The 534,738-nt window shown below is 52.0% G+C and overlaps 30 protein-coding genes across 86 annotated transcripts; 15 read left to right on the top strand and 15 right to left on the bottom strand.

Moving 5' to 3' along the window:
• Positions 1 to 681: 681 nt before the first annotated feature.
• Positions 682 to 19,818, bottom strand: LOC141734387 (excitatory amino acid transporter 5-like). Of its 2 annotated transcripts, none has more exons than XM_074566083.1 (11): positions 19,642 to 19,818; positions 17,233 to 17,312; positions 14,883 to 15,095; positions 14,063 to 14,105; positions 12,604 to 12,826; positions 8,946 to 9,045; positions 7,683 to 7,916; positions 4,517 to 4,711; positions 3,674 to 3,808; positions 1,497 to 1,596; positions 682 to 1,385 (listed from the first exon to the last, which is right to left on the bottom strand). In XM_074566083.1, exons 1-11 carry the CDS (start codon positions 19,816 to 19,818, stop codon positions 1,248 to 1,250), a joined length of 1,638 nt encoding a protein of 545 aa, XP_074422184.1. In that variant the 3' UTR covers positions 682 to 1,247. The 2 variants fall into 2 exon arrangements, with proteins under 2 accessions (XP_074422184.1, XP_074422183.1); XM_074566082.1 differs by having other exon boundaries at positions 1,248 to 1,381; positions 1,484 to 1,596.
• An 870-nt stretch (positions 19,819 to 20,688) lies between these two features.
• Positions 20,689 to 29,426, bottom strand: PRAM1 (PML-RARA regulated adaptor molecule 1). Its single transcript, XM_074565668.1, has 10 exons — positions 28,964 to 29,426; positions 26,567 to 27,257; positions 24,288 to 24,360; positions 23,955 to 24,067; positions 23,576 to 23,630; positions 23,168 to 23,261; positions 22,722 to 22,884; positions 22,049 to 22,082; positions 21,409 to 21,443; positions 20,689 to 20,948 (listed from the first exon to the last, which is right to left on the bottom strand). Exons 1-10 carry the CDS (start codon positions 28,964 to 28,966, stop codon positions 20,944 to 20,946), a joined length of 1,266 nt encoding a protein of 421 aa, XP_074421769.1. The 5' UTR covers positions 28,967 to 29,426; the 3' UTR covers positions 20,689 to 20,943.
• A 964-nt stretch (positions 29,427 to 30,390) lies between these two features.
• POLE4 (DNA polymerase epsilon 4, accessory subunit) lies at positions 30,391 to 32,939 on the top strand. The gene is made up of 4 exons (XM_074566140.1): positions 30,391 to 30,639; positions 31,714 to 31,798; positions 32,094 to 32,135; positions 32,482 to 32,939. Exons 1-4 carry the CDS (start codon positions 30,430 to 30,432, stop codon positions 32,493 to 32,495), a joined length of 351 nt encoding a protein of 116 aa, XP_074422241.1. The 5' UTR covers positions 30,391 to 30,429; the 3' UTR covers positions 32,496 to 32,939.
• Positions 32,883 to 35,082, bottom strand: LOC141734400 (tRNA-dihydrouridine(47) synthase [NAD(P)(+)]-like). Its single transcript, XM_074566139.1, has 3 exons — positions 35,013 to 35,082; positions 34,536 to 34,724; positions 32,883 to 34,451 (listed from the first exon to the last, which is right to left on the bottom strand). Exons 1-3 carry the CDS (start codon positions 35,045 to 35,047, stop codon positions 34,319 to 34,321), a joined length of 357 nt encoding a protein of 118 aa, XP_074422240.1. The 5' UTR covers positions 35,048 to 35,082; the 3' UTR covers positions 32,883 to 34,318.
• Positions 35,083 to 36,475: 1,393 nt separating this feature from the next.
• On the top strand, positions 36,476 to 55,318 carry LOC141734394 (uncharacterized). 4 transcript variants are annotated; one of them, XM_074566127.1, is made up of 8 exons: positions 36,476 to 36,590; positions 37,622 to 37,991; positions 45,880 to 45,975; positions 48,885 to 49,021; positions 50,088 to 50,382; positions 53,468 to 53,589; positions 54,244 to 54,302; positions 55,064 to 55,318. In XM_074566127.1, exons 2-8 carry the CDS (start codon positions 37,922 to 37,924, stop codon positions 55,212 to 55,214), a joined length of 930 nt encoding a protein of 309 aa, XP_074422228.1. In that variant the 5' UTR covers positions 36,476 to 36,590; positions 37,622 to 37,921; the 3' UTR covers positions 55,215 to 55,318. The 4 variants fall into 4 exon arrangements, with proteins under 4 accessions (XP_074422228.1, XP_074422226.1, XP_074422229.1 ...); XM_074566125.1 differs by having other exon boundaries at positions 55,102 to 55,318; XM_074566128.1 differs by having other exon boundaries at positions 50,118 to 50,382; positions 55,102 to 55,318.
• Positions 55,319 to 57,127: 1,809 nt separating this feature from the next.
• Positions 57,128 to 59,891, top strand: LOC141734270 (bone morphogenetic protein 2-like). Its single transcript, XM_074565803.1, has 5 exons — positions 57,128 to 57,483; positions 57,600 to 57,736; positions 58,131 to 58,253; positions 58,710 to 58,908; positions 59,320 to 59,891. The coding sequence occupies exons 1-5, from the start codon at positions 57,168 to 57,170 to the stop codon at positions 59,724 to 59,726; spliced, it is 1,182 nt and encodes a 393-aa protein (XP_074421904.1). The 5' UTR covers positions 57,128 to 57,167; the 3' UTR covers positions 59,727 to 59,891.
• Positions 59,892 to 61,371: 1,480 nt separating this feature from the next.
• LOC141734273 (potassium voltage-gated channel subfamily V member 2-like) lies at positions 61,372 to 65,592 on the bottom strand. Its single transcript, XM_074565809.1, has 2 exons — positions 63,566 to 65,592; positions 61,372 to 62,202 (listed from the first exon to the last, which is right to left on the bottom strand). The coding sequence occupies exons 1-2, from the start codon at positions 64,814 to 64,816 to the stop codon at positions 61,930 to 61,932; spliced, it is 1,524 nt and encodes a 507-aa protein (XP_074421910.1). The 5' UTR covers positions 64,817 to 65,592; the 3' UTR covers positions 61,372 to 61,929.
• Positions 65,593 to 68,095: 2,503 nt separating this feature from the next.
• On the bottom strand, positions 68,096 to 72,428 carry CD320 (CD320 molecule). Of its 3 annotated transcripts, XR_012584510.1 has the most exons (6): positions 72,243 to 72,428; positions 71,893 to 72,087; positions 70,953 to 71,030; positions 70,451 to 70,599; positions 70,101 to 70,249; positions 68,096 to 70,002 (listed from the first exon to the last, which is right to left on the bottom strand). XR_012584510.1 is itself a non-coding variant. In XM_074566042.1 (5 exons), the coding sequence occupies exons 1-4, from the start codon at positions 72,346 to 72,348 to the stop codon at positions 70,454 to 70,456; spliced, it is 525 nt and encodes a 174-aa protein (XP_074422143.1). In that variant the 5' UTR covers positions 72,349 to 72,427; the 3' UTR covers positions 68,096 to 68,593; positions 70,451 to 70,453. The 3 variants fall into 3 exon arrangements, 2 of the variants coding, with proteins under 2 accessions (XP_074422143.1, XP_074422142.1); XM_074566042.1 differs by lacking the exon at positions 70,101 to 70,249 and having other exon boundaries at positions 68,096 to 68,593; positions 72,243 to 72,427; XM_074566041.1 differs by lacking the exon at positions 70,101 to 70,249 and having other exon boundaries at positions 72,243 to 72,427.
• A 1,259-nt stretch (positions 72,429 to 73,687) lies between these two features.
• Positions 73,688 to 75,488, bottom strand: NDUFA7 (NADH:ubiquinone oxidoreductase subunit A7). The gene is made up of 4 exons (XM_074565919.1): positions 75,385 to 75,488; positions 75,146 to 75,195; positions 74,917 to 75,066; positions 73,688 to 73,955 (listed from the first exon to the last, which is right to left on the bottom strand). The coding sequence occupies exons 1-4, from the start codon at positions 75,433 to 75,435 to the stop codon at positions 73,859 to 73,861; spliced, it is 348 nt and encodes a 115-aa protein (XP_074422020.1). The 5' UTR covers positions 75,436 to 75,488; the 3' UTR covers positions 73,688 to 73,858.
• Positions 75,489 to 75,568: 80 nt separating this feature from the next.
• RPS28 (ribosomal protein S28) lies at positions 75,569 to 76,727 on the top strand. The gene is made up of 3 exons (XM_074565920.1): positions 75,569 to 75,657; positions 75,741 to 75,788; positions 76,474 to 76,727. The coding sequence occupies exons 1-3, from the start codon at positions 75,619 to 75,621 to the stop codon at positions 76,594 to 76,596; spliced, it is 210 nt and encodes a 69-aa protein (XP_074422021.1). The 5' UTR covers positions 75,569 to 75,618; the 3' UTR covers positions 76,597 to 76,727.
• A 1,627-nt stretch (positions 76,728 to 78,354) lies between these two features.
• Positions 78,355 to 91,470, bottom strand: KANK3 (KN motif and ankyrin repeat domains 3). Of its 8 annotated transcripts, none has more exons than XM_074565582.1 (11): positions 91,214 to 91,470; positions 85,269 to 85,344; positions 83,269 to 84,984; positions 82,927 to 83,026; positions 82,566 to 82,769; positions 81,934 to 82,021; positions 81,392 to 81,611; positions 80,902 to 81,044; positions 80,377 to 80,577; positions 80,188 to 80,286; positions 78,355 to 79,884 (listed from the first exon to the last, which is right to left on the bottom strand). In XM_074565582.1, the coding sequence occupies exons 2-11, from the start codon at positions 85,303 to 85,305 to the stop codon at positions 79,828 to 79,830; spliced, it is 2,865 nt and encodes a 954-aa protein (XP_074421683.1). In that variant the 5' UTR covers positions 85,306 to 85,344; positions 91,214 to 91,470; the 3' UTR covers positions 78,355 to 79,827. The 8 variants fall into 8 exon arrangements, 7 of the variants coding, with proteins under 7 accessions (XP_074421683.1, XP_074421679.1, XP_074421680.1 ...); XM_074565578.1 differs by lacking the exon at positions 91,214 to 91,470 and adding an exon at positions 90,974 to 91,193; XM_074565579.1 differs by lacking the exon at positions 91,214 to 91,470 and adding an exon at positions 90,974 to 91,181 and having other exon boundaries at positions 78,355 to 79,881.
• Positions 91,471 to 128,253: 36,783 nt separating this feature from the next.
• ANGPTL4 (angiopoietin like 4) lies at positions 128,254 to 137,503 on the top strand. The gene is made up of 7 exons (XM_074565969.1): positions 128,254 to 128,785; positions 129,296 to 129,406; positions 129,878 to 130,010; positions 134,458 to 134,571; positions 134,658 to 134,753; positions 135,049 to 135,324; positions 135,890 to 137,503. The coding sequence occupies exons 1-7, from the start codon at positions 128,270 to 128,272 to the stop codon at positions 136,069 to 136,071; spliced, it is 1,428 nt and encodes a 475-aa protein (XP_074422070.1). The 5' UTR covers positions 128,254 to 128,269; the 3' UTR covers positions 136,072 to 137,503.
• A 6,566-nt stretch (positions 137,504 to 144,069) lies between these two features.
• Positions 144,070 to 163,527, top strand: RAB11B (RAB11B, member RAS oncogene family). Its single transcript, XM_074566044.1, has 5 exons — positions 144,070 to 144,238; positions 150,633 to 150,828; positions 152,821 to 153,014; positions 157,373 to 157,453; positions 161,702 to 163,527. The coding sequence occupies exons 1-5, from the start codon at positions 144,199 to 144,201 to the stop codon at positions 161,845 to 161,847; spliced, it is 657 nt and encodes a 218-aa protein (XP_074422145.1). The 5' UTR covers positions 144,070 to 144,198; the 3' UTR covers positions 161,848 to 163,527.
• Positions 163,528 to 167,022: 3,495 nt separating this feature from the next.
• MARCHF2 (membrane associated ring-CH-type finger 2) lies at positions 167,023 to 207,705 on the top strand. Its single transcript, XM_074566130.1, has 5 exons — positions 167,023 to 167,119; positions 183,469 to 183,694; positions 188,069 to 188,264; positions 204,459 to 204,668; positions 207,190 to 207,705. Exons 2-5 carry the CDS (start codon positions 183,519 to 183,521, stop codon positions 207,346 to 207,348), a joined length of 741 nt encoding a protein of 246 aa, XP_074422231.1. The 5' UTR covers positions 167,023 to 167,119; positions 183,469 to 183,518; the 3' UTR covers positions 207,349 to 207,705.
• Positions 207,706 to 209,033: 1,328 nt separating this feature from the next.
• On the bottom strand, positions 209,034 to 214,250 carry LOC141734393 (uncharacterized). 2 transcript variants are annotated; one of them, XM_074566123.1, is made up of 2 exons: positions 210,584 to 214,250; positions 209,034 to 210,130 (listed from the first exon to the last, which is right to left on the bottom strand). In XM_074566123.1, the coding sequence occupies exon 1, from the start codon at positions 213,346 to 213,348 to the stop codon at positions 212,386 to 212,388; it is 963 nt and encodes a 320-aa protein (XP_074422224.1). In that variant the 5' UTR covers positions 213,349 to 214,250; the 3' UTR covers positions 209,034 to 210,130; positions 210,584 to 212,385. The 2 variants fall into 2 exon arrangements, with proteins under 2 accessions (XP_074422224.1, XP_074422225.1); XM_074566124.1 differs by having other exon boundaries at positions 210,579 to 214,250.
• LOC141734392 (butyrophilin subfamily 1 member A1-like) lies at positions 214,250 to 231,823 on the top strand. Of its 4 annotated transcripts, none has more exons than XM_074566120.1 (11): positions 214,250 to 215,867; positions 221,132 to 221,236; positions 222,280 to 222,627; positions 223,366 to 223,647; positions 224,688 to 224,792; positions 226,030 to 226,050; positions 226,674 to 226,694; positions 227,342 to 227,362; positions 227,896 to 227,916; positions 228,909 to 228,941; positions 229,426 to 229,943. In XM_074566120.1, the coding sequence occupies exons 2-11, from the start codon at positions 221,152 to 221,154 to the stop codon at positions 229,941 to 229,943; spliced, it is 1,455 nt and encodes a 484-aa protein (XP_074422221.1). In that variant the 5' UTR covers positions 214,250 to 215,867; positions 221,132 to 221,151. The 4 variants fall into 4 exon arrangements, with proteins under 4 accessions (XP_074422221.1, XP_074422219.1, XP_074422223.1 ...); XM_074566118.1 differs by lacking the exon at positions 214,250 to 215,867 and adding an exon at positions 220,223 to 220,516 and having other exon boundaries at positions 229,426 to 231,823; XM_074566121.1 differs by lacking the exon at positions 214,250 to 215,867 and adding an exon at positions 220,584 to 220,792.
• On the bottom strand, positions 216,194 to 220,498 carry LOC141734398 (E3 ubiquitin-protein ligase TRIM7-like). 6 transcript variants are annotated; one of them, XM_074566132.1, is made up of 4 exons: positions 220,091 to 220,498; positions 217,912 to 218,070; positions 217,689 to 217,798; positions 216,194 to 217,059 (listed from the first exon to the last, which is right to left on the bottom strand). In XM_074566132.1, exons 3-4 carry the CDS (start codon positions 217,744 to 217,746, stop codon positions 216,539 to 216,541), a joined length of 579 nt encoding a protein of 192 aa, XP_074422233.1. In that variant the 5' UTR covers positions 217,747 to 217,798; positions 217,912 to 218,070; positions 220,091 to 220,498; the 3' UTR covers positions 216,194 to 216,538. The 6 variants fall into 6 exon arrangements, with proteins under 6 accessions (XP_074422233.1, XP_074422238.1, XP_074422237.1 ...); XM_074566137.1 differs by having other exon boundaries at positions 217,912 to 218,028; positions 220,091 to 220,351; XM_074566136.1 differs by having other exon boundaries at positions 217,912 to 218,028; positions 220,215 to 220,350.
• LOC141734389 (uncharacterized) lies at positions 230,817 to 236,534 on the top strand. Of its 4 annotated transcripts, none has more exons than XM_074566086.1 (3): positions 230,829 to 230,954; positions 232,144 to 232,257; positions 233,278 to 236,534. In XM_074566086.1, the coding sequence occupies exons 2-3, from the start codon at positions 232,156 to 232,158 to the stop codon at positions 235,441 to 235,443; spliced, it is 2,268 nt and encodes a 755-aa protein (XP_074422187.1). In that variant the 5' UTR covers positions 230,829 to 230,954; positions 232,144 to 232,155; the 3' UTR covers positions 235,444 to 236,534. The 4 variants fall into 4 exon arrangements, with proteins under 4 accessions (XP_074422190.1, XP_074422187.1, XP_074422186.1 ...); XM_074566085.1 differs by lacking the exon at positions 230,829 to 230,954 and adding an exon at positions 230,998 to 231,094; XM_074566089.1 differs by lacking the exon at positions 232,144 to 232,257 and having other exon boundaries at positions 230,817 to 230,954.
• LOC141734396 (kelch-like protein 10) lies at positions 235,598 to 238,837 on the top strand. The gene is made up of 2 exons (XM_074566129.1): positions 235,598 to 237,799; positions 238,291 to 238,837. Exons 1-2 carry the CDS (start codon positions 237,483 to 237,485, stop codon positions 238,820 to 238,822), a joined length of 849 nt encoding a protein of 282 aa, XP_074422230.1. The 5' UTR covers positions 235,598 to 237,482; the 3' UTR covers positions 238,823 to 238,837.
• Positions 238,838 to 239,505: 668 nt separating this feature from the next.
• On the bottom strand, positions 239,506 to 244,126 carry KLHL33 (kelch like family member 33). The gene is made up of 5 exons (XM_074565970.1): positions 244,104 to 244,126; positions 242,721 to 243,248; positions 241,534 to 242,467; positions 240,937 to 241,107; positions 239,506 to 240,381 (listed from the first exon to the last, which is right to left on the bottom strand). Exons 2-5 carry the CDS (start codon positions 243,241 to 243,243, stop codon positions 239,805 to 239,807), a joined length of 2,205 nt encoding a protein of 734 aa, XP_074422071.1. The 5' UTR covers positions 243,244 to 243,248; positions 244,104 to 244,126; the 3' UTR covers positions 239,506 to 239,804.
• A 1,600-nt stretch (positions 244,127 to 245,726) lies between these two features.
• NDUFA11 (NADH:ubiquinone oxidoreductase subunit A11) lies at positions 245,727 to 250,374 on the bottom strand. Its single transcript, XM_074566138.1, has 4 exons — positions 250,102 to 250,374; positions 249,839 to 249,931; positions 246,702 to 246,824; positions 245,727 to 245,919 (listed from the first exon to the last, which is right to left on the bottom strand). Exons 1-4 carry the CDS (start codon positions 250,181 to 250,183, stop codon positions 245,807 to 245,809), a joined length of 411 nt encoding a protein of 136 aa, XP_074422239.1. The 5' UTR covers positions 250,184 to 250,374; the 3' UTR covers positions 245,727 to 245,806.
• A 2,669-nt stretch (positions 250,375 to 253,043) lies between these two features.
• RANBP3 (RAN binding protein 3) lies at positions 253,044 to 307,387 on the bottom strand. Of its 4 annotated transcripts, none has more exons than XM_074566091.1 (18): positions 307,269 to 307,387; positions 296,904 to 296,959; positions 287,147 to 287,350; positions 279,969 to 280,005; positions 279,795 to 279,881; positions 277,033 to 277,104; positions 275,780 to 275,845; positions 274,141 to 274,233; positions 272,465 to 272,568; positions 267,296 to 267,415; positions 266,536 to 266,639; positions 264,249 to 264,327; positions 262,765 to 262,867; positions 261,747 to 261,856; positions 260,577 to 260,697; positions 259,780 to 259,922; positions 257,711 to 257,891; positions 253,044 to 256,756 (listed from the first exon to the last, which is right to left on the bottom strand). In XM_074566091.1, exons 1-18 carry the CDS (start codon positions 307,288 to 307,290, stop codon positions 256,713 to 256,715), a joined length of 1,746 nt encoding a protein of 581 aa, XP_074422192.1. In that variant the 5' UTR covers positions 307,291 to 307,387; the 3' UTR covers positions 253,044 to 256,712. The 4 variants fall into 4 exon arrangements, with proteins under 4 accessions (XP_074422192.1, XP_074422191.1, XP_074422194.1 ...); XM_074566090.1 differs by having other exon boundaries at positions 261,747 to 261,871; XM_074566093.1 differs by lacking the exon at positions 287,147 to 287,350.
• Positions 307,388 to 319,843: 12,456 nt separating this feature from the next.
• Positions 319,844 to 360,171, top strand: LOC141734391 (excitatory amino acid transporter 4-like). Of its 22 annotated transcripts, none has more exons than XM_074566111.1 (13): positions 319,871 to 319,984; positions 333,223 to 333,387; positions 344,881 to 345,138; positions 345,997 to 346,134; positions 346,904 to 347,108; positions 347,582 to 347,624; positions 348,235 to 348,575; positions 350,840 to 351,073; positions 352,136 to 352,330; positions 352,784 to 352,918; positions 355,367 to 355,470; positions 357,766 to 357,793; positions 358,464 to 360,171. In XM_074566111.1, exons 3-12 carry the CDS (start codon positions 344,925 to 344,927, stop codon positions 357,768 to 357,770), a joined length of 1,614 nt encoding a protein of 537 aa, XP_074422212.1. In that variant the 5' UTR covers positions 319,871 to 319,984; positions 333,223 to 333,387; positions 344,881 to 344,924; the 3' UTR covers positions 357,771 to 357,793; positions 358,464 to 360,171. The 22 variants fall into 22 exon arrangements, with proteins under 22 accessions (XP_074422217.1, XP_074422209.1, XP_074422202.1 ...); XM_074566114.1 differs by having other exon boundaries at positions 319,887 to 320,152; XM_074566113.1 differs by having other exon boundaries at positions 319,896 to 320,130.
• A 4,826-nt stretch (positions 360,172 to 364,997) lies between these two features.
• Positions 364,998 to 391,338, top strand: LONP1 (lon peptidase 1, mitochondrial). The gene is made up of 18 exons (XM_074566084.1): positions 364,998 to 365,389; positions 367,525 to 367,613; positions 368,033 to 368,152; positions 370,731 to 370,959; positions 371,522 to 371,583; positions 372,175 to 372,304; positions 372,704 to 372,787; positions 374,460 to 374,680; positions 376,798 to 376,936; positions 379,034 to 379,212; positions 380,386 to 380,473; positions 381,936 to 382,058; positions 382,853 to 382,969; positions 383,259 to 383,399; positions 383,485 to 383,650; positions 387,761 to 387,969; positions 389,273 to 389,437; positions 390,954 to 391,338. Exons 1-18 carry the CDS (start codon positions 365,009 to 365,011, stop codon positions 391,116 to 391,118), a joined length of 2,808 nt encoding a protein of 935 aa, XP_074422185.1. The 5' UTR covers positions 364,998 to 365,008; the 3' UTR covers positions 391,119 to 391,338.
• A 1,109-nt stretch (positions 391,339 to 392,447) lies between these two features.
• RPL36 (ribosomal protein L36) lies at positions 392,448 to 395,047 on the bottom strand. Its single transcript, XM_074566141.1, has 4 exons — positions 394,969 to 395,047; positions 394,805 to 394,899; positions 393,179 to 393,313; positions 392,448 to 392,579 (listed from the first exon to the last, which is right to left on the bottom strand). Exons 2-4 carry the CDS (start codon positions 394,895 to 394,897, stop codon positions 392,490 to 392,492), a joined length of 318 nt encoding a protein of 105 aa, XP_074422242.1. The 5' UTR covers positions 394,898 to 394,899; positions 394,969 to 395,047; the 3' UTR covers positions 392,448 to 392,489.
• Positions 395,048 to 421,325: 26,278 nt separating this feature from the next.
• Positions 421,326 to 455,396, top strand: LMNB2 (lamin B2). 5 transcript variants are annotated; one of them, XR_012584450.1, is made up of 13 exons: positions 421,326 to 421,632; positions 434,766 to 434,902; positions 439,468 to 439,624; positions 440,235 to 440,360; positions 442,738 to 442,908; positions 444,210 to 444,335; positions 444,517 to 444,737; positions 445,347 to 445,638; positions 446,156 to 446,263; positions 447,123 to 447,242; positions 448,667 to 448,768; positions 449,650 to 449,973; positions 453,005 to 455,396. XR_012584450.1 is itself a non-coding variant. In XM_074565406.1 (12 exons), exons 1-12 carry the CDS (start codon positions 421,432 to 421,434, stop codon positions 449,692 to 449,694), a joined length of 1,806 nt encoding a protein of 601 aa, XP_074421507.1. In that variant the 5' UTR covers positions 421,326 to 421,431; the 3' UTR covers positions 449,695 to 455,396. The 5 variants fall into 5 exon arrangements, 4 of the variants coding, with proteins under 4 accessions (XP_074421507.1, XP_074421508.1, XP_074421509.1 ...); XM_074565406.1 differs by having other exon boundaries at positions 449,650 to 455,396; XM_074565407.1 differs by lacking the exon at positions 449,650 to 449,973 and having other exon boundaries at positions 450,011 to 455,396.
• Positions 455,397 to 457,825: 2,429 nt separating this feature from the next.
• TIMM13 (translocase of inner mitochondrial membrane 13) lies at positions 457,826 to 458,849 on the top strand. Its single transcript, XM_074565409.1, has 3 exons — positions 457,826 to 458,280; positions 458,475 to 458,543; positions 458,620 to 458,849. The coding sequence occupies exons 1-3, from the start codon at positions 458,143 to 458,145 to the stop codon at positions 458,716 to 458,718; spliced, it is 306 nt and encodes a 101-aa protein (XP_074421510.1). The 5' UTR covers positions 457,826 to 458,142; the 3' UTR covers positions 458,719 to 458,849.
• A 1,810-nt stretch (positions 458,850 to 460,659) lies between these two features.
• On the bottom strand, positions 460,660 to 485,764 carry TMPRSS9 (transmembrane serine protease 9). The gene is made up of 20 exons (XM_074565404.1): positions 485,748 to 485,764; positions 476,878 to 477,029; positions 475,904 to 476,031; positions 475,370 to 475,437; positions 474,773 to 474,951; positions 473,587 to 473,628; positions 473,132 to 473,245; positions 471,611 to 471,782; positions 471,109 to 471,383; positions 470,805 to 470,941; positions 469,287 to 469,605; positions 468,220 to 468,391; positions 466,576 to 466,847; positions 465,771 to 465,907; positions 464,176 to 464,536; positions 463,967 to 464,083; positions 463,020 to 463,191; positions 462,427 to 462,692; positions 461,772 to 461,908; positions 460,660 to 461,277 (listed from the first exon to the last, which is right to left on the bottom strand). The coding sequence occupies exons 2-20, from the start codon at positions 476,999 to 477,001 to the stop codon at positions 461,116 to 461,118; spliced, it is 3,354 nt and encodes a 1,117-aa protein (XP_074421505.1). The 5' UTR covers positions 477,002 to 477,029; positions 485,748 to 485,764; the 3' UTR covers positions 460,660 to 461,115.
• A 5,992-nt stretch (positions 485,765 to 491,756) lies between these two features.
• Positions 491,757 to 528,618, bottom strand: SPPL2B (signal peptide peptidase like 2B). Of its 4 annotated transcripts, XR_012584515.1 has the most exons (17): positions 528,488 to 528,618; positions 519,340 to 519,459; positions 517,318 to 517,500; positions 516,686 to 516,775; positions 513,327 to 513,466; positions 512,319 to 512,461; positions 511,447 to 511,543; positions 511,175 to 511,291; positions 508,638 to 508,719; positions 507,705 to 507,779; positions 507,515 to 507,577; positions 505,942 to 506,041; positions 504,896 to 504,973; positions 502,021 to 502,181; positions 500,788 to 501,013; positions 492,239 to 492,379; positions 491,757 to 491,830 (listed from the first exon to the last, which is right to left on the bottom strand). XR_012584515.1 is itself a non-coding variant. In XM_074566143.1 (16 exons), exons 1-16 carry the CDS (start codon positions 528,542 to 528,544, stop codon positions 492,324 to 492,326), a joined length of 1,788 nt encoding a protein of 595 aa, XP_074422244.1. In that variant the 5' UTR covers positions 528,545 to 528,618; the 3' UTR covers positions 492,183 to 492,323. The 4 variants fall into 4 exon arrangements, 3 of the variants coding, with proteins under 3 accessions (XP_074422244.1, XP_074422246.1, XP_074422245.1); XM_074566143.1 differs by lacking the exon at positions 491,757 to 491,830 and having other exon boundaries at positions 492,183 to 492,379; XM_074566145.1 differs by lacking the exons at positions 491,757 to 491,830; positions 492,239 to 492,379 and adding an exon at positions 496,691 to 496,913.
• Positions 528,619 to 528,641: 23 nt separating this feature from the next.
• On the top strand, positions 528,642 to 533,144 carry LSM7 (LSM7 homolog, U6 small nuclear RNA and mRNA degradation associated). The gene is made up of 4 exons (XM_074566147.1): positions 528,642 to 528,760; positions 529,101 to 529,191; positions 530,768 to 530,839; positions 532,060 to 533,144. Exons 1-4 carry the CDS (start codon positions 528,707 to 528,709, stop codon positions 532,200 to 532,202), a joined length of 360 nt encoding a protein of 119 aa, XP_074422248.1. The 5' UTR covers positions 528,642 to 528,706; the 3' UTR covers positions 532,203 to 533,144.
• Positions 533,145 to 534,738: the final 1,594 nt, after the last annotated feature.

A 534,738-nucleotide genomic window follows, 5' to 3' on the forward strand; every position in this document is an offset into this window, starting at 1 on the left:
GGGACAAGTGATAGGACAAGAGGAAACGGGTTCAAGTTACATCAGGGGAGGTTTAGATTGGATATTAGGAAACATTTTTTTGCTGAAAGGGTTATTAGACACTGGAACAGGCTGCCCAGGGAGGTGGTGGATTCACCATCCCTGGAGGTGTTTAAAAAAAGGGTAGATGGGGCACTGAGGGACATGGTTTAGAAGTGGCTCTTGTCAGGGTAGGTTAAAGGTTGGACTCGATGATCTTAAAGGTCCCTTCCAACCTCAGCGATTCTATGATTCTATGATTAGACACAGGGAAATGTTTTCTTCACGCGCGATTGGCGGGTCGTTAAGGGATGTTCGGGGGGGAGCTTAAGCTGCTTCCAGGAGAGTGAACACTGGGGCAGTAAAGACAAAGCAGGAGGGAGAAAGGGGATGAGGTGGCATTTGGAGAGGCGAATTCAGCGAGAGGAGTCATTGGTATGAAAGGCTTTTGTGGAGGAGGCTGCCCTGGGAAACCTGGATTTTAAGGCTGTAATTGGAATTTGAACTTAGGGACAGATCCTTAGCTGGGAAAATCAACACGGTCGCCGTTGGGCCCGGTCAATTAGTTTCACTGTAATAAAACAGACCGTAAAAAGGTGTACGGCTGGTCCTTCCGTCCCGGCGGTGCGGGTGGGTCTGGCTGTCCGTGCCGGCCCTTCCGCCGGCCGTCCTGCTCCTCTCCTCGGGTAACGGCCGGGGAATCCCGTTATGGCCAACTTGGATTTTGAGCTCTGGACAAAAATTCACTTAATCTTAGTTTTTAGATGAGAATCTATTAATAAAAAAGCCACGAGATTAAAAAAAATAATAATAATACCTACAATAAAGAAAATAAAACTTTATGGAGCGCGGCCTGACCAGCAGACAAGGGCTGCTGCCCCGCGGGGTCCCATTTGTGTCCCGTCTCTGCTGCTTTCTCATCCAGTCCAGTCCCAGTTTTCTGATACCGTCCCACCTCCCTAACCTTCGAAAAGGACTGGGCTTGAAAAAACCGTGAGGTACGAAGCCTTCCGTCCCCGCTGGCTCGGCCGGGCGCTCGCTCGCAGCCGGCGCTGCCTCCCGTCCCCCGCAGCCGGGCTCTTCGAAGGAACCGTCTTCGAAGGGTAGAGAGGATTTCTCCACTTTCTGTGCCAAGTAAGGCCTTCGTCTCGCAGAGCATCCACGTACGACATTCACAACGTCAGTGTTGAGCACCAAGATCCCGTTCCCGGGCGCAGGAATGCTGCGATCTACACCTGGCAGATGTTGTAATGAACTCCCGTCTGATCGAACAAAGTTTCTTCGATCATTTCAATCACGTTGTCTTTGGGATGCAGATGTGAGGTCTCCGCAGCGGGGAACTTGTCTGTGGTGGTTCCTGGATCTTGCTGCGAAAAGAAAAAAAAAAAAAAAAACACAAACGCAATTTTAATTTCTTAAGGGAGCGCACGCGTTGTATCTGCTGCGCCGCCCTGCGCTCCCAGACGGGCTGTACGTACCAGGGGGGGCTTTGGGGCAAAGTCTTTCTCGCAGACGTGTGCTATGATGCCAGCAGCCAGAGCGTCACCCAGGACATTGGTCATAGTTCGGAATCGATCCCTAGGTGAGAGAGAGCCGTGAGGATGCCGTCGGTGGCCACAGCCGACGCGCCCGCGGTCTTTTACGGCTTTGGAACGCGGCAGCCTCCATCCCTAATGTCGCTGCCGCCGGTTTTGCTATTGGCGCGTCGGGAGAAGTGCAGTATCGGCAAATACAGAGGAAAAATGGTACACGCGGTGTCTCTGAGCCCAGCACCGTGAAGGCGATGGGGCTTCTTTTCTCTCCTCGGGCGTCTTTTTAGCCCACAGACCCGCCTGCGCCACTTCCCTAACGGAGGCATCGTCACCGTTTTCGCTGGGGGTGGGGTGGGCTGCCTCAGCGAGTCGTAAAACTCCTCGCGATGCCTCTCGGGGAGGAAACCTTCCCTACCCCGCCACGGCCCCTCTCCCGTTTCTCCAGGCACCTCTGGCACCGGTAGCCGGCGCTGGGGCAGGTGGCGGCGCTGGGTACCCTGCGGTGCCCAAGGGCTGAACTCACAGCGTGTTCTGATTTTACAAGTTTCACCTGAAAAGTTAAACGCCCTTTTACGTGAAAGAAAGAGAAAAGCGGCCGGGATGCTCGAGGCTCTTTCCTCCTGTCCGGGGTGGCTGTGAAGGACGCGTCGGCAAACCCCCGCGTCAGTGATGTAGAAGTTGGTGTCTACTCTGGACGTTTTTCCTCCTAGCTAATTTGCTTCATTTTTAGCTTAGTACTTTAGGACGGCACATTTCACAAACCGCGGGATGTTTGACCGCTCTTCTGTGCGACAAACGCCCTCGCATCCGTTTTTTTTTGTCTCGAGATCAACCTGGCCTTCATCCATCAAGATGAAGATGATCTCGTCGGAAGACAGGCTTCCTTGGGGTCGGCTGGGTTGGATGCGGTCCTTCGAAAAGGTCATCCTTACTTGTGGAAACTCCAGAGACGTTCTAGTCCTGGTGACACACGGGTTTGGGAGAGAAGTCGCTCTCAGACGCAAGGGGGGGTTTGCCCCTTCTGTTCAAGAGCCGACTGTCTCGTCCCCTGCTGTCGTTTGGTGTGCAAACAACTTTGGCTTTACCTTGTTACTGTTCTGCTGGGACGTTTATTTCTCCCTCCCTTCTCCTTTTTAATTGTGAAAATGCCCGTGTTTCACAAATAGAAACAGCAAACTGGATGAACACATATTGTAAATGATCACCAGCGGTTTATGGTTTACTATTGATTTCTCCGATTATTGTTTTTTTCCCCCTGGAGATCATGTGTTTTTTTCCTAAACAATTGCACGTTTCCACCCCTTTTGTAGCTCTGTTGTTGTTGTTGGCATCTCCCTGGCTGATTTTAGTTTCTCCTTCTATGAAGCCAGAAAACTCTCGCCCTGCCTTACCGACCTCCTTCCTCTCCCAGGGATAATATTCCACCAAAACAAATACTGAACCCTCTGAAATACTGAACAAATACTGAACTTCGCTTTGACTCTTGCGCCGTCCGTCCCGTCCGCCTTTGTCCGCAGCGCGGACAGCCTGGAGAAGACAAGGACTGGAGGTGTTTCTAGGGACCGCGTTAACGAGCGGCCTCGCACAGCGACGCCTCGTGACGACAAGACGACGCACCCGCTTTCCTCCTTTTCTACCCCTCGCTACGGAGGAAAGCAGCATCCTTTTGATCTCTTAAAAGTAGAACCGTATGTATGTTTCAGAAAGTTAGATGTTGTTGCTTATTTGAGACCTCCGACGGAGGTGCGTTGTGCAGTCAGATGGGAATTTAGAGAACAGGCGAGGACAAGATGGTGTTTCAAACTGGCGACCCTCACTGGGAGAGGGGCTGAGTGCCATCACCACTCGTCCACGTACGGTCCTTCACGGGGCACGAGACGGCGACGGGCGCCTCGGAACAGAAACGCCTCGAGTCAGGCACTCCGTGAGGAGACTCCTCGCCAGTAGTTACCATGGGCCGTTTCACGAGGATTCATTGGAAAATGAAGAATCTCACGCTTGGCTCCCGGCCCGCCTCGGTGGTGCCTCCTCAGGCTGCGTTCCCCCCCGTGGGGCTGTTCAGATACACCGCCGCGAGCTGCCCCTCGGCACCCGCCCGCGCCTTGCGCCCGCAAGGTACTTACAGAGCCCAGTCGACGGCGATGATGAGCGTGATGTCGTCGGTGGGCAGCCCCACAGAAGTCAGCACGATGACCATCGTCACCAGCCCGGACTGGGGGATCCCGGCCGCCCCTATGCTTGCTGCTGTCGCTGTTATGCTGCAAAGAGAAGGTGGCGGCTGCGCAATTTTTGGCTTTTGTTCGTTTTGGGGGGTGGGGGTGGGGTGTGGTTTTTTTTCGGATGTTTTTTTGTTTTGGTTTGGGTTTTTTTACAAAAAGAAAAGCAAGCGCGTTTGCATGGCAAAGTTATTCCTGTATGGAAGGCTTGGGTCGGATCTGGCTTCCTCCACCTTCCTGCTCCCTGCCTCTGTCCCGAAGCCCTGCCTGGCGCGTCCTGGCTGAGGGCGCTCCCGGTTTGCGCTCACACCGCTCCCCGCTGCCGTCCGGTGTAGCCGCCCCTGCATAAAATGGCTAAATGTCTGCAACTGCCCTTACTTATTTCTATCTAGATGGGGGCTTTGTTTGCCGGCTTATCAGACGGGGCTGTTCCATTCCCGACGGGGAGTAAATTACACGTGCACAAACCCTGAGACAATTCGCCTGTGCTGCGGGTGCCGGCCGGTCCCAGCCGCGCCGTCAGCTCCCCGTCTGGCTTCTACCTACAGGCAGAGCCTGATTCTGCAGCAAATTCCGCGGGGGCAGAGCCCGAGCTTCCCCGGGGGCCGGTACCCCCCGCACCTTCCCCCGCTCCTCCGCTTCCCGGCAAAGCTCGCTCTCGGCAGTAGCAAGGCCTCTGCCGAACGGGAAGAGGGTGGGAGGTCGTCGTAATAGAGCGAAATAATTCAGCCGCTGCAAAGAATCGTTTACCTGATCGTTATAATTTGTCCCAAATCCAAGTCGTATTCATTGACCTGGGCGATAAAGATGGCAGCGACCGCTTCGTACAGCGCCGTGCCGTCCATGTTGATGGTGGCACCGACGGGGAGGACGAAGCGCGCCACGCGTCTGTCTATCCCGTTGTTTTCCAGGAGACACTTCAGGGTGATGGGCAGGGTTGCCGAGCTGTAGAACAAGAAATGGTCGGTAATTCTCTCTGTTGTTTGCGGCGAGCTTTACATAAAGAGCAGTCAATATTAACGGTACAGAAACGCCAGCCCACCTGAGGGTGACGGCGGCAGCGCTCAGGCAAGTCGCTGCAGCACTGAGAGTTCCTTCAGCTTGCGCTCCCCGGGGAATACGCGTAACGGGCCGAGCAGATGGTTAGCTACCCGCTGCGAGATAAACTGCTCCCGGTGAACAGCTCTGTGCGACGCCTACGGCTGGGTCGTACCTCCCTGGCCCCACGTTAGTCCTGCGCCACTTCCGACCTTGGTACGGGGCAGCGTCTGCCTGCGCCGGGTCCAAACCCCGCTGTTCCTCCGGGTTCCAGCCAGGTCCAGACGGACCCTGCTTCCCTCTGGGTTCCAGCCAGACCCCGCTGTTCCTCCAGGTTCCAGCCAGGTCCAAACCCTGCTGTTGCTCCGGGTTCCAGCCGGACCCCGCTGTTCCTCCGGGTTCCAGCTGGGTCCAAACCCTGCTGTTGCTCCGGGTTCCAGCCGGACCCTGCTGTTCCTCCGGGTTCCAGCCAGGTCCAGACGGACCCTGCTTCCCTCTGGGTTCCAGCCAGACCCTGCTGTTCCTGCAGGTTCCAGCCAGGTCCAGATGGACCCTGCTTCCCTCTGGGTTCCAGCCAGGTCTAGACGGACCCTGCTTTCCTCTGGGTTCCAGCCAGACCCTGCTGTTCCTCTGGGTTCCAGCCGGACCCCGCTGTTCCTCCAGGCTCCAGCCAGGTCCAGACCCCGCTGTTCCTCTTGCCGCGCACACGAGGAGCAGCTCCTCGGCTCGGGCACCCCCTGACCTTTCTCTCTTGTTTCTGTTTAGCTGTCACGCCGGAGTCGGGATGAGGAGGTGGAGGAAGAAGAGCGGGCGGAAGAAAGGCAACAAGCACGCAAAAGAAGCGGATGGGATTGCCATAGGCTCTGGGAGGCGGGGAGGGCGTCTTCTGGAAGGTGTGGGCTGCAGGGCACGGCGCGACGGACCCCAGCACGGAGCGTGGGGCTGGGACGGGGAGCAGAGGGATCCCACCTCCCTGGAACCGCTCTCCCGCGGGCTCTGCTGGGGCGGGCTGCGGGGAGGGAGCCTGGAGACCCCGGCCCCCGAGATCAGGTAGAGCAGGAGAAGAAACCCGCCTTGGGGGGCGCTGGGGGAAGGAGACACAATCCCAGATGGTTTTATTGGGATTATGGGAAGAAGCAGCATTAGGGAGGCCAGAAAATCCCTTTGCTTACTCAAGTGTTTCCTAAGAAAATGTTTTCATTTGCGTGTCTTCCAGAAAGGACGGTGGTTTCTAATGTAAAGTTTCTTCATTGTTATAAAGAATGTTTTCCAATGAAAATAAAATGGATAAAAATAACGCAAAGGTATAAAATCTTATCAAAGTAGACATCACTTTTCTTTGGAGAAGCTTGGGATGCACAGGAGTTAAGTTTTTCCGTAAAGTGGTCAGAAGAGCTTTTGATGTTTTCAAATAAAACCCGGGATCGTAACCCCACGCTGTTTTATAAAGCACCCACAAGGGCCCTACTTTGAATTCTGTCAAGAACACGGACTGCAGCACCCAAGGGAAGCACGCGCACCTACGAACGTTGCTGCTTTGCTCCGGGCAAAGCCCAGGAGAGGGCGAGCAGCAGGACAGCGCGAGCTGGCGGGGGCTGGAGACCCACCGAGGCGCTTCCCGCTGAGACCGGGCTGTGCCCCGCATCCCGGTGCCACGCATCCCAGTACCACGCATCCCAGTGCCATGCATCCCAGTGCAATGCATCCCGGTGCTATGCATCCCAGTGCCCTGCATCCCGGTGCTATGCATCCCAGTGCCACGCATCCCAGCGCAATGCATCCCGGTGCTACGCATCCCAGTGCCCTGCATCCCGGTGCTATGCATCCCAGTGCCACGCATCCCAGCACAATGCATCCCGGTGCTATGCATCCCAGTGCCCTGCATCCCGGTGCTATGCATCCCAGTGCCACGCATCCCAGCGCCATGCATCCCGGTGCCACGCATCCCAGTGCCACGCATCCCGGTGCCACGCATCCTGCTGCTACACGTCCCGGTGCCCCGCATCCTGGTGCCCCGCATCCCGGTGCCACGCATCCCAGTGCCGTGCCCCGCATTGCGGTGCCATGAATCCCGGTGCCACACATCCCAGTGCCACGCATCCCGGTGCTACGCATCCCAGTGCCCGCATTCCAGTGCCCCTCATCCTGGTGCCCCACATCCCGGTGCCTTGCATCCCCGTGCCCCACATCCCAGTGCCCCGCATGCCAGTGCCACGCATCCCGGTGCCCCGCTTCCCAGTGCCCCACATCCCAGCGCAATGCATCCCGGTGCTATGCATCCCAATGCCCCGCATCCCGGTGCCATGCATCCTGGTGCTACGCTTCCCAGTGCCCCCATACCAGTGCCATGCATCCTGGTGCCCTGCATCTCAGTGCTACGCATCCCAGTGCCCCACATCCCGGTGCCATGCATCCTGGTGCCCCACTTCCCAGTGCCCCACATCCCAGCGCTACGCATCCCGGTGCCACACATCCCAGTGCGATGCATCCTGGTGCCCCACATCTCGGTGCTATGCATCCCAGTGCCCCGCATCCCGGTGCCCCGCATCCTGGTGCCCCACATCCCAGTGCCCCGCATCCCGGTGCTACGCATCCCAGTGCCCCCATCCCAGTGCCAGGCATCCTGGTGCCCCACATCCCAGTGCCCCGCATCCCGCTGCCCCGCACCCCAGTGCTACGCATCCTGGTGCCCCACATCCCGCTTCCTACAAAAGCTGGAGGCGATCTCATTTCACATAGTGCTGGAGCATCATTTCTCTTTGTCTGAATTACACCCGTTTCCCCCCAGCTCGCCTGGCTGTACACACCGCCGCATCTCCCCCAACCAAACCAGATCCGCAGTCAGCTGGATCGGCGCGTTTCAGCCGCGTTTCCGTACCTGGAAGATGTAGCCAAGGCAATGAGCAAGGCTTGCAGTATCCCCTGAATGAAAGCAAAGGGGTTTTTCTTGGTGATGAGCGCAAAAAGCAGAGGTAAGAGGATGAGCCCGTGGATGATCAGCCCTGACACCACTGTAATGACGTATAGTCCCAGCTTCTGTCCTGTAACTGATGGATCTTCCATCTCCAGGATCTTTCCAGCGATGAGAAATACAATGCCAAAGGGGAAGTACCTGCAAAGAATAAGCATAAAAAGTTCTTTACGAGTTTGCAGCAATCATTGAAGCACTACGTGAGAGTCAGTGCAGTATTTGGTACCACGTGGTACAGTCACAGGATCATCACAGAATCCCAGACTGGCCGGGGTCGGAAGGGACCTCTGGAGATCATCTCCTCCAACCCCCAGCCACAGCAGGGTCACCCACAGCAGGTGGCACAGGAACGCGTCCAGGCGGGGTTGGGATGTCTCCAGAGACGGAGACTCCCCCACCTCTCTGGGCAGCCTGTGCCAGGGCTCTGCCACCCTCACAGCAAAGAAGTTCCTCCTCGTGTTGAGATGGAACTTCCCATGGTCAAGTTTGTGCCCGTTGCCCCTTGTCCTGTCCCCGGGCACCACTGAGAAGAGCCTGGCCCCATCCTCCTGACACCCCCCCTTTCAGTATTTATAAGCGTTGATAAGATCCCCCCTCAGCCGTCTTTTTTCCAGACTGAAGAGACCCAAATCCCTCAGCCTTTCCTCATCAGAGAGGTGTTCCAGCCCCCTCAGCATCTTGGCAGCCCTTTGCTGTCCCCTCTCCAGCAGTTCCCTGTCCTTCTGGAACTGGGGAGCCCAGAACTGGACCCAGCACTCCAGGTGCGGCCTCCCCAGGGCAGAGCAGAGGGGGAGGATGACCTCCCTCCACCTGCTGCCCACGCTCTTCTTGATGCCCCCCAGGATGCCATTGGCCTTCTTGGCCACAAGGGCCCATTGCTGGCTCATGGTCACCCTGTTGTCCCCCAGGACTCTCAGGTCTCTTCCCACAGAGCTGCTCTCCAGTGGGTCACCCCCAGCCTGTCCTGGTGCGGGGGGTTATTCCTCCCCAGGTGCAACACCCTGCACTTGCCCTTGTTGAGCTCCATGAGGTTCCTCTCCGCCCAGCTCTCCAACCATACGAAAATAAATCCAGTGCTGACAATAGATACTGGTAGACGTGTCAGCAGCTCAGCGTTACCATTAGATAGCAGGGAAGAAAAACAATCGAATCGATCAAAACCAGATTTACCAAACTGCCATCGAGACAATTTTCATAACTGCTTCGTTCAGACACTGGCACACGTTGACCAGCGGAGTTCCTCGCTCGCCCATTTTTCCCAGGAGAAGTCCTGCAACCAAGCACATGGGTTTCTGTTACTCGGTGGTACCGTGGGAGCGGTGTCGCGCTGGGTGGCTTGAGGCTCTGGTGGTCACACAATAGGTTTCGCTGGGCAAACTCACAGCGGGTCAGACTTAATACGGATTTCCGCATGCTCTTACGGGTCACAGTAATGCTCCGCTGCAGGCAAATACAAGCACCTGGCCTTTTCTCAAACCCACCCAACCCAAAGCCAGGATTTGGCCTGTTCCTTGCACAGGTAACTGCTGAACCCTTCACTGCTGCTCGGTGCTGGGAGTCCCTTCTCAAGGTGGGTGAGCTGTCCTTTTGCTATTTGGTAATACGAGAATAATGTAGCTCCGGAAACGAAACCTGATATTTTTTTTAAAGGACAAAGCTCGGCGGGGTTATACATAGCTGAGGATGTGACGATATATTGAGCTTGTTTGGAGGTTCTAGCAGGGGAGGGCAGCTACCGTATGGCCTTGACCGATGAACGGTACGTCTCTCTCGGGGAAGGTCGTCCTCTTCGACCGAGCGCGCAGCTTCGGGAGGGACGCACATGGATGGGTGAGGGAGGAAGGGGACACCCGCCCAGCCGGCCAGATCAGCTGAATCAACCCTGGCGATCAATGGGGTGACAGATGTCGCAGCCAGATCGCCCTCACATCCACCTAAACCTGAGGAGGATTCCACCTAAACACGAGGAGGAACTTCTTTGCTGTGAGGGTGGCAGAGCCCTGGCACAGGCTGCCCAGAGAGGTGGGGGAGTCTCCGTCTCTGGAGACATTCCAACCCCGCCTGGACGCGTTCCTGTGCCACCTGCTGTGGGTGACCCTGCTGTGGCGGGGGGTTGGAGGAGATGATCTCCAGAGGGCCTTTCCAACCCTATGATTCTATGATTCTCTGATATGTTGCCTCCCTGCCCTTGGTCTGGAGTGAGAAGAGCCTCACGCCACGTCTGCCACTCGGAGGAACTTCAGGAGTGCTCGGATTTGCCGGGTCCCCGCCGGCGGTGGCAGCTCTCGGTCCCCTCCTGCGACGGGCTGTGCTGGCTGTTGACCAGCTATTTCACGCAGAGGGCTTTGTCCCTGGCTCCCGGGCTGTGCCGCGGCGGTGGCAGCGCTTGTGGCTGTACAACGGTACGTCAGGAAGGATCCGACCGAGTTGCTTAGCTACGGGCATTAAGCCTCCTGCCTTAATTCTGGTTTTTCTTTTGAGGTTGTGGCATTAACCTAATTCCAGTCTAATTTTCTGCTGAAGGAATTCTGGAGCAGAACCACGTGAATGGTTAGAGGGGCTCTGGTGTGTTCTGGGTCCGCCAGCGCAACGTTGGCCAGTGCTAAATCCCATTGCTCTCCCCGGCGAGGAGGGTTCCCAGGTACCCATTGAGCAGAAGGGAATTGAAGCTTTGAGCCCATCCAGTTTCCAGCCCAGTTGCGCGCGCTTTCCGTGTGGTCCAGTTAGCCAAAATTCCCACTTCTGAAGCACCGTACAAGTGTCTGCTTTAGCTTGGAAAAGAAGAATATAGGCAGGATCTTGTCTTGTCCCTCTCATCCCCCTTCAGTCTTCAGGGCCGAGGACTCCTGGAGACCTTTGGCAGGGAGTTGGATCTCTTGGCTTGCTCAAAAGAGAGATGAAGCAGGGTCTTCTTTGCCAGGACATTCAGAAATAAGACAAGGCACGACATACTTAAATCTCAGCGCGGTGGATATTCAGCCAATATTTGGTGGCCGTAACAGCTGGTTTGGAAAAGATCGCCCAAGCGAATGGACAGCTCGCTTTAAATCTGCGCCCTTTTCTGGATTTCGAAAGCAACAGAGATGACTGGAGATGCTCGGTGTCAGTGACGAGCTCTCTGGAGCTGTGGTAGCTGTGTGGGGTTACTGTCCACAGCAGAGCCACCCTGGGCAGCCAGCAGGCGCTGCACGGATGCCTTGGTCTCAGTCCCACAGACTTTGGTGTTTGGTGTTGGACCCCAATACCCTTTGCTGAGATCTCAGCTGGCTTCCACCGGGGCTCCCCGCGTCGCTGCAGGGAGGAGCCCATCCCCGTTTCCCACGGCACAGAGCCCTGTTGCCTGCCCTTCCCTGGCCCTCTCCTGTTTTCTCCCAGCTAAACCCCGTTAATCCAACCTCTCCTCGCAGGTAAAGCTTCCCGTGGATGTATGAACGCCCTTTTCCAAGCTGCCGGTCCCCGGTGCGGGTGATGCTCTGCCGGTCTGCGGCTTTGCGGAGCTCTAATCCCTCCTGTGCGTAACCCGGAGCGCAGCTGGGCGGCGGGGGCTGGCCCAGGTGATCTCCCGCTGTGTCCTAACTCAGCGCTGATCCCCACTCCCCCGCTGGCAGGGCGGCGGGGTGGTAATCTCGGAAGAGAAAAGCTGCTTCTTGCTCGTTTGGCTGGGCCGGAGGAGGGCACGTGTCTCGGCAGCGGGAGCTCGGCACGTTCCCGGAGCGTCTGTGGTCTGCAGGAGGTGTTGGTCACCGGACAGGAGTCTGCCATAGACACCTCTTCTGTCCGTAAGGATATTGAAGCGTGTCCGTAAGGATATTGAAGCTCTGCCCAGTCCCACCGTGGCCGTAAGGATATTGAAGCTCTGCCCAGTCCCACCGTGGCCACCTCCGCCAGGCACTGACTGTGTCGTAGCCTTTAGAGCCGCCTGCTCTGCCCTGGCTCCCTGGGCAGGCTGGCGTGTGCCAGGTCTGTGCTGGCTGCGCTGCCTCCACCCCTCAAATCCTCTAATTGGCTTCTTAGTTCCTTATACACGAAGTTCGAGCTCTTTGCCCTCACCTCTTAATCTACATGTAATCTTTCCTCCGTTGCCTCCTACTCTTTTCCCTCCTGATTCATCTCTCCCCCCGTTTCTCCCTCAGCCTTGCACCCGGTGTCCTTCTGTCTTACTCTTTGAGTCAGCTCCAAATTCCTCCTTCCCGTGACTTTCTCCCCTTTAAACCTCCCTACCCATTTCACGCGTTCTCTCCATCCAACCTCCGCTTCTTCGTCCTTCCTGGAATTGCTGCCCAGTGCCTCGTCCACGCGGGATCACAGGCTGTTCAACGCAAGGAGCTTTCTTGCCTACTTCAGAAAGTCCTCTTACAAACGTCCATGGGTTTGTGACAGGCGCCCAAGCCTGCCCCAGCTTTCGGGGAGTCCGGACACTGCCAGCGTGAGGGGTTGGGACCGTTTGTAACGAGCCATGTCCTAGGTCGCCTCTGCAAAGGTTACAACTCGCTTCGGCGCGTTCATTAAAAGCTTACGTGATGATTTGAAAGCCCTCAGGAGCCGTGCTTGGGCTGTGAAGGCTCACATGGAAAATGTGGGGAGAAAACAGCCTTCTCGGCACCGAACACCTTTTTTGAGCTCCATCACGGACAGTGCTGATGAAGGTGGTGGCGCAAGCTCCGTGCTGTGCCTGGTTCCCCAGGTACCTGAGCAGTTAGAGCTAAAATAACCTCGTCTGAGCATCCTGCCTCGATTGACAGCGCGGTGGCCACAGCAGTTGCCACCCTGGGCTGCAGCTGCTGGGCCGGGGAGCAGCGCGGAGCCCCCTCCTCTGGGGAGCAGGTACCTATCGTGGCTGAGAAGATGACGATTCCCAGGACGTTCATCTCGTTGCTGGTCCCAGGCAGGGTCCTGTAGGTCATCTCAGGGGACGGCGTCAGCTCGAGGAACACGGGCCGATGAATTTCAGGGTTTTTATCGTCAGGCGCAAAGTAAATAAAACTGAGAGATTTCCCTGGGATCTTTGTAAAGCCAGGAGACTTCACCACCGGGACAAGAACGGTTCGATACTGGAACAAAAGCAAAGCAGTGACATTAGTGTCCTGTTGGCCACAGGCTCCATCCTGCTCTGAACACGGAGGCAAAGCCACCACTGGCCCGGGTGGTCCTGGAGGTTCAAAGTTTGTTTTTCGGGCAGTAAAAGGTGAAAAGAAGAGAAGCAAGAAGCAGGCAAAGGGGGACTGGGCTGTTCCCCGCAGACCTCAGCACAGCCGGCCTCGAGCAAGGCTGCGCTCTCTGGGCAGACCCGTGGCGTTTGGGAGTCGGGTCCCTGCAGGTCCCGGTGCAGCACTGGGTAAGCGCTGCGCTCCCCCCGGGGACACCCCTCGCCCCCCATCCCTCTCCTCCTGGGGCTTTTGCAGATGCTTTCCCAATGCCGGGAGGTTGCTCGTTTTCCCTTCTCCCCTCCACCCTGCCTGGACCCTCCTCGGTCCTCTCCCCTTCTTCCACCCCGACCTTTCCTTCAAGCTTTGCTCCCCTCTGCCTGCTGCCTGCCCACCCCCTGCCCACCCCCTGCCTGCTGCCTGCCCACCCCCTGCCCACCCCCTGCCTCCTGCCTGCCCATCCCCTGCCCACCCCCTGCCTGCTGCCTGCCCATCCCCTGCCTGCTGCCTGCCCACCCCCTGCCTGCTGCCTGCCCATCCCCTGCCCATCCCCTGCCTGCTGCCTGCCCACCCACTGCCTCCTGTCTGCCCATCCCCTGCCCACCCCCTGCCTGCTGCCTGCCCATCCCCTGCCTGCTGCCTGCCCATCCCCTGCCCACCCACTGCCTCCTGTCTGCCCATCCCCTGCCCACCCCCTGCCTGCTGCCTGCCCATCCCCTGCCTGCTGCCTGCCCACCCCCTGCCCACCCCCTGCCTCCTGCCTGCCCACCCTCTGCCTGCTGCCTGCCCACCCCCCTGCCCATCCTCTGCCTGCCGCCTGCCCATCCCTTGCGCATCCCCTGCCTGCTGCCTGCCCACCCCCTGCCTGCTGCCTGCCCCTGCCCCACGGGCTCAGAAGCCACAGGGCCAGCGCTGGGTGCGAGGGAAGGGACGCGGCGCTGCTGTGGCAGGGGAGGGCAGGGGTGTCCCTGTGAGCCCCCGTGCCCCCGCCAGCACCCTCCGGCCACGGGTGCCCCCCGGGCGAGCAGAGCAGGCGGGGTGGGGAGGGGGGCAGAGGGCAGGGAAGGGGCTGGTGTCCGGGCGGCAGGAGGGGAAGATGGGGAGAGCAGCGGGGCCCCGTCCCGCGGGGGCGGGTGAACTCACCTGCTGGAACGAAGCTTCGATGAGATTGGAAGGAAACATGTTTCTGTAAGAGAGCAATGGCGCAGGGGTTAAAGCGCGTGGTGGGAACGCGGAGGACAGCCTGGGAAGCACCTCTGGGCCACCCCTCGAGGCCCAACGTTACAGCCAACACCGGCTCCGCGTCCTCTGTGCAGCCCGAGGGTGAGGACAGGCCGGAGGGTGAACGACGAGCAGGACTGTGAGCCATGTGTGAACCGGACTTGGAGAAAGCCCGAGGTTGGGATGGACGTCTGCCATCCCCAGCGCCCTGCTCGGAGCAGGACCGCCTGCGAAGCTGGAGCAGGATGCTCAGAGCCTTTGCCAGTCAATCAAAGGCCTCCGGGAATGGAGATTCTCCCCCAGCCCTTCCCCAGTTTACCCCCGTCCACTGCTTTAACGCAGCCCTGGGCCAACTCCTGCTCGCGTTCACCTTGCAAAGCCCAAGGAGCTGCAGGGCTTGGCGTGTCCCGGCTGGGCTGCAGACGGAGAACCGCTGGGCTTCGTGGGGAATTTAAATCTGTTTTCTGCTGCTGCATCCCTCTTTGTTGGTGGCTCTGGGAGAAGAGCGACGGGGGGGGGTGACAGAGTGGCCAGAGGGACGTGTGTGGGGAGAAATGGACCCCGTGTCGCTGGGCTCGGAGGTACTGGCGCCTGGTCACCGTTGCCAACGGTTCTCCCATTTCCCAGTTCTCCCGTTTCCCCTGAGCTCTCAGTGTCTCCTGGGAACTCAATGCCTTGTGGGAAGATCCCGTCTGTGAAATGCCATCCGCAGCCTGGCTCCCTCTGAACTCCTGTGACGTACCTGATTAAATCCAGTAACGCATCAGCGGAGCTGAGCACCACTTTCCCCACAGAGTAGTTGTCCTTCTGGGCAGCCGCGCCGGGGTGGATGCTGACCACGAGGATGATCCCGACGGTCACCGCCATGAAGGTTGTCCAAAGATAGTAGGTGATGGTGATCACCCCCATCTTCCCACAGGCCTTGGAGTCCATGGTGGCCAGCCCGGACATGAGGCTGCAGCGGGAAAGATTGCGGTCAGCGTCTGCTCCCAGAACTGCACACGATGCATCCGATGGGCAAAACCTCCGAGGCGGGAGAAGTTTCTGTAGATATTTTTTTTTAACCAACGCTTAAGGACATCACCAAGCCCTTGCGCATTTGCGTGCCTGTGCCCGCAGGGTCTCACAACCAGGATGGGCTTGTGGCAGCCCAGGCTGAGCTGTGGAGGGCAGGAGACACCTCTCTGCGCCCCCTTTCAAGGTCTGGCCATGTTTTCTCCACTGGAGAAGTAAAAATTCTTAGTGTATTTTCATGGTGAATAACTAACGCTACTCTTTCTTTCTTTCTTTCTTTCTTTCTTTCTTTCTTTCTTTCTTTCTTTCTTTCTTCCTTCCTTCCTTCCTTCCTTCCTTCCTTCCTTCCTTCCTTCCTTCCTTCCTTCCTTCCTTCCTTCCTTCCTTCCTTCCTTTTTTTTTTCTGTGATACTGTTCTCTTCACCCTCTAACCCCCCGTGCTGCTGCTGCACGTCACTGCGAACAGGGCAGAAAGGTGTTAGCGAGGTTTATAAAATCCCGGTGAGGACGGACCCCACTGCCCCCACTGCCCCAAGGGGGGAGGTCAGACTTCATGTACATGTGAGCTTGCCTAAGAAGTAGCCCGTAAGCTACTTTTATACAAAACTGGACTAAAAATAGAGAGGATATTACAGGCTGCAGCAGCAGGGAGAGCTGGCCGGCAGCGGTGCCTGCACTGGGGGCAAAGGGGAGCGTTCGGGGGCTGCAGCGTGCCCCGCGTGCACGCAGACCCTCACCGAGCTCCTGGCCGCTGGGTCTGGCTGCTCCAGCTCCCCGGGCCCTGCGAGCCCCGGCCAAGGCTCTCGGTGGCGTTTGGCAGTGGCCCGACGACCCCTGGGTGGGACGTGATGGAGATGGAGGTTGCGAGGGTGAATGCTACACTTGGGGACACGCAGGGGACAGGTGGTTGATGTGGTGGCCAGCCCACGGATCCCCTCCAGCAGCCATGTGTCCAGGGGGAGAGAGACCCTGGGAAGCTCAAGAGAGGCCACAAAAGCAACGCAGAGGTGGGTGACACTTGCCAACGTGAGGGTTGGGGAGCTCCAGAACTGAGCCCCAACCTGGACAAATCCACCCACAGCGCGCAGCCGGTCCCCTCGGGGACAGTGCTTAGAGGGTAGATGCCGCTTCGCCATCAGCCAGTAATTAAAAAAGCCTGCTTCAAATAAACCTGCAAGAAAAATCCTGGGAGCCCTGTGCAGACCCCGCGTCCGCAGGCGGGAGAGCCGTCAGCTGGGATGAGCCGGCATCCCTGAGCTGCGAGGGGGGCTGAGAGCAGCCCGGGAGTGACGGAGAAACTCGGGCAGTGCATCAGGGCAGGGGGCGAAAGGCTGGAGGGGAAAAGAAAGCAGCTCTGCAAGGGCTGATACCGAAAAGGCCAAGCGTGGCCAGGGTAGAGAGCACACTGCCCCCCAAAATAAACCAAAGGCAAATGGGACAGCAAGCAAACTCTGGAAAACCACAGAGAAGTGACACGTCCTCAAGGGAGTAAAGAGCTAATTGCTTGGGTATTTCTAATGAGCAAGTGCCAGCAATTGTTTAAAATGTGTAAATCCATGTAAGCTTTTCAAGACCTTCCTTAGACCTGAGTGTGACTCTGTCAGCTCTGTTTCTTCTTTCCAGACTGGGACGGGCTGGTAAAAGCGGGATTTGCAGGCACAGACACAACATTGAGAGACGCTTATGGTTGCTCCCTGAACTTCCTCAAAACCATCTGAATAAGGAAATCCGTGTTGAGTTTGAAAAGCTGCCCATCATCAACTAGCCAGAAATGGAGCCGGTATCGCCGGCTGGCTGGGCGCAAAAAGGAATGGAAACACCCCAGCCAGGGCAGGTGTCTGACTTGGGTGCGGGTGTCAACCAAATCCAGGTGAGGATTTGTCCCAGACCGTTGCTGGGAAGTCATGGGGTTTGATGGGCACCGAGGCAGGAGATGCTGCTGGGTCGTTCCCTGCTTGGGGCCGGGGTTATTCTCACCCCAGGCAATTTTAGGGCGATCTCCTCAACGGGGGATCACGGGCCGATCTCCTCAACGTGATGGAGAGTTGGTACTTTAGAAGCAGAAGATGATGTCTTACCTGGAGGTGATCAAGGGCAGGATCAGCATCTTCAACATCCTCATGAGGAGCTCTCCAGGAAAGGAAAAATACTGCTTCTCCTGCGCATGGAGCAGAGCCTCTGTGTCAGGTGAGAGCTCAGAAGGGGACACTGATCGTGGGTTAATGGCTCAAACCTGATAAATTTGCCTTTTTCCCAACCAGACCCAGCTCTGAGCTTGGTTCCGAGCTGGCAGCCATTCCTCGTGGCGCTCAGAGACACCGTTTCTCTGGTTATCCCTTACTGGGAGCTGGGTCAGGGATGGGAAACCTGTGAACCTGCGAGGGGTGTGCGGGGCCCCTCCCAAAAACATCCCTGGGTCCATTGCCCTCTAGGGAATGGTCCCCATGCCCCCACTGCTCGTTTCTCCCAAACACCGTTGCACTCGTTATTGGGGAGCAGAGGCTCAACTGCACGTGCAAAAGCGCCCCGAAGACATTGGGGGCAGCCCGGTGCTGGCAGCAAGAAGTGGAAATACCTCGTAGCTGCAAGTGACAAAGCCCAGCGCAGGGAGAGCCCAGGTGTCCAACCTCACCACGCACCGAGGGGGGTTTCCACCCCCCAGCATCCATCCACCCCCTACAATCCTCACACGGGCATGGGGAAGGGCTGCCTGACCCAAAAAGCCCAGATCCCTTGGCCATCACCAAGGGAAGAGTGAGGGGTCTGTGAGACCAGCAGCCACCTGGCCGTCATCCCTCCACCCACCATCCATCCATCCCTCCATCCACCATCCATCCCTCCATCCACCATCCATCCATCCATCCATCCATCCATCCATCCATCCACCCACACACCATCGACCACTCCATCCACCATCCATCCACCCACCATCCATCCCACCATCCACCATCCATCCATCCCTCCACCCACCATCCATCCCTCCATCCATCTCTCCATCCTCCATCCTTCTGGCTGCTGAGTTCCTTCCATGCCTCTGTCCGTCCCTCACCCCATCAATCCGTCCATCCACCTTCCCTCCCTCTCCCCCGGCTCTTTCACCGTGTCACTGTAGAGGTGTCAGGAACTTTTGGTCACTCCAAAGTACCCAACACCACCAGGCTTTGAGGATGCCGAGGGTCCCCACTGCTGTCCCTGCTCTAACCCACCCGTGTGGCCTAAACTCAGCTGATTTCACCAGGGAGCTCATGTAGAGCGGAGCCGGGATGGGTCCGGCCGGGTGCAAGGAGTAACAACAGATTCGAACAGCATCTCTTTTGTCAGTGGGTTTCTCAGCCGCGTGATGCTTTCCCATGGCGGGGAGGAAAGCAGGGACCGGCTGCTTCTCCAGCGCCTCATCCGCGGCCTGGGTTCTGGGACAGAAGTCTGTGACGGGGAGAAGTGGCCGCCGGGACCACGTGCAGGGCTGTGGCACCAGGGCAGGACAGGGCTGGGGCAGAGGATGGATGAACTCGGTGCGTGGCAGGACAAGGGGCAGGAGCCCCCGGGCTCTGCCGGCCTCAAGCCCAGTGGGGGAGGCTGCCGGGCACTTACGGGCGCACGCACCGGGGCGCAGGGAGATTACACCCGACTTCAATTAAGTAACAAGATCATCCCTGCTGCGGATGGTGATGCTGAAGGGCATAATTGAAATGACAAGACTTTGCTAAATCCTCGCGGTGACACGGGGATGCTCCGGCCCCAGCCAAGCTCTCCCCGAAGCAGCATCCCCCCTCCCAGGCTCAGCCACCGGCCTGAAGATCAGGGCTGAGCCCCGGCCAAGATGCCCGATGTCATTAAAGCCACGTGTATTTCAGCGCGGTGACATTTAACAGCACAATACTCCTAGAAAGCGCTGTGCAAACGCGCCTTTGCGGTGCATTTTCTCCAGTGCGTTTGTCTCCAAGGCTTCTTAGAGGAAGGTGACCCCTGGAAGCCCCCCAGGCTCTCCACCAACCCCCTATTTATTTTCCATTCTCTTCTCCAGAGAGTGAAAACCTGCTTCGGTTGAGCATCTGCACAGTGCGGGGGAGTAACAGGAGGAGCTCGTCCCTCAGACCCCAGCGCTGCTGCTTGTGTTGGGGGGAGCCCGTTCCTGAGCATCCAGCAGCCGAGCATCCATTGCCCCCTGGAGCATCCCCGTCCCACCTGGAGGCTCCTGCAGCCCCGCGGGGTCCGTCCCAGAGCCCCTCACTCCCACTGGAGGGAGGCAGGATTTGTCCCGCAGCTTTGGCATTTGTTGGCGGCTTTTTGGTCAAAGATAAAAAAAAAAGAAAACTCACAGGGAGAAACCTGCCCTGCGAGGTGCTTTTCTTGGGCAGGAGCCTTTGCCTTTGGGGCTGTGCCCATCTGGGGCTCTCAACGGTGATGTCTTGCCAACACCAGGGCTGGTAGCCACGACTGGCCCGCTCCATGCCCCTCGCTCCCGTCCCAGTCCCGGCCAGGCTTACCAGCTCCGTCAGCTCCAGCGCCCGCAGCAGGAACCCCAGGAGGCACCCGGTGGCAACCGACAGCATCGACAGGGTCAGGAGGCCATTTTTACACCAGAAAGCCCGCACCCACTTCCAGACGCGCAGGGAAGTCGTGGACAGGGAATTCAGCAGAGCTTTCCTGACCCGCTCCCACATGGTCGCCCTCAGCCGTCCAGGCGATGCCCCTCGAAGCAGCTCCCGGCCCCGTTCATCGCCCCGGGCACCACCGCGCCGATGGATCCCTGCCCTTTGCTGGGAGGCGAGTGTGCTGGCAGCTAATCCCAGGGACCAAAAGCTTCAGGGCTACTTGGGAGCTTTTCCCGTAATGGAAAGTGACGTCTTCAACTGGTTAATCTGGGCTTGGCATCCCGCCGGTGCCGGTGCCGGTGCCGAACCCTCCCAGGTTAACCCTCCACCCCCGGCTCAGGGCTGTGAGCAGGGATCCAGCCCCAGAACTCCCTTCCCGCCACAGCTCCTGATCCCAAAGGAGCTGGGACCGGGGGCTGCCACAGGATTTGGGCTCCCGGGGGCTGCGAGCGCACCCCCTTCCCACCCCACAGCTGTAAGCGCTTTGCGAGGGCAAAGCTTGCAGAGAAAGGCTGTCTCCCAGTTAATCGCAGAATTTCCCATGCTGCTCCGCCCAGACCATCAGCCCAAGGCACCGCCGGATGCTGCTGAACGTACCCACAGGAATATCTACCCCAACAGATCCACCCCCCGGCAGCTCCGCAGGGAACCTGCCCCAAGGCCAGGGGATGCTGCTGGGACGCCTGGTCAATAATCATTGCTGCCCCCAACATTTTAGAGTATTCCTATGTCCAGTTGGACTCTGGCTCAGGCCAGGAGTCTCACGGGGGCAGGAGAGGGGCGCAGAAGGCAGCTAAAGGAGGGGGGGGGTGGGTTTGATGCTGTTTCCAGGCTGAGGATGCTCTGGAATTGGGGAAATATTGAAACCGCTCCGAATTAAAACCTCTCTGGCCCAGACTTTAAACCCCTCCCCCCGCAACGAGACCATGAAACCCTCAAACCGTTGCCAGATTTTACACAGGAAAGACAAAGGCACAGCGAAGGCTTGACTTGAGGATCTCTTTGAACCCCCTGCCCCTGTGGGACAGGATTCTGGCAGCCCCGGCCGCTGCTTCAGCAGGGACACGGTGGTATCTCAGAGGAAGCGGAGCTCCTTCCAAAGGAGGAGCGTGGCATATAGTGCTTTTCATGTTCCGGCCCTTGGGGAGGTCTCTGTTGGTGCTGTCTTGTGCCTTGGGCTTTAGCATGGATTGCTCAACCTGCCGGGCAAAATTAGATGAAATGTTTGCTCATCAGCGCAGCTAAAATACAGTTGTCTCTATCCAGCTCCATCTGCAGAGCCATTTGCAAGCCGGGGGATGGAGTTTGCATGCTGGGAGCGAGCTTGGGAATGGGCATCCCAAATTGTCTGGGAAATCAGGGGCATCTCAAAGGACGTCAAAGGGTCCCTGGGGCTGGCAGCAAGCGGAGGGAGCAAGCTGAGAAGGGAAAGGGTGGGGGGAAATCCAAATAACTGGGAACGGAGGAACATGAGGACCCGTGGGGAACTGAGAGAAATGAAGGGATGTCCCAGAGAGGGGGAGAGGAGTCACAGAGAGGCAGGGGAGAGAGGGAAGGTGGGGAAACAGCAAAGGGGCAGGAGGGGAGGCCCTGGTGCTGGCGTGGGGGTCGCTGCTGCCTTGGCAAAGGGGCTACGGCAGCCGTGCCCTCTGCACCTACCGTAAATCTCCACGTCATCATAGATGTCAGTGTCCCTACGAGGAAAAAGACGGGGTGCTGTGAGCAGTCTGGTCCCCCATGTCCCCACTGCCTCTCGATGCTGAGGCAAGGGCCGGCTCCTGCTGCCGCGTCCATCCCGTCTCTCCTAACGTGTCTACAGGCTCTGGTGTCCTCCACACAGCCCCCTTCGCCTCCTCCCAGCCTCATGCTCCCCCAACAGAGACGGGGTCCTCCAGCGTGGGGCGAGCATGGCTCTGGCCGCTCTCATGTTGCGCACGGATGGTGGCCCTGTCCTAGGGTGCCAGGAGCCACAGACCCGGCCGCACGGAGGGGCAGCACTAGCCTGTCACACTGTGCCACCAGCAGCATCTGAACAGTGTCTGGGCATGCGAGGGACCACAGGCTGGGGAGGGCTCACAGCGCCCCAGGAAGCTGCTCCCCGTGCCAGAACCTCTCCTGACGCCAGAACTGGCGGATTCCATCCCCAGGGTAACTAGCCGGTGTCACGCTTATGGTCACTGCCTGGGTTTTGAGTTGGCACTCAATGGCCAGGGCTGGTTTGGCACCGGGCACTCGCTGGGTAATTGCTACAGCTCGTGGAGTGTGGTAGGGGGGAAGGGGCTGGGAAAGAAATACTCACAGGTGTAGCATCACGGCCCGGGGCACGTAGCCATCTGCAACAGAGCGAGGAAAAGCACGTCAGGTTGTGCCAGGAGCCGGGGCACCAGCAGGGACTCGCCCCAGCACCTGCCCCTGCCCAGGACACGCAGGGTTTGGCAACGTCTTGCGGCCCCAGGGAGAGCGGGGGGCAAGGAGGAGCCTGGCTCTGGGAAGCCAAGCTGAACCCTCAGGAGGAATCTGTTCAGGGCAATGCCGGGAATGAGCCTGCCAGGCTGGGCGGCAGCTGGATGGAAAGAGCCTGATCCCTGTCTCTCTGGCTGAGGAATCTCCAGCCCATTTCACCTGAGCACCCTGCGGTGCAAACATGGCTTGTGGAGTCCGTGCTTAAGGCAAAGCCTGATGTGCCGGGCTGGTGGCCGAGAGGCTCCAGGAACTGCGGAGGCTTTTAGCAGAGGGAGACGACGAGCCCAGCTAACAGCAGAAACGCTGGTGCCAAGCGGGAGGAAGAGCAGGACGTTTGTGCAAAGAGCAGTGGGAACATCTGAGACCCAGGGTATAGGCCAGGTCTGCGTTACAGCAAGGGGATGTCTCCTGCCGTCTACTGGGGTGCATGCACATGAAGAAACTTGTTCCCGAAGCTTTGTGTGCTGTGATCCCGGCTGCGGGCAAAGCCTCAGCCCCCCCAGACTTACACCTCCTCTGGCTGTTTCGGCAGAGGATTTGCTCCTGATTTGTAAACTGAATGACATCAAGAATTTCTCCTCGTCTCAGCGGCAGGTTCTTCCCTCCGCCCCTCTTCTCCGTCGCTGCGGGGTCCACCATCATCTGAGTCAGGACGTTGATGCTTCCTTCGAACTGAAACACAAACAGCAGCGCTGCAGCCCGGCAGTCGGCCCAGGGGAGCGGGAGCTGGGCAGCTCTGACCACTCTCCCTTCTTGGAGAACACAGATCCCTCTCCAGCCAAACGGTCCGTGGGACTGGTCTGATCTGGGGATGTTTCGGTGGGGAACAGGACAGGGGTGACCTGGGTATCGGCTGGTCCCTGCAGAGCACAGCTCCTCTCTGCCGTTGCGTCGCGCCCTTCCCAGGAGGTAAGGGAGAGCTCAGAGCGAGAAGCAATTGCTCGTTGCTGCTCACCTTGAATTTCTTCTGAAAATCCCTGTCTGCCTTCTCTTCCTTCTTGCATTCTTTGAGTGTCATTGGCTTCATCTTCCGGGAGACTTGGGCTTCTCTGCAGAGTTGTTGTGAGTCACAGGAAAGCTCAGGCGGCCCCAGGTGAAAGCTCTGCTCCCTCCCTCCCTCTTCTCCCGCCCCGGCTGCCGCCCCCTCACATTTCCCCGCACCAGCTCTCCCCCAGCGCTCCAAGGTGCCTCCCTCCAGGACTGCTGGGGCCCTCAGGCCAGGTTTAAACCTGCCACTTGTGCTCTTCACCACCGACATTTCTATTGCAAGACCAGCAGGGAGCATTAAACCACCAGCTTTGTCAAAGCAGCAAGGAACCCTGGCCACTTTGGGACCCTTAGAAAGAGTAAAAAACCCTGTTACCTCTGCGCAGCTGCCGGCAAAACAACCCTGTGAGAGGCTCGACCAGCACCTTCACCTGTAAAACCAAGCCCCAGGAGAGGTGCTGCTGTGAGGCTGCTATAAGGCGTAGACACCCGCTGAAACAGGACACAAGACTGTAACAGCAGCAGGTCCTCCTGGCACCAAACCCTGAGTTTGCCCCCTTAGCGCGGGGGGCGGGGGGGGGATCAGGGTTTCCCGTGACCATTTCCAAGGCAGCAGAAAAATCCATCACCCTCCTGTGCATGGGAGCAGTGGGCTCAGCGCGGGCTCTGCTGCTGCCCGTGGCTAATCAGGGTCTGGAGGTTCTCTGAGCTGCAGTGCTCACCCCCACCGGCATCCCAGCCCCTCCTGTACCCACCTCCTCCAGGGCGAGGATACACTGGTGGCCGGGACATGGCGGGCAGCATAAAGCCTTGGCCTCTCCTGAGGATCCCAACAGGCTCTACATCATCATATATCTCATCTTCAGCCCTGTGACGAGGCAGAGAGGGGTTAGGGAGCTCTGTTGCAGCCCATGAAGGACAACACACTGCGCCGCGGGAGCCGCCTGCACAAGGTGCTGTCCCACACCAGGCTCCAGGGGCAGGCACAAAAACCCAAGGGCCTTCTTGCTGTTCCCTCTCGTGCCCTTTCCGCTGGGTCGGGACAGCCTGGAAGCCACCTGGAATAAAAGTGCCGCCTCAGTCCTTACCCCGTTACACTCGTAGCATCCTGTGGTGGGAACCGCGATGGGGCTGACGCAACATATCCTGGTTTCAGGTAACCTATGGTAAAAAGAGGAATGGGAGGGAGCAAGAGAGGGATTATTGCACATTTTCTCCTTGACTCTGTCACCCACACAGGGGGTCAGAGGCACCCTGGGCTGGATTTAGTGCAGAGGGCTGCGGGGAGCTAGAACTGACTGCGCATCTGGATCCAGAGAGGTGTTTTCACTCCATGGCCCATCTGCGGGTTTTCTTTCCTTTTCTTTCCTCCCTTTTCCACACCGGGGCACGGCTCATTGGGGAACTCTCTGGGGAGCTTTATTTTCCCATTCTTACGTCCCTAATGCTATTTGCTCCCTGGACCGGTGACGAAAGGGGAGGGGGAAGAGGCCAAAATGGTTATTTTGCATGAAACCCCTAAACTGCAGATCTGTACCAGAGTCAGGGCAAGTCCTACGTATCTCCATGTGCTCAGGAGCATCATCACCCAGAACACGCTGCTGCGCCCGGTATGATCATACCTACATCCCTGCTAAGATTTTTATCACCAGCCTCATAGCTCTCGGCAGCCTGGTCAGCCAGACCAACCAACAACTGTCATGAAGATCCGCGGTACGACATAGCCATTCTGCTGGGTTATTGTACCGAGTAACGCGCAATCATATACCAGGCCCTAAAAATTGTAAGATTGCCTTAAAAACCAACAAAAATAACCAAGTCAGGGTGGGGGTGTAATTCTAGATGTTCAAACCTGCTTCAGTACCCGTGACACAAATAAAGACTTGAAAACTGGTAGTTTGTAGGACAACGCGGAGAGCAGATCACTCCCTCCTCTGCCAGGGCTACTCAGCCCAGGGCTGGGGCTAGTCTTGGTGGGTGGGCACCTCCCAGCACAACGGCATGGCCGGGCCTGAGAAAGGCCTCTGAGCACTAATACAGTAATAATAATGTCTTATAACAACAACATAAACCAGCTAAGTTTTGCAGTTCTTATATGGAAAGGAAGAGAAGCTCTACTCTCATGGTTGCCCTCCACCCTGCGGCTATGGCATGAGTTGGTTAATAAGGAACAGTCCTTTAAATGGGGTGGTGAACAAGAACTTAGAGGAGTTGAGAAAGAAACAGGATTTGAAACAAGTTTCATCACCCAGAGTGTGGATTAGCAGAGTGGCAGCTCTTAGAAACCAACAAACTTGCCTAGATCTGGAAGGCCACTGTGGAGCGTGGCAGGGCTCATGCCGAACGGAGAACCACCACGTCCAAGAGGCACCAAGCCCTGCATCCCATGGACTGACAGTAAGGAGGGCATGCCAAGCCAGCACCATGGCTCCAGGGGCCATAGCTCCGGCTGGGCTGGGGAGCCTTGGCACCTCCCTCAGGCTTAGAGGAGCACGGTGTTGCAGACAACGTGCTGCCAGCTTCAAAGAGCCTCAGCCCCTTGGCCAAAGGGTGTGTAAGTGCTTCTTGCCCATGGGATGGAGACCAGCTCTGTTCCTCACCAATCAGGCTTGTCTGCTCTTACAGCCACACAGGGTGGACTGGTTGGAAAGGACCTCTGGAGTGTCATCTAACCTCCTGCTCAGAGCAGGGCTGGCCTCAAGGCTAGAGCAGGTTGTTTAGGGCCTCATCCAGGTGACGACCAAATATCTCCAAGGATGGAGATACCCATCTCCCTGGCGCCTGCCACAGGGCCGCACCACTCTTACAGGAAAGAGCCTTCTCCTAATATCTAACTGGAATTTCCCCTACTGCAGCTCATGCCCATCGCCTCCGGTCCTGCTCCTGGGCACCTCTGGGAAGAGCCTTGCTCCATCTTGTCCTCCCGTTAGGTAGCTGTGGGCACTGAGAGGATCTCCTCTCCGCTCGCTCTCCTCCCGGCCAAACAAGCCTGGGTCTCGGCCTCTTTCCCCACGTGCTCCAGCCCCGAGACATCTTAGTGCCCTGCACTGGGCTGACTCCAGTTTCTCAGCATCCCTCATGTTACTTACTGCAACCCTACACAGCAAGTGCCCCAGAGCCTGATACCTGTCCCCAGCCAGGGACAGGGCACTTAGTGACCTTTGTTTCTTCACCCCGTGTCCTTCTCTCTCATTTCTTTCCGCATGCTATGCCTATAAGAGCCCCTTTGGCATTACCAGCCCCCACCTCTCCATCAGCCCCCCCTAGTATTTCCATCTCCCAGAAGGTCCAGACTGTGACTGGGGAGATTTTCCTTCCTGAATGAACAGCATCCTTCTCTGGGGGACTTGCAGGTGCCTGGCCGTACCGGGCTGAGCGCTCCTTGGTGGCTCTGTGGCAGGACGAGCGGGTGTCGCAGGACGTGCAGCTGCGCCAAACTTTTCCAGATCCACGACGGGAGGGCGCCTGGGCTTGGCCGGCCTCGCTCCCAGCACCTTGACGTGTGGCAACGGCTTCCTCCGAGGCACAGCTGGGTGCCCTGTCCCGGGGGGGCTTCCCGCAGCGGCCAGGGAGGCTGCAACAGCTGGGCCTTTGGCAGGAACTGCTGGAGAACCCTTGTCTTTGGCAAGTGGCCGTGTCTGCTGGGCTGGGTTTCTCCGGGGAGGAACGGAGGTGGCTCCCACCTCCTTGTTCAATGCATCTCCTCCTTCTGGCTTTGCAGGGGCTGAGGGGAAGCTGGTGTCTTGAGCAGTCCCCTTCTTCAGTTGCGTCATCCATCCCGGGGTCTCACGGATGGGATGAGGAGGTGAGCGCTGTCCCACACTCTGACCTTTACTGTGAGATGGAGAAGCCCTGCTGAAGTCCACCCTTCTGGTCTGGGGGGTCTCGGGAGGTGGCTCACCCTTGGAGCCCAGCGCGGGGGTCTGTCCCAGCTCCGTTGCAGGGAGTGCTGCAGAGTGACTCTCCGGCCAGCCGCCTGCTTTGGGAGGGTCTTTCCTGTTCCCTTGGAGCTTTGCCCGTAGGTGCCTCACCACAGCCTCTTTCCCCTCCAGATGTGTCTGCAACCATTAAGAAAAGCTCCAGTTAAAACATCAGGGAGAAAAACAAGTCAAAGGGTGCCCTGGGGAGTGCAGTGTTCCTTCAACATGGCCTGACACTAAGCCTCCTCCATGAAACGCGGTCTTTGCTCAAAGCAGTCCTGGAGCGTGCCTCAAAAACCAACACTGGGCTGCACCAGATCGGGAACAGGTCCCACCACCACGGGGGCATCCAGAGGAGTTTCATGGAGTCTTTTGATCTAATCCACCCTCATCCACTACCAGCGACCACCAAAACAGAGGGATGGGGTGGGGGATTATACCCTACTAGTAGCAAAGCTCCTGAGGGCAGAATTCGAGATCTAGAGACTGCCCAGGGCTCAGACGGGAGCAGTCAGCCTTGCGCTGGTCCCGCTTCCCATCAAGTCCACGGTGAACCCAGGGCAGTCGGGCAGCAGTTGGTGGGGGAGACCACACAGAGCCATCAGGATTCCTCCCTGGAAGAAAACCCAGGATGGTGCTGCTGAAACTCATCCTGCCAAAGCCTGCGTGCAAATAAGGTGAGGAGGCAGCAGATCTGCCCTACTTTTCTGACCAGTGCGTTTCCTGTGCTGCTCACATCGCGCACACGTGAACTGGGACACGCTGGCCCCAGTTCTCCCCGGTTTCCTGAGTGACCAAAAAGCACCTTTTTCTGAAGCCTCCAGAGAAAGGCTGCCAGGAGGAGTCTGGACCACTTTTGGAAGAAGAGTGCCAGGTTTGAGATACGGCACAAAACTCAGGTGGGATGGGGTTTCATTTTTCCTAAGCTTCTGAGATGGACCTGATGAGACGCGAGGGATCATCTTGTCCTCCCCCATCTTTCTCCCACCCCCTTGTCTCCAGATCACAGTGTCCCTTTGCACCAGAGCTGCCTGCCTCACTTGCCCTCGGCAAACCATAGGCTTTGATTCTGAAGTTCCCCTCCATCTGGGATTTCAGTTTGGGTTTGTGCTTGCGTAATCTTTTGCTTTCACAACAGAAGGGCTAGCATGCAAAGAAGCTAGCGCAATATTTTTAGACATAAGTGCTCAAATGTATCTGTACCTAAATAAGTGCAAGTTCCCCTCGCATCCCCGGGCAGTCACCCTAATTTCCCTGGTAAACGCTGCAAACGCAGCACTCTGAGAATAGCCTGTGGTAAAGCAGTGTGAATTTGCCGCTTCCTGCACACCAGGCAGTGGGGTTTTTCACTCAAACTAGTGACAAAAAAAAAATCAACTTTTTCCAGATTCCCAAACGTGCCGCTGGGATTTTCGACACTTGAATGATTCACAGGTTTGTAACCATCGGTTTTGGAGCTGTTCCATGAGCTGGAACTTGCACAGAGCCCCCAGAGGTACCTGTGGGATACAGCACCATGATCAATTCCAGCTTTTTCAACACATTTTGCACTGGTGGGTGCTCTCCTGGACTCAGTGGCAGAGTGTGGCCTCCTCCTCTTTCGCAGATTTTATATCCAGCCCAACGTCACCCAACAAATCTCGCAGTGAGCCCAGGAACTGGTCAGAGACCTCTGACCAGCTCTGATGTACAGGAGGACTTTATCTTCCAGCAGCAGCGAGGATCTCGGCAGGATCCAGCCCCTCACAAGGACACTGCCAAAGCCTTTCCAAGCAGGAGACACAACTCCGCTCCCCACGCCCCTTCCCCAGGTCCAGTGCAGCCCAGGTCCGGTTCTTACTCACCATTTTCCATCAGCCGATGCTTTCCTGCGTGCTCACCTCCTTTCTAAAGGCCACCGAAGGCACGCAAGCAGAAGGGCTTGTGCAAGGCAAGCCTCTCTGAAGTCCCCCTCCCCTGAAATCAGAAGTTCTTTCCTAACGTTTGGTGAGAAGTTGTGTGCAACGCCAGGAAGTCGCTGTAGCCTGACTGTGAAACAGCCTGAGGAGGAGGAGGAGGAAGAGGAGGAGGAGGAGGAGCAGCTCTTGGTGCACCGCTAGTTTGGACTCTGCTGCTGTTGGGAAGCTTGAAACCACCAAGCCCTGCTGCCCTTAGGAGTCTCATTCAGAAAAGAGCCTGGAGTTCAGGAGTGACTCCGGGATGCAAGGGATGGGCCACTGCAAGGACCGGGAGGGCGGGTTATGTTCTCATCTGGTGGTGGCTGATGTGAACCCACTGCAGGTCAGGTCTTCCAAGCCCCACGGGACCTGCAGAGGCTGGAGGCGATTCGCAGGAGTCGCATGGCAAAACCAGCATGGCCCCACGCGGCCAAGCTCTGCAGGAGCGCAGGAGGGCTGAGGAGAGGGCTATGGCTTCCAGCGTAACCAAAAACAGGGGAAATGTGCTCCGTTGAGGAGCCAAGCTCTGCCGGGAAGCAGGGGAAGTGCTCTGCGTGGCGTGGTGTCGCGTTGGGCCATCTCTGTGTTGAAACGTCCCGGTTTCACCCTTTATTGCCTCAGAGGCTGGAAAAGCGCGAGCGGGTGAGTCAAGCCCCATGGCAGGGACGTCCTGCCAACTGCGGGCAGGCGCTGATGTCCCTGCCCTGCGGTGGCCTGTCCCCCCAGCCCTCTGGGATGATGTCTCACCAGCAGTGCCCGTGGTGGCTCCTGCCCACAGGTGGTTTTAGGGATAAGACAGTGCATGGAGGAGGTGGGGAAGGCTGAGACAGGCATGTGTTGGCCAAGGGTAGTCCCTGGGGGAGTCCTGTGGGGGGTGGCGGGTGCCCAAGGTGGGCACTGGAGGGTTTGATCCCACCAGCAGAGACAGGATGGAGACAGGGGTGTCGGGAGGTCCCACACCAACCTGCGGGGTGCCAGCACGGGGTCACAGGGCCGGAGGTGACTGGAGCGGTGGGTCCCCATCACCGCCTGCCCCACTGCTCCAGCGCCGCTGCCCGGGGAGGGCAGCGCCCTGTTTGGGGGTGACGGAGGCTGAAGGGCCGCCCTCGGGTGACAAGGGGTGCCGGGGAGGCTCCAATGGCCATCTTGGAGGAGGACAGGGACGATGGGGGAGCCTCAAGGCCCGTGTTGCAAGGACGGGGGCGGGGGCGGGGTGAGTCCCCCGGCTCCGGGGCAGCCCGGCTCCCGGCACCGCCGCTCCGGAGGCTGCAGGCTCCGCCGCGCCGAGACTCCGCCGCCGGGCCGGGCCCTCCCCCGCCTCCCCCCGTCCCCTCCCAGCGGCGGCCCCGCGCAGGCGCGGCCCAGGGCGCGGGATGGCGGCGGCGGCGGGGGCCGTGCCGGTGCCGGTGCCGGTGGTGGGCGCGGAGGCGGCGGGGCCGGGGGAGGAAGCGGCGGGCGCGGGGCCGCCGGGGCCGGCCCGCCTGGCCCGGCTGCCGCTGGCGCGGGTGAAGGCGCTGGTGAAGGCGGACCCGGACGTCAGCCTGGCCAGCCAGGAGGCCGTCTTCGTCCTGGCGCGAGCCACGGTGAGGGGCGGCGGCAGCGGGCGGCTGGCGCGGGAGGCCCGGCGGGCGGGCAGGCGGCCCGGGGCGGCGGTGAGGCCGCGCAACCCCGCGGCCGCGCCGGGCCCCGCCGGAGGGGAGCGCTGGGCCGCGCCGGGCGCGCCTGGAGGCCCTGCCAAGCAGCAGCCCCCGGCGCCGCGCTCGGTGTCGGTGGAGCCGCTCAATCAGCTTTTTCTAAGAGGCTTTTTTGGGTTTTGGTTTTGTTTTGTTTTGTTTTGGAGGGTTTGAGGGGTTTCCTCTGCCAACCGGCGCCTCGGCCCGTCAGCAGGCAGAGCCGCCGAGGGGAGCTGGGCGCCCGGTCCGAGCTCTCCCGGTGGGAAGCCGGACGGGAGCCCCGGGCCCTGCGCCCCTCGATCCCCCTGGAAGCGGCCCGGCGGCGGGGCCGGTGCCGGGTTTGCTCGGCCCCGAGCAGGGGGTCCCGGCAAAGCCTGCCCGCGGGACGCGGCTGTGGAACCCAGCTCCCAGGGCAGCGCCAGGGCTTTGCTCTCTGCCTGCTCGGGTGGATTTCCAGCCCGCCCTGATGGCACGTTGAGGGTCTGTGATTTGCAACGCGTACCAGAGGGGTTTTTCCTCCTTTGGAGAGTGTCTCGCATCGCACAGACGAGGTGTGTTTGTGGGATGGCCTTGGCGTCCTGCGAGAGAACCGGTGCATGGACTCCTGTCCCTGCCTTTCGGCATCTTCCCGCTGTAACTCCTAGCCCTGCTGCTGGGCATCTGCTTCCCGCAGCTGAAGGACCCGCTTGGTGGCACACGAGGACAGTCCTGCTCAATCCACTCCCCCCCTGCGCGCAGGACACCTTTCCTCCTTCAGAAGGTGCCCTGGGAGCAGCTGGTCTCCAAGATGCATTCAGAGGAACCATCTGTGTCCAATACACTCTTGGCGTTCTCTCCTCCCGTGTTACTTCTCATCTGCATCACTGTCCAACAATTCCATTTGTCATTTTCAGCCTGAAGTCTTGTAGAACCTTTCCTTTCCTCAGGATATTCTCCTTCCCTTTCTCATCACCTGTGTGAAACTGTCTTATTTTTGCTTTGCAGGAGTTGTTTGTTGAAACCATAGCCAAAGATGCTTATGTGTACGCTCAGCAAGGGAAAAGGAAAACTCTGCAGAGAAAAGACCTGGGTACGAGAGCATATTCTGTGCTATCCTTAGCAAAGGGTTGCTGGGACGGAAGGATTTTTCCACCTGTCCTGGTGTGATGAAGCAATCGTAGGTGCTTCTCTTTCTCTGAGGATGGGAGAGAAAAACTTTTCTTCTACCAAATAATACGCTAATAATTTCACACACCAGCTCCAGAACAAGTAAACCTCTTTGAAATGGGTTGCTGTACCATGATGTAATTTCAAATGCTGCTGTTTGAGGCAGATGCAAATACGGAGTTGGTTTATCTATGTTAATTTTTCAATTTGCTTTGCAGATAATGCCATTGAAGCTATTGATGAATTCGCTTTTTTGGAAGGTGAGTTTCTACGTGGTTTCACTTGGTTTCAGTTTTTCGTGTAATCTGCTGCTTGGGAGAGAAGGAATTTAATCATTTGCAGAGCCCTCTGTTTCCTCTGATTAATTATACTTCTTCAATAATTAATAGTGTAACTTGTTATGCCTCTCTCTGAGAGGTGAAACACAAATCAAGTGGACCCTGGGACACATACAGTACTTATTAGATTTGGTTTTACTTATGTGTGATTTGCTTAAACTTTAAAAAGTTACTGCATATTCCTTTGGCAGTTTGTAAACAAGTTTCATTTGTTCACATAACTGCATTTCCGATTCCTGAGACTATAATTATTTTATTTCATTTTCAGGTACTTTGGACTGAGCTGGACGGAGACGGCGCTCTCTGGAGAAAAAGGCTGCCAGAGATGGACATGGGGTGGAAACCAGGACACAGAGTTCAAAAACAGTTCCTAGAATTGAGGCGCTGAGATGGCAACCATAATATTTTGTATAAAGTTTAAGTTGTTGTAAGTTCTTTATTTAAAATGCATATTTTTTCATAAATATTTTGTATGTCACTTACCTGCGCCCTGCCGCCGGGGTGCAGACTGCTCTCCAGTTTTGGCCAGGTCACACGGTGGTTGCTCGGAGAAGCGGTTCCTGCCTCTCCAGGTACTCGGCAGCACCGCAGAGCTGGGAACGGAGAGTGGCTTGGCTCAGATCCCCAGGCATAGGGATATTTTTTTTTTATGGAAATGTATTTTTCTTTGTATATGTTTGTTTCTTGGCTGAACACAATTAAACTTGTATGGTTTTTTTGGTTGAACAGCTGTCCCAGTTTCTCCCCTGTGCTGCTGGGACAAAGGGGATGGTGTTCCTGTAGCACTGTAGTAAACGGCAGGGTTTGGAAAGGATGCCTTCTAATAATAGCATTTTGCTTTTGCTAATTGTTTCTTCGAGGCCTCTGTCCCAGCGAAGTCCAGCTGTCCTCCAGGAACGATGTATGAGCTCCAGGGAGACTTGGCTTGTTCCTAGGGGTGTACGGCTTCCATAAATTTCTGTGATTGCTGCACCTGTAATTGTAGCAAAAAAAAAAACCCCACAACCCAACCCCCCAAACCCTTATTTTGGATGCCAGAGTGGTGTCAGATGCATTACACTGCCATCACTGTTCTCTTGTGTGCTCTCATTCCTGAATCTGGCCAAAAAAATTCTCTGGGAATTGGATCTAGTCCCTGCCACGTGCACTTGGCCAAGCTGGTGCAGAGATCAGAACTTCTGTAGTTTGGAGCCACATGCAGCACGTGTTCAGGACGTACTGCTGCCCTCGACCGGCGTGTCTGTGAGAGTCCCTTGGGGCACACAACATTCTCTGTGCCGCTGCTGTTTCCAGGACTCAGCAGACTGGTACTTTCTTACGTGTATTTAACAAGCTAGAAAAGAAAAGATGCCTCTTCTTGGCTCTGCGGCTCAGTCACACTGAAAAGGCAAAACCAGAGCACAGGCCTCTGCGTACTCGTGGCGAACACACTGACGTGTCTGAGTCCTACTGCGTTGCCATCGCTGTCAAAGGGCCAGCTCTGTCTCGGTTTGGTGTTGCAGAGGGACAAAGTGGGGTTGTCCCTAGATAAGGTCACTGAATGCAATGAGTGAGGATGAAGGATGCATGTTCATCTCAAATGAGGGGACTTGAAAGTGACTCCAAGTCACCACAAACTTAATCAGTTTGGAAGTGGCAGTAAGAACAAAGACCCCCAAGGGAGCTTCCCCAGGCTGGGAGCAAAACCAGTGGCTCTCAAGAAACACTTCGAAGTTTGCTGGATGCCTGATCCCTGTAGACACGTGGTAGGAGACGTGCCATCAGAGTCCTGGCTGATTAGGTGTTTGTGAGATCATAATCTGGAGACATTTGCCGGCGATACGCGAGCCCGTTTGTCTCTGAGCTGTTCACCTTCTCGCCTGCTGAGGGAGGGCCCGGTATAAGTATCAGAGATAGTAGGCACCTTTTTGTGTTTCCCAAGGTGCAGTATGCAGGACTCACTAGCTGCAGTCTTCTTCACAGGGTTCTTGCATGCTCCCATCTTTGCCAGTGAGTTCCTTTTTCCTTCTCGTTGTCTTTGGCGCTGCTTTGGCCTCTTGCATAGGAGAGAAAAGGGCTTGTGTGTGGTGTGGGGCCTAGCAATTTAAATGAAATTCTGTGCTTTATTACCTTATTCTAATCCAATCGTCCACGTTTTGGCTCACCATCAGTGTCTCCAGGTAGCCTCTCCCCATGCAGTAACGCGGCCGCTCGTTAATTTTCTGAGGTAGGTGTTCTAATAAGCCAACTGGAATACACCTGCAATGGAACGCAACGGCGCTGTGTGCTATTGTTCAAGTGACACAGGCTTGCTGGGGTAAAGCTCCTCTCGGCTCCTCTCACCTGCACAGGAACGAGAGCCATTCCAGCAGGAACTTCCTGGTCTTCTCCACTCCCTGAGTATCCGACCCCCAGTGCTCAAGGCCACAGTTGGTGAAGTCTTTGAGGATATCAAATCTCTCGCTGGAGGAGATATCCCAGTGTCTCTGCTCCTTCATTTCAGTGAAAAGCCACAGTGTGATGAGTGCCCCTCTGGAGACAAAAGGAAACGTGCTTTGTTATTCCCGTGACTGATGCTTCTGAAGACGCCAACTCATTTAAGAGACCTTCCAGCACTTATTTGCCAGCCAATGCTGCTCTAATTTCCAATTTCAATAGGAAGCTGCCGTTAGTTCCCACAGACGCAAACTGATTTTACCAAGTTTTAAAGCGTAGTTTTGCCAAGAGGAAACTTCTCGTGTGTTTAGGTCTTTTTTTAAATTCCTTTTTTACTCTTGCACCAATAGAGCTCAGAAGCAAAGGGGAAACACAGGCACTTGCCTTGCAATCAGAATTCCCGACACACCCATCTGCATGGCCCGATCAGCATCTTCGTAAGACAAAACATCACCGTTTCCTGTCCGGAAGGAAGGGAGAAGGCAGAGGTCAAAGCGCTACACGAGGACAAGTCACAATGAGTTAATGCAGGCATGGGATAAAACTCAAAATGGACACAGGGTCCAAAAGCCAAATTGTCCAAAGAGGCCCCGGGGCTCTGCATCTGACTTTGGCTCCGCTATTAGCAGAAAGCAGTAAAAGGCAGTACGCCGCTGGTCAAAGGTGTTTGAAAGAGCTGCTCAGCTGTGGGGAAGGGTAAGGTCACCCACACATCGTGCTCTGGGCTGACAGGCAAGCGGAGTTCCCCGGGCACCACCCACCAAGCTCACGCCACAGCCAGGATCCCTGGACCGTGACCATGGACGCTCCCCACTCCCGGACCTTGGGGATTCTTTTAGGAGCCACATTACTCTTTTCTTGCACCCCCGTCCATACCTTCGCAGCCCGTGGGACGTCCAGCACCTGCAGACATGGGAGAGGGAGGCCAGGCTGAGGCAGGAGTCGGCCCCATCAGCTCATCCCCCGCTGCCGGCAGGTGCTCCGACCCACCGAGTTCATCCCTCGGACGATCTGTTCAAACTTGCTGGACCGAGTCATCCGAGCACAGCCTCCTCCCTGGGAGACAAAAAGTGTTGGGCTCAGGACTTTCTGCCTCCTTGCACAGTGAAGAGCCTCCTTGGAGCTGCTCAACAGCAGCCCTCTCGCTGCTCAGGGAATGCAGGTAGGACTCAGAGCACCTCAAGACTTGCAGAAAAAGGACTCTTCAACAAAAAAACCCACAGCCCTTTTCCCTTCCAACTTGTGGCTGCTGCCCAGGAGACACAGCTCACCATTCCCTGCTCCTCGAACAGCTTATTTGCCATCTCGCTGAGATCTAGTGCCCATGAATGAACCCGGCGCGTACCAGGGCGGCTGTGGGGGTTCTGGGCATGTACTGGGGGGGTTATGGAAGGCCAGGGTCCGGGCATGTACCAGGGGGCCCGCAGGGCAGCCATGGGGGGAGCGGTGTGACAGGGCCATGGGGGACAGGGGGCTGCTGGGGGGACAGCGGGGCCGGGCATGTACTCGGGGGGCAGTGCAGAGGCTTGGCATGTACCGGGAGGGGGTTATGGGGGGGCCCTGGCCCCTACCAGGGGGGTTATGGAAGGGCCATACCTGTACCCGGGGGGTTATGGGGAGGTCTGTGAATGTACTGTGGGGGTTGGGGGTGGCCTGGCACGTACCGACGGGGGTTATGAGGGGGCCCGGGCACGTACCGGGGGGCCGCCGGGGCCGGGGCCGGGGCCGTCGTGGGCCCGCACTCAGCGGGGGCCGCCGCCGCCATGCTGCCGCACGCGGGGATGACGCCGGGGGCCGGGCGGGCCACGTGACGGGGGCGCGTGTGCGGGGCGGGTATAAAAGGCCCGGCGGCGGCGAGGCCGCCTCAGAGCGGCGGCGGGGCCGGGGTTTGTGTGTGCCCGGGCCGGGGGCGGCGGCGGCGGCGGCCGGGCGGGCTGTGTGAGGGGTCGCAGCGCCGCTGAGGTCAGTGTCCGTCCGGCTGTGGGAGGCTCTGAGCGCTCTGCGGGGGAGCCGGGCCTGTGGGCTGGGGGCGGCCCTCAGGAAGGGCCTGGCCGTGGGGGCAGGACCCCCGGGGGAGGGGCTGTCCGTGTGGGGAGGGGCGGCCGGTGTGTGGGCCTTGCAGGAGCGAGAGGTGTCGTCCCGTTTTGGGGCACCTCCTGGGTGCTGACCTGTGAGGCGTTCGGGATGAGCAGCAGCTGCTGTGCCGGGGGAGCAGGGCTCATCCTGGCTCGAGGGACAGAACAACCCCCCTAGAGGCCCCCATCTGGTGACCTCTGAGGGGTTCTGTGCTTTGGGGCTTTGGCTCTTCTGCCTCCTGCTGGCTGTCAGCTGGAGAAGGTGGAGCTCTCTGCAGAGATGCAGGGCGCTTGGTGTGGGCTTTTTTAATGTGGGGTTTTTTGAAGCAGTAAATGCAAGGCCTGGTTGCTCAGGGCTCAGCCATCTCCCATTGCACAGAGGTGTAAATCTGCTTGAAGCTGTCCCGTGGGCAGAATTCTGTTGTGGCTGCTCCGGCAACAGGGTTTTCCACATTACCCTTTGGAAGCGTTTTCAAGCTCAGCCCAGCTGAGGTGTGAGAGGGCTTTGTGTTTTGGCTGCTGGTGGCCCATGGGAGGAACTGTTTTTTGCTCCTCCTTTGGTGCAGGCCGTTGTGCCTTCTTCCTGCTGTGGGCAGGCTGCGGGATGGACGGAGGAGCCGTGGGACAAAGCTCCCTTGTCTCTGGGGGCTGGGGTCGTTCTCTGGCGTGGGCTGTAGCCAGCACATAACTCACTGCAGATCTTTGGTGCTGCCACACGTTCCTGGTGGGTGTATTAAGGAGGCTGTGCTGCTAATGCAGCGAGCAAGGGCTGGTGCTCATGAGAGTGGCCGGAGTGCAAAGTCTGTCCTTGTGTTTGGTGTGTGGGTGGGAGTTCAGACTGAAAGACAGAGTGATGTGACAAGTGTGGGGTGTTTGGTGTGAGATGGCACTCGCTGACCTCTGCTTCATCCCCTCTAGCTGCCACATCTTCCCCATGTGTTTGGGACCCTGGTTGCAGCCTCTCCAGCTCCATAGTCATAGAATCAGGTCATACGGAGGTTGGAAGCGTGTCCAGGGGGGCGAGGAGCTGTGAATCCTGTGTTGTGGCTGCCTGAGCTGGATGGCTTTCATGGGCGAGTATAGTGCTTGGATTGCCAGAGCTGTCGCTTCAACATCCTTCAGCAGCACTAAAGCAGCTTTGAAGAAAACCACTACCCAAGAACTCGCTGGGAAAGGCCAAGTCAGGAAGAAAAGAAAGGCTGATTGCAGGAGAGTGTTATGTGTATACAGGGAGAACTAAATCAGAAAAAGTTGAGCTGCTTGAACGTCCAAGTTAAACAAGGGACAGGTATGAATGAAAATCCCCCTTCAGCGGGGCTGTGGCACCTGGTGGGGGCTGATTCCTGCTGCCCACCGCGCTCCCTCCCCTCCCACACAGGCACGGAGCGGGGCTGGAGAAACAACTTTTAATGGAAAAACACGAGAGAAACAGTCCTAACAAAGCCACTCTAAGCCCCCCTCCCCTAATCACATCCCTCCCCCCCCCCACCCCCAAATACACTACCCCCCCCCCAAATACATGCCGCTCCCCTAAACGCATCCCTCCCACCCCCACCTACACTGCCCGCTACAACTTGTAATGGAAAAACATGAGAGAAAAGGCCCTATCGAAGCTACTCTACCCCCCTTCCCCTAAACACATCCCCCCCATCCCTCAAAATGCACTACCCCCCTTGAAATGCATCCCCCTCCCATAAACACATCCACCACTCCCCCAGATACAGTCCCCTCCCTTAAATTGGCCCCCTATCCCCTAAATACAACCCTCCCCCCAAATGCACACCCCCCCCCGCTCCCCATCATCTCCATCTCCTCACGGGGGGGCTCTCTTCTCCCCGGCCACCCCTGGTCTGCCTGCCAGAGCCCTGCACGTGCTGGGTGGTGGTGGCGGGGGGCTTGTCCCCCGCTTTGTCCCCCGCCTTTCTGCCATGGCGGGCTGGGCCGGCAGCAGCTCCACCCCCGCGTCCCCCCACGGCTCCTGGGACTCCGTCCCGTAGAGGAATTCTTCCAGTACGCGGATGGCCTCCAGGGTTTCCTCCACGCTCTTGTCCTCAAAAGGCACCTTCTGGGGCACTGCAAGGTGGCCGTCCGCGTCCCCGAGGGCTTGGCTGTGGGGGACAGCCAAGGGGCTGCTGGGGATGTCACTCTCCCAGGAGATGTTGCTGTCAGAGGAGTTGTCGCTGCTCCAGGAGGTGTTGCTCTTTTGGGAGATGATGTTGCGCTCTGACATGTCGCTCTTTGGGGAGAAGTTGCGGTCTAGGGAGATGTCGCGCTGTGAGGAGATGTTGCGCTCTGGGGAGAAGTTGTGCTCAGAGGAGATGTCGTTCTCTGGTGAAATGTCACTCTTTGGGAAGAAGTTGCACTCGGGGGAGATGTCACGCTCTGGGGAGTTGTGCTCTGAGGAGACGGTCTCAAAGGAGGTGTTGCTCTCTGGGGAGATGCTGAACGCAGACAAGATGTCGCTCTTTGGGGGGATGTCGCTCTTTGGGGAGATGTCACGTTCTGAGGGGATGTCGCTCTTTGTGTTGCTGATGTTGCTCAAGGGGATGTCAGTGCCCAGGGGTGTTTGCCGGGGGGAGACCCTGCTGGAGCTGTTGGTCTCTGACGAGCATTCCTCGGTGTTCTCAAAGCCAGGGATGGATTTTGGCAGCTCGATGGGTACTGGGGCCACCGCTCTCCCCTCTCTGCCGATGCCACTGGGTTCCCCTGGCATGGTGACGCTGATGTCAGGGTCGTGGCCAACCTCCACCATGTCCGGGCAGGAAACAAAGAGCCTGAGGGCCTCTTGGAGGAGCATCTCCTCAGACACTTCAAAGTTGGCATATGGCTTGCTGGGAGCTTCTTTGTGGCAGGCAGCAATGGGTCTGGGGGGGACATGGGTGCCCTGGGGGACGCAGCTGGCAGGGGGTGTCCCCGCAGAGGTGGCCGTGCTGGAGATGTTGGTGCCTGCAGGCTGTTGCTTGAGGTGCTGGCGGCTGGGGATGGAGGTGAGCAGCAGCAGGGGGTCTGTGGGCACCGCTGTGCCCTGGTGGCCGTAGGCTGGGTGGTTCATCACTTGGGGCGGTGGGTGTTGTCCCTGGGGGGTGCCAGGGGCTGCCCAGGCCGGGATGGTCTCGCAGCCCCCGGGGCCCCCCAGGGCAGTGCCCGGTGGAGCAGTGGCGCCATGGCCGAGGGTGGTGGTGGCTGTCACAGGCACGTTGTTAACTGTCCACTCGATGTGGAAGAATCGCGGGTCGAAGCAGCATCCACATGGGGCCCTCTGCATCCCTGTGTGGGTGGGAGGGAGCCGTGCTGGGCCGGGGACACCCTCTGGGGTACCTGCCGAGCCGGCCCCCATGGCCAATGTCCCGGCTCTGGGCCAGGCCCCTGGGGGAGCTTGTGGCTGGCGGTCACCTCCTGTGCCCTTGGCCACAAGAAGTGGCCCCAGGTATTGGGGAAATTCCCTGGAATTGGGTTTCACTGGGCAGGCGGGGGCAGTGTGATGCTCAGCCAGGCTTGCTGAGCCCCCATGCCAAAACTGCCGGGGTGGGGACAGGGGAGGTGGGAGGCTGAATGTGACCATGGAGAGGGGTGGCGGGACACTGAAGGTGACCAGGGTTCTTGGGCCAGGGGTGCCATACCTGGTGGTGGGGCCGCCCCCACTGGGGGTGCCCAGGCTGCAGGGAATGGCTGCTGCTGCTCGGGCGGTGCGAACAGGGTGGCTGCGCCTGGAAGAGAGACAGGAGCCATGGCCGGTGGTCACTGCCTGCGTTCTTGGCCCCAAGAGGTGGCCCCAGGTATTGGGGAAATTCTCTGGAAATAACGGTTTCCCGAGCAGGCGAGGGCAGGGATGATCAGCAGGGCTTGCTGAGCCCCTGTGCCAAAACTGCCAGGGGGAAAACAGGGGAGGTGGGATGGTGAAGGTGACCATGGAGAGGGGAAGTGGGAGGCTGAATGTGACCAGGGTTCTGACACGAAGGTGTTGGAGTGGCAGAGGGAACAGGGGTGCCATACCTGGTTGTGGGGCCTGTGCGGCTGCCCCCACTGGGGGTGCCCAGGCTGTAGGGAAGATGAGCTGCTGCCCAGGTGGTGGGACCAGGGTGGCTGCGCCTGGAAGAGAGACAGGAGCCATGGCCGGTGGTCACCTCCTGCACTCTTGGCCCAAAGAAGTGGCCCCAAGTATTGGGGAAATTCCCTGGAAATTGGGATTCACTGGGCAGGCGAGGGCAGGGACACTCAGCTGGGCTTGCTGAGCCCCTGTGCCAAAACTGCCAGGGTGGGGAACAGGGGAGGTGTGATGGTGAAGGTGGCCAGGGAGAAGGGAGGTGGAACGCTGAAGATGAGCAGGGTTCTCAGAGAGGAAGGTGTTGGGGTGGCAGAGGGGACAGGGGTGCCATACCTGGTTGTGGGGCCTGTGGGGCCGCCCCCACTGGGGGTGCCCAGGCTGTGGGGAGTGGCTGCTGCTGCCCGGGTGGTGGGACGAGGGTGGCTGCGCCTGGAAGAGAGACAGGAGCCATGGCCAGCGGTCACCTCCTGCGCTGTTGGCCGCAAGAGGTAGCCCCAAGTATTGGGGAAATTCTCAGGAACTGGGATTCACTGGGCAGGCGAGGGCAGGGACACTCAGCCGGGCTTGCTGAGCCCCCATCCCAGAACTGCCAAGGGGAAAACAGGGGAGGTGGGATGGTGAAGGTGATGATGGAGAGGGGAGGGGGAGGCTGAATGTGACCAGGGTTCTGACACGAAGGTGTCAGGGTGGCAGAGGGGACAGGGGTGCCATACCTGGTTGTGGGGCCTGTGGGGCCGCCCCCACTGGGGGTGCCCAGGCTGTGGGGAAGATGAGCTGCTGCCCGGGTGGTGGGACGAGGGTGGCTGCGCCTGGAAGAGAGACAGGAGCCATGGCCGGCAGTCACTGCCTGTGCTCTTGGCCCCGAGAGGTGTCCCCAGGTATTGGGGAAATTCTCTGGAAATTCGGTTTCCCGGGCAGGCGAGGGCAGGGACGCTCAGCCGGGCTTGCTGAGCCCCTGTGCCAAAACTGCCAGGAGGGAGACAGGGGAGGTGGGATGGTGAAGGTGACCGTGGAGAGGGGTGGTGGGAGGCTGAAGGTGGCCAAGGTTCTCAGACACGAAGGTGTTGGAGTGGCAGAGGGGACAGGGGTGTCATACCTGGTTGTGGGGCCTGTGTGGCTTCCCCTGCTGGGGGTGCCCAGGCTGTGGGGAGTGGCTGCTGCTGCCCGGGTGGTGGGACGAGGGTGGCTGCGCCTGGAAGAGAGACAGGAGCCATGGCCGGTGGTCACCTCCTGCGCTGTCGGCCGCAAGAGGTAGCCCCAAGTATTGGGGAAATTCTCAGGAACTGGGATTCACTGGGCAGGCGAGGGCAGGGACACTCAGCCGGGCTTGCTGAGCCCCTGTGCCAAAACTGCCAGGAGGGAGACAGGGGAGGTGGGATGGTGAAGGTGACCATGGAGAGGGGAGGTGGAACGCTGAAGGTGACCAGGGTTTTTGGACATGAAGGTGTCAGGGTGCCAGAGGGGACAGGGGTGCCATACCTGGTTGTGGGGCCTGTGGCGCTGCCCCCACTGGGAGTGCCCAGGCTGTGGGCAATGGCTGCTGCTGCCCGGGTGGTGGGACGAGGGTGGCTGCGCCTGGAAGAGAGACAGGAGCCATGGCCGGTGGTCACCTCCTGCGCTCTTGGCCCTGAGAGCGTCTGCGGGCTGCGGGTTGGGGTCGTTCCCTGCCTTGGGGGTAGAAGGTTTGTGGGAGCGCAAATGCCTGAAGGTTCTGGGGCGCCGGGGGGGCATGGGGGCCGCGCTGGGGGAGCTGTCGAGGTGGCAGCGCCATGGTCAGTCCCCTCAGTCTCTCCGCTGCTAAGGACTCTTTGGCGTCTCCAGGATGGAATGTTGGGGCTCCCTGTGCTCCGCCCCCTCCCAACGGCCCCCCCAACAGCCCCCCCAGCTCCTGCTGGGGAGGGAAGGGGCTCGGGGGGGCTGGGTGTCCCCAGCCCCTACCAGGGGCTCTGTGTGCAAGTGCTTTTTGCTTTCAACAGTATTTTTCAGGGGGCGAAAGGACCAAGTTGGTTCAGCCGAGCTTTGTGGGGACAGAGCTGCACCCGCAGCCTCCTTGTGCCACACGGCAAATGCCTCTGTGACTGTCGCCTGTGCTGCGCTGCCTGGAGTGACGCAGAGACAGGAACAAGGACCTGGAGGGTGCGAGGGAAGGTCACGCAGCATCCCTCGGTGGCACACTCCCCTGCCCAGCCCTCCCTCAAATCCTGCTCTCGGGTCTTTTAGTCTCCTCATTGGGAAACAAGCAGCTCTGGGTCCCCCTCGGAGGGGGCTGTAGTTCCCCTGGGTGTGTGACACCGGGAGGAGACGGTACCCACCACTGCGTGCTCCCAGAAAAGGCCGGGATTCTGCACAACATCCCATGACGAGATGCTGGGTCTCTTTGTGCTCTGCAGGACCCCAGGGACTGGGTTAGTTCATCCCCTCCTGGCACTGGGGAGGATTTGGCACTACCGAGGACACCCCAGTAGGAACAGAGGCCTCTCGCTCCCGCTACGGGAACAGCGTGTGGCGTGGGGGAGCCAGGACAACTGCCGTGAGCTGGAGGCCAGAGATCCCTCCTGGCCTGTATCCTGTTCATTAAACAGATTGCTCTCTGTTAGCGAGGCACCTCTGGCTGCAAGATCGCGTGAGACCATCTGCTGTGTAACTTGTGGCAGGGACCAATGCTGGGGGCGTGAAGGCAACTTCTGAAAACGTAAAACTTTTATTTCATTTCAGAGCGCAGCTGAACAACCCCGTTCCTTGACACGCATCGTCCTAATGCCTCCTCAGCCCTATCTGTAGGAATTTGCCGTGTGTTTAGGCAGGCAGGTGAAGTTGGTAGCTACGGCACCCAGCAGCAGCTCACTAGAAGAAAGAAAAGAACAAAAACAAAACAAAAAAAGCCAAGGAGAGGTTTGTGTCCAGTACAATAGAGCCACCTGTACACTCTTGCGTCGCCCTGTGGCTCTACAGCGAAGGTGATGGCAGTCAGATGTGTCAAACCAAGCCTCTACCCTCCTGAAAATTCAGGGCTGCTGCACAAAACCACCTCCGGTGCTGAGCTTTGACCTGCCCCTGTCATGATATAATGACAGCCTGCGGAGGCATAATTTAGCCCTGACCTGAAGACGTTTGCTTTAAGGTTAAAAAGTCCTCCCAGCTAAACTTTATCCAACAGCAGCAACGAAAAAATCAACTTGTCCGGTGTTCATTTGGCTTTCTCTCATTAAGGAAGCCATGCAGGATCCCAGCCCGTAGGGTCCATCCTTGCTTTATCCACTGCAAGGTTTAATTGGTTTCATGGCACTGGATCCCAACAAGGATTTAAAATGATCCGGTTGCTAACAGACCTGGTTGCTTTAACCCTGAACCCCAGCACTGGAGGGACGCAGCCTCCCGATAAGGACAATGCCCCTATTGCTGGGCAGTCACCCAGAACCGATGCCAAAAGGGGTTCTGAAGTTTGGTGACCTGAAGACCAGCCTCACCCCTGGCAATGCCATGCCGAAAGTCAGCAGGAGCCACTGAAAAGCTCCTCCCCACCTCTCGCCGTGCCTGTGCAGAGCCAAAACCCTGCCAGTGCCAGAAAGCATTAAGGGCAGATCCTAAAATGATGGAAGCCAGTTCCATTGGGATCAGATCTGTCCTTGCTTAAGGCTTCAGCTATTTCACCCTCTGGAACACACATTGTATTTTCAGTGCAGAGCCATTTTCTTTACAGTCAAGGAGGCTTAACTTATTTCCTGGAGGCTGCTTCAACACAGCATCACGACAACTTTCCCTAAGACATGTCAGAGAGAGAGTAGCCCAGCAGGGCACAGAACGGCACAGCAGGAGCCTGGATCTACAGCCCAAAAGCAGAAATGGAGTGTGCTCAGAGAACCCTGCTCCTGGTTAGCGTCTCCTTCAAATGAGAGTTAAGGAATAAACCTAAATTGCTTTGAAATGTTGAGCTCTTAACGGCTATAAATGTCTGTTACCTGGCACTGTAAAGACCACAGGTTACAAAGCTTCGTGCAGCCTAATGCGGGCGGGTTCCGCTTGGAAAATGACATTTAAGAATTCGGATCCCACTCGATGTACTGGTAATGTGGTTTCAGGCAGCTGTTGCCAGCACTGACCAAAGGGATGAGGATTGGCAAAACCAGAGAAGGCCGTAGCCATGCTCTATTTCTGCTAGTCTCTGTTTCCGTGAGACGGGAAATAGCAGCTGGCTGCTCCAGCTCTCCTTTTAGCTGCCTTTGAGCTTGCGAAGTCATTTCAAGGCAGTGCCTGAGGACTCGTAGGTGTGGAGAAAAACAGTTTCCTGGAAAACGCTCAGCTCTCCTAACCTGGGGATGGGCACCGCTTCCTGCTTGGCATCTGCACGGGCCCGGCAGGGTGGGACTGTGCGGGCAGAGCCCGGAGGGACGTGATGCTGAAAGCCTGAGACATCCCACCGCTGCGCTCTCCTCTGTTGCTCCCTACGACTGTCCTGGGATGAAGAGCGTGTCATGAGAGAGGTCAGCTCGTCTCGCTTTGCAGCGGGCACGGGACGACCTGCTGAAGCAGATACAGGGACTGAGCCAGCTCTTTGTGGCAACTTCAAGCTCAGTTAAAACCTCGAAGTGAAGCCCTGGTTAACCCTCGCTGCTTCCTTACGACCTCTCTAACCGATGGGAAAGCGTCATCACCTTCTCTCTGGAGGCTGCACGCAGGCACAGGGACTTTGTGGGGCTCATTTGGGATTTGTCTCAGAGGAAGCTCCTGTGCAGAAATCTTTGGGTAGTTTAGTGCCCATGAGTTACTTTGTGCTGCACGAGATTCCTTACCCAAAGAATCTTATTCTTCCCCAAGCCGGCATTGCAGTAACGTGGGAGTAGAAGAGAGCAGGGGACTGATGTTGTAAGACAAACCACTGCTAAACACAGCCTTTTCTTGGGGTAATTAGTCAGGGAGGGTATTAAGCCCAACTAGGCAGGTCTGACAGGGCAAATGGGTCATGTCCATTTATAACTGTCCTAAATCCCTTCCTTGTGCTGAAGCTGTTTGGTTCAGAATGGCGGGTGGCTGGAGTCTCATGCTCAAGGCTCAGTGCCGCCTCTTGGCTCAAGCAGGAAAGGTGGTGAATTATTACTGGGGTCATACTGGGCTTGGTGGTTTGTGACTGCAGGTGCTGGAGCCATCAGCAGAGAGGACGAGCGAGGGAACCTGTTGGCAGAGAGGGGCTGCTGCAGGAGGCAGAGCCATTTCCTCCACGTCAGGTATGGTGAGTTCCCCCTTTGCCTGCAAGAAACCTGGTTCCTCTAAGCTTCCCCACTCCCGTCCCGCCCATCGTCCCTCAGACATTTCTTTGTGTTGAAATTATCCTAGTGACTTTTCCCTCGGGGGATTAAGGACGGGAATACGCTGGGGACTCATTGCCCAGATAACCCAACGCTTGAAGCGTGTTCTGTAGAAGAGAAAATGATGAGTGGCCTGGCCCCTGTGTCTGCTCATCAGCACGCAAGAGGCTCCATCTTCTGTACCCGTGTTCTGCAGTGTGTGTGAATTCTGTGTTTGCATAAATTCAGGACTACTGCACACTTTTTTGCTTCCCAGGATGAACGTTGGAAGGGCTGTCAGCGAGGCAGCAGCGTGTCCTGACTTGCTGTGCAGAGAAAGCAAGGCATAGCTCACTCGTTCAGCAGAAAGAAGTCTGTGTCTCTATAATTAGTCATTAGTCTCAGTTCCCCTCGCAGCGGCAGTAAAGCTACAGAAAATGAGCTTCAGCTGATTTTAGCACAGGTATGTGAAAATAGCTTTAAACTGTATGGCCGAAAGCCTGAGGTTTCTCTGTTTTTTCTCAGTGCATCAGAGCAGTACTTGTGCAAATTTAGCCTTTAGTGTTTGCAGAATATCAAGTTCTTACGTGAACAGTAGGAAATATAAAATAATCATGGCCAAATTAAGAACTGTCACAAGCCGTGACAGCTTGTCATCTCCAGAGGAAAAAATTTCATAAGAGTAAATAATGATGAAAATAGTAAAAATAGTAACAGAGAGTGATAAAAATAATAAACACGGCTTTTATTGCCATGGGGATGGGAGCGCAGGGGTTAACAGTGTCTTCAGCTGGCAAAGTGACCTTTGTGAAGTGACCAGCTGTCTGTGCCCTTGCTGTGGGTGAGGAGCATCCCCAGGGATCACCCGGGGAATGGCTAATACACTGCAAATTGCTCCTGGCTCACTGCTCCCCGCTTTCCTGGGCATAGAAATCCTCGGGCAGCTATTTCCTGCTGTCACACAGCGTGATGATGGGAGCTGTGTCTTGCACTGATGCTGAAGATCAGTTTTTAAATCAATGCAAAATTAACGTTTTTGCAGCGCACACTGGGTCTGCAACTCCAGCAGGGTAAAGCAAATGAATTATAGCGGTGTTGAACTACTCAGTGGGCACTTTTAAGGCCAGTTTTCTTCCTATGATGAAACGAGAACTTACATCAATCAGCCCTTTGAGTATGGACAGCACTATTGGGGCAAAATAGGTCATTTTAGAAGGATTTCCAGGAGAAGCGTCCATTAGCCAATAACCAATAACTCAAAATACAGCAGGGTAAACTGATCTAAGCCTGGATGCCATGGTCCCGTGTCTTCCCTGCTCCCACCTTCCCGTCCTCTGCCTGTGGTGCTAATGTGGCACTGCAGCAAGTTTGGGGACCTGGGAAATTGGGATTTGGCGGGGAGGGGGGACAGATTTGTTTTCAGCTCCAGCAGCTCCATGACCATTTGTTTAATATCTTTATCAATGATCTGGATCAGGAGATTGAGTGCACCCTCAGCAAGTTTGCAGATGACACCAAACTAGGTGGGAGCGTTGATCTGCTGGAGGGTAGGAAGGCTCTACAGAGGGACCTGGACAGGCTGGATCCATGGGCCAAGGCCAACTGTGTGAGGTTTAATAAGGCCAAGTGCCGGGTCCTGCATTTCGGTCACAACAACCCCAAGCGATGCTACAGGCTTGGGGCAGAGTGGCTGGAAAGCTGCCCAGCAGAACAGGACCTGGGGGTGCCGGTGGACGGCCAGCTTAACATGAGCCAGCAGTGTGCCCAGGTGGCCAAGAAGGCCAACAGCATCCTGGCTTGTGTCAGGAATAGCGTGGCCAGCAGGAGCAGGGAAGTGCTGGTGCCTCTGTGCTCGGCGCTGGTGAGGCCTCACCTCGAGTGCTGCGTTCAGTTCTGGGCCCCTCTGTACAAGAGGGACATTGAGGTGCTGGAGCGTGTCCAGAGGAGAGCTGCCAGGCTGGGGAGGGGTCTGGAGACCAGGGCATGTGAGGAGAGGCTGAGGGAGCTGGGCATGTTTAGGCTGGAGAAGAGGAGGCTGAGGGGAGACCTCCTTGCCCTCTACAACTCCCTGAAAGGAGGGTGCAGAGAGGTGGGTGTTGGGCTCTTCTCCCAGGGGAATAATGACAGGACCAGAGGAAATGGTCTGAAGCTGCGGCAGGGGAGGTTTAGATTAGATATCAGGAAGAATGACTTTACTGACAGAGTGGTCAGGCACTGAACAGCCTGCCCAGGGAGGGGGTTGAGTCACCATCCCTCGAGGTGTTTAAGAAACGTCCAGATGTGGCACTTCAGGGCATGCTCTAGTGGCACAGATTGGAGGGGGTTTGGTTGGACTCGATGATCTCAAAGGTCCTTTGCAACCATGAAGATTCTATGATTCTATGACCAGGTTCAGTGGGCTCTAGGCAAGGAGAGCTGGGTTTCTCCTTCTGCCCCCAGTGTGCTGGGTGCTCAGGCTTGTTCAAGGTCTGCAGTTCGGTGACATCTGGGCATTCGCATTTCTCCTTTTCTAATCACTGTGTTCATCTATTCTCACCCCGTCCTTCATGAGCTCACTAAAGAATATAAAGCCTATGGTTTCCTAGTGAGTTTTTAATTGCATACTTTTTATTCTGTAGCACACTTAGGCGTCTGTTATGAAATGTTTACGTCTGGTCTGCAAACACAGAAGACACGTGTGCGGTGCTAATGCAGGGCTTTCTCCCTGGGATTTCTGCAGGTGCTCAGGCTGAAGGAATCTCTCTCCCAGGCAGAATTCCCAGAGGTGGACCGTGTCTTTTTGTTCAGTGTTTTGTGTCGTGCTTGGGCCTCCCCAGCATTGTGCAAATAGTGAGGAGTACAATCTTTTTGTCAGTCTTGTGTTTCACAGGTGTCTCTGGCAGTCCTGTCTGCAGAAAGTGCTGGTCCAGCTGCCTGGCCCAGCAGATCAGCGCCGGCTTCCTTGGGCTTTCCAGACACTCCTCCGTGCTTGATTTCCTTAGAAGCAAGAAGGTGAGAAAAGTGTGTTTGTGTTGTCCCTGCGGCGGTTGGGTCTGGGCAAAGGTCATACGCCAGTGCCTGAGGCTGTGATTTTATACATGTTTTAAAATACCAGCTCTTGGCTTCTGCATTGCAGAAAACCCGTCACTGAGCCTCTTGTCCTCCCTTAGCCAGCAAGCAGGGGAATACGCAGGCCAGACAAACGGGAACTCTCCAGCAATGCTGGATACTCGTGGCAGAGGAAGGGCAAGAGTTCAGCTGAAGGGCTATCACAGCACCTCTCTCAGCTCCGGGCAGCATCTGAGCACGTGTCTGTCCTCCCCAGCCTGGCAGCGAGACCGGCTCTTTCAGCCACACCTGCCGTACCTGGGAGCTGGTGTCCTATACGGAGAGGGGTTGGAGGCCTTTTTTCGCCTGGTTCAGCAAAACCGGCAGGACCCGTGATTTCATAAGGAGTATCTGGCCTTTGAGGTGCTTATGCCGTTCCCTTCTGACATGCCCTGTGTCACTCCTAGCAGGGACTAGAAGGGGCCTGCGCCTTTGGGGACACAGCTATGCATGGGCTGCAAGTGCTCTCCTTATGCCAGGAGAGCTGACGTTGCCTGAAGTCCCATCTCCACCGGGATAACTAACCCTGGAGAGGGAACGGAAACAGGCTCTGCAGGATGCTGTGTGCGCGTGTCCTGTGAGCGTTCACCTGGGGGGCTGTGACTGCGAAAAATCTTGTTGCCAATTGTCCCACCGTTGTCACCCCCGTGGCACTGCTGGTGCAACATCTGGCAGGCAGGCAGGCAGGCCCACATTCCTTTCCCAGAGCTGTCGTCACCCTGACCCTCCAGACCAGGAGCCTGGGGCGAGAGGAGAGCTGCTTTAGCCAGTACGGTTCAGCTGATTGTAGCAGGGTTTTGAGGAACAAACTGTTTTGATACAAATGTGTCACTGGGAAGAGCAGCACCACAAGGACGTCGTGTTGTCACGCAGGGTGAAAGGAACGAAAGCTGTGTCAGATCTAGGTCAGAAAAGGTTTTTATCAGGGAGCTGATGCTGGAAGTTGTTCTCTGTGACCTGTTTTTACCAGTGTACGTGCCACTTGCCCTGTTCTGCGCAGCTGCAGGTCAGGCACCCCAACTCGCCGCTGCAGCTGGCAGCCCCGCGTTCCTGCCCTGCGGGTTCCTGCTGCGAGCTGTCCCGCCTGCACGTGGAGCGGCTCCTGCTCCTCGAAGGCCTCCGGGAGGTGGAGGTGGTCGACGGCTGTCACTGCAGCACATGGCCCGAGGAGTGTCTCCGTCTCCCAGCTCTGAACACCTTTCCAGACTCTCCCTGGGAGGTCACAGTGGACATGGGGAAATGCTCTGACCTGACCTACAGTGCAGGTATGGGAATGACGCAGAGCTCTCCTCCCTCCGGGAAGCTGGGGATGAGCCCTTCTGTATGACCAGCACCGACATCAGACTGTGATCTAACAACGCTCCGATCTGCTGTGCAAACAACCCTCTTTGCCTTATCTGGGATCAGGATTGTATTTTATATTGTTGGGGTTTGGGTTTTCTTTTCCCTTTTGTTGCTGGGCCCTTACACCACAGGTCTGCGGGTGAAATGGTAATTCTCTGCCCATGCGTGGCGTGAGGATGGAAAGACAACCACCTCCTCTTATGGGGAAGTGTCCTGTAACCAGAGATCATAGAAGCAGAGTAAACCAGGCTGGGAGGGACCTTGAGGGTCTGCTCCAATGCCCCCACTCAAAGCAAGGAAAACAACCTCCTGTAAAAGCTCTCCACTAAAAAAATAGAGTTTCCTTTCTGACAGACTGAAATGCCCTTTCATCTCAGCACCAGAGAACTACACTAAGGTTTCACAAATCACTTGGAAATGGAAGCTCCAAACTAAGTCATTCCAGACAGGTCAAAACCTTTCACTGGGATAAAGCTGAACGGGTTTGTCCTCAACTGGTGTGCTGTCTTGTGAGTTCACGCATAACGTGACCCAAGAGTCACGTCAGTGAAGATGAACCCATCCCTTTTTATCAGGATGGAAAGTCGTGTCAAAATGATTTTCCACAACTGCTCGATAGAATCAGCTCTCCTGGAATTCGTTGATGTCATTTTATTGGCATTTCTGCATCTAAAACCATCTGGTGAGACCCTTCCCGGTGGCTCCCGTGACACGGCTGTGCAGCAGCCGCTAGGGAGGGACAGAGACCAGGCCGAGTCCCAGCGTCAGCTTGGGGAGCAGCGCAGGGGCTGAGGGTGGGTGCTGGGGAAGCCAGAAGGGTGGTGGAGAGAACAAACCCCAAGGGGCCCCGCTTGCGGATGCGCGTCCCGTCCTGGAGAGCCGGAGGAGGCTCCGCTCCTCCATCCCCGGCCCTGCGGCTTCTGTGACCTGGCCGCAAGGCACAGCCGGCGGGAAAGAAAATTAGGCAGCGTGAAGTGCTTTTTTCCAGAGGTGGGAGAATCGGCATTTACTTCCCAGACGTGTGACTGGAAGGTGCTGGACGATGCTGTTGTCCCCGGGGGTGGCTAATGGACGGTGGCTCATTCGGTGATAATGGCCCAGGGCTGGGAAATGTGGACTCGCCCCCAGCTTTGCCTCTGCCCTAGGGCAGGTCTCGGCACTTTCCTTCTGGATTTTCCCCGAAAAGTCAGGCTGACACTTTCAGTGTCATGTTAAAGACTGGCAATGTCGGGGCGGGGGTGTGTGTGGGGGGGAATGTTAAAATCTCACCCAGAAATACTGGCTTCCAAAAATCGTTTGTCATTTTGTGTTCCCCCTCTTACGGCATCCCTGAGAGATTTGCTTTCAGAAAACGCTTTTCCCTCCCCTGAAAACACAGCCCCATCCTGGAAAAAGAAATCTCCTCCAGCAGCTGATGAAGGAGCTGGGAGGGGGCAGGAAACTCTCACAGCTATTTTAAATCCAGGAACCAAATGCAAACCCTGAAAGACCCACACCCAAGGGCTGGGACAGGGCAAGACTCAGTCCTATTTAGAGCCAAAACCCAAGACTGACTTAGCCATCGACTCAGCCAGCCTTCTTCCCCTCCTCTGGCTCACGCAACAGAGATTTTAATCCTGATTTACTTGGTGAGGGAGAGGAAAACTGGGAGGTTGAGCAGATAAACGGTTTCTTTCTGCGCAGAATGTACGTTCAAACTGAGCCAGGCGGGACAGTCCCTGCCTGTTTCCTTCCCGCTGGACGTGAGTTATTGCTGGAGGAGCCTCTGCCTCCTCTCCAAGTGCTGAGCCTGGGCCAGCCGGGACCTGCCGCGCCGCCAGTCTGTCCTGGCCCGGAGGCGACAACGGCAGCGAAGATGTGGGTTTTTGGCAAGTCCACCCAAAGCCCCGCTTCGCCCTGCTCGCTGCACAGCTCCCTTAGCAATCAGGCGGGGTATGTCAAAGCTGAACATAATTTGGTCTTGCCTTGGGAGCTTTTCATTGAGTTAAAGCTTGAATAGGGAGAGAAAAGGGAAAGCAGGACGGACTTGGTCCTGCACCCCCGAGGACGGGGCCATCGCCTTTCTGCTCTCTTGTACCAGCCTTCCTCCGTCCCACGACGCAGGCGGGGCAGATGGAATAACTCAAGAGGAAACAGCCTCAAGTTGCCCCAGGGGAGGTTTAGGATGGATATTAGGAAAAATTTCTTCCCCAAAAGGGTTATCAAGCACTGGACCAGGCTGCCCAGGGCAGTGGTGGAGTCGCCATCCCTGGAGGGATTGAAAAGCCGGGCAGACGTGGGGCTGAGGGACATGGGTCAGTGGTGGGTTTGGCAGTATTGGGTTGATGGTTGGACTCGATGGTCTGAAAGGGCCCTTCCAACCCAGACAATTCCGTGATTTTAGTCTTCCCTGACCAGCTCGTGTGCCTGCACAGAGAGAGCTGAAAGCCCAGCCCAAAGCAAACTCTTTGGAGGTGCCCTGGGGAATGTACCTCCAGGAGAGCCAGGGACACGGGCTCCAGCATACGAGGAGCCCGTGCAGGGCACAGACCCCTCGCAAATCCAGAGAGAAACACTGAATGACTCAATGGTAAATAATGTTCCCCAGCTCCCTGGTGTGAGAGCATGTCTCTGGAAAAATCTCTGCCATGACTGTTTTATGTTAAAAGACCTTTTTTCTCAAAGATAACGTGTAATAGCTCAGGCTGTCTCCCCAGAGATGGGGCTTTCACGGGCTCCGGTGCAGGATTCCCAATTTGTGCCCAGAATAACCCCTCTTTGCCCTGTGATCTGAAACAGAGATGGAGGAACAAAAACGATTGCTGAGGCCCCGAGCTGGTGAAGGAACGAGCCTCAGACTCTCAGCCGGGGACCCTCACGCAGAAAACGGCACTTTCTGTGCCGGGCGCTGGGCGCCGGGGCCGACGCCGCGTCTGTGCCCCACGGCAGACCCCGGTGAAGATGCTGCGTCCGTAGTGGCCTCAGGTGCAGCCTTGGATTAAATTTCCTTCTTAAATTTCCTTGCAGATGGACTTTTCTGCATGTCCACGAAGTTCAACACGGCTCTAGTCAAAACCCCACAAGGCGGGGAGGTGGTTTGGATGCTGGAGAACTGCGAAATGAAGGAAAAAGGCTACCGTGTCTCCCAGGTAGGAATATTATTACGAAATTGTGCACAGCTCTGCCGGACACAGGGAGGAACGGCTCCAGGTTGGTTTTCCTGCGCCTTGGCCTCCTCCCCCGTGGTCTCGGCCGTGCCGCTGGGCCCGCGGGGGGCAGGTGAAACAGCCGGGTGGGTGCTCTGACGTGGGCAGCTTCGCCCTGGCAGAGCTAAGCGCGTCCTGGCCACAAACCGCAGTGGTAAAAATCTCATATTTCTATTATCTTACGCAAAAAAAATGCATTTTGCTGCCACTCATTTGTGTATCCATCAGTGCCATCAAGTAACAAATGGCCTCTTCTTTGGGGTGAGGATTTCGTTAAAAAATAATAAAGGGAGCAGTGAGATAATATTTCTTTTAAAAATGATTTAATCATTAAGTGCGTCTTAAGCTCCGTTCAACAGAGACTCTACTCTTTACTTCAACATACCTTTGTGCACAGGGACCTCTGACTCAAAACCCACCGCTGTGCCCCCAAAATACTTCTTACAAGCTTGGCCTCGCTGCCGCTGTCTCGGGGCTGGACGTTCAGCCTGAGGACGGAGGGTGCAGTGACACGGTGACGGCAGCCGATCCCCTGGGGTGTCCCCAGCAAAGGTGCCGCCGGGGATTTTCACGCCTTTGTTTTGCAAATCTTTGCAGGAAATTGATGCGGGAAGGTGCTTGGGCAGCTGCTCCTCGGGGGATCCCTGCTTGCTTAGGTAAGCACAGCTGCCAGGATCCGGCCGTTCGCCTTCCCGGGCACATCTGCACACATTCCCAGGCAGATCTGAGCCTTTCCCGTTCCTGCTGTTGCTGGGGCAGGACCTGGGAGGGTGACAAAGGAGCAGATTTTGGGTATCCCCCTCCGCTCACCCTCTGGGGATGTGTCTAACCACGAAGCTGAAGCAGAGCAGCGTTGGCAGGGGTGCCACAGCAGCACACTGCTCCATCGCTTCCTGGGATAAGGAAAAACCCGCCGCTCGTGCTGCCGAATTTGGGCTGTTGGGCAGGTGGTTCCAGAGGTTGTGGTCCCCCATGGCAGCAGACACAGATGGGAAGAGGGTCCTGACAGTGGCTTTCTCCAGCTTTGGATGTGCTGCTCCTGTTCCCTGTCTGTGATGCGCGGGTCGGGAGGAGGAGGAGGAGGAGGAGGAGGAGGGGGATGGGGATGCTCTGGGGCAGGGTTTGCCCAGACAGTTGGTTCAGGCCAGGGGGGCAGCACTTCGTGTCGCTTGCGGACACAAAAATGTGGTGAATGCAAAGGGAAACAAACCAAACCACAAATAACTAACTAATCCCTGCTTTGCGGAGGCGGAGAGGGAGGAGGCAGTTCACTGAGCTACACCAGGAGTAAGGAATAGCCGCTGCCTCCCTTCTCCCCACCCTGCTCCAGGGCAGCTGCCCTTTTGCCAGGTGACGGTACGCGGGGCCCTGGGGGAGGGGGGCGCAGGGGACGTACCGGGTTTGTCTCTAACCGCAGGGAGTCCCAAAGCCGAAATAAATGTCTGGTTTGGGCAGAAGCTGCCTCCGGCCACTGCACCCCTCACTGGTACGACATCCACACCTTCAGGAGCCGCCGGGAGCGCGCTCGCACCGTCGTTGCCATCCAGCAGCGCAAGTGCAGGGGGTAGCGGGACAGGGGACCTGCAGGTGGGGCTCCGGCCAGACCCCCCTGCCAGACTGTCTGTAGTATATGTAAATGAGAGAAGGCTATTTTTTTAATAAAAGCTGGTTTAACCAATGCTTGTATAAATGAATCCTCTACAAAACGTTTCGCTGCTTGTAAAATGAACATCGGAGCTCGGCTGTGCGGCTCCTCCTCGCTCGGCCCACGCGTCCCGGGAGGATGCGGAGCAAGGAGGGATGCGGCTGCCTGGCATGGGATGGGGCTTGCATGGGCCCAGCTGCTCCCATTTGCAAAATGGGAAGCAGGAGTGGGAGAGGAGAGGGAAACAGGCATGTCGGGGCAGAGATGTCGCCTCCTCCGGCAGCCCCAGTTATCCTGCAGGATGTGCCGCTGCCACTGGTGAGCTGGGAAGAGGAAGGAAAGTGTCTGGAGGATACGAATAGTTTCCTCTATCAATTAACTCAGGCCGCTCGTTGCCTCCCTGCCTACTCTGGGTAATTAACAGCCCTTTCACCCACCAAGCGTTGGGTTAGAAGACGTTATAGACACCAGGTGGGCAATAGCCTCCGGCGTGTCTCCAGCCGCGTTGGCCTGGGAGTGCTTTGGCCAGGGAGCGCCGCTCGGTCCCTGCCGGCAGACGGACGGTGCTGGCTCCGCTCCTGCACCTTCCCCTCTGGGCGCCAAGCCTCTCGCAGAGCCCGTACCTGCGGGCCTCAGCCGCAGGGGGTTTCCCTATAAGATCTAACAGGCTTTTCTAATCCTGCTCTTTTTATCCGCTGGGCTGGTGGGTATTGTATAGCGTTAATTTCTTCCGTTCAGTCACGTGGCGTTAAAACAAACGGCAAATGCAAAGATTCCAAGTGCACTGTGTCAACACGGTCACCTTCACCGACTGGGTTTCTCTGTGACTGGGGAATAAGAGCAAAAGAATTGGCTTTTCTCCCATCGTCTGGCGTGCTTAGGGTTCTCGTGATATTTCATTCCTATTCAGGAATTAGCAGCAAAGGCCTTTTAATCCCTGGGAAGCCAATTGGCTATTTTTTGAAAAGGCAAAGCTTCATTTTGGTTTGGTTCCTCCTGCTGCTGTGTCACCGCCCCAGCCCAGGAGCGCTGCGGAGGAGGCTGCACCCCCCCAGAGCCGCCGGTTCTCTGCTGGAAACCCGCTCTGCCCCCCGGTCTTGGCTCACTGGGCTCCTTCATGCGGGCATCGCCGTGGGGACGTTGGGGGGGGGATGGGGTGGTGGTGCACAGCCTGGGCCACCCCTGCTGCGTGATGGGTCCCCGGGCACCCACCCTGCGCACTTGACAGGGACGTGGGATGGGGACAGTGGGGTGACACCGAGCCCCTGTCGATGCTTCTCGCTCCCGCAGCGGCGCGGGGAAGCGGGAGCTGCTGCAGCAGGAGAGAGGTGGGAAGGGGGCACTCGGTGGGTTAGGGGACACTCGGTGGGTTAGGGGGCACTCGTCGGGAAGGGGGCACTCGGTGGGTTAGGGGGCACTCGTCGGGAAGGGGACACTCGTCGGGAAGGGGGCACTCGGTGGGAAGGGGACACTCGGTGGGTTAGGGGGCACTCGTCGGGAAGGGGGCACTCGGTGGGAAGGGGACACTCGTCCAGCCCGCTGGGCTCTGGAGGGGCTGCATTCCTCCACACAAAGGTCCTCCTGTTTGTCCCATTAGTGCCATCATTAAAAGCCGGTTAGTCTCCTACAGAGAGCAAACGCAGCCCAGCCACGACCTCGCGAGGGGCTGCGTGGTCCCAGACCCCCATGTCCCCCGCTGGCCCCAGGAGCACCGGGGTGAGCCCTCCTCCCCTCCCGCTTGTGTACTGGGGCTAATTGGTGCAGGGTGCCCAGGAGCCCAGCTTCGCACCTTGTTAGCATGGCAATTAGCTCTCTTTACCCTCCTGATTGCTCATGTGCATATTTGACTCCAATCCATCTTTCCAGTGAGTTATAAATGCAGCACCGGGGAGGCAGGGGGGAGTGGAACTGGGACAGGGACAGCAGAGCCATGCTGGGGACTGTCCTGCTGCTGCTGGCCCTGGCCAAGCCGGTGTGCCCGAGCCCGGACAGCGCGGCGAGCCGGCGGGCTGAGGCGCTGAAGAGGCTCCTGGAGGTCTTTGGTATGGAAGACCCTCCGCCGGCCCCGGCTCACGTCAAGCAGCCGCCCCAGTACATGGTGGATCTATTCAACACCGTCGCCAACGCGGACGGTGTCACCAAGAACCCCGACATCCTGGAGGGCAACACAGTCCGCAGCTTCTTGGATAAAAGTAAGGACGGGGGTTCCCCACGGTGCTGGGGACGGGGCTGCGGGAAGGGGCCAGGCACTGCCGGCGGAGGTGCCACCTCTGGTTTGGCTCCACTTCCCAACTGTCCTTCCCTGCAGCTCACGGGGAGAAGATGCGGTTCCTCTTCATCCTCTCCAGCGTGGCCAAGAATGAGAAGATCCTGACGGCAGAGCTGCATCTCTTCCGCCTCTGGCCGAGGGCCACCAACGGGCCCAAAAGGCACCACTTCTGTCAGGTGAGGAGGGGGGACGGGACGGGGACAGGATGGGGAGCAGGGTGGGGATTGGGATGAGGATGAGGATGGGGATGGAGGCAGGGATGGGGCTGGGGCACATCCCCAGCCTGCGCCTCGGGATGCCACTGGCGTGCTGCAGTCACTCGCCTGCAGCGGGAGCATGGCCCAGCTCCGTGAGCTTCACACGACCGACGTGTCGCTGCCTCACACAAAACATGATGGTTAAACCATGGAGGCTTCTGCGTGCTCCAGCCGGGGCACCCGCGGGCTGTGACAAATCCAAGCTGCCAATTCCCCCACCTCCTGCCTTTTTTCCCCCCCAGTACCTGTGTCCCAGGTCTCTCCCCGCTGGCAGGACCCGCTGGTGGTAACCGTCCTTTGCTGCCTTCCCCAGGTCAGCGTCTACCAAGTGCTGGAGAAGAGCGAGCCGGAGGCGCCCGGGGGGAAGAAGCTGCTGGCAGCCAGGCTGGTCCCGCTGCAGGGCTCGGGCTGGGAGGTCTTTGCCATCACGCAGGCGGTGAGTGCTTCTCCCCATCCGGGTGGCACCGAGGGGGTTTGCGTGATGGAGCTTTTTTTTTTTAACCCATTTTAACCCCAGCAGCCTTTGGGGCTCCAATGCAATTTGCTCTCCAGACCCTCTGCGGCAGCGGGGCTGGGGGGGATACAGCCTTTGGGAGGGGGGTGAGAGCCCTGCCAGGAGTCCCGGCGGCAGCTCCGTCCTGCCCCAGACCGGTCCCACTGCTCCGCAGGTAGCGCCGGTGCTGGCTCCTGCCGCGGTGTCCCCTGTGCCACAGCGCCGGAGAAGCACGGCCCCTTCGCCCGGGGCTGGGGGGACGCAGCGTGGCCGTGGGGGGGTCCTGGTTCACGCCACCACGCTGCTGCCAGGGCACCGGCTCTGCTGGCCTGGCGCTGCCGTGTGGGGACACCGGCGCTGTGCCTGTCCCCCCGCAGTGACACCGGTTTGGGTCCCCAGGTTCGCGACTGGATGGAAGACGAAAGCAGCAACCAGGGTTTGCTGGTGACAGTGCAGGGCCTGGGCGGGAGCCCGCTCGACCCCCCCCCGCTGCAGTTCGCGTCCGGCGGGGACCACCACGAGAGCAAGAAGCCCATGTTGGTCCTGTTCACGGACGACGGGCGCCGGGGAGCGTCCCTGCCCATGGCCGGCTTCCCAGGTGGGTCCTGTCGGCCCCGGCATGGCTCCTGAGGTGCTGCTGTCCCCTCGCCCCTGGGGTGCTCCACGCACGCGGGCTCCTTCAAATCCGAAGCTCCTTCTGCGGCCAGAGGGAGAGGCCGTCTCCCTTCTGGCTCAGTCTGTGCAGGGGTGCAGGCTCCCAGGTGTAAATCTGGATTTTGCTTGCCCCGATGAGGTGCGGCCGTGGGGCTGTGGGGTTGTCACCTCCCGGTGGCTCTGCCTGGGCTGGTGACAGGCTGTGACCGAAGGTCTCGCTGCACCAGGCGACTGCAGACAAAACCTGCGGGGAAAGGAGGGATGGCCGGGGTTGGGGGGGGACGGAATACGCCACGTTCTCCCTCCTCCCAGACTCCTGCAATGGCTAATGGCCTCGGGTCCTCATTTCTGGCAGATTTACAGCCCCAGGCTCCCGTTCTCCCTGCAAAGCTGGCGGTGCCCAGGCTGACCAGGCCGCGCAGCCCCCGCTCGCTGGACCGGCTGCAGCCCTGCCAGAGGCACCCCTTGTCCGTGGACTTTGAGGAGATCGGCTGGTCCGGCTGGATCATCTCGCCCCGGGGGTACAACGCCTACCACTGCAAGGGCTCCTGCCCCTTCCCACTGGGCGAGAACATGCGGCCGACGAACCACGCCACCGTGCAGTCCATCATCAACGCCCTCAAGCTGAGCGAGGGCGTCAGCAGCCCCTGCTGCGTCCCCGACAAGCTCTACTCCATCAACCTCCTCTACTTCGACGACGATGAGAACGTGGTCCTCAAGCAGTACGATGACATGGTGGCCGGGAGCTGCGGCTGCCACTGAGGCGGGCGGAGAAGGAAGGTGGAAATGCCGCTGCAGCGCAGGCAGCTCCTGCTCCCTCCGGAGCATCTCTGCGGGGGGTTCTCTGTCCCACAAAACTCCCTGAAAGAGAGCAGGGTGAGGAAAGCAAGGGGTGCCCAGCTCTGCCCCGGGTGGCGTCACTCCTGGTAGTGCCCGGGACGGCTCAGGGCCGAGCTCTGAGCGAATCGACCGGAATGAGCCCGTGCGACTCAGCGGCCCCAGGACGATGGCTCCGTGCCGCGCGCCCTGCGTGGGAGCGCGGGTGTCCTCGCCCGTGCAGAGGCTTCCCGCAGGCTGTACTATATGTAAATAGCAAGAGCACTAATATATGACAGAAACCGTCTGTACAGTGGCCTGTAAATGTCTGTACATTTCTGCATTGTTGTGACTTGTAAAAGGAATTCAGTGGAAGTATTAAACACGCCGGTCTCCGAGGGGCTGCTTGTGGGAGCGCTGCTGGGGTGGGGGACGGGCCGAGGCCGGGTATGGCCGGGGGGGGTGCAAGCAGAGAGATGGAGCCGCAGCCGCAGCATGGTGGGTTGCCGAGCCCCGTTCCTTAGAAGCCAAACCATCAGGATCCATCAGCCAGCCCGAAAGGTGCGTGAGGATCCCCGAGCAGGTGATGGGGGCAGAGGGGAGGATGCAGTGATGGAGTCGGGGGATGTCGAGGTGCACAGAGGGGACGCTGCCGGGGCGGGCGGGTGGCGGGGAAGGCCGGCTCTGGGTGAAGACGGCCGGAGGAGGATGTGCCGGGGACGTTCCTTGGGGAAGAGAAATGGGGTGGGAAGCAGAGCTGACCAACCTGCCAGGGTCAGGTCGGTTCAGAGGGCGGGTGTCGACGCGGGTACCAGGGAGCGGGTGTCGGTGCTGGGGGGTGAGGGCAGGGATCCCCGTCTCACGCTCGCTGGCACAGATTCCTGTCCCCTGCGCTCCAGGACCCTGCAGGAGCGTGGCCGTCCCTGCCAGAGGCCATCCCTGCCAGAGGCTGTCCCTGCTGTCCCTCAAAGCCTCTTTCCAAGCGTCTGCGACAGCAGCAGCTTAACGGTTGTCCCAGGCTGACACCAGGACACCCCCCACACACACTCCCCCAGCAGCTCCTCGTCTCCAAGCCCAGCTTGCAGGTGACCAAATCCCACCCTGGCCTGGTGGGCACCAGTTTCCTTCCACTGCTCAGCCAAACACAGCACCCCCGGCTGTCAGCCCTTCCCCGCCACGGCCTGTGGTCCCTCCCCCCATCCCACCCCGGGGAAGGGTGAATCCCCCCCAGGGAGCGGGACCCCCATTGACTAGATACGGGTCCCACACCGGAGGCAAAAATCCTTCCTCTGTGCCCCGCAGATGTGTCCCCCACTGTCACCGGGGTGTGAACGCAGGGCAGAGCCAACCAGCGTGTCCCCAGGCACATGTGGCCATCCCAGCTCCTCTCCCAACACACCCTGGGCCAGGCGCCTCACCCCCAAACCCACGTGTCTCACCTGCGTCCCACGAGAGTCCCCCCCCTTGCACTGACGGGCAGGAGAGGCGGTTGTGAGCCCCAGGAAACGTCCCCTCCTCGCCCCCGAATTACAAGCAGTTTATCGAACGGCACAAAGCGGCTGGGCAATAACCCAAGACAATGAATGCTTTTGGCCTGGTTTATTAAATGCCTGTTTCTGGGGATGCTCCGGCTCCGCACCTCCGCAGCTCCCGCGGCTGCTCATGGCTCCCATCACGGCAGCATCCCGAGTCAGGACCGGAGCCCAGGCTCCCAGGGCGGTGGGAAGCGAAGTGGGTTTGACCGGAAGGATGCCCGGCTGCAGCCTTTTCTGTGCCGTACAGACATCCCTCCCCGGCCGTACAGCGAGCTCTTCCGCTGGTCCTTCCAGGGGGTTGGACTAGATGATCTCCAGAGGTCCCTTCCAACCCTACGATTCTGTGATTCCATGAGTCCCCGACCGCTCTGCGGGACAGGAGGCTCCAGCACGCGGCGTCGAGGAGCGTCACGACACAGTCACAGGCACGTTTCACCCCTCCGAGACAGCCCCAGCTGGCACTGGCACCTGCACAACAACAGCAGCCCCCCCCCAGACGCCGCTGTGACCCGCTGCTTGCTGCCCCAGGGGACCGGACCTGCTGGAGGGACGGCCAGGCTGCAGGGCGGGACATGTCACGGCGGAGGGGGGTCCGGGCGGTGCAGGGCCGGCGGTCAGCGGTGAGAGCGGGGGTCAGCTCTGCAGCACTCCGACAGCTTCCGCACCACCCGCTCCTTCAGGCGGATCCTCCTGGCCAGCTTGAGCGACTGGCTGGTCTCGTTCTCATGGGCCTTCAGCTTGGCATAGTAGTCAGAAAACTTGTTGTAGAGGATGGAGATGGGCATGCCGTTGAGGATGATGCCGAAGGAGATGCAGCCAAATGCCACCACCCTGCCCAGCAACGTGTCGGGCACAGTGTCTCCGTAGCCCACAGTGGAGAGGCTGACCTGGGCGAGGAAGGGAAAGGATAAAATCCCACGTGAACAAGCTCAGCAGACCCTGCCTGCCGGTGCTGGGACCCACCACCCTCTGTCCCCGCGTGGGAGCTGGGTGTCACCTGAGAAAGGCCCTGCACCGTGGCTGCAGCCGGCCTGGCTGTCCCTTGGGGAGGTCAAGGAAAGGGTTGGATGAGGCCCCAGCAGCAGAGACCAGAGACAAGCTGCCCTGCTCCCTCCTCTCCTTCGCGTGTGTCTCTTCAAAAGCAGCTGGACGTCACCAAGCTGAACTTTCCCAGCAGCCAGACTGTCTGCTGGAGCTTCCTGCCCCCACGGAGTGGTGGCTCCGGTGCTTCCTGGCCGTAAGATGCCCGGTCCCACAGGGAACGAAGCTTCCCGGACCCTCCCTCCAAGGGAAAGAAGCACTGCCCGGGAACGCACCCGGAGGAACCGCGTTGGGATGACGGGGAGCAGGACTGCGGGGGACAGGGCGAGAGCTGAGGCAGAGAGGTTTGGGCTTTGCGTGGAGAGGATCAGCCTGTGACGCTTAAATACTCAAATCTGGTGATTTTGCTAAGTGATTTTGCACTTCCTCGAGGCGGGATGAATTTGAAGCAGGCAGCCAGCGCTGGCCGAGGGGGATTATAAAAGCAGAAGTGATCTGCGGGATCATTTCATCCGTAAATCAAAATGCCCTCGTAACCCCTGGCTCTCAAGTGCTTTAGCGACCTCATCCTCGGGGATAATCCCAGGTTTATTATAGCGCTCGGCTCAGCAGAGCTGCCGGCTCCTGGCATGAGGAGGGCAGCAAACAAGGGCTGCAGCACCCCCCGGCCTGCGTCCTCTCTCAGGACACGGGCTGAGGCGCGACGTGACCGCGTTTCCTTGGTTCCCCCATGCAGCCCTGGGGCCCCAGGCTCAGCCCCACAAGCTCTGACCCCCCCCCTCGCACCGCGCAAGCCCAGCTGGGCTGCAAAGCCGCGCAAGCCTCAGGCTGTCCCCGGTGGCTGTCCCCATGCCCAGGAGGTCTGAAACACATCCACCCAACACCTGCGTCCCACGGCAGGTAAAGCCCGGGCTGTTACACCCCCCCTTGTCACTAACCTAGGCCGGGAGGTTCCCAGGCCGCCACCTCTGTCCCACCTTCCCACCCCAGCACCAGCTTTTGAGCCTCTGAGCTTAGTCCAAAGCTCCGATTCCTTTTCTCAGAGTGTGCAGGGCTCTGGGTTTCCCACCGTCACTGAGCTGGTGGGAAGACTGGGCTCTTTTCTGCCTCCTGGCCCCCGGCAGCGGCAAATCCCTCAAGCACCAGGGCAGCCTCCTCCGCGCGCAGCCCCCCCGCACCCTTCTCTGGAAGAAGGTGCTCCCACCTTACCGCTGCCCACCACCAGGCGTAGGGGATACTGGTGAAGTTGGTGCCCGGGACATCATGTTCCACCGAGTGCATGAGAGCGGAGAAGGTGAAGACCCCCATGGCGATGAAGAGGAGGAGGCAGCAAACCTGCTGGTAGCACTGGCGCATGGTGAAGCCAAAGGCCCGGAGGCCGGTGGAGTGGCGAGCCAGCTTGAGGATGCGGAAGATCCTCATGAGCTTGATGAGCTTGAGGACTTTGCCCAGCTTGCTCACGTTCTCCACCTTGTGCAGTTCCTCATGGTAAAGCGTGTCTGCTTCATCCAGATTTTCAAAGAGGATCTGGATGTAGAAGGGCAGGATGGCGACCAGGTCTACAGCATTAAACGCTGCCCGCAAAAAGTTCCTGAAGCTGGAGGAGGATATAAGCCGCATGAGGTATTCGGAGGTGAAGAAGATGGCGCAGATCATCTCCAGCTGCTCCATCCACATCTTCCCTGTCTTTTGTTTCATCTCTTCCACTGTGCTCAGCGTCATGCCCACGATGGAGATAAGCACAAAGAAGCTCGACATGACAGCAATGATCTTGGCTGGGACGGACGAGTACGGGTTCTCAATGAGGTTCCAGATCATCTTCCGAAACCGGCCCAGAAATTTGCCCTCGAACTGCTGTGTTGAGTCCAGGGGCTCCAGTTCTGCCTCCAGCTCCCTCTGTATTTTCAGGTACTCACTGAGTTCATCTTGCTTTTCCTCAAACAGGATCCGGCAGCAGCGTTGGGAGTATTTCATATGGATTCCCCAGTACTCGATTTCCTCCACAAAGTGACTGGGGCACATCTCGTCCATTATCCACAGGACCCCGCTGCGGTAGAAGTGGAAAATGTAGTGGAAAATGGAAGGATCGCGGTCAAAGAAGTACTCGTTCTTCTGCACTGAGTAGTCATCGCAGAGCTGCAGCTTCTTCATGGGGTCAGTATAAAGGGCCAGCTTCCCAAGCCTGGTGATGGGATACCGGGCCGCGACCTTGATAGCTATCTGGAACAATTTGCCACCGACATTAATGTTGAGCAAGTATCTGCTCCTTCGGATGTGAGTCTTGCTTTTCTCCCGGTTTCCGTCCGTCACATTCTGCATGGAGCTCCATGGCTTTACCAGGCTGTCCTGCGCGAATGGGATGTGGACTTCCTCTTCCTCCGGTGTCCGGCAGCAGTCCCGGCGATCCCCGATCTTCAGGCTGGCCGAGAGACTCGCACGCCTTGTCCCCAGCTGCCTCATGGCGCCTGACCCTCTGAAGCAGCGATTCCTGGTACGTGCTGCGGGACGGCAGCTGGGGCTTCACGGGGACGCTCCCAGCGGGCGCAGGCTGACTGGGACAAGCGCTGTCGGCTCAGAGGAGCGGTGGCGAGCTGCTGCCCGAGGGGCACTGGCCATGTCGTGGTGCCACGTGGCACCTGCCGGCTTCCCAAAGCCGATTGCTGATCAGATTGCGTTTTTGCATTGTAGGAGTCGGAGGCAGCTAAGTGTCCGCTCCTTAAGACAATAATGAGATTGAAGCACTAGCCCTTTATGTAAGGAACTATTTCCAGCTCTCCACTTCTCTTTCTCCTTATTCTGTTCTTATTAGCTGTTTGTGTTTGTCGCCCGCCAGCCTGTTTCCAAGGCGGGCATCCACGACAGCAAGTCGAAAAGAAAGGATGAACTTGCCTTGGTTGAACCCTGTGCCCCGAAAGGCACAGAAAGGTGCAGACACGCAGGATTTGTACCAGCTTTGTACCCCCACAACAGATGCTGCTCTTGGCACCAGTCAGTCGTTAAGCACGCGCGCGCTAATGCCCCTGCTCCATCAGCTGTCATCGCCCAGAGAAGGGAAACGCTTGTTATCGCCCGGCTCATCCCGCAAAGCCCCAGAGCGCAGATTTACAGGGGAAGAGGTGAAGGAGCCGCCTCACCCTCTGCACAGTGCCCGAACGGGTCCCCAGTGTGCCGGGTCGCTCCTGCAGCGCTGCCCTGTGCCCCCTGCCCGTCACCCCCGCCTTCAGCCCCGTTACCCCTGCGGGCAGGGGCAGGGACACGGAACGGGATACTGGAGACGTGCAAGTCTGCAGTAAAAATTCCCCTGAACCGCTGGGACTAAGAGGAGGAAATAATCCTTTGGATTTGCAAGTAAAAGGGGAAACAAAATTAAACGGGCCGATCTTTGATATCTCACCCAGGGACACAACCCGACCTCAGCAGGTAAAACGTCACATCGATTTCCATGAACTGATCTAATTAAACACAGAGACCTGGAGCACAAAGCTGCTCCCGGGCGGAAAAGCAGCTCAGGCTCCACTACAATCGAAGTCTCTGAGCCTGGGGATTAGGAGAACAAAAGTGCTGCCGGCACCGGACAGAGGAAGGGAAATTGCTGTCACAAACACAGCCCCAAGTTTTGGCACAAGATCCATAAAAACATCACTCCAATCTTCAAAAAAGGCAAGAAGGAGGACCCAGGGAACTACAGGCCGGTTAGTCTCACCTCTGTCCCTGGGAAGGTAATGGAGCGACTCATTCTGGATGTCGTCTCCAAACACGTGGAGGAACAGGAAGTCACTGGAAGTGGTCAGCATGGATTTACCAAGGGCAAATCACGCCTGACCAATCTGATAGCTTTCTATGATGTTATAACGGGTTGGCTGGATGAGGGGAGAGCCGTAGATGTCATCTACCTTGACCTTAGCAAGGCTTTTGACACTGTCTCCCATAACATCCTCATTAGGAAGCTGAGGAAGTATGGGCTAGATGAGGTGACAGTGAGGTGGATGGAGAGCTGGCTGAGTGACAGAACTCAGAGGGTTGTGATCAGCGGCACAGAGTCCAGTTGGAGGCCTGTAACCAGTGGTGTCCCCCAGGGGTCAATACTTGGTCCAATTTTGTTCAACATATTCGTTAATGACCTAGATGAGGGGACAGAGTGTATCCTCAGCAAGTTTGCTGATGATACCAAGCTGGGAGGGGTGGCCGACACTCCAGAGGGCCGTGCTGCCATCCAGCGTGACCTGGACAGGCTGGAGAGCTGGGCAGAGAAGAACCAAATGAGGTTCAACAAAAGCAAGTGTAGGGTCCTGCACCTGGGGAGGAAGAATGCCAAACACCAGTATAGGTTAGGGGCGGACATGCTGGGAAGCAGCTCTGAGGAGAAGGACCAGGGGGTCCTGGTAGACAGCAAATTATCCATGAGCCAGCAGTGTGCCCTTGTCGCCAAGAAGGCCAATGGCATCCTGGGCTGCATAGGGAAGACTGTGGCCAGTAGGTCGAGGGAGGTCATTCTCCCCCTCTGCTCTGCACTGGTGAGGCCACAACTGGAGTACTGTGTCCAGTTTTGGGCTCCCCAGTTCAAGAGGGACAGGGAACTACTGGAGCGAGTCCAGCGTAGGGCAACCAAGATGATTATGGGACTGGAGCACCTCCCTTATGAGGAAAGGCTGAAAGAGCTGGGACTCTTTAGCCTGGAGAAGAGAAGGTTGAGGGGGGACCTGATTAATGTTTACAAGTATCTAAAGGGTGGGTTTAAGGAGGACGGAGCCAGGCTCTTTTCAATGGTTCCCAGTAACAGGACGAGGGGCAATGGGCACAAGCTAGAACATAGGAAGTTCCGTTCAAATACATGGAAAAACTTCTTTACGGCGAGGGTGACAGAGCACTGGAACAGGCTGCCCAGGGGGGTTGTGGAGTCCCTTCTCTGGAGACTTTCAAGACCCGCCTGGATGCAGCCCTGAGGGATGTGCTTTAGGCAATCCTGCTCTGGCAGGGGAGTGGGACTAGATGATCTCTAGAGGTCCCTTCCAACTCTGAAGATTCCGTGATTCCGTGTTTCTTTCAACCCTGAAACGCTCAGCTCGGGGATCAGCAAGCAAAACCTGCAGGATCTTGCATGACCGTGCAAAACCTGCAGGATCTTGCGGTGGGAAGAGGCTGCGGCTGCAGCGTTCACCCGCCTGCCTCGCTCCCCGTCGCACAGAGCAAGGGGCGGAACAGCACGTCCCAGCTCAGCAGCGCAAGCCGAGGACGCTGTGGGACCGGCTGGTGACGGGTGACCTCTGCCACACGGCCCTGGCAGCGCCAGCGCCGCCATCAGCCCCGTCCCGCTGGGATTGCTGCAGCACCTCCCCGCGCGCTGGGCACCCCGTTCCTCCCCCTTGCCCTAACGAAGAAGGAACAACCTCGCACGGTCTTGAGCTTTTTCACCTTATTCTTGGCAAAGCTTTTTCTGCTTGTTGTCTCTTCCGCGGTAGCGCCCCTGGTGCCAGCGCCAGCTGTTCCTCTCGTCTCCACCCTCTCCATTCACTCTGCTCCCTGTATTTCACTTTCACCGTTACAGCTGGCGTGTGCCGGAGTCGCTTCAGTCCCAGGCAGGCACAGCAGCTTTCCCTATCCGCCCACGCCAGCCCAGCCACCACCAGTCCCTCTTTCCCAGGACGTGACAACCCACAAGGGCTACGGCCCCCAGCCTCCCAACGACAGAATCCAGGCAAATGCACAGATCCAAGAAGAATAAAAAAAATCCAGAACTCATGAGTTTCAAGCGCTTTATTCTCCTGTGCCGTTCACCAATGTAGCTGTTGGTGTCCCCGTGGCAAGAGAAGCAAGGCTGCGTGCACCCCCGCAAATGAGCTCTTGGTACTAAAACCAGCACTCCGTCACTCGGCACTCCCTCCGTACCGCATACAGAAGGTTCTCCCATGGGGTGGAGCAGCACACTCACTCACACACTGTCCAGGACTGGAAGATTCCTGCTCTAAGGCCCATGACCCAGGTCTGCATGGCAAGCCAAGCGCTCACCTTTAAGGCACAGAGATCAGCGGCCAAGGCAGAGGCTTTCCGGCTTTTGTGCACTTAGTGAACACTCGTGCAAGGAGTACGGGGTCAACATGAACTAGAGGCACCGGTCAGTAATCTCCTCCTCCCACTGCCAGTTCTTCTGAAAAGCGTACAGCACTGAGCCAGTTGGAAAGAGCCATACATGCCATAACACACAGACAACGTTTGATCCAAGACAGGAGTTATTTCGAGCTGAAAGAGAGAAAAAAAGAAAGAAAAAAAAAAAAAAGGCACCAAACACTCAAAACCTCATAGAATCGTAGAATGGTTTGTGTGGAAAGAGACCTTTAAAGATCATTCAGTTCTAGGCCCCCTGCCCTGGGCAGGGACACCTCCCACCAGCCCAGGTTGCTCCAAGCCCCGGCCAACCTGGCCTTGAACCCCTCCAGGGATGGGGCAGCCACAGCTTCTCGGGGCAACCTGGGCCAGGGGCTCACCCCCCTCACAGCAAACAATTTCTGCCTCACATCTCATCTCAATCCCCCCTCTTCCAGTTTCAAACCATCGCCCCTTGTCCTGTCACTACAGGCCTTGGTAAAAAGCCCCTCTCCAGCTTTCTTACAAGGCTCCTTTATACATTGAAAAGACACAATAAGGTCTCCCCCGAGGCTTCTCTTCTCCAGGGATTGCCCTAAGCCCAGGTGCAGGACCTTGCACTCGACCTTATTGAACTTCACGGGGTTCCCACGGGCCCACTCCTCCAGCCGGAGGTTCCCTCTGGATGGCATCCCCTTCCTGAAGTGAATCAACCCCACCGCTCAGCTTGGCCTCATCCACAAACTTGCTGAGGGCGCGCTCAATCCCACTATACGCGCCACCGATGGAGATATTTAATAGCACTGGTCCCAGTATGGACCCTTGAGGGACACCACTCATGTCAAAACAGTTTTAAGACACCTTTAACGGTGTTAGAAAAGCAACATCCAGAGTTCTGCACCGGGATGGAAAGTGCCGTTCTGCCAAGGGCAGAGATCCTTGCCGGAAGGGAGCGTGCCGGGAGAAGCTGCTGGCCCCACGGTGACTTCAGGTGGCAGCAAAGCCAGAGCGGACAGGAAGCTTTTCAACTTTCAAGCCTGTGGCTGACCTGTCGGTAAAAGCTTCCTGTACATTGGATTGAGCAGCCTCAAAACAGCAAAACAGCAAACGTGGAGTCTGATACGCGTGGACTGCGTGGAGTCAGTGAGAAAATGGAGGAGAAAGCCCCTATTCCCTGACAAAATCCAGGGGGAAGCGGGGGGCAGGTGGAAAAAAGGCTTTTGGCTGTAAGTGGAAGAAAACAGTTGAAGAGCATCTAGCGCCTGTCATTTCATGGAGAATAAAATCTCTGGGTCCAAGGCCCCACTGGCGAGATTCGGCATTAACAACCCAGGAATTTCTACCACCTTTGTGGGGGGTGATTTCGCAGCACCAGGGAAGGTCCTGCGCTATTTCCAGTGCCAGAGCAGACCCACAGTCTAAAGCCCATTTCCAAAGGGAGTGTCCTCTTATTATTCCAGTGTAAAAACCTAGATTTGAGAGTTTATATCCAATTCAGTCGGCCTCTGGGGTGAGCAGGAAGGAGACCAGGTTAGTCCCATCTTATCACCTTATGGTAAAGACCCCTGTTACAAGAACAGAAAAACACCTGGTTATTGACAGTCCTTTGGGCAAAAAATCTGGTTTGATTTCAGTTTGTGCCCAGTGGAGGAAAACAACCCACAGCAGAAGATTAGCATCTTAGCGTGAGCGCTCAACGTCTTTGGCAGCAGAGGAAGGACAGAGACAAGCACTTCACTATCCAAAGAAGCCAGCATCTTCTCAGATCGGGCTGTGCAACTGTCCCTGCAGTCAAGCGAGAGCCTTTCATGCCTGGTTGTGAGGAAGGAAGGTACGGGGAGCATTCTGCTGCTTCAGGGCAGATTGATAACCCGAGCACGTGGCTGCCCAGCAGCAGGAACAGCTGGGAAAAGCCACCCCCAGAGGAGAAAGCTCTAGACGCTGGAAAGGCAGGGCGAGCGGGCATTTCTCCCTCGTGCATACGGAGCGCATACAGGGGTGCAAGAAACTTACCTGTCAGGGAAATGAGCCTGTCTGGCTCTTATCAGGCATCAGCTGTTCCCTGGAGGCTCTTTCGAGACTGAAGATGTCAGATCTGCCTTTTGCTTTGGACAGGCCCCACACAGCAATAGAGCCCACAGCTACCAGGACGCTCAGGAGCACTAGAGAGAGAAGAGCGCACAAGCAGGGGACCACTCACTGCGCCTGCTCTGGACGTCAGTACTGGGCTCTGCCGTGCAGCAGCGTTAGCCAACAGCCAGAGATCAGCAGCTTCCCTCCAGGATAAGGGACCGAGAGAGGAAGGGAGTTAGTGCCAGTTCGCATGAAATAGCCGTTCCAAGGATATAGTGTGTCCGGGTGAGAGGAATGATTAAGCTGCAGTGTAAGCCTCCCTTAGCCCTCCCAGCCTAGCGACAGCAGCTACTGATACAGGCCTGGAATTAACTCCATCAGGATACTCAATTTATAGGCTAAGCCAGGAGCACGACCACGTGCAGCACCGAGTCTCACGTACTTGCAATAATCAAGATCCACAAGCGGTCTTGGCTCCTCGATGGCACGGCGCCTCCAGGCACAGGCGTAGCTGAAGCCTCTGCGGTGAGAGAGCAAGAAATCCATCAGGCTTCCAACTCACCTCACGGCCGGCATTCAAAGCAGTCTCCAGTCCAAACCTGGCCGAGTTCCCAGTTCGCCTCAAGAATGCCAACCGGCCCTTTTCAATTCAAGCAAAGCCTTATCTGCCGCTGCTGTGATAAGCCCAAAGAGGAAAAAACGTCCTGCTGGAAATGTGTAACAGGGAAAGCTGGGAAGTTTCCCAGCTGCAGCATCCAAACCTCTCCCTCGTGGCATGGGGAAGCCCCAGGTACGAGCAAAAGGCAGCTCATCTCCCCAGCTACCGACTGACCGGGGGCAGGCACCAAACCCAAACGCAGAGCGGTAACCCCCTGCCCTCCGCAGACACGCCGCTCCAGACCCCGACAGAAGCCCCGGGGGAAGGGAAGCTGGAACCGAGCTTTCGGGCACCTCACGCCGCCAACGGGTCTGTGGGGGAGGACGCTCCGGAGCATCCCGGAGGGGGAAGCGGACACCCGCAGCGCTGGGGACGCAGACGCACCCCCAGCAGGTACCGGCGCCTGCGGCTCCGGGCCCGCCCGCGCTTGCCCCGTCCTTCCCCGACAGCTTCTCCGATCCCCAGGGGTCGGAGGGGCGGACAGAGGCTCCAGCGGCGCTGGCTCGCTGGAAGGAAGCAGCCGGAGTGGCGCGTTCCTGAAGGAAACCGCTCCGCAGGCGCTTCCGAGGGAGCCGCGGGAGGGGGCTGAAGGCGGGGGCTGACCCCGCAGCGCTCCCCCTGCCCACAGCGAGTCGCGGTGAGCGCGGCTGCCGCGGGGAGGCTAAAAGCCACAGAGGTGAAAGGCTTTAGCCCGGTTCGCCGCTCACCCCCCGCTCCCCCCTACCTGCGCCGCCGGCGGGCGGCACCCCCGAGCTCCGCGGCGGGGTCACCCAGGCTCCGTCCGGTGTCGCCGTCCCGCAGCCCCGCTCGTCCTCCTCGTCCTCGCAGTCGGGGTGCCCGTCGCAGCGCCACTCCGCGGGGAAGCAGAAGGCGCCGGGGTGGCACTGGAAGCGGCCCGGGGGGCAGCGGGACCCGGCGGCTGCGGGGCGGGAGGGGTGAGGGGGGGTCCGCGCCCCCCTCCCCCCCACCCCGAGGGGAGCGCGCGCGCGGGGCGGGAGGGGCACCCGCCAATGGGAGCCAAGGGCGTGCGCGGGGAGCCAATAGGCGCGCCCCACGGCCCCGCCCCCCACTCACCGTTCTCCGGCGGGGGCGACGGGAGCGGCAGCACCGGGAGCGGCACCGGCAGGAGCAGGAAGAGCAGGAGCGAGAAGAGCGGGAACGGCGGGAGGAGCCGCGCCATGGCGCCAGCGGAGATCGCGGCACCCGCTGCCGCCGCGCTCCTATAAAGCGGGCCGCGCGCTGGTGGGGCGCATGCGCACAGGCACGACGCCCACCAATGGGATGCTCGGGGGGCGGGGCGCGGGTGTGTGCCCTTGAGGAGGCCCCGCCCCCCCCCCCCCTCAGCCGGGCTGGCAGCGGGTCCCGGCCGTCCCGGCACCCCGCCGGGCCCGGAGGCAGGCGGTAGGGCTGCAGCCCCCGCGCCGGGGAACGGCTGCACTCTCCAGCACCACGCGGAGAAGCGACCAGCGCGGCCTCAGCCCCGGACACTTGCTGTCACCGAGAAAGCGCCCCTGCAGCAGGGCCGGGGACAGCCAGCGAACCACCGCCTCCCTCCGAACTCCGAGCACCGGGGCCCGTTGGGTGGGGTGGGCTTCACCCGGGGCGGGGCCTCAGGCGTGTTCCTGGGTCTCACCCTGAAGTAGGATCAGACCGTGGCTCACAGACGCACTGTGAACTTCAAACACGTGCCATGTTCTATTCATAGGATCATAGAACGGTTTGGGTTGGAAGGGACCTTAAAGCCCACCCAGTGCCACCCCCTGCCCTGGGCAGGGACACCTCCCACCAGCCCAGGTTGCTCCAAGCCCCGGCCAACCTGGCCTTGAACCCCTCCAGGGATGGGGCAGCCACAGCTTCTCGGGGCAACCTGGGCCAGGGGCTCACCCCCCTCACACCAAACAATTTCTGCCTCACATCTCACCTCAATCTCCCCTCTTCCAGTTTCAAACCCTTCCCCCTCGTCCCATGGCTCCCCTCCCTGCTCCAGAGTCCCTCCCCAGCTTTCCTGGAGCCCCTTTAGGGACTGAAAGGGGCTGGAAGGTCTCCCCGGAGCCTTCTCTTCTCCAGGCTGAACCCCCCCAGCTCTCTCAGCCTGTCCTCCCAGCAGAGGGGCTCCAGCCCTCCCAGCATCTCCGGGGCCTCCTCTGGCCCCGCTCCAACAGCTCCGTGTCCTTCTGCTGTCGGTGCCCCAGCGCTGGAGGCAGCACTGCAGGGGGGTCTCCCCCGAGCGGAGCAGAGGGGCAGAATCCCCCCCTCGCCCTGCTGCCCACGCTGTTGGGGATGCAGCCCAGGCTGCAGGGGGTTTCTGGGCTGCCAGCGCACGGTGCCGGGGCGTGTGGAGCTTCTCCCCCACCGACACCCCCAAGTCCTTCTCCTCAGGGCTGCTCTCCAGCCATTCTCTGCCCAGCCTGGGTCTGTGCTTGGGATTGCCCCAGTTGCTACTCTTTCAAGAAAACCTTACACCCAAACAACATCCAAGAGTAGTAATATGCGTAATTCAAGTAGAACAGACAAAAGGGTGGTGTGGGGAATAGTCACAGCTTTAAATATATTTATTAGTTATGCATCAGCAGCACTAGGACAAGTTCCACACCACATCGCTGTAGCAAAATCCGCCACAAGCCTCCCCATCAGAGTGCTGCTGTATAACAAACTCTGACCTGCACATCCAGCCTCGTCATGTTTATTTCTCACAAATAGGGCTGGTCTTTTGAAATTTCCCACTTCTTAAGTACTGGTCCTGGTGTTACTGGTTTTTTCTCAGCCGTTGTCACTGCAGAGCCTGAACTGCGGTAGAGAGAGGAGATCCTTGAGTAAACACCATGAAAACCAGACCCTGATTTAATCAGGAGTACAGCTTTTATTACAGTCACAGAATCATTTAGGTTGTAAAAGATGTTTAAGATCATCAAGTCCAACCGTTAGTCTAACAATGCCAAACCACAGAATCATAGAATAGTTTGGGATGGAAAGGACCTTTAAAGGTCATCTAGTCCCAACCCCTGTGCTATGAGCAGGCACATCTTCAACTAGATGAGGTTGCTCAGAGCCCCGTCCAACCTGGCCTTGAACCCCTCCAGGGATAGGGCATCTACCACCCCTCTGGGCAACCTGGGCCAGGGGCTCACCACCCTCACACCAAACAATTTCTTCCTTATATCTAGTTTGATTTTTCCCTCTTTTAGTTTAAAGCCATTACCCTTTGTCTTATCACAACAGGCCCTTGTAAAAAGTTTATTCCCATCTTTCTTATAAGCCTCCTTTAAGTACTGAAAGGTTGGTATAATGTCTCCCCGGAGCCTCCTCTTCCCCAGGCTGAACCCCCCCAGCTCTCTCAGCCTGTCCTCCCAGCAGAGGGGCTCCAGCCCTCCCAGCATCTCCGGGGCCTCCTCTGGCCCCGCTCCAACAGCTCCATGTCCTTCTGCTGTCGGTGCCCCAGCGCTGGAGGCAGCACTGCAGGGGGGTCTCCCCCGAGCGGAGCAGAGGGGCAGAATCCCCCCCTCGCCCTGCTGCCCACGCTGCTGGGGATGCAGCCCAGGCTGCGGGGGGTTTCTGGGCTGCCAGCGCACGTTGCCGTGGTGCGTTGAGCTCCTCAACCACCAAGTCCTTCTCCTCAGGGCTGCTCTCCTGCCATTCTCTGCCTAACCTAGATTTGCACTTGGGATTGCCTCGACCCATGAACAGGACCTTGCACTTAGCCCACAAGGCTCCAACCCACTCAGGTCAAACAGTTGCAGCTCAGACCTACCTGCCAGCTTGAGCCCCCGCAGCGATGGTCTTCTGCGCTGTCGCGACCACGATAGGCGGGAGAGACTCTCGCCGCCCGTCCCGGCTACAGTAATAGTTGTTGGCGAACTTATGGCTGGGACCCACCGGGAGCCGAGGCGGCGGCTGGGTTCTAGACAAAGAACGGTTCTAAGAACTTCAGTGGCGGCCAGCGAGACAAAACCCCTCAGCCCTGTCAGCCCCACCGCTACCTCTTGGAGATCTCGTCGTAGCGCAGCGCCAGCTTGGCCTGGAGGTCCCGCTGCAAGGGAAGGCGAGAGCGTCTCAGGCGATGCCGGGCGTTGCGCGCCTCCCGCGGGCCGACTGCCCGGCGCCGGCGGCTCTACGGAGCCGCCGGCGCCGGGCAGCGGCCCGCGGGAGGCGCGCACCACCCTGTAGGCCCGGCGGAGCTGTGGACCGGGGCCAGAACCGGGACCAGGACCGCCCTTACCCCCGCTAAGAAGTTGCGGAAGCGCTGGATGAGGCGAGTGGCCGTCGCCATCTTGGCTACTGTGAAGGGCAGGGACGCGCGCGCCGCGGGGGATGCCGGGAGCGGGGTGGTTCTCGCGAGATTTGGGACTATACGGGGCCGAGGGTGGGAGGGGCCCGCGGGCTGGTTCTCGCGAGATTTGGCCCTGTGTAAGACGGGGAGGGGAAGCCCCGCCCCTTTCTCCCTGTGGCCGCCATGGACACCAGCCGCGTGCAGCCCATCAAGCTGGCCAGGGTAGGGACCGGGGGGGACAGCGGGCCCGGGGTGGGGGGACACCGGCACCGGGACCGCGCTAATCCCCTTCTCTGTCCCTGCAGGTGACTAAAGTGCTCGGCCGGACCGGCTCGCAGGGACAGTGCACGCAGGTGAGCGGGGCGGGCGGGCGGGGGCCGCCATGTTGGGGGAGTACCAGAAGCGAAGGGTACGATTAAGCGCTGTCATTAGTTAGCGAGGTGGGGCCCTGGAGAACGAACAGGGGGATGCCGTCAAAATATGGAAATACCAAGGTAAGCTCAAGGGGAATGGAACTGCTAATAAGGCCGTAGACGAAGTTATTTGAACTATGAGCGAGCTGTCCTAATTGACACAGTAAAACGCCCGCCCTCGGGTAGGAAGAGCCCCCTGCTAACAAAAGCCGCCTCCTCACGGGGCGTGTGGAGTGAAAAGAGAGGATGCTGCGGCTTTAAGTAGGGACGAGGCATAGTAATAACCGCTGGTAGTCACAGAATGGCAGGGGTTGGAAGGGACCTTTGAAGGTTCCAGACCCCTGTCAAAGCAGGGTCAGCTAGAGCAGGTTGGACGGCTAAGTGTGGAACTAGGAAATACTGATAACTGTTGATTAACTGTTACTTAAAAGGTATAAATGCTTACTGCGTGCCAGCCTGAGGGGCATGAGCCTTGTGGATGAACCACCCAGCATCATTCTCTGCACAGAAATGAGATAAACAAATATCTCGCTTTTGTGTGTATATTGGCTTCGTGCACACCGGGATAAAAGAACCCGGATTTGGAACAACAGCTGGGCCGGGCTGACACCATCTCGCCCCACAGGTGCGTGTGGAGTTCATGGATGACACCAGCCGCTCCATCATCCGCAATGTGAAGGGGCCGGTGCGCGAAGGCGACGTCCTCACCCTGCTGGAGTCGGAGCGTGAGGCCCGGCGGCTGCGCTGAGCCCTGGCTTCTGCCGCTCTCCTTCGGGTGACGGAGCCTCACAGCTGGCTGGCTCCTGCCTGGCCAGGCACAGGGCATGGATGGAGAGGAGCGTGGCGGCGGCCTTGGTGCAATAAAGGGTTTTTTCAGTAGTCCCTTGCCTGGGCCTCTCATTGAATGTGTGAGTCTGTTGCAGCCCGTAGCACCTGTCTCTTGTTGGGTTCAGCAGAGGGACAGAAGCACACCCTGCTTCTTACTGAGGCTGCATGTAATGCATTCATTGAAATGTTACTGTGTTCTTGCATTTTTATTAACCTGTCACAACAAAAAGAGCTCTCTGTTTTGATTACAGCAGCCTTAATCCCGACCTTTCTGGTAAGCGTCTTTCTGTATGTAACCAGTAAGGCAGCACTGCTAAACTTCCTAGACTTCTGTGGAATGTAACTACAAGTTGAAAGTCAAGCTTTGTACCAGCTTGCAAAGCAACAGCCTGCTGCTTCTGCCTTTCTGTCCTCAGTAAGCTATTCTATAAATGCTGCTATAAATACACCTACTTGCTGTCTTTGCTGCCAGTCACCCACAGAGAGTCAGTGCTTGTCTCTCTCTCTCTTAAAAGAGTTAGCAAATCAATCTCACTTATTTTCTTCTTTAAGGTTCCCTTCCACCACACAATTCACTAGATTTATTGTTTTAGGTTATTAAAAAGTAGAAGTGAGCCTGAAAATGGTCACAGTTCCGGGGCTGTTTTTTAAGTACTGGTATTTTCCATCTGGTAATAGAGTGATACTGGGTCTGCGGCTCCTGATCTGGTCTCTGATGGGAGTGTTCATTCTTCAATGTCCTGCCCTTGATTAAGGCACTTTGGTGGCAGGTGGAACTGAGGGCTGGGGTATCCTAAAGCTGAGGAGGGCACTTCTGGAATGGGTGTTCAAATCGCTAAACAGATAGTGAGGATTGCTCTTAGGACTGGCGTTGGAAGAGTGCTTGGGGTTTTTTTCCCTTCCTGCAGGTGTTAGTTGTGACCTGGTCAGCTCGTGGGCAGCCTGATGTGCATTTTGTGCTCTCTAGAGAAAGCCCTTTTCAATATGTGCTTCCGCTGTTGCTTGATCTAGTTCTTGATTCTTCTTTGGTGGTGGCTCAGTATTGGAGCATTGGGCAAGTCCCCATTCCCCTGACTCCTGTGACATAGCAGAGCTTTCGGGAACTAGCTATGAGTGCAAGAAGTCCACCTCGGAGTTTATTTCAGCTGCCAGATGAAGTAAACTTTTGCTCTGGCAGCTGCTGGCCCTGACTGTGCTGAGTGACTTGAGACAAGGAGGCATCAGCTGGCAGTTGGTGGCCAGGCAAGTGAACTTGTGGTGGAGGTGGCTCAGAGCAGCTGTAGCCCTTCCCGAACGCCCCTGTGGGGTCAGTGTGGCCCTTGGCCACATGAGGAGGGGGAGGTGGCTTTGCATCGTCACTCTCAATCTGATGGTTGTCCTTTACTAATGCAGCTTAGTATCAGCGAAGGGCTGTGTCTGGTCCCAGCGGTCCCTCTTGGTCCTGTGGAGCGAAACAGGCCAGAAGACACCATGGTACCCGAGTCAGGTTCCTGACTGGGACAGTTCAGCTTGGAAGAAAACCAGACCGATGGAGGCAGCCAGTTAATAAACTTGTGGGGAATGAATCGAAACATGCGGGCAACTGCTCAGGGCGAGGGCTGTGCCAGGCTGTCCCTTGGCTGAAGCTCTTCTGAGGTTTTTAGCTTGAGCCAGACAAAGAGGCAGGAGAATGCCCATGGTCACTGTAATATTTCAAAATAATTTTACTTTAAAATTTTATTTATATCTTAAAAATAAACATCAGTATTAAAATATCAGTAAACAAACCTGTGAAACCAAAGCAGTGAGTACAGAATACATACAGAGCAGTGTACTAGAGAGTGGCTGTGAGCATCGTATGTTAACTTCAGTGTAAAGCTGAAACGCTTCGAGGACAGCGGCGTCTTGCCCAGAACAAGTTCCTTGGGGAGCGCTTCCCAGCTGACAGCGTGGCTCAGGCCAGGCCGGCGTGGGCAGGAGTGATTCTGGGGGAGGCTGGGCCAAGGAGCAGAGGTGGGGGCTGCGATACGCAATACCTTCGTGAAGGATTCAGAGAGCGGAGCCGGCTTCACATGCAAAAGCCTCTTCTTCCTCCTGGTCCTTAGTCCTTACTCTGTCTGTCCCACCCTGCCTGCTGCACACGCACTCGCACAGATGCGCACACGTCCTTCGACATACACATCCATCTCCGCAGCCCCCAGCGCTCTCCCAGCTCTTCTTGCCGGTCTTTTTCCTTGGAGCCATCCTCAGCCGCTCTCCCCGCTTTTGGGAAGGAAAGCGGGCGGAGAGGGACGTGGGTGTGGGCTCTCCTTCCCTTCACAGTCAGCGGCTGCGAGGCTGTTTAAAATGGGAAAAGTTTAGGGAGTGAGTGCTATCTTTCCCTTGGGAAAAGGTCCCTGCTCCTCCTGTGGGGTATCGGCGGGGCAGTCTTAGTCCTTAAACGTGTTCATGGGTCTTGACCCCCTTCTGTCAGCTCGGCTGCTGCCCCAAGCGCCCAGAAGTTTTGTTCCCATTTAGCAAATCAAATTACCAAGTGATTTCGCATTGAACTCCATCCTTTGAATAAGCAATATAATTTTTTTTTTTTTGCTTTGTGTGCATGTGCTAGAAACGATTCGGATTTCAGCCAGGAAAGGAAATGCCACAAAAGAAGGGCAAGTACTTCAGTCTGGAAGTGCTCCCAGCCTGAGGCAGCGTTAACCAGCTGGTTTGTGTCCCCTCTCCCATCGCTGAGCACCGTTTCCCTGCTGGCACCGCACAGCGGGGTCCAGGAGCTGCTGCCCGCTCTCCCGCAGCCCTGCTCAGAGCAGAAACCAGGGGCTGCGTTTGTTTTCTGCTGTTCCAGTGAGTCGGTGACTTGCGGAGGGCTCCCAGGTTGTGGGGGGGAGCAGAGGGGATGGGGCCCGCTTCCACACGCTGCGTTTCCCACCCCAAGGTCACTTGATGCTTGGCTCTTCTGTCACTTGTGGGGGAGCAAGGTGGCTGTGCTTCCAGCAGCAGAGACGGCGAGTGAGGCCCGGGGACGCCGCCTGCTCTAGTGCCAGGAGGGTTAAAGCATCTGCAGCCACAGAGTGATTCAGCACACAAAGGAGTGGCAGGAGAGGGGACATAAATCCCAGCCTAGTGGTGATGGTGTCACACAGCTGGCCCCTAGCTGGATCCAAAAGTCACTTTAATTTGGTTTCTTTGGGCTCCCAGGGCCCTTGGTGGCCGTCGGTGACGTTCCCTGCTGCAGAGAGAGCACAGTCACAAAATGTCACCAGAGACACCCCTCCAGTGACTCCTGGTCGGGGCCAAGCAGGCTGGGTCCCTGCTGCTGAGGATGCACCAAGCATGTGGCACCTGGGACGCTCTGCTCTCGCCCCTGCAGAAGGTCCCCCTTCCTGGGGAGCATCATCTGTGTCACAGCCCTGGCCCCTCCTATGGGGCCACCCGCCCACCATGCAGCTGAGCCAGTGCCATGGTGCCACCTCCATGGTCCTTGTGTGGGACCGGGCAGGTGGCAGAGCTGGGGGAGGGGCGCAGTACTCACGGGCAGCTGCGCCTTCGTGCCGTTGAGGTGGGCATAGAGGAGCACGGCGATGTTGCTGTGGCCGGCCTCCAGTGCGATGGCGACGGCGTTGTTACCGTCCTAAAAAGGAAGGGAGAGCAGTTGGAAAGGGGTCTGGGGACACGACACGGGGTGGGCAAGTGTGCCCGGGCCCCAGCGGCCGAGGCTTACGCTGTCCACGATGGAGACGTTGCAGCTGGGCTGAGCCAGCAGCAGCTTCACCGTTTCCACGCGGCCGTGCTCGCAGGCGCACATCAGCGCAGTCGAGCCCTCCTCGTCCTGCAGGTTCACGTCGGCTCCGCAGGCGAGCAGGGCTTCCACCATCTCCTGCCGGCCGTGGCTGACGGCCAGCATCAGCGCCGTCTGGCCAGCCTGCGAGGCAAGGGACACTGCCAGGCTGCTCCCGCTCCGGCTGTGCTACCTGCTCTTCCCGCTGCCCCAGGGAGGGACCACTGCCATCCCCAGTGCCCACAGGGTCTCTGAGCACCTCCCTGGCTGGAGATGAGGGGTGGGTGAGACCTTGAGAGCCCTGATACCAGGCAGAAGCAGCTCCTAATGTGATGCCCTCCCCATGTACCGGCCCTTCCATGTTTTGGAGACACAGGCCTGCCCTTGAAGGAGCCAAGCGTAGCCCTGGCAGCTCCTTGGGGGGGGGGGAAGAGGGTCAGGACGTGGTGGCCCCCCGTCCACACCAACCTGGCTGGCCTTGGCATTGACATTGCCCATGCTGAAGAGCCTCCTGACCACGTTCATGTCGTCTTCCTGCTCAACAGCCGCCAGCGCTGCCAGCATGAGAGCTGTGTAGCCGGCTTTGTTCTGGTGGTCCACATTACAGACCCCTGCGGGGATGGGCAGAGCAGGGGGGAGGGGGGGCTCAGGGTGCTGTGGGGCTGGTGGGGGGCACAGACCCAGCCACGTGCCTGGTGCCCACCCTGCCCAGGGTGCTGCGAGCTGTCCCACAGCCCCGTGGGCACAGACCTGCGATGGGTCCCGTCCCCCCCCACATCGAATCTGGGCTCCCAAAGGGCTGGGGTGGCTGCTCAAACCACCCCCCCCCAGCCCAGGGCAGCTCTCCCTGCCCCTCTGCTGCCAGCGCCTTCCCCACACGTTTGTCATGGCCAGGATGTGACCTGGAGCACAGTGGGACGGTGGCAGGGGGACGTTCCCGGGGCTCGGGAACACTGACCCGTGTCCAGCAGCAGCCGCACGATGTGGAAGTTGGAGTGGGAGACACTGTAGTGCAGGGCCGTGTTGCCGTTCCCGTCTGCCAGGTTCACCACGTGGGCCAGGAGAGCCGGCGAGACCTCGGCGAAGGCCAGGAGGTGGTTGGCGACCGTGTCGGGGACGGACGACTTCTGGCTGGACAGACGGAACCACTCCTGCAGGACCAGGCCGCTGCTGGCGAGCTGCGGGCGGCGAGCGGTGCTGAGCTGGGGGCTGCGGCTCCATCCCCCACCCCCGACCCTCTGCACAGCCCCGCAGCCCTCCCCGCTCCACAGGGGACTGGGTGAAGGGACGACCCTGAAGCCCCAAAACCATGCTGGGATGGCCCGAGCCGAGTCCACACAGGTTTCGAGGTATCTGGGACAAATCCTGGAGCAAAGGGCTGTCTTTTGGGGGAAGGCGCTGAGCTGGGCTTTGCTGGCCCATCTCTGGGGAGGGCCAGCGCCGGGGGGAGGACCCTGGCAGGGGCCGGGCGTGCGGTCCCACCCGCAGCACCCCACTCACCACCTCTTTGCTCTTGGTGGCCCCGGGGTGGCCCAGGTGGGTCTTGACGATGAGGCAGGCCTCCCGCATCCTGGGGCTCAGCTCGAACCTGGGGAGAGCACGAGGGCGTCTGCGGCGCGGGGCTGCGGCGCCCCACCAACGCCGCGCCGGCGGGGGGGCACCCCGAGCTCCCCCGTGGGGATTCCGTTCCTCTCCCCGATGCCTGCGAGCCTCCAGGAGCTCCCCGCGGTGCAACATCCAGCCCGATGGTTGCACCCCAGCAGCTTCAGCCTCTGCAAACCCCTGCTGAACCGAGCCTTATAGGGACGTGCTCAGGCACCATTTACCCATTTTTAGGCCAATTTTTTTTCCTTTTGTTGAAAAATGCCATTAAGGGCTGTTGGGTTTCTTTTTTTTTTTCCCCTCCAAATTCTCCAGCAAAGAGGCATTTGGGGCCTCAGCCTCATCCTTTCCTTAGCAGACCCAAGAAGCTGGAAGGATTTTTTCCTGCCAAATGATTTCTGCAGGAGCTGAATATGTTTTTCCCATTGGCTGCACCGAAACCAGGGCAGACGCCCCGAGTCAGCGGGGCTGGTGCTAGCCCGTGGCTCCCAGCTGTGCGGGGCAACAGAGCCTTCCCCAGCGGCACTTACTTCTCTTTCACCTCAGGGGGTTCTGGCAGGGTCACACCGTCCCCCTCACGTTCCCGTCCTGGCTCGCTCTTGCCTTCCCCGACCTCTTCGTCTGAGGTGTCGGTGTCCCCCTGCTCCTCGCTATCGGAGCTGTCGGCCGAAGCCTTCTCGGAGGAGCTGTCTCCTTCCTCCTCCTCCTCCTCCTCGCTGGACGTGCTCTCGTACCTGCACGGAGGGTACAAGGTACGTGTTGCCCAGTGGCAACACGGCACCCAGCTGGACCCCTCCAGACCCCCCACTGCCACTGCCCCCAGCCCAGGCCGGGGATGCTGGGGGCCAGGGCTGGCCCGGGGCGGGGTGGCAGAAGCCCCTCAGCACGTACTCCCCGTTCAGCACGCCCACAAACTGCAGGCTCTTCTTGCTACCCTCGGCCTCACTCCGGGGGGGACCGTCCCGCTTCTTCATGATGGACTTCAGGGCTCCTGGGGGCAGAGAGACGGGTGTCAAGGGCCAGAAAGAAGGAACGTCCCTGCACGGCTGCCCGGGTACCCCAAACCCACCGGACCCCAGGGTGGGCACAGGAGGGACATGGGCAGCGTGCAGGCAGCTGCTGTGACACAGGTAGCGTTAGCCTTGCAGGTGCTGTCCCCAACAGGGCCACCCTCTCCCTTCCTGCAGGAATGTCCCAACCCAGACCCCATTGTCATCCCCGGAGCCGACTCACCGGCCGCAGGGCTTGGGGCAGCTCCACCATCCCGCACCAGGGACGGGTCCTGGCCGCGGTGCGTCGTCTCTGGCGTGGCTGCCCTGGGGGCTGGGCTGCCCTGGCACGACCCCCCCATTGCTCCCGCACCCTGCGCCGAGGGGCTGCTCGGGGCATCGCCCGCGCCGGGCTCTGTCTCCTCGCCTGCTGGGCCAGCGCTGCCCACCTCGGTCTGGCTGCCCTTGTCTTCGCACCTGGCGGCCGAATCGGGGCCGACTGCCACGTCCCGCCCGTCGGGGTGGCAGCCCACCCCGACGCAGGCGGTCGGCGGGCAGCACTCCACGCCCGCTTCTGCCGTCTCCGGGGGGTCGCCGGCTGCCCGGCTCTGCGTCACCACCGCCGCCTCCACCAGCACCTCGGCCACCTGCGGCTTGGCTGTCACCTCCTTGTCCGCCCGCCCTTGGGGCCGGCGGGCGCACACCTCCAGCCGCAGCTCCTCCAGCTCCCGTGTGGCCTCCCGCAGGTGCCCCTCCATCAGGGCGATCACCTCCTTCTGGTGCCCCACCGTCTGCTGCAGCAGCTCCAGCTCCCGCTCCGCCTCGCTGGCCAGCCCCAGTGAGGACTCCAGCACCCAGACGGCCGCATCCCTGCGCTCCCTCGTCCCGCCATCCGGCACGTCGCCGCCCTCCTGCTGCGACCGGTAGTAGAAGACGGCATCAGTCATGGCCCGGTCCTCACCGACCGCCACGGAGCGGCACGGCCTCTCGGCAGCCCTGGGGCTCCTGCCTGGCAAAGCCCTGCTGCCCCGCTCTGCCACAGCCAGCTTCTCCGTCAGCTTCCTCAGCTCGGCGATCTTGCTCGCTCGCCCCTTTGCTGGTTCTGCTTCGCTCTCCGGCCCCACTCGGGGCGGCTCCTCGCCTCCCGCCGCTGCCTCGGAGCCGGAGGGGTGACCGAAAGCCTCACCGGGCTCTGCCGACAGCTTCTCCATCAGCTTCGCCTTCTCCCTCTTCAGCTCGCAGATCTGCGTCTCCAGGAGGGGGATGGTTTTCACCTGTTCCTCCAGGTCCCGGAGCTGCCGCAGGGCCGCGGCCATCTGCTCCCGCACGTGCTGCAGCGGGGCAGCGCTGAGCCCCGCCGCTGGTGTGCTGCGCCCCGAGCTGCCGGGGCTCGCCCGTCCCCAGCCTGCCTGGCCCTCGGCGCCCACCGGCACCCAGGGGGGTGGCTGACTCGGGGCACCTGGCGGGCCACCGTGGGAGGGACCACCAATACCCTGCAAATGGCCCTGCTCCTGCTCCAACCTCCTGCTCGTCTCCAGCAAGGTCTTCTCCACCCGTGGGTTTCGCACCAGGCACTTGCGGGTGGGAGGTGGGAGCAGCCGCACCGGCGGCGGTGGCGAGACGGGGTGGGAGGTTGGCTTGTTCGGGGGCTCCAGGGGTGCCCGGCCGTGCGGGGACAGCAGCAGCGCGGTCCTGCCCTCCTCACTGGCCGTGGAGGCGAGGGACTCGGTGGAGGTCCAGGCGCTGGTATGGCTGCTGGGGCTGCGCAGGGCACTGGGCGGCTGCCGGGCCCCTTTTGCCCTGCGAGGCAGCGGGACTTTCTTGAGCGTTTGGCCGCTTTCGATGTCATCAACATATTTCAGGAAATCCAGGTCCAGGAGGAAGCCATAGGGGGTTTCCACTGAATATGAGCTCTTCTCCCCATCGTCCTGGTCCCGGTACAAGAACGGGCCCCCGAGATCTGCAAGAGGAGCAGGGACGGTTAGGCAGGGACCTGGTGGAGACAGGAAGGCTGTTGCAACTGGGTTATACTGGGATTTGCAGCCTGCAGGCCCCCTCCCCACCGCGATGCTGCTGGCAGTGCGCCCAGCAGATGGCCTGTCCCCGGCACCCTCGGTGCCGCCGAGTGTCAGGGGGTCGGTGCTGGGATGAGGAAACCCATCGGGACGGGACGGGACGGCTCAGCCCCGCCACTACCCTCACGGTCCTGCTGTCCCTGCCCGGTGATGACCCCGGTCCCTTTACCTGGGAGGTTCTGGTTCAGGGGCGCAGGCTGAGCCATCTTCTCCCCCGGGATGCTGCTGACCGGAGGACCATCAACCTGCAACAAAAACGGGGCCGCGTCTGGTGAAACCCTGCAAATGGGGGGCCGGTGAGCCCCATGAGGCCGCAAACCACTGCCCCCAGCCCGGGGAGATCCCCACAGCCACCCCTCGCCATCCACCGGGCCCCCCTTCGCCTGCCCCGGCCCCGGTGCCGTGGGGCTGACGCCGGAGGCGGCTGCGGGCGGGCGAGCGCGGCGCTGCCGGTGGGGCTGGGCAGGGTTTGTACATTTAAGGAATGCTTCGCAGCCCGGGGCCGGGAGGGCCGCGGCAGTCGGGCTGCCAGCTCCGAGGGTGCAGAGTCATGAGTCAGAGCTCGGCTGCGCTGGGGGAGCGGGCTGGGGAAAAAAGAAGAAAGAAAAAAAACAAAAAAAAAAACCCCAAAAAAAAACAAAAAAAAGAGGCTGCGGCCTTTACGGGTGCGATTCTGAGTGAAGTTTGCTTTGGATAAAGGGAATTGATGCTTTTGCAAAGCCACGTGACCGCAGGCAGCTGCCAGCACCCGTCGGTCGCTGGGTGTGATGCCCATCCTCGCCGCCCGGGCTTGAAAAGGGCAGGGTGCCCTGCCCTGGCCTGGCCACCCCCGCCTTGGGGCCAGGGACCCCCCAGCAGGGACCTGCCTGCTTTTCCCTCTTGATAACGCAGGGTAAGGCCCAGCGAGAGGCCGGGGGGGGAGTAGGGGGGGGAATGAAACGGGAGCCTGGTTTTCCCAGGAGCCAGGCGCTGGAGGAGAGCCAGCGGGATGCGGCTGCGGTCCAGGGGTGAGTTCATGGTGGGGGGGAGGAGAGGGGGGGAAATGCCAGCTGTGAGCGCTCCGCTGGGCCCTGCCACAACATCTGGCAAAATCTGGGTGCCAGGGCCCAGGTGGGAAGCGCTCCTGGCGGGGGCGGGATGGGGGCAAACAGCACCCCAAGAGCACCCACTGCCCCTGTGCGTGGTGTCACCCTCCGGGGACCTGTGGGGTCTCTGCCTGGCGGGGACGCAGTGGCCCTGCCCACGGGCACAGGTGGCCGTGGGTAAAACATTTGGCACCGGGCTAATTTTGGAAGAAAGCAGGGGAGGAGGCACGCCACAGAGGAAAGGCAGCTCCGACACAGCCCTAAGGGAAGCCGGGCCTCAGCGCTGCCCAGAGAAGGGCTCAGGATCAGAAAAACACCCGCATCCGTCCCCACAGCCCCTGCCCAGGACAACCGGAGGATCCAGGCGTTTCTAACAGAGATGCTGTGGCCGCCCCCATCACACGACCCAGCTTGGGGACGATGCACTGGTCCCCAGCTTGCACCCACTGCCCACGACACTGCTGCCTGCCGCCCCCCAGCCCCAGCCGTGCTGCTGTTGTTGCCAGCCCATGGCGTGCTGTGACCACGCAACTACCAGAAGCCAGAGGAGCAGCCGTGGCGCGGGCAGCGCCGGGCCAGGCTCAGGCTGGGCACCCCGGAGAGGCGGCAGCCTCCCGCCGTCAGCCCCAGCGCACGGAGCCGAGGGGCTGTGTCCAACCAGGCAGGGATGAGGTGCTTCCCATCAGTCCCCGGGATCCTGGCCCTCTCCCATTCCTCTACCAACCCATCCGTGGCTGATGCACATCCCAACTTCCACCTTCCTCGGGAACGTCCCGGGCCCGTGCTGGCACCCCCCCATTCCCACACCATCGGCTTTGTGCTCAAAAGTGCCTGCGCATCCCCCACCTCGTCTAATCCCTCCCGCCCCAGGAAGCAGCCGGCTTCCTCCTCCGCACGGTCCTCGCTGCAGGTAGTTAAACAGCACCAGGGCCAGGACAAACTTCCCGCTGGGCTCCGCGCACGCCATAAATCAAACGGGAGGAAGAGGGAGAGCAACGGGGGCCAGAGCCAGCGGGTGCGTTTCCTCGGGGGAAGCGGCCGGCAGCTCCCTTCCGCCGCCCGGCCGGGTATTGTCCTGCCTGGGGCCGCGCCAGGAAAAGCCGCCTCGGCCAGGAGCCCTCCCACACCGCAATCCCACTGGCGGCAAAGGTGCAAGCGCTGCCCCGCTGTCCCCTCCGCTGACCCAGAGACGCACCGCTCGTCCCCCATGCCACCTCCTCCTGCCCCTTCAGCCAACGCCAGCAGCCGCTGTCAACTGCGGGACTTGACGCTGCCCGTCCCCAAAGCCGGGGGAGATCCTCCCGCAGCTCCCCCCGGCTCTCGGCCCCCAGTACGTTTGATCCAATGGGATGAGCTGGACAAAGGGCAGCAGCTTCTGCCTTCACCCAGCTCCAAAACAAAGGGCTGGCCCAGGCCGATGGGACCTGCAGGCTCCCAACCACGTGCAAATTGCCCCGGGGTCCCCGCCGTGTGCGGACCCCGATGGGGCTCCCTGTGACGTGTGAACTGCCCCATGGCTGCCGGTGGGCTTGGCAGCGAGCGGCGGGCTGGATTTGGGCTGGCAAGGATGAGCAATGGAGGCAGGCAGCCCTGGCAGCAGTGAGAGGGTTAAGTCCCCACACCCACAGCCCTGCCACCGCCGGCACCTGCCCGCCCGGCCGCACAAAGCCGGCCTTGTCCCCGGCCGGCCGCCATCACCGCGGCACCGGTTCAAAGAGAAGCCGCTCTCCACCTGGGCTGAAGTCCCAACGGGGAAGACCATGTCGGTCACTTTGATCCCAAAGGCTGATTTTCGGCAGCTTTGGCCTTTCCCCTGGGCACTGGGGCTTGGTGTGGCCGGGGCTGGGCACAGGGATGCTCGGGTGCCGGAGGCAGGGCACCCTGCCCCATCCCAGCTTCCCTCGGGAGAAATGCAAGCGTTGTTTCTAACCCTGGCGATTCCGCAGAAAAGCGGGATGGTACCAAGCGAAGCGTCGCTGGGGAGGCTCAGCAGCGAGGGGAGGGTGAGGAGGAGGACGCGCAGGGACCCAGTCGTCCCCGCAGAGGCAGGGCTACGCTGCGCCCTGGGCTCGCGCCTCCATTTCCACCTCTTGCCATTGTACCGACGCCAACACAGGAAACTCGGGGCCAAAACTGGAGCCGCTCCGCTCAATGACAATAAAAAGCCATGTCAGGGACGGGGCAGCCCGGGCACCTCGCACAACTCGGGTACCACCTGGTACCCAGCCCCCAGCCCCAACCAGCCCCCTGGGAGCGCCGGCCTCGAGGTCCATGGGCAAACCTCCCTCTGGGTCCCCAGGCCCCGGGCTGGCAGAGGACAGGCCTGGGGGAGCTATTTTTAAAGCTCCGGACTCTTTTCATCCCTTTCCCTTGCCGGGGGCACAAGTGGGCAGCCCCCGCCCTGGCTTGGCCACGCACCACCGTGCAGCCCAAGCCACTCCACCGGCGGGGCCGAACACAGGGAGGCTCTCCCCAGCTCTCCTCCGGAGCCAAAATACTGAGGTCATGAGGAATGTGAGAAGAACAGAGTCCAGAGCAGCCCTGGCCAGCGCGACTTGATTTATCTCGGCCAGGCACGCTTCCCTCGAAGCTGCACACAGGCGATAAGCGCCGAAGCTCGGGGCTGAGGCTGTTCCAAAGTTAAAGGGAAACCACTGAGCAAGCACACGGCTTCTTCCGCTGCCAGCAACCTGCTGGGATTTGGGCTCCTCACACGGACCAGCCGTCACGCGGGCCCATCACCTGCAGCGTCACCCGCCGGCGCTGCAGGCTGGGTGTGGGCAGGAGGTATCCGAGGCTCATCACACCATCCCGGCCCCATCTCCTGCCCCGGGGCCGTACCGGATGGCCCGTGCTCCGTGCCGCATGCTGTCCCTGCGTCCGCTTGCCCAGGCCACCTTGGCCATGCTGTCCAGGCTGGGGCTGCTCATGGAGGAGCCGGATCCCGTGCGGGTGGGTGCACCGGCGCTGACCCAAGGATGTAAAGGGAAAGGGAAATGCTTCAGTCTTCTCAACAGCCTAATTTCAGGGTTGGGCTGTTATTTCTGGAGTTGTCGTCATCGTCGGCCCGGTTGGTCGGGAGGTTGCGGTGGCTGCTCGGGCTCTGCAGCCACTCCAGCACCTCCGGGACCTCCCCGAGCTCACACAACGCCTGGACAACAGGCGCACGGTCTGTACGCAGATGTACTCTCACGGGGACCAGCTCTACGTGCCTCATCACACCTAGAGCTCTATAGCCTCCTGTATCTCCACTAGAAAACATCTACCACTTGTCCTGCACCCTCGCCAGAGGTGCCCACCAGCATTTTCCACCAGCACCACCCTGATTCCCCCAGGGCTGGTGACACCTGGGGTCGGCAACGAGCCCCACGGGCCTGGGATCACCCTGCTGCGAGGAAGTGCTCGGGGACGAAATGGTTAAACTTACACCCAGGGCGCACAGGCACAGTCGGGGTACATGCAGAGCACACTCCATGTGCACGCAGGGAGCACCCCGAGCCCCGCAGCACCCCGTGTGCCCTCCAGCACCCCAGAGGGGCCTGCAGCAGCCTGGGGTGCCCTGCCACAGCCCCTGGTCCCCAGCACCCTGGGGTGCCTGCAGCACCCCCAGCCCTGTGGGTCCCCAGCACCCCGGGGTGCCTCCCAGCACCCCCAGCCCTGTGGGTCCCCAGCACCCTGGGGTGCCTCCCAGCACCCTCAACCTTGCAGGTCCCCAGCGACTTGGGGAGCCCCACAGCACCGCAGCACCCCGGGGTGCCTGCAGCACCCCCAGCCCTGTGGGTCCCCAGCACCCCGGGGTGCCTCCCAGCACCCCCAACCTTGCGGGTCCCCAGTACCCCAGGGTGCCTCCCAGCACCCCCAGCCCTGTGGGTCCCCAGCACCCCGGGGTGCTCGCAGCACCCTGCGCACCCCCGCACGTCGGGGCGCCCGCCCCCAGCCCAGGAGACCCCCCGGGGTCTCCCCGCCCCCGCCAGCCGCGGTGGGCGGCCCGGCCCGGCCCCGACGGCACCGGCCCCTCCTGGTCGCGGGCAGAAGCCCCGCTCCCGGTGCCGCCCGGGCGGAGCCCCCGAGGCCCCCCGAGGAGGGGGATGCCGGGGCCGCCCCACCCCGCCGCGGTCCCCGGGACTCCGGAGCGTCCCCTCGGCGGGCCCCGGGCGGCGGCGGCTCCAGGGGCCCTGCGGGGCGCCGCCGGGACGGGCCCCCGCCCCGCCGCCGGAGCCGCTCCCGGAGCCGCCGCTGCCGGCCGGTCCCCGCCGCCTCGTCCCGTCCCCGCCGCCCCTCACCTCGCCGGCCGGGCGTCTGGGCTGCAGCCGGGCCCCAGCGCGGGGCCCCGTCCCGGGCCCGGCGGCGGCTCTGGGCTACACCGCGGCGCCGGGCAGCGCTGCCCGCCGCAGCCCCGGGCCGAGGGCGGGCCGGCAGCGGGGCCGGGCGGGAGCGGGCCGGGGCGGGGCGGGGGCGGGCGGGGATCGCCCCCGGGTCCCGGCCGGGACGGGCACCGCCCCCCGGGCCGCTCACCCTCGGCGGGGTCCCCACTCCCCCCCGCCCCGGCACGGAGGTCCCACCGCCCCCCTCTCCTCGGGGGAGTCCCCGTCCCCGCGGACCCCCGGGGTGAGATATCCCCCCGTGCCGGTCCCCTGGGGGAAGGAGCGTCCCGGTGAGCCCGGGAAGGGGGGGTGTCCCCTACCCCGATCACCCTGGGGACGGGGAATCCCCTGTCCCGGTTACCCCTGGGGATGGGGTGCCCCCACTCCACTCACCCTGGGGATGGGGGCGTCCCTGCTCTGCTCACCTTGGGGCTGGTGACCCTGGAGAAAGAGGGATCCCCTTCCCGTGTCACCTCGGCCGTGGGGTGTCCCATGCCTTGAGCTCAACTCCGCTGCTGGCAGGGGGCCTGCGGGTGGCTGGGGTCCAGCTCCGTGCCCCACCGTCCTCCCCCCTGCGCAGGCCCCCCCAGCCTGCCCGGCCCCCACGGCCTCGCGTGCTGCCTGCCCTCGTCCCAACCGTGTCCCACCGCCTGCCCGTGTCCCACCCCGTTCTGCTGGCCCCGGTTGGGCTCCTTGGGCCTGGCCCCGCTGGGTTTTTGGCAGCCCTCCCTTGTCCCAGCAGCGGGCTGTTTGTCTCCTTTTCTTGCCAGCTTTCTTCCCCGCCTGCTTCACGCGCCGGGCGCTCAGCTGCCGAGGTCTGGGCCGTCCTCCATCCCGCAGGGATCCCTGGCACTTTCACACCTTAAAGCTCGCCCTCACTCACTGCTCCAACCTTTCTCTCAATGCTGACACCCTCAGCAAGGAGTTTTGCTTCTTTCTCTTTCCTTTTCAGCTGCTGAACCCCCCCCAGGTATTTTTCCACAGACACGCTTCTGTAACACTACTCACGGGAAGAGCAGGAGAAACAAGATGTGCTTCCCGGCGTTCCTCCCAGCTGCCGGCTGGCAGCTTGGGGACTTCCTGAGAAAGGGTTTGCATCCGGACGGAAATACCTTAATAGCCCTAATGGATCTACCTCCACCGGCAGACCTCGTCCCTCTCCAACCCATTTACATACTTGGCCTCTCCGGCACCCTGTGGTAATGAACTTGGTGACTTCATGCCCTCGTTCTGTCTCCAAAGCAGGTCCAGAATAGCACGCTCCTCTCAAGTCACTATTTGGCAAAGAAATTGGTTGGGTCCTCTGTAGCCGAGTGGCTTGCCTCCTCCGTCCACATCTGGAAAGGTCCTAAAGTCTGGCGCGATGAGTGAGGTCCCACTGGTGTCTGCTCACCGGTCGCGCCGCAGAGCTCGTGCCCCGCGGCCTGGCTGAGGGCTCCATGAAGGACCCACGTCCAGGTCTCCTCTTCTCCGACATCCGACAAAAATGTCGCCCATTGCCAAACGGCAATTCTTGTTTCCTCCTTGCCAAGGTAGGGAAAAAAACACATAAAGGGGGAACTGAGGAAAAATGAGCTTGGGAAAGCGATGTCGCCCCAGCTCTGCAGGTGCCAGACCTTGCCCATGGGACTGCTGCCGCCCTGGCACTGGGGCAGGGCTGGGAAACGGTGTGTGTGGGGGGCCCTCGAACCACCCAGTGGAAATACAGGCTTGGGGGTGCCTAAATTTGGTGCTGGAGCACAGAACTGTGGCAGCTCAGAGGTGTTTCCAGGCTAAAAACTCAACAGCAGCCTTTGAACAAGAGGTGTGAGGGTTGGTCCCTGCACAGATCAGACTCCTCTGCCTTTAAGCTTTGGTGACCAAGAAGAATTAAACCCAAGGCACGGCCTTTATTTCTAACACTCACCGTTTTCCGCGGAAACTCTGCGAATCTCAAATACGCGGCAAGAGAAGTCACAAGGGCCGGTCGGTGGTTTAACCCCGTGTAAATCACGACTGCACCCGGGAGGCGGCACGGAGAAAAGTGCTTCCCAAGTCTCGGCTGATGGCCGGCGCGGCGGCTGCACCCCGGGGCCCGGGACGCTGACCCAGGACCAGTCCGAGCTGTGGCACCCGCCCGCCCGGGCCAGCAGCCCCCGACAGCCGCAGCCCAACCCAGGCTTGGAGGCAAATGGCAGCGCCTGTCGGCAGCTTTCCTGCTGCACCGGCATCTGCACCGAGCTTCAAGCCAGTAAAGGTGCAACCCTGAGGTTGCGGATGTTCGGGTGCGTGCCTGCGTGGGTGAAAGCCACCCGAACGCTCAGTCCCAGCAAGGATCAGGGACTGCCACAGCCTGGGACTGAGCTCTCGTAATCAGCATCTCTCTTATCACCCTGCATCAAGGGGTGAGGAGGGTTAGCCAGGCTTTTCTCGCTGTTGTAGGGACAGTTTTGCCAAAACCCCCATGGTTTTCTGGTGCTGGAGTGTTGTAATTCAGCCGTCTGGGGCTCTGCGTGGCATCGTGGCAGGGCCTGGCACAGCTGTCCCTCGTCCTGGGCCTCGCGCTGGCCAGGGAAACCGGCCCTGACCCTCCTGAGAGTATCCACCTGAACAAAAAGCTCCAGGACCTGATGAGTTTTCTATTCATCGGAAACGTTAAAAAGCTTTTTTTGTTTTTTTTGGTCCAGAAGAGGGTCTCAAAAAATGGCTTTCCCTGTGAATCCCAATCCTTTGCTCTCTGCCAGCGCTGACTGGGGCTGTGCATGTGATCGTGCCTCAGTTTCCCCACCAGGGCAGTTGGAAAGGGAGTACGTGTGTTGTGACGTGCAGCAGCGTGGCAGGGTGCTCCTCCGCATCGTGCCGGGGAACAGAGCCCCAGGAGCTGGAAGCGGCCGCAGACTGACAGAACAGGCTGCGTCCACGTCCGTCCGCATGCAGCCCAGAAACGGAGGGGTGTCAGCACCCAGGAAAACACACAAAGCTCGGCCAGGCCTTCAGCTGGCTGCGAGGAAGCTTCTACTGTCACCCTGCCTCGTTCAGGTGGCCCTTGGATGGAGGGAGCCTGGGAAAAGCTGCCGGAGATGCCGGTGGGGAAGGGCTGCAGCCCTGCGTGCTGCCCGGCTCACTGCAGCCCTGGGCGACCCCGTTTGCTCCCGGGGCAGGAGGCTCCCAAAGCCCCGAGCGTTTTGGTCCTCTCTGGGGCAGCGGGCTCCTGAAGCCCTGGGTGTCCCGGGCAGGCTGACGGTGGCTGGGAGAAGCCGTGCGTGCTCAGGGTGCACCTGGAAAAGCAGCCGGTGGGGTGTGTTCCAGCCGTTTCCTGGCCGCCCGAGTTCATCTCCGCTTGCTCCAGCTCCGCCGCCCCTGCCCGAGCCCGACTCCCGGCTCCATCGTCCCCTCCGCGGTGTCACGAACGGGCACGGCGTGGGACCCACGGGCAAAGACTGGCTGGGCTCTGCCTGGCGCGGTCGCTGTGGTGTGAACGCCTCTGCGCTGCAGAGATGAACCAGCCCGGCTCGCTCCCAGCGGGATCAGCTCTCCCTGCCCAGCTGCCGTGGCAGGATGTCCTTGTTTTTCTGCCTGCAGGTTTGGGAGCGGGCAGGAAGCTCGTTTCCTCTCCTCGCCTCTCTGCTCAGATCCTTCCTCCCCGGGATGCTGCAGCAAAACAAAGGGCCCGAGAGCGGAGCGGGAGCAGCTTCCCCAGCTCTCCAGGGGTGTGTGGGTCCGTGGGACCCGGGGAAGGGTCCTCGGGGGGCTGCAGGACGCCAGCACTGGGCTCAGACCTGGCTGGGCTGGTGGGGAAGGGGCTGACGGCAGAGGCTGAAGCCGTTGGGGGAAACCGAACCCCGACAGTGGGACAGCCACCCCACAGAGCCCTTGCCTACAGCCTCCCCCCTTGCCACCTGCCACCCCCCTGTCACCTCCTGGGGACTCCCTCGAACTCCATTTAGGGCCGTGCTGTGGCAGCTGCATCAAATACAGAACCCCTGCAATGTCACCCGCTCCCTGGGGACCTCCTGCTCCATGCCACCCCTTCCTATGTCCCCCTGATGCGTGTGGCCCTGTGCGCCCGCTCGTCCCCAGCGTGGCCATACAAGACCAGGATTCACCCAGGTGTGGGGTGCCCGTGTCCCCCGTCCCCTCTCCCCACTCCCCCTCTGATCTCGCCGGCCACAGGTGACATTCGGTGCCTGTGTGGCACAGCGGGTGCGGGCTTTTATCTCAGGCAATATTTCGCGCGGTTGGCACAGCATCCAACCAGCCCGGGGGAAGGCCAGGACGGCTTTTTTTTTTTTTTTTTTTTTTGTGTGGCTGGGTTTGCAGGTCAGCCTTATCAGGGCTGAGGAAAATGCCGTGCGGTCCTTTCCGCAGCCGGGATTTGCTTTGGCCAGCAGCCAGCCCCGCCAGCAGCCCCGGGGGGGAACCTGCCCCACCGGCCGCCGGTGCCTTCCTGCCGTTACATGGCCATAAACACTCCCCAACGGTCGGTGGGAGCCGCCAGTGGGATGCTTCTGGGTCTGGCACTTTCCAGGTACCTGGGTCACACCGCATACGGAGGGTTTGCGGCCTGGGGCGACTTGAAACGTTGGGACCTTGGGCTTAAATTCGGCACTCCTTCAAAATGGACATTTTTCTTCTGGGACCTCAGGGCTGTTATCCCTATGCCCATCTGTAGCCAGCGGGCTGCAAAGCGTGTTTCGAAAACAAGTGCCCACACTGATTCTCCCGGCATGGGCTCACTCCTGGAAGGGGGCAGTTAGGGAGGACATCTGCTCCCGTGGATCCGGGCGACCTCGGGGCTGGTCCTGCAGCAGGCTGGACTCCAGGCTGCCACCCCGTCCCTGTGGGAAATGCTCTGGCACAGGAGCAGCAGCCCTGGCACAGCTCTGAGATCCCCAGCTCTCAGCGAGGGGACAGGGATGTTCCCACCACCTGGTGGGTGGCGTGGGCTCAGCTTCACCCACCGGTTTCCAGCCCGTCCCTTCACCCTGCAGAACAGGACGGGGATGGATGTGCACCAGGGGGACAAAACAGCCCCAAAATACCTTCCTCTTCTTCCGGGCTCCCTGGGCACCCAGCAGAGATGCCAGCCGAGTCCTTAGGACAAAGAGGGGATGTCCTGCCCGGCCGGTGCCCTTCTGCCTTGCCACAGCCACTGGCAAGCCAACCCCTCAGTCTCTCCACGGGGAGTTATTTCCAGCGTTTCCAGCTCTCCGCTGCCCGCCCCCCGCCGCGGGGCCCTCGGGCTGGCGGCTTCCGACTCCCTTTTGACATTTCCAGCTGAGCCGAGAAAGGCCGTGTGTGTCTGGGCACACAGAGCGCCCTTCTCCACCCGGCGCCCGCAGCGGCACGTTCCCGGCCGCCGGGGATCTGGCTAGGGCCGGGGCGGTGCAATGGGACCTCCCGGCAGGAACGGCATAGATCTGCCATTGAAAGGCAGCAGAAAAGCCTTTCTGTGCCGCTGCCCGAAGCGGTACATCTGGTCCCAGCGTACAATCGAGCCATTGAGTCGGTGACAGCCGAGCGGGGCCAAGGAGATGAGCTTTCTCACTCCTTCCCTTCCGTGGGCTGGTTTGGAGCCTGAATCCTCCTCCCGGTTGTTGCTTTCTGCTCTGGAATCTCTGCCGGGAACTTCCCACCCCATCTGCTGGACAGAAACAGGTTCCCCGAGTATTCCCCATCACCTCCGAGAGAGAGCTGCCTCCTGGGGGAGGCCAGGCATCCTGGCGAAGGAAACAGCCCTGCTGGGGGCACCCGGCTGCTCTTTCCTTTTCTTGTGCCACCCAGAGAGACACGAACAGGCTGCAGAGGTGGGGCCTGTGCCAACCTCATGGAGTTCACCCAGACCAAGTGCAGGGTCCTGCACCTGGGTCAGGGCAACCCCCAGCACAAACCCAGGCTGGGGGATGAAGGGATGGAGAGCAGCCCTGAGGAGAAGGACTTGGGGGTGTCGGTGGGGGAGAAGCTCCACACGCCCCGGCACCGTGCGCTGGCAGCCCAGAAACCCCCCGCAGCCTGGGCTGCATCCCCAGCAGCGTGGGCAGCAGGGCGAGGGGGGGATTCTGCCCCTCTGCTCCGCTCGGGGGAGACCCCCCTGCAGTGCTGCCTCCAGCGCTGGGGCACCGACAGCAGAAGGACACGGAGCTGTTGGAGCGGGGCCAGAGGAGGCCCCGGAGATGCTGGGAGGGCTGGAGCCCCTCTGCTGGGAGGACAGGCTGAGAGAGCTGGGGGGGTTCAGCCTGGAGAAGAGAAGGCTCCGCGGAGACCTTCCAGCCCCTTCCAGTCCCTAAAGGGGCTCCGGGAAAGCTGGGGAGGGACTCTGGAGCAGGGAGGGGAGCCACGGGACGAGGGGGAACGGTTTGAAACTGGAAGAGGGAAGACTGAGATGAGATCTTGGGAAGAAATTGTTTGCTGTGAGGGGGGTGAGCCCCTGGCCCAGGTTGCCCAGAGAAGCTGTGGCTGCCCCATCCCTGGAGGGGTTCAAGGCCAGGTTGGCCGGGGCTTGGAGCAACCTGGGCTGGTGGGAGGTGGCAGCCTGGGTGGTGGCTTTAAGGGGCCAGGGGGTGGCACTGGGTGGGCTTTAAGGTCCCTTCCCTCCTAAACCATTCTATGATTCTTTGCTGGCAAGCAGACAGGAACTAGAAGGTGGCCGATCTACAGCGGGTTTTTCTGCAGATGATGCATAGTGAAGGTGGGGCCTCATAACTTGTTGGTCCAAATCCACCTGTCAGGGACAGGGACAGGTCTGTGGGGACACGGGGAGCAGCTGGACGTGCAGGGCCTTCGTCCCTCCTCCCTGGAGGAGCAGGACAAGAAGGAGAGCAGGGCCCGCCTCCGCAGCCATGGGACATGGGGCAGGGGAGCCCCCGCAGTGCTGCTGGCACCCAGGGGCTGCCGGGACCTGCCAGCACCTTTCCAGGGGGGAGCAGTCCCCATGGGTGCCCTCCAGACACACCTCCCTCTGAGTGCGGGACAGCCAGCAGCGCTGGCAACTAGCAAGGGTAAACACCCGAAACGAGGGGCATTCGTTAACGATGAATGTGTGTTTGGGGGATGCAGCACAGGCTCTGGGTGCAACCTGCGCTGAAGCCGGGTGAGCTGGGGAGAGCATGAAGCTGGGAAAGGGTCCCCTGAATTGATCCGGCTTCCAGGAGACGGGGAGCAGAAGCCTCGCCGAGCGCCGGAGCAGCGGCTGGTGCAGACCCGCTCATAGCAGGACGGCAACGCCGTGGGGTGGCCGAAGGGCCCCATGGGTCACCGTGCTTGGGCCCAGGGCAGAGGGGAGCAGAGGCAGGGGAGTGGGGGTAGGGAGCCGGGGCTGGGGGGTCACGGGAAGAGGTGTCGGGCTGGGTGGTCAGGAGGGTGATACAGAGGGGTCCTGCCCAGCGTGAACCCCTGGGGCTGGGGGGAGCCATGGCAGGGTGAGGGGGGGACAGGGTGATCACAGAATCATAGAATCATTCAGGTTGGAAAAGACCCTTGGGATCGTCGAGTCCAACCATCAACCCCACTCTGCAGAGTTCTCCCCTACGCCATATCCCCCAACCCCACATCTAAACGAGCCAAACACATCCAGGGATGGCGACTCCACCACCTCCCTGGGCAGCCTATTCCAGTGTCTGACCACTCTTTCTGGGAAGAATTTTTTTCCTAATGTCCAGTCTAAACCTCCCCTGTTGCAGCTTGAACCCATTCCCTCTTGTTCTATCACTAATGACCTGTGAGAAGAGACCAGCACCAACCTCTCTACAATGGCCTTTTGTAGAGAGCGATGAGGTCTCCCCTCAGCCTCCTCTTCCTCAAACTAAACAGTCCCAGCTCCTTCAGTCGCTCCTCATCAGATTTATTCTCCAGGCCCTTCACCAGCTTCATTGGCCTCCTCTGCCTCACTCCAGCACCTCGAGATCTCTCTCATATTGAGGTGCCCAGAACTGGACACAATACTCCAGGGGTGGCCTCACCAGTGCTGAGCACAGGGGGACAATCACCTCCCTACTTCTGCTGGTCACACTATTTCTAATACAAGCCAGGATGCCATTGGCTTTCTTGGCCACCTGGGCACACTGCTGGCTCATGTTCAGCCACGTGTCAATTAGAGCCCCCAGGTCCCCTTTTCCGCCGGGCAGCTCTCCAGCCACGCTGCCCCCAGCCCGTAGCGCCCGTGGGGTTGTTGTGGCCCAAGCCCAGGACCTGGCGCTTGGCGGGTCGCGGTGACCCCGTCCTCGCCGCTCCGGCCGTGCGATCCCGAAGCCGCGTCCCCAGCCCTGTCCCCAGCCCCTTCCCCGCACCCGGGGGGGGCGGCGGCTGGTGCCCCCGCAAGGCTCTGGGCTCGGCGCAGGCGGCGGCGGCGGCGGCACCGGCGGGGGGCGGCCGGGAGGGGGCGGTGCCGCCTCGGGAACCGCCGCGCCGCCGGGGGCCGGGGGGGCGCGGGGCTGCGGGGGGTCGGGGGAGAGAATAGGTGGGTGCTGGGTGCACGGGGTGGGAGCTGGAAGTGAAGGCGTAGGGGGGGTGGAGGGGTGGGTGCTAGAGGGGGTGCCGGGTGCATGGAGTAGGTGCATGGGGTGGGCGCTGAGCGCATGGGGTGGGCGCATGGGGTTAATGCTGGGGTTGGGTGCTTGGGGTGGGTGCATAGGTGGGTGCTGGAGGTGGTGGTGGGGGGGGCATGTGTAGGATGGGAGCCTGAGGTGGGTGCTGGAGGGGGGTGAGAGAGTTGGGTGCTGGAAGTGAGTGGGTGGGGAGGGTGCTGGGTGCATGGGGTGGGTGCTGGAAGTGAAGGCGTAGGTGCGTGGAGGGGTGGGTGCTGGAGGGGGATGCTGGGTGCATGGAGTAGGTGCATGGGGTGGGTGCTGAGTGCATGGGCTGCATTATGGGTGCATGGGGTGGGCGCATGGGATTGATGCTGGGGTTGGGTGCTTGGGGTGGGTGCATAGATGGGTGCTGGAGTGGTGGTGGGGGGCATGTGTAGGATGGGAGCCTGAGATGGGTGCTGAAGGGGGGTGAGAGGGTTGGGTGCTGGAAGTGAAGGCGTAGGGGGGATGGAGGGGTGGGTGCTGGAGGGGGTGCTGGGTGCATGGAGTAGATGCATGGGGTGGATGCTGAGCGCATGGGCTGCATTATGGGTGCATGGGGTGGGCGCATGGGGCTGATGCTGGGGTTGGGTGCTTGGGGTGGGTGCATAGATGGGTGGTGAGGGGGGGCATGCGTAGGATGGGAGCCTGAGATGGATGCTGGAGAGGGGTGGGAGGGCTGAGTGCTAGAACTGAGTGCGTGGGGTGGGTGCTGGAAGTGAAGGCATAGGGTGAGTGCATGGGGAGGGGTGCTGAGTGCACGGAGTAGGTGCATGGGGTGGGTGCTGAGCACATGGGCTGTGTTATGGGTGCATGGGCTGGGTGCTGGGTGCGCGGGGTGGGTGCATGGGATTGATGCTGGGGTTGGGTGCTTATGGTGGGTGCTGGAGCTGGTGAGGGGGCTGGGTGCTGGCAGTGAGTGCACGGGGTGGGTGCTGCAGGCGGGTGCGTGGGGGCAGGAGGCAGCCAGGCCCGGCCAGGAGATGAGGGCAAGAGCTCTTCACAGCTGGTGGGACAGTGACAGGAGGGACAAGAGGCCACACAGTTTAGGTGAGAGCAAAGCAGCTTTTTGTCCCCCCCGCCAGCCCCTCGGTGTCTGCTCCCAAATGCCTGGCCACAGCACGGGGTGACACGGAGAGACGGAGAGAGTGGGGAGAGGGAAGCGGAAGGCCCTAAATTGCATCTCCCACTCCAGAGCCGGCAACGCTGTTCTGCACTGTGCGTTTTGACGTGCACACACGGGGCTGGCGAACGGACCCTGATGTCCCTGCCAGGGCCGAGCATCCCTTCCCCGGGGTTGACAGCCACGATGGGCTCATCCCGGGGCCTTGAGGATGCTCCATCACCTAAAACATCTCCAGCAGATGAACGGCAGCTCTATACAGCTAATGGTCGCTTCTGGGGGAGGTTTCTGCCATGCTGGTTTTCTCCCCCAGATGATGCCCAAAGCCGTGGAGCAGATGCCCGGGGACAAGGATCTGTGGCAGCCCTCGGGGAAGGCAAAAGCTGGAGCTGTCTGAGCACTGCCGCAGAGCACGGGGTGCGGAGGTGCCTGGCCATCAATCATTTAGCGCTGTTAATTTTTAATGTGTAAAAATCTTTAAGTAAGGAGCCTGGCGCAGAGCGAGGCTGATGATTAATTCAGGGAGTGACGCACGGAGGCGAGCGCCCGGCCCAGCCGCAGTGTGCGGGGGGTCCTGCTGCTGGGGACCGGCCACGAAGCAAGCGAGGAGGCTTGGAAGGGACGGACCTCCCACGGGGCCGGTGTCGCAGGTCAGCGATGCTGCAGGGACACTCACCGGTGTCCACCCCCAGACCAGTGGATTCTCCTGCAGCAGCCCTGGAGGTGTCGCATGTGCCCCTGGTGGAGTGTTTTGGGGGGGTTTGAGGGTGGGAGCTGCTCAGAGGAGGGTCTCCCTGCTCTGGTGACGCCGCTGTTGGTGTCAGAGGCTGAAGGCTCCAGCAGACCCTCCGTGCTGACCTCCCCTCACAGCCCCCACCCCATTTCCAGCCTGCAGCTTGGTGCCAGGAACCGCACAAAAGAATAATAGTCTCGGGAATAACACGCTGCTGATGGAGGTGGCCGGTCTCCCTGCACACACTGCACCTCCTCGCCCTCCTCGTCCCCCCCGGGGGGGGGTGAGAAGACCCCAACCCTCCCATGGTGGCCTCAGAGAAGATGAGCCAAATCGCGAGGTCCTTAGCAAGGTACGAGATAACTAGGAAATGACCCGTAAATAGCAGGAGGAGGGGGAGAAAAAGCATTGACTGAGGTTGTTTTGCTCCAGCGAACAGCCTGGCCACACTGCTTACCCCTGGCCACGGCACAGCGCGAGGGCAGGGCGTCGCAGCCGTCAGAAACTGGCTGCACACCCCGGCTGTCGAGCACCCGGCAGGTCCAGGCACGATGGCAGAAGATCAAAGTGCGTCAAAGCTGTCTGAGTCACCCCCTCCCTCGGCTCCCCGCGTCCTGCCTGCGTCCCCCAGAGCTCCACCAAAACCCTCCCTTTTCGGCCGCGGCCGCATCCCGGCAGCACAGGGGTGTCCCCCCGGGGAGCTGCGCCGGTGGAAGGGCACGCGTGGCAACGCTCAAATGCCGCTGAAACCTTTCAGAAGTTGATGGAGAAGGTATTTTTACGTATCTATGTTATGGAAAACTGTTTCTCCAACAGCTTTTCGGGCCTCCAGGCTTCAGCTTTAAGTATTTGGCGAGCCGGGCTCGGCATTCCTACTTTCTCGTTAAAATGCAATTAACTGGGGATGCCTCGGTTGAGGGGCAGGGATGGGGTCTACCCTGCAGGAAGCCCTCGCAGGTATTTTTAGCTTTTATGAGTGCTGGCAACGGAACAGCGAGGGATTTTCCCGTGTCTTACCCACCCTTTGTGAACCGCGTTGGTACAACCACGGCAGAGCCCCACGCCTGGATTTGGTGTGGGGGGGAGTGGGACCGGCGGCAAGAGGAGCGATGGCAATAATCGAAGTCACATTGGGAAACACCGCGGCAAACGCTTCAGTAAAAAGCACCGATGCTCTGCTTTGGCTCCGAGGTTTTCGCGGCCCAGGCCCCTGCAAACGTGGCCCTGGGGTCAGGCTGTGGGGGGGGGGGGAGCGGGGAGGGGAGCCCGCGGAAACCTGCCACTCCGCACGAACGCAAAGAAATCAAGTGGACGTGCAAGTCCCCAAATTCCACGTGCGCCGCAGAGGAAGGAGTGATAATGGAAGGGCTCCGCTTTCGGGAAGGCGAGTTTAAATAATTAAGAGGAATAGTGAGGTGGAAACGAATGTGCAGAAGGTTTGGGGCTCCCTGGAAGGAAGCGGAGATGAAAGGAACGGCCTTGCTACAATATTCATAAAGCTCCGAAGGCAACTGCACGAACGCCTGGAAGAAGGGTTATTGCGTGAGCTCATCTCCTCCGGAGACCCCGGCCGGGTGGCCAGCGTAGGGTGGGAGGAGGTGGCCACCCCCAGGGTGCTCGGGGTGTTTAGGGGGCAGCGGTTCTCCTGACCCTTTGCTGACAGTGCCGCATGCGGGAGGACGCCTCCATCCAGGCCAGCCCCCGGACACCGGGGGGCTTGCGCCCTCCCCCAGCCCCTTTCCCCGCTTCACGGAGTTTATTTATTCCTTTTCCTTCACCAGGGATGAAGAGCTGGGAAAGTCTGTGCGGGAACGGGTCAAACCCTGAACTTTTTTGGTGGGCCCGCAGCTGGGTCAGTTCCTCATGCACTGGCGCTGGTATGGGGTATTTGTGCCGGGAATGGTGTTGGGCATCAGTGCATCGATGCTGGGGGTCAGCGTTGGGCATTGGTACCGGGGCTGAGGAGTGGGACTGGGACTGGGTATCGATCCTAAGTCTTGGTCCTGGTACTGGAGATGAGCATTCGGTGTTGTCCTTGTACTGGGAATGTGGCGCTGGTACTGGGGGGCGGGTTGATCATGGTACTTACCTTTGGTTTCCCAGGTCTGTACATCCAACGCTGCTCCAGTGCCTCGTGCTTGCAGACCCTCGACACCGTCCCGCTCTCCCCTGGGCCAGGCACGGCTGCGCTGGGCGGGGGGCACCGTCCCCCTCTGCAGCCCCCGAGCCCCGGGTCCCGCACAGGCAGGTGCAGCTTCTGGGGAGCTTCTGCTCCTCTGCTCTGCTCTCGTGAGAGCCCACCTGGAGCACTGCGTCCAGCTCTGGAGTCCTCAGCACAAGAAGGACACGGAGCTGTTGGAGCGGGGCCAGAGGAGGCCCCGGAGATGCTGGGAGGGCTGGAGCCCCTCTGCTGGGAGGACAGGCTGAGAGAGCTGGGGGGGTTCAGCCTGGAGAAGAGAAGGCTCCGGGGAGACCTTCCAGCCCCTGCCAGTCCCTAAAGGGGCTCCAGGAAAGCTGGGGAGGGACTCTGGAGCAGGGAGGGGAGCCACGGGACGAGGGGGAACGGTTTGAAACTGGAAGAGGGGAGATTGAGATGAGATGTGAGGCAGAAATTGTTTGCTGTGAGGGGGGTGAGCCCCTGGCCCAGGTTGCCCAGAGAAGCTGTGGCTGCCCCATCCCTGGAGGGGTTCAAGGCCAGGTTGGCCGGGGCTTGGAGCAACCTGGGCTGGTGGGAGGTGTCCCTGCCCAGGGCAGGGGGTGCCACTGGGTGGGCTTTAAGGTCCCTTCCAACCCAAAGCGTTCTGTGATTCTGTGGGAGCCGGGACTGTTTCTCGGGAGATCCCACTTCCTTTTAACTGGGTCCACCTTGGACTTTCCATTACCATATTGCCAAGAACTGGGTGCATTGTCCACCTCCGGTGCATCACTGGTGTCCTGGTGTGAGCTGCTCATCCCACCCCAGGTGGGAAGAGGGGACCTGCCCCACTGTGACCCCCCCCTTCCTGACACCCCGAGGGAAGGGTCTCTCCCAAGACCGAAGGAACTGGGCCCACCCTGAGTTTTCTGATGTGAGGCCTCTGTAGCAGTGGGGAAATGCTGCAGAAGTGCCAGTCCTCAGCCCAGGACTTCTGGAAGCGTCACCTAAGGAACCAGGAGTGATTCACCAGCAGACAGCAGTGGGAAGGAGGGGTGAATGATGCTGACTCCTGCCATGGGTGGGAGGCGGGGATGCTCCCTGGAGGATATTGGGAAGCTCAAGGCTGCCTCTTTGAGCACAGCCTGTTGCAAACTCTCCAGCTGCGTACAGTTTTGCTGCTGCTTTTCACTGCCTCCAACCAAGCTGAGAACTTCTCCGGGCAGTGTTGACAAAACTCCCCCGAATTTGCTGCTTTCCTTGCTCAGAAACAGGGGTAGGAGCTTGTGCAAACCACGCAGAGCTGATCTCGCTTGTATTTCTTCTTTCCGTGTATTCCCTGTGCTGGGGAGGCCTTGCATGGCACGGCACAGCACGAAGTAGAGCGTGAACATCTGGAACTTTTTTTACATAAAAAAACCCCCTAATGCGCCTGGCCTTTTTTGGCTGTTAACTCATTGGTGAGCCCAGGCTTCAGTTCCTGAGGGATTTCCATTCCCAGCATCGCCGTGGGATGCTGTGCCAGCGAACGGCCGTCTGCGGTTGCCTCTGGTCTCTCTGCTGATAGTCTCCAGCACGCGTCGCCGGGGCTCAGCGCACGCTGCTCCAAGCGCGCCGCGGCCGGTCCCAGTCTCGCAGTGCGTTTACGCGCGTGCTCGATGTGAAGCGAGTGAGTAATAGCTGTTCTCCAAAGCTCCGGTGCCTTGTGCGTGGCCTTAACTGTGCTGTCTTGGGCCCTAAATGCTCCACGCGTGCCTTTGGGTAACGCACGCTTTTGAAACGTGTGCTTGTCTGGAGCTGCTTTTTTTCAGAGGAAAGCCAAGTACACCGCTGCCTTTTTTTCCCGGTGGGCAGAGGAGGGTTTTTGCCCGGTTGAGGTGCCTGCAGACATTTATTGGGGTGTTAATGTGAAGTCTTGGCATCCCTCACCACGGCCCCTGGCACAGAAAATCCCCCCCACCCCGGTGGGTGCGTGCTCGCTCACCGCTCGCTGGGCTCTGCTCTGCACCAGCCCATCATCATCTTGCTCGGTCACTGGCCGCCCCCCATCATGCGAAAGACCTGTCAAATCATTTAGTTGCTGCTACGGTTACAAAATCCCATGGAGTTTCCACAGGAGAGGCAGGGCAGAGCCTGCAGACGGGCTGTTGGCGGCCGTGGGGGACGCAGACACAGCAAAAAAGCAGCCGGACGGCGCTGTGTGCGGCCCGTTTTCCTCTCCCTGCCCAAGCCCGGCTCTGCTTCCTGGGTGGCTGTGGGGGGGCTCAAGGCAGCGGGAACTTCACGCTGCGGGGAGCGGTGAGATGCCGTAAGGTGTGGGGGCAGCTGGGAGGACTGGGACCGCCTGGCCCAGGACGATGCAAGGACGCGTGAGTGGTACCGAGCTGCCGGGGGTCTTTCAGGGACCAGCGGCAAACTCTGGGCTAAAGGGAGATCTCTGCTGGGACCGGGAGCACGAGGAGGAGGAGGGGAGTGGGCAGCGGGATTAGTGATGGGCTGCGGCATGAAGACATCCTGGTTTTCCCCGAGCCCCGTGGCTGCCCGCAGCGTGACGGGGAGCTCTGCTGGGCCCGGGGGGAGCCCCCGCGCTGCACCCCAAGGAGCGCAGCCTTCGGCCTCGTGGCCCCGGCGTGCCCGAGCCTGGCTGCGGGGGCTGCTCAGCACAGGAGCCCCTCTGTAAGACGTCTTTCCGAGCTCCATCACCATGGAGATGGTTAGTGATGGGGTGGCCGGCTAATGAGGTTCCTGGGCTCTTGCTCACCCTCCTGCCACTGTAACTGGGAGGTGAGGTCATGGCGCAGCTGGCAGCGGGATGGGGGCTGCCCCTGCCTCTCCCCATGTCCCAGAGCCCTCGGGGACAGGAGCCCCTGGGTTTGCACAAGCTGAGGCCATCCTCCTCCTCTCTGCCCTCGCTGCGGGGGCTGAGGGGCTGATGCTGATGGCACAAGGAGTGTTGTCACACCAGGGGAGGGGCACCACATACCCCCCCACACCCCCAACAGGCTCAACCTGCCACATTACCAGGGCGCAGCCTCAGATTCACACCTTTCTCCTCCAAATCTCGTGGCTGGGGAGAGAGACCTGGCGGGCAGGACCCTGGAGGGGGTCCACATGCATCCATGGTGCAGAGGAAGAAGGGATGACAGAATCGCAGAAAGGTTTGGGTTGGAAGGGACCTTAAAGCCCACCCAGTGGCACCCCCTGCCCTGGGCAGGGACACCTCCCACCAGCCCAGGTTGCTCCAAGCCCCGGCCAACCTGGCCTTGAACCCCTCCAGGGATGGGGCAGCCACAGCTTCTCTGGGCAACCTGGGCCAGGGGCTCACCCCCCTCACACCAAACAATTTCTTCCTAATATCTCATCCAAATCTCCTCTCTTTCAGTGTAAAACTCGTCCCGTGGCTCCCCTCCCTGCTCCAGAGTCCCTCCACAGCTTTCCTGGAGCCCCTTTAGGGACTGGAAGGGACTGGAAGGTCTCCGCGGAGCCTTCTCTTCTCCAGGCTGAACCCCCCCAGCTCTCTCAGCCTGTCCTCCCAGCAGAGGGGCTCCAGCCCTCCCAGCATCTCCGGGGCCTCCTCCGGCCCCGCTCCAACAGCACCGTGTATTTCCTGTGCTGAGGACTCCAGAGCTGGACACAGCACTCCAGGTGGGGATGCCCCAGGACCCAGCTCCCCTCGCCTGGGAGCCACGGTCGCCTCCAGCCCCCTGCCGAGACAAGCCCCAGGGCTGAGCGTCCTGACAGATAAGAAGCCACACCAGCTGCCCCCTGCCAGATTTCCGCTGCCTGCTGTGGCATCCCAGGTAGCTGCAAAGCATCCCGTGGAAACAGCACACCCAAAGTCTTCGCCTCCTCTCAAACTGGGAAGCCAGCCTTTCTTCTTGGGTTTATTGCTCTCGAGGTCGGGCTCTTGAAGCTGCCCCTTGCCTTCCAGCAAGCTCCGCTCCCATTAAACCCTGAGACTGAGATGTGCGCCCAGGATGAAGTCGGAAGTAAAGCAACATGCAGAACCCAAAATATAGTGGGAAATAGCCAACGAGTGCCTGGAAATTAAGCAAGGAAATTGTGTCAGCCTATTTATAGGAGCTTCTTGCAGCAGAGGCATTGTACTTGCTCCTCCGTCCCAGCAGGATTGTCTGGTGCTGGGTGAAACAGCCTTAAACGTCCATTTCTGAAGGGCCTCTTACACCGGAGAGGGGCCGAGGCAGTTTAGGGATGGGTGACTCCAGCGGTATGTCTGAACCCGAGGTGTTTCAGGGGGTGTCAGGGCTTTTACCAAAGCCCGTGTTGATCTTGGATGGTCTTGTAAAAGCCCTTCATCCTGCTCTGGCCACAGCCCCAGCAAATGCTCTGTGCTTGGAGCAGGATGGACCCTCTGGCCAGGCTGCTTTTGGCCTCTCACCCCGGGGGTGGGCAGAGCCGTGTCTCCATCATCCCCAGGACAAGCAGGTTCTGGGAGATGCGGTGACGATGTCTCCATCACCCCCAGGACAAGCAGGTCCTGGGAGATGCGATGACGACCTCTCCATCGCCCCCAGGACAAGCGGGTCCTGGGAGATGCGATGACAATCTCTCCATCGCCCCTAGGACAAGCAGGTTCTGGGAGATGCGATGACGACCTCTCCATCGCCCCCAGGACAAGCGGGTCCTGGGAGATGCGATGACGATCTCTCCATCGCCCCTAGGACAAGCAGGTTCTGGGAGATGCGATGACGACCTCTCCATCGCCCCCAGGACAAGCGGGTCCTGGGAGATGCGATGACGATCTCTCCATCACCCCCAGGACAAGCGGGTCCTGGGAGATGCGATGACGACCTCTCCATCGCCCCCAGGACAAGCGGGTCCTGGGAGATGCGATGACGACCTCTCCATCACCCCCAGGACAAGCGGGTCCTGGGAGATGCGGTGACGATCTCTCCATCGCCCCCAGGACAAGCGGGTCCTGGGAGATGCGATGACGACCTCTCCATCGCCCCCAGGACAAGCGGGTCCTGGGAGATGCGATGACGATCTCTCCATCGCCCCTAGGACAAGCAGGTTCTGGGAGATGCGATGACGACCTCTCCATCGCCCCCAGGACAAGCGGGTCCTGGGAGATGCGATGACGATCTCTCCATCACCCCCAGGACAAGCGGGTCCTGGGAGATGCGATGACGACCTCTCCATCGCCCCCAGGACAAGCGGGTCCTGGGAGATGCGATGACGACCTCTCCATCACCCCCAGGACAAGCGGGTCCTGGGAGATGTGGTGACGATCTCTCCATCGCCCCCAGGACAAGCAGGTCCTGGGAGATGCGATGACGATCTCTCCATCACCCCCAGGACAAGCAGGTCCTGGGAGATGCGATGACGACCTCTCCATCACCCCCAGGACAAGCAGGTCCTGGGAGATGCGATGACGATCTCTCCATCACCCCCAGGACAAGCAGGTCCTGGGAGATGCGATGACGACCTCTCCATCACCCCCAGGACAAGCAGGTCCTGGGAGATGCGATGACGACCTCTCCATCACCCCCAGGACAAGCGGGTCCTGGGAGATGCGATAACGATCTCTCCATCACCCCCAGGACAAGCGGGTCCTGGGAGATGCGATGACGACCTCTCCATCGCCCCCAGGACAAGAGGGTCCTGGGAGATGCGATGACGATCTCTCCATCACCCCAAGGACAAGCGGGTCCTGGGAGATGCGATGACGATCTCTCCATCACCCCCAGGATAAGCGGGTCCTGGGAGATGCGATGACGACCTCTCCATCGCCCCCAGGACAAGAGGGTCCTGGGAGATGCGATGACGATCTCTCCATCACCCCTAGGACAAGCGGGTCCTGGGAGATGTGGTGACGATGCCACCGTGCCCACAGCCCCGACAATGTCCCCGCTGGAGCGGGGCCGGCTGGGGGTCTCCACAGTGAGGGGAGTGAAGGATGGGGATGCGAAAGCTGCTTAAGGGATTTGAATTCTTAATCCCCATTAGAAATTAATGTCCAAATCCCTGGAGTGGTGGCAAATCCCACCCCAGAAGTTCATTTTTCTTCAAAACAAAAAGAAACACAAGCTGCAGCATGCTGGACCGGCAGCCCAGGAGTGGGGCTGGCCGGGGTCACCCACGGCCCCAGGCCATCGCCACGGGGCACCCACGGGTGACGTTTGGGGACAGCCACCCTCGTTTCACCCAAACATTGGGGCATTTCCTCCCAAGCTGGCCAAGTGTTTAAAAGCTCGGGGACGCTGCTTGGGAGCTCATCCCGGTGACCGCTCTCTCACCCTCCCTCACCCGGTCCTTAGCAAGTCCCTGGCACCTCCTCCCGTATTTTGGGAAAATATTTTCCTCTCCTGCAAAGCAGTAGCTGGTGCAGAAAATGGCCGAGCTCTGGGGAATCCAAGCGGGTTGCGTTGCTTTGGAAGCAATTCCCATCTGACTTGGCAAAGGGCTAAGCTCATTTTACACATGACTGACTTTCACACCTTTAACAAGAAGCAGTTTCTTTCTCCATGAGCAGTGCATGTGGCAGTTAAATTGATTATTCGTTGACCGAGTGAGAACACGCAGCACAGAAACTCTATCGTACACCCAAGGCATTGGAAAAGGGCTACGGAAATGTCTCGAAAAGTGGGATTTCCCCCCATGCAACTATAACTGGATATATCCAGCCACACTGAGGGTCGTTGACAGGCATCACAGGTTGTGCTAAAGCCAGTGAAAAAGTCGAGGTATAAATTAGTTTTAAAATCTGGCTCTGGCTGGGCTTTCCCTGGCGTTTTCCCCTTGAAAGCTTCAGCAGCAGCGTTTCGTCCGTGTGGTGGTGTGTCCTGGACACGGGACAGGGAGCACCTGGCTGCAGGCTGAGCAACGGCTGGGACAAACCCTAGGCAGATGGGGCCGGGTTCAGGCTGTGCTTTGCGTTTTACTCCTTCCACCTCTCATGGAAACCCCTGATACGGGGCACGGGGACTCACACTGACACCCCTCTAAGGCTGGCCCCGGGCTGGGGGGGGGTTGCAGGGCCGGAGGAGGACGGAGCTGCGTGACCTTTGCACGACGCAGTGCCCTGCACTGTTTGGTCACTAATAGGGGCAAAAAGCTCAAAGCCATCGTCCTTGATCCTGCCATGCTCATCGTCTCCCTTCGTGTCATCAGGATTTCTGTGCATTTCCACTCCCCTCTAGGAAAAGCCGTGTCTTGGGCAGGGGATGGCAGGCGGGGAGAGAGGGAAGGGCTTGTCACAACCCCGCAAGCCCGATGGCCACGGGATGGCCCTGCTCATCAGGTCAGGATGGCTACAGCCTTGTGCAACCAGGTTTGGAAGATCCAGGCAAGGACGGAGATAGCCCATGACTCTGGCCACCCATCCCAGGGCTCTGTCTCCTCCGGAGGAGGAGCTTTTTAGTGAGTCCCACACGAATCCCACGAATCCTCAACGGGAGTTTGTCCCCATCGCTAGGCTCTATGGGGACTCAACCCCAGTGGCACGGCCCCATGATCCCAGAGGCTCAAGGGGTTTCTGCATCTGCCCCCGTTTCCAGCCAGCTGCAAGGGAACGGGCTCTTTGCTGCCATCCCAGCCCCGTCCCGGCGCCGCGGCTCCAGCTGGCAGGGCGTCCCTGGACCTTGGCAGCGCAGAAGTCGTGCTGTAATTTCCTTGCACAGGCAGTAATCCTAACGAACATCCTCGCCGCGAGGGAGCGCGGAGGGAGCCAGCCACTGTCAGTTTGAATGTTGTTTTAATTCAGGTTAATTAAAGGGTTCGGGCAAGAATAAACAAGCAGACAGCCTCCCCAAAGCAGCCGATAGGAGATCTGAACCCGAGCTGACAACCGCCCGCGGGAGGCGGCCGATCCCGGGGTGCCGAAGGGGGGATGCTCTGCTCGCAGCTGTGTGGGGCACAAACCCAACTTGTCCTACGCGGGTACCCAGAGCATCACCCTGAGACCCCAAACCACCTCGCAGTGGGGAGGAAAAGGTCCCAGGCCAGCCCAGGACCTGGCAGGTGCCCAAACCACTGAGACAGGAAGGAGGTGTTTCTTCAGGATGGGTCTTTGCAGGGATGTCCCTCCACCACGGGGTGTTGTGTGGGTGCCTCCCACCCCCGCTGCACCGTGTCAGGGGTGGGTGCCTGGGCTGAGCCCCAAATTTTTAACAAGGCGTGATGTGGATTTGTTCTGACAGGTCAGTGGCAGGAGCTCAGGACCAGATGAGCTTTCCAGGCTGAGCCAGCCTCCACGGGGGGCAGCCTTCTGCGTGCCAGGCTTCCAGCATCTGCCTCGACAGAGCTGGCTGGTGCCAACCCACCTGTTGGCGCACCCACCTCCAAAGTTTAGGACAAGCCCTAAAGGATTGTTGTAAACTTTAGGAGAAGGCAGGATCCAGCATCTGGGCAGGGTTTTCTTGTGCAGCAGCGCGGGGTTCTGGCTGGGACGCAGAAGGACGCTCGGGGCCACGTGCCATCCGCGTGGGCTCTGTGCGCGGAGCGTGAGTTATTTCTTCTTTTTGCTTAAAGCTGCGCTTCTGAGGGACGCGTTCATGAAATATAAATGAGAAACCTGCTTTAAGCGGGCAGAGCCCGGAGATGAACGGCGAGTCTGCGCAGGCAGCAGCACGCAGCCTTTCATTTCCCAGCTGCAGTTAATAATTTATGATTTTCAAAACACGAGCTCTGATCTGGGAGCCCAAAATGCCCCGAGGGCTGGCAGGGCTCCCCCACTGCACGCTTCAACCAGTGCTTCACCCTCGACAACAGGCACTGTCCCCATGGCCACCCACACAGCACTCCACAGGATCCGTCCACAGCTTGCCATCACTGCCAGGAGCTGGGTCTGGTCCCCAGGGAGCGTGGGTGGCATTGGTCGGCAATGGGTGGTCATGGGTTAGTGATGGGCTGGTGGGTGGTGATGAGTTAGTGATGGGAGGTGATGGTTGGTGATGGTGGTGATGGTGGTGATGGGTGGTGATGGGTGGCGATGGTGGTGATGGGTGGTGATGGGTGGCGATGGGTGGTGATGGTGGTGATGGGTGGTGATGGGTGGCGATGTTTGGTGATGGTTGGTGTTGGGTGGTGATGGTGGTGATGGTGGTGATGGTTGGTGATGGGTGGTAGATGGTGGTGATGGGTGGTGATGGTGGTGATGGGTGGTGATGGGTGGTGATGGTTGGTGATGGTGGTGATGGTTGGTGATGGGTGGCGATGGTTGGTGATGGTGGTGATGGTTGGTGATGGGTGGCGATGGTTGGTGATGGGTGGTGATGGGTGGCGATGGGTGGTGATGGGTGGTGATGGTTGGCGATGGGTGGCGATGGGTGGCGATGTTTGGTGATGGGTGACGATGGTGGTGATGAGTTAGTGATGGGTGGTGATGGTGGTGATGAGTTAGTGATGGGTGGTGATGGGTTGGCAGATGGGTTGGGGATGGCTGGCAACTGGTGGCAAGGGGTTGGTGATGGGTAGCAATAGGTTGGTGATGGGTGGTGATGGTATCATAAAACTTCCCAGGTTTGGGGCAGAAGGAGTGAGAAGAGGGGTGATAGCTTGCTGGGGGGTTGAGTAAATCTGGATGAAAATTACTTTTCATAATCATCCCTGGGTGAGAACCTCAGGTTCTGCAATACCAGCCTCTTCTGCAAGGAAAAAGACCCAGAATAGTTAATTTTGGGTGAGCTGATGCTAAGTCTACGCCCAGGAGATGCCAGGGGCTGGGCAGAGGTTCAGAGGGTTGGGGACCTGCTTGTGCCTGTGCGAGGGACAGCACTGAGCCAGATCAGTGACTTACAGCCGGGATTGGGACTCCTGAAGGACCAGGATGGTGAGGGGTTGCGAGGGGTCCAGGAGAGGAGACACAGCTCCAGGCGGATTGCCCAGAAAGGCAGGGTAGGGGTTCAGGCGAGGGGTTGGCATCCAGACAACCCCATCATTTCCGCGCTGGAGCCCTCCAGCCCGGTTAAGCATCCTTTGCCGCCCTTGGGAGGAGGGTGATGCCAGACCCGCCGTCACCCGCTGTGACCAGGGACACTTCCCTGGCTGCGCGTCCCCAGGCGTAGGCTGGCTCTAGGGCAGGGAGAAGGTCCCCAGTGGGTGGGAGGTGGCACTGGGGCCAGGCGAGGTGCCTTGTCTCCCACCTGCCCCTGTCTGGGCTGAACTTCCCCCTCCCGGCTTCTGCTCTGTTTTCAGCTCAGCTAGAAAACAAACACTTTCGGGTTGTTTTTTTTTTTTTCTTCTTCCTTTCCTAATTTAGATGGTCCCAAGGCCCCACAGGCAGATACAGGCGAGTTTATTCCTTCCCCGTGTTTACGGAGCTGCTGGAACATACTGCTCCTGCAAATATTACATCAAGAGAGCGTGGGGAAGGCTCAGCTTCCCCAGCACGGCTTAACCCTCACCTACATCTGCCTGTGGCTGCTCGCTACCTCCTCCCGTGCCCTGGCATCGCCCCCCAGCCGTGCTGCTGCCGTCTCCAGCTTGGCTCGGCGGTGGTGGCCAGGAGAGTCCCAGCGCCTGGTGCCGCACGGGCCCCCTTCACTTCAGCCTCAGCCACTTCTCCCTTGCCTGCTGTGTCCCCGGGGAGCGCGGGGACAGCACTGAAATGCCCCCGGGAGATCAGCTAATGCCCCACCGTGTCCCCGACAGCCCTGCTCTGCCGTGGGGGTCAGACGAGAGGACAGGGCAAAGCAGGCACAGAGCTGGGCAAGGATGCAGAGACACCACAGGACCCTGGCTGGGCTTGACACGGGGCTCCTGCCACATCAGTGGGGACGGGGACAGTTTGGGACGCGGGTCCCTTGCATCCCGGGCTGAGGTGGGCTAACTGGGAGAGCTCATCCCTCCCTCAGCCATCTGGGTGGTCGGTCCCAGCCCTGTCAGAAAGCGTCCCCCAGGAGATGCCGGGATGGCTCTTGCACCAGAGGAATTGCCGCTGCCGGAGCCCTGGCCGGTGCCGGACACGGGCACGGGCTGTCGGTGGCTGTGAGTGCCAGGGCCATGCAGGCTGTCGCAACGCAACACGAGGCCCCGAGCTCTGTTTGCTTGGCTGGGACAACGTGTCACCGCCGAGGGAGCCCGGGTTGCGTCACGCCGGTGGAGAGGGGAGAGCGGTGCCCGGCCTCCCTCCGCTCCCCCGGCCAGAGGGAGCCGCCGGCTTGGCAGGACGCAAGGGCAAGGAGGGGGAGAGGACGGCGGCGGGAGGGCTGCGGGGAGACAGCAATGAAGATGGAGGGTTCGTTGCCTGCAGGAAAGAAACTGGGGGTGAGGAACACCCTGAGATGCTGGAGGGAAGGGCTCGGGGCTGGGGGCTGGAGGTTTTATCGGCTGTTCATGAATACAGCTTGACTCAGCCACACAGTACTGGGGGGACAGGGATGCTGGTGAGACCCCTCCCAGCCACAAGAGCCCAGAGGAAATGGCATCAGGGGTGTCAGCGTCTTCCAGCATCGTCCGATGAGCCCCATCCCTCCTGGGCTGCCCCAGGATGCTGCCAGTGCCCTGCTTTTTCCCAGGGTCTGGCAGAAAAATGAAGTCAAAAATTCCCTTCATGGGATGGCCGGACAGACGGAGGTCTCCAAGGGGATGAGGTTAACGGGGACCGTTCCCTCTCTCCCGGATCCCGAGAGGTGGAGTCTGTGGCGTGAAGCCAGTGGGGCCGGTTCCCCCCTGCCGGCCAGCACCCAGCACCCAGCCCGCTGCCCACCACCAAGATTTCACCGAAATGCAAACGCCGGTTTGCCTGACCTGGCATGTCCAAGACGTCCAAAACCTCAGGCCAGTCTTGCCACCTCTTTCCGGGCAAGGACGAGTCACTGGCCCGGTGCTGCCTTCCCCAGGCCGGCAGTGACGCTGGGCACCGCACGGACTCTGGCACCGCATGTGGCCATGGGGGCGTCCACAGGCAGCGTCTGGGGTGAAGTTGGGGTTGTCCATCACCACCGGCGGGGAGAAGGAGCTCTGTCCCCCCTCAGTGCTCCATGGGAAGGGACATCACCATCCTCCGAAATCAGCCCGGAGGTTGGGGAACGAGCCGGTCCCCGGGCAGCAGTGGGGTCAGGGATACCTGGAGAGGAGCTGGACCTTGGGGAGGGGTAGTGTGAGGACAGCAAAGGAAATCAGAGATACGGTCAGGAAATAACAAATGTGAGTCAGCTGAGAAGCATGCGGGCAAGGACAGCTTCGGAGAGCTAATCTGCAGGAGATAACACTGACGGGATGGAGGAGCCTCGGAGACGAGCTCATGGAATGGGAGAATCAAGGCATGGAGGTGTCTGAATCTCCAGCGGCCAGCGCAGCCCTTTGCATCACGTTCAGCTACGTCACCCCCGGGTGCCGGGGGGAGCACAGGGCTCAGCACCCAGCCTTGAGTGCTCTGGGCGGCACGTACGCTTTGGGATGCGTTTTGTAGCCCTCAAAGGTTTCCCCGAAATCCTGCACTGGGTGTTTATCCCCCGGCAGACAGGACTAGCTGTGGCGCAGCCTGTCTGCTTTTAGTCTGGTGGAGATTAAGCTCTCCGGGGCCTAATGGCAATTCTTTTGGCAAGCGTTCAGCAGGCTTTAATCCATCTTATCTCCACTCTGAAAGGATGAATTAGGCGCCTCTCCAAGCGCTCAATGGGGAGCAGAAGCGGCGGGAGCTCTGGCGCTGCACAAGCTGCCGCGGGCGCCCCGGGGATGCCCTACATACGGCAAAGCTCCGGAGGAGCCGGAGCAGGAGACGGAGCAACCTGGGGGCTGGGGAAGGGGCAGCGCTGCAGGATGGCCGGCAACGCTTTCCTCCACGCAGCAGGACCCTCTCGCCCTTCTCCCCCTGAACATCCAGGTGTTGGGATCACCAGGAGTCTTAGCCCGAATAACAAAGGCCCCAGTTCCCTTGGGATTTGCCTGGGTGGCTTCTTGGCTCATGGGTGAAGAATGGGGGCAACGTGGCGCCGCGCATCCCCGTGCAACGGCTCCCATGCCAACACCGGTGCCTGTCTGGCCCGTCCAACCCATCTGGTACCCAGGGATGTCCCTGCTCCCACGGTCCAGATGCAGGAGTCTGGATGTGGTCACACATCCACACACCCTGAGTGACCCTTGTGTGGGGTGGTCCCACTGTCCCACTCACCACCCTGCCGTCGGTCACAGGGACTCCGAACTCGCCTTTTGCAAACCTGTCCTGACGTGGCTAATAATAACTGTGTTAATTAGGGAGCTCTCCCAGGCCCTGCATGATTCGTTTGGTCAGTTGTGGGGGATGTTGTCAGGGTAATGTAAATGAGGGGTGGCATTCGCCTCCCCAGCAGCCGTCTGGAGTGCTGGAGCCTCGCGTGTCTGAGACCCGAGGCACTCGCTGCAAGTCAGGGCGACCTGGTTGGTGCAGGCACCGCAGGCAAGGACGCCACTCGGCTCAGCCCCACGTAGACATTTGGCCCCAGGAATGTCAGCTCAGACACCCGCTGAGCACGACGGCTGCTTGCACCCGTCTCCACCGCCGGCAGCCGAAGGCGAAGGGCTGTGTCCCAGCCAGGCTGTCTGCCCCGAGCCCGATGGCTTTTAGATGGCTGCCCATCACGGTGGCATCTTGTCTTCTCCAAGCCCCTTCCACGTGAGATCAGAGAGGACAGTGAAACCTTCGTGGCCTTTGCAAAGCCCGAAATTTCCCACTTTTCTGCTGCCATGGGCGGCTGGGGGCTTCATTTCTTTTCAGCTGTGATATCCCTTGGGTGACAGATGGCATGGTGGCTCGCTGGCTCGCACACCCGCCCTGCCGGGGCCATGGCCGTGGCCTGGTTCCAGGACAGGGTCTCCCCGCGTCTGCCAGAGGGGACCGGGTTGCCCTGAGATCAGTCAGGGCCAGTTCGCAGGATGGTGGCAGAGCCTCTGTGGCATCGCCTGGTCCCGTCCTGGGACGCAAACACCCCTCAGCCGGGAAATGAGTTTCGGGGGGAGATTTCTTTGGGGCTGCGGCCGGCCGGCACCCGTGGGTGCTGCCGAGGGGCCCGTTGCCACTGGCTTGCCCTCCCGGGGGAGGCGAGGGGTGGGCGGTGCGATGGCTCAGCATCGCTGCCCGCTGCCGTCCTTGCTCCCGACCGCAGGGCTGTTTGCTCTGCGCCGAGCCGTGCCACCCGTCGGTCAGCGTCTGCCGTGGCCAAAGAGGCGGCGGAAGCTCTCTGGGTGCCGCCGGTGACACCCGGGCCAGCGAACCCGTCCCTCACACCAGCCCCCAGCCCCTGCCTTGTGTCCTGGGGGCTCTGCGGGGGCTCCAGACGTCCCTCCTTAGTCGGTGGGTCTTGGGGGGGTCTTTGCTGGAAGGTTTAAGCTGTGTCTCGTTTCTCTCCTTGGCGCCCAAAGCTCCTTTTTTTTTTTTTTTTTTCTCTTCTCAGGAAGACGAAAAGAATTAATTGAGCAAAGAACTAATTGAGAAGCGGAAAACAAAGCTGACAATTTTCAAACGGGGTGCTAAGCGCTTCAGGACCTGCCCATTGCTTTCTGCTCTAAGCGTGTTCTTTCGTTCCAACCCGCGCTCGTCCCGCTCCAGCCACCGGCCACCCCCGTGTCTATTCCTGTCCCGCAGAGCCCTGTGCCGGCAGAAACCCCCTCTCCGTGTTGCATCACCAGTTGAACTCCGGCGCCTGCCATCTCCAAAGCAACCAGCAGCTAAAATTAGTAGAAAGTTTGATCTGAGCCTGAGCCAAGCTTAATTTTTAATTGCTTCTACTTTCATTCCCGGGGCTGGGTTTGCCAAGGCGGTGGCAGGCGGGGGCTCGGTTACCCGCGGGCAGCGCTCCGGCCCGTCCCGGCACTGTGCCTGTCGGGATCGGTGTCCCTGCCACAGCCTGGGGTGTCCCGCCGCAGCCGGCCATGTCGTCCCCTGCTCCCTGGGCCCCCGGCCGGGCTCTCGGCGTCCCCAGGAGCCCCGTTTGTCCCTCCTGTGGCAGAAAGGATTTAGCACCTTGCTCCAGCCCCTGAAGGCAGGGGGCCCATTTTCCAGCTTTTGCTTTTTCAAAAGGCCAGTGTGATGTGAGGATTTGCAGCTAAATCCCAAGCAGCTCGTGGCATTCCTGAGTCCTTTCCCACCCCTGCAGCCTTCTCTTTCCCATCCCGTGCCTGCAGCCTCCCTCTTCCCATCCCATCCCTTTCCACCCTGCAGCCTCCCCTATCTCATCTCATCTCATCTCATCTCATCTCATCTCATCTCATCTCATCTCATCTCATCTCATCTCATCTCGTCCCGTCCCGTCCCGTCCCATCCCATCCCATCCCATTCCACCCCATCCCTGCAGCCTCCCCTTTCCCAACCCGGCAGCATACCCCTTTCTTTTCCCATCCCATCCCATCCCATCCCATCCCATCCCATCCCATCCCATCCCATCCCTGCAGCCTCCCCTTTCCCAACCCTGCAGCATAGCCCTTCCTTCCCATCCCATCCCATCCCATCCCATCCCATCCCATCCCATCCCATCCCATCCCATCCCTTCAGCCTCCCCTTTCCCAACCCTGCAGCATAGCCTTTCCCTTCCCACCCTACCCCTTCCCTTCCCATCTCATCCCATTGCATCCCATCCTTCCAGCCTCCCCTTTTCCATCCCTGCAGCATACTCCTTCCCTTCCCACCCCATCCCATCCCATCCCATCCCATCCCATCCCATCCTTGCAGCCTCCCCTGCAGTTGCTCAGGCAACTGAGCAGCGGAACGTTTCTGGCGTGGAGACACACAGGGAAGGCGAGAGTCTCCACTCACGCTCTCCTCTCCCAAATGCCTCCCTGAGCAGGGATTAGGAGGCTGCATTCCCGGTGTGGTTCACGGCTGCCACTGGAGAGAGTAGAAATAGTTTGGTCCTGGCTCAGAGCCCCTGGAACCTTCCACAAAATCCCCAAACACGCCGCGCTTGCGCTGACAAAGCAAACAGTTATTCAAATGACAAAGGTCACCTCTCCCCTTTTTGACAGCTATTTTTGCACCACGTTCTGAAGTCCAAGGGTAAAGGACGGCTCTGTCCCTGCACCAGCTCAGGCTCTTAGAGGGATTTGGGAGAGAGGAAGAAACCACCCGGGGGCAGGAGCCGGGAGAACAGGGTCCCTACGGCCAGGTTTTCCCACTGACGTCCCCCAAATCATCCAACGTGCCCCAAGCGGGGGCTGCAAACATGTACAGGATGCGGTCGCTTAGGGGTTGTGCAGACGAGCAGCGCCTGCGAGGCAGCAGCACGGCCAGGTTTTGCCAAAGTCCTGAGGCTGCGGTGATGGTCTTCCCCATAAAGCGCAGGGAGCAGCCATCGGCTCCTCAGTGAGACTCGGCATCGTCTGCAAAGCAGCAAGTCAGTGCCAGCAGGTCCCGGCCCTGCGGGGCTGCCCGTGTGTCACCGGGGGCTGCGAACAGCCTCAGGATGCACCCAGATGCGGCCGGGGACTTCCCGGGATGGTCACGGAGGTGGAGGAAACCTCCGGGAGGGCCGAGCCTGGTGGTGGTGGTGGAGCAGCAGCTGCCTGGCACAACCCGTGAGCTGCCCTGACACAAGGGCAAACCCTCTCCCTTAGCACAGCAGTGCTTGAGGCATCCCCGAGTCCCACGCAAGCCTCCGGCCCTGCTGCAAGACTGCGTTCCTGATGATATTCCCATTTTCTGCAGAGTCCCAGGTGAGGCTGGTGACGGGGTGTCCCCCGGGAGCCGCGCACCGGGAGCAGGAAGGTGCACCAGAAACTGCCGGTGGGTTTTCACTTGTCGGTCCAAAGGCAATCCCGATGAGAGCAGAGCTCCCCAGCAAAGGGTACTGGTGAGGTTTTCCCTGCCCTGACCGTCTGTGCCACCTGCCATTCCTTCTTGCAGCATTAAACAAAAACCCTCCCAAATATGTAATGCAGGGAAGGTCACCTGGAGGCTGGGGACTCGCTCAGGGCCATCGCCAGCTCTGTCCTTGCCCAAGGGTGCTCTGCAAGGCTGGGACACCCCCCCCGCCCTGTCCTTGCCCTCCCCGGACGGTCTCTCCCAATATCGCCTGGCAGAGGGTATCGATTTGGGTGGTTTTAGAAATGGCCACTTGGGAGAAGCAAAGCCCAAAGCTGCCCTTTTAAAGCGACACTTCCCAACGCAAACCCTAGTTTTGGCTGAAATGGAGGAGCTCCGTGGTCTCGGGGGGGTCACCACTAGCCACATGAACATGGCACCCCCAGCCTCTTTGTTTGACGGGAAACGGCCCATTTTGGATTCATTTCTTTGGGTTGGGGGGGGATTTTCTTGGACCGTGCTCAGGATTTACTTTTTCTCTGCACTTGGCAATGGGGAAGGAATTTCCAGGCACCCCTGAGCCACGTAGGTGGGTTCTTGGCATCGGGATTGTTTTCCTCTAGGTGCCTGGTTTTCCTTGCGGTGGGAGGATCCCCCAGGTGCCCAACCCAGGGCAGCTCCACGTCCTGTACGCAGCGCCGGGGGGGTGAGGTGGTCCCAAGCGAGCACCCCGGCAGCCTTGGACCCACCCCAGCTTTGTTACCGTCTGGGGAGCAAAGTCCCACGGATCGAAACCCCCGTCTACGCCAGGTAAAAGCCCCACAGCGTTTGTTTTTCTAAGAAATTCTGACGAAACAGAGCTTGGCCCACCCCAGCCCTGCCCGTGCAGAACCCCTTCGTGCCCACGTGCTCCTTCTCCGGGCTTTGCAAGAGAATGGGAGACCAAGCTGGGTGCGGGGGCGCCCCAGGCCAGGTACCGGTGGGTGCTGTGTGCCGGGCAGCTCGCCCCCAGGGACGCCGAGCCCCCGCAGCAGGGACGGGGCCGCTGTGAGCGCGGGAGAGCTCACGTCCACCCTGCGGGCAGCGAAACGCTCCCGTCACAGCTCAGGAAGCAGCCGAGGTCGCTGCCACAGCAGGGAAAAGTGGCTGGAAACGGGGCCAGCTCCCACCTCCGAGCCCCTTGGCTCCCCCGGGGATCTGGAGCGCCCCCCCGCCCCCCAGCCCACCGAGCTCCCATTTCACCAGTGAAGCAACTGGGAAAAGGGCTACCGGAGCTTTCGGCGCTTTGGTGCGTTTTCATCCGTTTCTTTTCTTCATCGCCTAGTGCCTGCACGTCCCGTGGGGTGGGACGTGAAAATCTGGGAAAATTCAGAGTCTGAGCATGGAAATCCGGAAGAATCTCAGCTAAGACACATTTATATACCTTACTGGAAAATGTTCACGACAGAGAAAGCCTTTTTTTTGTCACTTCTTTTTGGCCCCCACCCCACAGAGCCTTTGCCGTCCCTTCCCCTTACCTTCTCAACGGGACCTTCTGTAGCAGCAGGAAATATCCCGACTTCCCAGACGCATCCCGAGGCCATTCTTCCCGGACACTCTGTTACGCACCTGGGTACGTGGTTTGGATGCAGCTGGCCGGGCTGGCTGAGAAACGTCACCGCCTGGGCTATTGAGGCTGTGCTTTGGCCACCGGAGCCGGACGGGGAGCCCGAGCGTCACGTCGCCTGAGTTGTGATCCAAGGAGGAAGGCGCTGGGGAGAGGTTTGATTCCCAGCTGGCTTTTGACGACTGCGCCCAAAAGCCCGTGGGCTTCTCCGGGATTTGTGAGGCAGAGATTCAGCGCTAGATCTTAAGCAGAAAAAAATTCAGGTTCGACATTTTAGCAGAAGTTAACAATTCAATGTGAGGTTTTGTTCCTTCCACCATTCTGCGAACATATTCAGATGGAACCGAGTTTTTGATCCCTCCATCATTCTATGAATATTTTCAGATGGAACCGTATGTTAGAATTGCAAACCAAGATAATAACCAATAACATCGGTGAAGTACTACAAGTTGTTGGAACCAAAGTTATCATTGCAATTTCAGTGCCGTCAAGAGTTCGAAGAACTACAAATAGACAGAAGTATTAAACAATGGCATCAAGCAACAAATATACATTCTGGTTAAGGGATTAGATTATTTTCATCTACAGTAAAAAATGAATTACTTCTTTTTCCTTATGGAATTCTACAGTCCGGATGAGGAGCGTCTCCCCCGACATTCCCCCATCTAAAGCTCTGCAGCCCTTTCCCGTGGGTTGTCTGGAGCCAGCAGGTCCCTTCCCGGGAGGAAAAGCAGCCGTGGCCCCGTGGGGATGCAGGGACAGGGACCCAGCGGAGCCCTCGACAGACGTGGCGGCCGTGGGTACAGCAGAGACGAACTTGGTGGCAGCATCGCCCCGGCCCTGGCTCCGAGTGCTGCCGGCCCGGCTGCCAGTGGCCGACGCTGCGCCTCGCTGCGGGAGCGTCCTGATGGGATGGGGACCTGCCCCGCGCCAGGGGAGAAGGGGACGGTGGGAAACCAGCTCCTGAGCACAGCGAGAGATGGATGCGGCGTGTGGCAGAGCTCGGGAGGCCGAGCAGCGCTTACCCAGCAGGAACCCTGCAAGGTGTTGGATGGGGGGGCGCACGTCCCGAGGGCACCCATCCCGCACGTCCTGGAGTGGCTAAAAACCTTCCTGGGCAGCAGAAGTGACCGACCCTGAGGTTTATCACATGGCACAGCCAAAAAAAAAAAGAGCCATTTGTGCTGCATCAGGAGATCCAGCGCGCAGGGTTTGTGCCAGCAGGATGGGGGGGTCACGGCCGCCACTGGATGCTGACTGAGAAGTGCTGAGCAGTGCCAGAACCGCCTCCGGTCCCCGTGGCAGAGGAGGGGACGGGTGGCCAGGAGTGACAAAGGGACCTCAGAGGCACTCACCCCGGCTCTCTCCTTCCAGAGGCCGTGGGCATCTCCTTCCAGAAACGGTGCGGGAAATGAAAGGAAGGACGTTCAGAAAACATCTGGGGAAAGCCCCTGTCACCCCCGCGTCCTTCCAAAGCCACTGTCTCTGTCACTAGGCAAAGGTGGCTAATAAAAAGGAAGCTACGGTTGTCTCATTGGGAAAGCAGAGCACAGCCCTGGCGTCGGTGCTCGGGAGCAAACGGAGCGAGCCAAGGGGCAGCCTCATCCCCCGGGGAGCTGGAGCTCCCTGTGCCGACGCGCTGCGAGCCCAGCCAGCGAGAGCCCCTAATTCGAAACTCCTGTTGTTTAAATCGAGAGATGACTGTAAAAATAAGGGTCGGATTTCTCCGGCTGCCAAGCCTCCCACGTTAACCCAAGCCCTCCAGTTTCCTGCCTTCTGGCATGTGTGACCTTCCGCACAGTAACCCCCGCGCTCCCCGAGGAGCCCCGGTGTGGCAGGAAGAATAAAGGGTAGCGAAAACTTGCATAACCTTCATCCAGCCCCGCCAGGAAAATAAGGAGGCCGCTCGGACTGAGAGTGTCACGGGCCTTTTATGTCAGTTTTTCAAGCATGGAAATGGGCTTCCCTGGTCCGGGCCGACGTTTCCTGGGATGCTCCCCAGATCAGAGGAACCCCAGGGTGGCTACGCCCCTCACTCCGTCCTCCAGAGCCCGTAGGGGACATTGCAGCCTGGGTACCAACATCTTCTCCCCTGGGTACCAACATCTTCTCCCCTCGCTTGGGCTGCCAGCGGTTTGCCCAGGGCTGCCCCGTGCCAGCAGGGAAAGCTGGAGGATAGAGGCTGGGAATGGAGCCCGGGCGACATGGCTGAGCTCCCGATGCAGCTGCTGGACGACGGCTGCAACCAATTTTCCATGTTTCTGACTCACCCTTGCATGGAAATTCCTCTCTGTTCAAGAAGAATCAGCATCAAGAGGAGAAGCTTTTGCGAACTGGCTGGCGGGGATGAGGGGGTGGGATGGATGAGGGGGTGGGATCAGGGGGTGGGATGAGGGGGTGTCCCCGACACCCCCGAAGGACGAGGCTGGTGCTCAGGCAGCCCTTGCTGCCCGCTGTCACCAGTGCCCTCGGGGAGGTGAGGGACAGGGTACAACCAACCTGGCCACCGCAGGGGTCCGGGCAGGCTGGTCCCCCACTGCCGGGCGCCGAGGCCAGGAGCCGCACAGCCCCTCTCCGGAGCCGGGAGCGACGGGGTTTCTGGTCCAGAACAGCCTGTGCTTGGGGAGAGCGGCAGTAAGTGATGCCAGCACGTGGGGTTTTAGCAGGCAGAACTCTTTCACACCCCAGAACTTCAGACACACACAAACTTCAGGCCAGGTCTGAGCAGAGACCAAGGCGGGTGGGTTGCCCGCTCCGGCCGGGAATGCTGCCAGTGCCTGTCTGGGTGAGACGTGCTGCCGCGCTCAGCCAGGGGCCAGTAGGAAATCCCTGCTGGATGTCTCCCGACCTCTGCTGAATCAGAATAACCGTTCCTCTGGAAAACCTAAATTTATTCCCGAAGCAGTGACGGCATAATTCACATATGCCCTATTCCCCTCTCGTTGGAGTCTCCCTTACGTTTGCCATTTCCAACAATAAAGCAAAGCTGTGAGCAACCTTCCTGTAAATCGGCATCTCTCCCACCCCTCCCGGTGACGTGAGCCCGGGGCTGAGCAGCTGCAGGAATTTATGTGAGTTCAGACCGGGCTGAACTTTCGCACAGTGACCCGCCGGGTCAGCGTGGGAAGGAGTGGGATGGAGAAAGGCAGAGAACAAAGACACCCATTGCAGTGTCCCCGCTTGCAGCCTGCCCTGTGCGGGACGGCGGGATGGGGACGGGGACGGGGAAGGGGATGGGGATGGAGATGGAGACGAAGATGTGCCCACCAAGCACGTGGGGAAGGAGCTGCTTGCGGTGCGTGCCAGGCATACTGCCTTTCCCGACCAGCTGGGCTGGAGGAATTGCATGGAAGAGGGGATGGGGATGGGGTTGGCAATGGGAATGGGTGTGGGGATGGGGATAAGGATAGAGATGAGGATGGGAGCGAATGCCATTCCTGCAGAGAGACCCCCACGAAAAAAAGACTTCCTCTGGAGTCTGCCGTTCCCTCACCAGGGCATGACCCCAGACAAGGGATGATCCCAGCTGGGGGGATCCCGAGGCAGACAGAGACCCCTGGGGCAGCCCCGAGGGCCAGCGTGCCCTGCTGTTCCCGGGGCTGCTCCGGGGTCCCAAAGGCGGCAGGGTCCTTGTAGGGTCCCTCCTGGGGGTGCCCTCTGCTGTGTGGGGCAGAAGGTCCTTCATCCCCCTGGGAACAAACCTCGGCCCTTCCCCAGCCCCAACAGAGCCAGGCGGTCGGGACCCCACAGGGATTTTGGCCACAACCCTTTTCCACGACGGACAGACCAGGGCTCCCCCTTGGCACGGAGAAATGCCCGGAGAGATCAATCCCTGCTGGCCAGCCCATTTTAAGCTCTATTTAAACTCGAGTGCAACCAGCTCTGCCCATTGACCCGTGGTCACCCACAGCCCGGGGTAGCCCAGGGCCTCAGGGGACTTTTCATTTGTGTACGTTAAAAATTCATATTTCTCAGGGCAAATTGGAGATGTCCCAGTAGGAAAACACAGCCAAAGGAAAATGCATAAATCATGTGGCTTCTCAACAGGCCTCGGCTTCTTACATTACACCTCTCCTGCCCCAGCACAAACACTGCAAATGCAGAAAATAACCAGTGGGGACACGTTTGCCTCGGCACCCGGCATAACCCCGTCATTTCCCAGGACAAGCTCCAGCGTTGGGTAACAGCAGGGCAGGGAGCGGAGCCGCACACAGGATTCATTTCGCCTGACGTCGTTAACCGCGAGCGATAGTCAACACATGAAACTGTGCCTCCCTGTTTGTCCCAGTGACTCGGGGGGTTGGTGTTTCCCAGTTTGGACGGCTCGCGATGCTGGGTGCTCCAACCTCGGGCTCCGCGGGCGCCGCTCCTGCCAGCTCTCTCTCTCCTGGGATGCCAAAAACCAGCGGGAACAAGACGAAAAGAAGGATTTTCGTGTTTTTGCTGGGGACGACCCCACCTGGGAATTTTTGGCAGAGCTGTGGCCGCCCCTCCAGTGCTCAGGGGTGACGGTGGGTGCGGTGACAGATCTGTCCCCTGGGGGGGCGGGGGGCGCAGGCCAGCCAGGCACGCCCCAAGGTGCCACGCAGGGACCCCCGGCCCCCCTGACGCTCTCGCCCTGCCGGGGGGGTGACCCCTCCCCATTGCCACCCCCTCCCCCCCCCAGCAGGGTGAGTGCAGAGGGGCCCCTCAAATCTCAAAGGCTTGGACAAAGCAACGACCACAATTTGCATTTCGTGCTGTTCACTTTTCCCCTGCGGCGTTTCCTATCTGTGGTTGGTTTGTTGTTTTTTTTTTCCTTCTTTTCCTTTTTCCTCATTTGAAAAATTCCTTCTGACAATGAAATAAATGAGAACGCACCCACCGGCGGAGGGGCTGGGGGCTCTCCAGACTCTGTGCCTGCTGAAATTTCCCAAATTCCTTCTTCCTCAGCTCCTACTTCCGTGAGTCCTCCCTGTGCCGCCGCTGCTGGCTGCTCGCCCCGAGGCCTCTCCCGCACCCTTTCCACCAGCAGCAGCCTGGGGAGCACTTGGAGACGGCCCTAACGAGGAACCGGCGGCTGGAATTTATTCCTGCAGGAGCTTCCTACACCTTTGTACATAAACACACTCGCGCCAAAGAGGTGCTTTGCTCCCAACAACAGGGAATTTATCCACGCAAAGGAAAAAGATGGGAACCCCTTAATATTAGTTGCCTACTCGGGGACAGTAAAATATGTTTGGGTGGTGGAAGTACTGGGTGCGCAGCGTCGCTTTGCACGGCTGGGTGCCACGGGAGAGGCTGGGCTTAAAAATCAGCTCTGCAAAACCGCAGTTAAATATTGAGTGGCAGAGTCTTGCAGAAATCCTCAGGGGAGAGCTGTGCCAGGCTGGAAAGGCGGCTCCCAATGGCCACTGCCCTCGGGAAGCTCCCGTGTCACCGCTCCCAGGTGACACGGGGACTCCTGGGATGGTAAATCCCGCTGCCAAGCGTTTTCGGACAAGGTGAAAAGGCTTGACCCCTGGGATGGATGGGCTGTGCCCCGAGCTGCAGGGCTGGCAGTGGCAGCGGTGGGGTGGAGGCAGAACTTCAGTGGGTTTATGTGGGGCTGAGTGGGGGTGAGCTCGGCATGAGCCCCCAGTGCAGCCCTGGTCCCCCGGGGGCTCCCCGTGAGCCAGACCTGCGGGCAGGGCCCGGCAAGCGGTGGGAAGCAGGGATTTAGCCCCCTGCTCTAGGATGTGCTTTGTAGATGCACATTGCCCCCCTGAGCCCTGGGGCGGCCGGAGGAAACGTCCAGCGGGGAGGGAGCGGAGGGGCTTCATCTGCTCTTAACCGAAAGACCCAAGGGTGGCTCCATCGCAGCGTGTGAATTCCTTTAACAGGGAGAAAAAACAGAGACTGAAAATCTCTTCAAGCTCGTGGAAAAAGGCAGGACAAGAGGGAAGAGCTTGTAAGCGGAGTCAAAGACACTTGCAAAGGAAATAAGAGGCACATTTTTCACAGGGAGATGATCGAAGCCTTAAAGGAGGAAGGCACTCTCGGAGGCCAGCAGCGTTTAGAGGAGTGAACGGAACATTTGAAGGAGTGAACGTCCTGCAGCCCCCAGGCACACAGAGGAGCTGACGCAAAGTGCGCACCCTCCCCAAGGCTGGCAGCATCCTGCGGGGCATCACCCAGGAGCCCTGTGCCTGCAGAGCGCACTGTGCCTGGGCCAGGGCCACCCAGCAGAGCCCTGCACCCACAGCGGGCACCCACTCCAGGGCCCCGGCACCCATTACACCCAGGCGCCCTGTGCCTGCGGCACACAGCCACCCCAAGGCCAGCAGCTCCAGCGGGGCACGGCCTGGGATGAGGACACGGGTGCAGGCACGTGGTGGGGCAGCACCCGTGGGTGGGGGCTCCACGGGGGTGACCAAGTGGCAGGGCTTAGTGGGAATGGGGCTCCCCAGGGCAGGGTGAGGGGCAGTGTGGTCAGCGGGGATGGGACGGGGATGGGAATGGGGCTGGGGATGGGAATGGGGACAGGAATGGGGGTGGGAATGGGGACGGGGGTGGGAATGGGGATGGGGACAGGGGTGGGAACGGGGACAAGGATGGGAGTGGGGGTGGGAATGGGGATGGTGATGGGGACAGGGATAGGGACGGGGTGCGAGGACGGGCGCGGACTCGGCTCAGCAGCGAGGGACCGAGGCCGCCCCGGGCGGAGGGAGGCCGGGCTGGGCTCGGAGCGGGGGCTGCCGCGGGCGGCGGGTGCGGGGCGGCCGGAGCCCGGGGCCGGCGGGGGAGGGCGAACAAAGCGGCGGGGCCGGGCGGGCGGGCGGGCGGGGAGGGGCCGGGGCCGGGGCCCTCCCCGCCGCGGTGCGCGGGCGGCGATAAAAGCGGGGGCGCGGCGGCGGGGCGAGCACTGCCGGGCGGCCGGGTAGCCATGCAGCTGGTCGGGGCAACGCTGCTGCTGCTGTGCGCCGCCGCCGCGGCCCTGGGACCCGCACCCGCAGCGGGGCGGCCGGGGGCCGAGCGGCGGGCGGCGGCCGGCAAAGAGCGGCGGGCGCAGTTCGCCTCCTGGGACGAGGTGAACGTGATCGCCCACGGGCTGCTGCAGCTCGGCCACGGCCTGAAGGAGCATGTGGACCGCACCAAGGGGCAGATGCGGGAGCTGGGCAGCCGGCTGAGCGCCCACAACAGCTCCATGGGGCGGCTGCTGCGGCAGGCGCGGGAGGCGCAGGAGCGGGGCGAGCGGCTGCGGGCCAGCGTGCGGGAGCTGGAGGGCCGCGGCCGGCAGCTCCTCAACCTCTCCGAGGCCCTGCGGCAGCGCCTGGAAGAGGTGGCGGCCGACAAAGCCGAGATCCAAGGGCGGCTGGAGCAGCTGGAGGGCCGTGTCCGGCAGGCGCTGCAGGCGCGGCCGGCCGGGAACCAGAGCGCCAAGGACCTGGGAGCGCTGCAGGTGAGCAGCGCCCGCCGCACCGGCGGCCGGTACCGGCAGCGACCGCGGGGAGCAGCCCCGGGGGGACCCGAACCACCGGGGGGGGGTGGGGAGCGTAGGGGGCGGACCCGACCTGTGCGGGTGCACCGGGAGAGACCCGGAGAGGAGGGGGAGACCCGGGCACCGGGAGCGACCCGAGGGATGGGTGGGGGAACCGAATCCGCCCGGGGTATGGGGGTGAAGCGGGGAGAGGTCCTTGCCTTCCCGAGCGGGAAGAGCGATGGGGGACCCGACTCTCCTGGGGTGGCGGGAGGGGAGCAGCCGTCGGGACCCGGCCCTCCCGGGGTACGGGGGGGCAGCGGGTGGGGATCGGTCTCAGGGGAGTCGCGGGGAGAGCTGTTGATCCCGGGGGCATCCGTGGGGACCTGCCGAAGGGGCGACTGGCCCGCCTGGCTCTGCGCGGTACGTGCCGTGCAGCCAGATCTCCCCAGAGCTGTGGGGTTCACCTGGCTCTTCCCTCCCCCCCCCCAGTCACTGATGGACGCACAGAACTCGCGAATCGAGGAGCTCTTGCAGAAGATCAAGCAACAGCAGTACAAGCTGGACAAGCAGAATCTGCAGATTAAAAGCCTGCAGAGCAAGGTGAGCTCCTGCCCTGCCCATCGGCTGGGGGACCGTGTCACGGACCACCCTGGCAGCCCAGCTGGCGCAGCGCTCTGGTGACAGATCTGTCTGTGCTGCCGCTCCTTGGCTTCGGGGACCCTAGGAAGGTGGTGGCCCTGGTCCTTGCGCCGCGGCATTGGTGTGAGGTAGCAAACTGTGAGCTTCCCAGGTATTTGCACAGAGGAATCGGAGCGTGGCAACAGAGCCTCTCCGTGCTCTTCCTTTGAGTTTATCTGCAGAATAAACTCGTTAGCACGGGTGTGGAAAGCCCCAGTCATTTCTGGCTTTGCCAGCCTTGGGTACCTCCTGTTTCTTGAGCTTTCTGGGCAAGTTCAGCCCCAGCTCTGGTCACGGGGGAGCAGCTGGTGCCTTGGCTGATCAGCTCCCGTGAGTACCAGTGTTGAAAGTGAGCTGAGATAAAACCCCTTCTGACTTGTGCTGTGTTTTTAGGTCAACCTGCTGATCCCCTTACACCTGAAGGACAACAAAACGCAGTCTCCGAAATGGAAGATAAACCCGAAGAAGAGCCTCAGCCTCACCAACCAGAGCCAGAACGCCAGTGTGGAGCCCGTGCCGACACAGAGTGAGTATCTGCCCGCGCTGCCCCGCTCCTCTGCGCCAGAGCAAACCTGCCGCACTTGCAACCGTCTGCAAACAAAAGGTTCAGTTCTCCTGAGTCAGGATGTGATATTTGCTCGCAAAAAACAGAGCTTGGGAATTTGGCCAGACCAGGGGGATCTGGAGCGCGGGTAGGATCCTAGCCTTCTGGATCAGCATTAGTCCAGCAGGAATTCAAGGATTTAAGAGGAATTTTTCTGCCTGATATTAAGAATGCAGTGGGGAGGGGAGAAATGCCGCTAGCAGGTATTTGTCAAAGAGGATTGGCAGGTTGGGGGGGTGAATGCAGGCAGGAAAGGAGGATCTCTGCTCCTTGGAGTTAACTCTTGTTCACCTGCTCTCACTTTACCGGGCAGAGTCTGCTGCTTGTTCCGCCTGCTGGCGGAGCCGGGGGGGTGTTAGGGAGCCCTGGACCGGGAGAGGAGAGTTAGATCCTTGTGCGTCCGTCTCCCTTGGCTCATGTTTAGGGCTCATATGTGAAAGACAAAGTGTCTCAGCTCACACTAGCCTTAGTGGAAGGCGCTGAGCTGCAGCGAAGGCACGGTACGCTCGCAGCCCTGGGAAATGTGCACCAGAGCAGGTGAGGGGATGCTGCATCTGGAGCTCCTGGCTCTGCCTGGAGCATCCTCTCCGCCGGCGCTGGGGCTGGAGGAGCTCCCGCAGAGCGAAGGGCAGCGGCGCGGGTGTCCCCAACTGCGCTGTGTCCTGCAGCCTCCCTCCTGGACAGGAATTGGTGTCCCCGCAGGGTTCGCTGCCTGGGAGCAGCTGCTCTCGTGTTATGTCAGCTAAATCACGGTGCTGGCTGTGTCTGCGCAGCTGTCCGGGGATGTCCAGTGTGAGCCAAACAGAAATCAGGCAGGGCGAGGATGCGTGGGGGAATCCTGCCCAGGGCTTAAGGCAGGGATAGCTATGGGAAAACACATGGTAACTTGTATGTGGAGCCTGGAGCTGTCACCGGTGGGCCTGAACGCTGGGTGGGCAGAACAAAGAGCGGCAGAATTGACGTGGAGAAGGAGGGAGATGGGACGTGTGGCCCCAAACTCCTCTTGGGGCTCGGCTCGGTGGGCTGACCAGCCTGCAGGAGGGCTATGTGATGTCTCCCTCTGTCAGAGTAGTACTAGCGAGCCAGAAAACTGTCTCAAAACCTCATTTCCCCCCTATTTTTTCCCAGCTGTGCTTTGTGACCTGCCCCCAGTAGTGTGTCATAGAACCCTGGAATCATTTGGGTTGGAGGGACCTCTGAAGATCATCTGGTCCATCCCCCTCCTCGTTCCGCTCCCAGGTTGTGCTGAAAGCGGGGTGCAGGGAGGCGGGTTTGGGTCTTTGCCGCTGGCTGGTGGCAGATGTAGGCTGTGCTGTCGGCTCCGCGCTGCCTGTGCAGCAGCCCCTGTGAAGCGCCGGGGGAGGCAGCGAGGGCCCCCAGCCCGCAGGGATGGTGTGAGACCTCAGCGCCTTCTCGTGCCGCACTCTCCCCACCGGGGAGACCCTGGGCATCCCGACTCCCTCCCACCGGGCTGGGCTGCGAGCTCCCCCTTCCTTCTCTTCCCTAATCCCCGATGTTGGTATCGCTGACAGAAAACAAATTGGCTTCCCCTCATTAGCAAGTCGAGTGAGTCTTCTGGCAAACCTTAAAGCACACAATAGCTGGCGGGCCAGCCCCGTGCCCTCTGCCTGCGGAGGCTTGTGGCTGCTTTCAGAGCAGGCGAGCGCCGGGAAGGCTTGTGCCGGGGCAGGCTTGTGCCGGTGGCTCCCTGCCTATTGTCAGGCAGAGCCGCGGTGCCAGCACGGGCCCCCCGGGAACAGCGATGAACTCCACCAGCAGCCCTTTCAGAAAGACCCTTTTATTTGCATCCAGCGAACACAAGTTTGGTTTTTTTTTCAGGCCGGGGATGGCACAGGGCCAAGCATGTGAAAGTTGAAGGCTTGAAGCAGCCTGGAGAGTGAAAGGTTTAATCGCTTGCAGAAAGAGGATCACGTCTTTAGGCAGAGCCTGTGCTCCCTGGCAACTGGCCCAGTAGGGGAAAGGTAGAGCCCTGCTTGCTCTCCCCGTGGCGCTGGGACTCCAAAATAATTGGGTTGGGGTGGGGAGAGGGAGGGAGGCGATGGAAGCAGCTCCAGGCATGCCCTGCCATCTGCAAGAAAGGGTGTTTATCCCGGGTTGGTGACCTCCCGTCAGGCCTGGAGATCCTGTTGGGTAAATACAGTGCCATGCCTGGGGCAGCTCCAGCCAGCCTTGTTGATCCTCCTGTCTTGTTTGGCTAAATAAAGGGGGAGGGAAAGAAAAACATCCAGAGCAGCCAGGAGGTCTTGTTGTTCTGCTGGTGCCATACGGATGTGCAACATGAACTGGAACTAACGAGGGTGTTCCTCAAACAAAAAGATTGAGCTGAGGCTGTTTGAGCAGCTGCATCTCATTCAGCTGCTTGAAAGTCCCTGTTGCACCAGGAAAACAGAAGAGATCCGAGTGCGGCCGGGGCCCAGGAAAAGAACCAGACAGGGACAGGATTGACTTCTGCAAGCTGGGGCCACCGAGCGTCCACCCGGGCATGGTCCTGCCGATGCTGGGAGACACGGTGGGAGAGGAGGGGAGGAGCTGTGTGAGCCCAGTGGCCTCTGCTGCTGCACCGGTGTTGCTGTGGGGTCAGGTCCCGCATTTTCCTTCCCCCACCCCCCCCAAGCCTTGTTTGGGTTCCCTGGCTGTGTTCGCCTGGAGAGCAGGGGTATCGGGGGTGCCCGTGGCCTTCCCCGCCTGCCCGGTGGCTTTCTGTGGTTTCGATCCTTCGTGCAAAACACTCGCCTCAGATCCACGTGTGCACGGGCCCGGTGGAAGGCTTGTCCCGTGGGTGCGCTGGTGGCACCAGTCCCATGCTGACCCCAGCCCCGGGGGGTGCAGGGGGCACTGGTGGCTGCACGGGTCCACCGTGCTGGTGGTGGGAGAGGGGCTGCCTGTGCCAAGGAGGGGAAGGTTCACTGGGGGGCCAGGGGAAAGGGGAGGGGGGATGAGTGAAAGGTGGTGGCAGGCGTCGCATTGCTGTCCCCCTGTGCTGACCTTTCCTCCAGTCGTGGCTCTGCTCTTCACCCCGACACCGCATCGGGGCTCCCCAGCCACCTGACGAGGACGGGACGATGCCCCGTGGGGGCTGCTCTTGCCCTCAGCAGCTCAAAGCCCCCATTATCCCCCCTCCTGCCCCACGTGAAGCCCCGGGGCTGTGGGGGAGGCCCCTCTCCTGCTGCTGCCCCAGATCACGATGCCAGCCCTGACCCTGGGGGCAAGGGGGACCCCAGAGGGGGGCTGGGGGGGGGGGGATGGCCATCACCCCGGCACAGCCCGGGGCTTGTCTTTAGGTTTCTTCACCCGTCTGTCTTGGGGTTGTGCTGGCGGCAGCTGTGAGCCACCAAAATCCATCTCACCCTCCCGTGGGGAGAACAGACCCCCTTTGTCTGGGGGTGACGGGGGCACCTGTCCTTGGCTGACAAAGAGCCCCTTGACTGCATCGACAGCCCAGGGCGACGTCCCTGCACATCTTCTGCGGCCTTTTGACTTGGGTTTTGTAACAGGTTTCCTCCCCACCCCCGCCCCCCCAGCCCCGTCTCTCCCCGGGTGCTGCAGGTGGTGGTTCCTGGATGGACTTTTATCAGCGCTGTTGAAACGGTGCTTTGCTGGCAGCGCCGGGCAAAGTCCCCGCAGGGGCGGAAGGAGAGGTGGGACCCCGGCCGGCGTGGGGATGGCCTCACCCCAAGCAATCCATTCACGCAATGAGCTGAGGCTCCCTGCGGTCCACCCACCCCTTCCCTGCCATGGTCAGTGTGTCTCGGGCCAAAGGGTGACCCCAGCCTGGCCACTTGCCTGCTGGTGGCAGATTGCCCAGCAAGATGTCTGGCCAGGGCCACCACAGTCACTGAGAGTGAGAGGTCGTGCGCTGGATGCTCAGGTGCCTTCCTGACACCAGGACCTGGGGTTTCATTCTGCCCTTGAGGCCCTTTGAGGCTGCTTGAGCCGTGGGGTGGGATGGGGGTGCCTGTCCCTGCCTTGTCCCTGGCGTTACCCCACCCCAAATGGGCCGTTCCTGCCTGGTGCGGAGGGAGCTGGGAAGCTCCTCGTGTCTCTCCTCGCCGGGGAGCCGTGCTCTCCAGCCTAGGTCACCCCAGCCTGGCCTGATGCCTGGCTTCTGCCTTGGACGGAAGCCCAAGGAGCTGCATTTGGATAAATGGGAAGATATAGGCTTGCAGTGTTTAAAGACATGAGTCAGGGGTTGTCGCCTCCAGCGCGTGTCCGGGGCTGCAGCCACCGCTGTGCACAGCTGGCCGGGCTCGTGGCCAGGGCTGCAAGTGCCGGGGCCGTGGTAGGAGCAACCTGCTGAGGAAGTGGGATTCGGAGCCACCTTCTCAATCGCTGTTTCCTTCCCCTGCAGAGCTCCCGGAGGATTGCCACCAGCTCTTCCTGGCCGGGCAGCAAAGCAGCGGCATTTTCCAGGTGCAGCCCGCAGGGTCTCAGCCCTTCAAAGTCTACTGTGACATGACTTCAGGTAAAGTGGTGGACATGTCCTGCAGCACTTTGCACGGTAGTTTTGCAAGCAGTAACCCCGAATGACTGTGGTTTCCCTGCCTGCAGAAGGTGGCTGGACAGTGATCCAGAGGCGCACAGATGGCTCTGTGGACTTTGACCAGCTTTGGGACGCCTACAAGAATGGCTTTGGAGACCTTCATGGTAGGTGTCTATCTTCTTATCATGGGATAAGTGTTATCTTAGCACATTATTTTCCCTTGCTGGCCCCTGGAGGTGTCTCTGTGCTGGAGCACAGTGTTGAGCTGTGGGGGGGGGGGACACACCGCTTGCAGATCAAGAGTCCTTGGTCTTCCTGACTTGTCCCGCACATGCCAGATGGCGATTCAAATGCTGCAGCGTCCTGGGTTGTCCCTTTTTGTTTCTGGAGCCTGTCTATGTTTCTGCTTTGCACAGCATGTTCGTGTCCCCGTGGCCAATGCCATGTGTTTCGTTTCAGGTGACTTCTGGCTGGGTCTGGAGAAGGTACATCACCTTGTCCAAGAGGGAAGATACGATCTCTTGATTGAGCTGGAAGACTGGGAGGGAAATTCCCAGGTAGTTCAGTTTGTCTTCAGCCTTGGTGGTGAGAGCACAGCCTACACGCTTAACCTGCTGGGACCTCTGTCTGGAGAGCTGGAAAACGCCATCGGGGACTTCAGGCAGCTGCCCTTCTCCACTCGGGATCGTGACCATGACCTCAAAGCTGACACAAACTGTGCCAAGCATCTCTCAGGTCAGTAGGAGCTCTTCCTTCCCAGTGGCATGTGCTTTCCTTTCAGCTGTCTGGTGGCGGCCATGAGTGGGACGGTGACCCTGCGGGACTAGAGCCCTTTAGTGTTGAGCCCAGTTTGTCCCCTCCTTCCGTGGAAAGCCTCATCCTTGGGAGGAGCAATGCAGGGAACTGGGAGGGAAGCTGAAACCGGGAGGGGTTCATGATTCAGGTCTTGGCCCAAGCATCTGTCTTCGTAACAGCTTTGCTGGCTCCCACCTTGCCTGGAAACCTTTCAAGTGAGGCAGAGGCCAGTCCCCAGGCTTGAGATGGGGCTGCTGAAGGGTTTGAGGGGGTTTTGCATGGAAGAAAGAGCATCAGGGATTTGCAGATGCATCCTGAAGTCGTATAGGATTTGTGCAAAGGTTTCCCAGTGCATGGGACTCCTCAAGTGTGTATGAGGTGGTCTTGCAAGGTCTCGAAGCCCTGGAAAAGTGGGGAAAATGGGGGAAGGAGCTGCCTTGAACCTAGGTTTGTTTTCGGTCTGGAAGTGCTGTTGGTTAAACCTGCCTCTGCGTTGCCTTGGTAGGTGGCTGGTGGTTCAGCACCTGTGGCCATGCCAACCTCAATGGGAGGTACTTCCGCTCCATCCCTCGCCAGAGGCACGAGCGCAAGCAGGGCATCTTCTGGAAGACATGGAAAGGCAGGTATTACCCGCTGAAGTCAACCACCATGAAGATCCAACCCGCAGCACTGGAAGCAGAGCCCTAAAGCTGCCACTTGAGACTTGACCTTCTCTGCGGAGCACAGACCTGAGCTCCATCACTTGGTGTTTACAGAAAACAAACCCACCCTCCCCAGGAAGTCCCCACAAGGAGCATTTCTCTTGGTTAGCAGCCCTTTAGTGGCATGATGCAGCTCCTCACTAGAAGTAAAACAGCTCCGTGTTGCTGAAGCCCCTGGGTGGGAGCTCCCAAACCAGAAGAGGAGCCACCAGCAGGGAGACCCACCTCCAGAGCGTGCACAAAGCTCTTCCAACCTGCCACGTGCTGCCGTGGCAAGTTCAAGTTGTTTGGTGCTTTCTGTCCTGTCTGAACACTTCTGTGCCGGTTTTGATGAGCTGGGGCTGGGGGGAAGGGGAGCATGTGAGGTGTTTCACTACCCTGGACCCAAATGGGTACGGAGCCTTGCTGTATCCTGTGTCTCACTGTTGGTCCCAACTGATGTCTTATGTACCCTCCTGTGGAAGCTCCCAGACCCTCCTCCCCCCCGGTGCCGTGGAGCGGTGAAGCCTTAGGCAGCTCCATCTGTGCAGACCCCGCTCTTGTGACTTCAGCCTGCTGAGAATAGGAGTTTTGGGGGGAAGGCTGAAGGACGCCCTGTGCAGAAGGGGACTTCAGGCTCACTTGGCTTCCCTGGCCCCTGTGGCTTTGAGGCCCTGTCTTTCTGGCTGTGCTGGAATTTGCCAGGAGCTGGGGAAACTGCTTCCAACTCCAGGAGGTGATGGGTGGGATCCTGCAGCCCCTTGCACGAGGGCCAGATTTTGGAAGGCTGAATCTTAAGCTCTGCCTGAAGCCGACCGGTGCTGCTGGGGATGGTCAGGACGAGCACTAGGACAGCCCTGCTGCCAGCTGTAGATCTCCCGGGGGGGCTGCCTTCTCCCAGAAGGCTCCACGTACTTTGCAGAGTGAACAGCACCATCCTGCGCGCGTGCCCCAGACCTCGCTCTACATGGCCAAGGGGCAGCAAGGGTTTCTCGGCAAGAGCCGCCCCACCTCGTTCGGGTGCGTAGGTCGGTGCTGACGTACAGCATTGCCTCTGGCCTGGGCGTCTGGGGGAGAGGTGGGCAAAACAGGTCCCCAAAAAAGTGTTTAGGGGCCGAGCTGCCGTCTTGGGGCGTCCCAAGCATCCCGCCCTATTGAAGTCATATTGACTACCCGCGCTAGAGCTCCTAGCTGCTAAATACTGTAAATAGCCATTTGTAGGATTGTTAGATCTCGTCGATGAATTTCCTGTTTTAATTTGTTTCCATATTTAAATGCAGTGTTAATAACAATGTGGTGTAATTTATAAATGTTGATGCTGGGAGGGGGGTGGGGGAGGGTGGGGCAACTGTAGTTTGTGTATTTTAAACTTTTTTTTTTTGTACTAAAATATCTTTTTCTGAAGATGTCTTTTAATAAAAACAAGCCTGTAACTGTCCTGCCTGGATGATTTGCCCCATGGTTTACCAGTAGAAGCTGTGGGAGCTACGTGAGGACTCTGGGTTTGGAAATGCCACTTGTTCGAGCTGAGCACTGTGCTTCTGCCTGGCCTTGGCTTTCAGCTGTCGCCTTACGGAGCTCCGAGATAAATCCCTGCTCTAACCCCCAGAAGGAGTTTTTAGTCTATTTGAAGTTTATGAACTTCTACATGTCTTTTCCCCTCTGGGCAGCAAGTTTCCAAGTGATGATGAGCTGGCTTTTCTTATTCCCTGATGGTAGACCTTTGCACCAGGGAGATATTCCTTGGAGCTGGCTGGAAAACCCTGTGCCAGCTCCTTGACCAAGAGCAGAGCCTGAGGTCTGAATTATCCGGACAGATTAAAATTGGAGCTGATCAGGACAAGCCCTAGCAAGCAGCAGCGTAGTCATCTCCCAAAGTGTTTATTGTGACTTCCAGGGAATGATTACGTATATGGGAATGAAATGAGCTGGGGATGGAGCGGGAGCCTTGAAGATGATGGGGGTGAAGTCCAGTGTGAGCCGTGGCCTGATACTGGAGCTGAAGAAAACAGCAAGTGCTTCTTTAGCTGGTTGAGGAAGGGGAACAAAAATTGCTCGCTGCAGAAGGAAGAAACAAGAATAAATGTGGCAGTGGGCTAGAGCAGCTGTATAAATACCTGATGTACCTAAACGTGGCCCCAGCTCCTGCGTCTGTCCTCCTTCCCTGGGGAAAAACCTGGGGTTAATTACAGCCCCAGGCTCAATTGCACAAACAGCCCATTATACGCGCTTTGTGCTATCTCTCTGCTCCCTCTTGCAGTCAGAAATACATTTTTAATGTTTCATTTGCTTAATTCAAAGCTTGTTTAGTCCCTGGGTGCACCGTCGGATACTGAAGTGCCATGTTTTAGTCTGGATGCTGGGGTGGTTTTTACGCATCAAATAGAAACTGGTGAAGGAGCTACGCTGTATTTAATCATTGCCGGGGTTGGTTTGGTTTTTTTTTGGCGGATCTGGGGTTTGCTCCCCACTGGTGCATTTGACCTTCACCCTCTACAGGAGGTGCCCGGAGGCCAACGCCAGCCAGCACCGAGCACCAGCCGGGGGAAAGCTCAGTGCCCCAAATCTCGCTGAGCCCAGGAGCTGCCCACGGCTGCTGCTTTCTGCTGGACCTCCATCTCGCCCTGTTCTGCGGCGCGACTCTCCACGTCCCGTCAATGCCAGTGCCACCCCGCGCTCCCAGACCACAAGTCCCACGCTGGAGCGTGTCGCATCCCCGGGGCCCTTCCGAGTCCCTCTGCAAAAGAAGCCAGTCCTAGGTCTCTGTTCTCATCGGAAATCCCCCTGGAATCCTCCAGCTCCTTCATGTTCGCGGAACCGCAGCTTGCCGTGACACCCGGGGGCCGATGGAGGATGGGGCAGCGCCCCCCAGCGACAGCGAGGGGAACGGCGCCGTGCGCTGCCGGGAGCACCAGCGCGGAACCCCGGCACCGCGGGGTGGTCTGGGTTGGAAGGGCCCTTTCAGACCATCGAGTCCAACCACCAACCCAACACCGCCAAACCCACCACTGACCCACGTCCCTCAGCCCCACGTCTGCCCGGCTTTTCAATCCCTCCAGGGATGGCGACTCCACCACTGCCCTGGGCAGCCTGGTCCAGCGCTTGACAACCCTTTTGGGGAAGAAGTTTTTCCTAATATCCATCCTAAACCTCCCCTGGGGCAACTTGAGGCCATTTCCTTTCATCTCGTCACCTGTTCCTTGGGAGAAGAGCCCGACCCCCCCTGGCTACCCCCTCCTTTCAGGGAGCTGCAGAGAGCGAGAAGGTCTCCCCTCAGCCTCCTCTTCTCCAGGCTGAACCCCCCCAGCTCCCTCAGCCGCTCCTCACAGCACTTGTGCTCCAGACCCCGCACCAGCTCCGGTGCCCGTCTCTGGACACGCTCCAGCACCTCAATGTCCCTCCTGTAGCGAGGGGCCAAAACTGGACACGGCCCTCGAGGTGGGGCCTCACCAGTGCATCCTTCAGGTCACAGCGTGCCACTGCTCCCTGAAACAGGCCATGGCTGCCCTCCAGCCGGCTGTGCTGTGCCAGCCTGGGGCCCTGCAGCAGCTCCTGCCATGATGGTCCATCCAGGGCTTCCAGTCCTCCCAGCAAAGCCTCACCCAGGAGCTGGCAAGAAGGGCTGCTGCTTGTGCCGAGCACTGGAGGAGCTGTGCCGAAGGCGGTGATGGGGTTGGAGCTCAGCACATGCCGGGCGGCTGAAGGTCTGCACGTGGTGGGACAGGGCTTTTCGGGGCCAGAAGCGCTGGGGGACAGGCTGGGGCTGCAGTCCAGCGGGTGACTCAGGGCTGGCACGTGCCTCAACGTGGAGCTGGGACTCAGCGGAAGCGGATTGAACCGCAGCTGCTTTGGACCTGGGGGTTCTCCCAGAGCATCATTAGATCAAGGTGATGTTGCACATCCCAACCCAGCTGCGTTTGGTGGGCCCAGGAAGCGAGGAGAGCCCCAACCGGCTGCATGGAGCCCCCCCCCCCCCCTCCAAATCCAACCTGCTTGTGAATGGCAGGAACAACTGCCGGGAGATCCGACAGTGGGGCCCCAGCCCGTTCTTGTACAACAGCGGAATCCAAATCGCTCTTTTCTGCGAAGTTTGGCAAAGAGGGAAGGTGTTTGTGCACACACAGAGCTGCACCAGCTCGCGTAGACGGACTGAGCCCTTGCAGCAGCGGCACTGGGACGCTGGAGGGGGAGAACCAGAGGCATCGCCCCGAGCGCCCCCCCCCCCAGTGCGGCTGTCACAGCACTGCAAGGAAACACAAAAGGCAAACCCCCGCTTGAATCTGAAACCTGCTGCAGAGCCAAGAACCAGCAAATTAATAACAAGAGATGAGTTCTCCACCCACCAACACTCCCCAGGCACCCCCCAGCCTGGCCCCCCGCCTTGCCAGCGCCAGCAAGAGTCACGCTTTCAAAACCGTCGCTCGCTCCAAACGCCTCGGGGTGCCCCGCGGACACACTGGGGCGTCAGGACTCTCCCGGGCCTCCCAGGAACTTCAGCTCTTCTGCTGGAGCTCGGCAGCATCCAGCACAGATTGAGTTTCCCGTGGGTGTGTCTGGCACGGCTTTGCGAGCACCCGCCCCCTCACCAGGTCAGGTCCCCAGCAGAGTATCCTGGGGTGGATCCCCAGAGGGTCCTCACAGACACCCAGGGGACAGATCCCACTCCGAGGGTGGGAATGGGAACTTCTGGCTACGCCCCAGGGTACTGCAGGGGGCTGAGGCACCCAGGACAAGCGGCAGCATCTTGTGTGATCATTTGGAGCAAGTTTTTATCATGTAAAACAAGAAGCAGATGGCATAGGCCTGACTGCTCTTAACGGTGTGTGCCCCAGCACAGTTTAAGAAAATATTTGGGGCTCGTAAGACCTCTGCTGCCTGAGGCTTGATGGCCTGTGACCAATTCGAGGACGCATGTGGGCTCTCCAGAAAGGGTCTGCAAACACATTGCCCCATCAGCAACCGGTGACACGTGTCCGCTTTTGGTGACACAACACCGATTCTCCAATGCAAAACATACCATGAGCCTGGGGGACTCCTGAGGTGAGGAACGCAGGGGCACCGGGCCGGCTCACGCTTTGCTCCGCTTCGCATCGCCCCGGGGCAGCCCCCCCCCTTGCTAACACTAAGTCACCAGCTCCACTCCCTGCAGCCTGTTAAAACTCTGCCCCAGGGGATTTCGGAGCTGGACGGCACTCGGGAGGACACCCCGATCGTATATTGCTCTTTAAAACTTATGGCAAGAATTCCCAGGCACTGGAAAAAGAAAGGAAGAAAGTGATTTCCATCCAAACTGATAAAAAATAGCTTTGGTTCCCCGCCCCTACATCCCTGCCACACACACCCATTACTCAGTTCAAAACCAATTAAGGTACTTGTGATAATGAAAATAAGATGTTTTACTTCTGCTGTGCCCATTTTAACCAGAATAAAGCAAGGGTAGCGAAGGCCTCATTTGCAAGACCAGCAAGGAGCCACCTTCCTCTCCCTCCTCTCACCCAGCCACGCACTGGGTGCGGCATTATCAGGTGTGGGAAACTCAGCATGGGATAATTCCCCTTCCCAGGAGATTCCGCAGCCAACATGTTCCACTTTTGCTCCTCCTGATGCTATTTAACTATTCACCGGATGGATGCTCGACATCCCTGGGTGTGCTCTAGTCGTTACTCAAGAGGGCTGTTTGCTGTGGTCCTGCAGGGGTGGGAACAGCAGCAACGGGAGAAAGTGATGACGCCTTCCCACAGATCCTCGCTATTAAAGCTCCCTCTGGCATGGCAAGGTTTGCTGAGTGGCAAAACAGCAAAGAAAAGGTGAAAAGAAAGATTTTCTCCCTGCTTGCTCAGCAATCATTGTCTGTCAGAGAACAGCACCTGGCCCGATTCATTGCTAGATTGGAATTGGCATCTTCCCTAGGCCGCTGGTTCTATGAATTTTTGGCTTTCCTTCCCAGCTGCTTCCATTGCCTGATACAGGATGGGGATGGATGCCCAGATGGCTTCCCAGCACATCAGTGGGATTGCAATGTGTTTGCAGCACGCTCTGTTTGTCACCCCATTTTCAGAGCCTGGTTCATAAAAAGAATTATTTTCACGGAGCAGGAGCTGGCTGCCCCCGTGGATGGACAGCTGTGAGTCTGGGTGCTGTCCCTTTGCGTGCTTCCACACATTTATTAGCTCTTACATTTGGGAAATGGGACCCCTTAGAAACCACGATTCCGCCTGCCCAGGGTGTTCAGGTGTCTGGGGGAAGTCGAGGGCAGCTCAGCGCCACACAGCCTGGGGGGTTTGAACTACCACCTCCCCCTGCCCCAACCCTGCTCACGCACTGAGCATCCCCCAAGGCTGTCAAAAGTAAGTCCAAACCCATCTTTTTCCTCCCCACTGTCTCAGCCTTGCTCCCACTAATTGCGTGAAGACCACTCGCAGCCTGGGCTGCATCCCCAGCAGCGTGGGCAGCAGGGCGAGGGGGGGATTCTGCCCCTCTGCTCCGCTCGGGGGAGACCCCCCTGCAGTGCTGCCTCCAGCGCTGGGGCACCGACAGCAGAAGGACACGGAGCTGTTGGAGCGGGGCCAGAGGAGGCCCCGGAGATGCTGGGAGGGCTGGAGCCCCTCTGCTGGGAGGACAGGCTGAGAGAGCTGGGGGGGTTCAGCCTGGAGAAGAGAAGGCTCCGCGGAGACCTTCCAGCCCCTTCCAGTCCCTAAAGGGGCTCCAGGAAAGCTGGGGAGGGACTCTGGAGCAGGGAGGGGAGCCATGGGACGAGGGGGAAGGGTTTGAAACTGGAAGAGGGGAGATTGAGATGAGATGTGAGGAAGAAATTGTTTGCTGTGAGGGGGGTGAGCCCCTGGCCCAGGTTGCCCAGAGAAGCTGTGGCTGCCCCATCCCTGGAGGGGTTCAAGGCCAGGTTGGCCGGGGCTTGGAGCAACCTGGGCTGGTGGGAGGTGTCCCTGCCCAGGGCAGGGGGTGGCACTGGGTGGGCTTTCAGGTCCCTTCCAACCCAAACCATTCCATGATTTTATGAGTCTAATCCTTTAGCTGGCTAAAGACTCCTCTGGGGAAAGTAGGGCAGCCGAGCCCTGATGAACACAGCTCAGGAAAGCGAGAAATCCTTCTGATGAGCAGCGCGAGTTTCCCTGCGCGTCCCACAGAGAGAATGGAGGGAGCCGTCCCCTTCCCTGCGAGGGTTTGTCGCAGCCAGAAATCAAACGCGACCCCAGTGGCCGCGGGGCCCGGCACGCAGGGAGGTCACCGAGCCCCAGGGACACGCCGGGCCCCGTGTGCCCCCGCAGCTGGCCCTGCCACGCGGGCTGCGCTCGCAGGACACATCGCAGGATGAATCGCTGCCGCTGAGCCACCGGGAAGGCGAAGGGCGGCCTGCTGGGAGCCCACACCAGCGCTCCCCGAGGGGCCGAACAGCCTTTTGCTGTTATTCGTTCAGGAAATTGCCTCAGGCCATGCCAGGAAAAAAAAAAAAAAAAAAAAAATAAAGGGGGAAATGTTTTCCTAGAACAAGTTGTGTCACCGTGCGGGGTTTTTTTTCCGCTTTTTCAGCTTTTTCAGCTGGCACTTAGCGCAGGAAGGTGAAGCCTTGCGTGCTGTGCCGAGCAGGATATCCCAACCCGAGAGCGGCCCGAGGAGCAGAGCAAACCCCGGGCGCCGGGGCGCGGCAGCCTCGAACCGCTGGGGTGGTTTTAGGGGACCCTCCCCACGTCCTCTACCCCAGGGTGCCTGCACCGCGCTGGCTCCGCTCCCGCAGCCCCGCCGCCGGCGGCACCACCCCCCCCCACCCGCTGCCGGCGGCGCTCGGAGCTGCGCACCCCGCCGAGCCCCGCCCCCGCCGAGCCCCGCCCCTCCCGCCGCAGGCCCCGCCCAACCCCCGGCCCCGGCCCCGCCTCGTCTCTCAGGGTCCCGGCTCAGGCACCCAAGCACCGCCCCTCCCCAGCTGCCCTCCTTCGATTGGACCGTGCTCTCCGCCACTCAGAGGCGCGCCCGCCGTCGATTGGGCGCTGTTGATAGGCCTGGCGAGGCGCCCGCCTCCTGCGGGCTCTGGCGGCTGCTGATAGGCGGCGGCGGGAGCGCCCCCCCCCCATCTGGGCCGCGGTCGGTGCCTGGCAGCCAGAGGGTCGGCGCCGCCATCGCCATGGGCACCCGCGACGACGAGTACGACTACCTCTTCAAAGGTACGGCCGCCGCGGGGCGCGCCGCGCCGTCCGCCACCCCTAGCGCGGTCCGGCCCGGCCCGCCAGGCCACACTGGCCCGGGCCCGGGGCGGCTGCCGCGGCCTTTGTGCGCGGGGCGGCCTTGCGGGCAGCGCCCGCCGCGGCGGGGCCCGGCTGGGCCTGGCGCCGGGCTGCGGCGGGGGAGCCCCGCCGGTCCGTCCCGCCCCGCCCCGCCCCGCGCGGCCGGGGCCGCCGCCGGGAGCCGGGCGGTTGGGATTGCCGGCGGCCGCGCAGGGGGTGCGGGGCCCGGGGGGCTGGGGCGGGGGCGGCCGGCCTAGGGCTGGGGCCGGGGTCCCGGCCGCAGGGGCGGGGGGCTGCGAGCCGGGCCGTACCCGGCGGCGGGGCCCTGGTGTGGTTCTCCCGAGAGATGGTCCCCGGCATCGGGTTGGGTCTGAAAAAACTTTGACTTCAATGGAGAACTCCTTGACAAGCTGCTGCCTGACCAGGCTTAACTTGGTCAGGAGGCTTAATGGTGTGAATTTGGGGTGATTTTAATACTCTGTCCCCATACTGGTGACGTTTTGGGTCATCCAGCAGCTGCGAGCAGGGGTTGTGTGAGGAAATAGCGAGCTGCTGGGTGGGTTCGGTGCCGCTCTGCTTGCCCTGGCTGGGGTGGGTTTTGTCGTCGTTGGTGTCCTGCGTGTGTGAGGATGCTCGGGCCGACCTCTTCCCTAGGGCGCCCCACAACTCTGCCTTGGAGGCCTAAGGAGTAGCGTGGATGGGCGTAAAACATTCGCCTTCATGTTTACCGACCTGTTTTATGCTTAGTCTCCTGTGGTTGCGTGGCTGAAACCCTGAGGTTCGTCCAAAGGGTTGGCTCTCCCAAGAGGCAGGGTGGCCGGGCCCTCTGTGGGTGCTCGGGGCTCTGGGACAGGGTGGCTCTGCGCTGGCTGCCATCAGAAGTCCCAGGCTTTCAATGCCGCCGCGCGTACCTGGCCCCTGACATGGGCAGCAGCGATTCCACGCTTGCTTGTTGATGAAAGGAAAGAGCAATTACTCATCTGTTGGAAATGTTTTATGGATGTGTTTGCCCGTTTGGTGTACTTGTTTTCCAGTCTTCGAGACAGTGGAGGGAAACCCCCTTATTTCTCCTCTGCCTATAAAGCAGAAAACTAGCCTCCAAAAATATGCTAAACTGTCTGGGTCTAAACTAGTTTCCTTCTGAAGTCATTCCACTGTCTATTTCCCAAGTGGCTTAAGAGCCGGGAACTTGAAAGCCTAAAAATTTTATTTATTTTTTTCTTTCTGTGACAAGTCAATTAGGTAGGCAAAAGCTGCATTCATATTTAAAAAAAATACGCTGCATCGAGATGTGATTTTAATTTTATCTGGAGTGAAACTTAACCTAAAGCTGTTTGGTCAGGAACCATGCTGTTTTGTTGATACTGCAAAGTAACTTGGCATACTTTGTAGCACTTAAATTAATGAAAAATGGGGGAGAGAATTGTGCCTGCCTTTGCGCCCTTTGGGTAGGGGTGGTTGTGTGGATGGTGTTTTTTAAATAAACAAACCAACCCACAAAAAAACCCCCTTCCCTATCTATTCATCTTTTCCTTCCTTTCTTCTAGGCCTTTTGGGGCTAGGCAAGAAATAATGAATATAAATGGGACCGAGTGGGATGAGATCTCCACTGTAGGATCAACTCCCCTTCCTTTCTCTTCAGCCCCTTCCAAAAATGGAATTAAACATCAAGGGGAATTGACATAATGAAAAACATAATGTATAGGGGTTGGATTGACTTCTGGTTTAGCACCTTCTTAGCTACGTAGGTGGCTTTTGAACTCTCTTTTATCAGGCGTGTTTAGTGGTCAGAGGTAGAAAGAATGGTGAAGGAGGTTTGCAGTCTGGGTAGGATTATTATTAAATTTAAGGTTTGACCGTTTCCCGTACCACCCATTTCCAAAGGAAGTTTGGTTGGACTCTGATTTTTAGCTTTTACAGTTATGCTTGTTTAAGAAATTTGCATCCTGGCATTGTAATATTATTTAGGATGACTCCAGTTGAATGCAGTGTTGCTTTAAAGTCACACACTTTTTTAGGTAGTGGCGGATCTGGAACTGCTTGTGTAGGAATTTCTGTCATTTAGCATAGATTATTTTAATCAGCTTTATGAAAAGTTTAAAAAGCAAAGAGCCCCATTTATTAGTCTCCTTCATGTGAAATACTGCCTGTAAAACAGTTGTTCAGGGGTGAAAATGGCCAGGGAGTTTGTAGGAACAGTTTCTGTGCGTAGCTGCCTGGCAGTTCCTCAGGTTCCCCCCTTCACGCCATCCACCAGCTTGTGCTTCGGGACCGGCCGTTTCAACAGGGCAGCAGGACAGACAAACGTCGTTGGCTTATTGGGTCTAGCACACGGTGGGCGAAAACTAATTTAAGGTTTGGTGGCACTCTGGGGATGTGAGTATGGGTATAATCAAAGCGGCTCTGCTAAACTAGCACCTCTTTATCTTTATTCCCAATTTCCCTTTCTTCTGTGTGCATCCTGGCAGTCAGAACTGCTTATTTTATTGATCACAACAAAATGTTGTTTGTTAACAAAATGACTGAGCCAACCTTTGGGAGAACAAGCTGGATTTTGTATGCAGAGCTGTGCAGAATAATGAGGCTGTGAGGATCTTGTTGTAGATGCATTTCGGTGATGTAACCCAAGCAAAGCCAGCGGTTCAGGGCTCTGTTCCCAATTAGTTTTGTAGCTGGGACGGTTAAAAAGCAAGAACTTCTCATGATGAGTTTTGAATGGGTTGGATCTGGAATTGAATTCATGACCTTTTAATATTTGTTAAAATATTGGAAGCCTTGTATGATCTGCACATTAATTTTTCTCTCAAGAAGATCAGCTATTATCAGTGTTTATTTTAAAAATTAAATTTGAGGTTGTGCAGATGTATGCTGGCTCATGAAAAAGGAAGGAAAAAGGGCCCGTAGGGAAAAAAAAAAAACAACTTTTACCTTTGTGGGAATTTAGACTGCTCTGATTAGTGCTTAAGCCTAACAAAGGCTGTGCTTATTAAAAACAAATGCGTGTCATATTAGTCATCAATATCTGGCAACCTTAAATACTTAATATTTATAATGAACTCTGCTTATGTGGTCTCTGCTAGCGTGAGTTTTAACCTTCTTGATTGTTCAAGAGAATGTATTCTTTTTGCTAGATTCTTAGACTAGTGTTTTTGAAGTTCTATCATAAACTTGATCTTTTTTTTTTTTCTTAACAACGGTGTGTTGCCCCGGATTTTTAATTTTGTCTTTCGCTTGCTTTGCCGCAGGATCCGGTGGTGTGAAGCAGGAGTCGGGAAGTGGGATGGGTGGTGGGATGCTGCTCTGCTGGGGCAGCCGTAGGTCGGGGTGTTGGGAGGGCTGACAAAGCTCAGGAAGCAGAGGGATGATGGGGACTGAGACCTGGATGCTCTGCTGTTGAGGGACGTGTGAGATGGTGACTCGCAGCCTGGCACGATGTGGTGGAGGAGAGGGAAAACCAGGAAAGACTGAAAGAGCAGAGCCACGATTCAGGATGTCAACAGGGCAGCAAGCCTTGCTGGTGTGCTTACAGCCACTGGTGGTTACTGGTGCTGGTTACCAGTTCAGGTCACTTCCAAGTTAAAACCAGCACAACTTTTCATTACAGTGTGGCCCTAAAGGTTGTTTGGGGAGTATATGAGTTGGTGAGATTTGGTTTAGGGAGTATTCAGGCTCTTAGATCTGATTTGGAACTTTCTTTTTTACTTTGTCGAGACATTTGAACAGGTGAAGCTGTCTGGTGGGCTGCTCCCAAATTTAGGAAACTTTCCCAAGATCTAATCACTTAGTCTAGAATCTTGAAGGTATCTTCTTGCTCAATTCCCGTAGAAAATAATAAGTTTGTGGGTTCTGTCTATGTGTGGGCATCCAGTCTTTGTGTCTTTCTCTGGAAAGTTAAAATGCTCATTTAATGCTCAAGGTTGAGTATTATCAAGAAGTACTTGGAGACTGTAAGGTAGAGAGAAGATTATTTACTGAATTTGGATTTGATTGCCTTCCTTTGTTACTTCTGCATCCAGCAACTTCTCAAAAGTGCTCTCTCATGAGCTCTGCTAGAACGTGGAGCACAGCCCGGTAAGGGGGAGCCTGGTGTTTTGCTGCCAGATTGCGGAGCAGCCAGTTAAAGTAGTGCAGGACCCCTTGAATTTTCTTCCCACGAGAGACGGAGTTGGTGAGCTGAGAGCCATTTGCACAGTTTATGCACAAAGCTGGTAATTTTCAAATGCCAGGGGACAGGAGGTGGCTAGAACCTGGAGAGATGGCTGTGCTTCTCCAGCGGCGGATTCAGAAGGTAACTCCGGAAACAGTTGCAAGCTTCCAGCTTTTTCCAAGCTGGTCTAGCCTGTGTGGTGGATGTTCTTACCTCCCCCTGCCCCAGGTCAGGGCTTTGCTGTAGGGTACAGCCTTCTCCAAGCCAGCAGATCACTGTGCAAGATGAGTGACCTTCGGCTCGTTCTTGGAACGCCCCGTGGAATTAGTGATGAAAAACTGTTTGTCTGGAAAAGAAAGCTAACAAAATCCTAGAGCTAGAACTCGTAAGAAAATCTTTTTTATATATCTGTCCTCATACCCTAAAAAATGGTTTAGGCTGTTTGCCAGTGAAGGCAGGGTGCTGTGAGGAGCTGATTTAAGCTGTCCCGGGTGGGGAGTTGTGGCACCTTGCCATGATCCGCTGCCTGCCCATTCCCGCCTCTTGTATTTTGACTGTTCAGCTGTGCTAGCACAATTGTCTGTCTGTCTGTGCTGTCAGCCGGACGAAATGCTGGGGGGAGTCTGGCGCATTTCAGCCATCTCCCCGAGCAGCTCAGGAGCTATTGCAGGAGGGTAACGGGGGACAAAGCAGAAGTTTGGGGATGTGCTGGCAGGGGTGGGCAGGTACACAGGCTGGAGCAGTGTGCCGCCAGAGCCAGATCCCCAAACAATGGCCTGAGCAGAAAAAAGCTGCGATAACTTTAAAAAAAACAAGCATGATCCTTAGCCCTGGGAGAATGCTGGTGAGCTCATTCTGGAAGCGTGCAATGAGGAGAGTCTTCTGTAATTTGTTGTGAAGGGATCAGGAATGTTTTCTGCCCGTGTTTGCTCTCCTATAGGAAAAACAGATCGTGTGAATGAGGAAGATCAATAAATGTGTACTTTGCACTGAAGTAGGAAATATTCCCAGGGTTGAAGAGACCTTGCTGAGCGAGCCTGCCTTCTGCTCAAGCCAGGATTCTGTTAGCTTGAGTACCAGAGTCATACGGGATCGGGTATTTGCTGAGACAAAGGGAGGATGGCTTAATTGCTCTTAGTCTCATTTCCCTTTAGTTATTTCTTGCTCTAGCCAGTAACACAGGGATTTAAGACAATGTGTGTAGTTGCACTGGCTGCGTGGTGAAGAACCTGGTGTGACAAACGTTGCTGTTGGGCTGGTTGCCGAGAAGGTCTCGTGGAGAGCCCGGCCTGGCTGGGTGTGAGGCGGCAGCAGGGGTGGCAAAGGTGTTCCTCGGGGTCAGCGCAGAGTTTCAGCCCCAAAGCGGGGGGAAACTCCTACTACAAGATGGACCCTTTTATTTTCACAATTCCTTTCAGTAAAGATGGGTTTTGTGTGCTAAAGATCTCTCTTCAGGAACATTTTTCCGTTAACATGGCAACACCTTGTGTGGAAGCAGAGATTTTTAACTCATCTTTTACTTCTCATGCAATCTACTAGAACTTGTTTTGCTGGATGAAGTTCTGCTTTGCTTTGTATCTTGTCTGTAGTATCAAATGTCTGCTCTTTTCCCCTTTTTGTGGTGAACATATTTATGAAGAAAATTATTGAAATAAACCACCTGTATGACCCCAACAGGGACTGCAAATAATTGTTTACTTACTGTGCTGATGTTTTTGGTTTGTGTTTTTTTTTAAAATAAAAATAGAGTAGGCTTATAATGTACTCAGGCTTTTGTCAGGCAGGCAGGTAGCCTGTTGCCATGTTCTTGAGTGTAGAGTTTCCTAAAATGTGGCTTGCAGCCTTCCTCTGCAAAAGGTTGAGTATGCAAGGGACATCTGGTTACCTCTAATTACTGGTGGTGGCTTGGGGGTGTTGACAGTCACTGTTGCAATTTCTCATATCCATCTCTGAGGAACTGAGCAGCTGCTTGGGACAAAAGGCTTGGGACTGTTTTGGGGCCAGGGAAGCAAGCCGTGAGGAGTAAAGTCGGAGCTGTTGTCAGCATAACTTTCTCCTATGTTTATCTGGCTCCGCAACTCCTCCGGGTCCTGCCCGCAAGGACAGCGTAGCAGCCAGGTAGCGCCACTGCACTAGGTAAATGCTGGTATGAAGAATTAATTTCAAAAATAATGTCTTTTCTTTCAGTTGTGTTGATTGGAGACTCTGGAGTTGGAAAGAGTAATCTTCTGTCACGTTTCACACGCAATGAGTTCAACCTGGAGAGTAAGAGCACCATTGGGGTGGAATTTGCCACCAGGAGCATCCAGGTGGATGGGAAGACGATAAAAGCACAGATCTGGGATACTGCAGGACAGGAACGATACCGTGCCATTACCTCAGCGTGAGTACAATTTCTTTGCTCAGGCTAACAGCAGAACCCGAGCAGAGATGGTACAGATAAATTTATGGGTAGACAATTAATGAAACATATTTGGGACACATGACAAAATCATTACGACAGACGTCAATGTAGATCCAAGTCATAAGATAACGAATACTTTTGTGTTCCTTGATTAATATAATGAAATTAATTTTTAGATTCTAATGATGCTATATAGGGAAAAAATGCCAGCTTAAGTCAAAAGTGTGGGAAATTCTGTTTGAGTCTTGTGATCCGGGGTTTTTACCTGCCCTGGATGTGCTACCTTCATCCCATGGAATGAGTGTAATTTCTGATGGAAGCTGGCTACTGTTTGGCATCAAGCTTTGGTGTAGGCATGGTAGCTTACCATAGTGCCAGTGGCTTCTGGTCTTCATTCTTGAGATTGAGGGTATTTTTAGGCCAGTCTGCAGCCACGAACTCCTTTGAAATCTCAATGACTTCGAATTAGTCACAGCCCTGAAAACTAGGTCCGAGAGGGCGTGCTGAATAACCAGTAAGTAGGAAGGCAACTGTGATAATGCTGACTCTGCAGCATTAGGCACATTCCTATTTAGAACAGTGGTGTTGAGAAGCTTTCACATACGGCACCTTGTTAATCCAGACATTGTTTTAAGATGTAAGCTCTGGTTGTATCTGTTTCTCTTTAGGTAGTAGGCCAAAAAGTGTCTTTAGAGGGGGGAAAAAAACCCACAACCCTATTGGCAGGCCTGGATATCCAGTTCCTATGCTGATCACCAAGTTGAAGTTTCAGTGTTACAGATGTGTGTCAGTTTTGAAAGGTACAAACTTGTTTGTGAGTCATGCACAGATTGAGCCATTTGTATTAAACTCAAGGTAAGGGGAACTTTTTTCATTGAGGTGAGATAGGGTAACGCAGAATAGATGGGAGAAAAATAGAAGAGCGTAGAGCCAAAGGGAATAACGTATAGGGAAGGAGTGCAAAAACAAAGTAATGCAGAAGGAGGTGTAAGTGGTGATTTCAAATTGCATCTTTTCCATAACTGTTTGCATGTTTTTCAGAATTTTTTTTTTTGGTGACCCTTAAATTGTTCCTACTGCTGTAAAAGCTTAGCGGAAAAATTGCTGGCTGAGTCTGTTTCAGCTACAGACTTGGCCGCTGAGAATCGGTGCATCTGTAGCCCTGTGATCCTGCCTCTCCTTTGTGCTGGCACGAGCTCCATCGCTTCAACGTCGCCAGGCCGGTTCAGCTTGCTAAGCCAGCAGAACACTGACCAGCAGCACAAAGTGAATGTTTTCTGCTGACTTGGTGCCCTGAATCGGTTCAGTGATGTGTCGGACAGGTGCTGGCGGAGCACAGGAGAAATGGTAGGATTGTGTGGGAGAGAAATACGGACGTTATAGGATTGCTGATATGGATTGTCTTGTGCTGTCCTGAGCCCTTGGCTTGAGTGTAAATGGGCCCAAACCTGCACTCAGGGGGTGAACTCTGTTCTCAGATTATGAGCTTGTGGGGAAGTGTTAATATAACCCAGAGTCTCCCTGGCCCCTTTAATTTTCAAGAGGGACAGGAGGTATTTGAAAGATCAGCAACAAATACGGGCATTTTACTAAGGACTACTTAACTAGTAGAAAGGTAAGTTATACCTTCCCTAAAACCTTCTAGCAGTACCAATTCTGAAATGCGTTGTGAGTGTTCTAGCAGGCTAAAAATGTCATGGCTTCTGCAGTCTCTTCAGCGTTTTGTTACATACATTGGAATTTTTTAGGAATGCCATTAAAAAAACCCCAGCATCTGGAACTTGGGTTTAGGCTTAAACACATCCCTCCCCCCCCGCCAATAACAGTATTTGCACCAGCACAACTTTTTCCAAAGCAGGGGGGAATGCTTTTAATTTTTTAGTCGTAGCCAGTGCGGAAGAGCCAGAAACCAGGTGTGTTGGAGTAACTCGGGCAGAGCTCTCTGTAAGGGAATGTGCCTTATGGTTTCAGATATTACCGTGGTGCTGTTGGGGCTCTTCTTGTCTATGACATTGCCAAACATCTCACCTATGAGAATGTGGAGCGCTGGCTAAAGGAGCTTAGAGATCATGCAGACAACAATATTGTCATCATGCTGGTGGGTAACAAGAGTGACCTCCGCCATCTGCGAGCTGTGCCCACTGATGAGGCCCGGGCTTTTGCAGGTTTGTAGACAGCGTGTTCTGGGTTGGTGCTTTCTCAACTCGATGATGTTGGTGCAAGCTGTAATCATGTGATTGTTGTCAAGGGCTGAACTTTCACCTCAAGTTTTATTTTTGACCCTTAAAAAAAGCACTTAATTTTTTTTTTTTAAATGAAAGTATCTTGGCTTATTAAATAGCATGTGCGGTAGTTGTTTTGGGTTTTTTTTAATCTAGTGGTAGTACATGGTTTTTGAAGCACTGTCCTTGAGCTGCCTGATAGCTGAAGATTAAACACTTCCTCTAGCAAGGCTAGAAACAGTAAGCAACATCTAGAGGAGAAGATGTCACAATGTAAATACAAAATATCACAACACAAAATGTCTTTCCTTCCTTCCTAGAGGCCTGGTTCTACTGAGTATATATCAACGTGGACAGCTGCGAGTGAATACTTGAGCCTTATTTTAGATGGTGTAGTTTCTGCTCCAGAGCACCGATGCATATAGCAGTGTCATCTAGTTTAATTTCAATGCAGCGATCATCAGACTTGGAGATTATCAATTGTTGGGAGAAATCAAGTGGGTTTTGTGAGCTGCTGCCACTGTGTTACTTCTCTGTCTTCCTCGTCTTGCAGAGCACTGGGCAAATGCTCTTTTGCCCTTATAGGCCTAAGGGACCTTCATAGAATCATAGAGTGGTTTGGGTTGAAAGGGACCTTTAAAGGCCATTTGTCCCACCCCTGTGCCGTGGGCAGGGACAGCTTCAACTAGATCAGGTTGCTGAAAGCCCCGTCGAACCTTACCTGGAATGTTTCCAGGGATGGGGCATCCACAGCTTCTCTGGGCACCCTGGGCCAGGGGCTCACCACCCACATGGCAAACAATTTCTTCCTTATATCTAGTTTAAATCTTCCCTCCTTTAGTTTAAAGCCATTACCCCTTGTCCTATCGCAACAGTCCTTGCTAAAAAGTTTGTCCCCATCTTTCCTGTAGGCCCCCTTTAAGTACTGAAAGGCCACAATAAGGTCTCCCCGGATGCTTCTCATCTCCAGGCTGATCTCTCAGCCCGTCCTCCCAGCAGAGGGGCTCCAGCCCTCCCAGCATCTCCGGGGCCTCCTCTGGCCCCGCTCCAACAGCTCCGTGTCCTTCTGCTGTCGGTGCCCCAGCGCTGGAGGCAGCACTGCAGGGGGGTCTCCCCCGAGCGGAGCAGAGGGGCAGAATCCCCCCCTCGCCCTGCTGCCCACGCTGCTGGGGATGCAGCCCAGGCTGCGGGGGGTTTCTGGGCTGCCAGCGCATGGTGCCGGGGCGTGTGGAGCTTCTCCCCCACCGACACCCCCGAGTCCTTCTCCTCAGGGCTGCTCTCCAGCCATTCCCCGCCCAGCCTGGGTTTGTGCTTGGGATTGCCCTGACCTGGGTGCAGGACCTTGCACTTGGCCTTGTTGAAGCTCATGAGGTTCACACGGGCCCACTTCTCAAGCCTGTCCAGGTCCCCCTGGATGGCATCCCATCCCTCAGGCTTGTCAGCTGCACCAGTCAGCTTGTTGTCATCCTCAAACTTGCTGAGGGTGCACTTGATGTCACTGTGTCATTGATGAAAATATTGAACAGTACTGGTCCCAGTACGGACCCCTGAAGGACAACACTCGTCACAGATCTCTGGACATTGAGCCATTGATCACTACCCTCTGGATGCAACCATCTAACCAATTCCTCATCCACCGAACAGTCCATCCATCAAACCCATATCTCTCCAATTTAGAGAGAAGGATAGACATCCAGATAGACAACAGCCATAGCTCTTCCCTTGTCCACTGATGCAGTCACTCCATCATAGAAGGCCACTAAGTTGGTCAGGCAGGACTTACCCTTGGTAAAGTCATGCTGGCATCTTGAATCACCTCCCTGTCCTTCACGTGCCTTAGCATTGCTTCTAGGAGGATCTGTTCCATGATCTTCCTAGACACAGAGGTGAGACTGACAGGTCGGTAGTTCTCAGGGTCCTCTTTTCTACCCTTTTTAAAAATGGGTGCAACGTTTCCCTTTTTCCAGTCACTGGGGAATTCACCTGATGGCCATGACTCTTCAGATATCATGGAGAGTGGCCTGGCAACTGCATCAGCCAACTCCCTCAGGATTCTGGGATGCATCTCGTCAGGTCCCATAGACTTGTGTATGTTCAGGTTCCTCGGGTGGTCACAAACCTGATCTCTTACAGTGGGAGGGACTTTGCTCCCCCAGTCCCTGTCTTGTGGTCCATTCACTCGAGAGGTGTGGGGAGAGAGGTTGCCAGTGAAAACCGAGGCAAAAAAGTTGTTGAGTACCTCAGCCTTCTCCTTGTCCGTTGTTACCAGTTTGCCGGTCTTGCCTATCAGGGGGTACACTTTCTTTGGCCTTTGTTTTCTGGCCGACGTACCTATAGAAGCCCTTCTTACTATTCTTTGTGTCCCTTGCCAAGTTCAGCTCCAGCTGCGCCTTGGCCTTCCTGACCCCATCCCTACACAACCAGGCAGTGTCCCTGTACTCTTCCCAGGATACCTGTCCCTGCTTCCATGGCCTGTGCAGTTCCTTCTTGCCCTTTAGTTTGACCAGCAGGTCTTGACTCAGCCATGCCAGTCTCTTGCCTTCCTTTCCTGATTTCTTACACCTGGGGATCAAGAGCTCTTGTGCTCTATGGAAAGTGTCCTTAAAGATCTGCCAGCTCTGCTCTGCTCCCTTGTCCCTGAGGGCAGTTTCCCAGGGAGTCCTATTGACTAACTCCTTGAACAGCTGGAATTTCGCTTTCCTAAAATTCAGGGTCCTGACTTTACTCTTCACCTGACCCGTATCCCTCTGTGCTGTGAACTCCACCAGTGTGCGATCACTGCTGCCAAGGCTGCCTCCAATCTTGATGTCACCAATTAGCTCACTTCCGTTGGTGACCAACAGGCCCAGTATCGCATCCCCTCTGGTAGGGCTGTCTATTAGCGGGCTTAAGAAGTTACCCTCGATGCACTCCAGGAGTCCCCTGGATTGCCTACAGCTCGCCGTGCTACTTCTCCAGCAGATGCTGGGGTGGTTGAAGTCCCCCAGCAGGACGAGAGCCTGCGAGCGCGATGCCTCCTGGAGCTGGAGTAAGGTGGCTTCGTTAACAGGCTCCCCTTGATCAGGTGGCCTGTAGTAGACACCAACCACAAGGTTCCCTTTGTGGCCTCAGTCTCTTAATTCTTGCCCGTAAGCTTTCACCCTGCTCGTGGCTGTTCTTCGGAGACAGCTCTTCACACTCTGTCCATCTCTTGACATAGAGGACGAAGCCTCCAGCCCTCCTTCCTCGCCTGCCCCTTCTGAAGAGCCTGTAGCCATCAACAGCTGCACTCCAGCTGTGCGCCAGTAATGGCAACCAGGTCGTAGCTTTCTCGTAGCACGGTGGCTTCCAGCTCCTCCTGTTTGTTGCCCATGCCGCGTGCGTTGGTGTAGAGGCACTTCAGCTGGGCTGGGGGCTGTGTCACCTTGGCGTTCTGCTTACTTTTGTGTGTCTGTCAAGCTTGGAGGTGGAATTTAAGTGTGTAGCCTTTAAAATCCTTCTAGGAATATCACCAGGGCTTGCTTAAACATGTTTTCTGAAGTTTGTGAGTAAGCAAGTACCCCATGGTTAGTAAAACCACTTCAAATTTTCAGACGAATGAGAAGTGAAGCCTACAAGAGAAGCAGAACAAGTTAGTAGGCACCCTAGATAGTGCATTACTTTAGTCACTTGGTTCAACACCTTATTTTTTGCCCCTGACTTCCTACTAAGACTGTTTTAAATAGCTAGTGATGGTACCGGTGTTGCTGTTGAAGCTCTATGACTGAAATGTGCCTATTTCTGGGCAGGTAGTACAGTACCAGTCTAGGTGTGATGTTTGGGTATTAATTTTTTTTAATAAAAACAAATATATCTTTTGCATTGTAAGGGGAAATAAGAAAACAGACTGTATTACTAGGGGGTTTATTGTAGTTTGGAGGTGGGGTCTGATTAGGAAAGCGTAGGTCTCTATCTTTTTGGGGTTGCAGTGGAGAATTTTGATTCCTGTGGCAGCCAACATGCTTTTGCCTGTGCTCTTGCTCAGGGTGCTTCCAGGGGTGAGCTGTAGCCGGGTGAGGGTAATACTGTATTGCTTGAGCGAAGGAGGGCGGCAGTGAGGGAAACATTTCTCGTGCTATGGAAAGGCAAAGGTGATGCTGCTGAAACGCCAGCAGCTAAGTAAATGGTGCACCAAGTTGTTCGCAGGGTAACAGGGGGGAAAAAAAAAAAATAGAAGTGACTGTGCCCCAGCTGGTTTGGCCTAAAAATAAAAGTGAAAACCTGAAAAGGTGAAATGAAGTGCTGTTAAAGTTTCTAACTGAACCGCTTGTTATTTATTACAGAAAAAAATAACTTATCTTTTATTGAAACTTCCGCTCTGGATTCAACAAATGTAGAAGAAGCCTTCAAGAACATCCTTACAGGTATGGCTGTCAGGGATTCAGAGGTCTGCTCCTGAGGTAGTGGATCTTCTTCCTGGGCACTTTTTGCAGTTATGTGTAATGTTTTGGAAATGGATGCTGGGAATGATGGTTAGTTTTCAAATTTTCTAATCTTACATTCATGTTCTGCCTCCCACCCCACACATACCTTTTCTGCCCCAGAATCTGGAGGCTTCTAGTCTCCTGATGTCCCATAAATTCAAGATACTGCAATAGCGCTGTTGTAAAGGCGCTGGTAGTTCTGTGCCTGCACAAAATCTAGGCAGTGAAGCCACAGCCCTGCTAGGAAGTTAAATGTTCCAGTGTGTTCTCTTGTGCTAAAGCAGACTGGTAAATAGTATTTGTGTCCAGACTACTGAGCTCTTGTTTCCCCGCTGATGGCAAGGGTTGTAGGTGACTGTGCACCAACAGCAGAGCTGCGTGCAGGCTACCCTCTGGGAATGTCCTTGAAGAGTCCCGGGAATTGTCTAAGAACGTGATAGTGGTCACAGGCCAAAGCGAGGCCAGGGCTTACGATTTCCACTGCCCGAGAATGTGTAACTGCTGTAGATGTGGCTACCGAGCGCACAGTGTCCAGTGGCAGCTTCAGACTTGCTCTGTGTGTGGGAATGCTACGTGGCTCGTGCCGTAGGTCTACTGCATGTAGCGCCAGAGGTATTCCAGGTAGTAGTTCTCTACTACTTGCTTTTTTTCCCCTCTTTCAGACCGGGGCTTAGAATTTCCATTCCTTAAGATGGAGCTGTTGCCTGCATGTATTTTCTTGGCCCTGGAGTAAGGGAGCACTCTACTGCCCACGAGGCCTAGGATTCGCCAGTAAAGCTACGTTACTGTAGGTACACAAGCAAGTCCTCCTTACTGTGCTAAGCCATGACCAAAGCACTTTTGTGAGTAGGTGCGCAGGGATTTCCAGCTGGTGTTTTGCAAATTGGAGCTGAGGGCTCGTTTGGCCTCTGGAAGAGGGCAGTTCTCTTCTAGGCTAAATGCAGCACATGAGGAGCTTGCTGGTTTCTTTCAGAGTGAAGTTGGCCAAGCGGCGTGAGTGGTATGATCATCGGGGAGGAGGAGGAAGGGCAGGGTTAAGTGGTGAGGATATGTGCTGGGAGATGCAGAGCCTACAGGCAGCAGAAGTGGGAAGTACACAGAGCAGAGAGATGCTTAAAATAAGGGCGGCTCATCTCGGTGTTGTTACTTCAGTTGGGGTGGGTAACTTTTCCTGAACTTGGAGTTTGTATTATTGGAGGATGTATTATTCTGGCACCAGTCTGAGGTTGACTCTGCAGTTGGCTAGTGCTCTGCCTGAGCTAATCCCTGGAAGCAGAGTCCCGGGAAGCACGGCGCTGTCACACCCCAGGAAACCAGCACGGGCCTGCAGGACTGCTGAACTGGAGCTAACAAACCCTGATAAACTTGAGCATCTCTGCTTTCAGAGACTCTGCCTTCCACTCTGTTCTGCAGTAGTCATATCTCAAAATACTGTTTGAGGTGACAGGGAAGTTGATGTTTCAAAGCACAGTCTTCCACTCCCAAAATGAAGTAATTGGCAGAAAACCCTTAAATCATATCTAAATAGGCAGAAGGCTATCAAACAGGTGTTGGATTACTGTTCTGCCTCTGGCTGCTTCATGAGATCTGAATCTTGTCCTAAAGATTGAGTGTGTTTGTTCTGTCTTTTGAAAAGCTCTTTAAGATCCTTACCGTGAACAGGAAGAGTTTGGCAAGATCCTATTCCCGACTATTGATTACCATAGCTGAATTCTACACCAATAAACAAACCGTCTCTGTAGCCTCACGCCGGTACGCTGTTTTGTGAAGTTGTGCCTGATTTATGTGTCCCACAACATCTCAAGATGAGCGTTTTCAGAGCTTTGTTGTTACCAGATACTCATTTCAGTTAAATGAGGAATGAGCCTTTGTTCTGGTTCTACTTGATTATCAGGAAGTGTCTGGTGCATGTTGCTTATTGGATGCTGACCAGAGAATTGGCTTTGTATTATTGTGTCTTGGATTATGTATGAATGAGAGCTTATGAAGAGGAAAAAACCCAAGTTTTTATATGGTGAATTCTGTAAGGCAGGCTCTTTTAGGTTTCATGTGCAGGGAAGCAGTAAGAAGCGTTGGGATCACTGGGTCTGGTGCCGGCCAACTCTGTTGGTACCAGAAATGTGTTGCAATTAGAGGAAGATGACCAAGAAGAGGCAGGCAGGAGAAGATGGATAGCCAAGCCGCTCTGAGAAGTAAAAAGCCTGACAGATTAGGAATGGGTTATATTTGCTGCCCAGGAAGATTTGTGGTGTTAGAGCTACTGGTGAAGCAACTGGAGAATATAGCTGTTGAGACAAAGCCGTCGAGAAGACCGCCTGGTGCCTGAGCTGGGCCTGTCTCTTGTGCAGGGCAGCTTCTAGCAGATTCACTGCTTATCTGTGCCACCTGGCTGGATCTGAGATGGCCTGCCTGGCGCTGTGAGATGGTATCCACGGTTTTAGCGCTCTGAGCACAGTTCAGCAGTTGCCATCCATCCTGTCTTCCTTCGCAGTGTTGCCCTGAGACTGTCCCTGGGTAGAGAAGGTGGCCTAAGGTTGCTGTAGGAGAGAGTCCCAGTATGGTGGTCTGCTGTGACAGATAAGATACTTAAGGGAGCGAGAACTCGAGCTGAGGTCAGGCCTGGGCAAACTGAACTCAAAACACTATCTCTTAGCAGCATCCTGGGCTCCCACAAGTGTTGAAATTGTCCAGTTCAGGCACAGTGGGGATGTGGCTAGTAGGACTGAATAGTCCTGAAAAGGCTGTTCCTCAAGTGATTACCTGGGGGAGAATCATCCTTCTAAGAGAGAAGAAGAAAACCTGTAGAGCAGTGAGTTGGGAGCAGCTGCGGGGACTTGGAGGAGGGAAGAGGGCGGGAGCAGCGGAACGGGAGCTTCTTTACTGGCCACCAGTTTGAGGGATCACTAAAGACTGGGAAAAAGAACACAACCAAAAAAAAAAAAACCCAACAAACCCCCCAAAACAGATGCTACCCCAAAGAAAAAAGGACTTGGCAATGCCTCTGAAGAGCTAGCATTAAAATACGCTCCTGAGCGTGCGAGAAGGTGGATGTGACGATCTCCGTACAGCTCTCCTCATGCCTTTCAGCAACAAGAGCTGAAGGTAGCCAATGGCAACGACATCAGTCTCGGGTTAAAGGCTTCCATGTATTGCATTCCAAACAATGTAAATATGTGCAGCTGCTTTAAAAAAAAAAACAAAAACAAACAAAAAAAAACCCCACAACACATAAAGAAAACCCACGTAGTCCCCCGTGATTTTTAATCCTTACTAAAGACTTCGGGTGTTGCTGTTTTGAGGCTGTGGCCGTGTGAGCGTGGCCATAGTATTTACTGCAGACTTCCAGGGAGGTTCTTGTCCTTTTCCTGTCTCACAATGCAGGGAAGTTGGAACAAGGACTTATAGTCGGTGAAATAAGTAATTTAAAAATGTTTCGACTTAAATTATTTCTGCTAACAATGCAGTTGGAATGGTTTGTTTCTGAAAGCTTTTAACCTGGCAGTCTCTCTTCAGCGGTTACAGCTTTGTGGAGCTGGGTGCTTTCAGGCGTAAATTAATTTGAATCAAATAAATTAATTCTCTCAGGAAAAGCATTTTCGGATCAATATGGGGCTTTATGGAACCATGTGGCTTTTTACTGCCATAGGTGGGAAAACTGATTTGTTGCAGAGAGGAGCAGGCATTTCTGTCATTTGGTAGTAGCAGCTTGCCAGAAGCTGAAGTGTGAAATAGATACCGTCATTGCCGCTGCGCAATGAGGTTTTGCAAGTTTCCTGTTGATTGGTGTTTCTAGATTATGGTGTCCCCTTTTTTTTTTTCCCTATTATCAAAAATAAGATGATTCCCTATTTTAGAAATGAACGTTCCTCCTCCTTTCTCATTTAAAAAGCCTTTGAATAATACCCGTGTTCACGGAGTCATTGAAAAAGAAGGTGATGGGAAGTGCTGTTGTGGAAGACAGGAGGAATCTTGTCTTAGTAACTTTTCCAGACATTACCATTAGAGCTGGAAAGCCAGCCAGATGTTACATGCCACAGCTGGTCAGACTAGATTCCGTTTCACAGTTCTCGAGTTAAAGTCTTCTCCTTCTCATCCGAACATCATCTTTGACAGGTTGCTCTGCCACGTGCATGTGCTCCGTTGGAGACAGTGTCCTTCTGGACTCTAACAAGTCTGTTCTCATTTCAGAAATCTACCGCATTGTTTCGCAGAAGCAGATTGCAGATCGGTCTGCACACGATGAGTCTCCTGGCAACAACGTAGTCGACATCAGCGTCCCACCAACCACCGATGGACAGAAATCCAACAAACTCCAGTGCTGTCAGAACCTGTGACCTCCTGTAGATGACTCTTGTGCCCTTCACTTCGTCTGTGCTTCATTTAGAAACTTGTGTGCACTTCTTATCTCCTGTGATTCAGTGACTCCCTCTTCCTTCCTTTACCCCGTCCCCAAGTCCCCCCCTTTCATCTTAGAGCTTTAATCGTAGGGCTAACATTCCCCTGCCTCCGAAATCCCCTTCAATGTGGTGACTTTTGGGCTTGAAATGTAGGCACTGATCTGATAGACGTGTTTGTGTTGGAACATCTGCTGCTGGATATTATCCCATGAAACACTCTCCTCATGGTTTTGGTTGTTTGTTTTTTTTTCTGGGAGAGAAACCATGGGGACTTGACTATAACCGTTGAAGAAATAGCTATGTTTAGGTGACAAGGGTTTTTTTCCTCCCATAGTCAGATATTTTTTTCTTTCTTTTTTTTTTTTTGGTAAACACAGGGGAGAAATGAAAAGAAAATCGCTATCCTACCAAATGCTCTTTTTTCTGTCCTGATAAAGTCTCACAGTGAGGTTTTTAGTGGCTGCACATACGTAAGAAAGCTGTTGAAAATAACATTACTTATTATGTAATTACCCCTAATACAGCTAGTCTGCCCGTGTAGTTTACTGTTTCCTGCTTGGGAAATCTTTCTCTATTCTTGTTTTATTGGGGAACAATGAAGTATGTCTGCATTGCTTTCTCTGCCACCATGAACGCCTGTGCTGCTTGTGCAGGCTTTATGAAGTGGGTTAATATTTATTCATGGCTTATGTTAATCAGTTAACATTATTGTACAGTAAGTGCCAGCATATTGATTTCAGAAACCTTTTGCAACCTGTACAAGTAGGCTTATTTTGTACTGTAGATCAGTGTCTGAAAGCAGGATCTTCTCTAGTTCCAGGATTTTTTTGCATGCTGCTTTTTCTCTAGATCTCTCCTATCCCTGTTTGAGTGAGTGAAGCAATATTTTCATGTCATGTATATACCTGCACTTGTAAGAGTTTTGGTTGTTGTAGAGAAACACGATACTTTATACATTTTGTAAAACTTCCGCAAACCATAGCATCTTGAACTTTCTCTTCATGATCTTTCACTATTGACCTTGTGCATAATCTCCTTGACCTCTACTCAAATGCGTAATATTAAGACTTCACATACTAACTACTAACCTGTCGTTTCCCTCTTGTTCTGTTTTACTGAATTGCAGACTGTAATTCTCAAATGATTGTACTTCACCTGATGTAACAGAGTTGTCATCAGCAGGGCTAACTACTATCCGACTTTGTTTTGCTGAATGGGAAGAATGTTATCACCACTTTGTGTAGCCAGTCTCTTGCTAGCTTGTGAAATCCTTCTATGATGATGGCTTCTCATCGTTCACTAGCTCTTACACACTTGCATCCCCTCCGGTATGCACTGAACGTTACGATAAGGCAAATACTGGGTGAAACAATCTAAAGGAAGAGTTGGAGACCATCTGCTGCTTTCGGAAGGCTAGTGAAGCAGTTCGCAGTGAATTTTTGCTCTGTATTTTGAGACTGTTCCTCACTTGGTGAATCCTGCCTGCATATTAGCGAGTTGGTTTTTCTTTTCTGATACAAAGCAAATAGGAAACTGCGAATTATTCTTGAAGGGGAAATCTGACATTCCAGTCTCAACTGTTCTGTCTGGTTATGTAATAAAATTAAGGGCGGTTAACTCTGATGGCTTTTCTTTTATAAGATTCCGAGAGCAATGCCTTTAATTTTGTACTGTGTGCACCTAGAGGGCCATAGTTCACGGCAAAGGCTGCAGGAGGCACCTAGGACTTCCACTTTTCAACTTTGTGAAGAGGCTACATTCAAGGTGCAGGGGTGCGTGCTTGCAGCCTAATCCCATTGAGTGAGGATCGGAATTCCTCTGTAGGTATTGTGGTGTTTTGTCCTAAGGGTGTCCCAGTGTGGGAAGGTCTTGCAACACTTGGTGTGTACTTTACCGGCATCCTGTTGAGACAAGGTGCAGCCAGTGGGAACTGGAGACGTCTCCGTTTTGGTGGCTGTAGAGCAGAATGTGATGTGCAGTCACTATTTAGAAGGCTGGCAGATGAGCACATCGTCAGAGAGAGTGGAAAATTCTGCGGTATTTTCAGTATTTTGTTCAAGAACAGGTGGACACTAGTGGAGCTGGGCTCCTTAATTTTTGAACAAAACTTTTTATAAAGAAATGAGTTGAATAGCGCGAGGAAGAATCATGCTGTTAAGAAGACAGTAGTTCAGGGCAATGTATTAACATGTTTACTCTGCAAATCCTGCTCTTCACATGAAACTTCTAGAATCATATCTGGCCTGGTATAAGAAGCTGAGAAGCAGTTTAGTCACTTCCTTGTCACTGAAGAGAGATTTTCTTTGGTCTTTGACTTTGTGGAAGGCTCTAAACTTTGCCTCAGAGTCCCAACAAAAGGTTCGTGTCTAGGGCTTAAGTGCTGTTAAGTTCTATGGGTGTCGAAGAGACCTTGTACAACTTCGTTGTGTGTTGACCAAAGCCCCCTCAGAGCAGGTGAACCTCAGACCCCTGCTGTTCATCCCAGGGGGGTTGGGTTGGTTTGGAGACGTGTCGTGATGTGAAAGGGCTTTTTGCTGCAGGACTGCTTGGTATATTCGAGATGCGCTCGCACACAGCTTATCTGAGCACGGTAAGCTACGTGGTGGTTCTGTCTGCTGTGGTCGCTCCATTCACGAGATCAGGTGTTGACTCCTTCCCGGGTTGCTGCACTGCTCTCCAGCTGTGGGTTTGAGGTGCGCTCCCCTAGACTGAGCACAGGGCCGTTAGTGCCAGCAGAAACGGGACAGTGGATCCGTTCTGCCTGGTAAAACCATCTCCCTGTGCATAGGGAGGGGAAAACGCTTTTGATCTCGAGTACCCCGGTGTCCCCCTGAAGTCATTGTCCGCACCTCAGAGCTGTAGCTGCCCAACCCACTGTTGGTGGGGGGCTACTGAAATTGCAGAGGGGAAGATTTGGAGGAAGCTTGAGCTGTGCCAGAGCTGCCTGATGTGCAAAGCAGCTCTCCAGACTCCTTAACCACGCTTTTCCTGATGTGAAAATAGCGGTTAAATGTAACCTCACCTGGACTGCGTCATCGCTTCCTACTGCAACTTCGCTGGCTCTGTGTCTCTCGGTATTACTGTCAGGAAAACAGAAAAGGTTCCAACTCTCTTCCATCTGCTGTAAGAGGTGCGAGGGCAGAATTTGGCATATGTAAAACTCCCGATGACAGGAAAGCTGCCTGTGAAAGAAGGAACATGTGCTATACTTGCTTTACTCGGGTGTTGAGGATGACTTTTTCATTTAACTCTTGAAAAATAACACTAAAAAGCACTGGGTGCTTACCACCCAGTGTCAGTGCTATAAACCCCAGCTGAAGGCTCCTGCTGATGTTCAGAACACGTTCTCCAATGCAGGATTAGACTGGAGGCTTTTCTGCCAACTCCCCTGTGAGCGACGGGGAGGGTGAAGGCCAAAACTCTCACACAGAAAAGCGATTTGGTGGTGAGCACGCAAACAGGTAACTGGTAAAATACATTCGTTGGGTAGGCTGCCTCCCTCTAGCGTCTCTTCTTCCTGTTGAGTCAGGTGCGGACAAGGCTCGGTGGGTGAAGGGCTGGGATCTCCACGGAAAGTTCGTCTGTAGCCAGCACAGGCTGGGAAAGTTTGGTTCATAGGAAAGTTTTAAACCTCCGCACTTGTATAAATGTAAAAATTCAGTCGATGGGTGCCAGCTCGCTCCATGGTTAAAAAGATTTTTTTGCATGTGCTGTGCAGAACATGGAAACTTGGTAGAAGGAAAAGGCACTGCCATCCCTTCTTCCCCCTGCGGCTGCTTCCCGGCACTTCCAGCAGGTAGAAGCAGCAGAAAGACCTGCTGCATCCCGGAGATCCCCCGTCTGGGGGCTGTTCTCTTGGGTGGGTTGTCATGACCCCGCAGCGTGTGGGCAAGGCCGGAAACGGGGGATCCTTGTGCGGAAAGGGGCGAGCGCGCTCAGCTGGACGCGCTTGGGAGGGCCAGGGTTGGTCTGTGTCTTTCGCTTGAGCAGATCACTTACCAAAAGCTGCTCGGAAAAAAAACCCCTACAGTAGGTATTTTCGCTTCCTGACGCTCTGGTTCCTGCGTGCTGTGCTGTGGCAGGGGTTGTGGACGTGATGGGTTGGTGGGCTGTTAACGGTGGAGTTGTTCCTGTGCTTGGTGATCGTTCCCCTTCCAAGCACGAAGGAAGAACTTGCTGAGAGGAGTCTGCAGGAGGAAAAAAAGATCCTAATGAAGTGACTCTGTCTCTTAGGGAGGCCTTTTTCCATCATAAATGAAACTAGTATTAAAGGTAGGAGCCTGAATTTCAATCAAGAAAAGAAAAATCAGGCCCTGAGAGGTGAAGAGTAACTGTCTCTCAAGTGAAATAGCGTCGAGCCTGAGGTTGGATTCTCTTGACTTGCAGGCGCTCAGTAGGGTCTTAATAAATAACACAGTTTGAAGGGTGAGTAATGGGATGTTGCGGGGAAAGGCCTGTCTGCAGGGCTGCGCTCTTTCAGTAAATAACAGTTAATTCTTATTTTAAACTGGTCAGATAATGCACGGCAGTGTTGTCTGTCAGGCTTCGCAGGCTACAACTAGCCCCGGACCTTTATGCAACCCAGAAGAGAGGTTCCTTCCGTTTACTTTTATTCCCGGTTCCTGTGTTAAGTGCAATTCACTCTGTAAATACCCCCCGCACGGGGATCCTGTGCATGGTTACGCTGTACTGTGGATATAAAGATTGCCAAACCACACCCGTGTGTCACCGTCTGTTCCACACCCTCCTCGGGACTCCGGCCGCCCGGTACCGGCCCCCCGGGGGGCGGCGGGGGCCTCCGGAGGGCTCGTCCCACCGCCCGGGCGCTCGCCATTGCGCCGGCGGGGGCGGGGCCGGGCCGCGCTGCCGGGAAGGGAGCCGCCGGGGGGCGGGGCCGGGCCGCCGGCTGGCGTGGGGCGGGGCGCGCGTGCCCTTGGCCGGGAGGGGGGCGGGGCGCGGCCGCCCTGCCGGGTGACGATTGGCCAGCGGCTGTTGCCAGCGGCGTCGCGTTGCGACGCCGGCCGGGTCCCGCGCAGCCCATTGGGTGAGCCGGTGCTGGCGTCAGCGCAGTGCGGCGCGGGGATTGGCGGGCGGCGGCGTCGTCACGGTGAGGGCGGGCGGTGGCGAGTGGGCGGTGCCCGGCGCCCGCAGGAGCCGGCGATGGGGCGGCGCGCGCGGCGCTGAGGGGCCGCGGGCGGCGGGACCGCAGGTACCGAGGGGGGGGGGGGGGGGCGGCACCAGGGGCAGGGCTGGGCCCGGCCCTGGCCCTGCTCCCGGCCGGGGGCCGAGACCTGCTCGCCGCCGGCGGGGCCGGGCCGCCCTCCGGTGCGGGGCTGCGGCAGCGGGAGCGGCGTTTCAGGCCGGCCGAGGCGGCCGGGCCGCGGTCTGGCCGCCCCGGGGGCCTGAGAGCCATGACAGCGCTCCCGGTGCCCCAGCCCCGCCGCGGGGGTTGTCCGGTGTCTGGCAGCGCGCTGGGGGGCCGGAACCGTGCCGCGGGGAGGAGGGCTGACCCGGCCGCGCTCTCCGCAGCCGCCTCCCCGCGAGCGGCGTAGCCTCTCCCGCCGGCCCCGGCCACCGTGCGTGCCGGCCGCCCCCGCACCGCCGGGCTCTTCCACCGAGCGCTGGCCTTCAGCGCGCCGTCCCGGGCGGTGCCTCCGCGCCGGCCGGGGGCAGAGGCGGGCCCCTTGCTGCGGGCCTGCGGCGCTCCCCGCGGGCTGGGCACCCCCTCCCCGGCCGGGCGGGCAGCCCTCCCGGCGGGCGGCAGCTGGGCTCTTGTGTCGGAGCTTCACCCCGGCGAAGAACGGTGTAGGCCTGGAGGTTCGGAGCGGCGGTATTTTGTGTCCGTTCATCGGGCTTTATTTCCACGGGTGGAAGTAGTTATTAGGGAAAGATTTCTTCGCCAGTGGAGTGCCATGCCTGTTTTTTTCTCCTCTCTTGGAGTGCTGCCGGCTCTTGTTCTGACGCGTGTTTTTGACCTGTTGAGCACTGTGTGCCGTGACAGGGCGCGCGCTGCCTTGTAGAGCTTGTTACAGAGATTTTCCAAGAGAACGAGTTTGGTGTCAGGGCAAAACTGAAGAAGTTGCTACAGTTGCGTGTTGGAGCACCAGCTGCCTTCCTCTGTGGCATAAGCTTAGAGTTTGTGATTGACTTTTCTTAAACTGGGCCCTATAAATCTCTCTATCTCACTTAAACCAGTTGCCTTGAGACAACTTAACTGCTAGCGACAGAAGCCAAAGTTGGTGGGATTTGTCTGAGGGATGATCCTGTGGCTCGTGTACAGGAAGAGGATTGTGACATTGGAGGTACTTTTCTCACGGTCTCAAACATTAGCTTTTGTCACATGAGCGTGTTCTCTATCTGATGGAGAGACCAAGATTAAAAACCAAAAAGCCACACGATGGCCTTTGACTGAGACTTCTCGCTTCCCCGGTGAGATTGCCTGCGCTGTGAGTACCCACAAAAACGGTGCGCCTCTAAATGTGGGAAGAAGCATCCGCGCTGCGATGCTGCTGCCCCGGCGAGAGTCCAGGCTGCTGCGTGACTTGTCCTCTCGGAGGAAGCTGTGCAGAGCTCAGATCTCACCAGCAGGGAGGTGGGGTGTCTCTCATGTCGGTGTTGGTGATGACCAGCTGGAAACGCCAGGCTTAGCCAGAGCACCTCTGGCTTTTCATCAGGCTTGTTTGTGTTCAGCGCGCCGTCCCTGCAGTGCCCAGAGACAAGGCTGTCCTGCCCTGATGTGTGTGTGATCGGTCAGTGGGTTCATGCTCTGCATCCCGCCCTGTGCCCTTTATTTCCCCATGCTCAAGGAACCATTCACATCCCCCTCTCAACCCTCACTGTGACCAGCCCTCGTTTTCCTTGAGACTCTCATCCTCTTGATCCGCTTTCCTTCCGGGAAGCGTTTATCTCTGTGTCTTTCCCTTCTGATACAGTTTCTAGCACTTTCTCGACCTTTTTCCAGGTCCTCGTCAAGAATGCCTGTGATGCTGCTGAGGTGGGTCAGCCCTGATGGCCATGGCCAGACCCCTTGATCCACCCTGCTCTTGGGGATGTACAGCCCTGCTCAGCTGCCAAGCTCACACGTGCACGGAATAATCCTTTTAACAGCTGGATGTTAGCCTTGTCTTTCCAGGGCTTAAGAGGTTGAATACTTTTTTGCATCTCCAAAGAATTGTGGAGACAGCTGCAGGGGAGTGTTTGGAGAGCTAGAAGAGCCCTGGTTTTCCAGGTGCATTTGAAACTGTGATGGTATGTCAGCCTTCGGAAACAGAGGCTTGAAGGGAAAGGAGCTGGGACTGGAAAATCCCTTTGTCGCATGCCCTGTAAGAGTGAATTTAATAACTCCCGTTGAGGATGCGAGGTCTAATTACCCCCAAGCATGCACAGTGGAGTGTTACAGGCATCAGTAAGGAAGTCTTAACTTTGCCAGGAGTGGACCAGGTGGCAGCCAAGAGCGAGCTTAGTGTGTGTGCCATGGGCATTAAATACCACCTGTAAAGCCAGGGTTGTCTGTCTGTGGTTAGCTAATTAACACGGCTGGCACTCTTCAAGTGGAAACAGGAAAAAAAGCATTGGAACGAATGGTTTCTGGCTTCTGATGTGTTTGACTGCCTTTTTTTTTTTTTTTTTGCGCTATGGAAGTGCTCTGAGGATGCAGAGCGAGGTGACCCCACGCTGGATGCCAAGGAGACCATGCAGATGAGCCATATTACAAATGTACTAATTGCAAACAGCTTCCAGCAGAGTTCTTGCCTTCATTGATGCTGGAAAGAGGGGCTTTCCTGTTCTAGGTTATTGGTGCTGGCCCAGATGAAGCAAGTGCAGGACACAGTGTTCCCCTGGGAGGAAGTTAGCGTAGATTCCTTGAAGCAGCATGACCAAAATCAACCGAAAATGCCTCCAGCACAAGCCGGGGAAGTTGAGGCTGGATACGGGCTCTGAGACTGTTAGTCCTGAGGGACCGCTGCAGGTCCTCAGGATGTGACTTCGTTCTGCAGGCAGAGATACAAAGTAAAATGTGCATTTAGGGGCTTTTTTCGCTATTGTTTAAAGTACCTTGTCTTTTTACACTTAAAAACACAGAACCTTTTCTTAAAAGATGAAGGGAAGAATCAGGAATCTTGAACTATAAACTACGGGATGAGTTTATTTTTCCCGCACTTGACTTTGACTCAGCTTTGGATATTTGGAGATTTCAGAGTTTCTGTTTTCTAAACTGTTGGTTTTTTTTTCTTTTCTTTTTCCCCTCCAGCTTAGCTTGAAGTTCATAACTGGTGTGTCTTTCTGCCCCCCCCTCCCCCCCCCTATTTACTCTGGTTAACTTATGCTTCTGCATGCACTCAGCTCACACCCTTCCCGTGAGAGAGAAATGATCTCCGTTTACTTATGTTTGTTCCCTTGAAAACTCACTAACCGCTTCTAAGTTAGTAAGAGACGGGCACGGTCTCTGTGCTCTAAAAGACAAGCCATGCCAAAAAGAAAGCTGGGGGTCGCTTTTATGTGAAGGAAATGAGCACAGCACCAAATCAACATATAGGGTAGGCAAGCGGTTTCCATGAAGTTCGTGTAAAATAGGTTTTTCTCTGTTGCTAAAATGATGGACTAATCTGTGCTGAGGCACAGTTCACATCTTATCGAGACAGTTAATGTCATCATGCATGTGAATAGCAGGTTCTCCACCTCTCCAGGTCTGGTCTGGTTTCGTTCTCTGCTCCGGCTGCATCAGTGCCGTTCCCCAGGGAAAATCATGGAATGTGTTGGGTCAGAAGGGACCTCTAAAGACCATCTACTCCAACCCCCTGCACTGAGCAGGGACAGCTTGAACTAGATCAGGTCGCTCAGAGCCTCATCCAGCCTGGCCTTGAATGTCTCCAGGGATGGGGCCTCCACCCCCTCTCTGGGCAACCTGGGCCAGTGTCTCACCACCCTCAGTGTAAAGAACTTCTTCCTAATGGCTGATCTAACCCTGCCCTGCTCTAGTTTAAACCATTGCCCCTCGTCCTGTGGCTACGTGCCCCTGCAAACAGCCCCTCCCCAGCTTTCCTGTAGCCCCCGTCAGGGACTGGAAGATCTCCCCAGAGCCTTCTCTTCTCCAGGCTGAACCCCCCCAGCTCTCTCAGCCTGTCCCCATAGGAGGGGTACTCCAGCCCTTGGATTATCTTCGTGGCCTCCTCTGGAAGGGAGGATGATGCTGTCATGTTCGCTCTGTTGCGTTTGCCATAGCTAGACCAGGTTGTCTCCTCAGCATCGCAGCAACAAATGCAGCTCTGCTGGCAGAGGTGGTCACCCACGTGCGGAGCATTTGGGAGAGCGCTCAGCTGTTTATCCCGCTCTCTGAAAGCAGGGAAGTGGCTACTGGGCTTCCTACAGTTTTGGCCACCTTTCCTGGTGGTGGAATATGTCTCTTCATAGCTGTGACATTTACAGGCTGTGAGAGCTCTACGCACTGATGGTAAATTGCAGAATAGCAAAATCCTGAAGGTCTGGACTGACAAAGTGTCTTGGGGCAGGGACTGAACCCTTTGTATCCTCTAACAAAGGGACGAGCCTGGCAGAAGCTGTGCTGATCTGCAGCTCTTCCACCTGTCAGCCGTGCATGTGCATTCCTCGCCCCACGCCTCTAGAGGACGAGCAGTCTTACAGCTGGGAATCTGTGATTTGTCCCCATTTTCAATCAAAATAGGCATCTGTAAGTTTTCTCCCAGATTTTACGTATCAATTCTAACGAAACTTTTCCATTCCTGATCTAACGCAAGACGATGACGTGTGGCTAACCTCAAGGGCAAGCATGCTGTAACTGCTCTTGCAATTTTAATCGGTTGTCATGAAATCAGTGATAGGCTGAAGGAGACATTCTCCTGCTGTTCCCCAAAAGAGGGAACAAGGGGCAAGGGGCGGTACTGGCTTGGCAAATGTAAGTACAAACAGACCAAACCCCGTTTCTAAAGCACTTCTCTGCAAATAGAGGAATGCACCAAGGTCTCACAGTCTTGGCTTTAACACCTATTTCTTTATTTGAAGCTTTGAGAGCTTTAGTCCTGTTTCAGCCGAAAGCTGTTTGGGTTTATATTTGAGAGGGGTGGGAGGGAAAAGGTAAACTACAATTCTGGACTTTTCTCAACTTTTGTTTCCTCCCAGTTTTTCTCGTACTTCCCTGTAGACAAATCGGTCAAGACCTATGTCTCCAGAAGAACTATAAGTGCAGCCTAAGCAAGACATTGCAGACTTAATTGCGGGAGAGAGAGAGAGACTGGGATTTTGCAGCACTGCCATCAGTTGTGAAGCTTCACCTCGGGATTGAGGAGGGAATTTGTAGCGGCAAGGCGTGGGAAGAAGGGAGAGACTTGAGAAATCAGCCAGTATCAGTGAATCCTCTTCTTCATCTCGCCATGGAGAAGGAGGACGCTCTCAGTCGGTGCCCGCTTTGGAGCTCTTCAGATGCGGATGGGCGGTGGGGTCGAAGGCTGAGGTGGTGCCTTTGCTGGAAAGCTCTTTGAAAACTGAGTGTGCTGAAGCGATTCGTACAGCGAAATAGCTAGGTTGAAAAATATAAATAGGCAAGTTAAATTCCGGGTCAAATATCAGTTGGAAGATCAGCGTGCTGCCTGGTGCCGTGCGGTGGTTGCGTGCAGGCTGTGCGCTGCTCCGAGCCGTCGGGGCGAGCAGGGCTCTGTGGCATGCCGGCAGGTGGGTTGTTCCAGCTCCAGTTTGTCCCCAGGCAGAGCGTTATTATTTGTACAACAGTGTAAATGGTGCTTTGTAAACCAAGGAGGAGAATGCTCCTTGCACGTTCTTCCTGGCACAGGATTCCCAATCCTGAAATAATGTTTTGCCCCGTTCTGAGTAACGCCCTTCGAGGGACTGGCCAGTCCAATGTCGTGTGAGCGATTCTGTGCTAATCTGGTGCATGCGTTACTGCCACACTACAAATGGGGGTTTCTCATGTATTACCCAGAGTTGGAAAACCCATTTGTTCCAGATAAACTGAAACTACCCGGCACGCGAGTGCGCGGGACTGGGGAGCCCTCCAGCTTTGGCATTGCTGCAGGCGCTGCCTTTCTTCAAAGGGGAGCTCTCTGAAGCGGTAGGGCTAGGAAGCGGAAGGATTCTCGCGTCGTTGCTGCTGCTGTTTTGGCAGAGGACACAAGAACGGCGAGGCCGCACGGCTCGGGTGCCTTCGGGAGGCAGCACTGCTGGGCAGGAGCGGGGCAGGGGTGTGCTGCCGACTGGTGGCGCGGTTGCTTTCCCTGCGGATGGGCAGCGCTTCTGCAAGCATCGCTTTGTGGGCATGATAACCGATATTTTTCACCCTGGGTCATGATTTCAATAAAACTTTCAAGTTTTACTAACGCATCTTGTGGCCAAGAAGGCCAGTGGCTCCTGGGGGGCATCAAGAAGACCGTGGCCAGCAGGTGGAGGGAGGTCATCCTCCCCCTCTGCTCTGCCCTGGGGAGGCCGCATCTGGAGTGCTGGATCCAGTTCTGGGCTCCCCAGTTCCAGAAGGACAGGGAACTGCTGGAGAGGGGACAGCAAAGGGCTGCCAAGATGCTGAGGGCACTGGAACACCTCTCTGATGAGGAAAGGCTGAGGGATTTGGGTTTCTTCAGTCTGGAAAAAAGGCGACTGAGGGGGGATCTTATCAACGCTTATAAATACTGAAAGGGGGGGTGTCAGGAGGATGGGGCCAGGCTCTTCTCAGTGGTGCCCGGGGACAGGACAAGGGGTAACAGGCACAAACTTGCCCATGGGAAGTTCCATCTCAACCCGAGGAGGAACTTCTTTGCTGTGAGGGTGGCAGAGCCCTGGCACAGGCTGCCCAGAGAGGTGGTGGAGTCTCCGTCTCTGGAGACATTCCAACCCCGCCTGGACGCGTTCCTGTGCCACCTGCTGTGGGTGACCCTGCTGTGGCCGGGGGTTGGAGGAGATGATCTCCAGAGGTCCCTTCCGACCCCTGCCAGTCTGGGATTCTGTGATCTCTCTTTCCCTTCAGAGTGTGATAAAATGCGGAGGGAGGTGGGCACAGGGTCTATGTAGTTGCATTACGTAGTGATTTGTGCTGCTTTTCACCTCTAAAAGCTGACATCTTTTGAGTACTCAGAGGAGCAGCAGGTGTTCCTCATGTCCCAGCTGGTTTTCAGTTGTTTCCTTATGAAAGTTGTTAGTTATTAAAATAGCTGAATGGCTGGTTTTTGTTTGGAGATACCCTCTGCAAAGAATTTTCTCCTAATGTTGCAATTCCTTTTTCCAGATGTTGGTAATTAAAATGCAGTAAACTGTCCTTTCATATGGTCATGTGGCAGATAACAACTCTCAGAAGATCTGAGATAACTCTGTTCATTTTGGCACTCCAGCTGTAACGCGCGGCCCGATCTTTCCCAAGTACAGTTCGCAGCAAGAAGGAAACCATCCTTTAGGCTTCTCATTTTTATAGTGATCTTTTTCTCAGCATGTAAACTTGAACCTTTTGCTTCGTTTTGAATATTGAGCACCTTCTTGTTATATATTAGGCAACGCTCTTCTAAAATAATGTGTGACTGAAAAACGAGGGGGCGAACAACGTTATGGGTACCCTGAAACCTGGGGTAGCGGGAGCTGCTCTGTCGCGGCTCAGAGGCTCCTCCCTACAGTCTTGTTTGAAAATAGGGGTTTGCTCCCGGTGGGAGCCCACTGGGAACCGCAGGGTACGTTCCACCTGGATTTCATCTTTGCCAGTTGCTAGTTTGCCAGGGCTGCGAGACACGGGGATGAAGGGCAGCTACTGCAGAGGTTCATAGAATGTGTTGGGTCGGAAGGGACCTTTAAAGGCCACCTAGGCCAGCCCCCTGCAGTGAGCAGGGACAGCTTGAACTAGATCAGGTTGCTCAGAGGCCCCCATCTCCAGGGATGGGGCCTCCACCCCCTCTCTGGGCAACCTGTGACAGTGTCTCACCACCCTCAGTGTAAAGAACTTCTTCCTAATGGCTGATCTAACCCTGCCCTGCTCTAGTTTAAACCGTTGCCCCTCGTCCTATAGGTTGATCAAATATGGTGAGAGTATTGGAGAGGAGGGATGCGTGTGGCTGCAGGTTTTGGGAAAACAACACTATATTGACTACGAAGTCTCACTGCAATGCTTTTTTACCAATGGGGAATGGAAGTCAGACCCTGGCAACGTGTCTGCTTGGAAAAAAATGAGTAAATTACATTCTCTGTAAGACTGTCTCTTCCTCTGTATTTGGAAAACAAAGTCATTTGCCGTCAAACCATGGTCTGTATGATATAACCATATAGAGAGCTTCTAGAACGTGCCTAAATAGTGGCTTGATGTGGGGAAGTTGATCACTTTTGATCACTTTGATCACCCACTGGGAGCCCGGTAAGTGAAGGCTTCTGTTCCACGGCTGCTGGGTTGTGTTGGTGGGATTGCTGGGAGGCAGCTGGGCCACGTCCCTGGAAGTGGTAAATGAGGTACAAAAACGACAAAGGCAGGACCCCCAAAAGGCTGCCTCCTAGAAGCGTCTGACCTCCTCCTGGGTGTTACATGGTTAAACTTGGAGAATCTTATGAATGTTTGAAATTCAGCCCTAGGGAAGAGGCAGGTGAGCCTCTGTGGACTGCAGTGATGCTTGAGGTACCTCAGCCCCTGTGTTTTGCTGTTAAAGGTGCAGGAGGAGGTTGTTCCTGGTGGGAAGCTTTAACAGAAGGTTCACAAGCTCCCAGAACACTGTCCCTTGATTTTTTTTTTTTTTTTTCTTGCTTTTTGGGGTTTGTTTTGTTTTGAGCCCAGGGTGAGGTCCGTCCCATGACTCTCTGATTCACAGCGTTGCTCCACGGGCACTGTCTGAAGAGCAAGTTAATGCTGAAGTTTTTACAGCACCTCCTTTAACTGCGACTGTCAACCAAATGTTACAGGCAAGCAGGAAACTGAGAAGCTGTCTGGGGAGTGGAATGCTTTCCTGTGTGTTATCTACCAAATTTTAAAATGGTTCAAAGGCTGTCATGTGCCATCAGATCTTATTTTGGGTGTTGGGGTGTATGCCGTAGAATGCTGTGTCACTTTTCTCACTGGGCAGGGCTCATTGCAACCCCGGCTTGTGGGACCGTTGCATTCAGATGGCTTCGAGCATAGGACTCAGGACAAGGCCTGGGCGACGCGAGAGTTGCGGGGAGGTCTCAGCAGAATTCCCTCCTTGGTGCCCGAGGGAACCTCTCGTGACGCTTTAGAGCTGCCTGCAGCGGATGGATCGAGTGTGGGCAGATCTGGGGTGGCTTTTCGGGTGCTATCAGAGTGTGAGGCGGCAGACCCGCAGGGTGACTTCTGGGAGTCAGAGAGTCGACATACAAAATCGTGTACTTTTTTTTAAAGAACAAAATAATGCTGCAGTCTTCAGCCCTCAGGAGAGAGTATGTTTAAAAACTGAAAAACAAAGCCCTGCAGTAGTTTGGAACCAGTTCTTTGGGGTGGTTTTTTTTTTTTGTTGTTTTGTGTTTTTTTTTTTCCCTTTCTTTAGATTAAACCACTTATGCAACCTTTTAACAGTAGCAGGGAGCACTTCAGGCCACTCATGGCATCCTGCCTATGCATATCTTTGGCAGCAGTACCTCGGGGTGGATAATCACGGTGGGGCTGAGTGTCTGGAGGCCAGAGCTTGCCCGCTGTGCTGTGTGAGATGGGGGGACCCTGCCAGTCACCCAGAGCGTGGGGGTACAGGTACGCTGGTCGGGGATGGCAGCCACCTGTGGCAGGCAGAGCTGGGCGCTGAAGGACGTGTTGCAGCCCTGGGACTGGATTTGGGCTGTGGAAGGAGGCGTGTTAGCTGGATGAGACAGGGGGTGTGGGAGCGGGCGCTTAAAATGCCGTGAAGGAAGCAATTCTTTGTCCTTGTCACCCTCAAGAAGTTCGTGATCTTAGAGCCCCAGGACTGGGGAAATACGGTTTTTGTGGTGAAAAGGAAAACACTGGTATTTGGAAATGCCCTCTAGCAACGGAAAACCTTCAGTTCACTGATGCCGTTCGCAGGATCATGTGATTAGAAGATACCGTGTCTGCATACCCAAGTTGGCTAAACTGGATTGGGAAAGCAGACTGGGAAAGCAGACTGGATAGCCTTGTTCCTGGGGGTTAAACCTCAGCTTGCGTGAGCGGCAGTTGGAGCTTTGGTGATCTGCACACAGTGAGTGGGTTATTTGCTAAATTTAAAAAAAAAAAAAAAAAAAAAAAAAAAAGGTCCTCGTGTACAGATGGGTGGGTTATGTTGGCTGCACAGCTTGGTTATCTCCTGGCGGCACTGTAGTGAGGTGCCGGGTCTTGGTTATGGTGATCAGGGTTGCTCAGTGAGAGAATCAGACTCAGCTGCTGGCAGCCTTACGAGGAGGTGGTTTTTTTTTTTTCCTTGGTGGACCTGTTCCAGGGAAACTAATCTGCACAGAAGCTGGTGTGTATGAGCTGCACCCAAAGAAGGTGGAGGTGGTTCTATTTCCAGTTTGCTCTGGATCCCATCAAAGCCTCAGAATTGCTCCAAGCGTTTCCACTGGTTAAGATATTCATCATGTAGGCAGGCCATGAGCAGCCCAGAGGAGCCATGACCTGCACCCAACAATTCCCCTTTACTGTGGTCGTTTGGCCTCAGCCTTTTCTGTTGTCTTTCTTGTCTTGACTGTGGCTTTTCTCTTTGCGGCTTTGATCCAGGTATTCACCTGGCCTGTTACGGTTTCCCTCTCTGGCAGAAATAACTCTCTTAGCGGGCTACAAAGTCTAAATCATATAATCATAGAATTGTTAGGGTTGGAAGGGACCTTAAAGATCATCTAGTTCCAACCCCCCTGCCATGGGCAGGGACACCTCCCACTATACCAGGTTGCTCAGAGCCTCATCCAGCCTGGCCTTAAAAACTTCCAGGGATGGGGCCTCCACCACCTCTCCGGGCAACCTGTGCCAGTGTCTCACCACCCTCATGGTGAAGAACTTCTCCCTAACGTCCAGGCTGAATCGACCCATCTCTAGTTTTAATCCATCCCCTCTAGTCCTACCATTACCTGACATCCTAAAAAGTCCCTCCCCAGCTTTCTCGTAGGCCCCCTTAAGATACTGGTAGGCCACTAGAAGGTCTCCTTGGAGCCTTCTTTTCTCCAGACGGAACAACCCCAACTCTCTCACTCTGTCCCCATAGGAGAGGTGCTCCAGCCCTCGGATGATCCTTGTGGCCCTTCTCTGGACACGTTCCAGCATGTCCGTAGCTCTCTTGTAGTAGGGGCTCCAGAATTGGACGCAGTACTCCAGGTGGGGTCTCACGAGAGTGGAGTAGAGGGGGAGAATCACCTCCCTCGCCCTGCTGGCCACACTTCTCCTGATGCAGCCCAGGATACGATTGGCTTTCTGGGCTGCAAGTGCACACTGACGGCTCATGTGGAGCCTCTCATCTACCAGCCCCCCCAAGTCCTTTTCTTCAGGGCTGCTCTCGAGCCAGTCACTGCCCAGCCTGTGTCGGTGCTTGGGATTGCCCCGACCCAGATGGAGGACCTTGCACTTGGTCTTGTTGAACTTCATGAGGTTGGCATGGGCCCACCTCTCCAGCCTGTCAAGGTCCCTCTGGATGGCATCCCTTCCTTCCAGCATGTCAGCCGCCCCACACAGCTTGGTGTCGTCAGCAAACTTGCTGAGGGTGCACTCTATGCCACTGTCCATGTCGCTGACGAAGGTGTTAAACAAGACTGGTCCCAGTACTGATCCTTGAGGGACTCCATTTGTCACTGGCCTCCACTTGGACATGGACCCATTGACAGCCACTCTTTGGGTGTGGCCGTCAAGCCCGTTCTTTATCCACTGAATTGTCCATCCATCAAACCCATATTTTATCAGCTTGGAGACCAGGATGTCATGTGGGACAGTGTCCCGCATAATAAACAGAAGAGAGCTGAGGGACCCTTTAGCTCCTTGTCTTCTGCTTGTTCCTGCCAGGAATGTCTTCTGGATGGAGAGTAGTGGTCCAGTCTAGAGCTGTACAGTTTTTTGGCAGAGTTTGGAAACCCCTCTTGCCCTGTGGATGATATAAACTACATCACGTATCTTGTTGCAATGCCTGAAGACTGATGGGGGGGGTGTTTTACTGGCACGTGTCACAGAAGCCGTGTAGCAGACAGGATCCTGCCCCAGCACCGAGGGCTCTGCCTTGGAGCAGTGAAGAAGAATGAGCTGCTCTACTCTGCCCTGGTGAGGCCGCATCTGGAGTGCTGGGTCCAGTTCTGGGCTCCCCGGTTCCAGAAGGACAGGGAACTGCTGGAGAGGGGACAGCAAAGGGCTGCCAAGATGCTGAGGGCACTGGAACACCTCTCTGATGGAGAAAGGCTGAGGGATTTGGGTCTCTTCAGTCTGGAAAAAAGGCGACTGAGGGGGGATCTTATCAACGCTTATAAATACTGAAAGGGGGGGTGTCAGGAGGATGGGGCCAGGCTCTTCTCAGTGGTGCCCGGGGACAGGACAAGGGGTAACGGGCACAAACTTGACCATGGGAAGTTCCACCCAAACATGAGGAGGAACTTCTTTCCTGTGAGGGTGGCAGAGCCCTGGCACAGGCTGCCCAGAGAGGTGGGGGAGTCTCCGTCTCTGGAGACATTCCAACCCCGCCTGGACGCGTTCCTGTGCCACCTGCTGTGGGTGACCCTGCTGTGGCCGGGGGTTGGAGGAGATGATCTCCAGAGGTCCCTTCCAACCCTGGCCAATCTGGGATTCTGTGACCTGGCTCATCTCGCTGCACGTGTTTGAGTTTTGGAGTCCTAGTGCATAACTCGCTCTTCTCAGCCAACTTTCCACAAACAGAGTTTGTTTTTCTTCAATTTGAGTAGTCTCTACAAATGCAGCCCTTTATGTCCTGGATCTGCTCGAAGCTGAGGATACAAAATGGTGCTGAGAAGAGACTTCTGATTTATTTGCTCATGTCTAACTGCAGCAGCAGAGGGGATATTGATAATAAACCCAATGTCTCTGAGACCCTTTTTTTTTTTTTAAAAAAAAAAAAAGGAAACAAGAAAGGTATCCCCAAGGAAAGGTCTCAGAAATCACAGCTGCCCAGAAAAAAGCAGCGTGTGGTTCAAACCAGCTGTTTAGATCTTGATTCCGACTCTGAGGTTTTGGTGTTTCTGCTGTAACGTTGGGTTTGGGTTCAATGAGCTGTTGACAGTTACGAGAGAACGCTGCGCGTTGATGAGCTGAGGCTTTAGGGAGCCAGGGAAGGGCCTGGCTTGGCTGTACACCGTGGTTCACGCTCAGCTGGGTATGAAATGGGAGCTGGAGCGCACTGCAGATGTTATCGTTGGATTTCAGTTACTTCCTCACTAAGATCCATGAAAATCTTGCTGCTTTTCCTTTGTAATTGCTGAATAGCATGAGTCAGATATTAAAGCAGCGGCTTCAGGTTCCGCCCTGGGATGGACCCTGACAAGGAAATGCCAAATAATTTGTAACAGAAGACCCTGCGATTCCTGGTGGGCTGCAGGGTGGCGATTCCCTTCCAGCCTGGGTAGGGCTGCCAGGGCAAGGACGCGGTGCTGCCCGTCTCTGTCAGATGTGGAGCACAAAGAGCCTCAGTGTAAATACTCCCAGGACACAGGGAGCGAGGGCAGTTTCATTCCAATACGCAAAATGGACCTTTTTCCTCTGGACTTAAAAATAAACAACATTTTGGCTGAACAAATGGAACAGACCTTTTTATTAAAAGCATATATCTTCTCATGCCTGGTTCAGTAAGAGGCTTTTAAAATTGAAAGAACTCCTTTACTTGCAGAACAGCTGACTTAAGTCATTCCAATGGCATTTAGCATCTTACTTTTTGCTCCTTAAAGTTGGAGAGCTTGTAGTTTTTTGTTTTGTTTTTTTTTAAGAAAAAGGCGAGCAATAAGAAAAGTGGCTGTAACCCTGCGTGCTCTTTGCGTAGGTGGAGAGAGAGGCCGAGTCAAGGCAGCGCTGGGTCTGTTAAGTTCATTTTTAAGTTGATGGAAAGATTCCCGTGTGTTTCAATGGGGATTGACCTGCCCCACAGGCTCAAGCCCGTTCCTGGTCAGAGGTGGAGGAGGGATTACAGAGAGTTATCGAGAGCGGCGTTAATAAAGAGATTGGAAACTTTTCTTCTACTAGAAATTAGAAAACCTGTAACTTGAGGAGACGCTACGAAAGTTGGTGTCGGGCGGTGAGACAGCAGGGAGTGCGCTCCCCGGCTTGAACGCGATCCCCGTGAGGGGAGCCGTCCTGACAGATAAGTCCTCGGTTGTGCAAGAGTTGCTTCATTTCCAAGACACGAAAGAACACTTGTGCTTACCCAGATCAGTGTTTTCAGGGCTTTCAAAGATCATGTTCTTATTCTGGCTTTTTGTTTTCTTCCTCTATAGTCCAGCCAAGCCTCCAACCAGGAAGAAGCCCTTGTTTTCTTTGGCTATTTTAGTTTGATTTAGGCTTAGCTGAACCTGACGAAATTGCAGTTTCATGGGAATGTTTGACTCCTGTTGTGCACAGAGATCTCAAAACAAAAAAGCGTTTCCTTGGATGGGGTGGCGAAGGTTTGTTTGCCTGCTTCTACCTGCAGGAGATGGGGATTAAAGATTGCCTCCCCCCCCCACCGAAATTAAACAAACCTCAAACCTAATTCTTTTCATATTTTTTCTTTGGTAAGTTTTGGAGTTGGTTTTTTTTTGTTTGTTTGCTTGGGATTCCCCCTCGCCCTGGGCGTTTTATCCTTTTCATTACTTCTTTTGAACTTCTTTTTGGGTTCGTTTCCCTCTTGAAATCCAGCCACCAGGATGAGACAGAATTCCGGCGCTGATCCCGGCAGTGCTGGTGCACAGGGATTACTGCGTGTGCCTTACATAAGGCACTCCTGTTTACAGACAGGAGGATTTTGGTCTTTACCAGCAGCAGCACGATGCTCTTGGCTCGCGTTCAGCTTGTGACTGATTGTAACCCCAGCTCTTTGTTTCTGCCCAGCTGCCTCTTAGGGACCAGGCTAAAGGAGACTGGAGAAAATGGGATTTTTCTGAATCTGCAAAGCATGCCTGTCCTTGGGATTGAGACTCCCCCTGCCAGGGAGGAACACGGCTGCTCTAGCATGCTTTAGGCCACACCTGGAGTGCTGGGTCCAGTTCTGGGCTCCCCGGTTCCAGAAGGACAGGGAACTGCTGGAGAGGGGACAGCAAAGGGCTGCCAAGATGCTGAGGGGGCTGGAACACCTCTCTGATGAGGAAAGGCTGAGGGATTTGGGTCTCTTCAGTCTGGAAAAAAGACGGCTGAGGGGGGATCTTATCAACGCTTATAAATACTGAAAGGGGGGGTGTCAGGAGGATGGGGCCAGGCTCTTCTCAGTGGTGCCCGGGGACAGGACAAGGGGTAACGGGCACAAACTTGCCCATGGGAAGTTCCACCTCAACACGAGGAGGAACTTCTTTGCTGTGAGGGTGGCAGAGCCCTGGCACAGGCTGCCCAGAGAGGTGGGGGAGTCTCCGTCTCTGGAGACATTCCAACCCCGCCTGGACGCGTTCCTGTGCCACCTGCTGTGGGTGACCCTGCTGTGGCCGGGGGTTGGAGGAGATGATCTCCAGAGGTCCCTTCCGACCCCTGCCAGTCTGGGATTCTGTGCTGCGGGCAGCTGGGCGAGCTGCTGCCTGCCCTGAAAGGCAGAAAGCTCTCCCGTCTGCACGGGGCTCATCCAAGCCAGCTCCTGGTTTGTCACCTTGGGCTTTTTCTCTCCATCTTCTCCCCGATTCTTGCATTTGCTGCTTGTTCCTTGTGTTCTCTTTGCTGGGGAAATTGCAGAGGCGCCCCAAAGGTGATGGGCTGCTTTGCTGTTTGCACCTGGCTGTTCTAAAAACCCTGATTGGTCTGAACCATTGGCAGGGAAAGGAGGAAAACTGTCCCGCTGCCCTTTCCGTGGAGCTCTGGGAGGATTTTCAATGCTTTTGGGTGGTTAATACCTGCACGTTCACTGTTGGGACATACCACATGGGATGCGGAAACAGGAGCGTGTGCGTTTCTGTGAAGAAATAAAAAAACGTAAAATCAAAGATTGGGCAGAGGAGGGAGCCTTTGGAGTTTGGTGGACAGGCTTTAATGGGCTTAGAAAGCACCTGAACGCAACTGAGAAGGGACTACCTGAATGGAGGCACGCAAAGCGGCTTAAGTGCCGTGTTCAGGTGAAACTTTGCAAGTTTTACAGAGGGTATGAAAGTAAGATTTCAGGACGGCTCCAGCCAGAACAACACGGGCCTGCGGGGCTTCTGGTTGCCTTCCCCATCTCTGCATCGGCACGTTTGGTTTGAAAGGCTTCATCAGGTTAAAGGGTGGGTAACAGGAATTCTCTCTGGGAAAGGCAAATTTGCAATTCTGACGCTAAATTATGTAAGTAGGACAGTTGGAGCCTTAATTTTATGGCAAGGCAGCCTCACAAAGCCTATTAAAAGGGACAGAGGAAGAGCATAACCCGTGGTTGTTGGGGCCCTGGGGTGCTGCCAGCCCGAGCAGGGATGGAGAAGGGTGGCGAGGGACGCCCGTGCCCTGGCCAGGGGTGTCGGGCTCTCACCGCGGTGCCATTCCCACAGGTCTCCGTGCCGCCAGTGCCGGTCCCGCAGCAGAGGGGCCCAGAGCTGCCATGACGACGGGTGACTGCTGCCACCTCCCCGGCTCCCTCTGCGACTGCCCGGGCAGCGCCGCCCTCTCCAAGTCGGTGGAGGACAACGACATCGGTCGCCCGCAGTACGTCACGCAGGTCACCGCCAAGGACGGGCGGCTCCTCTCCACCGTGATCAAGGCGCTGGGCGCCCAGAGGTAAGGCTGCTTCCGGGAAGGGGCTTGGGATGACTGCATCTGCGCTTTTGCCCCCCACTTTTTTTTGTGCCTCTAGGGGTAGAGGTAGACATCAAAGTCTTGTGAAGGAGTTCGCCAGGGCGCTAATATGGAGTGCAAATCCTTGTTAGCCAGATGGCTGCTGCCAGGCCTGTGCTCTTTTTGCAGGAGCTCGTGCCGGTGGTCTGTGCTGGTGGACTGGGGTTCATCAGAACCCCCCGGGCTGCGGCCGCTCCAGCATGGGCCAGCGCAGGCTGCCGCTTGCCATGTGCCTCTGCCAAGTCCTTGCTGAGCGGCAGTGAAGGTGGGACGCCATGATAGCAAAGGCCGTGTTCATGGAGGTGATTTGAGAGCTGAAAATGGAGCACAGCCCCTGTTCCAAGACAGCCGTGGAGTAAAGGCGTGGTGTCGATTTGCACCCCCAGGGTGTTCGTGTCGCAGGAACTGTGGTGTCCAGCTAGAGGGGACATGTGGCAGCTTCGTTTGCTCAGACTCTTCCTGACGTGACTTCTCATCGTGTATTTTGAGCAGCTTCCAGAGCAGAGGACACTTGGCAGCGTTGTTCAGTCCAGCTAGTGAGGCCGGCCACGTTTTGTGTTCGGATCCTGTCTGAACAGCTGTTATTTTTTTCAATGAATTTGGCCAAACGTTGATGAGGTGTGAAAGTGGTGACTGCAAACACTGGGGGAGGAAAGCAGGCGAGCCAGATGAGAGAACTAAGGCGAACGTAATTGCAGGATCTAGCAAACCTGGAGCAGGTCAATAAAAACGCGAGGGGAGCAGAGCTTGCTCTCTGACAACAGAGAGGCTTGGCGAGAAGATGCGCACCCCCTTAAAACTTGTGGAGGTGTAAAAAAACTGTGTGGGGAAACCTGAGATTACAGGTTAAAAAAGAAAAAAAAACCTCACAGGATTCCTCATGTGACTGTCTTCACGGGACACCAGTTTGTTTGTTTTGGTGGTGGTGGTGGATTTTCGGTCTCTTTGTCGCCAGCAGAGCGAAGGCAGGAGCAGCGTGACTGTACTGGAAGGTGGAATTAGTGACATGGTCTCTACAGCCTGCTGGGAAACTCTGTTTGAGGGTGTATTGTGTGGGAGGGCGACCAGGCTGGGCGGGGGGGGGCGGGCAGAGGAAGGAAGGGAAATAAGGTCTGATAAGAACTTTTTTTTTTTTTCTCGCACTGTCAGCAAATTTTTTTCCTTCTGGCCTGTTTGTTGGTAGCCAGTGCTGTATTAATGCACTGGAAATATGAAACTTCTCAAACAGGAAGAGAATGTATGAAGTATCTTACAAATGCTTTTGTTAGGAAATAGCGGATGCGTGAGAGCGCTGGAGGCTTGGGGGTTTTTTTGGTCTGTCCCTAAGGCTCGGTGAGTGGGCTGTAATTTTGTCGTTCTGATACAGCACTGAGCTTTAGGGCAGTAAAGGTAACAGAATTGTCGAATAATTCAGATTGGGAGGGAATTCTGGAGGACGTCTGGTCCAGCCTGCTTTCAGAGGAAAGCCAGTTGCAAAGATGGATCAGATCGCTCAGAGACTCCTCCGATGCGGTGCTCGGTATCCCTGAGGATGGCGTTCCCACCACCCCTTCAGACTCCTGTTGCAGGGATTGTCCTGGATGAAGAAGTCCCGTAAATAAAAGGCGCATGAAAATGAGGGGAGAACAAGGGTCAGTGGTTCACCTGTCATATGTGGCAGAGAGGAGGGGATGGTGCAGTGGGTGTATGTTGTTTCACAGCCCTAAATATGATAAAGAAGTCCAATTGGGATGAGATGAAACCAACCATTGAGTTGACAGTGGTAGAGGTCTCCTACGGTGCACCCGGAGAGGAGTCTTGCTCTCCTTTAGTGAGCTGATGTGCGCTTTCTTGCTGGCTCTTCTCTTCCCTTCATGTCCCACCAAGGCTTTTCCCCAGCGCGCTCCTTTGCCTTGCGCTGTGTTTCCGCGTCTCGCTCTTGCTTTCTGTTTTGTCTGGTTGCGCAAACTAATGGAAGTGGCGCTACCTCTTTTGAAGGTTGCGGATTGCTTGTCCTGACCGTTGTGTTGCAGTCCCACAAACTTCTGTTGCAGGCAGGTGAGGTTTTTTTTTTTTAAAGTCAGAATAGCAGCGGAGTGTGAACTGTGAGACGGGACCAGTGTGGCTTTTGTACTGTCAGCAACCTGTGGAAGAAGGTGACAGCTGATACAGCTCACCTGCATTTCAAGAGGGCATGCAATAGGGTGTTTGAAATAAAGATGTTCCTTTCTCACCTTCCCTCCCGCCCCCAGATCGGTGCAACTAGGGATGTAAGAGAACGGTTGTTGGGTGAAAGAAGTGGCTGGTTGGAAGGTGGGAAAGACGTGAGATACTAGTGAGTGGCTGGTTTCCATAGTCCAGGGAGGGGAGCCCTGCTTCGGGCCTCTGCTGTCCAGCGTTTTATTCCTAAATGATCTTGGTGAATGGCGAACGCTGAAGAGATGTACTGAATTGCTGAGAATAGCGACCTTTGGTGTCTGGAGCCATTTGAGGTTTCCCAGGGAGCCCAAGACATCCTCATGATGGGGCTGGTAGATGTGGCACAGGGCTTCTAGGAAACCTGTGCCTTCAGATGCCAGCTGGGATGCCCTTGGACCTAAAATACAGGCTAGAATAATGGGGGCACTCCAGTGTGCAGTGATGAAGAACAGTAGTCCAGGATTTACATACCTGTTCGTGGGTTTGGAGGAAGGAGATCTCGGGCCTGTGGTGGTTACGTGCAGCAGTAACCAAAAGGCAAATAAGATGCTAAGATTTAGGAAAGCAGCGAAGAACAGAACCCAGTCACTGCAAAACCCCCTGGTGTGCCTGCATCTTGAAAACTGTCGCTGTGGTCCCTGCAGCTCTAAAAGGGTGTTTTAGCAATGCAAGAGGTAAAGGGAAGGGTAGTGAAGGTGCTCAGAAAGGTGGACGTGTTTCTCTCTAAGGCATGACTGAATAGCCTAGGACTCTTCTGCTCGTGAAACAGGTGACCAAACAGTCTGTGATGGAGGTCTGTAAATCTGGGGGGTGTGGAAAACATTGTCTCTTACAGGACAAGAACGAGGGGACAGTACACAAAACAAGCAAACGAGAGGTTTCAAGTGAAAAGGACCTGGTTGGTTGTGCAGCTAGAGAAAATCCTTGCTACAGGAGGACACTGGATGCCCTGAGTTTACACAGGCACAAAAAATTTACTTCAGTCTGTGATGGAAATTTGTCGTATGAGCGTCATCTGATCCACCTGAGCTAAGGGTTGCTGGATGCTGGAGCAGTAGCACTAATAGTCCGCAGTCAGTGGCGCCAGTTAGAGGCGTGAGGGAACATCTTGGGAAGGAACGGGTGGTTCGAGTGTGATCAGCGGTGCAGGCCACCTGTGGGGAAGGTTGCAAGTGTCTCTGAAAGCGTTTGATACTTCTCTTGGTCTGATCTCTAGTTCTGTGAGATCCCAAGAGAGCAGATCTTGAGCACGACCAAAGATACTTGATTCTGTATTTGAAACCTCTAGCTAAGGAGGGGGTGAGAAATGGTGGTGGTTGGAGCACTGCGGCGTTAAAGGAGGAGCTTCTGCCCGAGCAAACAACTGATCTCCCTCGACAAAGGTATTTCTGCGGCGAGTTAAAGCCCCGAGTGCTGCAGAACGGCTTTCTGTGTGGCGGTGTGCTGCAGGTAGGATGCTGGGTGAGTTACTGCACTGTGACAGGCAGAGGGTTTGTATGCTGAGAACTTAGTCTGGGTGACTGCTTGCCATGAAATACGTTGTGTCCTTGGAGAGCTGAGCTTCCAGGGTAAATGTGGTTGTGTCTTTAGATATCGCTCTTCCTTACGCAGTTACTGCTAAACCCAAGGTGCAGAGCGGAGACGGGGTGAGAGTGGGTAGGCGATCTGATAAATGCAACTATGATTGCAGACCTCTTGAGTGGCTCCAGGTGGCCGAGGGCATGCTGTGACTAGTGTGGATCATCCGGCTTCACTTTGGGCTTCCGGATTTGCATCAGTGCTTCAGGGTTGGTTTCAGGTCCAGTGTCAGCCTGCTGTGAGCGGAGCCGGAGACTGTGGGACACGCGCGCTGCGGTCCCTTCTGTGGCTGAGTGCCAGCTTCTCTTGGATGTTGTGGTGCCCATCAACACGGCTTCCAGATTTTACTGACCTAAAATGTCCTGGGAACCTCCACACTCCCCTGAGACTGGTTTCTTGCTGCTTCGGAGAGTGGCAGCGTGCCAGGGAGGCTCTACCACGCGCTGCCCGCTGTGCGTGTGCCCTTTGGGGCCTTGGTGGGATCGGACCCCGTTCTCCGATGTGGCTGTTTCATTCTGCCTGCTCTGACCGTGATTTCATTCTGTTTGTCTGCCTCTTTAGTGATGGTCCCATCTGTCGAATCTGTCACGAAGGTGGAAATGGGGAGGGACTGCTTTCCCCGTGTGACTGCACAGGAACACTGGGCACCGTGCACAAGAGCTGCCTGGAAAAATGGTTATCCTCCTCCAACACAAGTTACTGTGAGCTCTGCCACACAGAATTTGTTGTAGAGAGAAGACCGAGACCTTTGACAGAGGTACCGCTTTCTTCCTGCTTCACTTTTATTTCCTTACCATTTGAGAGAAAATGACTGATTTTTCCCTGCTGTCCTTGTGGTTCTTGCTGTCTCCTCCTCCTCGCAGTACCTTAGCACTCACAAGTTGTTTAGAGAGCTGAAGTGTCTTATCAGACCAAGTGATATAGTTGCAAAAATGCAGTAGCGATGTTTGGGACAATTCTTGCCTGTGAACCCCCCCACGCTACCTACCAATGGCAGGCTGTGGGACTACAGAAAACGTTGCACTTGTAGATATATTTTAATGCCTGAGCATCGAAACGCAAAGGTCAACACGCAACCGACTGAAACACAAAGCGCTCTGAAATTTTCTTTTTTCCTGTTAGTTTTAATCTTATCTCACGGTGTTACATTAGTGCAGCTCTCTTGCATGTGACTTTCGTGTCATCTTCTACTCTGAAAAGTGAGATGTCGCGATTGCTGCTACTGTTCATAAAAGACCCATCCCCCCCTTGGCTAATATTGATCCGTGCTTCAAAGCCTTTGGGTCTTGCTCCTTCCTGCTGAACTGTAGTGCCCTGCTCCTGCCCTGTGTTTCCCCCAGTCGAAGGAGAAAGCACGACAAGACTCAGACAGTCCTTATAGTCGTCTTTGCATTCACCGTTGGGAGACCAGGTTCCTGGTGGGTCCATCAGCCTCCCAGAGCTGGAACGTACAATCCAGGCTCTCGGTAGTGGGTTGGTTTGGTTTTGTTTATCATAAGGCTCTCTTCATTCCCCTGTTGAGGCAGTCTGCTGTGCTCACATCTCAGACTTTCTTTGGCCCCTGAAGTTTATAGCAGCTGCCTGTTATGAAGCCCTTTACATGTTGGGAACAAGGGCAGCTTGGACCAGGCCATCTTCTGACCTCAGAATTCAGTGTACATCCCCAAAGAGAGGAATAAGTAAATCAGTGAGTTACAGTACAAAAGGCTGTAACGGTTTGTTTTAGAAGAGGGTTTAATCTATCTAAATGTGTGAGTTGTGTTGGCAGGTGAGCAGGCGATGTTGATATGGCTACAGTTTCTGATGGCGCTGCAGGAGCACGTAGGAGGAGGTTTCTGCCACACCTGAGGTCCAGCCTGGAAGATCAAAGCAAGGTCCTGCAGCCCTTGCTGCCTGCGCCCCATTCAGATCCCGTTCGCTGCCTGTGAAACATCAGGCAGGCTCTTCCGCGTCTGCTTGCTGCCGGCTAGGGCTGGGCTGTTCATTCAACACTATGTGCAACGGCAGGGAAGCGTCAGTCTGCAGGTGGGGATTTACAGTTAACAACTGTGGGAGCCCCCCCAGTCCTGCAGCCACCAGCAATGAGAGGAGTGAGAAAGCATCATCTGGTGTCGCTACTGCAAATACTCCACGTCTTTGCCCGCACCCTGTCCCTGCAGGGTTTTTCATCACGGGCCTCCTGGGCTGTGTTTGGACTATGGCATATCGTTCTGGGTTTCAGAAGTTACGTTTGCTGTTTGTAGCATTTCAAACCAGTGCAAAGCAGCGCTGCTGCTGCTGCATTGCTCTCAGCGAGGCTGCAGAAGGAGGTCTGTGAGCTGATCGTTAACAACAGACTCCTGTTACCTGCCAGCTGTCAGAGGGTTGTGGGTGCCGGCCACCAGGAGTGTCTGTGTGGGGATGCGGGGGTTAATTCTGGCTTGTAACCGTGCCTGCCCTGGTCTGCTTTCTCCTTCCCCTTGCTCCATCCGTTAGATTAAAACTGAGTCGCAATTGCAATTCTAAGTTTCTTTTCCCATCTCTGTTTCCATTCCCATCAATTCTAGAGGTTATTTCCATTCCCTTCCCGCCTCCCTCTGGAAAGGATACCTGCCCCCTCCTCCTTCCCGCAGTCCCCAGCTCTCCTTCCCACACTCCCATCTCCTCTGGGTGCCCGGCGAGCCTTGGAGGGGAAGAGACCCCCCAACTGGGGAAGCATTCAAGCCTCAGCTTGCAAAATTGATATTCAGTTTTAATGATTGTTTAATTTACAACTGACTGCCACTGACTTGCCAGTCCCAGACAGGAGAAGGCTTTAGACTAAACCAAACCATGTATTTAGCAAAGCAATTTGGAGAAGAGCGTTACGTCGGCGTTGTCTGACTCTTATCGCTTTTCTCCCAGCTGCTAAAACATATAAAATGGCTCTTTGACCAAAAACTCTCAAATGGTTGTTTCAGAAGTTGAAAACCGCTGCTTCAGAGCATTTGGGAAAGGCCAGATCTTGGCTTTGAGGACACAGTGCAGGCAAGCCCAGTAACAGGGAGCTCGCTGGGGCTTACGCAGGCCAAAATTTTGAGGTCAGGTTTCAGGTGGTTTAGCTTAAGAGCTAGTGAAGTATTCATGGCCAGAAACAAACATGTGGAAGTGTGTTTAGCTGCGATTCACAGATGGTGTAGCACCTCATAACAAGTACAGGCTTCGAAAACTACGTATTTGAATCAAAGCTCTAAGAGTGTATTTTGGAGGAGTTTCTCCTCTGACGCTGATGTCTGTGCCTCTGGCAGGCAAGAGGAGCTTGCTGGGACAGTGCGACAGGAAAGTCGTGGGTCCTTCTGTGTGCCTTCGTGTCTCGACTCCAAGGTGGATGAGTGAGCAGCCCAGGACAGTAAAATTTTAATTCTTGTTGAAATCTCTGAAGAGCCTCTCTGAGTTAGAGCCTGTGAGGGTATGGTGACCGACAAGCTCACAACCTCTGTGAGCTTTGAGAGGTGGTGGGTGGGCAGCATTTAATGATCCTCAGATGCAAGAGAAATGCCACTGCCTTTTCAGAGAGGAATAGACCCCTCAGGCTGTTACTGATGGCTGCCAAAGGCTTTGGGATGGGAATTCTTTCTTACTTCTCGTGTTTGGGGACTGTCTGTGAGCACAGCGAAGGGGATGATCTGCCCTGTTCTGCTCTCTCCTGTGTCTGCTAGGGGAGCAGCTTGCATACAGTGCCGTTAAAGCCTTGCGAGTTTGGAGGCTGGTAAGCGCTTGATGGAAAGTCGCCAGTCAGCCGCTGAGAGCGATTCCTGCCATGGAGCGGAGTCTAACATGCAGCTCGTCATCATCATACAGCCCGAGAGCAAGTTCCTTGCCTGCAGTGCATTGGCAGCGAGCTTTTTCCCTGGCTTGAGGAGCCGCCTTGTAGCCTGGTTTAATAAATCCCGTGGTAGCAGCCTGCTCTTGCTCTTTCCCAGGGGCCAGCAGTGCTGCCCCACCACGCCATGGAGCACCGCGAGCCCGCAAGAAGCCGCGCCGAGCAGCGCGTGTGCGGAGGCCAAGGCAGGCGGGTGTGCCGGGTCTCCGTGCGACGCGGTTCAGCGTCGGCGTGTGCGCTGCGTGCCTGGCACATGGCCAGGGAAGGGCCCCTGCTGGAGCGAAAGGGCTCACCTGGCTGGAAAGACCGCCCCGTTTTGTTGTACTACTTCCGCCACGCTGTGGAACGCTCTGATGCCTGCCTGGAGTCTGGGGAATCACGGAATCACGGACTTTTTCAGAGTTGGAAGGGACCTCTAGAGATCATCTAGTCCCGCTCCCCTGCTAAAGCAGGATTGCCCAGAGCACATCACTCAGGGCTGCATCCAGGCAGGTCTTGAAAATCTCCAGAGAAGGGACTCCACAGCCTCCCTGGGCAGCCTGGTCCAGGGCTCTGTCACCCTCGCCGTAAAGAAGTTTTTTCTCATATTTGATCGGAACTTTCTATGTTCCAGCTTGTGCCCGTTACCCCTCGTCCTGTTACTGGGAACCACTGAAAAGAGTCTGGCTCCGTCCTCCTTAAACCCACCCTTTAGATACTTGTCAACATTAATAAGGTCTCCCCTCAGCCTTCTCTTCTCCAGGCTAAAGAGTCCCAGCTCTCTCAGCCTTTCCTCATAAGGGAGGTGCTCCAGTCCCTCCATCATCTTGGTTGCCCTACGCTGGACTCTCTCCAGCAGTTCCCTGTCCCTCTTGAACTGGGGAGCCCAAAACTGGACACAGTATTCCAGTTGTGGCCTCACCAGGGCAGAGCAGAGGGGGAGAATGACCTCCCTTGACCCGCTGGCCACACTCTTCCCTATGCAGCCCAGAATTCCGTTGGCCGCCTTGGCAACAAGGGCACATTGCTGGCTCATGGATAATTTACTGTCTACCAAGACCCCCAGATCCTTTTCTTCAGAGCTGCCTTCCAGCAGGTCTACCCCTAACCTATACTGGTGCCTGAAGATGTCCTGGAGTTCGGTTTCTCGTTTTCCTTGGGAGCTGGGACAACCGCTCTGAGCTTCTGCACCACCGCAATCTGTGCTCCTCAGAAGCAATGGTGACGAGCGTGCTCCGCCATGGGATGTTTGCTGGGGCTTTTTGTTCGCTTCGAGGCCAACTGAGGGAACACGGCCGCTTGCGGAAGCACGCCTGCTGTTAGCAGAGGCTCTGCGCCGCCTCTGCACTTCTTTTCCTCTGAAAGAGCTGATAACCACCTCGCCAGCTTGCCGGCACTTTCCATTAATACCCTCTGTCTGCACTCTGGTGTAATCTCATCCCCACGCAGACTGGGCCAAAACTCTTCACCAAATACTTCTGGGAAGTGTCATCCCCGAGTTGTTCATCTGTTTCTGAGAAGAGGGCTAGGGGAAGAGGCTGCTTAGTCATTTAAAAATGACATGGTTCCCTCAGCCACCTTCTCTGGGAAATTCTCTGCCCCTTTGCTGCGGGGAGAGGTGGGAGCGTTCTGAAACTTTTGGGGAAGTGATGCTCGTGGGCGAGCGTGTGTTGGAACTCTGATAAAAATCTGCTGTTCACCAAGTTAAACTGGGAAGTCCAAACAGAAATTGGTGAGCAGAGGGGGATAAACGGGATGGAGAGCAGGACTGGGAACGATGCGGGAGCGTGCTTTATGGCAGTGGTGCTGATGAAAGGGTCTGTCCCAGGTGGGAAAGGTTCTCCAGGCGTCCTCGCTCTCTTCCGCTGACACATGGCCACTGTGAAACCCACGAGAGGATTTGGTGACATGCTGCCTGCCGATGTTGGGCCTCGCAGGAGAAAGCAGCCAGCGCTTGCTGTTTGCTCTGCTGTGTCCTGCCTTTCCAGCCTGGGGAGGCTTGGAGCTGCTCGTAGTGGCTGCGGTGGTCACTGGCCAGCACAGCTGATCTCTGTGGGAATGGGCCATCGGCCCTGGGAAAAACGAGCTCTGTGTGTCTGAAGAGCCTTTGGAAGGAGAGAGGCTGAGAGCTGACTGGAGGCTGGAGGAGGCGTTTTGGTGAGCGCCGTAGGGAAGAAGCTCCATGGTCGAGTTGAAATGCTTGTGCGGAAGCTGCAGAAAGTTCTTGGAAGTCAGGAAATGCCACAACCAAAATTGCCTTAGTTTTTACTCCGGTCCTCTTGTATGTCTGCGTTACAGTGTGGTCTTTTCATGGTCACAGGCTGCGTTTTCCAGGATCAGTGCACGGGTGAAAGATGCCCACTGGATAACTTTGTTTATCGCGCTGTGTTGTGTGGCTCTGCTCTTGTTTCCCTGTTCACAAGACAAAGTTTATTCATTTCCCCGGGGGCTTCTCCGGGTACATGTTGCTGTGATATCTCAGCACCTCACAAACAGCACAAATTTAATTTTGCAGCCTCCTGTAGGGAGGAAAGAGAGCAACCTTGTTCAGCAGGGATTAAAGAGAGTTTTTTAGTGGAATAGGGTTTTTATTTTCTTTAAGCAGCCATTTATTTCTGTTGTGGTGTGTTCAATATAAAAATAGTAACAGCGTTTGCTGCCAGCGTGCCTGATCTCTGAACCGGGAGTGGGGGACTCGTCTGAGCCCGGAGCCAGCTCTGGCAGCCATGAGCTGGCCCATGGGTGCGGAGAGGATATCTCCTGCAGTTCAGCCTGGTTCAGTTATTTTTTAACTAAGCAGCTGGTTGAATGCTGGAAAAAAAAAAAAAAAACACACAAAAAAACCACGAAAGGCTTTTGTTAACTGTTAGACTGAGGTTGGTGGGCTGAGCACTTTTCTGGGGGCATGTTTTTGATGGGTGATGATTTGATGGGTGGACTCTTCGGTGGATAAGGAACTGACTGGCTGGTTGCATCCAGAGGGTGGTGGTCAATGGCTCGATGTCCAGATGGAGAGGGGTGACAAGTGGTGTCCTTCAGGGATCCGTACTGGGACCGGTGCTGTTCAATGTCTTCATCAACGACATAGACAGTGGGATCAAATGCATCTTCAGCAAGTTTGCCAACGACACCAAGCTGAGTGGTGCGGTTGATGTGCCAGAGGGACGGGATGTCATCCAGAGGGACCTGGACAAGCTGGAGAGGTGGGCCCGAGCAAACCTCATGAAGTTCAACAAGGCCAAGTGCAAGGTCCTACACTTGGGTCATGACAATCCTCGTTATCAATACGGGCTGGGGGCTGACGTGATAGAGAGTAGCCCTGTGGAAAAGGACCTGGGGGTACTGGGGGATGAAAAGCTGGACATGAGCCAACAATGTGTGCTTGCAGCCCAGAGGCCAATGGCATCCTGGGCTGCATCAAAAGAACCGTGGCCAGCAGATCCGGAGAGGTGATTCTCCCCCTCTGCTCTGGTGAGACCCCACCTGGAGTGCTGTGTCCAGCTCTGGAGCCCCAGCTCAAGAGGGACATGGACCTGTTGGAGCAGGGCCAGAGGAAGCCACAAAGATGATCCGAGGGCTGGAGCACCTCTCCTACGAGGACAGGCTGAGAGAGCTGGGCGGGGTTCAGCCTGGAGAAGAGAAGGCTCCAGGGGGACCTTGGAGCCCCTTCCAGTCCCTGAAGGGGCTCCAGGAAAGCTGGGGAGGGGCTGTTTGCAAGGGCATGGAGCGACAGGACAACAGGCAATGGTTTAAACTAGAGCAGGGTGGGTTTAGATCAGACATTAGGAAGAAGTTCTTTACACTGAGGGTGGTGAGACACTGGCCCAGGTTGCCCAGAGAGGGGGTGGAGGCCCCATCCCTGGAGACATTCAAGGCCAGGCTGGATGAGGCTCTGAGCAACCTGATCTAGTTCAAGCTGTCCCTGCTCACTGCAGGGGGTTGGACTAGGTGGCCTTTAGAGGTCCCTTCCGACCCAACACATTCTATGATTGTACAGCGAAGATGGCGAGTTGAGCTGGGGAGGGTCTGTAGCCAGAGGTGCAGGATGCTGCCACCACGGTGCGTGTGCTGTGAAAGGACAGAGTGGCTTTGGCTTGGCTCCCTGCAATGGTCTCCAGCACAAGAGGGTTGTGTACTGGCGCTCTCCAGGAGGAGCATGGCCCCAGCAGAGAACGAGATGGCCAAGCCTTGGAGAGAGATGGTTTTCCAGTACTTGACTTTCCTACATCAATGTTAGTTTAATGCACATCCGTATGTTTACAGGGAAGTGAGCTGAATCCGTGAGACTCTAGCCAGCATGGCAGAGTCAAAAAGTGCAAAATAAGTTTCTGTTACCTGGAAGCAGACGTTCAGATGAAATGTTCAAACCGTAAGTTGCAGTGCATACAGCTTTCTTGGAACAGGTAGTTTCTTTGTTCTGATAATGTTAAACACAGAAAAAATGCAGTCACTGCCTAGGAAAAATCTGTGTATCTGCTGTGCAGAGCAGTGAAGAAGAAGGAGCGGAGGCCTTTGGAAATGGAGCATTCATTGCTTTAGTCTACACAGCTCCTTCTCCCAGGCCACAGATGGTCACACAGTTCTCTAGCCAGGGTTGGGTTTATTTGCCCTAAATTTTTACACCTTAAATTTGCCTCAGCCAAACCTTGTTCTTTAGAGTCCTGTAGTTTATGGAGAGAAGGAAATGCCTCTTGTGATCTATTAGTTCCTGCTGCCTTAGAAACCTAACTTAGGACAGGTCAACCTGTCTGGAGGTCCCTGCTTTTTTCTGGCTCTGGGAGAACCAAGGCAAGAGCTGTCACAGGCAGCTCGTTGTACGAGTCTAAATAACCCCCTCTCTTAGCGTTCGCCCTTTCACATAACCTCCTTTCTTCAGGCGGCGGCTAAATCCGTCACAAACCTGTTTTCTCCTCCAAAGCGCTCTCCCTCCTGAAGATGCTTTGCTTTTTAGAATTTCAGGCAGAACCGCAGGGATCGAGACAGTTGGCGCTGTGTCGGATGCGACGTGTGTTTCTGGGAAGCAGTATCAAGGGTGATGCTGTGGCTTTGTTTCTACAGCCACAAGCGAGCGCTGCCCTGCTGCGCGCTCCTGCTCTCCCCGGCTGCCGCTGCCCGCAGGGTGAGGGGGGAGCACGGCTCGGTCAGTGTTTTGGGTGCCTGAGCCCATTCCTGCCCATTTCCCCTCTCTGCTTTCCCAGGTTACTTGCAAAAGTATTTCCTTTCCATGGCTGCCTGGTTTTGTGCATTTTGCTGTGGCGCTGACGCTCTCATTTCTCTTTTCAATTAATGAACTGCTTGTAAAGTGTTTTACCTTTAACCTCTTGTTGATTTTTGTCCCTTCTGAGTGTTTTTAAACGGGCTTCAAAGAAACACCACCTCTGCTCCCCAGAGACTCCTGTTTCAGGGCGCCTGCCCGTGCCGCAACTCCGCTTTGGTTTCCCGTCTCCCTCAGGAGCCGCCTCCTCGGCCTGGCTCGTGGCACGGTCCTGGCGATGGGCGACGGGCACTGCGGGTCTGTGCCGAGCAGCTGAGGTCTCTGTGGGGAAATCATAGAATCGTAGAATGTGTTGGGTCGGAAGGGACCTCTGAAGGCCATCCCGTCCAACCCCCTGCAGTGAGCAGGGACAGCTTGAACTAGATCAGGTCGCTCAGAGCCTCATCCAGCCTGGCCTTGAATGTCTCCAGGGATGGGGCCTCCACCCCCAATCTGGGCAACCTGGGCCAGTGTCTCATCACCCTCAGTGTAAAGAACTTCTTCCTAATGGCTGATCTAAACCCGCCCTGCTCTAGTTTAAACCATTGCCTGTTGTCCTGTCGCTACGTGCCCCTGCAAACAGCCCCTCCCCAGCTTTCCTGGAGCCCCTTCAGGAACTGGAAGGTCTCCTTGGAACCTCTTCTCCAGGCTGAACCCCCCCGGCTCTCTCAGCCTGTCCTCGTAGGAGAGGTGCTCCAGCCCTCAGATCATCTTTGTGGCCTCCTCTGGCCCCGCTCCACCAGGTCCATGTCCCGGGCTGGCAGCTTGGGCGGGCATCAAAGCAGCAGCTGTTCAATCCCAGCAAAATGTCAGTCCACGTTAAAGAGGAAGGATGTATTTCTGTGCACATATCCTCGGGAGAGGAACCTAGGGGTTACAGGACTCAGCTCGGAGAGCGGGCATGAATTTCTGGTGCTGAGGCCAAGGCTCTGGCTTGGCTAAAATTACCAGGATGTTGAAAGCCAACAGATCCTAGTGGTAAAAGCTAGCGAGTGTTACGCATGACTCGTTCGTAATGCTTCTCTAAGCATATAATGCCTTTGCTAAAGCAAAACTCATTTGAGACAGCTCACTAATTCCAAAAAAGATTTCTCTGGTGAATCATTCACCACCGGAGCCGTTTAGCCACACCCGTTGTTTCTGTATTTCTGCCCTTGCAAGCAGCTCTCGTGATGGAGCCCCAAGAAAACTCTGCTGCCATGTCTGCGGTGCTGGTGCTTTCCTGCTGCATGTGTGTTAACGTGCTTTATTTTAAAATGTCAGCTTTAGTAATACCTGCGTGTCCCTGCGCCTCTGCAAAACAGCTCCTTCCAAAGGGGTTACGCAGTACAGGAGACTGCTATTTTTTCACTCCTACTGTTTTTCTTTGTGTTTTATTATGCAGTTTTAATGATGCTTATTTTTCACTTTCACTTTTGGTTCACTTAAGCTGGATATTTTATATAGGTCAGTGGATTTATTTTTTTTTATTTTTATTTTTTTGTCTCAGAAGGAAAGTCCGGCTTCCAAACACAACCGTCGCCTGTAACAAAGCGGGTTTGAAATTCTCAGAGACGTTTGCTCGGCTGTTTGGGTCACGCTGCGTCATGGGACACCTCCCGTGGGTCTGCCACGCGCGGTCGTTCGGCCCCGTCTCACTACTCTCCCGTAGCTCCATAGCTGTGGGAGGTGCTGCTGGGGTGTCTCCAGTACAAGAAAAGTGAGCTTTGCAAGGAGCGATAGTGATATTCTTATTACTCCTGCTTATGTTATTCGGAAAAGAAATTTTGCCTCTGGGTGCAGCGCCTTGTGCAGCAATCGCTGCTCCCCCCGCCCCCGCCCCCCACCTTGCAGTTCAGAGAACTGAGATGTGACGTAAACTCTCTCCCACCCTTTCTCCAGCCTTATCTTCCTCACAGACAGACTTTTTGCTTTTCTTGAACTCTTCTGTGAACTCACTGCACCATTCTCTGTCTCGTCTGCGCTCCCGTAGGCCCTTCCCCAGTTTGCCTCTCTCCTTTCTCAGTGCAAGCCTACGTTAGACTCCTGTATCTAGTGAAAAACAAATCACTCTTGGCTCCAGCTGAGTCCCCTTCCTCTCTTGTCTTTTCCTTTCTCTCTTTGCTTGCATTTGCTGTCTGGAGATGCTTTTCTCAGATGCCACCCTAGATCCTCTTGGTATTTCTCAGTGCAGTCCCTGGCACTGCTCTGCAAACACGGAAATGGCCTCTTTGGGGCCAAAACTAAATAATTCATCCCTGCGCTCTCGGCACTTCCCAGCGCTAGGCTCTTCCTTACACGTCCATCTTCACCGCTTCGTCCAGCCCTGTTTGCGCCCTGAGGATCATGGGGACCTGCTACCCGTGGGGTTTGTCTGAGGTGCCGTGATCTCCTATTTGTGCACGTTGTGGCGTGGCATTTCCCGTGGTGACGCCAACCGCAGAAGCACCCGCTGCGGTGTAGGAAAGTGTCCTGGTGACCCGCAGCGCTGCTTGGGTTGGTTTCTCTCCTGTCCACCGTTTCTAGCGCTCCTGCAGCTCTTGCTCTCCTTGGGTCAGCCCAGCGCCCTGTGCTTCACAGTGGCTGGAGCTGGGCTGGGTGCTCGAGTGAAGGACGGCGTTCGTGCCCGTACAGGGAGAGATTCAGCTTGTTTGAGGTTTGTGGAGCATCAACAGCCGGTGGTTGTGCCGTGGGGAGAGGAGGATGAGGAGGGGCAGCTTTGCTCTGCAGCATTTAGCTGCTCGGCTTGCAGGGCTAGGGGTGTTTCTGGGTCTTGGCTTCCTGAACTCCGGGTACTCTGTCAGAAAATCCCTCCCCACCTTGGTAAAGGAAATGGGACCGTCCTGCTGGGGCTGCCCATGGAGCTCGGTGGCCTGCAAGGAGGTTTTAATAGATGCCGAGAGAAGGGACGTGATGGTCCCTCTTCTGAAGCTGCGTTTTTGCTTCGACATATTTCTCAGGGCAGGGACGGGGCTAATCGTGCCGCTGTGAATCAAGGTCATGTTTTTCTTTCTGGCTTACATAGCCAGGCAACAGGTCAGCAACGAAAGGAGAGTCAACAGGCGCCTGAGCCTAACAGGCTAACTGTTTGGTGGACGGAAAGGACACGGGATGTTTTGTAACGCAGCTGGCTTTACACAGCCAAATACTGTTGTTGCTGTGGCTTGCGTCGTCCTGTAGCTGCGAAGCACAGGGGGAACTGTGGCAGGGTCCGCTGGTGGGTCTGGCAGGTCGCGCTGGTCCTGAACGGTGCTCACCAGAGACCTGGGAACGTGCTGGCTGGAGGCTGCTGGTCCCACCAGTGCTGGTACCGCACTGCGCTGGTCCCACGTGGCGTGGGGCTGCTGTTGGCTGGCATGTGAGGGCTAATAACAGGGGCTAATAACTCACAGCCATGTATGTTTTGCAACACAAGGTGAGCGAGCTCTAAAAATCAGTAAAAGCTTGTTTTAAAACACTCATTTATGACCCCCCAGAAAGACTGCAAGGTGCTGAGCATTGCTGGGGCAGCCCCTCATCAGTCCATTCCTCTTGGTCCCAAGTGGCAGAATGCAGCCCAGCTCCGAGACATACGGAGCAGCAGGTGCTGTGGTGGACTATCTGGGAGACTGCTCTGTTACACTTCGAGCTCTGCTTTTGGTTTCCAGAGGAACTGATGAGGTCCTGGTACCTTTTTCGGCATGCCTTCCTCCTGCGTTCCATCACCTGGGGCTCACCCTTGTTTCATCGGCACTGCAACACCCAAAGTTGTGATGTCAATGAATCATAGAATGGTTGGGGTTGGAAAGGACCTTAAAGATCATGTAGTTCCAACCCCCCTGCCCTGGGCAGGGACACCTCCCACCAGCCCAGGTTGCTCCAAGCCCCGTCCAACCTGGCCTTGAACCCCTCCAGGGATGGGGCAGCCACAACTTCCCTCGGGCAACCTGTTCCAGTGCCTCACCACCCTCACAGGAAAGAATTTCTTCCTGATAGCCAATCCAAATCTCCCCTCCTTCAGTTTGAAACCATTACCCCTTGTCCTCTCATTATACTCCCTGATCCAGAGTCCCTCCCCATCCTTCCTGTAGGCCCCCTTTAGGGACTGGAAGGGGCTGGAAGGTCTCCGCGGAGCCTTCTCTTCTGCAGGCTGAACAACGCCAGCTCTCTCAGCCTGTCCTCACAGCAGAGGGGCTCCAGCCCTCTGATCATCTTTGTGGCCCTCCAAAGGAGCAGTTCCAACAGGTCTGTGTCCTTCTTGTGCTGAGGGCTCCAGAGCTGGACACAGCACTCCAGGTGGGGTCTCACCAGCGCGGAGCAGAGGGGCAGAATCACCTCCCTCGCCCTGCTGGCCACGCTTCTTTTGATGCGGCGCAGGATGCGGTTGGCTTTCTGGGCTGCCAGCGCACATTGCTGGCTCATGTTGAGCTTCTCGTCCACCAGCACCCCAATGGTGATGATACTTATCATCATGGGTTCAGGTCCTTCCACAGCCCTGCTGATCCCAATAGAAAGAACATCTGGGAAAGCCTCAGGATCGTGCTAGTGAACAAAGGAATATTCCTGGAATAACTTCTTGTCGCACAAGCAGGGAGAGGTGGTTTCCAACAGGGTGCTCTGGGACCCAGCTTATAGCCGAAGTGGGCAGCAAGCAGCCAGCTCGTCCTCTTTCCCTTTAGTCTCGCACGTGATTGCAGCATGGAAGCAATTGGTTTTGGATTCGTCCTGGAAGAAGTCCAGGTTGTGCTTTTGTTGCTTTCCCATGTTTACTTGATAGCTTTCCCTACAAAAATTGTTTAATCTGACTGACCACTTTTTGGATTGTTTGCAAGGCTTATTTTAAGTCCCGTATGCGCTAACGTGCTGCTGTGCCAGAAACCCTGCGCCCTTAGGGTGGCTTATTGTATTCTTTTTTTACTGTGTCAGTGCATATTGGCACTACTTCAAAAGGAAATAAATTTGCTTCCTGCCTTTACATGTTTGGCTCCCATCTTAGGGAGGAAGAAGGAGTTTCAAAGGTCACAAGGAATATAAATAGAATAAAGGGCAGTAAAATACCTATCTGCCTGTGGTCCCTGAGATTCTTATTGTACAGGAGACAGGGTGCTCTGGGATTGCTGCTGGAGGGCTGTTGGTCTGGTCGGGGTCGTTCAGCATCCCCCCGAGTGCTGTGTAGCTGGGGCAGCCGGGCACACGGCCCTGGGTTCAAATGATGGGGCTGCCAGTGCACTCTTTGTCGGAGCGGCTTTGCTGTGTAGATGAGTTGCCGTCCACCCGCGCTTCCTCTTAGGGTGGCTCAGGACTGCCTGTGTGGTCCTTATCTTCCCCGTGCAGCTCATCGCCACTAATCTCCTCGGCAGAGCCGCACAAGGGGTGACTTGCAGGTCTGCCTCCCTTCTCCCAGCTCCTCCTGTCCAAACCACGGTTGTGCCTGCTCTGAAATTTCCTTCTGGCTGCCTGGCCATCAAGTCATGCTCAGGAGGGCTTTAAAAATGCTTCCGACTTGTCCTCTGTTATTGCAGGAGTGTTACTTGGTCCCTGGATCTGTCTGCGCTCTTCAGCTCCCAGCTTGCTCTCCATTTTTACTTGTTCTTCCTCTGTTTGGGTCTCTCAGATGCTTCAGGTCACATCTCTAACATACCTTGCTTAGGAGTGCTCCCAGCTGAAATTGCTGGCCGGGCTCTGACCTGCTGCTGCAGCGTCCTCTCCTCCGTTCTTGGCCAGCTGGGTGTCCCATCGCAGGCGTCTGCAGAGCGTGCTCTGGCCACCCCAGCCACGCTACTGTTCCTTGCCCAGATTTGCCATCTCCCCCTTCTCTTTCCCATTTCAATGAAAGTTGTCTGCACTTGTCATCCCATCCTCACCCCTCTGCTGTGTCTTCCTGTACATCCCTCGCGTTAGACCACTCTGTAGTTAAACCTGCACTAACTTGTGTGCACCCTCCGGGCCAACACTTCCCGCCTGCCTTTCTGGCTAGCAGTGTCCTCCGGTGACCTGTGCTCTGTTTGACCAGTGGGGTCTCATTAATTTCTTGCATGCCTGCCACCACCCCTCTGTATTGCTCTTTGAACTGTGGTTTCCCCTGTAGGGAAGGAGCTTTAGTTCTCAGACAGGTCCCTTTTCATGCTGCTGGTTCAAAAGTGGGCACCCTGCTCCAAGTCTGGCAGTAGGACATGTCTCCCTGGCCCTGGCTGCCGTAGGGATAGTCCCTTCCCTGCTCTGACTGTGCCTTTTTGATCATGTTCTCCAATTTTATTTTTTTTTTCTTCTTTTTTGAGAAAAAAATAGTTCTAAATGAGATCAGTCATCCTCGTGCAGGAAAGAAGGCAGGATCTGGCCGCCCAGCATATGGAACTGCCAGTAAAAACGGGCTGTAACAACTCTGCGTGTTGGTAGGAACCACAGAACAGCTGCTTGCTAGTCTACAAAAAAAAAAGGAAAGGAAAGGCTGAAAATAGCATAATGCCAGGAAAACTAGAACAATTGCTGTTGTCAAAGTCAGGCATCTAAAATGAACCCAAACTAGAAGCGAGCTGGGACTCCTAACGGTAGTGAACGTTTCAAGCTCTCCTGTTGAGGGAAACCTGCCTGCAGCAGAGCTGGCTTCGTTCTGCAACCTGCAAATTTTTGCGAGCTGCAGGAGAGAAGCCTGTTGGTAACACAGAGCAACGTGCAGTAACCTCCACTGCAATGGGTCAGTTGCTGCCTGGGAGGCAAGAAAGCAAGCCTGAAAATGGGAAGGAATACACCAGAATCGGCTCGGTCCTGGTCCTGGCAGGTCTCTCCTGCCTGTAAGGTGGTGGCCAGCAGATGGCCACCAGCAGGGGAAAGGTCTTAGGGATTTTGCAGTCGTGAAGGTGGAGTTTTCAGCAGCTGTGCCTGTGTGATTGTGCCTCATCCCTTCGTGGTCGCTGTGATCCACTGAGATCTGGGAGAAAGCAGCGGGGGATCTTCCCCCGGCCAGCCGAGCTCCGTGTCCCTCCTCACCTGACACTCCCGCTGCTTTCTCTTTAGAAACAGTCAGAGGCTTTCTCTGTGAGAAAGACGCAGATTTGGGCAGAGGTTGTTCCGTCAAAGAAAATGGGTCTGTGTTACCTTCCTCTGCCAGGGCCAGCCCAACACCGCGGCCCCTGGGCTGCTGTCCTGCTTTGTCTGCTCAGGTGCAAAGCTTTCCGCTGGTTATTCCCTTTCAATTTTTTTTTTCTCCAGTCTTTTGGTTTCTTAGTCGCTGAAGTGGTATGCTTTTTTTCCTTCTCTGTCACCATCTCGGTGAAAACACTGGGTGCACGGGTGTTTGCATTGCCCACCGGCTGGGCGCCGGGCTCGCTCACGCCCCGAGGACCCTCGCGAGCGCTCCTTCTGCAGGGCTGTCGGGTACAGTCTCTCGGGTGGACCTGGGCATTTCAGATTTGATTTAAAGGGGGAGCAAAACTCTAAAATGCCACGATTCTCCACAAGGAACCAGAGGGCTGGATTTGGGACGGCTGCCCTTAAGGCTTGGCCTGGCCACAGACTCCACTGCCCCAGTTTCCGATAAGCCCCTACACCAGTTGCAGAGTCCTGGGTATGTTTCTATTGAAGCTCAATCCAAGACCTGACAGATCTTTACTAAGCCAGGCTTTAGTGAACCGACCTCCATCTCTCTGCTAGCTGCGGCCTGCTCCTCGCTGCTCCACGGGAGAGCCCAGGCAGCTCCTGTGTTTACCGCTGCCTTCCCCTGCACGTATTCTTCAGTTTTCCTTTTCCCTCGTTGGTTGTTAAAAACGTACTCGATGCTCTCTGTTTGCGTGAGTTAAGTGTGTGCTCCGAGGTATGTGCGGACTGCAGAGAGCATGTGAGAGCTCCTCAGCATAGCAGTCCTGTTTCGCTAGCGCTCTGCGTGCCACTGACTGATGCCCTTTCTCCCTTCCTTCCTGCAGTGGCTGAAGGATCCCGGTCCCCGCAATGAGAAGAGGACCCTTTTCTGCGACATGGTGTGTTTCCTGTTCATTACTCCCCTGGCGGCGATCTCTGGCTGGCTGTGTCTGCGCGGAGCCCAGGATCATTTGCAGTTCAACAGCCGACTGGAGGCCATCGGACTCATAGCACTAACTATAGCACTTTTCACAATTTACGTCCTTTGGACGCTGGTAAGTGTCTGCTGCCCAGAGCCTTCTTTCTGTTCAAAAGGGAGAGCGAAACGCTGGGGCGCGCCATGTTGATGCAGCCAGCTGTTTCTGACTCCCCTTGGGAGAAAAACCTTGGGCTCTTTCCCTTGAACGCCCATTTAATTATCTTCAAATGGGAGCTGCTGAAGTTGTTGCTGAGAATGAGAAACCACTTCCTGATCATCTGCTTTCCAGATTGACGTGGGAGCCGTGTTCCCCGGGGTGCCACGGACCCGGGCGCGGACGTGCCCGAGTGTGGCTGGGGCTGGGTGGGAAGGTCTGGGGCTGGGGACGGGCAGCGGTCCAACTCTTGTGCCTGTTCCTACGTTCGAGAAGAAACACAAACTTGGTACCTGGGTGGTTGAGGGGAAAAAAAAACATTCGGAAAATGTTTGACCCCAAAATAATCTGCCACCACGTCCCTCCATGCTTTGTGCCACCCAGCACAGGTGGGCCAGGCCTGAAGGAGGTGCAGACTGGCCACTGGGGGTCTCTCACAATTAAATGAATTCCTACACAGTGGTTTTAAGATGTTGGTAGCACAGAAGGGTGTGTGCAAGGAACACGCTGGCCCTGGGGAGATCTCTGACTTCTCTCTTATAGTGGGCTTTTGGACTCGACCCCCGAGCTAAGGCTGGGTAGCCAGCCTGCCCTGGCCCACTGCTGCGGCTGTGCAGCTGCGCCGTCGGGGTTGGAGGCGCCGGGGATTAGTGGGAACCTGCACTTGACACTGGGCATTGAACCGATCTATGCTGGGAAAGACCTTCCCGCAGATGCCTCGCTTGGCATCTTTTTGGACGTGCTGCCTTGGGCAGCCAGGAGCTTGCAGCTGGAGCGGGTCCGGAAGAGCAGGAAGGCGAATGTGAGTTTGCTGTGTAGCGCATCCGTGAGCGCTGCCGGCTGGGAGCCCGCAGGAGCGGCTGGGCTGGGGAGCAGCTCCCGAGCCCTCGGGGCTCCCCCGGCCCCGCTCTCTGCAGGGGCTCCCAGGCCAGGCACTTCCCTCTGGTTTCAGTTCTTCCATGTGCTGTTGCTGGGTGGGTTTCTGGGTTTGCATCTTCATTTCAGCTCTCCTGTTCAAAGCCCTCGCTGTGCTCATGCCCTTTTCCAGGCGGCTTGCTGGGAAGCACTATTTTGGGAAGGGAAAAAGTGCAGTTGCTGGAGGAGAAATAGCAAGACCCCAAAAAGCTGGCGGTGGAAACGCCGCGGCCCGTTGTCCTGCCATCTCATGCTCTGATCTCTCTGAGTCTCAGCTTTCCCTGGGGTTAGGACATTCCTCGCAGCTCTCCCAGACGGACCGCTAGCTTCCCATTCACCCGCTGTCTCTGAAGACTGTGAGGTGCATTTCCTTCTTGTTTATGGGCAAAAAACCTTATTCCCACTGTTGTCCCTCTACAACAGGAAAAAAATGCATAGATCAATGAGCTAAATTACCTCAATGCCATGGCAGAGCTCCATTTCTGGTAGCAGATGTCTGAGACCTATCCAAAAGTAATAGGAATACTGACTTTTCCTTGTCGGATGTACTTCCTACCTTTACAGAGTATGAAAGCCTGGTTTTGTTGAGTGGCGGACTGGATTCAGTATTTAGTTTTCTGGCTCACAATTTCTAGGAAAAGAAATTAAAATAAATAGGAGGGAAATACACACTGGTTTTATTCCTTCCTGAAGAAATTCTAGAAACGTTTAGTTTCAAAGCTAAGGAATCAGCAGGAACCGTGAAGGAAAAAAAAAAAAAAAAAAAAAAAAACAAAACAGCTGCGGTGGTGTTAATGATTGCAAAAGGCCAGGGGAAGGAGTCCGGCCCGCGGGGGAAGCGCAGCTCCAAGCTCGCCCTTACAGGGCTGCTCCGAAAGCGCAGGGCCGGCTCACGCCTCGGGGCCAGGCTGGTTCAGGTCCCCTGCAGCTTGTGCGTTCTCTCCCCTCTCCCTCCGGCCGGACAACTCTGCCAGGCATCGGCGTTGTCCGAAAAACTGAGTCCAACCGATGCCCTGTTGTCGCAGGCCAAGGCGAGACGGCTTTTGCAAAGGGCGGAGAGGGTGCCCCAGGACCTGTGAGATGGTTGGAGGCTGGTTGGGTTCAGCCCTCTGGGGCTGCTCCTGTTGAAAACCCCTTGTTTCGCCCAGAGGAGGTGCTCGCTTCAGCGCAGCGCTGGGGTGGAGGGGCGCGTTGTGGTCCCTCCTTGACACATCTCACCGCCTGGTACCCAAAGCAGCTGAGCAAACTCCATCCCTCTGTCCTGCTGCCCCCCTCTGTCTGTGCTGTGCTCAGCCTGGTGTTACCAGGAATTAATTGATTCCTCAGCAAAGGCTTGGGACGTGGAGTGTGCCAGAGTGTTTCAGGGTTGGTGCTGTCTCCCTTGGCCGGGGATTGCTGGTGGATTGACAAGGAATATGCAGAGAGCACGCGGAGGGCGGATGGGTGACTGCTTCTCACCGGCCCTCTGCGGGCTCGGGCACTCGTGACGGGGGTTCAGTAACCAGACCAATGCGTTATCGCCCACCAGGTTTCGTTCCGCTACCACTGCCAGCTGTACTCGGAGTGGCGAAGGACCAACCAGAAAGTCCGCTTGATGATCCCAGCCTCGCGGAGCCCTCACCCCCTGCCCCACTCCCTCCTCTCCGCCAAGCTCCTGAAGAAGACCGCGGATGAAACTACCGTCTGAGCCCTCCCTCGGCCGCTGCGCCCCGTGGCTGCTGGGGTGAGGGCAGCCCTTCGGGGCTGGCAGAAGCAAAGAGGGTCAGGCGTCCCCCTGCGTGTGCAGGAAACGCGGCAACTATGGAGGCACTAGAAAGCAATCATCCCACCCGAAGGGACTTTGCGGTCAGCATGTACTTTATACTACAGCAAACAGACAGATAATCAACATCTGTCATGTGAAACGGCTCAAAAGAGCCAGATGGCAGAATATGCCTGTCTGCAGGGACACTTTCCTATAACTAAATACCATACATGGAAAATATCTCCCTCTATATATATATATATATATCTATATATAATATTATTTTTTAATCGCCGTGCATATTGTGTTTCAGTCTTTTTGCGTTGATGTTCTAAGCTTCAGTATAGAAGCTGGCAGCCTGATCTCATTCAGAGGTTAAATCTATGCCTTTTCTGCAAATGAGCGTATAAAGAACACTTTTCATCGACCGTTCTTGAAAGTCCCCTTCTCCTTTGCACTAAATTGGTTTTGATAATACTGCAGCAGCCTTTCCCATTACTCTTTGGTCTCTTTTTTGGTGTTTCTGTCCTTTCTAGAAAGTTGTGTGTTTTTAATAATTATTATAATCCCAGAAGGAGTAAAATGACGTAATACCGAATGGAGACATTTTGTATTGTAAAGTACTGTAATTTTGAGAATTTCAAAATATGTTTCAAAATGGGGAAATCTCTTCCTGTGCAGACGTGATCTCACAACATGCTTTCCTTGGAGATCCTGGCTCATCCCCAGGACTTGGATGCACTCGGCTCAGTATGTCTGGCAAAGGTAGATGGAGGATCTGCGGGTGGGAAGCGATGGCTCGTACTAGCTAAACGCACCATTGCCTTTTGCTTTTCCAAGATTCAGAAAGGAGCTTTCCTGATCCCAAAGAGAGCGAGTTGGGAGTCCCTGTTCCCTCGTGTCCGTTCACCACCCTGAGGCTGGACCTCTCGCCCTGTGGGTTACACGTGTACCCTGTGGGACAGGCCGTGCTCGCCGGCCGCTCGGCGGGACACAGGTGGTCTCGGCTGTCGCCGTGCGCTTGATTTGCACATTCCTCGGCAGCAGCTGGAGGAGCCGCTGCGGTTTGGTTCATCCCTGGAAGCGCTGCCTGCCTGTTCCGTGTCCTCTAGTGAAACACCCCAAGTTCGCTGGTTCCCAGAGAACAGGCTCTGGGTCCCTTCTCCTGTGGGGCTGGCGTTCCTCCTCCTCCTCCTCCTTCATCCACCTGCATTCCCAGCACATCCAGCTAACAGACCCCTCTCTCTCGGGGTGTCCAATCTGCCAAGGGTCTCCCTGAGTTTGGCTTCAGTCCGTGCCTCTCTGCCGCCTTCCCACCCTGCCAGACGATGCCTGTGCTTGGCGCTGGGCGTTCCTGAGCCCAGCGAGTGGAGCAGGCCGTAAGGACGCCCTTGGCACTGCCCTGCTGAGTGCTCCAGAGCTGTGTGCAGCTGCTTGGCCTGAGCCTTGGCTCGCTCCGGTGGTGGTGAGGGTGGATAGCAGGGAGGAGGCAGGCTCCAAGGTGCCCGTGTCCTGGCAGCGGGTGGTGGGAGTCACACACTGTGTCCCTCCCCTCCTTTGCTGAACCCAAGTGGATCAGTCTGATGCCCGGATAGATCGAGACCTATAATTTCTTTAATTCAAAGCACCACGTGCCATTCCTCCTTCTCTCTATCTGCAAAGCAGGATGCTTTTCCTTATGTGTTCCTTGACCCTAGGCTGGAAGTCCCTGGTGGCACGAGCAGCAGGGGCCGGTGTCCTGTCTCTCCCAGTAGGATTTCTCCAGCCCTGGGCCCTGCTCTGTGTCTGCTCTCCTCCTCCTCCTCCTCCTCCTGCCCCAGGGTTCTCGTGCAGCTCGGTGATACCCCAGCACGTCTTGCCGCAGCCAGTCTCTGCCCAGCTGTGGACACGTCTGAGCCGATGTCTGTTCTGAGCACGAGGGTCTTGATCGATCGCAGGGTGAACGTCTTCTGCCACAGCCAGGCTGTGCATCTCTGCTCCCTGCTCCCCGCCTGTCTCTTCCCTTCTGCCGGGTACCCGGGGGCACCTTCCCTTTTCCCTGTCGCGCAGGGATGACCCAGCCCCAGCGCTCCTGGAGGCTTGTAGCGCAGAGAGGCCTCTTCAGCCCGGCTGAATTGTGGTCCCTGTGCAGCAGGAGCATCGCATCCCGCTTCCATGGGATTGTGCAGCGCAGCTCCCACACAGGCGCTGCCTCCCTCTGCGCACCCCTCCCCGGGGCAGCGAGCACTGCACGGCTGCGCTGCGCCTTCTCCGCGTTACCCCTTCCTTCAGCCCCTCCCCGGCACAGCCCCTGTCACCAGGGCGTTCCCCGGGAAGAAACATTTGGGGGTTCAGTTTAATGTTCCCAGCCCTGGCTGCCTCTCGGGAGCTGGGTCTTGCGATGCAGCTAGTTCTGGCAGGCAACGAAGGACGCGCGTTCCCATACCGCGTTTCCCTAGTAAAGTCAGTGTTCCAGTTAGGAAACCCACCGTGGATCCAAATATGCAACTGTGAAAGCCAGAAGTCCCTGGCTGGGGGCAGCTGAGGCCTGGCCCTGTGCTGCTGCGTGGCCATGGCTTCGCTCTCAGCTTCGTTGTCTTTATCGTAGTTGCCAATAATCGGAGTTGTTGCATGTGCCCCCGCAAAACACAGTGGCGACTCTCTGAGTCTTCAGCTCGTGGATGTGGGAAATCAGTGTCTCTGACCCGCCACGTTCCAGTGTCATGGGGAAACGGGCTGTGCAATTCTGTAAATAAAAGTGAGACAAACTTCGGGCTGTTGCGTTGTTACTGGAGATGGGGGGGCCTGAAGAGCCCACGCTGCCTCCCTGAGAGTGAGCCCCACGCGCTGGCTTCCCCCCGCGCTGTGGGCAGCTTTCCTGACCTGCCCCCGGGAGAGCTGGCAGAAGGTTTCGTATTTGAGCCAAAGCTGGACAAAACCCAGGGCTTTTTGTCATTTGTGGGCAGGTTTCTCTTGTCTGCGCACAGAAACCTCCCTGGTGTTCAAGGCCAGGTTGGCCGGGGCTTGGGGCAACCGGGGCTGGTGGGAGGTGTCCCTGCCCAGGGCAGGGGGTGGCACTGGGTGGGCTGGAAGGTCCCTTCTGACTCCAACCATCCCATGATTCTATGAAAATTCCAGTGAAGAGTAGCCAGGGCACCAATCCATTGAGAAACCCAGCTTTCCTTCGGTCTCACCCTACCTGCGTCAAGGTGACTGAGCCGGTTTTCAGAAAGCAGTTTCCTTTTCTTGGTTGAGGTGGACGTTCCTCGCCACACCGGACACGTCCTTTGGGGTGTTTCCCGTGAGAAGGAGGGTGCTCTGTGCTTCGGAGGGGCCCCTCGGGTCTCCGTTGGTTTGGGGGCTCTGCGGGTACATGCCGATGGCTGGGATCTCTCCACAGGACCTGGGGGGCACCAGCCAACTGTCGGCAGAACTGGGACGCCTCCTTGGCTGTTCACCACAGGGATGTGAGGACCAGACCCCATGGCAAAAATGGCAAAAGACAAACCGGGCTTCGCTATGCGCGTTTTCGACATCTGCGATTTACTCTCTGATTCCAGAAACAACAGCGATGAGGAACTGCAATTATTTTGCGGGGGGGGGCAAACAAGAAGAATAAGCTTTTCCGTCTTATTCCGAACCAGTATCAAACTAAGAGGTAGTCTTTATATTTCAGGATCACGTGGGCTTCTCAGTTTCTTGTCTTAAACAGAAGACAAGAGGTGACAGGGACAAAATACCCCTTGAAATAGGGCACAATCTCCAGCTGCAATGTTACCTACCACCTCCATATAACCTGAGAGAAAGAGCATAGAAATGCCCAAATCTGCTCATTTCTGGGGTGCTTCTGCCCTGGACCCTCTTGGGTAAAAAAAACCCCAAACCAAACCAGCCGAGGTGTCCTGGCACCAAACGCGCTCTCCGTCCTAAAAGTCGCAAGAAGCTTTACTTTCAGGAGCAGCCCCTGCCGTCCGACACCTGCGTCGATACTCCCGTTTTTAAGAGCTTCCTCTTCTAAAGTAGCAGACACAGACCACAAACCTGCCGCCTCCAGTTCCTGCTGGGCATCTTCGTCTCTGATGCCGCTTCAAACCGAGCAGGCGAAATCCCCCGTCAGAGGGTTGGGCGGCAGAAGAAGGTCTTGAATCCGCGCAGCCCTGGTGGATGTGGCATCTCAGCAGCCCAGTCCCGCCTCGACACCCTGCTGGCTGCTCCCCGTCCCTATGCTCATCCTTCTCCTTCTTCCCCTCCCGCGGTGACGAGCGCGGCATCCGGAGCCAGGCCACCTCCGAGGCCCAGCCCTCGTCCCCGGGGAAGGGCAGCAGGGCAGCCCCCCTCTGCCAGCGGGGACCGGGGGGGGTCAGATCCCAGCGCTGCGAACCCAGCTGGGGAAGGGGACTGGAGGGGATGAAGAGGAGAAGAGAGAAATGTTTAATTGGAAGCAAACCCCCAGCACGGCTGGGGGCAGGTGCGTGGAATTTCTTTTCACGGGGGCAAACCATGAGCTCCGAGGAGGAAGAGGAGATGTCGGAGGGTGCAGGGCTGGGCCCAGACCCTCGCGAGGAGGCACCGGCCGCTATGGATTCAGGAGGAGCTTGCGGTGAAGTCCCTCGCAGCATCTCCGCAGGGTTTTGCTCCCTTGTGGTTGTCCAGGGACACAGCAGGACTCTGACCTCCGCACCGCCGTGGATTAATACGAACAGCTCCGTCTCTTACACGGAAAATATTCGCTTGGGGTGAGAGTGGGAGAGTTTAGCTCATGTGCCTGCCCTGCCTTTAACGGAGAGGTGAGAAAAGCTTCCAGTGGGCTCGGGAATTCACTCACCCGCCTGGTCCGCCGGGAGACCAGCGCGTACAGACAAGCCTGTGCCTCCGACTGGCGGGGGAAGGCGCAGATTAAAGAGGCAAGGAAATCCGTTTACATCCCTTTTAAGTCCCTACAAAATGGCTATCAATGCCGTGCGTGCTGATTCATGCAGATGCTCTCAGCGCTGCTGATAGTTAAATGCATCCAACCGGCGGCCTGAGCCCAAAATAAATGGGGGGGGAGGGAAAGGTGGAACGATACACCCAAAAATCACTAATCCTAGGGTTAGTCTGGGCTGAGAGCAGTCCCTCCCCGGCACCGTGACCCACCGCGTTGGGTGGGAGGTGGAGCAGGAGGGGAAACACGGCTGAGAGACGCTGCAAGCACTGGGGTGGAGAGTCCTCCCCGCCTCCGGCTTGAGAGCCTGGGGCATCACGGAGTACATGGTGAAGCAGAAAAATGAAAGAAATGTCATCTTTGCAACTGTATGGTCTACAAAGGAGGAAGGCACGGAGAGGGAAAACCCTGTGGGCAGTGCAGAGGTAGGAGGAACAGGGAAGAGGGGAGCTGGTCTGCGGAAAAAGGGTTTGAAGAGCATTAGCTGGGTGACCGATGGAGGAAAATCCTGCTAAGGACAGCAGGGCTCCTTCTGGGTGAAAGTCTACCAGTTCTAAACACCAGATCCCCCTTAAATTTAAAGAAGGGCGGGATGGAAGGAGAATTGGGGGCTGTATTCCCCTTCCTCTGGCCATGCTGTGCCACCTGGGGTCCTGGAGCCACCCGGGGGGCCCACAGCCACCTGGGGGTCCCGGACTCCTCGGGGCTCCCGTGGCCGGTCCCAGCAGCCGCGCTCGTCCCGTTCCCGATACCGAAGTGGCCTGAGCGCCTCTGCCAGGCGCCCCCAGTTGTGGCGGCAGCCGAGGAGCTCCGTGAGGAGGCGATTTGCTCCGTTTGCCTGGATCTTTTCTGCACGCTGGTGGTGCTGGGCTGCGGGCGCAGCTTCTGACAGGGCGGCATCGGCCTGTGCTGGACGGGGGCTGTCCCCTCCTGGCTCCCGGGCCAGGACACCTTCCCCAGCCCTGCAGCATCGCCAGCCCTGGGGGGGCGAGGTGGGGCAGCGGGACCCCTCCGGGCACCTTTCTGGGCCGTTTCTTCATGTCGGGGGGGGGAAGACGCTGCCTCCTCCATGTTGATTACCTCTTGTACCGAGGTGCTTTGTCCTGAGGTTCAGGGCTGGGGGTTACTCTGCGTGTGGCCCCTCCGCTGCATCCCCCTCCACACGTCTGCTCGCAGCTTTCTCAGGCATTCTTTGCGAGAACGCGATGTTTTTATACGCCTGTCGGAAAGCTTTCCCGTCGGTGGTTTGCAAAAGCCTACGCTCTCCGCGAGGAGTTGACGCCGTAACTGCGCCCTCTGTGCTTTTGACTGTTTGTTTGGTTGGGTTTTTTAACCAATGTCTTCCTGTTGCTGCATTTTCCCTTTTCCATGCTTTGTGGCTTAACATAACATTTGTCAAGTTTTCCTAAGGGTAGCGGGTGTCTGTCCTCAGTGCTGCGTTGCGCCGTTTGCATAGACAACATCATAATTTCCTGCCCTGGTGGCCCCTCTGCTGTCCCTCGGCGTGTTGCTGTCTGCCACACCGGGGTGGCAACAGTGATTGCAAACGGTCCTTAATATTAGTTTGATTTGTGTCATCTGCCTCCGTAGGGATTCTGTCCACCTACGTGTGTTGTGGTTCCACTCCAGCGGCCGGTCCTGAGCTCCTCACTCACATCGCTCACCCCAGGCTCCCCCAGTAGCTGGTTTTGGGGACACACCCCCTCCCAGACACAGTGTCTGTCACTCAGGACCCCCACCTGCTCCAGCAGCCGCGCTGAGACCCCCACTGGCTCCAGGAGCTGCGACCACAACCCCGGGGTGCCCACGCCTCCCAGTGCCACGGTACCTGCCACCAAACCCACTGCCGATGGTGCCCCCAGCAACTGGCGCTTCATCCTCGCAGCGCTCACACCCGCAGGTGTCCTGGTTGGAGGTAAAAACAGAACCAACTTTCCGTTCAGTAATTTTACTCCTTAGCTAGGCCTCTTCTAACTCTCTGAAATTAACAGCGTGTTGCGCCGACAACGGTTCGTTCTCAGAGCGGTAAGACCAATGTTTACAGTCTGTGCCAAGCAATGGTTTGCACAGAGGCTCTTGCTTATACTTATTACTGTCACAACCGAGGTCGGCTAATTTCGTTATTTGCCCCGTTGGAGGATCGGAAACGGAAAAGCGCAGAGGGGTCCCACCTGCGGGGAGGAGCAGATGGGACAGGTGACCCCAAACTGACCAACAGGGGTATTCCACCCCATCTGCCCCACGCTCGGTATAAAAGCTGAGGGATCAAAGGGTCAACGCTCTTTCTTCAATGGCCGACGTTCGAGGAGGACCCTGTCTGTTCATCTGCCTTTGATCCCGATCCGTGTGTTCCTGACTCCATCTCTGGAATCCAGTTCCCACCCATTGCCGAGTCCAGCCCGGGACTCCCCCAGTGTCTGCCAGTGACGTCATCCTGGGAGCTTGATACGGTTTTGAATATACTGTATCTATTTCATTATTTCCTTTTTATTTGATTATTAATATTTGATTAAAGAAGTTTAGTTTCTTCTAAAGTCGCAAATCTCCATCTCTCTCCTCCTCCTCTCCGTGTACGAGAGGCGGGGGGAGAGCATCTGTCGCCGGCCGTTGGCCAATTTGGCCGAAACCACGACAACAGGATACAGAGATCACGCAAAAAGGCAGTTGAGAAAGGATTTGACGGGAAGGTGGGACCGACTGCAGTGATCGGGCACAGGGCTGGGTCAGATGAGGGCAGTGTCCAGCTCCATTTTACCCACGACCGGTCCCTTTTGTACCCCTTTCTGCCTGTTCCTCCTCGGTTTCTCCCCAGTCCCCTTCCCCTACACGCTCCCTCATCGCTTTTCAGTCATGCCGACCCCTGTGAGCCTCTTGGACCCGCAGGTCCCAAGGCTGACTGTGCCGGAGGCCGCTTATGTCCAAGCCAGGGCACGGACTATTATATGGATGCAAAGCGTATGTGCGTGCGGTGGGGAGCTCCTAAAGGATGTCTCTTCTTCCAGGAGCAAATACAGTGGCAGCTGGAGAGCCTCAGGAGAGAGAAAGGAGAACTGGAGAAACGGGAAGGGAAGGAGAGGCGGATCTGCCAGGACTGTCTGGTAGGTACATGGTGCTACCGGGAAGAAGTTCATTTGGGGAGGGTAAAGAAGGGTGGATTCTTGGGAGCTGGGAGATTGAGTCGTCGTGTCCAGCTGTTCGTGCACGATAAGGTGATGGTTGCACCCTTGGGAATCACAGCCGTGCTCCACACCAGAAAGTAAAAGCTGTGGATGCTTTTAATCGCTTCCCGTCCCTTTGCACGGTCCCAGCCTCCCTCGAGAGGATTGTTCCTGCTCGTGAAGGAAAAGGGGAGGCGGAGAGGCAGAAGACTGTGCCTGAATTTAAGCAGCAGCGACGGTGCCTGGAGGAACAAGAGTGCTTGGTGCTATCTCAGCCGCGAGAGCTGGAGAAGCAGATTAAAACAAGATTGAGAGAAAATGCTGCTAAATTCTCCAAGCAGACTATTCATCGGGATGGCCTGATGAAGGAGTGTCAGCTGTCAGGACGTGAGTCCCTGCAGGTGAGGCTCTGCTGCACCTTCACGGGGGGACCAGAGAAGGGCAGATCTGCGGGGTTTGCCTTGCCTGCGGACTTCAGACGCTTCTCGATTTCTTACTTACCTCCCTTGGCTGCCCCTGTAGCTTTCACTAGTGCTTTGCTGTAAGAAATGCGCTTAATGCACGCGTCACTGAGAACTGAAAATACAGCGCGGAGAGGCTTTGGGTGTAGGGAGAAGATAAGCGTTATCATGAGCTCCAGCAACCAGCTGTGTTTGGGTTGTTTTTTTTTTTTTTAACTTAATCATTAAGATTAATTGAGAAAAGCCAGAGACGCTACTCCAGCACCTTTTAAGGAGTTTGAACCCGCTGTATTTTTCATGGCCTTGTACAGAGCAGCTCTGCAGTGCCCCAGCACTTGACACCACTTCTTTGCCCTGAGGCCACTCGGCACCAAGCTCCTCCAAGCGCCGAATCTCCGTGCTCCCCGTTGTCTTTGCCGTCCCAGCTGTGGGGTGGAGGGGATGAAGGAGGCTCTTTGGTGGCGTCCATCTCCGAGACCTGCCAGTCCTCCCCCTTGGTGGCCAGAGGAACCGTGCGAGGAGAAGGTGCAGGACCCTCCCAGTTCCCAGTGCCGAGACCCAAGGTCCTGGTGTTCGCTTTTTCAGTCTCGCCCCCGCACCCACGCTCCACCTCAGGGGCACAGCTTGAGCCACGAGTCCATCCCCACCCAGAGCCAGGGGCGTAGTCGCTCCCCAGGATGTGAAGCCAGGCAGAAAGCAAAGATTGGGGCTTCGTTTTCGGCATCAGCAAATGCCACCTGCCTGTCCGTAAAGTCCAGGCAGACCTGGATGGCCCTGGGGAGGCAGGCGAGGCGCAGGGGGGTCCAGTCAGGGTCGGTGAAAGCGTGGTATTGCCCAAACCACTGCCCCACAGCCCAGATCCCCTCTTGGGGGGTAAAACTGAGGACCCCCTTCCTCCTGACAGACTCCTGGGCCACCCCCACAGCCCACCAGTCTCCCCCCTCAGCCACCTCCACCTCCCAGCAGTGCCTCCCCGCGGCGAAGCCCTGGCTGCCCAGCACGCACGGCTCCGTGTCAAACCGCTCGGGGTTGTCAGGCAGCGAGGTCCACGCGTCCCCCCGTCCCACACCTCTCTGGTCACCAGCCAGGACGAGGAAGGGGTTGGCAGTGTCTGGGTCCAGGGTCATGTCAGCTGGGGACAGAGGAGGAGAAACTGCTCAGGACCAGCAGCCCCAGGGTAGTGTCAGGGCTGCATCCACCCCAGCAAGAGAAGGAACAGGGCGATTTCCTTTCCCCTGCCCGGCGTCGTCCAGCGTGGGGTGGGAAACCCCCTCGTGCTGGACTGCCCCAGCCTCCGTGCTGCCCTGATGCTGCCCCTGCTCCTGATCCAGGAGCTCACGTGTGATCCCTGGTCGCGGAGACCCCAGTTTCCTGGAGGAGGATGCACCTGAGTGGGTGGGTGCACATCTGCTGCGCAGAGCCCTGCGCCTGAGCCCGGGCGTCCCGAGTGCCGCGGAAACAAAACAGGCACGTCTGGGCACCAACCGGTGCGACAGGCATTACCCCCAGGACCCCAAATTCCTGTCTCTTTCTGTGGACAATGGAGGGAGCTCAGGTGTCTTTGGTGTTGGCGGTGGGTCTACAGCAGGAGGAATTCAGCTGGGGGTGTTGCAGCCACCAAGACTCAACCCCAGGACAAGCCCAGGCTGGGACAAGCCCCAGGTGCTTTGACCCTCCATAGCTCTTCCACGGCAGAAGGAGGATGCGTTTTTCTGCTCAACAGAGCACAGTTTCCCTTGCTCTTCCCTTCTGAAAACTCACCTCTTCCACTCATCTCCTTCACCTCATTGGCCAGGGTCTCCCTCTCTTCACTCTCCATCCTGGATACCAGCAGGTCTGCAGAAAACCAGCGGGAGGGGAGGCAGGATTCCCTGTTGAAAGTGGAAATTGCAAGACTCATAGACCGCCTAAAGATGGTAAAGAAGCAGAAGGACTGATGGAAGAGTCACGGCATTCAGGCACTTTGTAGACAGCCAGCACTCACCTGCGGGCTTACGCTAGGAAGGGTTTTGGATGGGTCTGAAGGTCTTCAGTCTGCTCTCCACGCCCCTGACCTCCTCGTCGGCTCCTGGCCAGACTGGGCTTGCACAGCATTCCCAGCCTGTTTGAGTGAGCAGATCTAAGTCCAGAGGGGTTGGATGGCCTGGAGAACACAGCTGGGAGTTGGGCACCTTTGCCACTCTGTAGGGCACCACACCACCGGAGCTTCCACCTCCCCTCCCCTTGGCAACCGCCTGCCATGCCCTGAACCTGCCGGCGGGCGTGTGACCTCATCTAACACTTGAATTTGGGAGTCCCCTGGTGACGTTCCTGCAGTGCCCCTGTCCTGTTCGCATCACAGGATCTGCTGCATCTCCCCTCCCTTCGGCCAGCTGTGTGTGGGTGATAAGGACCCGCTGCCCTGCTGGAAGAGGCTGTATCTGCCTGTGGCAGGATGCTCAGAGCCCTCCTGGGTCAGCGGCACCACGTGCACCTCCAGCCCCGTGGGATGTCACCTGGGGACACCAGCCACAGACCAGTGGCCATGCTCTGGGTGTCCAGGCTGTGTACCGTGATGAGGGAAGGGGTCTGGCTCCTTACAGGCACTGCTTGCCCAGATGTGTCGTGCTGCCAAGGGGTTTCAGGATGGAGATGTTTGCAGGGCATGTGTTGCCTCCATTGCTCAACCGGTAAATGGGGGACAGCAGGTGCCGGGCTTTGCATCCCACCTCTCTGCTCTCCAGGTGTGTTCCCAGGGGCGATGGCCTCGCTGCTACCCATAGGGAACTCGGGAGGGGACACTCACTCTGCTTTGTCCCATCACTCTGGAAGCCCACACCAGTCGAACACAAAATAAAGCGGAGCGCGAGGGGACCCGCTGCCCGCTGCTGCGCTGCCTGGCGCTGGGCGAGGGGGCCCGGGATGGCAGGGCTGGGGACAGACTGGCTGGGCAGGGACTGTTCAATTGGGGACCACCGTCACGTGGTGGCGTGGGCATGGCGCGGTGGGGGCTGCTGCTGAACCTCCTGCCTGCAGGGCCGGCCAGCGACGAAGTGAAACATGTCCCCCCCCCGGTCACAGCCTGCCCTCAGCAGCACCCGCCGGCAGGACCCAGTCGCCCACCAGCACAGGCAGCCGCGTCCCCCCGCCTCAGCGTCCCCCCGCCTCAGCGTCCCGGGGGGCTGGCAGCGGCGGGAGGTCCCCAGCGCAGGCACACCTGCAACACCCTTGGGTTCACGCGCACCTTTGCAGATCCTCGAGCAGCGGCGCGGCCCCTCTGTGCGCCCCACGCCCCTGCCCAGACCCCGGCCCTCTGACACCCCCCCCCACCCCCCCCAGGCTCCCCTGCTCGCCCAGCTGGATGCTCACTGCAAACATGCAGCGCTCACACACTCACCCCCAAGGGCTTCCCACACTCCTGCCCCCCCCCCACCCCCGCTGACACCAGTGTGGACCCTCCGCCTGCCTGAGGCCCCTTCCCGCACCTGGCACTGGCCCGCCGCCCGGCCGAGCCCGCTGGCCGGCTCTGCGTCGTCCACGACTGGGCCCTTTCGTGCCCCTTTCTGCCTCTCCCCCCACCTTGTCCTCCCCGATTCCCTTCTGCTGCGCACGCCTTCTGCAGTTTGCGTACTTCCACTGCCACCTCCGCCCCCACCAGCACACACACCCCCCCCCCCGGTTTCTGGCACCCCCCAGCTTTGCATCCTTACAGTTGCCAGAGCCAGGCTGGCCCTCCCTGGGGTGATACCTGCAGATTTGTGACATCCCAGCAATTAGCATTTATTAGACTTATCTCCACTATCGTTCGCTGGCCACATCTGTGTCTCTGCATGTTCCATTTATCACCTCCCTCTTTTCCTTGTTGTCCCTTTTGGCAAGGTCCCTGCTCAGGTCCCTTTCCCCGGGCAGATGCTGTCGCCCCCAGCGTGTCCCCTCGCTCCTGGCTGGGGACGGGAGGGTGCGGGCCCTGGCTGGGCTGACACAGCCGCAAACCGTCCTCCGGGGCCTCGCCTCTTGGCCAGGGGGGAATTGTTTTTCAGCCATTTTTAAGCTAGTGCTGGGCTTTGCTCCCAAACCTGTGCTGCCTCTGGGGGTCAATCCTGGCTCCGTCACCTCCCTCCTTCCCACTGCTGCCCCCGGGCTCTTCCTGGGGACCTGCAAACCGCTGCCAGAATCCAACCTACCCCCGAGTGGCGGGAGAGCCGCGGGAGGAGGCAGCCGTACGCATACGTGCCTATGGAAGCGGACGTGCCTCCAGAAGAGCATTTCCGGAGCAAAAAACATCACCGAAAAAGAACGCCAACTCACTCGGTGACTTCCCTTTTTGAGTGGAGGCAGCGCAGGAGGAAACGGGTGGCAGGCTGGGACAGAGAGTGACGTTTCAGTTTGGTTTTCGGAGGAGGAAATGCTTAGCTCGGCTCAGGGTGACCCCCCCGGATGCACCGGCTGATGGCTGAGCAGCTCCTGCCCCAGCCCAGAGCCCATGAAAGAGCTGGGGGCCTCCAGGGACGCGGCGTCTCTCGGAAAGCTGCGGCTTGAAATCGCTTTCTGCCATCTGCCCAAATCGGTTGTGGTTTTCACCCCTCCTCACCAAAGCCCGGATTAAGTCAGTGAGTGATAAGAGGGTTCGGTGGCAGCGGGAGGGGGGGTGGGGAGCGGTTCAGGGCAGGGCCAGGTCCCATCTTGGCTGGGGGTTGAATTAGCGTTTCGCTTATTTTGCTCTCCCCGGTCCGAGACCTCCTCCCGCCCTCGGTGCGGGGGCAGGGGACGCCGTACCGAAGGCCAAGTCTGTCCCGGAGGAGGAGCGTGTGTTCCCAGCTCCTCGCACGTTCGGTCTGGGTTTCTCCTTCTCATCCTGCGCCTTTCCATCTCTTTCTTGGGGCTGGGTAAGGAAAGCGAGGGCTCCATATTAAAACACGTGCCACTTTGTCACGGAATTAGAGGAGGTGGTGTAGCTTGTCCTTTGTTTCCCCGCGGTGAATTCCTGCAACATTTTATACTAGTCGGATACTTTATGTGTAAAGCAATAAGCAAAACCAGGCTGATGATGGAAAATCGATTTCAACTTTTGGCATCTGAGGCTCTTCCCTCGGCATTATAAAAACGGGCTGCAATAAGCAATGAACTCATTTAAAAGTGAATTCTGCCTTTTTTTTTTTTTTTTTTTTTAATATTCCCTTGTTTCTCCTCCCTTTTGCCCTTCCCCTCTTCTTCCCCGTCTCCAGGTTGTGCCCCAGTGAAGAGGATGCTCTCTGCTTTCCACCTCTGCAGCTCTCTGACGGCTTTTGTCGTTTATGGTTTATTTTTCCGAGCTCACGAGCTGCAGACAGGTAGGGATTCCCCCGGTTCTTGCTGATCCCTGCGGCGTTGCTTCCAGCCTGACTATCTTCCCGGCTACCAGTGCAGCTACTCCCCGTGAACGGCGGAGCACGGGGCAGGGACGGGCTCTTTGCCATAAACCTTGCGGAGGTCTGAGAGCGCCAGCATCCCGCCACGTCCTGGTTTATTCCTCCGGCCGTGTCAGCGCGGGCATTCGCACAACCTCGCTGAGCCCGGGTGGAGATCGGGTGATGCCCGTGAGCTGACGGTAGTTTGCTGCCATTTCCCTCCCCGCATGTTCCCAGCATGTCATCGCTTGCCGGGGACGGACCCTTTGCAGAACCAATTCAATAAAGGGAAAAGCAATGAAAAAAAAGTCCTTTAAAAAATATTCTGGGCTCTTTCTCCATGAGGTTGCTGACCTGAAGCAGCTTCTTCAAGGCAGCCCTGGCAAAAGGGTGCAGCAGAACAGTTGACTCAAATGTTACCTTGCCAACCAAAAGCTGATTTGCTTTTGTTTTCCTTCAGCCAGAATCCACTTTCTCTGTGAGCTGAGTGGCCAGATTATTAATAATTAAATATGAAAATAATTACATTTCTAAAGATGCCCGGAGCACCTGAGATGTATTTATTTTCTCTTGTAATAGGCGCGAATAGCTGAGGATATTTGAGTTTTATTTGTACCCCAGTTGTCTGCTTTCTCCAGCCAACCACCCGGAAACCTTCCAGCCGTTTCCCTCCTTCTTTATCCTGCTTTCTCCCTGCCCCGAGCAGCATGGGGAGCACCCGTTCCCTTGAGAACAAACCAACTTTTAGGGATCTGAAGAACTCTCATGGTAGCGCGGGACGGGGGAGCAGAGGCGCGGGCCTGACCCCGGCCCGCTCGCGGTCCTGCGTGGCAGGGGTCCCTCTCCCAGCCTTCCCCTCAACGCCTCGTCTCCCCCGTCGTGGTTACACCGCCAACGCCATGGCATGGCACGGCGGCACCCGAACCCTGTGGAGCCGCCACAGCAAACTCACAGCTATTTTTTCTTCCTCTGGCGGTTCCTCCCAGCTCCGCTCAACGTGACGGGACCCCCCGGCCCCATCACCGTGGCCATGGGTGAGGACGTGGTGTTGCCCTGCCGCTTCTCCGCGGAGCAGAGCGTGCAGGAAACGGAGGTGGTCTGGTTTCGGGAGCAGTTCTCGCCCTTTGTGCATCGCTACAAGGGCGGGCAGGACCAGTACGGGGAGCAGATGCCTCAATACCAAGGGCGCACTGAGCTGCTGAAGGACGGCCTCGCCAAGGGCAGCGTGGACTTGAAAATTTTCCACATCCGTCTGTCTGACAGAGGGAATTACACCTGCTTCGTTCACCGTGGCTTGGATTATGACGAGGCTGTGGTGGAGCTGAAGGTGACAGGTCTGTAGTGCGCGTCCCTGGTACCTCTCATTTACTCGCTTGTAGCCAGCACTCTTCTTCCCTGTCCTTCTTCCCTGTCCTTTTTCCCAGCAGCAATTTCAGGTGGTTGCTTTGGAAAGAGGGTTTTATTAAGTCCCATGGTTGAAAATACCAAGAAGAGAGGTCTCGTCTCGTCTCGTCTCTTCTCTTCTCTTCTCTTCTCTTCTCTTCTCTTCTCTTCTCTTCTCTTCTCTTCTCTTCTCTTCTCTTCTCTTCTCTTCTCTTCTCTTCTCTTCTCTTCTCTTCTCTTCTCTTCTCTTTTCTCTTCTCTTCTCTTCTCTGAGGTAGTCTCAGAGAGGTTAAATTGCCTACTGAGTGGCTCTGGAAGGAGCTCGTGAGATACGCCGCCTCCTTCAGAAGGGTTCTTGATATTGTTTTCTTCATATAAATGGGTGTAAGAAAAAATACGGCATTGCGTAATAAAGTAAGAATGTCTTGGCTCCTGCTTTTATATTTCACTATCCAGGCCTGCAGATTATTTTGCTTCAGTAGAAGCCCCTGGAGCAGATCTTTGAGTTATGTGAAAAAGACTGTAAGAAATTTCCTGACTCCAGGTGACGCTTCTTTTTAAAAAAAAAACCTGGGATTTGTCTATTTTGAAGTTCATCCCTTCTTGTCAGGGAGAGGGCCAGCCAGGCCACCTTATTCCCCGCTATCTGGCATCCCGCCGGATCACCTGGGATCTCTGTTTTCCCGCAGCCAGTGGCTCTGCCCCGCTCGTCGCGCTGGAGCAGTACCAGGGCGGGGGGATCCGGGTGGCCTGTCGCTCGGCCGGCTGGTACCCCCAGCCCCAGGTGCTGTGGCGAGATTCCCACGGGCGGCATCTCCCATCCCACTCGGAAAGCGTTACCCAGGACGAGAGCGGCCTCTTTGCGGCGGAAAGCAGCATCATCCTCACCAGGGGCCCGTACCAGAACCTCTCCTGCGCCATCCGACATGCCCTGCAGAGCCAAGAACGGGGATCCCCTTTCTACATATCAGGTGAGCGGAGGACGCGGGCTGTGCCCTCTCAACGCTCCCGATGGAGCTGTGTTTGGCAAGCGCCACCGGCAGAAAACCTCAGGTGCCTTTTGCTCAGTGCATCGAGTGCATTTGGCAGCGGCGTTTGGGCGGGCGTGCTGCCAAAATTCACTGGTTCTGTCTCGACGAAGTGCGGGTTTGGCGGGGGGGGGGCGGGAAGGGGAGGGAAAGGCAACCCCCATTGCAGCAGAATTTCTGCAGACAGCGGGGTTAAATACAAACGCTCCGAACACTGGAACCAAACAAAAAAGGAGAAACCAACCCATGCCCTTCGTCTCACCTGCTGTGAAATCCTGTCCTACTGGTTTGGTATGAGAAATAAACTGCCGTGTCTCATTTTAGCATCTACATATATTGAATATAGTTTATTTTTTCCTTGTCAAACAGCAAAGCTCCTTTTTTTTTACTGGAAGATTGATTTGGGGTGGGGAATATGTCAGAACAGAGACGCGATGGTGAACTGGACGAACCATACACAAAACCGCCCTGCGGGATCACGTGCTTTTCAGCTGTATCCTGCTCCTTTTCTGCTTTGGGAATGAGCAAATTTGGGAGAATTTACTTCCCCAAATACCCATACCTATCTCCTGGTGATACTGCTTGGCACTGGAGTGTTGCTGTTGACGTGTATGTTACCCTGTTTCTCATCCTACGTTGCCTAATGAAGTATAATAATTTTTTTTCCAAAGGAGAAGAAAGCATGATTTGACTAGAAATAATTTGGCGAGAAGTCCCTTTTCCCTTTAAGCCTGCCCCCCACAATGTACGCAGACAGAATGTCATCAGCCCGAAACAAGTGCCGACTTGACTAAAATGTGGGTCGGGTTTTTTTTGTAATTATTATTTTTTGTCAGTTTGTGGAGTAGAGTTAAGGAGCTGGTTTTCACCCTCCAGGGGATTATTCAGACGTTCTTGGGATAAGCTTGTACGAAACAGAAACCATCAACCTCCCACCGCCGCTTGCAGAGTAACCCAACGCCTTTGGGCATTTTATTTTTCAGATGCCTTTTTCCAAAACGCCCGTCCTTGGATGACCGCCCTGGGGGTGGTCCTGGTTGCCGTGTTCGCGCTCCTTACTATTGCCGTTTATCTGTTTAAAATTAAAGGTATCACCCCGGCGCGGGGCTTGGGGAGGGGGCTGGGCGGCCGCTGCGTTCGGCCACCCCTGGTTTTGACGGCTGGGTGGGTTTGGGACGTGGCGGGGTCTTGTCTTGGTGTCTGGGACACGGGGGTGGCGCCAGGGAGCTTCAAGAACCAGAGATTTCATTTCTGGCAAGAAAAGAAAGGATGTTTCTCCGACAAAAAGGCTGGCAAAGGAGGGAGCGTGCGCCAGGCGCTCCTCTGCCAGCAGAAATGGAGCAATCATTCGCCTGGCCCTGCAAAACCACCAGGGCTTGGTCTCCCTCTGAAACCCACCCCCCCAGGGGATAAATGACACAGAGGACTAAAGGAAACAGAAATCCTCTGTTTTTTACCAGGCGGCGGTGATGGTGCAGGCACCGCAGCACTTTGTGCCTTGCAAGCGGCTGCGACTCAAGTGGCTTGAAAGCAGCTCGACAGAAAAGGACTTGGGAGTGTTGGTGGACAGCCGGCTGAATATGAGCCAGCAGTGTGCCCAGGTGGCCAAGGAGGCCAACAGCATCCTGGCCTGTATCAGGAATAGTGTGATGAGCCGGACTAGGGAAGTGATCATCCCCCTGTACTCGGCACTGGTGAGGCCCCACCTCGAGTACTGCGTTCAGTTTTGGGCCCCTCGCTACAAGAGGGACATTGAGGTGTTGGAGAGTGTCCAGAGAAGGGCTACAAAGCTGGTGAGGGGCCTGGAGGACAAACCTTATGAAGAACGACTGAGGGAGCTGGGGTTGTTTAGCCTGGAGAAGAGGAGGCTGAGGGGAGACCTCATCACCCTCTACAACTACCTGAAAGGAGGTTGTAGAGAGATGGGGGCTGACCTCTTCTCCCTGGGGACAAGTGATAGGACGAGGGGAAACGGGTTCAAGTTACGTCAGGGGAGGTTTAGATTAGATATTAGGAGACATTTTTTCACTGAAAGGGTTATTAAACATTGGAACAGGCTGCCCAGGGAGGTGGTGGATTCACCATCCCTGGAGGTGTTTAAAAAAAGGGTAGATGGGGCACTGAGGGACATGGTTTAGAAGTGGCTCTTGTCAGGGTAGGCTAAAGGTTGGACTCGATGATCTTAAAGGTCCCTTCCAACCTCAACAATTCTATGATTCTATTCTATGATTCTATGACTCCTGCTGAGGTTTAATCCGTCCTCTTTGGAAGGGGTGATTTTTTTTAAATCATTTAGATTTTTATTTTTTTTCTTTTCTTTCGTAGGAAAGCAGGAGAAAAAAATAGGTAAGCTTTGCTTTCAGTTTTCCAGACGCTGGAGGAATTCCCTCAAATGGCAGAATTCCTGGGGCACGTTTCTGGGGGCCATGGGGGAGGGGAATGGCTTGGCTGGTAACTATAGAAAATTGTGACATGATGAAATAACGAAATGTTGTAACTTTAAGGAAGGTCATTGCAGAACCAAAGCAAGCGTGAACAGATGTACCAACAGTGAACTTTGCTTTTCAAAGGGGTCTCAAGGTTCCTCCCAAAGCTGGAGGAAGATTTGGGGTGGCACGTTGCGCGTCGCAGGGGGTTCAGCTTTATCTCAGTACTAAAAAACCCCAGGGGTGGGATGGTGGGGTGGCCCTGAAGGTGAAATTTAACCCCGTGCTCCCTCCTTGTCAATGCAAACCTGCCCCTTGGCCGCGGCCGTGGAGCTGGAGCTCAGATCTCCATCGAGGCAGCGCTGGCCACTGCCCCAGGTGGGTCCAGGGAGGGTGGGCAAGATCCCCAAAAGTCTTGAAGAGCTCCTGGGCTGAAGCTTTTCCATCATGAGTAATTTTAGCCTCCTCCCCACCCCAACGATTGTACCGCTGAGAAAGGACTTGGCTTTGGTGGTGACGTTCTGTCCTGGTTTTGCTTTTCAGCGATGCAAGAGGCAGCACTGCGTAAGTCCCACTCCCCGTCTTCCCAGCGGAATCCTCCGTGAAAACGTTCAGGCCTTTTTATTCATCCTCTCGTCCCCTCCAAATGTCCTTTTTAGGCAGATTCTTTACTTCCCCCCCCCCAAACAATATGAAAATTCACTCTGAAAAGTCATTACCGTTTTTTCCCTGAGTGGCTGTCAGTGTTTTTTAACATTCTCATTTTAATTTAAGTAGTGAAATTGTTCTGAGAAGTTACGGGTTTGTGGGGGAAGGTTACAGAGACTTCAGCTGTTGAGAACTTTCTTATAAAAATCTAGATTGCCTGATTACCAAGAAGTATAAAAAAACCCCAAACAACAAATCAACACCCGAAGAGGGCATTTATTTCTGTTTGGGTTTTTGCTCGCTTATAGCAAAATGCCACAAAATAGTTATTTGGCTATTAAAAATGAGCTCTTGCTGAACCGGTGCCGAGGCAGATTGATGGGGAAGATAAACACAGGGCAGCTCAGTGGGGAATCGCGAGCACCCTTGCAATCGGAGTAGGGATCAGCCCATCCGCCCCCCCTCCATCGCAGCCTCCCCTCGCCTGGGTGGTCCTTCAGCCGGATCCCAGGGAAGGGAGCGTGTCAAAGAGTAACCCGTGCGTGTTTCTCTCTGTTGTTCAGGGGACCGTGATGCAGAAATCGGTGAGTCCGCTTCTCTTCCTTGGCAGAGGATTTTTTTTTTATTCGTAGAGTCCGTTTAGGGTGGTGGGATTTGGTGGTCGGTTGTTTTTTTGGGTTTGTTTTTTTTTTTTTCTTTTTCACTGTCGAAGTGTGACGTGAATTGAAAAGTGATCGGGGATCGGGGTAAAAAGGGAGAGTGAATCTGAGAACGAAAAAATGAAAGAAGATTGAAGATGCTGTCGGGGGCTGGGGATGGATGACTGCGCAGGCAGGGTGAGAGTGCCCTGCACGCCCTCGCTACTGGCACCGTGATTTGGTGGAAATGCCGGGTAACAGGTCCCCTTGGAGGCAAGGGACCTCCCAGAGACCTCTTCCCGGCCCAGATTTGAGCAGGAGAACCTGCCCCATCACCTGCAGAGCAGAGCAGCAGGCTTGGAGTGGGCGAGGGCACTGGCTGAAACGCCCCCCTCCTGCACATGGGGGTGGTTATGGGAGACGTTATGTCCAGATCAACGTCCCACGGCCCATTTGTGCTGATTTATCTTGTTTTTCAGAAAAGCAAGCTGAGGAGCTTGGTGAGTATCATCCTCTTCCCTGTGTGGGAGACTTTTCAGTTGGGCCATGGTCTCACCTGGGTTTTGCAGGTGTGCCCCAGTTTTGATTTTCCTGTTGGGAAAGGAAGAGGTAGCAAATGCTGAACTCATTTCAGAAATGTTCTTCTCCTTTGCTCTCTGTGTGTTTTTGAGCTATTCCCTGTAATGCTTCTGTATCAAGAAGAAAATGCTTTCAGTTTTCAAAGAAAGTACAAACAGACCATGAATATCTGTGTCCAGTTCTGGGCTCCCCGGTTCCAGAAGGACAGGGAACTGCTGGAGAGGGGACAGCAAAGGGCTGCCAAGATGCTGAGGGCACTGGAACACCTCTCTGATGGAGAAAGGCTGAGGGATTGGGGTCTCTTCAGTCTGGAAAAAAGACGGCTGAGGGGGGATCGTATCAACGCTCATAAATACTGAAAGGGGGGGTGTCAGGAGGATGGGGCCAGGCTCTTCTCAGTGGTGCCCGGGGACAGGACAAGGGGTAACGGGCACAAACTTGCCCATGGGAAGTTCCATCTCAACCCGAGGAGGAACTTCTTTGCTGTGAGGGTGGCAGAGCCCTGGCACAGGCTGCCCAGAGAGGTGGGGGAGTCTCCGTCTCTGGAGACATCCCAACCCCGCCTGGACGCGTTCCTGTGCCACCTGCTGTGGGTGACCCTGCTGTGGCCGGGGGTTGGAGGAGATGATCTCCAGAGGTCCCTTCCAACCCTATGATTCTATGATTCTATGATCTGTCTGAATTGGGCGGGCAGCGTGGGCATATCTGTGGGAAATGGATGGGGCACTTTCTCATAGCTCCATGTTGCAGTTTTGAAGCTACACGCTGTGAGAAGACTTTCCCAAATACAGCAACAATTCAGAAAACGTGCCACTAGACTGGCGTCTCGTTATCCTCAGCTAATCCAGTACAAGTGTGTTCAGATTACATCTCATCTGCGGTTTGTGTTTTGTTTTGTTTTGTTTTTTTAAAGCATGGAGAAGATACGCAGTGCCAATAGAAGAAGGTAATTAAAGTTTGGTCTTTCAGGGTGCTGAATCATCTTCCCTGCTTTAAGCTCCCATCCTGGTAGTTCCCCTCCTGCAGTGCTGCTGGTGGGACCGGGGGTGCTTCTGCCAGCCCCCGCTTTACGGGAGGAAGCGTAACACTCCGGCTCCTTGGTCATTTGGTGCCTCAAAACACCAGTTGCCCCAGTTTCAGGCAAGTCTGGAGAGTCCTGCTCCTCAGTGAGCAGTGCTGGTCACATTTTAGAAACACGGGGACTTTTTCAGCCTGGAGGTCTGCTGACAGTCCTCTCCCCTCCCTGCTCGATGTCATCTCTCTGCTTAATTTTCTGTTCCTTGCACTAATATTGTTACCTTATGCAGCTTGCCAAGCTGCAGTCTGCCAGCCGTCGCTTGCAGCCTTTTTCTTCTTCCTTGTGCAGCCCCAGCAAGGATCTCTCCCGGGGTGAGCTCTGCCATGACGTGTTGACTCCATCTCTCCTGCAGCGAAGGTGGTTCTGGATCCGGACACAGCCCACTGTGACCTTGTCCTGTCTGACGACTGCAAAAGTGTGAAACGACAAGACACGCGGCAGGACATCCCCGACATCCCGGAGAGATTTAACCCATGGCGCTGCGTGCTGGGCCGTGAAGGCTTCACCTCGGGGAGATACTACTGGGAGGTGGAGGCGGTGGATGGAGGAGGCTGGACTGTGGGCGTCTCTAGAGAAGATGTGAAAAGGAAAGGCGAGATCGAGTTTAAACCGGAGGAGGGCATCTGGGCAGTGGGGCAGTGGGCAGGACACTTCCAAGCTCTCACATCCCCTAATCGCACTCTCCTTCCTGAAATCCAGACTCCCAAGCGGATTCGTGTCTCTCTGGATTACGAAGAAGGACGGGTGGCATTTTTCAGTGTCGATGAGGAGATTCCCATCTTCACATTTCCACTGGTTTCGTTCGAGGGAATAAGAGTACTGCCTTGGGTCTGGCTGGGTCCTGGGACGTGGCTCAAAATGTGGCCCTGATGAAAAGGAGTGAGTAAGAGAAGGCTTTTTTAGGGGACCTCAGTAGTTCAGACTCACGGAAAGAATTAGGTGGGAAGGAAGTTGTGGAGGTTTCTTCTGTAACCACCTGCTCACCACAGGGCTAACCTCAAAGCTGCCTTAGGTGTTTCTGGACCTTGTTCAGCTGAATTGCATAGGAGCTCCAAGGGTGGAGATCTGGTTTCCTCTCCGCACGTCTGCCCCAGGGCTGCAGCTCTCTCAAGGGGAAGAATTAAGCCTTTATGTCTGTCAGAGTTTCCCCAGCTGCAGCTTGTCACTGTTGCCTTTCATCCTCACTCTCTGCCCGTTGAACAACACTTCTACTGAAAGGACACTGCCACAACAGGGATCGCTTTTTAAATGTACGGAATAAAGTTACTTCAGTAGGATTCGTCTGTATGCGTGTCAGCACCAAATGTCTGTGTCCGAGGCGTTGTTTCCACCTCCTTTTAGCCTGTGGGGAGTTGCAGGCACTTTTGAGAAAATGCTTCACCACGTCCTACAGGAGGCAACGAAGGCATGTCCATGGGATGAGTCCATGGCTGTGCTTGTCCCCGGGCCTGCCCGCCGCACGAGCCCAGATGACGATCTCACCTGGAGACATCTAAGACAGTGAGATGGATTTCCACCTTTGGTCGCTCATTCTAGGGAAGGAAAAGTTGCTTTTGTTTACAGTGCTGAGGACCCGGAGCAGGCTCAGAATGTCCCACATGGGCTGAAATGAAGCTGGAGAAACGAAAAATTCATATGAAGAAGGGTGTCTCGTATTGAGGCATGTTTTCAGGCAACTCCGGATTACTTTGCTGTAGTGGAAACTGCCACCTGCAGGGGGAGAACAGAAGTATGTGCTTCCTCTGAGGCCAGACGTCCTTTCGCACCACATTCAGCGGATGTCCAGCAAGCATGGACCGTTCCAAGGGAAGGCATCACTGTTACTGCTGAATTCACAGGCTTCTCAGGAACGAAAGAGGATGCACTTGCGTGTGTGCCAGGGTAGGTCAGTTCATGTTTAACCTTGGGCAGATCCATCCTCGCACCATGAAGGAACCCAAAGGGAGCAGCTCAAAGATGCTATTAGACCTTTCACCTTTCTCTCTGGGCTTGCCCAGCCCCCAGGAGTAATGCTCCCAGAGGTTGGTGGTCATGTCTCAGCTTTGTTCCTTACCGTGCACAAGGACTCCTTGGGTCTTCTCTTTCTCTTGTCCTGCTCCTTCAGGGGCTGAAGCAGGTGGGGTGAAGGACCTTTTGAAGGTTCAGGGTGTCCTAGTGCATTCATCCACCTGGAAAAGGGAGACAGAGAGGCACGAGCAATGATAAGGGCTGTGGGTTGGGAACGCGTGGCCATGGCATGGAAGAGCAACCGGTGGTGTCGTAGGGGATGCTCTAGGTCTAGCGTGAGGGTAAGAGTAGTGCTGTGGAGGAGGGGAAACCACATGAAGGCTTAATCCCTGGGATCCTATGAGAAGACCCTTTCCCTTCCTATCCCCTGCTTTCTGCTGGAAATCGTTGATGGAGAATCAAAAACCAGCCCCCCAGGTTCTGCCTCAGCTGCTGCCTCCAGCCCTCTTACTGCAAGCTGAATTAAAATCCCCCTGCAGCGAGAGGGCTGGGGATGAGAGAGAGTCTGGGAGAGGACATGGGGGGCAGCTGGCCTCAATGGGCCAGAGGGACATTCCATTCCATGCAGCGTCATGCTCAGCAATAAAACTTGGGGCGAGTGGGGGTGGAATCTCTCAAAGTAGTGTTGCTCGAGGACTGGTTGGGCATCGATCTGGTGGGAGGTGGTGAGCGAACACTTTTGCATCACTTTTTTTCCTCTCTCTGTTTCCTTCACTCATTAAACTGTCTTTATCTTGACCCACAAGGGGGTTTTATCACACTTTTGCTTTACCAGGTCTCTCCCCCATCCCGCTATAGAGGCAGTGCTTAGCTGCTGGCCAGGGTTGACCCACCACAATCCACAGAATGGAAAACAAGTAGAAAACTACTATCTCCCCTCCTCTGTAGCATATCCCCTGGCAGCTTTTGGATGACCCTCCAGCCCTGCAGTCCAAGATGCTCTGCAATGACCTATGGGCCAGGGTAGTGGAGACAGCTAGGCTGCAGGAGCAGACGGCAGGAGGAACTGCAAAACCGAGCTCCTTCCTCTTCCTCTAATCTCCTTGCCTGGTCTGTGCTGCAGCTTCTCCCACAGATGTTAAAGCTGTCTTGCAGCTCTCCAGAAGAGCCATCCCCATTTTTTCTGGCAAGCCAGAAAGAAAGGATCCCTTGTCTACACCACGAACAACTAGCTGAGGTAATGTGCAGAAACTGTTTCTCGCTGGTATGCCAACTAGGCACCCTGAGGTGCCTCAAGGATCAAGGGCCAGAGCGTGCTGAGAAAGAGCCGCCTTGAAGCAGAGGAAGGGGCAGACATTTGTGTAAGGGACCCTTTTCCCAGGATGTAAAAAGGTGCAAGGGCTCCTCCGGAGTGCAGCCCTCCCCCCTTCACTGCGCAGAAGCAAGAAATTATGGAGCCGGTCTCCAGTTGAGGCTTTTCCAAGGAGACTGGTGTGGCAGCGCAGTTGAAGCGAGGGCTGTGCTAAGGACAGGAGATGGGTTTGGCTTCTCAGGAAGCCGCAGCTCCCTTCCCACAGCTGTGCCTGCTGATAGAGCGCCCGGGCAGTGCTGCCACCAGCACTGCCACCAGACCAGCACTTGGGCAGGAAAGCAAAGGATGGAGGGTCCACGGGTGAGTCCCAGGGAATCGGTGTCCGTCAGGGGCTGGGTACTCCGGGTAGCCACATCTCTGCGTGGGAAGCTTTTTTGATGTGACTCTTACTTTGTGAACCCAAATCAAGCAGAGGGCTCAGCTGGTGTTGGGTAAGAGCATAGTCAGGGAGCTTCTTCCAGCACACGGCTTTTCTGGGCTGGGGTGGGTGTGGGTGTGCAGGGACGTGAACACCGCGGAGCTATTGCTTTTGCAGTGGTGAGGGCAGCAATGCCACCCCGGCAGAGGAGGCACCACCATGAGGAGGTGTGTGCCTCAGGTTCTGCCTCCCGTGGAGGAGGATGAGGTGAGCGAAAGGGCAGAGATGGTGTCTCCTTGCTGGACCTCCTGCCCTCCAAGGACGAGATGACAGAGTGGGTGCTGGCAGTAGTTGTGGGACTCATCTCTCCTTTCCATCCTCCCAGGGAGGAGATGTGGGGCTCAGAGGGCTCCCAAAGGGTGTGGTGGGGGATGCCAGCTCTCTTACAAATGGTGCTTGCGTGGACAGAAAGGTGACCTGTAGGTGCATGCCTGCCTGTGCCTACGCCTCTTGGCTCTCCCCTCCAGGCCATGAGAGTCCTTGCCGTGCTCCTGCTCATCCTCCTGGCCCTGCTGCCTCCAGCCAGCACTACCAACCCTGGCCAGCCCTGCCTGTCGGAGATGAACAAGGTCAAGGACCTCCTGGAGGTGAACTGCACAGGGCAGGGTCTCAGCGTGGTGCCCCAAGACCTGCCTAGGGACACGGGCATCCTGCTGCTCAGCGGCAATCGTCTGGTGTCCCTCTCCACTGACGCCTTCCTGCCCCTCACCCAGCTGCAGGACCTCGACCTGTCTGACAACGGGCTGGTGGCTCTGCACACTGGGGACACGTTGCCGTCCCTGAGGGAGCTGATCCTCTCTCGCAATGCGCTGGGGGCTCTGCCTGCCCTGCACGGCCTGCCCTCACTCACCCGCCTGGCCGTGGCCCACAACAGCCTGGTGGCGCTGGCCCCGAAGGCTTTCCTCACTGTGGCGCGGCTGCAGGACCTGGACCTGCGAGGGAACCAGCTGCGGACTCTGCCCCAGGAGGCCTTTGTGGGGCTGAGGGCACTCAAGGACTTGGACCTCTCAGACAACCTCCTGGAGGAGCTCCCCAAGGAGCTGCTGCAGGATCTGCAAAAGCTGGAGACCCTCTGGCTTTCAGGGAACCGCCTGCGGACCCTGCCCACCGGCTTCTTCCCTGAGGGGCACCTCTTCGCCTATGTCTTCCTCACTGAGAACCCCTGGCACTGCGACTGCGACCTGCGCTACCTGCGGTCCTGGATCTTGCAGAATGAGGGCAGTGTCTATCAGCCGGAGCGAGGCCTGGAGAAGACAAAGGTGGAGGTTGCCCCGGAGAGGGTGCTGTGCCACAGCCCCCCTGAGCATCAGCGGAAGCCCGTTATCCGCTTCAAGCCCAACTGCCGCAATGTGGGGGATATGGATGAGGAGGAAGAGGATGAATATGATGAGGAGGAAGAACCAATGGAGACAACTACCATGATCCCCTTCTCCCCCAGCCAGCCAGACATCCCCAGAGAGCAAACTACTCTTCCCCATGTTGTTACCCGGTCTCCCCTCGTTACTGCAAGACCTAACCTCAGCTCTGCCCTCACCCCAAGCACTTCGCATGCAATGCCTGCAAGCACCAGAGCTCCCAGCACCACCACCCCTGCGCCAGCCAGTCCCACCATCACCCCCACACAGACCCCCAGCACTGCTGCCATTCTCACTGCTGCTCCCGCCAGCACCCCACACAGATCCACCACTCTCGTCTTCACCACCTCACTGCCAACCACTGTGAGCACCAGACCTCCCAGCAACAGCACCCATCCCCAAATGGCCCTCACCGCCAGCACCACCAACACCCATGCCACTCTCATGGTGTCCACGGGCCCATTTTCCACCACCTCCACCGCAGTGCCTTCTACTACCATGCCAGAGGCCTCTTCTGTTGTCAGATCTTCATCTTCTCCTCTCACACCGACCACACCAATCGTCTCCACCACCATGCTTTCCACTCATGCCCCAACGCCGCCAGCTCCCCTGGACACCACACGCTTCACCCAGTCTGCACCTTCCCCTCCACCTGCACCTCTCCCCCTCTGCCCATGCTCCATCCATGCTCCACCATGGCTGGACGTACCCATGCTGCACTCACAGGCCGGTGGGGAGGGTCCGCAGTGGGGGCAGTGGGTGCTGAGGCATTGCTGCCTATTGCGCTGGGTGCTCTACCTGGCCTCCTTGGCTTTGCTGGTCCTGACCGTGCTGGCTCTAGCAGGCTGGCTGGTGTGGATGTGTCTGATGGGACGGCCTTCCTGGCAGAAGTCCCTGCAGACCCAAGAGGTGCAGTATCCACTGCTGAGGCGGAGGGAGTCAACAGGAAACCCTGTGATGCATCTCAGCAGCTTCAAAAGCCCCCTCCAGCGCCCCATGTTCTGTACCATCAAGGAAATAGAGTTGTGCCCAGAGGTCACTTACTGCACGATTAAAGACCTGGGGATACAGCGCAGTCCTCCTGCAAGTTCCTCCTTCTGCACCACGAAGGAGCTGTGGGTCCACCATAGGCCTCTGAATTCTTCATTCACGTCTTTCTCCAGGAAGCTGAGGGTAACAAACCTCAGCTCCCTGAGGACCCCTTCTGCCTACAGCCTGGACAGGGGTGTCAAGGCCATCGGTGATGTCAGAGTGAAATATGCTGGCAACACCTTGTAAATGCTTCTGTGTGTTTAGAGAAAGAGATGGAGGGTCATGTCTCTGCTTCACGTACCCTCATTTTACAAGGGAAAGATCTGCTTGCCCATATGGAAGCCATCCAGCTCCTTCCCCTAGCATTACCCTCCCACGCTCTGAGGTTTCTTTGTCTGAAATAATTACTTGGGTACTGGTCGGGGAGCGATGTCCTAAACTGGTCGTGGGATGATTGATGGAGGTGACTTAGAAACTAATGTTATATTCACATTTTAAGAAAAGGTACAGCGTTGAAGAAACTTCCAGGGTGGAGTGCAGCTGATATGCAACGAACGTGTTCCCCTGTAGTTCCCTAGGCCCTGCAATCTTAGAGTCAGCAGATTGTAAGGTGGAAAAAACCTGCATAGAGAGCGGGATGGTGTGAAGATATCGTAGCCAAACTCTGTGCATCAGCACAGGGAATGGGAACTTATGGCACTGTGAATACTGATAAGCTGCATCGTTGTTACCCTGAGCCAACAGTTTCTTATTTTTTGTAGAACTCATGCCCTTAAGTTGAACTTTGCTTGTTATAATGTCATTATAATACCAAAATACACCTCCAGCCTAAAGGCTACCCACCTCCAAGGTGTGACCACCCCCTCACTGTGTCTGCACTCTGAATTTTTGCTAGTCTATACCTTTAAATGCGAAGGGAGGACATTTTACACCAATCGTGACACAGGTATGTATGACTAGAGTCCCTCAAGCTCCACCCGAAAGGTAAAAAGTAGTATAAAGATGGTTTAAGAATAGAGAGATATTGTGGAAGATACCGTCGCAGACAAGTCAGGAAGACACCATCATGAACCATCGCTGACTTCTGGCACCAGCTGACAGGCTGAGCCTCTTCCCCCCTCATAGGAACACCTACTGGAAGAGATCCGAAGACTCAGCTGTACCCAGTGCTTCCCTGGGAAACTTAGAAATCTCTGTGTAGAGTTGTTCTATGCTACTATCTTACTCAAGTTGTTTTATGCTGGTATATTACTTGCATGTGCTTTGCAGACAGTGTATTATCAATGACAATCCAAAAGACTGCAATTCTGTGGCTTAAATAAACTGCACTATCGATTGCTCTAGCTGTGAGGGTTCTCACTGAACGGGACCAAACTTCTGAAATCTGGCTCTGCCAGTTCATTGAATGCGACTACACCAAAAGGGCATTGTGCTGTTCTGCATCCGTAATCATGGCAGTTCAATACACTGAATGCGACTGGAACTCTAGTGCCGAATTGGGCATCACTCAGGACCCACAACCCCTCCCAAACTCTGTAAAGGGCACACAGTGCCTTCCAAAGCCACCAATTAACACTCTAGTCCCCCCAGGATCCTCCTGAATCCCACCCACGGGACACAAAAAACCCTCAATATCCCACACGGGGAACCCCAAAACACCCATGGGAATCCCCCCGCAACTTCGAGTGACCTCGACATGGCTTCATATGTGGTCCTATCTGCTGGAATGGGGTCTTTTCCAGAGACTGACAGTGGCGTTGCCGTTTTCCTTCTTGTATGGGGTTGAAAATACAAACGCTAAATGGGAAGATGAGGATTCTGTTGCAGTTCCTGTATTTCCAAGAAAACTTCCCATCCTGCGGTGTTCGTGGCGTTTTTACTGGCATTGGTGGAAAGAGGCGGTTTGCATTTTTAGGTTGCCTTCAGCTTTCTGGCTGGCTTTGCAAATCTGGCTTGTGCTGTGTGCCCTGAGGAAAGGTGGGCCTTGACCCTGGGAGCGTTGCTGCTTCAAAGCGCTAGCTCTTGAGAGAGCTTCTGTTCAGTCCAAGTGTTTGTCAGGTCCCAAGCTTCCAAGGCCAGGCTGGCAAGAAGTTCTCTTTTCTAGCTACGGTCATGTTCCTGGCAAGAATGCCTTACAGTGAGCAATAGACACTGCTGCTGGGTTGGAAAACTTGCTTTCTCCGTCTATTTTCCGGTTGGCCAAAAGTCTCTTGCCCTTCTTTGCTTTCTTTTGCAAGCTTGGGCTCTTTCCTAGTCCCGGTCCCCCCCACGTCTGTGATGTCATTATGGGGCACGTTCCAGAGCCAGCAGACAGGCAGGGCTTCTACTACGACGCCGGAGGGAGGGCAAGGACAAAGTGCCGTAAGCACCCCAGAGTGGCAGAAGCGTCTCCCACTGCCTCAGGCTTGGAGGTGGGCGACAGCTTGCCTGGCGGCGCATCCTCCTCCTCCTCACCCAGGGAGAGGAAGATGAGCTCTGTGGCTTGCACCGCCTTCCACGGGCTTTGCCCGGAAGGGACGCCAAGCGACGTGACCATCAGCGTGGACGGCATTGAATTCAATGTGCACAAGATGGTGCTCTCCAACTGCAGTGCGTACTTCAGGTGAGTGCTTGAAAGAGGAGGGGATGGGGCCAACCAGCGCTCCCTGCTCCGTGCCACACTGTGCCTGGCTGTATCTCCAGCGCTTCCCTCGGCACTCCAACTCTCCTCCGGCAGTTCCCCCTGCTCCTGCTCCCTGCCCAGGCACCCAAAGGCCTCCACAAGCTGGAAGTGGTGTCTGAGAAGGCCCAGCTAGGGTGCGGGGCTGGGAGCGTGGCCAGCCTGGCTGCTCTGCTGTCAGGCGGGAGGCTTTCCTTCCCCACACACGGGTACTCTCTGCTGTTCTTGAAGCCAGGTGCCCACTCGCCCTGTGGCTCCTCTTGAAAACAAGCGGCCAGTAAAGCCTTCCTTCCTCAAACTCCACGGCCTCCCAGCGTGGCTACTGCTAGTGCCCAAACGGGTGCGCGGGGAAGGGGGCACAGGGGAGAACGGGCTCAGGGTTTCCCACGGCAAGGCCGCTTTCTTCCCCAGCAGCACTCTCTTGGTTTTTTCAGCGATGTGTTCTCCAGCAACTGCAGCAGTGCCAACAGCAGCGTCTATCAAATCCACGGCGCTTCCCCTGAAACCATGGGGCTCCTCATCCAGTACGCCTACACCGGCACAGTGCCCGTCACAGAGGACAACGTTGAAAGTTTGCTCGTGGCGGCAGATCGGTTCAACATCCTGGGCATCGTCAGCCTCTGCTGCCACTTCTTACAAGCCCAGCTGTGCTCGGAAAACTGCGTCGGCATCTGGAGATTCACCCACTATTACTACTGCGCTGACCTGCGAGAAGCAGCCCACGAGTTCACCCTGCGTCACTTGGAGGAGGTGACCAGGGTGTCCGCAGAGTTTCTGGAGCTCTCCTTCAATGACCTGCAATGCCTGCTGGAGAAGGGGGAGCTCCCTGTGAGAGAAGAGTCCATGCTGGAGGCCGTTCTCACCTGGGCTGCTCATGACCTGCCCAACAGGAGGCAGCACATTGTCTTCTTGCTGAGCAAGGAAGGCTGGAGGAGTGGACAGAAGGGATTTTTCTTCTTAAAATAAACTCCGTGTTTCTGATAGTCAAGACTTTGCTCATCACTTGTGAAGTCAGACCTTGGCAAGGGTAGGAACTTGTAGTCCACGTTCCCCGGACTGACACGTCCCTCATCCAAATCGGCAAGTCCCATTTCTATCAGTTTCATAGGATGGAGATTTCCATCGGTGTCCCAGAAGGTCCTGTTGACCAGCTCCTGGAAGAGCTGGAAGTTTGCTTGCCTACAACGCGGGGGCCTGACTTTACTCTTCCCCTGACAGCCACAGCCCTCGCCTCCGTGAACTCCACCAGTGCCTGAGCACCTCACCCCATCCCTCTGCCTTGGGCTGTTGTCCCACCGCTTGTCACGGGCAAGCCTGATATTGTCCCCCTCCCCCTTCCAGCCTACTTTAAGGCTCTGCCAATGAGCTCTGCTCACTCGGGCGCAAAAGCTCTCTTCACACTTTCCGAAACAGGGATGTTTAAAACACACACCCAAGTCACACGCACACCCTCCACCATGCCCAGTGAACGCAGGCACCTCGTGCCCGACACCCATATCTCCCCAGGGGACTGAGGGATCCAGGCAATCCTTGTCCCCACCACCACCCATCCAGGACTCTCAGGCTGTTTGTCTCCTGCTCCCCTGTTCCTTGCGAGAAGCAGCTGGATGCCTGCTTTCCCCAGCAGAAACAAGAAGACCCAGACGGGCTGTCAGGAGCCACTTTTATTTAATCCAAGTGTGGGGGCAGGAAATCGGGGAATCCCAAGCTCCCAGTGATGGGCTCAGGGCCGGGGAGTGTAGGGTGGTAGTGTAGGGAGTCTTTGTGTCCCACAGGGTCCCCACAGCCTAGGGCATGTACCCTGGGTGCAGGGGGTGGGGGGGCGTTGCTGGAAATCACAGGAGGAACCCGTTCTGGGGAAGGGATCTGGGGGCAATTTCGTTCCGTACATGTGCCCATGGATGCTACCTGGGGATCCCAGTATGGGGTGCAGAGGTTTTAAGCCCCTCTAAGTATTATTGGGGATGTCAGGTGATCTCGAGGGGTCCTCAAGGCAGGTGGGGCCACGCAAGGCAGGGGGTACAGTGAGGACACAAGCCTGGAGGTCAGTATAGGCATGGGGCAAGGTGCCCCGAGTGATCCAGCGCCGGGTGCCTGGCTGGTAGGCATGGATCAAGTGGGTGTCCCGGTAGGTCTCATGACTGTACCCTCCCAGTACGAGCAGTTCACCCCCCAGCACAGCTGCACCCCCAACTACATGGGCATGGGGCAGGGGGCTGAGGAGGACCCAGATGTCCAGCTTGGGGCTGTAGACCTCAAAGGCCAGCTGGTCCCTGTAGCCAGTCTGCCCATCCCGCTGGCACAACCCCCCAGCCACGTAGAGCTGCCCACCCGCCTCCTCCATGATGTGGCCAGCTCGCTGACCATTCATGGGGGCCAGAAGCTTGGCAGGCGCACCTGGGATGTAACGCAGCAAGGACGCCTGGCACTGGCTTGCCTCATCACACCCCCCTGACACGTAGAGGGCACCATCCAGGGCACACGCCGCATGCCCACACAGAGCCATCGGCAGGGGCTGGCACCTCCTGGGCAAGGAGAGAGGGAAGGGTGAAGGGCAGGTTAAGCAGGGCTTGAGTCTCATGGTGACTGCCTGCCCAGGAGCTCCTCAGCGGCAATGGTGGCCAACACCCAGTGAGCCCCAGTGGGCAGCATCAGCTAACACATAATGGATGCTCAAGGGGTGTCACCATTCAACTCTTTGTAGACCCCAAAAGACACCATTGGTCAACCCACAGTGGACTCCCTCAATGGACGATATTGGCCAACACCCAACAGAGCACCTAATGAATATAGCTGGAGATATTTAAATGATTTGTCTCATTGGCAGATGGCCAACAGACCCTCAGTGAATACTATTGGCCAAAAACTCATTCACCACCCAATAGGCAACACTGGTCAACACCCAATATCCCTTAAGGGACATGGTTGCTCAACACCCAGTAGACCTCTCCCAAAGGCCCCTGTAGGTCCATTCTCCACTGGAGGCTCGGTGACCCAAAGGCCACTCAATGGGCACCACTGGACAATGCAAGGGGCTGCTAGAGCAGACAAAAGCAGATGTCCACGTGGAGTGGTCTCACCTCCAGGTGTCGCTGGCCAGGTCATAGCACTCCACAGTGTCTGTGCAGTAGAGCTCCCCCGAGTTGCCACCCAGGGCGTAGATGAAATCCCCAAGTGCCACAGCAGCAAAGTAGCTCCGACCACAGGACATGCTGGCCAGGCGCTCCCAGGAGTTGTCCATGGGCTGATACCTGGGTTTGAGAGGTAAAGGGGCAAGAGACTACCTGTTACCTACAACACCGTGAGGTGATGCTGGCACCACTGAGGGCAACAACCCACCTATAATGAGTCAATCCCATAATGCCTTGGGTCCACAGGGTCCCCTTGCATGGGAATATCCTCTCCTTCTGGGCAATACCAAACCCTTAATGCCCTCAGGCATCTCCAGGTAGGAACACCCCTGACCTATCCCCCCAAAAAGCCTGTAACATCCCAGAGTGGAAGGGCACCTCTCAGTCCTACACCAAACCAAACTCAGAATGCCTTGGGACCACCTGACCAACTGCAACACCACAATGCCTTGGGTCCACGAGGCAGCTCTAACTCCACCAGCACCTCCTCTGATCCCACAATGTCCTGGTGCCTCAAGGCACCTCCAGGTCCTCTGTAGCCCTCACCTGTAGACACTGGCCAGGGTGTCATGGACCCCGTAGTAGCGCTTTCCACCCAGGACGTAGAGGATGTTGCCCACCACAGCTACAGCATGGCGGAAGCGTGGGCCATCAGGAAAGTGCCCCAGTACCCGCCACTCCACCTGCTTCACCAGCCCCACAGCGCTGAGGTAACGGTGGGCAAACCAGAGGTGTGTGCTGGGCTTCCGGGCAGCTAGGTTGGACGTCAGTTTGTCTCCACCACAAACCACCAGCACTTCTTGCAAGGAACGCACTCGGCATGGCAGCTGGGCCATGGGGGCCAAACTTGCTACGATGAGCTCACGGATGATCTTTGGGTCAGCTACCCCTGCAGTCACTGATGGGACCTTCTTCAGCTCCCAGCTGGACATGAGAGCAAAGCGAACAGATGACAGGACTTCCTTGGCTAGATCTTCTTGGCCATCTCTGTTGACCGTAAGCCACCGGGATGCTGCTTCCAAGGCTTCCAGTTCATGGAGGATGTTGAGACCATCAGAGCGGAGGAGGCGAATGAGAAGGTGTGCAGGAAGATCCAGGAAGGCTGGTGTGGCCACCACACTGGGGAAGGTGGCCAAGATGTAGTCCTCTGCTGTGCGGCTCACCTGGGCCAGCCCATAAGCTGCAGCAAAGGCCAACACGTCCAGGCCAGTTTCTGGGGTCAGGCCACGGGTGAAAACATCCAGGCAGAGGGTGAGGAGTCCCCAGGCCTGGTAGCGCAGAGAGGTCTCAGCTGCCTCCAAGACCACGGGCCACGGCCCTGCCACAGCCCCTGTGTAGGCGAAGGAGAGGAGGAGGCGCAGCTCGGCTGGGGACAGCCCAGTGGCCAGCGGGGCAGCGGGGTCATGGGTGGCCTCCCGCATGGGGCAAGTGAAGAGGGCCCGGAAGAAGTCACAGGAGCAGCTCAGGGCCAGGCGCTGAACTAGGGGGAAGGAGGAAGAACGGTGTGGGCAGCGGGGACCCTTTGCACTGCGCGGCCCCCTGCGAACCCAGCCGTCCTGAAGCCCCCATCAAAGCCCCAGCTCTCCCAAAGGGACCAGCCCCACCAGCACCTCTACCTCCTCATCCCCACCTGGAGCCTCAGCCCCTGCGATCCCTGCCAGGGGACCCAGCTGTCCCAGCATGTCCTGCCCTCTCCCCAGCCCCCCCCGGGGGACCCCCCAGCCCCAGCTCACCTGGGATGACCTCGTCCCCTGCCCGGAGCTGGAGGTCGCAGCCCAGGCCATTGGCATGGAGTTGTTCCATGGCTTTTAGTGTCTCCCACTGCTCCTCCAGGGACTTGGGACCCCCCTCCTGTGGGTCACTTTCCAGCCGCAGGGCACAGGCGGCCACCACACGGGGAGCCCCCAGGGCCCGGGCAGCCTCCTCTACCTCCTTCTCCTGGCCATGGGGCACGGTTCCCCCATAGGCAAAGGCCAGCACAGCCCGCCAGCCCCATAGTGTGGCCCCGGGTGGCAGGGGGACACGGGGTGGGGGGCCCTGGCACAGCTCTCTGGTCCTGCCCTCCAGAAAGCGGAGGAAGAAGGAGCTGATGGAGGCCAGGACCACGGCATGGGCTACGTCGCCCTCCGGGCCCACGGCCACATCCACCAGCTGTCCTGCGGTGCGGAGGTGGTCGGCCGTGGCCAGGAAGTGTCCGGCGTGGGCCCCGTCCCGCAGGCTCCACTGGGCTGGGGCTGGCCCCTCTGCAACCCACATCTTGCCTGTGGGAAGACACAGAGCAGGGGGTCAGGGTGCCGTCCCCATAACCAGAGCTTTGTCCCATGGCAGGAGTCCTGTCTGGGGACACAGGGTCCTGCTACTGGCACTGTCCCACGGTGAAAGCCACTGGATCCATCGCCAAAGCCTCTACCCCATAGCTGAGGCCACCAGGAACTACTACTGCCCCACAGCTGAATTTAACGCCCCTTGGCAAAACTGCAGCCCCATAGGTGAGACCAATGGGCCACGTCGCTGCCCCATAGCTGAAGCTCATTGAACCCTTGGCATGAAGCTACTGACCCACAGCCAGTGCTGCTGCCCCAACTGAAACCCACAGCCCAATAACTCAGTCCGTTGTCCCCCATCAACCCCTCTGCCCTATAGCAGAATCCCCCAAGCCCTTCCCCAACCATTGCCCCATAGCCCGAACTACTGCTGCTCCAACGGCAGCAAAGCCGCTGGTCCCCAGAGCAGCTCCTCGGCAAAGCTGCCTCTCCCACCCCTTTGGTGCGTGGCAGCAACTGCTGGGCGCTGCCCGTCGCATGTCACGCTGCCCGTCGTGTGTCACAACACGTGGCACTGTGAGGAGCGTGGGATGTTGGCCGTCGTGCGCCCTCCTGCCCCGTCGGGGTGCGCGGATCCCGGCACAGCGCGCTGCCTCACACCGCGTTGCGCTGCACGGTCGCCCCCCCTGCCCCGACACGAGCGGTGCCTCGTGTGTTCCTCATTGTATTTGCGCGACATTGCGTGTCCTCGCTCGCGCCGCGCGCTTTGCAGCCCAGCGTGGAACGTGCCATATCCTGTATTGCTGCGTGGCATGCCGCGCTGTGCCGTGCCACGCACTCATCCCCCCTTACCGCCCGCTGCCGCTCCGGGAAGCTCCTGTGACCCCCCAGGAATGTGTCCTGGTAATTATAGCCCAGACGGGACACGTGGCCATGGCCGAGAGCTAGGAGAGGCCCAGGCGGAGGGAGGTCCAAGGCCCCGGAGCCCCGAGACGGGGTGGTGGGGACACCGGGGTTCCCTGAGGACAGACAACAGGGCAGGTGGAAGCTGCCGGGAGTTTTTTTTTCCCCTTTCAGGCCGTGGGAAGGCAGGGCTGGGAACCCCAGGTTGCCCCGGGCAGGTCCTGCTGGGGGTTTCTGGACCATCAGACCCTCCCCAAACCCTGCTCACCTCCAGAGCCCAGGGTGAAGCATGGCGCCCCTCAAATGTCCTTGGGTGGGAGAGAAACACCCTCCCTGCTCCCCCAGCCCCATGGGGGTGACACCCCACCACCAACTGAACTGGAGCCCAGCCCCATTGACCCCAGCCCCAAGTGCCCCCAGGACCATTCTGCGCCCCCCTGGACTCCCACCAGCCACAAAGAGCACGTACCAGGGAGCAGCACAGCCTGCCATGGCTGTGACTGTGTGTCCCCGCCCTGTGACGCTCTGTCCCCTCCTCTGCCGTCCTTGGTTCCCCGATCTCCTTGTCTCCAGTTCCCCCATCTCCTGTCCCCTCCCCTCACACCTCCCTGTGTTCCCCTGCCCCACACCCCTGCTTCCCCCGGTGCCCATATTCCCTGTCTTCTATTAACTCGCATCCCTGTCGCCAAACACCCCTGTCCCCTCATCTTCCCATGTGTCTGGATGAACTCCGCGTCCCCAAAGAGGACAATTTCACAGCCTCTCCAATCCATCTTCCAGCACTCATCTACCCCAACTGTGAGATTTTCTTTTTTCCCTTCTGTCTAGTTAGAATTTCCCTTTCTGCATCTTGTGCTTGTTATTTCCCGTCCTTTACTGTGCACCTGAGCCCGCCTTTCTGTAACCACCGAATTGTGAAAGAATAGCATTAGATCAGCCCTTGACCGTCTTTTTTCCAGGCTGAATGATGCAGTTCTCTCCTCTTGCCTCCTGTGCCTCAATCCTCCACACTTTCCCGGTGGCTTTGCTGGACACGCTTCAGTTTGCACACACAGAAAATTCAACCGGACACAGCCCTGAGCTCCAACTTTGAGCAGGAAGATCTCCAGGGCTCCCTTCCAACCTCAGCTACTCCCCAGTTCTAACCCTGAGGCTGTGGGCTCTAGACTTCCTTGAATGCTTCTCAGAGAAAGCCCCCAGGCTCCCAAACACCTTGTGGGCAACCCATACCTCCCTCCCCCGCCCCAAATTCCTAATCCTCGACCTAGAGCCTCCTCAGAAGTTTTGACTGATGGTCTCTGTGTGGCGCGCTCTCAATCCTTGCCAAAAAATCCCGCAGGACCCAGTCGAAACTACAAGAACAACTCCTAAAAAACCAGGCTGAAAATGGTAACTGCACCCCTCAAGCTTGTGCGCGCAATATCGAGTCATGGCAAAGTGTGACTTGTGCATGAAAATGAAATCTCAGCAGGAGCAGCAGATCGAAGGTTCCTCTGCGACGGCTCCACCTTTTTGCATCTGAGCCCCAACACTGGAACCGGCCGGGGGACGTCAAGATTCCGTGACAGCGGCTGAGTTGACAGTATCTTTATTGCACAACGTCTCATTAGACACAGCGTTCACAAGACAGCTCGCAGGGAGGAAAGGCTCATTCACAGCTTGGGAGGTCCCGTCAGCCTCCAGCCCTCCTTGTTACCTATCTTCATGAGAGCAGCGGTAATGCCAAACCCCAAACAGGCAGTGGTACCCGTCATGTAACTGTGCGCTGGGAAAAAACCAAAGCAAACCATAAGAGACCTGGTAGGGGACAAGTACTACACAGTAGATCTCGACAGATCTTTCCATGAGCTATTCCCTTGGCCACCAGTAACGCTGTTTGCCAAGAGAAATCAGAAAAGTGACCTTTTTCTTTTTTTTTAAATTAAGTTTCCCCACGCTGTTAGCTTGCAGTTTGAAACACCAATTTCTATAGTCCGCTACCCCATCTCCTTACGTGGGCAACCTTAAATTCCTTATTGCAGTGACAAAAATAACAATCCTTGCTTCGAACTCTCATCAGCTCAGCAACCAGGAAACGTAAAGATAAACTCGATTTCACCACAATTACAACTTAAATAAATCCCTCGCACCTTGAACACTGAGTCTGAACATGCCCACAGAAAACAGAGCTGTGTAAGTGTCTGCAGGAGCTAATCCAGCCTGAGAAGTGCATGAAGAATTTACAAGGCAGACGCTGGATTATATTTTCCATGTAAAATGAATCACGTTTGTCGCCAAGAAAACATGGATTTCCACAGTTAACGTTTTTCATACCCTGCAATTCCAGGCTGTAACCGGCAGTACTGGCTCAGCCTTCTGCAGCAGTATTTATTTTAGCAAACCTGTGCAATGAAGCGTCAACAAAACGGGTATGAAATGGAATTCACATGCTGAGATGAATCTTTACCAAACACGCCTGACATCAACAATATTTTACAATTCCCCCTGACAGAAAGGTTTCTAAAACCAGAGAGGGCTCATTTCATGACCGGCATTATCCACATTTACCTCTTGCACCTAAGACAGCTCCCGTCGCACAGCCTCCTATGAAATAGTTCAAGGGATCATCTGGTTCCTCTCGGATTTGGGCACTGAGGCAGGTAGTTACGCCAAACACGGCTCCCAGTGTAGCTGCAAACGAGAGGTAAAACAACAAAACAAACCCCCTCAAGTACCTGAGAATTACGTACATACAAAGTACACTTCTGAGATGCAGGGCGCTGTACAATGGTTCCTCTGGGAGAAAAGAGGAAAAAGAAGCAAAATCTGCTTTTGGGTACCCGGGGCCCTCATATCCCAGCCACTACGGTGAGACGCAGCATCATACGAGTCCCATCCAGCTCCTTCTGTCTCCTCCTCCGCTCCAGCCGCGCAGCCACCCCTGTGCTGTGCAGGTCCTGCTGCGCGCGGGATGCCCGGGAGCCCCGCCGCGTGCCGGCACGCTGGGCAGCTGCGCTCCAATGGCTGCGGACAAACATCGCCCCATCCAGCTTGGTTATTACCTCAGCCTTAAGAAGAGTCCCCCCGAGACGAGGTACGGGGCAGCCCCCAAACAGCCAGGGGGCAACGGCAGAGAGAAGCGGGTTTCTCTGCAGCGCGTTCCCCAGGGAGCAGCAGGCAGCAGAGCTCTGCTGGGGCTCTGGGCTCAAATCAACTCGCGAGTCCCCGCGAACGCAGCCTCGCAGGGAGTCGGGAAGAGCAACTCCGACGGCTCCGCTCTCCTTAGGGTCGGTTCGTCCTGGCGCTTTACCCCTCTCCTCGCCCGGGGCTTGCAATGGTTTTTGGAGAGCAGAAAATCGGATTGAGTTTGTAAATTATTCTTTTTGTAAACTGATTTTGAAAATTGATTGCATAAATTGAATTAAGAAACTGAAAAGTAGCATTGTCTTGGGCACTGAATTACATGCCTCGACCCATCAAACCCTACATCCATATAACTGAAAAGTTTGGGAAGTGGCTGTGTCAAGCAAACACACTAAAAGTTTTTCTTTGTTTGTAATACGGGTTCTTGCTCATGCCATGTGAAACTGGCTACCAGGCACCATCTGCAGATTTCAATTCATCTTTTTTGGGAACAATAAAAATGTCCAGGATAAAAATTTTCGATCTCTATGGTAAACTCGTAAACCACAAGCTCATGTTACAAACCTCTGCAGTTTTTCAGCAGAAAATGCAATTATGCTCATCCTGAAATCAACTGAAAAGAGGATGGAAGAAACAAACCCCACAGACCAAGGGCTGTATTTCAGCTGCCCTGCTTTGGGCCAAGGAGCTTCAGACCACACGGCTTCAGAGCACAAGCTCTGGCCCCGTAACCGCGGGCAGAAGCCCTTCCTCAGGAGCGAGAACTGGCGAGGGGATTCAACACACTGGTTTAGGATTATGGGATTTATCGCAATTATAATTGGTCACGTTATCCGGTCCAATCATAATGACTTTTTATGGCCCACCTCATTACAGGAGATTCCAGGTGCTGTTTTAGAGTTGAACAGCTCAAAAACGGAGATGTGGACTGCTTGTGAACCAGCTTCCAGTCCAGAGCACTCGTGCATGGGGAGACAGAGGTGACAGAACCCATTAAACCAGACTGAAAACCAAGACAGGTTTAGGGAGAAGAAAACGGTGCACTGGCCAAGGGGCTGGGGGGCTTCAGCCTCGCAGAACTGCATCTGGAACAGCCCCCTCAGTTCCCCGCTCATCCCGTCAGTGAACACTTTCTCTTGCGAAACACAGACAAGTCAAGACAACTACGTGGTTTCTCCTTGGCTATACAGCACGATGGGAAAAACCCCACCATTTATTTTCCTTTTGCCATCAAAACATTTTGTTTGCTCTTCACTGAGTGTGATTTAAGTGCAATGCATAAATATATGAAATAAATGATTAAGTTTGCTTACACTACACTTTCTTCCAGAGACTTGCAGTTTTGCAAATACTGAAAATACGTACCTCTTATTCTAGACTGCAAAAATATGCATTATCTAAACTTTAAATGAAGTACATGGCTTTAAATAAGGACCATGGGAGGCAGAGAGTGCCTCAGATGCATCTTCAGCCTGAACTGACAGGGCTGTTCTTCTGTCTCAAGCATTAATCCCGGAGTTTCTATTGCCATCATGCATGATTACTGGTATCCAACAGAAGACATTACCCAAGCGTGAGTAACTATTCTATTGTGTTCTAATTTGACATATAACTAAGTACCGTGTTTGGGGAAATACAACCAAAGGAAATACTGACTGTAAAGCTTTGCAAGTCTTTCAATCCCAAGCACAGACCCAGGCTGGGGGATGAAGGGATGGAGAGCAGCCCTGAGGAGAAGGACTTGGGGGTGTCAGTGGGGGAGAAGCTCCACACGCCCCGGCACCGTGCGCTGGCAGCCCAGAAACCCCCCGCAGCCTGGGCTGCATCCCCAGCAGCGTGGGCAGCAGGCGAGGGGGGGATTCTGCCCCTCTGCTCCGCTCGGGGGAGACCCCCCTGCAGTGCTGCCTCCAGCGCTGGGGCACCGACAGCAGAAGGACACGGAGCTGTTGGAGCGGGGCCAGAGGAGGCCCCGGAGATGCTGGGAGGGCTGGAGCCCCTCTGCTGGGAGGACAGGCTGAGAGAGCTGGGGGGGTTCAGCCTGGAGAAGAGAAGGCTCCGTGGAGACCTTCCAGCCCCTGCCAGTCCCTAAAGGGGCTCCAGGAAAGCTGGGGAGGGACTCTGGAGCAGGGAGGGGAGCCACGGGACGAGGGGGAAGGGTTTGAAACTGGAAGAGCGGAGATTGAGATGAGATGTGAGGCAGAAATTGTTTGGTGTGAGGGGGGTGAGCCCCTGGCCCAGGTTGCCCAGAGAAGCTGTGGCTGCCCCATCCCTGGAGGGGTTCAAGGCCAGGTTGGCCGGGGCTTGGAGCAACCTGGGCTGGTGGGAGGTGTCCCTGCCCAGGGCAGGGGGTGGCACTGGGTGGGCTTTCAGGTCCCTTGCAGCCCAAAGCATTCCACGATTCCATGATTTTAGCACTTCGGCTCTCGGCTTCCGTCCTCACCACCACGACCTGCCCTCGGAGGTGCGGGGCCGGGACACACGAAGGGGAAGGTGGCGGCTGACCGCGCAGGCCGCAGCGGGGGTTGCCCGAGAGAGCGCCGCCGGGACGGGCGGTCCCTTACCCATGGTGACGCTGTCCGCGGCGGCCATCTGCAAGGCGGCCAGTGCCGAGCGGGGCTGCTGCAGGATGATGCGGTAGGCCGTCCCGATCAAGCCTGCAACACAGGGCGCCGTCAGTCCGCGCCGCGCCGGCCCCCGGGGCCCGGGCTCCCGCCGCCGCGGCCTGGCCGGGCCGCGCCGCCGGCTCCCGTCGGTACCGCTTGGGCGCCGCCCGGCCCCGCTCCGCCACCCTCCCGCCGCCCTCAGCCGCGGCCCCGGGGCTCACCCGCGGCGGCGCCCACGCGGGTGGTCAGCCAGGCGCGGCGCGGGCAGTCCTCGCCCTCGGGGCCGTCCCAGTAGCCCGCCATGGCGCCGCAAGGGCACGGCGCGAGCACGGGCCAGCGCTCGCGAGAGGACGGCCCCGCCCCGCCCCCGCGGCCCGCCGGGTCTGCGTGAAGGGGGCCGGGCCCCGCCGGCGGTGAGCGGGGCCGTCACACGCCGGGCGAGCGCCGTCCTGAACGAGCCGGTGCCGCCTCAGCGTCTCCCGCCTCCGCCGCTCCCTCCCCGCGGGCCGGTGCCTCCGGCCGGACCGTCCCTGCAGCGCCCGGCCGGTCCGCGGCGCTCGGGGTGCTGCCGGAGGGCGCAGCTCCGCGGCCAGACCTCGACAGCGCACGGTTCTGGTGGCTCCGATCCTCTGATTTTTCAGCGCTGGCTGCTTTGTCGAGGTTTGAGGGGGGTGTGTGTGTGTGTTTGGGGTTTTTTTTTTGTGCAGGGGCTGTAGTTATCACTAAAATAGTACTTGTATTACTTTTTATGACTTTTCAAGGACTCTAATGCTCTAGCAGCCTCTGTACGCTATTATACTTGTCTCTTTTTTTCCTTTCTGAAATACTGAAGGTATTTTGACACACTGTAGGCCATGCTGTCTGTATGTATTTTTCCGGTTGTTCTCTGTTCGCTAATAAAACTCCCGTGCTTTTGCAGGGGTGTCCCTTCAAGCCAAGCTCGCCCAGTTCTGGTTTCTCCAGCCCTGAAATAACTCCAGCGGTGGGCTGGAAGGAGTCCATAATGGGTTGGACACTTTGCTCAAGCTTTCTCTCACCCCTCTACTTCTCTTTCCCCTTTGTGTGAAAAGTTTATTAAATACTTTCCCAATTACGCTGGAGTCCCCCCCAGCACCCCTACTCTGGGAGACAAGCTTGGAGCCGGGGGCTGTGCCTGCTGCTGGTCCCCCCAGTGCTCCCAGGCCAGGGCTGGTGGTTCCCAGCAGGACGCTGTGGGGAGGGCAGGGGGATGCGTCCCAGGGCCGGAGGCTGCCAGGAGCTGCAGCGGTGGCTCACCAGGGCCTGGCAGGGTCTGGCTTCACTCCAGCGCTGCCTCCAGCACCTGTCTCAGAGGACTTGGGGTATATTAGCGACAGGGAGTCCTTCCTGGACCAGAGGAAATGGTCTGAAGCTGCGGCAGGGGAGGTTTAGATTAGATATCAGGAAGAATGACTTTGCTGACAGAGTGGTCAGGCACTGAACAGCCTGCCCAGGGAGGGGGTTGAGTCACCATCCCCAGAGGTGTTTAAGAAACATCTAGATGTGGCACTTTAGGGCATGCTCTAGTGGCACAGATTGGAGGGGTTTGGGTTTTTCTGTGTGTGTGTATGGTTGGACTCGATGATCTCAAAGGTCCTTTGCAACCATGAAGATTCTATGATTCCTCATGTCCCAGAGGAGCAGCAGGGACATGGTTCTGCTTCCTCTGTGCCCCCAAAAGGTGCCTCTTCTTACAAATGCAAACCCGAATGCAACAGTCAGCTACTTACTGGCAGTTTATTAAAGGTAGTTGTTTATAGATCATTCCTGAGGGTGTACGATAGAGTGGATTCACAGCACAGAGGAGCCAGGCGGGACAGAGACTCTTCCCCCCTTCTCTCCTTGTTTGCAGCAGGTTTGTTACGTGCGGCCACGAACACAGCACCTGGCTTTGTGCAGCTCTTGGCTTTGCCTGACCTATAGACCACAGTTCCCCTAGGGACCGGCGACCTGCTGCTACGGTTTATTTTTCTAGAAGCCTGTCCTCCGGCTTCTGAATGTGGTAAGACACTGCCTAGGCAATTAGTGCTCATTAGAGAGCTGTACGATGAGTACAATGTAACTTACCTTACTATAAACAGGCAAGTTCCAGGGAAAGCAAGGTATAAATCAATCTAGGTGAGCAACATTACTCTTAAACCAACTTGACTCCATGTATTTTATGATTAACTGTGGACTATGGCTACAGAGCAGTTCTCTGATGCAGAAGGTGTTAGTTCCCTTAACTGTTCAGCGTGGGGAGTGACGTGCCATCATGCTACAAGCTGCAAATAACTTGGTGTCCTTCTACCTCTGAAACTTTTTTATTTTAGAAACAGGGACAGAACCACCCGCAAGCAAGTCACATTCAGAACATTTCCCCATCCTCCCCTCTTTCAGGAGCTTTTTGGATGGCCTTACTCCCTAGACCTCCCATCTGCTCCAAAGCTCGCATTCGGAACCAGGAATTGTATCTTGTCTGCAAACCAGACGACCGGGAGCGAGCTGCGTTCCAGCGGTCGCTGTAAAGAGGCATTTCCCGTGTACAGTTAGCACAGGCTGAGGCGCTGCGCGGACTGCTCAGATAACCGTTACCAGCAGCAGACGGCCTCCAGCTCGGGGCTTGACTGATACCCCCTGCCCTCCTGAACAGGAGAGGACACCAAATACAACATTGCTACTTTGCTTTTCCAGGTTTCGGGAGAAGCTGAAGTTAAGCTAAAAGAATTGATCCAGGGATGGCTCATTTGAAACGTCCCCCACCTTGAATCCACAGCTATCCTCAGGAAAGGCGTTCACTGCCCACCCCCGGAATTACCAGCGTTCTTGATGAGAAATTCACCTTTCGTATTTTTAAGCCCTTGAAAGGAGGTAGTCGAAAGGGAATTCCAAACACTGTCTTTAACTGAGACTTTTATTTACAGAAATTATCTTTGAGCATTTCTTTGCAAGATACCTGTACCATTGAGTCTAGACTAGCAGTTCTCTCTCACCTCTGTTGCTCTGTGCTAATCTCCACAGGGGGAGGGGGGGAAAAATTACCCTGCAAAATTAAAATACCTTTATAGCACTGTCCAAATTTATCTGCTACCCGCATAACGGACTCTAGGATTCAGTTTAAGCAAGTCAGTGCACAGAAAGACCAAAGAACAAGGGGAGAGAAGCGCACAGTGAAAAGTCAGTTTGATGAAATCTTGCATGACAAATTATGGCAATTATCATAATTGGAATTCCTAAAACTAGAGAGGATTACGGGGAAACATGGTAAATTTTCAAATATGTAACATGTTTCTAGAAAGGAAATAAACCGTTTTCTACACTCACTGGGAGAACAAGAGGCCAGTCAAACTGCAGAAGGGGACGCGTCAGGAACAGTCACGCAACAGCAGCGATACCTGCGCAACGGAATCGATGCCTCAGTGACTGGGAACAGGGGGAAGAGTCATTACAACGTCGGGGGGTTTTATTCCTGCAGGCTTCTAACATTTCGGACACCCACCCAGCCCGGTTTCAGTGGAGGGCTGCTGAGGACTGGTTCATTTAGATCCTTCCCTGCCCTGTCTTCTCTGGAGTAAGCGCACCACACACTGGGAACTGGGCTGCAAAAGATGATGTAACTACACAGTTTCTTACCTTAGCGCTTGTATTTCCTGGGGGTGTAATCTTACTTTTAATTTTACAGTAAGAGGTTTACTTCTGGTTTTAGTATCACCACCATTCTCGCAACATTTTCCCCATCAGATGTGCTCAACTATTATACCCTTCAGTATCTTTTTTTTTTTTTTTGAAAGGCCGTGCCCACGTCAGGCAGCAGCCAGAAGACGACATACAGCAATTGCTAACAACATCCATACGTTAACAACTGACCTAAGAGCAAAGACGCAGCAGGAGGGCGCTGCGAGGGGCAGACTGTTGTACGAAGGCAGAATCATCCCCCTCCCTCCGAGCAGCCATTGCCCAGCACCGCGCCGGGCTCGGGGCGCTCTGTGGGCTTGTTTTCTGATAAAAGTTTTAATAGAGTCCCCACCTGTGTTTTGATATGACAGTCTTACATAGATCTTTCAAAATACATAGGCATGGCCTGCTTTTACCTGTCACTAGTTCACTCAGGCTTAAAGCAGAGAGCGAAAGAAGGGTTTCGCTTGTTGGGCAGGACCCGAACCCAGCCCGTGGCCCATTCCGTCAGTGGTTCACGCTAATGTTTTTCTCTTCCCTATAAACATCTGTGCAAAAGTTCCGGATGAAACAAAATTTGAATCAGTAAATTTTTTTTATTTACTGATTTTTTTTTTAGAATATTGATTATTTTTTATTTTTTTTTTTTTAGAATGCTCTAGGGGATTGTGTATCACCACTAAGCCCCATCAAAGCAAGCATGCTTATTCCATTTTTCTGAAGCTTCACGCACCACCAATTTCATTTTCGGTGAGACCGCACAGACCCCGTGGAGTTTGGGACCAGGAAACTATTCCTGGTATCCTGCTATTCCTCCACAAGCAGGCCCTGCTGTCCAAGACGCCTTATTCATTTCTTTAAGCTGACAACAAGCAGCTTTACACTGCAAGGCTGTTTGAAAAGAGTACTTTAAATCCGAGTATCTCAGCGTAAAAAGATCCAAGATCCAAAATGCAGATCACTTATTTGAAAAACGCAGAAGATCCCCAGACCTTGTGATGCAGAAACAATTGTGCGGTTGGGCATCAGGACACAAGGCGGGCTGCTGTCAGCGAGCTGCAGGAGAAGGGGTGCGGGAATAGGTTTGGGAATGGTTAAAAAAAAAAACCAACCCATAACTCTAAGGAGGGGAAAAAAAAAACCAAACCCAAAATGCAAAAAGACATGAGCAGACAATCCAGAGAAATCACAAATGCAGCGGCACAGCTGATCATTAGCCTTTTCCACTCCCCAGAAAAGTAATCCAAGATGTTCCTTCGAGGGCCTATCAAGAAAAGCAAAGCACCCCCCTACCCCGACAGCTTAAGTCTCCAACAATGGTTAACAACAGACAACAGGTAAAATTACACATGTTCTTGACACCCCCCCACCCCCGAAGAAAAGTGTGCGTCGTTAAAATAGAGACAATAAGGACTGTTTTGCTATTTGAATAATTTCAAAGTTGCTTTTGTGCTACAGCGTGGGTTTTCATTTTCAATTCATGCTACGTTAAATGCTGCTTTAATTTTCTTTTAAATGGTGCGGTTTTAGGTCTCCTTAACCTACAGGAGAAAGAGCAAGCGAGAAATCATCTATCAGTAAACTATAAAGGAAACATCAAAATTTGGGGAATTTATAGGGAAAGTGACCTGGTCGCTGTTCTTAGTGACTACCAAATTCCATCTGTCCTGGACAAGAATATACCATATGTTTTAATAACAAAATAAAACTCAACTTTCACACAAAAGTGTCCGGATGATTAGAAAACATCCAAAGCAAAAAAGTAAGTTTTGTTTACAGTAGGAGTACTTCAGAATTACACACAGGAAAACACATTCTTGCTTTTATTTTGGTGGAACAGAATACAATATCCTTCAGCCCACACTGGTCAAAGCTGGCAATATCACCTTTCTCTTCATGCTGCAAGACTTCAGGAAACGGAACGGGGACAGGAAGGGTTAGAAGTTAATTTTCTATTTAAGGCCGTTAATTCGTCAAGGTATTTTAAAAAAAAAATGTACTCAACTTTTAAGCATGAATGCATTGACTTCAGTAAGATTACTCACATATAGTTAAGTCAGGCAAGTGCTTAAATGGCTTGTTGAATCAAGCCATTAAATTGAGAGCTACTTTATTATACAGATTTATTTTAATGGCTGACCGAGCTCATCACATGAGCCTGTTTTATTCTTCCGAGGGCTAACAGCTGTCTCCTCATCAACTTTTCTGAAGGTGTAACCTGTATGCCTCCTACGCTTTACTGTAGCCACAAAAACATATAATTTTCTAAGAAAAATCGTATGCAACATCTATTATATATAGTGGCTTAGCTCTCCCTTAAATAGTAACAGAAAAGAACAGTACAAAACAATAGTTTCACTTTTTCAACACACAAGAGCATCTTATTGAAAAACTAAAATAAAAAAGTATCACCACAATATAAATCCCCAAATAATAATAATGAAATGGGAAGAATGAAACCAAGTTAGCAAAACATCCTGGGGACTTTAAAGTCTCTTATTATCGCATTTAAAAAAAAAAAAAGCTTTTCTGGTGAACCACAATGTTTTGTTTCTCTCTGTTTACAAACCCACTAGACAGGGAACAACGGTGTCCACAACCTACGTTGGGATTAAAAGGTAAAAACAATCTGCCCCATCTGCAGTCCCAAAAGAGAACGAACCCAAACGGGCAGTCGGTGAACGCAGGAACTGGTGAGCACACGGTTTCCCTGCAGGTGGCAGAACTTGTAAGGGGGAGCAGGGGTTACCAAAGCAGAATTCGAGTTGGAACCATGTCGGAAAGTTCTATCTTGGAGGCCTGCAAGACATGAACTACTGAAGAAACAGTCAAAAGGTCCCAATGAAAAGCTGTGACAAGCTGTAATGTGCCATTTCAATTACAAGGATGAGGGGAAATGTTTGGTTTTTTTTTTTTTTTTGGCTCATCAATATGATGAGCTTTCACGTCCCAAACCACATTCAGGTAGTTTCCAAGTCTGCTTTTTTTGTGTGGAATCTACTGATCCAGACCAAAAAACCAAACAAACAGAACAGGGATGCACGGTTCTTAAGTCCTGGAGCCTTCAACACTGCCTGAAATAATAGCTGGCCTGGGGTATCCAGAGATGCCTGCAAGATGGTGTTCATAGCAGCCTTGCAAGCACATCGGCTCACATCTGCTATGTGCTGCCAACATTCTGCCCGTCACCTTCATCAGTAGGACCTGAAACAAACAAAGCAGTTCTTTGTCATAAGAAATACCTTTTGTTTCTTGCCTTACAATAAGAGATCCTACCTGAGAAGATGAGAGAATTCTTAGATTTAGGATTTCAACTGTAGAGTTCTCCCTCCCTCCCCTTACATCTTACTTCTCCAGATTAAGTTCTGTCCGCTGCAGAATTTTATGTTCTTGACTAATCTAGTTTGGGGACGCCAGCAGCATCCCACAGCCTAAAGTCTCAGTTTGCAGTCTCTTCGATCCACCCACTGCTTTTGTTCATATTCATTCCTCCCCCCCCCCCCCCCCCCCCCCCCCGCAGTGAATGAGGACGGAGGTCTGGTCTCAGTCAAAGGTGGGATGTTCTAAACCATAGGGAAGCAAAGCACAGACGACTCCTCAATCAGGAGTACAGAAGGAAGCCTTCCTCAAACCAAAGACGAGTGCTTTTTTTTTTTTTTAAACGATGGTCTCCTCATGTACAATGAAATTAATTACACTCTTTCCAGGCCCCTTTGTAAACCTTCTGCTTTCCAAACACCACTATACTCCAGGGTCAGCCTGGATCCTGCCTGCTGGAAGGAGCTCAAGACAGCCATCTCCGTTTACATGCAAGCCTCGGCCATGACGAAGACAAAAAATGAAACTAGCAACCACCCCTTAAATATCCCGTAAACACAGCTAGGCCTAACTGAAGCACACATAACCTTCTGCTAAACTGTGACATGTAACTCGGATGCAAGCAGCACAGGGGCCTTTATTCCAGCTTGGAGAAGCAGCAAGGAACAGTTGCATTCAAAAAGGCAATTCGTGCAGTGAGTCTTACTCCCCACACACCTGCGAGAAGCCACAGGCCAGAAGTACACCTACAACACACAGTTACAGAGAGGACAGTCTGCCTAAAAGAACCCAGAGAAAAACGTCCGGAAAACAGGAAACGCCATTGTCTTTCTTGCTTACCACTTCCAACTGATCCTGAAGGTGCAATGACATCATCATCACTGTCTTCCTCATTTGATTGCGTTACCTCTGGCTCAGGTGCTACATTCTTGACTTCTTGCTCTTGTTCCACTCTACTCCGCAAGGCCAAGATCCGATGGTGTAACGCAGCATACAACTGCCCTGTATCTTTAGAGCTTGCCTACGTTTTTTTTTTTTAATATTCAGAAACAAGAAAGAGGTGCAAGGAGTTACAACAGAATAAAACACTGCTTAAATAATACACAACAGTCAGGCCAAATTTCGCCATCTGCTTTTCAGTTTTCTCATCTAGGGCTTTTCAAACTAGGTCAGAATGGGCTGCGGCATACGTAGCAAGATGCTAGATACACTACACTCTGATGGTGAGAATATATTCCTCTCCACTCAGCACCGGCTTTCTCTGGCTAACGTAACCAGTACTGGCTGGTTTTATAGCCCCTTCTTCACCCAAGAGCCACACACACAGCTGTCCTGACACCTAAAAGAGATCTTTAATTAAAAAGTTTGTCTTGCACAGATTTTTCCAGGCTTGTCAATCACTCAACTTCACATATTAGTTAATCGTAATCAAAGTCACTTGTTTCATGATGCACTGACATAAAATTTTAACAGAAGATATAATGAGAAAACTGAATGGATATGCAGTCAGGCAGGTGATTATTCCAATTTTTTTTTTTTTTTTAACTCTTTTATACTGTTCAGCTGTTTCAGAGGGAAGCACTTGTGATAACCTGTTCAAGAACGCATCTTTTTTACTCTCAAAAGTTAATGGCGACTTCATGCCTTCAGAAGAATCAGGTTTTAGGCCTATCAAACTAAATATTTAATGGATATTATTTACAAGGGAACTCCCTTTGAGTACAACGAAGCTCTGTCTTCACTGTGGCAGTTAAGTCCTCACATTAACTACTATTACCGCTACCCTAAGTTAACTATAAGGTAACGAACCCACTTCTCGGATCCTTTCATTAAAAAAAATTGTTTCCATCCTGCCCATCTGTCACTTGAATCTGTCGCCTCCGTATCTGCACAATCCCCCTGCAAGGAGCTATAGCGAATAAATTATTCCACACTAGATACTTTTTATTGATACTAAAATCAGTAGTGAATAACCTGATGACAGACTAACTCCAACTTTTCAAATCTGGGGAAATGCTAAGAAGTTACCCACAAATTTCACTGCTGTTTCTTCACCAATGGATATTCTGTATCATTACGTTCCACTCTGGGCCTCCAGATCCCAGCCCCACAAACCAATGTCACAGGGGAAGCTGACCATTTGCTGCTGTTGTCTTCATTTTTGATCCATAAGAACACCTACTTCTTTAGCAGCCCCTTGTGTAGAATCGGTGTAACTCAAAAGAATGTGTTCAGACCTCTCTAAATCTGTAAGTGCTCTTGGCACATCAGAGAATGACCTTTCTTTCTTGATGACCATATCATGATCTCACGAGTGTTTTGGTAATTCTAATTGGGATTGCTGTTTCCCCATTTAGCAAGCACTGAAATCACTTTCACTGTCCTACTACTGCTTGGAATACTCTGTATTAGAAGAAAATGGAAGTTAAAATGTGTTACCCTTAACTACTGACACAATGCTCTTGACAGATATTTAGAGTTTCACTTCCAGTGAGCACCTACACATTCACCCACACAGACAACGACAGCTTTCTCATGCTACAAGTTCTGGTAGATCTAATTTTGGTTAAAAATCAGTAGAAATCTAGGAAATGCCTATCTCCCTTGGTAGCAAAAAATGATTTGCATTAATCTTACACTACAGTTACAATCTCAGTAGGTGTGGAACAGATCCCATGACTCCGTGGTCAATGCTTGGGACAATCTGGCTTCCTAGAGTGACCTTTTACGTGGAATTTCTTCACAACTAGTAAGGCTTTTCAGACAAGCAGAGGCTGCCAGGTCCCTTGTCTTTGTGTAGTGAGCGGTGGTAAGGAGGTAGGGTGCAAAGAAGAATGGGAATGTTACCTCAACAAGCAAGCACCAAGTTTAGTAGGAAGGTTAAGACGTAAACAAAACCCAATACTCACTGATATAAGAAAGACTTTAACTCCCTGGTCCTCTGTATCCATGGCAGTGATCCGGATGCTCTTCTCACTGGCTTTATCGATCTGCATCTGAGCCCAGAGCTTGGTATTTAAGATTAACCTGAGACTCCCCTGAGTCCTCATCACTAAAGCCAACATACGACATCAGTTAGGTGGGAAAAGACACAACAGGAAGCTCAAACCAGCCAAGGTGGCTTTTTATTGTGTGAAAGTTTAAGTCTCTTTACAAAGAATAACAAGGGAAGGCCCCTAAAAAAGGAATCTTGTCACAACTGTTAATCACAAGAATGTAGGCTATTGAAGATTATCACTCATGTCTAAAGATACTCAGTCCAAAGTCTTACATGTTAATACAGAGTTCAGTGGTTGGATCAGAGCTGATAAGCTCAGGCTAACGCGTATTCCTGCCGCTCTGAACAACCTCGCACTATTCAAAGAGCCTTCCCCCACCACAAGCACCCCATCCCAAAAAGCAAAGAGCCCAGATCTGAAGAACGATACCATAAATTTCTAGTCAAATATTCTAGCTGTTAAATACAGCTTGCTTTTATGGGGAGAAAAGTAACTGGAACATTTGCTACAATAGGAGGATATGAAAAGATACTCCCTTCGGAGGAAATGGTTGTAAATTGAAGCAAGAAAAAAAAAAGGTCCAAACTGCTTCTGAGTTGCTACAGCTAAGACACAACCCAAAGTGGATGCTGCTGTGTGTCATGAAGCATCCTGCGAGAACAGTGCTGACTGTCATCCAGTACCTCACTTCCCCCGGTTCCTCTTACCCAGCCGAGACTGTAATGTTCCATCATCCGTTGAGGCCATATCATTGAGTCTCAGAAGTCCTCGACCTCTTTCCACCCAAGACTGAGAGTTTTTGTCAAATACAAACAGCTTGCACTGAATCTGTAACAGAAAACATCTCTATAGCGTAGTGGTTGATTGAAGTAATAATATATTTCAGATTCAGTCACCTACAGCCGGTTAAAAAACATTGTCAGATTTCATATTGGAATTTTAAAACGTTTATAGCTGTGGAAACCAAAGTAGTTGTCCTCTCTTTTGCAATAAATTCCTCAAAACATGCTGACTGCTTTCGTAAGGTTTTATTAACAGAAGCTATATATTCCTGAAAAATACCTGTGTTCAAGGTCAAACAACAAGAACCATTTTCAGCTAAGATACAAAATTCCAGAGAGGAAACTTATTGTGATAAGAGACTGGGTCATCTATAGTCTTAAATCAGCCGATTCTTTTTAAAGTCTTAGGTGCACTTTGCACCACTGAACGTGGCATTCGTTACTGGGAAGACCCAGCACAACGAAAGCAAGGCAAAATTCTTCCTGTATTAACGCTGCACGTTTTTCTTAAGGACATACTGTAGTTAATAAGCATATTTAAGTTAACGAATAACTACAATGTTAAATACATTGCGATTAAAATCGTGAGTCTTCAAGTCATGACCAAATGTCCTTCTAAAACATCACTAATTCAATTAAATACCTCAAGACAAATTCCTGAGTACTGTTTTACGGTTTCTGCTACGCAAGAAACCAGATTGCTGGCATCATAGTCCATTCCGAGTTTAAAAAAAAAAAATCAGTAATACAATAATTTAAAAGTAGTAGAGTAATTAAAGAAATTAAAACAGTTTAGTTCATTTAAATTTTCTTCAAATAATTGTTCTGTAGGCCACAGAAGGTTTGATGTGATTGATTCAGGAAAGTATGCTTAAGATTGGTCTGGACGGCCCAAGCACGAAAATTTATTCAGAAAGGAAATTAAGAAACAATAAGTAAGGATCTCATAATAAATATGCAAAGTTTGCATTTTAAGACAAGAAAGTACGTTAGAGATCTAGAGGATGGCCGAGCTGCAGGGAATCAGGTGGTGTGCATTCACATCCACGGGAATCCCCAGAAACTCCCAGCTCCTCTGCGTTAGCCAGTTCTTACCTGCAAGACGTTACTTTCCGCTTCTTCCCCAGTGATCACTTCTACCTTCGCTAACAAACACTTCCTGGCTGTCGCTTTAGTATAGGCTGCTGCAGACTCTGCCAGTGATTCTGAAATATTATTAGCTGAACAACATTTCAAAAGTTTGAGAATGATTAGCATATAATTATGTAAGATTTATAAAGGTCTCAGAAGTATACCAGAATTTAAAGAAAATAAAGTACAAGAGACAGACATCTACAGAACATTAGAAACAGGACTCAAATTTAAAGCAGAAGTTAAGGCTTGTCTTTTAAGTCTTGTTTTAAAAGCACAAGACAACACAAGGGACAGAAGAGGTAAATTATGGCAAAATTTTGTCCTTGCATACAGTATTTCAAACCCTCAGCTCACACACGGACACCTCGGTATGTGTAGGCGCTCCGGCAGCACTGACACTGCTACCGGCTACTCAGTTGTGCCTACAGCACGAGTCGCCTCCCACTTTTATTTTGACTTGTAAGCAGTTTGCTGGAGAAAACCCATAGCTCCCAAAATTTCCTGAAAATCTTGCCATTCTGAAGAGTCTCAGAAGTCTAGAGCCCAGCAAACAGTTCTCAATTCAAGCAACGCATTTTGTGCGCCCACTGAATACAACATACATTTGACTCAGACACTCAGTGGCTGGAAGTATAACGGAATTGTTAAAAACCAGCTTGCCACAGTTCTTCTACACTCTGTAGGTCGAAGTACCTGCTCTGTTAATTCCCTCCACTTTCATCCTGCTGAAGATAAACCCAATGCCACAGAACGGCCTTGAAAAAGACAGTGTAGCCTATACGTGTTTAATATTAAAGTCAAAAGGACAAGAGAATCTACAGCATCCCGCACGTCACCTCCCAGCCCTAGCCTGTATCTTTGGTTACAGGAGACAGCAGAGGCAACAAATGTGTTGCTTTTATAAAGCAAAAGGACATTGAAAACCGCAGTCATTTAAATGAGGATTAACTACCATTCCTAAAATAAAATTGTTTTTCACCTTTCTCTGGTGTGGCTTCCTGAGAAGAGGATTCGGACCCAGACTCTGTAGCAGCGTTCTCCTTATTACTCTCTGTACTACCTTCATTCGATTTTGGTGGACTCTATCACAAAAAGAGGAGGAGGTAAACAGAAGAGAGAAAACATACACTAATTTTACAGAAAAAGACCAGTGACCAATTACTGCTGGAAGCCCCAGTGTTTATAAACCATACGGCAAAGGAAGGAGCCTGCAGATGACACGCTTTCCCAGTAAAAGCTATCCTACTACCCTGGCCAAGGAATTGAAAGGAGCACGACCTGAAAAGCAGCTCAAATTATTTTCCCATAAACTAAAACTGAAACTAAACTTTAACCCTTATTTTGAAGTTATGTTCAACAAAGCAAAACAATTTCAACTACAGTTCAACTCAAGGCATACCTGGCTGAACTCCTTCCTCAGTGGTTAGACAGGTATGAATGCACAGCATTAAATGCTTCCCTTTTGTACCAGTGTAGCAACAACAACAGTAGGAAACAGCAAGGCACTAGAAGTTAAACCTGAGGTTGGTGCACAATAAACAGAGAATTTCCTGATTCTTACCCCAGTATTGAGGCAGCCGCCTTACTGCTGGACTTGAAATCATAGAATGGTTTGGGTTGGAAGGGACCTTAAAGCCCACCCAGTGCCACCCCCTGCCCTGGGCAGGGACACCTCCCACCAGCCCAGGTTGCTCCAAGCCCCGGCCAACCTGGCCTTGAACCCCTCCAGGGATGGGGCAGCCACAGCTTCTCTGGGCAACCTGGGCCAGGGGCTCACCCCCCTCACAGCAAACAATTTCTGCCTCACATCTCATCTCAATCTCCCCTCTTTCAGTGTAAAACCCTTCCCCCTCGTCCCGTGGCTCCTCTCCCTGCTCCAGAGTCCCTCCCCAGCTTTCCTGGGGCCCCTGGAGCTCCTGGAGGTCTCCGCGGAGCCTTCTCTTCTCCAGCTGAACCCCCCCAGCTCTCTCAGCCTGTCCTCCCAGCAGAGGGGCTCCATCCCTGGGGCCATCTTTGTGGCCCGTTCCAAACAGGTCCATGTCCTTCCTGTGCTGAGGAAGTCCCATCACTGGGAGAGTCACGTAATTGACCTTTCCTCAATTTGGAGGCCAACAAACATAAACCACCCTCAAATACTCATACAGAAGAAGCCATTTAAAGAAGCAAGCTGTGGCAGAAAGTGCTTGGACTTGAGAGCCACATGCGCTCCCAGAGACGGCTCTCAGTGTGCTTACACCGGCCCAGCTGGGCGGGGGAATCCCAGAGAGCGCGGCTGGTGCAGACAGTAGCTCATAATGAAACCCCGACGCTGCACTCCAAATAAGTTACCTACAAGGGAAATCACTGAAAGAAAACCCTGCTCTGGTGACAAGTGTAATTATAGATTCTCACAATTCCTGCATGAGAATCCATAACACGCACTACTCACAAAACTACAACATTTCATACACGGTGGATACTTACTAGGACTCGCTCACTCATGTTCTGTCCAAAAACAAACTTGTTGCTAGATGCATCTGCACTGTTTGTAGAGTTCTCTACACTGGAAAAACAAACAAACAAAAAAAAAAAACCCCAGGTTTTGTAAGTCAGGAAAATATCTGTTTGTCTTCTACAGATAAAATTCCTCAAAAAGCAAGCAATTGTCACTGGCTTTAAAAAGTAAGCACGGGCTGAGACAGAAACATAAGCAGAAATTAATGCAACTTCGTAATATGAGAGCACATACTGGTTTTACAGAATGAGAATTCTCTCAGAATGATGACAAATGATTTTGTCACTGTAAATATCTTCCCTTTAGATATCTAATGACCCATTAAGCAATGCTGAATGCTAAGTCAGGGCTTATTGTTTAATCATATAACACACTTTTTTTTTTAAACAGTATTCTACATGCACAAACTTGAACCACTACACATTTTAGGTCGCTTTTCTCAGAAAAGAGAAAGAATTGAAATGTAAACACTTGCAATATCATACCCGAAGCAAAGGCAGCAGAGATAAGTAATGCCTTTTCTTAGAGCAGCTGGGGTGCTACGGCCTCCCCAAGAGGTTTCACCACCAAATCTCAGCCCCTCCTTACAGAATAAGCATCCTCCTCCCATGTGGCATTTTTATTAACAGATTTTAAACCCCGTTTAGGAAGGACAATATTACGGACTCAAAAACTTAATGAATGATTGTTCATCTGCCTTCCCTCCAGGCACACCTCTAAGACATAACACGATTGCTGAGTGAACACACGGCACGCAGACCGCTTGGAATCAATCCTACATGCGTGTCATTGCCTTGGTGAAATGGGGGCACATGTGTCACTACACCACTCAACCGGAACCAAACAAACCTTTAAATCATGCATGGGGAGTTGCTACTTCTGAAATTTAAAGAACAGAGGAAATCCTCGGGGGAATAAAGTTTGGCCTACGAAGGAAATTAAATACCACAGTTCCAAGCTCCAAATGCCAACTGGGAACTCAGTATGAACTACTGGTATCTGCCATGTTGCCTAGTATATTTACAATTTTTAAAGGACTGGCAGCGTGTTACACAAAGGGAGGAATTTTCCTTTTACAAGTTGACTGCCATAATGGCATATCACCTCAGCTAAAAACCAGAGCCAACTCCACTTAAGAGATGGTGGGGTGTTTTTTAAAGTCAACCCCAAAACTAGGTTTCTGGCAATTGACCTACAGTGAATAAATTCTCATAAAGTGAAGACTCAGTTGAAATAGGGCACACATGTGTCACACAAGGTGAAAGATATAAACGAGTATTCCAGTATTTGAAGCCCACATATTAGAAGTCATTGTCTGCCAAGTCTGATTTAAGAAAATCTGACAGTTTCTCTGGAAAGGCATCGCCCCGGCACCCGCAGTCGCTCCGTGGTGTTCTCTACCACTCCAGCACATCAGCTGAAGAGTCCCATGTCAAAAGGGGTTAAGACTGCAAAACTGCCTACTCCGTGGTGAAAAACTGGGTCTTAAAAAATGCAGAATATAAGGACGAGGCAAGCACACGCTGGTGTTTTTCCTACAATTATTTCATGGCCTCAAACAACCTGTAGTCCAGGTTCTTCCAGGAGTAGAGATACGGCTCTACTCTTCAGCCTTCAGTGGCATTTTCCCCGCTTGCTTTTCCAGTTGTTACTTGAATTCACAGCTCTGTGTTGTAAGAAATTCTCTTTTCTACTCATTCTGTAACACTATTTGATTTTTTTGACCACTCCTGAGCTAATATTTTCAGAGCCATATCGATATCTTAGCCGTAACTGAAGGCTGTCAGTTCAGAGTTCATCACTGTATACACAGAATTAGCATATTGCTCTGAAAAGCTTATTATTGCGATTAAATAACTTTTTTTTTTAAACTATTCTTCCCTTTATCCATATCATATGAAACATCTTGCACCCCACAAGTGCAGCACAAATCTCTACAGGATTCTACTGGTAGCTCCAATTCATTCCATCACTGTTTCCTTCTAATCGTTCATGAGAAGACTCTTCTCATTTTATGCGTGTTAGTTTTCTGAAGAGGCTTTGGTGAGGACCTGGTCAAGTAAATGGTATCAACTACATCTCCCTTGACCAGATGACCGAGGATTGCCCCAGATCTCAGGTTTGCCACCTCCTTCCTCAGAAGCCTGGGTTCCCACTGACCCAGTGTAAGCCCTGCATCCAGTAAAGTGCCGAATCACAAATCGTTTTGAACACAGAATAAGAAAAACCGTCCCAGAGATATCCCTGTAGTCTCACCTGGAACTGATGTACTGTAGAAAATAATTTGTTGCAGAAGGTACGTCTGATGTAGGAAGGCCAGCATTCTGCACATCGGCAGTTTCATCGCTTTCATCTCCTAGCTATAAAAAGAAGGAGTACGTAGTGACACTTTTAACTACTGACCACAAAATTTTCAGCTCATTCTTTCCCAAGACGAAGATCCATCCAAAAACACTTTCTACAATAAAACAATATAAGCCTAAGTCCCAGTATTACACTTTCTTTCGTTATGCTAGGAAAACTATGCAAGCCTGTCTTCAGCAGGAGGTACTAACAATCCGACTCAATTGCTTCACGCACAGGTTTGAAAACAGGCTGCCCTGTTTTTCTTTTCTCACCTTTTTTGTGACTCTCAGTTGCATGGGAGCATCTTAGGAACACATTTCAACTTAATTCTGACCCAAAAGGCAAGAGAAAACATTACATTGCACTGAGCTTTAGATTTACCTATGACTGCAGTAGATAGATGCGTTTATTTTTCAAAAAAAACTTCTTATGCTACTAAACAGTATTCAGTAATTTTTTAAATGTCTGGAAGACCAGTTTTACTAAACAGCCAACCAAACTGTGGTCACAGCTTCTAATTTTGCATATATACATGGAGGTTTTAACCCTGTTAGAGCTTTCAAAGTACTTCATAAACAGCATTTAATGCTCATGCCAAACGATCTGTTCCACTGCTTCTTATCCTCCCTTAAATACATCAGCTCTTAGTCAAGATAACAAACGTGTTTACCTTAACTCTATCTCTTAAGTTTTGCCCAAATACGAATGCTTGCTGTGCACTTAGTTCTGCTTTCTCACAGCTGTCATCATCTGAAGTGTTGTTGGACTCTTTTTTCTGACATTCTCCTGCCTAAAGAAAAGAAATTGAAAACTTTAGCCCAGGTAATTGATTTTCCTTTAACAAAAAAAACCACACCTTACGACATGATGATTCACACAGCCATTTACAATGACAAGCCAATAACACCTACAGAGCTACAAGGCAAATTTTGCACTTACAAACAAATCCTCTGTTGTTGTTTAGAGCATTTATCTTAATGAATCACAGAACGGTTAAGGTTCAAGGGGATCTCTAACAATTATTTGGTCCAAACTGTGTTCCAAAGCAGCATCAACTTCAAAATTATGCTAGGCTACCTGAGACCTCATACAGTCAAGTCTCAAAAAAATCCAAGGATGGCAGATTTACAGTTTGGTGCCTGGTTCAATGTTCAACCGCACTAAATATGACAGTTCTGTCCTAATACCCAGCTGGAATCCCCCTTCCCCACACCTGCAGCCTCTCATTTGTTTGGGTAGGCACTTCCAACACTCATTCTATCTTGCTACAGCCCACCACTATGTAGCAGAAGAGAAAAATCCAACTCCCTCTCCCCTAGTCATAGAATAGTCCACGCAGAACATACTCAGCTTTTTCACTCTCGCATCAGACATTGTGCTCCAGCCACCTCGGCGGTTCATAAGTGTCTGTCACGTACTGGCGAGCCCCAGACTACACACAGTACTCCCGATGTCACCCAGCAGTGGCAAGTAAAAGGAAATAATCACTTTTCCGAACCTAAAGGCTGCAGTCTTAGTAAAGCAGCCTAGCACATTGCTCAGTCAATAAAAGGATGCACCACCACCCGCATCCAACATCACTGCTGCACAGGACCTCAAGCTTCCTGGACCTTTTCCCCTGCTAAGGGCCACCTTCTACTCTGCACCTCTGCTCCCCGCTTTCCATTAGCTGCTCTGTAAGCTCTCCCGGCAGCTGTTGTGGCAGTGCTTTCCAGAGCACCTGTGCCGACACTGTCCCCTGTTACCCTCATACTATAGTTCTCATCCCGTTACACTCAGGGCCTTGCTCCAGCAAACCCTTACAGCGGTGTTGGGAAGTGACTGCAACCAGCATGGGAATCGCCCCCTCCCTCTTCTCTCCTAATTCCTTACCCTTTCTTTGGATTTGCATTAGAAGACCCAACAATCTGCACAAAGCCTAACATCTAATCAGCGCACAGCAGCTGCCCCTCATCAAAGCATGCTCCAAGCAGCATTACCAGCATCATAAGCAGAAAAAAACCCCAAAACAACAGTAGGAAGTTTGAGCATATTCTGATGAAAACTATGTACTTACTATAGGAAGAATACGGGATACCACCTGCTTCACTGGAGCGACACTGACTCCCTCAACTTTTTCGTGTTGTTCATCACTAGGTTCCGTCCAACATTTGGCAGCAGGCCCACATTCTTCCTTCCTCTTGCCTTTGCTGCTAACGCACCAGTAGAAGCCCTTCTCGCAGCCCTTTCATCCCCAGTCATTTCCAACTCCCACTAAGTTTTGGTTTTCCCAGTTCTCTCCCCACACACCCTGGCAATCCTTTTGCATACCTCTCGGGTACCCTGACTTCTTTCCCAACTTACATACACTCTCTCTCTGGATTTAGAGAGCTCCTAGTTCATCCTGACACACTTGCACAACTTCCGGCACATTGGGACAAATTACTCATTCTCTGAGGTGGTTGTCCATAAAGATAATGAGCTCTCCTGAGCCCTTCTGTTCTTCAGGATCCTACCAACAAGCTCAATGAACAAGCTGAAGGCTTCTCTCCTGAAGTTTAAGTCTCTACTCTGCTACTTATCTTCCCCACTCCCCTCAGGATCTTGAACCCTATCTCATAGCTGCTGCAACCACAGCTACTCTCAGCCTCTGTGTTTGTAACCAGTTCTTTGCTGTGAATACCAGGTCCAGCTGAGTACCTCCCTGGTCAGCTTATCCAGCACCTGCATCAAGACATACTGTCCTCAACTTATTCCTAAAATCTCCAGGAGTATTTCTACCAGGACATGCTGCCATTTTATAAGGTGTCAAAAGTCCTTAAAGTTCCCCTTTAGAACCAAGGTCTGCAATTGTGAAGCTTGTAGCTCTCCAAGGGCTTTAGCTACTTTCTCCTCTTGATTGGTCCATCTTAATCTCCCCCATGTTGGCTTGTCATCCGATCTCGGCTTGTAAAGCCTTTGCCAACCCAGCACCTTTCCCAAACCAAAGCCTCTGCATTCAAGCAGCTTCTTTGAGCATAGCACAATACATGCTGCTCTTGCCCTTCCTGATTGATTTCCAAAAAGCCTGTATGTATCCAATACAGTACTCCAATTGTCCAAGTGAACCTCCTGTACCAGTGACCCCAACGAGGTTCCAGAACTGCCACTGCACAGAGATCTCCAGTTCCTCCTGCACTTTCTCATGCAGGGTGTTGTTGCCTACAGGCACTTGCGAGGGACTGCCAGCCATGGCACTTCCCACACACATTGCACGGGGGAAAGGGCAGCAGTGGGAAAACAACACTGGACTGCGTCCAAAGGAGTTTTGCAAATCGCATTTTATGTTTGAGGGACATAACCTTTACATAACCTAGCTGTATTATTTGCCTTCAGATTCTAATTCTGGCATTTCAAAGACATCCTTTTTTCTGCTGGTAGTCACAAATAGGCCAGTGGTGCCTGCTGGGAGTCCACCACTGAACGGTGCAGACAGGGTAAAGGAGCATTCTGCTGAACAAAAGGAAAAATCATTAGCCTAGCACCTCCTTAACAGCTCCTCCTCCTTGTGGACAAGGATCACTATCCACCTGCTGTCTATCAAGCTTCCCCGCACATCCCATGACTTTCCACCACCAGACTCTCCCAGCAGTCAAGAGAGGTTGAATGGAAGGCTGTAGCTTATACCCAACTAAGGACCATGTTGGTTAGGGCTCCTGCAGTTTCCCAGGATTTTTCAAGACAGAGAGACAAGGCCTAGCCCAAACAGATACCGGTTGCCACAGAGATGCTCTGAGTAGGACAACAACCAGACGGAGAACATTCCCGCTGTGCTGCCTTGTGTAAGCACAAGACAGGCCTCAAAGAAGAATCTTTTGTGCCAGTAAAATAAGACCGTGACTTACATCTGCTTGAACAAGGGCAGACCAGGCTCATGTATAACTGCAAAATGCCACACACTCGTCCTCACAAGCGTACTCTCTGTGGTACACCAAATCTATGCCACGGATCCGCACGTACAATTACTAATATGAAACTTAACTCCAGAAGTAACCATTCACTCTTAACAAGCAATCTAATATTGTGCAGAGACACTCCAGCATTTAACACAACTACCGTATGAACTCCAATTACTTATAGCGTGCTAGAAAGCTTCAGGCAGATGGTCCATCCTGACTACAAATGCCAAGACACTCCTTGGTAAAACTGCAAACATTCAGTTATGAAGCTTTATACCACTTAATAATTAGTTTCCGGCGATCCTTAACATCTAGACTTAAGAGTTTCCTTCTATCAGAGAACTTCCTCCCAGGTCAGCGTTTCTGGACTTCGATTAAAGAGTCCACAAGCGGACTTCTGGATGTTAAAAATGTATAGAGGGTCTCCCTAATGACACAGACAAAGGCAACAAGCATATCCCACGAAGACTTCATACTCATCCATGCAATGAATTTACTTATTGCTACTTAATTATGTCAGTGGCCTTTCACTAAACCTTAAAAAGCCGTTTACATTTTAAGCCTTTCTACTTAGATATTCAGATTTCAAAACTGAGACTTGACTTTCGAGTAAACCATTGCAATACTTTTTACATTGTTAATACCACCACTTCTATGCTCACCATGGCACCAGAAAGCAACCCACCATCTAATGAAGCTACCAAGAAAACCTCCAAACATCAAACACCACCCAAAACCCACGCACCCTCCAAATCCCCAAACATCCTCCACGTGCTCTCAGTCAACACATCTTGAGATGCCAACGGTTAACACAATACCTGCAGGAAGGAAAGGACTGGACACGCTTTGCACACAACAGGGAAGGAACCATTTCATTACTTTCCTTTCAAGGTACGAAATAAGCAGCTTTCAGTGCACATGGATGCCTTTTCCTCTAGCGACGCTTTCCAGCCTCTCATTACCTGCACTCTCTCGCCAACATTTCCTGTAGGGAATTTATTTGCTGCCTCTGGGTTTTTACTCACTGTCAGTTCCTGTCCCTAAGCTTCATCATGTTACGTGTTTGCTTCAGTCACCTGTACGCTTTCCATCCCCACATTTCCCAACACCATTCCACATCCCATTGTTAGAAATCAAGACAACACCAGTAAAGCCATCAGCCATGCTCGGGGGATGACTTTTTGCTAGGCAGTCTGAGAAGGAAGACTGAACACGTGCAATGTAAACTGCTCGGTTCGCCCAGCCCAAAACTAAAGCCTTTTCAGATGGGAACAGGAATTCAGTAAATGCTTCTCAGTCTCTGGCCTGACGTCAGACTGATGTGGCCACAGTCCCTGGAGGAGACGACAGCTTTTTTCCTCCCCCACAGAAGACAATTCCCTACTCTCCTGACCCACCCCCCGCACACAGAGTAAGATGAACCTGCAGGAAGGATGATTTATTTCTTTGTGCAATCTGATCAGACGAAAAAGCAGTGTTCTGACTATCGGCCCACTAACCAAGACACCCAAATTACAGGAATCCAACGGCCATGGTCAGAGCGGCATCACTCAAACAGCAGTAAGATTTTACAGCAAAACTAGAAATAAAGCTAGAGGGGCTAAAAGGAATCAATGAGAGTGGAAGGAGAACTGAGCAATTTTTTTGTATTTTGTGAGGGAAAATAGGTATGGAAAGCCATCCTGAACTGCGGATTCAGTAAAATCTTTACTAGTTTTCAAGTTAGTAAAGATAAATATAACATACTATTAGGATCGTATAAAATCTACTACTACACCTAAAGTGTACTGCCATAGCACGGACAGAAACGGGGGCTGTCACTGATGAAACCGCACCCACATTGCTAAACAAGTAGACTGTTCAGAGAATACTATTGTAAAGTCTGGCACTTTGAGCGTCCTTCCAATCCTTCTCCAACTCACCTTGTCTTCAGAGTCAGAACTTTTCAGTGTTGTGTTACTTAGTGATTCTGATGTGGCTGCAGAATCTGGCGGGATATTTACACCATTGGTGCCACTGCTGAGGACTGCAGTAAGGAATGAGAAAAATGACATATTTAGATTGTCCTAAAAGCAGCAAGTTTTCTATAGCAAATTGCAGGCTGTTTTCTTGTTTAAGTCCATGAAACACTGATGTAAACTACAGAGTTCCCATAGTGCTTTGCAAGAAACGTTAGGACCACGATTCAGCAATTCTTAGCAGAATCAAAATTCCAAACACAGAAAACCAAGCCAGCAAAAAGCCCACTTATCTACACAAACGCGGCAGGGACTTCAACGCATACAATTTCAAGCATCCACCTTGCTCCAACCTAATACTGTTCTTACAGCCAGCAAGGCTCCTCTTTGGACTCATCTATCTACTTACACACTGAACTCCCACTCAAAATGTGTACCCCAATATTAAGTCCACTGTAAAGTCCAATCTACGCCAACAGGCATGCCAAGAAATGAAGCTAGAAACGTTTGGTTCTATGCCAGATTCAGCATTAACTGAATTTACTTCTGTTTCAGTTCAACTGAAATTCCAAACAACAAAAGGCTGGGAAAACATCAAAGACTAGGAGAAACATGGACACCTTCAACAATTTGGGTTTTTTCTGCTTTCGCAGAATGGCAGGGGTTGGAAGGGACCTCTGGAGATCGTGTCCAAGCCCCTGCCACAGCAGGGTCACCCACAGCAGGTGGCACAGGAATGCGTCCAGGTGGGCTTGGAATGTCTCCAGAGATGGAGACTCCCCCACCTCTCTGGGCAGCCTGTGCCAGGGCTCTGCCACCCTCACAGCAAAGAAGTTCCTCCTCATGTTCAGACAGAATTTCCCATGGTCAAGTTTGTGCCCGTTACCCCTTGTCCTGTCCCCGGGCACCACTGAGAAGAGCCTGGCCCCATCCTCCTGACACCCACCCTTTAGATATCGCTGAGCATTGATGAGATCCCCTCTCAGTCCTCTCTTCTCCAGGCTAAACAAACCCAGGTGTCTCAGCCTTTCCTCATCAGAGAGGTGTTCCAGTCCCCTCAGCATCTTGGCAGCCCTTTGCTGTCCCCTCTCCAGCAGTTCCCTGTCCCTCTTGAACCGGGGAGCCCAGAACTGGACCCAGCACTCCAGATGTGGCATCCCCAGGGCAGAACAGTGGGGGAGGATGACCTCCCTCCACCTGCTGCCCACGCTCTTCTTGATGCCCCCCAGGATGCCATTGGCCTTCTTGGCCACACGGGCCCATCGCTGCCTCATGGTCATCCTGTTGTCCCCCAGGACTCCCAGTTCCCTCTCTGCAGAGCAGCTCTCCAGCAATACCTTATTACACCATGGTCAATGCTGTCACCCTCAAGAGCCTTTTTATTCCAAAACCCAAGCCTGGACTACACCAGTCAGAGACCTGGCAATGTCAGTCAGGCACCCCATACAAAAACTGAAGGTGTGACTGTGTTATCCCATATGTAACACAACTATACTTAACACTTAAGATGTTTCTTTTCTGAAAGGAGAAACCTAGCAAAACAGAGGTGGATGCTGAGTAAAAACATGCCCCTAAACTGAACCGATTTTGTATTTTTGTCCTCCCTCTGCGGTGTTCTAGAAAGCAAAAGCATTATTTACCCATCTGCGAAAACGCTTTTGGCTGCGGTGCCTGTAATACTGCAGGACGTAGCACACTTCGCTGCTGTTCCTTCGGTTTCTGGCTAGGGAGACCTGCAAGTAAAGAGTTTTTTCGAGAGCTATAAAGCTTTAAAGTTGAAAAATTCAACTTCATCTAATCGTCTCTGTAACTGCTTCCAGCAGAACATACAATGGAAAACCAGACATTTAAAAAGCTTCCACCCCCTTCTTTCCCACTCAGCCTCAAAACAGGATTAGTCCCAAATAGAGAAGAGAACTTCCTAGCCTTAAAAGACACTTTAAAATATATTCTCTACCTTATCCATAAAGCATAGAAGGGAGAGTTTATGACAACGACTCAGAAATAGAAGTCAAAGCGTAAGAGAAATTAACAGTACACAAGGAATTGTATTTATTCACTAACATATTATTCAACTACACATTGCAAGCCTGCTTTTCTCCTTCCAAGGAAGTAATTTCCAGATACTGGTAACCAATTTTTTTTCCCCCGTTCTTCATACAGTCAAACGTATTAGTAATGTAATAATTTTATATGTTGTTTCATTTAACAACCTTTGGTCTTTTTGAATTAACCTGGCCTCTGGTTTGCTACGTTAAGGTACACAACGCGACAGCTCTTTAACTCTGCTCTGATTCAAAAAGGCAACTGACCTTAAACAACCTAATAAAAAAAAAAACCCACAAAAAAAGCATCTTAACTCTAGAAGGTTACATCAATCCCAGAAGGTTCAGTTTTCTTCACTGAACAAAACAAAGATGAGCTCTTGATCCAATAAAATGCTGCAACAGAAGTTACTCATAGCAACTCAGCTGAATATTCTGCAAGTAGTTCCATTTCAGGCCACCCACATTCAAAGGACATGACAACACCCGAAATATAACGACTACCCTCAGTTCAAACTTTCCTACATCAGCTCAAAAAAACTTGTTCCTTTTTTAAATTTACTTCTCTTCCTGCAAAAAAAATAAAAAATTTCCATATACATATATATACACACATAACAAATGGCAACTTCCATTACGAAAATATTTTGTTTTTTTCTCCAACTCCTAAGGAGCTGTAATATGAATGTCCTTCCCATACTGGCTGGGGCTACAACTGCACACAGGAAACTCGGGAAGAGCCAAACCATACAGCCAGGTGGGATCAAGGACCCAACATCCCCGCTATTGGCAAATCCAGGGAGAGGAGAAGTGGGGAACGAACACCATTTCGGATGTGGCTCCAGCCTGGCCCCAGACCCAGTGCCCACGAATGGCTGGAGCTTGGTCAGTGCACTCCTGGAGCATCCTTTTTATTCCGGTTTGCTACCAAAGGAATCGAGTCCGTGTCGCACAGGACTAGAAGAATTCAATCACAGCATACTAACCAGAGACAACTGGGAGACACATTTCAGAAAAGCATGACTGATCCAAGCCAAAATTTGGATGCGTCTGTACACATGACCCAGCAGATATGGGCATAACCGCTCTGGAGAACATCAGATTTTTATTTTTTTTTTGGTATAAATGCAGGTATTGCTGTTGTAACTGGAAGGTAGCAGTTTGAGGAGATCCCGAAATAAATAAAATGCTTGAACCGGTTTCTTGGTACTGCTGCAGAAAACATTAAACTCACCTGCACTAGGTGCCTGACCATGGATAAGTATTGGTGGCTTCAGCCGGAATCCACTGCTCTTTTCCTCTAGAAGCACAACACAAGATTACTAGGACATAGCTGTAACACACTGCGTGCATACATTCAGTCATAACATTCCTCATACTTTCCCCATTGTAACAACCCACGCGTTTCATAAATATCCAAAGTCATCAGGAGATTTCCAAAGAACAACTTCCCTTCTTCCAAAAGAAGACTGAATTTCCAATGGTTATCACACTAAATATACCTCCCAAACACAGAAGCACAAGTCGTTGCAAAAAAAAAAAAATCTTTTTTTTTTTTAATGAGAAACATGAAAAAGACCATTTTCACATGAGAAACTGAGCAAAGGACATAACAGAGCTTTAATAGAGGGACTTAGAGGTTTTAAGTGAGAATCAAACTAAGGACAGGACAATCTGACAAGTACAACTCGACATGACAGCTGCTAACAAGCACCCAACTGCCAATTATCACAAATTAACTTAAACTTCATTGCTTAATATTAGTTTCTCATAATTCCATTAGCTTTTATCTTATGCTTATGTAGTATGAAGGTAAGAGAAATTCCTTTGCTCGTACTCACTACAGTTAAGGCTTTTAGATAAAATACCAAAATCTCGAAAAGCTATATTCATAAATCCACAGCTATTACAAAGTGAGTTCCTAAGAACTTACAATTATAAAATGCTTCCTTTTAGGGGCATAATGACTTGCTCAGAATAAGACAACTCAGCACCTCACCATCTTACTGTAATTCTCATGCCATTTAAGCATAAGATAACAATGTGCCGTACAGCGATACCAACACAACCGCACAGTAACGGTGATTAACAAAATAGGCGGTGCTGGCAACACAGGGTTCACAGGTCATGCTCGATCGTCATCACGACCATAGTTTCTGGTTGATGAGATTTTTCGTATCAGAAAAACAGTATCCGAAGTAGATAAATGAAATTTTCCCTTAAGTCTTATCTTGAGGTTAAGAAGTGGGCACAGAGTCACACTGCAGTCTTCCACCACCACTTTCAAAGCATTTAAGAATTTTCATATGTTATTTTAATTACCTCCAGCGAGCAGGAAACCAAGCAATGAAGTGAGCAAGAGAACAGCTGTAAGATCAGAACCGTCACCGCCTCCGTTCTCCCAGACAGGGTCTGACTTCAGAAGTATCGGAGTACTTTGGACGGTGACAGCCTGACAGGGGTCTGCTGAGAAGCAAGGAAGCTCACCTGGTTCCGAGTCAGAATTGCCTGTAGAGGGTTCACAGAAGCTTGATGGCATAAAGACGTTGTTCTTTGTTACTGCAGTCAAGGAAAAAGAAAAACAATGAGAAATTGCATATGTTGTTTTCAATTATAAACTCCGTTTTCAGACATATCAAGGCTGCAAATTGAGAATTATTTTTCTAGGAATTTCATAGAATGGTTTGGGTTGGAAGGGACCTTAAAGATCATCTAACAATTTGTTTCGTTTATTTTAGGTTTTTCTTTCTTCTAAACTAAAACAGTATTACAGCCATAGAAGCAAACAGGTCATTGTCCATAAAAGCCCCTTAGTTTCTCCTGAAAGAGAGAAAACAAGTTTCATTAATTCTGGAGGGAAGGCAAACACAGGATTCCCGGTCTGAATTGTATCTGAGCTAGGAATTAAAAGCGATGTTAGACTGTATAATATCATTATAATACATATAACATTTCAAAGACCTGTGCAGAGGGGGCAGAAAGGAGCCTAATGGCTGCTAAGCAGCGGAAGCTGACGCCTGGGCTCCTCCAAAGGCCTCAGCGTGGGAGCACGGCTTGCACTAAGAGCTGGGCAGCTTGTGGTGATTGAACTATCCTGCAAGGACAAAGATTTTACAGAAACAGAGGAGAGTACATCAGAGCATTTGCAGATGTCACACTTCAGAAACATAACAAGAGCAAAAAATGTTCGAAAGGAACAGGTGGAGGACAGTGTTTCTTTTCCACCCTCTGCTGGGACCTAGAGAAGCGTAATACGGAGCTTGGTCGAGGCCCTGTTCAGCAGTAAATACTGATGGTGTTGTACGAAGAACCGCAGACAACGCGGTTTATTAAATACGACGATCAGAGCGGGAGGTAGATGCATCAAGAGTCACAAGGCAACAATAGCACGTTGGGGATTTTTGTCTCCAACAGATCATCTTGCATGAGGTAAAGTATGACAATATTTATCTGTTCTTTTAGATTTTATGAGCCTGGGAAAGAAGATTAAGTATGTTGAAAAGAGAAAGGAAACTCGTCTCCAACACTGTCATAATAAAAGATGCAGCACTTGCCTTTTGTATTTAATTTTAGATATTTATTTTTTTTCATGTTTGCTTCTTCCCTTTAATTCCACCTACTTTCTTTTTATTATGGTCTGCCATAAGCTTCAACACGATGCCCGTTTCATATAAGCAACATTTCCCGAACCTTGAGAGAAACATAACCTCACAAAAAATGTAAGAGGTTTGGAAAGTGAAAGATTTTCTGAACACTCAGGCCATCGAATACCGTCAGCAACATTTAAAGAAGCCTTTATGGAAGTTGCAATTCCAATCAAAATTGTCACTGCTTGACACCACCACGCATCAGAAGAGAACGAGGGAGTCAAACAGGGAATAAATGACCACATCCAGCCAAAACGCATCACCACGTAGCTGCTGAGAAAGCATACCCCTGAAACATCCATCGTTTCACCATAAAGAGACAGTAAGTTGTTTTCCTCCACTTCTTAAACACTAGCGTTACCCAAAATTTGAGACTTTAAGGATTCTAATCTCAAAAAATAAAACCATTACAGACAAGAAGTCAGTGATTATAGGGAGCCTAAGAACAGAAGGTCCGATAAATAAGGCAGCGCTTAGCAGACTACACACATTCCGTTATCCTAACAGCAAAGCTACGGACAAACAGTGTTCTTTACTAAGAGTGACCGGCAAGCAGGCAGCAGCGACACTTCCCCCGGCCCGGACTCAATTAACAGGACTGCACCGTGAAACCCGCTGAGCTGCACGCCGGGTCTGACGGAGCAGGGATTCCTCCCCCGAGGAGCACTGGCGGTATGAAATGAGAATACCGCGGCCAGAAAAATATCAGCAGCTGCATTTTAAATTCCGCAGTCTCTTATTTCTTTAAAATTAAAAGCAAATAACTAGGTTTTCATCTTTTCGTCACACTTCCCAAATACGCTGTATGTTAGAAGAATATTTTTTTAACGTTCTCTCCTTCACTGTTTTTCTCATCTCCGTTATTTCAACTCAGATGATGGAACGAAGTACCGCAGTCTCCAAATCTGCCCCAAGCACTGACATAACTAAAATAATTCTCAACCAAAGCTAAATTTAAACTTCTTATTGTCTGTGAAAACAGAAGGCGTAAGTTTTAGAGACCGATCCTGTGGGTGAACACAAATATCAAACATGACCATTCTGGCCTATGTGAATTGCAAGAATTTACCCCGGCCTTCCCAGCGATTTTGCTGCCTTGACTGTACACGTGAACGGGCAGCGGTCGTTCTCTCTTCCGTTTGCCAGGTGAGAATGTTGCTGAAACGCGCTGAAGCCTTTCCACTTAAAGCGGAAAGGGATGGGAGAAAAGGAAAGGACAAGAACGACTTAAGGATGATCTGAGACGTGGAAGATCTGCCCGGCAGCGGAGTAACTAAGAAAAGGGTAGCATTTATATAAACCTGTCAAGCAACCTGATCACAACACATCAAAAAGACTTCTGGTAAATTTTTCAATTTAACAGTGTAAGATTAAAAGCTGAAACTACATATATGAACTTACAGATAAAAACGTATCTATCAACTCCTTTGGGCTTCACTGGATTTGCTAACAGAGACCGTAAGAAAAGTCAGTGCACACGGCTGCTGTGCCCTTAAACCGAAGCACAGCGACAGCAGTAAGACTGCTGACATGGCTGGGAAAAAAAAAAAAAAGACTATAAGAAGGAAACCCACCTGTCATATACAATACTGTAACATTTACCTGACTGAGAAGGAGGGAACTGAGTTAAGGACGAAGTTCTCTCACGCTTTACAGGTGGACAGTAGCTCCCATCCTCTCGATCAGATTCTGTAGGAAAATGCAATTAGAGAAAATGCACCAAATCCTGGCGACACATCCACTCACGCTTTCTAGTCTTACAATCAGATCTCTTACCATCTCCGTCTTCTGGACTTGATCCATCTGCTGATCTCTGAAATCAGATGACAGCGATAAAACAAAAATCACATATTGAACGTTTCAACCTCTTTGGATACTTCCAAATGGTTTAAATCATCAGTTTGGAGAATGTTTTTCTTTACCATCAACGACATACGCTCAAGGCAAAGCATTATTTTTATGACTTAGATGTAGGCATACTGAGTTTCATCCAGATGCTATTAAATAAGATTAATTCAAAATATTTAATTTACAAATAAGATACCTGAAAATTCATATCCAAGCACTAACATCCTTAGGGACTACGCGACAATTATTACAGTTACGATGTTCTATGTATTGAAAATCTGAAAATGACCATTTTCAAATTTGGTTTGATTTGAAAAATATCATAGAAGTTCCAAACTCATGAACATACACATTTTTTTTGGGAGTACACTCCAAAGCCCTTTTCCTAGTCAATGTAGCTGACATCAGTTCCTTCAGCAAAAGGACATCATTGGAAGAATGTCTTTCAAACCACGCTCTATAAACCAGTACTTTGATATTTTGATAGGAATTAGCAATGGATAGCCTCCTAGCATCTTCCGCAGTACCAGGAACAAACCGGGAAGCATCACAGGCCACCAACTATCAAAATATTCAAAAAAATTTTTTGAACGAGAAGTTTTCCACATCTTTTCTGAGGATTTCTAGGTCTCTCTCCTCCTACTTGCTCTGCCAGTTCCTCAGCTGCTGTAATTTCCCTTCTTCCTGCAAAACACGATGGATTCCTTTCACTACGCAAGGTGCCCGGGACAGCATTAGCACCTCCGTCTCACTACAGAACCTCTTGACAAACTGGACCTTTCTCCCCAGTCCAGCGCTACCCTTCCATCCCGCCCCAGGACACAGAGACCTCCAGAGCCTGGTTGACTCAGGGGGAAGAGCAGCCCCCGACACAGCCCCCTGCAGCCCCAGAGCTCCTCCTGCCCCACCGCAACTGGTTGGACTTTGGCGTGTGGCACGGGCAGCACACAAGGACTGGGCAACACACAACAGGACTGGCTAAGGCTGCAAAGGACAGAAGAACACCAGAACCTCCTTTAGAAGGAGCTGTGTATTTAGAAGTGCATATATTTAGAATGTAGATACTACTGTACTATCAGTTCTTTGCTCAATGCCAATAAAAATCCATTTACACTGCATTTTGCCTATGCAATTACACTTAAGGGGTTTTCTGCTGTGTTTAATAGAAAAGTACAGCTTCTTCACTAGCATCCTAAGCAAGTACTTTTGAGACCTTTAGCATAGGACGGTTCACAGGACAAGAGGAAATGGCCTCAACTTGCACCAAGGGAGGTTTAGATCAGATATTAGGAAAAATTTTTACACTGAAAAGATTATCAAGCATCGGAACAGGCTGCCCAGGGAAGTGGTGGAATCACCATCCCGGGAGGAATTTAAAAGCCGAGCAGAAGTGGTGCTGAGGGACATGGGTTAGTGGTGGTTTTCACCAGTGTGAGGTTACTGGTTGGACTTGATGATCTGAATCACAGAACATCGGGGTTGGAAGGGACCTCTGGAGATCATCTCCTCCAACCCCCGGCCACAGCAGGGTCACCCACAGCAGGTGGCACAGGAACGCGTCCAGGCGGGGTTGGAATGTCTCCAGAGATGGAGACTCCCCCACCTCTCTGGGCAGCCTGTGCCAGGGCTCTGCCACCCTCACAGCAAAGAAGTTCCTCCTCGTGTTGAGGTGGAACTTCCTATGGTCAAGTTTGTGCCCATTACCCCTTGTCCTGTCCCTGGGCACCACTGAGAAGAGCTTGGCCCCATCCTCCTGACACCCCCCCTTTCAGTATTTATAAGCGTTGATAAGATTCCCCCCTCAGCCGTCTTTTTTCCAGACTGAAGAGACCCAAATCCCTCAGCCTTTCCTCCTCAGAGAGGTGTTCCAGCCCCCTCAGCATCTTGGCAGCCCTTTGCTCTCCCCTCTCCAGCAGTTCCCTGTCCTTCTGGAACCGGGGAGCCCAGAACTGGACACAGCGCTCCAGACACGGCCTCCCCAGGGCCGAGCAGAGGGGGAGAATGACCTCCCTCCACCTGCTGCCCACGCTCTTCTTGATGCCCCCCAGGATGCCCATTGGCCTTCTTGGCCACAAGGGCCCATCGCTGCCTCATGGGCATCCTGTTGCCCACCAGGACTCCCAGGTCTCTTTCCACAGAGCTGCTCTCCAGTGGGTCAGCCCCAACCTGTCCTGGGGCAGGGGGTTATTCCTCCCCAGGTGCAGCACCCTACACTTGCCCTTGTTGAACTCCATGAGGTTCCTCTCTGCCCAGCTCTCCAGCCTGTCCAGGTCTCACTGGATGGTGGCACAGCCTTCTGGTTTGTATCATCAGCGAACTTGCTGAGGGTGCACTCTGTCCCTTCATCCAGGTCATTGATGAATGTATTGAACAGGACTGGACCCAGTACTGACCCCTGGGGAACACCACTTGTCACTGACCCCCAACTAGACTCTGGGCCCCTAATCACGACCCTCTGAGCTCTGTCTTTCAACCAGTTTTCAATCCACCCCACTGTCCGTTCATCTAACCCACACTTCCTTGGCTTCCCTATGAGGATGTTGTGGGAGACGGTGTTGAAAGCCTTGCTGAAGTCAAGGTGGACAACATCCACTGCCCTTCCCTCATCTATCCATCCAGTCATGCCATCATAGAAGGCTATCAGATTAGTCAGATATCATTTCCCCTTGGTGAATCCGTGTTGACTACTTCTGATAGCTTTCCTTCCCTCCACATGCTTTGAGATGACAAGCTGAAAGGTCCCTTCCAACCTAGACAATTCTATGATCCTGGAAAACACCCCCCACACACACATCTATCAGCCCAATCACATTAATTCTGTATTTCATGATCCATGCTCTTCCTACATAATTGGTCAAGTACTCCACAGTACTGGAAGACGACCTTATTAGGCATCTCCCTTGCCAACATACACTAGTTTCCCAAAGGATAAGGCTGAAGTGGAAAACCATCATGCCATCTATCTGTTTCAGCCATGAACATCTGAAGTCAGAAAAAAAATTCCATTTTGCACAGAAAGCATTGTCACATATACCAGCAATTTGTTTCATTTTTTAGCAAAAATCCTGAAAGCAAAAAGGAAACGATTTGGCAAAAAATTTGCGTGAATGGAACTGCAGCTCTCCATGTGCAAAAATCCTTAAAAATCAACAAGTGATTTCCCCCTGAACCTCAACAACTTCTTAAGCTGTTACTAGTATGGGCTGTATTCTCAATGCTCGATAACACAGACAAAATGAGAGTCAAACCTGTAGAGCACAAGCTTCAAATTATCACATCATTGTCGTTTAATTAATGGCTGCCAAGTACAACCAAATATACCATCGCCACGTTTAGTGGGCAAGGAGCATCAATATCCAAAACCAACTCTGGAACCTACTGAGGGCAAAGCAGAGTTAAGTATCTGTTCCCTCTGACTTCCATGCTTCCTAGTCCAGGAGTTTTAGGAGGTTTAACTCGTCACATGGGCTCTTGCCTAGCTTTAGAGCAGTTACTGATATTGCCAACCCTAGTCAAAGACGATGCTGCCCAGAAGTAAGACAGGACTTTCCTTTCTCTCAAATGTATTTTTTCCTACATAGGCATCTCAATATCTAGATCATTTGGTATGCTGCCTCCCATCCTTACTCATTTCACACTGGCAGCTACTGCTTGGGGAAGCTGGGACAGACCTCGCAAATAACTCCTACCAGAGAAACACAACAACAGACTTAAAGCTTTCTTAGACTCAGGAATTTAAAGGGCCAGGGAAGAAACAAGTCATAATCCTTTAGGTTGATCCCCAAGCACACACAGACAGAACAACCTCATTTACATCTGCCTCAGTACTGAAACTCCCACCTGAGCATTTAAGATATTCAGCTGCCATTTTCTGTTTTCAAATGAATGAGCATATGCACAAGTTATTCCACTGCAGAGTTACCAACACTACACAGAACTGGTTTTTTGAATTTTTTTTATACTCTGCACCCAGTAGAAGACACACACCACCCTGTTTCCTTGCTTTTATTAAAAAACTCACTGTCAATATTCGCTCCCCATTACTTGGGCATTCACCTATCAGGTCTTCTCAACCTTGGATAAATCTCAAGTTTTCTCACTATAATGTTGCTTTCCCCAACAACCAATTCACTCTTACATATCTTGAAAAATATTCCCGAATCTTTCATTGCTAGATGAAAGGCTGTCAAGAAAATAAAGCTGCATGCACGTGATCTAGTGAAGCCTGGTTTCCCCCAGACCCCATCTAGATGACAAGCAATGTGGAATAACCTGCAGTGAGAAGTCAAACGTTTTCTCTCCTCTCTAATCCGCCTCTACCACTGACCACCGAGGAGTCCGGAGCCCAGAGCTCTGCTCAGACCTGGCAGAAGGTCCAAGGCAGGAGGCTCGGGGCCGGGCACACACCGACATACTGTATTACCATCGGCTTCATTTTCTTATGAAGTCATCCTATAAAGGAAGCTAATGCGGCAGCCAAAAGTTGCTCACCAGTGTTGCTTATTCAGGAGAAGCTGGGGAGACTAGACAAAAAAAAAAGGGGGGGGGGAATATATGCATGACAAACCGTTTACTTGACAGACTGGAAAAAAAAAAATCGGATCACAATTAGTGATAATAAACAGCAGTCCAGCCTTCCCGTGACAGGCCTCTCTTTCCAGGCTACTCAGCCTGTGCTTTACAGCAACAGACGTTTTACAGCAGTGTTCTACACAACAGGAAGGAGAGCCAGGGCCATCTCACCCTGCAAAGTGACTCAGCTGCTCTCCAGCCAGTTCTTTGAAACAAGAAGCAGAAGAGACTTTAAAAAAATAACATCGGAATCCAACCTACTATTTACTCCTCGTTTAAGAGCAGAGGGCACCTTTCACTCATTCCCTTCTCCCCTCACTTTTTAGAAATCCAGCTACAGAAAAGTTACAATTCTTTCTAAATAGAGGCTCCTACAATTCTGACTTGTTTCTAATTAACCAAATTACGTTTTTTAAAGGCTACCATCTGATTTTTTTTTAAAGTGCAAATGAAAGCAATTAACCATCCCACACTGAAGTACAAACACTGCTGCTTTACACCCATTACTTCTTCATGCAGTTGTTACAACAAACCAACAGAGAAGAACTTAAACAAACCTAACAAATCTGTCAGTTTTTGTTTAATCACGATGAAGAGCAGAAACAGGGAAGGCAAGGGAGAAGTCAGGAAAAGCAAAAAAAGTGAGGAGGTAACTAGGTGAAAACTCTAAGAGAACACTTACAGTGTTTATCTTTGAAAAATACATTTAAGATGCAAAAAAGTCTTACATAAAGGAGTTCAGAGCATGGTACAGCACGTTTGCAATTCAGACACTTGCACATTTACAAGCATTATTGAACTGCCACGGCTGTTGCTTAAAAGCTCTTCCAGAACCTCTTAAACTTAACGGAGTCCTGCTGGCACAGCTACATGCTGCTGGAGGCTGGCTTGGGTCAGGCAGCTGAAGGTCCAGACATGAAAATCAGTCCTGCGAAAGGCCGTCTCTCTGGCCACACCACAATAATGTACAAACAATACCGAGTAAACAAGAAATATGCAGTGTATCTTCTTCAGAGCTCAGTCCTAACTCATCTACCTTCCCAACATCCTGGGAAGATTACATGAAGCCTTCTGCTCCGGCAAACCAGTATTAAGCACTCTGAAGATGCATCAACCTGTATATTTCAAGGTAAGAGACAGTTTTACTCTAGGAAACTTGAAGAATGCTTTCTAGTGCATACGAAGGCCAGTTACATGCCTACACTGACCACCGCACTACTCCATCAATTTAAGCGAACAGAGTAAAGTTCACAGATGCATAGACATGTGTTTTGTACAACCAGGAATTCCTGTGTACATTTCCCAACAGCGTTTTTGGTTCTTAAATTTCTTTCAGACCTGGCTTAACCAGGGTAAGATTTTCTGCCCTTTAAGAACAGGTCTGAGATAATGACCGCTTGCTGCAGTTTTCCTGAAGGTCTGGTTAACACAGTTCTCTCGGCCCATTCTAGTAACACTGGCAATTTCAAATGCTAGAAAACCAACATAAAAGTCTGTGACTACATTTACCAGCTATATTTTAAAATACTAACCCTTGAAAACTCTAAACTTTAAAAAAAAAATAGAAAAATTTCTGCAGCAGGTCTGCAACACCTGACAGTCTGGACACCAAAAGGGGCTTAACCTACAGTTATTTGTACCTTATGACAATCCATTCGGCACTGAGTTCACTTGAAATGGCCCATTCTTGAAAAGAAAACAAAACAAACAAAAAAAACCCACTAGTGCAAGTCAAGGGTGCAGGTACTGTGTGGATCACCTTTAACAGGCAAAGATCTATCAAAGGGCACCTGCCCAGCGTGTGTCACAATGAGCAGTGACACTCACCTGCACCACGAAAACACGGTCCACCACCCAGAAAGATTACGAACACTTCTAATTGCTCTGAAACACCGTATGGTAGCAATTTAGTCACTTGATCTTTCCAAAAATATTTTGCTGCACCATCAGTAGAAAAAACTGAAATTAACAGCGCTGACAGCTTTTCCTACCTCAAGTTACTGATTTATTATTTTTTTTTTCAAGTACCTAAATTCAAAATGCTGCTTTAGCATCTCTCTTGCTGCTTTTAAACTGATAAGTACATTACAGTTTAGGCTGACAAGTGCCTGTCTCTATCCAGTGGAAACAGAGCATTAGCTGCTCGCTTTGTCAAGCTGCGGCGTTATGGCTCAGAGGGAATAAACAATCCTCGGCTGAGCTGCGGGAAGCAAATCCCTCCTATATACACCCACTTCCTCACTCGTTTAGAAGAGCTCTCATCCTTAGCAAACACGCAGCTTACACCCTAAATTTTGAAATTAATACTTGATGCGTCTTCTATAATTACACCCACTAAGGAGTGAGTCCCAAACAAATTTAATTTCTACTAGTTGAATAAACAGCTTAAAGGGGACTACCACTTGAGATCATGGAACCAGAGAGATCATGAGCGGCACTACCTCTAGTTAACAGTAACAGATTCCTCCTAGTAGAAGGGATTTTTTTTCTTTAATCCCCTCAGCAGCAGAAGTACGTGGTAGGTTGACACTTACCCCTGCCAGTTCGTGTTGAATAGGAGGAAGCTGGGCTTCAGCAGCGGGACTCAGGGCAGCACTGACTGAGGCCGCAGCGGGAGCAGGGTGCTCAGAGTCGCGCTCACCAGCTGGTTCTGTGTGACCCAGACCATGGTGGGGGGGCTCAGCCTCTCCCTGGGGGTCCTCGCCTGAATCCGACAAACCTTTTTGCTCTGCAGGGGACTGGGAGCAAAAAAGACAACGTCCCTTCAGTGCAAGGCTGCAACACGAGAGAGCAGTTGTCCTAGTGAGAGGATCCGCTAAGCCCTTTTTAAATTCCACTGGTTTCACAGCACGGCAGAAGGAATTGCTCGCTGCTGAGACACCAGTTCAAATACGCACAACAGGTAACAGAACCTGCTGGCTGAATTAGCTTCCCCTCCCCACAAAAACCACCCGCTGGAGCAAATGCGCTTTTTTGAAAGTTAGCTAAAAATGCCAGCGTCCCCAGGAAAAGAGCACTTTTGCCAGCCATGGGTTTGTTGGGGTTTAACTCCTCCTTTAAGACCTGAAGGACAGACGATTGCTTTTACCCCCAGATTCAGACATAAGAATTAAATAGACAATTTCTGTAAATAACTGTCCTTCACTGCTTCTCCAGACCACGTTTGAGGCAGGCGGGGTTGACTACAAAATTCTCCAGAGAAATCCACTGTAACAGTCACACAGGACACACAATCCTTTCATATTCACCCTGAATTATTTGAAAAGCAACGCCAATGTTTTCTTTTGTAAATGACAGAATTTGTATATCTGTTTCAAGGAGGAGGGTGACGGGATAGCTAGTGCACACTAAAGAGATTTGATACTTGCTAAACTTCTGCCATAGACTCTTTACAGTTCTTCAGATCATTTAATGCTGCAAGTCCCCACTTGTAGAACAAAAATGAAGCATTATCATATTCTGCACACAACCGAAGAATGAGACAAGTTAAAGGCTTTGAGCCTGAACAACCGCATTGTGATAAAGGACTAAATTACAGTCCACGGATAACATGCAGGACAAGGACATTCTCCCAGCTGCAGTCTGTGGGCCAAGCCCCCTGCTGCCTGATGGTGAAGTATCTGGAGAACCAAGCAGTTAGGGGACGATGTCACTAAGTAGCACATAACCTTGGCTTGCTCTCAGAAAGCATTCAGTAGAATGAAGAGAGACTAAAAACTCATCATTGCCCAGGTCCATGCAAAACAGAGCAAACAGCAACCTCAAAAATAAACAGCAGCTTTTAAATCCTAAGAGTCCAAAGTTCTTCAGCTACAACTTGGCCTGTCCTCAAACAGACAACAATACATGCAATTTTATTAACGGGTTCGTTTCATTTTGTATTTTCAAAATCTTCTGTTTTTTATCTGAAGCTGTTACTAATGGACTCAAACATTAACTTAAAACTCCACAGAATGAGAGAGTAGAATTAAAGAAATGTTTTGTTTGTCTACAAAAATTAAACCAAGTCTAGCACTCTGCTAGTGTTACCTCTTTGGCTCAGAAGAAAAGCATGAAAAGGCTGTCTGGAACTGGCCACAGCACTTACAACATATACATGTTCTTCATATCTGAAGACAATGGGTAAACACCTCAGTCCTCCACTTAATGTTTTATACCTGAAAGCTCTCTTCCCCGCTGGACTGAGAACAGCCCTGAGGAGAAGGACTTGGGGGTGTCGGTGGGGGAGAAGCTCCACACGCCCCGGCACCGTGCGCTGGCAGCCCAGAAACCCCCCGCAGCCTGGGCTGCATCCCCAGCAGCGTGGGCAGCAGGGCGAGGGGGGGATTCTGCCCCTCTGCTCCGCTCGGGGGAGACCCCCCTGCAGTGCTGCCTCCAGCGCTGGGGCACCGACAGCAGAAGGACACGGAGCTGTTGGAGCGGGGCCAGAGGAGGCCCCGGAGATGCTGGGAGGGCTGGAGCCCCTCTGCTGGGAGGACAGGCTGAGAGAGCTGGGGGGGTTCAGCCTGGAGAAGAGAAGGCTCCGCGGAGACCTTCCAGCCCCTGCCAGTCCCTAAAGGGGCTCCAGGAAAGCTGGGGAGGGACTCTGGAGCAGGGAGGGGAGCCACGGGACGAGAGGGAAGGGTTTGAAACTGGAAGAGGGGAGATTGAGGTGAGATGTGAGGCAGAAATTGTTTGCTGTGAGGGGGGTGAGCCCCTGGCTCAGGTTGCCCAGAGACGCTGTGGCTGCCCCATCCCTGGAGGGTTCAAGGCCAGGTTGGCCGGGGCTTGGAGCAACCTGGGCTGGTGGGAGGTGTCCCTGCCCAGGGCAGGGGGTGGCACTGGGTGGGCTTTAAGGTCCCTTCCAACCCAAACCAGTCTGTGATTCTATGACTCTATAACCAAAACAGCACTGGTAAATGAGGACGGGGCAGACCATCCTTGTCAAAAGCCAGAATGAACCTCAGGATGAGCTCACCATCACCAGGGATCTGGAGGCAGCAGGAATCAATTCGGAAACTGCAGACAGACTCTGGGGCTGAAGATATTCAGTGTCCATAAGAAGCAAAATAATGCACAGGAAGAGGGTACAGAAGTGTTTCCACATAAAAATAGCTAAATACCTTATTATTATTCTTCATCGATAATACACAGAGTTTGGAGGGAAAAAGAGCAGGAATATAACTATGAAATCATGAGCGGCATATAAGATGGCAATGCAGTGACTCTCTCAGAGCAAGAGCCTGAAAGCATCAAATTAAACTAAGCTATAACAGGTTCAAAACCAAAAAGCCAACACAAAACTAAAGCAGACAGAAAGCCCACCCTGTTGAACCCCCTGTTAGAGGATCATGCAGATGGCCATAGCTCGTACGCTTGCGTTCAGAAAGCGATTGGAGAAATGCAAAGAAAAAGGAGCCTTATCAGCAATTTACACTGACTTCCAGCTAGAGATCCTAAAATCACCAATAATGCAAGAGGCCAGATCATTCAACACACGCTTGTGCTACGTACTTAAAAGTGGAAATGACAATAAGTTATTTTGCAAGTAATTCATATCAATAGAGTTTAGAACACTTCAAAGTAGGCTAAGAAAACATCCATCAGATTGTAGTAATTCTTGTAATACTTGACAAGTATTTTCAAAAGTTAAATAAGTGAGGAAGCCTTCTGGCATAAATCTCATTTCTGTCCTAAGAAAAACTGGAATATGTGCTCCAGGACTCAGAAAAGAAACAAACCAAAAATAACAATTACCACCAATCACCACTTTTATGCAGAAAAATCTGATGCAAAGATGAGAATTTCTTGGCCAGGTCAATACATAAAATTATATTTTAAAAAAATCAATACATTAAATGGATCACGCAGTACGCAAGTTTCAGAACTTTGCGAATAGTCCATGGTTTAACTCAGAGAAGACAAAACCAACAAAGGCCTTGAGGATTTGTCAAACCAAAACTGCTCCAGGCAGAATTTTGTACGGCTGTACTCAAAAAAGCACATCCAAGGGAAACTGCAAGCTCCTGAAATTTGTTTTAGTCTTCAGTCACGCTCACTATTGAAAGCGTTTGCTAATCTCTTAACTTCATAAATTCTGATCTAAGTTCTTGTTCAAAGTTCTTTGGAGCTGGTGAAGAACAGTTCATCTCACCCTTTTTGCTGTAATGTCTCACGTCTGTGACGATTTATGCCTCCCCGCGAGCTGCCCCTTCTCCAGAGGAAGCATTCCTTTTAAGTGCAGCTCTTGGTGAACTTGGCAGAAATCTCTTCCTGTCTCTTAAATACTAAGGCAAAGATCAACAGAGAGACTACTAACGTTACGAAGGCACCTACACAAACCCACCTCGCTCAGCCAGATCAAACAACATCTATTTTATTAAAACACAAAAAACCCACACTTAGACTAAGCACATAAAAGCGTACTTGGAGATTTGGCTTCCTCTGCGTTGCAGGAAATAAGGGGAGACATGAAGAAATACATAAAAGCAAAGATTAACGTGATGCTAAAAACACCAAATATAGGCAAGGAAATAATATTCCTTTTTTTTTTTTTTTCTAACGCTGCCACAAACACTCTTAGGTCAGTTTTTCCTCCCAGTTTAAGTTGTGCTATTTATGCCTCCTTTCCTCATTTTCCCCAAAATAGCACCCACATCCAATGGCCAAAAACAGACTACTCAGTATATCTTCTCACAACCTTTACCTGCATACAGCTGAGGACAACTCTCGTTGGTACTCTCAATCATCTTTGACACTACCAGCCCCTCTGTACTCCTCTAAGCTTTGCCTCACACCACAACTGTCTGCTCCAAATACATTTATGATTCTTCTAAGTGCAGCAGTGTAGCAATATATTCATGATTATGAACTCTTAGGCATTAACTTTAACTCCTTAATTGATTTACAACACAGTTCAACTAGGTCTCCCTAACAAAACCACCTGGCAGCTGTGCTAAGGATGCTAAGAGAGCCTGGAAAAAAGACATCTTGTCGCCTCTCCCTACACAAGTTACCTCCTCCACAGTTCTCTCTCTTCTACCGTCTCAAATCTACAAGTCATGCCCGTAGCACAAACAGTATTTTCTAATCATCCACCTCCTCAAACCACCAAAATCCAGGCATTTCCAAATCACACTACATCAAGCCAGGACTTCAATCTCTACTTTATGTAATGTCTAATACATTTGTCTCTCTTCTAAACTCGTGATCTTGCCCTCCAGACTCCACAGGAATGCCACCTTTCTAATCACTTAAATCATTTTTGCAACTCCGCATCTATTTTTAAAGCTCCACAGTTAAGACCATGACAACAGATATAACAACTTAAGGGGGTAAATCCTTGTTCACTCCAGAACTACTCCTTTACCTTTACAACCCAGGTGCCAGTTACCCCTTGAACTCTTCGCATCATTTTGCGGCACCGCTTACATCTAGGACATGACCCAAATATCAAGTAACTTCTTCCTGCGAGCCATCCTTAAAAGCTCGTCACTCCCAATTCACCCACGAAGCAGTACACAGACCACAACTGGTTATATAGCAAGACAGAAATAGTGTTCTTTTCTATATTCTACTATTACCCCAACCCGGGCTGGTGGAGGGAAGAGGGCAAGGTGCAAGCTACACAACAGACAATGGCTCGTTTTATAGTGAAAAAATCTTTTTTAAATCTGAGCTATCTAGCTTTTGTGGTACTGATGATTAGGGAGTCATGACGATCCTGCCATTGTTGGAATCTACGAGCGGAAGAAGACCACAGCTCACACTTGCAGAACAAAGGACACTACTTTAAAAGCATTTTTGGACAAATTGTTTCTTTACAAGACTACTGATTAAATTTGTTTGAGCTATTATACCTACTTAAAATGGGTAAATGCAAGAAAGACTTCAGAATAACTCGATCTCAGAAATGCACGTTGAAAGTTAACTTCATAAAATAACTTATAGAATCACAGAATGGTTTGGGTTGGAAGGGACATTAAAGCCCACCCAGTGCCACCCCCTGCCCTGGGCAGGGACACCTCCCACCAGCCCAGGTTGCTCCAAGCCCCGGCCAACCTGGCCTTGAACCCCTCCAGGGATGGGGCAGCCACAGCTTCTCTGGGCAACCTGGGCCAGGGGCTCACCCCCCTCACAGCAAACAATTTCTGCCTCACATCTCACCTCAATCTCCCCTCTTCCAGTTTCAAACCCTTCCCCCTTATCCTGTCGCTCCACTCCCTGATAGAGTCCCTTTACTTCAAGTACCCTATGGCCAGAAACTGTCAGGAAATGGCTTTATGGCAGAAGTTAAAATTAGTTTCAGAGCAGAAATACATTTCTAACAAGTGACAAAAATTAATCATAGAAAAAGTTGTACCTATCAATTGAAATCTTTAATTCAAAAAGTGCTGTGAAAAGCACAGTATAGTTCATGTATGAGTTATCAGGCTACATAATGGAGTAACAGTTAATAGTCTGTGCTTATCATAGCAAGGTTAGGACTTCACGTTGCTTTCAGATATTAACAGCTATGAGTCTTCGTAAGCTGATGCAATTTTCCAACTAGTGTCAGCACTAGAAGCTCTGCTTGTCAGAAAAAAAAAAATGAATAGCAGTGTACAAAAAAGGAAGATATTCGGATGCCATCATGCAGATATTTGCAAGAAGTATCTCTATTTCACACATTGTAAAAATAGTTCTCGAAGACTTCAGGATATATGAAAATAATGAAAATGGAGAGTCATTCAACAAATGCAGAAGCAGCCAACTTTACATCCACCACTAATTGCTATCTATAATGAAATTCAGAACAGATAGACTAATCCTGCCTTTTAAATATAAAAGAAAACCACCATAATGTCCTTATTGAAAAGAAAATTAAGAGGCATCATTTCCGAACATCGTGCACCTCTTGTCCCCTCTAAATGAACACGACAAACTGCATGTTCTGATCTTTTACTAAGCTGTATGCAACCTCAGCTGGAACAACCATTTAAAAAAAAAAAATCAGTTTCCAGACTAGTATGCACTTTGTCCTGCAACATGATGAATATTTTCCAACTTCTAATCGAGAAATAGATGTCTGAAGCCTTACAAGCACAACCTTAAGTAGAGATCTCTAGAAAAATAATGTTCTTAGCTTAACAGTAGACAACGTTAGCTCCAGAGCAGTCAGTTAAGCCCACGGAACAGTGTCACCCCAGCCCTAACACTGAGAGGGCCTGCAGACTCTCCAACAAAATAATTCTGTCCAGGATGGCCTGTTTGCCTAGTGCTCTTCTGCCTCAGACATCTGAGCAATCATCACGGACAGTCAATGGCATGCACAATGCAATGCCTTCTCCTCACCCTCAGCTTACCGTCAGGTTGCTGTGTTGGTGCCGAAAAGCCTCTGAACGCTTTGCTTACAGCTCCAGAAGAAAGGCAACTCGACTCAGACATTTTGCAAAATTAAAATTGTAATTTACATAGAGAAATTACATATTTGTGAAGTGCGGTGTTTGTCAACTATTTTGAAGTTACTTTCGCAGTTTCTTCACAACTTTGCTATAGGAAAAACTCCTCTGTTATTAAATTTTCCTTGTTAACTTTAACAAGGATAATTTTTTGTGGCAGGCAATGCACCTATCCAGACACCTTGTATGGAAACGATAATGGAGTTAACCGTTAACTGTAACACTTAGCTGTTAGTCTTTCCAAAAATACAGCGAAAGGTCTCAACCAGTGTGTAACCTGAGTCACCTTTTCTTGATTAAGTTGATAGAAGGGACATTGGGCTGGCCTGAATGCTAGCTTCTGATAAATGCAGCACATAGGAAGTAGTGTTACTTTTGGCTGACAGCGCTGTATTCCGACTCTATCACTATTGTATCCACACTGCAAAAACCAGGTACGGGTACAAGCAACCAGCAGGCTTTGGCCCTTTATTTAATAAAATGGCAAGAAGCACTGCATGGGTGCTTCTCTCCTTCTTCCTCTCCAGGCTCAAATGCACACAGTATAAGCTACTAAAGTTATTATTAACCACCTCCTTATTATTAACCCTCCTCCTTTTTAAGAAAATGGTACATCTCCACACCTTACACAGTTGAACACAAACACTTAACGCTTATTACTAGATGTTATTACACTTTGGAGATTGGCAACCAAGTGACACATGCCACTGGCAGACTCTTCATGCTCCAAGGAGCAAGCCCTGTTTCCCAGCCATGCCAGACCTATTGCCCGCCCAGACTGAGTGTGCCCAGCCCGCGCCCCCCCGGCCCTGCAGCAGCACCACCACTCTGTATTTCCATCAGTTCCTGACTCACTTCTAACGCCTCTGCCTCCAGGGTCACCCACAGGCCTCACCACACAGGGTCCCTCCATCCCACCGCCCGGTAGCTTTCCAGCTGGGCCTTGGCAGAGCTACCTGCACACAGCTACCCGCAGCGCCACAGTCCTCAGCAGCCACGGAGGCAGCTGGGAAGACTAAATCCCAGATCCCTCTCCCTTGAACTCTGGATCCTCTCTACCAGACCAAAGAATCATTAAGCATTTTTATGAATATTTTCTTGATGTGTACCAGAGTGCAACAGATCTGCCCCACAGCCCAACCCAGGAGCCTGCCCAGCCTGACACTGTGTGCCGGCCGCTGGAGGATGCACCGTCTGCAGAAGCAGAGGTTACAACACGAAGGAATCCGAGAGCACGAGACCTGCCAGCTTAGCACCAAAGGACCAGGCCAGCAGAGAAAGGACACGGGACCACATTGCTCTGCTTGGGTTGCACCTTGCTGTGATCACTGCTTCCAGACTAACTGTGGAAGAACTGCCAGGTTAAAGGACACATGGGGAGAAATCTCACCATGGTGCAACTCAGAAGGGACTTCAGGAACAGTCTAATCAACAGCAGGGATTGAGACCTGCTTCCTAGAAGGAAACAATGCGATCCGAACTGACAGCGCAAACACTAACGCTCCCTGTGTTCCAAGAAACATGTAAATTGTCACTGGAAAAAAAAAAAATGTAACTGGAAGGAACACCTTGCAAGTATTTACTTTGAGGTATATTTAATTTGATCAGCTAATATTAGAAGAATGGCAGATTTAAATCCTTTCCAAGCTGGCAAAAGATTTCAGGCTCCTGCTGAGGAATATGCCTACTAAACTCGTGAGAAAGCTTGAGTCTGATGCTTGTCCCAAACCAAAGAAAAGCAACCAACTGCAAAATGGTTCAGCTTTTCTATTCAAACATTTGAGAAGATTTTCTGATTGCACAGATAATATAACGATCCAGTGATTCAACAAAGAGTGAATCGTGTACATGAGTACAATTCTCTTGGTTCCCACCAGCTTCAGGTGAAACAAGGGTAACCTTGATTTTATTTTTTCCAAATGTTAACAGCTTTTACTATTAACCAGGCAGAATTAAATACTGCAAAATATTAAGGTTCTTATCAATTGCTTTTACTAAAAAAAAATGTTTACAACATAAGAAGATGGAAGGATTACTTTTTTGGGAAAAAAAAAAAGTAAGGAAAACTATACCCTAGCATTCATCTGTAACATTTTGTGTGCCACTTTCAAAGTAAAGAGAACATAAACCATACTGCACTCAGTCCACACAGCCATGGTTTTCCATCACATCTATTTCAATTTAATAGCAGTTTCTGCTAAAGGGAAGGTCCTGCTCCTTCCTTTGACTCTCATTTCTTTCTGCAGCCACAGGATGAGTTGTGTCAGGCCCTTGGTTCGCCACAAGCTCACCCAGGGAACACCTTGAGCAGATTACAGCCCAGCTCCAAGTCACCTCAACACCATAACTGCCACCGCTGACCCAACGGCAGGGGACAGGAACACGTGGCAGGGGTAGGGGAATGGGCGAGGGAACAGCATTACCATTTTCCACGGTAATCAGACACTTCACAGCTTACTAACCAAAGACATGAGATACATCCATATGGAGGTGAAAAGCAATAATCTAGACCATGGTTTTCTTTACTTTGTCTTAACTTTGTTGTAAAAATAAGACATTTTTTAGTTTTCTCATGCAACTGTGACCATTCCTTTGCCATCTGTTCAAGATACAGCTTTGAAGATACTTTTTCTCCCAGATTTTGTCCATCTTCTGTCCAAAGAGCTACCTGTTTCATGCCAGAATCACACATCTTCCCACATTTAGCCCTCCAGTACCTCTTCGCCTTATACCTATTAATAATGTTGTTATAATTATGCTCTATTATCCATCTTCAACTTCAAAACAACACAGGCAAACAGTGCTCACCACAGGATGAGCCAGTGCTACAGAACAAAACAAAAATAAAAGCAACATATCAACATCTCCTTACCTTCTGTGCTTTATCCTTCTGAAATACAAATACAGGTGGAGCAATGGCAGGTTTTTCTGTAAAAAGAGAAATTGTTGGGTTTTTTTCCACATTCACTATTGATTAATATGAAAGTGTTATGTTCTATGATGCTTTTACTGACAATGAATCCCTAAACCACTTAAATCTCAGTTACGCAAATCATTTCCACTGGTTCCTGCTAACATATAAGAACCTGATCCTCAAAAGGAAAAAGCATTTTAAGAAACAATACAACTGATGCCTGAAAGCTATTTATCTTTTCCCTCCAGATCTCTCTATTTCAAACAAGTACTTTCATCGTACTTGGGTACATCAGCAGGAAAAGACCCTTTGCCGCAGTAGTTTACTTTCTGAACACGTTAAGTCTTGCACCCAAAGGTTTTTCCTTCCCCATAGTAACGCATTAATGCAAAGGACGTCTTGCTGTACGCACCCACATACACATTCTCAAAGGTCGCCTAACTCTGACGCTTGATTATACTTGTACTTCATTATCATTGACACCTTTAGAAATGTCCTAAATCTCCAACATTTGCAGGTCTGCAATTTAAACCAAATATTCTATGCATATTTTTATAGACTCACCAGTCTTTTCTGCATAATTTAAGAGCACGTCTGCTTTCTACTTGAAGTTCCAATTCAAATATTAATGGGACACTATTTTCTAAATAAGCACATCAACATTTAGTCTTCAAGAACAGAATGAATTTCTAGAACGCGTGTATTTTTTCCATTGTCCTTAAAGACCTCAAAACTACCTCAAATGTCCATAATGACCAAAAAAAAAAAGGGCAGGTGAGGGGATAAACCAGAAATTAATTTTTCTGAGAGTTTAACAAACTGATACACCTTGTGTATGAGTTGTATTTGAAATTAAATGATAGGTACGTGATGCAGTCCACAACCCTCCTATGTGTTCGGGGGGCTAAAAACAAGTACAGCATACAAAGTCTGTTTTCAGAGTGAGAAACCAGAGTATTCAGGGAGAGCTGTATTTTGGCTAATTTCTTCGCAAAAGTTGCATCTTTGTAATTACTCATTCTTACAAACAAGACTAGACATCTAAGAAAATTTACGTTTTTAAAACTTTTAGGCTACCATAAAAAAGAAATATGAAGTCATCAAGAAGAATTACCTTGTGCCTAAAAAAAAAAAAAGAAAACATCACGAAATCCTCCATAAATCCATTGCAGCAAAGCACTTGTGTCAGCATATAAGGAAAAGGGGATAAGACCGTTCATTTGGCAACTGCCGGCTATTAGATCAGTTTAGCTGAAAACGTGAAACTTTACCAGACACATGTAAAAATTATGACTGTTATTCCAAGAACTCTGTGCATTTATTTGTGATTCCTTATGCATTTTGTATTTCCACTCTTCTGTGGGTCTAACTCAGAGGGATAACCCAGCAAAAACACTGCAAGACCTATTTTGCAAGACTGGTGTAACTTGTTCTACAAAAGGTAAAGTTAATTGTGAAATAAAGCTCCTTACTGCAGCATTTTGCCTGCTCTTTTTTCCCCCCCCTTCTTTTCCAAGTTCTTCTATCCATCAAATACTGATGAATCTTAAAAATGCTTCTTAACAAGAGCAATGCAGCCAATCTATTTCAAAAATGAAAAACAATCTACTAACTAAGGTCATCAACAAAGACTGAGCTGCTACACCTGTCCCAAAGAAGAGTGTGCTGAGACACGCCAGGGATCCCTTTGGATTCCCTTGGCCTCAGTGAGAGTCCCCTGTGGGACGCTCCATCACGTAAGCTCCAAACTTACAACCCTTTACCTCAAAGCGATGTTCATTACTTCATGCCACATGCGATATACTTTAGTATTCATTAACGCTGGAATTACAGCGACAAGTAGAATGCATTCTACCAATCTACTTTTATCCAAGACTGCCCAACCAGTCAATAAAACGCTGTATTAGTGTTCTTCCCTTTCGGGGATCTGCCCAAAAGCAGGACTTGATTGTGTAACACACAACGTACAGGAGACTCCTGTACCAAATTCCACAAATACCAAAGAGCACCAAACAGAACAGAACTACTTGTCTATTTAGTGCCTAATAAAGGACTGAAGTACTGAGAGAGAAGAAAGCAAACAAAAAAACCAGATCCAACGACAACGCACGGTACAGAAGAAACACAGGATGGCTGGCAAAAGTCCAGAATGGAGAACCAAAGAAGTTGATGCAAAGGAACAGGACAGAATAGGAGACGGAGTGTGATGACAGAAAATTGGGTACTCACAAAAAAAGAACAGGGATGCCAGGAACAGCAGAAAGCTCACACTCAAAAAAAAAAAGATAAAAAATTGGATGGAAGAACCAAAGGAGAAAATGGAGTAAAAAAAAAATAATCAAATATTAGAGATTGCGTCCAGCTACAGCTAATGAGACTGGGAAAAGCAGCTAGTTAAACAAACTATGTCCAGTCCTGTTGGTTAAGGTGGAAAAGGTAACCCTCTTGTGCAACACACAGGAGTTTCTCTCCACTGAAGGAACACTGTGCTCCAGCACTCAGGATCCAGGAGTCTCACTCCTGCTGGCTGTGAGACGAACTATCACCTGGCAGGAACGATGACGAGACAGAGGGACTCACAGCCACCAGCCATCCAGTGCTCAGCCAGGCACGTTCTTTACCAGGGAACACTTGCTCGCCATGGCTTTTCTAAAGGCTGCAACAACACCACAATGCTGGAAATGTTTCCCTAATTCTAGCCCACGGCAAGAAGGGATCATTGGATTGTCTAATGTGACCACCTTCACTAAACACTGCATATTTTTCTGAGCCTTATTGTTTTGGGGAAACATTTTCATCAAAGGCATCAATTATTGAAGACATTTAAAGCAAAGTATTATTGCTCTCGATCATCCATTACCTCACTTGGTAAAAAATTCCAGTGCCAAACTTCCCGTTCAAATGCCTGGCTTCAGCTTTCAGTTCTGATTCCTAGATATGTTTTTTGAATTCATTTATGTACTAGAGCTCTCTAGCATTTAATGATTTTCCTACAAAAGCACTTACACAAAACACGTTTTCCTATTAACTGAAGAACCACAACAACAGGTTTTATTTTTGTAGAACAGAAATGCATATGTTAAGCAGTTGTTGAAGTTTTTTCCCCACATGGTGAGCAGCTTATTAAGTGCTGCTTCAAAATGAGAATTTCAGTGTTTCTACTAGACAACATCAGAGGAGGACAGTCATGTTTGCACCTAGTGAGCATGCTTCCATTCCACCAAGGACAACCTACAGTAAAATGGATCCGTCAGGTCCACAGAACCGCCACCAAGGTAAAGGGAAAATAAAGCTGGATAAAGGATGAGGAAAAAAAAAAAAACCAACCACCCCAAGTTTCAAACTTCAGGTAAAATACATGTAAAATAACATGAGATCTTCTCCATCTGAAATGCCAAGAGACACAGCACACAGTTCTTAAGTAGTGTGGAACAAACTTGAGTTTTCTCCAGACAAGCAGACAGAAACAACATCGATTTTCTAACCGAGTCACCCTCAGTAAAGGTGTTCTAAGAAAGCCCAAGCACGTAACAAGGAAAGCAGACGTTCAGTAATTACTGCCACAGAGACAGTAAGTCCCCAGTCCGAAGATCTGGAACCTGAACAAACCACTTAGTTTCTTCTGAATGGTGGTAGGCTGTGAAACCAGTCTGAAAAGTGACTGAATCCACAGAACTCCTTCCTGCAGCGTATTTGCAAGTTTCAGACATTTCAACTTGCATGAATGAGGACAAAAACCTCAAAAGTTGGCTGTCACAAGCTAAATTCCTTTAATTTATTTCACTGTTGATTCATTAACTTTCAATATATGCACTATGTGCTATTAAACCTACTCAGCTTGGTCCACATGCCCTGGAAACCAGAACACAGAAGCAGTAAACTCTCAGTGGCCCAGGCAGAGGTGTCTTCTTCAAGTTATATTTACGATTTAATGTGAGATTTTTTTAAACTCGGATACATGACTATTTGTAGCTATACCAAACTCTGCGATGTAAACAATGTTTCCTGGAACTGGACAAAATATTGCCTTGTTCTGCCTCTCCACCCCTTCACACTAATGCAGCCACAGCAGTTGGTGGCACCTCTAGTGGCCACGGAAGTTATTTTTGCAATACAAAGTTTTAAACCTTCACTGCAGCATGAAACATTCCATTAGTGAAAAAGCCAATGGGTATTTTAAGTGTATAGATGTAAAAAATATGCCCCTTTTGAATCTTTCTTTGAAGGCCACGTAAGTGAAAAGAAAAGACAAGGTAAAATGGCAAAAAATGGGGGGGAACCCCTGGTACGGTGCAAAGGTACATTTCTCTGTAGAGTTACCAGGCTCACAGAGTAAATCCCATGGTGAAGCAGTGACAACGGCCAAGAAAGACATTTTTGTCCTTTGCCACCAAGACCATTGTGTCTCTACCATATCCTGTACCATCTCTACAGGATAATTCAGGTCAGAAGGGACCACAGGAGGTCTCTGGTCCAACCCCCTGCTCCAAGTAAGGCCGGCTATGAAGTCAGACCAGATCAATCAGGTTATCCAGTCTGGTCCTAACTGACAAGGATGGAGGCTGAGCAGCCTCCCAGGATAACCTCTTCTACTGCTTTTTATGGTTAAAAAAAAAAAAAAAGACACCACCAACTCTTCTCTATACCCAGTCTGAATATCTCATTCCACCTCTCACCTTTTGTCTTTGGTCCTTCCAACATACACAAGTGTGATGAACCTCTGTCTTTTGAATAGTCTCCTCATAGACCTTGGAAAGTTCCAAATGTGCCTCTGAAGCCTTCACTTCCCCGGGCTAAACAAGCCCAGTTCCTTCAGCCTTTCCTCACAGGTCCCCCACCACCTTGGCAACTACAATTAATCTTTAGATTTTAGAAGGAGCCCAGGACCCACGTCATGAAACAATTCTCAAGTCCTCACCAGACCTACTGTAGCCAGGTTACTTCGAGGTGAATTTATTTTTAAATCTGAGAACTACACTGTTTCAAACCTTTTTTAAAAATTTACTCCAAATTACATTTTTAAAGCGCAATAGTGCCTGACTACATGGAAACCTATATGAGAGGCAGAAAAAAAAAACCAAAACACTGAGAAACTTCCAGGCAAGCAAGCCCTTGCTTAGATCTGAAGAAGCAATCTTCAACACTAAAACCATGCAAGCTGGGAATAACTGAACTGCTCTGACTTTAACTCATTATAATAAATAAAATAATTCTCATCACCTGAGAGAAAAGAGCAGATCATACCTGTGAACAATGAAAGAGTGTTAAAAAGTGTGAGCAAAAGACTGTTAAAAAGGAGAACAGCAATTAAATTGTTAATTCACCAAAAACGTCCAGAGTGGTAATTTATTGCCTGTGAAAGGCTTACCTGAGGGTCAAGAAAAAATTAAGTTCAAAGTTAAGTTTAATTATGCTTATTTGAACAGCTCAGGCCACAAAAGTGTTGATTTTTTTTCCACCTTGACACTATTTAAGTTATAAAGAGCAGACTAATCATGCTAAAAATAAACGTAGAAAAGAGATATGGACAATTCTACGGGTGTGGATAGCAAAACAAGACTCTCCTCACTTCCAGCAGCTGCGAACAGAACGAAAGCAATGAGCAAGCTACCACACCAACAGCTGATGGCCAAAAGATCCCCCACAAGCAAAGTCCAGTCATACGTCACGCCAGAGAGTACAAGAAACACGACTGGATCACTTCTAGCCAGACTTCACACGTGATGTCACGGTGAATATAACTGACATCGGGGGGGAAAAAAAAGGTACTTCTGACTCATTTCCAAAACTTTGATAAGTTGCTTTTTACAATGTAAAACATCTGTTCTCGTTCATCTTCAACCCTTTACTTTTTTTGTCTCCTACAGCATGAGTAAGCAGGCTACTGCCAGGCAGTACCTCCACAGCTGGCATGGGAAGGTAGAATGCTTTTCCTATTTAAGATTACATAAAAATACCATACGCTTATTTAAAGCACAAACCTTTTGTGTTTGCAGAGTACATGTTATTTCATTTCCCAAGGCCTCATGGCATTAATAGAAGTAGGTTACCCTCTGTGTTAGGTAATTTTACTGTTTCAGCTCAGGTACTTCATATAAAGCAAATGTTTCAAGTCAGAAATGGAAAAAAACTAGCTTATTTTCACACGACGGGAAGAAGAAAACCATGAGGCAACCCAACTACTTTGCAATGTAGATTAAATATCTATAAAGAACTCAAAAAGTGTTAACAAAAATTAATAAAGCATTTAGATAGTTCTGTCTGGTAAATGAAATAGTACTTTATGGTATTTGGGGGTGAATTATCAGGACATCTGAAAAAAAAAAATACCAAACAAAAAAAAAAAAAAAGCCCAACCCAAATCCCTCAGCCTAACTTTGCATCCACTAATTTATCTGAGGCAAATCACCAGGGCAAAAAAAAAATAATCTTCTTTATAGGGTCTACAAATGTCAGGGACAGTGGCACATGCCAGCTTTTCCCCTCAACAGACCTTCCTCTCTCTGAAAGCTACCATAAGGCAAGCAGAATTACACAGTCAGGGCAAAAACAAACCCCAGAAACGGCACAGAAGCAATGTCAGCATCATACAAGTCTGGCAAAGGAAGGATATTTTTACCCTGAAAGGAACTGCTTCAATTCTCTCCTCTTCTGTACATTTAAGGCAGTAAACTTGTTACGATCACAAAGCGTACACTTAGCAGATTCAGAAAGTAAAACTCATCGTGTTTGGTGTCTAAGGAGAGAGTTTGCCAACACAGGTAGTGCAGGCACCTGCTGAAAGGGAAACGTGAAGAAAGCCATCACGTTTTAGCCCTGAGAAAAACCTGTACCTTTTCAGTGACTGAAATATGATAAAGAAATTCATTCTCAACGCAAGGAGATCCCGTCATCCAAAGAGCAGCTTCAGCAGCAAGTTATACACAAACTAATTACTAGTTGTGCATTAACAGCAAGTTAAGGAGAAAAGCATTCAGGTTATCGTGAATATATATGCCTGACAGGAAGCTGTCTAGTGCTCCGTGATACTTCACTGCCACACGTGTGAAGTTTTAAGATGTGATCCAGCTAAAACACCAACAAAGAACACCATACCAAAGACTTCACAGACAATTTCTAACACCATTCAGTAACTACTTAATACAATACTAACAATAACAATTGTGCCTATCTTCCCAAACTCCTGGTTTTCAATGATCAAATGCCAGTCTTCTCACAATGCCAGTCCCCAAAGCCTTTATGACAACGGCACTAAATCTTTGTGACAAAGCCGATCAAACTTCACACAGCCAGGAAGAAGTTATTCTCTCCTCCTCTTTATTAGCTCCACACTTACCAGCTCATCTCCTCTCACGATGAGGGGCAATGCCAAGACCAGGACCTGTTCCCAGGGAACTTCACAGTACAAACTTCTTTGGAAAGCGGCACTTGGACCACCTCATCCTTCACCCCCCTTCTCTGCAGTGAGGACCCCCTGAATCCAACAGCCGCCTTCTGCCGAGATACTGCTTGCCATCAAACCACTACACAGAGGCAGGGGTACAGTTTTACCAACTCACTAAAGAAAAAAACAAGTGAATGGAAAAATTCAAGGAATGATCAGAATGAAGAAAGTGAAGTAGTTATGAGAATATTAGAGGGAACACTTGTAACTTTGAAGAAATGCATCGCAGAAAGATCATCCGTTAAAATAGTTTGAAGGTTTTAAGGACATTAATAGAATGGCTACTTGGAGGCGATATTGACATCTCAGTGGTGATTTAAGACAGACAATAGACTGAGACATCAGAATCTAGAAGGTAAAGATAACTAACACACTGTTGGAAAAAAACCTCAATGAATTAATTGAAACAAAGGGATGTGGTAAAAGCGACAGGTTAGAAGAGCTCTGTATGAGTAAGATGAAAGGACACAGACAGAACAGAACAGCACTTTTCAAGGCCGGGAGGTTTGCTGCAGCAATCAAACGAGTAAGAGTCTAAGAGAGTTTCACTTGCATGAAAAGACAAGAAAAGCTATTGTTCAAACACGCTAAGCAAAAACAATCTGCCAGAATGACTAAAACTTCTTTCTAGGTATTTGCGTCTACTATGTGTCAAAGAATAATTAGCTTTACACCTCACAATAAAGTATGATTGAGACAGCACTGTTGTACAGATCAATCAAGACTAAGGAATATTAGGACTTTTGTTTTAACCGTGGTTCATTGGTGAACATGAACATTTAGGTATCACATACGTCACACAAGAGAAGATCAATATGAAGCAGAAGACGAAAGAATTATCACTACCAAAATAGTGACTTCTTATATTTGAATGAAAATAACCAGGCACCTGGAAAGAAAACATTCACCAACAGTACTGGAAAAATCAGACTGATGTGTTTAAGAATGAGGAGAAAAGAAAGTCACCTGAGAACATCATTGCCATGTCAGAGACAGCAAACAAGTAGAAAGACTGCGAAATCCACTGACTTTCGGCAGGATGCCAATCCCAGAAAGTACGTGTATTTGCACTGGTGTACAGACACCTCAAAAATGGAACCAGAGGAAAGAAAACTAACACCAGACAACGCAGCCAATGATATCAGAATGAGCAGAAGAGACAATAGTTCAAAAGCCAGCTCATCTCACTTAATCTTACAAAAGATTATATCGCATTCTTATTGCAAGAAGAAACAGAACAGCACAGGATGAAGATGACAACTCCGGAAGGAGATGCAGGCACAGCTGAAGAGATTAGAAGGTGAGAGAAGTCACTGGAGTCAGGAAAGGGTGTGAAGAGAAAAAGGAAGAACAGACGAAAAAGTAAGGATGGCACCATACCTTCCCCCCGCCCCCCCCCAGACAGCCTACACAGTTCTGCAGAAATACAGGGGTAGGCATAGAAACCCGTGACGAATCAGCATCAAAAGACAGAATAAACATTGGTAACTTGGAATTCTCCATTGAGCTTAATGTTTCCCGCTAGAATGGCTAGGTAAAGTGAGGGGTTTGCACAACTTAAGAAAGCCATTCCTAAACTTTCAGTTGTAAAAGAACACACTAAATCATCAAAATTTATTATAAGGTCATTATAATGACAGTACGTAAATACTGTCATTAAGTTTCTCACAAACAGTCATTACACATTTGACTATTTACTACCATTCTTGAGACCACTTATCATGCCTCTTTGGGCACTGACAGCTCATCTTGAGTTTGGAAGGCAGCAGCCCGAGACATGTTGCATCACAGGATTTGTCAAATAACTTAAGTGTAATTATGTGGTTAGTTGCATGTAGACTTCACCTTCAAAAGCTACACCTACAATAGATATTTGCTTCCTGTTGTTCAACATTAATGTCCAAACTATAATTGCCACTGGTACAGAGTTCAAATATAAGAAACAATCTGGAAAGAAGGGGCCTCACACACTTCCATTCGCCTCCTTCCAGGCATTTCCCCCCCCCACTTTCATTAGCAGGGAAGAATGATGAGAAACAACAGAGACAGCTGGTACAAACTTGCTTTTGCAGAGACTTTGAGGAAAGTTAATCATTCTCAAAGGCAAACTGTTGATGCCCACTGTCACTTAAGCAACATTCTACACACCTTGGAGCAGAACACTCAAGTCCTACTGTAATGCATCCTGTGTTTTCCTAATCCTCTTCAGAAAGAAATGAAGCCACTATTTCTTTACTTCAGAGGTTTTCAGCTTCAAAAACAATATATATATTACCATACCTCACCTAGTTTTATATAACGGCCTGTTATTCTCTTAGCTTGAGGAAGGATTAACACGAGTGGAAATTAAGGGAAGATTCACCAGTCGTGAAGTTGCGGACAATGACCGCAAAAAGCATCCGGAGACGGAAGGACACAAAGGGCTCGGGACTCCCCACGGGGCGGCGCGGCCCGTTCGGCGGGGCGGGCCTTCGGCCGGCTCTGTGCGCGCAGGGAGCGCGGCAGCACCGACCGGCCGCCGCCCCGGGAGCCGCCGCGCCGCCCGCCCGCTGCCAGCCAGGCGGGAGACACCTGCCGGCGTGGTCCCACCGCCGCCAACCCCGGCCACCACCACGATGCCGGCCCCGCCGGGCACAGAGGGGCCGGCGGGGAGTTCGGCGGCCCGGACGGGCGCTCCCTTTGTCCGGCCGCTCGCCCCAGAGGGGCCGGGACAGGGAGAGGGCCGCGGGGAGGGGGCGCTTCCGAGGGCGGGCCCGCGCCCGGGCACGCCTCTGAGAGCGGATCGCGGGGCCCGGCTCAGGCCGGAGCCGCGGCGGCGCGGGGCCAAGCCGGCGGCGGCCCGAGGCCGGCACCGCTGCGCACCGCCAGCGCCCGCCTACCTTCGTTCGCTAGGTCCGCCATTTTACTTCCTCAATCACGCCCACAATGCATCGCGCCGCCGGACGGACCCCACTTACCGCGCGCCCCGCCGGGCGGCGCATGCGCCAATGGACGGCCGCCCCATGGCGGCTCCGCGCGTGCGCGGCTGGCTCGGCGGGGCCGCGGGCGGGGCGGGGCGGGGCGGGGCGGGGCCCGGCGGGTGTCCTGAGGCCACCTCGGGCGCGGCGGGCGGGCCCCGTGCGTTCCTCTCCGCCGGGCGGCCCTCGGGCCCCGCCTCCGGCTCAGCGGGGCGGCCCGCCCGAGCTCTGGGCCTCCGCCCGAGCGGGCGTCGCGGCTGCGCTCCCCGGCGGTGACAGGTTATGGGGATCCCCTCCAAACGCCGTCGCTCTCTGCGGCCCCCAGCACCTGCGCCCGTCGGACTGGGCCCCTGCAGACCCGGCTGCCCACCATCCTGCAGGGCCCTGGCATCTCCTCTGCCCCCGTGGCCTCCCATGGCTGCCGGACCCAGAAGTTCACTCCAGCGTTAAACAGATCCTTGATGCCCATTTAGTGCGTCCGTTAGTGCCTCACTGTTACAGCCTTGTGGGATTTACTGGACAGTGGTTCTCCATTCAGCTAATCGGTGTATAAACCTTGACCATAGCTGTTTCTCCCGACCAAAGAATTCAAACCCTCTCTGTGGAAGGCTGCTGCTCCATCCCAAAGATGACTGTTTGCCGTTTGCTCTGAGCTCTAACTCTACCGTCTCCAGAACGTCACACACTGCTCAAAACATAGGTGCGCCAAGACTTTATGTGGCCACAAAGTGATACTGTGTAGTATACACAGTACAGAGACAGTATAGTACACAGCCACGCTCCTGTGTGCTCGTCCTCTTGATGGTGCCCCATATTTTGTTGGCTGCTTTGGTCAGTGAACCTCCGCTCATTGACCACGTTGGCTAGGTCTCTACTCATTAGTAAGGGAGCCAACGGCAGCTATCTCAGAGGCAGACACCGAGAGAGAGACAACTTTAATCGTACCCCTAATCATAGAACGGTTTGGGTTGGAAGGGACCTTAAAGCCGACCCAGTGCCACCCCCGGCCCTGGGCAGGGACACCTCCCACCAGCCCAGGTTGCTCCAAGCCCCGGCCAACCTGGCCTTGAACCCCTCCAGGGATGGGGCAGCCACAGCTTCTCTGGGCAACCTGGGCCAGGGGCTCACCACCCGCACAGGAAAGAATGCCTTCCTGATATCTCATCTCAATCTCCCCTCTTCCAATTTGAAGCCAGTTTGCGTCAAGGTGGTGGCACGGTGCAAGAACTGCATGCACAGCGCCTGACGGGTTGAATACATCCCTCACAAGCTATCACTCGAGGGCAGAGCAGAACCTCAGGGCCGGGTTCCTTATCCCTTTTGCAAGTACCACGCGTCCAAACCATCTGTTTTAGCTGCGAGGAGACTTTTCCATCAGCAATACAACAGCAGGACTGACAAAAGTTGCTATGAATAAATAAATGGCACTAATTTAGAAAAAATACAGGATACCTACATTTAAATCAATGTCTGTTGTCAGCATTTGGTGGAACTTTTCTGTAGATCAAACAATACTATTTGGAGTTGTCTGATTACTAGCTCAAACTGCATTATCTGTTGAACGAGGACAAGAAATACAGGCAGTTTCTAAAAGGTACTGGACAGGCCATCTAGTTCAGCTGGACGTCCTCCTGGATCTGGTATTCCCGACCAAGGAAGGACTGTTTCGGAATGTGATGATCAGTGGGAGTGTTGGCTGTAGCAACCGTATGAAATTGTGGCATTCAAGGTCCTGAGGGGAGTGAGAAAGGCAAATGGCCTTTCAAGGGCCAAGAGGATTGACTTTGGGTAATCCAGGAATAGGTGAGGTGAGATTCTGTGGCACGCAGCTCTGAAAGACAAAGGAGCTCAAGAGAGCTGGCAGCTCGTTAAGGGCATCTTCCTCCAAGCACAAGAACACTCTTTCCCAGCAATCTGGGAAATAAGTAGATGTGTCAGGAGGCAAACTCAGTTAAACACAGAACTCGTGAATGAACAGAAGAATATGTATACAGGAGACAGAAGGAAGGACAGACTACTAAAGAGGAGTAGATAAATACTTCTTCATCACACAGGGTTGGTGTTAGGAAAGCCAAGGCTCAACTAGAGTTGAAACTCTAAAACACATCAAATGCTGTCTTTGTTTCACTCTCCACCAAGGAGATTTCCCAGGTCTCTGTGCTTAGAGACGGGGCTCAGACAGAGACAGGACCAAGTCAAGAATCTCTTGAGAACTCTCAGACCAGAGAAGTCCACGGGACCCAGTGGCTGCGTCGGAGGGGAAAGTGGGCTGATGTCACTGAACAGACACACGCCATCATCTTTAAAGGGTCACGTAGATCAGGAAAGGCCAAGTCCGCACTCAAGGGGACACTTTAAGCACTATTTGACGTGCCACGTGGTCCTGAGCAAACCATCTCTGGCGTCTCTGAGGGCAGGGCTCTGCCCATGGGATCCAGAGATAGCTGGAGGACACATAGCGAGGCTTCAGAAATGTTCGGGTTAGGCCTGAGCAAGAACCTCACCCTTCTGGAGGGATGGGTAAGAGATTTGGAAAACTATTGTTTGTCTAGAAAAAATCCCAGATCTTCAAGGCTGTTGAACCCATTGATTTCCGTGGGGATTAAGCACCTAAATTCTGGAGAGAATCCGAGACACAAAATAAAAGGGACACAGCAGAGAAAATCATTCAAGGAAATTAATAGTAATTAATATTAATTAATTATTCTGTGTTTGGTGCAGAGTCTGAATGCAAAGTATTTGAATGCAAAGCCTGATGCCTAGTGCCTGGAAGGAGGCCAACAAGGGAGGCTGGTCAGTTGACTATTCAGTGAGCACCATGGCATCTGCTCCCTGAAGAGGAAAAAGCTTTGGAAGAACTGGGCTATCATTGCTGTCTGTCAAGCATCCTACTCACAAGGCACCTGGGAAAAGCTGAGCAATCTTAATGCCCTCTTCATATAAAATTTTGAGCAGCGGTCTTGTACACGGGAACGGGATTTTCATCCTGATGGGTAGAGCTGCAGCTGCACGGAGAGACTAAATACAACTTCAGAGGCTAAATGCAACTTTTGACAACTAACAGCAGCCAAGAAAATACCCATCAGGCACCTAAGAGAACAGGAGGGCTGAGGTCTCAGCTCACCTACCCAGCCCTGGAATCTGGGAGTGGGCAGAGGAGAAAGCAAGGAGAAAGCAGCTGGCAGACAGGCCTTTAGGTCAGGTCTTTGAATACCTGCTGTCAGAGCGAGCCGGCAGAAACACCAACACCGCTAGACCAGAATTAGCCCCGGGCAGAAACTCGGGTCACTAGGCTTCAGCACTTTTTATTTGGTCCCAGCTGACTTAAAGCTGATTTTGTCATCTCCTCTGATCATGGCCTTAGACTTTGAACAGCTTTGTAAGATTTTTGAATTCCGTGCGCGTCCGCTGGCAGCTTTCAGGGCTAGACCCTAGTGCTGGCAGCTGTGTGGTGTCCAAACGGCAGCCTGAGTCCACGTATGGCTCTAGACCTGGTCTGTGCCTCTGCCCTGAGGAATTGGATCCCACTTGGTGCAGACGTTTTGCAGGGAATTCAGCTGGAGACATTAGCGTTCTCTAATTGCACAAGAACCATAATTTTCAGGGATGTACAACGTGGCTGTGTTAGCTCCAGTTTTTATGGAATTAAGTTCCAATCCCAAAGCAGACGTCCTACAAACTGAGCCGAACACTAGTACTGAAAAGGTATGAGAGTAATTACCAATTATGGGAGTATCTAAAAAACAATAATTACATTTTGAATTTAAGCCCTTATTCTGATACAGATATCCATTACGGAAAATTTCACTTCAGAGCATTAAAGCCTGTTAAACGTATAAGAAACTGTGAACATGCTTTTTATCATGGAAATGTCGGGCAACTTTAATTATAGGAATTACTGTACTGTGCTTCTCTAATGACTAGGTGGTAGTAGCAGAGTGAGTGGTGTGACCTAGTTAGGGGAAGTGATTTAGCAAGAACGTACCTCAGAAAGTTACACTCACTAGACCTTAAAAGCCAGCAGGTCACAGTGTGTTCTCTATTCATGTTCTAATTAGAGCCCATACTTCTCCAGCATCATTAACATGAGAGGAAAATTAACAGTTTTATCCTAACAGAGTTTGAAGGCCAGATTCTGATTTAATTTACCTTCAAGTAAGTCTATAATAATACCGGGGTAAATGTGATTCTGGCACTTTATTGTTTCAATAAAAAGCAAACTCCACCCACACCAACTTTACAGTTCCTGTGACTTTTAGAAATTAATTACAAGAGTTATCTGTACCCTGTGAGCTTGTCAACTTGCTGATGTAACTAGAATCTATTTTGAGTGCATGCCATTAAGATACTATAAATGCCATACTTTCTGATTAGTACTATTGTTAGGTCAGCATTTCTAAAGGGACGTGGCCTAAAAGTCACCATGACTTTGACAAATTTAATATTTTTCCATGGCTGAGCCCTCATAAAAAAAAAAAAAAACAACCCACCCTGCTTGAAGGTTTTCTACTTCTGAGACTTTGTAATTTGGATGAGCTCAGACCCTGAAAGATTTCCAGGGCGTTGTGTTCCATAGCAATGTAGTAACAACATCACTTGGCATTTTGATAGCCGTAAGCGCTCATCAGCAGGAAAAGAAACAGAGGCTCTAGAGTGAAGACAACACCACAGCTAATCATGATCTCATTTGCAATTCTGTCGCTCTACCGGTGCCCTGGACAAGAAGGTAGTCACTAGATGTTCACACCATGCCGGTCAGTAGATGCACCATCTTGTCTGCTGTTGGTGGGGGACCTGGCTCAAGCAGAAAGTTCTACCAGTGGCTTCCAGAAGTCCCTTCTACCAGCGGCTTCCAGAAGTCCCTTCTACCAGCACTTCTACGATTTTCAGTGATATTTTTTTGACGATTTTCAGACCATTATTAATTGTGAAACATATCCAGGACTCTGCGTAAGTCAGGTTCTGCTAGAATTGATCCCATTGAAAAACTATTTTTTTAACTTGTCTCTGCACTGATGGAATCACTTCTCAGAGGGCTGATTCCTTGTGGCACAAAAGAGCTGGCGGGGACACGCAACCTCAGGAAGGACAGGGCTTCCTTTTTCATCAGCAGCATGGGTTTATGCCAAACTCAGCTGACCAATGTCACAGGCCTTCCCAGCTGCCAGACCATGTCTGTGGGTCTTCGAGACCCGCTTCATAATGATGTTTTGTTGCAATCCCGATCCCTCTTGTGAAGGCTGAGACCTCCTGTGGATCGTGATCCTCAGCCAGAAGCTGCTGTGTTAATGACATTGGGTTATTGAACTGCTGCCAAGCCACAGATTTACAAATGTTTGCTTGCTGGAAATTACAACAATAAAGAAAAGGCATTTGTTGGCCTGATTTCAAGGCACCTGCAACCGTGAAGGTAGCGGTTCATCATTGGAAACTAACAGTTGCACATAAGCTGCTGTGAGGGTCTTTAACAACATGACAGTGATGTTGGTTACCACCATTAATGTTTTCAGAGGTTCTAACTCAGCAGGTGATTTCTTATCAAACATTTATTTCTCACTTAGGGAGGACTGAGCCACAGGTTTTTCCCTGAGGAAGGAAAGCTACCAATCTTTCTCCAGCTGTAAGGAAAGAGGTCATCTGACAGTTTTGATGAAGTCCATGTGAGGAAGCAACCACCTACACAGCCTACACCTTGTCTCTGGCAGCTGGTATAGTTTCAGAAGGCTTTCAGGCTGTTAGGAAATTCAGTTCCTTGTAATATCCTCATCTGTAAGGATTCACAATGATTTCAGTGGGAAAATCTACAAGATAAAATGCTTGCTACAGTGAAACGTGGATTGATTCTCAAGTGAAGCTACTCACGTGCTCAACACATGCCAGAACCGAACCTGGATTACAGAAATAAGGGAATATTGTGGGGCTCGCTCAGCATTTCCAGGAACTGTATGCAGTTCCTGTAACAGCATGGGGCAACGCGCCGCAGACAAGAAGGGGAATATTTTTATGTTAATTGCTTTGCATGTAACAAACAGCCCAGCTGAGTGAAACTCTGGAATTTAAATGGCTTCCTGCTGGCACACAGCCCTGTTCACCCGGACATCGCGTGCGGGTCAGCTCAGGGGAGCAACGTGGTCTCCACCGGCCATGGCTTCACCCTCTTCTGTGGCTGTGGTGTGATCACCAGCACCCACTAGATGGAGGTCTAGGATAGCAAGAAGGAGGCTTCCTAGGCCTGCGAGCAGAGGGCCAGGTGTTGCTTGCCATGAGGGGCTGAAGGGATGCGCCAAAACACAGGATCTGCGGGCACAGTCCTAAAAATGCTGTGGTGGGGACCATTGAAGCTGCCTTCCCGGGAAAAGCTGATGGAGGAAGCAAGCTGGGTCGCTCCGAGTTCTGACTCACTTCCAGCAAAGTGCATGTGCTCAGGGGCAACTGAGCCCCCTCACAAACACAAAGAAATGCCTTAGAAGGGTTCGCAGTCTGTACATCACATCTCTAATTTGCTTGAAATGTGAATGCTGCTCCCGAGCTTTGACCCCCCAGGCACGCTGGTCCAGGACCCGAATCAATGCACTGGTAGTCCTCATAGCTTTTTGGGTTCTGTGTGATGATGGAGCCTGAAAGTGTGAAGAAGGCTTTCAGTAATTAGGGCTATTCGGGGTCTGAACTCAAAGGCTTAGAAATCTCGCTCACCTCCCTGCATTGCTGGCAGTTCGGGCCTGTATTTGGCACAACCTAAGAGCTAACGCGCAAACAGCATTTCCTCCGCAGCTGGCACAGCGTGCAGGCACAGCGGGAGTCTTACACCCATTCTCTGACAGGACTGGAGAGCATTGTTTTTCCTAGGACTTTGTTTTCTTGAAGTGCTTTCCCAAGGTGGTGGAGCAGTACTGGCATACGGACCCGGGAGGGGGTGAATCTCTGTCCTTGGAGAGTTTCAACTGGACCAAATTCAACCAAGTAACCTGATCTAACTTGGAAGTCAGCCTTGTTTCGAGCAGCAAGTTAAAGTACAAAATGTCCTGCGCTACCTATACCTTTCTATGATTCTGCGAAATATTTGATCTCTTTCATTCTTAAAGACTGTCTGAAATGAGCTGTGCGGGTAGAAGGGGAAGCGGGCACGGACAGTTATAACTGCGACTGCCTGTCCATCTGAATAGGATCGATGTGCAAAAACACGTAAGCCCACATTCCTGGTGTTTGATCCTGGAGTTCACTCCCAAAGGTGCATGTGCACAGCCACAGCCTCCAGAGACCAGCAGCTGATTTTTCCTGGAGCATTCATCCTCCTGGACATAACCACTAGATGGGGAAGCAAGCACTTGATTTTTTCACAATTTCTTACTCAAAAATTTCACTTCCTTGCTTTTGGCTACGCTCATGCGATTCGTTATCTTCTTGCCTCTCTGTTTAGCATCTCTAAACAGCTGGTACCCTGGGCTGTAGCGCCAGGCCACGGGATTTCAGCCCATCTAAATTTAGAGGTGCTGCACGAGCCCACAAAAGAAAGGCCATAAATCTGGAGGCACATAGTGCATGGGTGCAGGTCTGCAAAGGCTGTGTAGTAGCAGGAGGGTTGCTTTTCTAGGGAAACGACTTAACAGATTGCAGATACACCTGCAAACAGTCAATACCTTTGGTCTCTTCTGTCTTCTTCACCTCCCTGATGTTTTCAAAGTTTCTCTAGCAGTCTGGAACATTTTTGCCTGTATCAAAAGCAATCGAGGCCTGTCTTGGCTTCAAGACCTAGCACTGAAAAAATATCATCAAAAACAATTGGGAAAACTAGAAATATAGACTGTGGACATTCAAAACTGTAGTGTATGTTAAGGAGGAATAAAAGCTTTGGGATGTGCCTTATAATGAGTGTCTGTCCCTAAGGATGTTGCTAGTTGGGGTTATCAGCCAGCATGACTTTTGCCACGACAATTTTGTGATTAGGCAGTTAGAATGCTTTCTTGGGAAATCACTGATTAGGTGAGTTCCAATTTTTATTCTAAACGGCATTTTCCTAGACTCAGAAAAAAACTAAGTAAGCTGAGCATGAGACGCAGAGACAAAGGCATCTGGCGAAGGACGTCTCCAGAGGGGCCCCGCGTGTCCAGCTCTGGCTGCAGCTCAGGATAAGCATTTGGTCCCGTGGCCGTGCTGAGCAGGGCACTATACCTTTGTCAACCAGGGTACTATACCTACGTTAACCACCAGCTGCAGCAACCCTGACCCCTCTTGAGAGTCAGCACAGGCTTCTCGTGTGTTTCTGCCTTCCCAGCATTAACCCGCACGCGCCTCTCCCCAGTTAACATCCCTGGGCAGTTTAGCTCCTGGGAGGCATTAGGCACGGACACCTCAACTTTCTGCTTAGCCAAAGTGTATGGGCTGGGCACGTGCTCTCACACCAGACAGGGCGCTGGAGATGCTGAGGTCAGGGAAGATCCCAAGGTACCGGGACGGCAGCACACCCGCCCTCATTTCTCAAATCCATGTTCTTTATGGCCACAGGAGAGGGCAGGTGCAGAGGGGCCAAACAACTTGTCAGAAGTCTCCCTTGACACTGCTCCTGCCACCGCTTACCCCAGCACATTTTACCTCCAGGATTGTAGGAGGCACTGCCCCGGAGACATCACATTGGAGAAGCTATGGGGAAACATCAGAGCTGTACAGGAAAAGGCTATGGCCAACAGTGATAGATTCCTGCAGTGACACAAGACAAGCAATAAACTCCTGCCTCACTGACAAGTTGGGACTATCTCCACCACCCTCCCTCTAAAATTTTCCTCTGGGGCCAATCAGGGGCATAGCAGCAACGTACCACCTGGGATAACGCAGGCACCTCGCATTGACCAGGGTACACGATGCCAAATATTCCTGGCCAAAACACACCCTGCACTCCTGGACTGGGCAGTGAAAACTTCAGAAACCAGTGACACTGCATTTGCCGCCTCTGCCAGAAAACAGCACCGTTCAGGGAGCTGAAGTGGACGCCCCTCTGCAACCTGCCCCGGCAAGGCCGTAAGCATTGGGGTCACTGCAGAGAGACCCCTGAGCACCAAATTGCCCCTCAGCTCTACCAAAGCTTTCCGCAAGGCTTTAAAAGATGGAATAGGCTTCCCTAGAGGATGGCAGGGTTAGACACCGGCAGCTGCTCGCACCTGAGTGCAAGCACAGCTTTTTGCAGTCCTGCGTGGGACCCGAAGCGAGGAGACTGTTTGTAACTACAGCGACTGATTCTGGAGCAAAGATGCCCTTATCTCAGCAGTTCAGTATCACAGTTACCCATATTATTAAAGTGACACGCTTTACATATCGGTGCCCATAGCTGCAGCACTCCTTCCTCCCATGGCTACACATGCAGATGGCTGTCACTTCACATGCTGAAGATGAAATCTCACCTGGTTCTCTGCACCTGTTTTCTTCTGCACCGCGTCTGCTGGGTGCCGTCTTGGGTTAAAAGAAGGTCAGTTCCCCTCGTTCCAAGCTAAGTGCGAGCACGCAAACTCTCACGCGTGAAGTGCCAGAGTGGATGACACAAGTTTTCAGTTGTGAGGTTTATGCAGAGGCGGCGACTGTCTCTGTACAACAAAAAGAGTTTCCTGTAAGACAAAACCATGAATTGACGAACCCAAAGAGAACACACTTTTGCTGATCTTTTAAAAAAAAAAAAAACAAACTTGCAGAGCTTTTAAAGTTCAGTATAAACACGGCAATGTGTACTGTCGGTCTCCTTCCTCAGTTTTGCATAATGACCTTACATTGAGTTTCACAGCAATACTCTCTCCAAATCCAGTACCAGTCTCCAATAGCCAAACTTTTCTTGTTTTAAACCAGTAGAATTGAGCGTCTTTTACAAAGGGTATTCAGATCATTGTCGCCATTCTGCTGATGAGGACGGTGAGGCATAAATGGGTCCTTCAGGGTCCGAGCGGATCACAGCTACATCAAGTGGCTTTCACATGAAAGTTGATGTTGAGCTGCTCCATGCTGCTGCTACTTGCTTAACCCTAGAGCCAGAAAGAAAACGTCTCAAGTGGAAAATGAGGTACGTAAGACACAGGGCAATGGTCAACATTGCCCAGGTACTGTTCTCAGCAAAGCTGCATTGCTGCCTGCCTTATACCTCGCTGGCCTGAAATAATTAAAAATACAAAGCTGCTGAATAACTGAACTGAACTGGATCCCTTTTTTGCTAATAGAGTGATCCTGAGGAAGGTAGGAGGGCTGCAAATGATGTGGCTGTAACGAAGGCAGGCCATGAAAAGTGCAGAGTAACTGTGGCAGGTTGCCTCCTCGGCTTTCACCCAGAAGAGGTCGGGTGTGCGGTCTGGTTCCTGCAAATTAGCTGAGAAGAAATTAAGATTGGTGATCTCCCACCACCTCGCTAGAGTTGTAACAAATTCATTCCATCTCCTCCTCACATCCTTCTTTTTCTCGGCGCCTCTGTGATACAACGTGTAGCAAAAGTCAGACAAATTAGTGTATAATGGACACCAAAAAATCCTAGCTTTCTTTACTTGTCCTGCTGAGAGGACTGCAGGAGATTTTGAGAATTAGCACATTCCTGCGTCTTGCTGGTTTATTACAGGATTGTCGCTGTGCTCTGTAAAAGGCACTACTGCAAAAAAAAAAAAAAAAAATCCTAAGGAGATCTGAAATGCTGCCATTAAACAAACTAAAGCAAGCTTTCAGTTCTAATCACCACTCCTAAGAGGCTTTGCTTTGAGTGCTGCATCCCCGTTTGGATGCCACAGACTTCCACAGAAAAGATATGGAACAACTGGAGAGTCCAGAGAAGGCAAGAGCTGGAAGACATCACCCATGAGGAAAGAGAGAAAAATTTTGAATTTTTCAGTTAAACTGGGATGGTCTCAGTGGCTTCCCCCGTGGTAGGTCCATAGCGTACAAATCTGGGATTGCATTTCTTCACCTGTGCTTGTTCAGTGTTGCTGAATCAGTGCCGAGTCCCGCAGGCATCTGCCAGCCCTGCCTCAGTTTTCTGTTTATGGCTCTTCTTTATCACATAGTATGTGCACAAACTGTATTGGACACAAGGGACCCGGAGCATTCACCACTTGGAATAGCCTGTTAGGTAGATTACACCCCTAAAACATGGGTTTCAACCCTGCCAAGATGGAGCAGAGACCTGAATCCAGATCTTCTACAGCTCTCGTGAATGTATTCATTGCAGAGCGAGCAGGCACTTCCAAACTTGTCTTTGTAAGAGGCAGATTTATAACTGCCTGTGAACAAGAGAGTAAGATATTTATTATTTTGGCAGGGGAAAAAAAGAAAAATAATTTATCTATCAAGCTGTTTCTCAGAGGCAGGTTACAATAAAGGTGATTTCTCTATTGAAACAGTGCTGGCATCTTAGATTATTCTTGCATTTTTCTAAGGAGACCATTCACTGGAGATACAGAAATGATCATTCTCAGTCGAGGAGAAAAGAAATTTTTGCTGAAAAACATTTGTGCATGCAGCACCCCATGATACTGTGCATGGGAGTTTGTGCCACGGCCGCTGGCTGAAGAGTCCAGGTTTACAGGGCTGTGCAGGACACTCGGCTGGAGGTCAGACGAGCTGCCTCCACTGGTGACCTGCTGGACAGCAAGACCTTTCTAAAAGGATCCCACCATAGCCTTCAGGGAAACCCTTGTGGTGCCAAGGCAGCCTGAGCTAAGGGAATCACAGAATCACAGAACGCTTTGGGTTGGAAGGGACCTTAAAAACCACCCAGTGCCACCGCCGGCCCTGGGCAGGGACACCTCCCACCAGCCCAGGTTGCTCCAAGCCCCAGCCAACCTGGCCTTGAACCCCTCCAGGGATGGGGCAGCCACAACCTCCCTGGGAAACCTGTAAGCAACACCTTCATACGTTGGTATGTGGGATATCCAAGCACCACAGCATCACCTGAGCGGTCCGGGAGTGCACTCCCAGCAAGGCAGTGCGTCTGCAGGATGCCACACAGCGCCGTGCAAGAGCAACCACACGGTGAGCAGCTCTGCAGCTGGATCAGCCTGGGCCAGCAGACACGGCAGCAAGCACGGCATCGGCGCCATCCCCGTGCTGGAAGTCACAGCTGTAGCGCTCAGGGCTCGGAACAGAGCTCGGTTGGCCTTTCCCAGGGACGCCAGCGCATGATTGTGTGCTCTGAGAAGGTCCTCCTGTTTTGGCTTTGCAAATGGTTCATTGTTAATAGCAGTCAGCATTAGTATCAGGTGTAGTCAATTTTATCCCCAGGACAAGCTCTGCCTCCCTCAGCTCTCAGTGTTGCAACACCCGACTTCAGGCCTCCGGGCTGCTTTCTGCTTTTGCCCTCCAGCAGCTCCTGCTGCCGTCAGCTGCCACTGCCCCATGTCTCCCGGCAGCAAGGGAGCAGGGTCTGGGCCCTGCCAGCTGTCTGCTCTCGCCGTGCCGCTATCTGTGCATAGTGCTGGCCCGGGAGATAGCCCTGCGCTGCCACAGCTTGTCCCAGCCCCGGCTGCCAGCCCGGCCCCGTGCTGGAGGGGTGGCAACGGGGGGGCCTCGCAGACGGGGGCTGGTAGACATCACAGGCGCAAGAAGGAATCAGGAGCGAGCCGTGGATGTGATCCTTCTGGATAACTGCTCCTCTCCACACCGTCTCTTTCCATCTCCAAGAGGTTGGTGCCTGGCTTTACTCCGCAAGTGGGAGTTTGCAGATGCTGTCGTTGAACCTGGGCAAGCAGGGGCTGGTTCCTGAGCAAACCTGGGCTCCCCCAGCTTCCCGAGCCCTCCACAGGCTTTGCTCCAGGGCTACAGCCTGAAGGTACGGTGAGAACCCTGGAAAGGTAATGTTCGGATTGCTCCTCAATTTTGTGTGGAGATTTTGTTGTTATTCATACAGGAGATCCCAAATGTGGGCAGGGCTCCTGGTCCAGGGAAGCATTAAAGGCGCTACGGGACTTGCAAAGATCAGGAAACACTCTTTCTTACTCCTGGTTTTCAGAGATTTTTGTGCCCTTTCCCATTGTCACAGGAATAGGCGATGAGGGAGATCTCTAATATAATTTGTTCTTACAAAGTTCACACAAATCCAGGTTTTGTGAACAGATGCTCACACACTGCTGACCTTGGAGAGGCAGCTTTGCTTTGGGCTTCCTGTGGGTAAAGGCAGGGTACCGACCGTGTCGCTGCGCTCGCTCCAGTCTTTCACATTTCCTATCGCAGCTATGCAAGATACGCATTTTAACCACAACTCAAGAAGTCATTTTTGTGCTAGATCCCTGAAATGCTGGTCAGACCGAGAAAGCACCACTTCTTTAAATTTTAGTCCCTCTTCTGATAACATATTTTAAATTAGCTGACCTGAAAAGTACTAACAGACCTCCCCCATCAAACTCTTTTTTGAGGCAATGTTTTAAACCTGTGGATGAAACTTATATATGCATCTAAAAACCTGTCGTCTAAGGGGAACCATCTCACGGAATTGAAGCCTTATTAATAACCTCGTTACTTAGTCCCTAAGTAAAACCCTGCAGAGAGCACTGCTTCCCTGGGCCTCGCTCCCCTTCCGTCAGCGCCAAGAGCGGGTTATTGCTGCACGGGGGGACGTTGGATCCCTTGGATAATTGTGGAACTGCTTGTTCCGCGTTTCCTTGTGCCTCCCGTGATCAGACGCAGGGGGGTGGGGTGCCTTGTGGCCGCTAGTGAGTGACGCTCCGTGTTTTAGGGGTGTTACAGGGAAAAGTCTGAATCATGTTTCTTTCTTGATTCGCTGCTTAGATCCAAAGGTTTGTGTATTGTTTCATGGCATAGTACTACAAACCAGCAAACGTACATTCAAAGTGCGAAGCATAGTTTCCAGGATTTACAGCTGTCTAATTCCCATGGGATTTATTCCCATTGGTCAGCACCGGGTGCATGCTGGTGACCCGAGTGACATTGTAGCATGAGGCTTTCTGCCCAGACGCTCGCAGGCTTTCTTCCTCCCTTTCTGACGGGGGATTAAACAAACCTACAGCGAGCGCCGCTGCAAATTCAGAAGGTAAGAGCATGTGCACGGGTGGGAATATGCCAAGAAGGTGGAAAAACGTGAGCAAATGAGGCAGAGACAGGGATGGGAGCTGGGAGCACATGAACACTCAGATCGTCAGCCAGTCGGGATTCCTTCAGCGTTGAAAGGCTAGCGTTTATCAGCATTACTTCATAATTCATGGTTTGATGGTCTCTAAGTAAGAAGAGGCTATTGTAAGTTGTTTGACCGATTTTATGGAATTTAGCGCGTTTTGCGTTAGGCGGGGGTGAGGAGAGGTTGTCTAGAGCTGATCACTTAGCAGAGGTGCAAGGAGTGAAAGCATCAGAGGAACTGGTTTCTGGTGCTCAGCACGGCCAGAGCTGGAGGAGAGGTCAGTTCTGCCGGCATCCCCGTTCCGGAGCCTCACCCTTCATGTTGCTCTGTATTGACTGTCAGCAGTGCTAAAAAAAACGTTATTAAGCGGAGCAAAGGAGGCAGGCCACTGGTCCAGAGCTACCTCTTATCGCAGTGCTAAACGAGGGTTGAGCAGATAGTGCAGGTATCCTGGAAAATGTGGCACAATTCATGGGAGCAAAGCAGAGCCGTAGCCTGGCGAGCAGATAAACACACCGCTGGCAAGGTTTGCTTCCCAAGTGCTTCAGCGTGGTCTGCTGCGACGAAGAGGAGTGGAATTTTCCAGCTGGTTAGTCAGACCGCGCGTGCCACGCTCCTGGCTCCCCACCGTGGCTGCTTGCGGATGCCCGTTTAGCTGCAGGCTATGAACTGTGAGATTTCTCAGGGGCTTCTCCTAGGTCAGGAACAATCACTGGAAAAGTAGATCAGAGAGCTCACAGAGGAGGTGGCCTGATAAGCTGGGAACGTGCCTTCCCTTTGGCTCAGTTTCTGTAATGAGCTGTGAGACAGTTTGCGTCGCCTCCGTTGACAGGGTGCAGCCAGCACCACTCCAACCTTCTCTGTGCAATGGCTTGGGCCCTGCGGTCCTGCCCGACACCCACCGGCGCGTGGGGCCACCGCTTCACCCATCTGCTTTTTGATCCGTGATAGGGGATGAGGAGAAGACTCCCTTCCGGGGAACTCAGCGAGGGTGCTGGGTTAGAGGCAGAAGGGATCCTGCAGGGCGTGATCACCCTTTACAGCCGTGCTCCGTGTTGGCAGGGGACAGGCAGCTGGAAACACCCTCCTCTGGGTGACCTTCTGGATGACAGCCCAGTATTGTGTGTACGCGCTGCCCGGGAGACCCGGGCACCAAATCCGTGCGGTCTCGGTGGGTGAAAGGTGTCCAGCAGACCCTTCTGCACCACCGACTGGGGGAAAACTGTAACTGAGACACCACCTCTGGAGAACTGTTTGAAGGAAAGGCCATACTTTCCCATGAAATACTTCGAAGAGATCAAAGATGTAACAGGAGGTGAAATGCTTATAGAATCATAGAATCTTCATGGTTGGAAAGGACCTTTGAGATCATCGAGTCCAACCAAACCCCCTCCAATCTGTGCCACTAGAGCATGCCCTGAAGTGCCAAATCTGGAGGTTTCTTAAACACCTCGAGGGATGGTGACTCAACCCCCTCCCTGGGCAGGCTGTTCAGTGCCTGACCACTCTGTCAGTAAAGTCATTCTTCCTGATATCTAATCTAAACCTCCCCTGCCGCAGCTTCAGACCATTTCCTCTGGTCCTGTCATTATTCCCCTGGGAGAAGAGCCCAACACCCACCTCTCTGCACCCTCCTTTCAGGGAGTTGTAGAAGGCAAGGAGGTCTCCCCTCATGAAGCTCAACATTTTCAACTGTTAATGTGAAAACTGGTTTATTGACTTAACACTGCATCAATGTACTTACACCTCTAAAAGAATGATCTGACAGAGATCTTGCTGACTGGGCAAGATCCACAGATAGGCAGATAGCTAAATACGACTTTGATATAAGTACCATTCTCTGCCTACAATGGCAGATAGGCAAGGACATGCCTTTAATATCACCTGCAGTCCTTAAGAGGAGACCCTGTGTCTTTCCAGGAGATGCTTCACATTGGGAAGATGTGAAGATTCCTGCCAGATGCGGGAACCTTTCGGTTCTCCATTTGGGGACCTTAGGGCACGTCTCTACCCCAAGGTGAACGGGTGTTTTGTCAAAATTAGGAGCCTAAGAAACATGATAGAAGGGTGTCATAAAAACAGTGAAATAAAGTCTCTCCGGAAGAGAGAGGTAGGGGTGCTTTTCCTAGAGAGAACTTGAGGGAATGAAAGTCCATCAACGGTGGCTGAAAGCAGCTGGTTTTAGGGGATTCTGCAATTCTGTGAAGGAAACTGAGGGCATAGGTTTCCTCTAGAGCTCTGCTTTCTCTAAAGTCTTGTAGTTTTGAATTCTTCTCCTTCCAGAAAGCCAGTGAATAACTGGATAGGCTCCCAATGGAAAGCAAATTGCAAAATCAGACCCCAGAAGTCAATGCAACACTTGGGTCTGTAGTCTAAGATCTCCCTTGGGAGGAGAAGAGGAGGAACCACGTGAATCTACACTGAGGGAAGCGATGATTTGAGGGGGTATCTGGAAGAAACTTGGAGGTGCTGCTGCCCCAGTGACTGCCGCAGGCTTTTCATACGCCAGATCTCTTTTGCATTTTAGCCTCTAAGACTGTGTCTGCAGGTGCTGTATATGCATGAGTGCTTGCATATCAGTATTGATTAAGCTACGGCCTCTTGGTGTGTCAATGTCAGTATTACCATTAACATCAGTAAGTCCATTTCAGTTTCTCTACAGCAGCAGTTGACTGCTTCTTCCTAATGATCATGCATAATTTCTAGGGTCAGGTAGACCCAGGCTTATATAATTTGCCTGGAATTGTGGTGAATTCATCACCACCAGAAGAGAGTAATGCAGGTGCAGAAATTTTTCTAAATAGTATATTCCACTAAAAGATAATTAATTAACACAGGGCTATTCCTGTCCTGAAAAAGGAGGTCAGACTAGATGATCACAATTGGTCCCTTTTGTCCTTGTAATACATATACACACATACAGCAGTGGGAGCTGTGGGAGAAGAGCACAATGCCAATGGCAACGACGAAGAAAATGGTCCAAGTTAAATTTGGACAAATATATCATCGAAGCAGCATTAGTAAAGCTTTTCCATCCTGTTTTCCCAGAGGAGAGAAGGCAGACTCAGTCCACAGTAGTACCACACCAAGCTGCCTGAAACAACAGGAAGGCTTTTTGACTTTCTCTAGTTTGTACAACTCACTAATGCAGAATGCCCAAAAGAAAGGCACATGCCGCTGTTGGAAAGCCATGCAAGCCATCCCCCTGCGGGAATTAATTGCCAGTTCAGACATTCCAGGTTATAGATATGGAGCAGGGTGTACGTGGAGGTGCAGTATCGCGGTGTCTCATCCGCAGAAACAAATAATAATTGTGTCCGCTAGTCCTCAGGGCACTGCTGCTGCTGCCAAGAAATAGTTTCCTATTTTTGTGTTGCTTGGCTGCAGAAAAATTGGAGTCAAACAACACGGTATACCCTACATGCAGCTCTGCAGCTTCCCCTCCGCACAGCTGCTCCCCCGGCTACCATCGCTGTCCTACGGGATGCCACCACCCTGCCTTGAAGATTAAATTTCCCCCTCCATGGCTTCCCAGCGACCTGCTAACACCACTAAAGCCAGAGGCTGTTCCTGAGTGATTGCTTCCAATCTAATAACCTGTGCCTCCTGAGAGCCCAACCCTTATCCTGAAATTGGGTGGGATTCCCCTCTCACCAGCCATTCTTGGTCGCCCCATCCCCAACCGGCCGTGGTGGCAGGGAGCCTGGGGAGCCGGGGAAGGGCAGCAGGGAAGAGCTGCTGGGGAGGGAATGGGGCAGAGAAAGGGCAAAGCGAGAAAAACTCCATAAAGGTGAATATCCCCAGAAAAGACCCTGGACTATGAAGAAACCACCTCAGATTTGAGCCTCACTATTTGAAAAGCATCACTCAGAAGGGATGGAGTGAGATCAGACAAGGCGGGAGAGATGAAGGGATAAGAAGAGATCGCATTCTTTTCACTCTATTATGGGTTTTCAGCTAACCTGGTAAGAATTGCCTCTTGCTGAGCGGATACTGGTTTTCAGAAATAAGGATGTGGAGGAAGGGACGGGGAAAGGCCCATCCATAGTATGTACCCTGCCTTCTCCCTCCTCCCAGGGCAAGGCACGTCCATCTTGTGCTGCATTGAACACTACCCTCTCCACGGCAGGAAACATTCTCCCTGAATGAATTTGCATGTGAGAGTTTCAGTAAGAAATAATATCTTTGTAAGGGCAATCCCTCCTGGGAGCGATGCCATCCCTCATTCTGGCAGGATGCGTTTCATAGTGCTTCGAACGGGGTATGGCGATGGGCCCTGAGAAATGCTTCTACCTGCCGTGAATTCACTTGTGAGGTTGCCGTACGCACCTGTCCCTCGAGCAGCCAGAGCACACGGGCACGTCTGGAATTCAGCTGTCAAAACTTAGTGACTGCGAGAGAACTGCCTAGTGCAAAAAGAGACATCTCGCAGTACGTGTAAAGAGGTGGTTAACAGCTAAAATGCCGGTAGAGCGTAGAAGAGACAGCTCTGGCCCCTTGCTTTTTATGACTGATCTACTGCAGAAGCAGAAAGGGATTTTCTGGCCATCTTAACAAAGAATGCAAACTCTGCGCTCGTATACGACCAGTCAGCTGATGGCTGTCAGCATCCGCGTGGAAACTCTACTGCGCGCAGAAACTGCGCCAGCGAACAGGGAGAAACCTGGGAGCATGAGAACTGGGGAAGCTGCTTGGGCTGTACAAAGCACAGCCGAGCACAGACCGCAGGAGGCAGAGCGGTGGTGGGGAGGAAGGACAGAGGCAGTCTGCTCATGGAAGAAAACATTGCCACATGGACGTTAGAACTGTCTCCATGCTGCACAAACCATGGAAGAAAGCTGCATTCTGAAGTCATGGGTAAAATATAAAACAGGGTAGAGTTAAATGTATAAATACATCAAAGCAAGCCAAAAACAGGTCTTTAGAACCATCGAATGGTTTAGGTGGGAAGGGAACCTAAAGCCCACCCAGTGTCACCCCCTGCCCTGGGCAGGGACACCTCCCACCAGCCCAGGTTGCTCCAAGCCCCGGCCAACCTGGCCTTGAACCCCTCCAGGGATGGGGCAGCCACAGCTTCTCTGGGCAACCTGGGCCAGGGGCTCACCACCCTCACACCAAACAATTTCTGCCTCACATCTCATCTCAATCTCCCCTCTTCCAGTTTCAAACCCTTCCCCCTCATCCCATGGCTCCCCTCCCTGCTCCAGAGTCCCTCCCCAGCTTTCCTGGGGCCCCTTTAGGGACTGGAAGGGGCTGGAAGGTCTCCGCGGAGCCTTCTCTTCTCCAGGCTGAACCCCCCCAGCTCTCTCAGCCTGTCCTCCCAGCAGAGGGGCTCCAGCCCTCCCAGCATCTCCGGGGCCTCCTCTGGCCCCGCTCCAACAGCTCCGTGTCCTTCTGCTGTCGGTGCCCCAGCGCTGGAGGCAGCACTGCAGGGGGGTCTCCCCCGAGCGGAGCAGAGGGGCAGAATCCCCCCCTCGCCCTGCTGCCCACGCTGCTGGGGATGCAGCCCAGGCTGCGGGGGGTTTCTGGGCTGCCAGCGCACGGTGCCGGGGCGTGTGGAGCTTCTCCCCCACCGACACCCCCGAGTCCTTCTCCTCAGGGCTGCTCTCCAGCCATTCATCCCCCAGCCTGGGTCTGTGCTTGGGATTGTCCCAACCCAGGTGCAGAATGTTGCACTTGGCCCCAACAGGACCTAGTTGAACTTCATGAGGTCCACATAGGCCCACCTCTGCAGCTTGTCCAGGTCCCTCTGGTTGGCATCCCTTCCCTCCAGTGTGTCAACCACAACACACAAGTTCTTTCTTTAGAAGGATCTTGTTTATGGCATGAAACTGAAATCAAGCCTCTTTCAAACATATCAGGCAGAACAACCTCTAGGCAGTTTGTAGTGCTAGTAGAAAGGCATGGGGCTGGAAGGAAGAGTCAGAGGTGGATTAGGGCAGGGAAGAAAAGCTAAATGACTGCTCACACCTCATGCTATGGGAATCCAGGTGAGTTTCCACCAGGGAGCCTTTTCAGGAGGGAGCAGGGGATTCATTCTCCAGTGGAAATGTCAGTAAAGTTTGCTGAGCAGTTTGAGAAAATGTTGTTTTTAAGACTTCGGGCATCACCAGAGCAACCACGTTAGGCATCTGCAGTTCATGCTGCCTCGGCCTGTACAGTAACATACAGGGATTTCTAAAAAAATGGTACAAAACAAATCACACGAACTCCTGAAACAGAGCTCCTCCTCAAATTGTGCAGCACAAGTTCCCTGTGCACCTGGGAGAAGCAGGGAGCATGAGCTGGGATTCAAAATAGCTGAAACGTCTCAATCAATCACATACATTCTCAGCAGAACCAAGGAGAAAATGAGGGCACTTTTGAATGAGAGAAACTTCAGGAGCTCACAAAAGTTTGTCTCATGCATCACTTGAAACTACTCAGTCAAAAATTTGGGGTAATAATTTTTGTCCTGGGATATACCACACCAGAAGGCCGTGCCACCATATAGTGAGACCTGGACAGGCTGGAGAGCTGGGCGGAGAGAAACCTTACGAAATTCAACAAGGGCAAGTGTAGGATCATACAGCTCAGGAGGAATAACCCCCCACACCAGGACAGGCTGGGGGTGACCTGCTGGAGAGCAGCTCTGTGGAAAGAGACCTGGGAGTCCTGGTGGGCAACAGGATGACCATGAGCCAGCAATGGGCCCTTGTGGCCAAGAAGGCCAATGGCATCCTGGGGGGCATCAAGAAGAGCGTGGGCAGCAGGTGGAGGGAGGTCACCCTCCCCCTCTGCTCTGCCCTGGGGAGGCCGCCCCTGGGTCGTTGTGTCCAGTTCTGGGCTCCCCGGTTCCAGAAGGACAGGGAACTGCTGGAGAGGGGACAGCAGAGGTGACAAAGATGATGAGGGGACTGGAACATCTATTTTATAAGGAAAGGCTGAGAGCCCTGGGGCTGTTCAGCTGGAGAAGAGAGGACCGAGAGAGGATCTCATCAATGCTCATCAATATCTAAAGGGGGGGTGTCAGGAGGATGGGGCCAGGCTCTTCTCAGTGGTGCCCGGGGACAGGACAAGGGGTAACGAGCACAAACTTGCCCATGGGAAGTTCCATCTCAACGCGAGGAGGAACTTCTTTGCTGTGAGGGTGGCAGAGCCCTGGCACAGGCTGCCCAGAGAGGTGGTGGAGTCTCCGTCTCTGGAGACGTTCCAACCCCGCCTGGACGCGTTCCTGTGCCACCTGCTGTGGGTGACCCTGCTGTGGCCGGGGCTTGGACGCGATGATCTCCAGAGGTCCCTTCCAACCCCGACGTTCTGTGATTCTGTGATATACCATTTTTTAACTATCGCTTTCATTGTCCAATCAGAAATTCTAAGCAAAATGTCCTGGCAGGTGCTGTCAGGGAGACCTGCATCGCGTGCTCTTTCTCTTTTAGCCCTCCTTGGCCTTTGCTCTCCCTCCAGGCTGCATCAGGGATGATGCACTGTGGCAGCTCGGGCAAAAAAATTATCATGAGAGGCACTCACATGAAGAAATATTACAGCTCAGATGGGAGTTGACTTACATCATTCTGATCCAAAACAAAACATTTCTTTACATTTCTGAATTTTCCTGAACCTCACGTGTTGCAAGAGTTGAAATTTGGACCTTTTGTTCCAAAATAGGGCAAAAATAAATGTTGAAATATTGGCATTTCCCATAAGGAAATTCTGTTACTTGAGCAGCTCTGTGAAGCACAAAGGAGATTAATTTGCAGAAACTCTGCTAACTTGGAATGAAGGTCACAGCTGCATAACTGCACGCTGCTCCCTGGGCCAAGTGAGCAGTGCAGGACACACAATTAATCCCAACCCCCAAATTAAGGTTACTGTAACAAGGAGAACAAGACCACAGAATTGCAAAATCCAGGGAAGGAAGGGTTGTCGGATTGCTTAACATACAAGAAAATCACATCTTCCCCCATGACAATTAGCAGCTGGGAATATCCCAGTGGCTTTCTACACCCCAGCGGAAAACATCCGTGTTCCTACGACACGGCTAGGTAAGGGTGGTTCACGTGTGTCCTCCCACTTGTCCTCGCGTTCAGGCGACAGGACTGCATGCACTTACACCTGCAATTCATCACAGCACGCTCCTTAAGGGGTGTTTTTTTCAGCGGTTCGGAGAAATTGAGCCCTTACAAAAGGCTAAAGGCAGTAAGTGCTTATTGGAAGACACTGAAACCATGGGACTCCTGCTTGGGTTTTTCTAACCCAACCCTTGGGTTTTTGAACCCAGCCCTTGGGTTTTTCTAACCCAGCCCTGCAATCTCAATGCCTCATCCAGGTTGTGTATAGAAACTGAATTTGCCATAACCGCGCGCTAACAGAGCTTCACGTGTGGGTTTTTTCCGTATCATTACAGTATGGGTCAACACTTAGCCCATTTTTAGGTGTTTTGCTTTTTAAAGATCCAATAGATAATCAATGTCTTTCTTAAAAAAACAAAGAGATGATAAAGAAGTTCTACTGGACCTGCAAATCTCTCTTTTCGACACACAGACCCTCTGTAAAAATCTGCCTCAAGAGTCCTTTGCCCAGAACTTTCCTGGTTTAGGACTGGGGTCTAAGTTGTGCTGAGATACAGACTGAGGGCACGTTTAAAGAGGGAGTGGGTGCAAAACAAACTACCCTGTCCCTATGTAACATTTTTAGTCTAGTTGTGAGATTAGCGTAAATCATTTTGAAAGGTGCTTTGTGGGGAAAATCACCAGGCAGCCGATTTGGGAAAACTATTTTCAGGCCGTTTCCCAACAAGCCCTTCCTTTATCTTCAAAGGGCTGCGCGAGGGTAGCATCAGAATACCCTTTATAGGGTGACTAAGGGACATGAGGCGCAGTTGTCGTGTCTTTTCTCAGCACCTCTCACGAGGGTGACATTGTGAGTTTCCTTTTGCCCGTCGTTGATAACTTACGGTATCACGTGGCCTCTGCGCGTTGTGGATGATCAAGTGTGCACTTGTGGAAAGAGGAGACACCTGGGGGTAGCAGGGAGTAGCTCACCGTGGGGTTTGTTCCCCAAGGATTGGTGCACCCTGAAAAGGCTCTGCCTGAGCATCGGGCACCTCCAGCCCGAGGGAGCAGAGCTCTCCTCCTCCATAGCTTCAGACTGCTGCTCCGAAGGTGTCTGGAAACTGCCACACGTGCAAGTCGAAAGGAAACATGGAAAAAGTTGCTTAAGGAGAAGGCTTAAGGCATTCGTCACTGTGAGTTTATGGCTGAAAAAGGCCTAGAGGTATTCACCTGGGGATTAAAAAACTGGGTAGGACTTAGCATAGATTCTTGGGGCCAAGCTGAACTGCAGGGATAGGGAGTGGAAAAGGGCAGTGATTCACTGTTAGCCAGCCATTTCTCCCTGAGGTAGGCTCAGGGACTCACGCACCGGTTGAAGGATGGCCGTGCGTGTGGCGGCTCTGCCCCTCTCTGGATAGTGCCAGAAATGCACTGAGCCCAAGGAGCTCTGGCTGCTGCAGGTCACCCAGCCTGGAGCAGACAGCCAGCGGTGGCGTCGGGCACCCTTCTGTACCAGCACCCGCTGAGCAGGGGCACAAGGAACGAGAGATGTCCTTTCCCTGGGACAACCTCCCCCGCGGCCGATGCTCTGACCCGGCAGAAGGAGCAAAGGAGACCGGCCGTGCCCCCGGCTGTGCCGCTGCCATCCACCTCCGTGTCCCTCTGGGGCTGGACTGGCCCGCGGCCACATTTCCGCAGGAGCGTTTTGGGCGGGTGGTGCAAGCAGAGTGCTGGAGTCTATCCCCCATAACCAAAGGCATTAATTTGGGAATAAAACTATCTTCTTGTGCAGCCCATTCCAATATGCGCTTTGCTGGAAAGGTGACTGAAACTTTGCTTGGGTTTCCAGCCCCAGCTGACGCTCGCATGACCTGAGACCTTGTGCAGCCTTCAATGGGGAGATTAGTGCCATTTCCTCCATTTACACATGAGCAACCAAGCCGCGTGAAGACCAAGCAGTCTGTCGGCTGCAGACAGTGTGTCCTTGCCTCCTGATGCAGCAATGGCCTGTGCCCGTGCTGATTTGGCAGATGGAGCAAGTTAAAACGAGGGAGAATGACAGAGATAGTCGAGACCCCAGGCTGCAAATAACCCATCCAGTGAAGCTCCATCTAATCACTGTCCTGATTTACTGTTGGACTTGATGATCTTAAAGGTCTTCCAACCTAAATCATAGAATCGTAGAATAGTTTGGGTTAGAAGGGACATTTAAAGGCCATCTAGTCCAGCCCCTCTGAAAAGAGCAGGGACATCTTCAACTAGATGAGGTGCTCAGAGCCTCGTCCAACCTGACCTTGAATGTTTCCAGGAACGGGGCATCTACCACCTCTCTGGGCAACCAGGGCCAGGGGCTCACCACCCTCAGCATAAAAAAATTTCTTCCTTATATCTAGTCTAAATCTTCCCTCCTTTAGTTTAAAACCATTACCTCTTGCCCTATCGCAACAGGCCCTGCTGAAAAGTTTGTCCCGAGCTTTCCTGGAGCCCCTTTTAGGGACTGGAAGGGGCTCTAAATTCTCCCCAAGCCTTCCCTTCTCCAGGCTGAACACCCCCAACTCTCTCAGCCTTTTTCACAGGAGAGGTGTTTCTATGATTCTATGATTAATATCTGCAAAAAGCCAGTCGGTGTTGGGAGTTGTTCCCTGTAACCTGGGCTGAAGAGGTCTAGCTCTCCTCTTCCCATGGAGCCTGATTGTGGACAGAGGGCTCGGGGGGATTTTCAGTTCCAGGACCCTCTGTCAGATGAGCCTGACGCTTTGGCTTTGACCTACCCCTCGCTGGATGAGTTCAAACTCTGTGGCACGTTCTCGCTGCAGAGGCAACACGTGGCGGTTGGTGTGCTGAAGCTGGAGCCCGCAGCACAGCCCCTGCACTGGTGACACATGAATTAAGGAGAAGTCAGGAAACGACCGAGTCACGTCCCCTGGGAGTCACGTATCTGGGAGGAATAGAAAGAGAGGTGCTGTTGTAACCTTGGTGCTGGGGCTTGGGGTTTGGACATAATTTTTCCCTCTGCCCCATTCGGAGGCCGGGACTGGCTGTGTGGTGCTCACGCCTGCCAGCCGGCCGGTGTTTGTAGCATAGTGCATTGATGGAAGTTTTGAAATGCAAGACTTCTACCAAAGAAACTGCGGCAGGAATCAATATTTAAGAGATCAGTGAGGAAAGACAGTGGAAGTTTTGCCTGCTTCCTTGAAAGCAGCATCTGGCTCCCTGGCAGACTGTGTTGCTAACGCATTTCCTTGGCACGTGCAGTGAATTGATTCCTCCTTGTGACTTGCCCGATATAGCAATGGGAGAGTACAGCGATTCGGCTGAGGCACAGACACATGTCGTGTCCCCCCCTTAGGAAACCCCAGGGATGTATCTGGATCTCTGAGGTCCTGCTGACACAGCCTGGACTGGTGAAGGACCTGCCCCTTCGGGGTACCCAGCTGTTGGGGCTGGCTGGATCTCGGCGTGCAGCCACCCTCCTGGAAGGATGGGGCTGAGGGGCAGGGGGGGATCTGGCTCTTGTTTAACAGCCCCGCGCTCTGTTACCGCCGACAGCTTGTGCGAGGAAGCAGAAGGAAGTGCGAAAACGCCGGTAGTGTTAAATCCAGTATGGACTATATGCAACATCATGGTGACAGGTGCTTTCTGTCCTCTGGTCTCCTGCAATCATCGAAGATTTTTTCAGTCTCCTCCTACACGCCACTCCCCCACCCCCCACTGCCATGTATCCTGAGCATATTACAGTCTTCCTTTCCTCTCTCAGGAGGTACGGCTCAGAGCTCTCGGCTAACGCTGTACCTTTCTAAGGAGAAAATCCTGCGTCCTGCCTTTGAGCTTAAAGAATTAAAGAACGAAACAGCTCAGAGTAATCACCCAAGACGAAAAAGACCTGCTGCCCTTCCTGCTCGACAACCGGCACTTGTTCCAGGTGAGTGGTTTTGTTAGAAAATCTGAATGCATGAGTAAGAGCGGTGCCAGGCCCAGGGACTGAAGCAGGACAGGAGGATGGCAGGAGATTTCCTTGGGCATACGCACGAGAGAGCAGCAGGGGTAGCTTTCAACCTGCTTTAGGACAGGGGACAGCCCAGAGGGGAGTGCGTTAAAAGTGGGACTGTATGTTCTGGGCCGGGGTGAAATGCCTGGTGAGCAGCTAGAGAGAGACAACCTCACCACAGGACCTTACCACGAGTAGGGAGCAGTGGGGAGAGCGGCGCTTGTCCTCCCAGTATCGAACTTCAGCCAGAAACCAGCTGATCAGCTGGTCATCAGCGGTGGGCTGAAATTCCTGCCCGTTGCAGATTGCCCCCCCCTTAGCTGTGGCTCTGGCACGGAGATGGGTCAGTGGCCGGACCCTGGGCAGATCCGTTCTCCTCCTGGGTGGAGCGGTGGTAGGAGCTGGCTGGGAGGGAGCTGGCTGGTGGAATGGAAAATGGAGATGCCCTAGTGCTTCGCTGAGCAGAAAGCCCTGCCAGGGGCTGCTATAGCAACACAAAGATGGCTGAGTTCACCCGAAATTGGGCTTGTGAATGGAAGTTTTCAGCATAGGCACTCTGACTGCATCGCTTTCAGCTTGTGCTGTCCTTCCCAACGGGACAGGCTGCAAAGGATCCAACAGCGTGAGGGGTGAGGATGCCTCCAGCCAGGGCTCTGTGAGCCCTCTCTATCCTGGTCCTCAAGATTGAAAAAAGCCCCAGCTAATAGCACAGTGGCTGGATTCAATGCTGCGGACCACAGGCACTGAGCTACTGATGGGGGAAAGCGAGGCGGGAGAGGAGACATCCGCTCCTCCTTTGCCATCCTTGCAAAGATGGTCCCTGCAAAGCACTTATTTTACTCAGCTGCTGGTGGAGTGACTGTAGCGTCCTACCCTGGAGTGCCACTGATCCGCCCAAAAGCAAGTAGGACCTGATAGCTGCTAACTGCAATTGTCAGGCCGCTGAGCGGAGTCCTGAGGGTGAAGCACGGCCCTGCCTGCCTTCCCTTGAGCAGCCTGGCGCGTTTCTTCCTCGCAAGCACTGAGCCTTCCCTCCCTCCACGCAAGGACTGGCTGTTTAACTTCTGCCCTCTCACTCGGTGACCCAGCACCAGAAGCTGCCCGCCTTGGAGAGACGAGCACGGCTTGCGCAGGGACCCCTTGCCTTGCCCCTCCGTAGCTGCCCAGCTTGTGCAAAGCTCTTCCCAACCCCTCTCCTCCTGCAGAGCTTCCTCCCTCTTCTCCCGCTTAGGGTGCTTCCCCGCTGCTACCTGTGGAGACTTCCCTTCTTGAAAATCCTGCTCGGTTTTACGTGGAGCATAATAGCACAGTTTCCTTGGAGACAAGAGAAACAGTGGGCTCAAAAGTGCTGATTATTCCACAGTCTCTGGCTGTCTTTCAGCAACAACAGAAAAAAAAAAAAAAAAAAAGGAGTTGTGTTAGCAGAGGGAAGAGGGAGCCTGGGGTAGCTGTTGTCGGGGGGATGCCTGACTCCGACACGCTTTTCCAGGGTCATCCCTTTATCAGCAAGCCTTGCCCGCGTGCCACGCTCCGTGCCCATAGCCGTGGTGTGACAGGACGCGCTGTACTAACACCGCTGCTTTGGGATTGTATTGCCCCTCTTCCCCCAGTCCCTGGAGGCTGGTAAACCTGGGAGAGACTTTGCGGTGGGCATTTCTAATTTGGCTGACTTCTGTCAGCCCCAGGAGTAAAACCGACTAATTAGATTAACCCCTCGTGTGTTCTTCTATGCAGATTAGCAATAGCGGGACAATGATGCACCAGCACTTCCATTATTGTCTCCCATCCGTTTGTTCTGAGTAGCGACAACTGGGTTTGTCCCAGACAAGAGCCTGAACACCCTGGGGACTGGAGGTCTCCTCTGCTGTGTTGGCCGCACAGTTTTTTGCCTTCCTTGGGGTTGGTTATGTGATAGTTGGCTGACATCTCTTGGACACGTTAACCATCAGAAAGCCGTGCCAGCGTGCTGTAGGAAGGCAGAGGGAGCAGGGCATGGGCTGGCTGATGATGCTCTGCCTCATGAGGGCGCAAAGTGCAGGGCAAGAAGGCAGAGAAAGTCTTCACTTGAACCTTGCGTTTACTTTCTCCAACCCCACTCACCATGGCGAGAGTGCCCTGGAGTGCCATATCCTGACAGTGGTCAGGACTTTCCTTATGCCAGAGGAGTGAGTACCTCACAGCGGATCCTCTCGACCGACAGCCCCCCCTCAGCTGAGACCCCCCTGGAGATGATCTGCCCAACAGCCACAAATGGCACTCGGCCGTTTCCATGAAGTAGCATGTTCTTGTTTATCTTTCAGTGTGCCGCAAGAGTACTGAGCAGAGGTTAGTGAGCTAGAGAAGAGCGGGGAACCAGACCATCGCCCCGTACTAATTATGCCTGTAAATCAGCTCCAGGACACTGGCTGGGGACAGGGTGCATCAGTGCTCTCTGAAAAGTCCTGTAGAGCCTTCTCTCACAGCCCATCAGCAGAAGATGGGGGGATCACAGCATTGCTGAGGTTGGCAGGGGCCTCTGGAGGTCATCTAGTCCACTCCCCCCCTGCTCAAAGCAGAGTCAACCACAGCTGGTTGCTCAGGACCATGTCCAGTCAGCTTTTGAATATCTCCAAGGATGGTGTCATGGTTTTGGCCGGATTGGCCAAGCAGAACAACAGATGGCCCCTCCCCCCATCTCTCCTCAGAGAGGAGAGGAAGAGATTAAGGAGATTTACGAGTTTAGAAAAAGAACTAAACTACTTTAATGAAAATAATAATAAGTAAGGAAATAGTAAATAATAATAGAATAATAAAAATTAAAGAAAAAAAAACATATACAATAGATACAAAACCGTATCCAGCTCCCAGGATGGCGATCGCGTCACCAGCAGACACAGGGAAAGTCCCAGACTGGAGTCAGCAACGGACGGGAGCTGAATTCCGGAACTAGAGTCAGGAATGCTGGGATTGGGATCAAAGGCAGACGGACAGACAGGGTCCTCCTCAGACGTCGGCCATTGAAGAAAGAACGAGCCAGAGCCCCCTTGCCCCTTTGATCCCTCAGCTTTTACACCGAGCGTGGTGCAGATGGGATGGAATACCCTGATGGTCGGTTTGGGGTCCCCTGTCCCGTCTGCTCCTCCCTGCAGGTGGGACCCCTCTGCGCTTCTCCGCTTCCGACCCTCTAACGGGGCAAACGGCGAAGTTCGCTGCCCTTGGTTGGTACAGCAATAAGTATAAGCAAGAGCCTCTGTGCGCACCGTTCCTTGGTACAATCAGGTCTTACCCCTCTGAGAGTGAACAGTTTCTGAACAAGATGCTGTTAATTTCAGACGTTAGTCAGTTAGAAGAGGCCCAGCTAAAAAGTAAAATTACAAATCAGAAAATTGGTTCTGTTTTACCTCAAATCAGGACAGATGGAAACCCCACAACCTCTCTGGGCAACCTGCTCCAATGTTCAGTCTGCCTTACAGCTAAAAACTTTCTTCTTATGCTTAAGAAGAATTTCCTGGTACTTCAATTTGTGTCCACCACCTCTCACCTGGTCACCGGGCAACACTGAGAAGGGTCTGGCACTGTCTTCTTTACACCTTTCCTTGAGGTATATGTTGATAAGATCCTGCCGAGCCTTCTCTCCTCCAGGCTGAACAGTCCCAGCTCTCTCAGCCCATCCTCATGAGAGATGCTCCAGCCCCTTCTTCATCTTTGTGGCCCTTCCTTGGACTCTCTCCAGTGTGTCCATGTCTCTCTTGTACTGAGGAGCCCAGAACTGGACACAGCACTCCAGGTGTGGCCTCACCAGTGCTGAGCAGAGGGGAAGGATCACCTCCATCAGCACAAACACAGCAGAGTTTCTGGACCCTAGTGCTGGTCCCACCTGGGACTTCCAGGGAGCTCTGGGTCCCAGGGGTGATGTACTGGATGGAGGCCCTAAGAAAAGGCTCCACTGCTCTTAGTGGTTCGCAAGCATTTAGTTTCATCTGGACCATTTAATGTAGTCAAACGCATTTCCTCTTCACCCAGCACAGTTTAATCCTGACCGTGGCCTGGAGAAAACCAGACCAAAGACCTTCTGCAGTTTCCCCTCGTGCTCAGAAAGCTGGCAGCCCGGTGACCCCGGAGGCCGTTGCATGTGACTGGAGTGAGGGCAGAGCCGTGCGCAGGCACGGCGTAGATTTATTTCCCATATGCTTAAATGCAGTTTCTGTTCCTGTTGTGAAGATGTCCTAAGACACGCGAAGCTCCGTTTGGACAGTGAGGTTTCCCCCGCTGGTTACAAACACACCGGTGAAACGGGTTCTCTGTGGGCAGCACAAACTCTGCTCTCCCTGGCAGAAACTCAATTCATCGTCGCTACGCAGAACGGCCCTTCTCTGGCCAGGCCTGACCCCCTGGGGGCAGTTCCCAACATGGAGCCAGACCCTCTCTTAGCTGTGTAGCTCTGCACACGCAGACGCAGCCCATCTCCTCCAGCTCCCCCCTCCAAAATCCTGCCCCCAGACGCAGCCCTGTGGAGACACAGCCCTGGGCACTACGCGGCGCCAAGCGCTGCCCCGTTTCCGACACCATTCCTGCGGGGCTCCGCAGAGCTACCGCAGACGCCAGGAAGGAGGCAGCCGGAGAGTCCGCGTGCCTGCCCGGGCACTGACCGGGCTCGTGGCCCATGCATTCCCGCGGAAAGATTCCCCTTAACCCCCGCTGACAGCCCGCTCTGCACCGCTCAGGGGGAACCTGCCCGTGGGGCTCCCAGCGGTGCAAACTGCCCCGACACACAAGTGCAAAATCTTTTGCCGCATGAAGAAAAACAAAACAAAACAAAACAAAAACCCCAACCTTAAGAAATACTTACAGTCTGCTTCTCGATGATGCTATTTCCATAAGTGAGTGCAGGAACAAAGTCAAACAGTGGTTGTTTGGGTTTTTTTTTTCTGAAGCTCAAGCCTGCACAAAGCACAAAGTAAGAAGAAATGGAAGGCTTTCACGGTTGCTTTCTTAGAATCTGAGTTAAAGGCGAAATTCTTTCAGCAAATGACTTAAAATTTGCCCCCATAATTTCATGTTTTTCTGTTGTTGTGACACAGCAGATGTGCATGTAGATTTCTGAGCACTAAAAAAAAAAAAAAAATACAATTTTGACCATTTAATGGTTTTGAGCATTTAATGTCGCAACATAAAAGCCGTATTACTCCGCACCAGCGTAATTCCTGCCTGGGCACTTTATCACAAGACAAAAGTCCGAAATGCCAACCCCGTACCCTCGGGGCCAACTCCAAATACCTGCCCTCCAAGAAAGCCTGGTCAGGGAGCGGCGCGGGTGACCGGGAGCGGAGCACGAGCAGAGGGCCGGCAGGGCAGGGTCTGGCCAGCGAGGACGTAGCCGCGTGGTGCCGGAGCAAGTCAAGCAGGGCAGGCCCGGGGATGCCACGCATCCTCTCTGAGATGGAGTGTGCTCTATATTTGTAGGTCATCGTAAGACCATTTTCTTTTCTGTCCCCTAATTTCTTCCGTAATAATTCCTTTCACTGTTTTTCTACCCGCCTGTGCTTTCATGTGATATTTCCAATACCTTTTTGAGTCACGAGAGTGTACAGTTAAGAGTTGTTCTTCCTGTGTTTGCTGCTTTTCACTTATCCACATGGCAGTTCATCTTCCAGGTGCCTTGTGAGCAGACGAGCAGCTCAGCGCGCTGCACCGTGTCTTAGTGGACCTCACAACCGAAATCTCTCTATTGGCAAGAACAGCCATTGAAATTCTACCCATTTTGGTTTCGTCTGTCGCCACAAGTGATCGTAACGGGATCTTCCCTTTCACCCCATGATGTTAAAAACCTTCCCTACAGGATCCTTGAGAAAAGTTTTTAAAGAAATCTAGTTGCTCTGACGCTGAGGTTGTATTCTTACTGGTAGGGTTTTTTCTTCAATTAGACGCATTTGAAGATTGCCTTTTGCTTCTGCTGCTCTCCCGGGTTCTCCATTTTAACAAGCTGGCCTTTTCCCTGGGAGAGGGGCATGGATAAGGACGGGGGGGGCTGTGTGGTGTTAAGGAGTCTGTAGTCAAAGCATACATTCGAGGTAATGGATGAAGTTTCTCTGCTTTGGGCAATGTTTTACTCTCGGTTTCTAAGTTTGGAGCCGCTCGGTTCCCTGTGTTTCAGGGCACGAGGCTCTCCCCACATGCCACCAGGCTGCAGCGGAACGATGGAAGCAGAGCAGAGAGCTCAGCCCATCCGCCGGGGCTGTTCCCTCGCCGTCCTTACCACCGCAGACAGACCGGCACACTCCGGGTTGCACCCAGCATTCCCCATTCTGCAAATGGGGGACAAACTTCCCAAAAAACATTCAGTGGGTTGTCGCATCAGGGCATAACACAGAATCACAGAATGTCAGGGTCGGAAGGGACCTCTGGAGATCATCTCCTCCAACCCCCGGCCACAGCAGGGTCACCCACAGCAGGTGGCACAGGAACGCATCCAGGCGGGGTTGGAATGTCTCCAGAGACGGAGACTCCCCCACCTCTCTGGGCAGCCTGTGCCAGGGCTCTGCCACCCTCATGGGGAAGAAGTTCCTCCTCATATTTGCATCCCCTTGTCACAGATCTGAGAAGAGCTAGGATACCCTTCAAAAAATGAAAGGGGTTTCATGTCCTTACATTGCCCATGTCCTTCTTATGATAAAGGGGTATTTAAGGACAAGGGTGCACATGGGGGCCAAAAGTGTGCAACTTGTGACAAGGGGATGCAAGTATGCCCCGATGCTACCACACTTGGTCCTCCACCAAAACCACCTCCTGGTGAGCCAGAACTTTATTACCTTCTGCCTTTAAAATATGCTCGTGGGGAGGTGCTGGATGCTGGATGGTTTCAGCTCTTCTGATGTTGGCTGCTTTAGCAGAGACAAGTTATAAAGAGGAGGGCTGTCCTTCAACGTACAGTACCAGTTGGAACAGATGCATCTCCGTCGATTCAGAGATTTCCCATTTTCCAGCTCTTCCTAGGTCCTTAAGCACTGTTGTCCTCCTCCCCCCATGCTGGAAGCCTTCTCCCTGGGTAGATGGGAAGATAACCACTGAACAATCTGCAAAGAGCAGAATAAAAAAAATATAGTGCAAAAGTCCTTCCTTCCCCATTTTTTACTTTCACCATCTTCTGACTGATGTCCCTAAAATAGCCAAAATTCCACTGTTTATGTGAAACCTCATTGCCAGGAACTAGGCATTAGTTTTGCAACACTGAACTTTCTTGCAAAATATCCTGTGCTTCCTGGTTCTAGCCTTGAAGTTACCTAAAAAAAATGCTCTCTCAGATGTCTCGGTGCTTTGGGCAGAGCGGAGACTGGAGAAGCAGCCGTGAATAGGAGAACCTTCACCAAGAGAGCAAAGCCACCGTCTTCCTCACAGGAAGGAAATTCCAAGCTATTGACAGACCCTTAATCTGGAAGGGCATTTTGGTGCCTTACCGCGGCAGTCTGAGAACTTCCAGCTGATGCAATACAGAATATTTACACAATTTCAGGCCAGCGGTGCAGAGGGAATGTGCTGTGGAGGGGCCGCTGTATTGCAAAACATGCAGATGGAGAAAGGGAGCAAGTCAGCAAGAGGGTGGGGACCTCACAGGAGCAAGTTCTGCTGGCGAGTTCCTTCTGCGCGATAAGTTTTGCTCCGAGAAGGCTGCTGAGCACATGGTGGGACATGGGATCAAATGACTGATCCTGAACTTTCCCGTATCAGAATAGAAATTTCATTTTGTTTGCATAAAAATATGCTTTCCGGTGCACGCGGATGGGGAGACACCTGGAGAAAAAGAGCAGGTGAGTCCCTTTATTCGTGTGGGTTCTTCTCCCACCTTCCCTGTATGGGAATTTGTGCTGTTGCGGTGGTGTGGTCCAGCGCTAAGAAAGGCAAGGTCTGGAGGAGAGGTGAGTCTGTGCTCCTGTGCTCCTGGTTCAGCGCAGGTCTCCTCGGGTCGCCGTGGCAAACGGGAAGCCTGGTTTGTGCGTGGCAGGCCCATGATGGGTGACTTCAGAGCCACCCGTGTGACTGTTCTCAGTTCACGAAAGAGACAGGAGCAAAACTTTGGCATGCGAAGTAACGCAGCACTTCACCTTACCAATGTGTGCTGGGCTGTTTGATGAAGAGCGAGTGGTTTGGGAGTAAGAAAGAGAGTTTGGGGGGTTTGAAACTTTCTTTGGTAGTTGTGCTATTGGAAGCGATTGCCTTAGGCGCTGTAGGAAGCTGCACTGCGTCCCTGCTGAGTGGAAACTAGCCAATGTTATTCCAGTCCTCAAAAAGGGCATGAGGGAAGACCCAGGGAACTACAGACCTGTAAGTCTAACCTCAGTTCCTGGGAAAATTGTGGAAAAGACTATACTGAGTACTATTGAAAAGCATTTAAAGAATAGTGCAATCATCAGGCACATGAGTCACAAAGGGAAAGTCCTGTAACGACTTTGATATCCTTCTACGATAACATCACCCACCCAGTGGATGAAGGGAAGGTGGTGGATGTAGTTTTTCTGGATTTTAGTAAGGGTTTTGATACTGTCCCTCACAGCATCCTTCTGGACAAGTTGTCCAATTGTGGGATAAGTGGGGTCACGGCGAGCTGGGTGAAGAACTGGCTGGATGGCAGGGCTCAAAGGGTTGTAGTGAATGGGGTAACACCTGGCTGGTGGCCGGTCACCAGCGGCGTTCCTCAGGGCTCAATCCTAGGGCCAATGCTGTTCAGTATTTTGATCAATGTTCTGGATGCAGGAGCTGAATGCCCCACTAACAAACTTGCCCATGATACCAAACCGGGACGTGCTGTTGACTCTCTAGAGGGACAAAAGGCCTTGCAGAGGGATTTAGATAGATTGGAGCATTGGGCAATCATCAGCGGCATGAAATTGAACCAGTCCAAGTGGCAGATTCTGTGTCTGGGACAGAGTAACGCCAGGCCCAAGTATAAATGGGGAGAAGAGTGGCTGGAGCAGCCCTGCAGAAAGGGGTGTGGGGGTGGTGAGCAGCTCAGGAGGAGCCAGCAGTGTCCCCTGGCACCAAGAGGGCAGCCGCATCGTGGGGGGCATCAAAGACAGTAGAAGCAGCTGGCCAAGGGAGGGGATTGTCCCGCTGTGTTCAACGTCTGTTCGGCCTCACCTGGAGCACTGTGTGCAGTTTTGGGCCCCACAATTTAAGAAGCATGTGAAGGTCCTTGAATGCTTCCAGAGGAGGGCAGCAAAGCTTGTGACAGTGCTGGAAGGCATGTCCTCTGAGGAGCAGCAGAGCACTCCGGGCTGATCTCTTTTGGAGAGCAGGAGGCTGAGGGACAACCTTATTGCTCTCTGCAGCTTCCTGAGGAGGGCCCGTGGGGAGGGAGGTGCTGAGCTCTTCTCCCTGGGATCCGGGGACAGGAGTCCTGGGAACGGTTCAAAGCTGCATCAGGGGAGGTTCAGACTAGACATGAGGAAACATTTCTATACTGGGGGGGGGTGGTCAAACACTGGAACAGGCTTCCTAGAGAGGTGGTCGATGCCCGGAGCCTGTCAGCATTTGAGGCATTTGGACAATGCCCTTAATAACATGCTTTAACTTGGCCAGCCCTGAAGTAGTCAGGCAGTTGGACTAGATGATCGTTGTAGGTCTCTTCCAACTGATAGAGTCTGTTCTATTCTATCCCTCCAGTTGCTGGCAATTACTTTTCTCACCATAAGGGCACTAAGCTCTGGGGCAGACTTCTGGAAATCCTGCAGATAAAAAAAAGGTGGATCACAAAAGCGATTATTCAGTGAGTCTGTAATGGCGAAGGGTGAGATCTGAGAGGTGTCCTCTTCCTTGTAGAGCCAGTGATGCCAGTAACTGGCAAGACAGGAGGACACAAGATGTGTGAAAGTCCTAACTCCTTGGAACCTGACAGCTAATAATGTTGTTTGTCCAACCCTATATCTGGGAGGCTACTAAATGAATAATAGAAGTCTATTCTAGGGCACAGGGGATTGAATCCATAGTTTCTTAATATACTGTGGAGTTCAACGAACTGAAGGAATACGTACTTTGCAGTTCTTTTCTCTCATGCATAGCTGTGAGAAGTAGGAGGGCTGGCAGTGAAATGGAAGAAGACAGGCAAAGTTTTCACCCAGTCTGATGTATATTGGCTCCATCAACAGATAAACGTAGGGTGGTGGAATAAGAAAGCGAACGTGTGATCAAGCTGGAATCAGTGGACCAAAATCCGGAGAATGCTGTTTGCTAATCCAAAAAGCTTGGGTGACCACAGCGGTACTGCAAGGTTCCTGCAGCAAAAGCCCAGTGGCCTTCACACAGCTCAGCCTTGGGAGGGCTTAGAGTGACTTGGCTGGGCCACCTCGGGTGTCTCTCCACTGCTCTGAACCTCATGGAGGCATTAGCTTCTGTGCAAACAACCGTTCTATCAGAACAGAGGTTTTCCTCCATCTGTCTGTTGGAAATGACCTTGCAATGTTGGACCGTGAACCAATTCCTCTTTAAGGCAATGTCTTCAATTCATGACAGGCATTTATCTCGGTCCAAATGGCAGACACTAAATGTATATTTTACAACGAATGTAATGCCAGTTGTGATGGCTTCTTTGACTTAAATTTAGGATTGCAAGTGGAGTAGTTCTTATTTGCCTTGCAACATCAAAGAAAGGTCTTTCAGCACCTGCTAATGTGCTAAGGTGACTTTGTTCTTCTTCAGAACAAGAATAATTTTCAGACCTTGTATCTGCCAAGGCACAGTGACAATAGGAAAATGCCACTTGCGTAGTCAGGCAATAATCGTCCTAATGATAAGAACTGTTGGATTGCTGGTGCCTTCTAGCACTCCAGAGTGGACTGGTGTGCCTGTGTAGCCCTCCTTGTTCTTTTGTTCTGAGGAATATGGGAATAATAGTAAAAATTAAACAGTTAAAGAACAGTAGACTGCTCCAGGCCTTGCAGCCAGGAAGTAACGGAGCAGAACCGGTCCTTTAGTTACCTCTTTGGGGTAGGTTTGATCTTAGTATTTGTGAAGACAGGACAGCAGGTCAAGCCCATCAGTGGGGTTTGACAAGAGATACTACTTGAAAGTCCTATTGTGCTTCAAAGGAAAGTCAGTAAAGCATTATCCTCAGGCTCCACAGAAGGCAAAGGAATTATGTTCCTTTCTGCAGAAACAGACAGTGCCGCTTGCTGTCATGGGAAAGCTGTTCTGGTAGGGGCCACAAGCTGCTCCTCAGTGCACGTTGGGTGCTACAGAGGCCAGAGCTTCTCCAGAGACACCAGAGCAGTCGTGACAAGACCCTGGCAGCCCTTTAGATGCCTTTCCCCGGCGTCTGCTCCTTGCAGAGGGGTGGAGGAGCTCATTAATCAACTCTAAATAAACCTGCTCAGGGCCCCATGGAAACGACCTAAAAATGAAGGCAAGGTGTTGGGTGCTGCAACTTACGCTTTCCCTCCTGTGCTTCTCCCTGCCCAGCGTAGGCAGAGCCGTGCCTTGGGGACCGAGCAGCTGTGCTGACCATGAGCGAGCAGAGTCACGTCAACAGCCTGTTCCTCAACGAGGACGCAGCCAAGAGGCTCAATGCAGAGAGCCGGGTCCAGCGCCTTCGGCAGGCGGTGCAGAAACGGGCAGCGCGGGCCAAGAAGCGGATGCACAGCATCACTGCTGACAGCGCTAAAAGCTTCTTCAGGAGAAATGCCTTTGTCCTCTTCACCATTGCTGCAGTCTTACTAGGTACGGAGCTGGTGGCAACACTGGGCACCATTTATAAATGTGGGGGGAAGTTTGTTCTACAAAGATTTTATTTTATCATAATGATCTGACTGGGGAGGTGAAGCTGATGAGCTGACAGCTCAAAATGCTGTCCCAATCAGAAGTACCTTCGTGTGCAAGGACAACAGACCTTGCAGAGGGCATGTGTGAGGGAGTCCTTGTTGATCTTCTCGGGCTGCAGCTTAGGAACAGTCTACAACAGAAAGGGCTTGATGATCCAGCTCTACCAATCCTCGTAAAAAGTTCAGAGGCTTCTTGTGAGTGCAGTTACAGGCACAAGAGCTCTTCAGATTCATCCCACAGCTTTAGTCTGACAGTACCAGAAGGAGGAACCGATGCACAGGGCTGTGATGCAATCCAAACCAAACCTCCCAGCAGATAGTGGATTGTCCCTAGCTTTTGATCCACGCTGTATGTCTCTAACTCACTGGCTGAACACAGCTTTAAGAGGTGGGTGGACAAAGTCTCTGAACTGTGTGGTCACACTTAGGTTAGGCTGGGAGATCGTATCCCTGGTCACAGCATTTCTGTGTTCGTGAGCTTCCTGGGAACAGAACCCAGAGGAGCAGCAGACAGAGCAACAAGGAGACCAGTGGTTGAGCACGAGGCTTCTGTGCACATAAATATGTCAGAGGGAGGGAGAGCGCATGCAGTAAAAACTGGATCATGGCCTTTTAGAAAAAGAAAGAGCATCTGCTCCTTTGGGGACAGAAGGAGCTGAAAGGAGATGAGAAAGAGAAAAGCCACGCTGTAGGACTGAGAGACAGACCACTGGATCACACTGTCCCGTTTCCATTCTCATCCCTTGCTGATCCACAGGAATCATCCTGGCGTTTTCCCTCCGGCCCTACCAGCTGACCTATCGCCAGATCAAGTATTTCTCCTTCCCCGGCGAGCTCCTGATGCGTATGCTTCAGATGTTGGTTCTTCCTCTCATTGTCTCTAGCTTGATTACAGGTGAGAATTGCTTTCTGCTGCTTTCAGCCAAGGCAATAATCAGCAAAGATGGACGCTAGCTGTTGTTGGAGTGCCCCAGCTGGAGGTGCTTGGATTAACTTGGCTAATAGTGACAAGCCTGAACCCACAGATGTAGTGAACATGACCCACACTCGTACCTCTGCTGGCTCAGTAGTGGGGAAGAGAAGCAGAAGGCCTTGTGCTTTCTCAGAAGACTAGGGAGTACACAATGTGGTGTTTCTAATGCCCAGCACTTGAGCGCTAACAAGGATTTCATCCTACATTACCTCAAACGTCAACAAGTTTGTTGCCCAAGTCAGCTTCGGGTTTGCTCCAGCCTAGGGAAGGTTAATTCATGTCAGTCCAAAAGAGCTGGAGTGGATCGCTGGCTGGAGAGCTTGTTTCATCCAGGTCCTCATAGAACACATGTCAGCCAGCCAAGCTTTCAGCCAGCGGAAGGGACTGCAAGGCATTCCACCTGCTGAAACATCCCACCATTGGGGACTTAAAGGCCCAGTTTACTGGGAGGGGACTCTTGGAAATTACTACATTCCCAAATGCAGCAGTGCTATGCTTCTTCGTAACCACAAGCCACACTCTCTCATATCAACATCACCTTGGAGCTCCAAAGTCTGCCCCTTGTATGCTGTGCTTCCTAGAGACCCCAGCTCCCCATCCCACTGAGACCTGTGCCCTGCACACTTTGAATCTTCCCCTTCCCTCTAAGAAAATAGACCTTCTCACCGTGTCTCTCTGTGTGACTCCCCAGGGATGGCCTCGCTGGATGGCAGAGCCTCAGGGAAGATGGGGATGCGGGCTGTTGTCTACTACATGGTGACCACAATCATAGCAGTCTTCATTGGCATCCTAATGGTGATCATCATCCACCCAGGAAAAGGATCTAAGGACAAGCTTCACCGAGAAGGCAGAATTGAGCAGGTGCAGACCACAGATGCCTTCATGGACTTGGTGAGGTAGGTGAACAAGCTGGTCTCATTTTGAGACCATTCCTCCATGGAATGTCCTTTTGAAGTGTCACAGCCTATGCTCAGATGACAGCCTATGAAGCTGAGAGCAAGGCAGTATAATAAAAATTGTAATACGCTATTCTTCTAAGGCTCAGTTGGGTTTGATGGTGCTTTTACGATGGACCCATATCCCAGTGCCGTATGTGTGTAATCTCTTTTCACACACCTGAAATACAACCTTCTGGACTCTGAAAAGATGCAGCGGGAGTCTGAAAAGATGCAGGAAGGTGCCTGGCTCCAGATCAGCATATTCCCATCTTCTGTCAGTCAGACAGAAAGGGCCCGTTTGCTCCGTAGCCTGGAATTGTGAGAGTTGTGACCTCAGACACTGCTCCAGGACAGAGGTGTTGGCCAGGAAGCCCATGTTTTCTTGCTAGTCAAACAGGACAGTAACTCTTTCCTCATTTTATCTACTGCAGGAATATGTTCCCGCCCAACCTGGTAGAAGCCTGCTTCAAACAGGTATGAAATCCCACTTGGCGCTTCCCTTGCACCTTGTGCCCTAGACCATGGTCCAACCTGTTTCTCTGGGGGATGGAATAGCAATTATTTTATACTGCCTTCACCCTTTCCCAGCTCTGCCAGCTCCAGGAGGCATTGCAGTCCTTAGTCTGTACGATGGCATCCCACACACAAGCTTTTCAAGCTGTCTGTAGATGGGGCCTTCAACCTCCGTCCCATCCCACACTCAGAGCCAGGAAGGGTTTGTGTGATCTCCAGTAGCGGGCTTGGACTGCCAGTGAAACGGGAGCAGGTTCTCCAAGGATTTGTCTCTTCTGTAGTGCTAGTGCCTTTGGAAGCAGTATAAAGGGTTATCAGAGAAGCCAGAATATCTCGGTCCTAGGAATACGAGATGCTCCAATGGTCTCTTTTGACCTTCAGCTCTATGAAATTTTGGCTCAAAGTACTAAGTTAGGGAGGTTGAGAACAAGCAAGGCAAGTTCCCCACACAGGTCAGCAGTGAACTTGCAGTACTCTCCTTTCTTTAGGAAGCAATGTGAGAGCCTAGCATGTTGTCCTGAGCTCCTCAACCAGGGCTTGTGAGTGCATCTGACAATCTGTGTCTTTTCAGTACAAGACGCAGTACAGCACCAGGGTCTTCACCAGAACTGTCCTCCGCAGCAGCAATGTCACAGCAGGTGTGACAACCACTCAGATCCCTGTGCCTGAGAACTTCACCGGCATCCTGGAGAACGTCACTCATGCCCTGGGGACCGTCTCCGAGGTGCTGACCTTTGAAGAAGTCATTCCCATCCCGGGCTCAGCCAATGGGGTGAACGCACTGGGGCTGGTAGTGTTCTCCATGTGCTTCGGTTTGGTGATCGGCAGCATGAAGCAGAAGGGACGGGCCCTGCGGGAGTTCTTTAACTGCCTCAACGAAGCCATCATGAGGCTGGTGGCCATTATCATCTGGTGAGGAGCACGGCCGGTTAGAGCAGGAGGTCTGCAGGTGCAGTTTCCGCTGACCTGATGAGAAGTGGGGTAGTTTTAAGGATGACATGCACAGGAAAAGCAAATGGGCACAGCTCTTCTTTGGCTCCATCAGGCTGGAGGGAAAAGTCTGGATGGGATATTTGTTCACATTTCATTTCCTGTTTTTTGTTTTTACCTCAGAAATATCAGGTACACCAGGACTTGCTTTCCTTGAGGCTGCTGGAAACATCCTTGGAAGACCAGAGAGCTGGAGTGGAAGATCTCTTAGCCTTACCAACAGGGGTAGGGTGTGAGGCTTTCCCACAAAAAGCTTTCCTTCCAGCTATGTTCCAGGAGTCTTACTTAGCTACAAATCACAATAACCTATTTCCACTTTCCTGCTGCTCAGGGTGGCACCTGTATGCATCAGCTCCGAGAGTTGAGCTGAGTTGACAAGGTCAACTCAAAGTTACTGCCTTTCAGTGTGAGGTCTCCCAGATCCCAGCTCCGCTAGAGCTCAGCTGCTTGGTGCTTTCCCTGCGAGGCTGCCCGTGCTACAAGGCATTGCTGAGACGAGTCTTCTCTAGAAGGCAGCATTTTACCAAACCTTGTTATTTTAAGCTCTTTACCCATCTAGGGCTCAAGGTCTAAATAGGAGTTTGTGGTGGGTACTGCGAGACAGCAGAGATGTGGGGCTGGCGGCGTACATGGAAATGTCTGACTGGGAGGGGATCTGTCAGCCCCACACCATTTCCCATTTTACATCACTCCAGTTTCCGTTCCCTGGTCTTCTAGTCGCAGTGCAACACCCTGGGCACAGGGGGACAGGCCTTACACAGAAGGACACAAAGGGGAAGAACAACCCTGAGCTCATAGCAGAGCGCTGGGGGGCCCCAGCCGCTCTGGGATCTTTTCCTCCACGGATGAGCCAGAACTTGGGGCCTTGCTTTCCTAAGAAGAGATAAGAGTTGCCCGAGGGAACAGAAGGGAGAGCATGAGCACAGTGGAACAAGCAGATCTGCACATTACACCCAGAGACAATTTCAAGGTGCCTTCCACATCCCCTCCTTCAGCTCCCCCTTACAGCGAAGGAAGGCGGGCTGTTGATGTAGAGCACATTGGTTACACTCAGGAAACCGCCTGAGCTGACAGTAGCTAGTGTCTGGAGAGACCTCCCGACTTACAAAATCCTGCTGGTACAGGAGGCAGGACTCCAGCTGCAGCCCAGAACTCCTTCCTGAAGCCACAGTCTGCAAGAGCATCTCCCAGGAGCTTGTTTTTCTTGGGGAGATCTGGTCACTAGCTGCAGCCACGAATGTCTTCTAAGAGGAAGATCAGAGGAAATGAAATATTTGTGAAATCCTTTCCTGACACTTTTCCAAACCTCCCAGGCTAAGTTGGAATTTGGCATGTGGACCTCGGAGCTTTGTGCATGAATTGCATGTGAGCTCTTGGGCTGCAGAGGCCAAGCCCTGAGAGGTGTGGCCACAGACCTGGGATTTTCTTTGGTCCAGTTATTTGTCCATGTTTAGTTTAGTGCCCGTGATATTCTCCATGTCTGTGTTATGGCTTCCTTTCTGTGGAGCCTCACTGCTGCTCATGAGACGCGTTGTTATGGAGGGGGGAAAAAGCCATAAGGAATGTAAAGGATAGCAGCGTACCTCAAAATGGGATTTTATATAAGCCATGGCTGCTTCCGCAGTTGTTGGTGTGCCCAGTCCTTGCTACACCAGATATGGATTCCCTAGATGTTCCTATTCCCTAAATGTGAACATCTGAAGATAGCAAGGCTGATACCCCAGAGCCTATAGGACACTCTTGCTTTTACTCCCTGAGTCCGTTTCTCCTGTACTTCCCTGTGCCTCTCCGTAAAAAAAATACTCTCAGCCCAAGCTGTGTTAGGAAAGGAAGGGACTCTAAAAACTCCTCTACATAACCTCCCCTATCAATTCTACAAGGACTGTTGTGGAAACCTGTGGGGAACCCAGAAGGAGGAGGAAACCTGCACCAGTGCCCAAGCTGTGTGCACAGGAGTCCTGGGGTCCCCAACAGTGCAACGAGCGCTGGTTTTTGACCATATGGTGAACAAGTCCCATGTCTCTCCAGGTTTCCAGAAAAGAAACAGCAGTATCATCCAACAATTAGGCTCAGTGAGCACTTCTGGTGCGCTGGCTTACTGGGGATTTGTCCAGACAGCATGCATTAAAGCTGGTGTGAACCTGTGGGTGCCAGTTCTGAGCATCGGCTTTGTGTTTCTGCCACAGGTATGCTCCAGTTGGGATCATGTTTTTAATTGCTGGCAAAATCTTGGAGATGGATGACCTAGCAGTGATGGGAGGCCAGCTGGGGATGTACACGCTCACCGTCATCGTTGGACTCCTCATTCATGCCCTCTGCATCCTGCCACTGCTCTACTTCATCGTCACTCACAGAAACCCCTGGGTATTCATCGCAGGGCTTCTGCAGGCCCTCATCACAGCCCTGGGCACCTCCTCAAGGTACGATGGCTGTAGAGGAGTAGGGTTGGGGCTGGTGTGGATACTCTGGGGATGCTTCTCGGCACTCCGCTGCCCTTAGTGCAGCACTGCAATCTCCAAATTTTTAGCACTAGCAGCTTTTTGCGCTGGCCCAGCCGAGCTCATTTGAGAGTGGAAAGATTCCCCGCTCGGAAGCCTTAATCACGTGGCCGTCTCTAACCATCAGCGCATGACCCATATTCCTCCTTACCAAACGTGGTGGCGATTCTGCTTGCAGCACCGAAACGCTGAGCTCAGGGCAAATATCAAATCCCACTGAATTGCAGCGTTATTCCCCACGCACGTACCTCTCGCACACACGTGCTCGCACACTTTCGCACGTTTCTCTCTCCCGAGCACACGTGCTGTATGCAGCTGGCACTAAACTCACAGGAGACCTGCGCGAAGGCAGAAACACTCGTGCGTTCCGTGGCTCGCGCTGCCATGCCACACAGCTGACGCAAGGGATCGCAGGTAGCTGTCGTTTCCTGAGTGATGTGTTTCTTGCTCTGTCCGTTTCCCGGCAAGCGCATAACGAGCTCTCCCACATGCGTTCTCATGTGGGAACACACTGCATTTTTCCTGCTCATGTTCTCTTTCAGAAACAATCCTCTGCTTTCTCTGCAAGCTGTATTCTCGCACCCGGGTCATTCTTGTCTCACGCACTGACAAGGGGGGTGAGAAAGGGCTCGAGTTTTTTTTAATAGCTGGAAAAGGAGTTTTGGTCTTGAGGCTCTGTCCTATGTACCCTGAATCCTCCAGCATCACCGCGTTTTGGTGTTATACCAGCATCATCAGCCTCAGGGCTACACAGCCCCGGCCCCAGCCCCCTGAGGAAAGCCATGTCTGAATGTGCAACTGTAGCGTGCACCATATCTGAGGAAGCCTTGCTTAGACTGCTCTTTCTCCTAGCAGCTTCTGGCCTCTGGCTCACATGGCAGGGTGAAAAAGCAGGTGGGTAAGGTCGTAAACCAGGCAGAGGCTCAGTCCCTCTTCCAAAGTCAGCATATACCCGATTCATGTTGTTTTGTAAATTCCTTTCAGCTCAGCGACTCTGCCCATCACCTTCAGGTGCCTGGAAGAAAACAATGGTGTGGACAGGCGCATCACGAGGTTTGTTCTGCCCGTGGGAGCTACAATTAACATGGATGGCACTGCTCTGTATGAGGCCCTTGCAGCCATCTTCATTGCACAAGTCAACAACTATGAACTTGACTTCGGGCAGATCATCACAATAAGGTGACTTTTGAAAGAATTATGGGGCTACAGGAAGGGCTTCGGTTTTGTTGGCTTGTCTGAGGTGTGGCCAGGTTCCTCTGTTGCTCAGGAGATAGAAAGAGGAAAAAAAAGCATGGAAAAGAAGGATGTACTACACCTCCAAGTGTAGAAGCACATCAGATTGGTGCACCACGTCTTTGAGGCTCCACTTGAGCCCTTACTGCATTTCCAGGTCTGAGCCGTCCCTTTGCTAGAGCTGCAGTGTGCGGCCTGTTATGGATGGGTGCCTGGCAGGGGGGAGCCTGGCCGCTGCGTTGATGTCCCACGTGTCACCATCCTGCTCGGTGACCAGGGCAGAAAGGCTGCCAAGGTGTTTTGTAGCTGATGAGTTTGAGTTACTTCCTGACATTTTTGCAAAAGTGACTACCTCTTTTCTTCCCTTTGCTGATAGCTGTGCTTTCCTCTTCCCTTCAGCATCACTGCCACGGCAGCCAGCATCGGAGCCGCCGGTATTCCCCAGGCAGGACTAGTGACTATGGTTATAGTGTTGACATCAGTGGGGCTGCCTACTGAAGACATTACGCTGATCATCGCTGTGGACTGGTTTCTGTAAGTCCTCTGCTCAGCAGCATGCACTGCTCTGTGCTCCCTGACAGTGCTTACAGGGTTCGTATGTACTCCCAATGTCTCCGCTACAAGCAGGCTCAGTAACCTGTATCATTAAGCTTGAAACACACTTGGATCCACGAGATCTTTGCACAGTAGCCCTCTCTGTCCATGCTGGAGCCTTCACCATGTACTTCAGTGACCCAAAGCATCAGAGGTCACTTACCCGGTCACCAAGCCTGGTCAGCTTGGTCACCAAGCTTGGTCACCAAGCCTGGTCAAGCCTGGTCACCAAGCAGAATGTCACAGAATCACAGAATGCTTGGGGTTGGAAGGGACCTCTGGAGATCATCTCCTCCAACCCCCGGCCACAGCAGGGTCACCCACAGCAGGTGGCACAGGAACGCGTCCAGGTGGGGTTGGAATGTCTCCAGAGACGGAGACTCCCCCACCTCTCTGGGCAGCCTGTGCCAGGGCTCTGCCACCCTCACAGCAAAGAAAATCCTCCTCGTGTTCAGATGGAACTTCCCATGGTCAAGTTTGTGCCCATTACCCCTTGTCCTGTCCCCAGGCACCACTGAGAAGAGTCTGGCCCCATCCTCCTGACACCCCCCCTTTCAGTATTTATAAGCGTCGATAAGATCCCGCCTCAGTCGTCTTTTTTCCAGACTGAAGAGACCCAAATCCCTCAGCCTTTCCTCATCAAAGAGGTGTTCCAGTCCCCTCAGCATCTTGGCAGCCCTTTGCTGTCCCCTCTCCAGCAGTTCCCTGTCCTTCTGGAGCCGGGGAGCCCAGAACTGGACACAACGACCCAGCTGTGGCCTCCCCAGGGCCGAGCAGAGGGGGAGGATGACCTCCCTCCACCTGCTGCCCACGCTCTTCTTGATGCCCCCCAGGATGCCGTTGGCCTTCTTGGCCACAAGGGCCCATCGCTGCCTCATGGGCATCCTGTTGTCCCCCAGGACTCCCAGGTCTCTTTCCACAGAGCTGCTCTCCAGTGGGTCACCCCCAGCCTGTCCTGGGGCAGGGGGTTATTCCTCCCCAGGTGCAGCACCCTACACTTGCCCTTGTTGAACTCCATGAGGTTCCTCTCTGCCCAGCTCTCCAGCCTGTCCAGGTCTCACTGGATGGTGGCACAGCCTTCTGGTTTGTATCATCAGCGAACTTGCTGAGGGTGCACTCTGTCCCTTCATCCAGGTCATTGATGAATGTATTGAACAGGACTGGACCCAGTACTGACCCCTGGGGAACACCACTTGTCACTGACCCCCAACTAGACTCTGGGCCCCTAATCATGACCCTCTGAGCTCTGTCTTTCATCCAGTCCTTAGTTTGCTTTATCTTAAAAGCCACCCAGAAACTATCTCGAGACCAACAGGGACAGGTTGTGCCAATAACAAGTAAATTCACACTGCAGAGTGATGGTTCTACGCCACCAAACATGGGAATTGGAATAAGACATTGCTACCACTGGGATGAGCTACATTGCTCCATCTCACCTTTCTTTCCCTTTTAAACCTTGGGAGAAGTGATTTCACAGGAGTGCTCTTAAGAACTAGACTGAAGAATGCCTTCGTGCACAGTGCTCACTCTCGCAGTCTTCTCCGACACGACAAAATCCTGACTCAGGGATACGCTGTTCGTGTTTCCTCTGTTCTTCTGTATCTTGTATTGCTGATTTATAGCCAAAGCTGCCAAAGTCTGCTCCCAGCCATGGCTGAGCAGTTGGAAACAAAGTCTTGCCCAACACCTCCACTTCTGTGAACTGTGTGTAAGAACAGACTTGGCTGGAAAAGGCCCTGCCTCCTAAGACACCAGGTTACCTCTTGTACTTACCCAGAAAGGTTGGTTTCAATCAGGTACCAAAAGTCTTATCTGTTGTTACCGCCGAAGCATACGATGGGTTGCTGGACTGGTGATAGTTTCAGCCCTTACTTACAGTGGTGGTTGTGGAGGATATCTCCTTGCAAAGGGCATTTTAGGTTTGCCATTTTGCATGAAGAATCTGGTGCCTTGTCTTAGTGTATGCTGTCCACGCCGAGGAGATCTGGCTCCACAGCAGCACTGAGTCACACAATTTCTGCACTTTTTGTAAAACAAAACACAGCTCCAGTGTGACAGATGTGGCGAGGCTCATCTGAGCCTGCAGACAGGCCTTAGCAGCCCCTGGGAAAGGAAACCGTCCATGTGGAAGCACAGTAACATTTCCTTCGGTTTTTGGCAAGTCCAAAACTTTACAGTGAGAAACTGGGAATGAAATAGAGCGGGAATGAATGTGAAGCCCGTGCTGTGGGCTGTCAATCAAGGAAGGCTCTCTGTGAGTCATTTTCCTGTCCAATGTTGAAGTGTCAATTATTAGAGTGACTTGAAAGGTAGAAAAAGTTTCATTGAAGATGTTTCTTGAAATAGTCTTCTTCCCCTTATATTTCATTTTTCTCTCTGATTTTTCAGGGACCGCCTTAGAACGACCACCAATGTCTTGGGGGATTCTCTGGGGGCTGGCATTGTGGAGCATCTTTCCCGGCATGAGCTGGATGCGCAGGACTGCGAACTTGGTAATTCTGTGATAGAGGAGAAAGAGCAGCTCTCCCACCTGGTTTGCCCACAGAACGACACCCACAGGCACCCCAGGAGCGAGACAGCACTGTGAAATCGGGCAGCAGAGTGCAGATTAATGCTGTAAAAAGCCAAGACTTGAAACAGCAAGTCCATAGTGGAGAACAGAGAAATACCCACTCTCCAAGATGCACACTTTTCTCCCCTCTCTTCCACATGCAGTCTTCCCTGGTCCCACTTCTCCCCCACCTCTTTTTGACTGACATTAAAGAGGAGAAAATTAAACAGCAAAGAAGTTTTATTCCACAAAAGCCTGATTTAGTCATTCTTACGAGGTCCAAAAGTTAGACCCAAGTAAAGAAGACTCAGTGAACGAGCTGGAATAGGATCTCCTTCATTTCTGAGCTAAACCGAGAGCACAGCTAAGTGGCAAGGTGGGTCGGGGACACCACCACCTGCGGACTGGCACCAAAATGTTGCCATGATGACTCCACCCAGCAGGATACAGCTGCAAAGCCTTCACTCGGTCAGTGCCTTCCCCCGAGCATGTAAAGCTTTTAGCTTTGGCCGTTTGGAGATCTCTGGAGAGCCCCAGCACTCCTGTCCAGCTTTTCACTGGCAAGAGTGATTATGATAAACGCAGTGTCCTCCTTGCTCACGGTCCTGGTGTTTGCACAGATACGCAGATGATGCTTCCTGAGAGCTTCTCACTCTGGCAACCCTTCTGGCTGCAGATCCCAATGTCACCCAGCTCCTGAAGGAATGTGGGACCATACAGCAGGGCCAGGGCTTACTGGGCTGGCTGGTAGCACTAATAGAGGTCAACAGGCTTTTCGTTAGTTGAAGATGCTAAAGGATTGTGAAAGCAGTGAACAATTAAAGAATTTATTATATCCATTATTCAGCCTCTGAAACAGCTCTCCCCTCTGCCAAGCTCTGGCGAACACCAGTTAACTTCATTTCTCTCTAGCAAGCTGTTCTCCTCTTGGTGAAACCAGAAGGGGAAACAAAGATTAAACAGTTTGCCCACCTGAGCAGCTGGGCGGTACCTCCATGCCAGGAATGACTCCACCACCCCAGACTTGCTCAGAAAACAGTTTCACTCCTCATCATAAGACTCCGAAGGAAACTGTTCCTTTGCTCATCTTTGGCTATTTTCAGACGTGACTTCCCTTCAGTCACGTTGCTCCAGAATGTGCTTCAAAATGTCTCTGTCTTTCTACAGCTCCTATCTTTCCTAGGCAGTACCCAATCACATCCCCAACACTTGCCAGACCCCAAACTTATAAATTCAGGATAAATTTCTCAGAGCTCAGCATCTGTTTAACACACTTGGACATAAGCCCACACAACATCCAAAACATCTCAGAGGCTCAAGCAAGAAGTAGGGACCTGCTTCATCCGTGCTTTATCCCCCTTCCCTGGCGTGGCCGGGAACACAGCCTGTATCTCTCGCTCCAGCGAACAGGACCAGCAGGGCTTGCTCCATAATATCCAGGTCTACGAACATCCAGAAAACGAATGTCTAGATACAATCAGGAAGATGGAAAGGATACGCAGTTTTTCGCCTACTGCAGCGTAGCTGTCCTGCTTTAGAAACGGCTCGGCCCAGAAGAGCAGCAGCACACCCGAACTATCTAAACTGGGCAGCTTTTACTTGAGGTCTTCTCATTATTCCAGACCCCGTATATCACTTAAACCCCTCTACCCTGGCTTTCCACACTGATCCTTTTCACCCAGGAGTCCTAGCCTTACAGTCAGGGGTGCACCTAAGTGGACCTCAGGAAGGAAGACCTGAGAGGCACCAGCTGGAGTCAACTTTGCCAACCACCACCGCGCAACTGCCCGTGCTTAGCTCCCCAGCACTAACAAAACTTCCTAAAATACATTTCTTGACATGTCCAAAGCCAGATCCTGAGGCTCTTTTAGTCCTTCGGGAACTGTAGGATTATATGTTGGTGCTGCCACATTCCACATCCTGTGGGCAGAGTATTCTGGTTTTATGGGCTGGAGGATTGTTGGGAATCTGAGAGAAATGGACAAATGCATCTCTTTGACATAAAAGCGGGTAACAGAGCAGGGTAAACCGAAGTGTTCCATTTAGCAGTGGTTGGCCCCAGGCCCCAAGGCAGCAGGCTGTTTCCTGACTGTGGGAGGCAGGTTGCTTATTCTGACATGAGATCTGCTCTAGCAGGGGGCAAGTGAGTAGGATAACAAATTATTATCCTCCTCTTTGCAGTATTTTTTTTATCTTGTATGACTACTATTATAATGTCTGCTCTTCTCCTTTCTAGACTAAACAGACCCAGTATGCCCTCACAGGTAATAATCATTCGTGTTCCTCTCCTCTGGACTTCTTCCTCTCTGTTCCACATCTTTCTTAAAGTAGAGTAACTAAAATTTGACACAGCAATCCAACTAAAGGTTTATTAGCGCTGAGCACTGAGGAAAGAATATTTCACGTACGTTAAGATTTAGATCTTGGACTCGATTTACCGTAGTTGAATAGCATGCTATGCATCAGCTGATCAGGATAACTGTCCATGATGCATACATACAGCAAATTCAAGTCTGTTCATCTTATCTTAAATCTTAGTGAGGTTAGACTCTTTCTTTGATGAGATGGCTGTACCTAAAGACTGGATCTTAATCAAAGAGTTTTAAGATACACTGCATTAGCTTGTATCTGTAGTGGGCTAAGACAGCACTAGCTTATCATTAACACAGCTCAGCTGACATGAGTCTAAACCTTCATGAAGAACAGACCTGCTTATAAAATCCAACAAAGTGCTTTATTTTTTCACAACAGCATGATAGCATTGACTCCACTCCAGTGATAACACATGGTAATTCCTACATCGTTTTAAGCCGAACTGCTGCCTAGCTAGTAATTTCCCAGCCTGTCTTTGTGCAGTTGTTTATTATTACCTTAGTAATTTATATTTGTCCCTATTGAACTGCATCTTGGTTTTCTTTTTTTCTTTTTCTCCAGACTATTTGTCCAACTTCTCAAGAAAGCATTGAATTCTAATCCTGAAGAGACTTCCTGTATATAACGGGCAAACTGATGGATGAATTGGAAGAAAAGATTGTTGGATTGGACTCTAGCTCAAATGCGAATTAATTCGGGGAAGTCCTATGGCTTGAGTTATACAGAGAGTCAAACTAGATGATCATAAGGGTCCCTTCTGGCTTTATAATATATGCACGTGCTTTCTGGTTTAGAGATATTGCAAAGGGTCCTTCCAGCCCAATCATTTTCAAAAGCTATCTGGAAGGATCCTAATGATACTTTAATAAAACTCAGCAGGCGTCTGACCTGTTTTCAGTTCTTGTTAGCAGACATGTAAACATATCACAAAAGGGGCTCTCCATACCTCATCGCATCAACGTGATCTCAGATGTTCCCACAAAGTAGTACGCTCCAAGCCTTGCCATTTGTGATTTCTTGCTTTCGACACGAGATTAATGGAGCACAAACCAGTAGAGGCCTCATTTCCAAATACCGCAAGCCAGTCTCCCACGGGGAATTTCAAAATTCAGCTGATTGATAGTTTCTAGCTCTGGTGTTTACCCATGTTGTTAACCAATTTATGATTGGGATTATCTATCTGTTTACACTATCTGAATAGTAAAGTATTGTCAGGAATTTGCATATATATATATACACACCTCTCCATATATATATATATATATATGAAAGGGGTGCATGTGCACAAACATACATATACACAGAGTTATTTTTTTTGTTGCTGATCCAAGAAGGAAAGGCAATACTAAACTCTCACTCTGTAAAGCTGCGTACTTCATTTTGATGCCCACCTTGATTTACCCAACTAATCCCGCCCTCAAAATAACAGAGGCCGTTTTACTTCGTTCCAGTAATGAGTCTTCCAAAGCAAGGTTTACCAGGAAGGAGCTCAGTGCACGCTGATTTTGAGTTGTACCTGCTGGTGACGTGATGAGAACTTGTCGATGTATAGAGAGTGTATATATCTCCACTTCGTCTTTGACTTCCCTGCGCATATCCCAAGGACCCACATCCCCTCTGCATCTGACTTTAGGAGCTCAGCCAAGAATACAAAAGTGTCTGTACTCCTTCCAAACCCAATGCTGACCTTGTACTAACTCAGCCTTCAAAACTGGATAACAGAAAGTATGAAATAATTTTATCAACTCTCTTTTTAAATTATCAGGTATTCGAGTTTGTGCAGTCTTTACTGCGGTCCCGCTGCTTCTACTTGCAGAAACTTTCTGAGTTTCTCCTATTTGCAAACAGATTTATTCCTAATGATTAGATGGGCAACATTTGGGATGAAACACAGAGCTGTCTCAATGCATACATACATGAGGAGCTCTTGGATTAGGACACATCTCTTCAAAATTAATTTTAAGAGAGAAAATCCATGGAGAATACGGATTTTCAGATGATAGGCCATGTGTCACTTTATGTGCGTGATGCGTGCACGTTGTTTCAGGAGTCAGATCTGCCCACGAAAACTGCCCTGAAATTGTGTGTCCTTCTTTTGCTCTGCCCCAGAAAGAAAGAGGCAATTGGAACTCGGCGCTGTACGGCGTGTTCATAGCATTCTGGCAGTTTGACTATGTTAATTCCTGAGGGCTTTTTCTTCATGCTGTGAGTTTCAGTGTTAATAAAGATAGTTTGCATATTTGAAAAATAAAGGGAATTTTTTCCACAATGCTTCTCCATGATTATTTTCTATTATTTGTCCTCAAGACCATGATCTTACAGATTTAGGGACGTTACTTTTAGCATTATGTTTAACGCTTCCTTGTCTCCATATGCCTATATCATGGGTCAAACACTAAATTCACATTTTTACAAGGCTTTTCCTTAAAGCTTTTTCTTTGATGGCATCTTTTGCATATGTCCATAAACGAGGCCTACTTCACATGCAGTACATGGCACATACTGTGGCACATACCATACCACATAGCTATAGTGCTGCCATGGATGCCTATAGGCTCTTCAGGAAGGATAGGCAAGCAAGGAGAGGCGGGGGTGTGGCCCTGTATGTTAAGGAGTGTTACGAATGCTTTGAACTTAATGATGGTGATAATGGGGTTGAGTGTTTCTGGGTAAGAATCAGGGGCAGGGCTAACAAGGCGGATATCGTAGTAGGAGTCTGTTATAGACCGCCCAATCAGGATGAGGAGGCAGATGAAATATTCTATAAACGGCTGGGAGAAGTCTCAAGATCGCGAGCTCTTGTCCTCGTGGGGGACTTCAATTTGCCGGACATCTGCTGGGAATACAATACAGCAGGGAGGGAACAGTCTAGAAGGTTCCTGGAATGTGCTGGGGATAACTTCCTGACACAGCTGGTGAGAGAGCCAACTAGGGAAGGTGCCCTGCTGGATCTGTTGTTTGTAAATAGGGAAGGTCTTGTGGGGGATGTGAAGGTTGGAGGCTGTCTTGGGAACAGTGACCATGAAATGATAGAGTTTTCGATTCTGCGAGAAGCAAGGAGAGGGGTCAGCAGAACTGCTACCTTGGACTTCCGGAGGGCGGACTTTGGGCTTTTCAGGAGCCTGGTTGACAAAGTCCCCTGGGAGGCAGTCCTCCAGGGCAAAGGAGCCCAGGAAGCCTGGATGATTTTCAAGAAGGAAGTCTTAAAGGCGCAGGAGCAGGCTGTCCCCATGTGCCAGAAGACAAGCCGTCGGGGAAAAAGGCCGGCCTGGCTAAACAGGGAGCTAGTGCTACAACTTAGGGAAAAAAAGAGGATCTATGGCCTCTGGAAGGAAGGGCAGGCCACTCAAGACGACTACAAAGAGGTAGTTAAGCTATGTAGGGAAAAAATCAGGAGGGCTAAAGCCCAGCTGGAGCTAAACCTGGCTTCTGTTGTCAAGGACAACAAAAAAAGCTTCTATAAATATATTAGCAATAGGAAGAGGACTAAGGATTATCTCTGTCCTCTAGTAGATGGGGCCGGCAACATAGTGACCAAGGATGAGGAAAAGGCTGAGGTACTTAATGAAGTCTTTGCCTCAGTCTTCAGCAGTAGGACCAGTTGTTCCCTGAGCACCCAGACCCCTGAACTAGAAGACAGGGATGGGGAGCAGAATGAAGCCCCTCTAATCCAAAGGGAAATGGTGAGGGACCTGCTTCAGCACCTGGATGTGCACAAATCTATGGGGCCGGATGGGATCCACCCAAGGGTATTGAAAGAGCTGGCGGAGGTGCTCGCCAGGCCACTTGGTATCATTTATGAGCAGTCCTGGACAACCGGGGAGGTCCCAGCTGACTGGAGGTTAGCAAATGTGACACCCATCCACAAGAAGGGCCGGAAGGAGGATCCGGGGAACTACAGGCCAGTCAGTCTGACCTCGGTGCCTGGGAAGGTCATGGAACAGATCCTCCTCAGTGCCATTACACGGCACATGCAGGAGAACAGGGTGATCAGGCCCAGTCAGCATGGGTTTGTGAAGGGCAGGTCATGCCTATCAAACCTAATATCCTTCTATGATAAGGTGACCCACTTAGTGGATGAGGGAAAAGCTGTGGATATTATCTACTTGGATTTTTGCAAAGCTTTTGACACCGTTTCCCACAGCATTCTCCTGGAGAAACTGGCTGCTCATGGCCTGGACAGGTGTACTCTTCGCTGGGTAAAAAACTGGCTGGATGGCCATGCCCAGAGAGTGGTGGTAAATGGAGTTAAATCCAGTTGGTGTCCAGTCACAAGTGGTGTCCCCCAGGGCTCGGTGCTGGGGCCGGTTCTCTTTAATATCTTTATCAATGATCTGGATGAAGGGATTGAATGCACCCTCAGTAAGTTCGCAGATGACACTAAACTGGGCGGGCGTGTTGATCTGCTTGAGGGTAGGTTGGCTCTGCAGAGGGATCTGGACAGGCTGGACCGATGGGCTGTGACCAATGGTATGAGGTTCAACAAGGCCAAGTGCCGGGTCCTGCACTTGGGTCACAACAACCTCATGCAGTGCTACAGGATTGGGGCAGAATGGCTTGAAAGCAGCTCGACAGAAAAGGACTTGGGAGTGTTGGTTGACAGCCGGCTGAATATGAGCCAGCAGTGTGCCCAGGTGGCCAAGAAGGCCAACAGCATCCTGGCCTGTATCAGGAATAGTGTGGTGAGCCGGACTAGGGAAGTGATCATCCCCCTGTACTGGGCACTGGTGAGGCCCCACCTCGAGTACTGCGTTCAGTTTTGGGCCCCTCGCTACGAGAGGGACATTGAGGTGTTGGAGCGTGTCCAGAGAAGGGCTACAAAGCTGGTGAGGGGCCTGGAGGACAAACCTTATGAGGAACGACTGAGGGAGCTGGGGTTGTTTAGCCTGGAGAAGAGGAGGCTGAGGGGAGACCTTATCACCCTCTACAACTACCTGAAAGGAGGTTGTAGAGAGATGGGGGCTGACCTCTTCTCCCTGGGGACAAGTGATAGGACGAGGGGAAACGGGTTCAAGTTACGTCAGGGGAGGTTTAGATTAGATATTAGGAGACATTTTTTCACTGAAAGGGTTATTAAACATTGGAATAGGCTGCCCAGGGAGGTGGTGGATTCACCATCTCTGGAGGTGTTTAAAAAAAGGGTAGATGGGGCACTGAGGGACATGGTTTAGAAGTGGCTCTTGTCAGGGTAGGCTAAAGGTTGGACTCGATGATCTTAAAGGTCCCTTCCAACCTCAACAATTCTATGATTCTATGATTCTATGGCCCATACTCCACACCTGGAGTGCTGTGTACAGTTCTGGGCTCCTCAATACAAGAGAGACATGGACACACTGGAGAGAGTCCAAGGAAGGGCTGTGAAGATGATAAAGGCACTGGAGCATCTCCTGCAAGGAAAGGCTGAGAGAGCTGGGACTGTTCAGCCTGGAAAAGAGAAGGTTCAGAGGGATGTTATCAATGTGTATTAATACCTGAAGGTGCACAGAACATGGAGCCAGGCTCTTCCCAGTGGTGCCCAGTGGCAGGACAAGAGGCAATGGGCACAAAGTGAAACACAGGAGGCTCCCTCTGAACACAAGGCAACACTTTTTTACTCTGATGGTGTCCTGGTTCCGGCGGGGATAGGATTAATTCTCCCCAGGCTCCGACAGGGACGCGGACATTCCACCCCATATGAGCCATGCCCAGGCTGAGCTGGGAGCTGGCCCAGGGAGGGGGCAGGAATTCGCTGCTTGGGAGCGGACTGGGGCGTCCCAGGTCCAGTCGGTGAGCGGTGGTTCCGTAATCGTGTTTGTACATTCCTCTATCTGTGTTACTGTAGTTGTTTTCTTGTTCCCTTTGCTGTTCTGTTAAACTGCCTTTGTCTCAACCCACAAATTTTGCCTTTTTGTCCCAATTCTTCACCATAGGGGGGGAGTTTGAGAGAGTGGCCACGTGGTTCTTTGTTGCCATCTGAGGCCAAACCATGACGGATGGGGACAGACGACTGGCAGAGAGGTTGTGGGGTCTAGACATGGTCCTGGGCAACCAGCTCTAGGCGACCCCTGAGGTCTTGACCTACTGAGGGTAAGGTTGGGGCAGTGGCCCAAGACACATTCACAGGATCCCGAGCCTTATCTCCACTGGGAGTTTCTTTCACCTTTGGTTGCACACCCTTTTCCCTCCACATCTCTCACGTCGTCGTTTCACCCGGGATAGTTTGGGTCACCGGGGGGAGCGGTGAGGCACGGCGGTGGCCGGGCTGACACAGGGGCCGCGGATAGTGATACAGTAGTGGGTGACACAGGAGCCTTGAACAGCACAAAACACTGGGGGGGGAAGGCCCCTCAGGCCTTACTGATACCGAGTTAAAAAGAACATATGTTCCCTCCTTACTGGAACAATGTGGCCACGTTTGAAATGCTTTGTAAGCGGATGGGTTAGACATCTGCTGGGCTTGGTTGGATGAAAGTCTTTAGATGGTATCCTTGAGTAGAGTAGATAAGGGAGATGCTAGAATAAGCGAGTTTTTTGAAAGCAAGAGTTGCAAACTAAGCCAAAAGCCGAACTGAGGATGCGCGAAGATCGAGGTCAGTCAGCAGACACGGTGAGGAAGGCGGTCGACGACCACCAGAGCACCCTGGAAGACCACCAACAGACATGGATGCGCGTGTGTCAAGGACATTTACGTATATTAATGAGTTCTAGGTGATAATATGAACATGTTAATCATTTCTGGGAAATGTAATGAATATGTATATTCTGATTGCCTATGACCTTTGCAGTTGAGCCACTCGGCGCGCACACTAGGCCGAGCGATTCCCTGTGCGCCCGGCGCTGCAATAAAGAATGCCTCCCTTCTAACACTCCAAAATTGAGTCTTAGAGGGTCCTTAATCGCCAGCTTACGGAGCCACCTCGGGAGAGCGCGGGGACCCGCCCGCCGCCGTCCCCTCAGAAACGCCGCCGCTCCCCGGGGCGCTCGGCCAGGGCCGGGCCGCGAACCGGGATCCTCGGGGGCTCGGACGTGCTCCCTTCCACGCGGCCCTCGGCCGGGCGGGGCCTGGCGCTGCCGGCGCCTGCGCGCGGCAGCGGGGCGGAAGTGTGGCAGGGGCGCGCGCCGGCAGCATGGCGGCCGCCCGCTGCTTGCGGCTGTGCGGGCGCTGGCGGCCGGCGCTGCTGGGGCCCCCGCGGCGCCGCCTCTTGGCGGCCGCCTCGGCCGCGGCCCCTCCGGCCCCGCGGGGCTCCGCGCCGCCGGCCCGCGCCGCCTTCAGCACCGGCCCGCGGTGGCAGCAGCGGAGCGCCGGCGGCCTGGCGGGGGGCGACTCGCTGGAGGGCGGCGGCGGCGGCGGCGAGGAGGGAGGCGGCGGCGGCGGGGCGGACGCTGGCGGGGCCGGGCCGGTCATGACGGCGCTTACGCCGCTGATGGTCCCGGAGCATTTTCCCAACGTGCCGCTCATCGCCGTGACGCGCAACCCCGTCTTCCCGCGCTTCATCAAGATCATCGAGGTGAGGGGCCGCCGCGCCGGGCTCCGGGCTCGACCCCGCCGGCTCGGCCGGGCAGGCAGAGCGGGCCGGGGCTGCGGGCGGGGGATGGCTCCGGGCCGGTTTCGCAGCTGGTGGCTTTGCCTGGCCCGGAGCCGGGCCCGGGGCCGGGGCGTTCCGCGGGGCGGCCCGGCCGCCCTTGGCCAGGCGCGCAGGGCCGGAGCTCGTCTGCCGGCTCCCGGCCGTCCCGGCGGTGCTCATCCCCTCAGAGCCGTGCGCGCTTGGTCTTTACAGGTTTCTTTTAATTCTGGAGTGCTGGGGAGGGTAGCGACGTGTGAAACACTCTCCACACCTTCTTAGTGTTTATTTCTATCTAGCCTGGCCGTATTAGAATAGTGGTTTCTTTTTGGGGTAGTTACGGACTTTGGGTTTCATGGGTATTGCATCAGTCAGCAGCGCTTCTTCTAACGGGGAAGGTCAGTGATTCACGCAGACTCTTCCAGAGTTTGCTGTCTTCTCCGTGGTCTTTTTCTGAAGGTTAAACAAACGTGTCCTTGGTTTAGCTTCGTGGGCTTGTGTCAAAGCACCAAGAACAATATTTGTGAAGGCAGTAAACCGTGACCTGCGAGGAGAACGCATGAATTCAGTACAGAGCAACGCTGCTGTGGTGGGAGAGGGTGCTGAGAGGTGGGGATGGTAATTGCAAAATTTCAGAGTGTGATCTTTTCCACCCTGCACCTCTCTATATATTTTTAAGGCCGTAAATTTGATCTTCGACACGTGAGTTGAGCTCACAGGCCAGAAATACTTTTTCCTCCTGAAATATTTTGGAACAAGTACTCATATTTTTGCCCCTCGCTGGTATTTTGCCAGTCTGATTTTGGGCTAAGTGTAGCAAGGACTGAATCAATAGTTTCCTGTTCTTATAGTGTTATTTATCATAATGTTATTTCTACTGTAGTATTTTTTTCTGCATGTTCAAATCTAATATGTGCAACTTTTAGTGTCTTCCTAAGTGTGTTCGGGGAAGGAGGAGTATATATTATTATGGTAGGATGACAAGTAATGGCTTCAAACTGGAAGAGGGGAGACTGAGATGAGATGTGAGGCAGAAATTGTTTGCTGTGAGGGGGGTGAGCCCCTGGCCCAGGTTGCCCAGAGAAGCTGTGGCTGCCCCATCCCTGGAGGGGTTCAAGGCCAGGTTGGCCGGGGCTTGGAGCAGCCTGGGCTGGTGGGAGGTGTCCCTGCCCAGAGCAGGGGGGTGGAACTAGATCACCTTTAAGGTCCCTTCCAACCTAAAGCATTCTATGATCTTTAGGCACGCAATTATATGACACTTTTCTCTGTAAGTCATTAATTTCAATGCATAGATCAACAGTGTCTTACGTGAAGATAATCATTAAATGCTTTGTCTTATCCTGCAAATTCATTGTGCTGCCATTTAATACTTTATTTCCTGACAATGTGAAGTCTCTACAGTGAATATGGAATTATTAATTTTCTTCTTTCTGTTAAAATCTGTGACACTGGTAAACCTCATTTTGCTAGACACCGTGCAAAATTAAAATATGTGTGCCAAGATTAGAATACGCCAACAGTCCTGCTCATGCTGCGCTGTCAAGACTAGGCTGTTTATTGTCAAAAGCATTGAGCGATGCAGCTTATGTCCATCACTTTGAAAGAACCCTCAGTGGTCAGCAGTATGACTTCATACAACAGCAAAATTCATGAGGAGGTATTTTCTTGGTCATGGAGGCTTCAGCCTGCTGTCATAACAAATATAGTGGTGCTGGGAGAGCTGGCAGGGGCAGATGTGTGGCATCCGGAGAGCAGAGAGGAGTAAGAAAATTAAAGCAGGAAGAAATACTGGCTGGGACTCAAAGCAGGAGCTCAGTTGGGCTGGTGGGTGTAGGAGAAGAATTGAACAGAAGGGCCTTTGGAGAAGAGGATTTAAACTAGGGCAGGTGCGCAGAATTCAGGCAATTGATGGGGAAGATTGGACTAGCTCCCCAGTGGGAGTGGAGAGCTGGGACATACGGGTATGGAAGGGGAAGGGAACTTCGTAATTCAGTCATAGGGTTTCACCTTCAGCCTTACAAGCTGAGGGTGCAAAGCTTACAGAAAATCCACCTCTGACTTCATACCTGTTGTTGTCCTAGGTGAAAAATAAGAAGCTGGTTGAGCTGCTGAGGAGGAAGGTTCGTCTTGCCCAGCCTTATGCTGGTGTTTTCCTTAAAAAGGATGATAAGTAAGTTGTTTCTCTTGATCTCTTTACAAGTTTTAAAATAAACTATTTCCATGACTAGGCTGCATTTACACTAAAAGCTATGATTTGAAATTCCCTGTCTTGGATAGTATTACAGAAATTGTGTCTAGGCTTGGACCATCCTCTTACTATGACAGTTTTCATTGCCACTGCCAGCACTGCTAGGACCTTGTGTCTCGCTTTAGAAAAGGCTAGTATTACTTGGGTGGGAGGTGAACCATCCAGGTAGTTGGGTGGTTTGGAAAGGGGCTACGTGACGGTAACCGTGAGCTAAAGTGAAGTGTCTTTGCTCACGAGTCCAGTTTAAAGTTCTGCAAGAAGTGGTTGTTTCTTTCCTTTTTTAATCTTACCTGCTTTCTCAAGATTCTGAGTATCTACTCCAATTTTTTTTTCCTCAATAGCAATGAATCTGATGTGGTGGAGGATCTGAATGAAATCTACCAGATGGGAACTTTTGTGCAGATTCATGAAATGCAGGATCTTGGAGACAAGCTGCGTATGATAGTCATGGGACACCGAAGGTAATTACTTGTGTTTCCACTGCATCTCGCCGGACTTCTTTATAAACAGCTGTATCCCTTTATTGTTTCACCACGTATGTGCGTTTTCACGCACAACTCATGTATGGCAAGCTTTTGCGTTGTTACCACAACGTATCCTGATTGGGCTCTGGTGCTCCAGCCCCAGTGTTGTGAGTACTATTACAGATGCGACAGGTTAGCCCCGGAAAGGAAGAGCTGGTGCATGTCATTCTCATATAAACCGTAATGTGATGCAAGCAAGCATTCATTAAGCTGAAGTTTAGCAGTTTCTTTGACAAGTACGGCAAGGCTTAGTAATGGTGAAAGAAGTCTTCTGGAACTAATTCAAACCAGTATTTTTGCTTAAAAAAAAAAATGTGGTCCAGAACTATATTTATGACTTGTCTGCATAATCTTGTCCCAGAGCCAAATTGAAGAAAACAGGGTTATTGTTGGGAATATAGGTTTGGCTGTTTGTGCCAAGTCTTTTGAGCTAAGACAATATAAAGTTGTGGTTTTAAAAGCATCAAATAATGAATTTCCATTAACAGGGAAACTACAAGGACAGACACATGGCAGGGAAGACAGATTCAGGGTGGGTTTTGGTTTAAAGCATTGCTTTTTTCCTCCCACTCACTTTGCTTCAGTTGCGTTTGTTCAGGACAGCAAAGAATGGGCAGTACTTCCCAAAGCTGATTTTACATGAGTTTGCAAGTCGACTGCTTTCTGAATTAAGTCTTAGACATCTTGCTGCATTATCAAAGCACAATTCTGTTTGATTAGATTTTTGGAAATAGGCAGGTGTTGATTTTGGTTTACTTGGTATTGGAATATTTCCCTATAACTTGGAAGGTGTGGTGAATTGGTTTTTGTTTATTTGATTGAGACACAGAGCACTGGTCAGTCATGTCCTCAGGAGCCACACTGGGTATCAGATCTGAGGAGCATGCTGCGGTTACGGGGAAAAATAAAGAAAAGGAAACTCTTGTGTCAGCAGCCAAAGTAATGAAATGTGGTGTCCTGCAAGTGTGGGTCTTCTCAATTCTAAATCCCTCCCTTAACTCTCCCCATACACGTTCTAGCGTGCCTTCTGGGTCAGGCTGGCAGCTTCTGTAGTCAGTCCAGAGACATTTACATGCTGACTGGCCAGCTGGCTACTGCCAAACTCTTTTCCGGTTGCCCTGCGAGGGCACGTTCTTCTGCCCAGCAAACAATTTCCGCCACCAGCAACCCCACCCTCCAGAAAATGTTTTTGAACTTAATTGTCTGTGACTCTATTCTGTTGACAAGAGTGGCCAGAAGTTGCTAGCGGCAGACGGTCAGAGTAGTTGAGGAGGCCTTACTTTTTTGAAGGAGATCCCATGGAAGGTAAGACCTACACCCTGCACATAACGGCAGTTATCCCGGGAGCTGGGAGTCTGCTGCACCACAAGGTTTTTTGGACTCCATATTCACAGCGTAGTAAGGCAACTTTGTCAAAGGCTATTGCAGTTCCTGAGTGTTTGTCTAGACTCGTCTTTAGTGGGGAAACTTTATAAGCCAGCGGAGAGGGCAAGATTTTGATCCCTTTCTGGAGAACTGTAGGTTGTAATCTGTATTGAAAACATCTGCTGTCAGGTTGTATGCACAACAGCCAAAATTCAGAAAAGTTTAAAAACAATAACAGGGAAACTAATTTTTTGGAAGTTGATTATGCCATGTGATCTAGCCTGTCCCTTTTAGGGATTAATATTCAATTAATTGTTGTGGAGAATATTGTGGGGTTGATCTCTTTCAAAATCATAATGCAGGAAATCTCTTTGTGTAACAGACCAAAATTTCCAATGTGTGGGCATGGAATGACTTCAAGGTCCGTTATAGACATGATAGGTAGTATTTAGTATTACGGGAGATAATGCAAGAGATGTGTCTTAAAGCAGAGAGACTGATTGCTGAGAATCAGAAAACTGAGAAAGCAGAACATTATATTCAGAACTAAAGTGAAACGGTGAACTTGCTTTTCAGGAGAGGCGAGAAGAGGGTATGAATCCACATCAGAGTTGTTGGCTCAGGTACCCAGAGAAACTAGCGCCTGAGCAGGCGTACTGACAGGGATGCCTTATGAATTGTTCTGGTCATGGGCTGCAGCTTGTCACTAAGAAGTCGGACAGTCTGTGGTATTGACCTTTGTGTGCATGTTCACTGAAATTATTTTTCTTTTACTGATTAGAAATCTGGGTTTGTAGTTCTGCAACTGGTTTAAGCTAGCGCAGTGTATGATCTGTCATCTGCCCTTGGCCTCCTTCAGACACCAATAGGCTACTCCGTGGTCAGCTAACTTCTATAAGGCAACTCACTTATTGTAAATTTACTAAGTCCTATCAATAGCTGCCACTTGGTTATTACTGTTTTACTAAATCAAGCCTTATTTTGACAAAACGAAACAAAAGCTAAATCTTGTCAAAACACGTACAATCGGTCACCTTTGTCAAAGTTTGAAATTTAATTTATTCAAAATACAATTTAAACTCTCCTTTTCGTGCTGAAATCACATATAACAGAGGAGAATTGTTTGTAGCTGATTTCTTTTGGCTTTCAGGATTCGTATAAACAAGCAACTAGAGGTTGAGCCTGAGGAGCCTGAGAACAAACAGAAAGTTAGAAGGAAACAGAAGCGCTCTAAGAAAGAGGCTGAAGAGGAGCCTGGAGCAAAGGATCAAGCTGTGGAAGTGGTTCTAGATCCTGTAGCTGCTTCCTCACAGGAAGTTCTCATGGTAGAAGTAGAGAACGTGGTTCACGAAGATTTTCAGATCACAGAAGAGGTTAAAGTGAGTGAACTAATCACGCGAGCCTAGGCTTGTCCTGTAGAGTTGCCCCCATTTCCTTGCTTAGAAGGAAGAGTTCTAAAATCAGGGTCTAATTTCAGGCCTCAGAAATCAGTCCCTCCTTCTCAAAGTTGATGCATGAGAGGATTATATGAAAATAATGATTTTGCATTACAACAGCTCAATTCTTTAGAACTGATAGTTTCAAAAAGTTGCTGAATGAAGTGGTTGGGTTGTGCTTAAACCTGTGTAGTACCGGTTTGATAACCTGAGTCTTTGCTCCAGGATGACTCGAGTGGTCAACCTGCTCCTATCTTCTGGCCACGAACCAGTGAAGTTTTGTGCAGGAGGCCAGCCTATAGCCCTTCTTGCCTCGCCTTGTCTCCCAGGAGCATTAACTACCCCAGCACCGAGTACCATTCCAGGAGACCGTTGTAGATGGGTGGCCAGGGCCTGTGTTTCTGTGCTCCTGTGCTGGAGAGGTTGGGGAATGTCGTATTTCTACTGAGGCCTTGTCTGTCCTTTTCCAGTCTTTTTGTTGATTAAATCTTTGTTGTGTTTATAGGCGCTTACTGCAGAAATTGTCAAAACAATCCGGGACATCATTGCCTTGAACCCCTTGTACAGGTGTGTATTTCCCATGCTGCCCTGCTTCGGGAACAGTGTGTTCCCAAAATCTCAGCTGGACTACGCTGAGATTTTCCAATCCGCTTGTCCTTTTGCTGTAATGAGGAAGAGATATTTGTTAAATTGTCGCCTAGAATTTTGTTTTGGGGTGCAACCTTTATCATCCATTGCTGGAAACAGGAAGTTTTGAAAGCCTGATGTGAAACTTAGATATGAGGTAGGACGAAAAGTCCTGTGGCAAGCGACCTGGGTCTAAGTGAAGCTCACTACAAATAAATATCGTGGTCTGATCTATGTAATGTGAGCAGAGTCTTAGCGTACTAGCAGACAAATATTTTACGTAACTGTAAAGAGAGAATTTCATACATTTGGTTTTATTTATCGGTGATCATTCCTTTTTTCAAGCGATTTATGTGTTTGTTACTGAGTATTTGCTTAGTCCAGTTTTTTAAAAATGAGCTATTTTGCTGTGAAACTGGGCTGTGTTTCATTTCTTTACTCTGCCATAACAAGTAAATAACTCTATGAGGATACTCCGCTATGAATGTAAAAGTTCACCGTGCATTTTGGGTTTCATTACTATTTTCTCAGAGAGTCCGTACTTCAGATGATGCAGGCTGGACAACGTGTGGTAGATAACCCTATCTATCTGAGTGACATGGGTGCGGCACTCACAGGGGCAGAGTCACAGGAACTTCAAGACATCTTGGAAGAAACCAATGTAAGATGAAGCTTTTAACTAAAGCTGTGCTAACTGAATCAAAGTATGTCTGTTAGATGTCATGGTTTCTTTACCAGCCTCAGTACAGAGGGGACTTCGCTACTAGGTTTGATACTAGGTTGATATCAGTGACGAGGTTCCTGTTGAAGGAGATACAGTAAGTCATTAATAACTTGCCTTAAGGGAAAGACAGGATGCTCTACGTATTTGGTGGCAAATAACTGTAATTTGCGCATTGTTTGCATGTTCTAGAATTGCTACACGGGTCGTCTTGTTACATCTGCAGGTGATGGACAGTTCTCCTAGACAACCTGTTGGAGCTTTTTATTCTTCCTTTCTCACAGGGAGTTTCCAAGAGTTACGGTGTCTGAAAACTCAATATATGTCTATCTTTTCCAGATTCCCAAACGGCTTTACAAAGCCCTTTCCCTTCTAAAGAAGGAATATGAGCTGAGCAAACTTCAGCAGCGTCTTGGAAGGGAGGTAAGTTTTTCAAGTAACACATCCCTTGTATGTATTTATATCCTGTCCACCGCTGTGATTCTTAGCACAGCCAGTGAAGAATTTTAAAGCAAGACAATGGTACTACTCTAAAGGGAGGTTATCTTAGAGTTGAGATTTGGTATTCTTCTTCCATTGTAAATTCGATTTTTCATGCGCGTTGAAAAAGTAATGACATGAGGCTGTGGCATCTGCTATTAAAACACGTCCAAGTTGTAATTTTATGCAAGCAGGTAAATCCTAGTGGGCTGCAGTTTACCAAGCGTTTGTGTAAAAAATATGCAGCATAATAGTGTAAATAGCACATAATAGTGTAAATAGCACAATGTTATTTTAAAAGACGCTCTGCTAACCACCCTGAACTGACTATTGTAAGTTTTAATCAGAACACAGTAATGGCATCAAAATGGCAACTAAGTAGATGGAAGTACAAAGATTTGTGTGTACTGAGTCAAAAGTTCCTGGGTTTATTAACTGCCAATAATTGGGGATTTTAAAATTCATGTTAAGTGCAAAATGCTTTTGGACCAGGGTAGGAATTGTCGGAGACTTCTTAAAGAAATTGGACGCATGCAGTCCGTGGGACCAGATGGGGTGCATCCAGGAATGCCGACAGCCTTTATCAATGTCATTGCTTTGTTGTCTCAGTCATCTTTAAAATACTGTGGTGATTGGCCAGATTCCTGGTAAGTGAAAAAAGGTAAATGCCATGGCCATCTTCAGGAAAGAGAATCGAGGAGACTACAGACATGTCAGTCTGCCCATAGTCCCTGGGAAGATTATGGGGAAAATCCTCCTGGAAGCCCTGTACAGGCAAATGAAGGAGGACATGATTTGGAAGGGGCAGAAGCGATTTCGAAAAAGCAAACTGTGCCTCATCAACCTGATTGCCTTCTCTGATAAGAAGGCCTAGAGCACAAAGGGAGAACAATACCCTGACATTAGCAAGGCCTTTGTTGTGGTCAGCTGTAGTATTCTTAGGACCAAACTGGGATGTTACAGACTGGAAGGATGTAGTACAAGGTGGGTGAAAAAATTGGCTAGACTTCTGGGCAGAAAGGGTTGTGATCAACACTATAAAGTCTAACTGCAAATAACTACTAGTGGTGTCCCTCAGGGAGTCAGTAAGAACCTTCTGAAGTTCAGCCAAGAGAAATTAATAGTCACACACCTGGGTTGGAATAACCCTGTGCAAGAGAATAGGCTGGGTGCCCACTGGATAGAAAATAGCTTTCCAGAAGTGACCTTGAGGCCCTGATGTACAAGAAGCTGACCATAAATTAGCTGTCTGTCCTTGTGGGAAGGAAGACGGAATGCATACTGGGCTCTGTTTGCAGTTGTATAGACGCAAGGTTGAGAGAAGTGGTTATTCCCCTCTGGCACTAGGGAGGTCACATCTGGCTTATTCTGCCCAGCTTTTGGTCTCCCCAGCATCAACAAAACATTGAAGTACTGTATCATGGCCAGCAGAGGCCACCAAGATGTGGAGAGAGCTGGAGTATGTCATAGAGTCACTTTTTATATTAGAACATGCTGCAAATGATTCCAGGCAGTATTTTCAGTTGCTGAGGAGATCATAACTGAGAAGCATTTGCAAGCATTTGATGGGTTGTACCAGGAACAGAATAGTTACTGTGTTTGTTGCTGCATCCAGGTGGAGGAGAAGATCAAGCAAACACATCGCAAATATCTTCTCCAAGAGCAATTGAAGATCATTAAGAAAGAGCTAGGTCTGGAAAAAGAGGACAAGGATGCTATAGAAGAGAAATTCCGTGAGCGGCTAAAGGAGTTGGTCGTGCCAAAACATGTCATGGATGTGATAGACGAAGAGCTGAACAAGTTGGGCTTGCTGGATAATCACTCCTCAGAGTTCAAGTGAGTGCACGGCTGTGTCCTCTGCTGTCGGGGTTAGTTGGGAGAATGAGGGAAATCAAGGCAGTTCTGCAAAGCTCTTAAATATTAAGAGTTTCTTTTCTCTTTTTGTCAGAGCAGTTTTCCCTGAGCGTAGCACATGATCACATCCTAGCTATAGGATTGTTCTCCAGATCTCATGTGTTTTACTGTAATTTGCCTCTTTTGATCATTTTAGGTCTTCTTGTGCAGTCTAATGCTGTGGATAAGAACTGGGCAGTTCCTTACCCCTCATGAAATGGGCAGTGATTCCTTCGGCCCTTCATTTTGGCTCTTCTCTCTTGCACTTAGGTGTTTTAGGACAGAAATTTCATTTGGACGGGAAACATCTGGCTGATCATATACTAGGAGGAGGAGGGAGGAAGCTAGGAAAGACGCGCTGGGCTTCACAGCCGGTGCGGCACCTTTCCCTCACAGCAGTAGCAGTGGGAGCAAGTTTGCGAAGGAAGTACTTGGGAGAAAAAAGCCGAAGCTCTGTTGGTGTGGCGATTGCCGTAGAGTCAATCCTGGGACCAGCCAGTCATGCGCAGGCTGTGCTTCTCTGTGTTCATGACCACACACAATTTACTGTTTACTGCATCTTGCAGACCTCCCTGTGCATTTGAATCCTTAATCTGAGTGTACAGAGTTTAGAACAGACGAGTGCTGCTTTTACGCGCTTGTGGTCTCCTCAGTAGCAGTCTGTGTCCTGGTTTTGGCCGGATTGGCCAAGCAGAACAACAGATGGCCCTTCCCCCCATCTCTCCTCAGAGAGGAGAGGAAGAGATAAGGAGATTTAAGAGTGTAGAAAAAGAACTAAACTACTTTAATGAAAATAATAATAAATAAGAAAATAGTAAATAATAATAGAATAATAAAAATTAAAGAAAAAAAAAGTATACAATAGATACAAAACCGTATCCAGCTCCCAGGATGGCGATCACTTCACCAGCAGACACAGGGAAAGTCCCAGACTGGAGTCAGCGACGGACGGGAGCTGAATTCCGGAACTAGAGTCAGGAATGCTGGGATCGGGATCAAAGGCAGACGGACAGACAGGGTCCTCCTCAGACGTCGGCCATTGAAGAAAGAACGAGCCAGAGCCCCCTTGCCCCTTTGATCCCTCAGCTTTTACACCGAGCGTGGTGCAGATGGGATGGAATACCCTGATGGTCAGTTTGGGGTCCCCTGTCCTGTCTGCTCCTCCCTGCAGGTGGGACCCCTCTGCGCTTCTCCGCTTCCGACCCTCTAACGGGGCAAACGGCGAAGTTCGCTGCCCTTGGTTGGTACAGCAATAAGTATAAGCAAGAGCCTCTGTGCGCACCGTTCCTTGGTACAATCAGGTCTTACCCCTCTGCGAGTGAACAGTTTCTGAACAAGATGCTGTTAATTTCAGACGTTAGTCAGTTAGAAGAGGCCCAGCTAAAAAGTAAAATTACAAATCAGAAAAATTGGTTCTGTTTTACCTCAAATCAGGACAGTCTGTTTAAATTATCTCTACCATTAGCTTCTGCACTAACATCCTTATCTCCCAGTCTTAAACCTTTCTCTGATGTGCTGTACATCCAGCTGTTTTTCCTTGCTTCTGAGCCAGGAATCTTTCTTCTTTACATTGTCTTGGCCCACTGGGGAAACAGAGAAAATTGGTTTCGTGACCAATTTGCGGATTTGTTTTGAGTTTCATGACCTAATCCAAACAGCTGACAGTAGTGCAGAGCTTACAAACAATCTGGCTCGTCTTCGGACAGGCGTCAGCCCTGCACCAAAAAAATCTTACAGGGAATTTGTGTGCAGAAGTCCAGGTTCTTTGCATGGTGTGTTGGACATTCTTTGTCTCAGGAAAGCAAAAGCTATGAAAAAAACTTTGATTTTTTTTTTGGGGGGGAGGTGGGGGGAGGCGCAGCGGGGGGAGGAGGGACAAGGGAATGAAGACCACAACGAAAGGTTAGCAATGACTGCCCAGATAATGATGTTCTTTTCGTAGTCTCCCTTCCATAAGTAGTTTATATGCCGTTTGTTCTGGATGAGGATGTTTTGGAAGGCAGTGGAGGATGGCATGAGCTGGTTGTTTCAAATCGCTCTCATTTGTGTGTTTCTGTCAGCGTTACACGGAACTACTTGGACTGGCTGACATCCATCCCGTGGGGTAAGTGTAGCGAGGAGAACCTGGAGCTGACCAGAGCCCGAGCAGTTCTGGAGGAGGATCATTATGGAATGGATGACGTCAAGAAGCGAATTCTGGTAAGGCAGGAATAGGCAGTGTGTCCCATTTCACACTTGGCTTAGCATCAGGCATTTTGGTTGTCTTTCATATTGCAGCTCTCCATTGAATTTGTGTTAATTCATGGATCAAACAGAAAGCTGAATCAAAGAACAGAATGTTCTGGTGATCAGCTAATGTGTTTAATTACTCCTGGCAAGGAATGTCTTATTCTGATTTTGAGCAGCAATATACTGTTTTACTACCTAATGCTGAGCAAATGAATAAGTGTCCAAGGGAAGCAATCTCTGGGTTTTAATGAATTTATTCAGAGAATATTAAAATGGTTCTGCTTGACTGGCAAAGTTACTGCTTTTCTAAAATGCACTGAACCTCTACTCATACCTCTAAAATTAAGAGGGGGGAGGTTAGCTAGGGTGCATGCTTGCCTCACAACCTTTACCTATCCCCAGAGTCGCGTTGGATGCTGAAGGGTTTAGTCTGTGCAGTACAGCCCTCGTATAAACAGACAGGGTAGTTTTCAGTGTTGCCTTGTTCCACAACTTCTGTCACTTTTGCCTGAGGATGTCCCGCCTGTGCTTGCTGTGGTTAGGGAAGCTGTTTTAGGTAAGAGTAGATACTTGCAACAGGTTGCAACAACTTCAACAGCTCGCTGTGGGAACTGCCGTCCTTTCCAGGGGACAAGAATAGGCTCCTCCTTGTAGCCACCCAGCGCATTCAAGCAGTGAACGACAATCCTAGTGCTGGCAGGATTTGTATCGTACCGGGCAAGTTCATGAAAGTGCCCAGTGGAGGCGAGACAGGTGCAGTTATTGACTTTGCAGTAACAACTCATGGTGAGAGCTTAGCAGATTTTGGTGAAGCTGTTGAGTGTAGCTGGCCTTCACCTTGGCCATTTCCTTCCCAAGAGTGTAGTAAGGCAGTTTCTCTTACTGTTCCCACGTCCTTAATATAGCAGAGCTTTGTGTTACCTTGGGGACAGCACTGATGGCGTTTGGCCACCTCAGTAATTGTTGTGCACAGAAACTCTATAGGCATCTCCTAAGCTAACGGTACGATGTTGTTACATATAATGAATAGTAAATTCTTAGACATCCTGGGATTTTGCATTTATTAAATTGCTTTTTTTTTTTTTCCCCAGTATCTTCTAGAAAAAGATAAAGGTTGTGAAGTTTCTCCTCGCTGACAACCAAAGGGGGTTCTTTCCCTAGTAGTCCCCAAGACTTGTGACTAAATCTCACTGTCTGATTTATTATTTTGAATGATTTATGGTAAGCCTGTTGTTGCACACTTGCAAGCAGATAACCCCTTTTGAGTATTAGTCTCTCAACGTTGCTTGTCAGCACCATTCACGCTAACTAGGCACAGCCTGAATACAAAAATAGATTGCGTTGCATCGTACAGGTCTGTGGCTTTGACTATTGATGTGATTAATTCCACGCAGAGGAGGTTCCCCGGTTGTAGCAATGCAAGCGAGGTTGGTTATTTCAAGGTACTGAGAAATACCTACGCGAACTTGAGCCTTAATTAGATTGGTGCTATTGTCCTTGTATAGTATTGCTGTGGGGTTCAGTGCTGTCGATGAAAGAGTTTAGGGCTCATGTTGCTAAATAACTGACCTGTAACAGGGCAGCCTCACCTCTCTGCCCACTTGCACAGTGATTTCTCCACCGTAAGTCTATGAGCAGTTGAGACTTCAGTTCTGAAATGTGATTTCCGTAACTGCTGATTGCTGTTTGAGGGTTTCCTAGCATAGGAGTATGAAAAGATGCAAGTTTAACTTGGCGAATAAGTAGTGGTACAGTAGGAGATGCTCACATGTAGCTTGAGAGACTCAGGTGAGAAGAACTAGAAGTCTGTCTTCCCACTCCAAAACAGCGGAGGGAGATGAGTACGGAGCACAAAACCCAGGGACAACCACGTGTGTAAATAACCAGAGGGAAGAGGCGAACCAGTATTTTTACTTAGCTTCTCCGCTTTGCCCTCCCCAGCTCCTTTGGGGAGCAGTTTTGTGTATGATGCTCGTTTTGTAATCGCTGCTCAACCTAGTAACAAATACATTTTGGTGTTGCTGCAGTTGCCCTCTGTTCGCTACTGATCCTTCATCTGTTCTGCAGGAATTCATAGCAGTCAGCCAGCTGCGAGGATCCACCCAGGGGAAAATCCTGTGTTTTTATGGCCCCCCTGGGGTTGGCAAAACCAGCATTGCCCGCTCCATTGCCAGAGCCCTAAACAGAGAGTACTTCCGCTTCAGTGTTGGAGGGATGACTGATGTAGCAGAAATTAAAGGACACAGGTTAGTGTAACTCCAGCAGTTTCCAGCAATTTTTACTAATGTTGTCAAAATAGGAACCTAACTGAAGTTGGACAAAGTGTGTAGCTTTCATCTGTGTTCCGCCAACCGTTGCTGACAGGCGTTGGCATATAGGAAGAGGTGAGAAAGATAGCAAAGGGCAGAGTTAGGAACATAATCATAGTTGTATCTCTAAGTGCAGTTGCTCCCTGCTTCTTGTATATGCTCATGGGAGATCTTTGAAAAGCTGTGTGAGGTACCCAAAAGCATTGGACTGATGCCAAATGCCAGTTCATGTGTGTCTATAAATGCCAGCACTAGACAACGGTGACAGCTTGAACAGAGTCATTCACGTGTTCAGGTGTGATTGAGAATTGGTTTACAAATAATCAGGAGATAGGTGCTGCATGAGGAAAACTTGGGAACAAGAGTATTTATGGGGAGAAGAAGACGACATAAATACAAAAATCAGTAAATCCAGCCCTGCCACGGATTTATGTTCCTTCCAAGTACACCCGAAAACAAAACTAGCAGTGTTTTCAAACTAGGAGGAGTAGCTGATCTGCAGCATGAATTGAGCCTCCAAGGTTCTGCCCTATATGATACGGAATTGGAGAGAAATACTTCATATACTTTTCAGGATGTTCTCTGCTCTGAGCCTCTTGGCATTCACTCTGTTACCCTCTTGCTCTGCTTCTGCATGTTCCTGGATGCCAGTTCCCTCTAGCAGAAAGATCAAGTTTTGCTATTAGCAGTTTGTCCCTTCAGTGTATTTTTTGATTTACACCGATCTTCCTTTTTTGTCCCTACCAAGCAAGGGAATGAAACGTTCCCTTTTCTGATGTTTCTTTACCCAAAACCCAAGAAGTCGCTATTCAAACAGCTCTGTTCTCAGCCTTACCTCTTCGCTTCCCTCTGATTTAAAAGTGGTTAAAACTAGGGATAAAAACTGCAGTCCGGGAGTATTCTGCCAAAATTCATGTCCGATCTCTACTAGAAACAGACCAGATGGGTCTTGGTGCTGAGTGGGGTGATGCAGAATGCTTTTGATAGACGTAGGAGAAATAGAGACTTGTTTCCCAGCAGGATACACCTGCTCCATCAGCTGCGTGCTATGTTGCGTGATGTGTGCTGTCCTTCACAATGAGTCCCTAAATACAGTCTCTGGTAAAACAGGAGGACATATGTTGGAGCAATGCCAGGAAAAATCATCCAGTGTCTGAAGAAGACCAAGACAGAGAATCCACTGATACTGATTGATGAGGTGATGTATCTGGTCTTTCTTCTAGTTTTTCCTCTTGAAAGCATGTATCAATTCTTGACCCCAAAAGGAAAGGTGAAGTAGTAACTCTCCTAAAAATCCCAGGGTTTTTTATTTAAATGAAGCTGGGGTCTCAAGTTCTTTGGGTGACAGTGATACCTTAGACCCTTTGTTTTTTCTTCCTGTAATAGACTTCAACTTTAATATTTCAGTTGTGCCCTTCTCATTAAACTGCAGCGATTTGGATTGCAAGGATCCTGGATCCGTTATCTTTGCAAGGATAATGGAGCTGGCTGGATATTCAGAAGCTTCAGTAGGTCTGGTGTTCCCTACCTAGGTGTGGGTACATCATTGTGCACAAAAACGGTGTTGTCCGTGTGATAACTAGAAAGAGTCGCTCACTTAGCGGGTCTAAAGCAAGACTAAAAGGAATAAGATGCTTACAGTCAATTTGTGGTCTGGTTGAGAATAAATGAGACAGGGCCGCCGGCCTGCTGCTTTGTGGAAAAGCAAAAGCGACAGGATATAATAGCAGGTGTTCAGAATAGACTAAAGGTCCCTCTAGCCTCCTTGTGTGCCGTGCCTCGTAAATGCCAACAGCGGATGCCTTTGGAATGCTATGAGGGACCAAGAAACTGGGTAATGATTTGCAGTGTAGTGTAACCAATGAGTAGATTGATTTGAAAGGTAATGAAACCTGTAGGTCATGGCACTTCAGCGGTGTTGGTGAGGAGCCTTGCCTCAGCCATAGTAGGAAATTGCATTACGTCCATCTAGGTAGTGCTACTCTTTAGGGAGAAAAAGCAGTGGAGAGCAGCCCTGTTGTGACCTCCTCTTCTGCGGACGTGAACAGTGCTGAAAGAGACAACAGTCTTGGATGTGGTCCTGGACAGCCAGCTCTAGGTGGCCCTGCTTGGGCAGTGGGGTTGGACAAGATGACCTCGAGAAGGCCCTACCAGGCTCAATTGGTCTATGATGCTGTGAAAGCAGCAAAGGTCACTAGCTGGGCTGTGATGACTGGCTGTGTATAGGCACTTCGCACCTTGGTCAGAGTAAGGAGAGTGTCTTAGCTTACATATTAGGGAAATGATACAAGCTAGCACCCTGCAGTCCTCCCACTGTGGAGTAAGTATTCTGGTCTGTGAGTATAGCTTAGCTTAGCTTAAGGTGTAGTAGCTCGTTGCTCCGTGATAACTCACTTGCTTTTGATTGTATGCACATTCCCCGAGACTTCACGTTGCTTTTCTACAACACTGCTAAAGTCCTGTGTCTTGGCAGGCGTGTCCTGTGTTCACGCAGTAATAGAGTGGGGACTTGAGTGAATGCACAGGAAACTGATAGACTGGTAGTGGCTGTTTATGAGTAAACCCATGAAGATTTTCAGGTGGAGCCTTTAAAGACTCTTTGTCTGAGAATTTATTGTGGTGAGAGACTTCTTAGAGCACTTAAATTTTTTCTCCCATAGGTAGATAAAATAGGAAGAGGATATCAAGGGGATCCATCCTCAGCCCTGCTAGAGCTGTTGGACCCAGAACAGAACTCCAACTTCTTGGATCATTACCTTGATGTTCCTGTGGATTTATCAAAGGTATTTCTCTCTTCTGCAGAGGTTGTAGAGCTGGAACGTATGAATGCGTATCAATGCAGAGACTTCCTGTCCATGAAAAGATGCTGACATTTCAGTCAGTTGGAAAGTCTGACAGATGGGATTGAGTCATGAGTGGTGTAGGGCTCTCTCTGCAGGAGCTGCCTGTAACCAAGGTGTCTGTATATACTTAAGATAACGCGATCACCAAAGTGTCTGTGTGTACTTAAGACACGATCACCGGTGTATTTGCTATAGCTGTAACTCTGCAGAGCTAGGAACACAAAGATGCATGGTCTCAGCTAGAAAATGCAGTTTTTCTTCTATGTAATGATTGACAGACTTCCAGTGAAGTGAGGTGGCCTCATACTGCTGTCACGCTTTTGAAATTGGTTGTCTTTGCACACAGTTGCACTTTTGTGCATCTTGCATTAATTGCAGAATCGATGGATTAGAAATCTGTATACATAATTGGTCACTTCTGTGCTAACTTCATAGAAGGTAGGAATAACTTAAACTGAGATCTAGATCTCCCTAGGCAAACAGTTTCCTGGTCCATATCGGACCATTCCAACTTCCCAGTTTTGTGCTGTGTGTATTTCTAAACATCTGTTTTGGAACATCCTACTACGTAGTTCTAAAATCCAAAACTTTTCCTGTAATAAAAACTAGATTTCACAGAGACGCTGATCTTGCTCCAGCCCTTCAGGCAGAGAAGTAGAGAACTGAGGAACTATTGCTTGGGGTAGGGCAGCAGGCTAATGAAAATGCTTAATAGGATGGTGTAATATTTCTAGGTGCTTTTTATTTGTACTGCCAATGTGACGGAAACCATTCCAGAGCCGCTGCGGGATAGAATGGAAGTGATCAATGTATCAGGATATGTAGCAGAAGAGAAACTTGCAATTGCAGAGGTAAGAGAAACCACTGATGCGCTATGAACTACATCTGATAAAATGTTTTTGGCAGATTCAGGCTTATATATTTACAGTCAACTGTGTCCAAAAAAAAATTAAGCACGTGGCATTTTTGGACAGAGTTCCACTGATTTGAAAACCCAGTTAAAGTAACTCCAGTGTTCCACAGGCTGTGGACTCCAGGAGATGGCATAGAGCTAATCGCAGAATGAAGTTGAGTGAGTTGGAACCACCAGGCTTTTGTCACAAATACTAACAGAAGGATGTGGGGGATGGTTTCTTTCAGAGGTACTTGGTCCCTCAAGCACGAGTTCTGTGTGGTTTGGATGAAAACAAAGCCAAAATCACATCGGATGTCCTGACTGTTCTCATCAAGCAGTACTGCAGAGAGAGTGGGGTGAGGAATCTGCAGAAACAAGTAGAAAAGGTGAGGGAAAGTTGTGTGTAACCATGACCACTGTGCTTGAGCCTTCTCAGCTTTTTCTACAGAAACAAATTACTGTCTCACTCAGGTATTGAGGAAATCTGCGTATAAAATTGTGAGTGGAGAAGCAGAGATGGTCCAAGTAACACCTGAAAACCTGCAGGACTTTGTAGGAAAGCCCATCTTCACTGTGGATCGCATGTATGAAACCACTCCTCCAGGAGTGGTGATGGGTCTGGCCTGGACAGCTATGGGTGAGACAAAATGCCTTTGTGTTAACGTCTACATTTCCATATAACTTTTAAAAATTGAATGTGATGGTAGGGAAAATTCAGTTTGACTGAGTCCAGTGAAGTTTACTGGCACTAGTAAAATTAACTTCGGTGGCCTTTTAGATCCTGACTACTTCTTCCCTGAAGAAGGGACCCTTTCTTATTCCCTTACCCAGACTCATTTTAGCTTCAGGCCAGCATGTTTTCTCTTTATGCTCTGTGTCTCATATGAACCATATACATTAGGAACAGCAATGATTAAAATCAGACAGGATCACAGACTTGCAGGGGCTGGAAGGGACCTCTGGAGATCATCCAGTCCAACCCTCCTGCCAGAGCAGGGTCACCCAGAGCAGGTGGCACAGGAACGCCTCCAGGCGGGGTTGGAATGTCTCCAGAGACAGACTCCCCCACCTCTCTGGGCAGCCTGTGCCAGGGCTCTGCCACCCTCACGGGAAAGAAGTTCCTCCTCGTGTTGAGGTGGAACTTCCCATGGTCAAGTTTGTGCCCGTTACCCCTTGTCCTGTCCCCGGGCACCACTGAGAAGGGCGTGGCCCCATCCTCCTGACACCCCCCCTTTCAGTATTTATAAGCGTTGATAAGATCCCCCCTCAGCCGTCTTTTTTCCAGACTGAAGAGACCCCAATCCCTCAGCCTTTCTCCATCAGAGAGGTGTTCCAGCCCCCTCAGCATCTTGGCAGCCCTTTGCTGTCCCCTCTCCAGCAGTTCCCTGTCCTTCTGGAACCGGGGAGCCCAGAACTGGACCCAGCACTCCAGGTGCGGCCTCCCCAGGGCAGAGCAGAGGGGGAGGATGACCTCCCTCCACCTGCTGGCCACGCTCTTCTTGATGCCCCCCAGGATGCCGTTGGCCTTCTTGGCCACAAGGGCCCATCGCTGCCTCATGGTCATCCTGTTGTCCCCCAGGACTCCCAGGTCTCTTTCCACAGAGCTGCTCTCCAGTGGGTCAGCCCCAACCTGTCCTGGGGCAGGGGGTTATTCCTCCCCAGGTGCAGCACCCTACACTTGCCCTTGTTGAACTCCATGAGGTTCCTTTCTGCCCAGCTCTCCAGCCTGTCCAGGTCTCACTGGATGGTGGCACAGCCTTCTGGTTTGTATCATCAGCGAACTTGCTGAGGGTGCACTCTGTCCCTTCATCCAGGTCATTGATGAATGTATTGAACAGGACTGGACCCAGTACTGACCCCTGGGGAACACCACTTGTCACTGACCCCCAACTAGACTCTGGGCCCCTAATCACGACCCTCTGAGCTCTGTCTTTCAACCAGTTTTCAATCCACCCCACTGTCCGTTCATCTAACCCACACTTCCTCGGCTTCCCTATGAGGATGTTGTGGGAGACGGTGTCGAAAGCCTTGCTGAAGTCAAGGTGGACAACATCCACTGCCCTTCCCTCATCTATCCATCCAGTCATGCCATCATAGAAGGCTATCAGATTAGTCAGACATGATTTCCCCTTGGTAAATCCGTGTTGACTACTTCCGATAGCTTTCCTTTCCTCCACATGCTTTGAGATGATGCCCAGAACAAGCTGTTGCATCCTCTTTCCAGGGACGGAGGTGAGGCTGACCAGCCTGTCTTGGGTCTTCTTTCTTGCCCTTTTTGAAGACTGGAGTGACATTGGCTTTCCTCCAGTCCTCAGGCACCTCACCTGTTCTCCAGGACCTTTCAAAGATGATGGAGAGAGGCCCAGCAGTTACTTTCACTAGCACTCTCAGGTGCATCCCACCAGGACCCATGGACTTGCGGATATCCAGTTTACTTAATTTATCTCTAACTTTGTCCTCCTCAACCAAGGGGAAGTCCTCCTTCATCCAGACTTTCCCTGTTACCTCCAAAGTCTGGGACTCCTGAGGGCAGGCCTGAGCAGTAAAGACCAAAGCAAAGAAGGCATTCAGTAACTCTGCCTTCTCCGTGTTCTCTGTCACCATGGCTCCTGTCTCATTCAACAGTGGGCCCACATTTTCTCTAGTTTTCCTTTTGCCTCTGATATCTGTGAAGAAACCCATCCTGTTGACCTTGACATCCCTTGCCAGGTTGAATTCTAAGGAGGCCTTGGCTTTCCTCGCTTCATCCCTGCATACTCTGACAGCATTCTTGTAACCTTCCCAAGTGGTCAGTCCCTTCTTCCACGTGCTGTAAACTTCCTTCTTCCACTTGAGCTTTTTCAGAAGCTCCCTGCTCAACCATGCAGGTCTCCTGCTTCCGTTGCCTGATTTCTTGCTCTTAGGGATGCACCGATCCTGAGCTTGGAGAAAGTGGTATTTGAATCCCAGCCAGCTCTCTTGAGCCCCGCTACCGTCCAGAGCCCTAGCCCACGGGATCTCCAAGCAGTTTCTTAAAGAGGTCAAAGTTAGCCCTCCTGTAGTCCAACATTGCAATCCTACTTGTTTTGTGCGTACTACCCATGATCCTGAACTCTCTGTTCTCGTCATCACTACAGCCAGGCTGCCCCCAACCTTCATGTCCTCCACCAATTCGTCCCTCTTTGTCAGTACTAGGTCCAGTAGTACACCTCTCCTTGTTGGCTCCTGCACCACCTGGGTCAAAACGTTGTCATCGATACACTGGAGGAGCCTGCTGGACTGTGCATGCCTGGCTGTGTGGCCTTCCCAGCAGGTATCAGGGTGATTGAAGTCTCCCCCATGAGGACCAAGGCCTGTGATTTCGAGGCTACCTTCAGCTGTCTGTAGAAAGCCTCATCAGCTTCCCCACCCTGATCAGGTGGCCTGTAATAAACACCCACAACAGTGTCCCTCATATTTGTCTGCCCCTTAATCCTTACTCACAAGCTCTCAACTCTCTCTTCATCCTCCCCCAGGGAGAGCTCAAAACATTCCAGTTGCTCTCTCACATAAAGAGCAACTCCACCACCTCGCCTCGCTGGCCTGTCTTTCCTGAAAAGGACGTAGCCATCCATGACAGCATTCCAGTCACGTGCGCTGTCCCACCACGTCTCAGTAACTGCAATGAGATCGTGGCCCTGCGACCGCGCACACATCTCCAGCTCTTCCTGTTTGTTCCCCATGCTGCGTGCGTTGGTGTGTAAGCATTTCAGAGAGGGAGTCGTGTGCGTAGTTTTCACCCTCGAGGTGCGGTATGCCTTCTGGTTCTCAAAAATACTGGCACGCTCCCCCACAAGTGCTGAGCTACTACACCCAGGCACCTCACTGGCAAGCCCAGTTGCATCTCCACCCCCTTCGAATCTAGTTTAAAGCTCTCTCAATGAGCCCTGATAAGTCTTGTCCTAGAACCCTTTTCCTAGAACCCTTTTCCCCCTGCAAGGTAAGCTATTTCCACCCATTACCAGCAGGCCTGGTGTCTTGTAAATCAAGCTGTGGTCAAAGAACCCAAAGTCCTGGGTTCTGAAAAGCACAAGCCTTTTCAGAGAGGACAAAACCTTAGCTGCTTCCTTAAAAGCAGGAGGTGCCACTCTGACTTCGGGCACAGCCGAGGCACGCTGTGTCTCCTCGATGACATTGCAACACCAACTTGGCTTTCAATGTCAAGGGCGGATACGGGTATTCTGGCACTGTTGGGTGGGTGCATTGGCTAATTACCGCTCGTTGGATTACTCCCCTATTAATTGGGCGCTTATGTGCACCACAGGATGGAAATGCAGCACACAGCAAAGGAGGCGACCCCTGTATGCTCTACCTTGCGTAGTTGAGAAGTAGTTAAGAGAGAAATGATAAGTGAGGGTAAATAGGTGCTGGAAAGCTGAACTGGTCAGAAGTGTGTTATGGTATGAGCTCATCTTACTTTTTGGCTATGAAGAACTTGAAACTGTTAGAATTATTGATTATTTCCACTAAGTAGGGGTTGCATCCGCATTGGTGGAGCGTGAAGTCCAGAGAAGCAATGAATGGAGACTGTTGGTGCAGTGCTGTTGAGATTTCCAGCCTTCCTGAAGGAATTTGAAGAGCAGGTTTCAACTGCCCTTTACCCAAGAGCTAATTTCTCATCAGAGAGCCCCAGTTCCAAATTCTTGATATTGCTTCTGCCTCACCCAAACCTCCTGGTTTGATTTTCCTTTAACTTTTCTCAGGATGTTGTTTTTCTTTTCTTTCTTAGGAGGTTCCACTCTGTTTGTTGAAACATCCTTGAGGCGACCCAAAGACGCGGAGAACAAGGATGGGTCCCTTGAAGTAACAGGGCAACTGGGAGATGTAATGAAAGAGAGTGCCAAAATAGCTTACACGTTTGCAAGAGCCTTTCTTATGCAGAAGGACCCCAACAATGACTTTCTCATGTCTTCCCATATCCACTTGCACGTGCCAGAGGTAAACTGATGCAGAATTCACAGAGCATGCATAGCAGCTAGGCTGGTTTGCTCCCCTAGACGTGAAGCTGGAAAGCACTTTGTTTGTCCATACGTGGTGCAGAATGCCCTCTTTTAGCAGTAAAACCTAAAAAAGATTATTTTCTTCAGGGTCCTGTGAAAGCATTCTTATGAGTTATGTTTCCATTCCTTTCTGCAGCAAGCATGTGGTGAGAATACAGGGGCTTGCATAACGCTCCAAGGAATCCTGGGCTTTCGTTGTAGCTATTGGCCCTGTCGTGCCACAGCATGGAGAAACCATGGCATAGAGATAAGTGATTTGGCTAAAATCTTGTATGCAGCTACAAGGAAACCCAAGTTTAGGTGCCTGTGTTACCAGGCCTTCATAAAGGCTTCAGGTCGTTTACAGATAATTGAAAATACTAGTCTTGGTCTCCGTGCCATGGTTCCTAGTCCGTACAACGGCAGTGATTGCGTTTTGACCGTGTTTGGAACTGAAAATAGATGCGCACGATGCTCAGTGGGGCTTGTGTGCTGTGTAAAAGGCCTTGGGCAGGTTCTTTACTGAAGACAAAGTTTGTACCATCACTGTGCCCAGGCTTTGCTTCTGAACTGTTGTGTGCTTTAACCTAGTCCACAGTCTCCTTGTTGCAGCTGCCCTGGGTCTGTGGAGGTAATTCCCTGCTATCTGTGTGTTGGTTTCCTGGAGGGTCAGGAAACAGCAGACGCTATCTCTGCCTCTGCTCCCTCTCAAACATTAATTTCTTCTGCTCTTACCTCAAAGACACGTTTGATCTCAGATAAATGCAGACTGTCACCAGTTTAGGCCTGGACTTTGTTGGGCTTTCTAAACTGAATGATCTTTTCTGTCTCGAATGGTTTTCAGTATTGTCCTCCGCTATTTTGTGGCTCTTGGTGCTCTCTTCCCTTGCAGTGCTGACCTCTGTTACTTCTTCCCATGGTTGGCTTAGGCCAACAAAAAGCTTCAAAGCGTTCATGCTGGTTTTTTTGCTCACACTGCGTGTTCAAAGTCCTACGCCTGATGAATATTGTGGTGGCATCAGGCCTGAAACCAAAGTGCAGGCTCATGAATTATTCCTTATGCATCGGATGAGGACTGACATCCTTGTTAATAGAGCGGCCAATTCCAATATCAGGATTCCGTCAGCGACGCTTTCACGAAAACCTTTGTGAGACCCCCAGAAACTGGGGCCGTGTTAAAACAGCAATGGCAAAGGTATTGTCAGGCTTTGCTACTCTTTGCATGAGCTAAAGGCAGGGGCTTGTGCTTTGTTTTTAAACAGGGAGCGACACCGAAGGACGGACCAAGTGCGGGGTGTACTATAGTAACAGCTTTGCTGTCGCTGGCCATGAATTGCCCGGTGAGGCAGAACGTGGCCATGACCGGAGAGGTGTCATTAACTGGAAAAATTCTTCCTGTTGGTGGAATCAAGGAGAAGACCATTGCGGTAAGAGCTCTCATCTTGTCCCTGTGCGTCATCCGTGGGAGAGAGCCCTGGACTCAGCTCAGTGGTGACTGGGACAGCCGGAGTGATTGCTGCGGTGGTGGGAGAGGCAGGGATTCAGTAGATGCTGTGGAGACGCCTGCTGGGGGAACACGAGGATCTTGCCTGCGCCTCTGGCCGTCAGGAAGGAGACGGGACCCCAGGCTCTCTGCCCGGGGCATCTGTGTTGATCTGGTTACCAGACTGATGGAATTAAGGGTGGAAGGGATCATCTGGCTGTTAAAGCTGTCTTCTGTGTCACAGACCGGTACGGTGCAATAATCTGTGCTGGCCTGAACTGCCTGTTCAAGGAGGGCATCCAGGGTAGACTTGGCGGTATCCGTAAGGTATCATTCTTGACATGAAGGCTCTGTTCCAGCTTGAATTTGTCTGACTTAAATTTTCATACAGATATCCCCATGTTTTTCTGTTTTAGATGGAAGGAACTTACTTTTAGTGTCTTGCGCTTTCCCCTGTGAACTTTCTTTGTGCATCATAATCAAGTTACTTAATCCTCTTTTTTTTGTTGGTTTTTTTTTGGTTTTCGTAAGCTATATAGACTGAGTTCTCTGAAGCGCTCTTGCAGGCACTGGATTTATAGTGGTGCTTGCTTGTTTTGGTTTCGGCCCTTTGCCATTTTCAGAATATTTTTCTAAGCATTGAATCTCTCTCCATACTTTTCATCTGCACAGCTCCTGCCTCCACCAGCCTTGCATCACACACGTTTTTCTGTCAGGAAGGGGATTAGCTCTTTCAGTAGCCCATTGAGCTGGGTCTTCACATGTGTTCTGTCCCCAGATCTCTCTGGGCTAAAGCCTTCTGCAGTGTGATTCCTTTTCCCCGTGCGGCTTTAAAATGGGTAGTTTTGCAGTTTGTTTTGTAGTAGTCGGTACAGAAGGACTAGCATGGGATAGGGATGTCTGTGGCACTGGTGACTGGCTGCACTTGCAGGAGTGTGAGTGGCCACACAAGGGTAAGTGCAGGATCACCCACAAACCTGCCAGTGCGGAGTGGGCTCCACTTGCTGTGCTCCTTCCGATGCAGATGTCCCTATCAGAAGGTTCTGTGGGTCTTGCATATTGATGTGGTGGGTTGGTCTGATAAGCCGTTTCTAATTCTTCCTTCGATCGTAGGGTTCATCCTCACCCAAGTTGGAAAAGAGTTTCAAAACTCTGTAAAGGAGTATGAATTGGTTTAAACAATCCCCTGATGTGCTGACGTAGCCCTACTAAAATACCTCCCCCTTCAGCTGTCCCTGCAGCTGAGGAGGTGGGACTGGAGAGGGTTTGGGGGAGTTTTAGAACACGATCCATCCTTAGCGGCACCTCCTGTAATGCCCTTGCCACTCTCCAAAGAACAGAGTAAAGCCAGATCGTGCTCCTAAATTAACTGTTCTTGCTTTCTAAAATGGGAGTGTGTTTCTAGTGGGTTGATGGATTTCTAGGACTCAACAGACTGCATAACTTTCTTTTCCCCACAGGCAAAGAGGGCAGGTGTCACCTGCATCATTCTGCCATCAGAGAACAAAAAGGATTATTACGACCTTGCTGGATTCATTACAGAAGGACTAGAAGTGCACTTCGTTGAGCACTACAAGGAGGTATTTGATATAGCATTTTCAAAGCTGGATTCCGCTGGAGGATGACGTTCACCAGCCTGATGGCTGGGACGTGGCCTGTCCCTTCACGTTCAGCCCCTGCCCAGACATGGGTGACCTGGGGGCAATCCTGAAGTGGGATATGGAGCTATTGCTGCTGCGCAGCTGCTGAAATGAATTATGGCTTTGGTAGAATAAAGTATTTCTCACTCTTTAATATTGAATTATGATCCACATTAAGTATTTCCAATAAAATTGTGGCATTTTACCCAAGGAATATGCATGTTATCACCCGCAGTAGAGTTAGTCTAGTGTCTTAGAATTAAATTTTCAGTTATTTTACTGTAATTCTAAGTACCTGCTTAGGGGAACACTAACGCTACAAAGAGAGCTGAGGCTATGCTTCACATACGTAGTGTTCCTGATGTAGATGAGTAGCTCTCAGAAACCTCTCCCTGTCTCGGCCTGGGCTAGGCTGAGGGGAAGCTGTAATACTCTTCAAGGACAGCTGGGGAGAGGAAGTGTGTTCAGGTGGGGGGGCCACAGTCCTCCTCCAGGCTTGAATCACAGGTCAGCACCAGCCTTAAGAAAAGAGCAAACCTGGAGAGCCACATGGTCAGTGTCACTCCACCACTGTCTCTGTTATGAATGGAATGAAATGTCTTAGCATGACTGTTGTATGTCAGTAAACCCAGGCTTGGGCCAGAGGACTTGAGTACTTCATCTTACAGCAGATGCTAGAAAAACAATTTAAACGGGAGGTTACATGAAGTTTAGCTGAAATGTATTTCTGCGCAGGAAGAACAGCACTTGTCCTGTCTCACAGCACAGTAGTCCCTAGTGGAGAATAAAGAATCATCCCACTGAAGTTCAGGAAGCTCTTACTGACTGCAGTTCTCTCACGATCTGATAGCACACTGCACAAAGTAGGACACGAATGGAGGGTACAAGGGGAAGTGTGTGAGCAAGAAAAGCTGCACAAGGTTGAAGTGCCATGGGGAAGGAGTGCAGAGTTGTTTGTTATTATTTTCAACAGCAATTTTTATCCACTGACTTCTCTCCTACCACCCTCTGGAGACAGACCAGGAGGGGGAAGGCACTGCAGCCTTCACAGGCTTAGCTATTGCAAAGGCTTCCACGTCCTGAGAAAGGCTAGCGCCACAAGGTCTGGAGGAGGAGGAGGAGATTCCCCTTCTAGAGTATATCACAGGGCAGCAGCAGCAACTCCTGTATCAGCATCTCCAGCTGCAGTAAAATAAAGTAGCAATGCAAGTTCTGGATTACAATTCCGGTCCTTGTCAGCACAGTCCCTCAGCACCCCCAGGAGCACCCCCTTCCTACAGGCTGAAGCAGATGTACCATCATCAGCCACTACACTGTTTTTCAGACAGGACTTTATTGAGTTACAAACTGTACAACTCAATCCTTCTTTGCAGCAGCTTTCCTCATGGCTGCCAGGACGTTACTGAGTTCTTCACGCTTCCGCTTGGCCCGAATGTGAGTGCCAACCTGCAGGGGAAAGAGAAGTGCAGTCAGCGTTCACCCCAGCAGGGAACAGCAGCTAAAACTGCCTGGCTGCATTAGGCATTCCCTGAAGAGGCCTTACTCAAAAAGTAGGCAGGATGGTAAAGTCCTGGTAAATGTGGGCTCGAACCCCACCCACCTCAACTGGCCAGCCAGGAACTACTTGCCATCACATCTCAGTGGTACTTCTACTCAAGAATGACCTGAGATGAGGAAGAAGCTGCTCTCAGCTCTCATAGGTGCCCTCAATGAACCACATTTCAAGTCACCTGGTTAATGGTATCCAATCTCCATCTCCTCTTCCCCACATCAGATGGGCAAATAATGCAAAAATAGCAAGGCAAGGCTGGACTGCTGTAGCTCAGGGCCTTTTTGGCAAAGTACCTTTATGTTCACCGCCCACTCTCCCACCCAACCCAAGAGGCATTCGCCCTCCACTCCCTCAGATCCAGACCAGTAACTTCCCAAACAACTGAAAAAATAAAAGCATTAAAAATCACAGTATCCCTAGGGAAGGGCAGAAAACAGAAAGTTAACTAAAGCAGAGTTTTAACCGTCCTCATTAACGTGTTGGATTGACCTACCCGTTTCTTTATGAACTTCAGAGCACGTTTATCTTTGGAAACTTTCAGCAATTCCATAGCACGTCTCTCATAGGGTGCAAAGCCACAGACTTCCCGGATCATGTCTCGCACAAACTTGGTGTGTTTGGTCAGGCGCTATAGGAAAGGATGGGGGGGAGTGGAATATATGGATCACAATAAATGTTAAGTGCTAATTTAAACCTGTTCCTCCCAGCAAGAGAAGCAGACTGGGAGAAACTTCACCCTGATTTCTATTTCACTGCTAACTGGATTTAAGCTATGGTTGAAATACATCTATCTTATTCTTCCATTACAGACTGCTCCACTGACAATTCTATAACCAGCTATTTCACTCCACACCCACCTTTGCAAATTTAATACTTTCCATGATTTAAGCCCCCACTCCACGTGTAACATCACCAGCTTTCTCAACCCTTAAAACTCAGTGCTTTTCCACATGTTTTCTGTTGGTCCCAGTCACTGCAGTTCAGGGCAGAACAACGCTCCACCCAACAGATGGGGAAACGGAGAAGACCCTCAAAGCACACACTTCCGCAATCCCCCAGAAAGAGACATTCAACTCCCATACCATCTGCTATGGCTAACGGTCACAGAATGGTTTGGGTTGGAAAGGAGCTTAAAGCCCACCCAGTGGCACCCCCTGCCCTGGGCAGGGACACCTCCCACCAGCCCAGGTTGCTCCAAGCCCCGGCCAACCTGGCCTTGAACCCCTCCAGGGATGGGGCAGCCACAGCTTCTCTGGGCAACCTGGGCCAGGGGCTCACCCCCCTCACAGCAAACAATTTCTTCCCCAGATCTCATCTCAATCTCCCCTCTTCCAGTTTCAAACCCTTCCCCCTCATCCCGTGGCTCCCCTCCCTGCTCCAGAGTCCCTCCCCAGCTTTCCTGGAGCCCCTTTAGGGACTGGAAGGGGCTGGAAGGTCTCCCCGGAGCCTTCTCTTCTCCAGGCTGAACCCCCCCAGCTCTCTCAGCCTGTCCTCCCAGCAGAGGGGCTCCAGCCCTCCCAGCATCTCCGGGGCCTCCTCTGGCCCCGCTCCAACAGCTCCGTGTCCTTCTGCTGTCGGTGCCCCAGCGCTGGAGGCAGCACTGCAGGGGGGTCTCCCCCGAGCGGAGCAGAGGGGCAGAATCCCCCCCTCGCCCTGCTGCCCACGCTGCTGGGGATGCAGCCCAGGCTGCGGGGGGTTTCTGGGCTGCAATCATTGCGGTAGTCTGCGCCTCCAGCTCAGTGCCAGGTCAGTCGCCTGCAGCGCCCACAGCCCTCCCGGTCCCGCACCATCCCGCTCACTCCAGCCGGGCCACCGCAAGGTGGTGCGGGGGCTCGGAGCGGCCCTGCCTCCCCCCGGCAGCCCGAGCAAGATCCGAACTGCAGCCGCGGCCCGCCCCAACCGCGGCCCCGAGATGCGGCACGGCGGCTCATCCCTCCCGCCCCGGGCCCACGACCGCAACACGCGGCGCGCAGGCAGCAGGAGCAGGGCCCTGCCCGGCCCCTCCGCCAGTCACTGGCCCCGGGGGGGCAGCAGACCCAGCCGAGCCCCGCGGCTGCCGGTAGCGCCTCTCCCAGGGCCCGGCCCGGCCCGGCCCGGCCCTCCCCCGCCTCACACTCACCCCGCGGCGACGGCACTGCCTGGGCTTCGACACGTTCTTCGTCACCTTGTAGCCCTTGTTGAGGCCCACGGCCATGGGGTAGCGGATCGCCATGCCTACGGGGAGAGCGCGGTCAGCGCCGCCGCCGATGGACGCGGATCCCCGGCCCCAGCCCCAACCCTCACCTGCCGCTCCGCTGATGGCGCCGCGCCGGAAGGAGCGAGAGCGCGCGGGTCGCCGGGACGGCGGCACTTCCGGCCACCGCGCGGGGCGGGCTCGCGCCGTGACCGCGGAGGGGAGGGGAGGGAGGAGCGGCCCCCCGCGGGGGCGTCGGGCGGGGCGGAGCGGGGGAGCGGGCCCGGGCTCTCGGGCAGGGCCGTCGCTCCGCACTCGCGGCGGTTTGTGAAGAAAAAGAGACAAAACCCGCGCGGGAGGAGGGCGGTTCTTGCAGGGCCCCGGGCGCGGAGCCGGGCACCGGACGGGCGAGGGGAGCGGCCCGGCCTGGGGCCAGCCCGGGCTTCTGAGGAGTCACAGGCTCCGTGTGGCTGCGCCGCGTTTTGTCCGTGTCGGACGGACGAATCAAAAGAAACATTAAACGATTTTGTTGTGCTGGGCAAATCCCTGCGGAAAAGAACTGCGGCGAACGTGGCGTTTGTGAGAAACGCTCCTTATCCGCTAACAACGTCCCAGGCTTCCCGGGCAGCATGTGGGAAGCCCCTGGTGCTGTGAGGAGCAGGGCTGGGCAGTTCCTGCAGTTTGTGGGAGATGGGAACTTCTTGTCAGCAGCGCTCGGGGGGCCATCAAGGAAAGATGCCCTCCGAGACCTGGTGGTTGTGAGCGGAGAAGGACTCGTGGGAGACGGGAAGGTCTCGGCTGCAGACATCATGAAATGGTTGAGTTTCAAATTGTCAGAAAAAGGGTGGGCAGAGTTGCTCCCCTGGATTTCGGGAGCTGAATGCCCCATTAGGAAGGTTGCTGGTGATCCCAAACTGGGAGGTGCTGTTGAGACTCTTGAGGGCCAAGAGGCCTTGCAGAAGGCTCTAGATGGCTTGGGGCGTTGGGCAATCGTGACCGGCGTGAAATGGAACCAGTCCAAGTGCCGCGTTCTGCAGGTGGGAGGGAGGGAGTAACGGCGGCAGCAGTGGGAATGGGGAGGGTGCGTCTGGGGAGCAGCCCTGCAGAAAGGGGTGTGGGGGTGGTGAGCAGCTCAGGAGGAGCCAGCAGTGTCCCCTGGCACCAAGAGGGCAGCCGCATCGTAGGGGGCATCAAAGACAGTAGAAGCAGGCGGCCAAGGGAGGGGATTGTCCCGCTGTGTTCAGTGCTTGGCGTGGCTTCACCTGGAGCACTGTGTGCGGTGCTGGGCAGCCCTGCAGTTAACTCGAGGTCAGCCCTGCAGTTTGGGTTCTGGTCCTTCTCTTCCCTTTTCCTCCTTCTCTGGCGCAGAGCAGCTCCCCGCGGCCCCCGGGAGCTGCGGGCGGTGGCGGTGCAGCTGCTGCAGGGGACGGGAGTTTTGGGCGCAGGAGGGTGCTCGGGGCGGGGGGTTGGGAGGCCGGACGCGGAGCAGCAGCGGTGCCAGGAGCTGCGCCGGGCCCTGCCAAGGCCAAGAGGACTGCGCCCACCCAGGGCCCACAGCGGCTCCCCCCGACGCTGGGGGTGCCCCGACGGGGACCGGGGACCTCCCCCCACACCTTCTGCGCGCCGGACCCGCAGAGGGGCGGCCGCTGCCCGAAGGCGCCCTTGGCTGCGTTGGCCCCGGGCTGTGGAGCTGGGAGGGGGAACGGGCAATAAAGAGATGGGGTTTCCAGGCACTTTTGGCCCCCGCCGTGATTTCTTTGTTTATTTCTTTCCTTATTTCCCCCCCCGGCTGGTGTTGGGGCTGGCCAAGGCGCAGGCAGAGAAGGGGAGGAGGGTCCCTGCCTGGCCGGCAGCTCCCCCCTGGCCGTTGTGGGGGTGATTTGGGATGATTGGGCAGCGCAGGGAGGCAAAGCCGGGCTGCGGAGCCGCCGACGGGGGTGATTGTGCCGAGGCTTTGGGGGCTTTGCCCCGAGGCCTGTCCCCGCGGGAGGGGACGCTGGCCGGGGTCCAGCCGAAGGCCTGGCAGCCCTTGTGGTCGTCTGTGTCCGTCCCGTCCCGCTCCCCAAGGTCCGTCCTTGTCCCGGGGGCTCCGTGCTGCTTTCTGCGTGGGGCCGTGTCCGTGGGTCCGGCAGGGACCCGTCTGTCCTGGCTGCCCCTGGGGAAGGGGACAGGGGAGTCCCCCCCGCACCACTGCCACCCTGCTGACGGTGACTCGGCCCTGGGGGGGGGCTCGGTGCCCTTCGGGGTCCCATGTGGGGCTGTGGCACCTGGTTGGGGCCGATTCCCGCTGTCCCCCGCACTCCCTCCCCTCCCAGACAGGCACGGAGCAGGGCTGGAGAAACAACTTTTAATGGAAAAACATGAGAGAAAAGGCCCTATCGAAGCTACTCTAACCCCCCCTCCCTCAAATGCGCCCCCCTCCCCTAAACACATCCCTCCCCCCAACTACACTGCCCACCGCAACCTTTAATGGGAAAAGTCAAGAGAAAAGGTCCTATCGAAGCTACTCTAATCCCCCCCCCCAAATGCCCCCCTCTCCCCTAAACTCACCCCCCCATCTCTCAAAATACACTACCCCCCCTTTAAATAGACCTGCCTCCCCTAAACACACCCACCTCCCCAAACACACTGCCCACTACGACTTTTAATGGAAAAACAGGAGAGAAAAGGCCCTATCGAAGCTACTCTAACCCCCCCTCCCCTAAACATGTCCCTCTCCCCACCACCCCCCCAGATACAGTCCCCTCCCTTAAATCTGCCCCCCCACCCCCTCCCCTAAATACAACCCTCCCCCCACCCCCCAAATGCCCCCCCTCCCGTGCCCCTTCATCTCCGTCTCCTCGCTGGGGGGCGTCTCTTCCCCCCCGCCACCCCCGGCCTGTCCACCAGAGCCCTGCGCTTCCTGGGTGGCAGCGATGGGGAGTTCGTCCCGCGCTTCGTCCCCCGCTTCTCCGCCATGGCAGGCTGGGCTGGCGGCAGCTCCATCCCCGTGTCCGCGCATGACTCCTGGGACTTCGTCCTGGAGAAGATATCTTCCAGGACGACGACAGCCTTCCGGGTCACCTCCACGCCAAAGTCGTTGACAGGCACCTCATGGGGCACTGCAAGGTGGCCGGCTGTGTCCCCGAGGGCTTGGCTGTTGCGGACAACAGAGGGGCTCCTGGGGACATCACTCTCAAGGTGGCCGGCTGTGTCTCCGAGGGCTTGGCAGTTGGGGACGTCGCTCTCCCAGGAGTTGTCGCTGCTCAAGGAGGTGTCACTCTTTAGGGAGATGGTGTCATACTCTGAGATGTCCTGCTCTGAGTAGGTGATGTTCTTTGGGGAGAAGGTGAGCTCTGGGAAGACGTCGCTCTCGGAGGAGATGTCACTCCTGGGAGAGATGTTGCTCTCTGGGGAGCTGATGGTGCTCGAGGAGATGTCGCTGCCCAGGGGTGTCTGCGCGGGGGAGGCCCTGCTGGAGCTGTTGGTCTCTGAGGACCATTCCTTGGTGTTCTTGAAGGCAGGGATGGATGTTGGCAACTCAGTGGGTGCTGGGGCCACCGCTTTCCCCTCTCTGATGATGCTTCTGGGGTCCCCAGGTGTGGTGATGGTGGTGTCGGGGTCCTGGGAGACCTCCACCGTGTCCAAGGATGAAAAAAAGAGCCAGAGGGGCTCTTGGAGGAGCATGTCCTCAGTGACTTCCAAGTTGGCATCCAGGTCACCAGCAGCTTCGTTGTGGGGGGCAGCAGCAGGGCTGGGGGGGAAGTAGGTGCCCGTGGGGACGCGGCTGGCAGGGGGTGCTCCCGCAGAGGTGGCCTCGAGGTGCTGGTGTCCAGGGATGGAGTTGAACAGCAGCGGGGGGACTGCGGGCACCGCTGTGCCCTGGTGGCCGTATGCTGGGAGCTGCATCAGTTGGGGCGGTGTTGGTTGTCCCTGGGGGGTGCCAGGGGCTGCCCAGGCCGGGAGGGTCCCGCAGCCCCCGGGGCCCCACAGGGCAGCGCCCGACGGAGCAGCAGCGTCGTGGCCGAGGGTGGTGGTGGCCGGCGCAGGCACGTTGGTGACGGTCCAGTCGATGGACCCGAAGCGCGGGTCGAAGCAGCAGCAGCCGCATGGGGCCCTGTGCAGCCCTGTGTGGGTGGGAGGGAGCCGTGCTGGGCCGGGGGCACCCTCCGGGGCATCCTCCGAACCGCCCCCCATGGCCATCAGGGCGCTGATGGTGTCAGGGTGGCAGAGGGGACAGGGGTGCCATACCTGGTGGTGGGGCCTGTGGGGCTGCCCCCAGTGGGGGTGCCCAGGCTGCAGGGAATGGCTGCTGCTGCCCGGGGGTTGGGAACAGGGTGGCTGCGCCTGGAAGAGAGACAGGAGCCATGGCCGGCGGTCACCTCCTGCGCTCTCGTCCCCGAGAGGTGGCCCCAAGTATTGTGGAAATTCTCAGGAACTGGGAGTCACTGGGCAGGCGAGGGCAGGGATGCTCAGCCGGGCTTGCTGAGCCCCCGTGCCAGAACTGCCGGGGGGGGAACAGGGGAGGTGGGATGGTGAAGGTGACCGTGGAGAGGGGAGGTGGAACGCTGAAGGTGACCAGGGTTTTTGGACATGAAGGTGTCAGGGTGGCAGAGGGGACAGGGGTGCCATACCTGGTGGCGGGGCCTGTGGGGTCGCCCCCACTGGGGGTGCCCAGGCCGTGGGGAAGAGCAGCTGCTGCCCGGGCGGCGGGAACAGGGTGGCTGCGCCTGGAAGAGAGACAGGAGCCATGGTCACCTCCTGCGCTCTTGGCCCTGAGAGCGTCCCCGGGCTGCGGGTCAGGGTCGTTCCCTGCCTTGGGGGTAGAAGGTTTGCGGGAGCATGAAAGCCTGAAGGTTCTGGGGCGCTGGGGGAGCACGGGGGCCGCGCAGTGGGAGCCACCGAGGTGGCAGCGCCATGGTCAGTCCCCTCAGTCTCTCGGCTGCTAAGGACTCTTTGGCGTCTCCAGGATGGAATGTTGGGGCTCCCTGTGCTCCGCCCCCTCCCGACGGCCCCCCCAACAGCCCCCCCAGCTCCTCCTGGGGAGGGAAGGGGCTCAGGGGGGCTGGGTGTCCCCAGCCCCTACCAGGGGCTCTGTGTGCAAGTGCTTTTTGCTTTCAACAGTATTTTTCAGGGGGCGAAAGGACCAAGTTGGTTCAGCTGAGCTTTGTGGGGACAGAGCTGCACCCGCAGCCTCCTTGTGCCACACGGCAAATGCCTCTGTGACTGTCGCCTGTGCTGCGCTGCCTGGAGTGACGCAGAGACAGGAACAAGGACCTGGAGGGTGCGAGGGAAGGTCACGCAGCATCCCTCGGTGGCACGCTCCCCTGCCCAGCCCTCCCTCAAATCCTGCTCTCGGGTCTTTTAGTCTCCTCATTGGGAAACAAGCAGCTCTGGGTCCCCCTCGGAGGGGGCTGTAGTTCCCCTGGGTGCGTGACACTGGGAGGAGACGGTACCCACCGCTGCATGCTCCCAGAAAAGGCCGGGATTCTGCACAACATCCGCAGAATGGATCCGCATAGGGCCTCCTCAGCCCTATCTGTAGGAATTTGCCGTGTGTTTAGGCAGGCAGGTGAAGTTGGTAGGTACGGCTCCCAGCAGCAGCTCACTAGAAGAAAGAAAAGAAGAAAAACAAAGCAAAAAAAAAACCAAGGAGAGGTTTGTTTTCAGTACAATAGAGCCACCGGTACCCTGTTCCATGGCCCTGTGGCTCTACAGCGAAGGTGATGGCAGTCAGATGTGTCAAACCAAGCCTCTACCCTCCTGAAAATTCAGGGCTGCTGCACAAAACCGCCTCCGGTGCTGAGCTTTAACCTGCCCCTGTCATGATATAATGACAGCCTGCGGAGGCATAATTTAGCCCTGACCTGAAGATGTCTGTTTTAAGGTTAAAAAGTCCTCCCAGCTAAACTTTATCCAACAGCAGCAATGAACAAATCAACTTGTCTGGTATTAATTTGGGTTCCTCTCATTAAGGAAGCCATGCAGGATCCCAGCCCGTAGGGTCCATCCTTGCTTTATCCGCTGCAAGGTTTAATTGGTTTCATGGCACTGGATCCCAACAAGGATTTAAAATGATCCGGTTGCTAACAGACCTGGTTGCTTTAACCCTGAACCCCAGCACTGGAGGGACGCAGCCTCCCGATAAGGACAATGCCCCTATTGCTGGGCAGTCACCCAGAACCGATGCCAAAACGGGTTCTGAAGTTTGGTGACCTGAAGACCAGCCTCACCCCTGGCAATGCCCTGCCGAGAGTCAGCAGGAGCCACTGAAAAGCTCCTCCGCACCTCTCGCCGTGCCTGTGCAGAGCCACATTTGGTCATCGTGTCTGGAAACGCTCCCTCCAGCTACCAGAGGGGGACAGGTTGCATGAATTCAAGCAGCAGCTTTTCTCCTCAGAGGCGAGTTATCATTTCTTTGGTTCTCAAGATGATAGCACCCACCCGCACCCCAAAAATTACCTTCGGTGTGATGCCGTTTGAGGAGAGCCCACTGGGAGGACTGGCCCTGAAGCAGGTTTGTGCACACAGCCATCTCTCCACAGGTGACGTCTGCCCCAAAGCGCTCGAATAGCCTTTGGAAAGGGAGGTTACCGCCCTGACAGAGACAGCAGAGAGAGGGTTTGTCAGGAGATTTGCTCTGTTCCAGATGTGGCAACGGCAAATTTGGACAAAAGGAGAGAATTATCCACCTACCGTGGTCAGCGGAGCCCAGTAGAGCTTGCCTTGGATTTCCAACTGGAAAACAAGAAGGATGGAGGAGCACGTTAGGAGAGCTGAAGCAGCAGTGGTTAAACAGAAGGATATTCCAGGTAGCAATTGTAGCACTTGCCTTGGCTAAATGTCAGTGGGAAACCCAGGAAATCACTGTTTTTTCTTCGAGAACCCCAACTATTCCAAGAGAATGTATCACTTGGAGAAAAGAACCAGAAACTTGAACCGCTCCGTTTGTTTTCGCTGCTCAGCTTGGAGAAAACTCAAAGCAGTTACAGATCTAGAGGGATGCAAGACTGGCTAAAGGATGAACGCGGAGAGGGGCCAGAACTGCTCCAAGCACCCGTCGCTCCCCGGGTGATGTTGGGTGCCCCACGAAACGCTCCCAGGAAGCCGACTGCTGTAACGTGCCGCAGAAGGGCGGTGACGTACCCACTTGAGGGGACATTTTAGCACTAGCGCTTCAGGGAAGCTGACGCTTTACTTGTCCCGCTCAGCTCATCCTGCTTCACCCTCTCCCAGGCAGCCAACGGAGCTGGTTTTGCCGGCGCAGCCCCCTGCTACGCGCTCCCTGCTGGGAGCCTGCCCTGGTGCGTCTCTCTCTTCAGTGTGCTTCCCTAGACTTCCAAATCAATGCAGCCCTGGAGGGATCACCGGGCTCCCAAATCCCCCACCCCAGAGCAGCGCAGAGCAGGGCCCGTGCACCCTACCTGCGTTACCCAGGGGCACAGCCTGCTCTGCTCGTAGCGCCTGGGCTTCATACACGGCCTGCTCTTCTTCTGCCCCCGGGCCCGCTTCCGCTCCACGGGCTCCTTCTCCACTGCTCCACCATCCTCTCAGCTTTCCCCATCCTGACCGAGGTCCTCTGACTTCACCCGTTTGGCGGGGGGCTCGCTCTGGCAGCTGCCGACCTCCTCCTCCTCCTCGACCTTCTCTTCCTCCTCCTCCTCCTCCTCCTCCTCGCCCCCGCCGCTGGGCTCGCCCCGGGCCCGCAGGTAGGCATGGAACTGCTCCTTGGAGGCGAGGAACCTACAGAAACATCACACCCCTGTCACCCCAGCAATGGGGGGAGCGGTGTGACAGGGCCATGGGGGACAGGGGGCTGCTGGGGGGACAGCGGGGCCGGGCATGTACTGGGGGGGCAGTGCAGAGGCTTGGCATGTACCGGGAGGGGGTTATGGGGGGGCCGTACACGTAGTGGGGGGGTTATGGAGGGCCCTGGCCCCTCCCAGGGGGGTTATGGAAGGGCCATACCTGTACCCGGGGGGTTATGGGGAGGTCTGCGCATGTACTGTGGGGGTTGGGGGGGGGCCTGGCACATACCAGAGTGTTACAGGGGGGGTTGCATGTACCGGGGGGATTATGTGGGGCTTGGCACTTACCAGGTGGTGGTATGCGGGGGCCAGGCACATACCAGGGGGGTTGTTATGGGGGGCCTGGAATGTGCCGTGGGGTTATGGGGGGGACCGGGCACATACCGGGGTGTTATGGAGGGGCCTGGCACATAGTGAGGTTATGGGGGGCTTGGGCACATACTGGGGGGTTATGGGGGCCCCGGGCACGTACCGGGGCCTGGCGGGGCAGGGCAGGGCACGGGACCTCCAGGGATGTCCTCGGGATCCCCCCCCAGGACACCCCTGGGATCCTCTAAGACAGACACAGGACCCCCTGGGACCGCCCCCACAATGTCCACGGGCCCCCCCGCCCCGGCCCCGCTGGGATGCGGTCTGAACAAAACAAATCATTTTCTTTTTATCTTTATCCCTTGTATAAGAAGAATCATCCCAAAACCTCAATATTCTCCCCTAAAGGACTGTCTGGGGGAGTGTTCCCGGGGTCTTTCATATTATCCCCTTTTTCATCCCTAGGCCTATAATTCTTTATTTCCCATTCTGAACAGAGACTTTTCTTACACCCCTTCCTTTCGCTTCGTCCTTCTCCGGCTGCGCCCCTCGCGGGACTACAAAACTGCGGATCTGGACTCCACACTCGCTTCGTACCGCAGTCCATCTCGGTCACTCACACACACCAAGTCTCTTAGAACGTCCCCGACCCCCAAGGCAATACTTTAACAGTCTGATTTTTCTTACCTTGGTCCGTGCACGGAGTTGCCTGGTTGTACTCTCTGTGCCTACTGCATTAAGTTCATTTTTCCCCCCTTATGGTTGATATGGTGTACTGCTAAACGGGTCTCAGGATCCTGGTCGATTCCCTTTGGAGCCCCAGGTGACGATACACGAGACCGTTGAAATCAACAGGACATGTCTTCCCATCCTTCAGCAACAAGGAACCCCGGAGGGGATGACTTGGATCTCGGACGAGCCCCCAGATTTTGAGAAATGCTCCTTATCCAACACCAACGGCTCAGGCCGTGAACGATACGAAGCACGTTGTATTTGAACATTCCTGCGAGAGCGGGTGACCTAGCAAGCAGGCACACTTTTGGTTCTTGAAACACACCTTTTTATTTCCTAATCCCCAGCCGAATTTTCCCTCCCATTTCCCGTTGGTTGGGTACTCCGGGGTTCACAGCCTCTCCGGAGCGCCTCAGATCCTTCCCGGATGCCCTGTCCTCTCTTTACTTCTCCTTATGTTACACCTAAAGGGATTATCTGACTAGTTTATTTCTTTCCTTTTTGGTAAAACTGCCCAATGTCACTAGCCCTGGGTAAATGTTTGACCACCCTTCTAGTCACTAATCCGGTAGGAATCAGTTTGTCCTTCTGTCCGTGCGATAAGAGATGTTCCACAAGCCTTTGCTGGAGCCTCTTTGTCTAGTCGTTCCCTTATCGTGTCACCTCCGATGGAAACGGCTTTTCTCCTCTGCAAAAACAAGACCTGCCTTTCTTACATGTTCCTCCTGACGAAGCGTTTTCTGCTTTTAAAGGCAATTCCATTTAATTAGTTGAAAATACAAATTTAATTGGCAAGTTAACAGAATTTCACATCTTGCTCTTAGACACGCTACAGAATGTGTTCCTGCCGAACCGGTGTTAACCTGAGATAAAAGCTCTCGAAACCAAAGGTAGTTTAGAGAGGAGATCCCACTTTCTTCGATGTCGGGTGCTAGGGGGAAAACCCACAAGTCTAGCACAGCTTACCGGGGATATTCACCCCATTATTTATACACAAAACAGTCTCATAATTCCACCTACCTAATCCATAACTCCACCTAGGCTTACACATTCATCAGGATGGTCAAATAGCCTTTTTGCACGTGCATATCAAATTTTGCGTTGTCGGCAAAACACTTCTGTGCAAGCGTGAGCGTCTCGGTGGTCGTTTGGGTAAGGAGACCCTTCCTGACATTGTCCTTTCAGGGTATTGAGTCTTCCCAGGACAGTAGAAGTTTACTGTAAGTTTGCCAACTTCTTGAAGATAATACGGATGTTCTTTGAAGCAGCCACAACTCTGTCCTAATTGGTACAGGAGTACGTACTTGACATATAAAAGAACCTTGAAGTGCTTAACTACTTCTTGTTACCCCACCCTTGGTGATGAGCTACTTCTGGCTGTCTCCTCGTTATCACTATCCGTAACATCAGCTCAGTGACTTAACTATTTTTTTACACAGTAAGAAGGTCAGTAATTAGCTACTTTCTCACACAGTAAGAAGGTTAGTAAGAAACAATCGTTTTAGAAGCAAAGCAGAGGCCTGTCTTTGGTGACACGGGGGCAGTCGTCCCAAGTACCGCGCACAGCCTCGCTGGGCTGTCGGTCGCCAGCTCACGGCACCAAGTCACACAGGGAGGAATATTCGTCTCTCAGGTCGTGAAACGGGTCTTGCTCTAATGCTTTTCTCCACAGGAGGGCAGAATATGGACAGATAATTGCAGGGCGAAGGTGTCTCTCCTGTCCCCAGTCTGCTCACTCCAACATTTCTGAAAGTCAAGCGAAAACGCTTAGGAATGCCAAATTTGTTATCTATACCTCTAAAATCAGCCCAGGTTTGATATCCTCCTTTCCAATGAGAACGATCATACGGGGCAGCTAAAGGTCCTCCCACCCACAAGCTCTGGTTTTCTTTCAGGAGGAGCTGCCGCACACCCCAGGCTGGAGAAGGAGGTGTCACCTCTCCTGCCACTGCCATCCTGTGGTGTCACCTCCTGCCACTGCCCGTGCCTGGAGCTATCTTAGGGTGGCTGCCTCCATCACCTCCGGGCGTGCAGGAGGAGGAGATCCCACCTGCTGTGTCTCTGACTACCATGGGCATGGTGGCCCTGAAGTGAACCCTTGCCCCGATTCTCCCATGGGATGTGCCCCCAGAGCTGGCGCGGTGGTGGAGGCCCTTTACCCAGTAATTCCAAGCATGAACTTAATCGCCTCCTGAGAAGAGGTGGACAGTTAGGAAGCTGTGACCTGTTGCTGCCCAGCAGCACTTCACCTTTCTGTCTTACCCCACCTTGGCCGAGGCCTCACGAGATGCAGGCATTTGCGTTTGCCAAGATTCAGCCATGTTTTTCTGCCAGAGGTCTTCTAGCGAGCAGCTGGGGTCACCTTGCGAGCCAGCAGGCCCAAGGAGGCTGGTAGCGTTGAGCTCCAGGAAGGCGAGGAGGAGACACATACAGCCTCACGCCTAAATCCAGCCTATTTTAAATGCAGAGGCTACTGTCTTATGTTGATTAACAAAAATATGCATAGCAATCAGTGTGAAAGCACTTCAGGCCATTCCCATAGGTAGCCAGCGGCCTCCCCTTTGAGCTGAGACCTTGTTGCTCTCAGCGCACTGGTTTCTTCTCAAAGTGCCCAGCGCTGTTCCACTGGAGACTTCTGGACCTCAAACACCTGAAAGGCCCATTCGCTCCCCCAGGGCTCGGGGCTGTTTGGTTCGGCGCTGAGGTCAGGTCTCTGCTCCACCAGCACAACTCCAGCCGCCCACGCAGGGTGTTTCCCTAAGCGAGGGAGCCTCGCCGTCTGCCAGGAAATCACGACAAGAGCAACCAGCAGAAGTCCCTGCACGGGGTTCATCCTACGCAATATTTCTGCAACTGAGGCCTCGCAGTCGGGGATGGAAATACCCCCGTGCACCAAGATAGAACAGGGCGCTGAAAAGAGGATGTGGGGACAGCAGAAGTGATAACATCTCCCTCTGCCAGCAAAGAAGTGGCTGTGGCTGTCAGACAGAGCAACTTGTGACTATGAGCAAGGCCCTTCTCCCAGCGCTTGGGCACTGGGCAGGAGTTGCCACCATTGCTCCACTGAGCTCTTCGGAGAGGGCAGGAGAGAGCTCGGGAAGGGGCCCATCCAGCCTCCGTCGGTGAGACGCTGGAGGTGGAGTCGTCTCTGGTGTGTAACGGGGCTGCCCAGGGAGCCATCAGAGCCAAACCAAGGTGGCCCTTCCTTGTTTAAGCTGCTTGGGAAGGAAGCGAAGGTCGCCGCAGAGTCCCCAGTGCTGCATCTTTTAGTGAAAACAGCCCTCTCCCACTGGAATGACTCCGCTGCCACGGGACGCTTGGTCTCCCTCTTCCATAGCGTTTGCCAAGCCGGCCTCAGTGCATGGGAACGTGCCGCAGCCATCTCGGCCCAGGCCAACCCCTGCCTGCCTTCTGCTGGCAGTGGACGTGGTGCTTGCTGCGTCTCTCACAAAGTTTTAAAGCCCTGCTTTCAGGCAAGCTGAGAGTCTAACCGCTTTCTTTGCGGGTGGTTTATTAGTTAGGTTTAAACATATTTTTTAATAAAACCACTGCTTTGCACATCATGGGGCAATTTTTACATTGGTCCTTGGTTCTTCCAGCTGAAGTAGTTTGAACCTATTTATAAGGTCTGAGGAGACCTTAGAGTGGCCTTCCAGTCCCAAAGGGGGCCTACAGGAGAGATGGGGAGGGGCTGTTTGCAGGGGCATGGAGCGACAGGACGAGGGGCAATGGTTTAAACTAGAGCAGGGCAGGGTTAGATCAGCCATTAGGAAGAAGTTCTTTACACGGAGGGTGGTGAGACACTGGCCCAGGTTGCCCAGAGAGGGAGTGGAGGCCCCATCCCTGGAGACATTCAAGGCCAGGCTGGATGAGGCTCTGAGCAACCTGATCTAGTTCAAGCTGTCCCTGCTCGCTGCAGGGGGTTGGACGGGATGGCCTTTAGAGGTCCCTTCCGACCCAACACATTCTATGATTCTATGAACATGACTTTAAAGAAAACTCTGGTCTTGGTAAATAAACTGGGGCCCAGCCAATATCCCCCAGAAGTATTTGGAAACTTGCAAGACTTTTCCACAGCAAAATCAGAAGCCAACAGCCTCTACCACCAAAACCAGGGAAGGAAACAGCAGGCTAAATCCTTCTCGTGCTTCACCCCGTAAGCAAAGGCACCAGCTCCTCCGCTCAAGCCGCGGGCTCCCCTCCGCAGCAGCACACGCGCAGGGACACGCGGAGACGCACAGAGAAGCCATGGAAACTGCACTCCTGCGAGAGGAAAGGCAGCAGTTCCCTTAGCACGATGGACAGGGAAGGCTGTCCCTATTTCTAGTGTTATGTTTTGTGCAAAGGCTTCTTTTACAGCACAGGCACGCTGCTAGAACTGTCACCCGTGCTGCCCCACACCCGCATCTGCTCCCGAGTCCACCTGCTCCAGGAAACACTGGAAAACAACCCCTGCCTGTTCGCTGGGGCTTCTCTGAGCGATGGTTTTTGTCCACCTGGCCAGTCCAGCTGCCGGCGCCTGAGCAGGGGAACCATCTGCAGCTGCCAGTCCAGGCAGACAGCTTCCATCTGCTGAAAGAACGGATTTAACCCTTCTGGGGCTGCACTGGGCTCACAGCGCTTGGATTTTACACTCTGGGCTGATCTCCTTCACCTCTGTTGCCCATGCAACGGAACGCCTCCATTTTGTATCCACTTCTGCAATCACAGGGGCCTCAGCTTTGGCCTTCCTTGGAAGTTGCTCATCGCTTCCAAATGAAATGTAGTTGTTTAATTTAATTTAAACGTTTAATTTTGTAAGTTTGCTGATTAAAACCAAATCCCTTCATCTTCAGGCCGTATCCCCATGAAACCTCTCTAGCATTCTTCCTGACCAGCTCAGCAGCCAGCAGTGCTGCTAAAAAGGCTAATTTGTGTTAGCCGCTGTCAGTTTGCACCTCGTGGTCGGTAGATGAAAAGCTGGACACCAGCCAACAATGCGCATTTGCAGCCCAGAGGCCAATGGCATCCTGGGCTGCATCAATAGAAGCGTGGGCAGCAGATCGAGGGAGGTCATCCTCCCCCTCTGCTCCGCTCTCATGAGACCCCACCTGGAGTGCTGTGTCCAGCTCTGGAGCCCTCAGCACAAGAAGGACATGGACCTGTTGGAGCGGGGCCAGAGGAGGCCACAAAGATGATCAGAGGGCTGGAGCCCCTCTGCTGGGAGGACAGGCTGAGAGAGCCGGGGGGGTTCAGCCTGGAGAAGAGAAGGCTCCGCGGAGACCTTCCAGCCCCTTCCAGTCCCTGAAGGGGCTCCAGGAAAGCTGGGGAGGGGCTGTTTGCAGGGGCATGGAGCCATAGGACGAGGGACAATGGTTTAAACTAGAGCAGGGCAGGGTTAGATCAGCCATGAGGAAGAAGTTCTTTACACGGAGGGTGGTGAGACACTGGCCCAGGTTGCCCAGAGAGGGGGTGGAGGCCCCATCCCTGGAGACGTTCAAGGCCAGGCTGGATGAGGCTCTGAGCGACCTGATCTAGTTCAAGCTGTCCCTGCTCACTGCAGGGGGTTGGACTAGGTGGCCTTTAGAGGTCCCTTCCAACCCAACACATTCCATGATTCTAATAATTGCTAATTAATCAAGCATACACAGATATTGCCAATTAGGTTGGTTTCCAGCTAGTCACTGTCGAACAGGCTTGTACAGGTAGCACGCATTGAATGATAATAGGCAGAATAATTAAAATAGATGTGTAGACTCTAAAGCAACAGTGAAAAGGGTATGCTTGGGTAAACAACCCTTATTTCTGTCATCGAGAAACACATTTCCTGCCTTCTTGAAGGGAACCCCATAGAGGAGGACCTCGGTTTCCCCTGCAGCCACTGTACTGCTGTATCACGTGCTGCTTCTCCCCTGTGCCTGCCCACCCCTCAGTAGGACTGCAGTGACCGACTTACCTTCTCTCCTACTTGCTGCTCTTGCTGGCGATGGAAAGGTTTCACCCCATTTACAGCCCTAAAGTTTTCCCTCAGAATTAGCCACTTTGGACAAATGCAACCACGATTTGTGTCATTACAAGATGGCCAATGTTTTGCAATGGACGAATAGAACGGCTTCCATGGCGATGAGCCCACGCTCCAGTCCCGTGGCAGGCACAAAGAAGGCGGCTGGATGGTGTGGTTGGGGTGGCGAGGCTGCCTTTGGGCAGCGCTGGGAGGCCAGATGGGCTCAGCCCAATCATCACTCTGTGCTGCTGGGGTCTTGGGCTGTCCCAGCCATAAGGAGCCTCCCGGAGGGAGATAGAAGCCCAGACTGGCATCTCGGTGGAGCCTGTGAGGACCTCAAGGTTCAGATGGAGATTTGGAGCTCAGCAGGTGCTTGGCCCGCCATGGCTTTCCTTTCCCTGGATGGGGAGGAGCGCTGCTCCAGGCCCAGGGTGCAGCTCTCGGCTGTGCGGGAGATGGGTACAGGAGAAAGGGCTGCTAGCGCGGGAGCCTGCAGGGAAGCCCTCGGGGTGCCAAGGGCCCGGCTGTTGAAGAGGAGGTCGGAGGGGAAGGTGGGCTGAAGCCCTCAGTCTGAGGCACGGACAAGAGACACGGGCAGCAGGCACAGCCAGCGAACCGGACAAGTGTCATGAACTGCTGTGGTCCTGCTAAGCAAGGGACATCTCTTACCCACTCCAAGTGGGCTTCGACCGGCATGCTCCGGTGATGGTGAGAAGGGCTGCCCAGCATAGAGAGTCCCCTTCATTTCTCCAGTGACACCATTCCAGAGGAGCAGCTGCGTGAGCGCTGGCTCTCAGCTGTGCTGTCTGCCCCCTGTGCCACCAGACAGCTACGGAGCATTTTTACATGACTGACCTCGTGACACAGCATGTTTGGCAAAGGCTCTAGTGTTTCCCACTCCTTGCTTGCATGGATGGATTACCTGGCCACGCTTTATCCTTGGAGGCTGGGGGCATCTGCAGAGTCTGGGGCACACCTGTGACCTCCTGCAGGCCAGGAAGCAGCCGCCGGTCACAGAGGTCCTGAGGCCAAAGCAAGCCAGAAAAGCAGCAAAAATGATCATAGAATCATAGAATCACAGGGTTGGAAGGGACCTCTGGAGATCATCTCCTCCAACTCCCAGCCACAGCAGGGTCACCCACAGCAGGTGGCACAGGAACGCGTCCAGGCGGGGTTGGAATGTCTCCAGAGACGGAGACTCCCCCACCTCTCTGGGCAGCCTGTGCCAGGGCTCTGCCACCCTCACAGCAAAGAAGTTCCTCCTCGTGTTGAGATGGAACTTCCCATGGGCAAGTTTGTGCCTGTTACCTCTATGCAGGGTTGAGGAAGATGGGGGGACTGCAATGGCTGGGGTCCTTCCCAAAGTGAGTTGTTTCAGAAGAAGACCCACCAACAGGCCAAGGATTGCAGGGACAACCCTGCAAGACTGTCTCCTGAGAAGAAGGGTGTAATGGGGGTATCCGCCTCCCAAGGAGGTGTCAGTCCTTCCTTGCACGTATGCCAACGGGAGAGTCCTGTAGAAAGCAAATGGTGCATTTACTTTCATGTAAGAAGGCATTTTTGACAAGAACAAACAGGAAAATCGGGCGGCACGGCCAGGGTGCTGCCTGTTGTTTGACACCAAGGGAGAAATGTGCAGGGTGGGGAGGAGAAAATTATTTGAATGAAAAAGTAAACAGAATTCAAGAGATTTGTGTAAAGACAGAGCACAGGCAAAGGGGTGAGCAGTCGTAGTGCCCAGGGGCGGCCCATCTGAGTGTAGGTTCTTCACACAGGACTTTTTCCCTGGGGGAGTCCTGCTTCCTGGTTGTGCGGCCAAAGGAGCATGTCCTGACGTTGGCTGAGCACCTTTGGGCGCCTGAGGTACCCAGTCGCTACACTAGAAGGACTCCCTGCTCCTTGCCAGACGCAGGGTGGAGGTGTTCTCCCCTCTGGCCTCCGGCCAGTCCTGCGCACCCAACCCCCGCCACTGGGAAACTGGGTGCGGCGGCCACTGAACCAGAACCACTGCGTGAGGCATTATCGAAACGTATTTGCTCAGCGGGAGGGGTACAGTGATTTCTGTTCTGCATCGCACAGCCCTGACCGGCCCGCGCAGGTCGGAGCTGCTGCCCCTCCACAGCAGTCGAGACCAGCCCAGGACAGGCGCGGGAAGAGGATGCTCCGGTCCAGCCATCAGCACGCTGACCCCTGGCAGTATCAGCCGTGCCTGTGGTGGTCCCCAGCACAGACCCATCGCTGACTTCTCGCTGTACTCCTTTGTAAATTCAGTTGTCACTATCAGCTGCCCATGGCCTCGCCGACCGCACGGCCCCACACCAATCTCTCTGCCTTCCTCCGTGCCGGAGGCCATTTACCGGTTTGCAGTTTCCTAACCCTCACCGGCCTCCCACGCCAAACGTGTGATAAAAATGCAAACCCAGCAGCAACTGCACAGTGGTTTATCAACTGCTTCTTTGCCACCCAGCAGACACCAGTGTAACCTCCCCGGTTAAATCTGAGCAGAGCGCAGCTCTCCCACATCAGGCAGGTGTTTTCAGGCAGACCACTCTCCAAGACAAGCACCAAAGGGGCGCGAGACCCCAAGAAGGCATCGAGAACGCATCCACGCGTGCCACGGAGGTCGCACACGCCTGCACTGGGCTGTGTACGCCGCAGCAGGGGGCCTATGCCTGGAGCTAGCATCTCCGTTAATGTTTGAGTAAATCCCCAGAGAGTGATAAAGTCCTGAACCAATTACGATGACAGTATCACAGACCCCTTCAGAGCACCCGTCCACACTACTGAGGGTGACAGGGATGGGCACCGTGCTGGTAAACTGAGGCAAATTTTCCTGACATACTTAGAGAGAACTGGCCTGGTCTCTTCGGCACACGGGAAGAACTGTCAGCTAATGATTTCATGTCATTTATTAGTTCTCTGCAAGGTGGAAAGCTCAATACTTCGAACTCACCAGTCATTTCATAGAATCATTCAGGTTGGAAAAGAGCCTTGGGATCATCGAGTCCAACCATCAGCTCCACTCTACAAAGGGATACACCATATCCCTTAACACCACATCTAAACGAGTCTTCAATTTCCCTGGATTACATGGAGTTCTATATAATCTTTTGCACTTGCGGGAGTTCAGAGCTTCACTCAGAGCAGGCCCAGCTTTGAAATTCCTGCACTTGGGCGGATTACCCACCGAGCAACCCCATCTCTCCAGCCCCCGCTGCGTCATGGCCCCCATCTTTCCAGTGGGCAAAACTGCGTGCCGCTGCCCCCGCTGCACCACACAGGGCCGAGCTGAAGCTGATTTTCCTTTTACATGCAAGATTTCTGCAGACACGGTCAAACAAATTAAATCCTACAAAGCTATGATATTCTCATCCCCATAAACGCAGTTTAGCCGTGTTGAGGTAACCTGCAAATACCTCCATCAACCTAAAGCTTCTCCTCAGCTGCTGTAGCTCCTGCTCATTTACTCCGTCCAAGCCAATCTCGTTCACGGCTGCCCAAAACATCCGATTCTTGCACCTATCCACCCACCCCCACCCACAGCACACTGCAGGGAGAGAAAGAAATGGTGTGATGCCCCTGGCCTTCAAAACCCTGTACCCAGCAGAGGCTGCAGGATGGTGAGGTAGGGCAGGGTCTCTCCTGGTCTGTACAGTCAGGTACACAGAATCGCAGAATGGTTGGGGTTGGAAGGGACCTTAAAGATGATGGAGTTCCAACCCCCTGCCCTGGGCAGGGACACCTCCCACCAGCCCAGGCTGCTCCAAGCCCCGTCCAACCTGGCCTTGAACCCCTCCAGGGATGGGGCAGCCACAGCTTCTCTGGGCAACCTGAGCCAGGGGCTCACCCCCCTCACAGCAAACAATTTCTGCCTGAGATCCAATCTAAATCTACCTCCTTCAGTTTGAAACCGTTCCCCCTCGTCCTGTCATTACACTCCCTGCTCCAGAGTCCCTCCCCAGCTTTCCTGGAGCCCCTTTAGGGACTGGAAGGGGCTGGAAGGTCTCCCCGGAGCCTTCTCTTCTCCAGGCTGAACCCCCCCAGCTCTCTCAGCCTGTCCTCCCAGCAGAGGGGCTCCAGCCCTCCCAGCACCTTCGTGGCCCTCTGCTGGCCCCGCTCCAACAGATCCATGTCCTCCTTTTGCTGAGGGCTCCAGAGCTGGACGCAGTGCTCCAGGTGGGGTCTCACCAGAGCGGACGAGAGGGGCAGAGTCCCAAACTCAAGCCAGCAAATGGCTTCCCGTTGATAGGTTCTGGTGTAGTCCGAGCTGTCCCTCATGCTGAGGACATGCAGCTCCAACACAAGTGCTGATGGAGCCTGTGCTCCAGCACTTCGCTGTTGTCACCAGCTGTGGACTGGAAAAACGTTTTCCAGTTCCAACTGATAGGACCTGAAAGCCAGGTCCACAGGGCTGCTCCATGAAGCTCAAGACATACAGACATTAGCTGTGTAATCTTCACGGTCATCTTAGTTTCATCGCAAGATCATTATAAAGCTTGATAAATTACCCTTTGTAAAAGACTTTGAGATCTCGGGTGGAGCGCACTTCGGAATGGCAGAAAGCATTCCTTTCATCTCCTTTATTAATCACGTAATACGGACAAGGGGGAATGATCCCATGCACATACCTCTTTATCTCCATAGCCCTGTCTTCTCCCCTCTCACACACGTTTATTCCGTAAACTTTACCTTTGGCACAGGCTCTGTCCCGAGGAATCTCAGCACTCCCAGATGCAGGCAGCATTTCTCACCTTAGGGCGCACGATGGGCTAATTATCTTTCAAAGGGGGGGGGGGGGGGGCAAAGATTTATTTCTGCTTTCACCTTTCTTTCCTACAAGCCGCGCTCGTAACACACAGGGACTTTGTCTGTTTGTTTAACGCAATAAAATGGAAATCTTAACCCGTCTCCAGTGAGACCCGTGAGGGGAGGCTGAGCCAGCCCGGCCAGACGCGGGGGGAGCGGGGGGGGACACCCACGTAACAGGTTCCTGCAGCTGCTGGAGGGAAAGTATGTAAATAGCTCTATGGTGATGGGCACCCAGCCAGCTGCCGTTGGGCTGCGGATTTGAAAATTAGGCGCCAAATGGCTTGTTTTGAAAAAAAAAAAAAAAAACCCAAACAAAAAATAACAAAAAAAAAAACCAAAACAAACGCCGGGGTTTTTTTTTCGGTAGCTTGGAGATCGCGGCCAGGTTTTATATAACGACAACGCGGCGGGGGGGGGGTGAGCACCGTCCGCTCCGCGCCCCCCCGCAGCCCCGGCGGGGGATGGAGGAGCTCCGCGGTTGTCGGAGCGGGGCCGGGGCCGGGGCCGGGGCCGGGGCCGGGGCCGCTCCTGGCGGCTGAAGCTGGCGCTGGGGGCTCGGAGGAGCTGCGCTGCTCCCCCCGCCCGCCCCCGCCACGCTCTCCGGACCGCCAGCAGATGAGGGGGCTGCCCCCCGGTTTTGAGGGAACCGGAGCCCCCACGGAGCGCTCAGACCCCGGGGCAAGCCCGGCAGGCTGCGCAGGAGTCTTTTATCTTGGCATCGCTGAAAGGATAATTAGAGGGAAACTCAGCTCTGTATGTAAAAGTCGAAAGTCATAATGTTAGAGGTTATTGGCCCAGTATTTCGTTCAAGGTGATATGAATAATCCTTTCCTTTGATCTTCGATTAATTTTGCTATTTACCTACATAAAGAGCAGCACACTCACGCACGCAAGCGCCCACGGCTCCATCCCCGCAGCCGCCGGGGCCGCTGGCAGCCTGAGCAGGAGGAGATGGTGACACTGTTCTACCCGTCCACCTCGGCTGGTTTCGGTGGTGCAAAGACTCGCTGATTCAAGGTGTGTCAGGTCATTGTTTCGGTGACTTCTGGCCGGCTCATCTGCAGGGTAACCCTCTTGACTCTGTCTCGGCAACCTACTTAGCAGGCCGGTTTCGGAAAAAGAAAAATCTTGAGGCGAAAGGGGCTCAGATTTTAACTCCTCGGATGCTGGAGGAGCAGCTGTGTTTCTCTGCAGTGAATGGACAAACCCTTGAAATTTGTTACCCTTGCACTCTCTTACTTGTGCATTTGAATTATAAGGAACGTTTGATTCTTCAGATGGTTCAGTTTTTATTTTCGCCGTCAATATTTGCTCATTCAAAGCCTTATCTGTCCGTTCTGGAGAACTTTCATCTCTTAAAAGCATCCTCTCTTTCTTTTCACTTTTACTGGTGTTTTTGCGGTATTTTATTGCAAGAAATCTGTCTTCCTATGACTTTGGATAAGTCCCCGAGCTATGGGGACTTATCCAAAGTCCCATGGGCTGTGCTGCATCGCACCCTACAGCACTCCCGTCGCCCGATACAGGCCGCGAACGAGTCGTACCATAGAAAGCCTCGCCATTGCTCTTGTGCTACAAACCCGGCTCTTTTTACCATGCGATATTAGAAGCAAATGTGTAAAAAAGCGATGAAGTGGAATTGTGGAAAGCTGAGGAGCCCTGAGCACCGCTTCCCCCCCACCCCCCCAGCTTCTTCCCGTGCCGCCTCTCTGTTGAGATGGGGGGGAAACACGAGGGGGTTTTTAAATGAAATTCTCATTTCTTTCTGGTCGCATGAGACCGGGGTCTGGTTCCAGTACAAGAGTCTAAAGGGCCACCCAGGCCCCCCTGGCCATGGAAGTCACTCGCCTTCCTGACACAAAGGAATGAGCTTTGACCGGAGACCTGAGTTCTCCTCCCCAGCCTTGGCTAACGCTTCCCCCGGCGTGACACAGGTTGAGTTCTGCTGCAGCAAGGAGGTAAATGCTGTAGCAGAAGAATATTATTGTTCAAGGCTCCTGCCAAGCATTGCATGCCTGGAATTAGAAATAAATACGCCCTCTACTCGTTACAGCGTGGTGTCTCGTCTTGAAAAAAATCCTTGTTGTGTGTACAGTCTGCTGTCTGCTTTACTCACACAACTGTGCACCGTGGGCCCCTCTGCTCTTTTTTACGTGTCTCTCAGCAAACTTTCTCATGGCAGGTGAGGAAGACCTCATCCACGACACATGGCATACTATTAATTTTCTCTACTTGCTGTCGTGCTTTCTCTTCTGACACTGCTGGAAGCAATTTTATTCAGGGAAAGCTGAAACTGCGGAGCAGAAATCTGTGGTGAGGTCTGAGTGCTCCTCCCAGACTTGCAGTCGCTGCTAGCAATCTTTAACCAGTAACGCTGGGCTGGATTGAATCCGGACTGATAGGAAAATGCTCTGTGCTACATATTCAGTCCTTGCCCCTTCCTGAAATTAATGAAAATATCTGAGACAATTGACTAAACATTGACAGGCTGTTCAGAGTGAGATAAGGAACGCGATCCTGCTATTAAAGGCATACAAATAATCAAGTGCAGAGTGAGAAAGGGGAAGGCATGGCAACAGCTGCTGAGAAACTGAAGCAGTTGAGATAAGAAATAGCAGTGGAAATCCCGCGTCCCCCGATTTGTGAAAATGTGAGAGTCATTATGAAATCCCAGACAGCGTCAGAAAACTCGTTACATCCAACTATACAGAAAACCGGCCAACGACTGAGAAGATGATGTGCATCAAAGGATGCCGAGCTTTCCCTTTGCCTTTACTATGTACTGTAAGTAACCTCTTCATTTATCTGATGGGAGAAGCACTCGGTGCTAGGCTCTGTCTGTGTTCTCTGGCATCCCGAAAATTTATTCTTATCCTTCCCAGGCAGCCAGATCCTTTGCAAATACCTTTGAGCTGGATACTGAACCCAGCGCATTTCCAAGTTCCTGACTTTGTATCAGGATGAAACCTGTCGGTGCAGCCGCCTTCTCCTGTGCTCGGCTTCCCACAAAGGGTGACGCCGGGGGTGGGTGAGGCAGGGGCCTTGGTGCGCTCCCAACAGGTTCCCACTCCCGAAAGGCCGGGGAACGCAGCCCCAGGGATTGCCACGGCCCCTCTGCCGCCCCACTCAGCTAAGGCTGACACATTCCTAGATTGTCCCTTTGTTAAACACTAAATGACTATGTCCTGGGCTAACAAATCAATTCGACCTTCTCAAAGCAGAGAGGGAGTTTATTATAAAATTGTTTTGGGTAGCAGTGCACTGTCGAGGTCCTTAATGAACACCTAATTGCTGAATATTGAGAGAGGAGTGACAGCACTGCCTCTGGCTCAGTACTAACCTGCGTCCCCAGAGTGAGCCAAGAGGACCAGCACCTGAACAGACGCTAACTCCGGGACTAAAGCGAGCATCGTCCTACCTGTAAAACACAGCCGTCTAGCGGGCGCTCAGCTTTTGCACTTTCCCTCCTCCCTTGATGCTTTCCTCTCCCCATCCCACCCCCAAACTGTTCTCTTCTTTTTAGCAGAGAAAAGTGAAGATGATGCGAGTGTGCAAAGTCTTCTGGCTACTGCTATGAAAAGGGACCTTCTAAAAAAGGCAGAAAATATTAGGTATTATTATTGAGGCATATTTCAGGAAGTAAATTTAGGAAAAAAAAAAAAAAGATTTTACTGCAAGACAGTTGGTACCAGCCCTATGAAAATAACTGGTACCATGAGAAGAAAAAAATAAAAAAAAAAAACCAACCACAAAACCAAACCCTTGACACATTCACAGTTTTAAGCCATTATCTAAAAAATCGGACAGACAAAATAATGGGGCAGTTGGGATAAACTTCATGAACAAAGGGGAGTTGTATCTGGGTTACATTATCGATCAAAATTAGGCAAAAGATTTAAAAGAACTTCCAAGATATAACAACGCACAGAGAATCACATCAAATCACAAGGGAAGAAACGAGCTAACCCAAAAATGCTCACAGAGAGTTTCAGCATCCCTAAATTTTTTTTTTTTTTTTTTTTTTTGGTGGCATAACGTAACCGAAGTTTATAACTGCTGTTCCACGCACTCGCTGGCGTTGGGAACTGCGTGTTGGGGAGAGAAAAAGCTCATCCCGGGCGCGGGGCTCCCGCGTTTTCTGGCTGCGCCGGGGGCGGGCGGCGATGTCGGCCGTTCCCAGGCGCAGACCGGCAGCTCGGCGGGGGCCGGGGCTGGGGCCGGGGCCGGCGTTGGGGCCGCCCCTGCAGCGGTTGGGTCACAGTTTGCAGAAAGGCGCCAAAATTCAAAAGACGCCCCGTTCTGCGGCCCCGGCGGCGGCGGGGACAAAGGGGCCGGGGCGGCGGGGCCGGCCCTGCGGAGGGGGCGGCCCCGGCGGGCGGGGGCAGGGCCCGCCGCGCAGAGCGGCCGCAGCACGCCGGGACTTGTAGTCTCTGCTCTCCCCTGCCTTCTCCGGAGGCATTCACAGAACGGCTGGCGTTGGAAGGGACCTTAAAGATGATGGAGTTCCAACCCCCCTGCCCTGGGCAGGGACACCTCCCACCAGCCCAGGCTGCTCCAAGCCCCGGCCAACCTGGCCTTGAACCCCTCCAGGGATGGGGCAGCCACAGCTTCTCTGGGCAACCTGGGCCAGGGGCTCACCACCCTCACAGCAAACAATTTCTTCCTGAGATCCAATCCAAATTTCCCCTCCTTCAGTTTGAAACCGTTCCCCCTCGTCCTCTCATTACACCCCCTGATCCAGAGTCCCTCCCCATCCTTCCTTGCAGGCCCCCTTTAGGGACTGGAAGGGGCTGCTACAACATTCGGGGCGAAACCAACTCGAATTCAGCCAAAAAAGCTGAGTTTCGCACGGAGTTGTGCATCGTATCGTCAGGTGTCACCGATAAAGATCTGGTAACGGTGACCTCCGAAGAGGGAGGCTGCGGAAGCGCCTACGGAAAGGGCGTGTGTGGTGCGTGATCGAGGTTTGCTGTCACTGGGGCTATCGAACCCCCCGAGGCCCACGGCGACGCGGTGTGGGGGTCCCCATCCTCAGCTCCCTGCAGGAGACAGAGGGGCAGGAGCGGCCGGTGCGGTCCCAGGGGAGACGGTGCCCCAGCCAGGCAGGATGGGCTCTCCATCCTCCGCGGAGGAAGCCAGGACAACGCTGTTCAGATCGGATGCGTATTTTTAAACAAACGCATTCGTGTGAAAACCTACCGCGTACACGGTTCAGTGCTAAAGATACGCAGGGATTGCAAGGGGGGCTTAGAGCTATTTGCCAACAGGGGTACTGAGCGTCCAGAATTCCCAGATTCGGAGCTTTTCCAGTTGGATGTACTCGACATTAGGATCCCAGATCCTCTAACATGAGGATCATCTAGCTTCTATTTTGAGGATAAACCCATTTGCACCTCTTTGTTCAACCTGGCTCTCTAAGTTTCTTGTCATATATCGTACAGTTGGGGTATATTTTCATATACATTTTCATATATCATATAGCTGGGGTATATTCAGTAAAAATACGTTTTGGGAAAAATAATACTCCAAATCTTTAGGAAGGGAAAACTTCCCAGTGGATTCTAGTTTGTACAAAATTTGGCTGCATTCCCTGGGACAGCAAAAGGATTGCAGAATAGCTTCCTTCTCGAACGGGCCTGAGTGGAGACTGGCATCTCAGTAAAACTTTGGAAGAAATTTCCAAAATCTACGTAAGAGCGCTCCGAGAAATTCACCCTCGGAAACAGCCGATGGGTATTTTTTCTGAGACTCTCCACCCCCAATTTGGGCAAACAGCGGGGCGCTGGCCTATAGACCTTCCCTGCTAATAGCAAAGCACAGCAAATTTGTAAAGAGCGTAAGCGATGTTTTAGATAACGGGTGTGAAAATACACCCCACGGGAGGAGCACCGTGCCAGTGGCCGTCACCCTGCGACCACCAGCGTCACTCCCAATGTGAGAAATGCTCCTTATCCAACACCAACGGCTCAGGCCGTGAACGATACGAAGCACGTTGTATTTGAACATTCCCGCAAGAACGAGTGACCTAGCAAGCAGGCACACTTTTGGTTCTTGAAACACACCTTTTTATTTCCTAATCCCCATTTTCCCTCCCATTTCCCGTTGGTTAGGTACTCCGGGGTTCACAGCCTCTCCGGAGCGCCTCAGATCCTTCCCGGATGTCCTGCCCTCTCTTTACTTCTCCTTATGTTACACCTAAAGGGATTATCTGACTAGTTTATTTCTTTCCTTTTTGGTAAAATTGCCCAATGTCACTAGCCCTGGGTAAATGTTTGACCACCCTTCTAGTCACTAATCCGGTAGGAATCAGTTTGTCCTTCTGTCCGTGCGATAAGAGATGTTCCACAAGCCTTTGCTGGAGCCTCTTGGTCTAGTCGTTCCCTTATCGTGTCACCTCCGATGGAAACGGCTTTTTTCCGCTGCAAAAACAAGACCTGCCTTTCTCACACCAACAGGCGCGATGGCGGCCCAGGGTGCGGGACAGAGGCCGGCGGCTCCTGCCAGGGTGGGGACCCACGGGGGGACCCGCACCCCCCAGCCCTGGTCGGCTGCTGGAGCGGGGCCGGGAAGAGCTGCCGGGGAGCCTGAGAGGAGCAACCCTGGTCCCTCACGGCTTCATTAACGAAAAAACCCCTTGCCTTCAAGATCGGCCCCTCGCTTTCTGCGCTTTACTGGCGCTCAGGACCACCCAGTTGTGTATTTTAACGGGCGGCACGAGCCACGCTTCAGAATCAGGAGCATCCCGGGGCCTGCCGGGCAGCCCGCGAAATGGACGACGGCGGGAACTGCACCTCCCGGCGCGCCCTGCGGCGCGGCCATCTTGGCGCCGAGACTTCATTTCCCAGGCGGCGCGGCGGCGGGGGAGGTGATGTCCGCCATCTTAGCGCTGCCTCCTCCCCCGGTGCGGCTGGATTGAATGAGCCCGCTGCCCGCCCGCCCGCGAATTGAGCGCCATGTCAGGCACCCCGAGCCGCGGTACCCCCGGCGGGACCCCGCTGTCGCCGACTCGCATCTCCCGCCTGCAGGAGAAGGAGGAGCTGCGGCAGCTCAATGACCGCCTGGCCGTTTACATCGACCGTGTGCGGGCGCTGGAGCTGGAGAATGACCGGCTGCTGCTGAAGATCTCCGAGAAGGAGGAGGTCACCACCCGGGAGGTACGGCCCGGGCCGGCCTGCTGGCTTTCGGCCGCGGCTCCGGGGCGGGAGGGCGAGCGGCGGCGGCCCGCTGGAGGCGTTTTCCCGCTCCATCCCGGGGAGGGGGCCCGGCGGCCCAGGGGCTCGGCCGACCGGGTCCCGCGGGGCGCGCTGTGGCGGCTCCGCGCGGCCGCGGGCTCGGCGGCGCCATGCGCGGCCCGCCGCGCCGCTCCCGCCGGCGCTGGCCTGGGCTGCCCCGGGGCAGCGGGCTCGGCTGTGCCGGGCCGCTGGGCTCGGGGCTGAGGGCGAGAGCTACGGGGGTCGGGCGGAGCTTCGGGCGGGGGGGTTGTGGGGACCTGGCGCCTGCCTGTGTCCGTGTGGCCCCGCGGGGGCTGTCGGGGGCTCTCCGGCCGCGGCGCTGAGCGGAGAGGTTGCTGGTGACACGGTGAAGGCGGCTCGGCCCGGGATGGCCGCCGAGTGAAAATTCGACACCCGGAACGGTGCCGGCGCCGTTGGCGGGAGCGGGCCTGGCGGCGGCCGCCTCCCCCGCGCAGCGCCTCTGGGCGGCGGGGCGGGGGCGGCGCTCCGCTGGCCGGCGGGAGTCGCACGGACCCCGCTCTCCCGCCGGGCCCAGCGGGCGGCACGGAGCGCCCCGTTCCCGGGCGCCGCTCAGGCTCGGCGTTGGTCTCACCCGCGGCGGGCCGGTTCTTCGCGGCGGTTCGCGGTGCAGTGGGTGTGCTGGACCCCGTGCTGAGCTGTGACCTGAACGTTACTTTTTCTTTCTTTATCCTGACGGCTGATGTGATGAGATGAAAAATTTGAAAGGGTTTAGACTAACTTTGCCTCTCGACAGAGGAAGTCTTTCTTAGTCCCCGCAAATGCCAGGAATCAAATCCTTGGAGCGCGAAGTGCTCTTTGCTGACGGTCCCCATCATGGAAGGGCGTCTGAGCCGCTTCCTGTGGTCTTGGAGGCAAAACGGGCCGATCCTTTTTCCTAAGCCGTGTTTCGCTTTTCCCTCTTCTGTCGTATCTGCTTTCCCCCATGACTCTTCCTTCCCCGATGGAGGAAGGAAATGGTCAGTGACACGGCTGGGGACGGTCCCACCCATCCTGTACCAGCCCGACGCCCCTCTCCATCTGTTGGAGGCAGGCTGCAAGGTAAGGTGTCCCACCTCTGAGGTGAAGTTAAACTTCAGTGGGAAGCCAGTAGATAACAGCCTTGACGGTAATTTGTGCGATGCAATGGGTTGCTTTGCCACTGTGTAGGCTTCTTCCCCCCCCCCCCCCCCCCCTCCTTTTAAGGGTCTAGTTTGATGATGCTGGAGGTGGTGGGGGGAGGTTTTGAATTCATTTATTTTAAGCAGACCAGGTACGATAGTGTCTTGTTTTGGGAGTGGTTAGCCTACTTGCAATCAGTGTACACCCAGGATTCGAGTACCTTAAAGTACCTTTGTACCACTTAATGATATGTTATAACTTCCATGTTTTCAAAATAACTAGATATTTCTAAACATAAATCATGGCTACATCAATCGTCCTATGTGAAATCGTGCTATAAACAAAATAACCACGTGTGATTCAGGGAGCTTCCAAGTTGTAGATTGCTGGAGGCTAGAAGGAGTATGCCTTTTAAATGTAGAAGGCAGAATGTAATCCTATTGACAGCAAACATGTAAAAAGAGTAAGAACAGGGCAAGCAGAAAACATAGATATAATCTCGTTAAATTTCTAATATGAGCATAAACTGACTCCTAATACCAGTTCTGTGTGTTTTCAATTCTGGAAGTATACTCCGATGCGGTAATCGGAAAATAAAGTTGAGGATTTTCATATAAATATTTTGCTTACTTTGCCCTCGAGCTTTCCTTCTTCAGTTTTCTCCCAGACTTCAAAAAATGTCCGAACTCTTAGATACATTCCAGCAAACTTTGTCAGGATTCCTTGAGCTCTTCTTTGATGCGTCAGAGACAATGTAAGATTCTGGTCTCTGGATCATGTTTGTTAAATGCTTCTCCCACCGCTTTAGGACAGCTTGTTTATTCTTTATGTGTGTCCAGAAAAGGAGACTTTATAGTCGTATTGTTTTGATCCGGGATAGTGGTTTAGGACTGTGGGAGAAATAAAACTTTGGATGTCTGTCAGATTTTGGGTTTACTGGAATGGGAGAATCCTGTCCTTTCACTTTCAGAATCAACTTTCACTTTCAGAATCAATCTAGTAAACTGGATTTTCTGCTGACAACTCAGTTGTTAACAGAATTTGTGCTCGTAAAATGAGTAGGCTTAGCATGAAATAAGATATTAATTAAAAATAAACCCTCCAAACCCCACAGAAAGCCCCAAAAAAATCAAACAAACCCCAAAGCAACTCTAATTTCTGTGTAGAACAGTTAAGCGTAGTTCAGTGATGTTGACGTACTGTTCTGGCTACATCGTTCTGTCTTTGTATCTATTAGCTCTGTGTGCTTAAAATAGGTTATTTTCTTTTCCCAGGGTGTTCACGATGAGAATTCTCCTTGGTTGTCTTCAACTGTGTGTAAATTTGACTCAGATTTTTTTCTAGGTGTTTTTTTTTAAGCTTTCTAAATAGTCTAATATTTTTGGCTTATCGCTGGTAGTGGCAGGGAACATCGTCTGCCACCGTGGTAGGTGGAATGATGCGTGTTGTGGGATGGCAAGCAGGAGTCACCGCTCGCCAGTGGGCTCTGTCAACACCTGAGACTTTTGCCTTGAGAGCAGGTGATGGGTCCATAATCCAAGGCAAATGGGAGGTTGAGGATTGCTATCACGAGAGAGATGTTTGTCTGTTGCTGGTCACTCCGGTATCCCGCAGTGACCATGTCTGAGAAAGGAGCATCCTCTCCCCCCACCCCTGCCTGCATGGGAACAAAGGGTTGGCAGTTCTGATCTAGTTTCAAGGCTCTGGTTTAGGGGAATATCTTCTAGAGGAGAGAAGTTCTGCTGATGCTGTTCAGACAAGGACCATAGTCACTGTTCTACCAGAGACTCCTTAATCATCAGCTGGTCACAATGTTCTTTTTGCCTGTTGTTTTACTCACCCATCTGCAGAAGACAGAAAAAAAGCATCCACCTTCTCCTCTGCTGGGCAATCTTTTACAGACCACAGCTGTGTCATGGCCTTGGAACAAAGTAGCTCCTGTTGCTCTTTGAGGAACACAGGGCTGCCACCTCTTGACAGTAGAGAAAAGGAATTTTGCAGAAGTTGAGATTCATCTCTAGTCCTATACTAATTGTAGCCCTTGTTCCTGCTTTCCTAACCCTGACCAGTCCTGTTCTATCTTTACTTGTAGGCCTCTAGAGAAATAAATATGTATACAGTAAGCCCTCAGACAAATACGAAAAAATACTTCGCTTGTGTAGCTGGGGGAACCTGTAGATGTTCTCATTCCTTCTCTGCTCTCTTGCCTGAATATCCTTGTGTAGCTTAGCCTATGACAGAAGAGAAATTTAGCTAATCCCCTTGTTTTTCTACCTCCCTAGTATATGACTGATGCTGTTCTTGCCGTGTTGGGTTCATGGTCACAATAACCTAATTTGTGAGGCTGGGAGGGGGAATACTGGAAGGGCTAAGAGGAAGAGAGTCCTAGAGCTCTCCTCAATTCCCTTTCTACTAGCTCCTTCCCCTCCCCTGCAGTGCTTATGATTGCAGCCTTCCAGAAAAGATGTCTTGATAGTCATGGGAGTGGTTACTACCCTGTTCTGAGGACATCCCGCTGTTCTCACCCACAGAAAGGAGTAGGGAGAAAAAAAGAGAAGATCCCTGGGAGCCCTCAGCCACTGACACCAATTGCCCTTGTGACAAAAGCAGTATCTACAGAGGGTTCCCTCTTCACCTGTGTCTTCCCACCTCTGTGGGTGTGACTGCAGGTGGCTGCAATCTTGTGTGGCACAGCTATCAGAACTTTCACTCCAGTCTCACCTGGTCTCCGCTTATCTGCTAACGCTGCAGCTACTGTGCCCTTTGTGTGCACCATGTGGAATAACCAGAGCTGTTGTCATGACCAGGCCTGGTGTTGCCTAGTTGCCACCTGCAAAACACATATTCAGGTGCTGCAGTGGATGGCGGGTCACTCAAGAGTTGGAGCCTCCAAGACATGGGGCTGAGTGAGTGATCTTCTGGTGCTATAGACATCATCTAGGAGGTGATGGTGGTGATATGCAACACGCATCTACATTGTTCTTGAGAACTTGACTGGTGTTCTTGGCGAATCTGAGCCATAGCTGACTGGCAGTCCTTCATCAATCCATAATAGGGTGAATAAGAACATATTGATCCACATGTGGTGGGAATACACTTATGTTTTGCACGTTAATGGACATTATTGAGATTAATGTTTCATCACCAAATTTGTCTGGATTCACTTGTGGTTGGATGGGGCATGCATCTTGCCTAGCATGTAGGTTCATTGCCTTCTTGGCATGTTCCCTGTGTCTTCATTGAGTGACGTCTTGCAGCTTTTATCAAATGATTGCTGTGGGATGGTCTGTGTTGTGTGTCTATCCATTGAGCTTTGAGTGCTCCCAGCAGAGGTTGGTATATTGAAGAGGATCCAACAGTCCTGCCTTTCAGACTGTGCTTTGGAAACATCTCTACTTTCTTATTCTCCACGTGCTCTATTTCTTTGTTCCCTGTGTTGCCCAATTACAAACTTGCAGGCTCCTTTGCTGGCAAAAGAGGAAAAAAATAAAAGTGAAAGCACATTTGTAGTGCAATTTGTAGGGCGTCCAACTTGGCCTCTGTGCGGGAAGAGTTAGGCTTGGGTACATTGAGATGTAGTGTATCAGGCTGTAGCGTTCTGGTTCCTGCTGAACTCTGTTTTGAGGTTTTTGTTTTATTTCTTCAATCACTTTGAGATGGGGAGGTAGTGGGGCTACGTTTTCAGAGTGGAGGGACCCATTTGCTGGCCTAACCTGTCATCTGGGGAGGTTTGCTGCTTCTCAGGGGCTTCCGTTCTGGATGTTGTAGGGAGGCTGCTGAGGTTCACTCGACTGTGTGACCATTATCCCTGCCTCCCTTCTGTGTAGGCACCAGTGATGCTGGCAAGGGTGACCCAAAAAGTATTAAACGTGATGACATGTCTCTGAATGATTGTTAATGGCGTGGGGATGGGGAAGGTTTTGAGGATGGTTGAGCAGATCCTGCTGAGCAACACTGGGTAGCACAAGTGCTATTGGCAACAGGATATGGGTTTCTACAACCATGGAACCGTCTTTCAGGATTCATGACTACTTCAAAGAGACAGGATCCACCTGGCTAAGTAGGGCGAATTATCTTTGCCAACAGGGCTGGTCAGCCTGCTAAGAAGAACTTTAAACTGGGAATGATGGGAGAGGGAGAGATTCTTCTCTCAGTTAAGATCGGGTGAGGAAGTGGTGGATGGGATAGGCAAGCAAAAGGCCTGGGGTTATGTGAAAAAAAGAGGAAGCAACAGAAAAAGGATGAAATCAAAATGCCCCAAGCATAGGCATGTAAAGAACGAAGTGCCTACAGGACAGCCCTGTGGGGAAAGCTCCCCTGCTCTTCCTGGGGATTCATCATCATGCTTGGGTGCCTCCCTGAAACGCCTGTAACACAATGTGTGCAGCACAAGGAACAAACAGGGAGAATGAGAAGTCTGGGCAGTTGCAGAACTAGGACCTCACTGGGATCAGGGGTAGCTTGTACGACTGGAGTGCTACGACAGCTGGGTACAAGCTTTTCAGGTGAGCGAGTTGCCCTTTATGAGAGAGCAGTGGGAATGCCTGGAGTTCTGCATAAGGACAAGTTATGAGCTACCTGAAAACTTGTTGGTCAGGATTGGTGTGCAGACCAAGATGGGTGACATTGTGGTATGTGTCTGCTACTGATCTGATCAAGAAGAAGAGTTAAACGAGGCTTCCTTCAGTCAACTGCGAGAAGCCTCACATGCCCTAGTCTTTGTGCTCTGCTGGACCTAATACTTAATATATAAGGAAGAACTGGTCAGGGATGTCAAGGTCAGGGCAGTGACCATGAGACGGAGGATCTTTAGAGGATGGAGCAGAACAAAAAGCAAGACCAGAACCCTGGATATCAGGAGAGTAGACTTTAGCCTTTTCAGGGCTCTGCTTGGAAGAATCCCATGGGTTACAGCCCTGGAGAGAAAAGAGGTCCATGAGAGCTGGGCTAACCTCCTGGGCTTACCTCAAGGGTAACCTCCTCCAAGCTCAAGCGTGGTCTGTCCTAACAATCAGGAAATGAAGCAAAGGCGGCAGGAGACCTGTATGGATGAGCAAAGAGGTCCTGGCTAAACTCAGACGTTAAGGAAGGCTGGTGTACTCAGTGCCTTCTTGTGGTCAGACCAGCCTTCAGGAATCCCAGGCCCCTGAGACGAGAGGGGAAGTCTGGTGCAAGGAAGACTTACTCTTGCTAGAAGAGGATCAGGGTAGGAAATATCTAAACAAATCAGACATAAGTCTGTGGGACCTGATGGGTTGCACCCATGAGTGCCAAGGGAACTGACTGACGTAATTGTGAGGTTACCCTTAGTTATCTTTGAAAGATCACGATGATTAGGAAATATTCCTGAAGACTGAAAGAAAGCTAATGTCATCTTCAGGAGTGGCAAGAAGGAAGATCCAGAGAACTCTACAGGCCAATCAACCTCACCTCGATTCCTGGAAGGTGATGTCTTTTTTTCCTCCCCATGCCTGCTTGGACTCTGCGTGGCCTCTGTAGGAGCCTTTGGTAGGGGATGTTGTTCAAGCCTTTTAAGAGTCCAGGCAGAGTGTTTTAGCTCAGTCTCCCCTTTCTGAAGGCTTGTTGACTTTTCAAGCCCTTGTTCATGTGCTCGTTCCCTTGTCCGCTGCTTCCCTTTAAAAAAGCCATACTGTGTGACTGTGCTTTCTCCACTCTGTCGTGCTTATGCATGTACCCACTGCTTTTTTTTTTTTTACTGGATTTGTCACAAATACCTGCTCCCTGGTTGACTGAGCAAGGCCAGTACGTTGTGAAACTGTTTTGCACAAGTCATATTGATTTTTCCTCAGTATGACTCTTACTCATGTGCCCCGTAATTCTGTTCTTCAGGTTAATGTCTACTGTCCTGCCACAGACTTCAGAGTTTAGTGATAGGTAGTTCCTATTTCAGAAGATTGTATGGCGTGAGCCATCTTCTAATTATCTGGTACAAAAGTGTATTCTAAATGAGAGATTAAGTAACATACTGATGGATTTAGGTTCAAAAAGTGGGATTTATAATGCTGTTAATACTTTCTAAATGTGATGGTTTCTTACTGCTTGTTTTGTTGATTTGTTCTATGATACTTTCAACTGATGCTAAAGTTGCGAAATGTCTTAAAGATACCTCTGGTGCAGATATAAGTCAAAAAACCCCCCAAACAACCAAAAAACCATCAAACCCAAAAGTTACGTCTTCACTGCTTTTTTTTTTTTTGATGGTGGTTCTACATAAACTGATCGATGTGGGGCCAGGGACTCTCACATATGCCTTCTTCGTGAGCAGAGCAACAGCAATTACTTGCTACACCATTCATGAGTTGTTCTTCAGGCTTCTCTTTTTAACTTGCCGTGTTGTATTGTGATTAACAGAGGTCGTGATCGATGTTATTTTTCTTGTCTGTACGGGACCTTGGCTTGTTGAAAAATGCTTTACTGTGTCTCACATCCTCCTTGTTTCGAGCATCTTAAAACCTTTTGTATGTATGGTCTGTGATGAGCTCTCTATATAATAAAGAGTTTTCTAAAGCTTTCTAAAAAGATTTTATTTTTAACTGCTTTTTTACTTATTTTAACAAATACCTCAGTGTTCCCCAGTTGCCATACTGAAACAATTGCAACAGTTGTAGATTTGTATTATTTTTTTTCTTGGCTTCTCTTGCTTCTGTAAGGATGCTGAAATCAAGTCAACTGAGGTTCTTAACAGTGTCTTGGCAAATCTGCTCCTATGTGCTGCTGACAACCAGGTGAAGAGTTGCTTTCTCTCTTGTGGCCTTCTAGATACGCGCCTCGCTGCTAGCGTATGAAAACATAGCTCAGGCATCACCTCCTGGATTACAGCTTGGGCTAATTAAAACCTGTAAGAATTTGCTTTTTCTGCCTCTCTGATCTCCTGTAATGCCCCTGTTTTCCTTTATAGCTGGTGGTCAATAATCACTGTGTAAATCAATGTGGTTTCTGTGTTCTGAATGCTGCTTGCAGTTCTCTTAACCTATTTTGAAACATCCAGAGCCTGGAAATGTTGTGTGTAAGGAAAAGGTGACAAAGATGAGCAGAGCAGCAGAATAATTTCTGACCAGGGGTAAATCTGGAAAAGGCATGAGAAGAAACCTGAGTCACGAGTCCAAACAAAGAGATTTCTATAGGAAGCAAATATTCAACATTTCTCACAACACAGGCAGGTCCTGCCTGATGAACCTGATCTCCTTCTATGACAAGATGACCCAATCATTGGACGAGGGAAAGGCTGTGGATATTGTCTACCCGGACTTTTGAAAAGCCTTTGACGCTGTTCCCCATAGAACTCTCATGGAAAAAGTGGCTGCTCATGGCCTGGATGAGCAGACGATCAGCCGGATCAAGCACTGGCTGGATGGACGGTCCCAAAGAGTGGTGGTCAATGGAGTTAAATCCAGCTGGTGGCTGCTCACAAGTGGTGTTCCTCAGGGCTCAGCGTTGGGACCATTTCTCTTTAACATCTTTATTGAGTATATTGATGATCTCGATAAGGACATAGAGTGTATCGTCAGTAAGTTCGCAGATGACACCAAGCTAAGCGGGAGTGTTGGTCTGCATGAGAATGGGGAGGCTCTACAGAGAGACTTGGATAGATTGGACCGATGGGCCAATGCTAACGGTATGAGCTTCAACAAGGCCAAGTGCCGGTCCTGCACTTGGGCCACAACAACCCCATGCAGCGCTACAGGCTGGGGGCAGCGTGGCTGGAGAGCTGCCTGGCAGAAAAGGACCTGGGGGCTCTAATTGACACGTGGCTGAACATGAGCCAGCAGTGTGCCCAGGTGGCCAAGAGGGCCAATGGCATCCTGGCTTGTATTAGAAATAGTGTGACCAGCAGAAGGAGGGAGGTGATTGTCCCCCTGTGCTCAGCACTGGTGAGGCCACCCCTGGAGTATTTTGTCCAGTTCTGGGTACCTCAATACGAGAGAGATCTCAAGGTGCTGGAGTGAGGCAGAGGAGGGCAACGAAGCTGGTGAAGGGCCTGGAGAATAAATCTGATGAGGAGCGACTGAAGGAGCTGGGACTGTTTAGTTTGAGGAAGAGGAGGCTGAGGGGAGACCTCATCACTCTCTAAAAAAGGCCACTGTAGAGAGGTTGGTGCTGGTCTCTTCTCACAGGTCATTAGTGATAGAACAAGAGGGAATGGGTTCAAGCTGCAGCAGGGTAGGTTTAGGCTGGACATTAGGAAAAAATTCTTCCCAGAAAGAGTGGTCAGACACTGGAATAGGCTGCCCAGGGAGGTGGTGGAGTCGCCATCCCTGGATGTGTTTGACTCATTTAGATGTGGGGTTGGGGGACATGGCGTAGGGGAGAACTCTGCAGAGTGGGGTTGATGGTTGGACTGTATGATTCTATAAGTTATCGAATGGTAGGTCTTAATCCACCGGTTGTGCTTGTATGATGCTCTCTGGTGTTGTGGAAACCAAAAGCTAAAGACATTTACAAAAGGATTAGACAAATTAACAGTACTTGGTGACTACTGGGTTTGGGTGCCTGGACACAATTTTTGGCTCATAATTTTTTTTTAAAGTTTTAGAAGCTGGGAGTATATGTGAGAGAAGAATTATTGTATGTTTGCCTCGTTCTCTATACTTTTTCTCTTCAGCATTTGCTACCAGCTGCTCTTCGTACTGGCTTACACTGTAAGGATTGGCCTAGGCTTCCAAGGAGGAGTTTGTACCTTTCTCAAATGTGGGAAGCAGGAGACAATGGGTTGTGGTAACTCAAGGAAAATGATGAGAAACAACAAATGAAGGAAGGAATTTAAATTGGTGGATTATACTGATAGAAGATGACAGAAATGGAAGACGCCAGACGGGTTATCTCTTGCATCCAGTATTCTTTGGGAGTGTTCGGGGGCAGGTAGACACTGTCTGGTGGCACTCTGCTCCTAAGCGTGATGAGACAAGGAACCAGGAACGGGCTTCGCAGTTGCCAGGTGCATTTATTCAACTTCCTTCTCTTATTGCTGTGGATACTGGCTGTTGATCCTAGTGACTTTTTTTTTTTTTGTCCAGAAGGGCACGTGAGGCTTATCCTCGGAGGTTCTGCTTTGGTTTAACAGCACATTGTAAGAAGTGTCACTATATTAGAGACCAAACTGAGCAACAAATGTAAAGTGATTAAAAAAGGGAGTGGGCAGAAGATTGTTTGTAGAGGCAAACCAAAGCAAAATCGTAGACGTACACCAAAGAGAGGCACTTTGGGGATGGTACTTCTCTGTAGATTTTTGGAGAGTTAATAGAGCTTTAGATTAAGCTCCTTCCACCAGAACAGAGTTTGAGGGAACAGAAATACTTTCCAGAATTTCTCGCAGTGCTGGGGTAGAAGGGCGCTTTCAATGAATAACTGCCTTGGGCTAGAAGTGTTGTCAAGCACATAATACCAGGCTAGTTCAGCTGAGCTGGCACAACTTACTTTCCTTTACGCCTCCTGCAGCGTTTGGTTCTCTCTCTCAGCTTGATCAGTGCTGAAAATAAACAAGATGTTATTTTTATGATCTAGCAAGACCATCTTGAACTGTCCTCCAGTTCAGTTTGATCATCTAAAACTTTTATCAATATTACCATAAATGTGTATTCTCTTTGCATCCTGTTGTTAGAGTTCCAGCAGGGGGTGGTTGGGTTTAGGGTTTGTTCTTCGCAGTGATTGAAGGTGTTGCTGCTCCCAGCTGTCTGCTGCCTCCCTGTGCTGAAAGCTGCAATGCGTCCTTATGTCTCAGTTATTGCTGTCCTCTCGGTGCATTAGCTTGAAGTTCTAGTGAAAAGTGGCTTTTTGACTAACACTTTGGACTGTGAATGGGACCCGTGTGTTTCCTTTTTCACGTTTGGTACTGGAGGAAGAGCAAAGAAGAGGTTAACATGCTGCAGGAGAAAAAAAATAATATACGAAGCTACCACAACTGGTTATGCTTGTCCTGGTTTGAGGACAAACCAGGTTTGGATTGCCCAAACCATGGCAATGCTCGATCAGTCCTTTCTAATTAAGAAGCACAGTTTCTGGTTCTCTTTTTGTCAACAGGTTCTGAGCACAATTTTTAGCTCCATCTAGGTATATCCTCTCTACGCTCCACACAGGAATTGCATGAAGTGTTTATTCTCAGTTCAGAGAATTGTTTTGGTGGTGGTAAGCTCTATATCGTCAGTAATGCCTCAAAAGCATAAATTATTTACTGTCTGTTGTAAGTATCGCACCAGCAATACCTTTTTGTGACAGTATTCCCAAAAACCTAGGGAAAAAGGTTTTCTTCCTTTGTACCTTGATGTGCAATTCCAGTTTATGCCCTGGATTACAGGGGTGGGATTTGTCCTTGTATCCTGCACTTGTGATTTGGTGCGTGTCTGAACCTACAGCGATACAGCCCCAAGATCCTGGTAGGTGTCCTAGGGCAAGGATTTGAACAGATTTAAGAGCTGAAGGGCAGATGGTCTAAAGAACGGCCAGCATTAGAGAAAGGAGTGTTGTAGATGCAGTACCTGATGGCGCAGAATCAGTACTTGGCCTTTGGGCAATTGTATTTTGTATTGCAGTTTGCAAATACTGTATTTTCACTCAAGGGTCGTCCATAATGAAAGGCTTTACAGCCTTAAAAATTGCCATTATTTTTTTTTTCTCGGCGTTGTGGAGTGCTGTATGAAAGAGTTTAGCACAGTCGCGGTGCGCTTCTTTGTAGAACTTCCTAAATTTTGTAACTGATAATACAGAGTTGTGTTGTCTCGTGCCATAGGCTATCAGCTGGGGGTGGGGGGGGAACCCCAAACCTCAAAATTTGAATAAAGCTTGAAATAATTCTTTAAAGAAAAGAAGTAATGGATAGACAGCCATGTCACTTCTGCTGTGTTGTGTGCTTGTAAACTAAAGGCTTCTCAGCCCTCATACCCTCATGTTTTAGTTAATTTCAGAAGGTTTATGAGAATATAGTCTATCAGGAACTCAATTATGTACTAACTGCTTTTAATCAGTCTTTTTGAAGACCAGATGGTTGAGTCTGTCATTGGTGCCGCTCTGATGTTGAAATAGGCACTCCTAGGAATAGCACAGTTTGCTTCCTTGTTTCTACATTTTATGCGTTGTTATGAAATTTCTCATCCTAAAGTTGGTACATTCTGCATTTGGCTCTTTTCACTCTACGGTTGCTCTGTTTCTGATTCCATATTGGTAGTGGTTGTCCTGGTATCCTTTGATAGAAGCAATAGCAGCAATCTTACGCAGTCTTGACAGTTTAGCTATCTGATATATCTTTAAAATAATCTTGCATTCTAAAAAAAAAAAGAGAAATTAAGGTGTAGAAGACTTTGAGGTGCCTTGCTGCAGTCTGAATAGCTGATTATGTACTATATTGAGCTGGGACAGGGAGGGGTCTGTAGATCCTTATCCTCTGAGGTGGAGAACAGGAGTGCAAGCTCGTCCCTTAACAGTTCACACTTCTGTAGTTCATCTAATTTCAGATTCTTTTTAGCTTTATAGTGCAAGAGTAGCAGAGTTAAATTGGGCCTCAGACGTGTATTCCACAAAACAAGTCTATCGTTGTTTATCTTTAAGTGGTATTACTGTTTAAAAAAAAAAAATTCCCACAGCAGAGTATTGGAAATGAGGGTGAATATTTTAAGATCCGATTGTAGGGTGTACTGAGCTGCTTTGGTTTATCTCTTTGTAAGGCTTGCACACTACAAACATAGTTACGTTTTGTTATGTCCCACTGGGAATAAAAATTAAGTCGTGTCTTTGGGACTAGGTCACATCTAATTGTAGGTGCGTATTAACTGAAAAGGTTTGATATAGAACGTTCTTAAACAACAAAAATTATCGTGAACCCTTTTCTTTTTCCCAAAGAAAGCTGTGTGAAACCTGGTGCTGTATTTTGATTCTTTGATAGTTCTTTGGGATGTTCTCATATCTGAATACTTCTTTCCCCTTAGGTGAGTGGAATCAAGACTCTCTATGAGTCTGAACTGGCTGATGCTCGAAGAGTTCTGGATGAAACTGCCAAAGAGAGGGCTAAATTACAGATTGAAATAGGAAAACTGAGGGCGGACATTGAGGAGCTCAATAAAAGGTAAGGAAAGTCCTGCATGACACGTATATATATATAAAGAAATAAATATTTTTACAATTAGAATGGTCAATATTTGCAGTGGGAATGATACTAATGATGCTTCTTAAAATGCCTTAGTGGGTGTCTTTTGGAAGCGCTGCAGATCAGTGAAAAGATACAGGCTTGTCAGAGGGAAATGCCTCAGCTCATCGGCACAGCTAGGCAGATAATCTGACCAGTCTATACACAAACGTATTTGTAGATATAAGATTAATGAACTGTGATTTGAGCAATTCAGACGTATAGAGGCTGAAGGAATCGGTTGTGCCTGCTTCTGTCCTATTGTACCTCTCCTGATGCGAGCATGCACGTGTGTAGCTGCTTAGTAAACTGGATTGAGAAACTGATCTAGATTAAAATTGACCCATCTGAGGAAGGCTAATTTTTAAACATTATCAGTTTTATTGTCTGGTTCACTGTATTGACTGATGGCAGAAATGAATAAAAAGGAAAAGGGAGGCCCTGAGCACATTGGGAATATGGAAGCAGTGTTGGCTTGAAAAACGTAAGTATGCAGGAAAAAGACCTTGTACCAACTACATTTTAAAAAAACTGCTGTTCAGTCAGCATCAAAGAGAATTGGCCTAATAAACTGCCTACTGAAGCCAAATGTAATCCATTATTTCAATTCCCACTCTAGGGAGTTTTTATAGTAAAATACTGTTCAGCCGTTGAAACTTCATTTTAAAATGAATATATGTGGTGGCAAAATCACTTTTTCGCTGCTGATTGAATTCTGATACCTGTTTTGATAGATAAGATTTGGGAGTTAAGATTTTTCCTGGGCATGTCAGTATGTACATCACCCATATATGAATGTTGTTGGCCATGAAATTGCTTTTAATCCACCGGTGCCAGTACAGGCCTACTGTAAGTCTTCCATCTCCCTTCATTTACATCCAAGTGGTTATAAAAGGAATTAAATGTTTCCCTCCCTTGTGTTTTTTTCTAACTAGTTGATTTATGATGAAACATTTCTTGTTTTCTCTGTAAACTTTGCTGTATTACTAGATCTTCACTTTCTGTGCTGGGCCTTCTTCTTAGTCAGCCATTGGAGAGGTTTTGTGGACTTTGCCCCTAGAATAACTGTCCAAATGTGAAATAGCTGCAGTGTAAGGATCTCCATTTGAGTGAGTCACTGTAAAGCCTACTGAACTTGGTGCACAGTTCATACTAGAAGAGATGTCTGTGTGTGGTCTGACGACCTGTGCGCTAAAATTTATGGACTCAGTTAGCTAGGCCTTTGTTAACTGTAAAAAGACCTGACGGTAACTAGGTCAGATGTGAACCCCTGAAGTTAAGTGAGATGAATACCACCCAGCCCTACTGCGTTGTTCCTGTTGGGACTCATTTCCCTTTTAAACGCCTTAGGCCAGCAGTCTTGGCATTTACTTCAGATAATATATTTTGCGTGGCAGTCAGTGTTACATGGCCATCAAGGTCTTGACTCAGCCATGCCAGTCTCTTGCCTTCCTTTCCTGATTTCTTACACCTGGGGATCAAGAGCTCTTGTGCTCTATGGAAAGTGTCCTTAAAGATCTGCCAGCTCTGCTCTGCTCCCTTGTCCCTGAGGGCAGTTTCCCAGGGAGTCCTATTGACTAACTCCTTGAACAGCTGGAATTTCGTTTTCCTAAAATTCAGGGTCCTGACTTTACTCTTCACCTGACCCGTATCCCTCTGTGCTGTGAACTCCACCAGTGTGCGATCACTGCTGCCAAGGCTGCCTCCAATCTTGATGTCACCAATTAGCTCACTTCCGTTGGTGACCAACAGGCCCAGTATCGCATCCCCTCTGGTAGGGCTGTCTATTAGCGGGCTTAAGAAGTTACCCTCGATGCACTCCAGGAGTCCCCTGGATTGCCTACAGCTCGCCGTGCTACTTCTCCAGCAGATGCTGGGGTGGTTGAAGTCCCCCAGCAGGACGAGAGCCTGCGAGCGCGATGCCTCCTGGAGCTGGAGTAAGGTGGCTTCGTTAACAGGCTCCCCTTGATCAGGTGGCCTGTAGTAGACACCAACCACAAGGTTCCCTTTGTGGCCTCAGTCTCTTAATTCTTGCCCGTAAGCTTTCACCCTGCTCGTGGCTGTTCTTCGGAGACAGCTCTTCACACTCTGTCCATCTCTTGACGTAGAGGACGAAGCCTCCAGCCCTCCTTCCTCGCCTGCCCCTTCTGAAGAGCCTGTAGCCATCAACAGCTGCACTCCAGCCGTGGGATTCCTCCCACCAGGTTTCAGTAATGGCAACCAGGTCGTAGCTTTTCTCGCAGCATGGTGGGAACATTTAATTTACTAGTGAGATGCACAGCATTTTTGCTTTGGTGGAACAGCACACTCCCACAAGACTGCAGAACCAGACCTGGGTAGTGACTGGGGTGCATTCTGCCATAGCATAGGTAACTTTGATGACCTGGCTAAGGAAAGTCTTCTGTCGTGATGTTCGTGAAGTGTCCGTTCATATCTTTACTCGTGTCACAGGCCACAGGCGAAGCAAAGCCTGGAGGTAGACATGTGTAGGCCTCATCCATCTGCTCCTTTAGCCGTCTTCCTGCTTGAGCCCAACGCAATGAGTTGGGAGACTGTCTTGCTGCAGCTTCCTCAGCCTGCTACCCCGCATGGTCACTGAAATATTTCCCTTGAGCAAACCTGGCTGCCTTCTGGGAAGAGAGCTCTCGAGAGCGACCCTAACCTGGTGTTCTTCAAAGAACACTGGCACATCTCAGCAGACACGCTGACTGCCGTTTGTAACTTCCAGGCATCCAGAGTCCTCCTAAAGCAGGTTGCACCTTCTGTAAAGTCTTCTGTCAGTTCGCTGCGTGAAGACAATAAACCAGGCTGAAATTGTAACTGTTGTTCATGCTCCGTGGGAAGTGGCGTTTGACCTTTAGGTACCGCACAGGCAGAAGGCTTCCAGATCCGATTGTCTGTGACACGCGCACAGTGGCGTGTTTTACTGTGCGACACATGCAACGCAGGGACACGTGTCTGGAGAGTATTTTGAAGACTTTCTGGTTGCTGCCAATTAACTCTCGTTCGAGTAGAAGTCATGTTTTGTCTGTGTGTCTCCTGCAGGCTGCGGAGCTCGCAGACACTGCACATATGTTACACAACAGGATTCACAGTGACAGATTGTAACAACAATTAAGGAGAAAATAGTTACAGTTAAATGAAAGCAAATTCAGATACTTACACTAAAGAACGCAGAGAGCTTTGTAGCTAAGGTGTATCACAAAATAACTTGACAATTTATTCTGTAGTTAGAAAAAGATACACATCTTGATGAGGCATGTCAAGAAATACTGTCTGTAGGGCACACCAGTGCCCCGTAAAGCAGGATTTTTGGAAAGTAATTCACGTTTTGTTAGAGTAATGGGCAAATTAAAAATTCAAGAGGACAGTACAAGTGATGAGAATTTTGGGAACCAAGACTCAGGGTTTGGGCTGGGCAGCAAGGTTTGGATAATTTAGAGCAGTGGGTTTTTGGCATTTTTTTTCCCTTTGCAAAGATAATATTTTTTCCATGTTTGGAGTTGCAGACCAAATACAGAGATGTTTAAAGCCTATAAATAGCAGGACTCCTCTTTAAGTTATTTCTGTGGGCCCTTAAGAGCAGCCCAGTGACCACAGGCTGAAAACTACAGATCTCTAGAAGAGAAATTTGAGGAAAGGCAAGGAGAAAAATTAATTCTAAGATGGTTTAAGAGAAAAAGACAAAAAGCCGTTCCCTGCATTCTTAGTGGTGTGAGACTAGAATGGCGAGCTTGAGCTGCAGCAAGGAAGGATTACTTCGTGTAACAAAACAGTTTTTTAATAACAGACGCGTGCTGAGTGAAGATGCAGAAAGCCAGTGTGTTAGAGGAAAAGGTAAACAAATATTGGTGGGCAAGAGGAAGATGACCTGGATGATTTCTGTGAGTTGGATATAACAGCTCAAATAATCATATTGAAAGCGACCAGAGTTGCTTTGCTCCTAATGAAAACTGCTGAAGAAATACTGGTTTGTTTCTGAAGGGTGACCGTGTTTCCAAGTCCCCACTTTACTGCTTTGTGGGGAATACATCCTGGGGAACGGGCTCGGCCACATCAAGTACGAAGCACTGGGGATACGCGTGGGCCTCTTGGGGAGATGCATGTGCTCTGCTTCGCAGGGGCTGTACTCCAAAGGCAGCGGCTAAATGTGCTGTGCAGCAGTGAGACGAAAAAAATACTGTTCACGCCTTGTGTGTAAAGCAGCTTTATTGTCATCTCTTAGCTGTCTGAGCCGCCTTCTTGTTTTTCCCTTGCCTGCCTGTGAGATATGTTGTTCTTTATCAGGCAATGCGTTTGCAACACATTGGTGCAGGCTGTGAGTTTTAAGAGGCGTCTGTGATTACTTCTATTAGCTGCATTTGCAGGTTACTCTAGGAGCTGTCTAATGATACCCTAATCCTAATAAAATGTGTATAATAACAAAAGATCTGTAGTTGTAACCAAGACATGCTCAAGCTGTGTGCGCGCCCACGTATAAATATAAGTAACTTTTGTTATTTCAGCTACAAGAAGAAAGATGCAGATTTGTCTGTGGCTCAGGGTCGCATTAAGGATCTTGAAGTGCTGTTCCATAGAAGTGAAGCAGAACTCAACACTGTCCTGAATGAGAAACGCAGTCTGGAAGCAGAGGTGGCCGATTTGCGTGCCCAACTTGCTAAGGTATGTCAGCGAATGCTGCCTTGCTTTAGCACAGGAGAGGGTATGTGTTATAAAACTTGTTATTTTTCTTTGCAGTTAGTTTATATTCTGAACATCACTGATCCCGTTCGCTTACTGCTGAACCTTTGCCTGCCCCTCTTGCATATAAAACTAAATCATAAGAAACCAAAGCAACACGGTGTTTTAAAAATTTTGCTAGTCAAAAGCTTTTATTTAAAAATCTCTGGTGCTTCTATATTCATGAGAGATCACTTTACTAAATGTTGTCCTTTGTAAGGTGCTGCACAATTTTAAACCTGTGTTGGAGTACCCAGTGGGACTGCACTAGCAAGAAAAAGAACAATGTGCAAGATATTGTGCTTGAGGAATTAATATTCCTCAGCTCCGTTATCGTCTTGTATTGAAATAATCATAGGTTTTAAATAACTGGTATATAAATGTGAAAGCTTGTTTTAAATATTCACGCACACACAGAGTCAGTGGCTTGACATTAGATTTGTTGCTGTGAATAATCAGTCCAAAAATGTCAAATGAAACCCATGAAAGGGTTATAGATGGAAAATAGGGATCCAGACAAAATTCCATCTTTATCTTTAAAATTCTTTACTAGGCTGAAGATAGCCATGCTGTGGCTAAGAAGCAGTTGGAGAAGGAGACACTCATGCGTGTGGATCTGGAGAATCGGTGCCAGAGCTTGCAAGAGGATCTGGATTTCAGGAAGAATGTGTTTGAGGAGGTATCAACCTAGCAATCCCATCATAGTCTGAAGTTTATGTAGCTTTTATTCAAACTGACTATAAGCAATTACTGACTAGTCCAGGTAGGGAAAATCAGTATTATCCTTGCTATAAATGGCTTAAGTAATAAAATAGATAATGGTTTTGCAGGAGTTAGATGGGAAATCAGTGGCAGAGCTGGCATGAGAGCCAAGTGACAAGGGTGTTGTTCCATGAGCAGGTGAGCTGCTGCAGCTGGGGAAGGGAGCTGGGAAAGGGAGAGCTTGTTCCCTCTCTCTGGACCTCGTTGCATGACACTGCTCCTTACTTGCACCAACTTTGGTGGTGGTTGGACCTGACTATAACCTGTTTTCATTGTCGAGAACAGTATGCAATTACCCTGCTTTTTGCAGAGCTAGTTTTCTGCCTGTTTAGTGAGTTGAGTTGGCTCATAGTGGTTCTAGTGAGGACCAGAGTTTTTATAAAGTCATTAGTGGGAATGCACAGGTGGGGACTGGGAAAGGGAAGCATGACCACCTCTGTCAGTTTATTCCATCTTGCGGAGCCAGCGCTGACCTTTGGTTCTTCTGCAAGCTCATTCAGTTCGTGGCTGCTGAGCAATTGCCACATGTTTCTGCCCTTCATCTCACCTATGCTAGTTGTGGTGTTTGGCTCACTGTGCACCAAACCATTTCAGCCTGATTAACTAGCAAAATAGGTAGTGGGTTTTGGTTGAGTGTAATTCTTGCCAGTTTAGCGGCTGAGTTATGTATTACCACAGAATGAAATGAGTGCCCAGACTGGATTAAGGGATGAGGCGGGTCTGTGTTGCTAAGGAGAGGGGCTGGAGCAGGGCAGAGGAGCCACCCGGGTAGATCACCCTGAGTTTTACTGACCATTCTCTCACTGCCATGCCCTGGAGTAGTTGGATTTCTGCATGCGACTGCAGTGGCAGAGCCTTGCTTGGTTGTGAGGCCTTAAAATAACTTTGCTTCCTGAGGAGAGCTGCGTTGCTACTGACTAAAGGTGAAGCTAAATGAGACAACAGAAACTAATCTTTAAGCTTGCCACGCTGAAGTGGGGCTGTTCCTTTAGCCATCCCTGGAGCCCTTTGATCCTTAAGCTTAGTGAATTCATTTGGTTCAGTGAAGGGTCCAAAGCTCTATTAGAATTAGAACGCCGTGATTGGAGTGTGGCAAGTGAAGTCTGCTTATTCTGGCGGCGTTGAGCTGCTAGATCAGCTCAGCCCTTCACCTGATGCTTTATAGTCCCCCATGATGTTTTTGTGGCTTCCAAGGAGTCATTGCCTACAGTTACTGAGAGGCTGCTGCTTGCTAGTTTTCTTGGCATAAAAATTCACCGCAGAAGGGAAAGTGTCTTCCAGATCACGTCAGGGCACATTGCTGTGAGTAGAAGGGCATGTTTCGAAGAGTCTATTTTTAGGCGTAGACTATTTCTGCAAAACAACTTGTGAAGTTGCTCTGAATTTGTGTTAGCCCGCTGTGACACCAGTCTAGGCATGCAAAGTGAGCCTGTGCTGTCGTGGCCCTGGTGCCACCTTCAGGCCTCTTCTCAGCACTCGGTACCGCTCCCTTGTTTGTCTTACCCTGAAGGGAGAAATTGTTTCTTTCTGGTGCCACGCGTTCAGGCCTGGCCAGGTCTCTGCAGGGCTCAACATGAATAAGTGCGTGAGTAAGTCTTACCTCACTAGTTTGGGACCAGTGTTCTGGGCACAGAGAAGTCGTACTTCTTTAAAAACGAAAATTTCTTAGTACAAACTCTGACTAGAAAAAATTATGTCTTCAGGACTGCTTGGGTTGCTGCTTTATTACTAATGTAATCAAGATCTAATGAGTCATCCAGTATATAGAAAAAGAGAGAAGATGTGCGCATGCTTAAAAGTGAAATTTGAAGATGCAGTTTTTCTTTATAGTGATTCTTTTTTCAATATATCTAATGGTTCACAAAAGGTGTTTGTTTTTATCTGACTGCTTATAGACTGGTATTGTAATGTAGGGATATATATTGAGAAGGAAAAGGCTTGTAGTGCAGCACGTGGAATCTCTTTGCTGTGTAAAAATTCATGTTCTCTTCTCGCCCCGCCCCTTCCCCCACTTCCACTTTTGTAGCATAAAACAGCTGCTTACCTAAATTGTATACGGATATTTTTAAACATGTTTTTAAGTTGGATCATTTTTAAGAATTATATCCTGCCAAATGAAAACAGTAACTTGCATCAGTTAGTATACGCGGTAATTCTTAGGCTTAAATGCCTTTAGTACTGTAGCTCCTATATACTAAATAATTAGCACTGAAATAGTTAATTGTTGTCTGCATGTAATTGCTTGTACTGTTTACCCTAATGTGGGAATTTTGTCCACGTTTCTGTGTGTGTAGGAAATAAGGGAAACAAGAAAACGACATGAACATCGCTTGGTAGAGGTGGACACTAGTCGCCAACAGGAGTATGAATCCAAAATGACTCAGGCCCTGGAGGATCTGCGAAATCAACATGACGAACAAGTCAAACTGTACAAGATGGAGCTTGAGCAGACTTACCAGGCTAAGGTAACTACTGCTGCCACAGCACTGGCTGACAGGAAGCCCAGTTGGCGAGATAAAACCATTTCCATCAGCCCTACTGTCTTTGGGGAGACAAGTAATTATAATATGAAGAAGCTTTGTCCTGGTGTTCAGATGCCTCCTCTGGTGTTGGGTGCAGATGCATTTCCAGGGAGGTCATAGCCAGAGGTAATTGCTAGGAATAGCTTTAGCCAAGAAAGGCCAGTTTGTGAGAAAATATATGGAACTGTTGGTCACTGTGGAGGACACAGTGGGAATGGCAGACATCGTGCAGCAGCTGATTAAACAGTTTCTTCTGCTGTAAGTGCTTTGGTTTTTTTCTTGATGTCAGTAGATCCAGTTCTGTGTTCAAAATGGAGGTGGTGGAGGAGATTTGCAGTAGGTACAGTGTGTTGGCTCTGAGAAGCTGGAGAGCTTGGAGAATTGGTTGCGTTTCAGTATGGGCTTTTGTCTGGATGCAGTGAGCTTGCAAATTAACATGGACGTACTGAGAGGGGCTCCACGTCTAAGGTTGCATTGTCACTTTACTCTTACTGTGGCCTTGGCAATGTTCTTGCTGGCCCCAGTACTCTTTAAAATGGGTGTAATCCTTATCACATTTCAGTGATCGAAGTTAGTTCTGGATTGGAAAATTACTAGATGCGGTTGTGGTTTTATTGGTGGCAGAGAGACTTCAGGCAAGGTAATGGACCTTTTTGGACCAGCTTTCGTGATGAAAACCGTGGTCTGTAAATCATAGAATAGTTTGGGTTGGAAGGGACTGTTACAGGCCATCTAGTCCAACCCCCCTGCAGCGAGCAGGGACATCTTCAGCTAGAGTAGGTGCTCAGAGCCTCATCCAACCTGACCTTGAATGTTTCCAGGAACGGGGCATCTACCACCTCTCTGGGCAGCCTGTTCCAGCGTTTCACCACCCTCATCATAAAAAATGTGGTCCTTATATCTAGCCTTAATCTCCCCTCTTCCAGTTTAAAACTGTTCCCCCTTGTCCTGTGGCTCCCCTCCCTGATCCAGAGTCCCTCCCCAGCTTTCCTGGAGCCACTGTAGGGACTGGAAGGTGATTTAAGGTCTCCCTGGAGCCTTCTCTTCTCCAGGCTTAACAACCCCAACTTCCTCAGACAACATTCTCCAACATTCCCTAATGTTACGCAATTCTTACCATAAACTTACGAGATTGCATCTTAAAATTATTTAAGATTAAGTAGCTTCTATTTTTTACCAAAAGGGGTATTTGCAGGGTATCTGACTCAATGCAAGTGACTTGTATAATAAAACTTGCCTTCCAGCTGGAGAATGCCATGCTGGCCTCTGACCAAAATGACAAAGCTGCTGGTGCAGCTCGAGAGGAGTTGAAGGAGGCTCGCATGAGAATAGAAGCTCTCAGCTACCAGCTTTCTGGCCTTCAGAAACAGGTAAAGGGACTAAATTTGATTTCATCTCTGATATACAAACAATACAGTGCTCTCTATATCAACACTTCTGTTCCTTCATAGTTTCTGGTTTTTATGGAGAGAAATCTTTGTTTGGGAGGGAGATGAACCCACGGTACCCACATAGATGCCAACTGCATTTTCCATTGTGCTGTCTGCCTAGGCTAGTGCAGCAGAAGATCGCATTCGTGAATTGGAGGAAATGATGGCTGGTGAGCGGGAAAAGTTTAGGAAGATGCTAGATGCAAAGGAGAGGGAAATGACAGAAATGAGGGACCAGATGCAGCAGCAGCTTACAGAGTACCAGGAACTGCTTGATGTTAAATTAGCACTGGACATGGAGATCAGTGCTTACCGAAAACTCCTGGAAGGGGAAGAGGAAAGGTATGTACGGATCCCACATTCTTTTCTTTGGACTAACAGGTGTCCTTTTCATTTCTTGTGCTTACTTTTTTTTTTTTTTCTACCATTTGAGCAGGAATGCCCAGATTTTGTTTCGCTAAAGTCATGTAGGCTTCACTCCCACCATGTGTTGCATGGAACACTTACATGGAACACTTGCAAGTGTTCTCATGTGAATGCTATCTTTATTTGATTTTGCTTTTTATAATGGTCTCAGAGTGGGGTGTATATCATTCTGTGCTTTGCGTTCATCTCCTCTTTTTGTTCAAGTGCTTTTGTGTTTTCCTGTTTTTAAACCATGTGGCCCATGTGTGTTTAGCAGTAGATATACCAGAGGGGAGGACTGAGTCATCTGTGGTGCTCTCATTAGCAATGCTTTCCGTGTCATGTAATCACGCTAGACAACTTCTCAGGGATGCACAGCTCCCCCCCCAGCCTTTCTTTTCTATGTAGTCCTCCTGACACACACAGTGAGGCTACTTTCAGCCTTGGGGTATATTATAGTCTGGTTACTGAGTATATTGTAGTGTTATTGCTTTGTGTGTAGTTCCCTGGATGAGTTAATTAAAACGCTTGCTTCGTTGTGTTAAGGTTGAAGCTCTCTCCAAGTCCCTCCTCCCGTGTTACAGTCTCTCGGGCTACCTCCAGCAGCAGCAGTAGCAGTACTTCGCTCGTTCGCGCTTCCCGAGGCAAGAGAAAACGTATTGAAACTGAGGAGTTTTCAGGCAGCGGAACAAGTGGAATTGGCACTGGAAGTATTAGCGGCAGCAGTAGTAGCAGTAGCTTCCAAATGTCCCAGCAAGCTTCAGCTACGGGAAGTATCAGCATAGAAGAGATAGACCTGGAGGGCAAATATGTTCAACTTAAGAACAACTCGGAGAAGGTGAGTGTCAGCAGAACTCCTAGAAAACGAGGAGGAGGAGCTAAATTGAAATGTTCCACAGCCTTTTGGAGCACAAGTGTGTGGAGTCACTTGGAGAGTAGGAGCAACATCTCAAGGTGCAGCGTCCTGCGATAATAAACACAGGCATTTGAAGGTTGAACGTTACAGTGTGCTAACATGAGTGTAATGTTTGCAGGAAGAGAACATAGTTTGTGTCCCAGATGTCTAAATGTGTGCTGTTACCTTGCTTATGTAAATAGCTTTGCTGACTCCAGCAGAACCTTTTTGTGTGAGATGTGTATCTTTTTAAATTTTGATGAATGACCTTATGGGATTTACACGTTAGACTATTAGTGGGTATAGAAAAATACTTTCAAGTTAGAATGCAGATGGCTAACAACCATGTAAATAAATTTATATTTGCATTATTTTAATAACAAAGAGACCTAGAGAAAACTCTGATGCCTGTTTGCTCTGTTTTGCTCACCTTAAATAACCTTATGACTCTTTCCATTAGGATCAGTCTTTGGGTAACTGGAGACTGAAAAGACAAATTGGAGATGGAGAAGAAATTGCTTACAAATTTACTCCTAAATATGTCCTCAGAGCTGGGCAGACTGTAACAGTAAGTTACACTTGCAGTATGTCAACAACGTACTTTGTTGTTGTTGCTGTGGCAGTTGTAAATGTGATGTTTGGTACAGCCGGACTTGGCGTGTGACTCCTGATTTCATGGATCTCACTTCAGAGGAGCAGGATTTCGGTTATAAATATACAGAACAGAAATTGACTTTCTATATTAGCACTTCAGTATTTGGGACCATTTCAGGCACAGAGAAAGTTGAAGAAAAAGGTATTTTGGGGGAGTGGGTCAAGGGCTGTTTGTTTTCAAACACCTTTGCCCAGGGTTGGAACGCTAATCCTGCTCAACACCTTCATGAAATAGGAATGTTTCAGAGTATTCATTCAGTAGACTCTAGTTAAGATTAAGACGAGACCTTCTCAGCCTTGACTGTAGTAGAACAGCTGCTTTTCTATAATTTTGCATTTTATTTTCAGTCTGCAACAGACGTTCTTTCAGAAGAAAAAAAAATGGCTTTCTTTTAATCAGTTCCAGCTATTTCTACTTAAGCATCAATTGCTCAGATAAATATAAAAGATTAAATAATTACACTACAAGCTGCATTTTATGTCTTGGCTTCATACAGTATTGTCATTGAGACAGTGGTAGGAGGAGAAATTTGTGTATTTGGTAAAGAATTGATGACTGCAATATTAGATAATTTTTTTTTTATGGCTAGCGTTCCTTTTTGTGGTAAACTGAGGTTATATCTTACTCCAAGTAGTGGTGTAGGTAAAGGGGTGAAACTGCCATTGGAATTCAGAAACAAAACTGGTATGTAAAGTAGGAGAATGAGGGGGTTCTGTATATTTAAAAATAAAACGTGTATGAATAGCTAATTACAGAATGTCTTTCTCACTAGATTTGGGGCGCAGATGCAGGCGTATCTCATAGCCCCCCTTCTGTTCTCGTGTGGAAGAATCAAGGCAGCTGGGGCACCGGAGGAAACATTCGCACATACCTCGTAAACTCTGAAGGAGAGGTAGGCCATGTCTGTAGAAAACAAGATGTGGTCTGGGTTATCTCCTTGACTTTAATTTGGGGAGGGCGGGGGGGCGGGGCAGATGACAAAATCCTGATTTTTAAGATCTCTCCCCTATTGTCTTCTAAAAGAAGACAGTTTATAACGCGGAAATACTTAAATATCTATATGTAACTCTGAGATTTTTTGGAAAACTGCGATCATCGTCCTAATAACATCCATAGACTTTTTTGTCCTATTTTAGAAAAACACCCCGCTAGTACAGAATTTGTTGGGAATTTGAGTGCGTATTTTCAGAAGAGACAACGGAAATGAGTACTGCTGGCAATTCAAACCTACATTACATAGTACCTACGATACTCTGGGGTGCTGTATAAATATTAATGTAGGAAGAGGGCGGTCCTTTCAATGTTGGAAGCATATCGGAAGCTTTCATTTGGCACAGGTTCCTGTATATTCTCCATTGTCCTACACCTGCCCTCAACTGATTTCTTAAAACCATCCCTGCAGAAGACTCCTGCAAGGGAGGATCTACTTTGGCTGTTGTTCATAAATGTGCCATTTTCCTAGTGATCTGGTAGAAATAGGAAAGTGAAGCAGACCACAGTTGTATCAGTTTTCATGCTGCCTTTCTTGCTGGCAATTCTGTGGAAGCACTTTGTGCAGGAACAGCAGGATGGGCCAAGAGGGCTGGTCGCTTGTACAAATAGAAAGCTAACTGCCTTAGTGTCCAAATAGAAGTGGTTAAACTGGGTCTGAAAAAAATTCAAATCCACGTCCGTTCCCGTTGTGGTTACCTTTAGTAACCCTGCTCAGAAGTGTATGTTTAGAGTGACTTTTTCCACAAGTAGAAATTTGCACCTATGATTTCAAGGGTGCAAGTGTGCAGAAGAACTTCGTACTACTAAGAAGTGTTAAAAATAATGTAGTAATAAATGAAGCTTCTTGGGGTTTTAGAATTCTTTTTAGTGCCTGGTTTGGAAGACCATCCTGATAATTGATATATGCAATTGATATAGAATAGTTGGTAGAAATTAGGAACATACTTTAATGCTGTGTAATCAGACTGAGAAGCTTTCTCACATTACGATATGTCTCAGATGGCTCGTAGCTGGGTCTGCCGTGGCCTTGTATAAAATTGACTAACGACCACCTGAAACATGGCTGCTGCTTCTCAGATCCCTAGGCAATGAAAGAAACTTCCTGAAGCTCAATTGCATTACCGTGCCTTTTAGTGGATAGAAATGGGAATGTTGTTGTGGTTTGCAGGATATTACCGGTATTTGCTTGCATAGCTAATGTTACATCTAGGGCAAGGTGCTTTAAACCATCCAAAACTTAATCAGGGGCATTATATTGATGGTATAGCAAAAACTTAAGAGACAGAGTACTGACCATCTCCTTATCTCTCTCACTTTGTGTAGGAAGTTGCAGTGAGAAATGTTACTAAATCAGTAGTTGTGCGAGAGAATGAAGAGGAAGAGGATGAAGCAGAGTTCGGAGAAGACGACCTTTTCAACCAACAGGTAATAAAATGCAGACCAGATGTTTAACTTGTGCCTTTTTGGTTGGATTAATCAGGCATAAGATTTAGGGGGAGTCCCTTCAACTTTTGCCAGCTCTGAGCTTCCTGGTCCATTTTTCCAATGGATGCTTGCAGAGGACGATCTCGGAATGGCTTGCAACCCTGCAGCGTTACTACAATGCGCAGAGGGCGTGATGTGAGCAATTTTTCCAGGAATTGCTGCTCGAATCAGTAACGGTACAGCTCAAGCAGTGGCTAATGTCAGGTCAGGATGCCAGGGTATCTGTGGAAGGCATGCAACAGAGCACAGATTTACAGCGTTGCAATGACATAGACTCTTTTTAGGGTTAGTAAGATTAGTTCCAGCAGTCAGTGTTCGTCCCGTTCCAGTATTTGCTCCTCTATAAAAAAAGAGTCGGTGGTATTCTTGCTGTAAGCATAATATAACCATTGGGAAATATAACTACTAAAAAGCAGGAAAAGGGGAGGGCTTCTGCTGCTGCAGGCTTCAGCTTATGGTGTGTTTTGTGATAGTATATACCTGCTACCTCTGAAATAAATTTGGTTTTTCTTAATAACACCACCTATATGTTTTCATAACCCTTAGTTAAGTACTGGGAAATAACTGACCAGCAGTCGGTAGAGTGAAAAGGAGAAAGATACTCCATACAAGTGATATCAGAAAATACTTTAAATTTATTTCAAACTCGAGTGATTTGTTCTCCCGGTCAGTGGCCAATAGTAGCTCTTTTTCACAAAGATTCATTCTGCGCAGGTTTGAAGTTGAGTTATGAAAGCTTTTTTGGTCTCCAGGAGATTGAGCAGTGTATTTGTAGTATAAAGCAGCTGAAACAGAAACTTTTTTTTTTTTACCAAAAGCAGCAGCTAACGCAGCATAGATCTCTCTCCAATGGAAACATCATTTGAAATAAAGGAAGGCGCTTCCTGTTCTAAAGCTAATGGCATCGTGATTTTCAGTTGTCATCTGTGTTGATGTTGGAAGTGTGGGGATTTACCAATCAGCCCCCTGTAGAAAACCGCAACCAGAGCAGCAGTGTCTTAATCCTGGCAGCAGGCTGTAACACGGGCTGTGCATTCTCTGCAGCTGTGATGCTCCCTGAATACAACCAAACTACAAAAAAAAAAAAAAATGCTTTTGACAACTGAGATGATAACCAGAGTCCAGGCTTACAATATGAAAAGCTGGTAAGAACTGAGTTCAACTATGTCTGTCTTATTTTAGGGGGATCCCAGAACAACCTCTAGAGGATGCGCAGTGATGTGAAGAATGAAAAAAGAAGCTCTTACTTGCTTTTTTGTTCCATTTACTTCCTTTTACTTTTGCTATTTTTTTCCCTTCAGAGCCACTGAAAACTATTTTTATATGCATCATCTGATTTCTTTGAAGTTTACTCCTTGGTACATTTTGATAAAAAAAAATTCAAAAAAAAAAAACCCTTTACGGAACACAACTGCCAGAATTTTTAATAGATTTCTTTATTTTTCCCGCTTTGTTTAAACACTATATTGGGATACAACATTTTTCCCCATACAGAGTTTAAAGTCTTATGTACAAACCTGCAGCAGAAAAGAAGTTTTTAGCTAACGTGGGGTGAGAGTCCTTGAGTGTATGGTAAATCTATAATGGCACGGGTGACCAGGATAACTAAAAAAAAAAAAAAAAAAAAAAAAGGGGGGGGGCATCTGTGGGGCCGCAGAAGAGATTCACAGTGGTGTTTCCTCCATACTTTAAGAAATGGTAGTATCTTGCCTGGTATCCTCAGCAGTGCCCAGCTTAGGAAAATTAGACCCCAAGCTCATTAAAAATGCTGCTTCACCAATGGAAGTAACAAAGGGAAGTTGCATTTCGGCCGTTCTCGGCTCAGGACGGCAGCATCTTGCCCTGCTGCGGGGTTTCACAGCCTAGTGGTAAAAACATCTGTGGCTGTCAACACCTTAGCGTTGGATTATTATTTCAGAAGATGGAGAATGAGGGGTTCTGCTTACTGAATACAGACACCAGCTTAAGGTATGGAAGCGTGAAAACCAGAGTTTTATTTTCAGGGGAGTTTGACATTGTCACCGATGAGACCTTGTTACATCGTGGACGCAAGTTCTGATGCACAGTGTTTATGATGTTAAGCATCGCGGTTTAATGCTTTTGACATATTAAGCATTAAACAGAATGGTTAAGATTTTAGATGTTAAAAAGGGATTTTTAAAGGTTATCCTGTGTAAATGTTGGCTCTTTTAATCAGAGCTAGATGCAGCCTGTTCATACTTCTCTTATATTCAAAGGGGCTTTGTCAGATAACTTAAGGAGCGGTATTTGCAAAATAGTACAGAAATAGTTTAATGACTTCTTGAAAGGAACTGCTGCTGTAGGACATAAGCATTGCTTTGCAGCGTTCAAGTGCTTGAAGTCAAGTCTAACAGCGAGTGAAGGGAGAATAATGCTTTTTATTACAAAAATGCTTTTATGAGTAGCCGGCGATTTTTATTTCGGTATGACGCATTTTGTATCTGACAGTGTCCCTTTAGCTTTAGGTTTCTTCTGCTGCGTTTCTGTGGAAGTAACTCTGACTCCCATAAGGGTTAGTGTTCATAGAGCAGTGCATCTTTAAGCACTAGGAAAAATACTTGACTGCTCCAAAGAATGTATTGGCTACTGTACAAGCAAAAGTTGGGGTTTTTCCACTAGTTATTAGTTTGAATACAAAATTTAGATACCATTTGACGCCAGCATAGAATCCTGTTTTTACCTGCACTCTTGAACTCTGACCTTGTCATTCGAATAGTTTAGACTCATCAAACGGGCTACAAGGTTTGGATGTTTTCGGTGGCTTTTGGACATTATGTTCTCTGAACAGTATTGTGACTGACAGATATAACCTAGAGTGTCAGTTTAGTGGCTTTGACTGATGGCTTTGTAACGCAAGCAGGGTGGGAACAAAGGGGTTTTTTTAAGCTTCCGGATTTATTTTGCCATTTGAAAATAAATCAAAGATGCTACTTTTCTCTCTTTGAGTGGGATGACTGAATTACTGAAGTTAAACTAATAGAAATGTAGAATTATGTTTTAATCTGTTATTAGCAGATCCATTACAAAAAAACAGTATGAAGATTTGGCTGTTTGGGCTAATGGGATAACTTTGTTGATGTACTTGTCCATTTTTCTAATGTAGTTTTCCCACTCTGCTTGAATAGAAGGTTAAATATGTAGTAAACCATGTCTATCTCTCTGTAAAATGTATCTTGTGAAATTATGTTTCTCAGACATACTGTTATCAATTACCTCTTCTAAATTTGTTATGCAAACGAATGCAATCAATGTAAAAGCATTTTTGCAATGCACCTTCCAACCACTGGACCGAATTTCCCTTTCTGACCCACAGCTTCTATAATATATTTAGATAATGTTTGAGGGCTTTTTACTTTTTTTTTTTCCTAAAGGTCTGTGTTTTTTTTTTCCACACTGGCCAGTTTTCAGATTGCTTATTCTTCTTTAAGGTTGTCCTGTAAATTCAAGATTGTTCTGTGATCTTAAATACTAAAGCAATGAGTGTGTAGTTCATTTACATTTTTTCTGTATTTTTCTGTATTTACATTTTTCTGTTTTGTTTTTTTTTTTTTTCCTGCAAAGAATGGGCTAGGAAAGGCAGCTTGAACAAAGAGAACCTCTTGCTACCTGAGCCATTGTTTTCTTAACAGCTACTGTATGGGGAACGTGTCGTCTTGTAGCTTTACGGACTGGTGCTTGCAGACTTTTTTTGTGATGAGCACCGGTGCCCTTCAGTAACAGTCTGCAGAATTTGTCCTTTAGATTTGTAACCGTGTCCTTTAACTTTGGAAACAGTTTAGTTTCTTCTTCAGTACCATGTTTTAGGTGTTATACACGTGTTCATGTAAAGTAGTGACTGACACTGTGGGAAAAGCCGAATGCCAGCAGTCTCAACGTGGGTGATTCAGTCACCACAGGGCTATCTAAAAGGCTACTAAAAACATGAGAAATAATTCCTAGCTGTAAATTACAAGACACAGGGAAAACTACTGTATTCCATGTACTTTCTTGCGTGTGTGCGCACGTCTTCTCTAAACGCCATCCTTTCCTCTTGCTTTTGATGCTGAGCTTCGGTATAACGGCACCGTCCCTTTAAAGCTCGTGCTCCATACCGGAATGTTTTTTGGCTTTACCAAACCAAAAAGCATTGTTTCTTTTTTTTTTTTTTTTTTTTAGGTCATTCATGGATTTATTCCCCCCATCCCCCTGCCAGGATAATTAAAGCTTTTTGGTCAAATAAAATATAGTGTCGTCTTGCCCTCTCTTCCTCTTTGATCCTGTATGTGAACCGCTCCTGAAGAACTATGGAGGGTAGTCAGCATCTCTGCTCCAGTGTCTGATATCAGGTGTGGAGCTTGAAGTAGAAATAGATTTGACTTGTCAAGAGAAAAATTATTTTAAGGCTTTTCTGATAAGGGAAATTAACCAGTATAGCTTTTATCAAGAGTAGCTACTCGATAGGGATGTTCTTATTCCAGAAAAATAAGTGCACAACTTTTATTCTGGATGAAATAGTAAAAAAGATGCATAAATGATTCTCACTTGTTAAGAGGGGGAAGGAATAACAGAATTCCTGCAGCAGAATAGTTAAGCCAATATCTTCATTGTGTAGGGCATAACAGAATATCATATGAAATATGATAAATGCATACTGCCTGCTCCTAAGTTTGTACCGGGTGAAAATGTTTGTGTCAGAACAAGTCCATCCATCTGCAGAACCGTCGAGCGTGGTGTCCTGCGGAGCGCGATACGGTCCCAGTGAGCCTCTGATGTTTCATGCCGCTTCCAGCTCCCTCGCTTCCGCGTTTGTGACTTCAGCTGTTGTGTTGCAGTGACTTATTCCAAGTCCTCGAGCGGCCGTCATTCCTCTGTTGCTGCACAGCTTTATTTCCCAGTGCGTCTACTTAGGCTAGTTCGGGACGCTGGGTTCGCCCTGAAAAAAAAAACCACAGTAGTTTACACTGATGCATTGATCACTTGTCTTCAGCACTGTTTTGCTGTTAGATAGGCGTTGGCTGGCACAGTTTGGTTTTTGTAGCAGGAACCAAAAGTCTCAGGAAGAAAATAAAACACCTGCTTCCCATGACCTGTGATGTAAAAGCCAGACGAGGCCGTCTGCAGCTCGCATTAGTCAGGAAAATTGTATCGCAGCGTGAAGCAGACCGTACTGTGAAAGGAGGTGACTTCGCGTGCGTGTTTATCCTTGAGCAACGGGACACCTCATGTTCAGTTCAGGGATCTTACTGGTTTTTATACACCCTTCTTTCTTCTTTTTTAATGCTCATCCTGTATAAAGGCCCTTTAACTGCAGCCTGAGGAGGGGTTGGTTAGAAGAGGCTTGTAGAAATCCTCTCCACACCCCAGAATATTTGAGAATCTGTTTCTTTTGTGTGCGTCAAAGGTTTTGATGCTGTATGAAAACATGCATGCCGGGTGCTTTATATCTCTTGTAGCCACTTCTCTCACTTCTTAAGTGTTAAGCCATTCTGTCTCTTTCTGTACCTTCTTTTGAAAGTCTTGTCTTTAAACAAAAGCATATCTATATTAAATACTGGATTTTATTGCCACTGTTGGGTCCAAACCCTGTGCAAGCAGGAAACAAAACCTTGTTGTGAACCAGTGAGTGGAAGGTGAGATGGTGATTGCATTTTTCAAAGCATTGTTTTAGCGGAACGTCAAGACAAATTATATTGGAGAGTTTCTTTTCTCACTTAAAATAGCCTGGGAAACAGAATTTTTATTTGCCCTTCAAATGCTTAGCTTTAAACCAGTTTAAAATAATTTAAAAGTGTTTTTTTTATACAAGACCATATTTACATGCAGTTATTATTTGTAAACATAATGCCTTTCTTGAAATGCTAAGGTCTAGAGAGCGAAAAGGATGCTTAATATTGAAAGACTCCATTCAGAATAGCACGAACAGTGAACTGACGTGGAGTTCAGGAAAAGAACGTGGTTTATTGAACTTCCAAATTTTCTAGGTAGCTTTTTAACGAAGTGACAACTCCGTCTTGAATAAGGTAGATATTGTGTATTCCAGCTACCCAGATCATCATTACACTAAAATTACAAGCAATAAGCTATCTGGAGTAAGTTAAGCCAAAACGCTTTCCATTGGGGCACAATAATACCTTCTCAGTTGAACTCTATTTTCAGAACAGTGATGCCTTGTGACTTGAATTGTGTTGGTTGGTTTTTGTTTTTTTTTTTTTTTTTTTTACTTTTTTCACACCATCTTTATTTAGATAGCTCTGGTTTTAGGGCAGGGGTCAGTTTAACTGACCACCTCTGGTTCAGCTGCTGCAGATGGGTCTTTGGAAGGTTCAAGTTTTTAAAATAGGAATTGTGAAAAAGGTTGCAAATTGAAATAAAAAGACAAAATGATGAAAATGTTCACATGGAACTTAGGAAAACTACATAATGATCTAGACTTTATCATTTCAAAGTGTTTTTTTTTCTTTTTAGAATATGCATGCCAAATGTCTTGTCTTTTTCAATGATTTGTAATATACATTTTATGACTGGAAACTTTTTGTACAACACACTCAAATAAATGTTTTGCATTTTATTTGTTCCCTTCTTTCATTTAACCAGCACAGAGGCCACATGGGCTGTTTGAGATGATTCATCCCAGGGGACCTTCCTGCGTGTAGGGAAAGGGGGGGCAATGAGCTATGCGCTCTCCTAAAGGAGATCCGCTGCGTCGCCCGCTGTGCCCCAGAGGCAAATCAACGCTTTCCTTTAAACCGTTCTTTCCTTTAAACTGTAGGTAGATGCAGCGCTCGTGGAAAGCGCTGTCCTCGCTGATCAATAGCACGGCTTCCAACAGAAGCGGAGGGAAGGACTTGAGTAGCTGGAGCAGGTGAACGTCTCCTTCCTCTCTCCCTGCTGACTTCTCCAGCCCACACGCTGAAGGGCTTGTTTCCATTCAGCCCACTTGATGCTGCCTTGAGAGAACAAGAGCAGATAGCGAGCTGCGGCAGCGACGCCTTCTTAGCCGCTAGGAAATGCTGTGAGCCGCCGTGTTCATCATTGGCCTAGCTCCATTTCCTGCTCCTTTTCACTAGTCCGTACTCAGTATAAAATTGTACCGTAGGCAACTACCCCATCCTCAGTGCTAGCTGATAATTCCGCGAGGTGTAGGAATGGTTCCTTCTTGAAGTGGACAGACCCAGAGACAGGATCCTTGGACAAAATGGTCTGAAAGGTCCCTTCCAACCTAGGCAATTCTATGATTCTATGAATTTTATCATCGTATGGTTTACAGTACTCTGTGTCTTCTGTGTGTGGGCTCCAGCTGGTGGAGATGAGAGTAGTTTTGGCTTTAGCTCTGCTGTGATGCTCCGTTCCTCGTCTCAGAGAGAGGTAAGCAGCGATCTCCTTTCTGCATGCCACATCTACTCCTGAAAGAGCTCCATAGCGTTGTTGTCTCCCACGTGCTCCTGCCAACTCCCGCACGGCTCTTCCTTAATGGAGGACATACCACCGTGGAATCAATGCAGGCTTTAAGGGTATGAGCTTCTTACCCGAGTCGTCTAAGGCAGAGGGAACCATGGTCGTATCCTCAAAGGACAGCAGAATTAATCTCAGAGAAAATTCACCAGGGAGTTTCTCTCTATAGGGAGCCCAGATCATAATGCTCGTATTTCATGTAAGGATGTAGTTGTGCAGTGTTATTCTCTGTGGTGAATCACGGAATCGTTATGGTTGGAAGAAACCTTTAAGATTGAGTCCAGCCATCAACCCAACACTGCCAAACCCATGTCCCTCAGCACTATGTCTGCCCGGCCTTTAAATACCTTCCGGGACGGCGACTCAACCGCTGCCCTGGGCAGCCTGTTCCAATGCTTGACTTCCTGTGAATAAATTTTTCCTAATACCTATCCTAAACTTCCCCTGGGGCAACTTGAGGCCGTTTCCTCTTGTCCCATCGCCTGTTCCTTGGGAGAAGAGACCGACCCCCTCCTTTCAGGGAGCTGCAGAGAGCGAGAAGGTCTCCCCTCAGCCTCCTCTTCTCCAGGCTGAACCCCCCCAGCTCCCTCAGCCGCTCCTCACAGCACTTGTGCTCCAGACCCCTCACCAGCTCCGTTGCCCGCCTCTGGACTCACTCCAGCACCTCAATGTCCCTCCTGTAGCGAGGGGCCAAAACTGGACACGGCCCTCGAGGTGGGGCCTCACCAGTGTCCAGTACAGGGGATGGTCACTGCCCCAGTCCTGCTGGCCACACTGTTCCTGACACAGGCCAGGATGCTGTTGGCCACCTGGGCACACTGCTGGCTCATATTCAGACAGCTGTCGACCAACGCCCCCAGGTCCTTTTCTGCCAGCAGCTCTCCAGCCACTCTGCCCCCAGCCTGGAGCGCTCATGGGGTTGGTGTGACCCAAGGGCAGGATCCGGCACTTGGCCTTGTTGAACCTCACACCTTTGGCCTCAGCGCATCGGTCCAGCCTGTCCCGATCCCTCTGTAGAGCCTTCCTACCCTCCAGCAGATCAACATTCCCACCTAACTCGGTGTCATCTGCAAACTTGCTGAGGGTGCACTCGACCCCCGTGTCCAGGTCATTGATAAAGATATTAAAGAGAACTGGCCCCAATACCGAGCCCCGGGGAGCACCACTGGTGACCGGCCACCAACTGGATTTAACTCCATTCACCATCTTGCTTCGGGCCTGGCCTCCAGCCAGTTTTTTACCCAGTGAAGAGCATTCCTGTCCAAGCTGTGAGCAGCCAGTTTCTCCAGGAGGATGCTGTGGGAAACCGTATCAAAGCCCTTACTAAAGTCCAGGTAAACAACATCCACAACCTTTCCCTCATCCACCACGCCGGTCGCTTGGCGTAGGAGGAGACCAGGTCTGTGGAGCAGGACCTGCCCTTCACGAACCCACGCTGACCGGGCCTGACGGCCTGGTTCTCCCGTAGGCGCCGTGTGCCGGCACTCAGGATGAGCTGCGGAGCCGCTTCGGGTCCCTTCCCATCGCCTCACCGTCATGCGGGGCGGGATGGGGCGGCCGGCGCCGCTCCGCACCGCGGAACACCACCCCCCCCCCGTCCTCTTCCCCGCCCGCCCCGCTGCGGGCCGCGGGCCCCTTTCCAGCGCCGGGACAGCGAAGCTTCCTCCGTTACGGCCGGTGGTGACATGAGACACGGGCCTCCGCCCTCGCCCGCTGCCCGGCGGGGTCACCGGCCGGTGCGGCGGCGGCGGGAGCGTGTCCGGCCCCGCCCGCCGGGCGCGGTGCAGGCCGGGAGCCGTAGTACCGCCGAGCCGCCATTTCACCGAGAGCGTGGGGGCCGCTGCCCGCCGTGACTTTGCGGCATGGAGAGCGGCTTCGGCTCCGACTTCGGTTCCGACTTCGGCTCCGGGAGCGGCGGGGGGGGGAAGCTGGACCCGGGGCTCATCATGGAGCAGGTGAAGGTGCAGATCGCCGTGGCCAACGCGCAGGAGCTCTTGCAGGTCAGGAAGGAACGGGGGGCGGTCCCGGTCCCGCTGCGTGCCCGGGGGGGCCTGGGGGGCCCGGCTGTGCCGCTGCCCCTCGGCGGGGCGGGGAGGGGGACGCGACAGCGGCCGGTGCTCCCGGCCCGGCCCGGCTCGGCCCGGCGGCTGCCCCCGGCCGGGGCCCGGGCCCTTCTCACGGCCTCTCTCCGCAGCGCATGACGGACAAGTGCTTTCGGAAGTGCATCGGGAAGCCCGGCGGAGCGCTGGACAACTCGGAGCAGGTGAGCGCGGTCGGGGGGACGCGGGGACTCGCCCGCCTCCCCCCGGGGCGACGGCTGAGGGCTCTCCGTCCCGCAGAAGTGCATCGCCATGTGCATGGACCGGTACATGGACTCCTGGAACACGGTTTCCCGAGCCTATAACTCTCGGCTGCAGCGGGAGAGAGCCAACATGTGAGGAGCGGCGGCGCCTGGAGCAGGGAGGGACCATGTGGGGAAGGGACGAGCGGCCAGTCCAGGTGGCTGCAGGCAGAGTTCTGCCTTTCCAGCCCCTGCCATGGCAGAGCAATAAACCCTCGCTGAACCTTTTGCATCCGTTGGCTTTTATTAGCACCAGCCCCAGGAGCGAGTGAATTTTCCAGCCTCGAGAGCCACCGTGAGCTGCTTGGTTTATCTCATGCCTTTCCCAACGGTTCAGACCGGCCGAGGCACGTAGCAGCTGATAAGTCCCTGCTGCGAAAGGGCTGCGAGAGGCAAAGAGCCTTCTATGGAAAAGGTGGGCCAAGCCAGCACCACAGTCCCTTTGCCCAGGAAGCAAGCATGGACCCAGCCATCAGGTAGTGACCCAGTCCCATTTCATCAGTGGAAGAGCCGCCATCAGGTGCCCCACATGCCGCACTTGTCTCTCTCTTCCCTTGTATTTGCATAGTTGTATGTGGGGCTCGCTTTTGGGCTCATGTACTTTGACTCGGCTCAAGCAGCGCGCTGGGTAGCCGGGCTGCTCTTACTGGGTTTGCGGCACAGCCTTGCAAATAGTTGTACGAGCGCAGGCGGGGATGAGAAAGGTTGGGAAGTACTTAGGCTGATTTCTTTCTAAAATAAAATGTGTTGTGTGGCTGTGATACTCTGCAACTTCTTGTTTGGCTCTGGCGCAGACATTCCGTCTGGGAGCCTACCTTCTAGGCAGCGGAGGACTTGGGTCTGCTTTGGGGCTGAGCTCTGTGTTCTCGGCTTACACACCTCCCCTGGGAAGGTCGGTTCATGCTGTGTGCTCAGCAGTGTGCACAGCAGCTGGGAGAGCAGGGTGCAGGAGATTAAAAGTGCCCATGCCCCTGCAGTGAGATTTTTGAAATCCCTTATTTTGAAGCCCTTCTGTATTTTATAAAATGTTTCACTGACAGACTGGAAGGATGATGTTTCCTTAACTGCTAGGACATGCAAAGGGATGCGGGAAAACCTGAGTTCGTTAAATCTCCCAATGTGGTGGCTTCTGTGAAAGGGACTAAAGTGTTCTCACGCAAGGTAAACTATTCAGAGATAACTGGATATTTGGACTAATTGAACTGGAGTTCCCCATCCAGATTGGGCAGAATGACTACTTGAAAATAAAGTGCTTTCCAGCTGTTTTCTTAGGGGCCTTTTTACTTTTCTTTATGGCTGTATGAATTTTGTGGTACTGGCTGTGCAGCAGTCCCGTTTCACTGATGGGAGCATCCCGCAAGTGTTCCAGCCGTGGATCTGAACCCATCTTGAGCTGAGCCATGCCTGGAAGCCAGGTCTCCCACCTTGCTACTGCTCTGGCTGGGAAAGTGGTGGATCTCGCTGCCGGTTGGGTTGTGAAAGAAAACCCTCTTGCTATACCCAAGTGCAGAGCTTAAGACTAAGAGCTTAAGCTTCCAAAGACTAGGAAGGGGTTTGGGGTACTAGCCGCTGTTCGGTTTTGGTGGCCAGATCTGTGAGGAGATGTCTAAGTCTGCCGAAGACTTGACATGGGAGCTCTGCAGCAGTGTTTTTCTTACGACCAAAGGTGTCTGTGTGCCTTATGCTGGCTCACGGGACCTGATGTCCCACTGAAGGTGTTGTATCCTCGGGCCGCTTTGAATTTTTCCCACCTAGCTTAACCAGAGCAGTGGTCTGTGTGGCAGTGCCTTTATCAATTTAACCACCTCTTCCCTCGTGCAAAGGGAGCTGGAGGTCTAGGGGGAGGCGAGAAGCCTGTCCTGATTCTCTAATACACATGAGGGCCTGCGCAGTCTGAAGTCCAAGTGTTTTAGTCCTACCTTCTCTTGTGACCAAATGGTGACCCAGGGGATCGTTACTGAGCTTACCAGTGCCACGCATTGAGTGGGAACAGTAGCGGACCCTCCCCAAACGCCATTGCACAACGTGGCAGCTCCGTCAAGGCAGCGAGGTCTGAGGCTTCCGCAAAGGTGTAACTCTGGGCTGGGTCAAAATTCACTCGTCTCTTGGCTTGGCTTTGGGATGACAGCTCACAGACAGGTCAGCCAGACTACACGCATCTCTGGCAGATGTTTTTGGGCCCCCCTCCAACTAGAAAGGCCACGTTTTAATGTGTAGGATGTTTGGCCACGTCTTAAGATGGGACAGGCCTCGTTTATTTATAGACAATGTCTAGAATTGTACCTTTCTATGCAAAGCAGTTACCAAACGCCCTAGTGTCACGACTGCAGTGGGTCACGCAATACTGGCATTTGCTTAATACCTGCAGGCCATCTTCACCCCTTTGCAGCATCAAAAAAAAAAAAAAAAAAAGGTACATTATCTGAGGGGTTAGTGCATCCTCTGGCGAGTACTCCTCTCATTCGTCACCTTCCCTGAGTGGTGAAATGCAGCTTCAGAGCTTGAGGTTCTGCGCAATCCAGCCCTGGACAGCTGTGACTTTGGTGTAGACTCCAGGGAAGTACGGCCTGGCGCAGCCATAGCCCCAGCTCGTGATTCCTGCCAGAAACCACTTCCCTGAGGGTTCTTTACACGCCAGGGGCCCACCTGCGTCGCCCTGCAGAGAGAGGAAAAGGGTCCTGTCTCAATCCAAAAAGGCAGCCCAGCCCCCCCAGCTGTGGCGTGTCCTTTCTCTCTGGGATATAGGAGCATTTGCTGTCCTGTTCCCCACCTCCCCGGGAGCCTGCTTCCAAGCTGGAGGACTACTGCTCAGCGGTGGACTTGCACGCACAATCTGAGGTTGGGGTTCCGGGACACAGAAGACCACGTTTGGAGGCACAACAGGGTCATGAAATGGGCTCCGTGGTATCCCTGTGGTCTCTTTGCTTGGCATTAACCTCTCTCTACGTTTCCCTGACCTGTCACAGGTTGGGCAAGCAGAACGAGGTGCCTGCAGGATGGACCTGGGTCATGGCAACAGCCAGTGGAGATGGATGGACAGACAGCTGAGCCAGGGGAGGCAGGGCAAGGCTCTCCTCAGAGAAGATAGCCGGGGGACTTGGCACAAGGCGGCCCTGTTGCAGCCGCGGTGTTTGCTGCTCTCGCACTCACTGAACAACTGTCGACGGAGCCCTGGGGGAAACCGGCACACACCATCCTGCTGCTGATCTGGACAGGGTAGAACTTTTTGCAGGCCTGGTCTCCGATCATGTTCACTGCTGCTTTTTGCAGGTGTTTTGACATGAGACCTGAGGAGAGAAGTCATGGCTGTCAGCTTGGTGCAGAGCACGTCAGAACCGGCAGCACGTGTAGGAGCGGGGTCTCTGCAGCGTTACTTGCTTGCCAAAGGGGCAAGCACTGGGAAAGTGAATCAGGCCTGCGTCCTCCCCGGCAGAGCAAGCACGGGAAGGTCCCTGTGGTGTGTGCTTTGTCAGGCAGCTTGGCTGACCAGGTAGAAATGGTATTAGGAGGGTGGTCGTGCTGCAGACGCCCAGCTGGGGCAGCTGCCGAAGGGATGGGGAGCACAGCAGCTGGCACGTAGAAAGCTTGGGAAGGCTGCAAGAGGGCAGAGGTGTAACGAAATGGAGGAGCACAGTGCATGGCGGTTGGGAAGGAGACTGTGGTGACGCCAGGCCTTGCCCAGGTTGGTATTCCCTGCAGGGTCCAGCCTGGCATGGGGAGTGGGTTTTGTAAGTGTTTGGGGTCGCGGGGTAGGTGGCACTTAGCTTGGCCATCAGGGATGTGAGGGAGCCCTCCCAGCCAGTACCTCCTTCCTTCGTGGAGCCCCAGCCTGTGATGAAGCACCTGGCTCCTTCATGGAAGATGTGTGAATTGTCTGGGAGACATATAGGTTTGATGGTGTTGCTGAACTTGACGGGCATGTTCAGCTCTAGAAGTGCCACATCGTAGTCCAGGCTGTAGACATTGTAAAACGGGTGCTTGTAGATACGGAATATTTTCTCCATTTTGCCATCGATGCCACTCAGGAAAGGTGTCCCTAGAAAGGCCACCCACATTTTGGGGTCACTGTAACTGCAGAAAGACAGCAAACCTGGCAGTTAGGAGCATGGCCTCACAAGGAGGGTTGTTCCTCCACTGGTGGGGCTGGGATGCACTATGGCCACGCCTTGTGAGGCCAGGACCCCTGTCTCCATCACACTGTGGACATACCCAGGCTTTGCTCCACTCCTTCCTCTTCATGCTTACCTGTAGGGGCACACCTGTAACAGGGAATGCGTGCTTCCAGTGGGGCACAGCATCCCAGCCATGGTGCTGGACGGAGAGGAAGGGGAAGGGCAGGCGGGCTGGCAGGAGCGAGGCCAAGAGTCAGCTGTCTTCAGTAGCCCGCCTCAGACTTACATATCAAAGCAATGAGCTGCAGAGAGCAGCCACCGGTCGGCGATGAGGACAGCCCCGCACTTGTGCTCCTTCTGCCGAAGCCAGAGACTGACTTGCCAGGGCCATTCTCCTCGCGCTGCAGTGCTGCCACCCACGATCTTGCTGAAGGCCAGAGAAGTCGTTATGCCACAGTCTGGGACAGAAGAAGAGGCAGCGTGGTTTTAAGTAACCATAAGTGAAAGCGATAGCTACCCTCCTTCCATAGTCCGTGCCATGGGGCGGCCTTCTGGGAGACACACACGGGGCAGTAGGATGTGATCACAGAGTCGTAGGGTTGGAAGGGACCTCTGGGGATCACCCAGTCCAACCCCCTGCCAGAGCAGGGTCACCCAGAGCATGTTGGACAGGAACGCGTCCAGGTGGGTTTGGAATGTCTCCAGAGACGGAGACTCCATCTGACGAATGTCATTACCCATCTGAGGTGAGGCTTGGCAGACATGTATGTATGGTTTGGGAACTTTTACGTGTTATCACAGATCACACCTTCCAGGGATGTGGTACGTGGGGAGGGGAATGTTTGGATGGACTGGCTGAGCTGTCACCCAGCAAGGAATGTGCAGTCCAAGGAGTTAGTCCCAGGGATGACAAGACTTCTGGGCTGTCACGTTCTTCTGAGCTGTCTTGCCAGCTTGTACTAGCAGACCAGAAGGCCTGTGTGCTGGGAAATGGGTTCTAATGCTCATAGCGTAGGAGGAGAGGCCACATTCCCTGGCAGAAAATTTGGATGCTGCTCGCCCAGCTTTATCTTATTGTAGGCTCTGGCAGACCCAGGAGGACCTGGACCACAAGGGGCTGGCCCAGCCCCCCAGCGTACAACGTGGGGCCCAAGACAGCCCGTGTGAAGTTGGTGGGTTGGGTAATGTTGAACAAGGCTGGGCAGCAGGCGCGGGCAGCAAAGCGGTACTCACCACAGTTGCGCTCATCGAAGCCGTTGCTGCAGTCAACAATGCCATCACATTCGGGATTTTCTTTTCCAATACAGACCTTGCTGGAACACTTGAAGGTAAGGCTGGTACAAGGCACCACTAGAAGGCAATAACCCATGGGCTGCTCAGTACCCTGTGCTGGGGCTGGAGGCATCCTACCAACACGTCAATAAATCTGTTGTCAATTTTACCTGGGGCTTGGGTGGGTTTGGCAGGCTCAGTGGTTTTCAGAGCTGTGGGGGTTTCTTTCATGGTTGTGGTCGTCTTCATCTCCAGGGTGGTTCTGTCGATTGGACTTGCAGCTGTTGTGCTGGGCTGGTGGGTGAGGATGGCTGCAGTAGAAGTTCTAGTGATGGCTGAACTGGAAAGGGTGCCTACGCCAGGACTGGGCGACTGTGAGATGGTATCCAGGATCCAGTCTTTGAGTTTGGTAATTCTGGAGTACACACCGGGTTTCATAGCCTGGGCACAACCAATTCCCCAGCTCACGATGCCGGCCAGATAAAACGTTCCTGGGGTCACCTCACAGGCCAGGGGTCCTCCTGAATCTCCCTGAGGAAGAAGCAAGGCAATGGCTGCTCAGCTCAGTATCTCCCCAGGGGGAGCCTACATGGGGCTGCCCCTCAGCCACACTGAGAGGACTCGGCTTGCCCCAAACTCTTCTTTATCCAGCCCCGCGGGGCTGTCTGCCGCCGTGCAGTGTGTGTGCAAGGCATGAGTGTGCAGAGGCTGAAACTAAGGTCCATGGCTCAACCTGGCTGCCCAGGTACAAGTGGCATTTGTCATGAAAGTTAATAGCTACTGATGGCACCTCTCCACGAGTGAAGGGCAGCCACCACCAACTACCACTGTCTCGCTGCCACAGAAGGAGACCTGCTTCATCCAGGACTCCGGTCTGGCCAGCCAGAGAAGTGGGATGTTGGGTTAAGTCATGCTCAACTTGGATGGAGCTTTATTTACTTTTCCAAAGCCCCAGGGCAGTCGTCTGAGTTTTCTGAGCTAACTTACACGTGGATTACATGAGCCAGCAGTGTGCCCAGGTGGCCAAGGCGGCCAACAGCGTTCTGGCTTGTGTCAGGAACAGTGTGGCCAGCAGGAGCAGGGAAGTGCTGGTGCCCCTGTGCTCGGCGCTGGTGAGGCCTCACCTCGTGTGCTGTGTTCAGTTCTGGGCCCCGCTGTACAAGAGGGACATTGAGGTGCTGGAGCGTGTCCAGAGGAGAGCGACCAGGCTGGGGAGGGGTCTGGAGACCAGGGCATGTGAGGAGAGGCTGAGGGAGCTGGGCATGTTCAGCTTGGAGAAGAGGAGGCTGAGGGGAGACGACCTTGCCCTCTACAACTCCCTGAAAGGAGGGTGCAGAGAGGTGGGTGTTGGGCTCTTCTCCCAGGGGAATAATGACAGGACCAGAGGAAATGGTCTGAAGCTGCGGCAGGGGAGGTTTAGATTAGATATCAGGAAGAATGACTTTACTGACAGAGTGGTCAGGCACTGAACAGCCTGCCCAGGGAGGGGGTTGAGTCACCATCCCTCGAGGTGTTTAAGAAACGTCTAGATGTGGCACTTCAGGGCATGCTCTAGTGGCAGAGATTGGAGGGGGTTTTTTTGTGTGTGTATGGTTGGACTCGATGATCTCAAAGGTCCTTTGCAACCATGAAGATTCTATGATTCTGTGATTACAGCCTGGCCACAGCAGCTCGGTACATATTTCCCAAGGATGTGCTGAGGCTGTGAGTTAGCCCAGCTTTCTGGAACAATCCACAGAAAAGCAGAGAAATCCCAGACTCTTACCTGGCACGAGTCTACCTTCCCCTCCAGGAAGCCAGCACAGATCATTCGGTCCGTGAGGGAGAAGTTGTAGAGAAAGTTGCAGGTGTTTTGGTCTATGATGCGCACAGAGGCTTTCTGCAGGACCTCGGGCTTGGTGCCTGCGCAAAAACCACAGGATTAGTGAGTGCAGCAGAGGGAAGCGGGAACTAATGGCTTTTGGACTGACCTAGAACCTACTTCAGGGAAATAGCCTGTAATCCCACAGAGCAGTTGAGCCCTGTATGGGCAGCCCTGGAGCTCCTGGCTCGCCCCGGGCTGCAGTTTCACACCTGGGCAAAGGACACTGCACACAGGCAGCAAGTTTCTGTCGTGACAGCCCGTGGTCAACTGTTAGAGGGACAGTCGGGCTTTTTTTGGTAGCACGCGTGCCACTGTCAGGCCTTCTCCCTGCGGCGGGATTTTTGCTTTTTCTTTGCGACTGAGCACGGCTGCTGAGGCTGACGCACTGTCACCGCAGCGCGACAGCAGGCCCCCGAGGCAGTGCCCCGCTCCGGCTTCACGTGGGAGAACTACCGAGAGCAGTCCAGCAGGTTTCTCCTGGTTCCTGCTCTCTCTGTTTTCTTGTTTGCTGGTGACTCCTAAATAACTGCGGTTTAAGGATGAGCTCTGCGTGCCCTTATTCTAGTGTTTCTGTCAGCTCCCGACTGTCCGTTATTGTCCCCTGTCCTGGACGCTCCCACGACTCTCTGGTCGCAGTGGAACAGGCTGCGCTGCTGAGTCTGTCACTGCTCCAGAGCAAACCAACTGGAGATGCACCACCGCTTACCGTTCCCTTCCTGGAGGTCACCCCATCCAGAAATTATGCATTTCTTGCCAACAGGGAACTTCTGCACAGCAAGTGGGAGGCAGATGGGCTGGATGTATTTGTTGAAGACAAGAGGTCTTGCCAACTCAAGTACAGCCACATCAAAGTCCAAAATAATGGGGTTGAAGAGGGGATGCTCGATCACTCTTATTACGTTGACTTTCACGGCATTCCCATCCGTTCCATTGAGTGATGTTGTGCCCACGTAGGCTTCAATCTCTTCTGGATTTGTCCTGCAAATACATAAGCCTAAGCATGCGGATATGAATAGCACAGCCTAGCATGAATTCTGGCATTTAAAATTGCAGACAACTTTATGCGATCGGTGTTTGAAACCTTACTTTACAAAGTAAGGTCCAGCACGCAGACGAGCAACCCTGCGGAGTCAGGCCCAAAGAACCGTTTCCAGCAGTGGCACGTGTTGGATGTCTCCTGAGGAGCAGGTAAACCTGTAGTAACCCTCTCCTCACCTCCAGAAATTTTTGATTTCAGGCATGAAATGTCTCTACATTCAGTAGGTCTTGATGGATTTTTGTGGTTTATTCCTTTTTTTTTTTTTAAAAAAAACCCATATGAATTTTAAACATTCAGCTTAATGACATTTATGACGAACTGCTTCCTTTTGATTGTTTTCCACCTGCTCTTGGTGGTTACTGGATCTTAGGGAAGCAGTAAGAAGGCATTCCCTAAACCCTTGGTCTGTACCCTTCGTAACTGCGTAGTCCCTGTCACACACTCCCTGCCCACCCAGGTGTCTCTTTTCCCAAGTCTGGTCTGATCTATTTTGACACGTTTGTTCGGGATGCGGTTCCGCACCCAGCTCATCCTTGTGCCAGCCTTTTTACCGTGTTATTCTAGCACTGCGTGCCATGTTTGAGAAGTCGGTACGCTGGGGATTACCAACAAAATACTGGTAATCTCAGTTCTTTATCTAATAATTATCTAGAATAATATCTAATAATCTATTATCTAATAATAATCTAATTACTAGCGTTCACTTGCTCTTTAATTGCCACTGACACAGAACTGCCGTGTGTCTCGCTTCACACCTTGCATTTCACTTGCTGCTTTATTGCCCAGCTATTTAATGCATACGGTTGTCTTGAAACTCTTCATAATTAGTCCCCCACCCTTTTCGGCCTTCAGGAGTTTTTATTCTTGACTAACATCGTCTTCTTGCTACTCCTTTCTTTATTGGGGTTGTTTATACGTCTGGGCTTGGGCTCGCTGTTTAACAGAACTACGCGGGACTGACCTGCCCCCTCTTCCCTTTAACAGCTGACTACACGTCTCTTATTTCCTACGTTACAGCCAATTTTTAAGGTTAAATTTCTTGAAGAAGCTCTCTGGTGGCACCTGTCCTTTTCCACCGTTAGATGTGTTGTCCTTGCTACCTGCCAAGGCTACTTTAACCTTTCCCTGCCGCCCCGCAAAACCCCTTTTACGATCAATCAGTCTCTAGCCATAACAACCATTAACGTCCAAGGTGTGTTCTTGTGACTCCAGTGCCACAGCTGTGGGTTTTTTGGCCACGCGGCCACTAGACAGCTCTGTGCCGGGGGTGGGCGAGCTGGAAAAGCAGGGCTACCAGAGGTGGACTCTTACTCATTGAAGCAGTGAGCTGCCGACAGCAGCCAGCGGTCCCCAATTATGGTGGCTCCACAGAAATGCCTTGAGTCTTCTTTCAGGCTGACTTGCCAGGGGATCTCTCCTCTGGAAGCGTCTGTTCCTCCCACGATCTTGCTGGGTTTAGAGAACCCAGGTCGTCCTCCACACTCTGAACGAAAGGCAAAGCACGACTGGTGAGTACTCGTAGCAGGAGAGCAGCGAGGAGAGACTTTTGCTGTCCCTGACCAGGGAGCCTGAGCAGGGGCAGGTCAGGGCTGAAGCGTGAGGCATCTCCCCGAGCCCTGCCTGCCGAGCCTGGCAGTCCCTGCTGGTGGCCATAGAATCATAGAATCTCCATGGCTGGAAAGGACCTTTGAGATCACCGAGTCCAGCCATACGCGGGCTTTCACCCAAACTGCTGTTCTGCATCTTGCTCTTGGCAAGTCCTTAATCCTGTGCCTCTCTCGAAAGCAAAGTAACCAGCGGCTCTGCCCGTCGTAGCCTTGCCATTCCAGATAAAAAGTTAATCCTAAATGTAGAAAAATATTCTACATCTGCCTCTCCCTGCAGAGCTGCTGGGAGGGCTCCTCGGAGCTGACAGGTCATCCTATAGACACCTGCCCTCCCTCCGGGGAGAAGATGCAGGGCTGCTGTGAAGTTGCAGCCGTCAACTTTGAACTGCTGGGAGGTCCTTAGGTGGTAATGAAAAGTGAGTGGTCAACGGGTTAAACAGCGTCAGATGCTGCTGTGTCTTAGTACCGTGTCCTGGGCTTGCTGGAGCAGACCAATTGCACAGACCGCAGACAAAATTACGCATTCAGTTGCACAAAGGAACCCATGAAAGCAATCTGCACAGGTGCTGAGTGCCTTTGCCGGGCTGCTCTGGGCTGTGCCGGGGCAGCCAGGTAGTGTCACTTGGGCCTTGGCCCTTAGCGCTTAGGCAGGGGTTGTGCGGGTCACCCTACTGATGGCCATTTCAGCTCAGCGGAAGAACAAACCTGACGTTTGGACCTGTACCAGCCACTCTTCCTGCCGAGGTGCACCCACCCTGTGGGTGCTCATACCTTGTGGTCTCGAGGCAGTCGCTGGCTTGCCGGCAGCCGGGGCTGGTGAAGCGGTGGGGGTTGCTCCAGTGATGGTGGCGTTGAGCTCTCCAGAGCTGACCACGTTACTCTTCGTATGGAGGTGTATTGGAGGGACAGTACGGGCTACGGAGGCGGGGAAGGCAGAAATAGCATTCAAGATCCAGTCTCTGAGTTTGGTAACACGCGTGTAAACTCCAGGCCGCCTGGCTTCGGCACAACCGATTCCCCAGCTCACAATTCCCGCCAGGAAAAACTTGCCGGATGGTTCTTGGCAAACCAGGGGCCCACCAGAGTCACCCTGCAAGAGAAGACAGATGGTGAGCTCTCCGTGGGGATGCTCCGAGGTTGCCCTGGCCGCCCTCAGCGTAACTCTGCCAGACGGTGTCTCTCTGTCCCTGCGTATCCCAGCTCACACCTGCTTATTTACTCCAGCCTGGGGATGAGTGAAGCATCTCCTGTGCTGGCCTTTGGGTGCTCCCCTGTGTGGGCAAGCCATCCTGCTATTAAGCAGTAGCCTTGGGCCCTTGATACGCCAGAAAAGCACAAAGGCATCCTCCATAAAACCTAGGGTAGCACTTCTACTGGTTTAATAATGTATTAAACTGCTGCTCTTAAAGGTAAAGCCCAGCAACCCCTGAACCGCCCAATGATGGGTGTTCGTTGCATGACACACAAGCCAGGAAGATCACGCTAAGCTTTGCATGATGTTTTCTTGATTTGGCCTAGGGTTCCCTGGCCGATTCTTTGCTACGGTGGGTCCATAGGAGTGTCACTGATGTAGGACATGTGGGGTCTGTGAAGCTGGCAGGGCCTTCTGGGAGCTGGATTGCTCTAGGTGAGTAATGAATAACCAGTTGGGTCATGCTCATCATCCAACCTCGAATCTCCCGTTCTTGGCCCCTTCTCTGGTGTTTGTGCTGCATTTGCTGCAGAAATATGAAGTGCTACCACCAGAGAAGGGCAGTTTTGCTCAGCTGGTGGCTGGAGATATGAAGGGCCCTGCCAAACCACGGGGAGAGGCATAGCAATCAGAGTCCTCCTCTCACAACACAGCCCTCCTCGTCCCACGTATTGTGAAAAGCAGGATTTTCTCCACTTACAATTCCAAGCCGGATAAAGGCTAACTAGGGAAAACACCAAGTTGTTCACCAAAAACTGTTGTGTATGTTTTAGTTTCCACTGCTGCCCTTTACCATCTGGCTTTTGACCTGAGGACCTACCAGGTACGTTGGTAGTGCCAGCCCTGATTACAGCTCAGGAAGCAGGGAAAAGTAGTTAAATAGCCAAAAGAGCCCCTTAAAGAGCAATGTCCTACTCCAAGCTAGGGAATAGCATCATTTTTGTCTTCTGCAGTCCCTGACCGTGCTTGGCTCCAAGGCACAGCCTCAAACCTTGGGGGGGAACCATGACCATGCTTCTTGAAGTGCTGCTTGCTGCATCCTGGGAGGGAAAGGACTCAGGTGGGGAGGTGTGCCGGCTTCCCTGGGTGAAGCTTACCTGGCAAGAGTCGATTTTCCCCTCCAGGTAGCCAGCACACAACATCCTCTCTGTGAGGGCATGGCTGTAGAGGCTGGAGCACAGCTTCTGGTCCAGCAGCTCCACTGTTGCTTTCTGCAGGAACTCGGGTTTCACCACTAAAGGAGAAAGACGCCAGCGTGAGCTCGCGGCAGGTAGCCTTGCGTGGGACCAGCCGCCCGTGTTACAGCCCACCCCGGCTGGCCAAAGCACGGCCTGAGCTCCCTCCCCCGGTGCCTCCTGCACTGCTCCCACCCCACCATACCGTCTGCCACGCTTCGCTTACAGAAATCCTCCTTGAGGTAGCCCCAGCCGGAGATAAGGCACTTTTTGCTGGCGGGGAAGTGATGCCCAGCGTTCGGCAGGCACACAGGCTGGATGTACTTAGTGAAGGTCACGGGTCTCTTCAGCTCCAGCACGGCCACGTCGTAGTCAGCCGTGTCGGCGTTGTAGGAGGGGTGCGGGATGATGCGTGCGATGCCCATTTTCACGGCGCCACTGTCTGAGCCTCTGAGAGAGGTGGTCCCGGTGTAGGCTGCCCACATGGCTGGGTCCGGAAACCTGGAAGAGAGACAGCCGGGACCGTGGGAGCGGGCAGCCAGAGGACTGCTCCGCAAACCAGAGCCTGGTGTGGGTGGTGCTGCCTCCTGCCATCTGCTCTGGGACAAGAGCTCCCCGTGGCTTAATCTGGGAGGGGAAGAAAACCAGTGTGGTACACGGCTGGAGATATGGCAGCCTTTGGAAACGGGAGGGGGGCGGGGGGGCAAGCTAGCATGGCTGGAGCTTACTCAGTAAAGCAGTGAGCAGCAGACACCAGCCACTTCTCCGTGAGGATTGCAGCGCCGCAGAAGTGCTCGTTGTTTTCTCGCAGGCTGACTTGCCACGGGAACTCCCCTCTGGATGCCTCTGAGCCGCCGACAATCCTGCTGGCAGTCTGCATGGCAGGGCGGCTCCCGCAGTCTGAAAGGGAGGAGAGAGACGGAGCATCCATCGGAACCCAGGGGCAAGGAGAAAAGCTGCTTCAGCTTCATGCACGCTCCCAGCACACACTCAGCAGCAGGACATTACAGCTGTGTTGTTACAACTGTGCAAACCCTGTAAATTCAACCAGGCCAAGTGCAGGGTCCTGCACCCACGTCAGGGCAACCCCCAGCACAAACCTGGGCTGGGGGATGGAGAGCAGCCCTGAGGAGAAGGACTCGGGGGTGTCGGTGGGGGAGAAGCTCCACACGCCCCGGCACCGTGCGCTGGCAGCCCAGAAACCCCCCGCAGCCTGGGCTGCATCCCCAGCAGCGTGGGCAGCAGGGCGAGGGGGGGATTCTGCCCCTCTGCTCCGCTCGGGGGAGACCCCCCTGCAGTGCTGCCTCCAGCGCTGGGGCACCGACAGCAGAAGGACACGGAGCTGTTGGAGCGGGGCCAGAGGAGGCCCCGGAGATGCTGGGAGGGCTGGAGCCCCTCTGCTGGGAGGACAGGCTGAGAGAGCTGGGGGGGTTCAGCCTGGAGAAGAGAAGGCTCCGCGGAGACCTTCCAGCCCCTTCCAGTCCCTAAAGGGGCTCCGGGAAAGCTGGGGAGGGACTCTGGAGCAGGGAGGGGAGCCACGGGACGAGGGGGAACGGTTTGAAACTGGAAGAGGGAAGACTGAGATGAGATCTTGGGAAGAAATTGTTTGCTGTGAGGGGGGTGAGCCCCTGGCCCAGGTTGCCCAGAGAAGCTGTGGCTGCCCCATCCCTGGAGGGGTTCCTTGGACGGGGCTTGGAGCAACCTGGGCTGGTGGGAGGTGTCCCTGCCCAGGGCAGGGGGGTGGAACTAGATGATCTTTTTAAGGTCCCTTCCAACCCAAACCATTCTGCGATTCTGTGACATTGCCAGGGATGTCACAGGGCAGACATTAACCTGCAAGCTTGGAAAAGAGCACTGCAAAGCACTGGCCCATCACAGCATCCTCCCTGAAACTCTTCTAAAGCAAGGAATTCTGGAGAGAAACATCTTGGCTAGTTTGACAAGCTCAGCCACTGCCTCGTGATCAGCTTCTAGCAGCTTGTGGGCATGTGGTGCTTGCCCAGCATGCCAGCCCACCAGGAAGGTGGGCCTTGTCATGACCCTTTGCAGCTGGTGGTGGGACCAAGGTGTTCCTGGGGTACAGTACCCCTCATCCTCATGCAGCCATCTACTACTGGCCTGACAAGTTGTGCTGTGTCCTTGTCTCCCTTCAGTGCCCAGAAGCCCAGGGGTGTTACAGCTGCCAGGGTCTGCAGCAGTGGGTTGTGGCCCGTCCCCCATGTCCAGGAGACCTGCTGCAAGGGACTCACCACAGCCCCTTTCATCAGAGGCATCAGCGCAGTCTTTTTGGCCATCGCATTCGGGGTTTTCTTTCCACACGCACTGGGTGTTACGGCAAGTGAACATGTCTCCAGGGCAGCTCCCTGGGGACAGCAAGGCTTGAGTCACTCGTGTCTTCTGCCACCCTCCCAGCAACCGTCGCCCGGCTTCCCCAGGGACAACCACTGTGGTGTCCTTATCGCTCTGCTCCCTGGCAGTGCCAGAGTCCCTTCGGGATGGAGCCAGGAGCGGAGCTGCAGCTCTTGTTGAGCTTGCAGGGGGAAAGAGGGGCAGGGCCCTGGGCCACCAGGTTATGAAGCAGATGGGGCACAAATGCCTCTTCCTTCTGCAGACTGGCCACCGGTAAGGAGGAGGCTACAGGTCAGGCTGCAGAGCGCAGCCAAGGAGCTGGGGCAGATGGTCCTTCCTCCTGCCCGTCACCTACCTGATTTCAGTCCAGGTCTGTGGGGAGAGACCTCACTGGGACCTGTGACAAAATGGAAGGAATGGGGATCAGTGAGGGCGTCCCAGTCGGGGGCACGGGACCTGGGTGCTCCCGTAGGCTGTGCTGCTCCCGGGCCAGGCCTGGCAGAGGCTTCGCTTCGTCTTTTCCTCCCGCCTGGCCATCACCTTCCCTGCCCCGGGGCCAGCAGTGAGCTCCTGGCCCTGTTCCCTTCCCGGGGCCCTTCCTCAGTTTGCCGCCCCACGGGCAGCGGAGGAGCAGCCACCTACGGCCCTGCGGGCTGCTGGGGCGATGCCGGGGGCAGGGAGACATTCCCAAGAGCCGTGGCAGTGAGCTGCCTCCCAGGAGCAGGCTCCGCGGCTGAAGCTGTTGCCTAAAGCCGAGGGGTGTCTGTGCACCTCCTGTTGGGGCTGCACAGGGCTCCTGACGAGGCAGGGACCCTGCCCGCCATGGCAGGGAGTGCAGAGGAACCCACACCTTCACGTTTTTCAGGCATACGTGTTGGGTTTTTTTTAAAATCTGTTGGACCTGGAGTCCTGTGGCCGCATGCAACTCCACAATCACAGAAGGAAAGGAGAATTTCTAGTCAGGTGGTTTCCATGAAGAATTAAAATATGAGAGCTATCTACCTAAGCAGGAATTATTGCTACAACTCTGAGGACCGCCTAAGGGCTGCTGTGTGCTTGTAGGTACAGACAACCCGGCAATTAACCTTCTGAAGCTTGACCTCCTGTCCCTCAGGCCGGTTCCAGGTGCTGCAAGAAAAGCCAAAGAAGCTGCAATTTATGCTTTAGGCTCTGATGTTGCTGCAGGTCCCCAAAGCAGGCCAGAGAGCAGCAGGACAGAGTTGGCGTTGGCTGGGGGGCCTGGGGCCTCCCCATGAATGTCTGTTGAGCAACCGCCAAGATTTAGGCACGTTTCTGCTGCCATCTTCTGAAGCCGGTAGCACCTGGGAGCCAGGCAGAGCATCTTTTGTTGGTTTGCTTGGGTGCCTGGCAGCGTCTCAATTTCTGCCGTTGCTGCTGGGCACGGAGCCTTGACCGGACGCCCAGAGCAAAAGCCCCGCAGCAGTTTGGCTGTCTGAGACACAGCTTTGTGATTTTGCTGGTGTGACCTTTGGTGGCAGCAGCGCCGGCGCAGGGCGCCCTTGCTCTGGGAGGAGCGTTACCTGCAAGAGACGCGGAGGATATAGTCCCATAGGCAGCCAGGGAGAGACCCTGCTCCTGCAGGGCAGCCGCCAGCCCGTGCCTGAGAGCTTCCTCCTCCATGGTAGAGCTCAGGGGCTGGGAATCCTGGACGGCAAAGCGGAGGCGGAAACGGACAATCACACTCGAGTTTCCATTCCTGCTGGGAGACAGAATTAATGGGTACATTGGCTCCATGGTCAGTACAAGGGACAGGCTCTTCTGCTAGTTGCCTTCGGGGAACTTGAGGGAAACAAAACTAATTCTTAATAATTTAAGGTGTAAGTTTCTCTGGAGATGTGCTCTGGGTTTAAATGGTCATTTGTTTTTTTTTTTTCTTTGGCCCAAAGTTCAGCTTTGGTTGAACAAAGCCGTTCTCCTTTCCGACTGCATTTCCAAATGAAAGAATCCAGAACATTGGTGCGAGCCCAGAAGAAAATCCAGCCTGGACCAAAAAGCAGTTTCTCTTTGTACTAGTTTTGCACAAAAATGCAGGTGTGAGCTCACCTTCCTGGTGGAGCTTGTCAGAACGCCCTGAACCGTGAGCCGCGGAGACTGCGGAGAGCGCTGCCTACACTCACCTGTAGCCCAGGATGGTGCAACCAGTGCAGCTCCAGTCCAGCTGGGAGTCCTGGAAACTGGACAGAAACTGCAAAGCAAAGAATGGTGGTCACACACTTACCAGGGAGGCGACCCCAGGGAGATGGGACTAGATGATGCCTGGGATTTCGCAGGGAGCTGCAGGCTAGCCGAAGCATCTTCTCTTGTCTCTGCAGCCAGCAGGAGCACCTGTGCCCAGCCCACGTGTAACCCTTTTCCCACCCTGACTCAGGGCACGAGGCGGCACGTCACTTCTTCGTGCCTTCCTGCCGCCTCCCTTTTGCACGGGACAGACCTCAGCACACATTTCCCACTCTACAACTGTCTCTTGGGGCCCTGACGTGGCCTCTCAAAGTGCAGCTCAGCCCCATGGCGTACCCTGCTGATGTTTAAGAAATCCCCGTTTCCCTCCTGCCCTTGGCATCCTGATTCTGCTGAATGAGGGCAGGCGAGCTGGGCCCTGGGCAACCACCACAGTCTTTCCCAAGTCTTCTGGCAAGCCCAGATCAACTCACCAGCCTCTCAAGGGCGGGCGTCAGCACCCTGTAGTAGTCCGAGTTCTCCGTCTGCAAGCTGCTGTTGAATGTGATTCCTCGCAGCTCCACTGTGTGCTCAAAGCTGGTCTCTCCCGCGGGATGACAGGCTGTCAGAGAGGGAAGGTGTCTGTCAGAGTCACAAAGGACACACGGAGGTTTGGGGGCCATGGCCGGACCCAGCCTTCCTCACTGTCTGCTTTGGAACGTCAGTCCCCCCTGGTCTGAGCAGCTTGCCTGTCCCTGACCACCCCCGGCTGCCTCGGGGGTGCCCCGTAGCCATGCTGGGCTACCCCACACCCCATGCAATAGGAACATTTTGCAGTGAACCCATTTGAACTTGAAAACGGTGGATTTTTGTCAAGCCTGAAACAAAAGTTAACGGACGGGTGGGTACAACCCGGCAGTGCAATCCCAGATCGGCCCCAGCCGTGCAGGAACAGGCTGGGGAAAGGCGTGCTGGGCGTCAAAGCCAGCTTAGAAAGTGGTGCTGTAACAGTAGAGCTGGGCTGGCACGTCAGCTGCGGGCCACGCCAGGGCGCATCGGGCCATGGGGCACCAGAGGCAGCAGGAGGGAGGTAGGAGAGGCAAGGAGACGGTGGCCGTGCCCTGGATGAGACAGTAGAACAGGCCACGGCCAGTGGCGGCAAGAGGCTGTGACAGGAGATGGCTGGGGCAGCGAGGTACGGTGACAGGAAATTTGGGAGTCACAGGGAGAGATCAGAGGAGAGGAACAGAGCATATGTGTCACGCGATACTGAAGATAAAATGCTTTGAAGTCAGCTATTCAGAACATGAGTTGACTACAGCCCTCGCAATTTGCGTGTACGCGGGGAGAGTTGATCACAATTTGTCCTCAGCAGAAGGCTTCTGGGGATTTTTACTATGAGGACTGTGCAGACTGTTTCTTTTTTGGAGCAGATAAACTGAAAGAATGTACCCGGCTGCGCACTCACCCAGCAGGATCCCCAGGTAGAGGGCTGTCACGCTGCCCACCACGGCAGTGGCAACGGTTACCTTCCAGCAGCGGGCCCTCGGTCCCCTTCTCTGGGTGCCTAGCACTGCCTTTTCCTGGTCCATGCTGTCTGAGCAGCTCCACAACTGGCCTCTGTGATTAAAAAGAAAAGGAGAAAAAGGACAAGACTGGGCTGAAACGTGACATGCCAGCTATGGCTACCCCGGGAGCTCCAACCAGCGCATCGTCACAAGAAGTAAAACTGCGTCTTCTGACCGTGCCTCAGGCTGCAGTCAGGAGATATTACTAATACGTCCGGGTTGTAGGACCTGAACCCATCAACCGTGGTGGCCCCTCCCTGTCTGGTTCCCCTTCCCTTTCTTCCGAGGAGGCCACAGCTGAGCTCGGCTATGGCCGTTGTGAGTACGAACCAGCCTGATGCCTCCGTCTCTGTGCTCTGCACGGGTGCTTCTGGTGACACAAGCTCTGGGTGAGCGCTCTTCAGCAGGCAGTCCTCCAGGTTTGCTTTAGCAACAGGTTTCAAGGTCCTACCACCGAGGACGCCAGGGTGAACTGGTACACCAGCTCATGGCGAGGGATGAATATAGACCAGGCTTGGCATCTTGGTTTTCTCACCCCTAGTAAAGATCCAAAAACCAACCAGTGTCGCTAGCAGATGCTTTGGAGCCGCAGTAGCAGGTGGAACAGTTAAGTCGCAAAGTACAAAATTTATCTAAAAAGTAATATTTTAGGCCTGCAAATAACAAGACCAGGCTGCAGTCACATCCTTAAATATGAAACTCTGCCATCTCAATGAGGAGCTGTGGAGCGAGACCTGCTCGGCGCTCTGGCTGTCAACGTACCAAAGCCAATTGGTATTGAAAACCTCAAGAATCCTTGACTGCTTCTGCTGGATCATTCGGACCTGGTTACCGAAACCCTGACGCTAGGCTACTTACGGCCCCATGGTATATGCTACGTCGATTAAAAGTGGCTAAGTAATAAACCTCGCCCCGCAGCGGTTTGTGAGGCAGGCTCTAGGGTGAGGTTTCACATGTAGCCCAATGCTCGTCCGTATTTTTGCAAGAATTGTGAAGGAAATATAAAATCACAGCCAGTGAATTCAGTGGGTAACAAAACTCACTACAGCGTTTAGCAGAGAGCTCCCAAGTGCTTAGTAAAGCAGAGCAATTAATACGTGCTTTAATTACAGCTATGCTTCTGTCCTGATGAGCAGTTTCTCCTTCCCTGTGGTCAGCACTGGTGCTTCCAGTATTTTGCCTCAAGTGGTACAAATACCCTGCACAGGAACCAAAGCCCCTTCGTGTGATCTTTCATGCCTCCTGAGATCAACTCGGTGGCCTCTGCTGGGCTTGTTCCACTATGTCAATGTCTTCATGCGCTTAAGCTGCTCGGAAGGGATACGGTACTCCAAACATCATCTCAAAAATGCCCCAAATGGGGCACTTCTATCTTGTTTTTCTGTCTGCACTCTTGCCTAGTACAAGCCAGCCTGTGGCCGGCCTTCTTTTCCACATCATCAACAACTGGGTATCAGGAGGAATGAAACAGCCTGGGATATGCTGCCTTACCCACGGTCATCCCACCGGCCATGCTTCAGCCATGTTAGTCTTTGCAAGAAGCCGAGCGAGCAAGAAGGGGAACGGATTTCCTTTGGCCCTAAAAACGTATTAAATTACTGGATTAATATTTATCTCGCACGGGTAGGAAGAAGACACACAACCAGTCCCTTCAGATTGGCGCACAAAAGTCTACGTGAGATAATTTAGTTGGTCAGATTGAAATACATGGAAATACGTGGCCAAAGGTCCAAAGTTCCTCCGTTTCAGGATGAGTTTTTTGAGGACTCAAACTCTAGCTGCCGGGAAAACAGATTTACAGGTCGCACCAGAAGGGTCTTGGCAAGGAAAATTAATCTCTCAAACTTACTCTGCCTAGATATTGACGGCTTCAACTGCATAAAACCCACTCAGCTTTTCCTTCCTTAGCCCCAAATTCTGTCCGGCCGAGGGACATCTTGGCTGGTCGCTTCTGCCACCGTCCGCTTCCTACCGGTTCAGAAGATGCTGTGAGTGGTTGGGCTGGGAGAGCAGCTGTTTACTGGTGCTATAAATCAGGCTGTGAGTTCAGCGAAGAGGGAACCTGGGGAGGGTCAGCCTTTTCTAATGCAAATGCATCCAGCCATGAAAGAGAGAGAGGGAAGAAAGGGCACCCAGGACACAGGGAGCGGCAGCACCGTTTCAGAAGAGCTTTTCAGCATTTTCCAAGAGGCGTCAGCAGCTCTTTAAACTGAACCTTCTAGATAAGAGATTTTAAAAGGTCACTTCTTTGTGAACAGACAGAAAGAAAGGAGAGAGGAAGGGATGGTCCGTCCAAGACGTGTCTTTTTTTTTATAACAGACCTCCAAATATTCCTTTTCAGCTGTATGAGCCTGGCAGCGATAGGCACTTTGGGCCCCTGTGTTTTGCTAACAATATCTCCATTTGACAATTCAGCTCTGGCTCAGAGGAGACAGGTAGCAAACATTTTTTCCAGTGGTCCTCGTGACCTGAATACATACAGATGAGCAATTCCCTCCTCTGCTCTTCCAGTGGCTTTTGACGTCTTGCGGAACGTGGAAACGCAAAGAGCTAGTCCAGCTGTGCTGCCCAGCGCCACCGCGCTCTTACTGCCGATGGACTTTAAAGGAAGGACAATTGCATCTGAGAAAAAAAAAAAATTGCCATCACGGACAAAACGGGCTTTGGGTGGGTGTTATTTGGACAATCCAAGTTAAATTGAACGAATCTTGGCTGCATATAAAAAGTCATACTACAATAAAAGGTACTCGGGACCCTAGAAAGAAGTTCATATCATTGATTACGCAGGCATTTTAACTGGAAAAATAGAGTGTTTATAGACAAAGAAGCCTTCTGCTTCCTGAAACAATCAAAACTTGTCTTCTTTGCTGTCCCTTTTAGCTTTAGGAAAGTTTACTTTCTTTCGGTGTGAGTGGCGTGAGTTAAAAAAGAATTAAAAAGACAAGTAAAAGGAAAGCCCGTCTTGCAAGAGCAAAGGAGAGATTGGAAATTTTTTTTTTAGTGAAAGCAGATAAGGACCATCCATAAATACGTAATGGAGATGCGTAGCAGGGAGCTATATAAGTTGAAAAACATCGTTGCATAAAATCAGAAGAGGAAAAAGTAAATTTTAGTGGCAGGGGCAGAAATTAGGCGAGTATTAACAGTCAGAGGAGCATGAGTTTCCAGTAGGAATGCGGCGAAGAAAAAGCACATTGGTATTTTTTTGCCAGATTATAAATTGTGAGTGGCTATAAAATATGATGCCCCTGATAGCAGGGGCAGGGGGAAACTCCGTGACCTAAGAGAGTCCTTCCAGTCCTGTCTTAGCGGGGTTTCTTCTCACTGCTCCATTTCAGCGGGGAAGGCATGGAAGACGTGCTACAAAGTCAACAATAACTGTTTCGTGAAAATAACAATCTCCGGCTGTCCCCAAGGATCTGCCAAGATTCCTGGGACATGGCCACCGTCTCTTCCTCTTCCTGGCCACTCAGGGTTTCTTTTCTCCAGGGGAGCCTGGATTTTGCTCCAGGGCAGCCTTGAAACATTCCGTAGGATTTCCTTGCAAGATGTATTTTATTTCTCGAATTGTTCAGGCGGCGAAATTTCAAAATATAAAGTACGAATACCCGTTTAGCCGTAATATTTCTTCTAATTAGCCAAACTGTCACTAACACCGGCTCTGCTCGTCAGGGAGGGCAAGGAAGTAGCGCGTGTGTGTGAGAGCAGGCGGGTGGGCTCCCGCAGGGGGCCGGGGGCAGGTGATGCCCGGGAGCGGCAGGGGGAGACGGCAGGGCCCCGGGAGGGAGGTGCTGGGTGTCTGCCCCTGCGCTGGGCACCGGTCGCAGACTCCCCAGGGCAGGACGCTCCCTTTCAGCCTGGTGAGCCCCGTGCCGTGCACACCCGCGAGACCGGCCCAGGGCACACAACTGCTCTGCGCAAACTGTGCTGGTCCCCGGTTTTAGGTAGAAACTGGCTTCTTGCAAAATGTGACAGCTCCTGCATCTTTCTCTTCATGTTTTCACCTCCCGAGGCCTTTCCTTCCACCTTCCCAGTCCTCTCCAGCTCTTCACGCTTAGTCTTTCTCCCTTCAGAAGAGGAATGCTCACACTCCTACCTCACACTGCTTTGCCCCAGGCTCCCTCCTGCTCTTCTCCAGCTTCTCCTGTTCCCCGTCTGCCAGCCCCTAGCACACGAGGACACGAGCCAAGCCTCTCCTCTGATCTGCTGACCAGAGGAAAGAAACACGGGAAAGAAACAGTGACACCCGTGTCTTCAAAAGTCAACTTCTTGTACAGAGAACAAATGCAAGAAAATCCTACTGTCCCCAGATGGCAGAGTCCAGGGTGTTCTGGAGTATTTGTGATTTATCCCATATTAAGTTGGAACCATGACAGGGTAGCCTGGCTCTCGGCACGGTAACACCGTGTCTGCTGAGCCTTCAAGACACGAGGGTTGTAAAACTGTTTCATGGTCTAAGGTCACGCCTGTAAGTCCTCACCCAGACAGAGCCTTTGCAAAATGATGGCATCGGTATGAAAAATACGCGACTTGCTTAAGGCAGACAACAAGATCAGCAGCAAATCCACCTGCAACTTCAGGACGTAATGAGCATTTGGTCAAAGGTGAGTGAAGGACTCATGATTTTATCACCAAGATAAGACTTGGTGGCACTTCAGAGGAGGAATACAGCAGAAGCAGAATCATTTTTCTCCAGAAGGAGAAAGCCCAAAATACAAGACTCCAGCATGCCTCGCTTGGTGGCTTCACCATCCAAAATTGCTGGCGCCAGAACACCAAACCACACCTGTGCCACCAAACCACAAGCTTGAGCAGAAGAGAGAAGACGGTCACTTGCGGTCAGTGAAAGCAGAAGCATGACCAGAGGAGCTGAAGGGATGTGGGTATGCGAACAGGTCTGTTGGCAGAGCCTGGTGCAAGAAGAGTCAAACCCAGTTATCACAGTTAAAATGGGGTCAAGCCTTGTGAATTTTTCCTAAATTAGGAAAGTAATTGGATGCAAATGGGGCTCAGCAATGATTTATAACCAGAGGTATCTGTTGGGTGGTGGTGCAGCGCAAGGACATGTCAGCCCGGAGAGACCAAGAACCATGTGCCAGTTCCCCCTTATGGCTCGAGGACACCCCAGGACTGCGCCGTGAGTTGGGCTCCAGAGGGGGAAGGGAGTGTTGGAATAAAACTCTTCCTTCCTGGTGAGCCCATACGTCTTTCTTTAAATCTTCTGATGAGTTGACGATATGCCATGAAAGAAAGCCCCTGCAGAAACAGCAGCCAGCTGGTAGAATCACAGAATTTTGGGGTTGGCAGGGACCTCTGGAGATCATCTCCTCCAACCCCTGGCCACAGCAGGGTCACCCACAGCAGGTGGCACAGGAACGCGTCCAGGTGGGGTTGGAATGTCTCCAGAGACGGAGACTCCCCCACCTCTCTGGGCAGCCTGTGCCAGGGCTCTGCCACCCTCACAGCAAAGAAGTTCCTCCTCGTCTTGAGATGGAGCTTCCCATGGTCAAGTTTGTGCCCGTTACCCCTTGTCCTGTCCCCGGGCACCACTGAGAAGAGCCTGGCCCCATCCTCCTGACACCCCCCCTTTCAGTATTTATAAGCGTTGATAAGATCCCCCCTCAGTCGTCTTTTTTCCAGACTGAAGAGACCCCAATCCCTCAGCCTTTCCTCATCAGAGAGGTGTTCCAGTGCCCTCAGCATCTTGGCAGCCCTTTGCTGTCCCCTCTCCAGCAGTTCCCCGTCCTTCTTGAACACACAGAGCGGCTCAGCATCACGCCAGCGGGAGCAGACACTACCTTCCTAAGCACCGACAAACTGTCCACGCGACCAGCAGACACGGTCAAACCAGGTTTGGCTGATATAGCCGCCTTCTTTCGCGTGGCATGAGCATCTCCTGCCAACAGGCTGGTTCCTTGAACTGCCCCAACACTGCATTTCTTTAACGCTTTTGTTTTAACCCACCTCCAACTTCCGTAACTGTGCAGGTAGAGCTGTGCGCGTCCCCCACCTCTCTGTAGGCTAACGCGTAGTGGGGCTGTGCTGCGTTTGAAAGGCTGTACCCTTCTTCCCGGCAGGAGGGAACACTGTCACCTAAGACGCTGCGGACCCTGGGCTGAGGACGCCTCCATTCTGTTGAGGTAAGCGAGCGAAGAGCCCCCAGCAGCGTCAGCCTCCAGACTGCCAGCAGCCTGCACGAGAACAAATCTGCGGCGGGTGTCACCGGCCCCGGCCGTTCGGTTTAGGAACAAGCCCGGCTGCCTGCTCGCTGCCCCTCGTGGAGGCGCCTCTGGTTCAGCTGCAGTCCTGCTTTCAGCAAGCCCGACAACACTGTGCGACACTGTGCGGGCCTTGTTTATTGTCCCTCTTGGACTTCAGATGTCTCTCAATTTACAAGTAAGAAGATCCTCTCCCTGCCTGCCAGCTCCGCAGCCTCAGCTGGGACATGACAGACAGGCTGAGCTCCCTGGTGCTCGTATTATCACTGGTAACAAAGGCTCTAACATCATTTCCACCTTGGAGACACTCAGTCCCCAGCTCTCCCTTTGGTAACAGAGTACGGGGCAGATTTGTACCTGCAATTACTTTTTAAACTTTTAGCCGTGGATTGCACAGTAAAATAAAGGCTGCCTTCCTCCCCCCAGCCTGTGCTGGCTTCACAACTCTGTGCGGATAGTAAATACGGAATACACACGGGGAGTATCCGGTAAGCAAGGAAGTGCCATTTTTGTCCAGTTACTGTTCACAATAGGAGCACTATATAATTTGATACTTTTCATCTCATGAATGGCCAAGAAAAACTCAACATGCTTCACTCCTTTAGTGACAACCACCCTCCTCCCTTGGACACTGTGTCTGGCCCAGTGCAAAAGCTGGGGGAGAAATCGTGATCCCGATGAAGTTGGTGGACATCCTGGGACCAGAGGTTCTTGGAGGAACAGGGGCTAAAGCAGATGTCTTCATTTTGCACATAATCCCGTTTTATTCTTTCTTACCAGCTTACATACCTTAGAAGCAATGTGTAAATTATATTTTTATTTTTTTCTGTATCTAGCTTCAGCTGTTATTACAGTTTGAGAGGTAGGCATTAATGTTCATGGGCAAAAAAACCCGCCCATGCTACCCTGAAACCAGTCATCTGCAATGCCTGCTCCCTCAAAGGGAGAACTGACATAGAGAAACCAGTGAGAAGGCAGAAATTCACGTAGAGAAACCAGTGAGAAAGCAGGAATTCACACAGAGAAACCAGACGGTGACGAAAGACATCAGTCAAGCAGGGAACTCACAGCGTCTGAGTCAACGGCATTTTGGTCATTGACTTCAGAGGCTGCAGAATGAAACCTCACGCGTACCGATGCGGGACAGTGTCACCTGTGAACTCGAGTGCTGAGGCTGCGTGGCCATGTACAGCTTCTGTCAGCCCCTCCTGCCCGAGGAGACCCTCCCAGAGCACAGGCTGCAGGATGCTGGCGCAGCCGTGGCCAGTGGCCTCCTTGGCACCCTCACCCGCCGGGACCTCCCTTGAGCATGGCCCGGGGAGACAAGGGCTGAGCCCCCTGCAGGGCAGCCTCACGGCTGGAAGACAAGCGGGTGCAAAGCAGAGTGACGGCACTGTCGAGCCCTTTCCTTCAACCGTTGGAACAAAGCCCCATCCAGCTGCAGAAACATCTACTTTAGCTCCAATGATGGTGCTATTCCAAGCCCACAGAGGTGGCTACGAGGTTTGTCCCACGCCAAGGACAAAACTGGTCACAGCCACCGCTGTGTCACTAGCATATTTCACACAGCAATAACATTGCTTATTTTAGCGTTTAGGTCTGTGTTATTGCTAAAGCTGCACTATTCATTTCCCATGAAGCGGGCAATGAACTTTCTTTCCAGAATATTTCATAATTCGTTATAGCTTTTAAATGATGAAGACCATTCTCCTTGTTTGGTTTCCAGAGCGTTAAAAAAAACTAAGACGTTCCTCCTTAACCAGCACTTGCAGAGGAGAGGGTCCAGGGATCACTTGCCACCAACACTCACCCATTAAACCACCCACTGGGTGTAGCTGGAGACGTGCTGGTTCATAGACGAAAGATGGAATGTCCTACTTCTGTAAGGCACAACTGGCCCAAGTGTCAAACTTCCGCGTAAATTCAACGGGGAGCCCATTTCTGTGGCCAGTGCTGGTTCCTTTGCACTGATCAGCAGAACAAAGCCCCTCCAGCATCACTGATTTCTTTGCGCAATGTGCTCCCAACGCCACCCCACCCCCCCCTCCCGAATCATTTTAGAGTCACATGGAATGGCAAAGCACTAACGAGCACTCCGGGATCGCATAAGGAAAATTATTTAGCCACAAGCGACTGAGGTTATTCGCGCCTCTTACTTCAAATGAGAGGTGAGATGTTTCCCCTAACAGGCAATAAACCCAGGAACAAGCAGTTTCCTTGGAGCCGGCAAAGCGAGAGGAATTTCCCCAAGCACGGGGGCAAAATCCAGCGGGGAGGAGCAGTTCCAACTCCCCACTTGCCTGGAAGTGCCCGAGTGCAGGCAGAGCCCCCTGCCCGAGCCCTCCGGCCCCAGCCCGGAGGGGCTGGCTCTGCCTGCGCTGCCCACCCGCCTTGGCTAGCGCGGGCGGGCGTGTGGCCACCGGGACGAGACGCGCCCCGGAGCAGGGGGCAGCTACCCGCGGGGGCGCGGGTTACCCTCTTCCCGCCCGAGCCAAGAGCTCGACACCTCGAAGTAAATAAAAAGGACTGTTAAGAAGGAGCAGGAACTCACCTGCTTTGCTTTTCCCGTTGCCCCCGAGGTGGTTTTTTCCCTGGAAACCTCCTGCCCCGGCGCGGCGGCTGCCGTGGGCTCCCCCTCCCCGGCGGCTCTGCCTCTGGGGGGGAGGGTGGGAGGCACACGGGGAGTTTGCATACGGAGCTTAAAGGCACAGGCTGAGAAGCAGAAGCGATTCACCTTGAAAAGCTGGTTTGTTTCTTCACGGGGCTTTGGGTTTGAGCACTATTCCCACCCCCACCACCACCCGCTTGCCCGCGTTGGGCGCTCGGGAGAGACGCCCCCGCTCTGGCTTCCCCCCAGCCCGCGCTCGCCTGCAGCTCCCGTCCGCTTCAGCGGCGTCTCCCCGGCACGACACGGAGCAAAAGCCGCTGCCTGAAGCCCTTGGCGATTCAAACCAGCGGCAGCGACTTCGCCCCCCTCCCCGAAACGTGTCGGCCCCACGCATCGAACCGCGCGGGCGAGCGGTTACCGAGCCCTGTCCCGTGCACGCAGGAAACAGAAAAGGGAGCACTTTTACAAAAAAGCCACTCATTTCCTCAAGGGCTGCCAAGATGCTGAGGGCACTGGAACACCTCTCTGGTGAGGAAAGGCTGAGGGATTGGGGTCTCTTCAGTCTGGAAAAAAGACGACTGAGGGGGGATCTTATCAACGCTTATAAATACTGAAAGGGGGGGTGTCAGGAGGATGGGGCCAGGCTCTTCTCAGTGGTGCCCGGGGACAGGACAAGGGGTAACGGGCACAAACTTGCCCATGGGAAGTTCCATCTCAACATGAGGAGGAACTTCTTTGCTGTGAGGGTGGCAGAGCCCTGGCACAGGCTGCCCAGAGAGGTGGGGGAGTCTCCATCTCTGGAGACATTCCAACCCCGCCTGGACGCGTTCCTGTGCCACCTGCTGTGGGTGACCCTGCTGTGGCCGGGGGTTGGAGGAGATGATCTCCAGAGGTCCCTGCCAACCCCCGCCAGTCTGGGATTCTGTGATTTGTCAGTCAGACATCTGTAGCCCTTACAGTCCATCCTCTATTTACCATCTTAACAATCTCTGTGCGAGGAAACGGCCTCGCTGCTGCACGGGGACAGGCAGGGATTACCTGGTGTCACACACACCTATAGTAGAGGCCAAAACTGGACGGGGTTCCTTGTGCTGAACCTGATGTTTGAGCCCACAAGTGACTGCCAAGAAACACATGAAAAACTGAGAACTGGTTTTCTTCGATGTGAATTTTTGCCTGCCACTCGACACCGTCAGCTCTCACCCAGTTGCCATTTCTGATCGTAAGTAGCTTCAACATCAACAGCATACTTCAGCAGTTAGTGTGTTTAAAGAGCAAAGCAAGGAAAGAACGTAACATTTTTAAATCATAAAATGATCATAGAGACTTCTCTGAAGCTGGTTTTGACAAGAGCGTATTCTTTCATTCCTGACATCGGCTGTCCCACAGACCTCTCCAGACCGAGCAGCAACCACCGAAACCTGTTTTAGGTTTCCCCCTGAGCACCCATAACGAAGACTCGAAGACTTGGCTGGTTAAAATTCCTCCTGCAGGTTCAACGAACCAGGAAAATGCAGGAATCTCTGAATGTAAACGCTTTTGTCTGTAGGCGAGCCAGTGATCGCCACACGCGGCTCCTGTCCTTACTGAGAGCGGGGGGAGAGATACGGCCGCAATGAGAGAAAAATCATCAAAACCTCGTGGGTGCATTAGTGGTAGAAGAGGTTAGGAACGAGGAGTAGCAGTAGCAGCCCCTGCACTCCCACTGAAGGAGCTGGGAGCGACACATAGAAGTTAAACGAGAGGAGCCGCTACGCATACGGTCACTGGCAACCAGACTGCCCAGCTCGGCTGGGGCCACTCTGCTCATCGCCGGTTTGCTGCGCCCACCGTTGCGGTGTACGGATAACATAAATGCCGCGCTAAAGCAATAAAATACTTGAAATTCAACAGAGCGGCGGGGAAAAACATCCCGCCGTACCAGAAGGATTTAGACGCCTTTAACAGTATTTAGCCGGTTTGCTACGACGCGGGACGGAGCGCTGAAAAGGCTTTGCCCAGGGTACGTAATTATTTCAGCGGCCAGAAGATGTCTAGGTAGGAACCACACAGCACAGAGGGCTTTACATCAACGGATTTCAAAGGCCATTCTGCTTCTCGGGAAAGCCTTTTTACTGAGGGCATGGAAAAAAAATGAGGGTGAGGTTAAACGGTCGTGTCTCCTGGTTGCCTTCCCGGGGCGCAACAGCCAAGAGACGGAACGGTGACAGAAAATAACAGCTTATGGCAACTAATCAGAAATTCAGGGTTATTTTATCATCAGAACCTCAACGTGATACATCAAGGATGGGTGGCGCACGCTCTGCAGCACCAACCCCAAGCCGCATTTTCAGGGCGGATTTTAACCATTTGCTTTTCCTGCCCTTGGAGGACACATTTCTTAGAGCTGAAAGGAACAATAAAAGCGGCTGTTGATTTCACTGTGTTTTAAATTTTGCCTGCAGAGCAATAAAACAATCAAAATATAAGCAAACATAGGAATGGTAGAAGAAATAATACTCATAGATAAGTTTACGAGGAAAACTGAGAAGAAAACCACTTTTTTCTATAAAATCCAATTCTGCACTAGCGATTTTTATAAATATAGAACCGTGATGGTTATGTGCCTTTCTCTTGCTAGGAGTTTCCCCCTCTTTTTTTCCCCAGAAATAGTATGGAAATACTGAGTGACTCAGCGACTCCTTATAAATGGAAGTTCTTTGACCTTTGCTGGAATTGTTTTCAGTGTTCAGCAGCCACCGAACAGCCCCGGAATGGCCTCAGCATTGTGTCCCTTTGCTGACCTCCAGCCTGGGTAAGTTGCAAAATAAATATACTCGTGATAGGGACTTCTGGAGGTGTCTAAACCAACTTCTCACTTGAAATAAGACCATCATCGCCCTCCTCGCTGCAGTAGGTACTGGGGATCTTTTTGCCGGCTTTAAAAAGCTACTGCCTTTGCTAACGTGACAGTCCTGGGGTAACGGAGTGCAGCAGGAAGGACAAAAGAAACCTCCTGAAGTTCGACGAGACTGAAAAGTTCTGCCCCTGGGATGGAGCAGCCCCACGCCAGAGTCCACGCAGCTCCCTAATGCCCCCTGCCTAATACTGCGCTTCCCAACATGGACAAGAGATCTAGGAAGAGGCACCGGGTCAAGGCTCGCTGCTCAGGTGGTGTTTCCTTGTGTCCTCCAGGGAAAAGAGGGTTTCCCCTGCCCCACACAGAGGAAAACACGGACTGTTTGAATGGCTGGACTATATCCGTGGCTATGCACTAGCAGAGGACACACACACGCGTGACCGTGATGAGGGTAAAAACCATAAGGGATTCCCATTTGGGATACGCGGCAAGAGCTATGGAACTTGTAACAAGCGAGCTGTGAGTGCGAAACTCAAGCGTGTCTTTTAGTTGTGGTGCGGCGGGGGATGGAGAGTGTCCCTGTGCGCACAGCCAGCACAGCCAAGCCATCGAGGAACTCCCCGCTGAGTCACCTGCACAAGCCAGATAACGAACTGATTGGAGACAATAAACTGACTTGAAACCAGGCAATGGACTGAAGGGTCTTGCCAGAAAGTATTTGACCCGTGAATAGACCAGTTCCTGTGCTTAAAACACCCATTGCCCGGGTAGGAGAATCCAGCCCTTCCTTCCCGAGCCTGCCCCAGGCAACACCGAGCAAGTTGAATGTAGATAAGACGCTTGTAAATAGTCAACACTAACTGGTCCTGCAGATGCAGAAGTGGTCACATAGGACAGATCTTGGGTAAGAATGGAAGATAGCTGGGAGATGCTTGGAATGTAATTAAGATAATCAGTAGTGCCGTGCTGGTGGCAGAACCATCACCCAGCAGAACAGCAGTTTAGGGTCTTGCCCAACCCAGACGAAGACAGCCTCCTCTTTGAAAGACTCAATCCCCCATTAGAGAATTACTCTGTGCCAAGACCAATAATTTAGGTTTTGGGTTTATTTTTGGGTTTTGTTTTTTTTTTTTCTTTTTTGTTTGGTTTTTTTAAAACAAATGCTGTGTCCATGCCTACGCAACAGATACAGTATTCTAAGAGTCACACAACTTGTTTATTATGCTAATTCTGTGTATGTTTAAATCTAGAATACTAGTCACTGTTTCAACTAACATAGGATGAGGTTTAGAGTACCTTAGGATGCGCTTTGTGGCCAGACCGTGTCTTAATTTTTACTAGCCTTTATTTAACACAAAACCAGTCTTTCTGGTTTTGAACCCTCTTTGTCTGAATGGATGTAGCTGTGTCTCTTGCTTCCCCAGCAACAGCCCAAACAGAAAGGCTGGCTTGCTACAACCCCTTTTTTTTTTTTTTTTTTGGTAAAAAAGGCCAAGTAACACAAGAAATTTCTCAATTTCTGCCTTCCTGGCAGTATTGCGCACCTAAACGTGAAACGCGGGGCACGCTGAAAACCCTGGGCACAAAAACACAGAGTGGAAACGTACCTGTTTGCAGTTTGTACCTTTCTCGGCTACAGCCATGACGTGCCTCATCATTCAGTAGAAATTTACCATTATTTTAAAAAACAAAACAAAACAAAACAAAAAAAACCCCTTCCTTCCCAAGCAATAGCACTACAACATGCAGCAGGTTCGTCAAAACCGATGGGATCAATCCCGCGACCGCACCAGGGTTAGAAAAGCAGGAGAAGAGACGCCTCTCGCAGGGACGGCCCAGGCAGGTGAGACGCTGCTTCTGGCGTCCGGTCTCGCACGTTAACGGAAAACTTGAAAAAGCAATTCATAAAAGGCAAGTTTGATGAGTTTTGCGTGGAATCCAGCCGAGGACAGAAGCTGGGCCCAGCGATCTTTTAAATGACAAGAGACCTTGTACCGCGTCCTGGTGCAAACAATGAAGAGGCGCAAACAGCCGGATTTCAAATGTACGGGTGATACAAAATAGCAAAATTCAGTTTAAAAATTAAGTATCTTTATTTTTTACAGTTTTAGAAAATTTTTACAGTTTTAAACTACAACAGGCTAAAGGAATGTAAATTCCAGTGTTTTTTAAAAGCAAAACAGAAGGAAAAAAAACAAAATCCATTGCAATTTCAGCTGACCAGTCCTTTTCAAGTTTGTTTTCTTTCCACGTAACCTGACATAGGCTTCATTATTCCACGGAAAATTCACTCTGCAGAAACCCTTGGGTTATTTGCTCATCTCTTCTCCTCTTCCCCCCACTGTTAGTTTTGAAATAGGGTTTTTCCCCATGTTACATCACAGAAGGAAGAAGCAAGTCTACGTTTGGTCACTGGAAATGCTACGTATTACAACGTATTTACACACATAAAAAATATATATTATGCTGTGCAATTGGATCCAAGGCTGTAATTCCGTCAGGGGGATGGCCGATATCAAAACCACGAGGAGCTCTAGAGACACGGGGTGGAAAGAACCCACCCAGACTCAACTGAAAATCTGATGCACGTATTACAGTAAGACCTATGGTTTTTGAAAAACAGAGGTGTTTGTTTACCCAAAACGCCTTTTGCTGCTTGGAAACAACATTGCTGTTTCTCTTGGTCTATCAATGACTCTATCCTGTTGTCGGCACAGGAAGATATTAGCGAGGTGACGCCTTCAGTTCTTTATTACTTGCAAACCATAAAAAAAAAAATATAAAATTGCTCATATCACAGATTTAAGATACTTATATCGTAGATAAAAGTTTTATCTGTCCTCGTAGATACCACGCACCAATGCTGCAAGCCATCACCGAGCAAATGCTCCACCTTCTACAGCCTGTGGGAAAGAAGAGTCGCCCTCTTCACACAGGGGGGCTACAGCTCAGGAATCTGTCGAACCAAAGCGATGAAGCTCGTACGCGTAGCGTATGTGATGAACTGACTAACCAACAAGGCAGATGAGATGCAAGATAAAAATCAGGGAAGGATCTTCATTTTACCAGCATCCCTGACACAGCTGTTGACTGACTACGTCCTTACAGAGAACTAAATCCCTATTTCGTTACATCCCGTCTGCGCTTCATTTCCACGGCTTCGGTTTGTTCGGCAATAGCAGCCCCTCTGCAGAAAAAATACTTGAACTGAGTTTTCACACCAGCCGTCCTACACTGGCCAACTCTCTCAGCTGGGTTCTTTTGGTGGTAGTGTTTGTTTGGTGTTTTTTTTGTTTTGTTTTGGTTTTTTTTGTAATTAAGGGGCTAAACTGCGTAGAAGATCTTAAAATAGCAAAAATATATCGTAGGTAATGGATCAGAAGAAAATCCTTCATTCAGCACTGTATGAAACGAGCTTGAAAAGTTTGCTCCTCATGCACACGCATGCCGAGTTAACGGTGTGCATTCGCAAGCGCTAAAATTAACAACCTTTAGAGTTTGCACTCTTTGTGACACTAGCCCATATACTATTATTTGAACATTAGTACAAAGTCCTTCCACAAAGACATCAGACATTTAAAACTGTTCTACTTACAGTGTTACCTCCCAAGAATAAACCTCCTCACTGAAAGCAGCTACTGTCGAGCATCCAAGAAACTGGCACGAAGCAAACGGGTACCTCAGCTCATAAATCCTCTCCGTGCTCGTCTGAATCTCCGCCTCCCATATAATCCACCTGCAAAGCACCGCTACATTCAGTTTTAGCGAAGGAACACCGGCGCTGCTCAAACGGGTCGGGCGCGTTGCGAGGATCTGCAGGAGCCCCAGTTCCTCCAGCACGGGGCTGGGTGGAGGAACTGGAGGAACACGGTTACGAATAACAAGACCATCCCCGCCCAGAGCCGTCAATCCCTACTTTTCTTTAAAGAGTTCGGTTTTACTTTCAACCAGGCTGAAAGTACCCAAGCTCATACTTACTGGCGGTGACTTCTAGGATGAAATCATTAATTTTTTAGTGTTAAAGTGTGACACGCCCCCACCCCACCCCCCCTCCCCATGATGAACGCAACACACAACCCGGGCGTCAGGCTGGGCTAGAGCGACCGATTCCCAGTCGCACGCTCTTCCGACAGCACTAAGGAGCCCGCTACGAATCGGAGGTTTCGTTTTGCTCTCCCACAGCTTGTGCTGGCTCCATGAAAGTCCGAGAATCATGTGAGATCTCCAATCTCCAAACTGTCCTCTCCAATCATCGTTGGAGAGGACAAGTGACAACGCCCGAGTTGAAGGCAAGCAGGCAATAGATGCTCACACCGGCACGCGCGCGGACCACTGCGGACCACCGCCGTTATCGGGCAATTAGAGAGAAATAAGGCTCCCGCCCCCCTCAGGCCTGGTGCCACAGTGGAGCCTGTGGTAACATCCGTCACACACTCAGTTTTTTGAGGTCTCCCCTGTGAGCTATGAAAAAAACAGTTTCTGACCGAAACCAGATTGAACTGCACCACTGTGGGGGTTGGTTTGTTGTTTTTTTGCTTTGTCAAGCTAAACCTGAACCACTGTTTTGAGGGTTTTGTTCAACATGAACTGGAAAAACTTCAGTCAGAACTGAACGATAAAAAAAACCAAACAAACAACAAAAACAACCAAAAGACCCCAAAACAACCCCCAAACCCAAAACCCTACTGGTTTCTTGCTCTGGAAAATGTATGTCAAGGATTGTGCTCCCCAGAGACACCACCAGCATCCGACCATCCCAGCTTTTTAAAGCTCGGATCCACAATAAAGACGTGGCAGGTTTATGGCATTTTCCTGACTACAGCTACAACTTTAAGATGAGAAGAGCTACTTCTGTCCTTTACAAACTTCTGGCTTGAGGAAAAGGGTATTGTAGTGGAAGCAGCAGGAGCTCTGACCCTTGTGTACAACCCAACGTTGGTCTCCTGGAAGCACCACTGCCCAGGGCATGGTGTTCAGGGAGAGCATCCCACTCTCCGCCTGGAACTCGTTCAGCAGTACCTGACTATTAGGTGGTGTTTACCCGCTACTGCAGATAAAGCTCAAGTCACTAATATATATATATATATATATTTTATTTTTTTTTTAGGAGCTATGATGAGCTTGTTTACGTTGACACCATGTCTCTGCCCATTTTCAGCTAACCGACATTTACGTTAAACACCCAAGGAAAGTCCACAGCACACAGTGCACGTGTGTCGGCAGTAAGCGTTTCCTGACCAAAGTTTCTAGCCTACAGGTCACCTCTAAGATTTCTCGGAGATAAAACCCTGGAAGAAGTTCACCCTCTGGAGCTAAACTTGCACGCTAACATGCAGGAAAATATTGGGAGAAATTTGATAAACTGTAGTGCCGCCTTCAGCTAAGGTGGAAGGAGGTCATCCTCCCCCTCTGCTCTGCCCTGGGGAGGCCGCGTCTGGAGCGCTGGGTCCAGTTCTGGGCTCCCCGGTTCCAAAAGGACAGGGAACTGCTGGAGAGGGGACAGCAAAGGGCTGCCAAGGTGATGAGGGGACTGGAACACCTCTCTTGGGTCTCTTCAGTCTGGAAAAAAGAAAACTGAGCGGGGACGTTATCAACGCTGATAAATACTGAAAGGGGGGTGTCAGGAGGATGGGGCCAGGCTCTTCTCAGTGGTGCCTGGGGACAGGACAAGGGGTAACGGGCACAAACTTGACCATGGGAAGTTCCATCTCAAGACGAGGAGGAAATTCTTTGCTGTGAGGGTGGCAGAGCCCTGGCACAGGCTGCCCAGAGAGGTGGGGGAGTCTCCGTCTCTGGAGACATTGCAACCCCACCTGGACGCGTTCCTGTGCCACCTGCTGTGGGTGACCCTGCTGTGGCAGGGGGTTGGAGGAGATGATCTCCAGAGGTCCCTGCCAACCCCAGCCAGTCTGTGATTCTGTAAGGAAGGTGGCTCCGAATTATCCGAGGAGCATGCACACTTGTAACCCTTGGCTACCAGCAGATCAACAAGAGGACCAGGAGCTGCAATATTCCCCAACAGCTGCTGAGAAAACAGAGCCGGAACAGCCACTGCATCACAAGAATGATGACTCTCTGCACAATATACTAGTGCACAGTTCAAGAACATCGAATTTAAGCACATTATTTGTCATCTCTCACTAATCTACAGTTGGCAAAACCTCATCTTTACTCCACGTAATTTGAATGTTTACCTGCAAAACTGGAAGAAGCAAAGGCAAGGGTGGAACAATCACAGAAGAGCACATAATTGATAAATGCAGAAGATAAAAGAGGATCAGCGAGGAGACAATTCTCTTGTGCCAGTGCCAAAGGAATCTTCTGGTGGAACACAAGGCTGTCCTGTTCCGAAAATGTTCCAGGGTGCCAGGAACATTCAATGCAACCAAACAAATTAAACATACATTTGAAAAAAAAAAATATTCTTATCTGAGTAGAAAGAGCACTGCCTCTATTTAACACGTGCCTTGATGTGGTTTCTTTTCCAGAGGATTTATCATCTTTAAATTAACAAAAACAGAAGAGCCTTTGTAATACAAGATCCGCGATGTCAGTCACAATGCTTGCAAAACTCCAGTACAGCACTTCTAAGATATAAACCAACTGCTCTGGGATAAAGCTCACGCCACGATGGCATTGAATCGTAGAAAGCCCGATCCTCAGACTACGCCTCTACTCAAGTGGGCCAGGGCTTGTTCGCTGGCGTCTGATGTAGGTGGCACGACACGGCTCGTGGTCTCCGTGGTTAAAGTCTTTACTCTCAGAACAAGACGAGCCCAGCGACCGCACGCATCGCAAACAGCCCTGCCCCACAGAGCTCTCACGCGCTTCCCCTGACTGACCCCTCAGGTTGTTAGCCATTCATAGAGACTTTTGTGCCACCTGCCCCCAAACTCCCTTGCTGTAATTGACGCCTGTTCATTCTAATACCATCCAATTTGCAGCAGCATTTCAGATTTTTGGATATTTGTCATAACACACCCTTAGGTCTTCTCTTTGGAGTAGTAGTTTTGGACCTCTCTGAAGTAAACTTGTCCACTGCCGTTCTTTTTCTGTAGCTCCTCATTCTTTCCAAGCCACCTTCACTTTTTTCTTATCCTTTCTTTCCCCCTCCATCCTGCCTAGCACCGCTGGCATAGAGCCTAACCTGAAAAACCAAAGAGCTGTAAGTGCGACTCTGTGCTTCATGTCCCGCTGGGAAACCACACTCCAGCTAAAATACCTAAAGATTACTCTTTCCTTCTTACGCTAAACAATTCATATCCCTCAACACTGATGTTTTCTGGACATCATAGTCCCTGTTCTCTTCTGGTCTCTAATAATAACATCCTAATTTACCTGAAAACGCAGCCCTTACACAGATTTTTATTTTAAAACACCAGAGGTTATATTTGTCATGGAAAAAGGCACCATCTCTGCAGGCTTTGGACAAATATTTGGATCTGCTGGTATGTCTGTATTGAAAACACCTACTGGTGTCAAGGTGATGTGTGTCAAGTGTCAATATTGCACATTACTGCTTAGCCAGCTTATTTATCCATCAACGTACTACAAACAACAGGCCAAACGATGAAAGCATGTAGAAACTGCTGTTTTGTTAACTGATAATCAAAAGCTGTCATTAAAAAATAAATATCACAGGGCTTTACATCCTAACACAGCCAGTGTAGTGCAAGAACCCAGGAACACACGCACTGCCCAACCAAGGGGGTAAAGAGAAGAAAGGTAAGAACAAAACTGACGGATCTTGCGCTAAAATAGCTGGGTGTAAGCATTTACTTCAAGGCAATGCTGTTACCAAACACCCGATACAGGTTTTTCTTTTTTTTTTTAAATTGTCTAGCCAGGAAGAGCTCTACAAACAGTAGGGTGAGATATCCAGGAAACACGGAGCATATATGTGGGCTCAAGTGTCGTGTTTTGAAAGAGCTTTCAAAGGTGGAACCTACAGGAGAACACGGATTGTGGTTAAGTAGAAAGTTACCTTTAAGTTCTCTACGCGTTCTTTTGCCCATCAGACTCTAGAGAACAACAAGCTGCAGGTAAACGCACAGCATCTCCCAAATGAAATATTAAGTCATGAACGCAGCCATGTTTTTAATTATTTTTCAAATGGAAATCGTATTATTTCAGTACGGTTTACTAGCTGGTTTCTTCCCGACTCCAGCCAGTGCTGTTTCCCGGCGTACTCACAGGTCAGGCGGCACTACCATTAGGGTGAGGAGATGTTCCCAGTCTGCGCGATGCAGCACAGATGCAAAAAATCAAATCTGAAACACAGAAGCGCGTGTGTCTGAAAGACGCTATCAAGACTTGCACGGTAGTCTTAACAAAAGCCAGCCTGAGGCTGAGAGACGCAGTTTCTGAAGGAAAAGCTTGGCTGATGATCTGAGATGAAGACAGCACGCAAAAAAGCTCGAGAAATTTGGTATGGTTAATATAAAAGGAGGAGGAAAAAAGGAAGCTAACAGTCTTCTAAATGAAGCTTTCTATTCGACATGTTAATCAGCCTATTGGAAAATATGCTGTGCTGACTTTCTGTCTTCTAGCATTTGTCCAAGTTTAGAAAAAAAACATTAAATATTTTCACAAGTATAATTCTTATATATGTGGATGTGCTATTTTACTGCCACCGGTAAAAACAGAATATATTTTTTTCCCTGTTTCTTTTTTTGTATATCTCATTTAAAACCCTCTTCCTTTGTGACAAGAAAAAAAAAAAAAATCCCCCAAATTCAAAGAGGGTTTAGGATCCTTCTCCCTTAACGTCACCCTTTGTAAAGTCTTTCAGGTTGGTTGCATTCTAACTTCAGCTGCGTTTCCGCAGCCCTTCAGGGGGACGCGAACGCTTGGGTCCAAGACACCAATTTTTCAGACCCAGGAAAGAATCTGATTCTCACTACTGTGATCCAAAGAGATTTTTTTTTTAGTGTTTTTGTTGTTGTTGTTGTTTGGATTTTTTTTTATTTTTATTTTTTTAGTGGAGTTGGTTTTGGTGTTTGGTTTTGGTGGTTTTTTTTTGTTTGTTTTTTGTTTGTTTGGTTTTTTTTGGGGGGGGGGGGAGGGGAGAGATGGGGAGGGGGCTGACTAAAACAAATGCTTCTCCTGAACACACACAAGTTTTCAGAACCCGAATCCTTAGTATTGAATTTTTAGCTAGATAGCTAAAGGCTTAGTATGTGAAAGATGTAAACAAGGAGTGCATCAACATTACTTTTAACATCACTTTCATTACTTTGAGCATCTTAAATTTGGTGGGGGATGTATATCTGCAACATCGAATATAACAAGAGTCAGCTACACTGGATCTATCGTCACAATTTCCTATTAAACATTAAATTTTCCATTAAGCTGGCCAGGGAGGTTTTTGAAAGACAAAAAAGCACAGCCCTGTTTGTTGATGGAAGTGATTGAACTGCCCAGGATCAGGGTCCAAACAGTCGCAGCCAAACTGGTGCACCAGGGTCACCCGATTTCTACAGTACTGGAATAGTAAAAGTATGTAACTCATTACCAGTTTACATACTTTAACTGGAGATATTGCATTGAGTAGCTATCAGGTTTTTTCAGCGTTGATCGCTGTAGTTTGGAGAAAAAAAATAATAAAAAAAAAAATAAATCACACTGAAAAATAGACAGAAAACCCCCGGAAACATAAAGGTGAAGCACATGCTCCAAGCAGACCTATCTAGAATGTAACATGAACAAAGCAACTGTTAAATGCCTACAAGTGAAGTGTTACAAATTCTTCCATTTTAATTGAGTTATAAACAATTCGAGAAATAAACTTTCCTAACCCACAACATGTGAGAACCAACGCTAAAATACACTTTCAAGTAGATGATAAAACGAAATGCTCCATCAGTAACCTACTGGCTTTTAAGTATATAAAAAGCTATTCCAGACAACCTTATGACTGAAAGACAATCAAGGCAAAAAACCCACAGATCTCTGAGTCAGTCTCTGAACTTGTTTTCTCGCTATTTGTCAAGTCCATTATTTAAACACAAGATTTTTTTTTCTGAATTTAATATACATACTTATACAATGGCTTAAATTAAGGCATAATCCAGCTGGCTGAAGTTTTCTGTAAAATGTCTCCGCTGCTTTTTATTAGTAATAATTGGTTCAGATTACTGCTGGCAGAAGTAACACAGTCCATTAAAGAGGAGATTGAAAACCAGCTCTCTTTAGTACTACTCTCTTCCATTAAGGAAGGCCTTTGGAATCAGGAAGTCTTTCAAGGAACTCACCATTAAATCAATTTATCAGCCAGGGCTTGAGGTTTTAAGTGGAAGCCGGTAAAACTCGGAAGCCATAGCGTGGTTTTACAGAAAGGCTTTCACATTCTAGAGAAAGTGTAGTATCCACCCAACGGGAAAGAGACAAAAACCAGAAGTTATCATCCAAAAAACACAGGGCAAACATTTGAAAGACCGAGCCAAAAAGACAATGGCTGAAGTGTACAGACAGACAATGAAAGAGAACCCTTCCGACTGCAACTCAACACGCCAACTGGAGACGCTTAATTTAAAAGCGTTGCCTCTGATCCTGCCATTGTGATGATGCTTTTGTAAATGACACTTTGGGCTCTCAAACACTCGGAAGAGTGTCTCCTCCATGCGATTTGCAATCATATTCTAGGATCCTAGAATACTTCCATTTTCTATTTCAGTTGCAACGTGAAATGTTTGAGGCTTTCTGGGATTGTAATTTAAGTGTAGAACAGACACCTTTGATAAAGGCAAACGTTCTTAGATGGAATAAGTAATAAGCAAATCACATCATCCCTCTACGTGTACTGAAGTTGATGCATAAAAGACTCCATCACGTTATACAGGAAAACGCACAGTTTCAGGAATATAAAAGTAAGACCAGCTGCACCCCAAGAAGTTTTGAATTCACAGATTTAGTCCTTCATGATGACGTGTAACAAGAGGTGCAAAATAGGCTGGATCACCACCTCATTCCAGAACCTGACAGGCCATGCTTCAGCTGCTCTCGGGACAAAGACAAAACATGACGGAGGCAGTTGATCAGTTACTGAGCAGCAAGTACCTTTAAATCACAACTGACTATAGCACCGTATGTGCTCCCTTGGGAATGAAAACACCGGGTTATTTTCTTCAGAATTATAAACTGCAACTATATTTCTTAAATAACAGGTAGAAGCTCAAAACCCCAAACATATGATCTTTTACTGCTTGACTTCAACATTTTCCCAACGAAAATACCGCCTATTAAGCTCAGCATAGTGCTGCTACCTACTTTCTTACCTATTTGGCTTGCATTTTATTTCTAAAACATTAAACGTCCTTAATATGCTTTTGCGTCCAGTGTTCTGTGACAAACACTGGGTATTTTCAGAGACAACCCCTAGAGTTCATAACAGTGCTTAGAAAGCTTCCTGTAGCTCCATTCATCCTGCCTTTTAAACTAGACTAGTAGCCAACCCAGGTACCTGGAAGTAAAAACAAAGACAAAAAAAGTTAAGAGATGCATTTAATGCACCACGGTAGTATAAATCCTTTCAGAGGCTGGTAATTTAACCATCCTCTGCATTTCCTGAATGTCAGTTTATACTAAAGCATTGCCTTGTACCAATGGCTTTAACAAGTAGGGAAAAGCAAAGTAAAAGGTGTCAACAGGGAAAGTGCTAAAAAAAAAGTATCATGTTTCTCTCAACCAAGCATCGTAGCAGACTTGTTCAATGCTTTTCCTCCATGATAACCTATGCTATGCTAAAGCAGCAAAATAGCACACAAGCACAGAGTACTGTGTAAATAAAGACTCTTAATACTATCCTGGTATAATGAAAATGGAACGGTCAAAGGCATTCGCTAATAAGATGATCACTGAAATCCATCCGTTAGAACCCTTGTAGAGCACCATATTTCAGAAAGATGTTTGAAGTGTGTAGTTGTACCAAAGCTGGAGGCAGAACATTCGTTGATGGATTTGATGATCAGACTCCCAGTGAGGTTCCTCAATGAACGCAAACACTACTAAACCAGTCCTAAATACATACTGGTTTTATATGGATATGTTTGTGAGGGAAAAGAAGGAGTTCTTATCACGTTTTTTATTCCAGCTGTTTTTGCTCTGCGTTTAGGCATTTGCTTTCAAGGTCACCCTTATTCTCACCAGCTGGTTCCTCACTCTGTGCAACAGAGATTTCTGACTGGTCCATCTTTGTGTCAGTATCAGCCAGCTCCTCTGCAGCCGTGGTGGGGCCACGCGGCTCCTTCACATGGAGGGTAGGATTAGTCATTTGCTCTGTGTCTTGTTCAGAGGCTGGTACGTTGCTGTCTTTGGGAAGCTCAGGGCAGTTGACAGGAGCTATCACCAAGGGAGGCTGAGGTAGGTCTTTCTGTAAACGGAAGATCAGAGTCAGAATGATGGAAAGCAAGAATTACTGTGTCCAGTTATCAGGAGCGATGGTCATACAAGATGAAGATTAAAGGTCCATCAGCTCCATTCTCATTCTCCAGTAGGGGACACATGCATACACTTATCCTGCCTTTGTGTTTTATAGAGCACAAGGGGATTTTTTCATCCAGAAATGCGTTTAACTGCTTTCTGCCTGATCGTTCCTTGCTGATTTCAGATGCGCTCTGCTGGTTACACACGAACGGGCAAACAGCACTTTGGCACTTCATTCTCTGGTTTTGCCCACCTTTACTATCGGTGTACAACAACCGGCAACTTTTCCATCACATTTCAGATGATCTCAAATATTTTTCCAACAACTAAATTAAATTCTCTATGGGAAAGATGTGAAGGTTATCACAAATAACTGAATAATAAGTGAAACTCGCTGGGGGGAACCTCTAAGCTTAACAGATTTGCCCTTCAAGTAATTATTCAAAAATCTATAATCGTGCATCACAATAGGAATGTCTCCTTTTGGAATCAAATCAATTTCCTTTGTGCCACAGTGAAACAAGGTGATAATTTACTATATTGAGCTAGATTTCTACCTTCAAAAGCAGTAGGCTGTGAAAAAATATGAAGAAAAATATTTTAAGGACTTATTTTATATAATATTACAAAACATTATCTTTTCTATAATATAATAACAGTAATAACAATCATTATATTTTCAACACAGATCAAACCAGTAAAATTATGGCAGAACCAAGAAGGACAGACAAGGTCTACTTTACTTTTCATCAGCCAGTTAAGGTGGCCTTAAACACTTAAAAAAAGAAAACCTTACTGAGGCAAAAAAAGTATGTAAGAAAGCAAACAATCAAGCAAAACAAAAAGCTTTGGTTTTGTTGGATAATACTGCAATATTTTACTCAACTTTAAGTCTAGTTAGGTTTTTATAATATTAGTATTTCTTGAAGACACTCATATCAAACTGGTATTCACCGCAAAGCCGCTGCCCGTCCAGAACATTGCAAGCTCCTTTCTCCAAAGAGCCACAGCAAAGCTGGTGAGGAGCGTACAGGGTACCAGGTAGAGGAGAGCGGGCTGGCCCATCTGCATCAGCGCCAGGGCAACAAAGGTTACGAGAAGGCCAATGCCGTATGCTGGAAGGAAACAAAACCAGCAAAAAAAAAAAAAAAAAGAATTACTCACATATAGCTCTGCTCAAGAACAACTAAGGGGGCTTACGGGAAGGATGGGGAGGGACTCCGCATCAGGGGGTGCAATGATAGGACATGGGGTAACGGTTTCAAACTGGAAGAGGGGAGATTTGGATTGGATCTCAGGAAGAAATTGTTTGCTGTGAGGGGGGTGAGCCCCTGGCCCAGGTTGCCCAGAGAAGCTGTGGCTGCCCCATCCCTGGAGGGGTTCAAGGCCAGGTTGGACGGGGCTTGGAGCAGCCTGGGCTGGTGGGAGGTGTCCCTGCCCAGGGCAGGGGGGCTGGAACTAGATGATCTTTAAGGTCCCTTCCAACCCCAACCCTTCTGTGACTCTGTGTGATTAGCTAGATGTGCATGCTAACAGGAACTTTTTCCAACAAATACGTAAAACAACATCTCCAGAATTTTTTCAGGCCTCTTTAGGCACAAGCATTATATACACAATGTAAACTTGGAAGAGTGCTTTACTTAACAGAGATACTACGGTCTTTCTACAGGTAACAACACGTTGTGAAAGCAGTGTGATCAGCACAGTCCATCCTGTGCAATTAAATCATTACCTTAAGCAGTTTGATAAAGGCAAAATAAACAAATAATTTGCCTCATATTGTATTTATGAAGTCAGGTACAGACAATTATTTTGACCATTATAACACGTGCTTGTTGTTTGGCCTGGTTTTGGCTGTTTCTTACTATCCTGCAACACCACTAAAAAAAACCCCAAACAGGCCAGCTGTATGTTATAATTTGTTACTACTTTCTATTTAATTTCTGCATATGTCCTGCAAAAATTATTAAGTGGAACAGAAGCAGCTAGGATGTCATATTGCAATTATTTTCAATTCCATTTTCAGAACAACGAAGCTAAATCCATCTGGCTCCTGAGTAAAAAAAAAAAAAAAAAAACCAGTTGAAGAAAGATATTGAGGTGCTGGAGCGGGTCCAGAGACGGGCACCGGAGCTGGTGAGGGGTCTGGAGCACAAGTGCTGTGAGGAGCGGCTGAGGGAGCTGGGGGGGTTCAGCCTGGAGAAGAGGAGGCTGAGGGGAGACCTTCTCGCTCTCTGCAGCTCCCTGAAAGGAGGGGGCAGCCGCGGGGGGTCGGTCTCTTCTCCCAAGGAACAGGCGATGGGACAAGAGGAAACAGCCTCAAGTTGTGCCAGGGGAAGGTTTAGACTGGCTATTAGGAAAAATTTCCTCACTGAAAGGGTTATCAAGCATTGGACCAGGCTGCCCAGGGCAGTGGTGGAGTCGCCGTCCCTGGAGGGATTTAAAAGCCGGGCAGACATGGTGCTGAGGGACATGGGTCAGTGGTGGACTTGGCAGTGTTGCGTTAATGGTTAGATTCAATGAGTTCAAGGATCTTTTTTCCAACCTAAATGATTTTATGATTAGAATACTCAATAACTTTTTACAGTTCTTCAAAAGTGTTTTTTTCAGGGCACATTATGGTACTAGTGAGAGTTCCTTATATCTAGTTGAAACATTTCTTCTTGTGATTTAAGTCCATCGTCTCACATCTTATCCCTCTGCACCTGTAAGAAGAGTCCGTCTGTCTTCCCTGCACCCTCACATTAGGTAGCTGTGGACAGCATCAGGATCTCCTCTTTGCCTTCTCTTCTTTTAAGACCGCGTGCTCCAGCCCTCAGCCATCTTCATGGCCTCCACTGGATTTACTCCAGTATGTCCATGTCTGTCTTGCATGAGGAATCCTGGTTAAGAATCAGTCTTAACTGCCAAATTGAGGGGAATAATCCCGTCTCTCATACTGCCGACTCAATCTTGCTAACACAGCCCTGTATGTGGTTAGTTTTCATTGCTGCGATAATACACTGCTGACTTCATCAATACAACATTTTCCTATCAATTTCTGTAAAAGTGTTTTGAAAGTACCAAATAAGACAACAGTTTCATTTATTTGAGAGGAAATTATTTAATATTTGGTACTTTGAAATAAAAGCATCTCTCTAACCCTGCTCTAAGTCTTCAAGAATCTTGCTATTTTTTTCAGAAGAATTCCTAAAGCATTTTTTCATTAAAATTTTCCGTGACATTAACTGCAAGCATCTTAAGTCTTCACTACCATACTTTGTTACAAAGCCAACAGAAATCTCTAAGATCTTATTCATCAGTCATCTGTAAGTCCAACACAACTGTAGAACACAACTTCATGTATTCTAAAAACTAAAGAAGAAAACTAATTTAGAGGTGTTACAGCCAACATAATACAACTCGTTGCATCACAGGTCACAGATTTTTAGAATACACAAGTCAAGAACAAAGTCAAAGGAAGATCTCCCTGAACCTGAATTCTCGTATGCAATAAACGCAAAGATTCATGAATGAAGAAACCAGAACGAGTAGCTAAGCATGTATAAAGAGTATAAAGATGGTGTAGATGTAAGGGTTATAGTGAGACAAATCAGGGTAACGCGAAGCTCTGCTTATATATGGCAGACAAAACAGCTCAGGAAAATGACATCAGAAAACTCGGTGATGGAAGGTCTGACCTTGAAAGTACTTTGCTAAAGTATTTCTGTTTAATAATAAAGAGAGGAGAAGGCTAAAAAACCAAACTATGTAATATGAGTTCAATGGTATGCTTTTAAAGGGAGCAACTCGTGTAGATACTGTGCTCAGGTGTCGCTGTTATACGTACCTATTGTGCAGGATACAAAATAGACTCTGGACGACTGCACCTGAATATCAAATCTATGGCAATAGGCTACCAGCAAGCCTAGGAAAGGAAAGAACAATTACAACATTCTTTCAACTCATTCACACGTTAAGATACACAAAATCATCAAATGATCTAGGAACTTTTAAGATTTTTGGTTTTTTTTAAACATTTATCTGGGCACCCTGGTGTTTGAATATCACGACAGCATCATTTAGGAGGCCGCAGAGCTTACAGAACGGTTATATGATAACACAAACCCAGCACAATGGAAGCACTCTAATAATAAAAGTAACGTCCACAAATACATAGATACAAAACATCATCCCTTCCCTGATAAACAGTTGTACAAACACAGAGTTCACCACAAGAATAAGGGTAAGTTCATCCCTTCCCGCTCCTGGTAGACGGTAGAAATCTGTGGTTAAACCCTATGCCTATTATAGGTTGGGGGGAGGAGGGGACATGGACAGGGATGACACAGTTCATATTTCCCAAAATACATGAAAATAAACAAATGATTTCTCAGAACAAATCTGAAGGCCAGAAGACGCATACTTGTTTTCACCTGCAGCGGTGCCAGGCATACTCCTACATACTGAAGTCAAATTTGAGAGAACGTGTCGTAGAAACAGCCGACATTGTGCGACTAACAAAATCATGAAGTTTTGAGTGGCTGTATGCGTGTTCGTACCCAAATCATGTGCAAATGGTCAAATCATTTCCTCTATTCACCCCACTATTAAATGCGTTCTATACTACAAAATTAGTTGCTAAATCAACTCTTGAGATTTCTCTACATTTCTTGACAGCACTGCACATGAAACTGAACCATAAGATTCACGTGCAATTAATTTCTTATGGAAAAAGCAAACTGCGCAGAAAAAAAAAAAAGAAGATATACTTACAAATTTATCAGGTTTACAGAAGTCAAATCAAGCTTCCCACTTGAAGCAGAAGTACAAGAGGAATAAACTAATATGCCAGTGCGACAAGTAAAACTCTTAACATGATAAACAAGAAAATACCTGGAACTAAAATGTCTCCAAATCCTAGGAGAGAAAAAGGCCTGTCACACAGAGCCAGCGGCGAGGAGTTCAGCCGTGGAACCTTCAGAACCATCGGGAGCTTGAAATGAGAGAGACAAACACCTTACGAAAAGCTGTTTTCTCCGCATCCTGACACCATCTACCAGAACTTGCTCCTATTGTACTGAAACTACAGGCTTCAAATACAGCAAATGTACTTTTTTTTTTTTTTTTTTACACTATAGATCCTTATGTTTAAAATCTTTCATTAATATTACTGACAACTACCAAAAAGGTATTTAAAATGGGAGCGATGCAACGCTTTCTAAAAACAAACCGGTGGTTTTCTCAAACCGCTGCATTAATTTTGAAGTCCTCACCTGCAATAGGCTATCGACTCTGCTTTAACTGCAGGAGCGTAAACAAATCTACCTAAGCTGCCACATGCATAAGAAATAACCTTTTACATTTCATTCTACTGGTTGTAATAAAAGCCTTAAGAGTAGCGACTTGAATAATTTTAATTTTTTTTTTTAATTCTATTTTTTAATAAATTTAAATTTTTCAAATCACTTGAAAGACTCGTTTTCCCCCCAAGCGTTCCTATTTGTTACATAATTCGCAATGTTAAGGCACAGTAAGGCAATGTTCATTGCAAATGTGTATTCTCTTCAATACAGTACATTAAAGAAACTTTATTTTCTTTTTTTTCCTTTTCTTCTGTTAGTGCCAGAATAATTTCTTCGGCTTATACTGGCATTATTGTTTTATACAACTCATTCTGTGCATAAAACTGAAACAAAAGGGGTACAAAAGACAAGAACGTAAGAAGCCAAAGAAATTAGTAGGGATCGATCCACTCATAGCTCATCCTGCAAACAACTCTTTTCTTTACTATTTTCCCACATGAAAGTATCATGTTCCTTGCTGGAGAGAGACCCAGCATCCTTAAAACCCTTTAACTAACAAAACCAGTTTTCCTACAGATTCATTTCTTGTTTGGTTTGCACGCTGTATCTCACGATCTGCTACATCTCACGTACTTTCCTCCCCAAGTCAGCCACATCCCGTTGTACTGGCTGCTGTCAAACGGTGCAGAACCCCTGAATGCTGACTTCTGTTTTCGTTCTGTCTCCATTTCCCGTCTCTCTCCTTTGCCTCTAGCCTCAGCTTTTCATAAAGCAATTATCAAAACTGGGGAGGCGGTGGGAAGAGACAGACTGATGACGTAAGTTTTCTCTTCAGGTAAAAACGGATACGCTTCATTAGCAATAAATTATCTGTACAAATGTGGCCAAATGTTGTTGTGAAGCTGGGCTAACTAGCTTCCTTATACTGAAACCCCTTTAAATCAAGATAAAGGAAGACCAAAGCTGTTGTGATGAACCACTAACGCTCTGCTTTGCCCCCTGTGTTTGGTGTAGATTTCCAGAGAGCTCAGGAGCGCTTATTTCCACGTTAAATTCTTTTCAGACTGGCATCTCCGTTTCAGCTTTGTGGTCTTGGAATTCGAGAGAAGTTGATGGTGTAATAGCTGGAAGTTAGTGCCGCGTTTTCAGATGACACACAGTACCTTTTCATGAGTGGCAGAATCAGAAGGGCCTGCAGCCACCTCCACCATTATACTCTCCCCAGTCTAAAGAAAAAAGGGGAAAATTGTGAATCAGCACTTCGCGGCGCAGGTCTGGGATCATTTGAGAACACACAAAGAAACAGGTCCCTTCCAACCCAACACACTCTATGATTCTAAGTACTTTACTTACCTTTGTTAGAAAAGGTGTGATGAATACAAAGAATACATCATACACAAAAAGAACCATCAGGAGCAAGGTACAACCCTGAAGGAAGAGACAAGATGCTTGCTATTTTCAACTATGCATTAGTAAAAAGCAAAGAATTAATAATTAGCAACTTAAGACTATTCGAGGCAAAAGCTAACAAGGACTAAAACAAGTCACCCACGTATTTTTCTTAATTCTGAAATATTTTAGATGGAGGAATTGGGTCTTGCATACACCATATAAAAGAAAGTATTCCTTAGACACAAAATTACATGTTAGTCCCTAAAATCCTTTATCATATAAAATCTGGAAATGGTGCTGTTTCCATTTGTTAGGAAACTTTTAAGAGTTCTGCATTTTCTCCGGAGGACGCTCGGCATAGCTTGAAACAGTACCCACGTTACTTGGCCAATCTGTACAGGGAAACAAATTTATAGGTGAAGATAATTTGAACCAGAGTTTGAAGAGCTGCCTAAGGGGCACCTAAATGACTAATACTGATTTTTATCTTAGGGTACTGAATAGGTTCTGGAAGATTTGAAAAAACACCAGAATGAGGCACCAATTGTGTGTCAAATCTGAAAAAAAAAAAAAAAACAAACCCAAAAAATAAAAAAAAAAACAAACAAAACCCAAAAAACCAAACCCCAAAGAACACAAAACCAAAAAAAACCCCCAAGTGAGCATGGATAATTTACTAATAGTCAACACTCTGCAGAACTTAAAGTTACCAAACACCATGCCTGACAATCACGTGCCACTCATTGGTCTATATTATCCTCATCACACCACTCTTTTCCACAGTACACGAATGGAAATGCATTTCCAAGCCAAGGTACTCCGTTATATGTGGCTCCTCTGCTCAACTATATACGGGCAAACATCCTCTTTTCACATCTGTTTAAACTTGCATACCTTAAATGTAGGCAGTCGAATTGTTTTCAACATGTAAAGACAGAAGGCGATTCCTAAAGCATCTTGCAGAACCCAGGCCCACCTGAAGAGAGAGAGTAACATTTTGCCCGGAACAGTAGGAAATCCAGAGCCTTGTCCTCACTGAGGACCTGCCTGGGACAAAAAACTTTATTAAAAAAGTATTTGCTGGAAATCACCATTGCTGTCAGCACGGATTTGCAAATGGGAAGTTGTGCTCGATCAACCCCATAACATTCTACAGCCAAATGGCTGGTTTGGCAGCTGGGGGAGGAGCAGCGGGGAGACCGTGTCTCCAGACCTCACTAAAGCTTTCCACTGAGAATCTCCCATGAGATCCTCACGGAGAAACTGATGAAGTAAGTATAGGCTGGATGAGCAGACAGTGAGGTGGACTGGAAACCGGCTGAAGGAGGTCAGTGGGTACCAAAATAGGAAGTGCTGGGGTCCTTTGGCCTGCGGATATGTGTACACCCTTGTGTGCTGCGGGCAGCCTACAGCTGGGCCTGTTGCTCGATTGTTTTTTGCAAGGGAGGTATAGAAGTACCAAGGCTCTTTGCTTTCCTCTCAATTGCGAGGATTGTAGAGAAGTAGGATTTGAGATACAAAACACTAAGGTTTCCCTAAAATTGCTAAGGTCTAGATGCAGATGAGAGCATTCTGTTGTGATCAATACCCGAGCACTTGCTGATGGGGCTTTGTGCACTCAGCTTTGAGGCAGAAAACGGCCTCCCTAGTCCTAAATATCCCAGGTTGGAATAGCTCTATAGTAGAATCATAGAATCATTTAGGTTGGAAAAGACCCTGGGGATCATCGAGTCCAACCATCATCTCCACTCTACAAAGTTCTCCTTTACACCATATGCCTCGACACCACATTGAAACGAGTCTTAAACACATTCAGGGATGGTGACTCCACCACTTCCCTGGGCAGCCTATTCCAGTGTCTGACCACTCTTTCTGGGAAGAATTTTTTCCTTATGTCCAGCCTAAACCTCCCCTGCTGCAGCTTGAACCCATTCCCTCTTGTTCTATCACTAATGACTTGTGAGAAGAGACCAGCACCAACCTCTCTACAATGGCCTTTCAAGTAGTTGTAGAGAGCGATGAGGTCTCCCCTCAGCCTCCTCTTCCTCAAACTAAACAGTCCCAGCTCCTTCAATCGCTCCTCATCAGATTTATTCTCCAGGCCCTTCACCAGCTTCGTTGCCCTCCTCTGCCTCACTCCAGCACCTCGAGATCTCTCTCGTATTGAGGTGCCCAGAACTGGACACAATACTCAAGGGGTGGCCTCACCAGTGCTGAGCACAGGGGGACAATCACCTCCCTACTTCTGCTGGTCACACTATTTCTAATACAAGCCAGGATGGCATTGGCCCTCTTGGCCACCTGGGCACACTGCTGGCTCGTGTTCAGCCGCGTGTCAATTAGAGCCCCCAGGTCCTTTTCTGCCAGGCAGCTCTCCAGCCACACTGCCCCCAGCCTGTTGCGCTGCATGGGGTTGTTGTGGCCCAAGTGCAGGACCCGGCACTTGGCCTTGTTGAAGCTCATACCGTTAGCATTGGCCCATCGGTCCAATCTATCCAAGTCTCTCTGTAGAGCCTCCCCATCCTCATGTAGATCAACACTCCCGCTTAGCTTCGTGTCATCTGCAAACTTACTGACGACACACTCTGTGTCCTTATCAAGGTCATCAATAAAGATGTTAAACAGAAATGGTCCCAACAAATACTTCTGTACTCAGTCTGACACTTGCTTCTCTAAAAGACGTTTCAGAGTTGATGCTTCCTGGATTTATGAGTTCTGTCAGTGAACGATCCACAGCCATAACACAGAAGATGGACCCCACAAAGGCAATGACAGGCATTCAAGGCACAAGTGAGACATCTTTGGTACCACCAGCAGAAACACAAGCCAGCATGTCAGTCCCAACACAGAATCCCTGACAGAGGGACCGAGAAGATGAACACACCATGTATATATGGGGAAACTGGGAAAAAAAAAAAACCAACTGCCACGCAACAAAAAAAAACAACCCAGGAACAAAAAACTGTAACAGAAGCAGTAAGAACACGCTCTAATTAGGTACCACAGCAATACTGGGCACAGAGAATTATTTACTCATATCGGACAGTCGAGAGAAACTAAAGATCTTACAATATTCACAGCTCATTCTCTCTGAGCAAATGCGCACGCAGACCATCACCTGAAGGAATAAGTTAGCCAACTTGTGTCCAGCTTTCCATACCACTTCCAAAAAATTGTCTTAAGTCAAAGAGATCAGAACACGGACGGGGACTCAGAGAAATTCCAGCTTAACAAGAGATAGTTTTCCGAAACTTAAACCAACAAGACAAAGATGAAGTACTTGAGGAACAACTAAGAATTTCTGCCCAAGTCTCTAGTTTCTTTCCTGTCACTCCTAAATTCGGGATAAGTTTAGGCTTCTACAGCTGTCAGTTACTTGTACTATAAAGCATAATACAATTTCTAGCAGAGAAACTAAAATAAACACTTACTGATCTTCGTTTCTGAAGACTCCCCAGACTACACTGACAGAGATACAAAATACCGCCAACAGCAACATCCGGACCTGCGGACGCTTGTGAAAATAAGGCAAGTTGTTGTCTGGAATTCTGAAAATGAAAGACACCAAAGCTACAGTTGTCTATGTAGTTACGCTCCTCCTTTATAAACATTTTGAAGTACGAAACCACCTTGTAAATCCCACACCGACCCAACATTCTAAAAAATTAATTGTGCCTATTAAAAATTAACAGTTGCCACATACCTACACTTTCCCACGGGGAATCTTCTCACAAAGGGAGACAGACAACTGTAAAGACCAATTGAGGCTGCCAGGCAGAATATTCCTATGATAACATAGACTGAGAAAGAAAAAGTAGTAAGTCCAAGTAGTCAAAAAAGCCTGAATGAGAAAAAAGGCTTACATTTCACCAGCAAAAGTTAAATTCAGAGACTTCAAATGATTGTTGATTAGATTTATGCTCTTCAAGTATCTAATTCTAGCTCATTTTACTCAGGTGTACTTTATGCAGTGGATACTTCAACAAATCAAAACCTCTGTGCTAATATTCTTAAAGTAAGTCATCAAATCATAAGCCTAAAAGGCAACTTCTGGTGAAGTGTTTATCTTCTCATTATGAGTATATGTGAGCATTATACTCTTAAAATCGCTCAGGAGCGAAATGAATTAATATAGATGGGTGCATCTTTCCTAACTTCCTCAGAAACATGAGGATGGAAGCTCCAGTGCATTAGGCTCTTGTTCTTTTGTCAACCAATTTGGTAAGGGATCAGTAGAAACTTATCTTTATAAAATGATCCTGGATCCTATAACTTAACTTCAAATCGAAGACAGACAAGTATAGGTTCAAGAACACTTCTGACAAAAATAAGAAGTGGAAGACATTAAGTCTGTATCTACTTAATAGGCTTTAACATTTGAAAGAAGCTCTATGATTGCCTAATCCAACCTCACTAAAAGCGGGTTTTCTTACAGGTTTTTAAATCATATTGCGATGAAGAAACATGGCACAAGACAGCAATTTCATAATTATTTTCACAGTAAAAATGTCCTTTAAATGATGGCAGCCTTGTGATATTGAAGATGCATCAATACAAACACAACTTTAAGAGTACCTAAGTGGTCATAGAAGAAATAAAGGAGGACCAGCATGGAGCAGCACATCACTACAAATACACAGATCATTATTGGAGTCACATCAACTGTTTCATCATCGTGTTTCTCTGCCCCATCATCACGTTTGTGCTTCATGTACCGCCTGAAAGAGTAACACGGCTATAATCAGTCCATTCCTTCCGCAACAAAATACAAGAGGGCACTGAATCTTCAGCGAGAACTACATGGGGTGGGAAAACATGACACGACATCAACGCCTGCACTGATTTCCACTCAAGTCAGTGGAACTCCGCGATTTTACATGGATGTATGGACATCAGATAGAACACAATGCATAAAACAGTAATCACTGCATTAGTTTATCATGAGTACTATTTTTCATTCACTAAGAACTCAGAATCCTGAATATTACCACCGAATGATTTGCTGACTTCAGCAGAAATCCTAAAGTCAGGTTGTGTATATGAAGTAAATCTTAGAATGAAGCGTGGCACAGATGATCTCCTCCCCTCAACTCCACTTACTGGCAAAAAGCAACCATAAAATTTCAATGAAAGATTCATAATAAACATGGTATATGTTAGCCATCTGATCAGTTTGTTTGGCACTGTACTAGTAAAACCAATTTTTTTTATTTTATTAATTTTTATTTTTTTTTTTTTTACAAAAGATTTTTATGGCAAATTTTCGCAAAAGCCCAAGTAGGAAGCCCCTTACTATCCCATTTTCCTTCTGAGCTTTTCAAATGTTTGGCTTTTTTCACAAGGCAAAATACTAAAAGACTCTACATGCAAGTTACACTCTAATAGTTTCAGGCAACGACAAAGCCAATACAAGGCTCACGGCCTTTCCAGTGTCACATCAACATTTTCCCATTCTGCTTACACAAGTCTCCAAACCTCATTAGCAGAGCTACCAGGTGACCTTTAGATAAATACCATGGTTTCTTTTTTTTTTTTAATGTGAAAAATACAAGAAAACTGACATACTACATTCCGGTTACTCACTTTTTCACATCTCTGCTTCCTGCCCAGTAGCCTCCAATTGCAACAGTCCCCACAGCCATGACAAATATAATCACCATGTTATAGTCCAGCACCGGCTCGTTTGGTGCGTACATGGCCCCTTTCACTGAGCTGCCGAAACTCTGTGGAGGTAAGTACGAGTTAGGGAGAACTTCCAAAAAGCTACCTTAGCAAAGGTCGTTATTTAGTTTCCACTAAACCTCAGAATCAAGCTTCATCATAAATACTTAAGAGCAATCTAGTGGCTCTACTGTTAGTGATATTTATCTCCAGCACCAGCTCCATTTTATTCTGAAGATGAGAAATTCTTGGCACAGGAGGTGGCAGGGCTCATTGAGCAAGCTTTAAACTAGACTTGAAGGGGGAAAGGGATGAAACCAGGCTCTTCAGAAGGAAGCCTGGGGGTGGCGTGCCTGTGGGACGGGATGCTAGTGAGGTCCCTTGCTCTGCTGACTCAGTGAAGGCAGGGGACGGAGATCCATGCAGCAGCAGAGACACGAGGGTCATTAATGGGTTAGAAACTATGGCTGGGAATGGACAGGTAGGAGTTAAGACTTCTCCCAGCAAAAAGGCAGCAGGACCAGGAGCCCAACTGAAGTGCTCCTACACTAATGCCTGCAACATGGGCAAGGGCAACAAACAGGAGGAGCTGGAAGCCATGGTACAGCAGAAAAACTATGATGTAGTTGCCATCACAGAAACGTGGTGGGATGACTTCCATGACTGGAGTGCTTGCATTAGATGGCTACAAACTCTTCATAAGGGACAGGCAAGGAAGGAGAGGAGGTGGGGTGGCTCTGTGTGTTGGGGAGCGTTATGAATGTCAAGAACTTAATGATGGTGACAATAGGGTTTAGTGTTTATGGGTAAGAATCAGGGGGAGGACCAAAGCAAGCAGACGTCATGGTGGGAGTCTGTTATAGACCACCCAACCAGGATGTAGAGGTAGATGAAATATTCTACAAGCAGCTGGGAGAACTCTCAAGATCACTTGCCCTTGTCCTGGTGGGAGACTTCAACCTACCAGATATCAGCTGGGAATACAACAGAGCTGAGAGGGAACAGCCCAGGAGGTTCCTGGAGTGTGTTGGGGATAACTTCCTAACACAGCTGGCGAGGGAGCGACTAGGGAAGGAGCCCTGCTGGATCTGTTGTTTGTAAACAGGGAAGGACTTCTGGGGGATGTGACAGCTGGAGGCAGTTTTGGGCATAGTGATCAGGAAATGATAAGAGTTTTCGATTCTTAGAGAAGGAGGGGGGTCAGCAGAACTGCCACCATGGACTTCTGGAGGGCAGACTTTGGTCTTTTCAGGAGCCTGTTTGACAGAGTCCCTTGGGAGGCAGTCCTGAAGAGCAAAGGTGTCCAGGAAGGCAGGACAGTTTTCATGAAGGAAGTCTTAAAGGCGCAGGAGAAGGCCGTCACCATGTGCCAAAAAACAAGCTGTCAGGGAAAAACACCAGCCTGGCTGAAAAGAGAGATATGGTTACAACTCAGGGACAAAAGGAGAGTTTATGGCCTTTGGAAGAAGGGGCAGACCACTCAGGAAGACTATAAAGCTGTTGTAAGGCTATGTAGGGAGAAAACTAGAAGGGCCAAAGCCCAACTAGAACTTAACCTGGCTTTGGATGTTAAGAACAATTAAAAAAGTTTCTATAAATACATTAGTAATAAGAGGAGGACTAAGGAGAATCTCCATCCTTTATCAGATGAAGGTGGTAAGATAGTGACAAAGGATAAGGAGAAGGCTGAGGTACTTAATGCCTTCTTTGCCTCAGTCTTCAGCGGTAGACTCAGTTGTTCCCTGAGTACCCAGCCCCCTGAGCTAGTAGATAGGGGCGGGGAGCAGAATGAAGCCCTTGTAATCCAAAGAGAGATGGTGAAGGACCTGCTCCAACACCTGGACATACACAAGACTATGGGGTCAGATGGGATCCACCCAAGGGTACTGAGGGAGCTGGCAGAAGTGCTCACCGAGGCACTTTCCATCATTCACCAGCAGTCCTGGCAAACCAGGGGGCTCCCAGTTGACTGGCGTCTAGCAAATATGATGCTCATACCCAAGAAGGGGCGGAAGGATGATCCGGGGAACTACAGACCTCTCAGTCTGACCTTGGTGCCTGGGAAGGTCATGGAACAGATCATCCTGAATGCCGTTATGCGGCATGTGAAGGACAACCAGGGGATCAGGCCCAGTCAGGGCTTGGTATTGGGGCCAGTTCTCTTTAATATCTTTATCAATGACCTGGACCAGGGGATTGAGTGCACCGTCAGTAAGTTTGCAGATGACACCGAGTTAGGTGGGAATGTTGATCTGCTGGAGGGTAGGAAGGCTCTACAGAGGGATCGGGACAGGCTGGACCGATGCGCTGAGGCCAAAGGTGTGAGGTTCAACAAGGCCAAGTGCCGGATCCTGCCCTTGGGTCACACCAACCCCATGAGCGCTCCAGGCTGGGGGCAGAGTGGCTGGAGAGCTGCTGGCAGAAAAGGACCTGGGGGCGTTGGTCGACAGCTGTGTGAATATGAGCCAGCAGTGTGCCCAGGTGGCCAAGGAGGCCAACAGCATCCTGGCCTGTGTCAGGAACGGTGTGGCCAGCCGGACTGGGGCAGTGACCATCCCCTGTACTGGACACTGGTGAGGCCCCACCTCAAGGGCTGTGTCCAGTTTTGGCCCCTCGCTACAGGAGGGACATTGAGGTGCTGGAGTGTGTCCAGAGACGGGCAACGGAGCTGGTGAGGGGTCTGGAGCACAAGTGCTGTGAGGAGCGGCTGAGGGAGCTGGGGGGGTTCAGCCTGGAGAAGAGGAGGCTGAGGGGAGCCTTCTCGCTCTCTGCAACTCCCTGAAAGGAGGGGGCAGCCGGGGGGGGTGTGTGTGTGTGTGTGTCTGTCTCTTCTCCCAAGTAACAAGCGATAGAACAAGAGGAAACAGCCTCAAGTTGTGCCAGGGGAGGTTTAGGGTAGATATTAGGAAAAATTTCCTCACTGAAAGGGTTATCAAGCATTGGAACAGGCTGCCCAGTGCAATGGTTGAGGCACCATCCCTGGAGGGATTGAAAAGACAGGTAGACGTAGTGCTTAGCAATATGGTTTAGTGATGGCTTTCGTCAGAGTTAGGTTGATGGTTGGACTCGATGACCTGAAAGGTCCCTTCCAACCTGGGCAATTCTATGATTCTAATAACCTCCAAAGAGGACTGCATTTTTTTTCCAAAATGTAATAATGTAATCTTCATGAGTACAACTCTCTATAGATTCAAAGCTTTTAAGATGGACTTCAAATACTGTTGAGCAGTGACTCATTTAAATTTGATAATATAAATCCAAGCGTTTGATATCAAGTTTACCTTGCCAATATCTAACATATCAGTATAGCTGAGCAGAGCCACAGGAATATCAATCTCTTCATATTGACTCCGGTTACCCCCAGGAGGAACCTGAAAGACAGTTAAGACCAGGTAAGAATATATTCATTTCTGCAAATAACTGAAGTAGTATTTTGGAAAATATTCTAGAAAGGAACACAATAACAGCAAAATCTCAAAGTCAAAATGTATGCCCACTTCCAATAAAACGTAAGTCATTAAAGACTGTAACAGCAAAATGCAGCAACCAAACTTCAAGCAGTATCTTTTGCACATCAGGGTCATGGTTTTATGACTGATGTGTGCCTCTAGTATTGACTACAGTATTCAAAACTACTAATTTTACAACACATACACTAGTGATGCTCCAGCTGAATCTAAAGTACCAGATTCACCATGCTCTAGATCTCACCGAACGTAGTTGTATGAGTCAAGAAAACAACCTCCTCCTTTGATTCCAGTATTTTATATGACATAAGGACAATTCTGAGCCCTGTATATATACACATATTACTAAAAGAGGAGCATCGAGTACCAGCAACGAGCACCAAAGACAAGACAATATTTAAAATCAGAGGAGTAACAGCAATATAGAAAGACAGAAGGAGACTTACCAGTCTCTCTCTACTAACAATCAGCAGCCCACGAGCTCCATTTATTTGAGCAAGCCTCACTTTCTCATAGAAGGTGCAATTCCCTCGCATCACCATGGGGATTTGATTATTAAATCCCCCATCGGGTACATCCGAAGGAGAACACAAAACGGATGCTGTCTGATCCTGCAGTTGCAAGAGTGACTGAAGAGAAAGAAATTAGTTAAATACCTATATATAAAATGAAATTATAAAGAGTCAAGAGCAGAAACCACAGAGTTTCTAAAGGGTAATTCAGAACTTTCAAGTAATAGAGTGATCGAGTATTCTCGGAAAAACTTGAAAGCTGAAACAGTGCTGCCCTCTCTATTACGTAGGGTGCTGCTTTGCTTCACCTCATCGTACAGAATTCTGCTGGTAATAAAATTTGTGTTATGATCTGAACCTGCATTTTGTTTTCTTCAGCACTGCTGCTGTTCTGATGCACGCAGGATACAGGAGGAGCAGAGCAAAGTGTTACAATTGCTAGGTTGGCACAGAGCGGCAGACTGAGATGATGTATAGTTTGAACAACTAGAAATACAAACACAGGCAGGGGTATAGTAAAAAAGCATAGGCAACAAAAATAAACTTCCAATTTGAAACCAATCGTATGCAGTTAGCTGAGATTTTGGATCCTAAGCACGTGGATACTGGATTCTAAGCTGCTCCTCTCACTGCTTGTGATTCAGAGATGTTGCAGGCCTGCCCCAATTCCTTAGTTTTGGCCCTCCTCAGACCCAAAGACACCTACTCTGGTATGTTTACAGCCCAAACACAATTCAAGGTTTTAGAAATAACACCGGCACAAATTGTTCCTTGCAAAACCTGAACAACAAGAAGCATCTTTGCCCAGTTCTATTTTTAAGTCACCCAAAAAATGCAATTGTCTACCAAATAACTGACTGTTGGTGCGAGCTGTGCTGACAGAAGCAGCTCACAGCCCCACTCTTGCTAGGAGTTGAGCTGTTACATTTCAGAAGTGTCAGGGTAAAGTTTTAACCTGAAAAGCTGACACGTATAAAGCTTCGCATTAGAAATCCACAGCTACGTGATACAATACCAAATAATTGTATAACCGACTCTACTGTTTTAGGAGGCAAAGGTAAGGGTCAAGCTGTCAGTAGCTCCAAGCTTATTCAGAAAACTGCAGTCTCCAACCTGGCTCCTACTTCAGAGACAGTAAAATGTCTCTACACACACTTCCTGGTTGTCCAGGTTTCAGGAAAGCTTACCAGCTCTGCCAGAGCGTCACCCAAACGCAGAGTGAGCTCAGGTTGGTGCACTGCATCACCTCAGTTAATAAATTGTATTGCTGCAGTACTGGAGGCAAGGAGAAGGAGGAATAATATGAAAGAAGGGAAAGGTGCTCAACTGGTAGATTAAGGAATACAATGAATAAAATGAGCAGAGCATCAGTCAACTACTTCACATCTTCCCCAATTAGTAGCTCATTCAAAGTGTATTTGCTGATTTCACCATTCAGGGACAGTAACTTTTTCTCACAGAATAGAGTGAAGAATTGACTCAACAGTCAGCTCAAAAGGCTTTGGATAATGCAGCAAAAGCTCGGATCAAACCAGGACAGCTCGACACTGTGACTGCTTATTCCTACGCTTGACAGAACTAGGAACCACTGAGAAAGCACTACAGATCACAGCTCAAGGCCATGTGGTATCTTGTTGTATCATTCTGACACACAAGAACTCCTTGCCAACCACAGGTAACTGCCGTTTTAATTTAATTGATCATGCTGTGCAAAAAGGAAGCTTTTCATTTTGAAACAGAAATAGTAATTACCTCTGCACGCTGCTTGGAAAAAGAACATTGCCATCATTGCCTAGCACTAGCTGGGATGATCTTAACAGATAAAAATATTTACTAAGTAGAGCAAACAAAGCAGTTGCTTAAAATTCTTCTAATCCAGGTTAGAAATTATAAGTTTCCCTGTAACAAAGGCATTTTTGAATACATTGCTCTGTCTTTGCTTGACTAGGTACTTACAGCTTTACCCAGATCGTGTGGCAAATGGGCCCACTGAGAGTTGAAGAGGATGCAGTAGTCTTTTCCTTTGCTGCTCCCCTTCTCTGAAAGGACGTGTACCATCCCATACTCGCAGTACACCTGAAAACACAACAAAAATTTCACTACAAGAGTTTCAGGTCACATGAAATATCAGAAGTGATGGGTATAACTTGCTGTTGACTTGCCTGCTTTGTATTTTAAAGAAGAACAAAAGAGTCTACAAAGTTTCAGTATCTGCGCAGGGCGTACAGTGGAATTTGTTATTATTTCAATCATACTTCAAACAAAGAATTCAGATACATTAGGCAGATTCCCTCCTACGCAGCAACTAGTCAAAGAATCAACTGAAACCTCATTGAATGTTACTGAATGTGTTTAACAAAACAACAAAAAACCAAAAACCCGAGCAACCAACCCCAAACAACACAGCTAGAATGGTGCGTACATGTATATAACCAGAGCAATAGAAAGAAGCTGCATTACTCCAGAACAGATAACAGAGCCAGAATAAGAGGCCTGGTCCCTACCAACTCCTCCAAGTACAGCCTGAAGTAACGATCAATTCCAGATTCACACCTCTCCGAAACTCAGCCTTAAGCACCTTTGCTGTAGGTCTGACAAGACCCCACAGCATCATTGGCTCTCTTTTTTATGTCCTAAGTAGCACGTGCAGATTCTCAAGACCACATACGGCATATACTCTTCCCTGCTTCAGTGACCAGCAGTCACTGCTGTCAAAACTCCAACAACACTTGGTACAAGAAGTGAATATTACATATCTAAGAGTTATAATTACAGGACTGTAATGGGTCTGGCTGGGATGGAGTTGATTTTCTTCATAGTAGCTGATACGGTGCTGCGTTTTAGACCTGTGACCAAAACAATGCTGATAACAAACTAATGTTTTAGCTGTTGCTGAACAGCGTTTGCATGGTGTCAAGGCCTTCTCTGTTTCTCACTCTGCCCCCCTCAGTGAGTGCGCTGGAAGCTGGGAGGGGACACCATCAGTCAGATGACTAAACAAGGAGATACTCCATGCCATATAACATCATACTTGGCAATATAAAGTGAAAAGAGGGGTTTTTTTTAAGGAGGTTAACCACCTTTTGCTCAGGAACTGGCTGGGAATCAGTCTACTTGTAGGAGGTGGTAAGCAATTGCCTTTGTATCACTCATTTTGTTTTCTTTCTTCTTCTATTTCTCCTTTGCTTATTAAACAATTTTTATCCCAACCCAGAAGTTTTCTGGCTTTTACTCTTCCTTTCTTCTTCCCTCAATGAAGGTGGGAGGACAGGTGAGCGAGCAGCTGTGTAGTGCTTACCTGCCTACCAGGGTTAACCCACAACAAGGTCAGAGAGGCAGAACATGACAGCTTCACTCCAGTTGTTTTTAGATAAAATCCCTTCCTTAACTTGAATAATGAGCTTTGGCCACATTTAACTTGATGCTCAGCCTCTGGAACAGAGCTGAGTTGCAGTGGAAGGACCATCTGAACTCTACACCCAAGTCCAGCGCAGGCTGCAGTCCTGAGCTGAAGAACTGGGAACGCTGCCCTCAAAGCCGTGGGTGCACCTCACTCACGGTGAGCTGCAGGCTGGGTTCAAACAGAACAACCCGGCCTACCTCTCTTTACTCAAAGCTCTCTTAAAACGGTTACTAATTCCTCAAAGCTTCAAGAGGTTAAAAAAAAAATAAATAAAAAGACTCCATGCAAAGCCTGAGTCTTCCCCTAATCAAGGCATGCTTGTGGTACAAGTTATTCCCAGTTGATACGCAGCCTGGCTTCAGGTTGGAGCTACATCAGCCTTTACTGCAGCTGCCTCCACACCGCGAGCAGCCCAGGGTAGCACGAATAATCCGAGTTGGCTTAATCACAGAAATGTCACAATTCTCCTGAAGAACTCCAGGAAACTGAAGTAACAGAACCCAGATCCTGTAGGAATTTGGAGAAAGAGAACAAGGACTAAAGACTATAAAAAGACGATGCCAAGAGCAAACGCAAGTTATATCTGTACAAGCTATTATATAGTCAGGAAAAAATTGACCACACATTAAAGGTAGCATTCTCAAAAGACTGTTTTAGCCCAGTGATTTGGGAATCCAGTGTTTAGGAATACCAAACATTGTTAATGTAACTAGATTCTTCCGATTATAGTTTCTGTATTCCAAGACCATTTGCTTCCTATTGTAAGGGGAAGTTTCTCCATTTTATTGGCATTGTAATTGAAAATAGTCCTTATTAGTACTAAACAAATTTCAAAGTGCTAAATATATATATATATAAAAAATAAAAATTTGAAACATGTACAAGAACCGACCTGGCTCTCACCTTAACTAGTCACACATTTTGTTTCTGGTGAAACACTAACCATTCATTAGTGACCTCATGGCACAGGATGAGCAGAGACCATCAGTTTACCACTGCCACCAGGTTCAGGAAAAAAAAAAAAAATCTCCAAAAAACCCCCCCAAACAAAAAAAACCCTCTCTGTCTTATCTTTCTACCATCACCCTTCATGTCCTACTGTCCTCTACCCACAGATCCAACTCCTCCCTTCCCAATTTCAGTGCCTCTTCCTCCTGTCCAGCGCTCTTAAATGAAACTGGTCATTGCCTGAAAACATGTTTAATTGCTCTATTGCTCCATTTTAATTTTCCCCAAGCAAATTACTTTGTGCCTACCAGAACTGTTGAAACCTTGTTCTGAAGAGAAACACAACGTAACATCCCTAACCGCTTTTGCTACTGAATTAGACAGAAAGTTGTGGCAGACTAATCTGTCAACATCTAGTTTAACATTCATGAGCTAAACAGACTAACGATTTGATAACGATACAGTTACACTCTTACAAATACATCTTACACATTTGTTTCCCCAGGTAGCAGCTGGGAAACAAGATGCTAAAGACAGCTGGGGGCAGCAAGTCATGTCTTAACGTGTTTGTTCAAAAATCCATTAAAAGTATCCATCATTCTCATTTCTCCCTCTTTATTTCCAACCCCACTGCACAGAAGTTACGCTGCACCCCTAGGAGACAGCAGGGTAAAAACATGATTTGTGGAACACTTCAAAGAATCGTCCTTTAAACATAAGCCATCTCCACACTGCCTGGAGGATAAACGATGCCATTCTACTGCAAGATGTCAGCAAAGCAGTAAAGAAATATCATCCTAAAAACCTACAGGAGGTAGAGATTTTTATATTTAGCTCTTTTGTATATAATTGGTCTTCAGTAACTTACGCAGCAACTTTTTCCTGTTTTTTTTTTTTTTTTTTAATAACATTAGCATTCATTAAGTGCTCTGAAATCTATTACGTTTGTCCTGAAGCGTGCTAGACACGGCAGGTTACGCTGTTCATTTCAGTGCAGATTAAAGCAACTCAGGCAAAGTGCAAGTTTTCAAGATAGAGCTATTCGTGGAGGAAGGGAGACACTATTGTGCATATGAGGTAAGAATGCGTTTAGCAAAAAACTCCAATGATTTGCCACAGTAGATTTTTTAACTCTTATCTCAGCTATCCAACCATATCAACAAAAGGAAGAAGTACTGAAAAATAATCCATTATTATTATCTTGGACTTTACTTTCAAGAGTAACAAGCCACACAGATCCAAATACAGGCACAGACAAAGGACCAGAACAAAAGTGTTTCCTGCTTATTGTTACAGGATCTGACTGGGCTTAAAAAAACCCAACCAAACAAAACATTGAGTAGATCGGTTTTGAATATTACATATATGATTGCCTCCAAAATTTGCAGGCAGTTTAGCAGGACCTAGATGTCTGTAATTGAACAGCTTTATGCATCTGAGAAACAATCAACCTCTACAGTTAAAAGTTTTATAAGACATAAGCTACACCTCTTGAAAACAAGAGAAAAAGAATAGGGTGTGCTGCTACATTTCCATTTAGATAACCATTACTGGAACTCCATAATAATTCCCAGATGGCACACTGAAGACAATAATACACAATTACGCTTTCTGAGCGACTTAATGGATGTTCTTTAAAGAAATATTAAGGGAGTAAAAGGTTCCTAATGTGAAATGCTCAAAACATTTTAGAAGCCATGTGTTTTTGTGTGCCAAAAGCCAAGTAAAAATCAAGGATGAGAGGAATTAAAAGGAGTATGAGCAGGTCTAAAATCAAAAACGGGTGTACAGAGTTTTAGAAAGTCCATGGAGAATAGAGTCTGTGGAGAATATAGATTAACAGACATTTTTACAAAGCAATTATCACTGAGCATCAAAGCACGGTTCTGAAGGCTGTTAACAGCCACTACAAGTTTGTTCTTATCCTCCCACCTAAGCAGAGCCACCGGCGTCAGAGTTTCTTGTTTAAGTACCACAGGGCTTTGATGCTTCCAGTTGTGTTTATACTTATGTCACTAGGTATCAGACAACAAAAGTTCAAAGCGGTGCAGCTTATGCACTGGGATGGTGGCAACATTTATGAAGGTTTTTAGTTCCTAGGGATCACTCCATATCCGAGATTAACCCACAAGAAAGTGTAAACTCCTGTGCAGATCCTACACAATGCCCCAGGGCTCTTTTCCAAGTGTTTGGATATCAAGCCCAGCCTTTGTCAAACAGTGACAGAAAAACAACAGCTGTTGTGACAATACGGTGTTTTGTGATACTTGCTTCTTAGAGTACATATGATTTAGAAAGCACTACAACAAGCTTCAATAGGAACAAGCTCCCTCGTTTCAAATAGCTGGAGTAACTTCTCCACGTAAGTAGGGTATTATCCATTTTCCCTGTATTAATAAGGAGAGAGTATTTGTATTTAAACATTGATTGGTGACATTTAAACACCGATTGACTGATTAAGCATTGTTTGGTGACAGCCAACATGGCTTCACTAAGGGCAAATCATACCTGAAAAATTTGGTGGCCTTCGAGATGACATTACAGTGTTGGTGGATAAGGGAATAGCAATGATCTGGAATAGCAATCTACCTGGACTTGTACACAGCATTTGACGCTACCCCACATTGGCATCCTTGCCTCTAAATTGTAGAGACATGGATTTGATGGATGGACCACCTGGTGGACAAGGAATTGGTTCGATAGCCGCACTCAAAGAGTTGCGGTCAACAGCTCGACGTCCAAGTGGAGACCAGTGACGAATGGCATTCCTCATGGGATGCGTCTCTGTCATCAACATCTCTGTCAGCAACATGGATGGTGGGATTGAGAGCACCCTCAGCGAGTTTGTTGATGACACCAAGTTGTGTGGTGCAGGCGACATGCTAGAGGGAAGGGATGCCATCCAGAGGGACCTGGACAGGCTGAAGAAGTGGGGCCACGTGGACCTCATGAAGTTCAACCAGGCCAAGTGCAGGGCCCTGCACCCACGTCGGGGCAACCCCCAGCACAAACCTGGGCTGAGGGATGAAGGGATGGAGAGCAGCCCTGAGGAGAAGGACTTGTGGGTGTTGGTGGGGGAGAAGCTCCACACGCCCCAGCAATGTGTGCTGGCAGCCCAGAAACCCCCCGCAGCCTGGGCTGCATCCCCAGCAGCGTGGGCAGCAGGGCGAGGGGGGGATTCTGCCCCTCTGCTCCGCTCGGGGGAGACCCCCCTGCAGTGCTGCCTCCAGCGCTGGGGCACCAACAGCAGAAGGACACGGAGCTGTTGGAGCGGGGCCAGAGGAGGCCCCGGAGATGCTGGGAGGGCTGGAGCCCCTCTGCTGGGAGGACAGGCTGAGAGAGCTGGGGGGGTTCAGCCTGGAGAAGAGAAGGCTCCGGGGAGACCTTCCAGCCCCTTCCAGTCCCTAAAGGGGCTCCAGGAAAGCTGGGGAGGGACTCTGGAGCAGGGAGAGGAGCCATGGGATGAGGGGGAAGGGTTTGAAACTGGAAGAGGGGAGATTGAGGTGAGATGTGAGGAAGAAATTGTTTGCTGTGAGGGGGGTGAGCCCCTGGCCCAGGTTGCCCAGAGAAGCTGTGGCTGCCCCATCCCTGGTTCAAGGCCAGGTTGGCCGGGGCTTGGAGCAACCTGGGCTGGTGGGAGGTGTCCCTGCCCAGGGCAGGGGGGTGTGATTGGATGGTCTTTAAGGTCCCTTCCAACTCTAACCATTCTATGATTTTATGATTGTTACCAAACAGATCATGTCACAAGCAAGACCTCTGCAAAGCTGGACATCTGCTAGAATCATAGCTTTATGAAGATTTTTGTGTAATTAACACAAAGGGAAGTGTTTCATATAAAGCTGCAAAACAAGGGAATGGTTTTCAGACAACAAAAGCGTAAAGTCTGAGGGCACAACTTAAGAGGCAACTGAGCCAATCTAATTGTTTGTGGCATTAGAAGAGAATGCTTGTTTGCTCTGAACCTCATCAGACCCTTCCATGGTTTATTTAATGCATTAAAAGGGCAGAACATTCCCCAGCTTTTTGGTGAGTGGGTTTTTGTCATGTCGGTGAATTAATGCAGCTCAGAGACAAGCACGGGGGCTTGCAAGTTAAATGACGGAAGAAGGTGGAGAGGAGGAATTCAGCTCACTCATATTTGAAGAAACTACAGTGAGAGTGACTGAGCCACTGCAGTGGCTCGTTCTCGTTTGTTCCTCCCTGCCTCTGTCCCCACACTCACCTGGACACCCCATACACTTTTCCCACTTTCATTAGCTGTGAGATGATTTAGTCACCTGAATCTCAGAGAGGTTTAACAGACACTGGGAGCTGTGTTCCTTGAAGAAGGAGTGAACGAGCTATGCCTACTCTTACAGTACATACCACGCAAGACACAGAGCACGAGTTCCCAAGAGCTAGGGTGCGTTCTTTCCCATGAACTGCACTGAACGATTTGGAGACCATCAATAGCAGACAGCAAATTTGCACACAAAGAAAACACTCCTTCAACAAGCACTGTGCAGTGGAGAGAGGTCCATATTCATAATACAACAATTCCATGAGACTAAACTGTCAGCCACCACCGTAATGCAGAATTTCAGACAGTCTTTTAAGCTCTTTGGACCTACATCACAGAGCGCTCTAGTTTTAAATACAGAAACCATCACCTCAACTCAATGTTCTGCTGAAAGCTACTGCAGTGAAGACCAGCTAGATCCAACACGCTCACTGCAGATCACGGTACTGTATTCTTCGTTAGTGAAAGGCTCACGTATATCTGCTATTGTTACAGGGCAACTGAGAGGTAGCAATACCATGAAGGAATGGTTAGAATGAGAGGGAAGTTAAACAAATCGTGAGGACTCAGATACCAAAGCAAGTTCTTTTTGCTGCTGCAGCAGGCCTGTTTCAGCACTCCGACCAGCCTGTTCAAAGCTTGCTCCAGCGCGTTAGCGCTATTCCACTGCACAAACATACTGAATGACTTGCTTACAGAAAGGAAGTACGCTGCAACGTATAGAGCTGAAGCCAAGATCTCCAAGCGTCCACCAGTGGACTACCTTACCTGCTGCCCTTCCACATTGTGGTGTGCTCACCTTTTCCAAACTGACGGATCAAACTGACTCTATGCCAGTCATTGACCCATTCTTATATGTTATTAATTTGTGGGGCCTACGCTGGCACTACCAGTCCACTTGAAGCATTAACAGAGATGCCAAAATGGGACATATGGGGAATAAGGAAGGGATGTTGGAGAAAAATAAAAAGGGGGATGATGGAGAAATAAAAAAAGAAGTAGTTAACCAGCAACTAGACCGTTCTGTAACTAAAGATCACTGGCAAGGATCTGGTAAGGAGACAGGTATGGAAGAGGGAAAAATTAGACTGTCAGGTTAAGATGCTGCACCAATAATACTCAAGAAGACATAGTACTCTCTATATTACTTAACAAACACTTAAGAACTTAAAATGACACTTCAAGATTTTCAGAACACAAAACACCTGAACTTAAAATACAAAAACCACGTATCATGCAATGCAATAGCTAAAAATCCACTTCCTCCTGTATCAGGATTACATGCATACTGTCACACCCTTAAAAATTTATCCCACAAAACTTATTAACATGGCAAATAATGACAACGCAAGACTCAAGACATGCTATGGGGTCAAGTTCAGCACAAATCCCCTCTCTTTTCTGCTGGCTGCCTTCTCAGAGTGAGTTTGTCAGCGGGGATGAACCCACAGCCAAGAGCCACCCCTGCGGCGAGGATCCCAGCCCCAACCCCAGCCACTGGCCTGCACGGCCTTCCCGAAGGGCTGCCTGGAGAGGGCTGCTGCCCTGACAGGGACCCCGTGTTTTAAGAAACTATGAGGAATACGCTGTGAACTATGGAAAGAAAAAGAAGAAAAATGCCCAAACAAAATCCAAATATATATATATATATATATAAAAACAGACTGAGAGAGTTGGGGCGGTTCAGCCTGGAGAAGAGAAGGCTCTGAGGAGACCTCAGAGCCCCTTCCAGTCCCTAAAGGGGACCTACGAGGAAGGATGGGGAGCGACTCTACATCAGGGAGTGTAATGAGAAGACAAGGAGTAACGCTTTCAAACTGAAGGAGGGGAGATTTGGATTGGCTATCAGGAAGAAATTCTTTACTGAGAGGTTGGTGAGGCGCTGGAACAGGTTGCTCGAGGGAAGTTGTGGCTGCCCCATCCCTGCAGGGGTTCAAGGCCAGGCTGGAGGAAGCTTTGAGCAGCCTGGGCTGGTGGGAGGTGTCCCTGCCCATGGCAGGGGGGTTGGAACTAGATGATCTTTAAGGTCCCTTGCAACCCCAACCATTCTATGATTATAAATGCTGCCAAATGGCGAAGGACACACAACACAGACGTGGGCCTGCAGCCTGGGGTACGAACGCTGCCCTTCTTTCCTCCAGGAAAAGCGGTCGCAGCTCGGTCACTGACGCCCCGCAGAGCGCTCCCCCTCGCTAGGGAGGGCTGAGGCCCCCGCCCGCTGCTGCCGGGCAGCCCGGGCTCCGCTCCGCACCCTCGCGGGCCGGGAAGGGCGGCTCTCAGCCCGAGAAACACTGCCCGACCAAGCGAGGCCACCAGCACTACCACAGGCCCCGCAAAGGCCCCGGACCGGCATCGGGCCGGCGCCCGGCTCTGCCCGTGATCGCTCTCTGCCCGGTCGCTGCCCGCCATCCCAGCGGGGCTCCTCGCCCCGGCGCGGGGCCCAAGGAGCGGCCGGGGCCGGCGCAGCCACTCACCTGCGGCAGAAAATGCAGGAGCAGCCAGACATGGAGCCGGGCCGGCCGCACCGCCATACCGGGCCCACTGCGCCGCCGCCCGCTTTGTTTCCGACCGGACCGGGTCGGGCCCTTCCGCACCGGGTACCAGCGGCCCGCCCCGGAAGCCCCGTCCCACGCTCGTGAGGCGCTGACGGGCCTCGCCGAGGCACAACGTCACTTCTGTCGGCGGCGAATGAAATGGCGAGCGGCGGCGGCGGCGGTGGTGGCGGTGGCGGCGCCGGCAAGATGGCGGTGAGGACCGTGGCGGGTGGCTTCGCCTGAGGAGGCGACCGGGGGCCGGCCCGGCACCCCCGACCGCGGCCACCCGGGGGGGAGCCCGGCCCGGCCCGGCCCGGCCCCGGGGGTTTATGGCCGCGAGTGGCTGTGCCGCACAGGCCCGCGGTGCCCGACCGGTCAGCCCGCTCCTCACGCTCCTCCTTGGCGCGGAGCCCCGCTTTGGTTGCTCTCCGTAGCCACGGTACACCGAGCGTTATAAAAAGGAGCGTTATGAAGCATCGGTGTAGCCGGGGGGGAAGGGCGAGGCGGGGGAGGGTTCCGTTGAACTCAGGTCGCCCTCGCTCCCCTCCTGTAGGACAAGGAGAAGAAGAAGAAGGAGAGCATTTTGGATCTCTCCAAATACATCGACAAAACGATCCGGGTGAAGTTCCAGGGCGGCAGAGAAGGTGAGCCCAGCCCGGCGGGGATGAGCCATGTGCCGCTGCAGCACGAAGCTTCCTCGGCGTTCTGGCGCGTTTCCTCGCCCTGCGCCGCCCCGCTCCTGGCTCCCGTGTGCTCACGCTGCTTTTTCTCAAGGAAAGGCAGCGAGTGGCTGGTGCTTTTATTTATTACTGTTTGCTCTTACCGGTGTGAAGCTTATGTCCTTTAACTTTTCCGCTAATCCCCTGGCTGCAATTTTATCTTTGTGTTTCAGCTGTGCACCTCTCTTTCATCTCCTCTTATTAGTTTTCTTCAACTGTGTTGTTTCTTCTGCCTGTTGTGGTTTTTGGGTTTTTTTTTTTTGGTTTTTCTTTTGCACTGTAAAGGGTGCAGCAAAGAAACATTTATGGACGTTGCGATTAATACACCTCTCATCCCTTTCATCTCTCAACATCCTAAATACGCCTGGCGTTCATAGATTGTTTCAATATATTTCACCATGTCATTCCATCGCTCTCGAGGCTCTTAACGTCGTTGTTTCCCCCCCCCTTGCTTGCTCCCCTGCCGCATCTACAGCGATCCGTCCCGGTAGCTCTCTGTCCAGCCGATAGTGCCACCTGCAGAGCGCTTCTTTGAAAGTTAACAGCGTGCTGCGAGGGAGATGCTCAGCCGAAGCTTTTGCAAAGCAAACTCGGTGTGCTTTTAAAAAAAATCTCATTTAAAACTCCACAAGGACTTGGTGCTTACAAGGCTTTGGAAATTACTTGGACTTCTTAGTGATAAGTGTGAGTTTTGGGGTGGGGGTGGGCTGGTAGTTGTAGTTTTTGGGCAGTTGACAGTTCCCCTGAATCTAGCAGTTTAGATTTTCTTCTCAAAAACAAACAAACAAAAAAATCATTCCAAGTTCCTTTATGATCTTCATACAACACCTGGGACTGTATGAGTCTCCACTTTGATTTGGGATGTTAGCAATGATCTTAATGCTGATAATTAACAAGTATTTTTCCAAATTGGGAAACCATTCTGTGTAGTCTTGTGTTTTATGTAGTCTTGAGGAATCATGTTCTTTTTTAGGACAAAGTGCTTGTCTGCCTACAGTGCATTCCGATGTAAGCAGAGTTTATGCTAAAGAGATTATGTTCCAGGAGGACACCTGGAAGATGGGTTTTCTGAAGGAGGCACTTCAAAATATTGTAGTCTTGCCTCATTTTTTGCCATACCCCTTCGCTTATTTGGATTTGGGTTTGTGGTTTGGGTTTTGGTGTTGTCTTTTTTTTTGCAGTGTGACTGACATTGATTTGTTATGATGAAATATTAAAATGCCCCTGAAATTGGCTGAAAAAAATGTTAGTGTCTTGAAGAGCATTTTGAAGAATTGGTTGAAAAACCTGTAAGTTTCAGTTGGCACAACACGAAGCGGGTTATTGTGCATTTGCATTTTCATTTTCATAAAGAGGGCACCGTTTAATATCTCTGATCTCATTTGCTTGATAGCCTTGCTTGAAAGGAGGCTGGAGAACTGAATGTGTCCTTCGTGCAGTCTTGTGTTGCTGTTTATCTGGTTTGGTCTCTAATTATTGTTTTGTGTGTGGTCTTCTATAGCAAGTGGTGTCTTGAAAGGATTTGACCCTCTTCTGAACCTTGTGCTTGATGGTACCATTGAATACATGCGAGGTAAGTGATATGCTCTCTGTGTGAAGCTTGCTTCCCCCCCGTCCCCAAGAGTAATTTTCTTAACAGAAATCGTGCAGCTCAGAGAGTGAGTAACCAGAAGCTGCAGGTTGATGTCATCCGAGACATGTTTGTCAAACTGAGACATGTTTCTGATAACGAAGTTGCAAAGAAATGGATAAGGTAACAGAAGTTAGGTTAAGGACGTTCCCTGTGGTAGGACATTTTTAGTCGTCCTTGCTTGAGCTCCTCTATAACTCGTTTGGCGCTCTTGTCTCTAAAGCTTGAATGAAGTAGCGCGTGTCTCTTCAGATAAGGCCATTGCCTTTGTTTATGCTGGTGAAGGGTTGCCGGTTTGCTCAGAGCAGGAAAAGCATCTCAGTGAGAACGACTCTCTGACTGTCATAAACTCTACTGTAAATGCAGTTTTTGCGCTTCTGTGGAACTAAAGCCTTATGGCTTCTTAGAGCTAATAGAGCTGCAGGGCTGTTTTTTTTTTTTTTCTCTCTATTTGTTTCTTTTTCCCATTCAAGGATAAATACTCACATTTCCCTTTCTCCTCTCTGCAAAAAAAATGATCATATGATAGGACAGCGTCTTTAAAGAGTATTCTTTTGCCTGCTTACAAGGAAGTATCTGCAGCTTTAATTTTGCTTTTAGAAGGGAGTTTTAAAAGATTAATGTAGTGCATTTTTATTGAACGTATTGAGATCTGAAGGAGGGTAGAATTGGCTATTCCTGTGTTGTTTATCTGTGTGTCCCCATCCACAGCCTTTTTTGGCTCAGTCTGGGAACAGACTGGTGCATTCTGTACTTAGTGCATTTTGAAGTCAGAGCCTTTTTATGATTTGCATTGATCCCAAAATGTTTACCGATAATGGCATTTGAACTGGCATCAGGAACTTTTTTAATCACTTGTATGTGTGCTTTTGATTATATGAATGAAAAGGCCTTTGGAGTCTCTAAAAGATAAGTGTTCCACTTTGCATGCACAGTGAAGTTCTTTATTGCTCACTGTGGCATGTGCTGCTTTGAAAATTAATAAATCAGTAATGTCTTGAAGACATCAGATATTACTGCTGCATCACTTTTATAGCCGATGTGTTGAGTAAAACAATGTAGAGATGCTTGGAAAAAAGAACGTATGTCTGCCTTTTGAAGTTGGTGGAATTTGGTTTCTTTTCCTTACGTTGTCATTGTAACTGTGGCACTCTGCTTTTCAGATCCAGATGATCAATACAAATTAACAGAAGACACACGTCAGCTGGGACTTGTGGTCTGCAGGGGGACTTCTGTGGTTCTTATATGTCCGCAGGATGGAATGGAAGCTATTCCAAACCCTTTCATTCAGCAGCAAGATGGCTAATGCTTTCTTTGGGTTCTCTCTGAAGACTTCCAGGGTGCAAATCATCGTCGAAAATTATCAGTGTGTGAGGAGGTTCCTGTTTTGGGGGAGGAGTTTGTATGTGTGTTTGTTAGTGTAAAAGAATGGTCGACTTTTATTTTTGTGGCTTTCCATAAATGATGAGAGGATTGGGCATGGTGTGTAAGAAGTAAGCTCTGATTTTTATTTTTTCCCCCAAACAAATGTGTAACTGCATTGTTTAGAGCTGACAGAGAGAATATACTGTCATGGAATTGTCTGAGACCTTCTTGATCTTGTGAGATTTGAAACCACCACATAAAATTAGTAGAGAATGCCCTGATGAACACTGGTTATATTATTTACATTTTTGAATACATTAAAAATGTATTTAATCTAAAGCCTACATACATTAGAACACGTTTCTTTTCCTCTTAGGTGTCAGTACTCAGCTGGGCAGCGTTGTGTTGTAGTCTTCCTGCTGTGGAGTTCAGTCTCTTGCCTGCTTGCTCTAGTGCATGCAGGAAAATGACTTTCCTTGGATAGTACCTTGTCATCACCTTTACAAGCTGTGTAACTAAGAAGATCTTTTCTAGCACTTGTTCCAGATCTTACGGGCTGTGACCTGTGTGTCAGAAGGCTTCTGCCCTTTCTACAGAAGGACTGGACTAGCTTCTAGGATGATTCTTGGCTGAGTGACATGAACTTTATGGAAGTACTATTCAATACTTGGAATTTTAGGGGAAGAGTATTTAAGATCCTGATGTTCAACTGTAGGCAGTGTCTGGAAGTACTGTATATTTTTTTTATATTGTAGCTGTCCACTTGTGGTTCTGCTTGTTATAACTCGATTTGTAAGTAAACATTTTCATTTTTTTTATACTGCAGAAATAGCAAGATTTGAGGAGTTTTCAGTGAATAAACAGAAATTGATGCGTTCCTAAATGTCTGGTTTTTAGTCTGAAGAAGTGCTCTACAGCTGAGACCGCAGTTCTCCATGGTTGTTGATCTAAATGAAATTTGTTCAGGAGGTTTTAAGCCCAGCAAAATCAGGAGGGGACAAGATCAGAAGCCGTGTTCCACTCTTAAGACAGGAAATTGATGACTTGTGCATTTCTGTTAGGCATTTTGAAGACTCCCTTGTAGAGGATATGTGCCTGTCAGCTGTATGTAACCTGCTTCTGCCACCTGCTTTTCCTGAGGACCATTTATGAGGAGGCTGTGGCAGAGTGAATCGTTTTGGTGGCAGTAGCGATCTTGTTCCCAGAGGCTGTCAAGAAAGTGTGCCAAGGGCAGGTTTATTGTCTGTTCATTTTGGCAACACCGCCATGCTCCCATTCGGTTCCTGGGTCAGCTCTGAAATGGACGGGAACTTGAAGTATACAAATTCCACTTCAGTGTATCCCGCTTTTCCAGGCGGCTATGAAGCTAGGGACCAGTTGTATTGTGTGGCGTATTGCCTGTGTAAAATGGAGTGCTTCTGGATTTTAATCTAGGGGTTCATTCTTTGAGTGCTTCACAGAGCTGTCTGTAGAGCCATGCTCCTTCCAACCCACTATTTTTCTAACACTACAAAGCTTGTTCTTCGTGCAATTGTGCAATTCAAGAGAGGCTCCTTATTTAGAGTGTTCAGAGCAGAATTTGCTCGCCATCAGCCTGAGTGGTCTTGAACTGTCCCTTAAGGGGGAGGCTGCTGGTTTGATAGCAATTACATGCGGACCCATCCCGGCGCTGTCTTGTTTTCTGAGCGTAGCATCAGAAACAGACCTGTTGAAGCTCTCTTGAGTGGATTTAAGGATCTAAATGCAGAGGGTACAGAGAGATCTGCCTGAAGTGATGTGCCAAATGCGTAAACTCTGGAGAGGGGTGTGTTTCCAGCATTTCCTGCTCAGTTAATAGGTTGCTCAGTCTTCATGGCAAGACAGAAGTTCTTTTCTGCAGTGCAGACTTCTGGGTTATATTTGGGAGTCGAGTACCTGAAAATAAGAATGTGAAAATCATAGCTGAATTTTAAATGTGTATATGCTTTTCTATTGGATTAATTCCTAAATGTGACGCACTATAAAGCCATTTGTATCAGCAGTTTTGCAGAAGCCTCTTCCAGAAATGCAGGAGGGAACCTCCAGGAGAAAAAAAGGCGCTCTTGATCCAGATAGCGCCATTCTGCTTGCTGAACTCCACTGAGAAATGGGACTGGGTCTTGCTGGGGTGGGCCCTTTGGGATAAGGGACACTGGTTCAAGGTCACTGTGCAAATCTCTCCACTTAACAAGCTTGATCTAAACACTTTGGAAAAACTCAGTGTGGAATCAGCGAGCTGTTGCTTGTGCTGTGAATGTATTTATTTAGTGCATTGAGATTGGGGACGACCAAATACGTGACAGCCATCTGGGTTTGAATGTGGGGGGCTCATTCCTTCCCCCATCTCTTATTAAAGTATAAAGTTAAATATATATCAAATACTGCAAGCAGTCTGGAATTTGATATTAAACTTGAACTGATGAAGGATGTTGCTTGGGGAAATCGGTGTGTTTTCCCAG

Source organism: Larus michahellis, chromosome 23 (genome assembly GCF_964199755.1).
Source record: "Larus michahellis chromosome 23, bLarMic1.1, whole genome shotgun sequence".
In the NCBI taxonomy this organism is placed as follows: domain Eukaryota; kingdom Metazoa; phylum Chordata; class Aves; order Charadriiformes; family Laridae; genus Larus; species Larus michahellis.

What these genes read in the sequence shown, in the direction of transcription:
- LOC141734393 (XM_074566123.1), bottom strand. Translation starts at nt 213,348, where the DNA reads ATGAAGAAACGGCCCAGAAAGGTGCCCGGAGGGGTCCCGCTGCCCCAC.
- RAB11B (XM_074566044.1), top strand. Translation starts at nt 144,199, where the DNA reads ATGGGCACCCGCGACGACGAGTACGACTACCTCTTCAAAG. An exon ending in TGAGGCCCGGGCTTTTGCAG is followed by an intron (nt 153,015 to 157,372) that starts GTTTGTAGACAG and finishes TATTTATTACAG; the next exon opens with AAAAAAATAACTTATCTTTT. An exon ending in CTTCAAGAACATCCTTACAG is followed by an intron (nt 157,454 to 161,701) that starts GTATGGCTGTCA and finishes TTCTCATTTCAG; the next exon opens with AAATCTACCGCATTGTTTCG.
- LOC141734391 (XM_074566101.1), top strand. Translation starts at nt 344,925, where the DNA reads ATGAGCGAGCAGAGTCACGTCAACAGCCTGTTCCTCAACGAGGACGCA. An exon ending in GCCTTCATGGACTTGGTGAG is followed by an intron (nt 347,109 to 347,581) that starts GTAGGTGAACAA and finishes TATCTACTGCAG; the next exon opens with GAATATGTTCCCGCCCAACC. An exon ending in GCCCTGGGCACCTCCTCAAG is followed by an intron (nt 351,074 to 352,135) that starts GTACGATGGCTG and finishes AATTCCTTTCAG; the next exon opens with CTCAGCGACTCTGCCCATCA.
- LOC141734398 (XM_074566132.1), bottom strand. Translation starts at nt 217,746, where the DNA reads ATGGAGAGTGAAGAGAGGGAGACCCTGGCCAATGAGGTGAAGGAGATG. An exon ending in GAAGGAGATGAGTGGAAGAG is followed by an intron (nt 217,060 to 217,688) that starts GTGAGTTTTCAG and finishes CTCTGTCCCCAG; the next exon opens with CTGACATGACCCTGGACCCA.
- LOC141734273 (XM_074565809.1), bottom strand. Translation starts at nt 64,816, where the DNA reads ATGAGGCAGCTGGGGACAAGGCGTGCGAGTCTCTCGGCCAGCCTGAAG. An exon ending in ACGCCTGGTGGTGGGCAGCG is followed by an intron (nt 62,203 to 63,565) that starts GTAAGGTGGGAG and finishes TTCCTCGCCCAG; the next exon opens with GTCAGCCTCTCCACTGTGGG.
- LSM7 (XM_074566147.1), top strand. Translation starts at nt 528,707, where the DNA reads ATGGCGAGCGGCGGCGGCGGCGGTGGTGGCGGTGGCGGCGCCGGCAAG. An exon ending in GCGGCGCCGGCAAGATGGCG is followed by an intron (nt 528,761 to 529,100) that starts GTGAGGACCGTG and finishes CCCCTCCTGTAG; the next exon opens with GACAAGGAGAAGAAGAAGAA. An exon ending in GTTCCAGGGCGGCAGAGAAG is followed by an intron (nt 529,192 to 530,767) that starts GTGAGCCCAGCC and finishes GGTCTTCTATAG; the next exon opens with CAAGTGGTGTCTTGAAAGGA.
- LOC141734394 (XM_074566125.1), top strand. Translation starts at nt 37,922, where the DNA reads ATGTGTATACAGGGAGAACTAAATCAGAAAAAGTTGAGCTGCTTGAAC. An exon ending in AAGGCTACCGTGTCTCCCAG is followed by an intron (nt 53,590 to 54,243) that starts GTAGGAATATTA and finishes AAATCTTTGCAG; the next exon opens with GAAATTGATGCGGGAAGGTG. An exon ending in GGGGATCCCTGCTTGCTTAG is followed by an intron (nt 54,303 to 55,101) that starts GTAAGCACAGCT and finishes TGGTTTGGGCAG; the next exon opens with AAGCTGCCTCCGGCCACTGC.
- LMNB2 (XM_074565405.1), top strand. Translation starts at nt 422,545, where the DNA reads ATGGAAGGGCGTCTGAGCCGCTTCCTGTGGTCTTGGAGGCAAAACGGG. An exon ending in GGAAGAATGTGTTTGAGGAG is followed by an intron (nt 440,361 to 442,737) that starts GTATCAACCTAG and finishes CTGTGTGTGTAG; the next exon opens with GAAATAAGGGAAACAAGAAA. An exon ending in GAGCTGGGCAGACTGTAACA is followed by an intron (nt 446,264 to 447,122) that starts GTAAGTTACACT and finishes CTTTCTCACTAG; the next exon opens with ATTTGGGGCGCAGATGCAGG.
- NDUFA11 (XM_074566138.1), bottom strand. Translation starts at nt 250,183, where the DNA reads ATGGCGGGCTACTGGGACGGCCCCGAGGGCGAGGACTGCCCGCGCCGC. An exon ending in CCGCGTGGGCGCCGCCGCGG is followed by an intron (nt 249,932 to 250,101) that starts GTGAGCCCCGGG and finishes CCTGTGTTGCAG; the next exon opens with GCTTGATCGGGACGGCCTAC. An exon ending in AGCTGTCTTAGGTGCAAGAG is followed by an intron (nt 245,920 to 246,701) that starts GTAAATGTGGAT and finishes GTTTTTTCCCAG; the next exon opens with CGCACAGTTACATGACGGGT.
- CD320 (XM_074566042.1), bottom strand. Translation starts at nt 72,348, where the DNA reads ATGGCGCGGCTCCTCCCGCCGTTCCCGCTCTTCTCGCTCCTGCTCTTC. An exon ending in GCCGCCCGCCGGCGGCGCAG is followed by an intron (nt 71,031 to 71,892) that starts GTAGGGGGGAGC and finishes CTCTCACCGCAG; the next exon opens with AGGCTTCAGCTACGCCTGTG. An exon ending in GTGGATCTTGATTATTGCAA is followed by an intron (nt 70,600 to 70,952) that starts GTACGTGAGACT and finishes TTCTCTCTCTAG; the next exon opens with TGCTCCTGAGCGTCCTGGTA.
- LOC141734396 (XM_074566129.1), top strand. Translation starts at nt 237,483, where the DNA reads ATGGGGCACGTTCCAGAGCCAGCAGACAGGCAGGGCTTCTACTACGAC. An exon ending in AACTGCAGTGCGTACTTCAG is followed by an intron (nt 237,800 to 238,290) that starts GTGAGTGCTTGA and finishes TGGTTTTTTCAG; the next exon opens with CGATGTGTTCTCCAGCAACT.
- LOC141734400 (XM_074566139.1), bottom strand. Translation starts at nt 35,047, where the DNA reads ATGCAGATGGGTGTGTCGGGAATTCTGATTGCAAG. An exon ending in TCGGGAATTCTGATTGCAAG is followed by an intron (nt 34,725 to 35,012) that starts GCAAGTGCCTGT and finishes TTTTGTCTCCAG; the next exon opens with AGGGGCACTCATCACACTGT. An exon ending in TGGCTCTCGTTCCTGTGCAG is followed by an intron (nt 34,452 to 34,535) that starts GTGAGAGGAGCC and finishes GTTCCATTGCAG; the next exon opens with GTGTATTCCAGTTGGCTTAT.
- PRAM1 (XM_074565668.1), bottom strand. An exon ending in ACCAAGGAGCGCTCAGCCCG is followed by an intron (nt 24,361 to 26,566) that starts GTACGGCCAGGC and finishes TTTTTACCATAG; the next exon opens with GTTACCTGAAACCAGGATAT. An exon ending in GTATCCTCGCCCTGGAGGAG is followed by an intron (nt 23,631 to 23,954) that starts GTGGGTACAGGA and finishes TTGGTTTTACAG; the next exon opens with GTGAAGGTGCTGGTCGAGCC.
- KLHL33 (XM_074565970.1), bottom strand. Translation starts at nt 243,243, where the DNA reads ATGTGGGTTGCAGAGGGGCCAGCCCCAGCCCAGTGGAGCCTGCGGGAC. An exon ending in ACCCTGGCCAGTGTCTACAG is followed by an intron (nt 241,108 to 241,533) that starts GTGAGGGCTACA and finishes TCTCAAACCCAG; the next exon opens with GTATCAGCCCATGGACAACT. An exon ending in CTGGCCAGCGACACCTGGAG is followed by an intron (nt 240,382 to 240,936) that starts GTGAGACCACTC and finishes CTCCTTGCCCAG; the next exon opens with GAGGTGCCAGCCCCTGCCGA.
- POLE4 (XM_074566140.1), top strand. Translation starts at nt 30,430, where the DNA reads ATGGCGGCGGCGGCGGGGGCCGTGCCGGTGCCGGTGCCGGTGGTGGGC. An exon ending in TCGTCCTGGCGCGAGCCACG is followed by an intron (nt 30,640 to 31,713) that starts GTGAGGGGCGGC and finishes TTTGCTTTGCAG; the next exon opens with GAGTTGTTTGTTGAAACCAT. An exon ending in TCTGCAGAGAAAAGACCTGG is followed by an intron (nt 31,799 to 32,093) that starts GTACGAGAGCAT and finishes TTTGCTTTGCAG; the next exon opens with ATAATGCCATTGAAGCTATT.
- NDUFA7 (XM_074565919.1), bottom strand. Translation starts at nt 75,435, where the DNA reads ATGGCGACGGCCACTCGCCTCATCCAGCGCTTCCGCAACTTCTTAGCG. An exon ending in TCCGCAACTTCTTAGCGGGG is followed by an intron (nt 75,196 to 75,384) that starts GTAAGGGCGGTC and finishes CTTCCCTTGCAG; the next exon opens with CGGGACCTCCAGGCCAAGCT. An exon ending in TACGACGAGATCTCCAAGAG is followed by an intron (nt 75,067 to 75,145) that starts GTAGCGGTGGGG and finishes TTCTTTGTCTAG; the next exon opens with AACCCAGCCGCCGCCTCGGC.
- LOC141734392 (XM_074566120.1), top strand. Translation starts at nt 221,152, where the DNA reads ATGCTCTCTGCTTTCCACCTCTGCAGCTCTCTGACGGCTTTTGTCGTT. An exon ending in GGTGGAGCTGAAGGTGACAG is followed by an intron (nt 222,628 to 223,365) that starts GTCTGTAGTGCG and finishes GTTTTCCCGCAG; the next exon opens with CCAGTGGCTCTGCCCCGCTC. An exon ending in GATGCAAGAGGCAGCACTGC is followed by an intron (nt 226,695 to 227,341) that starts GTAAGTCCCACT and finishes TCTGTTGTTCAG; the next exon opens with GGGACCGTGATGCAGAAATC.
- RPS28 (XM_074565920.1), top strand. Translation starts at nt 75,619, where the DNA reads ATGGACACCAGCCGCGTGCAGCCCATCAAGCTGGCCAGG. An exon ending in AGCCCATCAAGCTGGCCAGG is followed by an intron (nt 75,658 to 75,740) that starts GTAGGGACCGGG and finishes CTGTCCCTGCAG; the next exon opens with GTGACTAAAGTGCTCGGCCG. An exon ending in CGCAGGGACAGTGCACGCAG is followed by an intron (nt 75,789 to 76,473) that starts GTGAGCGGGGCG and finishes CTCGCCCCACAG; the next exon opens with GTGCGTGTGGAGTTCATGGA.
- ANGPTL4 (XM_074565969.1), top strand. Translation starts at nt 128,270, where the DNA reads ATGCAGCTGGTCGGGGCAACGCTGCTGCTGCTGTGCGCCGCCGCCGCG. An exon ending in TTAAAAGCCTGCAGAGCAAG is followed by an intron (nt 129,407 to 129,877) that starts GTGAGCTCCTGC and finishes CTGTGTTTTTAG; the next exon opens with GTCAACCTGCTGATCCCCTT. An exon ending in TGGCTTTGGAGACCTTCATG is followed by an intron (nt 134,754 to 135,048) that starts GTAGGTGTCTAT and finishes GTTTCGTTTCAG; the next exon opens with GTGACTTCTGGCTGGGTCTG.
- RPL36 (XM_074566141.1), bottom strand. Translation starts at nt 394,897, where the DNA reads ATGGCGATCCGCTACCCCATGGCCGTGGGCCTCAACAAGGGCTACAAG. An exon ending in GGCAGTGCCGTCGCCGCGGG is followed by an intron (nt 393,314 to 394,804) that starts GTGAGTGTGAGG and finishes CCTTTCCTATAG; the next exon opens with CGCCTGACCAAACACACCAA. An exon ending in TGAAGTTCATAAAGAAACGG is followed by an intron (nt 392,580 to 393,178) that starts GTAGGTCAATCC and finishes TTTCCCCTGCAG; the next exon opens with GTTGGCACTCACATTCGGGC.
- LONP1 (XM_074566084.1), top strand. Translation starts at nt 365,009, where the DNA reads ATGGCGGCCGCCCGCTGCTTGCGGCTGTGCGGGCGCTGGCGGCCGGCG. An exon ending in ATAGTCATGGGACACCGAAG is followed by an intron (nt 368,153 to 370,730) that starts GTAATTACTTGT and finishes TTTGGCTTTCAG; the next exon opens with GATTCGTATAAACAAGCAAC. An exon ending in TCAAGGAGAAGACCATTGCG is followed by an intron (nt 389,438 to 390,953) that starts GTAAGAGCTCTC and finishes TTTTCCCCACAG; the next exon opens with GCAAAGAGGGCAGGTGTCAC.
- KANK3 (XM_074565578.1), bottom strand. Translation starts at nt 91,042, where the DNA reads ATGGGACACCCCACGGCCGAGGTGACACGGGAAGGGGATCCCTCTTTC. An exon ending in GCGGCTGCTGCTGGACACGG is followed by an intron (nt 81,045 to 81,391) that starts GTCAGTGTTCCC and finishes CCATCCCCGCAG; the next exon opens with GGGTCTGTAATGTGGACCAC. An exon ending in TCAATGCCAAGGCCAGCCAG is followed by an intron (nt 80,578 to 80,901) that starts GTTGGTGTGGAC and finishes CTTGCCTCGCAG; the next exon opens with GCTGGCCAGACGGCGCTGAT.
- TMPRSS9 (XM_074565404.1), bottom strand. Translation starts at nt 477,001, where the DNA reads ATGGACCAGGAAAAGGCAGTGCTAGGCACCCAGAGAAGGGGACCGAGG. An exon ending in GGAAAATCGACTCTTGCCAG is followed by an intron (nt 469,606 to 470,804) that starts GTAAGCTTCACC and finishes CTTCTCTTGCAG; the next exon opens with GGTGACTCTGGTGGGCCCCT. An exon ending in TGACCTCCAGGAAGGGAACG is followed by an intron (nt 465,908 to 466,575) that starts GTAAGCGGTGGT and finishes GTTTTTGCGCAG; the next exon opens with GCACCAAGCCCGAGGTCCTG.
- TIMM13 (XM_074565409.1), top strand. Translation starts at nt 458,143, where the DNA reads ATGGAGAGCGGCTTCGGCTCCGACTTCGGTTCCGACTTCGGCTCCGGG. An exon ending in ACGCGCAGGAGCTCTTGCAG is followed by an intron (nt 458,281 to 458,474) that starts GTCAGGAAGGAA and finishes CTCTCTCCGCAG; the next exon opens with CGCATGACGGACAAGTGCTT. An exon ending in CGCTGGACAACTCGGAGCAG is followed by an intron (nt 458,544 to 458,619) that starts GTGAGCGCGGTC and finishes TCCGTCCCGCAG; the next exon opens with AAGTGCATCGCCATGTGCAT.
- SPPL2B (XM_074566145.1), bottom strand. Translation starts at nt 528,544, where the DNA reads ATGGCGGTGCGGCCGGCCCGGCTCCATGTCTGGCTGCTCCTGCATTTT. An exon ending in GGAAGCAGAGATGTGAAAAA is followed by an intron (nt 512,462 to 513,326) that starts GTGAGTAACCGG and finishes TTACTCTTTCAG; the next exon opens with GCGGTACATGAAGCACAAAC. An exon ending in TCACACCTTTTCTAACAAAG is followed by an intron (nt 507,578 to 507,704) that starts GTAAGTAAAGTA and finishes TTTTTTCTTTAG; the next exon opens with ACTGGGGAGAGTATAATGGT.
- LOC141734389 (XM_074566085.1), top strand. An exon ending in ACCACGAACAACTAGCTGAG is followed by an intron (nt 232,258 to 233,277) that starts GTAATGTGCAGA and finishes TCTCCCCTCCAG; the next exon opens with GCCATGAGAGTCCTTGCCGT.
- LOC141734270 (XM_074565803.1), top strand. Translation starts at nt 57,168, where the DNA reads ATGCAGCACCGGGGAGGCAGGGGGGAGTGGAACTGGGACAGGGACAGC. An exon ending in CCGCAGCTTCTTGGATAAAA is followed by an intron (nt 57,484 to 57,599) that starts GTAAGGACGGGG and finishes CCTTCCCTGCAG; the next exon opens with CTCACGGGGAGAAGATGCGG. An exon ending in AAAGGCACCACTTCTGTCAG is followed by an intron (nt 57,737 to 58,130) that starts GTGAGGAGGGGG and finishes TGCCTTCCCCAG; the next exon opens with GTCAGCGTCTACCAAGTGCT.
- MARCHF2 (XM_074566130.1), top strand. Translation starts at nt 183,519, where the DNA reads ATGACGACGGGTGACTGCTGCCACCTCCCCGGCTCCCTCTGCGACTGC. An exon ending in AAGGCGCTGGGCGCCCAGAG is followed by an intron (nt 183,695 to 188,068) that starts GTAAGGCTGCTT and finishes CTGCCTCTTTAG; the next exon opens with TGATGGTCCCATCTGTCGAA. An exon ending in GACCGAGACCTTTGACAGAG is followed by an intron (nt 188,265 to 204,458) that starts GTACCGCTTTCT and finishes TCCTTCCTGCAG; the next exon opens with TGGCTGAAGGATCCCGGTCC.
- LOC141734387 (XM_074566082.1), bottom strand. Translation starts at nt 19,818, where the DNA reads ATGTGGGAGCGGGTCAGGAAAGCTCTGCTGAATTCCCTGTCCACGACT. An exon ending in CGCTGGAGCTGACGGAGCTG is followed by an intron (nt 17,313 to 19,641) that starts GTAAGCCTGGCC and finishes CTCCATGCGCAG; the next exon opens with GAGAAGCAGTATTTTTCCTT. An exon ending in ATCGCCGTCGACTGGGCTCT is followed by an intron (nt 1,597 to 3,673) that starts GTAAGTACCTTG and finishes TCTCTCACCTAG; the next exon opens with GGATCGATTCCGAACTATGA.
- RANBP3 (XM_074566090.1), bottom strand. Translation starts at nt 307,290, where the DNA reads ATGGCGGACCTAGCGAACGAAG. An exon ending in GTTCCCTCCTTCTCAGTCAG is followed by an intron (nt 277,105 to 279,794) that starts GTAAATGTTACA and finishes CCTTGACTGCAG; the next exon opens with TAACAAAGAACAACGTCTTT. An exon ending in TTCAGGATCAGTTGGAAGTG is followed by an intron (nt 256,757 to 257,710) that starts GTAAGCAAGAAA and finishes TGTTTGTTTCAG; the next exon opens with GTCCTACTGATGAAGGTGAC.